Source organism: Globicephala melas, chromosome 2 (genome assembly GCF_963455315.2).
Source record: "Globicephala melas chromosome 2, mGloMel1.2, whole genome shotgun sequence".
Lineage (NCBI taxonomy): Eukaryota > Metazoa > Chordata > Mammalia > Artiodactyla > Delphinidae > Globicephala > Globicephala melas.
In genome coordinates, this window is record NC_083315.2 from 144,504,565 (window position 1) to 145,062,345 (window position 557,781).

General features: G+C 45.0%; 6 protein-coding genes and 1 pseudogene across 17 annotated transcripts; 3 read left to right on the top strand and 4 right to left on the bottom strand.

The window, feature by feature from the left end:
* Positions 1 to 460: 460 nt before the first annotated feature.
* On the bottom strand, positions 461 to 95,653 carry ACTN1 (actinin alpha 1). 6 transcript variants are annotated; one of them, XM_030855335.3, is made up of 22 exons: positions 95,150 to 95,652; positions 42,943 to 43,057; positions 38,838 to 38,957; positions 31,022 to 31,108; positions 29,139 to 29,226; positions 28,521 to 28,599; positions 24,840 to 24,921; positions 23,529 to 23,614; positions 16,986 to 17,078; positions 15,414 to 15,644; positions 13,640 to 13,787; positions 10,562 to 10,712; positions 9,988 to 10,096; positions 9,368 to 9,508; positions 8,352 to 8,534; positions 7,926 to 8,060; positions 6,684 to 6,863; positions 5,794 to 5,940; positions 4,748 to 4,828; positions 4,211 to 4,276; positions 2,830 to 2,988; positions 461 to 997 (listed from the first exon to the last, which is right to left on the bottom strand). In XM_030855335.3, the coding sequence occupies exons 1-22, from the start codon at positions 95,252 to 95,254 to the stop codon at positions 839 to 841; spliced, it is 2,745 nt and encodes a 914-aa protein (XP_030711195.1). In that variant the 5' UTR covers positions 95,255 to 95,652; the 3' UTR covers positions 461 to 838. The 6 variants fall into 6 exon arrangements, with proteins under 6 accessions (XP_030711195.1, XP_060150923.1, XP_030711197.1 ...); XM_060294940.2 differs by lacking the exon at positions 95,150 to 95,652 and adding an exon at positions 66,383 to 66,483; XM_030855337.3 differs by lacking the exon at positions 4,748 to 4,828 and having other exon boundaries at positions 95,150 to 95,653.
* A 60,447-nt stretch (positions 95,654 to 156,100) lies between these two features.
* DCAF5 (DDB1 and CUL4 associated factor 5) lies at positions 156,101 to 254,555 on the bottom strand. 2 transcript variants are annotated; one of them, XM_030855342.3, is made up of 9 exons: positions 254,367 to 254,555; positions 226,649 to 226,792; positions 224,299 to 224,335; positions 223,279 to 223,418; positions 221,386 to 221,515; positions 201,052 to 201,265; positions 181,613 to 181,679; positions 167,216 to 167,343; positions 156,101 to 160,767 (listed from the first exon to the last, which is right to left on the bottom strand). In XM_030855342.3, the coding sequence occupies exons 2-9, from the start codon at positions 226,758 to 226,760 to the stop codon at positions 158,995 to 158,997; spliced, it is 2,601 nt and encodes an 866-aa protein (XP_030711202.1). In that variant the 5' UTR covers positions 226,761 to 226,792; positions 254,367 to 254,555; the 3' UTR covers positions 156,101 to 158,994. The 2 variants fall into 2 exon arrangements, with proteins under 2 accessions (XP_030711202.1, XP_030711201.1); XM_030855341.3 differs by having other exon boundaries at positions 254,188 to 254,555.
* Positions 254,556 to 254,644: 89 nt separating this feature from the next.
* On the top strand, positions 254,645 to 348,052 carry EXD2 (exonuclease 3'-5' domain containing 2). Of its 2 annotated transcripts, none has more exons than XM_030855345.2 (9): positions 254,645 to 255,152; positions 313,646 to 314,031; positions 328,238 to 328,494; positions 332,851 to 332,977; positions 340,178 to 340,509; positions 341,555 to 341,661; positions 341,912 to 342,047; positions 342,693 to 343,049; positions 345,462 to 348,052. In XM_030855345.2, the coding sequence occupies exons 2-9, from the start codon at positions 313,693 to 313,695 to the stop codon at positions 345,676 to 345,678; spliced, it is 1,872 nt and encodes a 623-aa protein (XP_030711205.1). In that variant the 5' UTR covers positions 254,645 to 255,152; positions 313,646 to 313,692; the 3' UTR covers positions 345,679 to 348,052. The 2 variants fall into 2 exon arrangements, with proteins under 2 accessions (XP_030711205.1, XP_030711204.1); XM_030855344.2 differs by lacking the exon at positions 254,645 to 255,152 and adding an exon at positions 288,729 to 288,837.
* A 4,260-nt stretch (positions 348,053 to 352,312) lies between these two features.
* LOC132596871 (large ribosomal subunit protein eL21-like) lies at positions 352,313 to 356,363 on the bottom strand (annotated as a pseudogene).
* An 8,738-nt stretch (positions 356,364 to 365,101) lies between these two features.
* On the top strand, positions 365,102 to 463,988 carry GALNT16 (polypeptide N-acetylgalactosaminyltransferase 16). Of its 2 annotated transcripts, XM_060294943.1 has the most exons (16): positions 365,102 to 365,291; positions 365,690 to 365,969; positions 436,102 to 436,259; positions 437,833 to 437,931; positions 439,109 to 439,176; positions 439,730 to 439,795; positions 442,431 to 442,552; positions 445,276 to 445,363; positions 446,918 to 447,002; positions 447,299 to 447,402; positions 451,070 to 451,196; positions 452,706 to 452,798; positions 454,181 to 454,264; positions 459,102 to 459,243; positions 459,924 to 460,046; positions 461,804 to 463,988. In XM_060294943.1, exons 2-16 carry the CDS (start codon positions 365,793 to 365,795, stop codon positions 461,939 to 461,941), a joined length of 1,674 nt encoding a protein of 557 aa, XP_060150926.1. In that variant the 5' UTR covers positions 365,102 to 365,291; positions 365,690 to 365,792; the 3' UTR covers positions 461,942 to 463,988. The 2 variants fall into 2 exon arrangements, with proteins under 2 accessions (XP_060150926.1, XP_030711208.1); XM_030855348.2 differs by having other exon boundaries at positions 365,102 to 365,969.
* Positions 463,989 to 484,292: 20,304 nt separating this feature from the next.
* ERH (ERH mRNA splicing and mitosis factor) lies at positions 484,293 to 499,157 on the bottom strand. Its single transcript, XM_030855353.2, has 4 exons — positions 499,035 to 499,157; positions 495,337 to 495,424; positions 491,229 to 491,349; positions 484,293 to 484,803 (listed from the first exon to the last, which is right to left on the bottom strand). Exons 1-4 carry the CDS (start codon positions 499,035 to 499,037, stop codon positions 484,701 to 484,703), a joined length of 315 nt encoding a protein of 104 aa, XP_030711213.1. The 5' UTR covers positions 499,038 to 499,157; the 3' UTR covers positions 484,293 to 484,700.
* Positions 499,158 to 499,506: 349 nt separating this feature from the next.
* SLC39A9 (solute carrier family 39 member 9) lies at positions 499,507 to 548,447 on the top strand. Of its 4 annotated transcripts, XM_030855350.2 has the most exons (7): positions 499,507 to 500,300; positions 520,481 to 520,589; positions 534,451 to 534,645; positions 540,589 to 540,657; positions 541,758 to 541,843; positions 542,352 to 542,486; positions 544,431 to 548,447. In XM_030855350.2, exons 1-7 carry the CDS (start codon positions 500,205 to 500,207, stop codon positions 544,659 to 544,661), a joined length of 921 nt encoding a protein of 306 aa, XP_030711210.1. In that variant the 5' UTR covers positions 499,507 to 500,204; the 3' UTR covers positions 544,662 to 548,447. The 4 variants fall into 4 exon arrangements, with proteins under 4 accessions (XP_030711210.1, XP_030711212.1, XP_060150929.1 ...); XM_030855352.2 differs by lacking the exon at positions 520,481 to 520,589; XM_060294946.1 differs by lacking the exons at positions 499,507 to 500,300; positions 520,481 to 520,589 and adding an exon at positions 523,523 to 523,552.
* Positions 548,448 to 557,781: the final 9,334 nt, after the last annotated feature.

Below are 557,781 nucleotides of genomic sequence, written 5' to 3' on the forward strand. Positions count from 1 at the left end.
CCGTCGTGGAGCACAGGCTCTGGACGCGCAGGCTCCGCGGCCATGGCTCACGGGCCCAGCCACTCCACGGCATGTGGGATCCTCCCGGACCAGGGCACGAACCCGTGTCCCCTGCATCGGCAGGCGGACTCTCAACCACTGCGCCACCAGGGAAGCCCCTGACCATTTTTAATGAGCAATATTAAAAAAAAAAAAAAAAAAGTGTGTGCTTATAAATAGGCTAATTACATCTCTGGACTTAAAAATGAGAAGACAAGCCACATAAATTCTCTTCCTTAAAAAAACAGCCATTTCAAAAGATTTTCTTTAATATCATAAAATATTTTCATGGACAGGTGAGCTAGCAAACACACATGCACCAATGTGCCTTTGACAAGATTATCCCCTACCCTCACCCCCCCACTCCACATCAAGGTGGACATGAGATTGGAGAAATGAATACAGCAGATGGTACAGATAGAAAAAAAAAATCGATAAAAAGGATGGATATAACATTGTGCTTGGTTATTTTCCTATGTCACAACAAAACAAAACATTTCGGTGCAAATAGTTAATTTTTCCTCTTTTCCATTTAAGTCTGGTGGAGAAAAAAATACTTTTTCTATAATAAAATATGTGGTTTTTTAGTTTTTCTAACGTAACTTTTTTTCTTTTTTGCAGAAAATAATTTTGTAAACTGTCACTTCGCGGTCTGGGAGGCTCGATGCCACTTGGGTCCAGCTCGCCCCTTTGGAGGCGGAGCGCGAACCAAACCTGGGCGGGAGAGGGGGGACAGCTGAGGCGCAGGGCTGGGCGCGCATGGCGGACGGGGGCAAGGGCGTGGGCCGGCAGGAGGGGGTTAGAGGTCACTCTCGCCGTACAGCGCCGTGGAGAAGGACATGTAGTCCAGAGCACCTGGCACGGCGTCGGGGCCGGTGTAGGGGGCCATTCGCGCGATGCAGTACTCAGCCTGGTCAGGCGGCAGCTCACGGCGCAGCTCGTCCACAGTGATGTAGTTCTGCGGAGAGAGCGCGGTCAGGACGGCGGGTCAGGGCGGCCATAAAGCAAAGCGGCCGCAAAGGCCAGAGGCCGTAAACCTCACTCGTGACATTAGGTACCCTGTTCCATCCCCGTTCTGGCCCTGTCCTCATACTTCTGGATATAGAAATACGTGTGTGTGTGTGTGTTGTGTATAAACACACACGCACACGTGTATTACACATTCATATGTATGTATATATGTGTATGTATATAAATATATACGATATACATACATATACACAAATATAACCATATACATGTGTAATAAATATATACGATATATATGCACATACACATATATAACCATATACATGTGTGCATATAAATATGATATATATACATATATAACCATATACATATGTGTGTATATAAATATGTACGATATATACATATAACATGTGTACACACATGTATATTGCACATATATATGTATGTGTATGTATATAAATACATATGATATATATACATATACACATATATAACCATATACGTGTGTGTGTGTGTGCGTGTGTGTGTATTTAAGTCCCCTTATAAGTTTTCCACTTCTATAACTACTTGAGGCGGTTTCCAAGCTAACTGGAAGTGCTAACTGCACCTGTAATCTTTCCACGTATCGCTCTAGCCCGCCCCGGCCACAGGCAGGATCAGCAGCACCGTATCTGGTGGAACAGAGTAGGGCCCCCCACACCCACTCAGCTGGGCTCCGAGGACATCACCCAACTCCTGCAAATTACATGAGCATCAATCATCATCAGATAGCATCATCGCCACAGACAGCTATCCGAACCGTGTTTGCGAAATTTGGACCTGACCCCACCTGGCCTGGCTCCCAGTCTGGGTCTCTGCTTTCTCCCCGCCTTGGGCTCGCCCATGAAAGGCTACTTGGAAGCTACTTCTTTTGGGAGCTTGAGGCTCCACAGGAGCTCAGGGGCTTTGACTCACAAGGCGGGACCCCGTCCTATGCCCTACTTCTGCCAGAGCCCCCAGGAGCCAGTCTGAAGGAGGGAGGGGCTGGCCCTCAGGTCACTTCAAAAGTCAGAAGACCAGGTCCCTTTCTGGGCCCCGGAGACCTCCTCTACAAAATGAGTCCCTTCAAGGAGGCGGCTTCTCAGGGTCCTTCCAGCTCCAAAGTGCTGGCTCTAACACGCTGTCCTCGAACTTAAGTCAGACCTTTAGGAACCACTTTGTGGGTTGAGTCTTTATTTCCATATAGATTAAAACATTGCAGAAACTATACTCCCTATTGGCTAAGGAAGGATGGCATAAGGATTACCCTGTGAATTTTTCAGAAAGGGAATCTGGCCTCTAGATGTCTCTGCCCCCAAATTCCCCTGGATGCTCCCACGTTTCCACTGTCAAGCAGTGCACTGCAGGGAACTTGGGAGATTTGGAAAATTGAAGCTGACTGCTGCTCAGGGTAGAAAAATGAGACACACGCTTCCTTCCTGCTCCCTACCTATATGCCATACCTTGTGCCCAGAATGATATAGGGGCAAAGTCCAAGTTCCCAGATGGACCTTCCATCACCCACTCACACACTCCACCTGACTGGACTGCCCTCCACCACCCATCATTTCGTCACCAGTATCTCATCACAAGTATGACATGCAGTGTCCCTGGCAGGGGACCCCCTTAAGCTAACGCTGTGTCCTAATGCCTTAGCTGATCCCAAGACATTACAGAAATGGGTAGAGGTGACAGCAAGGAGGCCCGGGGGTGGGGGGGGGAAGGAGGAGCAGTGGAGGTGCTCACGACCACCCCTCCAGGTCAGTCCGCCCCAGCATGGTGCCCACACCACAGCAGACCCACCTTATCCCCGGCCAGGATCTTGAAGGAAGCCATGACTTGGTCTGCTGTATCTGTGTCAGCCGTCTCACGGGACATAAAGTCGATGAAGGCCTGGAACGTCACTACCCCTAGGCGGTTGGGGTCCACAATGCTCATGATGCGGGCAAATTCTGCCTCTCCCTGGAGGGAAGAGCCAATCCCAGGCCTGTCATCCTCTCAGCCACGGTCTCCTCTCTCTATGGACCTCAAGCCCCTGCGGGCTCGGAGTAGCCTGAGGCTATTAGAGAGGGCAAAGCAGACCCCTGACCTAACCTGGGTTGTCTTGAGAGCATGATAGGAACATAATACCCAATAGTGAAGACCCAGTTCAGGCTTCCCACCCTCTACGGATGCCCTGATTCCTCTTGGAGCAAAAATGATAACGCTGATAATAATTAATGACAGCAACGGCTAACACTCCCATAGCATATACTATATACCAGGCACTATTCTAAGTGCTGTGTATAATTCATTTAACCCTCCTCACAACCATATGAGGTAGGTATTTATTTTATTATTTCCATCAGGTTCCCAGATGAGAAACCTAAGGCCCAGATAGGCTTAGTGACTTGCCCAAGGTCACACAGCCAGTAGGTAGAAGAGCTGAGACTTGAACTTGGGTGGTCTGCCTCCACCACACTGTACTTTCTATGTGTCAGACATGGGCACAGCACTCACGTGAGTTCCTTCACTTAACCATTACAACAGTAGGGCAGGGCTCCCCTCACCTTATCCGGGCCCCCAAGCTGGTGATGGCAGAGCTGGGATTTATTCCTGGGTTCCCTGTTTCTAAAGCCCGTGCCCCTGCCCCTCTGCTGGGCAGCCCATGGGCTCTGCACTCTGCACCACAGCCCAGGCGTCGCCGGGCTGCCTGGCTGAGGCCCCTGTCCCGCTCAGAAGGCCGGCACGAGGGCTGGCAGCTGAGAAGGTTGGGGAGGGGCTTGAGGAAACGGCAAAGGGGCAGCAGGCCTGGCTGGAGCCATCACACAGGCAGAGGTGGAAATCTCCACGCCTCATGCGAGATGAAGCAGGACCAAGCCCCACCCAGAGTGCCCACCACCAGTCCTTCCTGGCAGCCTTGGGGTCAGCCCCACCATCCACAGTGGGAGAGAAAAGGCCCACGTCCACTGTAAATATCAAAAGATAAACCAGCAGAGAGAGGCGAGAAGGCCAGGTCTCTGGGACACACACAGGCCCTGCGGCTGGGCTCAGCCTTCAGGGCACCATCTTCCCCATGGACCAGAATCTTGAGGCCCCTCTGGGGAGGGCACCCTGAGCCTGAGGGCCTCCAGCCCGCCACGGCCAGGACTCGGCCTCTCGAGTCAGCTGGCTGCCCCTGGCCAGAGAGTGGGGTTTACATTACCATGTTGTAACCCATGGAGATAAGGCAGGCGCGGAAATCATCCGTGTCCATCATGCCTGTCTTCTTCTGTGGGGCCAGTGGCACCGAGACACAAGGAGGAAGGGCCGGCCGAGGGCCAGGAAGACATGGCCCAGGTGGCCAGAGGGGAGGTCGAGGTGTACGGTTTGGGGGTCAGGAAGGGGACAGGAACGTAGGAGGAGCAGATGCAAATACACATCAGGGGGAAAAGTCCACAGGAAGGAGGAAGACAGAGCAGGGAGATGCAAATATCCGTCCACAGGATGGAGAGCGGCGAGGAGAGAGGAAGGTGGTCACCGAGCAGGTTCCCACGAAAGACAACCGAGGGCAGAGGTCGGAGTAGTGGGGGGAGGAGCCCGACACGGGCCATGGGGGGACAGCAGGAGAAGACGAGCCCCGCGGCCCACAGGGAAGGGGAGACAGGGAGATCCAGACAGAGAGAGAAAAGAAAAAGGAGAAACGCGTTATTTCTCGCCCCGGACGCCACCCCTGAGCGTGCTCCATGCAGGAGGCGAGTACCTGGGGGTCGTTGCCAATATCATAACCCAAGCTGATGAGGCAGGCTTTGAACTCCTCGGGACCCAGCGTGCCGGAGTGATCCTGGGGCCGCCGTGCGCCAGCCAGCGAGCCATGCGGTGCCAGGGAGGTGGAGGCCGTGAGGGGAGGGGTGGGCCATGCCCCGGTGGAGGGTAGCGAGTGTGGGGAGACACAGGGACAAAGGCATGCGGATGGGGAGGGCGGAGGGTGGAGGGTCGGGGGAGGAGGGGAAATAAAAGTGCACACGGTTAGACACACAGACGAGGCCCAGGGGCCCTCTCCCTGGCACACTCAGCCCTGCTCCGGAAGGCAGGCCACAGGGGAGCACGCTGAGCCACAGGGGTAAGCAGCTGCCTCACAAGTGCCCAGCCCACCTCCGGCCCTGCTGCCCAGACCGGGGTTTCCAGGAGGGTTCCACCCACCCAGGTGCCTGGAGGGCAGTGAAGCAGGCAGGGGGGGTGGGCAGCACCTAAGACCATGCTCCCACCCCCTGTGGCCACCGCAAAGCCCCAGGGCACTGGGAGGGGCAGCCCACGCAGAACTGTCCTGTCCCAGAGCGAGGAGGAGAACCCAGGACTGACAGCTCTGACAGCCCCGCAGAGTGTCCCAAAGGCTACACCGGGGCGGGGGGGGGGGCGGGGAGGAGGGAGCCCCTGCTCTGTCCTGAGGCAGAAGCAAGGGATGGTCCCCACAGCCAGGGGACAGCAGGCCTTCCTTTGAGGCGATGGCAGCCTGGCTCCCGGGGGTTGACTCCTGGTCGCAGGAGACCAAGGGTCAGGGGTCAAAGGCTCCCTCCTTAGCTCACAGTGCGAGCACTCTCTCCAGGAAAGCGGGGAAGCTCATGGGACACCAGGACAGCTTCGAAGACTCGCGGCGCAGAGTCAGGGCAGGCTGACAGCAGTTCCTCCCGGCCACCCACCTCCCCTACTTGCCCAGGAAGCAGGCCCACGTGCTGGGCAGTGCCCTCCAGGGCCCTGGGGCAGGAGGGGCTGGGGCTGCCCTAAGCGAGTGCAGGGGGCGGGGCTCACCCGGTCAAAGTGGTTGAAGGAAGCCCGGAACTCGTTCATCTGCTCCTGGCTGATGCCCTTGGCATCCCTGGTCAGGATCTGGTTCTCCACCTCGTTGATGGTCCTGGCGATGGTGGTGAGCAGCTGCTCCCAGCCCACGCGGATGTGCTGGGGGTGGGCAGGGCCTGTCAGCAAAGGGGTCCCAGGCCTGGGCCACCCCTGCCTGCTCCTTCCCCTGACCATCAAAATGGCCAAAGCAATCGAACCAGGCCTTCTGTCCAGATTTACAGTGTCACCAGAGGGCAGGGGAGCCAGGACAAGGACAACCACCAGGACAGAGGACCCTGATGATGAAGGGGGAAGCACAGGAGGGTGGTGGCCCCTGCCCGGGATGGCAGAGACCAGAAGGACCAGTGTGGTCAGGTCAGGAAGGAGGGCGAAGTTGGCAGCAGGAAAAACTAAAGGACAAAAAAGTGGGTAATTCCCTGCATATCCAACTCCATAACCTCACACACATGCCTTCACGGTCAAAACAAGTAGGTCATTTAGAAAGCAGATGGCAAGCCAGTGTTTGGAAACCACCAGTCTCAGAATCACCAGGCTGTCTGTTAAAAATTTAGATTCCTGAGCCCCATTCCAGACCTAGTGAATCAAATTCTGGAGACGGGGCCTGGAAATCTGCATTCTCAACAAGCTCCTCGGGAAATTCAGAAGGCACTGAGGACGGAAGACCCAGAGCTCCAGGAGTGAGGAGAAGCGAGTAGCCCCTCACTTAAAAGCCAGAGTTTATCCTACTATGGCCAGTTTGCTTGGATGATGGGTAACCCCCCACCACTACCCCAGCCCAGGATGGTGAAACAGAAGGGGATCTGGGGGTCCCTCTCTGGAGAAGCAAGGCTGGTGCCACCCACCTCCATGGTGTAGTTGGTGTGCTTGTTGTCGAAGATGAGTGCTTCCTGGATGAGCTGGTGGTCGCCCTCCAGCTGGTCGATCTTGGGCTTATAGTTGACGATGCTCTTCTCGTATTGCCGCAGGTGGCTGAGCTGGTCCTCCAGGGTCCCATGCATCTCAATGGAGATCCTCCCAATCTCCTGCTCACCCGGGAAGGAGGCCCTTGTCAGACCGCCCCACTCTGGGCCCCTGGGGTGGAGATTGGGGCCCCCAGGTCATTGACCAACCCCTCAGATGATTCTTGGCATGGAAACAGCATCATAAAGGATAATGTTATCACCGGCTGAATATCTCCTGTCTCTCGGGCACTTCTGAGCCTCAGGAAGGGGATGCGAGGTCAGTTGCTAACGTAAATGTTCACTTCTCTGCTCCAACTCCCTTTTCAAGCCTAATCCCGGCTACCGTCCATCTCAGGCGCTCTCCCACTGAGCTGGGTCCCTCACAGACTCAGCGCACCTCACCTACCTTCTCAATGGCCGTGCTCCTGCTGTTCTGTTCCTAGGATGCCTGCCTTGCCCACCTCAATCCCACCTGTCCCCGTGGTCCAGGACTAGTCCCCGTTTCTGGCAGTCTTTCATCCATGTAAGCACACCTTGCTTGTAAAAGCACCTTCTGTGCGCTCAGTTCAACTCAGCAAATATATCCCGAGCACCTACTACGCACAATGTGCTAATAAAGCAGGTGGGGGTGGGATGCAGGGAAGACACGAACATGAACTCGACGTGGTCTCCGCCCTCAAGGAGCTCAGAGGGACACCATGCTCTAACCCACACAGTGTCCCTTCCTTATCTACATCACCCCCATACCTGGCCCCACAATTCAGCAAAACATTCCACGCTTGCCCAAAGCTTGGTTCTCTCTCTGGGGAGATCACCCTGTCTGACCAAGCTCACGACTCAGGAGGAAGGGAGACCTGGTCAGCCACATAAGCCAGAGGGCAAGCGGAGTCAGTCGCCTAGGCACCGCTCCTTCTGTGGGAAGGACTTAGTGGTGTCCCTGTGTGGGTCTTTGCTCTCAAACCAGACACCGGAATCACCCCACAGGCCTTCCTCGCATAGACTCCACCCCCACCCGCAGGGCAGCAGCCCAGACTCCACAGTCCCCACAGGTCCCATCCCAGAGAAGACAGGGCAAGCCTGAATGGCTGGGATGGTGCTGGGAAGGGTGGAAACCCTCTCCCTGCTTCCCACGATGGGCCCCACCTCCATCTTGGTCTGGATCCAGGGCCCGATGACGTTGGCCTGGGCCGCAAACTGCTTGCGTAGCCTCTCGTTGTGCTGCTGGCGGGTGTGCTCCTCCATCAGAGCCTGGTCCCTCCGAGGCACCAGCTGCCGTACCTGGGGCAGGAACAATCATGGGACACTGGGATGGGCCGGCCATCTGCCCCCACTTCAGAAGAGGAAATGGAAGAGCCGTGAAGGGAAGGGGCCAGTCAGTAATAGAGTGAACACATTGACCTGTTCTAGAAATTCAGCCATTCATTCACTTGACAGATACTGAGCACTTACTATGTGACAATGAAATCAATGAAAAGTCAGTGAAAATCAACAACACACACAGACAAACATCCCCGCCCCTCTGAAACTTACAGTGGCTCCGCCCACACCCCAGCCAGCCCTTGGACTCACGTGGTCCCATTTGCCGTTGATCTCCTGAGGCGTGATGGTTGTGTAGGGGTTGGTGCCCGCCATGTTGACGTGGTAGGTCTGGACAATCTTGGACACCTCGTTGTGGATGCCTAGGATGGCCAGGCGCTCCTTGTCAGCATCGGGGAGGGTGGCCTTGAACTGCTCATGGGCTGTGGTCAGTCCCTGGACATAGACGGGCATGCAGGAGAAGCAGTGACTGGGAGGGAAGTCCCTCCCACTCACTGGTGGCTCCCGTGGGCAAGAGGAGACCAGGGAGACCTGCAGGCCCCAGGGTAGAGGTGGGTGGAGGGGCCACCGGAGGCCGGCCGCACACCAGCTGGGAGGCGCAGCGGTATCAAGCCAGGGCTCTCGCAGCGGAGCCCCAGGACGGCCGGGCTGGCCACGGGAAGGTGCCGACAGCTTCACGCTCAGGACTGGTGAAGTCAGCAGCAACCCCCCGGGGGGCGCTCACCACCCCACAGTCAGGTCAGGGACAAGGGGTGCTCCAGGTCTGCTCCTCGGGTGACCTCCCCCAACACACGTTCCTCAGCACTTTGCAAAACCTTTTTCGTCTGACACTCTGCAGCTGTACAAAAGAACAGCTTATTGCTATGAAATGGGCTCCTAGATAATTGTTAGGTTAAAAATATAAGGCTCAGGATACAGTATAGAATAAACTTTTTGCATAAAAAAAGGGGTGTGGAGAAGAACATGTTAATAAATAAATGTGCTTGCCTATGCAGAGACCATGTGGTCATACTGCTCACCTCTGGGGAGGGGCACTCGGGGCTGGGGGACAAGGAAGGGAACTCATTGCTTAGCCTTTTTAGCTTTTAGATTTTATACCATGTGCATATATGACTGAGTCCAAATAAATAAAATGCAAAGCTTTCGAATCTATAACATCCTGGGGATGCTAGCCTCAGTCCTCTCCTCACAGGGGCAGTCCTGCAGGAGTGTGGGCCGTGGGCAGCTGGGGAGCCGGCCTCTGGGGGCGAGGGGGGGCGGCAGCACACCTGGATCTCCTCGATAGTGTGCACGATGAAGGTGTCCTGCAGGTCCTCCATGGCCCCCTCCATCCAGTTGTTGAAGGGTGCGGCCCGCTTGGCATATTCCAAGTACAGCTGGTCAATGGTCTCCAGCAGTTTTTCTGTCCGCTGGGAGTGCCAATGGCATGGAGGTGGGGAGGTGTTTAGCAAAGTCATGTCCAGAATCACCGCGTCCCCCCACCCCTATTCCCAACAGCCTTCGAGATCCTCCCGGCCAGCCCAAAGGGGTTCAGGTCTGGAAGCACAAGACTAACTCAGACAGAAAGAACAGGCTCTCTCTGAGGTGCTGGTTCTTAATATGGGGTGTACGGACCACCCCCCAACTGAGTCACCCAGCCTGGGCCCCAGAGAGTATGGTTTGGAGAACAAGAAGGTTCTCAGCCGGGGTGGGGCTGAGTACACTAAACCGGGAGGATGGGATATGATGAGGACATCTCCATCAGGGCAAAGGTCAAGTCCAGGGTCAATGTAAGCCTTCCACAGGCAGGCCAGGCCTGGGGAAGGTCCGGGGAAGCCAGTGGAGCCTCTCAGCCCAGAGCAAAGAGAGTTGCTGAAGGCAGGCCTCCGCCTCCCTCCGGGGCCCTCACCTCCAGAGCTTCCCTCCGCTTCTGGGTTAGGGCCCCCAGATTGTCCCACTGGTCACAGATCCTTTGGCACCGGGCGTTGACACTGGGTGAGTCGTAATAGTCCAGCTCACTGGGAGGGAGGAGACAGGAGACAGGAGGAGTCAGATGACCCAGGTGACTTCCGTGGCCTGCTCTCCTCTCCCTGGGGCTGGGGCGCTGGTGGCACTGGAAGGCCAGGTGTGCTCGCTTCGTGAAGGCCTTCCAGGACTCCCCTCCCACTCTCAACTCCTTGGCTTTCAGGAGACCACTGGCAGGAGACCAGCGAAGCCCAGTTCTCCTCTGCAAGGGCCCCCACCCCAACCCTGCGAAAACGCCCAATGACAGGAAGCCACTAAGGCCAGCCGAGAGCTCGGAGCCAAGACCTGGTCGTCCTCTGGTCCCACACCAGTTACAGGTGAGGACCGAAGGCCTGGGACAGGACGGTCACAGGCTATTCCCCACCTGGGGGGAACGTCCTTAGCCTTCCGTACTGATGACTTTTCAGGCCACGCTCCCACCTCCCACAGCGCCCCTGTGCCCGCTGGGCCGGGCCTACTTGAGCTCCTGCGCAATGGCGGCGATCTGCTCCACGCGGTCCTGGTGGGCGGCCAGGTCGCTCTCGAAGGCCTCGTGCTTCTTGAGCAGGGCCTTGATCTCCGAGAGGGTGGCCGTCTCGTAATCCTTCTGTCTCAGCATGGCCTCTTTGCCTGGGGTCACAGACAGGGCACGAGGCTGGGCGGGAGCCGGGAGGTCCCATTCTTGACCCCAACTACCCACCCCTCAGGGCCCAGGAGCTCCACTTCCGGTACATCCCGAGGAGGCGTGCGCTATGCGATGATCAATTATCTGCAGTCCGAGAAAGCAGATGTGCAACCGGAACACCCATCCACGATGGGGCAGGGGCGGGAAAGTCACTACTTTCCATGGAGTATGTCAGGGCCATCGGGCGTGGTGATGTACAAAGGCTATGCTGGACCAGGAGGGGAAGTCAGGGCATAACATGAACTTTATAAACAGCAGGAAACGATGATCTATGCCTGTGGTATAACCAGGGAAAAACAAGCCAAGCCCCTCAGGGATACTCCATCTTTAGTTTCTCCAGTTATAGTTGCTGGTCCCCAGCAGCCCGGCAGGGACCCCTCCCCTCAATTACGCTCAGTGTGGGTAGCATGTCCAGTGCACTCTGCACATAAGCCATCAGTGGCCAGAACCTTCTCCCATCATCAGGTGCACTGCCCCCCCTTTTTAGGGGCAAGGCACCCTTGGATTTCTTGGATTTTTGTTTCCCAGGAGAAAAAGGGGATGAGAAATGACCTCCCAGACTGTTGTTAGACAATGGCCATCAGCTACCCTGGGAAGCAGCTGCTGCAGGGCAGGGGCTGACCTGGCCTTGCCTGCACTCCCACCTCCTGTGTTTGCACCCATCAGGGACGCTCAGCCCCTCTCAGTAAACAAAGGCTGGGCTGTGAGGCGAGGGCTTCTTTCCTTCTCTTTACTCTTTTTTCTTTGTCAGAATAATAATATGACAAGTTTAGGGAAAAAATATCACAGATGAGCCTACGTATCTACTCCTTTTCAGTCCTGCCTTATATGGATGTTGTGTTAAAACCATCAGGTGTATATAAATAAGGTTTCCTGCTTTTAAAATACTCAGCAGCACGTCATCAGTTTCTCCTCTGGCTCCAGCGGCTTTTACATGAGCCACTCTGATGGCTGCATAACATTGTGTCGCGTGGCCGAACCGTCACTGGCGTAACCACTCATTGCCCTACCATGGGGCGTTCAGGGCCCTCAGCTTGCACTACTGTAGATGGTCTCATCGCAAACATCCCAGACACATGACTTCGGCCATGCTTAGGGTTAATTTTTTAGACAGTCTCAAGAAATGGAATTCCCGGGTAAGCGGGCAATAACACTGTCAAGCGTGAGTACGTGTAGCCAGACTGCTGTGCCCAGCAGCTGTGCCGGCATCTACAGGCATGCCAGCACCTCTCATGACCTTGCTGGTGGCTGGCGAGCTGGCGGGGCCAATCCTTGCTCTGTACCTTTTGGCAAGCTGTTCCTGGGCTCCGGAGAGGACACGATAGGAGCATGTGGGTGAACAGGTGCAATTTCCACCATCCCCCTTCTACTCCGCACATGCACGCTTGGATAAACAGCTCCGTACATGCACAGTGGAATGTGGGGCAGCAACCTCATATCACTGTATACACAGCTCAGCAAACCCCCTCTGCTGGGCCAGGCACGCTCCTATCCCCAGCCAAGCCGCGCTACCCCCAAGTGGCCGTCCCTACTCGTCTCCAGCCTAATGTCTGACGATCACAACAGAGCTGGGTGGGGGTGTCTTAGGGCACTGAGCTCCACTGGCCCGTTGGTCTGTCCCAGGGTCTCCAGCTAAAAAGGCTGCATGGCCCTAGGAGATCGGCGGCATGGCCCCCTCTCCAGCCCCAGCCCAGGTTCTGAGGAAAAGACCATTCCAGGTATGATCTTCTCTCTTTGGAGTTAACCTTAGCTGCCAACAAGCAGACATCAGACATGGCCCCAAGAACCTCCAGGTCAGAGTGATGGAGACACACAGGTGCTAAGGCCAGGGCTCCAGGGTACTACAGTGGGAGGCCAGAAACAGGAAAAGGGCAGGCATTGGAGGGAAGATATCAAGGGCTACCATTTACTGAGCATGTTACACGGGCCAGGCACCCGACTAAGCATAAAATGCACTTATGATGCGTAAGCATACAACAACCCCATGAGGAGGTATGCTGAGTTGAATAGTGTCCCCCCAAAACGCATGTCCAACCCAGAACCTCAGAATCTGACCTTATTTGGAAATAGGGTCTTTGCAGATGTAATTAGTTAAGATGAGGTCATACTGGATTAGGGCGGGCCCTAAATGCAATGACTGGTGTCTTCAGTAGGAAACTGAAAGGCAGACTGAGTCACAGAGGCCCAGGGAGAAGCAGCCACGTGGTGATGGAGGCAGAGATTGGAGTGATGCTGCCACCAGGCAAGGAACACCGAGGCCTGCCAGCAACCACCAGACGTGGGGAGGAAGCATTGGACAACCTCCCCCTCAGAGCCTCCAGAAGGAGCCAACCCTGATGACAATTCACTTTAGGACTTCTCGTCTCCTGAATTGTGAGAGAATGCATTTCTGTCCTGTTCAACCACCCAGTTGATGGTAAATTGCAGCCCTAGGAAACTAATCCGGGAGGGTACGTCATCACCTGCATGTCATAGACAAGGAAACAAGACCACTGGTCCAAGTTACACTGCTTCAAGGTGGCAATGTCGGGGTTTGAACCCCAACCTAATTCAGGGAAGAAGAAATCATTATAGTGACAGGAATAATTAACACATATATAGCATTGTACTATGCCAGGAACTCTTTTCCGTGCATCTAATGTATTAAGACATTTAACCCTCATAAACCTATGAGGTTGGTACTATTATTGTCCCCACTTTACAAATGAGAAAACTGAGGCAACCAAAAGGCTGATGAACTTGCCTAATGTCAAGGGACTAGCAAGAGACAAAACAAAACAAATAAAAAACAAGAAAAAAAGGAGTTGTGGCTGGTGGTTCAGCATGAAAGCCAGACCCTTGGAGTCGGGGGCAGGGGCTAGGCTGGCCTTACCGTCCGTCCAGGCCTCGTGGATGGAGGCCTTCTGCCGGAATTTCTCTGCCAGGTGGTCGAGCCGCTCCAGCCTCCGGATCTCATTCAGCAGCCACTCCTCATAGCCCTTCTCTGCCTGCTCCAGGCAACCCCATGCGTTGTTGATGTCCTGTTAAGGATGGGAGGCACAGGGTCAGCCCGCCTGGCCCCCCGAGACCCCAGAGCTGCTCCGTGCCTTCCAGGAGGAGCCTCCTCCCCATCTCAGCCATCCCCGTCCAGCCTGCATGGTGTTTCCCAGGGCTCCCGGGCACCAGGCCTCCTGGACAGAGAGTGGGGCTGCCCAGCTACGGGGTGTTGGGTGTGCAGCTCAGTGGGCAGAAAGCCCAAGGCCCTCTGTGCTCCAGGACTGGCTTCTGACAGGATTCTGAGCAATCACAGAGCTCACAGGGCCAGCCAGGGAGACAGAGCAACAGACTGAACGAGGCAGACAGGTGTGGGAGCCTCCCAGCCTTCCCACATTTCTGGGTCCACTCATGGGTCCCAGCCTCCGGGCCCTGGGCAATAATAGCCTGGAGCCTGTAGGGACCCTGGCCTTGGTGAGCCAGCCAGGAGCTGCCCAGAGATAGTGACAGGTACTGAGCATAAACCCACAGGCCTTCAGACAGGGAGCCACTGCCAGGGCCATCCCCTACAGTTAGCACAAGGGCACCCCTGGGCAGTGATGGCTGACCCAGCTCAAGTGCCACCCAGGTCCCTGCCATGTGGCAGGGGCCACACTGCATCCACCCAGAGGAGGGGCTTTAAAGCACAGAGCACCCTCCAGATAGCAGCAGCTCTGGCCATCTAAAAACTGCTGATTCATCCTGTAAAAGGATGCAGTTTTCCAAACTGCATGTACAATGTCACAGCCTTTTCCCTGTCCCCCAGAGTCCCCCCAGGATCCTGCTTCCTTTTCTAATGCTGTCTGCATGCTTCTCCCCGTCCCTTCCATTCCTGCCTTATGTGCTCATGTCTCCTCATCAACTCTCCATTGCAAAGGGCAAAAGCTCTACCCTGTTGAATTTTAAATTTTCTTTTACATGTTTCCCTGGCTCATAAAATTTCTCACGTTCTGCGGAGGGAAGAATAACAAAAAGTGACATAAATGAAGAAAATTATGACATGGAAACCTGGTCACAATATATTGTTGTTGCTTTTAAAGCAGCTCATTAATTAAAACATGCTTTAGGATTCCCTTAAAAATTATATTTACAGAGACTAAAAGAATCTCTTTCCCCCCCCAACATCTTTTAAGTTGATCCTGGGTAGTAAGATTATGAATAATTTCTATTTTCTGAATTTTGCTCATTTATACCTTTGAAATATCCTACCAAAAAAATTACTTAAGGTAATAAAAATAATTTTTAAGTAAGATTCCATTAAAGTGAAAATTAACCTTATTGCTATTATACCCTGTTTGGTTCAACATGTCAAGAGGGATTTTGTTTGCAAAGATGATTTTTCTGAGGGGTAGGGAGGAAGGTGCTGGGGGCAGATCCAAGTGGATGTTCAGGGGTCTGGAAGGGCAAGTCTGACCCGGAATGGTGAGGAGAGAAGGGGCTCTGTTCCTGGGGAGGGAGGGAACCCCACATGGCTGAGTGTGGGCTGGAGCCTGGGTGGTCACCTGGAAGGGAGAACTGGTCTCTGGAGCAGGGTGGGCAGGTAGAGAGCACGCGCCCCCGCCCTGCCCCACTCACGATGCGGCATTTGATGGTGAGCCGGCACAGCTCAGGGTGGGGGCAGCCCGGGCGCTCACCGAGACCATCCTGCCCTCGGAGGGCATGAAGGCGGGCCGGTTGCTGAGCCGCAGCTTGGTCTGCAGCGTGTTGAAGTTGATCTCCAGCTGGCACTTCTCCTGCACCTTGGGCGGCTTGTGCAGGCGCCGGTAGTCTCGGAAGTCCTCCAGCTTCTGCTGCATGGCGTGCATGGTGTTCTCGGGTACCCGGTTCTCCAGCCACGGGATGGTGCGGCGGATCCACTCCAGCAGCTGGAGGTAGCAGGGGAGGATGCTGGGATGGGGGCAAGGACTGGCCTCCCTCTCCTCCTGATGCTGGGGGGGCATCTCTCCTGACGGCACGCTCTTTCCCAACTACCCCCCCAGGCCACTCGGCCGGGTTCCAGGGCATTCCCTCTGAGAATCAAAGGCCTCATGAAGCCTGGTCGCTAGGGTATGTTAACTCACAGCCAGCATCACTCAACCTCCCTGCTCTGCCAAGGGGAGACCTGGGGGCAAGATGGCTCAGCTAAGAGCAGGAGACCCGAGTTCTATTTCTAGGTCTACTACCTGGCTGGGCCTCAGTTTCCTCATCTTATCATGAAGGTGTGAACACTCATTCCCTGAGGCCCCTGCCACCTGACCTTCTAGGATTCTAGAATGTGGGTCCCTGACTCAAAAAGGAAGAGGCTGGCCTCTGGGGCACAGGCAGGGATTGTTTTCCTCGATGAGGTGACGGAAGAGGAGTGGAAGTGATGAGAGGAAAGACGTGATCCCCTGCAGGGTACCAGGCACGTGGCCTGACTAACTCATCTGAATGATGGCGAGAGCTACGTTGTCATGGGGTTAAGTACTGTGATCCTGCCTCAGGTGGCGGAGGTGGTAACCAAGGCACTGTGAGGTTCTGTGACTTGCCAAGGTGACCAAGGTGGAATGGTAGCACAGGGATTAAACCCAGGCACCTGGGCACCAGAACTTGGGTTGTCACTATGCTGGACTGCAGATCTGATCTACCGAGAGGCTGGGCTGAGCTGTTCAGAGGGCTGAATTCTTCTAAGGAAGAAGCAAGTGGAGCTCTAACCCAAATGCAGCCAATGGCAGAACAGCAGATCCAGTCCTGTCCCCTCCTGTCCCCTGGGTGGGCCCAGCTGCTAAGCTAGCCTGAGCCAGCACTGATTTCTCCCCCGTTCATATCCTCTGAGAACCGCATACTCCTTTTCTAGTCCAAGCGAAACCCCCAGCACAACAGTACACTCACTGGTCTCGAAAGGCCTCCGAGGTCCCTTAGCACAGCTCTCACTTGTTAAGTGAAAAAAAAAACAAGACCCAGAGAGGTGAAGGGATTTCCCAGGCTTACTCTCGGTGACAGAAAAAGCCTGGAACTCGGCTCTCCAAAGCCCAGATTGGCCCCGGACCCACCCTCTGCTTTCTGGGAGAGCAGAAGCAGAGCCGAAGCCGCCCTAGGAGGACTGCTGGGGATGAGGGATGACACCCAGCCTGGGACTGTGCCTGGGCACAGATGTGGAGGTACGGGTTCTGGGGCCCCCTCGTCTCTCAGGGCAGGGTGGCGGGGCCTTGCTGGGGCCAGGCCGGGAGAACCCAGAGGGAACCCACATCGCTGGCCAGCTTTTCGTAGTCTTCCATGAGGCGCTCATTCTCCTGGTTGACGGCCAGCACCTTGCAGATGCGATTGGCGGCTGTCTCGGCCTGGCAACAAGACAGAGAGGGACACGGTCAGCCTCACGACAGCGGGAGCGCCTGGCACACGCCTGCGGTGACAACGTCTCCCCCCGCCCCTGCAGATCACGCGGTTGGAAGGCACCTCCCAAGACTCTGAATTCACAGGCTCCTCGCCATCCTCTCTGCCAGCCCGGGCCGAGTCCCACAGATCACGTGAGCCCAGACGGAGACCTTAGCGGCTGAACTGGGGGCCCCTGAAGAAGAGCCTAAGTTTGAGATCCAACATGTATGTTGGAAAGAAACTAATCCAATGACTGGTAGAATCGAAATACTCAGCTCAGGTGGAGGGGTGAGAAAATCCATGCCCATCCTGGAATTCCAAACTGGAGACCCTGGGACTCCCAAGGCTCAAGGCTTTCAGACTGGCTTTGCCAGCATCTTGGAGATGCAGGAATTCTAATCTGGGAGTCCTAGAATAAGGTGCTGATAAGGAGCGGGGCCTCTCAGGACCCCTGCAGAATCTCTCTAGGCTCCTGGCCCAAAGCCCAAAGAACTTTAAGAGAAGCTGCAGGAATTAAGGATCAACCCAGCACAGGTAGGATGTCCAGAAAGCAGGCACGGGCACCTCTGGGAAAGCTATGCACACACTCCACACCGAGTGCTGGGCCAGCAGACACCCGATGTGGGCCTTGGTGGCAAGAGGAACTAAACAGGACTGAACAGCAATCAGATACAAAAGGCCCAGCAACCCCAGGGGACACTGCTTCTCCCGCTTAGAGGGCACTGTGCACCCGACACCGGCAGGGGCCAGGCGCTCCTAAACCCACTTTGCTCAGGTGATCTTTGAATGCAGTTCTTGTACACATCCTAACCCAGCTGCAAGGGGAGGGGAACTCGAAGCCATTGTGGGGGTCCTGTGATAGGAAGATGGCCTAAGGGTGGCAGCAGATAACGCCAATGAGCAAACAGACAAGCATCCTGGGGCCCTGGAGAAGGGTGACCCTGCAGATGGCAAAGGTTTAAGGGGGAGAAAGATGGGACCTTGTGCCCGGTTGATGAACAAGACAAAACGGGTTTCAACTGCAGCAAGATAAACTGAGGCCAGGCATCAAGAAGTTCCTGAGAATGACGGTGCTTTGACTTGGGAAGGAACAACTGAGAAGATGTAAATGCTTTTTCATTGCAGAACTCTGCAAATAGAACACACGCCCACCCAATCATGTGATGCGTGGGTGACTGCCAGGTGTGTGTGCGAGGGGGCAGGATGAGATCACCATAAAGGTTCTTCCAAGCTCCAATCGAAGACACTGCACCCTCCAGGGAGAGGTTTCAGGGCGGGTGGGCCTCCAGTGGGAGAGCTGTGGGCGTGGCCAGAGGGCGAGCTGAGAGTCCCAGGTCTCAAGAAACTGAGACAAGCAGTCAATCCTTAGATCCTCACCACTGCGCCCCAACCTAACTCTGTCCTGATGCCAAGGCCACTTCTCACAGGACCATCAGGAACTCCTGACAGATCGTCCTTCCTCTAAGGAACCAACAAGCAACTGTGGGGGATCCCAAGAGGCCACAAGGAGAGAAATTCCTTCCTGGAGCCCGTCCCAGAAGATGTGGGGCCCCGGAACGAACAGGGTCATGGGAACTGGGCTGATGTCCCCATGAAGCTGCCCCAGGAATCTGCCTGGAGTCACCGGGGCCACGTCCCTTGAAGGCTGGGGAGGGGACCCGGGGGAGGCCAGGGCTCTCCCGTGTGCTGACATGTATGTAAGACTGTGGGGTGGCTGCAAAGCCCCCAGCCCAACGTGCTGACCAAGCAAGTAAGGATCACAGGTAGCCCCTAATCGTCGGCGAGACGCAGCTGCCACTGTGATGGCGAATGGATCAAGCCCACCTTCATCGTGTTCTCCTCCTGAGTCATCTCAAGATCCTGGGCTCAGAGGCCGTAAGCTTTGATCTGTGTGTCAATCTGTGAACTTGGTGGACTGAGGCCTGTGCTCATGGGATTCTGGAAGGCACGTCCCGCGGGCCTTAAGGGCCTTGGCCGTCCCTCAGAGGCCCCAGGGTCAAAGGGCGCTCCTTTTGGATGAAGTCTAGGGGAGTTCCCGGGTGGGCCTCCCGGGGACTTTTTATAAATATCATCAAATGGGCTGAGAAAATATTTTATAGAAACAGGCCAAAGGACGACTTCCAAGTGCCAAAGGAAAAGATTACGAGAAATTTGTGTTGACCCTTCCATGGTTTGTTTTTTTGTTTTTTATGACCCACTTTAAGGTGTATTGTTATACACTGTAATACAAAACAATGTGCTTAGTTTTATATGAGTTATTTGTTTCTAAGTTACGGATTATTAGCCCCGGAGCGCTTAGCTATCCTCAAATGAAACCCTCAGCTATTCCAGGCCAAACTGCCACGCTACTAATCAGCATCAAATTAGCTGGTACAGGTACAGTCTGGAGAGGAAGCAGCCTCCATGCCGGTGACATCCAACAGCCACATGAGGCCAAATGACGCGCCGTGGCGCTGCCACCCACCACCTACAGTCATGCAAGTGCCACGAAGATCTTATCTGTGACATTTGTCGTCAAAAATTTCCCAAATCTAGCTAGAATTGCCTTCCTCCCACAGCTTCCCACTGCCTAGTCTTTCTCCATGTCCCAAGTCAGCTCCCTGCCCTGGTGTCCCTGCCAGCGAGGCCCCCAGACACAAGGGAGCCAACCCCGCGGCGCTCAGCCCTGACCCCAGCGACCGACTCTGGCTTTGCCCCCAGTCCTCACTCCAGGCAGCGGGACGGACGTGCTCTCCTCTGGAGGCTGCACCGTCACACCATGGAGCGTCGCACAAGCTGTGACCACCTTCCTCCACCTTCCCTGAGCCTTTCAGTTGCAGATCCCCACCACTCAACCCTTAAGAGCCTCAAGCTCCCGTGTCTCCCGCTCGAGAAGCCTCCACGCCCCGCAGCCCTGCAGCGCCCCTCCCCTGCTCAGCTCTGCCGCAGAGCAGGGATTAGGCCACAGCATCACGAGCTTGTTTATTAAGAGCTTTCCCGGGTGGACCATGAATCCCTCGAGGGCAGGAACGGGGTTTCTTTCCCTTAGAAGATTCACAACCAGCTGGCGACAAATGGAAGGCTGCGAACAGCATCATCTACTCCTAAAAGCATCCAGAACCCCCTACAGCAAGTCCGGTTCGTGCCCCAAAAGGCTGTTTCTCAGAAACAGTTCCCAATAGGCCATGAATGTTAAAGCAACAAACTACACAAACAAACGCTGGTTGCCACAAGCCATTCTAAACCCCTCCAGGGGAAGAGGAGGGGAGAGGAAAGCTGAGAAAGGATGAGAACCAAAACCAACGCGTCAGACAGGAGTTGGTCCTCATCTGACTAGGTGCGTCCATCACACACACTGGCATCCGTACAAGTGCAGTACCCACACAGGCACACAAACACGTGTACACCTGCACGCACGCATGTATTAGACTCGGCCGTCTTTCTAGTTCCACCGCCCAAGGCTTGATAAGAGAAAGACAGTGAAGAGGATGCAGGGCACTGGGCGTGGGTTTCAAGGACACTTTCCCCCACTGGCTCCAGACACGGAGACAGTCAAGACAAGAAGAGTCTATGAGTCTGAAAGACTCCTCCTTCTTCCACGGGAGAGGGGCAAGATTCCCCTCCCACCAGCCTGCTGAGCTGTAAGCAGTTGCCTGACTCCTTCGAAGTGGGATGGGAGGGGCAACTCTGGGTAAGGCTCCTGACCCAGGACGTGAGAGGAACACACCCCCATCCCCACCCCCCCCCACCCTATCCCCCCAGCTGGTGACCTTGTCCTCATGTATGGACAAAAGGAGCATGAAATGATTGCAACAAGGATGAGTGAGAGGGAATAGGGCATGGGGGGAGGTGGTATGAGATTTGGGAGGGAGAAAAGCAGGCTGCTTCACACACTCACACACACGCACGCACGCGCACATGCACACACACGTGCGCACACACACACACGCGCGCGCGCACACACACACTCCCTTCCGAGCATCACCAGCCAGGACACAGGGAAGGCTTCAGAGACAGGGAAGGCCAGTGTCAACGGGCATGAAGCCCAGGAGAGAACCCTGCAGGAGCAGGGGAGGAGGAAGGAGAGCTGGAAAGAGGGGAAAGACCACGGCCGAGAGCTCAGCCTAGCCCTGGGTGCAGGCAAGACTCTGTGCGGTTCTCAGGGCTAGAGGCCCAGTGAGGCAAGTAGACAGATGGTGCGCACATCCTGCCTAAAAGGTGGGGTATAAGAGGGGCCAGAAGAAGCTGACAAGAAAGAGCAGCAGCAGAGGTGGGACAAAGAGAAAGAAGCAGCAAGAGGCAGGCCAGAGAAGAGGCTGAAAGGGCTGGGCCTCCTGGGGAGGCTGGGACACCCAGGATGGGGAGCCTCCAGGCGGGGCTGTTTCCTGTCGGGCAGTACCCATGAGGCCTGGAAGGAAAGTGAGGAAGGTCTTGGGTGCCCATCCAGGCAGGGCATGGGGCGCCTCTATTGCAAAACTGTCATACTTATTCTGTTAGAAGACATTTTTACTGCCATTTGCAAGATTATTTTTGTAAAAAATATTCAAATCTTCATGGTCGATGGTGCACACAGGGCACCCCTGGGTAGTATGCAACCTGCACCACTGTCCCTGGCAGGCCTGGTTGGGAAGGATCAGGCAGGACTCTGAGCCTCTGGACTGGACACCGGGGGGAAGGCAGAAGACTTCGCCCTGCCCTGGCTGCTGGGTAGTGTGAGAGGGTAGCCTTGCTTAAGTAGATGGAGGGAGAGAGAGGCGTGAGGAGGTGCTGGATATTTAAGAGAACAGGCAGGAAGCAGAGCCAAGAACTGTGCCGCCTGGGATAAGGGCTCTCAGCTCAGTCCAGGGGAGGAGCCGAGACCGCAAGCTTCTCTCCCGTTTGTGGCACCTATTATGCCAGAGTGTAGGGACAGAGATGCAGGCCATCCAGAGGCTGGCGTTCTCAGGCATCTTTAAGTGTCCTGGCCAAAGCTCAGAGAGCATCTTGCCCTCCTACAAGGGGCTGGGGTTGCGGTAAGGGGAGGGGGGCTTTTCTAATCCCGCCTTTCATTCCACGGGCTGCAGTTCCAAGGGGCTGCGGCTGGAGTATCCAGGGCGGATGGAAGAGATGGGCAAAAGGGCGCTGGGAGAGAGGGCGAGGCAGAGGGAGAGCTCACCTTCTGCGCACCGAGAAGGCGTGGCAGTGACATGAAACATTAGGTCACATGGCCTTCCCATCCGGCCTTAGCGTGCCTACACATCTGCACAGAGAAGGAGAAGAGGTTGAGAGAAGAAAGTAGGCAGCAGCGGCGCAGAACAAACCCAAACAGCCATGGTGGACAGAGCACACAAGACAGACGGACAATGAGGGAATGGGCAGAAAGAGAAAATGAGATGATGGGAGGAGAAAGGGGCTGGGGTGGGAGAGAGATAGGGAAGAGGTGGGGAAAAAGGGGTGGGGAGAGGGGGGCTGGGGAAGGCTGAGCAGAGGGTTGGGGAGGCGGGAGCATCGCCCCATCATGCATTTCAAAACAGGCCACTCAGACTCCATGCAGAGGGTGGGAAATTTGCCTGAGTATGTGGCAGCTCCAAGGCCCAGAGCTGAGAGGGCCAAGCCTGTGGTCTGTCGTCACAGCGACCTGGATGTTGTGCTTCTAGGGTCCTGCCTGTGAGGGGACCTGGGGGAGGGGCGCCTGCCACCCGAGCTAAGCCTGCTAATGAAAATATTCAAATCTTCAGTGTCTGCAGTGTGAATGATGCCTTTGTGGAGTGCAGAACCTGCACAACTGGACTTTAACCTCAGGCCTCCCTGGGCAAACCTGGGTCAGGACACGTGAAGTGTTCACCGCAGCCCACCCTTTCCCATCGTCTCCCCAAGGGGTTGTGCAGAATGACCCCGCACGGGGGCCCCAAGCAAGATATAGAAGGCACCAAGGCCCAACAGGGCTGTGGACAGATTTGCTAAACCACGCCTGTGAGCGGGAGAAAGGCGGGGGCTTCGTGACGCCTCTGCAGAACAGGTCGGTGAAGACAGGCGGCGCCTCCCCAGATCTGCCTCTGTAAGGGACGCCTGCTGCTCTGTTAAAGCTATAGCCTCAACAGCGGTGGGCACAGAGGGGCTGCTGCCCACAGCGCTTCCAGACCTCCAGAACCACCCCTGGCTGATCTCACCCATGCCGCCCTTCCTGCTGAAGCCCGCCATCCGGGTCCCAGAAGGTGAGCGCTTTCCCAGTGTTCTCCAAGGCAGTAGAGGAAGATGAGAGAAAGCAGAGGGGCGGGTGGGAGAGGAGTTGAGCAAGAATAACATGCCACGTTGGCACCGGGGGCTGCCGCTACCGAAGAGACAGACCATCGGACCCTGTCGACAAGGAGAGGTGGGGAGAGGAGGGGCGGGAGGGCATGGCTTGGGGTCTGGCATGAGGTGTGCTGGGCAAGGAAGGAGCAGGGGGCCCTGGGTACCTTCTGGGCTCCAGAGAAGGCGTGGTAGAAGCTGGACACGTAAGTCATGATGGCTTTCTCATCCGGGCGGGCTGTTCCGACGATGTCTGTCAAGAAAAATCTGGAGTTAAAGCCAGCTGGTGAACACATGATACGCTTCCTGATGTGATGGGGAAAGCAGCTCTCAGAACCACCAAGTCTTCTTGCCAAGACGCTGAGCCTGCATCTAACCAGCCATCTGGCATCAGCTTCCACTTACGGGAATGCGAGAGGTAGAGGAAGGAGTGAAATGGTACCCGAGGAAGGAAACAGACAAACCAGAGTAAGGGGTACTCGGGACAGCTGGTCTGGGTTCTACAACAAGTTCAATGCCAGGAATGAAAGGGGTCGGAGGGAAGAGAAAAGTGCGACAGATTAGAAAAGACACAAGAAATAGAACAACGAAATGCCACGTGCAGACTCTGTTTGCATCTGGATCAAAACAAAGCAACTAAAAAGAAATAATGGGGAAATTCGATTCTGAACCAGGCAGCAGATGTATCAAGAATTATTGTCAATTTGCTTGATGTGAAAATTATTTTATGATTGCATAAGAAAATATTGCTATTTTTAAGGTATGTAATCTGAAGTATGTAGTAGTGAGATGCTGTGATGTCTGAGACTTGCTTTAAAATTTCAACAAAGAAAACAAAAGCGAAAAAAAAAGGAAGTGTGACAAAACCTCAGTAACTGTTCTATCTGGATGGTGGGTACAGGGAAGCTAATTATATTATTCTCCCTGCTTTTGCATGTTTGAAATTGGCCTTACAACTTGACAGACATTGTCACAAACTATCATATCTTCCATCTGTTCTCCTAAGGGCCCATCCATCTTTCCAAAAAGTCATTTGTATTTCCACAAGTGCCCTCTCTCCCACTCCCTTTCCCCTGTGAAGTCAGGTATGTATATAGACCCCAAACTCAAGTCACCCCTTTGAGTTACTCATCACTGCAAGCTCCCATGTGTGTCCATGATGCACATGATAATAAACTTTTTTTCCCTCCCCTACAACCACAAAGGACCACTGCACTCCACCCCGGCACCCCCTACCCCGACTCCAAGGCCAAGCTGAGGACCATGCTCGGGCCGCCCTTTTCGACACCAGCTACCACTTCTCCCTCCAAACCTCAGGGAATCTGTCTGTGGAATCCCTGAGAAACAACTGACCCCCTGGCTCCCCAGATGAAGACCAAGCCTTCTCCCTTCTGGCCTCAGGTGCGGGGCCCGCCCTTCCTGGCCGCTGGCCGCAGCCGGGAGAAGAGCCGAAGGCCCAGAAGGAAAGCGCCTTTCACCTTCTGCATCCAACATCTTGGGGATGTCCAGGTACTTCTCCGCCACATCGAAGGCCGTGTTCAGGTTTGTAAGTGGGTCGTCCTAGGGGGAGAAGGAGAAGAAGGCGGGTGAGAGGCACAAGAAGTCTCTGGCTACCCCCATCTCGATGATCACCAAGACTGGGGGCGGGGGGACTGCCACATGCCGCGGAGCAACGGAGAGCGCCACAACTACTGAACCTGTGCTCTACAGCCCGCGAGCCACAACTGCTGAGCCTGAGTGCTGCAACTACTGAAGCCCGCGCGCCTAGAGCCCGTGCTCCAGAGCAAGAGAAGCCACCACAGTGAGATGCCCAAGCACTGCAACAAAGAGTAGCCCCTGCTTGCCTCAACTAGAGAAGAGAAAGGAAAGGAAAGGAAAAAGGAAAAAGGAAAGGAAAGGAAAAAGGAAAGGAAAAAGGAAAGGAAAGGAAAGGAAGAAGGAAGGAAGGAAGGAAGGAAGGAAGGAAGGAAGGAAGGAAGGAAAGAAAGAAAAGAAAGAAGGAAAGAAAGAAAGAGAAAGAAATGCAAGCTAAGACCAGGCACTGGCCTGGGAGCCATCAGTCTTGGCTTCTGGTTTCAGCTCCACCACCAGCCAGCTAGCTGGACTGGTAAGTAACCTAACCTCAGTGTCCCCACCGGTTACTCAAGAGTTGGCCTAGGAGCTCTCAAGCCCCTTTGGCGCTCATATGAAATGTGGGGCTCCTTCAAACAGCTACAGTCTTCTGACTACATTCTGGCTCTGTTATCTTCTCAAGAAAACTTATTGGGGATCGGTGAGGAGGTGGAGTAATCGGAACCCTCGTGCACTGTTGGTGGGATTGTAAAATGGTGCAGCTGCTGTGGAAAACAGTATGGAGGTTCCTCAAAAAGTTAAACAAAGAACTACTATATGACTCAGCAATTCCACTCCTGGGTCTATACCCCAAAGGATTGAAAGCAGGGACTCAAATAATTTGTACACCCACATTCACAGCAGCATTATACACAATAGCCAAAAGGTGGAAATAACTCAAACGTCCACTGACCGATAAATAGATATGGAATATTATTCTGCCGTAAAAAGAAAAGAGATCCTGAGACGGGCATACTACAACATAGACAACCTGGAAAACATTATGCTAAGTGAACTAAGTCAGACTCAAAGGGACAAATATTATATGATGCCACTTATATAGGCACCTACAAGAGTGGTCAAATTCAGATACAGAAAGTAGAGTGCCAGGGACTGGCGGAAGGGGGAGTGGAGAATGATGGCTTAAAGGGTTCAGAATTTTAGTTTTGCAAGATGAAGAGCTCTGGAGTTGGGTGGTGGTGATGGGTACACACCAGTGTGAATGTACTTAATGCCACTGAACTGTGCACTTAAAAATGGTTAAAGTGGTACTTTAAAAATTATGTATATTTTACCAAAAAAAAAAAAAAATTTAATGTGGAAAAAAACCCCATAACTTAGTCGGGGGAGTTCCTCGCTGGACCTCCCACTCGATTCTTGGTTCCCAGACTAACCCAAAGCAAATGCCTTTGTCAGCCTACCACTCAGCTTCCGCGTTTGCCAAGGTGAGAGTCACAGGGTACAAAAGGATAAATCCATTCATCTGGGACGCATTCAGGAAGAAACTGCTCAAAATAGAGAAGGTGGAGTCCTTCTGGGAAAGTCTCTGACAGCTTCCAGAATAATAAAAAACCACTGTCAAGCAGCAACAGTCATTTCCGTCCAGGCCCTCGGCCATCCTCAGGCCCCGGGTGCACACCCACCTGCCCCCCTCGATTCCCAGGGACCGCCAGGCCCCCCACGCCCACCTAGAGCGGGTGCCGGAAGGAAGTGCTTCCCGGTCACAGCCCTCGGCTCTCCCCTGTTCCCAAGCACCAGAGGCTCTGGCAACCTCTGTGCTTTCTGGAAAGAATCCACGGTTCAGTGGGAACAGGTCTGTGCTGTTTCTGGATTGTACTGTTGCTACTGAATTAAAGAGAAGGGGAGACAGACAAAGAGACAGGGAGAAATGAAAAGACACAGAGAGGGACAGAGGGTGGGGAGAGGCTGGCCGGGAATGAGACAAAGGCCCCTGGACTCTCACCTCCCAAAAGGCTGAGGCTCCTGGAGTCGGGGGGTGGGGCGGGGGCCGAGACTGAAAAGCCACAGTCAGCACGGACCCCACTTTATGTGGGGGTGAGGAACAGCTGTGCACTGGCTGGCTGCTGCCCACCCCGGCCCCCCAAGCAGGGACACAGGCACGTGCACACCTGTCACCGCAGGGCATCGGCTGACCGCTAGGGTGGTACGTGATGATGATACCTTTAAAGAAAGTCTCCGCCTCTAGGATTCCCCCACCTTGGCCCCTGTCTGGTTTGGCCACACAGCTTTCAGGTGGGTCGGGGGGTTCTCAAATCGATTTTTTTTCTCTTTGCAAAGTGGCTGAGTTAGAGGGCTGGGACCCCCCCCATCCCCCAAGAGGTCAGCTGGACCCTCGTCCACATACACCTGGATACCGCCATGCACAGGGCCAGGCAGCGGGGCTCTCTCCTTCGGCAGGTGGGCTTTTCCAGGTGGGCAGAGGCCCAACCTCAAGTTTCAGGCCCAGCTTGGGGTTTCTGGAGGGGATAGAAAACTACTCCTTTCCTCCCTCACAAATCCTTTTTGGCGGTTCACCCCACCACACACCCCAAAAGGAGGTTCCGATGCCACAGAGCTGCTGCTGCACCAGCAACATGAAGCCTTGCTTGGCCACTGGGGGCAGAGGCAAGGTGGGGGACTTCACTGAACACTGAGCTCTCCAAGTATCAAGGTCAAGGAGACAAATACCAGAACGGTCATTCCTAGAAGCCCTTTGCCAAGAGATTCAAGGACCAACAGGTGACATTCCAACCCGAGCTCCAGACCATATACCGGGGGCACGAGGAGGGCTCCACGGGTGGCCTCTCCCAGGATGTCTGCACCACAGGGCCTCTTGGTGCTGGGATGGGCTGAGACGGAGGATGCTGAGTGCAGTCACGGTGTCCCAGACAGACCTCTCCCAGGTCAGGCCAGCAGCTTTAACCAGCCCGGACACTAAGAACCATCACGAGGCTAGACACACAGCTCCCACCTCCCGGTCTGTTCCTCGACATCTTGTTGCTCAAGAAAAGCCCCAGCAACTTCACACCAAAAGCACAGATGAATCAAGCAGCACTGAAATCCCCAGCCAAACTTCAGCGATGGGGGAAAGCAAGTCATGGCGGGAAGCTGCCCAGGACTGCAGAGCAAGCCTTGGACAAGTCTGGGACAGATGTCTCTAAAAATACGCAATATCTTAAATTATGGAAGTAATATATGCACCTTGCACAACCCAGAAAAACAGAAGGGAAAAGGCCACTTGGTATCCCTTCATCCTAACAATTGCTTTGGTGGTTCTGATATTTCTCCTGGCAGATTGGGCACGTCAGCAAGTACCTATGTGCTATGCACATACATACTCAAGCAGCCCTGATAGAGGAGGTGTTTTACTCTTACTTCTAGAAGGGTTGTCTCCTCAGCTCATCTAAGGAGACTGACACCCCTTCACACTGGGCCATGGGCTCTCAGAACAGGGGGCCCAGTCCTGCCCATCCCCCAGCCAACCAAGGGGGACCAGTCGGTAGGAGCTGCTGGGGGAGGGGGCAGGAGGGTCAGGTGAGCACACGAACCTTCCGCAGCTTCCCGTAGTCAATCAGCTCAGGCCGGTGTCGGTGAATCAAGGCACAGAAGCCGAGGCCGTCCTTCCAGCTACCCGGGGGAGAGAAGGGGGGGCAAGCTGGTGAGTCGGGCCAAGCAGTAGGGGCAAAGCACTAAGCAGGGGTCTTCTCTTTTCCCAGAGATGAGTACATAACCCTTCAGAGCAGGAGCTGGGAGAAGATACCGTGGGAAGGAACTGTCTTCCTGCCACGATCCCAGGCACTGGGGTACAACACTGTGGGGCTTGGTAAGTTGAGACACACCTGCCACATCCAACCCTACCCGCCCCCAAGGTCCAGGGCCCTCGTCTGCTCTGTTCCAGAGCTCAGGCTAGAACTTCCCAGACACGCTCCTTGGGGGTCGGGGTCTCCAAGGGCATCAACCAAAGGTGTATCAGGCAGTAGCTAGGAGGGACAGGGCTCCTCTCCAGGAGGAAGGGGGCATCAAACGGCGACACTCCCTTCCCAGAAAAGCGACTTCTTCCCCAAGTGTCTTTGTTCTGTTCTAGAGCTAAGACTGACCCAGCCAACGGGGTCCTTGGGGGAAGCAGCCCAGGTTCTGCAAGGGTCCCTCAGACCCCAGCCACTCACCTTATGTGGAAGTTCTGGATGTTGACGTTTTTGTAAGGGGCTGTCTTTCTCTGACACCACAAGAGCAGCCCTTCCTTCGCTGAAGTCTCTGTGGGGAAGGGAATGACGGGCAGAGAGGTCAATGGCTGGCTTGGTGGAGGGAGGGGCGTGGGCTCATGGAGGTCCCACCGTGACCACAGGGTCCATGCTCTTTCACACAGGGGGTCCACACAAAGACCCCTAGATTTCAACCCTGCTGCTACCAGGCCAAAAATCTACTTCCTTGACAAAGTTTGAGAACTTATTTGAGAAACATAGAAGTAAGCTAGGAAGCGTTTCATAACTGGCCACCTTACACATTTAAATACTGAGAAAATGGCTTTTCAAACTTTCAGAATATCTCCCCGTCACTCCCTTTTATGCAAAGAAATGGCAACAATACAAAATAAGCTGGCAACTTATGTCAGGTGGCCACTTTGGGGAGGAAGGTTTGATTGGTCTGTGAAATCTGAAATTCATGAATCTTCAGATAGGGGCCCCATGTACCCTGTGGAGGGCACACAGCCATGTGGGAAGAAAGCATTAGGACTTCCGGTTGCATTTAGTGTTCATCTAAAAAAAAAAATGGTTTCCTTATATTTAATGCATGGATCAACACTGTTGCTGTGTGTAAAGCAGACATGTATCAGTAAGATAGGGCAGGTATCTGAGAGGACCCCAGAAGCTCCCAGCCCAGGAGGGCTGCAAACTGCACCGCCCCAATGTGTTCATGGCTGTGAATTGCAGGTTATAGTACTCAGTAAAGTGGGTTTGTGGATGATCTCATTTACTTTCGATTCACAAAACGGACTTTAAAATGATGTTAAACAATTCCTGCAAAGATACTATAATAATTCAAGCACAAGAAAACGATTAAAAAAATCAGCAAAGCTAACGCTTCTGCTTTTAGTTCAAGCTCTTTGTCAGTCACATTACAAGAGGAAAAAACGATTTAATCAGAACTGACAAGATGTCTACCCAAAAGAATAAACTCATCAAGAAAGCTGTTTGAAAACCAGATTTATATCTATTATCACTAACAAGCACCATGCCCTAAGTGACTCCTGAGGGTATCTTTTTAACCACTTCAGCCCTAAATACCAGGTATCTATAAACCAAACTTAGAATTTCACACTGCTGTATCACCAAGTGTCAAACCAAGATTTCCATAACAAAGCAATTTAATCCACATTGTTCTCATTAAAAATTATTTTGAACAAAAATCTTTTCAAGATTTGATTTCTAGGCCATTAAAATGAATTAAAAATATTTTTAAAATATCTCCACCTCATCTTTAAAAACTTTGGTTTGGTGTGTTTTATAATATGCATAGAAATACATGCATATAATTTAGTGCAAAATAAATACACACGTATCAGACATAAAGCTCAAATACTGCTGGAGTGTGAAATCAAAAGTTTAGAGAGATCACTGCCCCAGACCATGGTGGCCCCTTGCAGATCTACAAGGTGGCCACCAGAGGGTGCTACGGGAGCAAAGTGGAGGACCTGGTGTCCGCTCACCCACCTGTCACTCCCTCCTGACTGCTATTCCCCTACCCTTTCAGATTTAACAACCCAAGAGCCAAGTGGGGTGTTTCCAATACACTTCCCCACAGCAACCTTGGGCTTTCTAAGTGAGGGGTTTCTCTGGGGCCAACACATCTATGGGGACCAGCACTCCAAACAGTTCTTACTTCCCTGTAGACTAGGAGAGCGCACAGATGCCAGCGATGGGTAAGCGGCCCAGGATGTGGCCCATGATCAAGGCCCTGTTGCCCCGGGGATCAGGGAGGAAGACGTGATGGTGAAGGCACGGGACAGGTGGAAGCCTGGGGATGGCATGGAACAGAGCAGAAGACCTACCTTCCACGGAGATGTCCTGGATGGCAAAGCGGAGGATGATGGTCCAGATCATGCCCAGGGTCATTTTCACATTCCCATCCACGATTTCTACAGACACGGCAGTAGGACACATTAAGAGGGGTCTCAGCAGGAACAGAGTCCACACTCCCTGAGTGCCCATGTCACTCCGTGAGCCACTTAGGAAGTCAATGACCACAAACTCCACTTCTAGAGGGAAGTCTAAAAATTAGTGCAATTACATGTCACAGGTGTCAGGAAGGAAGTCTACTTGGGGGTGTCTTGGGGGCACCAGGAGAGTGGTCAATTCGACTGGGTACAACAGGAAAGGCAACAGAGAAGGGGGTGTCTTAAACCCTGAGTGGTGCCCACCAGCCTAACAGAGAAGAGGGACAGAATTTCTATAGCATCACAAATGTCCTGACACCTCTGTGAGCTGAGGACCTCTGGGCAAGCACAGCTCTCAGAACAGGCATCCACAGCTGGAAAGCCAGTGCAGGCAACAGAAATTAACCAACCCGACAAAGGTTTATAAACTGCCACTGGAAGGATCCACTAACTCACAAATCAAGTTCACGATGCCACTAGCTGGGTATTTTTTAATAAAAAACAAACAGCTTCAAGATCACAATTAAGAGGTACCCCACTATGGGTTTCCCTGGTGGCACAGTGGTTAAGAATCCACCTGCCAATGCAAGGGACACGGGTTCGAGCCCTGGTCCGGGAAGATCCCACATGCCACGGAGCAACTAAGCCCGTGTGCCACAACTACTGAGCCTGCACTCTAGAGCCCGTGAGCCACAATTACTAAAGCCCGCGTGCCTAGAGCCCGTGCTCCGCAACAAGAGAAGCCACCGCAATGAGAAGCCCACGCACCGCAATGAAGAGTAGCCCCCGCTCGCTGCAGCTAGAGAAAGCCCACTCACAGCAATGAAGACCCAACGCAGCTAAAAATAAATAAAAAATTTTAAAAAAATGAATAAAATCTATCTTTAAAAAAAACAGAGATACCCCACTAAATTCAGTCTAGGCAGCACTTTCTAGACTTTTTAAAAAATGTTATAAATTCTATGAAGTAATTTTTTTTTTTTCTGTACCAGACTCAAAGGCAGGGAATACAAAGATATATAAGCCCTGTCTTCAAGGAGCCTAAGACATGGAGTCATTTATAGTCTTGGGGGTTGAGAAGGGTAACAATCAAATGCAGACTCCTTACCCTCACCTGCTTCCAGGCCAGAAGATGGTAACCTGGCCCCATGGTGAGGTACTCTCAGTTAAGACTCAGGCATACACAGAATATCTCGTTTTTTCCTACCTGCAACACTAGTGTTAGGGGAGACCCAACAAAACCATAAGAAGGGGCAACTTCCAGGGACTCCTAATCCCCTGAGCCCACATCCACTTGGGTTTGCTTCCCACAAAACAAACCCCTTAAACAAGAGTGGATTCCACTACGGAAATTAAGATCTCATCCCCTTCCTCAAAAGGGAGGGCAAAATTGCATGCAAAGCAAAGGCACTGAGCAGTGATGCCTGGCCACAGCAGCTTCTGGTGGGGACAGTGGGTAAGTCTGCTGAGCCTGCATCAGGGTGCCGAGTAAAGGAAGCACAGTGTCCACTTTGGACTTGGGACAGGATGTGACTCTTCCTGTAAAGAAGGGGGTTTGAATGCCCCTCCCAGAACCCTAGGCATCCGCAGGACAATGATCCAAGTCGGAGAACCTGAGTTAGAGAGACAGAGAGCTGTAGCAGCATACGACCATCCTCCTTAATAACTAAAACAGCCGGCTGCACTTTGCAGAGCAGGCTTGCGGGGAGTGGGAGTAGTCAGTTAATCAGTCAAGAATCAGTTCCTTGTAAAGCAACTGTACTCCACGGAAAATTGAAAAAAAAAAAAAAAAAAAAAGAACCAGTTCCTAAACGTTTGATATTTTTCAAATGCCCTTTCATTTGTGACTCCCAATGGTTTTGCATCTGTAATGTTCAAAGTGTTTATATAAACTGATAAAAGTCTAAACTCATAATACACAAGTAGGCAAAAGACATGAATACACTTCACAAAACACGAAATACAAATAACCAATTTGTAAGAATGTCAATCTCACTTGGAATTAAAGTTATAAGATACCATTTCCCGGCTATTAAATTAGCAAAGTTGAAAAACAGCGAACACACACCAGGGTGGTAATAAGGCTACCATACTGTGGCTAGAAGTTTTTAAAAAAACAAAAAATACCTTTCTGGGAAATAACGTGGCAATAGGGAGCAAGCATCTTGAAGTTGCTCAACTTTTTGAGAAAAAAATTCTCTCTCTAGCCCAAGCCAGTGGAGTGAAATACAGAGTAAGGCTGCTGTGAAGGCCCTTGCTGCCAGGGTATTTATCATGACCACACAGTGGAAACCCTGTGGAGGTGCGAAGTACGAGGCATGACTGAGCAAATCCCCAGACTTGTCACCTCTCTGCTCAAAACCTCCACTCGGAGCCAAAGGCAGTGGCTGGTGGGGCCTCTGGGACCCCTCCTCCCTCTACCCCTCCAGTCACACGGCCTCCCTGCACCTCTCCCTGGTCCTGGGATACCCCTCACCTCCCTCCTGTTTCCACTCACCCTTCATCTTCTCACTGAGACCTTCCTGGACCTCCCATTTTACTTTTCTACAACCGACATATATATTTTCTTCTCCCTCTTCTAGAACGTAAGCTCCCTGAGGGTAAAGATTTTTTGTTTTGCATCACTGCTTAAGAGCCCAGCATTGTCCCTGACACAGAAAAGGCCCTCCATCGACATTTGTTGAATGAATGAACAAATGAATGAATGAATGAATAGGACACTGGAGGACACTAACCACAGGTGGGCGAGCGGGCAGAGAACATAAGAGCACTTGGGCTCCTCCAGGACCGCACCCAGGTCTGGAACAGAGCACAGCTGTGCTCAACCAAATAGACAATTAGAACATAATTAAAAATGATGTTCACAAGTTTTTAATGACTTGGGGCCAGTGTCCCCACCCCCAGCTGCCCCATTTGTGAAGATCAAAATATCTCAGCCGGGCTTCCCTGGTGGCGCAGTGGTTGAGAGTTTGCCTGCCGATGCAGGGGACACGGGTTCGTGCCCCGGTCCGGGAGGATCCCACATGCCGCGGAGAGGCTGGGCCCGTGAGCCATGGCCGCTGAGCCTGCGTGTCCGGAGCCTGTGCTCCGCAACGGGAGAGGTCACAACAGTGAGAGGCCCACGTACTGCAAAAAAAAAAAAAAAATCCCAGCCTCCTGCTGGCCTTGAGCTCAGTGTCCTCCCAGCACCAAGGAAGACAAGGCAGCTTCTTCTCTGGGTCTCGCCTACTTACGTCTCTCCTCCTTCCACAGAAACACCCAAGCCCTGGGGGTGTTGCTTACTGAATTCTAACTCCTACCAAAGAAGCAGTTTCACTCCAGAAAAAAGGGGGGCCAAGGACAGGCAAAGAGAGTGGTGTGTGTACAGTTAACAGCCCATGTACCACCCATCCCCAGGGCCCACCTGATTCCCCACACACCCTCAGAGTGTAACCCTCCCCAGAGGGCTCTCCTGCCCTGGTCCCGAGAACAGCAGATCCTTTCCCCAGGCATCTCTGTTTGGAGTAAGGCTGCCCATCTCATAGGCATCTATATGGCCTGAAATGCTGGGTCCAAAAGAAGGGTTCCAAGGCCACAACTGGGCCCCTGGGGGAAAAACCACGACGCTAGATTAACAATGTCTGGGACTTCCCTGGCGGTCCAGTGGTTAAGACTTTGCCTTCCAATGCAGAGGGTGTGGGTTCGATCCCTGGTTGGGGAGCTAAGATCCCACATGGCTTGTGGCCAAAAAACCAAAACATAAAACAGAAGCAATATTGTAACAAATTCAATAAGGACTTTAAAAATGGCCCACATCAAAACAATCTTTAAAAAACCAAGCCAAACCAAAAAAGCAGTGTCGCTGTGGGTGTGGGAAGAAGCCATTCCTAGACCACAGCTACCTGTGAAGCTGTTCACATCCTGATTTTACTCAGAACCTGCCTGTCCCCTGGCCCCAGTCCGGGGACGCAGTCACTGAGCAGTATTCAGACGGTGGAATGAATGATGCCGAAGGAACTCCACGTGATAGAAACTAGAACCCTGGGGGTCACCACCTCCCAAGACCATTGGGTTTAGCTACTGCACCCGCCGCCCCCTCCATCCTAAGGACAGATGCTAAATCTTCGAGCCCACCCCCAAGCTCTAGCGCCCAAAGCCATCAAGCTTTCCCTGCCTCAAGATCTTCAAAGGAAAAATCCTTCTCAGGTGCCTTCATCTGGTTAAATCCCACCACTCACCCACGTCAAGTCCCAACCCCGTGAAGTCTAGACATTCTAGAATCAAGTATCACACAAGAAACCCCAAGGATCTATTCTAACCCCTGCCGCGGTGTGGATGCTTCTTGCCCCTGGCCTCCATCTTTGGGGGCAGGGAGCCCGTACCTTTCCCAGAGCACCCACTGCATCCCCTGAGGTTCTGTATGTTATCCACAGTCAGCCTGCCCGCAGGGTCTCCCTTCCGGGCCTGGTTCTGCACGTCAGAGTCAGTCAGAGTTGAGACCTTGCCCCACGTGATAACCCTTCAAAGGTCTGGGGCCTTTCACCTGGGCTGGGCCTGGTCCCCAGGGCACTCCAACCAGAACAACTGGCAACATCTCCCCCACCCCACCCCCAAGAGGGCTCCTTCCAGGTGATCCATTCCACTGCCTTTTATAGTCTACAGCAGTCAACTTCACTTCATTAAAATAAACAAAACCCATTCAGGGCCTCATCCAGTTTCCTGGCTCAGCAGAGCGGCCGTCCTGGCATGATCTTGGCGCTCAGCTTTTTTTTGTTTTCTTTTTTTAAATTTATTGGAGTGTAGTTGACGTACAATGTTGCGTTAGTTTCAGGTGTACCCCAAAGTGATTCCGTTATACATGTACATATATTCATTCTCTTTCAGATTCTTTTCCTATATAGGTTATCATTTCAGCTTGAAACGGGAGCGAGGATCTCAGAGGGAAGGCTTGGCCTGAAGGCAGCGAGAAGGTAGGGAATGTCTCATTTTAAGGAGGCTTTAGAAATCTTTTGAGAAGCGAGGCTGGTGCCGAAGGAGCTAGAAAACTCTGGCCAGCTAGGTTAGGTGACTCCCCAGAGATCAGAGGGGGGTCGTGAGCGTTCACACCCATGTCAGTCTTTGCTCCTCACCCCTCTGTTGAGACAACACAGCCAGCTTGACCTGCCACTTCAGAGCTGAGGAAAATCAGACATGAAATCTCTGTCCTGGGCCCCTGCAGAGGAGGCAGCAAAGCCTTGGGGTGATGGGAGAGCTTCAGACCTCAGCTCCAGAGCCCAAACCCCCGGGGGTTACTGGCTCTGCCATATGGAAGCAGTCTGGCCCAGAGCCGGTACTACACACTTCCATTCCATCAACTTCTTCGAGCCTCAGTTTCCTTGACTGTAGAATGTGGCTGGTGACATGACAAGCCTGTTAAAGTATCCTGTCTAGTCAGCCACAGATCTGGAACTCAGCAAGTGCTATTCTCGCCCATCTTCTCCTTTCTTCCTCCCCTTTGGTATTCAGAGTCTTTACAAATATATCTTTTTAGGTAGTTGTTAAATGTTCCTTTCTAAAAATCTGGATTTCTGGCTTCTTTTGAAAAATTGGAAGATCTAGCAATGCTTGAAGAGTATTCCCACACAGCAACAACTGACCACATCTACATGGCAGCTGCCCTGCTTAGAAGGGCATGTTCTCCCCTCTTCTCCCCACTCATCCCTATCGCTCACCCCAGCCCACATCATACGTCCTCTACTTCCCTGTTCCACTGAGCATCTGAGCTTGCACCAGACGACCTGAGTGGCAATTTCTTTGGCTTCCCATACCTGCTTGGTTGAAACTTTTTCTGCCAAGTCTTTTATTTTTTTATTTATTTATTTTTTTTTTGCGGTACGCGGGCCTCTCACTGTTGTGGCCTTTCCCGTTGCGGAGCACGGGCTCCGGACGCACAGGCTCAGCGGCCACGGCTCACGGGCCCAGCCGCTCCGCGGCATGTGGGATCTTCCCGGACCGGGGCACGAACCCGTGTCCCCTGCATCGGCAGGCAGACTCTCAACCACTGAGCCACCAGGGAAGCCCATTCTGCCAAGTCTTGATTCCTCCCTAAGAGAACAAACTATTCTTTTCTTCTTAAGAGGCAGCAATTATTTTCCCACTCACAGAGCGAAGTATCCTGCTACGCACAAGCCCTTCGAACGTTTACTGAGCACTGACTGTGCGCATCATGCTGCTAGGAGCTGGGGCCACAAGGATGTAGAAGACGTGATCCCTGCCTCACAGCTGAGGGGTGGGATGCATAAGGCACCCCCTGTGATGGCCTCAAGTACTAGCCTGAGTCCCTGGTAAGGCAGGGGTCAGCAAGCTTTTCCTGTAAAGGGCCTGATAGGAAATATTTTCGGCTTTGCAGGCCATATGGTCTCTGTCGCAACTATTCAATTCTGCCTGTAGCAGGAAAGCGGCCAATGATATGTAAACAAATGGGTATGGCCGTGTTTCCCTAGTTACAAAAACCCAGGTCAGCCAGGTTGGACCCCGTGGACTGTAGTCTGCCAACCGCTGTGCTCCAATTTCTCAGTTTGGTGTTGACATATCAAATCCCTCAATTGCTAGAAAAAAAGAGGAGGACTTTAAAGTCATCAACCGGAGAAGAGATCAGCTCCTGTGGATTTACTGAAGCAAGACCCTCCAACCTCTGCAAGGAAAGGTCACCCTCTGGGGTATTTCTCTGGAGTCACTCAGACCTGAATTTGAGTTCTGGCTTTACCACTTGCTGATGATGGGACTTGGGACAAGTTAATCTCGTCAGGCATGTATTTTCCTTTTGTAAAATGGGGATAATAATTAGAGCCACCTCGTAGGGCTGGTGAGGGTGAAGTGAGATCACTGGTGCAAAGGGCTTCAGCACAGTACCTGCTGCAGAGCAAGTGATCAGTAATCACAGCCAGGCTTGTATCTACAGTGAAGAAGTGAATGAATGGAGATGGTGTCTCACTCACCTTCTGATCTCTGGCACCATACAGCAGATGCCCAATGCATTGCAGAATCCCTAGGACACAGTTCTGACGGGGCCTGGTTATGGTATTTTATTCTCATCACCTCACGACCCTCCCTAAATCCTTCAGAACCATTACAGTGCACACAAGAAATTGTGCAACCTCCTTTTAACCATTAAGAACATGCTAATAATGGTTTAGACTGAGCTTTAAACAATTTTTTTAAATTGAAGTAAAGTTGATTTACAATCTTGTGTTAGCTTCACGTGTATAAACAATTTTTTTGTAAGTAAAGGGCAAAGAGTCAAGAAGCTGCTCTGCCGGGAAATGATATTAGACATGTTCCTAAAGGCGTGTGGACAGCCATCCTGCAGGGGGCTGCCTCCACCCTGCCAGTGTCTGCACACTCTCCCCAGACCACAGAACTCTCTGCTTGGGACAGCGCGATGCAGCCAGGCCTGTGGAAGAGGGAGGTGGCATTCCACACAGGTATATCCCACAGCGCTAGGATTCCGCGGAGGGGTTGCCAAGGTGCTGAGATTGGATGGAAAGTGCTGTTTTTACATGAAGGATCCATGGGGTCGACCAGACGGAGGTGCTGGGAGCCCTACTTCCAAATGCCCCCAGGGATGTCTAGAAGTGGGTGGGACATAAGAGTGGGTCTAGGAGTCAGGCTGGAAAAGGCCAAAAGAACCAGGAAGTTGTGGGGTGGGGAGAATCCCACTCCGGGGGGGCAGCCAGGGGCAGGCCTTACTCACCTTCAGCTCCTATGGACACCAGCTTGACCCCCTTGCTGGCTATGAAGTCCAGGGCCTTGTTGACATTGGAGATCTTGTGCACCCTCATTTTGCCTCTCTCCGGCTTGGCCAAGCGTTCACCTGAACACAGACCGAGAGGGAGGGACAGGAAGTGAGATGCTATTCTCCGACTTCTCAGGTCTAAACTGCTTGCAGCCACTCAACAAGTCTGTATCAAGCCCCTAACATATGCCAAAGACTTGGCTGTGTGCTGGGAATGCGGGGGTGCACAGAACAGTTTGCTGCCTTCATACACTTATGGTCCAGGAGGAGAGACAGATCTTCATCAGAGAAACACATAAATGAACAAGCAGCCAGAGGGTAAATGCTTAAAATAAATGCTTTAAAAGAGACACAGCAGAGGAGGGCAGGCAGGAGGGCGAAAGAGTTGTGAGGTGGTCAGGGGAGGCCTCTGAGTTGGGAGGCAGCCAGGCCCAGACTGCAGGGAATGGTGACCAAGGCAGAAGGAACAGCACATGCAAAGGCCCCGAACTCCTAGCCTAGATTGTTCTGGCCTGGGGGAGTGCTTGGGTCACTCTAGAGTATTCTGGAAGAGTTCCCTGTGCTCTGCCAGTCCTCTCTCATTTGAGCACCGCTGCTCTTGTCCGGTTACTGCCTCCCAAGGGTACCCTCGGCTCAGCTCTGAGTCAATCCCCCACCGTCACTCCACAGCCACTCCCCCACCCCACCCCACCCCTCCAGCTTCCACAGGGGAGCCCCTGCTGCTCCGGCTTTTCGGTCAGAAGCTGCCGGGAAACAGGTGTTGAGGAGCAGGTTCTCCAAACACCCTGTTAAGAGCATAGACCAGAGGTGTCCAGGGACCTCCTGAAACCATCTGAAAAATGCATATGTACAACATGTGTGCCCATATCTGGGGAAGGGGCGCACAGCGTTCAGAGTCTCTAAGAGGTCAGGGACCCTAAAAGGCTGAGAACCACCATCCTAGGACCTGAAATTCAGGACCTTGCACCTGCCACGGTCTCCAGCCCAGCCCAGCAGTGCCCTCCCCGCTCCCTTCCGAGCACATCGACAGTCTGGCTGAGAGATCTCGAGGGGCAGGGTGGCCCTGATGCTGGGCCATGCCCACCCTGTCAGAGCGGCATTTCTCTGGGGGGCCTCCCAACTCCCCAGGGGGCCCCCCAGCTTCTAGAGAACAGAATTCCTGCCACAGATGTCATTTGGCCGAGCAGCTCCCAGGGAAGCACAGCTGGGTTTTTATTATTAAATCAAGACTTTCCGCTCACGGCTTTCCCAAGGCTGTGGCCATTGCCCCCGTCTCTGGCAAGGAACCCTACCGCCCTCCTGAGCAGATGAGATGCCGCAGGGCTACCCTCCGATAGGATGGATGGAGGCAGCACCTCGTGCCCCCTAGAGCCCCAGCCCTTAGGTCCTGCTAAGCCTGAGTTCGCCAGCCAGCCCAACAGCCACGTACACTGGCTGGAACGGGGCTTCTCCAAGACAGTGGAGGCAGCAAGGATAGTGGTTCTGGGACTTCAATCAGCACAGAACCACCAGGAGGACCTGCTAACTGCAGACATCCAGTCCCCTTCCCCTGCTTCCTGAGTTTCTGATTTAGGAGGTCTGGGGTGTGGGCTGGGAACCTGCATGTGGCCAAGCAGTCCTGCTGATTCTGCTGGGTGGTCCAGGGACCACACTCAGAGGACCTCTGCAGGGAGCACCCTCTTCCTTTCTCCTGTTATCCTACCCATCTCCAGAAACGCTCAAGGAGGAAAAGGCAACATCTCGGTGACTCAATCTCTCCCCGCCCCACAGATGTGCACAGGCCGGCCCGTTCAGTGAGAGCATCTGGTGGGTATGCAGAAAAGCCCAGCGGGCAGTCAGTCACTCTAATATTTGTTGAGCATCACCTACGTGCCAAGTACAGGTCTAAGCACTTGGGATACAGATGAGACTGTCCCCACCCTAAGGGGCTCAGTGTGCAGTGGGGAGAAAACACATGAGCCAAAAATGATCCTGCTGCATGGCAAATGACACACTAGAGGAATCAACAGCCTGTTCTAGGAGCCCAGAGGAGGGCAGCCACTCAAAGCACGAGTGGGGGTGGGGGGTGGGGGGCGGTGGTAGTCAGGAAAGCCTTCCTGGAGGAAACGCCTAAGCTGAGTTTTGAAGAATGAAAAAGAACAATGCCAGGTTTGTATAAACTAAGAAATGTTGGAAGAGAGGTCGGGAAAGACGCTCTAAAAAGCAGAGGAGAACATATGGCAGTTCCTAAAAAAATTAAATATAGAATTACTCAAGGACCCAGCAATTCCACTTCTGGGTACATACGCAAGAGAACTGAAAGCACAGACTTGAACAGATATCTGTACACCATGTTCTTAGCGGCATTATTCACAATAGCCAAAAGGTGGGAACGACTCAAGTGTGAATTGACAGATGACTGAATAAACAAAATGTGGGATATGTATACACGATGGAATATTATTTGGCCTTAAAAAGGAAGGAAATTCTCATACATGCTACTTCATGGAGGAACTATGAGGACATTATGCTAAATGAAATAAGCCAGTCACAAAAGGACACATACTATGATTCCACTAATACGAGGAACCTAGAACAGAATCTGCAAATCAAGTTCACAGAGGCAGAAAGCAGGATGGTGGTGGGCAGGGCTGTGGCAGGGAGAAGGGAACGGGCAGCTGGCATTGAATGGTATGGGGCCACAGTGTGGAATGCTGAAAAAGTCTGGAGATGGGTGGTGGTGACGGTTGCCCAACAATGTGAATGTACTTAATGCCTCTGTGTACATTTTAAAACGATCAAAATTGTAAATTTTATGTTACGTATATCTTACCCCACACACACACGCCCCACCCCACCCCACAGATTTCACCTGCAATGAAAATATTTTCAAGTATTGGGGAGTGGGGGAAGGCAGTCGGAGCTTGTGCAAAAGCACAGAAAACAGAGAGCGTGCCGTCTGGGGAGGACTGCATGTGCCCCCAGTGTGGCAGAGGGTCTGAAGTCTGACACATTGTGGGGAATAGTTAGTTGAAAACACAGCAGGTGCCAGCTCATGAAGGATCCTGCTAGCTATGCTAAGGAATGTGGGCTGCAGGCGCAAAGCCCCAGAGAGGCAATGAAAAGTTTCAAGCAGGGAACAGCGTGACCATATTTGGGCCGTTGGACGGACCCTCTGGCTGCGTGTGGGTAACGGAGGGCGGTGGGAAGGGAGAAGCTGGGAGGAGGGGTCAAAGGCCTCTGGACATTATCTAGGTGACAGCTGACGCAGGCGCACTGACACCGTGAGGTAGCAGAGGTAAAAGAAGGATAATAGAAGGAAACAGAATGAATGAAACTTGAATGCCAAAGAGCAAAGGCATTGAACCCTGGGGCACATGTGGGGGAAGATGCCCAGTGCGACGCAGTATTTAAAAGGAGGCTCCAGGGAGAAGGCTGGCCTGAGACTAGCCTAGGACCGGCGGCAAGGTGGAAGGTAAAGTGGAGAAAGCAGCCAAGACCCTCCAGTGCATAAGCTAGAATCTCGGGCCCTCCAACCTTTAAGGGATGGTGGAGGACAGGCATTCATAAGAAAGAGGAGATATGCATTGGCGAGGAGCTGTCCCTCCGGATATCTGGACACCCAAATTCCAAGCTGGGGGCTGGATAAGGGACTGGAATCACCTGGATACAGGTAGCAGTGGAGCCAGTGTTTGGAGATGGTCAGCCATGGTTGCTTTCTTGACCACAGAGTCCCAGCATTTGGAGAAGAGACCTCAGAGACCATCCTTCAAACCCCTCTTTATGCAAATGAGGATGCTGAGGCAGAAAGGCGGTGACTTGTCCGAGGGCACACAGGTAGTTGGCAGCAGGGCCAGGACCAAACTCAGTCTCCTTGTCTGAATTCACACGTCACCCTCAACTTTTTTCAAGACACCCAAAGCTACCATAGCCAAGGACAGAGCAGACGCAGAGGTGTCAGGGCAGCATTCCCAAAGTGGCAGAACCCAGGGGGTGGTGCCTGATCCTGGGCCACGGAGGCCCCACGCCTCTGGCATCACCGCACCCCTGCTCTGGCTCTCCCAAGGCCAGTGGTCCAGCTCACCTGAGATGACCTCCAGCAGTAGCATTAGCTTCAGGCCATCCCGGAAGTCCTCCTCGATGTTCTCGATCTGCGTCCCTGCCTTCCGGAGGTGGGAGTTGCACCATGCTGTAAACGTCTGCGCAAAGGAAAGAAGAGCAAGTGGTCAGTCTCTCCCACAAGCCACATGGTCTCTGAGGCCCTTAGGACCCGTCTGTCTCACGCCCTTTTTCCAGTTGTTCTGTATAAGGTGTTGGGCAGGCTGGTGTTGTCATCCTTGTTGGTCAAGACATCTAACCATAAAGGGTGAGAAACCCACACAGCAGAGCCCATAAAACCTCTCAGCGTGGTTGTTCCGCAGTCTCCTTCACCTCATCGCAGGGCAACAGCTAAGGGGCCGCCCTGCAGGGCCAGTGGCATGGGTGGGCACCTTCCTTTAACAGCTCCCCTCCCAACCTTCTTCCCAAAACATCATCCCCACCCACACTGAGAAGTGGCACAATTCCATTCTTAGCAGTTCACCTCTTAGATTATAAGGTGTAGTTTCGATCTTCACAGTTACAAGGTCGAGGACCCCAGGGGTAAAGTATTAAGCCTCATTAACATCTTACGGTAAATAAGTTTATTAAATCCTTGTCCATCTGGCAGCTGGCTAAAGGAAAATTAATCAGTTTTGTTGGGGACAGAGTTCAGAGGGGCAGTGTCAGAATAAAGAGAGAGAAGTAAGTACCCCCATGGTGTATGTGTGTGTATTTGGGGTGGGAGGTGGAGGCATCTTAAGGTGCAAAAGTAAGAGCAAGAATTTCAACAAGGGACTGTCAGAAGACTAAATGAAAGACCAGCAGCGCTGTAATTTTCTGATCTGTGGAGAGAGAGCAGCCACCTTGAAGCTTCTGTATTAAGCCGACCATCAAGCAGGCCAAGCTATCCTGCGCCAACAGCACCCTCTGGTGGCTCACACAAGGAACAGCGTGACTCAACAAACCTGAGAAATAAACAGCATGCAGTTCCATTTCGCTCGCCCATCCAAACAGAACTTGGGCAAGTGTCTCTCCCCAGCTGTCACAAACAGAGAGAAGAGCTCTCTTACTTTAGATCCAATCTATTGCTTGGCAACTCAAGACTCCTCTGCACCAAATGGTACTCTCAGCTACATGGGGGCTCAAAAGCCAAACTTCAGTCCCCCACAGCAGGGCCAGCCAGCTCTCTCCCCACCTGTCCTGCAAAGTGGCAATGGTGACAGTGTTATTTCTCGTAACAGCAAGCAACCACCCTGGAAATACTCCCCCTCTTCGGAAAGGTCACCAGACTCGTGACCCGACCACCACGTCCTCTTGCCCTGGGGAACTCCAAAGTGAAGTGGCAATACATGGGCAGGAGAAGTGCGCAGTGCCACAGCAGTGAGTACTGGGGAGAAGAGATGGCCGCGTAGGCTTATAAACCAACAGTTGACGAGCCTGTGGGCAAGAAGGCGAGCCAGCAGCCCACACGAGGTGGGGACAGGGGGCCGCACTATGACACCCCTCCAACACTGGGCCTCATTCTTAAATCATACCTCACTAGAAACTCAGCAACACAGGGTACTTCCCTCTCCCTGCAAACACAGCTCCACTCTAGGCCAGCCCACACCCATGATAGACAAGAGGGATGTGCGTGTGCTGTCCCAAAGCTTTCGTAAGCTTGGCACACAGCTTGGGGGTGGGCAGGGGACATACACTGATCCCTCAGCCTGGAGTGTCCTTTATGTCATGCTTGGCTAACTCACACTCTTCTTCTAAGACTGGGCTAAGATATCACCTCCTCCAGAAAGCTTTCCTGATAGCCACCCGCCACATTGGGCTGATGTGTGAGCCCACGGCACCCTGCAACCCCTCTTTATCATTGCCCGTATCCCACTGCATGGTGGCCACCAGTCAGCTTCACACCTGGACTCACCCTAAAGTCTCGGGGCACAGAGTCACAGATGCAGCAGTGAACAAAATAACACAATTCCTTGCCCTGTGCAACGGACATTCTAGTGGATGTAAAAGTGAGAACGGATGCAAAGTGGGAGCGTCCTGGAAGATCCAACCACACCTGGATGGTATCAGTGCAGGAGGGTGATGGGCCAAGCAGCGCTCTCAGAGACCCTCTGGAAGAGGAAGACAGCTCAGAGGAAAGGGGATGAAGCAGGGCAAGAGAGAGTACCTACCAGGTCCCCTTCCTCTCGTGTTGGCATTGCAAACCTAGCAGGGGATGAGAGCCTACTTAGTTTTTATTTTCACTGTGCTGTCAATTTTTTGATGTAAAAAATATTAAAGAATTTTTAAATCTTTCAAATAAACATGAATTTGTTTGTAGTTCGTTACTCTCTCCCAGCTGCATGTGCCTGTATGTGCACTTCTACCCGGGTGTCATCACACTGTACGTTGATGGAGGGGGTGGTCATTTACCACCATCTTGCATTTCCGCAGCACGTTACTCTCATCTCCCTCCCAGGCCCACACTCAGCTTCTGCCTGGGGTTTTCTGCTGACTTGGCAGGAAGTGGGTCACCCCAGCAGCTCAAAGGGATAGTTCTCAGGTCCAGTGGGGCCGGGGTCCTGGTGGGAATCCCCAGACCCCCACAGCTGGAGGGGCTGTGAAATCTGTTTACCACCCAGTCGTGGAGAGGGGATGGGGTGAGAGAAAGGAGGAAGAGGCCACGTGGGTAAAAAGGTACCACTTTTGCAAGAGGAAAAGTGCTGTTGAAAGCAGCCAGCCCCATTTCCTGGAGAAGCCAGTCCCAGAGCCCTGGAGGCTGACATGCACCTGTGTTCCCTCAGACACCCACACAAAGCCCTGCCTCTGAGGCCTCAGGGGCTGCACTTGGTTAAAACCCCAAGCCCCCTTCCCGGCCCCTACAGGTGGCTGCTATGAAGGGGCCTCTGCCACCTCCCCAGCAAGCAGCTCGAAGCTCAGGTCATGGAGGAAAGGGTAACTCAGTGATTAAGAACATGCACTTGGGGGGGGCACCAGATCCGGTTCGGCGCTCAGACCCACTCTTTACCAGTCTGCAGATGAGACCTGCCGACTCACCTCCCTAAACCTCGGGTCCCTTAGCAGCAAAACAGGGATAGTAACAGCACGCTATAAAAGTCAGGCAGATTAACTAGAAAATATTTATAAAGTGCCTACCACATAACACGAGCTCCATAAATGGTAGGAGGGAGGAGAAAAGCTAGCTCCCCTGGAAGCTCCGGGGGAAGGGGCTCAGAGGACTCGGCCCCCCATGCTCCCAGCCCACACCCTTCCCCCGGCCTCCAGCCACTAAACTCCGTCCTGGGTTCCACCCTGGCAAGTGCTGCGCTGTGTCCCCAAGATCACAGCTTGTGTCTGGGGACTCTTTTTCTTTGAACAGGTGCTGATGTGTTATGCGGAGGGGGCTCAAGTTGCGGTATGGGGGCAGAAAGCTTGTGACTTTGACCGTGGCCTTGTGGATCCCCAGCAGAGGAGGCTGACGGGGCCTGAGAGGGGAGACAGCAGGGTCAGGAGCGAGGTCCTCCACGTACACCGCACAGCCACGCTCTCTCCTCCGGCACAGGCAGGCCCTAGACTTGAAGCCTGAGCTCCCACATTATGACAGAGGGGGACACCTGCCCCTTAGCAGGAGGAAAAGCAAACAGCCACAAGGGATGCCCGTGGCTAGAGACCCTGGCCCCATGGCCTCCAGCCCAGATGCCCCAGCATGGTGGGCAGTGCTACCCCAGCAGGGTTACGGTCCAGCCTCATTCAAATGAAGGGCAGGTGGCATCTTGTTGCCTCACTCCCAGCCAGGCCCTGCCCTATCCGACCTTCCGCTTGCCCCAAGAGCCCCGTCAGGGGATCCTAGGGAGATAGGAGGAACTGATGGGCCTTCCGTGGACCCACTCTCATTGCAGAATGAGCTCGGGTGTGCAGACAGGTCTCAGGAAAAAGGGCCTGGGCACCATGCTGGAAGTGCTCCCAGCGCTACAGTGAGGGCTAGCTTAGCTCTCTTCTCAGCAGCCTCTCTCCGCACTTCACGTACCTCCAGCCCCACTGCACAGCCTAGGAAGGCCCTGGACAGAGAGGGAGGGGCTGGCAGAGAACCCAGACTCCTGTTCAACTTCTCACTGACCTTGAAGCATCTACCCATGTTTAATCTGGCATAAAGGTGATTTTAAGGAGACACAGTTTAACTATCCAGTACTGTAGCCCAAGGTTACAAATGGGCCAGGCCAGGCTCCAACCCAACAGGGGGTGAGGGAGTACAGGACACTTGAGCTGGGCCAAGGCCCATGGAGTTGATGGAGAGAGAAGCATCTCTGTCTACCTTCTCTGTGGGTCTCACAGTCCTGCTTTCACACAGAATCCTCTAAGGCTTTCCATTACCATTATATCTTTAACAAGTATCCTATCCATATGTTTCCTTTTTTTTTTTTTTTTTTTTGGCTGCCGCAAGTGGCTTACAGGATCTTAGTTCCCCAACCAGAGATCAAACCCAGGCCCCAGGCAGTGGAAGCGCTGAATCCTAACCACTGGACCACCAGGGAATTCCCTATATTTCCTTTAAAATGTGTTAAGAAGGCAAGTGGCTTTTGAGAACATGTTCTCCCTGCTCCCCAGCTCATATGCACTAGAGCGTGACTTCAGCCACACAGGCCTCTTTGAGCCTCAGTTTTCACACTGTAAACTAGAGACAACAGCACCTGCCACGTAGGACTGCAGTGAAGATTAAATAATAATATATTTTACCACAACCGAAAACACTAGGAAAAATGATAATGTTAACATATTAATATTGTTAATTTATATTAATAACGATAGTATAATATTAATGTGTTTGAAATACATTGTGTAAGAAGTATTCACTACCGTCATCATTATTATCTAAATTTTAGATTCTAAAAGGTGTCTGAATAATCGCACTCAGCTGGGATCTGGGGTACAGAGGATTACCCCATAAGCATGACGCAGGTGCTGAGCTTTTGAAGTCAAGTGGCATTCAGAGCCTTGACCTTGGTGGGAGGAGGGAGTGGTTAAAACACAAGATGCTGAGCACAGGAAGATCACAGGACTTGCTTAAGATCAGTCCACAGAGGGAATTCCCCGGCAGTCCAGTGGTTAGGACTCCGTGCTTTCACTGCTAAGGGCACGAGTTCAATCCCTGGTTGGGGAACTAAGATCCCACAAGCCTCAAGGTGGCCAAAATCGTTTTTTTTATTTTTTTAATTTAAAAATAAAAATCACTCCACAGAGCAAGAATCCAAAAGCCTGAAAGGATTCAATCACTCTGAAGAAGACAAGGCAAACCCCAGTCCATCAGCTTCTAGCCAGGTGGTAACCTTGGGCAAGTGAGTCAACATGGCTCCGCCTCAAGGCACAGTCTGTAAAATGGGGTAATAACAGCATGGAGTTGGTGGAGAATTCAATAAGGTAACCCACTTAAAACACGGAAAAGAAGGTCTGGAACACAGTGACTGCTCCATAATTACCTATCATTACTGGTACCACAATAATTAGAGATATTACAAGTTCATGCTGTCCAACACATGTCATCAAAGAATGTTAGAGCTGGAAGAGATGCTTGGCACACCTGAGCCAAAACCCTCAGTGAGCCAAAACCCTCACTTTACAACTGAGGACACATGGACCAGAGAGGGTGAGTGACTTTTCCCAGGCCACACAGCTGGGTATGTTCACAACCTGGCCTCCTTACTCCCAATCCCATATACTTTTCTGCTCCACCAGGATGACGTGGATTTCAGGTGCAGGTGTGCGTGGGGTGCTGGAAGGGAACAGCAGAACCAAGGGCAGACAGGTGGGCTGAATCTTGTGGCATGTCGCTGAAAAACAGGTCACTGTGAAGTGAAAACACCACCCAGAGGGAACCTCGGTGACTCCGATCAGCACTGGCACAGAGAGCCTTGAGCTGATGGACCATCAACTGGCAAGGGATGGGCATGGGATGGGCAGCTTCTCTGGGGGCAGCGTGATGGAGAGAGGCAAAGGGAGCATAGCCCCGAGGCTGGTAGCTGGTTGTCCAGAGGTGGGAGATCGTTCTGGATGGTAAGCAGATCAGAAACATGTCTTTGAGGAGAATTCTGGGAACTGGGGCTCTTTGACCAGGAAGAGAGAAGAGTGGACTCAGGGACTCATCCTAAATATTTGAAAGATCCTCCCATGGACGAGCGAATAAACTTGTTGAGTGAAGCCCCAGGCAGAACAAGGCAGGTAGTAATGGTGAGGAACGTGGATTCTAGAGCAAGACTCACCTGGATCTAATCCCATCTCTGGCCCTGAGTAAACTTGGGCAAGTGATGTCACTTCTCCAACCCTCAATCTCCACATCTGTAAAACGGGTATAATAGTAGAACCTGCCTCGAAGGGTGGTGTGGATCAGTGCAGCAACACAGGGCAAGTGCTAAGTACAATCCCCCACACGTAAGGCTCAATAAATGGTAGCTACTATTATTAGGATCAAGGATAGGAAGCTGCAGGGAAGACTAGAGTTCAATGTAATAAAGAACAGACCAAACACTGGGCATACAGTGCATTACCCACCAAAGGCATGTGTTTGGTGAGGGTGCTGGGAGAGGATTCAAGCTCCCCCTGGGGGCTGAGCTAAGTTATAATGCTGATTCTTCGAGAGCCCAAGGTAGCCCTTGAAAAGCTGGGTTAGAGATGTGTTTGAAGAGTTCAGTTAGACCAAGAGTCACACACTCAAATGTCCGAGCAGGGTTTCTCAACCTCAATACCATTGATACTTTGGGTTAGTTACTTCTTTGTTAAGGGTTTGGGGCCCGTCTTATGCATCACAGATAGGATGGTTAGCAGCATTCCTGGACCCTACCCACTAAATGCAGGTAACATCCTCCACCTCAAGTTGTGACAACCAAAAATCACCCCTGGTTGAGAATCTAGTCTGGAGAAGACAAGCACACATGCCATTAATAATAATCATAATAATAACAGCAGTTGCTCTTGCTAGACCCTCTTCTGAGTGCTTTACCCCCCGTAACTCCATCTTCAAAACAACATTACAAGACAGGTGCTATTATTTTCCCCATTTTACAGATGAGAAAACTAAGCCACAAGAGGTTTAATAAAAGGCCAAAGGGGAAAGTGTACGGACAGTGGGACTGGCGAGCGCCCTTGCCTCCATGTGCGCTCATGGATTTCTCTTGAAACAGTGGCCCTCTCGGGCTTATCCTTTGGGTTTCCACTCAGGAGAGCAACATGGGCACAGAGAACTGGTCCTGAGCATACACGGTGATAATGGCAGGTAGGACACAATCTCGGTATCAGGGCAGGTGTGGTGAGGGGGCGGGAGGCGTCTCTCCTTGGCTCATATGGGAACGTGCGTCCTCAGGTGCCAGACCTCCAATGAAGGGGAGCCAGAAATCTGGACTTTCCTGTGAGTCTTCTCATTTGTAAATGCTGGTCCAACTTAAAAATAAGACATCCCACAGCCCCTCAAAAGATAGGGGCAGGATAAATCTGAATTAAGACTGACAGGGTCTCTGGTTCCACAGTGGGAACACGTGAAAACTTTCTAAGTCTCCTAACAAAAGAGTCACCACACAGGAACGAATGGTGTGTTAACGTGAGCAGACAGCTGTGCCCAGCACGGTTCACACTCCTCGCAGACCACCACCGGCGTCTGCCATCGGGGAATCTGCTAGCAAAAACTGAGAGAATGTTCCGTGAGGGGCCACAGGAGCTCTCCTTGTTTGGGCTGATCAAGGACCCACACCTGTCACCAGGGACGGCAACCAGATGTGCGTCCCCCCCCATACACACACACACGTGCACACACACCACCATGTTTTGTGAGTTCAAACGAAGGTACCAATTTTCATTTATTACATCTGCAAAAATAAGTTTCTGCTAATTCCCATCAAAGGGTGGGTACAGTGGCCAAGCCGCAACACGTCACAGCAGGCTGGCTGGTTCGGTACAACTCCAGTGGAAGGCAACTCGCCGAGGGGAGCTAAAACGGGCATAACCTTTAGCCCAATGCTGGGACACTATCCTGGGTAAATATCGCTCAAGAAAGAGAAGGGTCATGGGCACAAAGACATCCTCGCCAGCATTACTGGAGAGGAAACAATTAGAAATAGCCCCAAATTCTATTAATAAAGAATTAGTTAAATAAATTATGGTTCATCCACTTAATGGAACACTAGACGGCCAAAATGATGGGTTCTGAAACTATATATTATTATGGGAAAAGGCTGATATGTAATTACCAAGAACGCAGGATACAAAACTGTATGTACCACAGGCTTAAAACCATGTGAGCGATCACAGGAACGAGAGAAAACGATGGAAACAAAACCCATCCTGACGCAAGCAGTGCCTGTGCTCCTGTAACTGAATTGCAATGACTTTCTTTCCTTGCCCAGCCGGCTGCAAATGTGATTGGCAATCCCCATCTCCTCCCTGCCCTTCTCCCTGCTAGCACTCCTCGGTGACGCGTACTCCCCTCAGCGCACAATCCAGGCCATCCGCACCTGGCTGACCTCTCCATTGGTCCTGAGTAAACAAGACAACCCACCTGCAGCCAAAATGAGGCCGGCTCAGCGGGTGGAGGGAACAGCACTGCCACCTCGCTGGCCACCAGGCCCCAGGCTCGCGGGCCGACCACACCTCTCCCAGGCACATCCTCCTGCTCCCCTGGGATCCTGACACTCGACACCAGCCCCGGTTCACTCCAGGGGAGTTACTGTTCAGAGCACAGGGGTCAGGAAACCTGGGCTCTGCCCTGGCTCAGCCAGGCATGCGTGTGACCTCGTATGTATCAGCTCAACCCCTTCCAGCTGTGTAACCCCAAATGAGGCCCGGACCCTGCAGGTCAGAGCCCAGCAACTCGTCCCATCATAACGTGCAAAAGTAAAAGACACAGCCAAGTAGAGCACCCAGGGTCAATCTTCAGCTCCCATGTAGGGCTGATTGCGATGGATGGGCTCTGCTCCTTGTCAGAGGCCAATAAATCCCACAGGGGCAGTTTCACCTCAACGGCTCAACGCATGATCAGGGTTTCGGTCTCAAGACCGCCTGCCCCTCACCAAAAGACACCTGTTATTAGTTTGCTGGACAGTCCATAAAAGCTTTATGCCAGCATATCCCTGGAAGGACACACAGGACTTGGCACGGTGGCTGCCTCCAGGGAGGGGAGCTAGGAGGCTCCTGACAGGGGAGGGTGGGGCGTTTTCTTGTCACAGAATACCCTTCTGTTTCCTTGGAATTTTATACCATGTGCAGTCATTATCTGTTAAAACAAACAAACAAAAAGCCATGCAAATCTAAGAAAAGTCTGTGTATATGTTTATCTGCTGAGTCAGACCTCTGGATGAGATAGAGGGAACTTCCCATTTCTCTGGGATTACTTGGGATTGGGGGGTCAGGGCCCATGAATTCTCGGGGGGAAAAAACAAATGTTTTCAAATTTTAAAAGAATAGGAAGAGATGAAAAAGGAAAAATTCTTCCATCTATTTAAAAGAATTAGTAATAGAAGAATATATCATATAGAGAAAGGGTTGTGAAAAACTTTGAAGTGCCTTATCAGTGTAAACTATTATAAGCAAAGTCATAATTAGGGACCAGGACATGAAGATAAAGCAGCAATTACACCCACATGTCCACCCCAACAGACAGCAAACTGCTAACTGTGGGGGAAGATGAAGGGCAGTACCCCCTGGCCCAGTGGCCCAGAAAAACCCAAGCAAGTTTCTAAGCCTCTTGAAGGTGGTACAGGGCTTCCTGTACAAGCTGGCTTCTCATCGGATGACTTCCCCTCCCTGGAGTACAGCAACCAGGACCCTGGTCCTGGTCTAGGCTCATCAACTGAGAAATCAGTTCAGCGGCCCTGCGATCTCCACACCCTTCTGGGCGGGCACCCTGCCATGGCTGTCAGTCACAGCCCACCCTCCTCTGCCACTCTTGGCCACCATGCGCAAGCGTCAGGCCAGGGCCCCTTGAGAGCTCAGGGCCAAGGTCTCTGCAGCATTTGCTGGCCCGGGGGAGGTCACTGTGGACCAGCCAGGGAGCACTCTCTCTCCCTCAGGCCACCGTGGAGTCCCTCTGACCCCCGCACGTGGCCAGCCTGGCCAGGGCGTGGGCACTGGGTGGTTTGTCTAAGCAAAGGCCTGCCAGCAGTGATCTCAGATGCCCAGTGTTCCGGTAACGTAAATAGAAGTATCTGGTTAACTTATCAAGGGCTGGCTGCCAGCCTTTCAAAGCAAGCAGTCAGCTGGTTCACTCACAGATGAAAAGCAGAGTCCTCAAGAACATCTCCACCCAGATCTGTTTACTTTCCACCCCTGGGAGTGGTGCTGAACCACCAGGCGGTTTCCTCTGCTCTGAAAGGGCACCTCTCTAACCGCTGGCCCCCAAAACCATGCGAATGTTGGGGCCCTGGAAACTCAGAGGCAGGTGGCTGGAGGCTCCCAAAAGAGCTGGACTTTGTAACTGTTAAGAGCTGGGCCCCCGGCCTACACCTCTCATTAGCTCTGTCTCTTTGTACAGGATTCTCAATCTCAGCCTCAGGATGCCCATCGGTAAAATGGGGATAACAAGACCTATGACGGCACAGCATTGAAGAGGACCAAATCAGATCTCATGTACTTAGAGACGGGCTGGTGCTCTGTTCACAACAGATGCTTAAAAAACGTTAATCCAGCCGGCCTTTGTCACTCAGTGGCTGTGTGGCTTTCATGAACCTGTCTAGGCCTCAATTACTTCATCTGACAAATGGGGATACATAATATCACAAGTTTGTGGGGTTGTTGTCAGAATGAGGGCGATGGAAGCAAAATAGCCAGCCGTCAGAAAAGGGCAGGAGCCTCATAACTGTTCTCTGTCCTACTGCTCTCACTTTCTATTCCCTTTCTATTCAAAGTTAATCATTCACAGAGCTCTACAGGTGGGAAGAAAGAGGTCTGTTATTTCTCTCCTACTGACTGATGAGGAAACCCTGAGACCAGCCCCTGGCCAGGGTGAGAACAGGAGTGGGAGGAACAGGGGCCTGTGTTTCCGGTTCATGTCCACCTGCAGCCCATTTCAGGAGACACAGCACCAGATGCCCGGAGGGTCACCAAGGCCACAAGGCCAAAGCACAGGTGGCCAAACGGCTCATTCTAGGAGGTGATTTGACCTAATGACCACACCCTAGTGGGAGAGAGGAGAGCTGCCAGCCCCTCCGCGAGGCCCAGGCACCCCTTCTCACCAAGGCCCTTGGGAAGCACCCCAGTGCCTTCCCGCAGGTGCAGGCAGAACCTGGAGCTCCTGAGAGAATTCAGGGCTGTTTTAAAAGTCAGGTGGCGCCAGACTCCAGTGAAGAAACAAGGACTGTCCTCTCAGCTCCTGGCCAAGGAGCATCAGCTGCCCCCGCCAGTCTGCCACGATCCACAGCCTGGCCTCTCCTGGGGACCGAAGAGCCACAGCCATGGTCCAGCCCGCGGCCGGCTCTGTCGCTATGGCCTTTGGGATCCTGGACTCGCTGAGCCTCAGTCTCCACATCAGTAAGACAAAGACAGAAAAGAGTGTCTACCCCGTGCGGCTATCCTGAGGGAGGGTTGTGTGAGCTAAAACAGAAGGCTTAGCCCAGTGCCACATGCAGACTAAGTGCTCACTGGATGTTAAAAACCAAAAATGTATCTACAGAGGCAGAAATAGAGTAGTGGTAGCTTAGGGCTGGCGGGGGCGTGATAGCTAAGGGGGATGGGGTTTCTTTTAGAAGTGATGAAAATGATCTAAAATTGACTGCGGTAATGGCCGCACACGTCTGTGACTATGCTAAAAACTTTACATTGTACACTTTAAATGGGTGAATTGTACAGTACGTGAATTATATCTCAATAAAGCTATTATTAAAAAAAAAAACTAAAATATTCCAGAACCCCACTAAGTCTTTTATCAAGGGGTTTTTGTTTTGTTTTGTTTACCCATTTGGCCCACTGGCAAGAAACCAGGCTCAAAGGCAGGCCCCAGACCCTCGCTCTCTCCAGGTACTGAGGTAACTGAGACTAAGATTCCAAGGTGGGAGGTCCGGTCTCATCTTCGGGCGTATGTAGCACTCGAGCCAGGCCTGAACTGTGTGGGCTTTAGGTGCCACTGGCCTTGTAGATGCCTCCCCAGGGAGTGGTTACTCTGAAGAGCAGGTCCCGCCCCAGGACATCTGCTTAACCATCAAAGGCCTGTTGGCTCCTCCTAGGCACACTTGACACTACTTAGGGAGGCCAGTGTGAGAACAGCCTGCTCCCCACTGCCGACCCCAAGCTTGGGCCTGCCTATGACACCTCCCCCACGTCTGGAGTCGGATCCTGGCCCTTGTGGGTCTGACAGCACAGAGGTCTTGTGGGCTGCAGCTCACAGGAATGGCCCACACATTCCTTCCCCAAAGAAGGAAAAGTCATTCACATGTGAGGTCATCTGGTTTCTCTGGCACAATGCTGAGAGCCATCGGCCACTCAACCCCACAGAGAACTTCCCCGCATGACAAGAATCTGGCCCAGCCTGGTATTCATAAGATATGGGGAGCTGTGGTCTGGCTGCCTTGAGCATCTAACCTGACTCCTCTGTATGGTTGAGCTGTGACCCTCAACTTCACAGCCTGAAGCCTCGATGGTCTCATCTGCGAAATGGGAATAATCAATCTGCCCCCTCCTGGGGTTATGGTAAGAATCAAATAGCACAATACCTGACTGACAGTGGGGGCTCAAAAAGTAAAATCGAGTGCAGCTAGCACCCCTCCTCTTGCCAGGGTCATTTCTACTGAGCGTGATTTGCTGACTGGGAACAAGGCTCCAAGCCCCCCATGTGGCCTCTCCAGAGGCCAAACCATTATTGCAAATTTGCAAGAAGGAAAGAGACACTGCTTGGATAAAGAATATTTCCAGGTCTCTTCTCTGTGTCCCTGAATAACCTGCTGGACTGGAGCTTCTGTTCTGGCCTGTCCCACAGTCCACTGCTGGGACTCCTGCCCTCTCGAGGCATCTCCTCTGGCACAGTGCTGGGAACTGTGACCCCCGTGGTGGCCACTGTCGCCAGGCTTGCAGCTGGAGGCAGCGGAGATATCAGCTCTATCAAATGCTTTCAGGGACTTGGGAGGGGTTCCTGGAGGCCCCAGACCCAGTAGGGACAGACACTGTACCTCTCAGAGTGGGCATGAAACCCATGAAGAGAAGCCAAGGCCCAAAGTCTGTGCTTACATGGACTGGCCCAATGACACAAGCGCAGGGCAGAAAAAATAAAGGAGAAAAAGGAGAGCAGAATAGCTCCATGTGGTGGTTCTCAGACTTGAAGGTGCGTCAAAATCACCTGGAGGGCTTGTTAAAACTGATTTATGAATCCCCCCAGATTTCTGATTCCATAGTTCTGGACAGGCAGAGAAATTGCATTTCCCACAAGAATCCAGGTGGTGCAGATGCTGCTGGTCCAGAGATCCCACTGAGGACCACGGGCTTGACGGTTACGAGGATGGGATTAGGCGCAGATGACTTGGATGTGATCTGGGTCTGCCACTTAGTAACACTGGGACCTGAGCAAGTTCATGACCTTTCTGAACCTCAGTCTTCTCATCTGTAAAAGGGGTTAATACCTTTCTCACTGGGGTATTAAGGGGTTTCAATGAGCTAACATTTGCAAAAAGCCAAGCACATGGTAAGTTGTTAATAATATCTAGAGTTCATTATTAAAATACAAGAAAGAAACGAAAAAGGATGCTCACAGAAAGGAGTGAGAGAGAACTACTCGGGGCCCATGGAATTGCCCACGTGTACTAAATGGTCACCTGGCACCATCCTGGGGTTATAGAGGTCGCCTTCATCCCCAGTGTGTGCTTGAGTCTGGGCCAGCATGCACCAGCCGGCACTGTGCTCCAGCGTTCCCTGGCCCTAGGCTCCTTGACCCAATCAAGGACATAAGCTCAGTAAGACGACCTCAGCCCAGACCCCATGCCAGTGCTATGATGTCATCCACCTCCCTCCCGAGGGACCACCACATGACCTCACACCGGAATGCAGGGAGACTCGCAACCTCCCAAGGGAAAGGTCAAAGCTCCAGGGAACCCAGAGCCTTCGGGATGCCAGAGCGGAAGCAGAAAGCAGGCGGCAGGGGGCACAACCTCAGAACCCAGCAGCTGTGTAAGCATCTCCAGGCGCAAGGAATCCCACGAGTGATGTGCACTCCGGGTGGGGGTGGGGAGGTTGGGGCATCAACAGACTCCCTAGAAACCGCCACTCCCTGGGGAGTGGGGGGGCTTTCTGCAGAGAACCTCCATGACTCTCAGCCATGACAGCAATCACCCCATGCCTAAGAGGAAGTTTCTGGTTCCAGGAGCTCTGAATGGAGGAAGGGAACAGAGAGGCTTGGCACTCTAAGAGTTCCTCCTTAGTTGCATATAAAACAATAATTAGGGGCTTCCCTGGTGGCGCAGTGGTTGAGAGTCCGCCTGCCGATGCAGGGGACACGGGTTCATGCCCCGGTCCGGGAAGATCCCACATGCCGCGGAGCGGCTAGGCCTGTGAGCCATGGCTGCTGAGCCTGCGCGTCCCGAGCCTGTGCTCCGCAACGGAAGAAGCCACAACAGTGGGAGGCCCACGTACCGCAAAAAACAAAAACAAAAAAAAACAATAATTTGTCCTTTACGCCTAAGAGACTGGTAAACAATTAGAGAGGTGATTACCCCAAATGTCGCTGTGGCTGAGGAATCCAGCAGCCCTCATGCCCGGCTGGAAGTGTGGGCTGTGCAGTCACGCTGGCGAGCAAGCCAGCACTACATCAGGAAATTCATCACGTACTGCCCAACAAGCCACCCGGGAAATCTCCTCTCAAAGAAATCTTCACATGGTGAACCCGGGGGTCCATGGGAGAATGTTCATCGTTCCGTTATCTGTGTTGGCAGGGAAGGGGTTGGGGACCCCCTACGTGCCCATCGTAGCGAGACTGTGGGGTGAAACGTGATGGACGCACAGTGGCCTCACGTGGGTGGACCCACAAGTGGGCCATGAGCTGAGGGGCCTCATTAAGCCAATTCTCTTCACCTGAGGTCCAGGAAAATAAAGTTTCTTCTTCCAAAATACAGACACAGATCAGCACATTATAAAGCGGCACAGAAACCCCAAAACCCTTTTCTGAAGAAATCACAGGCAACCTGTGGGCCATGAAAATCCCCACCCAGGCCCAGGCGGACGTGGCCCAACACCGTCCCTGCACTCCCAGCCTCCACTAAGACCCATCAGCGACCTGGGGCGTCGGCAGCCCAGCGCAGCGGGCCTGCTGGCCAGGTGGCTGACCAACACCTCAGCACGGCCAGCCCGGCTCAAGGGACAGGGCACCAGGGGAATCAGGAGCAGGGAGCAGAGGCTAAGGAATAGAAACATGTCTGTGGAAACTTCCTCATTTCCAGAAGGATGGGAAGAAGTGCAGCTGTAGGCAGATCTGGCCAACTAACTGCTGGGATGGGGTGGGACACGGGGCTCCTGTCTGTGGGTGTGTTCACAGCCTCCTGGGAGCTTGGAGATCCACACCCGTTCTGTCTCCCAGCACCGGGCTTAAGCTCAGAACGTGTGCAATGAGTGGGAGAGGGGGCCGCAGAGAACACGGGCTGCCCAAGGGCACTGCAGCCTCCACCTAACCTTGTTCCAGAGGAAGGTACCGTGTTAAGCCCTCAACTCCAAGATGGGGACACGGAAGGCAAAGTGGACCTGGGAGCCCCAAGGGGAGGGGAAGAGAGAAGGAATAAGATCTTGGAGTTGCTCAAAGACGTGGGCTGTTATCACCACTGGGTGAGGCATGCACCATCTCAGCAAATCCACTCAACAATCCTGCGTTAGGGGAGGAAATCGAGGGTTAGAGGAAGCAACCTTCCTAGCCACACAGCTAGTGAGAGGCAGAGCTGAGATCTGAACTGGGGTCCACAGGATGCCAATGTGTGGGCCCTTTCCACTATGCTGGGGGCTGCGGCTCTTCCAGGTAAGCCTTCCACCTTTGCTCAGGCTGGAGAATAATGAGGAATCGGCCAGCACCAGTCCCAGGTCTGCCGAGAACCACACGGGGATGTGTGCGGCTAGCTGTCCCCAAGCAGTCCCTGGGCCTGGGCCGGGGAGGGCAGCCCAGGACACTGGGTGAGAATCACGCCAGCACTCACATCCAGCCATGCGAGAAGGTCCTGGACCTTGTGGCTCCCTAGAGATTCAGAATGGGCCAGGCAACTCTTTCTCCTAAGTCTCAGTTTTGGGGAGGTGGAAAGAGGGTTTGAACTCCTGTCTCTTTTGGCTTTCCAAACACAAAGCCCGTTGAGAGAGGTCATGAATAATTATAGGGGCAGCCAAGTCAGGGAGTGTGTATGCCAGGGCGTGGGCAACCGGCTTGTTTGGGCTTGGATTGGCTCGACGGCAGCAGCTTCCCTCAAGGCAGGCCACTGCCCACGCTCCTGACCCACGCAGGCTCCAGGCTCCCGCTGCCAGTAAGCAGGAGAAGGTAAATTCATTCATTCGTTCATTCACTCACTGATGAGCACTGACTGTGTCAGGAACTGGGGTCACATTTTGGACAAGTAAAGACACAGTCCCTTATTTATTAATTTTTTAAAAATTTATTTTATTTATTCCTTTTTTTGGCTGTGTTGGGTCTTTGTTGCTGCGTGCGGGCCTTCTCTAGTTGAGGCGAGCGGGGGCTACTCTTCATTGTGGTGCGCAGGCTTCTCACTGCGGTGGCTTCTCTTGCTGTGGGGCACGGGTTCCAGGCACACAGGCTTCAGTAGTTGTAGCACATGGGCTCAGTAGTTGTGGCTCACGGGCTCTAGAGCACAGGCTCAGCAGTTGTGGCGCACGGGCTTAGTTGCTCCGCGGCATGTGGGATCTTCCCGGACCAGGGCTCGAACCCACGTCCCCTGCATTGGCAGGTGGATTCTTAACCACTGCGCCACCAGGGAAGCCCAAGACATAGTCCCTTAAATCAAGGACCCTGTGGTCTAACAAGGATGACAAATGTTAATCAAAAACTCATATCAGTAAGTATATATTTGCAAGCCCAGCTTCAGTGCATACAGGAAAAGTTCTGAAGGCATGAGGCTAAAACGGGTCCCTAACCTGGTCCAGGGTGTATGTCCGACCACTACTTTGAGGAAGTCAGTGAATTTTTAAAGCTGAGGAATTTTAATTAGATGAAGAGATTGTAAATGTGAAAGGGGGACCACTAAGTTTATCATCCAAACTGGGGCACTTGTAAATAAAGGTAGGCGCTGTTAATAAATACATCAGAACAACAGGTGCAAACCGAGATGGACGGTACCCAATGCACATGTGTGGGGTCCGGGATGGTCGGAAGGGTGGTGCCGCCCAAGCAGAGGGGTCAGGAACGAAGGCCTGCTCAGGCCACTGGAAAATGGCCACTGGGGCTGGTGCAGGAGGAGAAGAGAGGGGTGCCAGAGGTCAGCATTACCGCAGGGGCATGGGGTCCCATAGGATGTTAGGATGGTGTCTCCTGAGAACAATGGGAGAGGTTTTATTTGATTTCAGCTGAGGGTTGAGGGGTGGGGGTAGGGTGGATGCAGGAATCAGGTACTAGTTTACACATAATTACACCTGCATCTTGGAAAGAGACTCCTAATTGCACCATGACGAGCAGATCCGAGATGGGCCAAAATGGCAGCGGAGACCAGTCAGAGGGCCGCGCAAAGGTCCAGGCAAGAGACAAAGGTGGCTCAGACCAGGGAGGTGGCGGCGGGGACAGGGAAGTGGGTGGACCCAAGAGATACTCAGGGAGGGAGGGAGGGAGGGGTCAGAGGCCACACCCAGGTGTTGGACCCGAGCCAAGCGAGGAAGGGGGTATGGGTGAGGGTGCCATGCACTGAAACACGGCTCCCTGCCCGCCAGACACCTCCAGCACTCACCAGTTACAGAAGGCCCCCGGTCCTCAGCCTGACAATCTGATTAGAAGGTCAGCGGCCAGGGATGCCCTCCCCAGCTCACTGTCCCAAGTGCTCTGTCAGTATTAACACAATTAATCCCCCCAGCCACCTTATGAGGTAGGTGCTATCATTAATCCCATTCTACAGAGGAGAAAATTGAGACAGAGAGACGCTCACAAGGTCACCTCAAACAGCGAGAGGAGCCAGAGAACCGGGCGCAGAGCCCAGGCTCCTAACCCCGGGCTCGGTCAGCCTGGCTCTCCTCCCTCGGGCCCCTCCCAAGGGCCCAGCAGCAAGTCACATCACGTGCACCGGCCCGGAGCGGGGCTCTTCCTCTCACGCTGCGCACCAGCCCGCCTCACCCCAGCCCAGTCGGATCACCCTCCGGGGGTGCGCCCAGGCAGAAGCAGCTCCCGAAGCCCCCAGGTAGAAAAGGGACGCTGCTGTGCAGTCAGGGCAGCCCACCTCAGCCTGGAACGCCCTAACGGAGCAATTCCAGTGCCTCCCACCCACCCTCCCCAAGCCTCTCCACCAGTACTGGGAGAAAATCAGCCTGAAAGCATCATTAAGAGCCACTTAAGGGGAAACTGGAAAGGGGGGTGGTATACAGAGGACCTAAACTAGTTTTCCTTTAATGGACCGGGCCAACCTTGGGAAAAAGGAAGCAGGGAGACAGTGGGCCCCTGTACCTGGCACGGCCAGCTGGCCTTGGCCACGCCCGTTCCTCTCTCCCCGCACACGCACACGCCGCCTTCCACCATCTGAGCAGGGGAGCCAGCCCTGCCTGTGCTTCTAGAAGGCTTCCCAGACCTAATCATAAAAGGAGGGGAAAGGAGGGAGAAGGAGACCTACCTGCACAAAGGACTTCCAGGACTCCGCCAACAGCCCCGGGAAGGTGCTCGGGCACCTGGCCCAGGCCACCCCCTAACCTCCTTATACCTGCTGACTCCCAGTGGCTCTGGGACAAAGCCCATGCTCACCTGGGCCCTGATTTTCAGAAGGCACACCTGGGGAAGTATCTTAGTGGGGGAAGGGCTCCAGCCCAACTCCCTACACCCCTGTCCCTGTGGCTGGTCTCTGCAGGCCTGCCACAACGGGCAGCAGAAGGGCACCACTGATGCCCCTCTGCCACCACTGCAGTCTTGTTACTCACCTCTTTCCGGTCGCCCCATTTCTCTCCATCCCCCACCCTTTCCATGCTTTGCTAGAATGTCTGCAGGCACAGTGGACACACAGCACTGGGAGATCTGAGTTCTAATTCTGTTTCCACCATGAGGGAACCAGTGGCTCAGACCACCACCACCTCGGGTCTGTCCCTTAAACTTCACCATCTCACCTAGAAATCTCCCATTTTGCGTGCAGCCACACCTGCCTCAGACCCGCCTCAGTGGCCTCTTGTGAAGATCAGATGATACAGCCACCGGAGGGCAATCTGAGGGAGGCGAGTTTTCCCAAGTTGGCCTACTGATAAAACAGGATGAAAATACAGACCCCAACCCGACAAGCGCCATTCTGGTTCAGAAGTTCTGGGGTGGCGGCCAAGAATCGGTATTTAACAAGTAACAGGTACTCGGGTGAATCCTAGAATCAGGCGAGTTTGGGCAACTCTGGGCTGTGGAAATGAACAGGAAGTCGTTACCACCTTGCCTTCTGGGTAGAGAAGGGGAAGAAGAGTTTGTGAAAGGGCTCCTTGGCTTTGGGCTCGCTTCCAAAATAACAAGCCCTGCCCCCGCGTAGGGAGCCCACCAGGTGCAGGACACCATCATCTCCTTTAGTCCTGGCAGTGATCCCGCAAGACAGACTGCCTTCTTTTTTTTTTTTTTTTTGCGGTACGCGGGCCTCTCACTGTTGTGGCCTCTCCCGTTGCGGAGCACAGGCTCCGGATGCGCAGGCTCAGCGGCCATGGCTCACGGGCCCAGCCGCTCCGCGGCATGTGGGATCTTTCCAGACCGGGGCACGAACCCGTGTCCCCTGCATCGGCAGGCAGACTCTCAACCACTGCGCCACCAGGGAAGCCCTGCCTTCTTTTTATAGATGAGGAAACTGAGGCTCAGAAGGAGGACATGTTCAAGGACACAGCTAGTAAGATGGCAGAGCTTCCCTCACCCCAGAACTGGCAGCTCCGAGGCCGGGCTTTTCCCAACACCCCGAAGCCTCTGCAGGATGAACTCTCCTGCAGGGAGGGGCAGAAAGGAGCCAGCAGCTCCAAGCGGGATTCGCAATCCTGTTCCCTCCCCAGAGCCTAGACACGACCCATGCATGGGTGGTCCCAACCATCCTATCCTGCAGGGGAAAGGAAAGCTCTACTGCACGGCGATGAGGCTGCTATTTCCTGTCCTCAAATATGAGGGAGACAGGGGTCCTGGAGCCTGCAATCTACAAAGGTAGGTAGGACCACCCCTAAGAAACAGTCATACAGCAACCACGGCAGGGGCAGCTCCGAGCCAGACCTCCTGGTGCCGGGGAGCGGGGCTCCAAGAAGGCCTGGCAGGGAAGGGTGCTGAGATCAGAAGACATGTCACATCTGGAACGAAGCCCAAGACACCCCGGACCCCTTCTTCCCCCCAACACACAATCCCTGCTCAGCGAGCAGCAGCCGGCCCCACGAGGGCTCCGAGCAGCTGCGGACTCCCTGGAGAGGAAGCAGTTTCCTCCTGCAGAGGAGACTGCCACCACCCAGCCAGACAGCATCACACGGCCCCTTCCTCTCTCACCCAGTCTCTCCAGGGACCAGACACCCGAGAAGCAGAGGGAGAGCGCCATAGCCTAAAACCTCGCCTTCCTGCAGAGTCCTCCCCCAGGCCTGGCAGCTGGTAACATCTCTCCCACTTAGAAGGCACAACAATGACACAGCTGACATTTAGTGACACTTACCAAGCACTTTGTATGATTATCACATTTACTCTTCACAACAAGAGGTAGATTTTTTTTTTTTTTTTGGCTGTGTTGGGTCTTCGTTGCTGCACGCTGGCTTTCTCTAGTTGCAGGGAGCGGGGGCTACTCTTCGTTGAGGTGCACAGGCTTCTCATTGCGGTGGCTTCTCGTTGTGGAGCACAGGCTCTAGGCGCGCAGGCTTCAGTAGTTGTGGAGCACAGGCTTAGTTGCTCCACGGCATGTGGGGTCTTCCCGGAGCAGGGCTCGAACCCGTGTCCCCCGCATTGGCAGGTGGATTCTTAACCACTGCGCCATCAGGGAAGCCCTAAGAGCTAGATTTTGATCCCCCATTTTAGAGATGGAAAAACTGAGGCTCAGGAATGTTAAGTAACTCAGCTGGCAAAGAACAGGCCTCAAACCCCAAACCAGGAGTTCCCTAACCAAATCCCAAATTCTTTCCACTTTCTCTTTCTCTCACTGAGCACCCACTAAGTATAGGGCACTAGACCAGTGACTACTAGAACGAGAGAGGGCCCAGCTCTCAGGAAGCCATGGCCAAGCTGACAGATAACTACACACCCCACCAGTGAGACACAGACTGAGCACCCAGGGGAACGATACACAGATCCCTGCAGGGGGCAGGTAGGCAGCACGTGGTGGAGGTCCATTCCAGACAGCAGGCAGCAGCCAGTTTGCTCTGAGGTGTGAGCGTATTTGGGGGCCTGACTTGAGATAGTGGTCGACTGTGGGTAGAGCAGGGAGCAGGAGAGGAAAGCCTGCTCTGTTAGCAAGAAATAGACCTTTTCTCCAAAGGCAGCTAGGAAGCATTGCATTAGTCTCTGGAACTCCCCGGCCAGCAATCGTTCACAGGCTAACCCTCTGGGAGAGAAATGGCCTGGGGCAGAAAGAACTGGCGGGGACGGGACAAAAAAGCGAATGGGGAGAGTGGGGCCAGTTGGCTCTGGGGTCCCCGTTCCATCCCAGGGCACCCAGAAGACTACAGCCCCCTTCCCCAGATCTGCAGCAGGAGAAGGGATAGGAACCTGGCCCAAAAAGGCCCTTCTTCACCGGGAGATGCTGGAGCTTCACACTAGCTCAGCAGCTCCAAACCTCCCTAGAGCTGTGCTGCAGCCAGCCCCGGACACGGTACACAAAGGAGACCCAGCTGGCCAGCCCGCCCACCTGCCCACCTCTGCTGACAGCTACCACAGCAGACCAGCAGGCCAGGGACCCAGCCCTGCGGGAAAAGGAAGGAGGGCGGGGGTGGGGGGGCAGAGGGCGGGTGCCCAGCGTGCTGTGCTGACCTATCAACCCTGCCACAGGTGCTCAAAGAGCCTGAGAGTCGCAAACAGTAAATACATAAAATTTAGCAATTCCATTTCTGGGTATATACAGAAAAGAAATGAAAGCAAGGACTTGAACAGGTATTTGCACACCCATGTTCACAGCAGCGTGATTCACAACAGCCAAAAGGTGGAAGCAACCCAAACGCTCATCAGCAGATGCACGGGTAAACAAGATACGGCGTGTACATGCAACGGAATATTAGTCAGCCTTAAAGAGGAAGGAAATGTTGACACACAGCACAGCGGGGATGAACATTACAGACTTTATGCTGAGTGAAGTAAGCCAGACATGAAAGGACAAATGCTCTCTGACTTCACTTTAATGAGGTCTCTAAAGCAGTCAAGTTCACAGAGAAGAAAGTAGAATGGTGGGGGGCCAGGGGCTGGGGGAGGAACAATGGGGAGCTACTGTTTGATGGGTACAGAGTTTCAGTTTTGCAAAATGAAAAAGTTCTGGAGATGCATGGTGGTGACGGTTACACAACAACATGAATGTAACTATTGCCACTGAACTGTCCACTTAAAGGTGGTCAGAATGGTAAATGTTATGTTATGTATATTTTACCACAATTAAATAATATATAAATTAAATACAAAATCTTACGTGTGGCATAGAAGCATAACCATGTCACCTGTGGGGAATTGGTTTTTTTTTGTTTTTTGGGGTTTTTTTTTTTTAACATGAGCATGTCTTACTTTCATAATAAAACCAAAAAAGAGATTGAGACTTATAAGGCAAAAACATTTCAAATCACAACGCATGAGGGGGTTTAACAACTCCCAGTTCTCAGAATGGGACAATGCTGTCACCGGACTCCTCCCCTTGCTGCCACCACCAGCCTGCCCTGCAGAGGACCACAAGAAACACCCTCCCAAAGGCAGTAAGGCAGACTTGGGGTGGGGGACAGCGGTACTGTCGCCCGGCCCTCCTCCACCCTTCATGAGACCAGCAGGAGGGGAGTGCCGCTGACCCAGGGCCAGAGGCGGTGAGAGGGTTGGGGGCCCCTCCCTGGGCTCTGACTCCAGGGTGACTCCAGCTCTGGTTTCCCCGCAAGGAAATGAGCCCGCCCGCCCTTTTCCCCCTTCTAGGACAGCACAAGGGAATGACGTGGCCCATCCCTGCATGCCCCGGCCTCTCCCCAGTCGGCTCTGGTGAAACCACCCTCCGCAGTGGGGAGCAAGCTAGAGCGAAGAGGGTGGCAGACGAAATGGCTCATCCGCCCGACTGAGGAAGACGGGGGATGGGGAGGACAGCGGACCCTCAACTCCCTGCACGAACACACCAGGCTCGGGCTCCAGTCCTGTGTTCCCACTGACCAGCCGTGTGGCCTTGCCTCAGTTTCCTTACCTGTAACTTGCAGGGGATGGACCCTTTGCTATCGAAGGCTCCTTTCGGCTCTGAAACTCTAGACTTCCCTGCAAGCTGGGTGATGTGCCGGAACTGAGCCAGGGCTGGAGAAGACAAGACCCAGCCTTGGAACAGGACAGCTTCCGAACAGATGCTCAGAAGGAAGCACAATGATTCTAACTGGAACACCAGCACCTCCACCCTCAGGCCAAGCCACCCACTCATCCATTCATTGAATTTTTTCTGAGCTCTTCTTCCCCTGAGCCAGGGACCATGCCGGGGCTGGAAAACGGCGGTGAGTCAGCCAGCCTTTGAGGCGCTCACAGCCTTGTGAATGTTGCCACCAAATTTCAAGACTGGCCATCACGAGCTCTGTCCCCAAAGCCGGCCCTTTGAGGAAGCAGAGCCTGGAAGAGTAACAGCAGGCAGAAGGGGAAGCCATACGGGGCCCTGAAAAGAGCACTGAACCAAACTGGGAGTCAGGAAAGTCTGGTTCGAATCCCGAGTCTACTGCCGACTCTGACCTTGGACAAGCTTCTTCAGCCCTCTGGGCCTCCCGTTCCTTGTCTGTCAAGAAGGGACTGGATCTGGTCTTTGCAGGACCTTCCAGCTCTGACAACCTGGGCCTCCTGGACGCAAGCCCTCGATCCCGGAATCACGGCCGGGAGGCCTGCGGGAGCCAGCAGCACTGCTGACCCATCCGGGACCCTCAGACGCCAGACAAGCCAGGCTGACAGCCGGCCAACTCTGCGACTCTGCAGCTCTGCCTGCAAAGCCCAGCTGCTGGAAGCAAATGCCTGCTTTAACCTCAGGCGTAAAATGGATGTGGAAGTTTTCTCAAAGTTGGAACCATTTATCTTGGGATGGGGTCGGAGGACCCGAAGGAAGCTCTGTGCATTCCCTGTGCCCCACTGCCTAGTACGGGAAAGTGGAGCCCCTCTCGCCCATCTCTGCCGGATTTGAACCATAAACACAGCCCTTTTCTGAAGGGAAGGACTTAACACAAACCAGATGCAGTAGGGACTTTCCCCCACCCCCTCCTGGCCCTAAAATTAAACATTCAGTGTCCCTTCTGCCAAAATTCACTTGAAGGCCAAGCCTTAAGGAGCCAGCACCTCCGGTTCTCACCCTCACACGCTCTCAATCACACCCCCTCTTAAACAAAATGTCAAGGTCTCCAAATGGAAAATGGGGATGGGCGGCCTCCCAGCAGTGCCCAGCACCCCTGCAGGCCAGGGAAAGATCTAAAAGGAGAGATCACTGGGGAAGGAACACTGATCCCCCACTGCCAACCCAAAAGGGACCAAAGGGCAGCCTCCCAGGAGTGGATCCTGAGCAGGGGATTTGCCCCTGGGGAGGGCACGCGTGGGGCTTGCAGACGGGGCACAGCCAACACGCCGGGAGCGGGCCTGTGCAACAGCCCTGTCCCAGCGGACTCCGGAGATTACTGGAAGAGTTCGCTTCCTGGACTTCAGTTCCCAGTCTCTAGAAATGGGGTGAATCACAGGCATTTATTTAAATAACTCTGATCTCAGTCAAAGCGGCGAGGACCTGGATAGAACCCATCTTAGGAGAACTGGACTCTTCTTGCTGGGTTTTGCAGGCTTCCCAGCTGCCAGGCTGGTTGCTCCCTCGTCCTACAGATCCTTCCAACTCCCGGCTGAAGGCCCAGACCATCCACCCACCTGCCCCCTCCCTTCCCCACGGTCCCTGGCCGTGCTAGGGCCAAGCCTCAGCACCCAGCACTAATCAGCTTGCCCAGCACATCGTGTCTCCCCAGGGAGAAGAAACCTCCCCCTGAGCTCTCAGGCTCAGGGGACCATGTCTTACCCCCGCTGTGTGCTCCACGGGGCTCAGCAGTGCACAGCACACACCAAAGCGCTCAGAACGGACAGTCAGATCTCACTGAGCTGCCATTCCTCAAGAAAAAGGACAGGTGATAGCAGAAAAACATCTGAAGCAGGATGTTGCCTCAGATAGCAATTCTCTGACTTGCTATAAAATTTGAGTACTATTTTTTTTAAGTATTTAATCCTACAACTTCAACACAGCCATTTTCACTTTTGTACGTAATCTTCCTGTTTACGTGGGTTTTACAGTTGCAACCGATTATAATGCTCCATAAAGTTCTCCTACTTTCAACCGTCTGTTGAACATTTCATTCCTGTGTAATCTTCCTAAATGTCATTTAAAGGCTGAAAATATGCTCCACCACTATCACGTGTCAGGACGGTTTGTAAAATTCCTCCCCTGACGTTAGTGAGACACAGAAGCCTTCCTTCTGCTCCTATGGAGAGCAGAGAATATTCTGAAGCATTACTTTGTTTTAGTTGGACAGTTTCCTCAGGACACTATCCTGGGGGTAGAATTATCCAGCCCAAGGGTAAGAACATTTCCATAGTTTTTGCTACATAAACGAACCAGATGCTAACCCAGGCTGCACCAATCCTCAAGGCCTTCAGAAAAGAGCGCAAGCATTTATTCGACTAGAAACTTGCCCTGATCGGATTTTATTTTTACCTTTTTAAAGTTACGTTGTACTGACTGGAAGAGTTCATCTTCTCTGGGCCTCCAGGTTCAGCGCTCTGGAGATCCTTTTTCTAAAATCTCACCCCCTCTATACCCATCCTTCTTGTAACCCTAGTCCACTCTGACAACAGCAGACCTGTTGTGGCTCCCTTGACGGCTTCCCTACCAGACTCAATGCCCTCCCATTTCTGAGGCCCCTGATCCACTTCTACGCCATGACCTCCACAGCGCCACATCTCCCCTGCAGAACTGCCACTAGGCAGAGAGGCTGCCAGAGGGTTTCTGGACCTAGAACCCCCGAGAGGACCCCTAGTGGTGTGGAGTCATTGGGGAATTGCCTGTTGAGCTCAGTCCTACAGGCCTTCTAGCTTCCTGCTGCTGGGACCCCTGTCTCAAGGGGGCGGTTTGAGCCCGTGCCAGCAGAACACACAGCTGCTGGCAGACCCTCAGGCTGCAACAATCCAGGGCCATAACTGAGGAGGCGTTCACACAGTCTAGGGCCAACCCAAACTCCTCTTGTCACGCTGTCTGGATGAAAGCTAGAACCCAGACAACAGCCCACAGTCAGGATTTGGCTCAACTGAGCGTAGAGGACCAGAGGTCACTAAGGTGGGACAGGGAGAGGAGCCAGGCGAGGCAGGATACACAACACTGGAAAGCCCTCCCTCCACAGGAAACCAAACAACAGAGCGGGCAGGTCACTGCAGGACACAGATGTTTGTGCTCAGTGGCGAGGCGGGCCCTCAGCAGGCCCGGAGGGACTGGAGGGCAGGATGGGCCGCCTGTCTGATACAGACACCCCTCCGCATGCCCGGGATGAGAAAAGTGGCTTCCACCATTATCACTGCAATACTGCTTCAACACAGCCTTGCAGACGGTCGACTGGCCCACCTGCTCCAAAGCCAAAAACAATCACAGTCAGAGAAGCAAGAGGAGATTTGCTTTCCTTTCTTTCCTTTCCTCTATCCATAGTCCCCCTCTGTGTCTGGGGTCCAAAAGAGATGCTTGGCTCACATCTTGGAGAGCTAGTGAATTTGCGGTCTAAGCCTAACAAAGGAGACGAAGCATCAGCAGGACGTCCCAGAGGAGGAGTGAACGGGAATGAAGGAGCTGAGTTTGTTTAGCTGAACTCCTGCCGTTCAGACTGAAGCAACAATATTCCCAGGTAATCCTTTGCAGAGGTCTCTGGTGTTACCTAAAAATTAAGGCGGGAGCTTGCAAGAAATGCAGATTCCTGGGCTCTGAGCCCAGTGTACTTGGTTCAGCCGGTCTAGGCAAGGCCCAGGAAGCTACAATTTTTACATGAACTCTAGGTGGTCCGTGGACCACCCTTTAAGGATTACAGCCTTGGAGTGAAACTCTCCACTTGGGTGGCAGAGGGTGGATGTGCCCTCGGGAACCAGGATGCCTACAGGGAAGCCGTGGTCACCTGGAGTCGGTGGTCATTTAATAAGGTGTAAGGAGGACGCTCTTAATTGCTACTTGCCTCGACTCCTCACAGCAAAGAAACCTCTCCTTCACAGAGCAAAAGCACAAGTCACTGCCTCCTCAGGAGTCCCTCTCTCCCTCCAATTACCATGAATCGTAATTGGACCCGCCTTGACAGTTCATGTGGTTTCCTGGGTGGGGAGAGGCAAAGAGGGTAGAGTGTCTAACAAACCAGACAGAATTAATCAATCCCAGCCTTTCCACATGGCCGCAAGCTGGAGCGCCTTACAAGGCTCCAACAGGGAGCTCTTTACCCAAACAACCAGAACAGTAGCTGAGACATTCTGATGGCTTCCCCCTCAGGGCCCCCAAGGAAATGTCCCAACACGCAGATTCTCTGTGGTGAATCCCATGGTTCCAAAGTTCTGATCATCCACAGCCCCCGGACCTTGGAAAACTGTCCCCAGCTGTGTCAGATGGGCTGGCCATAGGACAGACAGCACTAGGGACATCAAGCCTCCTCTAGGTGCACCTCCTAGAGCCCTGAGAGTCCCACACGTGGGTAACTCGAAGATGCCATCATTTAAGCATCACTTCTTCCTCCCCCAAGAGACATCTATGAGCCTCCAGCTACGGTCCCTGCCCAAATCCCACCCAACTCAAGGGGACGGCCAGAGCTGTAGGGAAAAGGAAGCTCCTGTGCACCACCTCCTCCATACTGAAGATAACACAACCATCCAGGTGTGTCCTACTGTATGCATGGCACCAGGCACCCCCCGTATAATCACCCCTTTTGGCATCTGAAGCCACCTAAGAAATCATTAGTCAGCTCTTAGAGCTCTTAGGGACTGAGGCCTCCGTCCCTACTTGAAGTCAAGTCATATCATGAACAGACCTTCTTCGTCCTCTCACTCCAGCATCTGGGAAATTCAGAGCAGATGCGTAACTGCTCGGGTGACAGAAGTATCACTGTGGGTTGGAGGCGTCAGCCCAGCACCAGCACCCTAACCAAGAGTTCAGCAAGGGCCCATCCAGATCAGGAAGTGGTCTCCCCTGCCTGGAGGCTTCCTCTTGAAGACAAGCGGTAGAGGAGAGGGTCACCTGGACCACGGGATGCTCGGTTCAGAGAAGTGAGAACCAGCACAGAGATGACAGGTGTAGGTTCTCACTTACGACTCGTCCTACTTCCCTTCAATTTCACCGAACACCCTGGCTCTTCTGACAAGCCTCACAGACAGACAGGAACTTGGGGAATGCGGTCAGGAGCCAGGGCTGGGCAGAATTTTCTCAGACACAGATTCTTCTTTTTTTTTTTTGCCTGCGCTGGGTCTTCATTGCTGCACGCGGGCTTTCTCTAGTTGTGGTGATTGGGGGCTACTCTTGCTGTGGAGCACGGGCTTTAGGTGTACTGGCTTCAGTAGTTGTGGCTCGCAGACTCTAGAGCCCAGGCTCAGTAGTTGTGGCACAGGGGCTTAGCTGCTCCACGGCATGTGGGGTCTACCCGGCCCAGGGCCAGAAGCCATGTCCCTTGCACTGGCAGGCAGATTCTTAACCACTACGCCACCAGGGAAGCCCTCAGATTCTACTTCTTGACCGCCTGTCCCACCAGCACTCATCAGCTGCACCCCCGGCCCTTAGATCTCACCTGGTATGTGGTAGCTACTGAGGACTCTGCTAAGTTGCCACTAGGTGATAATATTTCACACTTTCCATCCAAATATCTAAACCCTGAGTTTCCAAGCCAACTTCTTATGTATCTAGCACTAGATGAAAATGTTATGAAGGTCTTTAGAACCTTAGAAATGTAAGTCCACAAGCCAGACAGGCCAATGGCTGAAAAGATATTTTGGGTCAGAGGAAAATCAGGCACCCCCCTGCCAGGTAGGGGCACCTAGGGACAGCCATTAAAGGAGGGACTGTCCCGGCTCAAACTCCTGCCTGACGAGAGGCAACAGGTTCACCACAGCAGACCATCAAAAGACACACCTCCATGCTCTCAGGTGGTAGAACTTCAGGCAATCCTTATTTTCTTCTTTGTATTTTGCTGTATTTTCCAAATCTGTCACAATAAAAATTACTTTCCTTTTTAATTAGTTTTAAACAAATAGGTTGAGTGTGCAATCTATAAAAATTTTAAATCGCTATGTTGTACACCTGAAACTAATATAATATTGTAAATCAACTGTACTTCAATAAAAAATAGGTTGTGTGTTGCTGGTGACACACTATGCTAGTCTGCCTTTTATTTTTTTTAATTTTTATTAGTCTGCCTTGTAAAGGCAACTGATTAATATGTAAAAGGACGTATAGAAACGATCATCTCCTTTGACTGATTAACTCAGCTCGTAGATATTATCCTAAAATGCAGGAAAATGTCCACATGAAAGGAATATTTATAGAGGAATTATCTATGAGAGCTCAAAACTGGAAACCATGGGGCTTCCCTGGTGGTGCAGTGGTTAAGAATCCTCCTGCCAATGCAGGGGACATGGGTTTGAGCCCTGGACCGGGAAGATCCCACATGCCATGGCACGACTAAGCCTGTGCGCCACAACTACTGAGCCTGCGCTCTGGAGCGCGCAAGCCACAACTACTGAAGCCCGCGCGCCTAGAGCCCGTGCTCTGCAACAAGAGAAGCCACTGCAGTGAGAAGCCCATGCACAGCAATGAAGACCCAACACAGCCAAAAATAAATAATTAATTTTTTTTTAAAAAAACTGGAAACCATGAAAATGTCCAATAATGGGAGAATTAAGAGGAGAAGTATGGCTGAGGAGTGGGGCAGCCAGTAGAGGTCCACGCCCAGGCCCAGGCCCAGCCCCGACTGGACGGCCTCGTCCCTCCTCTGTGGCAAAGAGCCTGGGGCCAGGAGCACCTTGTTGAGATGTACAGCAGACCCCCAAGTGCTTCCAGAGGACAGCTCTGGCCTTGACAGTTTTCCTGTGAAGAGGTGATATAGGCCAAACTCTCATTTTCCTAAGGAAATAGCAGCTTTGGCCCTCATGTGCCCAGCACTGAAAGCAAAAGTTCTCATCTCAGTAAAGGCCTCAGAAAACCTCTGAACACAGGAGTCCACACAGACCGCCCTCCGGCTCCTGTCAGACAACTGCATGTAAGTCTTCAGGAAACACTGGCAAGCATCTCCAAGGACTGGGGCCTCGCTCAGGCTGCACCTCCAGAAACAGTAGAATAAGATTTCATTCTTCAGCTCCCCACAGAAATGCCTTCACACCAATGTGATTTAACATCATGCCTTTGGCTCTACTGGGGTTGATTTAAGAACCAATATACAAAAAAGGTCTCTATGTTCCATGAAACTAACACTGATGGCATCATCCACCACACTGCTCTCCTAAAATGGAAGAGCCCTGGGTGTTCAGTGCTTACACAGAGAGGCAAAGCGTCTCTTTCCAATGAACTGGTACACTGCCCTTTACTAGGAAATAACAGATGTGAATTCTAATTTCTTGTTTTGTTTTGGCTGCCGGGAAGCTCAAAACTAGGGTCAGTGCTGACTTACAAAAACAAACCTTTTCTTTTTTTTAATACTCATTTATTTAGCCGCATCGGGTCTTAGCTGCGGCGCGCAGGCTCTAGAGCGCGTAGGTTTGGTTGCCCCATGGCATGTGGGATTTTAGTTCCCCGACCAGGGATCAAACCTGCGTTCCCTGCATTGGAAGGCGGATTCTTAACCACTGGACCACCGGGGAAGTCCCAAGACAAACCTCTTCTAACACTATTTTCTCAATTAGCTCACCCCACCACCATCACCCTGACAAAGCTCTGGGTCGTCTAACTTTAATTTAAAACTCTGTTTTACATGAGCCTTTTAACGTGTCTCCTCAAACGTTTTTTGGAAAGAGACAGGAAAATACAAATAAATATTTATTCATGAAAAAATCCCTACACTTTCTCCAGGGAAGGAACATAAAGGCTATGAGGCTATATAAGAAAAAACATCTTTGATAAAATGCCAAGTGGGGAAATATAAAAGCAAACTAAATTGTAGGTCCACTGTGATTACCACTATCAAAATAATACAGGCATGAGGATAAAAAAAGAATAGGTTTTTGAAAATATAAGTAGTTGTGTTTAGGTGAAAGGGTTAAAACTTAAAACGGGCATTTCCTCAAATCTCCAAAGTTGTTTATCTTCTCAAAAGGAAACAGAGGCCCATGTTGGTGAAACAAGTAGCCAAGCCAGAAACTAGAAAAGCAGAGTTGCCCTGGCCTGTCCAATGTCATCCCCAGTCTGCCACACCAGGAGGGAGAGAACAGGTTAGGGCCCTCATCTGGCTCCTTAGGGACTGGAACCCAGGGGATGATGGTCTACCTTTCATAGGGTCTCGAGGAAGATGCTTGGTGCCCTGAAATCACAGTTGTTTGAGGTTCTGGCCATCCCCTGGCAGTCAGTGGACACGCTCTGCGCACTCCCTCACAGGAACAACAAATCGCACACGTGGTGGGTGGGGAGGAAGGAGATGAGCCACAACCCCGGACCTCCAAATACCTAGGACTTGATTGGCAAACTAGTGACCCCTCAGCCTTCCAGTGTCAGATCAAATGCCACTCCCTCCCGGAAGTTCTCCTCATCCACCCTCTGAAACCAGCCCACACCTGACCAATGCACATTCATCAACAGTCTGAACTTCTTCAAAACCCTCAGCACACCTGAAATCACAGCATCCATCCAGCCTACGGGACTGCAGGCCCCAGGCCCAGCACAGGTGTAGTTGTTGCCCCATCGATGTGAGCTGAGTGGCCTGCAGATAGCATAGTTCAGCCCTGCTGAGCGCCGTGCTTTGGCCAACTGGACTAGAGGCTTCCTCCTGCCTCTACCGGAGGCTCCCCAGGGCCACCAGAATGGCGGGTGGCTTCCTCTACTGCCCCCATCTCGTCTCTAATGACAACAGCCCACATCAGGCAGAGGAGTATCAGTGGTCCGACGAGGGGCAGAGGCAGGGTCTGCCGCTCAACTTCTTGCCCAGCCCTGGATAGCACGCAGGACTTCGAAACAGGCTGACTCATCACCTTGCAGGTGGAGTGAGCTCATTCCCTTCCAGGGCATCCCTGGAACTGGAAACCCAGAGCAGAGATGGTTCCTATGGCAACAGGCCAGCACCTCCTCCATGGCTGCCTTCTTTGGAGCACCATTCGCCTGTGCCCACGGGTCACTTAACCCACTCTCCCCCAGCTTATATTCTCAGAACCCAGAATGAGGAGGGTCCTTGAAGGCCCAGCACCCCCCCTCCCTCCACGCCCCTCCCATCTCATTTCTTTGTGGGTTAGCTGAATACCTCAACTACAAGGTTTTGTACATTTTGTTTTGTCTTTTTGTTTTCTGGCTGCTCCCTGACCAGGGACTGAACCCAGGCCCTTGGCAATGAAAGCGCAGAGTCCTAATCACTGGACCACCGGGGAATTCCCCCACTGCCGTTTCAATCTCTCAGGTCTACCTAAACACATTTAAGACCAGGAAACTCCCAACCTAACAGTTCATTCCTTCTTTGGAAAGCCTGACTATTAGAAATTCTGAGCTAGACTCCATTTCCACTCAACCTCCCCCAAGGCCTGCTTCTCCGAGCCCATGGGGCCCCTGAACATAGCAAGTCCAGCACAGCCACTCTTCCAGCCTGGAGCTTCTCTCAACCAGGTTCCTTCAAATATTCCTCTGCCGTAGTTCCCACCCTTCCCCAGACTCCACAGGGGATTATGTTGGTCTCTAATCCTCTCAGTGTGCAGTGTGCAGTTCAGACAGGCCCAGAGCCTGCTACTGCCCCACAGTCCAACTCCCCCTGTACTCACTGTCACCCACCCTCGGGCCTCTTCCTCTCCGCCCCTCCCCTCACCTCCTTCACACTCATCCCCGGCCCCTCCCTTCCCAGAACTTGACACTCACTGTCTCAAGCCTTTGGTCACACACGGCCTGGCCCGCCTGGCCCACTCTTTGCCACCACCCCCTTGCCTGACTCACTCTTACATAATCTAGATTTAAATGTTAGCTCACATTATCACCTCCTCCAGGAGGTCTTACACCAGTCTCCTCCAAGGTGGCCTGGGGCCTTCCTTGGGCTCCCTTCACTATATGGGCTGTGACATCTTTGAACATGACAGGGAAATGCTAGTTCATGGGTCTCTCCCCCACTGGCCTCTTCAGAGGCAGACATCCTGCATCATCTGGCCCTAATCTGAGAAGAGTGAGTGCTTAATATTTCTTCAATCTGGGTGGCAAGCGCCTGGGTATTTGTTTTACTATTCTGTACTTTTTAAACATTTGAATGTTTAAAAGAGACCCACAATAAATGTGAACTGAGTGGATGAACTATCGTTGGCTGCAGTGCCTCTACCCCAGCGTACGTGTTTGAGCATCTCATGGATCTGCTGAATTCATCCTTCAGAAACTTTCCTCCCACCCTGGGGCTGGAGCCCAATGCCACCTGGTCCAGTTATCAAGTGCAGTCAGGTCAAACCTTCAAATAAGCACCTGCAGCGTACCTGGCACAGCGGCGTCACAAGGGCACCATTTCGGCTCCATTTGTCCCTTCCCACTTGAGAAGGTCTTAGCAGTTCATCCTAGCGTGCTAATCTCACTGTAAAGTATCCCAGATGGCTACATACGACAGGTTCCGCTGCTAATCGTTGAAGCCGGGTAATGGGTATATGGGGATTCATTACACTACTCTCTACTCCTGTGCTTGAATTTTCCATAAGAAGGGTTTTTTTTTAATTCATTCAGTCACGCAACTAACATTCCTTAAGTGCCTACCACATGCCAGGCATCACGGATGAAGAGAAATAAGAAACAACCCCTGCCCCCCACTTGTATGAACTGATAACTTTATTAAATTCTAAATTATTTGCTATCTTTTCCCTCCCTGGGAGTTAAACACCTAATGTCACTTATGACAGGAAGACAGGGGAGACCTCCCCAAAGGAACAAATAGCTAATGAGGGGCTTCTAGGCCCCGTGTCTCCTGGGTTTTTCTTCCCAGGCTTGCCGACTCCATCTGCACTTGAAGTCTCCCCATACACAGCGCTCCCCCCATTCAGTACGTGGCTGCAGGAGCCCCAGCGTGGGCCTCAGGGCTGCTGCCCATCTTACACCCCCATAGGAGCCCATGCCAAGATCCCTGCAACTTGGGCTTCCCTGACGGCGCAATGGTTGAGAGTCCGCCTGCCGATGCAGCGGACGCGGGTTCGTGCCCCGGTCCGGGAAGATCCCACATGCCGCGGAGCGGCTGGGCCCGTGAGCCATGGCCGCTGAGCCTGCGCGTCCGGAGCCTGTGCTCCGCAACGGGAGAGGCCACAACAGTGAGAGGCCCGCGTACCGCAAAAAAAAAAAAAAAAAAAAAAAGATCCCTGCAACTTAAAGGCAACTTCCTCTCAAAGGGCAGGATGCAAATGCCCTACATTCTATCATTGCAACTTTTCCTAGAGCCCACTCAGTATCCGGTGCTAGGCCAGCTTTGGGGATAGAAATAAAAGCCATAAGGAGGTCCCTGACCTCCAAGGAATCATGCGTGGTCTTACTGACTGGAAATCCTTGGATTCAAATCCTAGTTCTGCCACTGGCTAGCCGTAGGGCCTTGGGTGAATAACTAAACCTCTCTGGGCCTCAGTTTTCCAATCTGTAAAATGGGGATACTAATGCCCACCTCACAGGGTTGTTGTGAGGAATATATGGGTCAGTATACGGAAAGTCCTTGTCCCAGTGCTTACATGTAAAAAGTTAAGGACAGTGCCAGGCACACAGCATTAGAAGAGTCAGTGCATACAGCTCTTACAGTATTATTATTATTTATTATTATTATTCACCAGGCTCCCATAGCCCCTATTAACAGGTCCCGATGACAATGGGCACTGAAACTCTCTGAAAAGAAGGAATCACAGAACAAGGCCAGACACAAAGGACAGGCTCTGACTGGCTTCTGGCTGCCCTTGCATCATGTATTCTCTTGAATGAGCTTTTCCGAGCAATGCCCCAGCCACAGCTTAGTGAGTAAGAGGTGCCCACAAGCCTGTAAATGCTTTCCATCTGCCCTCTTCTCTCAGAGGAGGCCAGCAAGGCGCCTTCATCAGGGAGATACCCCAGCCCACCTGGATCCAGGATGCTAGAGCCGGGCTGGGAAGTGTTTTGCTGTTGTTTGGGGCGGATTCTGTTCAGCGGCCACTTTCTGCTCACACTGGGCTATAGCAGATGTGGGCACTTTGGCCCACAGACCTGGGCATTAACCTCAATCTGCCGTATACTAGCCTCAGCGCATTCTCTGAGTTGGCCGGGTTTTGATTCCCTCACCTGCAAACAGGGCTGATACCTCCTACCTTGTTGTGGGGAGGAAATATGATCGAGGATGAGAAACAGCCAGTACAGGAGCTGCAACAAAGACGGGGAAACACAAGCGCGGCTATTTCAGAGGGTGGTTGCCTGGAGCACCTCTACGGACACAGGAGCAGCCCAACCCTGACACAGCCAAGAAGATGCCCCGCTCTGGGGCAGCCAGTGAAGGCAACCAGCACGCTGCGCTCCACAGGAAGGCAAAGACAGCCGCCCCCACCCCCCCAGCGGTGAGGCCTGGCCAAGCCTCACCTCCCAAGGCCATCCTCAAGGGTGGCCAGTGCCTGGGGTGCCACTGTGGGGCAGGAGGGAAAGAGAACAGACAAGGAGAAGAAAGGAGGAGGGCAAAGGAGTATGGAGGGGACATAAAAAGCCCCCATCTGGCCCTGAGCCCCCCCAGCCACCTGCACTGCTTGACACAGTGCTGGGACCTGCAGCGTCGGGACCAGAGAGACGGCCACTTCCTGGTTCCTCAGGAATGCGCAGGAATGTGTGTGTCAGGAGAGAGGTATTTGGGGCCCAGGGAGGGTGGAGACCCAGCTCCTTCTCTGGCGAGGGGCTTCCCTTCTCCAGTCAGGGCTGACTTGCCGTCAGGCAGCTTGTCCTGGCAGAGAGGCGACAGCCAGGGCGCTGGGTAGGGGTGCAGGCTCTGGCCCAGCAGCCCTGGGTTCACAGGCCAGAGCCCGGGAGTTGGTGGCTTGGGGCAAATTATTTAATCGCGATAATGCTCAAGCGCTTCTGTAAAGTGAAGATGAAAATGTATGAGGACCTAGATTTTATGGGGTGGTCATGATGATTCATGATTCATTGATATAATACGTGTAACGGGCTTAGCACAGGGCTGGGCATGCAGTACTAAGTGTTAATATCAGGACCAGGACCACTAGTGCCACCAGCACCACCAGCACCTGTCCCTCTGACTCCTTTCTTGCTCCCCTCCTTAACGGCAAAATCAGAAGCCAGTGCCAGGAACATCTGAGTGTAAGGGCAGCCATGCACAGGGCCCCCCGTCTGTCCATCACCCCCTCCAGCCTGGCAGAGCACAGCTGCCAAGCATGTGTGAAATTCACCTGAACTTGACCACCCACACACCAGCCAGAACTCCAGCAGCTCCATCTGCCTTCAGAGCAGAGGCTCACCCCGCCTATCTGTCAGCAGGTGTTCTGGAGCCCACCGGCAAGGATGACTTCAGAAGATGATTTATATGTTCCCAGAATAAATTCTTTACTAAAACCAGCCCCACAAGGAATGAACTCCTGGCAGTGTGTCCTTGGACAAGTCAGATCACCACTATGGACCTCAGTCTCTTCATCTAATGGGGGGAAGGTCAGGTAACAGTATAGGTCCCTTCTGGTCAGGCATTCCATGAATTGATTTCTTCAAACTGCTACAAAGGAAAGGATAGAGCCAGGTTCTGGGAGTAAACAAAGTGAAAAACAAGGCCGCCCATTGACACCAGTCCCTTGGGCAGATACCCTTGCTCCAGCAGGAGTTTCTCCTACCCCCTGAACCCACAGGCAGGCCGCCTCTCTCACACCAGGCAGTGGGTCAGCCAAGCCTACACAAAGGACTGATTATGAACCATCCACCTTGCAGTGGGCAGAGATGCTCTCCCCATCCCTCCAGAGCCACCCCCAGTATCCCCACCCCCAGACCACACCTGGAGCATCCAGGCTACAAGGCAAAGCTAAGGGGCCCATCGCCAACCCAAACAGGGCTCCCCACTCTCCCCTCCCCAGGCACCTGGCTTTCCACTCGGCCACACCCCAAGCAGGCATTTCCAGAGTAAGAGAGTCCATGCAGGGCCCAAGACACAGAGCCTTGTGGGTCCATAAGGGAAGCTCATTCACCTGGCCCCGCCCATGCCCTCCCTAGAGGGTGGGGACAAATTACCCGAAAGCTGAGAACATATAAGACTCCCAAAGATAAGAGACTGTGTATTAGCAGGTTATCTTCAGGGCCAGACTGCGAAGCCCAGGGATCAACCTCAAGGTCACCTCAAGAAGTGCTAGACTCTGCTGAGTAATCCCCCCAGAGAGGACGAGCACACAGAATAGTGGCACCGACCCAGACCCCGGAGATCATCTCCATGTGATAATCCAAGCAAGACATTCACAGCAGAGCACCACCGGCATCCTATAACCCAGCCCCCTCATTCTGTAGGTAACGATCGGGTGTGACTTACCAGCATCATCCGGTAGCCACAGGAAGCCCTAAGAGGAGACCTCAGGTCTCCCAAGGCCTCGGTACATCACGTACAACCGTGCTCCCTGTTTCGAGGAAAGAGGGCAGGGTCCTCCCAAGCAGCTCTCTGGCCTAACGGTGCAAAAAAAGGGACAGTCTCTCCATACCTATTCCTCTCCTAGATGTCACCCACCAAGGTCCCCACTGAGAGGGAGCACAAGGCAGGTGGACCAAGGTCTTGCTGAACCCCATATCCTGGTGAGCTGGAGAGCCCAGGGTTCTGTCTGCTTCCACACCCCCAGGAGGTCGAGCCCAAAGACAGCAGGCTGCTGATGTCCAATAATTGAGAGAACCCTTGGCTCTGGGCCTGGAAGGAGAAGGAAAACTGAGGCCCAGATTTTACTTCCTTTGAGGCCCACAAACGCACACAACAGGACCGGAAACTCCCTAAGAATTTCTGAAGTACAGGCCTCGGCCAGATGCGATAGGGCAGGGAGTGGAGGGATGTGTCAGCAAGGCCAGCTCCTCGGGAGGGGAATCCAAAGGGGGCCGCTGGCCAAAAGAGGAAGAAAGGCAGCTGGACCACCTAACAGGGAGCCGGAGCCCTGCGCTGGTTCCCGCCTCCCCGCAATAGGACACCCGGGGAGGGGGTGCCAAGCAGCAGTGTGGCAGTCTCAGACCCCATCCCGAGCAAAAGGCCGCTTCCCCAGCTCGGGCCTCCTCTTGACCCCAGGGCACACTTCTGAGTCCTGGGAGCCAGCCCTGCTCTGCGCCCTGCTTCAGCCCCATCACTGGAGTGACCCTTGGTGACGTGGGAGGTCATCACACCCAGCACCTCGGCATCTGCAGACGTCTCCTGCTGGACTGTGGCGACCGCACCCCCTTGAAATGTACCCACTGTCACCGTCCATCCAATATTTGGTGAGTACCTACTATGTGCCGGCAGGAGGCTCCTGAAGAGTCACCCTTTCTTGGGGTGCAGAAGCACATCTCCCTCCCCAAGCCTGGGCCTCCCAGAGAAAGACACGGTTTTTAGTTTGGGGGAAGGGAGAGGAGACGCTAGGTAGAAATTATCAGCAAAGTCACAGTCTGGTTCAAGACCTCTACAGTAGATTGCAAAAACAGCCCCAATTCTTCACCCCTGCCTACATCTACCCCCTCTGCCAGTAACTTTAGAGTGTCACCTCACTTGTTAAAAATGCAAATTCTCAGGCCCCACCCCAGACCCACTGAATGACCAACACTGAGGATGGGGCCCTGCGACCTCCAGGTGATTCCGATGCACATTCAAGTTTGAGAACCACTGCTCTACTCCACAAACCACCCCTATCCTTCCAGGCTTCAAGGCTCTGGGATGAGGTGCCATGAGTGTCTGGATCCCAGCGGCACAGCCTTCAGGAGCCCCAAGTAATGGACCCCTTACTAGGAGGCCCCAGGAGACCCCACAAACCCACCTTCACTCACCCAAGGAGTCCCAAGTCAGTCACAGATGAATGACATCCCCTGAGAACCCTCCAAATGTCCTCAGAGCCAAGAGTTTCACAACAGGGCCCTACGCAAGTGCGGTGAGGGCTGCCAACACGGCTGTCCTTTCCAGCTCTCTCCAGCCCATCCTCTACCTAGGCGCTAAGTGAGCAATGCAAGGGCTGAGTGGCTGAGAGCCACGGGATTAGGAAGAAAGGGCCGGAGCCAGGAAACCAAGCGGGGACAGGGAGACATAACTGGAATCCCACTGGCTGCCCCTGGGATCCAGGCAAGACGTGCTCAGCCACGGCTTCCCACCTCCCGCCTCTTCCAAAACTCTATGTGCAGAGAACAACTAACTTCCAAATGTTGCAAGAAGCCACTGTGAGACATACGACACACATTCATCTAGAAGCATTCCCAAATTCACAGTCGCTTTCTGTCATTGCATATTTGCTTCATCAAGGAACAATAAAAGCAGAAGGGCTCTCTCCTGGGAGGAGAAAAGAATGGCAATGTGGTGGGAGTCCCTAAGAACCTGACTCTTGAGTCCTAGGAAGAGGGCAGCAGACAAGGGTACAAGTGCCCCAGGGGACGAGAACCAGGTGTCAAAAGCACATGTGGGAGGAAAGAAAATAAGAAACAGACTGACTGCTCCTGCCCTCCCTCACCGAATACCAGTGAGTCTTTGAACTCCGATGGGGCCGGGAGCTTCAGGTGAACACAAAGAGCCACCCGCAGAGGCAAGAAGCCCAGCTTCCGGTCCCACCTGCCACCTGTAAGCGGCTGTGTGACCCGCGCAAATCCCCCAAGTCCTCCAGCCCCTCCGGGCGTCAGCCGTCTCATCCACGCCAGAGGGGTCGGAGCTCCTGCCATGTGGGGTGCGGGACAAATAAGAGCAGAAGGGGAGGTGTGCATGGCGACACGTTGTGTGTGACACCATCTGTCACACAGACAACTACACAGGCGAGAAGTGTACAAACAGATGTTTAGGAATGAAAACACCAAACTGGATAGCGGTCAATTCCACTGAGGGACAGGAATGGGACTGGGGAGAAAAGCACCGTGACCTCAAATCTGGAATGTTCATCGTCTTTGTGAACTGGCCTCAGAGCAGAAGATGTAGAAATCACGGCTGTAACCACCTGAGCCTTTGCAGTCCTTTCTAAATTTCCTTACCCCCAGCCAAATCATCTCACAGGTGTGGTGAGGATGAAACGAATTAATATCTGTGAGACACTCAGAAACGTGCCTGGCCCATAGCACAGCACCAGCTAGCCTCATCCTTGGGGGAGGGGGTAGATGGTCTGCTGTATATAATTCCAGACATACTCCCTGGGCCACAAGGTGGGCCTAAGCTGGCTTTGTCCTGAACCAGAAGCTTCCATGGAAAGGGACTGGGGGCAGGTCCCCTGGCCAGGCACCCCTGGGCCCCAATGTGGCCTCACTGCCTGCACCAAGCAGCCCATTAAGGGGGTTCCAGACAGGCCCAGAGAAGTGAAACCCCAATGTGGAATTCCTTAATTTTTTAAAAAGCTGATTATATACAGTGAAACTTAATTTACCACTGCATAACTTAGCAAAAAAAATATATATATATAGGTAGCTTTCTTTGGGGCTAGAGTTTGGGGCGTCCTCAGGACTTCATGCATGCAAAGATACCTCCAAACAGCCCCGGCCAGCACAGCATCCAGGAGGAAGGGCAGGAAACCAGGGGTCTGGCCCCACTTCCCTCACCTCCTCCATCTCCCAGCTCCCGGGGCCAAGTCTGGAAAAGCACTTTGGGTTCCTGGAAAGAAAGGCCTTTCCAAAGTATCGGGAACTCTCCTGGAAAGTGTCATTATATATTATCTGGAGGATGTGTGTGGTGTTTGAAAGGGGGCCACTCCCCTGCCAAAGCCAAGGCAGGGGCCAAAAACAACAGCGGGGCTTCTCAGAGCCAGACACACACACACACACACACACACACACATACACACACACACACACACACACACACACACACACACACACACACGTGTGCCTGCATTCACGCTGCCACGCACATCCTCGCTCACTCACTCACAGTACTAGAGGTCAAAACAGACACGGGACCTCAAAGCCACTGGCCCTGTCCCCACCAGACCCTCCCACTGGGGGAGGAGGTAGTGATCCCATTTCCTGGTCTTGGGACTTAGAAGAATTAAAAGCCCCGCTCCTCTCTCCATCCTCAAACCACAGGCTGTGACATGTGCACATTTCCACATGGGACATGAGGAGAAAGAGTCTGACAGTAACAAGTCCCTTCCCACCCACGTGCAGGACCTGCCACCCCTCTTCCAAGATGGAAAGCCAAGTTCCATTAGGAGACCTGCCTGAAGGGGGCCACCCACCTCACCGCTCCCTCCCCTCGTGTCATTTCACCTACAGATGATTTGAAAATAGAGCTCAGCACTGCTCCGTCGGTTATAATCAGCTTTGCCGATGGCTTTTAAAAAATAAAATTTCAGGGCTTCCCTGGTGGCGCAGGGGTTGAGAGTCCGCCTGCCGATGCAGGGGACGTGGGTTCGTGCCCCGGTCCGGGAAGATCCCACATGCCGCGGAGCGGCTGGGCCCGTGAGCCATGGCCGCTGAGCCTACGCGTCCGGAGCCTGTGCTCCGCAACGGGAGAGGCCACAACAGTGAGAGGCCCGCGTACCGCAGAAAAAATTAAAAAATTAAATTTCAGGCCCATAAAAAATGCTCCCCTGTAAGCCCTGGCCTCCAATCACAGGCCTGCGACCACCTCCACAGCACCAACCACCAGGGAACAGTAAACACAAAGTAGAGGAGGCTCCCTTCCCTTCCCCACCCCCATCACTTTTCTGCCCTCAGCTGAACCATTCAGGGCCTTTGATTTAGACCCTTAGCTGCAAGGTTCAGAGGGAAGAGGGGGCAGGAAGGGCACTGTCCTCCCCCCAGGGCTGTCCTCTGGCCTGGCCCGCGGCGCTGAAAGCCAAAACTGCTTACCCCAGCCTAAGCCCCCAGACTTTCCCTCATCAGCTTTCTGAAGAGCCTCAAAGCTCAAACCAGAACCTCCACCTTTGTGTTTCACAAGCACAGGCTTCTCAAACCAAAATAAACACTGAGCCTCAGCTACCTGGTTCAAAGGGTGCTAGGTTCCCCTGGCGACCAAACAAAGGGGCCGGCAGGAGCAGGTCAACCTGAAGGAACCCAAGCAGCAGAGGAGGGGACGGACGTGGTTGAATTTCATAGCGGGGGAGCCAGTCCCCAAAGCTGGGAGCAGCTCCAGGAGAGGCCACCGGGGACCTGAGTCCATTCCTGACAGCTACTCCTACTGAAAAGTGGGGAGAAATACAACTAGAATCCTCCACTACCTTTCCAACCGAGAAAAGGAATTTCAGACAGGCCCACACCCACCCCTTTAGCCTCACAGACCCTCAAAGACCTGGATTCAGAACCAACTCTACCCCATTCAGGTTGCGAGAGGTACAAGCATCCCCCTTTCTGAGCCTCACTTGCTCTGTCTATAAAATGGGGATGAATGGAGAGAAAATGGAGAGAAAAACCATATGTGAAAGCGTAAATGTTAAAAATCACGAACCATCTGATGAGTACTTGGTTATATTCCATCTTGACTTGTCCCTTATTTCATTTATATCAGCCATGTATCAATTAAAACGTAACCTCCAAAATAACAAAGGGTGAGTCTGTACTTATGGTTAAGGGTAGAGTTCCAAGGTCAGCCTGCCTGGGTTCATTCATAACCTGGCTTATTACCTGGTCAATCTTGGGCAAGTTACTTAACCTCTCTGAGCCTCAATCTCCTTATCTGTAGTAACAAGGGAAATAAAAGTACCTTTCTCACAGGGGTTTTTGACAGATTGAGATAATCCAAACCATGCAACCTTCAATCCATGTGAACTATCCGTCTTTTTACTTATTTGGGGAACCAAGACTTTCTTAATAAATGCTACTGGCTGGTTGTTGGATATAAAACAGACAACTCTCCTTTCCAGCCTTCCTTCTCTCATCTTCTCTTCCCTTCCCTGAAGGTGGATAGTGTTTACATTACCTCCCACATCCTGGGCATGTGAAATGCTTTAAACCAAAATGAAAGGTTTGTTTTAAGCACCGAGGGTACCAGCACCTTCATTCCCAGCCCCTCTCACTGTGAGCCTTCTGGTGTGAGCCTGTTATTTTATATCTCTAAGCTCAGGATCTTCATCTATCAAGTGTGATCATCCCACATGCCTTACAAGGCTGTTGTGAATGTTAAATGAGACCGCAGAGAACACATCCACCACAGAGGCCATGTGCAAGAGGTGTTTCTCTACATCCCCCGCCCTGACACTGTGGGTGACAAACCTGGAGAGGACCCCACAACCTCTCAGTGAAGAGTGGATCCCAGCCCAGAAGTTGCCCGCTGTATCCAAGGACCAAGCAGGCGGTTTCCAGGGTAACCGCATCCTCTGCAACTACTCCCGATTTCTATCCTCAGCTGCCTTTTATTCTCCTCCTGCCTCTGTAGTGGGCTAAGTCACCTGTTCCCATTATTGCTAGGCAACCTCTGAGAATGGGCAGCTGCCTCCTGGGGTAGGACCCTGGCCCTGCCCTCCCCTCTTCATGCCTCAGGCCCTGGGGAAAGCTGCCCCACTTGGACCCCCCCTGTTAACCCTGGGGATGGCACAAGGTGAGAAGCAATCCCAGGCCAACAAGGCAGGTGCCATGGGACTCGGCCTTGGAGAAATGAGGAAGGTCACCCGTCCTCCCCCCAGCCCAGCCTTCTGTTCGCCTGTTCTTATCAGTGATCTGTTCTTAAGCAGTTTCCAAGAAAAAGGCCACATGATGCTTTTTATGAAAGCCACCCTTCTTGATTATTTTACTCTTCTCTTCTCCCACTCACTCACCATGAGCTTGTATCCCTGACCTTAGCGTGGGCTCCCAAGTGAGAGGAGGAGGGGTAAGGATGGAGAGAGCTTACCTCTAGGAGGTGGGATGACAGGCAACTGTCATTCTCTTCTTATATTAGCATTTTCTGAGGGTTTTTAAAAATTGAGATATAATTCTTATACCATCAAAGTCACCCATTTAAAGCCTACGGTTCAGCGGGTTTTAGTATATTCACGAGGCTGTGCAACCACCACTGCTATCTAATTCCAGAACGTTTTCATCACTGGGTTTTGTTTTGTATATGTTTGGCTTTGGTTAAATTGTTCCTGGATTCGCAAGCATTTGCTTTATAAGCAGGAGAGCACAGTTTGAGCAGGCAAACCGGGAACCACACTGCCCGGCTACGGACCCCTGCTCCACCTCTCGCTCGCTGTAGGACCTTGGAAAAGTCATGCGTCTGCTCCAAGGCGGTTCCGTCATCTGTAAAACAGGGTAACAGTATCCCCCTCGCAGGATTAGATGTGTTAATGCACGTAGACTCCTTAGCACAGGCCCGGATACTTAGCACATGCTCCAAAAGGGTGAGCCACTGTGATCATTATGAGAAAAAGAATTTCTTCAACTTAAAAAAAAAAAGAAAAAAATCCAGTCCTGTTCCTGGCTCTGCTCTCAGGCTGCCGGGACGGCCACTTTCTGCTCATTTGTCTGGGAGGGGCTGGAGCTGAACGAAGGCCTTGCACCATTTGGGGCGGCTGAACAGGGCTCGAGGCGGGGGCAGGTGGGGGTCGTGAGTGCTGCCTGCGCGGCTTTGAGGCCGAAGTGTCACTACCCAGGACTCACTGCCCTGCACGGCAAGATCCTGCAGGTAATCCCCAGCCAGGACGTGATGGGGGGTGAAGGAAGAACTGGAAAAACAATCAGGAGAGTGCCTGACCAGCCCTCTCCACGCCGTTACCCTCCACCCGCTGAGGTGGGAGGATTCTCGGGCGATGCTCGGCCTAAGAACCAGCGAGCAATCTTGGCCATGTGTTAAGAGGAAGGTGGGCTCCCATCGTGGCTCTGAGGGTCTCCTCTCCCCGCCACTCCCCAGGTGCCTGGCGTCAGCCACTTTGGGCAATTAGAACTTAGCAGGACCCTGCCTTGGCCGATGGAGACAGCACCCGGGGCTGAATCCCGAGTCCCAGCAGGGTGACCCCGTCTGACCAGGACTAAGGAACCAAGCTACGGGGGCTCCTCTGCCTGCCGCCTCTTAGCCGAGACTCCTCTGGGGAGCTCCAGACTGGACTGGGCTTCCAGCACCCCAGGTGAGTAACTCAGCCCAGCTCCTGCGGCCCTTCCTGCAGCGATGTGGGCCCACTGACCACACTCCGAGGGGATAAAAGCAAGGCCCTGGGAAGGCTCCCTGACACCACGGCCCTGGGCCGCATGCACACCAGGTCCCAGGAGAACCTTGGGCGGGTCGCACATGGGGGCAGCTCAGGTGGCGTTGGTCCCAACTAACACCACACCTGCGCAGAGGTGTGGGGCTCCAGAGCCCAACCTGTGAGCCGTACAAACAGCCTGGCCTCTCGGGAAGGGCACAGAGAATGGGGGGAGGAGGAGGACAAGGACGGAAAACAACGGCAGGGTGTTCCCGGCCTGCAGGAGGCCCCACAGGACGACTCACTGCTGCCTGGGCTCCTTCCAGCCGTCTCCCTCTCCCCTAGCACACACACACACATACACACACACACGCACACGCACACACACACAACCTAACTGCCAGGGAAAGGGGAGGCTTCCCAGCAAGACCTTTCCTGTCACCTCAGGCAGCAGTGGCGGCTCCTGCTCTACAGTGGCCAATGCCACGCCCCCGGCCATGACTGGCGTGGCCTGGTGGGATTTTCTGTCTTTCTGGTTCCCTCTGCACCTAAACTGTCATTTCCACAACCCCACATGGGTGGAGCATCTGATACTTAACAGGGGTTCGATCAGCGCTCACTGATTGACTCCACAGGAGAAATGGTCCATGTTCTCACACTGTGAAGGGGCTAGAAGGTAAGGAGCAGAGACATGGCTCTTCCCTAGGGACACACAGTAGCAGGTCTGTGGCTGGGTCCTGTCTCAGGCCGCCCTACCCTGGCAGGGCAGGAGGCACCAGGTCTCATGTGACAAGTCCTCCAGCCAGGTTTGTGGTTTGTGGCCACTGGCCAGGCGCCCAGCCCCAGGCCTTCCTCAAGAAGCTGGAAAAAGGAGGCCCAAATCCCAACCACAAATCCCAAACGACAGGACACCCATTTGGTTTGACCTCCTCACACGGAAGGTCCCAGAGGTGAGGGCCTCTCCCAGCCCCGTCCCACTGAGCACAGCCTTGGCAGCCTTCCTCAAGAAGTCAGATTTCAGGAAATGAGTTTCCTCCTTTTCCCTTCGAAAAGGCTGGATCCTACAAGCCCATCTCGAGTGACCAGCAGGCCCTCAACGTCTCATCATTCCTCAGAACTGGAAAGTCTGGTTTCCCCTGTGCTCCGGGCACTCTCACATCTATCTGTCCAGGGCAGGGAAGGTGGTAGCCTCCACCCACAGCCCTGATGCTCTAGGCCTCGTCCATCTCTCCTATCTCTCTTTCGGGCTCTGTCAATCACTTCACCAACCAGTGGGGCACCTGTGCTCAGCGCACCCATGTGGGACAGGTTTCAGAGAGGAAGCAGCTGTAACCGGTCCTGGAGCAAAGCAGGGCTGGGTAAGCAGCTGGGGGTGTGGGCCGGACCCAAAGAACGGCCTCAGCTAATTATCAGAGGGGGCTGAAGACATTCTAGAATTGTCTCTTTTAGAGGAAATCCATTCTCTGAGGTCATTTTACCTGTATTACAAGCAGCTGACAAAGTTCTTAAGCACTTCAGCATTCATCTCTTCATCCTGGATACCCAGGGAAGTAGGGAAAGGGTAGGCAAGGGATTCTATACCATTCTATAGGTAAAGGTACTGAGCAACCAGAGAGGTCAGGTGACACTGAATGAGCCAGAGCTGACTTCGGGGTCAAAGGTCAAGGACAACACAACTCCCACACCCTTCTGGTCAACCTGGTCTCCTTCTGAAATGGGTTTATATACTACATCTTATCTCAGAGCATCATGGGTAAAGGCCATAGCAAATCTGGTTCCTCAAAACAGTTAACGTTTATTGAGCACTCACTATATGCTAGGTGCTATGCTAAATTCCCTACATACATTACTTGGTTTAAACCTCTATGCAGCTATTTCAAGTGGGAACAACTACTATCCCCATTTCCCCCTTGGCATCAAGAGGCGCACAGCAGGTAAGTGATTCACCCAGGATCACACCACTAGTCAGTGGAGGGGCCAAGACTTGAACCCAGTGTGCCCAAGAGCATGTCCACCTGCAGAGGTTGGAGCCGGGGTCCAGCCCCAGCATTTCATCCCAATCTCCACCCCCCTGGCCCAGAGTTGGGAGCCATGCATGATGCCATTTATCCAATTGTTCGCATCATTTCTGGACCATGTACAACAGGCCTGACTCTCTGCCAGGCAGAGCACAGGACAGGCTGGGTCCCTGCTCCCATGGACACTGGCACGGGAGTGAAGCAGGAAGGAGTGGAGAACACTGGGGCTATGAGGATGGAGACGATGGCCAATTCTCTCCTCTTATCTCCATCAGGCATCACTCTGGCTTTAGAAGTCCTAACCTCCTGCCTTCAGGGTAAGCAGACGTCCCACTCCTCCCCAGGTAAACCCACCCACTTTGCAGTCCTCCATCTTGATCGGTGGCCTTGGTAGCTCCTGGGATGATGGTCTCACAGTCCAGAAGCAAGTGTAAACAAAGTGGCCTCTCTTCCTGCCACATCCCCTGACGACCTGGCTTGACGTGGGTACAGAATCAGCATCTGGGCCTATTTACAACCACCTTCTTTCACCTGCCAGGGCCACCTCTCTGTTTGAACTTCCATCAGCTCAACAAATATTATTTAAGGTCCTACATGTTAAAAAAAAAAAAAAAACAGGGGTTGGCACCTGTGGGAATACACATTAAACCAGAGCCTCTAGGATTTAAGAGGGAAGAGAGAGAATAAAACTGAACAGCAGGGGGACTTCCCTGGTGACGCAGTGGTTAAGAATCCGCCTGCCAACGCAGGGGACCACGGGTTCGAGCCCTGGTCTGGGAAGATCCCACATGCCACAGAGCAACTAAGCCCGTGCGCCACAACTACTGAGCCTGCACTCTAGAGCCCGCGAGCCACAACTACTGAAACCCACGCGCCTAGAGCCTGTGCTCCGCAACAAGAGGAGCCACTGCAATGAGAAGCCCGCGCACAGTGACAGAGTAGCCCCTGCTCGCCGCAACTAGAGGAAGCCCGCGCACAGCAACAAAGACCCAACACAGCCAAAAATAAAAGTTAATTAATTAATTTTTAAAAATTGAACAGGAAGCTGCCATTTTACATATTCTCTGCTGTCAGCCCAGCAGGGGGGTATTAGCTCCTTTTTATAAATAAGAAATTAGAGGCTGAGAGAGGTTAAGTTAACTTGCCCAGGGCCACAAGCCTAAAAGTGTAAAGCCAGGATGCTACTCAAAATCTATGCCCTCTCCAGCCCACCTGACCCCGGGCACGCATGCGAGTGCGCACACAAGGACGTGGGTGAGATCCACATGAGGGAATAAAGTGGGGACTATGGTCATCCCCCCAAAATGGGCATTCAAACCTGGGGTCCCTAGAAAAGGTGACTTTGGCGCTCAGCCTCCAAGATCAGAAAGACTGTGAACGCCAGTAAACTTCCCCAATCCACTGCACTTTGTGTCTGGAGGCAGGGAGTCCAGCATGATGAACTCTGCACTGAAACATTCTTTGAAGGGACAAGCCGTGGCCAACCTGAGGCAGGTTCTTGAGGCATGCCTGCTGCCTGCACGAACTTCTACCTACATCTGCATCAGCCTTACCGTTTCCCCATGAAGTCATTTAATCTGATGCCTGTTAAGAGCCCCGAGGGGTAGGCAGGGCAGGCGCACGGCCAGAGGAGGAAATAGAATGGAAGGGCCACAAGGACAGGGACCTCATCTGTCTAGTTCACTGCTCTACCCTCAGCACCTGGAACTGGGCCTGGCCCAGAGTAGGTGCTCCAAAAGTATGTGCTGAAGTTTCTAATAACAGCTCAGAGAAGTGAAAATGACTTGCCCGAAGTCTCACACATAGCACGGATTGTACCAGGGCTAAAAACAGGGCCTTCAACCTCCCACCCAGTGGCCTGTGTATCCCACGGCACTGTGTCTTCCTCCTCCCCGCCCTCACCCCCAGACTCACTCTCCGGCCTGCATCTGGAATGGTCGGCCTCTGTCCACTCGTTAACTCCGGTCCCACTCAACCCTCACCTCCCATGGTCAGCAGGGAGGGTGTCAAAAGCACCAAGTTACTTTAAGTCTGATCCTCCACTCGTTGTACCACTTTATATCCCCACCAGCCCTCTGAGAACTAGGGGAAATGTGCAGAAACTGAGAGGTAATAATTAATGGCAGGAAAAAAACAAACCCACCAAAGCAGGTGTTGGCTCCTCTCGGTCCGAGATCTTTGCAGGGTTGGATGCCAGACCCAGCTTTCCGGCCTCTCTCACCAACAAGGAGCAAGTGAGGGGAAGCTGCCTGCCCAGAACACGGCGGCATCCCAGCCCCACCATGCACCCGTCAGGACGCTGGGCTGGTTACTTCCCCCTCTGCCCCTTATTTCTTCATCCTCACGTGTGCCCAGCTCACAGAGCTGTTGGCAGTAACAACTGAAACAATATATATGATTAGAAGAGTGCCTGGCACACATCAGCCAATGCCAGCTCTTGGAACTGTTGAGTCTGTCCCTAGATAACCAACTTTCCCAGGTGACCCTGTTCCCACCTGGCTGCCCAAAAGCCTGGTGCACACCCACTACCACCCAGGTCAGGGTTTTTGAGTGTGAGTGCGTGTGTGTGTGTGTGTGTGTATGTGGAGAGAAAGAGACTTATATAATTTTTCTCCCCAACTACGTTTAATATATTCATTCATTCATTTGATAATAATGAGTACTGTGTGCAGGTCCAGGGCCCGGTGCTTGGTCCCACAGTCCTTAAAAGGACCTAATTCCTAACTCTTGGGCAGTCCTGTCACTCCTGCCCCACCAGGCACACAGTAGGTATTAGGCAAACAGGAATTTTTCCTCTTCTACTGCGCATGGAAGATCCCAAGATATCCACCACATCCTAATCCCTAATTCCACCCCTCACGTCCAATTTAAAATCTATTCTCAAGAAAGCTGCACCTTGGGGGGAAAAAAAAAGAGCCCCACCCTTTCCCGCATAGGAATCTCCAAATCACTCCCTTCTCGATTTCACCGACAGCCCAACTGACCCAGGAGATAAACCGGGTGAGGGAGGACTCACCTCTCCCCCAGCTCTCCCAGAGGGGCCGACAGGAAGAGGGGGAGGGGTGTTTAAGCAACTGCCACATGGCAAAGAAGTCAGCTCGAAGCCCGGGAACCCTCGGATGCGGCCACAGAGAGCTGAGTCCAGGAGAAGCCAAGACCCTGGAGCTCAGGTCGCCCGGCTTCGGGAAGCCCTTTGTGCGCGTGTTTTAAATTACCTCTTCTTGTCTGATGAAGTGAGTAAAAGGGCGCCGTTTCAGGGCTTAGGATTCCTGAGTGAGCTAATACAGGATGCCTCTGGCTGAAAAAAAACTTCAGTCGGCTCCCTAAACTCCCCCCCCTTTTAAGTTTAAAAAAGGGAATGAATGTTACCATTTTTGGACATGAGCTTTCTCCCTCAAGCCCAGCCCTAACCGCACTATCCACAGGGACGCGCCATCCTGTCCCCCCCCATTCCCTGATCAGCAGAGGGGTGGAGGTGGGGGGTTGGGGGGTAAGGAGGGACCGGATGGGAGCGGGGGAGGGGGAGGGGGTGTTCAGGGTACGTGGCCGCCTGGGGCAAGAGCTCACCGCGCAGGCAGGAAACAGGGACAGGGCTGGGGCGCCCTCTCCCCCACAACAAGAGTGGGTTGTGAACTCTTCCTGCCACCGGCCACTGTGCCCGGGTCCCATCGCCAGCTCCGAGCCCAGCGCCGGTGGCGGAGCGCGCCCTCGCACGCGGCGCCTGGGACGCGCCTCGCTGGCTAAGCATGGAGCCCCAGTGACTGACCCCAAATATCCCCGGAGACAATGCCTTGCCCTACAGCCCCTCGACTCAGATCAAGTTGCCCAAATTCGCGATCTCCCGGGAATGAGCGGGGGTCGGAGAGGCAGGACGCAGACGCAAGTCCATCTCCGCTCGCAGCTACCAACCACTGAGTTAAGCAATAAAATGGTTTGCCGTCCTGACCCCGCCCCCCCCAGGTCCCGCTGGGGAGCTCGCGTTTGCCCCCGGGTTCTCTCGGCCCCAACCCCATTCTGGCAGGTCCACCTCCAGGCAGACCCAGAGGAGGCTGCCAATCCCGCCGGCGCCCGCTTCCCCCTCGGCCTGCGGGCAGGGGCTGGGAGGACCCGTGCGGCATGTCCCCTCCAGGTACCAAGGCGACCCAGGAAGCGCGCTGCCACCGCACGCCATACGGAAAGGCGGTCAAGGGGCGGGGAAGGGAAGGGAAAATCGATCCGGAGCTAACAGCCACCGAGCCGGGGACTCAGCCCCAGCCTCCCGAGCACCGCCCCTGCACCTTGCCCTCCCGGGGCTGGTGCGATTGTATAGCCGGGTGGCCTGGATAGCCCGCCCCAACGCGACCTGCCCGCCCGCGGCCCCACCTCCCCGCGCTTGGCCTCGGCGTTCGCGGGCTCTGGGACCCGGGCGCTCCCCCTTCCGCCCCGCGCCTGTAACCCAACACCCCTCCTCGCTGCGGCCGCGCATCCCCCGCCCCCGCTCGTGCGCGCCTGGAACCGGTTCGCAGCCGGGAGCCCAGAGCCCTGCGGGCGGAGTGGCCCGGGGCTGGGGGCTGCGGTGGGCTGGGGCGGTTGCTGACCTTTCTCTGCTGCTTCTCCCAGGCTGGGTCCAGGAGCAGGTCTCGATCCCAGTCCTCCTCGGGCTGCATGTAGTCATTGGTTTGCTGGGAATCATAATGGTCCATGATGGTGAGCGCGTGCTAGGGGCTGGATTTCTTCCTCCACCTTCTCTCCCGGCGGCGGCTGCTGCGGCTTGCTGCCCCGGCGTGGGGAGGGAGTCGGGGATGGGCTGAGCTGGGCTGGGCTGGCGGGGCCGGGCTAGCTCCCCTGCGCCCGGTTCCGCCGCGGCGCTGCTCGCGAAGGCGGCTGCTAGGGGCGGCGGCGGCGGCGGCGGGTCGAGCTCGCTGACTGCCTGCCTCAGGCGGCCGCTCAGACCTAATCTCCACGCACACTGAGCTAGGCGGACACACTGGCGCTGCGGGAGCAGAGGCGGGCGGGGGCGAGGGGAAGGGGCAGAGCCCTCCCGAGGTTCTCCATTGGCCAGGCCGAGTTGCCCAAACTTCCCCCCATCGCCTCTCATTGGGAATTCCTGGCATCCGTCAGCCGGGCCGCGGCGCATATAGGTGGACTGGGCGGCCCCCTCCGGGCGCGCACGCCCCCGCCCACTCCCCGGGTTCCCACTCCCCCGCGGCTCATGTGACACCAGCTTAAGCTGAACGGGACCGAAGCCGGGGGACGCCTCCCCGAGCTCGGGGACCGAGCGGGCGCGCGCTCGGGAGCCCCAGGAGCCGCCGGGGGATTGGACACTCTCCCCGCCGACACGAAGGCCCCGAACTCCGGCGCGCCGGCGTCCTGTGATCCCGCGCGCGCTCCAAACCCCAGAGTGCCAGGAGCTGGAGGACAGATGCTAGGAAACCCGAAAAGCATTCCATTTTCTCTTTCCCAGGGTCCGGAGAGGTCGGCACCCAAGGAAGGGGGGCGGGAAGTGCCGGAATGGAAAGGAATTTCCTGGGAATTTCCTGATTCTGCCGCCCCGCCCCGCCCTGCGCGACCCCGCAGACCCCTGCCCTCCCGGAGCCAGGTTTCTTGCCAGCCAACTGCGCTCAGAGGCCACACGGCTTTCCCGCCTCGCCGCGGGGTCCTTTGCCGCCCGCCCTGGGGCTCAGGGGCTATGTCGCTCAGCTTTCCGGGATCCCCTGCGAGTCCCCGCGGGCTGGCAGAGCTCGAGCTACCCTCGTATACACCTCGGCAGCATCCCGATAATTCCGAGTGACCTACCTACGCCACGTCCCTCCAACACACACCCCTGACTGATGGAGAAACTGAGTAAAAAGGGTTTATCAGGTTCTCTGGACTCCACAGGCCAACCCTGTAATCTTATGCCTGACAAACAAAGCCATATTGTTATTGGAGAAGGAGGGAGGGCAAGATTGACGAAACACCTTTAACTTCTTGGTGCCTGCCTGGGCTTCCTTCCTCAGGCCTAGTAAGAGGGAGGTCTACCCAGTGGGCTCCAGCAGTGACAGACACCAAGAAGAGGCAGGCCTCACACCCTGGTGGGGTCCTCTGAGGGGTAGCAAGAAGGCCTCTGATAGCTTGTGCACAGAGTAGTGCTTCATCTATATTTGTTCCCCTGAGGGATGACTGGGTCTTCTGCAGAAACGCAAGTGTGTCAGTCCAGAGGTGAGTGAAGAAGTTAGAAAGGGCCGTGAATTAGGATACCTGAAAGGCCACAGATGGAAAAGGTGAAGAAACTGCCTGTGACTCCCAGGAGAGCCAGCTGATGCTGTTGTAAGCAGATACGGGTAGTGCAGATGTGGGTGGTGCTGTCGCTCCCTGCATCATTAGTCAATCTCGCACGTTTATGCAAGTGTCACTGGTCAGCACTGTGCCTGCCACAAGTCCCTGGCTGAGGAAGCAGTGCTTCAGAACCACGGAGACAGCAGATTTGTGGACTATTTTATATCCACTTCTAAACTGTGGCTCTAAACCTGACATAGAGGGTAATGATGGCGCCGTATCCGTTCATTCACTCAAATATTTGCTGAGTACCATCCGTGTGTCAGGGGATGTGCTGGATGTTAAGTATCTAGAGATGAAAAAGACACACTCCCTGCCCCTATGCAGCCCTGCAGAGACAGACACAGAAACAAAAATATACTGCAAGGAGAAAGATAGTTCCCCGGCCAGGGGGTGCAGAGTGGGGCACAGAGGACAAGCTTTGAGCCCAGCATAGGAAAGGAGGCTCCAGGTATCACCTTTTGGAGGAGGTGAAATTGAAATGAGCCTTAAAGAACAAGAGTCAGCCAGACAAAGAAGAGAGTGGGAGGTTATTCCCAGCAGAAGTAACAGTGTGAGCTAATACACGGGGGCAGGAAACCATGGTATAAAAAGGCATGCCTAGCATTTCAGCTTGGCTAGACTAGAAACTCAAGGCAAGGAGGGGCAAGAGGTGGGGCTGGAGAGGTGGGCAGCAGCCAGAACATGAAGGCCTCCTGTGCCTTGTGAAGTGTGGCCCTGAGGGGAATAAGGCTGGCTGGAAGCTGTGACAACCAGTTGCAAAGGGATTGCAATAATCCAGATAGGAATGGTGTCTTAGTGCATTTGGGCTACTATAACAGAATACTGTAGATCACATGATTTAAACAAGAACATTTATCTCTCCCAGTTTTGGAGGCTGGAGAAAGTCCATGATCAGATTTGGTGTCTGGGGAGAGCATGCTTCCTGGTTTAAAACCAGCCATCTTCTCACTGTGCCTCACATGGTGGAAGGGGCAGGGAGCTCCCTATGGTCTCGTTTATAAGGGCACTAATCCCACTCATGAGGGCTCTGCCCTCGTGACCAAATCATCCTCCTCATACCATAATATTGGGGGTTAGGATTTCAACATATGAATTTGGTTGGGAGGGACATAAACACTGAGTATTTAGCGAATGGAGAAGAGTGGATAGACAAGAAATACTTGATAAAACTGAGAGACCTAGGAGTTTGGATGTGAGCAGGAGAGAGAGAAGCAGGAGAGAGAGAGGAGTCTTTGCTGCTCTCAACAAATGTTTTTGTTTGGTTGTTTTTGTTATGTTTTGTTTGGCCACGCGGCTTGCAGGATCTTAGTTCCCCGACCAGGGATTGAACCTGCACCCTCAGCAGTGAAAACGCAGAGTCCTAACCCCTGGACTGCCAGGGAATTCCCTCAACAAATGTTTGATGTGGGACAGACCATGCACTTTACCTATATTATTTAAGCTCCACCTGTGATGTGAGAATGTCTCCGTCTTACAGAGAAAACCGACTGATGCTCAGAGAGGTAGCTAACTAGTCCAAAGTTATGTGTGACTCCTAAAACCATGCCTTTAACCCTGGGATAGTTACACACACGCGCGCGCACGCGATATCTGGCAATGTCTGGAGACATTTTTGGTTGTCACAATTGGTGGATTACTATTAGCATCCAGTAGATAAAGGCCAGGGATACTGCTAAACATCCCACAGTGGACAGGACCGTCTCCCTACAACAAAGAATGATCCAGCCCAAGATATCAGCCATACCTAGGTGAAGAACCAGTGTTTTAGCCGTAGATTTCTAGTTTAGAGGATCTGGTGAATGGTGGAAGTACAATCGATTGAGATAAAGAATTTTAGGTTTGGGAGCAGAATCATGGATGGTGTTTGAACCCACTGAACTGGAAGTGCTCTGAGAATGTCCAGAGTCAGCTGTCCAGCAAGCAGGTGACGGCACAGCCCTGACCTGAGGGGAAACAGTGTCTGAAAGTCATCTGACTACAGATAGTATGGGCACCAAGAGAGCTCTTCTGCTGAGAAGAGCGCCCAGCAGAACCCAGAGGATGGGGACTTAGAAAGGAAGTGTAAAGAACAAGGACCCCTGAAAAGAGAGGAAGTGGTCGGCAGGAGCGCAGGACGACATGGTGTCACAAAAATCCAGAGTGAAGCTTCAAAGGGAGCAACGTCAGATATGGCAGAGAAGCCGGGAAAGGAAGGCCTGAAAAGTTGTTTTTAGACTCATACAGTATGCACACTTTGGTTTCTGGATTTTTCACTCAGTTTAATGTCTGTGAGATTTGTTTATGTTGTGGTTTGTACCAGTAGTTGATTTTTTTCTTTGTTTTTCGTTTTCTATTTTTTCCTCCTGTGTAGTATTCCACTGTATAAGCATATGCTAAGTAACTTATCGAATCTCCTGTCAATGCATTTGCCTTGTTTCCATTTCGAAACTATGAATAAAGCTGCTATGAACAGTTTTATATCTTTATGTGTGTTTTTGATGAACATATGCATTAATTCTCTTGGGTGTATATGTACCTAGGAAGGGAGTTGTTGCATCATAGAGTAGATACATGTTTCATTTTAGTGGATATTGCCAGTTTTTCAAACTGGCTGTAACAATTTACTCTCCAAGCAGCAGGATGTGAGAAGTTCACTTGCTCCACATTCTCCCACCACTTGGTGTTATCAAAAAAAAAAAAATTTTTTTTTTTAATTTTAGCCATGAAGATGGGTGAGTAGTGGTGTCTTCTTATGGGTTTAATCTGTTCATATGCTCATTGACCATTTGAATCAATAACTGTCATTCCCACTGCCATTGATAATAGCAATTGATTTTTTTAGCTGCTTGAGATAGATGACATGCGTATTTTATTAATTTCCCCAAATTTAATTCACTCATTCATTCATTCAACAAATATTTATCAAGCAACTGCTCTATGCACAGCACTGGGCTGGAGAGTAAAGATACAAGAGCAAACAAGAAAGATGTGGTCCTGTCTCTCTTAAAATAGGTAATAGATGCTTAGTAAATCCATGAATGCTTGTGTGGGGAGGCTGTTTGGTCCCTGATGGGAGCTGTTTTGGTTTCCATTGGAGCAGGTCCATTATGACTTTTCAATAAAAGAAGGTTAAGAAAAACAGCTCCAAAAAAAAAAAATCCCCAGGGTCACATGGGCAGCCCAAGTAAGATAAGATCATAAAGGAAAATGAGAGGGTTCATCTGGGGAACCACCCTGACTCCTTTCTTCCCAGAGGCTCAGCCTTTCTTGCCCCTTTTCCATCCATCCTTTGGATTTCTCTGGATGCGATGACAAAGGAACCAAGATTGTGGGCAGAGGTCTTGCCATTCTACAGGCCAGTGGGTGTGAATCAAGACTGAAGGTGTCTGCTCAAGTCAGTGGCCGGGAAGCGAATACTCAGGTCCTTTCCACCAGCTGGGGCTTTCTCTGGAGCTGCTCAAAGAATGGAACTCCCGGCTCAACAGCAGCAGGTTCTGGGACGCTAGCCCAGTCCATTACCAGCACTCCAGGCAGCCCCAATCCAGGGGGTGATGAATCACCCAGAAAGCCAGAAGTGCTTTGCTGCTGAAAGAACCTACCTCTGGAATAGATGACCCAGCTTCCCTTAGAAAGAGGGAGGAATTATGATGTCTTTGAGTTCTGGGAGTACTTACCAAGCACCTGCTTTGTGCCAGGCAGAATACTAGGAGACTCAAAGAAGAGCCCTGGTCCTCCCAAACCTCCAGGTCTAGCTGGGACCAAACCATGGGCTTCCTCCCCTAGAATTCATCCATCCAACGGATAGTTACTGACGGCACAGTCTGAGGGTAAAAATGAACTGGATTGACATATGCAGGGACATAAACAATGCAGAGTGCCACAGCCACTCCAGTGCTCCTCAGGCCCTTCTTCTTACCCCGCCATGAGTAATTGACCACACGAGGTCCTGTGGGGAAACACAGACATGTAGGATCTGCAAGATTCTGGAAACTAAAAGCCCAGAGATCTGGGGGTTTCCTTCATTGTGTCCTGAACATCTGACCTTACAGCCTAGGGCTCCTTATGGGCTCTTCCTAAGAGCTAAGGACGTGGTTGTATTTGTAGAAGCTAGAAGAAGAGGGGAAATCACTATGGTTTCTTGGGTTTCTAGCTCAGAAGGTGAGAGGCCCCAGTTTTTTCCAGTCCCAATAGCAACCTAATTCATTAACTCACTTTCCCCTGAGCTCCCACAGGACACCCTTTGTAACTGAGACAGCATTTGTTGCTTTATTGTAGTCCTTTGTCCACATTTCATCTCCTACTGTTCCTATGCAGTCTTACCCCTCTACTGGCCCCCACATAGCCTACTACAGGGCCTAGCACACAAAAGGTGCTCCAGTTCAGTCTTTGCTGAAAGAAAAATGGCCCGAGTCAAATGCCATCTCTGTGCCTCCTTTTCCCCCATCAACCTGTGGGAGGCTCTGGGAAGCCAATCTTCTGCCATAGTCCATGTAAGCATTTCACCAGTCCCCCGACCTCCCAAGAAACCAGTGCTGGAGAAAGTGACTAGGCCATCATCCTCCCGCGCCCCAGCCAGCAGCTCTCAGACCTCAGGCCTAAGTCCTCAGCCACCGGTACCAGTTCCTGCCCCTCCCACCACAGGCCCATCAGGGGAGGAAAGAAGACAATCAACAGTGTCCCTCCTGCAGAATCTTTACTAAAAGACTGGCCTGGAGCAGGCAGAAAACTTTCTTTGGTTCTCATGCTCTGCCCAGCTCTCAGGTCTTAGACCTCAGGTGATGGAACACCTGGCCTGTCTGATACCCTCTTTTCCATCTTTTCTGCATATATCTCTCCCCCAAAGTCCAGGGGTCAATCCAAGCAGAAGCCTCAGAAACCTCCCCCTCAGATAGCCACCCTGAGGTCAACTCTGTGAGCAGGAGGTAGTCGTGCCTGGTGACTGCCCAACCTGAGCCCTCCAAAGAGAGCGGGGAGCTCTCCCCCAGCTACCTCTAGTTCCCAGCAAATACTGGAGCAAAACACCCAAATGACAGCTGGGAAGTTCCTGGTGAGTAGTATACCCCAACCTCCACCCCCTTGGGAGGTGGCAAGGGAGTGAGTTCCATGGGAGTCTGATCAACCCCAGCTTCCCCCCCTTAGCAACTGGGTCCCACTGGTCTTCCACAGAAGCTCAACCCTAGAGACCTTCTAAGGTCACTCCATGGAAATAAAGGGATAGCTTTTTGGAAGCAGGTGTCCTTAACTGGGCGCAGGAGCGGGTGAGGGTATCAGAAGACATGAGCTCCTCAGTTTATTCACCTGCAAATTGAGAGAGCTGGACTCACCGCCTGGTCTTTAAGCTCTGAGCTCTGTTCTAAGAATATCCTCCTTAGGCTCCTCCTTCAGATCTCCAATGACAAGAGGGTTTGAGTCTTTGGAAACAGTGTTTCTCAATCTGGAGTACTCAATTCCTTTATAAAGGATACAAATTTTCACAAAGTTACTTAATTTTTGTTTTAATGTTCCTTAAACGTGCACAAACATAAAACTAGGCACAAGCTCTTTTCTTTTTGGCCACATCACACCGCATGCAGAACTTCCCCAACCAGGGATGGAACTCGTGCCCCTGCAGTGGAAGCGCAGAGTCTTAACCACTGGACCACCAGGGAAGTCCTAGGCACAAACTTCGTAAGGTTGACGATTGAGATAAAATCAAAACAAGCTTACAAATTGTATTTAACAGAAACTATAAAACCAGTAAGACTCAAACAAGCCATATTAATTTAAATGTGACTGTTGCCATTTGCTGAAATTAAACTACAACTCCCAGCATGAGGTAAGTTCTGACTGTGGTAGAGCAGGTGCTTCTTTCGCATTCAGGATACCTGTATCACCACGCGCCAGGCGATGACTCAATTCTCCTATTACTTTCTCTATTTGAACCACCACATCAGGGCATCATTTAACCTTCATTGGGTAGGAACACACTGTCATGCACTAAGTTCTCCTCTGCTGTTTTCTCATTAGCACTCCACAATTAAAGTTTTAAAAATTCTTTTTAATCTTTTGCCAACGGGAGCCTTCTCTCAGGTTTCAATGTCCTTACCTCTAACAGAAGGTGAATCACCTTCATCCCACCTACTTCCCAGGATGGCTGTGAAAAATCATTCATTTATCCAACCATTATGTATTGAGTACCTACTCTGGGCCAGATACAGTTCTAGACGCAGAGGGTATAGCAGAGACCAGAAGAGACAAAAATCCCTGCCCTATGGAATCACATTCCAATGGGAGAGACCGAGAGTAAGATAAATGAGGGAAATAATATGATAGTATTCAGGAAAAAATTAAGTAGAGAAGGGGAATAGAGGGTGTGGGTTTTCCAACAATACCATGCAATTCTTCACCACCAGCTGGGTGTCCTACACATAATTTAACTCAGTTCTGACACCATCTACCTGGAGACAGTGTCAGATCTCACAGGTCAAGCCTCAGTCTATGGGACTTCAAATGCCAATCGACAGGCAGGGTTGCCACCTGTGCTTCTGACCCACCAGCTATAGTCTGAGGTTCTCACGTCCGCCTCCCTGGGTTTGATTAATTTGCTAGAGTGGCTCAGAGAACTCAGAGAAACATTTTACTTACTAGATTACCGGTTTATTATAAAAGGATATAATTCAGGAAGAACCAGATGGAGGAATGGCATAAGGCAAGATGTGGTGCTTTGTTTTTGGTTTTGGTTTTTTGGCTGTGCTGTGTGGCATGTGGGATCTTAGTTTCCTGACCAGGGATTGAACGTGCACTCCCTGTATTGCAAGGCAGATTCTTAACCACTGGACCACCAGGGAAGTCCCGGGGTGGAGTTTTTATGTCCTCTCTGGGCACACCATCTCCCCAAGTCACCGTGTGTTCAACAACCCAGAAACTCTCTGGAAACACCCTCCAACCCCAACCCTGTCCTTGTTGGGTTTTTATGGAGGCTTCATTACATAGGCATGATTGATTAAATCGTTGGCCACTGGTGACTGATTCAACCTCCAACTGCTCTCATTTCCCTGGAGGTCTCAGGAGTGGGGCTGAAAGTTCCAACCCTCCAATAACACAGTCGGTTCCCCTGGCAACCAGCCCCCATCCTTAGGTGCTTTCCAAAAGTCATCTCATTAACATAAACTCTGATGTGGTTGAAAGGGGTTTGTCATGAATTTCAAGACATCTTTATTGCTCTTACCACTTAGGAAATTTTGAGGGTTTTAGGAGCTCTGTGCCATAAACAGGACAAAGAGAAAATATATGTTTCTTATTATAAATCACAATATCACAGAAGAGAAGCAAAGGGAGATTAATTTTTTAAATGGGGTATTCGGGGAAGGTTTCATTGAGTAGGGAACATTTAAGACCTAAGTGACATGAAGGAGGAAAAGCATTTGAGGAACAGCCAGGAGGCTAGTGTGGAATAATGCACATGAGACCCATATGGAAAAGTACAGGGCAAATGTGGGTATAATAGATATTCATTGTTTCACTGTCCAGAAACCATTTCCTCTTCTGGCAACTGTACCTTGACTTTCCTCTAGGGAGGCACTTCCCCTACCCCAGTCCCTGCGCTGCAGGTAGAGTTGACCCCACCCCTAAACACCAGGGCTGGGCAATGATGGGCCTGGCCAATCAAGCACAACGATTGGTTTAAGACTGCGCACGGGGACCCAGTCAGAATGAATGACACGCAATGAGACTCTTGCTGGCACTCCTGGGAGAGAGGCTCACGGTCTCTTCCCCTGGAGATCCCAGCAGTAAGGATGATAGCAGCCTGGAGCTTTCAGGAGCTACCACATGGAATCTAAGGGAAAAAGCCAGGGCAGAGGAAGACAGTTCTAAGAGGTGAAGAAAAACTGAGTCCTGGTGACATCTTTTGAGTCCCTGCATGAAGTTGTACCACTTCTGGAATTCTCAGTTATGTGCATCAATTTATTAAGTTTTTAAAGTTGGTGTGTTATTCATTTTAATATTTGAGAATAAAACCAGAACGCTATAGGATACGGCAGATAAATTCAGTAAGATTGTCTTAAAGACTTTATACACTTTTACCCATGGAAAAATTACAGGGTTTTTGTTGCATCTATAGTCACATGTTTTCATTTATTTCTTAATATGTTTCCTTTTTAAAGGATTTTTGTTAATCTAACTCTGGTGTCGTGTTCTCGTTCTCTCCTATCTTTTTTATTTTTTTTAGTTTTTAAAATTTATTTTATTTTTATTTGCTTAAGCTGGTATATCAGATTAGTTATTTATTGATGCATAATAAAGTACTGCAAAACTTAGTGGCTGAAAAGAGCAAACATTAACTATCTCACTATTTCTGTAGGTCAAGGTTTGGGAGTGGTGTAAGCTGAATGATCCTGGCTCAGTGTCTCTCCCTGGATCTCAGTCTGGATGATCGCAAGGACCCTGAAGGCCTGACTGGGCTTTCATGATGGTTCACCCATGTGGCTATTGGCAGGAGGCCTCATTTCCTGGTCATTGAGCTCTCTGTAGGCTGATTGAGTGTCCTTACAACATGGCAGCTGACTTCCTCTGGAATGAGTCATCCAAAAGAGCAAGTGAGGGGGGCCTTTTATGACCTCGACTCTGAAGTGCACATTGTCACTTCCACTTGTTCTATTTGTTAGAAGTGAGTTACTAAGTCCAGCCTACAATCAAAGGGAGGGAATCAGTCTCTACCTCTTGAAGGCATGAAGACCAAAGAATTTGTGAACATATTTTAAAACCACCACACCTGGTTTGAGTTTGGTATTCTGTCACTTGAAACCAATAGACTTCTGATTGATAGATATTCAGGAATTTAGTACTATTGTATTAGTGGTGTTATAATGTGGCTTGTGGTAAAACAAACAAACAAAAAACCAGTAGCCAAGAAAGTGGCAACAAACCTTATCTTATAAATGCCAACTTGATCCTGTCCTGCCTAAGCTCAAAAACCTCCAATGGCCCTCATTATCCAAAAGTCCAAAATTCTTTACATCAGGCACAAAGCCCACCATGGCCTGGTCCCTGTGTCCTCACTCCCACTCTCCCACAAACTCCCTACTTCAGAATCTCCAAGCTGCTTGCTCTCCTCTGAATAAGCCATATTTCCACATGTCCATGCCTTCGTCCATGCTGTTCAAACTTCTCCCCGTAGATCTCTGCTCATCTCTCAAACTCAACTCAGATGTCACCTCTCCTGTGAAGATTTCTCTGACTTCACCCTCAAAAATGATGATACTACTATATTGATGTCTATTGAGTGTCAGGTACTTGATATTTGTTATGTCCAATTCTTAAATCCATAACCCTGAATTTATGTGCTATTTCTGTTATCCCGTTTTACACATAAGAAGATTCAGGTTCCTCCAGAGAGGATGAGAAATGTGTTTATGGTCATCCAGTTGGTAAGTGGCAGGACAAATACTGGTATACCCTAGATAGTTAGTTAGTTAGTTAGTTATTCCTTCCTTTGCTCCTAAACCACCATGTTCATACACCCTGGGTATAGTTATAGGTGAATCTGGCTCCCCTGAGGACCATGAACTTCTTGGGGGCCTGGACCCCCTGTCTTGTATAGCTGCCCTTCATAGAGCATTTCACCGCATGTGTTAGACACAGGGATTAATGTTGTCCATTTTCCAGATGAGGAAATCAAGCCTCAGAGGAATTAAATGGTCAAGGTCTGACTCTAGATTTCCTGCCCTTACATGTAATGGTGCACGAGGCATAGCAAGGGCTTGATGTGCACTCATTGGAAGGCACAACTGGGGTGAAGGAGCAAATGAGAACCGGGTGGCCCCAGGTGCCCATCCCCCACCATCTCCAGCTGGGGGCTGGGGGCGCTGCTGTTTACCTGCCTCTGGTTGAATGGGGGTTGGAGGGGTCGGGGACCCACAGACAAGAAAAGTGGAAATAATCCAACTGGAAGCCAAGGGTCGGTTTCTGGTACTGGCTCAGCTTCCATCCAGCTGGGTGACTTTGGGTCGGTCTTTCCACCCCTTGGGGCCTCCTTTTCTAATGTCACATGAAGGGGAAGTGCTAAGATCCCACCAAGTAATGCCAGGTGGGATATGAGATGACCCCACACAGAAAGGGGCAGCCCAGACCCTTGTGGGGTCCAGCAGCTCCTCAGGAGGCCAGGGCCCAGGGCTCCTCTACAACTGGCACGCTGCTTGCTCTGGTGACCAAGGTGGGCCTCTGGCCTGGACTGAGTGAGTGCCCACTCCCTGTGGGTCACCCCAGCTTCTCGGCACTCCACTCAGAGTCCTCCGTCTCATGTGAGAAGCTGAGATGAGCTTCCACCCCATGTGCCTTACCTTGAATGTGTTCAAGTTAAATTTTAGCTGCCATCCTTGCCTGGGACCCCAGAGGACATGAATTCCATCTGGAGTTTCTCACAGGCTTCACACCGCCTTGGCTAGCCAAACCGTGTTTGGATCAACGGCAACTTCATCAACTCATCTCCAACCCCAACCCTTACTAAATGCATTGGTGCAGCAAGAGCCCCAGGGTTGACCTTTGTGGCATCCACTGTTATGGCTGTTATGCAGACACAAACAGGAGCCGGGGTAATAATTCACAGTGAAGTGGTTCTTCAACCAGAGGGCTGGAGGACTCTGGGAATCATGACCTCCTGACCTGCCTGGCAGCCTCCCACTAGCCTTTTCTTCAAGTCCCTCTCCCAGGCTCTGCCTTCTGGGAAGCCCTCCTCCACATTCTCTCTAACTCTATTTTGGCTCCAGCTTAAGACCATGTTCCCAGGTTCCAGCCTGGAGGAGAAGCCTCATAAGGGACAATGTCCAGGCCTCAAAGATCTTCCTGTCTCCCACTTGCTCCATCATACTGAGTAAGTCCCTTCACTGACCTGTTTCTCTAGATGCTCAGAAGGAAGAATTATTAACACTGAATGTGTTGAAGTGTTTTCAAATACTTAGGATGGAAAAAGAACCTGGGTAAATATAATCTTAAACCTGGTATATGGCTCACTGTGGTTGTTGGTGTCCCCTGCTCCTGGCTGGCCCAAGGTAAAGTACAAGCTGTCCTTAGAGAATTATTATGGTTACGTTCATATAAACTTAGCTGTTGGGCGTTGCTATTGGTGTCTTTCTTATTTTCTTTCCTTTCCTTTGTTCTTCCTCCTTTCCTTTCTTTCTACCATCTGAAAGTCAGAATACATTTGCCATCACACCAAAACTACCCAGACTATGGCCAAGGAGAAGCTAACCTACCCCCTAGATCTCTCCAAAATATTTTGGGAACCACAGCAGGTCAAAATGTGTGAGCCAGTCAAACACCTTTCCTTGAATTATTTTGGAAGTAGACCTGCAGGCAGAAGGAGATTATCTGGAGTGAGAAAGGAATGTGCAAAATGGTAGGGAAAGAAATGGAGATTAGAGAGACAGGGTCTCCAGCAAATACAGCCTTCTCTACAAAACAATGGTGTGGATGGACAACCAAATGAATAATGTGGGTTCTGAGATATTTTCAAGTGTTCAAAAAAAGAAGTGACTGCAGAATCAGGGAAGGCCAGTGTGTGTATTTAACTCCCCCATAAATATCGATTTGTCCAACTCCCTCTAATGAACCAGGGAGAGAATCACAGCTCTTAGATCGAGGTACATGCTGGCCCAGATGGGGAAGGGGGATGGAGATGGAGCTGCCACATGGACAAGATGAGCTGCAGAAGGGACAGAGACATGGGGAGGAAGGAGGGAAGGAGGCGAGCAGAGCTGGAGTGCGCAGGATCCAGAGAGGGCAGGGCAGCGCACATCGGAGTGGGTGATGGTGGCCCGACTCTGAAACATTTTCTCCATCTGCAAAATGGGGATATTGGCAATGTCTCTGAGGCAAGATGATGATTAGTCAGGGTTCTCCAGAGAAACAGAACCAGTGGGATGTATATAAATAGAAAAAGAAGTTTATTATAAGGAATTGGCTCATGTGATTAAGGAGGTGAGCGAGTCCCAAGATCTGAAGGCCAGCAGCTCAGGACCCACGAAAGGCTGATGTTTCAGTTTGAATCCAAGGGCAGAAAAAAAGCCAACATCCCAGTTTGAAGGCCATCAGGCAGGAAGAATTCTCTCTTACTCAGAGGACGGTCAGGCTTTTTTGTTCTATTTAGGCCTTCGACTGATTGGATGAGGCCCACTCACATTAAAGAGGGCAACCTGCTCCACTCCGTCTACTGCTTTAAATGCTAATCTCGTCTAAAAACACCCTCACAGACACCTCCAGAATAATGTTTGACAAAATATCTGGGCACCTGTGGCCCAGTCAAGTTGACCCTTAAAATTATCTGTCACGCAAGGTTATGTTGAGGATGGACAAAATGAACTTGCGTCTGTGAAATCAATATATTTGTATCCATGTGTATAGATGGTAGTCAATTGAGTTAATCGCTACAACTGTGCCTTTTTCTTGGCCTGAAATTCCCTCCTGTTGCTTTCTAGGTAAAGTGTGTCCTGGAGCTGAGGGAAGGGGGTAGGGACAGCCATGGAAGGGAAAGGTAAGGGGAGTAACAACCAGATAAATATTTCTGTTAGTGGCAGAAGGGTAATGGAGAGCCAGGAACACAGCATCTGGGGCTTAAGAAAAAGAGACATCTAGAGAAGCTTAAATATAGGGTTACAGGGAGAGGGACTGAGGCTAGGCCCTGGCGAGTCGGTGGACTCTCCCCTGGGGAGCCACAGTGGAGACAATCCCTGCCTTGGCTCCTTCAGGCCTGTTATTCCTATCAGTCTCAGTGCCAGGGCAGGAGGGCAACCCATCCTCATGTCCCCAGCTACAGGTTATATAAAACATACGCTTTTTGGTTTTTTTTGGCCCACGCCACACTGCATGTGAGATCTTAGTTCCCCAACCAGGGATCAAACCCGTGCCCCTGAAGTGGAAACGCAGAGTCTTAACCACTGGACCACAAGGGAAGTCCCAAAACATCAGCATTATACGTACACAGTACCTATAAGGTCAGAAATTAAATTAGGTGAGGATTCAAAATCTTTGTTCTTGGGCTTCCCTGGTGGTGCAGTGGTTGAGAGTCCACCTGCCGATGCAGGGGACATGGGTTCGTGCCCCGGTCCGGGAAGATCCCACATGCCGCGGAGCGGCTGGGCCCGTGAGCCATGGCCGCTGAGCCTGCGCGTCCGGAGCCTGTGCTCCGCAACGGGAGAGGCCACAACAGTGAGAGGCCCGCGTGCTGCAAAATAAATAAACAAATAAATCTTTGTTCTTATCAGAAATAAGACAGCAATAGAGGCGGCCTCACTCCACAGGCTTCCTCTGGCCCTCAGAATTCTGAAGGAGGTACCTCTCAATGCCTGGGAGGTAAGATCTCTTGGAAAGTTGGATATCTTATTCCATTATAGTAGGGCTGGTGTCATGGTTCCAGAAGTATGTACTTCTAACGATCTAAGTGCAAGTCGAGAGAATGTCCACAGACACGGGCCTCTCATGGTTCTGGACCCGACTCCACACCCCCAAGTCCATGTCCTCATGTGGGAGCTGAGCAGAGTGGCACTCAGGGCATCACCTGCACCGAGCTCTCCAGCATTCCTTTTGTCACAAGAAATCAAACATTACTGTGGGTGATGAGCAACACTTTCAGAACTGGGCAGATTGCAGAGACCATCATTCCCCTGCTGTCCCTGCCGGGACCCCACAGTCAGGGGACCCATTTGGGTCAAGTAGGGTGGGCATGTCCAGAGGAACCAAGGGGCATGTAGACAGTGGCCTAACGCCCAGCTCTAGAATATGGTTCCTGGACTAGTTACCCAGACTCTCCGGGTTTAATTTCTCCTCTCTTCTGAACACAGCAGTTCTCAACCCTGGCTAAACTCACTTAAGGAACTTCAAAAAGACAACCACACCTGGGCCCTAACCCAGGCTGATAAAATTAGACTCTCTGGGGGTAGAACCTGGGAACTGGTACGTTGGAATCATTTCAGGTGATTCTAACGTCCATGTCCCTTTGTTTTTATTTTGCAGTCTCTAATCTGCTGGGTTGGCATCCAGATAACTACGCTGTGAGGATGGTGTGGAGTGTGGAGAGAGGTAGCAATGAGGCCGATTTTATGTGGCTGCAGGATTCGAACTGGAGTCACAGGAGCAGATTACAAGGAGGCAGATTTTAGTTCAGATTCGGAAGAAATTTCCGACCATTCCTGAAACACCAGCCTATGAACCACACAAGATGATCCGTTGTGTGTAAATTTATATTAAGCGTGCCTAATTTTGCAGATAGATACATTAACTAGTTGAGTAGACTTTACTCCAAATAGCTTTTGGCTGTTTCCAAAATTCAAACCCATTCCCAAGAGCCATCACAGTGTCACTTACCGCAAGGTCCTTAACCTCTCTGAGAGGCCAGGACTCCCTCCCTAAGACGGTTGTGAGGCTCAGCCCCATGCCTCACTGTGGTAAGATTTCAGTGAAATAAGGAAGGAAGGTGAAAGCTCCAGATTCCACTGATGGAACCTAAATGAAGGTGAGTCCTCAGGCCATCAGTGAAGATCTGAAAAGACGGCATTTATTCCTAGTTCTGAAAGTAGTTTTAAGCCTGGAGTGGAGAGGTCTGGGCCTGGGTTGGACTCCATCTTCCCCACCCAGTAGTGATGTGACTTGATCTCTCTGAACCTCAGTTTCCTCCTCTATTAATGGGACTGGGAGGGTCAAATGGGAAACACTCACACAGATCTTAGCAGAGAGCCTAACATTTGGCAAATGCTCCATACGTGCTGATACCTTGCTAACTGTTATCACCCTTGAAGTGAATCCAGAGCCTACCTGGGTGAAGGGGATAAGCCTGTGCGGATGTGTAAGTCTGGAACGTTTGTTAGGACACCCCGCTCCACCTCTCTGTGGTCGCAGCTCCTGGAGAGTCTGTTGACTTCCATGCAAGTCCCAGGCCTTTGGCTCAGGAGCTCTACTCCTGTAGAGCGTGTCTGGGCGTGAGAACAGAAGCCAAGGTAAGTGTTTGTTTTGGAACAAAGAAGGGACAATGATGGATTTCTGGAGGCGCTGGCCATTTCCGAGGAAGGAGTCATCTGTTTCTCATAAGATGGAGAGGTGGGGTGGAATCCATTTTCCTGAACTGTCTCATACAGCTCCTGTGGGTCAGGAGAGGGACTGAGGGAGGTGTAGGCCCGTCCACAGCCAGGCCTAGACTTTGAAAATGGACTTGCCTTTCTTTTGTGTCTTCCAAGGCTAGGCGAAAAGCATTTCTGAGTTGCGTGCTCCCATCTTCTCCATAACTGGATGAGGGTGTGTGTGTGTGTGTGTGTGTGTGTGTGTGTGTGTGTGTGGAGAGACAGCGTGTGTGCAGGGGAAATATTGCTGGGAAAGGTGTCTAGGTGAGCAATCCTGAGTCACTGGCTCTGGAAAATACCACCAGAGCCCTGATTTAAATTTCTAAGGGCTCTTTAACTTCTCTCCCTCACTGTGGGGTTCAAGAAACTGCTTTCCTGGACTTCCCTGGTGGTGCAGTGGTTAAGAATCCGCCTGCCAATGCAGAGGACACAGGTTCGAGCCCTGGTCCAGAAAGATTCCCACATGCTGCGGAGCAACTAAGCCCATGCGCCACAAATACTGAGCCTGCGCTCTAGAGCCCACGAGCCACAACTACTGAGCCCACGTGCCACAGCTATTGAGTTCACGTGCTGCAACTACTGAAGCCCATGTGCCACAGCTACTGAAGCCTGCATGCCTAGAGCTCGTGCTCCACAAGAGAAGCCACCACAGTAAGAAGCCCGCGCACCACAATGAAGAGTAGCCCCAGCTCGCCACAACTAGAGAAAGCCCGCGTGCAGCAACAAAGACCCAACGCAGCCAAAAATAAATAAATAAAATGCATAAGTTTAAAAAAAAAAAGAAAGAAAGAAACTGCTTTCCTGATGTAGCTAAAAGTGTCAGCCTGTCTGCACAAACCCCCTCACAGAACCACCCTCAAACACACCCAGCCGTCATTAACAAGGGGAAGGTGATTTTTCACAGGGGTTTTGTTCCTCCCCATTCAGCGTTCAGGTTCATGTTTTGCTTTAGCACCACCAACATTTCATTAAACCTTACTCAAAAAAAAAAAAAAAAGGCACCCACAGCTCAGGATTTGTTTTGAATTAATTATTTTATTTTTATTATTTTGTTGTTGTTAAAGAGTCGAGGGATGGACCAGGAGGGGCAATGGTAGCTCCCTCCCAACTCCCAACCATTCAGCAGCCCCACCCCTGCCCCCTGCTGTGGATGGAAGCCGATGGTAGCAGTGGTGCAGGGAAAGCGGAGTTGTCACAGCTTGTTGTAAACAGATGTCAGGGGCTGTCAGTGCCACATCTCTCAACAAATCCAAATTACGACCCCAGGATTTCCACAGAAATAACTGGGAAGTGTGGAGAGACAGAACTCATAATACCTGCAGCTTAATAAGGATGGCATGCCTGCTTCCATGAGGAACTACTGATCTCATAGCTATGCTCCAGAGGTCCATGGGAAGGTCTGGTCGGGTGGCCTTGTGTGACTTTACCAAGAATGACCATCTTGCTAGGGGTGGGCAAGAATTAAACATTTAGTGAGTCCCTTCTATGAGTCAACATTGAGCTAACAGCTTTACACATATTCTCTATTATATCTTCACCACAGCCATGTGAAGTAGGGGAGGGGAAACTGAGACTCAGGTTGTGTGTCAGTCAGGATAGGCAAGGTTGTGCTGTAGTAACAAACAGTCCTAAGAATCTCAGTGGTTTTATACAATTAGTGTGTATTTGCCACTCACAGCAGCCTTCCATGCAGTGACTCCAAGGCCCTGGCTGCTTTGATCTCTTGGCCCACCATGTAAACTCAAGGCCTCTGCCACAATTGCCCTGGCAGGGGAAGAGAGAGACTGGAGAATCATGCATGAGTTTCTTTTTTTTTTTTTTTTTTTTGCGGTACGCAGTCATCTCACTGTTGCGGCCTCTCCCGTTGCGGAGCACAGGCTCCGGACGCACAGGCTCAGCGGCCATGGCTCAGGGGCCCAGCCGCTCCGCAGCATGTGGGATCTTCCCAGACCGGGGCACGAACCCATGTGCCCTGCATCAGCAGGCAGACTGTCAACCACTGCGCCACCAGGGAAGCCCATGAGTTTCTTCTTCAGCCTGGAAGTGAACTTCTGCTGTCATTTCAGTTGCCAGAACTAGTCCTATGGCCCCACCCGCCTACAAGTGGGCTGAGTCTTCCATGTGCCAGGAAGGGGAGAAGCACAGGATATTGGTGAGCATAGGTGGCGTTGAACACAGGGAGGTTTAATAACTAGCAGGTAGTGGTTGGCAGAACGAAGGTGTAAACTGAGTTCTGCCTAGAATCAAAGCTCAAGGTCTGTCCATGACACTTGGAGCCAGGGAGAGGACCCCTTCCCTCCGACCTCGGTCAGCAGGCCTTGTGTGAGCATCCTTGTGTGACCCGCTGGGCACAAAGGCAGTCATTAAATAGCAACAATAGACCCTTGTACTTCTACAAAGCCTCCGCATTTTCAAGGCTTCTTAAAGTACGTTGCTTTACCAAATCCCTAAAACACCATAAGGAAACAGAAAGGGAAAATTTCGTAGCCCCGCTTCTTGAGCTCCACATCTCAAGAAGCCAAAACCAGAAAGGTGAAGAGACCGGACACACTCAGAGCTAGTTTTTGAAAAACCCAGACTAGAACCTAATTCTGATAAAACCTCATTTGAAACTCTTCCCAACCCATCCCACTCTCTGTAACTTTAGTATCGGGAAAGACCACCCTTTCCCCCCAAATTATCTCCTCTCCTCTAAACTGCCACCCTCAGGACACCATGCCTTCACTGGACCCTCCTCTGGGGGATGTCATCATCAATGCATGCAAAACAATTAATGTGTCACACTGTAAAGGCTTAGGTTTAAGAACATCTGAGACAGAAGGTAGATAATGGACAGAACAGGGTAAATGAGAGAGTGCAGGAAGGCTGAACTGAGAAGCCACTGGCCTTGGTGAGATGTGGATAAAGGGGGAGTCCATTCCAGGTGGAAATTCCTTCCTAATTCTCTCTTTCCTCTGTTCTAGTCTATTGCATTTAAAATTTTACTAAGTGCCTTTCCACATACTATTTTATTAAATTTCCTGAAAAATTCTGTTAGGGAATTGAGAGCTTGGTCAGATCTTTCTTCTCATTGGACAAAAAACTGAAACCTACAGACGATAAAGTGATCTGTCTAGCACCAGAGCAAACTAGAGCCTGAACCCAATTAAAGAGGCAAAAATGTTAAAGAGTAATAATCGTCGATCCTTGTGCATATGTGGTGAAACTGTCACATTTAGAGCTACCTGGTAGCGTATAAATTAATACATTTTATAAAAAATCAAGCTTTTAGTATGAAATATTTCATACATATAATGGATTTATATATGTATGTGTGATATTTAGAACAATAAAACACTATATCTATCACCCTGCTTGTTACCAGTGTTCTAAAACATTAGGTCACTTTAAATTATAAAAATGATGTATACTCTCGGCACAAAATTCAAATCATGCAGAAGATAGAAACTTTAAAGTCTCTTTTCTCATCCTGTCGACCACTGAATCCCACTCTTCAGGATAACCACTGTTAACAATTGAACACAAGATCTGAATTAAGTTCATTTTGGAAACAATCCAGAGAGATATATATGTACACACATATATATATAAAGAGTCTAAAAATGTCTGTAACTTTTGGTCCCGTCACCCCATTGTGGGAATTTATCCCAGGAAAAGACCTCCTAGGATTCCTTCCTTTCCTATAAATGGCCAAGCTCATTCCCACACAAGTCCTTCCCCTTGTCGTTTCCTCTGTCTGGAAACCTGTTCCGCCAGATTTGCTCATGGCTGGAAGTCCACTCAAGTCTAAGCTCAGATGTCACCACCCCTGAGAGGTTGCCATGGTCACCTGTCTAGACTGGCTCCCTCTCCCCACAAAACCACCTGGCACAGAGTAGGAACGTACATCTGAGTTAAGAGGATAAATGTCCACTCATGAAACCACCATCTGGTCTACTTAGATAAGGGATATTGTTTGACTCACCTTGGAACCCAGGCAGCTACTACTGCGAAGAAACAGTTCTTGCTGGCTTTCAAGACTCTAAGGACCTGGCAGTGTGGAAAGTCACCAGCCAGAGGCCATCCCGACTGTCCTTTCTTCCAGCAGAAAGGCTGCCTTTCAGACGTAGATACTGCAAGGTGGGCTGCCTTCCCTTTCAACCCTTTTCATTCGTGGCTTCTAAAACAAACAAGAGGTAAAGAAAATCGATGGGTGAGAGTCTCTATCAAAACAACACCTAGTCCTACTTAACTTAAGCTGAATAATTTGAACACTCTCAAGTCAGACAATGGAAACATTGAGAGTTTCCACCAAAACAGAAACTTGGCCAAGTGGGAGGGGTATCCAGAAGCCTCCACAGCATTCTGAGTTGGCAGGGGAAGTCTTCTTGCTTAGCCTGGGGGTAGGGAGAAGGGCTGAGAAAGGGAAGCCTAGGTCCTAATCAGAGCTCCACAAACCCTCTCTAACTTTTTTTTTCCTTATAGCAAAATAAAATATGTTTACAAAATAAATTACATAAGGAAAAAATCAAAACCTCACATAATCCTGCCATCCAGAGAGGCAATATTCTGTGGTGTGTCCTTGCAGTGTTTTTTTTTCATAGCATAATTATGTTTAAAAAAATTAAAATGAGATTATACTGTATACTTATTGCCTCATAAACTGCTTTTTTCACTTAATGATATATTGCAGACATCTTCGCTTGCCATTAAATACTACTCAATGCTGTCAATTTTTTTTTATAGCTGTTTAGTATCTCATTGTATGGCTGTATCATCTAACAAACACCCAGTCATTGGAGATTTAAGTTGTCCCCAGTTTTTATAAGCAGCTTGTCAATGGCTGTTTCTGAAATGCATTCATGATTATTTCCTTAGGACTAATTTGCGGAAGTGGAATTTCTGTGGTAAAGGGTATTAAAATTCTAAGGGTTTTTTTATGCAGCTGTTGTGGCCAGCACATTTATATGTTTGAAGAGCATTAATAGACGTGGTTGACTACCTTATTCTTGGTCTCTTCACCTATATTTTTACTGAGTGTAGTGACACAGAGCTAGGAACAGTACATTCAGATGGGAACTTCTGCCTTCAAAGAAGCTTGTACTTTTTAAAAAAATTTTATTTAATTTATTTAATTTTTTTGGCTGCGCTGGGTCTTCGTTGCTGCATGCGGGCTTTTCTCTAGTTGCGGCGAGCAGGGGCTACTCTTCGTTGTGGTGCGCAGGCTTCTCTCTGCGGTGACTTTTCTTGTTGCGGAGCACGGGCTGTAGGCGCACAGGCTTCAGTAGTTGTAGCACGCGGGCTCAGTAGTTGTGGCTCACAGGCTCTAGAGCTCAGGCTCAGTAGTTATGATGCACGGGGCCTTAGTTGCTCCACGGCATGTAAGGTCTTCCCGGACAAGGGCTCGAACCCATGACCCCTGCATTGGCAGGCGGATTCTTAACCACTGTGCCACTGGGGAAGTTCAGAAGCTTGTATTTTAAACAAAATCTTTTGATTTTTGATCTGGACAAACGTAAAGCAAATCAATCAAACAGAAAAAAAATGATCTATTAATTGATCAAATCAGTTAAAGACAAAATTAATGGGAGACCCTGATTTCCTTTGTTTTCTATCATTAAATAATTACTTAACTAATTACTGAATTACTTAATGCGTTAAGTTTGCCATATGTGCATTTATGGTTCACGTTTGCCTTTTATGGCACGCACTGATGACTGGCTGCCTAGTAGCCTTTTCCCATCTCCTCCATATTCTGCTTCCTATTACGGACAATGAAAAGCCAGAAATTCACTTTCCCAGATGCCCTAGCAGGTGAGGGTGGCAAGTCTTAGCCCAGTTAGAACCAAGGAGACATTTCTTGCAGGGATCTGGGAAAGTTTTTTCCCTGTTTGACAAAAGGAGAGAGTTCACAAAACAAGCTCTTATCACCTTGGCCCTTCACCCCATTCCCAGGCTTTGAACCTTGTCATATCAGTGCATGATTCCAGGAGCTGTGGCAACTGTCTTATAATCATGAGGCAATAAGCATCAGGATTAAAAAAAAAAAAAAACCCTCTGATAATTGTTAGTCCTCAACTACATCAGGGGGGCTGCCGAATCTACCCTGGATTCTAGCTCCCAAAGTAAACATCTTTATGGCTTAACTTAGTGGTTCTCAATGTTAGTGGTTAGGCGAACACATTCGAATCACTTGGGAATTTTGTTAAAGTAACACCGATACAATAGGTCTGAGACTCATTTTTATGGAGATCCCAGTTGCTGCTGATGCTGCTGGTTCAGGGACCACACTTTGAGTAGCAAGCATCACTGTTTTATTGGCTTGAGGCATCTCAACTGGTACATCCCTTTTCTGGATGCAAAGGTCACCCTCATTATTTCACAGGTGTGGCTCTGGGAACCATGAAACAGCAGGAAGGATTCTTTCCTACCGAGGGTCCATTAGCCCTTCTGAATCATCAGCCCCTAGCCAGAACTGGGGGATTCCTAAATTAATGCATTTTCCAGTGGTAAAGTCCTGGGTCCTGAAGCTGTAGACTGTCTGCAGATGTGCTGTCCTGCACCTGCTGCCCCAGCCAGACCGGCTTTTCTGACCAGATCCACCCTGACAGGCAGCCTTAGGCCAAAGGGGCTGTAACTAGAGCTCATCCTTTCCTTGGGGACCTTTCTCTACCGGCCTCCATCTTGGCTCTCCTCTTCAGGTGGCATCTTTCTCTTTGGTTGCTGAAAGTCAGGTTTCCAAAAACAGTGATGGTGAAATTTCAGGCCACAGAGAAAGAACACTGGCAGAAGCCCTCCATTTCCTTCGGAGATGTCTACACATTAACGCTTTCTTCCCTCTTTCCTTCAGTCTCAGGGAAGACATGCCGACCTCCTGCCTAACACAGCAGTCCCCATTCTGTCACGTCTGCTGCTCTGAAACCTCTCAGCAAGGTCATCAGTGACCATCTGGGTTCTCCTTCTTCTCCCAATGGGCTAGTCCATTTCTCTATTCCCTTGTACAGCAAAATCCCTCAGGTAGATTTGTCTGTCCTTGTATCTCCATCTCCTTCTGTCCCATTCACTCTTGTACTCACTCTTGTGAAGTCTAAGTCCCCACCACCCCTCTGAAGCTCTCTTGTCAAGGTTGCCCATGACCTCCAACTTGTAAGTCTCAGCGTTTTAGGTTGGTCCCTATCTTACCAGCTGATCGAAGTTTTTGGCACAGTTAAGCCCTCCCTCTTTCCTGCCTGTCTGAGCTCACTCCCATCAGCACACCCCATTCACATGGTTTCACTCTTACCCTCACTGGCTCCTCTTTCTCAGTCTCCTGGGTTGGTTCAGCCTCCTCTTCCTGACCTCTCCATGGTGGAGGCCTGGGGCCCAGTCCTCACTTCCCTTCCCTTCCCTTCTAAGTTTCTCCAGGGATCCCACCTCTCCCATGGCTGTCAGTCCCATCTACAAGCTGATGAAATGTTATCTCCAGCTTACCTCCCCTCCCTGGCCCCCACCCCGGGTCTAGACTCGAAGCTTCACATCTCCAACTCAGAATTCTCAACTTCTCCTCACCTGCACCATTGACTTAGAAGCTTATGCGGAGGGACTTCCCTGGTGGCGCAGTGGTTAAGAATCTGCCTGCCAATGCAGGGGTCATGGGTTCGATCCCTGGTCCAGGAAGATCCCACATGCTGCGGAGCAACTAAGCCCACAGGCCACAACTACCGAGCCTGTGCCCTAGAGCCCGCGAGCCACAACTACGGAGCCTGCATGCTGCACCTACTGAAGCCCGTGCACCTAGAGTCTGTGCTCTGCAGCAAGAGAAGCCACCGCAATGAGAAGCCCACCCACTGCAACAAAGAGTAGTCCCTGCTCTTCGTAACTAGAGAAAGCCCACGCCCAGCAACGAAGACCCAAAGCAGCCAAAAATAAATTAATTAATTAATTTAAAAGAAAATCTCTAGTGTTTGGACCCAGATATCAATATTTTTTAAACATCCTCAGAAGATTCCAGCAAGCAACCAAAGTTGGCAATCAGTGCCTAAAACTCATTCCTCATGCACAGGAGAGGCAGTCCTTTGGTGGCCAGAGACTGGGCATGGGAGTCACACCAGTTTGGCTCTTGACCTACCAGCTACATGTCCGTGGCCAGGTTACTTAAGATCCCTCTGACTCAGTTTCTTTACTTGTAAAGTGGTGGTGGTGGTGGGGGGGGTGGTACCAACCTCACAGGTGTTGAGGAATTATATTAAGTGAAGTGACTGATATGTAAAAGGCATTTAATATATCTCATTATTTTTAGTCCATAGCTCAAAGTTCCCCTCATTGGTTGAGTATACTTTCCAACATGCCCAAGGAGACCCCCCTCACACACACACACACACACACACACACACACACACACACACACACCACATTTTAAATTATTTTTCCTGAGGCTACATAAAACCTATTGTAAGCCTTGTCAGTTCCCTTCTTGCCTCTCACCATTTCCACCTGGTTTCTTGAAACTATACTTATAAGGTTGACCTTGGGTGCCATCTTAGAAGTCCCTGGCTGTCCTCTTTGGTTCTGAGTTGCAAGGCACTGCTGCTGTTGGTGGGTCCCCCTGGGCAGGACTTTATCATTTGGAGTCTTCAAATCCCTGTGTTAGAAATGGGAGGAGAGTCCACACAGCCTGATGAAAATATTATGTTTCCTTGCTTTGGGCTAAAATTATCTCACCCTATCATGCTGATTGGAAGCCCAGGCAGTTGAATGCCTTCGGTTAATTAAAATGCAAAAATACATCAATGATTACTTATTAAATGCATTTTTCCTCAGCAAACCTCTCAAAGCTGAGATTTCTAGAGAAAATGGGCCGTACAAGGGATCACTGGTAATGGCGTGGTCAGGGATCCCTAGACAGGACAGGACTTTAGCCAGTTCATATTCAGGCCTTGGGGCTCAGGTTAAAACCCAGGAGCTAGGGCTGTTCTGGTGGGAAGGGCTGACCTTTGTACTCTGAGGAAGTCAGGAGGCCACACCCACAGAACCTGTCTGCTATCCTAGGCCAGGACTAAAGTCTGAGGTGAGGCGTGAGAGCTGAATTACAGGGAAACCATCATGGTAGAGCCTTTGACTTAATAGACATGATTAATAAATACCATCTCTGAGCTCACACCATATGCCAAGCATTTGACATACTTTCTCTTGCTAAGTTCTCCCAACAGCTCTATGGATTAGGTACTAATGTCTCCAGAGAGAGTATCTTCATTCATTCATTCAAGACTATTTATTGAACTCATATGTTCAGTCCTTTTTGGAAACAAAAGCCAACACATTCCCTGCCTCATGGAGTTTACCATCTAGTGGGGGAGACTAGTATTACTTGGATAACGCACAGGTCAATGTATTAGAACACTTTTGGCCACATGCTAGATTGAAGTATTTCAGGCAGCCCCTCTCTTGCTACCATATAGAAGTGCTGCATAAACACAAGTAAAACATTTGAAAATACACAGCTGAGCTCAAAAGAAAAAAAGGAAAATCCTCAGATTCCAAAGATAGTGCAAGAACTCAAAGTCAGAATGAGGAGTGAGAGCTGAGCCTTTGATTCATGGGGTTTCGACTAGATAAAGGCCCTAAGTCCTGGAGCCTAGAGTTCTAAGGCCCTTTCAAAGATAGGAGGTAGCCCTAGGCTGTTTGAGGCAGGAGGGCAGGAATTTATCCCTCTGAACTTATCCTTTTAAGGCTTAGAGATTTAAAGAGAGAACTAGTCAGGGAAAAAGAAGCCTGGGAAAACTCTACCAATCAGGCCGGCAGGAGGAGCAACAAAATTTTCTCACTGTCCTGAGCTTGGGTGGGAGAAAAGTTCCTGTGAAAGATGGAAGGTCCAGGCCTGCCCCACATGGAGGGGAGAGTTAGATGGCTCCCACTGCATCCCCTCCTTGGTGTGCCACTGGTCCCAGGACCCCTGTGCCAAAAAGTTAACATAAAAGTTAGTCCAGGGACTTCCCTGGTGGCGCAGTGTTTAAGAATCCACCTCCCAATGCAGGAGACACAGGTTTGATCCCTGGTCCAGGAAGATCCCACATGCCACAGAACAACTAAGCCCGTGCACCACAACTACTGAGCCTGTGCTCTAAAGCCTGCGAGCCACTACTACTGAGCCCGTGCACCACAACTGCTGAAGCCCGCACGCCTAGAGCCCGAGCTCTGAAACGAGAAGCCACCACAATGAGAAGCCCGTGTACTGCAATGAAAAGTAACTCCCACTCTCCACAACTACAGAAAGCCCGTGTGTAGCAACAAAGACCCAACACAGCCAGAAATAAATAAATTAAATAAATAAATTTTTTAAAAAAAGTTAGTCTGGAACTTAGGACCTGGACAGAAGCAAAACCTAAAGTACTCTGTAAGGACATTTTCACAGACATCCCACAACAAAACAACTCCCATCGAAGATGAGTTCCCAATCAAAAATTATAAACCACAGAGGGAAACAAACTACCATAAGAAATAATCAGTAAATATTAAAATATTTTTTAAAATAAACAAAAAATACAGAAGAATTCACCCCCTAAGAAATGGAAAGAATACAAAAAAATCTGAAAACCTAAAATAAACATTTTAAGTGATTATAAAGAATTTTTTAAAGAAAAGAAATAATAGTAAAGAATAGGATACTATGTCCCAGTGCCTTGGGACAAAATTTGGTCATGAAATGTCTCCCAAATATTCGTTGAATTCCTGAGCAAGAGGAGGATCTGAGAAATGGAATATTTCCTGCCGTATCAGTAAACAAAGGATGTCACAGTCATCAGCGATTGCAGCCCTCCAACCAGCCTGTGAGCCTTGAGGAAACTCAGGAAGGAAAGAATACCTGCCATCTAGCAGCCGTCAGACTGTGGCCACTCCCAACAGTGAGACCTGAGGAAACTCAGGATGTGAAAACCCTGAGGAAACTATGGATGTGAAAACATAAGATTCTGGCCCCAGATAGCTGAGGTGCATATCAAAGGAATGATTTCAGTGAGCCCAGATTCTTGCATCTTCCCATACATAGAAAGATGCTAAATTCCTTAACTTGGGATATCTGGTTTTCTTTAATTAACAATAACCTTTTGATGTTCCCAACCACCTGCTCTTTGTTGCAAAACTCCTCCTTGGAGCAGTTCTCTCAGGGTTACTTGAGATGCTGCCTCCTGAGCTTGAAGTCCTAAAATTTCCTGCCAAATAAAACATAACTCTCAAAAGAAAAAAAAAAAAAAGAATAGGAGACTATGAAAAAAATTGATGGAACACAAGCAAAATAGTTTTAGAAATGAAAAATATATTGGGTTGGCCAATAAGTTCGTTCAGGTTTTCCTGTAACATCTTATGGAAAAACCCAAATGAACTTTTTGGCCAACCCAATTTTTAACAAATTATTTATTAAAATTGATAGATTGAAGAGCAAAATAAGACACAGCTAAAGAGACATTTAGCAAGTGGGATGATTCCTCTGAAAAAAATCACTCTGCCATTAGCATAGTGAGAAAACGAAGAGCAGAAAAATATGGAAGCAACCATGGCTAAGAGACACAGAGGAGAAAAAAATGACAAGATTTAGCACACCTTAGCTAGCATACCCAGGAGACTAGAGGGAGAATGGGAGAGGAGCAATATTTGAAAAGATAATGGCTGGGAATTGATCAAAGTTGAAGAAAAACCTAAATCTTCAGACTGAATAAGCACCCCAACCCAATTTCTGAGAATAAATAACAAAAATTCACACCTTAGGCACACAGTGCAAACTGTGGAGAAGAGCAAAACTAAGCAGATAGTATTAGGAAGTGTCACAGTTCTATGAAGGAGGGAGTCACAGTCCTGGAATAGCATGTAAGCAGGAAGTGGGGGAACGAAGGGGGTGCTTATCTTCCCTAGATGTCAGGGAAAGTGTGATTGTTAATTTTATGTGTCAACTTGGCTAGGTTATAGTACCCAGTTGTTTGGTCAAATACCACTTAGATGTTTTGGTGAAGGTATTTTTTAGATGTAATTAACATTTACAATCAGTGAATTTTAAGTAGGTAACACTTCATACTGTGGGTGGGCCTCATCCAATTAGTTGAAGGCTTTATGAGCAAAGGCTGAGGTTTCAGAAGGAGAAGGAAGTCTGCTTCAAGACTGCAACATAGAAACCGTCCTTGTCTGGGTTTCTAACTTGCTGCCCTGTGGATTTCGGACTCGAGACTGCAGCATGAACTTTTACTGGAATCTCCAGTTGGCCGACCTGCCCTACAAATTTCAGACTTGCCAGCCTCCACAACCATAGGAGCCAGTTCCTTAAAATCTCTCTCTATATCTACAGAGCTAGAGATGACAGAGATATTCTGTTTCTCTGGGGAACCCTGACTCATACAGAGGCCTTCCTCAGGCAGCTGGGGGTTTGAGTGAGGTCTTAAGGCTGAGGAGGCCGCCTAATTCCGTTAATTACGCAGAAGAGAGGGAGAGGAAGAGCTTGAAGAGAGAAGGGATGGCTCAGGCCCAGGCCACGGGTCTGGGGACAGATAAGAGACATGAAGCAGGACCAGATCACACCAAGCCTTGAAAATATTTGGGGCTTTTCCCTAGGAGCTGCCGGAAGTCTGGGCACGGTTATAAATGGAGGATGTCCACAGTTACAGAGCAGACGTGATAAGCCTGGAGTCATAATCAGGTGTCCATGCCCCAGAGTCCATGTCTTTCCAAAGCACCACCTTCCTCCCACAGAAACCAGTTGGGGATGTCTGCTGTTATCCATCTGTCCAGCATATATTCTGCCCTGCTTTAGAAAGCAGCACCCAGATTTTCTTTTTAGGGGGAATCTCTCTCCTTTTGGCAGTCTTGGTTGTCACTCCAGCTCCCTCCCCCAGGACTTTGAGCTCGGAGTGGAGTGACGGACAGATGGACACAGGGCTGGAACTCTCTGCCTGTGGCAGGGGGGCCCAGCACTGCCCCGCGGGACCTGCCACGGAGAGTGCTGTACCATCCCTAGTTTGATAGGTTTGTCATTTTCCTCCATTTCATGCTAAAATACATGCCTAACTATTAATCCCCTGGAGTGATCCCGTGTTCACTTGAGTTTGAGAACCACTGAGCGAGAGGAAGGCAGGTCCTTAGGCAGAAGCCCAGGGCCTTCCAAATACCCATCCACCCTGAGTTGCCCACGATCTCGCTTGCCACAGGGTTTCCTCTACTTTCTTTAAAGTGAAGCTTCTTTAGCCCAAAGTTTGTGAATACATTTGCCGCTGTGAAGCCTAAATGAGACGGTGGGGGACTGAGTCCCAGAGCCAACTTCAGGGCCCTGTGTGCATAACGCCTCTGCCCTGGACTCCACGCAGTGACAATGACCTGCGTCCCAGACCCTCAGGGCACACTGACCTTGACCAGCACCAACCTGACTCCTCTATAACCTAGGATTTGCGCCGGATTCCTGAGAGAATATCTCTTAGAAAAGGAGGACAGGAGCTCCTGGGGTGCAGGCAGAGATTCAGTCTCTAGTATTGTGCCTGGCACTGAAGGGCTCATCTACGATGCAAGGGCGTAGCGGACAGAGGAAGGACAGAGAGAGGAGCTTCCTCACCTTCTACCTCTGAGAAGATTGAACACACCGGGATCCTTTGTACAAGGCTGACATGCAGAATGTGCCAGAATTATTTAAATATTGAAATGCTTCCATGATGGAAGCACAGCCCTGAGGCCTCCAGACATAATGCTCTGGCCACCCCTGTCCCTCCACAGAGGCCCTCCCCCACCTCCAGGACCCTGCCCCAGTACTTCAAATTGAAGTCAGTTCTGTGTGATCAATGCCCTTGCATGCCAATTGCTGTGTGCAGTGTCACCCCACTCATGAGATTTCCATACACAAGACACCAGCTGCTTCCCGGCTGAGGGGTTTGGCATGGAAATTGGCAGAAGAACCACTTAGCTGAGACCACGGGGTAGACCCATATGATTATAGCCACAGTGAAATCTGGTGTCACGTGGCATTACTGCTCAGGTTCTCATGTGCAAGGAATGGCTGCCACAGGGTTTTGGGGGGTGCCATGCTGTCTGAACTTTAATGGAAAAACCCTTGACTTGGGTCCTGCTCTGGTTCTGAATATCCTAGCGGTGTGAACTTGAGCAATTTATCTAACCTCTCTGAGCTCCTACAAAATATCCCTTGCACAAGGTTGCCAGGGAGATGAACATATTGAAAATTTAGGAGCTCGGTCCCCCGCCTCAAGGTCTTGTGCTAAATCCAGACCTGTAAATATAGCAATGGAGGACCTGCCCCCGCCTGCTGGCTTCTGCTGTTCCCAGAAGTACTCCCAGTCCCTGGTGATGGTTACCAGGACACCAGCTGTAACCAGGTGCTGCCTTGGCCAAGAAGACACTCCCCCACACCCCTCCTCTGAGGGCCTGCGGATAATAAGCAGGAAGTGGCTGAAGGGCATGGTGGCCCACATGCCTTTTCTTTGCCCTGCCTGTTTCCTGGTGATCAGGGCTCACTGTTGGGGGGCAAGGGGAGGTGGTTACCTCCCACTATGACTCATCACTATGTAGCCAGTCTAGTCTTCCTCCAGCCCCATCCCACCCCAACACTCACACACACTACACAGTCAGGCACAGTCAGGAACACATACATTTACACACATTCAGACATATGCTCACATATTCACACACGCTCACACATACACATATGCACACACCTACACTCACCTGCAGGGCACCCACACTCACACACACACTCATACATATTTATGAACACTTGCACATGCTCACTCTCACCCGCCCACACACACCTTCAGACACACACATACATGCTCGCGCCCATTCACACATTCACAAGAACCTGTAAAAAGTGCAGTACAGGGCTTCCCTGGTGGCGCAGTGGTTAAGAGTCTGCCTGCCGATGCAGGGGACACGGGTTCGTGCCCCGGTCCAGGAAGATCCCACATGCCACGGAGCGGCTGGGCCCGTGAGTCATGGCCGCTGAGCCTGCGCATCCGGAGCCTGTGCTCTGCAACGGGAGAGGCCACAACAGTGAGAGGCCTGCGTACCGCAAAAAAAAAAAAAGTGCAGTACATGAAATAGTTTTAGATTTTTCACACATTAAAAAAAAATTAATAGGGACTTGTTTTAATATTTAGTAGAGAAAAATGACAACCCTATCAAACCCTATCAAACTAGGGATCTCACAGCAAAGATTGTTTAGGACAAAGCAAAAAGAAGGTTGGACAAGATTTAAGTAAAAGGGAGTGAGTTGGTTTAAAGGGAAATGCTGAGTAAATCATAGCAAAATTTGTGTGAATGATCCCCCAAAGCCCTCAGAAACATGGTGCTGATGGGAGTAGAGGGCGAGGGCTCTGTATGGAACATGTGGGGAGAGGAGGCATGCCAGCCCTGAAGGGAGACTCGGGGAAGGAGAGAGAAATTTATCAATTTTTTTCTTTTATCGCTATTGCTTTCTGTGTCCTATCTAAAAAACCTTTGCGTGTTCCAAGCTTGTGAAGATAGTCTCCTATGTTTTCTTCCAGAAGCTTTAGAGTTTTAGCTTTTTATGTTTAGGTTTGTGATACATTTTGAACTAGTTTTCGTGTGTGGTATGAGATAGGAGTCAAGGTTCATTTTTTTATAAGTAACTTGTTATTCCAGCACAATTTGTTGATATAACTTTCCTTTACCCATTGAATTGCCTTGATGTCTTTTCCTTTCTTAAAAATTAATTAATTTATTTATTTTTGGCTGCATTGGGTCTTCTTTGCTGCTCCCAGGCTTTCTCTAGTTGTGGTGAGTGGGGGCTACTCTTTGTTGTGGTGCGAGGGCTTCTCATTGCGGTGGCTTCTCTTGTTATGGAGCACGGGCCCTAGCTGAGTGGGCTTCAGTAGCTGTGGCATGCGGGCTCAGTAGCTGTGGCACAGGGGCTTAGTTGCTCCGCGGCATGTGGAATCTTCCCAGACCAGGGCTCGAACCCGTGTCCCCTGCATTGGCAGGCAGATTCTTAACCACTATGCCACCAGGGAAGTCCCTGCATTATACTTCTGATCGATATTCTGTGTCTGCCCCTTCAGCTTCCTCCTTCCTGCTATGTGCTCCCTTGCTCTCCAAATTTCAATTGGATTGGCCAACAGGGGGCACTATGAAGAGATAAGAGGGCAGGAAGAGAGAGGTCAGGTATTTGCTCTCTGGCTCCTTTCTTGCTAGTCCAGTTTGTCAGTAGCTGCATTTCTCCACATAAGCCACAGCTTTTGTCAGGTGGCCCTCCCTTAGGACCCCAGTTCTGGTTGATTCAGGTTGTTCTCGCCACTTGCCCCTCTTGCTAGAGATTGGGGCTTTACCATTCCTTATCCGTTTCCCTGAATCATGCCCATACCTTGACTGAAGACTATCTTTAGTCACCTTTTTTGAGCCTGCATCTGGTTCCTGCAGGGACCCAACTGATACAGTAATCTATGGTGTACATCAACCACACTTTACCCATTTATTTCACTGAGACAGACCTTCTCACGCCCCTGGTTCTTCACCATCCTTAAACATTGCTATGTTGAACCACTTCATGCAGTTTTATACAAACTTATGCAGGAGTTTCAGAATTTACATAGGATACTTGTGCAGGCGCAGGTCCTAGGTAGGTCTATACCTCGTTTAACTAGACACTGAGTGGTTATGCTTCAGAATAGCAGCATCAGCTGATCTGCTCACCCAAATTTCATGGGAGTTCCCAGCCACCCATGTTGAAACCAATGCTGGGTGTCACTCAGCTTTCTAATTTTGCCAGTTTATTAGGTGTAAAGTGAGATCTCATTGTTGCTTTAACTTGCATTTGTCTGATTACTCATGAGTTTCAGCATCTCTTCAAGTGCATTTTTAGTTTTTGGATTTTCTCTTTTGCAAATTCCCCATTTGTACTCTATCATTTTCCTCAGGGATTTGAAATTTAAAACACCATGTAGGCAGCCGTGGGCAAGCTTGGCCTTTGGGGAAGTCTGTTTGCAGTGTTTACACTTGGCAAATGTTTCCCCTGCCTTTCCTCTACCCCTTACTCCCAATGGATCCCCATTTGCTGCCTAAGCCTCTCCCCCGCCCCTCAGCATTGACCTTACCAGTACAGGTGCAGCCATTAGCTGAAAAGTCACTCAATCTCAGACACTCAGCCTTTTTCATCTATAGAAATTGACATAATTACCATGAGTAGGTCATTTAGTCATTTAAATGAGCTGGACAGTAGGCAGGCCTCCTGGTTACAGATACATGCCCTTGAGAAACTCATGGATAAGTATAATCCAGTGAAGTTAATACTACAAAGGCAGTCTGGGCTAGATGTGGTAGGTACAGAGAGGTCATTGTGAGATACAGTATGTGAAGTCAATTTGAATAATAAACAGAACTGCTAGCATTCAAGCACTTGGAGTGTGCCAGGCACCATAGCAACTGCTTTACGGACGTCTAACAACAACCCTTTAGCAGTGGTTCTGAAAGTGTATTTTTCTGGCCCCTGGGGGTCCCAAGACCCTTTCAAGGGATCCAGAAAGGTTTAGAGTATTTTCATTATAATACTAAGATATTATTTGCTTTTTTACTGTGTTGACATTTTCGTTGACGGCACAAAAGCTATGGTGGGCAAGACTGCTGATGCCTTAGCACAGATCAAGGCAGTGGCACCAAACTGTACTAACGGTCATTGTTTTCCTCACCACCACATAGCTGCAGCAAAAAGATTCCAGTTTCACTGAAGAATGCCCTTGATGAAGCGGTAAACATTATTCATCTTATTAAATCTCCCCCAAGTACATGTTTTACTATTCTGTGTGACAGTGGGAAGTACACAGAAAGCACTTCTGCTGCCTTTCAACGACTGTCTCAGGGACTAGTACTCGTATGACTGTTTGAGTTGTGAGCTAGATCAGCCACCTTTTTCCTGGAACATCATTTTTGTTCTAAGGAATGCTTGACAGACAAACCATTGTTCTTCATATCTGGATGTTTGGCAGTCATTTTGTTGAAAATAGACAAAATGAGCCCTCTGCTTCAAGGAAAACAACAGTATGATAGAAGTTTGGAAAACTTGTATCTGCCACTATGATCTTGACAGCTTCTCATGCTTAAAGACTTTTCTGATGAAATCGGCAGTGATATTAGGCATGTGATTTTTCTAGGTTGATAATGAGATGTGTCAACTTTCGGAAGATTTGCATATTCTATAAAAAATACTCTCCAAATGACTAATGCACAAAGTTATGAAATCATGCACAGGAAAAAGATCCACTTAAAGTGTAAGATAGACCCATGGATTTTAATATGACAGACTATGAAAAGATTATCGAGTAGTTCAGATTTCATGCTGTAGGAGACCTTTAAGAAACTCTCACGGGCTTCCCTGGTGGCACAGTGGCTGAGAGTCCGCCTGCCGATGCAGGGGACACGGGTTCGTGCCCCGGTCCGGGAAGATCCCACATGCCGCGGAGTGGCTGGGCCCGTGAGCCATGGCTGCTGAGCCTGCGCTTCCGGAGCCTGTGCTCCTCAACGGGGGAGGCCGCGGCAGTGAGAGGCCCGCGTACCGCAAAAAAAAGAGAAACTATCACTTGTTGATTTTTGGTATAGTGTCGAAGAAGACTATCCACAATAATTTGAAAGGGCCACTAAAATATCAGTACCTCTCCCTTTTCTGGCTACTTTTTGCATGAGGTTAGATTGTCTTCATATATTTCAACCAAAAGCACATACTGCAGCATAATGAAGGTAGAAGAAATATGAGAACCCAGCTTGCAAAAATACAAAAGAACACTATTTTGTTCTCAGTAAATCTTTTGTTTTGGAAAGCACAAATAACTTTGAAAAATTAAAAATAACCATGTTACCATGTAATGGGTTGGATGTTTAAGTTTTTTATTTTATTATTTTTTATTGAGGTTTAGGTGAGTTACAATATTAGTTTCAGGTGTACAACAAAGCTATTGTTATTTTTAAATTAATAAATAAAGATGTTTTAATTTCTCAGCTTTAATGTTTAATATGGTAAATCTATGAGTAAATAAATATATAGGTATAAATAATATGGTAAATATGTGGATATCTAAATACACAGCTATAACCTACACACATAAAAGTTCTATGGTCTTTATACTCTGTGTTCATACTGTTGTCTCCTTGAAGTGTCAGGTCCTGAGACCAAAACTGCTGCCTTAGAGGTAAAGTTATTAACCAAAATCTGTGGCTGAGGAAACAGGTTTAGAGATTAAAGCGCTTGCCTGGGTCACATAGCCCCGAGGTGGTGACACCGAAGTCCAAGCTCTGTTCACTCCACCATTCAGGGCTACATTGCCATGTATTGACAAACAAGAGAAAGGCCTCCTGCAGCACAGAGAGCTCCAAAAGGAGAGATTGTGGGCCTCAAAAACAGCAGGTGCCATGTGAGTTGGGGTGAAGGATCCACTCAAGGATCAGGGAAAGCCTCTCAGAACAGGTGACACCCAAGCTGGAATTTGAAAGAGTAGGATGTTGACAGTTCAAAAATTACGGGAAGACTCCATAAAATCAGTTTGCTTTATCTCAACAAAATCCAGACCTGGGATCAATGAGGACAGCCTGATGGACTTTGGTTATTTAAAGTTTCAAAGTCATGCCCCTGGCTTATATAAACGGTCTCCTTCCATTTGTATAGGCTCACAGCTTACTAATGAAGCACTTCTGCTCAGGTTGTTTAATTTAATTTCTATGAAAGCTTTGGGTGGGAGGTTGGGCAAACATCATTGTTCCCATTGTACAGAAGAGGAAATTGAGGCTCCAAAAGATTAAGTAAGAAACTGATCAGTGTGGGGACTGATGACATATGAGACGGGGGTAGGAGGATAATTATTTTTACTCTATATCTTTTTATGCCTATTGAATATTACACATGTGCATGGATTAGCTATTCAAACAAACATATTAAATGTTTTTTGTAAATGAGGTCAAGCAACTTTCCGAAGGTCACAGAACTAATAGATGATGGAACACTGGGATTCCAGCTCCAGTCACTGGGTTCCGGAACCACATCTTAACCATAATGCTTTCTGGCCTCCTAGAATATGCTACTTTCTGGCTTTAAAAACTGGGAAGCACAGACAGAAATGGAAAATATTTTTATCATTATTAATAATAGCACTGGACAGAGGGCCTTTGAGAGGCTGAGACTTGGGCCTGTCAGGAGCTGCTTTTGTCTAATTAATGGTGGTAAGTTAGGCCAGTTAAAAGGGGAGGGGGCACCATCCTTGGACACTAGGGAAGGACAGCTCCTCTCTCTAGCCCAATACTGATCAAGCAGAGAAAGCTGGTCCGCTGAGAGAGCAGGTGAGAGACGATGGACCACTGAGACCTATGGAGGTGGGTCACCCACTGACCTGCTGGTTCCCAAATCCAGATTCCCTTTTGTCCTATTAACCACCACCTAGAACCAACTAGGTGATGGATTTCTGCTCCTGGAAACTAACCCAGTCCTGACAGAGTTCATGCATTAGGCACTTGCTGGGCCATGCTCTTTGCTTTCACACTTGATATGCTTCTCTGGCCAGGATTATTACTATAGCCTCCCAGCTGGTCTTCCGATTTCAGGCGTTGCCCCTCTGTTTATTCTCTACACAGCAGCACACACAGGATGGTTCTGCTAAAATGTCAGTCAGATCATGACACTCCTTTGAACAAAATGCTCTAGTGGCTCTATCTCACTCAGAGCAAAAGCCAAAATCCTTTCTACAGCCTGCAAGACCCTGAACAATCCAGGTCTTGACTCCTCTGACCTCGTCTCCCCACCACTCTTCTCTCACTCGACCACAGTTACATAGGCCAGAGAGAGTCCAGACGTAAACTCATACACCTATGGTCAGCTGATGTTCTATAAGGTTGTCAAACCATTCAACGGGAAAGAACAGTCTTTAGAACAAATGGTGCTGGGACAACTGAATATCCACACGCAAAAGAACGAAGTTGGGTTCCTACCTCACACTATGTTAAAAAATTAACTCAAAATGGATCAAAGATCTAAATATAAGATAAAACTATAAAATTCTTGGATACAAATATTTGTGACCTTGAATTATGTAATAGTTTCTTAATTATGACACCAACAGTTCACAAGCAACCAAAGGGGGGAAGAGTAAATTAGACTATTATGCATCAAAGGACACCATCAAAAAGTGAAATGAAAAGCCACAGAATGGGATAATGTATTTACAAATCATGTACCTGATAATGGGCTAGTATCCAGAATTCATATTGAACTCTTAAGCTCAACAATAAAAAGACAAACACTCCAATTTAAAAATAGGCTTTGGGCTTCCCTGGTGGCGCAGTGGTTGAGAGTCCGCCTGCCGATGCAGGGAACACGGGTTCGTGCCCCGGTCCGGGAAGATCCCACATGCCGCGGAGCAGCTGGGCCCGTGAACCATGGCCGCTGAGCCTGCGCGTCTGGAGCCTGTGCTCTGCAACGGGAGAGGCCACAACAGTGAGAGGCCCGCGTACTGCAAAAAAAAAAAAAAAAAGGCTTTGAAGGGTTTGACTAGACATTTCTCCAAATAAGATATAAAAAATTGCCAATGTCATTAATCATTAGGAAAATACAATTCAAAACCACAATGAGATACCACTTCACACCTACTAGAATGACTATAATACTCATTTTTTCTTCATAAATTTATTTTATTTTTGGTTGCATTGGGTCTTCGTTACTGCACGCGGGCTTTTCTCTGGTTGCTGCGAGCGGGGGCTACTCTTCATTGTGGTGCACAGGCTTCTCATTGTGGTGGCTTCTCTTGTTGGAATCATGGGCTCTAGACATGTGGGCTTCAGTATTTGTGGCACACGGGCTCAGTAGTTGTGGCTCGCGGGCTCTAGAGCACAGGCTCAGTAGTTGTGGCACACGGGCTTAGTTGCTCCGCGGCATGTGGGATCTTCCTGGATCAGGGCTCGAACCCGTGTCTCCTGCATTGACAGGTGGATTCTTAACCACTGCACCACCAGGGAAGCCCACTCTTTTTTAAAGAAACAATGAAAGTGGAAAATAACCAGTGTTGGCAAGGATATGAAAAATTCAGAAGCCTCATATTTTGTTGGTGGGAATGTAAAACGGTGCATGTGGCCACTTTGGAAAACAGTCCTTGCAGTTCCTCAAGAAGTTAAAGAGAGTTACCATATGACCTAGCAATTCCACAAGAGAACTGAAAACATATGTTCACACAAAAACATGTTCATAGTGGCATTATTTGAAATAGCCGAAAAGTCGAAATAACCCAAGTTTCCATCAAATGATGCCTGGATAAACAAAATGTGGTATGTCCATACGATGGAGTATTACCCAGCCATAAAAAGGAATGAAGTATTGATACATGATACACATAGAGGTACCTTGAGAATATTATGCTAAGTGAAAGAAACAAGACACAGAGGCCACATGGCGTACTATTGAATTTATATGAAATGTTCAGAATAGGCTAATCCGTACAAACAGAAAATAGATTACTGGTCACCAGGGGATGGGGAAAGAGGGAATTGAGAGGCGTGGGGTTTCTTTCTGGGGTGATGGAAATATTCTGGAATTAGGTAGTGGGAATGGTTGCACAATGCTGTGAGTATAGTAAAAACCCAATATATTATACACCTTAAAATGGTTTAAATGGTAAATTTTATGTTATGTGGAATTTATCTCAATATAAAAAATTTTAAGTAAATTGATTTTTTTTAACATCTTTATTGGAGTATAATTGCTTTACAATGATGTGTTAGTTTCTGCTGTATAACAAAGTGAATCAGCTATATGTATACATATATCCCCATTTCTCCTCTGTCTTGCGTCTCCCTCCTACCCTCCCTATCCCACCCCTCTAGGTGGTCACAAAGCACCAAGCTGATCTCCCTGTGCTATGCGGTTGCTTCCCACTAGCTATCTACTTTACCTTTGGTAGTGTACATTTGTCCATGCCACTCTCTCACTTCGTCTCAGCTTACCTTTCCCCCTCCCCATGTCCTCAAGTCCATTCTCTACATCTGCGTGTTTATTCCTGTCCTGCCCCTAGGTTCTTCAGAATCATATATATATATTTTTAGATTCCATATATATGTGTTAGCATATGGCATTTGTTTTTCTCTTTCTGACTTACTTCACTCGGTATGACAGTCTCTAGGTCCAGCCACCTCACTACAAATAACTGAATTTCGTTTCCTTTTTTTTTTGGGTATGTGGGCCTCTCACTGTTGTGGCCTCTCCCGTTGCGGAGCACAGGCTCCAGATGTGCAGGCTCAGCGGCAATGGCTCACAGGCCCAGCCGCTCCACGGCATGTGGGATCTTCCCGGACCGAGGCACAAACCCGTGTCCCCTGCATCGGCAGGCGGACTCTCAACCACTGCACCAACAGGGAAGCCCTCGTTTCCTTTTATGGCTTAGTAATATTCGATTGTATATATGTGCCACACCTTCTTCATCTGTCTAAGGACACTTAGGTTGCTTCCATGTCCTGGCTATTGTAAATAGAGCTGCAATGAACATTGTGGTAAACGACTCTTTTTTTTTTGCTGGTAGATCTGTATAATTTTCTACACATTTTTTTCCTAAAATTTCCCATAGTTTATGTTTTCATAATTTCTTTTTTTTAAAAACATCTTTATTGGAGTATAATTGCTTTACAATGGTGTGTTAGTTTCTTCTTTATAACAAAGTGTATCAGCTATACATATACATATATCCCCATATCCCCTCCCTCTTGCGTCTCCCTCCCACCCTCCCTATCCCACCCCTCTAGGTGGTCACAGAGCACTGAGCTGATCTCCCTGTACTATGTGGCTGCTTCCCACTAGCTATCTAGTTTACATTTGGTAGTGTATATATGTCCATGTCACTATCTCACTTCATCCCAGCTTACCTTTCCCCCTCCCCGTGTCCTCAAGTCCACTCTCTACATCTACATCTTTATTCCTGTCCTGGCCCTAGGTTCTTCAGAACCTTTTTTTTTTAGATTCCATATATATGTGTTAGCATACGGTATTTGTTTTTCTCTTTCTGACTTACTTCACTCTGTATGACAGGCTCTAGGTCCATCCACCTCACTACAAATAACTCAATTTCATTTCTTTTTATGGCTGAGTAATATTCCACTGTATATATGTGCCACAGCTTCTTTAACCATTCATCTGTCGATGGGCACTTAGGTTGCTTCCATGTCCTGGCTATTGTAAATAGAGCTGCAATGAACTTTGTGGTACATGACTCTTTTTGAATTTTGGTTTTCTCAGGGTATATGCCCAATAGTGGGATTGCTGGGTCATATGGTAGTTCTATTTGTAGTTTTTTAAGGAACCTCCATACTGTTCTCCATAGTGGCTGCATCAATTTACATTCCTGCCAACAGTTCAAGACTGTTCCCTTTTCTCCACACCCTCTCCAGCATTTACTGTTTGTAGATTTTTTGATGATGGCCATTCTGACTGGTGTGAGGTGATACCTCACTGTAGTTTTGATTTGCATTTCTCTAATGATTAGTGATGTTGAGCATCCTTTCACGTGTTTGTTGGCAATCTGTATATGTTCCTTGGAGATATGTCTATTTAGGTCTTCTACCCATTTTTGGATTGGGTTGTTTGTTTTTTTGATATTGAGCTGCATGAGCTGCTTGTATATTTTGGAGATTAATTCTTTGTTAGTTGCTTCGTTTGCAAATATATTCTTCCATTCTGAGGATTGTCTTTTCGTCTTATTTATGGTTTCCTTTGCTGTGCAAAAGCTTTTAAGTTTCATTAGGTCCCATTTGTTTATTTTTGTTTTTATTTCCATTTCTCTAGGAGGTGGGTCAAAAAGGATCTTGCTGTGATTTATGTCATAGAGTGTTCTGCCTAGGTTTTCCTCTAAGAGTTTTATAGTGTCTGGCCTTACATTTAGGTCTTTAATTCATTTTGAATTTATTTTTGTGTATGGTTTAGGGAATGTTCTAATTTCATTCTTGTACATGTAGCTGTCCAGTTTTCCCAGCATCACTTATTGAAGAGGCTGTCTTTTCTCCATTGTATATTCTTGCCTCCTTTATCAAAGATAAGGTGACATATGTGCATGGGTTTATCTCTGGGCTTTCTATCCGGTTCTATTGATCTATATTTCTGGTTTTGTGCCAGTACCATACTGTCTTGATTACTGTAGCTTTGTAGTATAGTCTGAGGTCAGGGAGCCTTATCCCTCCATCTCTGTTTTTCTTTCTCAAGATTGCTTTGGCTATTTGGGGTCTTTTGTGTTTCCATACAAATTGTGAAATTTTTTGTTCTAGCTCTGAAAAATGTCATTGGTAGTTTGATAGGGATTTCATTGAATCTGTAGATTGCTTTGGGTAGCAGTCATTTTCACAATGTTGATTCTTCCAATCCAAGAACATGGTATATCTCTCCATCTGTTTGTACCATCTTTAATTTCTTTCATCAGTGTCTTATAGTTTCTGTATACAGGTCTTTTGTCTCCTTAGGTAGGTTTATTCCTAGGTACTTCATTTTTTTGTTGCAATGGTAAATGGGAGTGTTTCCTTAATTTCACTTTCAGATTTTTCATCATTCGTGTATAGGAATGCAAGAGATTTCTGTGCATTAATTTTGTATCCTGCTACTTTACCAAATTCATTGATTAGCTCTAGTAGTTTTCTGGTAACACCTTTGGATTATTTATGTATAGTATCATGTCATCTGCAAACAGTGACAGTTTTACTTCTTCTTTTCTGATTTGGATTACTGTTATTTCTTTTTCTTCTCTGATTGCTGTGGCTAAAACTTCAAAAACTATGTTGAATAATAGTAGTGAGAGTGGGCAACCTAGTCTTTTTCCCGATCTTAGTGGAAATGGTTTCGTTTTTCACCATTGAAAACGATGTTGGCTGTGGGTTTGTCATATATGGCATTTATTATGTTGAGGTAAGTTCCCTCTATGCCTACTTTCTAGAGGGTTTCTTTCATAAATGGGTGTTGAATTTTGTCAAATGCTTTTTCTGCATCTATTGAGATGATCATATAGTTCTTCTCCTTCAATTTGTTAATATGGTTTATCACATTGATTGATTTGCGTATATTGAAGAATCCTTGCATTCCTGGGATAAACCCCACTTGATCATGGTGTATGATCCTTTTAATGTGTTGTTGGATTCTGTTTGCTAGTATTTTGTTGAGGATTTTTGCATGCATGTTTACCAGTGATATTGGCCTGTAGTTTTCTTTCTTTGTGACATCTTTGTCTAGTTTTGGTATCAGGGTGATGGTGGCCTCGTAGAATGAGTTTGGGAGTATTCCTCCCTCTGCTATATTCTGGAAAAGTTTGAGAAGAATAGGTGTTAGCTCTTCTCTAAACATTTGATAGAATTCACCTGTGAAGCCATCTGGTCCTGGGCTTTTGTTTGTTGGAAGATTTTTAATCACAGTTTCAATTTCAGTGCTTGTGATTGGTCTGTTTATATTTTCTATTTCTTCCTGGTTCAGTCTCGGAAGGTTGTGCTTTTCTAAGAATTTATCCATTTCTCCCAGGTTGTCTTATTTTTTTAAATTAATTAATTAATTAATTTATTTTTGGTTGCATTGGGTCTTTGTTGCTGCATGTGGGCTTTCCCTAGTTGCGGCAAGTGGGGGCTACTCTTTGTTGTGGTGTGTGGGCTTCTCGTTGCGGTGGCTTTTCTTGTTGTGGAGCACGGGCTCTAGGTGAGTGGGCTTCAATAGTTGTGGCATGTGGGCTTCAGTAGTTGTGGCTCGCAGGTTCATTTGTTGTGGCACACGGGCTTAGTCTCTCTGCCGCATGTGGTATCTTCCCGGACCAGGACTCGAACCCATGTCCTCCACATTGGCAGGCCGATGCCTAACCACTGCACCACCAGGGAAGTCCCTAGGTTGTCCATTTTAATGGCATGTAGTTGCTTGTAGTAATCTCTCATGATCCTTTGTATTTCTGCAGTGTCAGTTGTTACTTCTCCTGTTTCATTTCTAATTCTATTGATTTGAGTGTTCTCTCTTTTTTTCTTGATGAGTCTGGTTAATGGTTTATCAATTTTGTTTATCTTCTCAAAGAACCAGCTTTTAGTTTTATTGATCTTTGCTATTGTTTCTTTCATTTATTTCTGCTCTGATCTTTATTTCTTTCCTTCTACTAACTTTGGGTTTTGTTTGTTCTTCTTTCTCTAGTTCCTTTAGGTGTAAGGTTAGATTGTTTATTTGAGATTTTTCTTTTTTCTTGAGGTAGGCTTGTATTGCTATAAACTTCCCTCTTAGAACCGCTTTTGCTGCATCCCATAGGTTTTGGGTCATCGTGTTTTCATTGTCATTTGTTTCTAGGTATTTTTTGATTTCCTCTTTGATTTCTTCAGTGATCTCTTCGTTATTTAGTAGTGTATTGTTTAGCCTCCATGTGTTTGTACTTTTTACAGACTTTTTCCTGTAATTGACATCTAGTCTCATAGCACTGTGGTAGGAAAACATACTTGATATGATTTCAAATTTTTAAAATTTACTAAGGCTTGATTTGTGACCCAAGATATGATCTATCCTGGAGAATGTTCCATGAGCACTTGAGAAGAAAGTGTATTCTGGTTTTTTTGGATGGAATGTCATATAAATATCAATTAAGTCCATCTTGTTTAATGTATCATTTAAAGCTTGTGTTTCCTTATTTATTTTCATTTTGGATGATCTGTCCATTGGTGAAAGTGGGGTGTTAAAGTCCCCTACTATTATTGTGTTACTGTCGATTTCTCCTTTTATGGCTGTTAGCATTTGCCTTATGTATTTATGCACCCTTATGTGTTGGGTGCATAAATATTTACAATTGTTATATCTTCTTCTTGGATTGATCCTTTGATCATTATATAGTGTCTTCCTTGTCTCTTGTATTAGTCTTTTTTTTAAAGTCTATTTTGTCTGATAGGAGAATTGCTACTCCAACTTTCTTTTGATTTCCATTTGCATGGAATATCTTTTTCCATCCCCTCACTTTCAGTCTGTATGTGTCCCTAGGTCTGAAGTGGGTCTCTTGTAGACAGCATATAGATGGGTCTTGTTTTTATATCCATTCAGCTAGTCTATGTCTTCGGGTTGGAGCATTTAATCCTCTTACTTTTAAGGTAGTTACCGATATGTATGTTCCTATTACCATTTTCTTAATTGTTTTGGGTTTGTTATTGTAGGTCTTTTCCTTCTCTTGTGTTTCTTGCCTAGAGAAGTTCCTTTAGCATTTGTTGTAAAGCTGGTTTGTGGTGCTGAATTCCCTTAGCTTTTGCTTGTCTGTGAAGGTTTTAATTTCTCTGTCGAATCTGAGTGAGATCCTTGCTGGGTAGAGTAATCTTGGTTGTAGGTTTTCCCCTTTCATCACTTTAAATATGTCTTGCCACTCCCTTCTGGCTTGCAGAGTTTCTGCTGAAAGATCAGCTGTTAACCTTATGGGGATTCCCTTGTACATTATTTGTTGCTTTTCCCTTGCTGTTTTTAATATTTTTTCTTTGTATTTACTTTTTGATAGTTTGATTAATATGTGTCTTGGCATGTTTCTCCTTGGATTTATCCTGTATGGGACTCTCTGCGTTTCCTGGCCTTGACTATTTTTTTTCCCATATTAGGGAAATTTTCAACTATAATCTCTTCAAATATTTTCTCCATCCCTTTTTTTTCTCTTCTTCTTCTGGGACCCCTATAGTTTGAATGTTGGTGCATTTAATGTTGTCCTGGAGGTCTCTGAGACTGTCCTCAATTCTTTTCATTCTTTTTTCTTTATTCTGCTCTGCAGTAGTTATTTCCACTATTTTATCTTCCAGGTCACTTATCTGTTCTTCTGGCTCAGTTATTCTGCTACTGATTCCTTCTAGAGAATTTTTAATTTCATTTATTGTGTTGTTCATCATTGTTTGTTTGCTCTTTAGTTCTTCTAGGTCCTTGTTAAACATTTCTTGTATTTTCTCCATTGTATTTCCTAGATTTTGGATCATCTTTACTATCATTACTCTGAATTCTCTTTCAGGTAGACTGCCTATTTCCTCTTTATTTGTTAGGTCTGGTGGGTTTTTACCTTGCTCCTTCATCCACTATGTACTTCTCTTTCTTCTCATTTTGCTTAATTTACAGTGTTTTGGGTCTCCTTTTCTCAGGTTGCAGGTTCATAGTTCCCATTGTTTCTGGTGTCTGCCCCCAGTGGGTAAGGTTGGTTCAGTGGGTTGTGTAGGCTTCCTGGTGGAGGGGATTGGTGCCTGTGTTCTGGTGGATGAGGCTGTATCTTGTCTTTCTGGTGGGCAGGTCCACATCTGGTGGTGTGTTTTGGGGTGTCTGTGGCCTTATTATGATTTTAGGCAGCCTTTCTGCTAATGGTGGGGTTGTGTTCCTGTCTTGCTACTTGTTTGGCATAAGGTATCTAGCACTGTAGCTTGCTGGTCGTTGAGTGGATCTGGGTCTTAGCGTTGAGATGGAGATGTCTGGGAGAGCTTTCGTTGTTTGATATTATGTGGGGTTGGGAGGTCTCTGGTGGTCCAATGTCCTGAACTCGGCTCTCCCACCTCAGAGGCTCAGGCCTGAAACCTGGCAGGGGCGCCAAGACCCTGTCAACCACTTGGCTCAGTTTCCATCTCAGAGTCAGCCTCTTCAAGGAAGCTGAATTAAGTCAAGCAGCCATCATATGGACAGGGCACTGCTGTGGAGCAGGGTTGGCAAACTTCTTTTGTGGAAGGAAAGATAGTGCTTTTGGCTTTGGTGGACCATATGTTCTCCGTTGCATTTACTGAGCTCTGCCTTTCTAGTGTGAAAGCAGCCATAAACAATACATCAGTAAATTGATTTTTTAAAAAATCTTCCTATAAAGAAAATTCCAGGTCCAGATGGCTTTAATAGTAAATCAGACCTAACATTTAAGGAAGAAATTGAATCAATTCTACACAGAAAATGAAAAAAAGAAGAAAAAAGGAACACTTCCCAACTCATATTTTGAGGCCAGCACTACCCTGATACCCAAATCAGAAAAAAAGGTTTGATTATAAGATCGCAAAAAAAAAAAAAAATGAATCCCTAATGAACATAGACCCTTAACAAAATTTTAACAAATCAAATCTGGCAATAGGATAGAAAGGGAAATGAGGCATGACCAAATCAGTTTTATCCCAGGAATGAAAGGTTTTTTTACCACTTGAAAATTAATCAATGTAATTCACCATACTAGCGACACTGAAAAAAAAAACAAACAACTATATGATCATCTCACTTGAGTTATAAAATTTTTTGACAAAATTCAAAAGCCATTCAGTAAACAATAAATAGACAGGAACTTTCTTAACTTGTTAAAGGACATCTATGAATAATCTCCAGCCAATATAATACTTAATGGTGAAAGACTGAATGTTTTCCCCCAAAGATTGGGTAAAGAACAAAAATGACCACCTCACCACTTCTTTTCAACACTGTAGAGGAGGTCCTAGACAGTGCAATAAGGAAAGTAAAACAAATAAAAGCTATACAGATTGAAAAGGAAACCATCCTTATTCAAAGACAACATGACTGTCTACTTTGGAAGTCCTAAGGTACCTACAAAAAGCTACCAAAACTAATAAATAGGTTTGGCAAGATCACATGATACAAAGTCAATATACAAAAATCAAATGTATCTCTATATATTAGCAATAAATAGTTAGAAATGAAAATATAAAAATACAATTTACAATAACACAAAAACTTGATTTCTCAGGGATAGATTTAACATAATATGTGAGGAACTCTCTACAGGAAACTATAAAATATTCCATTGAAAATTTTAATAAGACCAAGTAAATGAACATTAAATGGACAGATACACCATGTTTATGGATCGAAAGCCACAATATTGTTAAGATATCAATTCTCCTCAAATTAAGCTATTTTTCAATTGCAAGTTGTTCAAAGCAATCCCAATAAGCTGCTAGTTGGCTTTTTTCTTTTTTTTTCCCATAAAAATTGACAAGCTGACTCCAAAATATATGTGGAAATTTACAAACTGCTATATATAAAATAAACAACAAGGTCCTACTTGTATAGCACAGGGAACTATATTCAATACCCTGTAATAAATCATAATGAAAAAGAATATATAGATATAGATATAGATATATAGAACCGAATCACTTTACTGTACACCAGAAGCTAACACAGCATTGTAAATCAACTATACTTCAATACAAAACTTTAAAAATTAAATAAAAAATAAAATGTATGTGGAAATAGAAAGTACCTAGAATATTTGAAACAATTTTATAAAAGAAGAACAGGGAATTCCCTGGCAGTCCAGTGGTTAGGACTCCACGCTTTCACTGCCGAGGGCCTAGGTTCAATTCCTGGTCAGGGAGCTAAGATCCCATAAGCTGTGCAATGTGGCCAAAAAACAACAAAAATAACAAAGCTGGAAGACTTGTCTGATTTCAAGACTTATTGCAAAGCTACATAATCAAGACAATGTGGTATTTCTATAAAGATAGACATATAGATCAACGGAACATTATAGAGCCAGAAATAAGCCAATACATATATAGTCAGTGAGATTTTTTACAAAAGTGCCAAGGTTATTTTATGGAGAAACAATAATGTTTTCAACAAATGGTGTTGGAACAACCTGATATCCATATGAAAACAACTAACTTCAACCCTTACCTCACACTTTATACAAATGTTAAGTCAAAATGAATCCTAAAATACAATTGATTTTTGTATATTGACTTTGTATCATGTGACCTTGTTGGACTCACTTGTTAGTTTCGGCTAAGGAGATGGGCCGTTAGGATGGGGGAAAGTGGGGTGGGGGTCATGTGTGAGGCTGGCTAATTTACAACAGGTGGTCAGGGAAGACTTCCTGGGAGAGGTGACATCTGAATAGATTCAAAAGAGTCAGGGGAGCCAGTCGTGACGCTCTTTGAGAGGGGGAGTCGGTATCTCCCTGAGCTGCCCAGAATTTGCACTCACGACAATGTTGGGCAGCAGAAGCAGGGGGCTGAGCCCAGGTCTGACCCCGGAAACAGCCTGAGAGAAGAGGCTTCTTTGGGGTAGAGGCTGTACCTGTGGGCACCAAGACTGACTTAGGTAGCAGGCTGATGGCCTGGGGAAGCGGGTGCCTATTGTCTGGGTGGAGTGGTGCACGGAAAGTCATTTTTCACTTCCCTAGTGTGGCACTGACACCAGCACCCTAGCTGGGGTCCCTGTAGCCTCCCTGATGTCCACTGGGACAGAGCATGTCACAACATGATACTTTATATATTCATTTACTTACCTGTCATCTGTGTCATAAAAACGTGAGCTCTGTGGGGACAGGGACCCTCAAAGAACAAGCAGGTGACTGCAGTTTCCAAGTGATGAGCAATCTGGCAATCCCTCCACAGCCCCACAACCCTGTGATTATCCTGGGATTCCTGGGGAGGAAGTCAAAGTGTAGGGCCAGATGGCCAGGCATAGAGGTGGTTCAGGCCCTTGGAAAATACTTGAGCCAGGGGTGATTAATAATTCCCATCCCACACAGTGAAATTGGAGACTAGGTTGCATATCCTTTCCTTCATTTAATTCTCACAAATGTCCTCTAAGGTAGATTACACTCTCACCATTCCCAGATGAGGAAGCCCCAGCTCAGAGTTTAGATAACTTGTCCAAGGTCACGTAGCTGATAGGTGGCAAAGCTGCTTCTCTCCAGGGCCCAGCGTCTTTCTTTCCACTGAGCTACATACCTTCCATGATGCTTGGCAGGATGAGCTTTAGAACAGGGTTTGAAGCCACAGGTGGTTGTTATGGTGATGGGGCGGGATGGTGAAGGTGAGCTCCAACGGGTGTCCTGAGTGGCTGCTGGCACCTGTTAGACACCAGGAACCCTTGGGCAGGAGAGGAGACTTGGGTCAGATCCTGCTGTACTCAGGCAGCCATCTTGCCCTGGAAACACTGAGGATCACGCAATCCTCAGATTTGGCCAAAGGTCCCAGGCCCAAGAGCAAATCCATTCAAATGGAGGGAGAATCATGTGACAAAGGGGATCATTAGCCAAGAGCCTAGCTTGGAGCACCTGTGAATTCACAAGTCTAACAGCACACACACTGAGTCATCAGACACAAAGCACCCGGTACTGTGTCTGACATGCAGTAGGTGCTCAATCTCTGGTTGCTATTATTATAATAAAGACAATTTCCTTATGCAGAAATTAAATTGGAAGCTGAAGTTTCTTCTGGGCTGAGAGCTGGAGAGCTCTTCAGGGCCAGGGCTGTGGGAACCAGATGAAATTTGTTTCTAATGAGGGTTCTGTGGAAGCTCAGCAAGTAGTTCTATCAAATTAACAGGCCCGATGGACACAAGGGAGGAGATTTCTTCCTGAGCCTGGGCCCTGCCATCCCTCGTCCCTTGGAAATCAGATTACTGGGCTGGCAGGGCCAGGGAAGAAGCTGAACTAACACAATTACCAGCCCCAGCTTGTCCATCTCAACCTGGGAAAAGGGCAGGGAGGAGGGGAAAGCAGAGGGGAGTCAGGCTCTCTCAGGAAGTTACAAATCCAGGAAAGTGGACAGGATGAGCCCAGCCCTGCTGCAGAGCCCCATCTCCACTATCCCTTCCTGAGATTAGTTGTCTCATCCCCATGCTGTTCCCACGGAGCACCAGTAACAGAGGCCTCTGTCCTCCCTTGGAAATCAGTGTGGTAATTCCTTTTATAGCTAGGATGCCATCAAGCCTCGGCTTGAATCTCCTTAGTGATGGGGTGTTTGCTTCCCATCAAGGTCTTCTATTCTATTATTGATTCAAAAGCAGCCAACTGTAGGCAAAACCACTGACATCTGGTCTTAGATTTGCCACAAACCAGATGTGGAGCCTTGGGCAAGCTTTGGCCCCCATATCCTCTCCTGTAAATGAGATCTGTGACCCTGTGGGAAGCACTGTGTTCATGTTCTCCATGTCCTTCCACGCTCTCCCACTGGGAAGCGAGCTGTGATTTTCCAGGTGGATTCTGACTCATAGAAGCACATCAGCCCATCACGGTCTCAGGAGTTGACATGGGCGTTGCCCAGGCCGTGATGGTCCAGGCAGAGCCACCCTTTACAGACTTTCCTTCAGCGACTGCAGGAAGCTGCTCTTGCCTTATCCCCAGATGGGAACAAGGCAGTGTGTTGCTCTGACTGATGATGAGGGCTACCTCACCGCCATGGAGGCAGCCAGCCTGAGACAGAGCAGACACACATGGAGGGCAGAGCCGAGAGAACTGCAGGGAAGGGGATAGAGCCCTGATAAACCTTCAGGCCACTCTATCCCAGAACTTTTCAGTTACGGGAGAGCCAATAAGTCACCATCATTGTTCCATGCAGTTTAAGCCCCATTTTCTGTCACTTGCCACTACTAGTCTCCTAATGGGCAGAGACTCCTTTCAGGCTTAAAAGTGTTGAGATTTTTCCTGATAGGATATCGGCTTCTCTGCATTTCCATTCGACTGTAGTTACAGCACTGGACATACCCACTCTGTTTCCAAAGGAAGGGAGACTAGGAATCTGCTGAAAGATTCTCTCATCTCCCACCTAGGTCAGTAAGCTAGGAGGGATAGGAATTTTTCTCGGACCATCCACAGAAAATGATGCAGAGGAGAGGAGTCTCTACCACTCAGCTCATTTCTGAGCCACTGTATTCCCTTTTTCTGCTGCTGTCAGTTTAAGTTGGGTTTCTGTCATTTGTACCCAAGATACCTGACTCCTAAAACCATTCCACCCATCTTTGTTTCCCAGCACCCACCACTGTCTGGCACATAACAGACTCTCAATTAAGATTATGCTTTACTTCCCATGATCTGGAGCCTTCTACCAATTTTGCCAAATTCAAGACTGTATTAGTATATGTGGTTGTCTCTTTGGAGGAACAGGTCAAATTTTTGGAAGGCAGGTTCAGTTTACTATCCCAAACTGCTCTAGGTAATTATATGCCCATTTCTCAGAGAGAGAAACTGAGGCTCAGAGAAGTTAAGTATGACAAAGCCAGGAAGGAAAGCTATGTCTTCTTAGAGTTACACTGCTGACTGATGATAAACTTACTTTTAGTTAATAGAACACCAAAGGCCCTGAATGTCCCTTCCAACTTCCATTGTGAGGAAACCCTCCACCCCAGGCTGGCAGTGAGCCTCTTTGGGCAGTGGAGGACATGGTCTGCATGTAGCTGGTCAGTCCTGTCCTGGAGTCAGCTTTGACTCAGTTCCAGGGAGCCTTTGGCCAGTGCTGGGTTTTTGAGCCAAAAGGGCCAGAGGCAAATGCGCACATCTGAGGGCAATGGCCCATGGGCAGGGTTAAGGTAGGTGAACCTCACCCAGTTCCCTATGAAACCAGAAGCACAAAGAGGAAGGACCCACAGGCAACCACTTAAGCATACCCTCCCCCTCCTGTTTTTCTTTGTAAAAGTCTCTATTGAGATATAATTCACATACCATAAAACTTGCCCATTCAATGTGTAAAACAATGGTTTTTGATATATATACTGAGCTGTACACCCATCACTACAATCTAAGTTTAAAACATTTTCATCACCCCAGGAAGAAACCTTACACCCATTAGCAGTCACTCCCCATTTTCCCTCAACCCCCCCCTGCCCCCTAGCGCTAGGCAACCTTAATCTACTTTCTGTTTCTTTAGATTTGCTAATTCCGGACATTTCATAAAAATAGAGTCACACAATATGTGGTCTTTTGTGCAGGCTTCTTTCACTTAGCATAATGTTTTCAAAGGTCGTCCACGTTGTAGCATTAATTAGCACTTTATTGCTGTTTATGGCCAAATATTACCCCATTGTATGGATATACCACTTTCATGTATCCATCAGTTCATGGACATTTGGGTTGTTTCCAATTTCTGGGTATTAGGAATCATTCTGATATGAACATTCGTGTACAAGTCTTAGTGTGGTCCTGGTTTATTTATATATTCACCTCTGTTCCCCATTCTCATGTTCCTTCCCACATAGGTAACTGTTCCAGTTTACATAATGTGTATCTTCTGTTTTATGTGTTTATGATAAGTGTGTGTTCCTCTTGTGTGCGTGCATTTTTAATTTACACATGTGGTTGTATTATGTTGCAGTCCTTATTCTGTACTTTCTTCACTCAGCTCTGTGGTTTTGGGATGCATGTATGTTGCCATGAGCAGTACATCTGGTCCATTGTGCCGTCTGCTGTCGGTCCTCGGGGGTGGGCTACTACCACATTTTGGACCTCCACTCCCACTTTATTGCCCACTTCCCTGGCACCACATGCAAACCCACAGTGGGATCTGGTATGTGTCCCCTTCAGAACCTGGGTGAGAATGTCTAGAACGTATGTCCAGGAGAGGATTGCTGGGACATATCAATAGAATATGTGCATACTTACTTTGAGTAGCGCCCGACTGTGAACAGTCTCCACTGCTGGCAGGCAACAAGACTGGGGCTGCAGGGAATCGGAATTGTTCTTTTCATCCATTTTCCCCACATGGAAATAATAGCCAAAACACTCGCCATCCTGATTTGCAAAGCCTCAGGACACCAGTACTGAGATGCACCGTGCCTACTGAAGGACAGAGATAGACACATCTTTTTATTTCATGTCTCACATCACTTTGCTAAGTTTCTAGGATACTGTCTTCATTTAAACATCCTGGTCTCACAAAGTAAGGTTGTTCTTTATCTATCCCTTGTGGATGAAAATTCTGAAGAAAAACTACTGTTCCAAAAACTTTCTTTTGTTCTTGGGATGCAAAGATCTTTGACCCTACAATGATCATTTTCGTGTTTTGTAACTGGGGAGGAAATGCTGGGAGGGAATTGGCTCCTTAAACCGTCCCCAGCACTAGGAGTACCAAGGAACTGGGAAGAGAAGGGAGGATTCAAGGGATCAGCTGGGAATTTTCCCTCGGATTTCTGGTGACTTTCTAGAGAGAGATTAAAATCCTTATGGATAGTGGAAACTGTGAAATTTCTTCCCTGGGGAAGCTTCCTACATTTTGGGAGGATCAACCATCTGGGCAAAGCTCAGGGCTAACACATCACTCTGGGTCTCCTGGGGGAGTGGTTTCTTTTTAAGGGACTCGCTCAGAGCTTACCCTACATCCCTACACCCAGGGGTGCCTCTTTTCACACAGCAGCATCATCCGAAGTCTTTTGCCAAGAATCCATTTGTATGTAACGTGAATCCCTTTGTCCTCATTTTGGTTTGCTAAGTTTGGATTTCTCATTATTGTCTTTTCCTAAGTGAAGGCCATACTCCTACCAGACAGATCAAAGCTCTGCTGGACAATCCCAGTAAGTCACTGGAAGCGTGGGGCGGACAGCGGGGAGGAGTCGCGGTGGCTGTGAGGGTCTAGGCTCCCTCTGCCTGTGGCCACTTCTTTCCCCTCACTGGCTTCTGGTTTTCAAATTCTAGCTCTGTGGAGCGGCTTCTGTGGCTGGCTCTATTTGGAAGTATTTAGGACAAAGAAAGAACCCGGCATTTCAAAACACTGAGCTTTATTTCCATGTCACTTTCTCATAAATGCTGAGAGGGAATAGATTAGGAAGAGGAGAGGACACAGTTGGAGAAGTCACCAGGACTTCCTACTTCCATTTTTCCTTGACATTTCACTTAATACCGGCATCATGGACATGAAGCCAAAGGTCAGCAGGTCACTGGACCTGGAAGAAGACAAGATTATGATGACAATAATAGCAGCTCTCTTTACCCAGTGCCTACTTCATGATGGATGTTGTGCTAGATGATATATATATATATATATACACACACACACACCCATATATATGTACATATGTATCTATATGTGTGTGTATATATATATATATATATATTTTCCCCCACTAACCCAGACAGTAACATTGCAAGGTAAGCCTCATCTCTACTTTGTATAGCCTACAACCCCAGGCTACCCTGGACCCTCACAGTCCCCCCTACCATGGCCCTCATCTTTCCCTGACTCACTGTTCTGCTATTCTAAGGTGGCTGGGCTCTGACTCAGAGCATGGGGGAAGGAGGTTTCTTGGCACCAGCAAGGGACACAGAGCTCAGGAGACAGTTGAGAGTTAGAATAAGCTTGTTAGTTCCCTCTCTGCTGGGACTGACGGGAAGCAGCAGCAGGAGAGAAATGCCCAGAAGTGGGCGGAAAGGGGCAAAGGAGGGTCTGATTACCAGAAGGCAGGGATGGTGCAGAAGCTGCTTCTCAAATCTCACCCTCTGATCTCACTGCCCCTCACAGAGCAGGACCCACAGCGTGTCCAAGTGGGGAGGACTGAATGTCAGAAGCAGCGTGGAAAACTGGGCAGCTGAAACTCTCCTAGGCCTTGAAGTCACACTGAGGACTGAGAAGAAGAAAATCCCTGTGACCGTCAGCTCAGCAGGTGTCACAGATGTGTGCTGGGCTCAAGCTTTCCCTCCACCCCCTCCTCTGCAGTGACCTGGTCCTTGAGCTAAATGCTGCTCATAAGAGGGGGAAGGAAGGGAGACTGGGGAGGGGAACGCTCTAGGGAGGGAGCCCATAGTGCACTTGGTGTGGCGGCAAGGAGAGCATGAAGGAGGAGACCCCGGGACTCACATGCCTCCTTTTCTGGACTGGGAGCTCCACTGGATGGCGCTGGCAGGACCACAGTGTGCAGCTGAGCAGGTGGTGCCTCCCATCGCGCTGGGAGGGGCCCGTCATGTGGACCACAGTGTGAATAGCAACCTCTAGGGTTAGGCACTCCACAGGCTGCAGGGTATAGTGGTCCTGCCCTCCGGGCCTAGAGAACACCTTAAAGAGGCTACCGGCTACTCTAGATTTTGAAGGTGGGAACACTCGGACTTGAGCACCGTCCAGGAATTGAAGAGGCCTCCTGAAGAGGCCGTCATCGGTCATAAGGTCAAGTGTTACTGGCAAGGGCCTGGCCAGAGATCTTCCTGACTGCCAAGGCCTTGTCCCTGGCCCCAAAGGCACCCAGGGCTGAAATGGTAGAGTCCTTGATCTTTCCCTGCATCAGCAATCACAAGAGCCAATGGCCATTAAAAAGAGAAAATCTATGGATTTCCCTGGTGGCGCAGTGGTTAAGAATCCGCCTGCCAATGCAGGGAACACAGGTTCGAACCCTGGTCCGGGAAGATCCCACATGCCGCGAAGGAACTAAGCCCGTGCGCCACAACTACTGAGCCTGCATGCTGCAACTACTGAAGCCTGCGTGCCTAGAGCCCGTGCTCCGCAACAAGAGAAGCCACCACAATGAGAAGCCTGCGCACCACAATGAAGAGTAGCCCCCACTCACCACGACTAGAGAAAGCCCGCGTGCAGCAACGAAGACCCAACACAGCCATAAATAAAATAAATAAATAACTAGAAGGTCTAACTGATCTCGGACACACATGAGCCAATCCTCTTGAATGAAGTCAGAGCTTTGCCTCTTAAGCCTGCTGCTCCAACGGTTTCATCTATTTCCTAAGTTCGACTGTTTTCCAAAGGAGACCCCAGAGGCATGCTAACCAGTGGTCCTCTGTCTTTTCACGCCCCCATTCCTCTTCCTGGTTCCCCCTGGCTCCTGTTGTCCAGGATACCAACATCAGGATCAACCCAGCCAACCATCCTCTTCCCTCCCTTCTGAGTGGAATCCAAGAACTGTCTTTTCCCCGAATTCTTCATACATATTGACCTGAGAGATGAAGAGGTAAAAATAGCGTGGATGTTTAGCGGGCAGGGGCTCCTAACCCCCACCCCTCTGGGATACCTCCAGTGTACTCTCCTGTCTTAGGGGGAAGCGAGGTTGCCGACTGGATCCCAAATTAGGGGAGAAGAGAGAGGAGGTCAGCAGGTCAGATGTAGCTGCTGACTGGACTCAACTGACCTCACGAGGGAGACACAGAGCACCCCGACTCAGTAGGAGCCCAAGCCTAGGACATCTTCTCTGGTCTCTCGGCAGAAAGACAAGCTGGGGAAGTTGTAGGATTTGGACACTGGCCTGAAGAGGACAAATTTGCCTTTGTGTCAACTCTTGCCCCCATGGTCAGCCAGATCGGAATGAGGCAGAGTCTCTGCCAGCTCTTCCACCTACTGGGGCTGCCCAGCCTTCCCCAGTAAGGCTAAACTAGGTAGCACCTGCCCATGGAATTCCAACCCAGGCAGGTGCTTGAGGAACAAAGTGCTGGAATTTCCTTTGAGCAGGGAAGTTTAAAACTCAGATAAAGATGAAGGGATCTGAACGGTAAGCTGCTTCTCAGAGCTAGTTTAGGAAAAACATCTTACCAGGACCCAGCAGCCAAGAGGAACACAGCAATTTGAACCAGTCTTCTTTGGCCTGCAGCTGGGCAGATTCCATTTAAGATTTGTTCCTTCCTCTTCTGGTCCTCGGGTGCTTACAGCTGGAAAAGTCTTCTCCCGTTGTTGAGCGCTGGTGTACCTAAAACCTAACGACCTCAGTTCCCACACTCCGGTCCCTTTGATCTTTTCTTCCAGTCTCCCAACATGTTTATTGCTCCCCTCTGAAATTCACCCAAGAGATTTGTTGACATTTCTGGGCGCTGAAACATCAAGACGGCATTCAGCAACCTAGGAGCCTCCAGAGTTGCAGAGAGGTGCAGGGACAAGTCACGTTAGTCTGAGTTTAAGGGCCCTGGTGCTGATTTTCTGGGGGTGAGGGTGGTCCAAGCTCAGCGGACTCTGGTTTCCCTTTGCACAAGGCTCTTCCCTCCTTGCGCTTCCTCCTTACAGGCCATCTTCAATCCCTTGCTACAGCTGCATATTGTCATCAGAGTCCCCACTGGAGTCACACTGGTTGAGGGTGGGAAGGTCAAGGAAAGAAGGTAAGCGCCCCCTCCAACCAAAGAACCACATCTAGAAACAGCAAGATGTGAGGAGAGCACCAGCCTCAGAGGCCAGGCCAAGCCACTAACTGGCCTTGGGCTCTCCATCTCAAAAACGAGGGCACTGGACCGGATGATACAGCTAAGCACCCCTACCTCCTTCAGGACCACTCTTCCCTACCCTTGTTCTAGCTTCTCTTCTGGCAGGTGTGTTTTATTTGAAAAGCTTTCCCCGCCCACAAGTATAATTCCACTGCCTCTTTTCCACCAGCGATTCAAACCCCTCCTCTCTCATATTCCTCTGTCTGCCCTCTCCAAGGCCGCACATGTGCTCTTAAATCTCTATTCCAGATCTGTCCTGAGGGTTTAGCGGGCCGGGACTGAACTCTTGACCCTTTTTCCTCTTGGCCTAGTCAGACTTCTGTTGGCTTTTTTACGGTTTAGCTTCTTCTTGAATCAGATGTTACAGAATATTTAACACACATACACATGTGAAACAGTCCTGCATGGAAAACTCCGGTCAAAACTTCTCTCAGGCACAAACACAGAACATTTCCATGGCTTGCCACTTTTCTGATTCTCTAGGGCTGGCCCAGTGCCAGATCGGGGAATGTTAACTCTGAAGGCCAGAGAGAAGTTTGCTGTCCCAGCTCCTGAGGTCTGGGTCATCTCCAGTACCACCATATTAAGACTGCAGTTTAATGAAATCTGCTAGTTCTCCCCCATCCCCTGAAGACTTGCTGTAGTAAGCAAGGATCTGTGGGCCCTGTCAGCCAAGGCTGGCTTTTTTTTGAAGCTCTCAGACAGAGCCTTTAGACAGTTGGCTCCCCAAGTTGGAGGTGGTGTCTAAGTCCCCAAACTCAGCTCCAGTCAGGTCCACTATAATGGGGTAATTTACTCCTTCCTGTGGCTTCAGAGTAAGGTTTGCTAATAAACAGTAAGTTCTTTCTCTGTTTCTATATTCCTTGGCAGACCCCATTGAAAAAAGCCTTCTTTGTGGTGTGCACGTTGCTTTCAACAAGCACTGAGAGCAGAATAGAGAGGATATGCTAATGACAGCAAGCACTTCAGTGTTTTCCATACATCAGGCTCTGTTCTAAGCCACACACACACACACATGTGCCCATGTTTAACACTCTAACAATGTGCTGAGACAAGTATTCTTCCCCCCATTTCACAAATGATGAGCTTGGGGCTCCGAGCAGTTGTACACTTGCCAAAGACCTTGGCTCACAGACTGGTTCTGGTGGGCACTATAGGGATGGCTCAGGTATGAGAACTCATTGGAACAGGATGTAGACAGGCCATGAGATGGAAAGAATGAGATTTTAGACTTAAGAGGGACCTCCATTTCACAGTTCCAAAGAGTCTGAGTGATTTGCCCAAGGTTCATGACGCTACTCCACTGAAGAAATCAGTACAGAATCCACTTCTTTTGCTACTTCAATGTCACTTCCATCCGACTCACAGGTCTCTCTCACGAGGAAGAGAAAAGAACAGACATTAGCTTTAGCAATTTAAGGTGGGGTCTTGGAGAGACTAGAAATGTTAGAAAATACTGACTCTGAGACATGAAGAAAAAATAAGTTAAAAAAGTGTTAGGGGGTGGCCCCAAATAGTGTCGCTAGCCATAGTGCCTAGGAATAGTCCAACAGGGAGATGTTACCCTTTGAAAGCCTATGCCAATTGCCAACAAACACACACTCACCTGTTCTAGGTACATGTTTAAGTGTGCTGGTGCTCAGGTCATTATATGATTGTTATTTCATGGAATTTATGCATTCCAGCAAAGGGAATTTCTCCCAAACCAATCCTGCATTTTTATTGACTTCCATTTTAAACTTGGGATTTTACTTGGGGATTTTTTTTTTTTTTTTTGGCTGCACTGCACAGTTTTCAGGATCTTAGTTCCCCGACCAGGGATCGAACCCGGGCCCTCAGCAGTGAAAGAGCAGAGTCCTAACCACTGGACTGCCAGGGAATTCCCTTACTTAGGGATTTTCAAGAATCTTTATGATCTAGTGTTTTAAAGGCCAATCCATCGCATGTTCAATACTAGTTCTGTGGATCTGGAAAGCAGTTTGAAGGCACCTAGCATTTCATTCCTTCTATTGCAGTCTTCCCAATCTCCTTCCCTCCAAATGTCTTCCATGCCAGCTTCCCTAGACGTTCCCAAGAACGTCTCTCATGCTTAAGGATCTGGATTGGCGCCCAGATATCTTAGCATTTTATTGCCTTTCTCCAGCCTTGGTGGAGGTACTACCAAAGCCAGACACAGGGAGTCTTGAAAGCTAGCATCCTGTACTTCAGCTGGAATATTCCATTAGCTCATGGCTTTGGGCTCCAGAGAAGAGTCACTTCCCAATTTTAGTTAATATGAAATACTAGATACCCGATTTCCTTACAACGTGACTGTCTTGTAGATAAGCACTGCAGGATCCTTCTGCACAGCTCAAGTAAACTCTGTTGAGTGAACAGAACTGAGCAACTCCTCCTGTTGTCCCTGGCCACATTAGCGCTGGCCCCAGTGAAGTTTACCTTTGCCTGTCAGCCTCCATTCTGAGAAGCATCTTACCACCTTCGTACTAACAGTGAATTGCAATCAGGGTGCAGATGGCTTAGATTTTCTTCTCATATACATTCTTCTTCTGCTGCATGTGGGAAGCACTGTTCTTTGAAGAATTTCAAATTTACTTCCAAGCCACTTAAATGTTATTTTTACTCTAGTATGAGTGCTCAAGGACAAACGAGCACTTAGACTGAAATACCCCACCTGAGAGAAACCACACAGCTTGTCCGAAGCCCTTATCCTGCTGCTGTGGGCAAGTCTGGACTCACCGAGCCTTACCTCACCTTAGTATTTCAACGCTGGCACATCGTCTTGCTTAGGTCCTAAGGGAAGGACAGTCTTCCTTTGGAAGCATAGATTTTCCTCACGAGTCTTGCTTGGCAAGAATTTTTCAGTTAACTGAAGGAGGCCGCTTTACAGACAGGATATATATATAAGGTGGGGTTTTTTTTTTTCTGTTAAGAAAAAAAGTTTGCAATGCATGTCTGGGACAGGGCAGGAAAAGCAACTTGATATTTGGAAACATGAGAAAACATAATTCTTTGGAGACTGTTTGTAATGTCATTTCACTGCATCATTCCCTCAGTTCCAGCTAATAAGAGTCAATTCCAGGATTTCACTATCCTGAGTCTGTCTAAGTCTGGTGAAGGAGACCAATTAGGTACCTCCCTCCTCCTACTCCAAATGTTGTTGTCCCAATGTAACCTTTGTCCCAACACCTAGAAGTGACAATGATCATTGGCATAGATGTAGTGCACCGCAGTTTTTCTTCTAGTCTTCAGTGTGGCTCTGAATCAAGTTTTCAATTAGGCAAGAATTAAAACAGGAAAGAAATGAAGGAGGAGGGGTGTCTAAGCAACCAAGTCTTCCCTGGAAGAGAAGAGGAAGCCATTAAAAGTGAATAATAGGTTTATTTGCATATACACAAGAGAAGAGCTAGCGTTGCCGGGAGAGAGGCGGGGCTTGTGAGGAGGTAAGGCTTCAGCAGAGGAAGGCACCTTGACAAACAAGGGACTCTGGGCTTAGTAAATCAAGCGCAGTTGCAACCTTCTTTTGCCCCAAGCCCACTATTCATTTAACTCATTTACCTGTTGTCCTAGAGACATGGGAATCATTTACAAAACCAGGTGGAAAATAAAGTGGAGGGAAGGTTTTATAAATCTGGACCAGCCACTTAAAATTTTATGTACAGGATGCAGGAAAAAAACCGTAAGAGGCACTTCTGAATAGCTCATAACCTAATCAGTGCCATCTGCCCTGTTAGTAAAAATACCTATCATGGAAGAATCTGAGGATTAAATGTGCCTCCAAAGTTGGCGTCTCAAGTTTAGGCGAAGGGACCCTGGAAGTGGTAGTGGCAGGAACTACCACTTCTGATCTCTCCATGATCAGAAAGGAGATTTCTGGAAATGAGAGTGGAATGGCTACAGAGACAAGCACTCCTCAGCCTGCTTCTGTGGGTATGCTGCGGGGCCTATCTCTTGGCAAGCTGAACCTGGGATGTCTCCCAAGGATGGAAGCCATCCTTGCTAAAAATGTCTTTCTTGGATACTAAAGTTGAACCAGAATGAACTTTGACTTCTCTTTTGAGTACCCAAATGAGATAACGGCTCTTAACATGAAAAGACCAAGTTCTGCATTTGGGAACAGTAACTACCAAGTGGCTAGTTCCCAACGGAACTTTACTTCTTCTCCAGAAAGATATGCGGATTGTCCTTAGAGAAGTCAGAAGTGGCTAGCTACTGACTAGATTAAATAATATTAAACAAAAAGACTGGGAAGGGGAATGCTGACTAGGAAGGGGAAGAGAAACACACACTGAGTGATTATATCTTTTTTTTTTTGTATATAAAGGATTAAAAAATTCCAATTTAATAAATTTTGGAAAAGCAAATGTAAAATGACTTGGGCTTATAAAACCAGAATTTACAATTATCTGTGAATAGTCAAAGACAAATCATAGAACCGTTTTGATTACAGATTAAAGTAATTCTAATGGTTACAGAATCACTTTCCCACTCCCCGGTGAGATTACAGTTGTTAACTTGTAAGCATCCCCACTGCTACTCACACTCCTTGGTCTCCTTCTCCTAAGCCAATGTTTTTACACCCAAGTCACATCACACACACCAGGCACATCTTTCTTTTAACAAAGCTTAGCAAGGTGATATCTCCTTTTGGCTTAGATCAACAACCTTCCTTTATAAATAACCCCCCTTCCCCCAGTGACTAAATTCACCCAAGTCATCATCCTCCACAGGCTGTCTCCCCTTGGTCCCAGTTCCAGTAGGACGGGTCCTTCCCTAAAAAGAACGCTGGATCAGTGAGGCCACACCAGTCACATGCTAGGTCCTCTCTAAGCCAGTGCCGCTGGTCTCCTAATTGTCTAGCACCTTTGTGCTCAAGAAAGTTGTAGTGTTCTCTCTCTCCCTCATTTCTTCCCAGTATTCTCCTGCCTTTTCATGACATCCACACCAACAAGGTATCTGTCATCCTAGGTCTTCCCGTCTTGTACAGGCCTTCATTAATAACCAAGTGAGTGTGACCACCACTGCAATGCTGAAAAGCTCCTGGTCTTTTCCTCTCTCAATCTTTATCTACCTTAATGAAACAGAGCCAGTGACTCCTCTCTCCATACTCTCTGCCTCCTAACAGACCTACTCAATAAGAATCTGTTACTTCGAGATGCCTCCTGCTCTGCAAGATCCAGTCAGAACACCACAGTCTCTGTGGACAGCAAGCCTGAGGGAAGATGCCAGTTCCACCAATTCTGACCATTTTGGGTTGAACTAAATGAAGGCAGTACCATACTCTGCTCTTTCCTATACTTCTTCATTAACACACCTATAACATTCACTTTAGTAGTCTGAGCACAAATCTCTCGAGAGCTGTCTTTCCCCTTCTTTCAATATGCCTAGATGCCACCACACGCGGTCAGGAAGAGCCTGCTGGCTTTCTGAGTGCCTCATAGGAACTAGCACCTAACTTGTTAAAGTGTTACCCACAACTAGTTATATGTTATGGCCTCCCTACAGTATGGTATCGCGCCATCGCTCAATTTGCAACCAGTGAAAATTTATCAGGGGTCTATCTATGTTCTCTGAAATCTGATCTTAAGTGCTAACCTCTCATTAGCATTAAAAACGCTCCACTTTTAGTACGTCTACATTAAATGATCAATGAAGAAGTGCTACTGAGAAAACATGGAAGATTTCTTTAAGAAAGGAACCATGCTTTCCTTTCCAGCACAGCCAGTGGGCTGAAGGCCTATTTCCATTCTCGTCTCCATTCTTTCAGCATAAATCCACTACTCACTGGCAACACAACCTGATTTAGCAGGCACTCATTATTAAGACCAGAACACCTATGGCATGTAAATGGGGTGAGATGGCAGAAAATACAGATCCATAGATCCTTTCTGATGGAGAAAAGAAAGAAAAGTCTGAGACAATGAGCTCACACATGCCAGCGCACACACACAAGAACAAGTCAAACATCTCAACGAGGATTTACTTTAACAGAATCTGCACAGGTACACTATGCTCAAGTCTTACTAGAAAGGAGTCACTTGGATTTGTTTCCCTTTCTTAACACAGCACAGCCAGTGGCCAGCTAAACATCAGACCCATTGTTGAATAGAAGGGAGCAGCATCAGACACAAAACTTCAGGCCCTGGTTTCATGTGCCTTTAATACTATTTTTCCTTTCCTCTGTGTTCACTAAACAGGATTTAAAAATTTTTATAAAGCTACTTTTCATAGCTTTTTGTTTTCCCTTTGTATTTATCATGTTTTTAATTTCTTCTCTGAGGAGGAATTCTCCGAATCTGTGTCTTCCAATTCGATTCGGTGCCTTTTGAGGCCACTATGGCCATGAACAGCCCTGCTGCTGTCTGTGTCTGGGGGGTCAGTGGGGTCCTCTCTCGTTCCAGCACTGGGGGTCTCACAGGCCATTTCAGACCCACAACAATCTTTGTGTAGGAGCATCGCCGTCAGGGACAAGTTATCATGATCAGTGTCCGAACGTCCTGGGGACGAGCAGGCCACCGCCTCTAGCTCCCCAAAGCTCTGCCCGTTGCTGTGGGGATGAGGGGGCCGGGGGTGTAAGCGCCCATTGTTGTGGTTGGCACAGATGGTTTCGAGGCTCCTCTCCTCACTGTCATCAGACTGGGTCCTCAGACAGTTGCCAGACCCGCTGCTGAGAGCGGAGCCAGATGCCTTGGGGACAGGAGGGGAGGGTGGCTCCTCAGCCCGGCTGCTCAGGGCCTTGCTCAGGGCCTTTCCATTGAGCTTCTTGGTCTCAAAAGAGTGTTCTACAGAGCCACCAGTGTTACTCGTGTCCTGAGAGGTGTCCTCTGGTGCCTCAGCCCAAGGGTGACCGCTGGGCTCATGGCCTGGGCCATTGCTGGGATTTATGGCAGAAGTCCCTTCTTTAAAAGCGTCCTTGCTGTGGCCTGCGGGGGGCAGGTCCTGGCTCCTCTGGGCCATGGTCGTGTTTAGACAGGCTTCCTTACTGGAAGAAGGGGCCGGGTTGTCTTTGTGGCTGGTTCCTGCTCTCCCTTCATCTGCCTCCCCAGACACAAGCGAGCTCTCTCCCTCTTTGTTATTTGAGTAGGAGATATAGGAGTAGCGGAGCCACTTGTAAGCTTTATAGATCTTGCGCTCAACTGACTCTATGTCGGAAGTTGGCGATGCTCGGCTTGGCTGAATCTCCAGAGTGGACGTGTTCCGCTCAGGAGAGGAGGTGGGGGAAGAAGAGAGGTCATCTACTTTGATCTGGGGGTAATCATAGTTGTCTTCTCCAATGCAGGTGTCAGTGGGCTTGGTCGGGGCACCAGGCCTCTCCTCTCGAGGCATCTTCTGCCGGCGCCGCATGGCGTTCCGCTGCCGGGTGGACGCTCGCCGTTCATTCAGCTCCTCCTCATCCTCGGAGCTGCTGGGGCTGCCGGAGCTGCTGGACTCGTCTTCAGGGCTGGGAGACCGTGGCCGGGGGAAGAGATCTGTGTCCAGTTCAACCTCACAGGCGTTCTCTTCTGAATCGGACTCGTTGGAAAGAGCCAGGAGGCGTTTGTCCTGGTAGCGCCGCAGGGCAGACAGGCGCTGCTGGCGAGTGGTGGCATCCTCGCACGTGGGCGGTGGCGGAGTTGAAGCCACCACATTTGTGGCAGTGACCCGCAGGGGCCCCAGGTGGAAGGCGCTGTCAGCAGACTCATCCACTGTGGGCGGAGGGGAGCGGGGCAGCGAGGCCGAGGACTCGGAGTCGGTGTAGCCCGAACGCTCGCTGACCCCTGCGTGCAGCTGGAGGATGGTGCTTTCACTGAGGTCGCTGTCTGAGTCGGAGCTCCAGCCCTCGATCTCGCGACGCACCAGGGAGTCAAAGAAGGCCATCATCCGGGGGTCTTCCTGCACAGACTGGTTGGCGTAGTCGTGGGACAGGCCACTCCCACTGTTCAGGACAAGGCTGATGTACTCTTCGTGGGTATAGAGACAGCGAGAATCATCCTCAATCCGACCATCCAGATCTCCGGTACATCCTGGCTGCTTGTATGGGCTCCAGATCTGCACAGAAGGCGAAAACAAAACCAATGAGGGCTGATTAGAATGTATTCTAAAGCTGTCGAACATAAAGAACACTAAGGCAGAGCTTCCCCAGACCCTCCCCGTCACTGAGCCAGGACTTGCTAACCAACTTTAAAAATATAATCCAGACTGGATTATGTGGGCCACATATGAAAATGGAAGCTTCCAGATTCAAATGTGGGACAAAGCATGGTCTAGGACACAGCATTAGCCTAGTTTCAGGAGACCCAAGTCCTGTCTCTAGGCCCAGGATAAACACACACCCTGTCTGCCACGACCCCTCTTCCCTTTAGCTTCCTCTATTAGTAGCTTGGAAACTACAATAACCCCCTTCATAATCTCAGAGCACAGAGGATGACTTGAAGATTGGCCAATGTGTTCAAAACTCTCAGAAGACTGGAGAGGTACCACTTTTCCAAAGTGAAAAGAGACCCAGCAGTCAGTCCTCTGCGACAGTTAATATTTCAGCCTATAACTCTACTTCTCCCCAACTGCAACATTTCTATTTTAAACTAATGGGAATTGCTTACTGGAGCTTGATAAGAATAGCCAGCTGCCTACACTGCAGTTCCCTCTTGGACGTGCAGGCATCAGTTACCCAGGAATCTGGGTTCTCTTAACCAGGGAGCTGCTGGCTTGCTCCCCAACTCTTCTGTTAGCTGCAGGAATAGGTAGGACACACCTTCCAAGACCACAGACCCATCCCTTAATACCCTTCCACTCCATGGTCAGAGACATGGGCGCATAGCCAAAAGGTGGCAGAACTAGGATTCAAACTAAGGTCTGTCTGAATGCAAAAGCCCAACTTTACAAGTTGAATAAGTTATGCAAAAACGATATCCAAGGTAATTAAGCTGTCACTGCAAATGAGAACGATGAGCTTCACCTGACTGCCAGACTGGTCCAGAGCAGCACAGAGAAGCTCAGTTACATCAGCTGGTAGTCATGGCAACTCAGATGAAATTCCAGATGATTTTCTTGCCTTGACAGGCTGGTGTCTATATTTAGATAGCACCCAACCCAGAAAACAGTGGCTCCTCATCCCCTATCAAGACAATGGCTTTGTTTCGGCAAAGCTGTCCAAGGACAAATTCGCCTTCTTGTAAGCCCTGTTCCCGAGGCCCTTTCCTTCCGTGATTTACTTTGATCTCCTGGGAGACAGTGTTTCTTTGGAGGATCCCCAGTTCAAGAGGGGCTGAAGAAATCTTCTAGGCTAAGTGTCTTCACCAGTTCCCAACTCAGATTCATTCCTCCTTCAACTTTGTTCCCTGCCCACAACTCCTCAGGTGTTCTCCCATCTCCAGCTTCATAATCTTACCCAGGGGAGTTTTAAGGCAGTGGTTCTCAAACTTTGGCATGCACGTGAATTATCTGAAGAATAATTAAAATGCTGACTCCTGGGACTTGCCTGGTGGCGCAGTAGTTAAGAATCTGCCTGCCAATGCAGGGGACATGGGTTTGATCCCTGGTCTGGGAAGATCCCACCATGGAGCAACTATGCCCGTGTGCCACAAGTACTGAGCCTGTGCTCTAGAGCCTGCGATCCACAACTACTGAAGCCCGCGCGCCTAGAGCCCGTGCTCCACAACAAAGAGAAGCCACCGCAACGAGAAGCCCGAGCACTACAACGAACAGTAGCACTTGCTCGCCACAAGTAGAGGAAGCCTACACGCAGCAATGAAGACCCAACGCAGCCAAAAATAAATAAATAAATAAATCAAGGTGTTTTATCTTAAAAAAAAAAAGCTGACTCCTGAGCACCCCCCTTAGAGATTCTGATTCAGTAAGTCATGGGTAGGTTACCAGGGGTCTGCACTTTTTTTTTTTTTTTTTGCGGTACGTGGGCCTCTCACTGTTGTGGCCTCTCTCGCTGCGGAGCACAGGCTCCAGACGCGCAGGCTCAGCGGCCATGGCCCACAGGCCCAGCCGCTCCGCAGCACGTGGGATCCTCCCGGACCGGGGCACGAACCTGCGTCCCCTGCATCGGCAGGCGGACTCTCAACCACTGCGCCACCAGGGAAGCCCTGCACTTTTAATTAGCACTCAAGGGGTAAGTGGGGCGACCAACTTTTAAGAAACACTGGAATATAGTTAGCATACAATAAGTAGCGGAAAATAAAGGCTTAGCCTGAAGCAATTCTCAAATTCTTTGTGAGACTCAATTTTCGGGAAACATTTAGACCTGGCCTTCAGCAATGGCCCAAGCTGTAAATGACTATCTCTGCAAACAGATGTCTCTGGGAATAAAAGTTTGGTGGCTTAGAAAAAAACTGAGGGGGGGGGGGGACTTCCCTGGTGGTCCAGTGGCTAAAACTCCATGCTCCCAATGCAGGGGGCCTGGGTTTGATCCCTGGTCAGGGACCTAGATCCCACATGCTGCAACTAAGAGTTCACATGCCGCAACTAAAGATCCCGCATGTGGGAACAAAGATCCCGCCTGCTGCAACTAAGACTCAGCACAGCCAAATAATTAATTAATTAAAAAAGAGAGAGACTGAGGGGTCCAACAGGCAAAGCCTTTAGGGTGTTTTGGGGTCTTAGTCTATATTCTGGGCTAAAGTTCTCACTCCCCCAGTTTAAAAATGGAAAATGTTACTAACCATGTTGCATAATATGAAATCTATATGTACTTCCCAGAAACTCAGAATTTAACAGAATCACAAAATGTTAATGGTGAGATTCTTGCTGGCCCAACTATCCAACAAGCCTAGATTTTAATCTACTACCCAGCCTCCTATATCTTCACTTCAGGAATGAAAATCAAAATACTGAAAGTTGGCATTTATATGTGCTCTGGAATGTATTAAGCTGAGGTAGACTTTCATTCCTGAAGCTTGGAGTAATGGAACAAAACGCTGGATCAGGAGGCAAGAGTCTTGAATGTGGGTTCCCACACAGCTCTAGTTCGCTGGTGACCGTGGGTGAAGCTCAGCTTCCTTATCTAAACAGTGAAATTAGATGGGTCTCATGCAATCCTAAGATTCAGAGCAAAACAAAACCCCTATCCCAGACGGCCAGTCTTCAGTCCTCAAGGGACTTGCCGCACAGAGCTGTGGGAACTAGTAGAACAGGTAGGAACCCGAGCCTCAACACTTCACATGGCCCAGAGCAAATGACTTCATCCTGGAAACCTCTTTCTCAACTGTAGAAATGAGAATGATAAAATGATATAACGTATACCAAAGCACCAATAACTGTGGTGCTTCCTCCTTCGTTTAGCAACTGAATACCTCAACTAGAAGGTCTGAGACTCATCCTCAAAGAGACTTTTGAACAGCAGAAGCATTGACCATCCCGATTATGTTAGTCCTTCCTCATCCCTAAAATATCAATTTCAAACATTTGTGAAATTGTTTATTTTTCTTACACTGAAAGTCAACAACTTAGAAGTGAAGCAATGAAAACACAACTTCCTGTTGCATGTTAAGTGTGGCTAGATGTTTCTCTTCATGGGGGGGCAAAGTTCATGAGAAAAGCAGGAGGGATGAGCAGCTTTCTCTTCAAGCCCAGTGAAAAGTTTAGCACAAGAGGCTGATGAGGAAAAGGATGCAGTTCAATTATTATTCAAAGCATCATCGAAATGGAAAGCAATTTAAGTAACAAGTGTTCTGATCTACACAGGTGACCATGACATGCTTGATGTAGCAACTCTAAGCCCTCTTCTCTCTTTGTGCTATCACACTAAATTTAGACATTTGCCCACCTACCAAGAAAAACTACACAGATAGAGACTTAAGCTGTTATTCAGGGATGCTCCACACTCTCTAATCCGGATTCCAAGACTTCCTGGGCCCACCTCTGGCCTACCATCCCTGCCTTACATCTTAGTCCTCCCTTTCTGTGCTCTTTACTTTGGCCAAATGATCATTTTCTAAACTGGTCCTACACTTTGCTGCTTCTGAGCATTTATTCATGAACACACTGCCTGGAATGCAGTAGGTGATCAATAAATATTTATTGATTCAGTGAAATAATTAAATGTCCATTTTCTCTGCTTAGAATGGTCCTCCCATCTTACTCCTTTCTTTTCTTTTGCAGGCTTTTTCCTTCAAAATCTAGTTCAAGTATTACCTACACTGAGATTACCCCAGATGGGGAAAAAAATTTCCCCCTCCCCACACAGCACTGTTTCTATCTCTTATGTACTTATTGCATTTTTCATTACCTTTATTTCTTTTCTCTCCTACTGGGTCACCAATTCCCATGGGGACCTGCATTACCTTTCTTTCTTTGTGTTCCTCACAGGGCCTGGCACAAATTGCAGACAGTAGGTATGGTTCACAAATACAGGGTGAGTAAATGAATACTGGTCTTTGAGGAAAAAAATGCCAGCATTTGCTCCATCTTGCTATCTCTTATGTTTAACTACAAAATGAACCCCCTTTTTTCTGCTAAGTGTGGGCAATTCAAGGGGATAGAAGACCTGTTATGGGTGAGAAGAGGCTGGCCCTGACAATAGGGACTCTTCTCCTCCAGGCCAGAAAGGCATCAGCAAAGGACAAGTCAGGGGGAAGGTGGAGTGAGTAGAGAGAGAGGTGGAGAGAGAAAAGCAGGCTGGACTAGAATATGGTGGAATGATGGTCTTTGAGCCATTGATCCTCTCAGAAACAGCAAACAAGAAAGTGACTTTTATTAAAATAGTCAGAAATTGTCAGGCACAGGTAACTTACAAGGCACTCTTAGGTGTCAAGTCACTGTTAGCGCCCTCACTTGACAGATGGGAGACAGACTCGAAGGGCTGCCCAAGGGTACTAACTGACTTAAGGTTTTAATTGGCTAAACATGCCTACTGGTGAGGCAATATTCAGACCTCACTGGAACCTGAAAGCAGTGAGCTCCATAGTTTAGTCTGAATATTTTCACAGAGAAAATATTTTCTTCTCCTTCTTCTCTGAGAACTTGGCTAGTTTCCAACCTATGACCTTTCGGGTAAGGACTCCGGTTGACTAAACAATAATCGGGGAGACTTAGCACAGAAGCATCCCAGAGTGTACAGCCAAGCAGGAATCTCTGTTCTAAAGGAGATGCTCAAGCAGAGCTCCCTGAGAGAATGATGTCAATGGGCCTAGAGAGGACATGCTACTGTGCCAACCCATGAGTCACAGGCTAAAGGAGAAGGGAAAACAATGCAAGGGACAGGGGCAATTCAATGACTGCCCAAGTGAAGGACTACTGAGATGATCAAACCCAGCAGGGGCATCAGGCTGCCTGCTGTCTTCCCGCTAGCATGGTAAATGTGGCAGTATACCAGGAAGAACAAAGAACAGGGCTCTATGCTAGCCTTACCACTAATTAGCTGTATAATTAACCCCAGACAGTAAATTTACAATTTAAACCTCATCATCTACAAAAGGAAAAGTCAGTAAAAATGATCTAGAAGTCCTGTTCTAGCCCTGTTTATTTATGGGTAAATAAATGTATGCAATCTTGAAAGTCAGCCCTGATCCACAGGACCAATAAAACCTAAATAAAGGAAGTTGGAATAAGGACAAATAAAAATATTGACCCATACTCCAACATTACATTTTTGATAGCTTCCTCTGCCTCAGATACAAGTTGTATAGTTTTCTGTTTTTTTTTAAAGAATGAAAGAAAATGAAAACTACCAATTTGTTACAAATCAATTTTTACTTTTCCCCTGAAACTTCCCTCAGGTTTTCAATGTCATTTTGGGGGAAGAAAAAGAGGAGTTTTATGTTTTGCTGGGGAGGGGGGGAGATCATCTATCCTTATTTAATAGTCAAGTTATCACAGGGTCCTCAAGAATTCGTCCTTTGCCCTGAACCCTCATTTTCTCAGATGTGGAAAAGGGTTACTAGCGACTGGAATGTGAGTGATGGGCAGCGGGCCATCCTTCCGTGGACGCAGGCCAGGCTGGGTCTCTCAGTTGCAAGCTCTAAAAATATTCCTTGGCAGAGTTAAGTTCATTCAGTCAATGTGCAGTTGATGCAAGTGGTTAGCCTCAATCACAACCACATGCAGTGGTTGATATGCATGTGGTTGTAATATTTTGATATGTCCTGAGACAAGTTAGCTATGGTTCCGGTAGTCACTTAGTTATGAGGACAGCAATTAAGGAAAAGTGCACACAGAGTAACTTTGGGGATGATAGCTTCTTTACCACCAGATGGGGTTTGGAAAGCAGAATTCATCAGACTCCAGATCAGAGACCATGGAAATGTAGTGGCATACAGGTAGTATCTAGTTTCAAAACCTAGTGATTATTTTTAAAAATGGCCCTGAAAGGAGGGTTTTAAAACCACCCTCTTTAACATCAATTTTTCCGTATTTTATAATATGTCAAAATAATTGAGAATTCTGATAGACCTTCGGTATGTTTAGCTATGAGGTCCTACATACATTTAGTTTTTTCCATTTACGAATTGCAATAATTTCTCTAAAAGGACAAGAGGGTAAGGTGCCTCACCTTGATGATCTTTTCTACACCAGAAGAGCAGATCATGTAGGTGTGGGGGTTAAATCGGACCTGGTTCACAATAGACCGATGCCCTTTCAGCACCATGAAGGCTCCGTTGACCACCCTACCAATGCCACCTGGGAAGACAGAAGGAAACAAAAATCAAATGACGAAACAGATGGAAGTAAACAGGTTCCAGTAATGGCAAACAAACAGCTCTGAACCAGAGCCGAGATATTTTATTAACTATACCACCAGGAGAATGCTTAATCTTACAGATAAAGTTGCTATGGAAAGAAGGAAGATGAAATATCTCTCGGCATATGTGCTCTTACCAAGGGCCTTTATTTAGTCTTTAAGCATTGCCCACGCCCACCCACTGCAATTCCATTGTCAATGAAGCCACAGCCACTTAAAACATTTCTCAAGGTTTTGATCCCCAAGATAGAATCCAAGTGTTACCTTAAAAAAGGCCAGTCATAAGCAAAATGAGACCGAACTGCTTGAGAACAGGTGGCAGCTGAGCCAGGGACATGCAGAACCAGAAGCATGTAATTACTTAAACGCGCAAAAAAATCTCTGATCCAGTTGCCCTCATTTTCTATAATGAAAACAGCAAACAAAGCAAACAAACAAAAACCTCTGGGAAAATAATGGAGAAAATCCCTTCTTCACTCTGATGGCAGGGAGAACTAAGGATAAAGAAAGGAGATATGGGTCACTTTCATAATAAGCAGAGCCCAGGTATTGAGAATTAGAGAGTGTGGGCCTTAAATACACCATGTATGGAGGCCATTGATAGGAAAGCTGTATCTTAAGGACCATCCTGTAGGCTTTCTTCTTCAATGATGGCGAAAAGTACCAGAGGCCTAGAACTTATAGATGAAAATGTCATCATTTATGAACTCGAGACAATCTCAAAGGTTCAACTTCACTGGTAAGGGCATCACACTCACACAGAACAAATGCACCCAAGTTCTGAATAAGGTCACTTCTGAGCAGCCATCAACAGCTCAGTACACACCAACTGGCAAAACGTGATGCATACAGACACAAACAAATGAGTGCTCATTTATTTAAGCAATGAGTGCCTTCTTAGACCCTACCAGGAGCATGGCACCACTAGGGCACAAAGTACCATCACGCACTATCTCAGCTCCACACGCCTCCATCCCAGTCCCAACTCCACCTTGTTCAAACATTTATTCCAAACGTTTCTCATCTCAGTATCTGGAGGGAAAATGGCCAGAACAACATCCCTTTTCCAGAAGTAATCTGGTTCTGCAGAAGGTGTCTTCTGCTTTTGGCCTCCTGACAATTCCTCCTTCACCTCTTCTGCCTCATGAAAGATATCCCTCTTTATTGACATGTACATATCTTTTTTTTTATGACAGCAAGAGGTTTCAGACTGTACTGATTTGCTCCTTGGTGGTGCCAACTTGGCTAGCACCAGGTGCTTACTCTACTTTGTGAGTGACAAAAATATCCTTTGCCTAAATTTTCCCCCATGTTTGACATTATTAATATTTGAATTATTCAGGATGGATAATGTATTTAGAGCCGTTCATATTTCAGCCCAACATCATCATGTTTGTTAATAAACTATAAAGGAGAAGAAAAGTAACTAGGACATAGGTGTGTTTTTATGGAGACAAAGGATTAGGAAAGGTTTAAGCACCAAAGGTAGGCTGCCTTGATGGGAACCCCTAGGCAGCCTGAGTGCACTAGGTTCCTAGGGTGGAGTGGGAGGAGGGGAAGGTAACCTGAGCCTAGTCAAAGTACAAAGAAACTTGAGAGAATTAAGGAAAAGGGATCCATGGGAATCTAAAACAGTTGTCTCAATACAGTGATCTCACCACCCCAAGGAGTTCCTTTGGGTGAGTTTCTTTTCTATATATGGTTGATTCAACAAGTAGCAGTCCTGCTCATGGATCTCTTCTGAATTCTACGTTTCCAACATCCTACTCCTATTCATACCCACGCTGGGGTGGTCACTAGCAAAGAAACTTACGGTTGAACCTAGTACCAATCTCTTGTTTAATCCTTCTGCCTCTAAGAAAAAGAATTTAAGTGACTCAGAGAATTTCAGTGACTTCTTTCAAGTAGCTAGTAAATGGCAGAGCCAGTATTTGAACCAGAGTCTGTTTGGTTGTAATGCCTAATATCGTTCCCTCTGTAACACTGGCATTTAAGAGATGAAAAGGTTTGAATAGGGGTGGAGTCAAAAGGTCATAACTGATTTCTAAATCCTGGCAGTCATTGTACAAGTTGATTTTCTTTTTAAGTCCTAAATTTAAAAGAGGGGAAGAAGAAGATTCTATCCAATGGTATTGTGATTGCAAGCTCTACAGTATCAGCACAGGACATTTCATCACATTGCCAACACTGAATAGTCTATGAGAGTAGAAGTGGATCTCTTGCACACCCAGAACCTGGGGTGCAATGCCTGAACTAAAACAGGAACTTAGTAAAACTAAAGCAGGTATCCATTGTTAAATGGATAGTGTTTCAGGAGAGGGCAATTCTAGAATAAGTACCACCAAAGGAGGACAGTTAGAAGGTCTCATGTCTTAAAGAATCAGCTACCAGAGAACTAAAGTTTATCAACTAAACCAATCTTTCTGTCAAAGATGACTTAGAATACAATTACGATAACTTTCAGATCTAAGGAATAACTGAAGGGTATCAATGCTTGAAAATTCAAACCATGGAAAAACTGTTTCTAATGCTCTTTCAAGCACTGTGACTTCATCTGGTTTCTCTTCTTGGCAGCAATTTTTAAAAAAAATAAATTTATTTTTGGTTGTGTTGGGTATTTGTTGTCGCACGCGGGCTTCCTCTAGTTGTGGCGAGTGGGGGCTACTCTTCATTGCGGTGCGTGGGCTTCTCATTGTGGTGGCTTCTCTTGTTGCGGAGCAACAAGGCTCTAGGCACGCAGGCTCAGTAGTTGTGGTGCGCGGGCTCTAGAGTGCAGGGTCAGTAGTTGTGGCACATGGGCTTAGCTGCTCCGTGGCATGTGGGATCTTCCCAGACCAGGGCTCAAACCCGTGTCCCCTGCACTGGCAGGCGGATTCTTAACCACTGCGCCACCAGGGAAGTCCCTTGGCAACAATTTTAATAAGAAATTATTTCTCCTTCTTCCTACCCAAATGTGTACCCAGAAAATCTGAAAATGAAGAGGAAGTCAATAGAGCCAAGAGACAGAAGGTGAAAACAGGTACAGGAAGTATTGCTGCCACCTGTATAAGGTAACCCAGGCTGCGTACAGAGAATCATAGCAATGAATGGGCTTCAGAGAGGTTCTCTATAGTCCCTCTCCTGGTTTCCAGGTTTCAAGTAATTGAATACAGCTGCTACTGTACAGTTTACATACAATGATTCTTAGAGAATAGATGTTTTATCAGTTCTGGAGATTTGTATATACCAGATAAATTTCTTTAGTCTGAAATGGCTAATGTCAAGATGCCAATACCAGTACGACCTTGGGGCCTCCTCTCCTCCATTATCTAACCAGAGCCTGCTCATCAACAGGAGAATCGAGTTGGAAAAAGTTAGGTGGGGAATATTTTTGCCAAGAACTATATAACCGGGCTTCCCTGGTGGCGCCGTGGTTGAGAGTCCGCCTGCCGATGCAGGGGACATGGGTTTGTGCCCCGGTCCGGGAAGATCCCACATGCCACAGAATGGCTGCGCCCGTGAGCCATGGCCGCTGAGCCTGCGCGTCCAGAGCCTGTTGCTCCGCAACGGGAGAGGCCACAACAGTGAGAGGCCCGCGTACCGCAAAAAAAAAAAAAAAAAAAGACAGATATTGGTATAGGAAATGCTGGAAGCATGGGAAAACTTCATCTGGTAGCTCTAGACTCGAGTAGCAAACAAAAGCCTGCAGAACACAGTGATAGGGCAAGATGGGAAGCAAGGACATAAAGGAGTGGTACTACTTTGCAGGAAAAGAAGTCAAAAAATCAGGTAACAATGGTTATTGCCATGATGCAATGGACTTCAAATCTCTGTAATTACCTAGTCCTTCCCTAAGCAATAAGACTTGGGCTTGGTGATATTCACCAAAGAATCCAATGGTTAATTCAGTTCCCATCCTAACTCGTCTTATTTGACTTATTAGCAAGATTCAACAGAATTGCCTCCCCTTTGGCACACTTTTTTCACTGCCCTCCTAGGATCACCCTCTTTTGGTTTTCCTGCTACCTCACTGGTGACTCCTTGTTGATTTCCCTTTTTGGCTCTTCTCCCTGGCTTTTTTTTGGGGGGCTACTCAGCGCAGCATGCAGGATCTTAGTTCCCCGACCAGGGATCGAACCCATGTCCCCTGCAGTGGAAGTGCAGAGTCTCAACCACTGGACCACCAGGGAAGTCCCCTCCCTGCCTTCTTAACATGAGAATGCCTTAGCGCTCAGTTTTTGGTCCTCTTCTCTTAAACTACCTATACTTCACTCACTGCTGATCTCAGTCACTGGTGTTCTCATCCAGTCTGTGGCTTTAGATACTACCTATATGATATCAGAAAAATTTTTATCTCTAGTCCAGGTCTTTCTTGAACTCCAGACCTCCATACCTCTAACATCCAAAGTGTTTATTCAACAACTCTACCTGGTTGTTTAAGAGAGATATTAAACTCTACCTGCTCTCCCTTTCTCCCCCAATCTAATCTATTAGGAAATCCTGATAGCTTTACTTTAAAAAAAACATATTTATTTATTTAGGCTGTGACAGGTTTTAGCTGCGGCACGTGGGAACTTTGCTGCGGCATGCGGGCTTCTTAGTTGCGGCATGCATGTGGCATCTAGTTCCCCGATCAGGGATCGAACCCGGGCCCCTTGCATTGGGAGTGTGGAGTCTTAGCCACTGGACCACCAGGGAAGTACCCCCTCCCCCTTTTTTGGCTTTACTTTCAAAATATATCTAGACTTCAACCCCTATTACCTTGGTTCAAGCCATCACCACAGCTCACCTGTGTGAGAGAATCCTACTAGTTCTCCTCATTTCTACCCTTGGCAGCCCCACTCCCACTATCTACCCTCAACTCAGTAGTCAGAGTGATGCTGTTAAAATAAGTCAGATCATGTCAATCCTCTGCTCAAAATTCTCTAATGGCTCCCCACGTCACTCACAATAAAAGCCTACATGATTGGACACCCCTATACCCCATTTATCTCTATGACTAAGCCCTACTATTCTCCCCTCAGGCACATTCTCACTTCAAAACCTTCATACTGGTTCTACCTGAAATGCACTTATCCCAGATTTCTGCAAGGCTCTCTCACCAATTTGAGGTTTTGTTCAATGTGACCTTCTCAGTGAGGACTATACTGAATATCCTATCTAAAATTACATTTCCCTGACTCTGTTCCCATACCACTTCCTATCCCCCTTATTCTGCTCTATTTTTTCTTTTTCCAAAGCACTTCTAACCTTTTAAACATACTATATAATTTACTGTATCTATTGTTAATTGTCTGTTTCCCCTGCTAGAATGTAAACTCCATGATGGCAGGGCTCTTTTGTTCTGCTGTATCCTAAGCCTCTAGAACAGTCTCTACCTAGTACATGGTAAATTTTCAACAAGTATCTGATGAATGAATGAAAAGGTGTGAGTGTATTAGACTGTGGAATATAAGCATGCAGGAAAGAACCCAATCTCCATTAGTGGGCTTCACCATCCAACATGCGGATTACCCAAGTGTCTTTCTCCATCTTCCTGCTGTCAATTTTGTGTGTTTCTTTTATTGTGTTTTGACTATAGTTAAGAGCAGAGAAATAAAGTAGCTAAGATCCTACCTATCCTTCACAGTCCTCTGAAATGCTAATTCCATGAAAACTTCACTGATCCCCCGAATCTCTTCAAGCCCTCCTTAATTATCTTTTTTTATAGGCTTTGGAATCCATTTTTAAATTCAGTGTGCACATACACACATACCCTTTTCTCATCCCTCTTAGATTGGAAGTTCTTGGAAGGCAAGAAAGTATTCATTTTTCAATCACCCATAGGATTTGCATAATGTTTTATCTAAGGATACTCAGTAAATGAACAAATTAAAGTAAATCTCATTATTTCCTCTGGAACAAGGCTTGAAGCAGAAGGCTAAAGCTGTTATCTACCAAAAGGAGGTTTGGTAAGTACCTGTCCAGGCAATTAATCTATTTCATTCCTGACTCCACTGGTAGAGTTAATGAGGAGCCATGAGGGGCAAGGGACTCTTTCTTTTCCTCACATATCTAAAAGAGTTGTCCAAACAACCTCTTAGTAATTCCAAAAGGCCCTAGTGAACACTCCCAGGGCTCCAAGTTTCAAACCATAAAGAGAAATACAATCAGGGTACTGACAATACAGAGAGAGCAGTGGCTGCCTCCTGGGGATCCTGTAACCACTTAAGAGTTAAGAAAAGCCAGATGGGACAGCCAGTGCTGTCAGTAAAGCTCAAAGAGCTCCACAGACAGCAATGCTTAATTGTACAAAAAAAGTCAATTACACTAAGTTCTTCTTTCATCTGTAGTTCACATGTGTTTGCAACCAACTACTTGTGGCCAATTAAAAACAGCTGTTCTTCCTATTACATGGGAGGAAAAAGCAGATGCCCAGGCCTAACTCACTGAGAGTAAATGCATGTCTAGAAAAAGGAGGAGAGACAGAGCAGGCACACGTATGCAGGCCCATGGAAATACATTTACAGCTGTTTCCAGCCGACTTCAACAGCCTACTGTCAGTGGGGGATGGCTGCAGTGACCTGGCAGTGAAGCTGCATGTTTTCCCCTCTATTCAGGGAAAAAACTGTCGTATAACTTCCCCCCTCTTAAACTACTGATGAGTCAAGAGCAGCCTTCATGCAAGAAAAACTCAACTGACCATTCAGGAGGGCACCAGATGAGCACCATGGCTTGGTCTCCAAGGAGTTTTTCAGAGGAAAGTTAAAAGGGAGAAAGCTTTTAAAATGAGGAATAGCAACATTTAGTAGCTACTGAGCACCCTCACAATATCCCTAAGAAAGCAGATATTATTACTACTGTTGTTATTGTTTGCATTGTTAATATTCTTATTTTACAGATGAAGAAAGTTTGGCAAGATTAAACAATTTTTCCAAAGCCTCCAACTAAGAGACAAATGCATCAGGAATTTAAACCCAGGCCTACCAACTCTATTACATTATGCTTCTTTCCATAAATAGTAAGGTCTTAGTGTAGAGGCATATCTCAGGGGAAGCAATTCTATCAGTGAAAACTCTAAAGTCCTTTCCAACAAGAATTAGGGAAAAGGGAAGGAGAAGGCCGTATGAATATTTTCCAAAGACACCAACATCTACCAAATGTAAACCCATTACGTCTATTACCTAGGTTACTAGGCAGCAATGCTCTGGAAATTATGGATCTATGGGCATTGATCTTACACACAGCAGTAACAATGTCTTACATTTGAAAGCACCTAGTTTTCAGAAAGCCTCCAAGGCTGTTAAGTCATCCACGATATGAGGTGGTAGGGCGGGGGGTGGAGGTAGCAATTTTACAGAAGAAACTGAGACTCAGACAACTGCTGTTATATAACCTGCCTAGAATCACTCAATCATTTGGTTACTGGAAGTACTGCAGACTTGAATCCAGGTATGATCTTAAGCCTAACGCTCCTTCCCATACACCATACTGGCTCTATAGATAACGGCCAGCCTGTTTATTTTATCTTCGGAATTATCACATAGAAACAGATGCTCTTCCTACGTACTTCGTAGGTGTAAAATATATTCTGATGGGCTTTTTCTTTGCTACAGCAAAATCCCCAGTTCCTTCCTCTGATTTTTAAAGAGATTTTGAGAAATGAGTAATTATTTGACATCAACTAAAAAAATTGAGCCTAATCCTCCAGGTAGGAAGTTTTACAGTGGGTATTAGTTCTTACATCTTGAAATGATTGAGGAAGCCCTATGTGAATTACTTAGCCAACTGCCTAATTCTGTGTTGTTTATATAATTAATAAACTTCATCTCTTTAGAGTTTGTGTAGCAAAAAAATGTCTCCAGTGACTGTCAGTCTTTCTGAACAGGAGAATGGAGAAGAAAAAGATGCTCTTGCTTGTGGCTCACACTGAGAAGCACACAGCAGGTATTCAATAAATGCAGATTGCGTGTCATCTGATTATGCCATTAAGGCATATAACAAGAAGCCAGCTTCCTCCCACAGCCTGCCTCAGTATCTTACTTTCAACTGGCATGAACAGAGAGAGCGAGCACAGCCTTTTCCAGATTTGTTTAAGTCAAAATGGCAGTAGATTAGATGAGGAATTTCCTGACAGATTTTTCGTTATCTAAGCATTCAAAGCTAGAACTCAAGGCCACATTTAGCCCTTTTATGTTATGTTTGGCTTGCTGAACCTTTCTAAATGTTTTTAAAAACTATGAATTGCCAACATTTAAAAATAGAGAGCCTACATGTAAGAACTTTCTAATCACTGGAGTTGCCCTGGGGCAACAAGCACCCTATCATGGGGGGCAACCTAGCAGAGGGTTTAAGTTATTCCTAAATAAAAGTGTACTTTAATATATGTAAGTTATAACTCAAAAAAAAATTATTGTGGGGATATGTATGCGAACAGAAAATTCTACAGACCACTGATCTGGACTAAATACATGCAGAATGTGAATGCTTCTGCTGGGATATCATGTTTTCATTTTTATTCATTTAAGAAAATTTTATTTCTTTTGTGATCTATTCTTTGTCCAATGTTTATTCACTGATTTTTTTTTCTTTTTTCATTAAGGAGTATAAAAAGGATACAGAAAACAGCATAAAAAGTATAGTTTAGGGGCTTCCCTGGTGGTGCAGTGGTTGGGAGTCCGCCTGATGATGCGGGGGATGCGGGTTCGTGCCCCAGTCCGGGAGGGTCCCGCATGCTGCGGAGCGGCTGGGCCCGTGGGCCATGGCCGCTGGGCCTGCACGTCTGGAGCCTGTGCTCCGCGGCGGGAGAGGCCATGGCAGTGAGAGGCCCGCGTACCGCAAAAAAAAAAAAAAAAAAAGTATAGCTTAATGAAGTTTTTTAACGTGAACACCTGTATAACCAACACCCAGGTCTCAAGAAATGGAATTTTTCCTGGCCATTCAGAGGCCTCTATATGCTTCATTCCTATTACAACCCCTTCCCTCCCCTAAAGAAATCATTATCCTGACTTGTACATTAATTGCTTCCCTGCTTTTTAAAATAATTTTATTCATCCAAGTATGCATTCCTAAATACTTTATTTATTTATTTATTCTTGGGTCACACCGTGCAGCTTGTGGGATCTTAGTTCCCCGACCAGGGATCGAACCTGGGCCTTCGGCAGTGAAAACTCAGAGTCCTAACCACTGGACTGCCAGGGAATTCCCTTCTAAATACTTTAGTTTTGCCTGTTTTTTGTTCTAATATATCTTTTGGGTTTCTTATACAATAGATTTTCTCCTGTCCATCCTTCCTTTTCTCACCAAAATGTAAATACTTGTTGAAGAACACAGATCATTTGACCTATATCCTCACAACGTAGTACAGAACACTCCTCTGTCCTCTGTGCTACCTGCAAATTGAAAGCTGGATCCTGAGGTCTGATTAGATTCAGGGTTATTTTATTTTGCAAGACCTTAGGCACCATTGTGTTTCTTCATCAGGAGACTCTTAATGTCTAGTTGTCTTTCTTTTTGTGATGTGAACAGCTGTAGATGCTCAATGTTTAGAGGCATTAATTCACTGAGGCCTGCTAAGTGATTATATTAAAATTCTATAATTTCTTTTTTCTAAAATGTCTTCTATTTTACCTATAATTTTGAAAGATATTTTCCCTGGATTCTAGGTTCCCTAGAATTCTAGGTTGGCAGGTTTTAATTCTTTAAGCACTTTAGGGATATCATTCTACTATATTCTGGCTTCCATAATTTGACCATCAATCTTATTGTTGCTTATTTACAGGTAATTTGTCCATTTTCTCAGACTGCTTTTGGGCTTTTTCTCATTATCTTTCATTTTCAACAGTCTGACATGATATGCCTAGGTGTGTTGTATTTATTTATTCCGCTTCTGGTTACTGAGTTTCTTGAATCTGAGAATTGGCATATTTCATTTGTTCTGGAAACTTTCAGTCATTATCTCTTCATATATTGCTCTGCTTCACTTTCTCTCTTTTATCCTTCTGGGATTCCAATTTCATATGTTAGATCACCTGTGTCCCACTTGTCTCTTACACTCTCTGCTTTGCTTTTTCCATTCTCCATTCTTATTGTCCTTCAGTTTGAATGTCTTTTATTGACCTGTCTTCTATTCACCAAGCCTGTCCTCTCAAGGTTAAACAAATCCAAAAAATTCTTAGTTTTAGACATATTTTTCAGTTCTACATGATTTTTTTTTCTAGGTAGATTCCAATTCTCTGTTGAAATTCTCCATCTTTTTATCCATTTTGTCCATCCATCATTTCTATTTTCTTTATCACATTTACAGTATTTCAAGTTCCTGAGTGTTTGACTTCAATATGTAGATTATATTGTGGGTTGGCTTCTTTTGATTACTGACCACATTTTCATGTCTCATAATTTTTTTATTGTATGCTGGACATTGAGGATAAAGAACCATGGAGACTGCTATGGACTGAACTGTGTCTCTTGCAAATTCGTATGTTGAAGCCCCAACTCCCAATGTGACTATTTGGAGAGAGGGGCTGTAAGGAGATAATTAAGGTTAAACAAAGTCATAAGGGAAGGATTCTAATCCAATAAGATTGACGTCCTCATAAGAAGAGGAAGGGACACCAGCGATGTATGTACACAGAGAAAAGGCCATGTGAGAACACAATGAGGAGGCAGTCATCTGCAAGCCAAAGGAGAGAGGCCTCAGGAGAAATCGAACTTCTCAGAACCTTGATCTTGAACATCTAGCCTCCAGAACTGTGAGAAAATATGGTTCTGATGTTTACAGTCTGTGGGATTTTGTTATGGCAGCCCTAGCAAACTAATAGAGAGATGAAAGCTGTTTCCTCCATATGCATTTACCCATTCCACTCTTGAGAAAAGAAGGGGCTGATCACCCTCAATCCAATCAGAAGGAACCAGGTCAGCACTGGGTTGAATAAGTCTACTTCTTCTTTTTTTAAAAATACTTATTTGGCTGCATCTGTTCTTAGCTGTGGCACGTGCGATCTTCGTTGTGGCATGCAGGATCTTTCGTTGTGGCGCGAGGGCTTCTCTCTAGTTGTGGCACGGTGGCTCTTTAATTGTGGCGTGTGGGCTTAGTTGCCCCACGGCAAGTGGGATCTTAGTTCCCTGACCAGGGACTGAACCCGCGTCCCCTGCATTGGAAGGCAGATTCTCAACCACTGGACCACCAGGGAAGTCCCAAGTCTACTTCTGGTTTCAAATGTCTCAAAGGCAAGACCTGTGGCGTGCTTGTTGCAGATCTCTTCCACTAATGGAAGTTCGTGTCCTACTTACGTACCAGGAGATTGTAGGATATTACACTCGGCCTTTCTGGCCCAGCTCCATCCTCAAGTGTAGTCCTTTTGGACTTTTGATGGAGAGCCTGTCAAACCTCTGTTCTCTGCTCTGAACATTCTGTTCTTTGGAGGTTTTAATCTTACCTCTTTATCATCCTTTCCCAAGTAGGTTCAAAATGCCCTGTGGAGCAGGACCTTCCCACTAGGGGAACTTTGTCTCCTAAGCACTGTATACTGTGGGCATTTCATTCTGCTTTCCAGCCTAGCCCCCTAGCTCCCAGGGCAACCCCAGCACCCAGCAAATGTCCTATAGGGAAGACTGGTCATGTGTTTGGGGTTCCTCTAGAATCCAGTCTATCCTATCAACACATGTGGCCATCGAAAACTCTGATTTCTTTTGACCCTGGTAGAGTCTGTCCATGGCAGCCCAAACTACAGCCTGTGCATAGATGCCCTCAGGAAAGAACATGGCCAGCACCTTCTGCTCAGTTAGGAGGGGCTCTTCCTTCTTCTGAACTTCAGTTCTCCTCACAGACTTTGTAACCACAGCTCTCTGACATCTTTAAAAATATGGCTTTTGTAATTTGATTTTTGTACTTATTGCAATAGGAGCTACCTACTGCATCCTATGTGGAATCTGACGTCTAACAATTTATTTTTTAATAGAAATTTTATATCATTCCCTTTTCCTCCTTGAAATAATATTTCTACTTTATCTACCTCCCCCCAAATTTCAACCTAATATATTTTAATGAAAATCTATCATAGTTTCACCAATAAAAATATAATTACAAACTTAAAATTTTCTTTATTTACTGTGACTGTAAGGCTCTAAGTGTTAACATTTCTGTATTGGATTTGAGTTACCATTACAATACTTACTGGAACACAATTGATCAAAACAGATATACTTTTAATGTTTTATAAAAACCAATTATTATAAAAAGGAGCAATTTATTGTAAGTGCATAAGAAGATAAGGTAGAAGATGGTGGAGGGTTGGGTTACAGCCCTATGATTAAAGGATACTTCAGCTTTTTTGGCATCTTAGAGGTTTTTACACCTTAGGGCAATGCACCATGCCAAGGTTCAAGTGGCCAGAAATTTCTGGAGTACTTCCAATTTTCTGGTGTTTTTTGTTTGTCTGCTTGTTTGTTTGTTTTTCTGTAAAGTGGGGGAAGGACAAAGGGGAAAGGGGGGGTGGGAAAGGACAATACACATGGAATTTGAGAATCTAGAAATGGATTCCTTTAAACCAGCTGTGCCTATACAATCCTTGGAAGGTCCAGGCACCCATTTCGCAGTTTTGATACTGGAATCCTAAATCAGCTATGAGGGTCCCTGCCAACCCAGAGATTGCATACCCATCTACATATAAAGACAGCCTAACAGTGGCCTGTACCCTAAGTCAGTATAGAAATCAGCAGGAGGTGAAAAAATCTACAATACTACTGCTAATTCTTTCCCCTTCTCTCAATACAAACATGAAAAAGATTCCAGAGGACAGTCCTGGGGGAGGGGATGATCCACTTTCTGTTTTAAAAGCCACACTGACTTAATAATGAAAAGCTTTTCAAGATCAGGTAAAAGATACAATTAAGCCCATAGATTATTTCTCAGCTAATCAATCTAGGACTTACGGGGGTGGGAGACTTAATACAGAACTATCTCTAGTGCTGGAACATCACTTTTTGTTCAGATAGACTGTTGCTGTCCCATCTGGTAGTGCTTCAAAGGTAAGATGCTTCACTCATGCTTTCCAAATTCCAGAAGGGGAAAAAGGTCTTTTGTAACTTGTTTAGTAACCAGACCACAGCAACAGGATAGTTTCCAAAAGTAAGCCTCGACAAGTTTTGAAAGGCAGATGTTTGGTAACAATATTGTTAATTCAGCAATAGGCAAGCCAACAACTTTCCTAGACTCTGAGCAGTAGACACATCTTGTGTAATATAATCAGCACAGTCCTCTATTACTTTCCTGATGGCCATTTTCCAGTTTGATGCCATGTATCACCTGGAGCAGATGGCTGTACTGAGCTGTCCTGAGAACAAAAAATAGACATTTTTCTACCAGTAGGAAGCAACCAGTGTAACACTCATCTGAGCACGTGAGGACACTATTATCAAGAATGAAGAGGGCTTCCCTGGTGGCGCAGTGGTTGAGAGTCCGCCTGCCAATGCAGGGGACACAGGTTTGTGCCCTGGTCCGGGAATATCCCACATGCCGCGGAGCGGCTCGGCCTGTGAGCCATGGCCACTGAGCCTGCGCGTCCGGAGCCTGTGCTCCGCGACGGGAGAGGCCACAACAGTGAGAGGCCCACGTATCGCCAAAAAAAAAAAAGAATGAAGAATGGTCCGCACTGCCTGAAAGCTCAGATGGCCTAGGTCCAAATTTATGGAAAGTAGCAGGCTCTTTTTCAGAATACATCTAGAGCAAAAGCAGAAATATTTCTTCCTAATTTCTCTCATGTCTGGGGTTAGCCAAACTCCAGGGAGTATATCTGTCCATCAACAAAGAAAGTTTCCCTTTACCTAACATCACCAGGGAGGCTAAAAGAAAGGCAGAGGCCCTACCAACTGTTTGTAGAGTCATAAGCAGGAATGTGCACATGAATAATAAAGGAAAAGCATGTAAAAAGCAAGGTAATAATACTCCAAGTGTGAAACAGGAGAGAGGAAAATGGACATAAAGGAGATCTATGAAGTCTAAAGAAAAGTTCTTAGGAGGAAAAAAAGCTGAGCATGATTATGTCAGATAAGAGTATGCATGAAGGTTATAGCTAAATTTGGCTCCTAATTTTTATTTTAAAATTTACTTTGGTCACTTTCCAAAAAATTTTTTGTATTAAAAGAGAAATATCTTCCTCTACTGCTAAAGATCTGCCCTTTCAGGGCACAGCACGCAGGAGGTCAATAGAGCCAACATTAGCAGCAGGTTCACACTCGGGATACACTCACCTGCTTCTGGATCTGCAGGAATTCTCCACATGTACAGGTTGAAGTCATCAGAGCCTGAAAGGATATACTGTTGGGACAAAAAAAATCTATTTATTACTTATGTATTGATTGATAATCTATCTACCTATCTATCTATACAGAAAAAGGTTTTTAAAAATAAACAAGATAAATGAACATATATTCATAGGGCACCACAGAGCAAACACTCTCTTAAAAGTATTTGCAAATCAAAAGGCTAACTGGCTAAAACTTGGCAACAACCAAACAACCTGAATTAAAAATGGGCAAAAATGGGCAAAGGACTTGAACAGACATTTCTCCAAAGAAAATATACAAATCGCCAATAATGTGAAAAGATGTTTAACATCACTGATCATTATGGCAATGAAAATGAAAACCACAATGAGGTACCACGTCACACCCATTAGGATGGCGATTACCAAAAGCAAACAAACAGAAAACAAGCGTTGGTGAGGAGGTGGAGAAGTTGGTACCCACTGCGCATTGCTGGTGGGACTATATAATGGTGCACACACTGTGGAACACAGTATAGAGATTCTGCAAAAAGTTAAACATAGAACTACCATATAACCCAGAAATTCTACTCCTAGGTATATGTCAAAGAATTGAAAGCAGGGACTAGAGATATCTGTACACCAATGTTCAGAGCAGAAGGCTCACAACAGCCAAACAAACTAAATGTTCATCAATGGATGAACACATAAACAAAATGTGGTATATATCCATACAATGGAATATTATTTAGCCTTAAAAACGAAATTCAGACACATGCTACAACATGGGTAAAACTTGAAGACATTATGCCAAGTGAAATAAGCCATATACAACAAGACAAACGTTGTATGATTCAACTTACATGAGGAACCAAGAGTAGTCAAATTCATAGAGACAGAAAGCAGAATGGTAGTTGCCAAGGACTGGGGGTAAGGGAGAAATGGGCAGCTACTCTTCAACGAGTACAGAGTTTCACTTTGGGAAGATGAAAAAGTTCTGGAGATGGACAGTTGTGATAGTTACACAACAATGTGAATGTACTTAATGCCACGAAGCTGTACATTTTAAAATGGTTTTAGTGGTAAGTTCCATGTTATGTATATTTTACCACAATTTTTCAAAAAAAATTTTTTTGAATTTTATTTTTTTATACAGCAGGTTCTTATTACCCATTTTATACATATTAGCGTATATATGTCACTCCCAGTCTCCCAATTCATCACACCACGCCCCTCCCCCCAGCCCGCCACTTTCCCCCCTTGGTGTCCATACGTTTGTTCTCTACATCTGTGTCTCAATTTCTGCCCTGCAAACCATTCAACTGTATCATTTTTCTAGGTTCCACATATATGTGTTAATATATGATATTGGTTTTACTCTTTCTACCTTACTTCACTCTGTATGACAGTCCCTAGATCCATCCACGTCTCTACAAATGACCCAATCTCCTTCCTTTTTATGGCTGAGTAATATTCCACTGTATATATATACCACAACTTCTTTATCCATTCCTCTGTCGAGAGGCATTTAGGTTGCTTCCATGACCTGGCTACTGTAAATAGTGCTGCAATGAACACCGGGGTGCATGTGTCTTTTTGAGTTATCAGTTTCTCTGGGTATATGCCCAATAGTGGGATTGCTGGGTCATATGGTAATTCTATTTTTAGTTTTTTAAGGACCCTCCATAATGTTCTCCATAGTTGCTGTAACAATTTACATTCCCACCAACAGTGGAAGACAGCTCCCTTTTCTCCACACCCTCTCCAGCATTTGTTGTTTGTAGCATTTCTGATGATGCCCATTCAAACTGGTGTGAGGTGATACCTCATTGTAGTTTCGATTTGCATTTCTCTAATGATTAGTGATGTTGAGCAGCTTTTCATGTGCTTCTTGGTCATCTGTATGTCTTCTTTGGAGAAATGTCTATTTAGGTCTGTCTTCTGCCCATTTTTCGATTGGGTTGTCTGTTTTTTTAATATTGAGCTGCATGAGCTGTTTATATATTTTGGAGATTAACCTTTTGTCCATTGATTCTTTTGCAAATATTTTCTCCCATTTTGAAGGTAGTCTTTTCGTCTTGTTTGTAGTCTCCTTCGCTGTGCAAAAGCTTTTAAATTTCATTATGTCCCATTTGTTTATTTTTGTTTTTATTTCCATTACTCTAGGAGGTGGATCAAAAAAAGATCTGGCTGTGATTTATGTCAAAGAGTGTTCATCCTACGTTTTCCTCTAAGAGTTTTATAGTGTCCAGTCTTACATTTAGGTCTCTAATCCATTTTGAGTTTATTTTTGTGTACGGTGTTAGGGAGTGTTCTAATTTCATTCTTTTACATGTAGCTGTCCAGTTTTCCCAGCACCACTTATTGAAGAGACTGTCTTTTCTCCATTGTATGTCCTTGCCTCCTCTGTGATAGATTAGTTGACCACAGGTGTGTGGGTTTATCTCTGTGCTTTCTATCCTGTTCCATTGATCTGTATTTCTGTTTTTGTGCCAGTACCATATTGTCTTGATTACAGTAGCTTTGTAGTATAGTCCGAAGTCAGGGAGTCTGATTCCTCCAGCTCCGTTGTTTTCCCTCAAGACTGCTTTGCCCATTCGGGGTCTTTTGTGTCTCCATGCAAATTTTAAGATTTTTTGTTCTAGTTCTGTAAAAAATGCCATTGGTAATTTGACAGGGATTGCATTGAATCTGTAGATTGTTCTTCTTTCTCTAGTTCCTTTAGGTGTAAGGTTAGATTGTTTATTTGAGACTTTTCTTGTTTCTTGAGGTAGGCTTGTCTTGCTATAAACTTCGCTCTTTGAACTGCTTTTGCTGCATCCCATAGGTTTTGGATCGTCTTGTTTTCACTGTCATTTGTCTCTAGGTATTTTTTTATTTCCTCTTTCATTTCTTCAGTGATCTCTTGGTTATTTAGTAATGTGTTGTTTAGCCTCCATGTGTTTGTGTTTTTTACGTTATTTTTCCCTGTAACTGATTTCTAATCTCATAGCATTGTGGTCAGAACAGATGCTTGATATGATTTCAATTTTGTTAAATTTACTGAGGCTTGATTTGTGACCCAAGATGTGATCTATCCTGGAGGATATTCCATGTGTGCTGAGAAGAAGTGTAATCTGCTGTTTATGGATGGAATGTGCTATAACTATCAATTAAATCTATCTCGTCTACTGTGTCATTTAACGCTTGTGTTTCCTTATTAATTTTCTGTTTGCACGATCTGTCCATTGGTTTAAGTAAGGTGTTAAAGTCCCCCACTATTATTGTGTTATTGTTGATTTCCTCTTTTAAAGCTGTTAGCAGTTGCCTTATGTATTGAGGTGCTCCTATCTTGGGTGCATATAGATTTATAATTGTTATATCTTCTTCTTGGATTGATCCCTTGATCATTATGTAGTGTCCTTCCTTGTCTCTTGTAACAAGGAAGTCTTTATTTTAAAGTCTGTTTTACCTGATGTGAGTATTGCTACTCCAGCTTTCTTCTGATTTCCATTTGCATGGAATATCTTTTTCCATCTCCTCACTTTCAGTCTGTATGTGTTCCTAGGTCTGAGGCAGGTCTCTTGTGTACAGCATATAGATGGATCTTGTTTTTGTATCTATTCAGCGAGCCTGTGTCTTTTGGTTGGAGCATTTAATCCATTCACGTTTAAGGTAATTATCGATATTATGTTCCTATTACCGTTTTCTTAATTGTTATGGGTTGGTTTTTTAGGTCCTTTTCTTCTCTTGTGTTTCCCAATTAGAGAAGTTCCTCTAGCATTTGTTGCAGAGCTGCTTTGGCGGTGCTGGATTCTCTTAGCTTTTGCTTGTCTGTGAAGCTTTTGATTTCTCTGTCGAATCTGAATGAGATCTTGGCCGGGTAGAGTAATCTTGGTTGTAGGTTCTTCCCCTTCACCATTTTAAATATGTCACGCCACTCCCTTCTGGCTTGTAGAGTTTCTGCTGAGAAATCAGCTGTTAACCTTATGAGAGTTCCCTTGTACGTTATTTGCTGTTTTTCCCTTGTTGCTTTTTTTGTTTTGTTTTGTTTTTGCGGTACGTGGGCCTCTCACTGTTGTGGCCTCTCCCGTTGCGGAGCACAGGCTCCGGATGCACAGGCCCAGCGGCCATGGCTCACGGGCCTAGCCGCTCTGCGGCATGTGGGATCTTCCCAGACCGGGGCACGAACTCGGCAGGCGGACTCTCAACCACTGCGCCACCAGGGAAGCCCCCTTGTTGCTTTCAATAATTTTTCTTTGTCTTTAATTTTTGCCAATTTGATTACTATGTGTCTCGGCATGTTTCTCCTTGGGTTTACCTTGCCTGGGACTCTCTGAGCTTCCTGGACTTAGGTGGCTATTTCCTTTCCTATATTAGGGAAGTTTTCGACTATAATCTCTTCAAATATTTTCTCGGGTCCTTTCTCTCTCTCTTTTCTTTCTGGGACCCCTATAATGCGAATGTTGTTGCGTTTAATGTTGTCCCAGAGGTCTCTTAGGCTGTCTTCATTTCTTTTCATTCTTTTTTCTTTATTCTGTTTCGCAGCAGTGAATTCCACCATTCTGTCTTCCAGGTCACTTATCTGGTCTTCTGCCTCAGTTATTCTGCTACTGATTCCTTCTAGTGTTGTTTTCATTTCAGTTATTGTATTGTTCATCTCTGTTTGTTTTTTCTTTAATTCTTCTAGGTGTTTGTTCTTTAATTCTTCTAGGTCTTTGTTAAACATTTCTTGCATCTTCTCAATCTTTGCCTCCATTCTTTTTCTGAGGTCCTGGATCATCGTCACTGTCATTATTCTGAATTCTTTTTCTGGAAGGTTGCCTATCTTCACTTCATTTAGTTGTTTCTCTGGGGTTTTATCTTGTTCCTTCATCTGGTACCTAGTCCTCTGCCTTTTCATCTTTTCTATCTTTCTGTGATTGTGGTTTTTGTTCCACAGGCTGCAGGATTGTAGTTCTTCTTGCTTCTGCTCTCTGCCCTGTGGTGGATGAGGCTATCTAAGAGGCTTGTGCAGGTTTCCTGATGGGAGGGACTGGTGGTGGGTAGAGCTGGCTGTTGCTCTGGTTGGCAGAGCTCAGTAAAACTTTAATCCACTTGTCTGCTTATGGGTGGGTCTGGATTCCCTCCCTGTTGGTTGCTTGGCCTGAGGTGACCCAACTCTGGAGCCTACCCGGGCTCTTTGGTGGGGCTAATGGCAGACTCTGGGAGGGCTCACACCAAGGAGTACTTTCCAGAACTTCTGCTGCCAGTGTCCCTGTCCTCGCGGTGAGACACAGCCACACACTGCCTCTGCAGGAGACCCTCCAACACTAGCAGGTAGGTCTGGTTCAGTCTCCTATGGGGTCACTGCTCCTTCCCCTGGATCCCGATGCGCACACTACTTTGTGTGTGCCCTCCAAGAGTGGCGTATCTGTTTCTCCCAGTCCTGTCGAAGTCCTGCAATCAAATCCCGCTAGCCTTCAAAGTCTGATTCTCTAGGAATTCCTCCTCCTGTTGCCGGATCCCCAGGTTGGGAAGCCTGATGTGGGGCTCAGAACCTTCACTCCAGTGGGTGGACTTCTGTTGTATAAGTGTTCTCCAGTTTGTGAGTCACCCACCCATCAGTTATGGGATTTGATTTTATTGTGATTGTGCCCCTCCTACCGTCTCATTGTGGCTTCTCCTTTGTCCTTGGATGTGGGGTATCCTTTTTGGTGAGTTTCAGTGTCTTCCTGTCGATGACTATTCAACAGTTAGTTGTGATTCTGCTGTTCTCACAAGAGGGAGTGAGAGCACGTCTTTCTGCTCTGCCATCTTGAACCAATCTCTCAAAAAATTTTTTTAAATTTAGGAGCTTCCCAAGAGATCTGTTATGCAAGTCCAAGCATCCTGAATTTCCCTGTTGTCATCTACATCTTTGAGCAGGAAGCCATTGCCAACCCAGCTATGAGTTAATGACAGAGACGTAAGCAATCCCCTTTTATGAGGCAGCTTCAAACTGCCTGATCTCAGAAAAAGAGGACACTAAGCCAGATCTATTTTAATTAGGACTCATAACAGCACTGTCTAATAGCAACCAGTGAGCAATTCTGAGAGTTCATTTATTTCCAAAGATTAACAAAAGTGCTTTGCTTTAAGTTTAGGTCAGCATTACTTCCTACCTTTTGGTCCCATCTGCTTATTCCCCCAGAAAAATAAAGGCCTACAGTTTTCTAAAGAAAATTTCTGGGCTTCCCTGGTAGCGCAGTGGTTGAGAATCTGCTTGCTAATGCAGGGGACACGGGTTCGAGCCCTGGTCTGGGAAGATCCCACATGCCACGGAGCAACTAGGCCCGTGAGCCACAACTACTGAGCCTGCGCGTCTGGAGCCTGTGCTCCGCAACAAGAGATGCCGCAATGAGAGGCTCGCACACCGCGATGAATTGTGGCCCCCGCTTGCCACAACTAGAGAAAGCCCTTGCACGGAAACGAAGACCTAACACAGCCAAAAGTAAAATAAAATAAATAAATAAAAGAAATGCATTTCCATTCTAAAAGTAAATTTCTGACTTAAAAATGACACTGCAAATATCCAAAAAGTGTAAGTCCAACATATACACAACCTCATGCCTAATGAATACATTACTAAATACTTTGTAATCATTAAAAATCAATTTACCAGTCTTCAAAACACTAGTAATAACATGAGAAAGGAGGGAAAGAGACTCATGTTCAAAGATGAAGAAAGTGCTATCCACAGGGGTTAGGTGATCTGGCTCAGGGCACAGTGGAAAAAGAAGTGGGTTCAGTTTCCTCATCTGGTTGCTCATTGCTATGGTCTACATGTTTGTGTCCCCCCAAATTCACATGTTCAAATCCTAATGCCCAATGTGATAATATTAGGAGGTGGGGCCTTTGGGGGGTGATTGGGCCTTAAGGGTGGAGCCCTCATAAATGGGATTAGCACTCTTGTAAAAGAGACCCGGCAGAGCTCCCTAGTCCCTTCTGCCATGTGAGGAAACAGTGAGAAGTCAGCAGGCTGCAACCAGGAAGACGGCCTTCACCAGAACCCAATCAGGTTGGCACCCTGATCTTGGACTTCCAGCCTCCAGAACTGTGAGAAAGAAATTACTGAAATTATAAGCCACCCAGTCCATGGTATTTTGTTATGGCAGCCATAACAGACTAAGATACCCTCTGAGGCTCATTTAGTTCTAAGAGTCTATGATTACTCTGTGAAGGAATGATGTAAGCCAGATCAGAGCTGAAAATCCCTAAACTGCTGGCTCACAGTTGCTTGACGAGTCACTACATAAGTATGTTGAAAATAAGGAAACTCAAAGTCTAATCGTGTTACACTTCAATTTAAAAGTTTCCTCAACAACAGAAACCAAAGACCTCAGGATTTTAAAACTGGGCAAAGTACTTGAACAGACATTTTCCAAAGAAGAAATGTACAATGGCCATATACAAATGGCCAATAAGCACACAAAAAGATACTCAACATCACTAATCATTAGGGAAATGAATATCAAAACCACAAGGAGATACCACCTCACACTCATTAGGATGGTTACTATCAAAAAAAAACAGAAAATAGTTCTTCAAAAAATTAAAAATAAAATCACTATATGATTCATCAATTCCACCTCTGGGTATATAGCTAAAAGAACTGAATGCAAGATCTCTTAGAGATATTTATATAACAATGTTCATAGCAGCTTTATTCACAACAGCCAAAGAGGGAAGCAACCCAAGTGTCCAGCAAGAGATGAATGTATAAACAAAACGCGGTGCATACACACGATGCAATAGTATTCAGATTTTAAAAGGAAGGAAATTCTGACACAAGCTACAACATGGATGAATCTTGAACCTTATGCGAAGTGAAATAAGCCAGTTACAAAAAGACAAATACTGTATGATTCCACTTATGAGGTTCCTAGAGTAAGTGAGTAGTCAAATTCATAAAGACAAAGTGGAATGGTGGTTACCAAGAGCTGGGGGCAGGGGAGGGAGGGGAGTTAGTGTTTAATGGGTACAGAGTTTCACTTGTGCAAGATGAAAAACTTTTGGAGATAGATGCTCGTGATGGTTACACAACAATGTTAATGTACTTATCACTACAATTATACTTAAATATTTTCCCCTTAAAAATAGAAGAAAAAACGAAAAGATGAACCTTCATTGTCTTGACTTAGGGTCCATCCAGTAACTCCCTGCAGTTTAATGACACTATCTTGTTTGAAGTTAGGAAGTTGAAATTCAGGAGCCCAAAGGCTTTTCTCTCACAGCCTGTTTGGCAAAACTACCTACTATCAATAGTTAGGGGAAAAAATTCATTAATTACACACGAACCGAGCACTTATATGCCAGGCACTCTGGTGTTTACAAAGATATATAAGGTAATACACGGGTTCTCAAGGAGCTTAAACCAAGTAGAAAATATACATGTAGGTACACAGCTACCCTGCCATGAAGTCGAGATCACTAGGTGCCATTATGAGAAACAAGGTGCCTGTTGATTCACAAAAGTCAAGGCAAGACAGATTTGAGCCCTGAGCCACCCACAGGTAAAGATGTGGTAGGAAAAGGCAAAGGAAAGAGGAAAGATAAAGTGCTCATGTAGTCTACTGTTTTAACAGAAACAGGAAGCACGGGTAACTCACTCCTTCATACCCTGCTCAAGTCCCTCAGGCCTTACTGCTTAGTGTACCTGATCTCCAACTGCCAGTATCCATCTCTCTTTGCCTAAGGGCTTCTCGAAAGCTCAGGAGGCTGCAGGGTACTCTAGGGAATGAACACTCCCTGTGAGCAGGCTCCAGCAATGACTCATATCCCAGCTGCCTAGATCCCAGGTAGAATAACCCTGAAGTGTGTGTTCTATACCCTTTCCCCTCAGAATCAAACTCCAATTGCCCACAGTAGTAGTTGGCTCACTAAATCATCCTTCTTTCCCCTATTTCACTTTTCCACTCCTCTGATATTTACTGCATTTCCAAATAAATTACTTGCACCTGAAACTTGAATCCAAATTAAGACACATGGGGGAGGGAACACAAAAGAACTGTGTACTAATAATTTATATATAAAACATATTTATTATTCAACAGCTCATCATTTCATGCTCTGTGTTTAAAAGAGGCTATAAAACTTCAAATAGAGAATTCCTGTTACCCTGTGCACCCCCTCCCCAATATCTTCCCCAAACTAAACAAACAAAAAATAAATATTAAAAAAAGAGTGGGGCTTCCCTGATGGCACAGTGGTTGGGAGTCCACCTGCTGGTGCGGGGGATGCGGGTTCGTGCCCCGGTCCAGGAGGGTCCCGTGGGCCATGGCCACTGGGCCTGTGCGTCCGGAGCCTGTGCTCCGCGGCGGGTGAGGCCGCAGCAGTGAGAGGCCCACTACCGCAAAAAAAAAAAGAAGAGTGAACCAAGGCTGGGCTTATCAGAGGTTTTACTATTTCATTGCAAAGGATCAGTGCTTTCCCATTTGCTCAACTATTCACCAGGGAAAGCCATGAAAAGGTAAAAGGGGACTCCCAGACAGAAAGCTGACGCACAAGCCTTCCTTAGAAGGAAAAAAACTCCCACAGAGTTGAGGCCTCTTGGATTTAGTATGACAGCTCCAGAAATAGGTGGAAAATGAGTACCATGTACAGGCTTCCTCTCAGAGACAAGGGCAACTGCTGACCCTTTCTTCCTCTTGCAGCCACCACAAGGGAACAGCTCAGGATAATTTCCAAGGAAGGGGTCTCGACCCACTGCCGGCTAGTCAGGCTGTTTAACTGTTCACACACACCGGAATCACAAAACTGCCCTGAGGAATTCATTTATGGCATTTCTTGGTTGTCTGCTGGGCCCCTTCCAACATTAAAAGTCGGCTGCCTAGGATACCGCTGAGAGAGTGAAATAAAAATGAGTTCATCCGTTTATTCATTAAACAAGTATTTACTGAATGTCTACTATGTCTACAGTGTTGGGCACTGTCCCAGAGAAAGGACTGATCAGAAAGACCCTGTCCCTACCTTCATGTGACTTACATTTTATTGGGTGGGGAGAGGAAAAGAATTTTATGCATATATAATGTGAGTGAAGAGTAAGTAGGGGAAAAAAAGTTAAAAAGAATATATGTATGTAATGTGTCCAGTGGTGGCGTTACAGAGAAAAATTAAACAGCAGGTTGGGGCATGTAGGGAGTGCTGGGGGTGGTTAGTTTCATTTTATACAGGGTAGTCACAGAAGGCCTCTCTGATAATATGGCATTTTGAGTACAGCCCTGAAGGAAATGAGGGAGCAAGTTATATGGCTATCTGGGAGAAGAACAGAAGAATATTCTAGAAGGGACAGAGCTCTGGGCTATTTTAAAATACAAGGTAGGGGCGGTCCATTGGTTAAGACTCCATGCTTCCACTGCAGGGGGCACGGGTTTGATCCCTGGTTGGGGAACTGAGGATCCTGCATGCGTGTGGCAGCAGCAAACAAACAAACAAACAAATACCACCACCAACAAAAAAACCACAAGGCAGCCAAAGGAGCTCTTTTTCTTTTCTTTTTTCTTTTCTCTTTTCTCTCCCTCCATCCCTCCCTTCCTCTCTTTCCTTCTTCCTTTATCTCTCTTTCTTTTTTTCTCTCCCTCCTCCCCTCCCTTCCCTTTCTTTCTTTTTAAACCTTTGCAGAAATAAACATCATTTCAAGTGGACTGAGTCCAGAGATACATTTAACGTCATCAGAGCAGCTGGAAAGATTCCTCTCCTCCCAGTTGAAGGAGGCTGAAGCCTCTGACTGAGGGGTGAGTGACAAATTAAAAACTCACTTCAGGGGGTTTCCCTGGTGGTGCAGTGGTTAAGAATCCGCCTGCCAATGTAGGGGACAAGGGTTTGAACCCTGGTCCGGGAAGATCCCACATGCCGCGGAGCAACGAAGCCCATGCACCACAACTACTGAGCCTGCGCTCTAGAGCCCACGAGCCACAACTACTGAAGCCGGCGTGCCTAGAGCCCAAGCTCCTCAACAAGAGAAGCCACCGCAATGAGAAGCCCGCACACTGCAAAGAAGAGTAGCCCCCGCTCACCGCAACCAGAGAAAGCCCACGTGCAGCAACAAAGACCCAATGCAGCCAAAAGTAAAATATAAATAAATTAATTAAAAAAAAAAAACCAACTCACTTCACATGAGTGTTTCACCTTGTATCCTCACAGAGATAGATGGGGCAGGGCTCCGAATGAGAAAGAATGTTTTAGGGAGTCCATTATCTAGGCAATAGAAGCCCCATTTCCCCAAATGCTTTGAGGCATGGGGGATAGGAGGAGGTAGGAGACCCACAGCCTATTTCAGATCAGAGAGTGGAAGACATACTTAATTTTAACTTGGCTTTGTGGGTAAGATGCGTGATACCAATGCAAAAATGAGCATAAGTTGTTGTGTGGATCCACACCATCCACAATCCTTCCCAGCTGGCCACAAAGGTTAAAGGTTGGTTACACTCTAACCCCATCTCTCACTGTTCATTCATTCCGTAGCCCAAGAGGGCAGCCTGTTTACTGATCTTGATGCAGCCCAGTCATCTTAAGTAGAGCTAACCTAAAGCCAGTGCATTTTATCTAGTCCACTGTCAGTATGGAGATATTAATTTGTTCAAGCACAGGGACAGAGCAACAACTGCTCCTCTTAATAGATTTCAAGGAACTACCACCATGACCACCAACAACGACCAAAAAGAAAAAAAAAACCAACCCCCCCCCATATTAGCACCCTGTCACTATCTTATTTGCCCACATGTCCTCTGTCAATCTATTAACCTTTAGAGAAAACAGTCACATAATACTCCCTACTCTGGTAGACTGCTGTAATGCCCAGCGTCCCCTCCAAGAACTCCTGAAACCAAAAAAATGCCTCCCACTTCTCACCCACCCGAAATCCACGTTAAAAAGAGGAAAAAGTTCTAGCATGCAGGAGGAACAGACCATCTACTGATATACTCCAAAAATAACCCAGAATATGTCTTAGGTTCTTTGCTAACAGAGAAATCTCTTTCTGCTCAATTTCTCCGCTCCACTTCTCTAAGTAAAATATATGTATATGATATGTGTGTGTAAGTGTGTCTGCACAGCAGTTAATATTCCCCAATATCTGCTGATGGAAAAAGAGATATATCAATCAGCTATTATTCACTGAGTACCGATCAATTTACACAGTTCTCTCTAAGGTTCCTCCCATAGTAACTGATTAATTATTCTCCAGTAAATGGCACGCCTGTCTAATTAACTGTATTGAATAGGATAGAAAAACCAGATGGCTCTCTAGCCTGGATCAGCAACAGCAGAAACTGCTATTTAACATTTAAATCAAACACAGCTCTCATTTCTCCCTGACCTTTGTCAGAAGGGGAAAAAAAAATGTGACTGAACCATTTTGTGATGTGCCCTCTATAAGATTATTTTCAGTAAAAGGTTTGCCAATTGGTATATAATATACCTTTGATCATATCACTTATACCCAGAGCCTGTCACAAATACTATCCAAAGCAAACAGGAAAAGTTTTCTTTGGAAATGGCCAAAGCCATAGGTTTATCTGATTTTATTTGTGGTCAGAGAAAATACAATTCCATTGGCTACCAATAAAAGCACACAAATATGCATACCCATAAGATTAACACTATTTTTTGCATGTGAAGTTTCACGTGATTTTTGCTTCTTTGGATCATTTGCCATTTCAGCTCCACTAGGCTCCTGGATTCTTTGGTTTATTAAAATAACTAACTTTTATGGGTTCTGAGTAGGAAAAATTCTATTAATAATAATAAAAAACTTCCATAAAGACAGCCAATAACTGTCAAATAATCAGTAGGGAAGAAATTAAAAAAATGCTCTAAATCTCTAACAGCTGCTTGTAACAAAGTAGGCTGCATTACTTAAAGATGAATCTCTGTTTGGCAAAACTCTTTTGGAAACCTGGGCAAGATGAGGGGTCATCAACCAAATGGCCTTCAACAATCAATTTCTCCTCTGTGGGCCTTAGTTTTTATACTTGGGGACTGGGAAGTGGGGAGATGGCATCACTCATTTCAGTCTGCAAATATGTATTTATATTGTTTATTCAAGCAAAGGTCTCCAGTCTTTCAGAGGAAGGAATATTATTTCCCTTTTCCCTTTTTTTAAGATACCCCAAAATGAGGTAAAGCTACTTAAACACTACAAGGAGAATGGGGCAGGTAGAGCAGGTTATACTCTGTTCCCATCATTAATATCTACCAGGGATTTCCTAGTGAAGCCCAAACTCCTAGTCAGGAACTATATATTAAAGGAGCACTGCCATGTTGTATCACCAGATCACATCAATTCCATTTGTTCCTAAGAGGAAATCAGGTCACCTAGTGGTCCTTTTCAGCTTAACAATTGAAAACCAGACTATATCTAGCAGGTGTGCATATACTCCAAAACCTTGTAAGCTTTCTAAGTTCTACATCAGTAAATGAACTAAAAGATGGTTTAATCCTTGAGTAAAATCTTAATCCAGGATTGCTAATACCTGAAATCCCTAGTTTTTAGGAATTCCATAAACTCCTTAATATTACATGCAAAACGATGTGCATATGTACATTTTTCTGAAATGGTGTTCAAAGCTTTTAGACTTTCGAAGAGGTTCAGGAGTCAAAAAGATTTACAAATAGCTGATTTAATAAACAAGTTATTTTCATGCTACCTTCTCTTTATAAAGTAAAGAGTCTCCTAAAATATTCACCTAAAAAATACATACAACAAGGAATTCCTCTGCCATAACTGTGTTCAGCTCTTCCTCATCAGCCCATGGAAGAGGCTATTGCCACTTGATCTGAAAACACAGGTGGCAGCAGGTCTATGAGGAAGAGGGTACAATCATAGGCAATGGACTGAGCCTAGTCCTGGTTCAGCTACTGATTAGATCTGCAGTTTCAAACTACTCTAGACCTTAGTTTCACATGGAGATGAAACCTGTTCAACTATACCCAAAGGTTGCTGGGAGGATTAGTATGACATGAAAGTGCTTAGAAGCTAAAGAGCAAAAAATATATAAAAGAAAGGCAAGGAGAAGAAGAAAAAGTTAGCTTAAAGATACAAAGCAAGTCAAAGGATAGAATCTGAGAGTTGAATCTCCCCTATTAAAGGTGTGCCTTTATTTCAGGAGAACATATGGCATGCCAGGCCCCCACGTGAGCTTAATCAGGGCTGCATGGAGTTATTAGGAAAAAAAAAAAAAGCGGAGTTATAACTTTCTAGGTTCCTTTACTGGCCTGGAGTGCACTTCCTGGTGAATTCCTACACCTCTATTATACCCGTATAATGTCAACACAGAAAGGTTGAGTGGTGACGTAATGTCTGAGGCCAAGCCATGTATTCAAGGCCGTTTTGTTGGATTCACAGTGTACAAGTCAGCTCTTTTCTCCAGGGGATGAGATATGATGATTTAATTATCATGATTTTAGGGGTCTGCCATCTGTCAAGTTCAAGAGAAAGACCTCTGTAAGTGATCCCAATGTTCAGACACTCCAGGGCTCAGCCCTTTCAAGAAAACTTTATTATTCTTTCTCCTTCCTTCCCTATCCGACTTTCGGCAAGATGTAGGGATTACCAGGCCAGGTGTTAGATGAGACTAACGAAAGAGAAGACTTAAATTACCACACTGTCCATTTCCAGGCCACACAAACCAGTTAGCCTGAAAGACTTATTTCCCAGAAGCCTGAGGTGCTCTGCTGGACTCTCGCAATCTAGGGCAAGAGCCATTTAAGGAATTGTGAAAGAAAGGGAACAAAAGCTGGGTGCTGTCTTACAAGTGTGTGCCAGAAAAGCTAGCAGGTGGAAAATTGGCCTTCTTTTTTAACCCTGTTAAGAGATTGGCTCACTAAGTATACAGAGGGGAGTGTGAAACTTGGGAGCCAGAATGTACCTAGTCAGGCTTCAGAGAGAAAATGAAAAACAAAAAAATCCAAGTATGATACAAAAGCAAGGAGGAGAACCTTTGGGTTCAGGCAGCCTTGAGGAAGGAATGCTGTTTGTTGTTTTACTAAAAGATTCCTCACTATACTGCAAGATTAGAAGATGGGCTGCCTTTAAAAAAAAAATGTTAAGGCTTTATTTGGGGCTAATTGTTCCTGTTGATGCCCAATCAATCTGATGTCACTCATGTCACCTTATCTGATGATAGAAGTTATCGAACTTGAATAAGATTATACTAGCAATAAACAAACCACGTATTCTTAGCCAAAAGTGGGGATGACAGAGTGTATATACAGGGGTTTGAATGAAAATCTCAAAGAGGGTATGAACTGGCAGTCACGTGAATGTGTCTACCACAGCATCTGGCACACAGCAGATGCTCAGTAAATATCTGCTTTCTTATTTTATAAGATGGAGGGGATGAAAAGGCATGAAGTTAGGAAGGGTTCAGTAGGAAACAGGAAAAAGGAATGTGTCTCCACTCACCTATGAATTAGTGACAGACCATGAAACTAAACATGACAGAAAAACATCCTGCTGAAGCACAGAGGTTTGAAACTGGTGGCTCTAATAAAGAATAGGTGTTATGGTTCACAGGTTTGTTTAATTCATACAATGAAGTATGAATTTGCTGCAATACTTAAAAACCAGGAAACTTCACGTAACAAATCTTTACTTCTGGCTTCCTTCGAAAAAACCAAAGGCCCTCCTGGCAGCAATGGGCTGAAGCTGCGTCAAAGCTTCATTTATACGGCATTCACTTAGATTTAGGATGGGGTGGGCTCTCCAGCTGGCCACGGTCCCCACTACTCACTAATGTTTACTTCTAGCCCAACTCACTCATTTTTGCTGCTTGCCTTGCTTCAGGCATTACGTTGTGACCTTCTGTATAGTGAAAAGGAGTCTCCACTGAGAGCTCAAAAATCTGGGTTCTAGTCCTACTCAAACTTGTACATGTCTTAACTTGTATACCTACCCTCTCTAATCCTGTTTTCTCATCTGTAAAAGGAGGGGTTGTACAAAATGATCTCTAATAGCTCTATAATTAGAATTAATCTACAATGGTGGCAATGTGTATGGGGAAGACACAAAGTAGGCTCAGTCGGTTTTATGCTTTATTCTGATCTTGAAATGTTAGTTTCATTTTGGGGCTAATGAATTACTTAGTGAACCTAGAACAGTCTTATAGGAAGTACAGGCTCTCTGGCATAATGGTTTGATTTGTGTGGACTGAGTAATAGTGTAATTAAAAGCCAGAAGACTGTCTCAGATAGATAGGTCGCTTACTGCCTTTCTTGACCATGTTCATTCCTATTATGGAAATTCGCAGATTCCTCTCTGGGATGGTTACTTACCCAGCCTATGACTAAATGAAGAGTTCCAGAGCACAGAGCCTCGGGCTGTGGGCGTACTCAAAGCATACAAGAAAAAGATCAAATATAAAGACCGATATAAGGAAAGGGTAGGCTTTGGAATTTGAAAGCAGCTAAAAAGATCCTGTCTGAATCAGTCAAAGAATATACCTATCGGTCCTGCAGATCATACTGTAACTGTGGCAGCTGCTGCTTTAGCCCTGAGTGTGGAAAGTCAGAGCCCATAAATCACCTTTGAGAGACATGTTTCAGGAATGAGACAATAATTTTGGCCTCCTATGCTACACTTAGAAAGTATAAGCTCAGTAGATTAGTTTCACTGAAAATCCATTATTTAATTCATCCTCCTAAAGCTCCTGGAAGTTGAGCAGAAAAACAGGTACTTATCAATCCTGACTTACAGTTATACAAGGCTTAGGCCTGGAAAGCTAAAAACCACACATTGACCAAAGTACTCAAGATTCACTTCAACAAATATTTATTGTGCTCTCAGTGTGCCAGGCATTGGAGACAAGATAATGATGAATTAGCTACATTTCTTAGTCCCTAAGAAGTGAAGAAAACAGCCAAACATAAATCTCTGTACTTCCTATTCCCTAGGTTATATACTTCTGATAATCTATATAGGGAATATAAATAGACTTTAACTCTGAAATGGATTTGAAGTTAGACTCAATGACTTCCCATCTTCCTCTATCCATGGCAAACCACTTATCCCAACCAAAAAGCAGTCTAGTTTGTCAGAAAGGATCTATTACCCACAAACTTTTCCCATAGGACAAAAATCATACATAATAGTCAAATCTGAATAGAGAAAATCAAAAGCCATTCAATGTTTTTACCATTATATATAACCTGAAAGGCCAAAACAACTACATCTTGTCAATGTACATAACCAGGACCACCACAAAACACCTTGTGTGGCTCTGCCTATGGCAGTATCTGTACCTGTCCCCCCGTATCTCAAAGTGGGTAATTATAACCTAGGTCAAAAGTTCTCAATCAGGGGCAATGTCTGGGGACATTTTTGGTTGTCTGGGTGACAGCTGGGGGAGATGATAGTGGCATCTAGTGGGGAGAGGCCAGGGATGCTGCTAATTATCCTACAATGCACAGGACAGCCCCACAAAATAAAGAATTATCTGACCAAAATGTTGACAGTGCCAAGGTGGAGAAACCATGGCCTATGTGCTCTTACATATTGGTTAGAGGCCTTTGTTCTGGGTCTTTTTTTTTTTGTGGTACGCGGGCCTCTCACTGCTGTGGCCTCTCCCGTTGCGGAGCACAGGCTCCAGACGTGCAGGCTCAGCGGCCATGGCTCACGGGCCCAGCCGCTCCGTGGCATGTGGGATCTCTCTGGACTGGGGCACGAACCCGTGCCCCTGCATCGGCAGGCGGCCTCTCAACCACTGCGCCACCAGGGAAGCCCTGTTCTGGGTCTTTTAAGGACTCCATGCAGGCAGGCTCTGGCTGCTAACATAGGAACTAAAAGAAAACACAACATCCATTCTCCTTCACCTCTTTCTCCTTTCTCTCAGGGCCTGTGTCTCTGGTAATAAAACCTAATAAACCACTACATTTCTACATTTAGTGCCTGCTCTTTATTGTTCAATGAAATAAAATCACATGCATAAGAGGTTGACATGACAGAAGACAGAAAATCAACAAAAGCAAGGAGGAAAGGTAGACAGGGAGGCAGGGGCTTGGTTGTCATTTCCATAGCTATATGAAACTAAATCAACCATTCTGCAGAACAAAAAATTACCTATTCTATTGTGAGTCACATCATCTCTAGAAACTGCTTCTTTCTACCCAAGAAACAAACTGTCTATAAAAACTAAGTCTATCAGGCATTGTGGCCTCTCCAAGGAGATATCGCTTATATAACTGAAGCCACCTAGTGGTTTTAAGTGTAGATTGCAGCTAAGTAGGCCCTAGGACTCTGACAAATATAAATTCTGAATTTAGATATATATTCTCTATTTATAAAAGGGGAAATTCCTAGCCTGGACAACTTAAAAGATATTCTCAGTTTCTTTAACATGCAACTCAAGTAAAAAAGCATTTATTGTGCTCCTACTACATATGCTAATCTTTAAGCTATGATGTCGGGGAGCCTCTACCTCAGCTAGGGAGAAAAACCCCAGCTACTGCCTTCAAAAAGCAGGGTCTTCACAAGTTCTCAAAGAACTGTTTCTTTTATGCCCCTTGCCCACAAATAACTTTAAAGCAGTGGAGTACAGCATGTGAGAATTATATGTCAAAGTTTAACATAATTGATGGATCCAAAGCGAACACTAAGAATTAGCAAGACTAAGGTTTCTATTTTTCCAATCTAGATGTGAAACGGCAATAAGATTTATTGTGTTTGAGAAGAAAAAAAAAATTTATCCATTTATTTGATCAATCTTACTTTATATTTGTTTTTACTCAGCTTGATTACTCAGACCAGTCCAACTGATCCATTCACTGACACCCACTTCAGAACTCTATGGCCAAGAGAGACAGGTATAGCAAAGGTATAGGTATGTTTCTAAACTGCCAGCTCTAAGTCAACATCAGTATCTCGATTCCCAGTAAGACTGTGAAAAGGCTGGAAACTCACAGCTTGGGCTCTCCTTCCCAGTTGTGATACTGGCAATAAAAAGGAAAAATGTCAGCATCTGGCTTCCTCTCAAACAAAGCTGCTCAGCCCATTTCATCCAAGAAAAAGGTGCCATTCCAAGGGACTATTCAGGATGTGTGTCTCTTGGAGGGTACTTACAGTGTTTCATACATCATTGTGTTTCACTGATACAAAAAAAAAGGTGTCTTTTTTTGGCAGGCTAATTTTCCATGGACTTCCTCCTTTCTTTTGAAATGACACACTCTTAGAATCTTAAAGTCTGTTCACAAACTTGGCAGAGCTAGGTTGCTCAGAACCATATTGTGGTTTATGGTGTGTGCCTCATACATATTACCCAAAGGCAGCTCTGATGGAAAAACTCACTATTAAGCCAGAATGTCTCCAGACACTTATTGTTTCCCCTCACCTGTTTCTACCTGACATGGCTAAAGAGAAATAAAGACCAGTACAGAAAGAACAATCTGAGAGGAAAGCATGAGTGTGGGATGCAGGCGGCAGAAGGCACTTACCTGGTCACGATCTCCTGCAAAACAGCAGCTTTTCATGGTACATGAGTTGAAGTAACCCTGATTGTCAAACTGGAACACAGGCAGGCGGGAGTGGATGTCATAGAGCACAGGGGGCAGGCGACGTCTCAGGGCCAGGAGCTGGGTCCCGTTGCTGTTGAATCGCACACTCATGGCACTTTGGAGGGATAGGTTGCCCCCATAGCGCAGGAGAGAACTGGAAGGCAGAAAGCACAGGGTTCAGGCATGAGGCGGGCTGGACCAGAGTCTGCAAAAAACACTGCATTTTGTACCAGGACCTCCTGTCAGGCTTGCACATCTGAATTTTGGTAGAAAGTTGTTTTTATGCAGTGGGCTAGAAGGTAATAAAGAGGACGGGGATGACTCCTTGATTACATTAAACATTTAACATTTAACATTTAACCTGGTGGTTCCCCTCTTCAATCTCTGAAAGGCAAATTACCAGTAAATTTATAGGAAAAGGATAATACAAGCATCTTGAAAGAAGAGACATATTAAAATGATTAGTTCTTTTATTTACCAGAGCTACATACGCAAATAGATACTTGTCAAGACCCTGGGAAGTCAGTGGTGTCCACACTAACTGGCTAATCATGGATGGTATTTAAGGAATATATTTGTCCTTTGAATTAGAGATACAAGAACCATCAGCCAAAACAAGATATTCTAGTTTATTCTGGATTTTTAAAAAGACAATAATCACTTTATTGCTTACACATTTATTTTTGAATTTTCAATGTTTAGAGAATTTTTATATTCCATATGGCACAACTCAAGAATAAATATTAAAGAAAATTTTAAATTAAACACAGAGCAAGCAGTTACAACAATTAGAAAAGCAAGATGACTTGTTTCCCTTTACAATTCCCAAAGAGTTTATATTTAGCTTTAAAATATACTTTGGCTAATATATATAATTCCATTTATCCACCTTCTACTAGAGAGTGGTATGATCTGGTTCATGCAGTATTCTTCTGTAGTTTCATAATGTTCATAACATTTTTTAAAAGTCACACAGTATGGTTCCAAATAATTTATTTTGATGACTCAGAAGATACTTACAATGTGTTAACTAGGATGGCAGTGAACATTAACAATTATACAGTACTAAGTAACAAATGGTGTGTGTTTTAACTTTCTAGTAGTCAGGCTCCTTGATTATGATTACCCGGACACTATTTTATTATAGAGGGATGACGGTTCATTGTCCATGTCAACCAACTTTTCTTTCTTTAATTCTTGGAACACGAAATTACTGGTAAGAAAGTGAGATTAAGTATATGCACTGGAGGGACGTCCCTGGTGGTGCAGTGGTTAAGAATCTGCCTGCCAATGCAGGGGATGCAGGTTCAAGCCCTGGTCCAGGTAGATCCCACATGCCATGGAGCAACTAAGCCTGTGTACCACAACTACTGAGCCTGCGCTCTAGAGCCTGCAAGCCACAACTACTGAGCCCGCACGCCACAACTACTGAAGCCCGTGTGCCTAAAGCCTGTGTTCTGCAACAAGAGAAGCCACTGCAATGAGAAGCCCACACACTGCAATGAAGAGTAGCCCCCGCTCACCGCAACTAGAGAAAGCCCATGCGCAGCAGCGAAGACCCAACGCAGCCAAAAATAAATAAACAAATTTATTTTTAAAAAAGTATATGCATTGGAGAATGCTATAGAAATGAGGGCCACATCAGTGCTATTAACTCACTCTGCTTCACAAGACACTGTGGTCATGAAAAGAGATTCTAGTAATTTAAGAAAAAAAGTTTATAAATTTAGGGAATCAGAGCTGGAAAGGGCCTTGAGATACATAAATTAGAGCCTGCCAGACTTATTTGAAACATTTTTAAGGAAGAAGTTTTAATAGCATTTTACCAAGTGAAAACTTAAAGAGCTATATGTTACCAGAAGAAATTTAACACTGAATGAACATAACACATTTTCTTTTATTTCTTTTCTGGCAAGAGAGTGATGGAGAAGTTTAAGGGGACAAGAAAGGAGATATCTCAAAAACAAAACTAAACTGAACCAAAAAACAAAAACAAAACCTGTAAACAACCAAAAGAGGAAAAAAAAAGGAATTAAAAGTAATTTACAATTATAATAGTGTCTATAGGTTTTATAGAGAATAAATTACTCCTGCTATTAGTGTTAGCATGTTTGACCATTTGACATAATTGAATTCACAACTCTGGTTTTTTCAACATGCTGTTGTATTAACCATAAATCCAAGAAGTCATCTTTTCTCTGAAACTCTGATATTAATTTTGGTTCTGAAGACTCTTTAATATATTCTTTATATCATTATACAGATATAATGAAATATGTGGTGTAAATCTTTATAACTGGCAAAGCGCTATACAAATTAAAGAGATTACTACTATAATGTTTTTTAAAAAAGAAAGCAGATATCCCATGGGAAAAGGAGGCCCTGGACCACAGTGCAAAGGAAGCTGCCAACCTGGCCTAATCATAAAAACATTCTGCACCACCACTAGCCACAGTGAGTCCTGTGTCCCCCAAAGCAGTCTTCTCACCAGAGGGAAGAACGCTCTAGTACTGCTGGTATGTGTGGAAACAAAGCTTAGGCAAAAGACTTTAATCCTCTTATGTTTGGAAGGGAAGTAAAGAGAGAAGTGACTTAGAAAACGGTCCCTAGAACTCTAAACATCAAGGAGAAGCCTGGTACTCCTGCAGTCCCCAAGTAATAATCCCTGCAAAGCAATGTTCTTATAATGTCCTAAACACAGGCCACAGTCATTCACATACAGGGCATAAATGATGGGGCTGTTAGAGCCCAGGCATTTCCTTTACAGGGTGTCCTAGCTGCCACAGGCATGTGGTGTTATCTAAACACTGATCTCAAAAACAATGAAAGCCTTTCAATTCAAGATCAGCATGGAGTGTGCAAATAAACCAGTATCTGTGGGACTGAAGAGGAGTTGGGGGTGGGAACAAGACTCAACAAAAAGAAACTTGGTCAGCCACAGCGGCAGGGGATTGCATCAGCTCAGGCATCCCTGACAGGAAAGCTGGGGCCTCTGGCAACACCCTTTCCATTTGTTAACAGGAACTTCCTCTGCAGATTCTAGTCAGGCCTGCAGGAGTCTGCCCAAGACAGGCATCTGGGCCCATCCCATTCCCACCCAAGCTCCTATGTCTGCAATCTGGCCACTCTACAGAGGTCTGTTTGTGGGCTCCACAAGAGTCACTAACTTTTCTCTTAGTTTCTGGGCAGGGAACTCCTATCTCTCACACAGGGAGGGTAGGTACATAGGAATCTTGCTCCTAGAGTGTTTAGGGGTGCAGCTACCAAAAACCTGTAGCAGCAGCTACTAAAACTGAATACTTCATGTTTGGGTGCAAAAATCCTTTCAGAGGGATAGACTGACACCTGAAATTCAGAAAGTGAGCTACATTAACTGTAATTCCTCAGCAGGGGTTCTGCAGTTGGCTCCTCCTGTTGAGAATGGTCTTGTTCATCAGGAAGAAAAGGCTTAGGAGCAGTTCCCCCTCACAGTCAAGATATAAAGATAATGTCAAAGATCCTGTTGTTTATGATTCCATGGGTAAGATGCATGATAAATCATCTGGGACTTTTAAAAAATGCAGATTGGGACTTCCCCAGCGGTCCAGTCGTTAAGACTCCGCACTTCCACGGCAGGGGGCATGGTTCAATCCCTGGTCGGGGAAGCCAAGACCCCACAAGCCACATGGGCAAAAAAAAACAAAAAAAACAAAAAAACAAGGCAGATTCTCAGGATCCATCCCCAGATATTCTAATTCAGTCTGAGAAGTGGGCCCAGGAATCTGAATTTAACAAGCAACCTTAATTAATTATGATGCAAGTGACTTTCAAACCACACTTTGAAAAATATGGTTCCATTTTGGAATTTGGGGCGGCAGGTGTAGAGGGGAAAATAAGGTGGAGAGAAAGCAGATTACTAGAGGCTCAGCGAAAAGCCAACCACACAATATGGCACTTTTTACAGCCCCATGTCTAACAGCAGAAAGGACTCTAACTCCTTTTAAGATCAGAGTTCCACTCTACCAACAATGCCTGAAATGTTTTTTTTCCTGCCCTCAACACATTCCCTGAAGGAGAAATTTCTTACTTCTTCTTGGAGGACTGATGGTACCTGTACATAAGAATGCCTCAATCTTGACAGCGGAGGTGCCACCATCTCCACTCCTCCAGAGAAATGGTCACCATTACACACACCCAAATGAGATGAGCAGTATCTTGAAAGGACTAGCAACAAGTTAAAATGAGTTCAAATCAAAATATCCCTAGTGGGAAGCAGCTGCATAGCACAGGGAGATCAGCTCGGTGCTTTGTGACCACCTAGAGGAGTGGGATAGGGAGGGTGGAAGGGAGACGCAAGAGGGAGGGGATATGGGGATATATGTATACATATAGCTGATTCACTTTGTTATACAGCAGAAACTAACAACATTGTAAAGCAATTATACTCCAATAAAGATGTTAAAAAAATTAAAAAATAAATAAGATAAAAGCAAGTAAAATAAAATGATTGTTAATAGATTTAAAAAAACCCCAAAATATCCTTATAAGAAAAATACAAGCAATCAATCTATTCCCAGCCTATCTTCAACCAAGAATTTGTCATAAAATGCAACAAGAATGGGGTAGGAGGTGATCCAAGGGTCAGCATGCAAATGACGCAGGACAAAAAGCAAGAGAACCTCAGAACATCAGGAAAATATTCCTCACTAGTGTGTTCCCCTGGGTTTTTGCTTTTTGGCCCCTCAAAAATATTCAATTGGACTTCTTTACTGCTTTGGTGGGATAAAAAGAAAAATTTTAAAAGTCTTTGGCCAAGGCTAAAGTCTTGGAACAGAAGAGGAACAAGCCAAGGCTGTTTCCAGAAAAAGTGACTAGGAGTATCAAGTCCTGCACAAGATAGAGCACTGGTAAGCGTTCCAAGATCTGGCTTCCTGAACCTAGATTTCCATAAATCCATGATTAAGTAATTCGTCGACAGTGCCAACAAGATTTTCCAAAGCCCACTGGCATGAATTTCTTCAGAGTTTCTATGTGAAAGTTTCCTAACACCTGTGAAACACTTGGAGTCAAGGCACTGCTACTCCAAATCACAGGCATCAGAGCTGGTATCAGACAACCAGAGAGGCAAATTCAATGTCCCACGGGTAGGGGAAAATCTCTCCCCTCCAGTTTCTGCTTTAGGACAGGATGACCTATAAGGAATACAGGAGCATTTTGTACTTCCTATAACACAACCCAGAGAACATGACAAACCCTAGAAGATACTAGAATTAAGTAAAAAGTGAAAAAGTTCAAAAAGTCACAGCCCACATCAGTTCCGTTCAAGTGTGTTCAAGATCTTGGTGATCACTTAATCTTTTTCTTTCCTTTTCTTTTTAATTGAAATATAGTTGATTTACAACATTGTGTAAGTTTCTAGTGTACAGCAAAGTGATTCAGTTTTTTATATATATATATATTTTTCATATTCTTTTCCATTATGGTTTATGACAGGATATTGAATATAGTCCCCTGTGCTATACAGTAGGACCTTGTTGTTTATCTATTTTATACATAGTAGTTTGTATCTGCTAATCCCAAACTCCTAATTTATCACTCCTCCACCCCCTTTCTCCTTTGGTAACCGTAAGTTTGTTTTCCATGTCTGTAAGTGTGTTTCTGTTTTGTAAATAAGTTCATTTGTATCATATTTTAGATTCCACATATAAGTGATATCATATGGTTATGTTTTTCTCTTTCTGACTTACTTTGCTTGGTATGACAATCTCTAGGTCCATCCATGTTGCTGCAAATGGCATTATTTCATTCTTTCTTATGGCTATGTAGTATTTCATTGCATATATATACCACATCTTCCTTTGTTTTCAAATGGTTGTGCTGTGCGTGCACTCGTGGGATTTTATTTCCCCGACCAGGGATTGAACCCGTGGCCACGTTAGTCAAAGCGTCGAGTCCTAACCGTGGGACCACCGGGTAAGTCCCTACCACATTTTCCTTAACCATTTCTTTTATGTGAGTTGGAAGGAGAAGAACCTGGGCTTTCTCTTTTGTTTTTTCTAATACAGTCCTCAGTTCCAAGATTGAGACTTCTCTAGAAGAAACCAGAACTATTGGACAATAAGCCTGAGAAAGACACACTGTCATCTGCGACTAAACAAACTTATTTTCTTCAGAACATGATCCACTGCCAAGCCTCTCTGGGTTGAAATATAGATACAGGTTCAGTGTCCACGGTAAAATTTCCTTCCCTTTTTGAACATCCAGAAATTTAAGTCTGAATGAGGTCAGCAGAAGTGCTAGACTAAATTTCTGATAAAAAGATCTTCAGGTAATCAAATGGCATATCTAGTCCCTCCATGAAGCAAACATGGATGGTAGGTATTGCAGTGCCTCTAATCATCACCTTCCAGAACAGGGACATACCCAGAGTTGAAGTGACATACAGTCCACGTTTTTGCCTTTGGCTCAGAGGATCCCAAAAGCCACATAAAACCAACCAAGATCTCAACCTCATGCAAGATCTCAAAATGAATTAAGAAGCAGTGCCATAACAGTTTTGTTCTTGGACACTCATGACATTTCTACGGAATTAGGGACTCAGCATTTAGTCATCTCAGTTCATCAGATGACCTGCTTATTCAAAACCCCCCTTTACTCTGAGCTGTGGAAAAACAGAGAGGGGTTTTGTAAGCAGCCATTTAATCTTTATCTTAAGCTATTCTTGGCCCTACCGTCTGACAGATGTTACATAGCATCAGCCCTGACCTCACAGTGTAGAAAACTGGAGAGGAAGAGTTTAATGAATAGTGGTTGGCAGGAGGAAGAAAAAAGCCAGGGGAAGGGGGAAACTGAGATGGCAGTTGCTACAGCAACAGTAACAGTGCAGAAGGAGTGGGTGGGAATACAGGCAGATAAACAGGCAGACCCTGATGGCAGGAGGAGAAACTGGGTGTGTGTGCTGACTGTCAGGATACAAGGCCACAAAGCTAGAGGAATGTTAAAGGGGAAACAGGCAAAGTCTAGAAAAAATCCTAAGCAGAAGAGGGTCTGAAAACAAAAATTACAATTTGGTATCTTCTACAAGAACACTTATGCAAACAGTTGAAAACAAGAGAAGAGAGGAATGCAAAGGAAAGGGGAGAGAAGGCCAAAGTGCTGACCGATGAGACACGATTATAGGAAGATGGCTTATTTCATACAGGAGCCACTTACTGAGAATGTGTCCAAAAACCAAAGTCACCTCTAGTTGGCAATAATATAAATGTCTTAGGATAACGGCTTTCAAACTTGTTTATAGTAAACCTTTGTAGTAAGTACATCTTATACTGCATTCCAGTACACTCACATTTATTTAGCATAAATTCATTAAACAACTTACTGTCTGCTGTGTGCAATGCACTGATTTTCTATTTTCCATTTTCTATCTAATAAATACTTGTGACCATCTAAATTAATTTCATGGCCCAATGGATTACTGAAAGAGCTTCCTATCTTATCTCCTTGCTTCCACTCTTGGCCCATGCTTCATTTCATCCTGAACAAGACAGCCAGAGGCATGCTGATCCATGAGTCAAGATCACATCATTCCTTTGCTGAAAATCTGCCAGTGGCTTCCCAGTTCAACCAGATTAAAACCCAAATTCTTTTTTTTCTTTTTAAGGTTTTAAATTTTATTTATTTACTTACTCATTTAACTTTCTGGCCGCGCCACATAGCATGTGGCATCTTAGTTCCCTGACCAGGGATGGAACCCACGCCCCCTGCATTGGAAGCACAGAGTCTTAACCACTGACCACCAGGAAGTCCCCCAAACCCAAATTCTTTATAATGCCAACAATGCCCTAGACAGCCCCTCAATCCCTATGTCTCTGGCTCTGCCCCCTAGCACTCATCTTACCTTACTCTGCTTCAACCACACGATGCCTCCTTCCTGCTCCTAGAATACGTCAGACATGTTTCTGCGTTAGGGCTTTTGCACTTGCAAATCCTGAGGGAACGTTCCTCCCCAGATATGAGCATGGTTCGTTCACTTAACTCTTTATTCAAATATCCTTCTCAATTAGGCTTTCCTGATATACCCTATGCAAAAATGCAACTTCCCCAATGCTCGCTCTCTCCCTTGCCTGCTTAGTTTTCTCTACTACATGAATCACCATCTTACATACCATATATTTTTACGTACTTATTTTTGTTTCTTATTTGTCCTTTTCCACTAGACTATTAACTTTTATATCTTTTCCTGTGCATCCCAAGTGCTTACACAGTGCCAGACACATAATAGGCATTCAATAAGTAGATGCTGCATGATCTAATGGATCATGAGTAGCAGTCTGAAAAACCTGACTTAGAACATTAAACAAAACAGGCTCCACAAAGGTTCACCTGGCTCCTGACATTTGTCTGCCCACAAAGTCTAATCTTGAGAGGCAAGCAGAAGAGCAACATAACAATCAGAGAAATAGCAGGAGGCTTGAAGATCATCGGAGTCAAAGTTTTCTTTCACAGGCAAAGGACTGTGGCCTAGAAAGTAAAATGATTTGCCAATGACCACTTAGGTCTTTTCCTCCTCACTGACACCACCACACGTCCTTCAAATGAGTTAAATTTATCTACCTGCTAATAAGCAGCCAGCAAGAAGGAAGACTTTAACAGGTAAACAGGTATCATAATTTTATCTTGTATTTTAAAGCAAGTTTCTGATATTTGTAAAATGAAAGTTCAAAAGGAAAATTAATAGTTAAACTTTAGGAAGTCAATTACAAGCTAAAAAAAGAAAATTTATGTATCAGGTTTCAGAAGGTAGACAGTGAACTCTATAGGATTTGAATACATGCCTTATCCAATTATGTCTAAGGATAGATAGTGATAAACATTTGGATTGATGGATGTACTGAGACCAACAAGAAGATATGTTAATTAGACTATAGCATTTAGGTAATTTTTTTTATACCTTTCATTTTATTTTCCAAGTTTTCCTACAATGAACATGAACTTCTGTAATCAGAAGAAAATACATCATTCTAAAATGTCATCTCAAACATACTCCCTCTTTAATTAAGGGACCACAGAAGATAGCTTTGAGAAGAGTATGACAGTGGGGAATTTAAAGAGCTTCTTAATTGAAACTTCAAATAATATGCTGCCCCACAGGATTCTGGTGTAGATGCAAATCTGAAATTAAATCATTGTTTTAAATTCATATAATGATAGTTAAACAAAAATTTTCAAAGGACTCTGAAAATTTCAGTGTCCCTCACCATCCTTCTCAATGAAGGCAAATAATATTCCTCCTTTGAAAGGTTTTTAAGTACTAAACAGGCCTCCCTTGGTTAGCACTGGACATAGTACCAGGTTAGATCTGAAACTACACCTAGTTTGATTTCATTCCGCAGATCCACCATTCCACTTCCCAAGCACCCATAAATAAATGGCAAAGTTGTATTACTGGAATAAAAAACTGATTCAAAACACAAAGTTTTTAATGTAGAATTCAGAAACATTAGCAATGTTCTTGGAAAGTCTTCTATACGTGGGCAAATTCATGGATAAATGAAGCCAAGATTATTAAAGAGTGTATGAAGACATCCTCATCTAAAACACGTGACTCACACCAGATAAAATACAAGGGGTCAAACCTAAGGTCACAAAATAAAAACTTCAAACTATGAAGAATTCACTGAAGGAATCAAATCACGATAGATACCCTTGAAGAAGCCACAAGTGCTTCATTAAATTTAATTTCCAAATATTACTCAGCCATAAAATGGAACGAAATTGAGTTACTTGCAGTGAGGTGGATGGACCTAGAGTCTGTCATACAGAGTGAAGTCAGAAACGGAAAAACAAATACCGTATGCTAAATGCATATATACGGAATCTAGAAAAACGGTACTGATGAACCTATTGGTAGGGCAGGAATAAAGATGCAGACGTTGAGAATAGACTTGAGGGGGATGGGGAGGCTTGGACGTAGTGAGAAAGTAGCATGGACATATATACACTATCAAATGTAAAACAGATAGCTAGCGGGAAGCTGCTGCATAGCACAGGGAGATCAGCCCAGTGCTTTGTGACCACCTAGAGGGGTGAGATAGGGAGGGTGGGAGGGAGACGCAAGAGGGAGGGGATATGGGGATATATGTATACATTTAGCTGATTCACTTTGTTATACAGCAGGAACGAACACAACATTGTAAAGCAATTATACCTTAATAAAGATGTATAGGGACTTCCCTGGTGGCACAGTGGATAAGAATCTGCCTGCCAATGCAGGGGACACGGGTTCGAGCCCTGGTCCGGGAAAGATCCCACATGCCACAGAGCAACTAAGCCTGTGTGCCACAACTATTGAGCCTGCACTCTAGAGCCCACAAGCCACAAGTACTGAAGCCCCCATGCCTGCAGCCTGTGCTCCACAACAAGAGAAGTCACCGCAATGAGAAGCCCGCACACCAAAACGAAGAGTAGCCCATGCTCGCCGCAACTAGAGAAAGCCCGTGCGCAGCAACGAAGACCCAATGCAGCCAAAAATAAATAAATTAATAAATAAAATTTTAAAAATAAAGATGCATAAAAAATTAATTTCCAAGATGTTTGTAAATTGTATCATCTAATCCTTGCATTAATCCTGTAAGGTGGACAGTGAAGGTAACATTATTCTCATCTCAAATTGGAGGAGACCTAGGTCCTGAATGCTTATGTGACTTGGCTTTAACCATACAACAAATAAGCAGCAGAAATAGGGCCAACAAGTTGTTTTCTGCTTCTTGGTTCAACAAGATTTCACAGAATACGCTCTGGAGATGGATTATTCCACCCAGCAAAAAAAAATAGCATCATATAACAATGCATCAGGGCCAGAAGGATTCATCTAAGTAATTCACTTCATACCCTTCCCTGTAGTTCAGTAACTCATATATTCAGGCATGCCTTTACTGAATAAACATTTATTGAATACCTGCTAACTATTCTAGACAATATGCTAGGCACATGAATTTAAAGATGAAATAAGATGAAAGGACACTTTCAAGAACTAATCAGGGACAAGAAAACCAACAGTTTCCTTCTATAACATGAATAGTGTTCTAATAAGGGGAATATGTGCTGTGAGAGACACAGGAAGAATATCTACCCTCCACTGGGTACACAGGAGGGGGAGCAGTCACAAAAGACTTCCTAGAAGAAAAACCTAAGCTGACTCTTAACAGAGAGTCAGAGAGTTGACTCAAGTTCTTAACTGGCAAAAGAAACGAGATAAATCTGGATATGTTAATATAGATAAATCCCCAACATACACTGATGGGTGAAATAGTCAAGTTGTAGAATAACTGCAGAGTGGTACATCATTTGTGTGAAAAGCATACATGCATATAGAAACAAAAATCATATATTTTCTATGGGTACATGTATAAGCATATAAAAGCAAAGAAAAAGTTCTGGAAGCATATACTACAAACTCCTAACACTCATTACCCCCAGAGGAGGGGGCAGGGGACCAGGACTGGAAGAGGTAGTCAGAAGGAACTTTAGCCTTACTGACAGTTTTAAAAGGAGAATGTTATTATGTGTTACTTGCATTTAACTTTTTATTTTGAAATAATTATAGATTCAGAGGAATTTGCAAATAAATTTCCTTGTAAAAAGAATTTGCAAAGAATAAAAATCATATGATCATCTCAACAGAGATGCAGAAAAAGCTTTTGACAAAATTCAACATCCATTTATGATAAAAACTCTCCAGAAAGTGGGCAAAGAGGGAACATATCTCAACACAAAAATACGATAAAGCCCCAGCTAACATCATACTCAACAGTGAAAAGCTGAAAGTGTTTCCTCTAAGATCAGGGACAAGACAAGGATGCCCACTCTTGCCATTTTATTCAACATAGTTTTGAAGTCCTAGCCACAGCAATCAGAGAAGAAAAAGAAATAAAAGGAACCCAAATTGGAAAGGAAAAAGTAAAACAGTCACTGTTTGCTGATGACGTGATACTATACATAGAAAATCAACAAGGTTCTTTGAACCCTTTACCCAGACTCTCCCAGTGTTACCACCTTGCATAACTACAGTATGATGTCAAAACAAGGAAATTTACATTGGTACAATCTATAGAGCTTACTCAGATTTTGTCAGTTATACATACACTCGTGTGTGTGTGTGTGTGTGTGTGTGTGTGTAGCTCTGTGCAATTCTATCACTTGTATAACTTCATGTAACCACAATACTTATCTGTACCATCACCACAAGACTTCCTTGTGCCACCCTTTTATAGTCACATCCACCCCCTCTACCTCTAACCCTAACACCTGGCAATGACTAATTTGTTCTCCATCTCTATAATTATATTCTCCCATGAATGTTATATAAATGGAATCATGCAGTATGTATCCTTTTGAGATTGGCTTTTTCATGTAGCATAATTCACTTAAGGTTTATCCAAATCGTTTTATGTATCAATAGTTCACTGTTTTGTTTTTTTTTTTTTTTTTTTTTTTTTAACATCTTTATTGGGGTATAATTGCTTTACAATGGTGTGTTAGTTTCTGCTTTATAACAAAGTGAATCAGTCATACATAAACCTATGTTCCCATATGTCTTCCCTGTTGCGTCTCCCTCCCTCCCACCCTCCCCATCCCACCCCAGTTCACTGTTTTTTATTGCTGAGTAGTATTCTATGGTATAAATGTACTACAGTTTTTTTTGTTTTTAAACTATTCTCCCATTGAAAAACATATGGGTAGTTTCCAGCTTTTGGCTATTATGAATAAAGCAGCTATGAACGTTCATGTTCAAGTTTCTGTATGAAAGTAAGTTTTCCTCTCTCTTGGATAAATGCCCGGATGCGCAGGCTCAGCGGCCACGGCTCACGGGCCCAGCCGCTCTGCGGCATGTGGGATCCTCCCAGACCAGGGCACGAACCCATGTCCCCTGCATCGGCAGGTGGACTCTCAACCACTGCACCACCAGGGAAGCCCAAGTTTTCACTTTAAAATAGTTAATTTTATGTTATGTAAATTTTATCTCAATTTTTAAAAAAGAATACCTTTCAGAGATACATACTAAAGTATTTACAGAGGAAATGATATAATGCTACATGGAAATGGATCCAAAATAATTGGGAAGGGAGGTCACAGAGGAAGAATAAATGAAATAAGATTGTCAATGGGTTAATTTAAGCTGGGTGCTAGGTATAATGGAGTTTATTTTACAATTCTACATATATATATGTGTATGTGAATTTTTTAATATAAAAAGCTTTTTAAAAAGAAGAAAAAGTCAAGATTTGATTTTAAAATAAAGTGTACTTGATTTAGGAATTTGATATCACCTCCTCCTGAATAACAAGAGTTGGGGAGAATTAAAGGGAGGATATGAACTGGAACATGCTTCCACAACTCCCATCCGTTCACCAGGCATTCCCCAGATGCTCTGGTCTGAAGCTAAGTCTCTTTCTATAAAAAGGCACACTGGTGAGAATGAATGGACACAGGGAAGCTCTGGCCTAAAGCCCAAAGACCCTGGGTCCAAATGAACACAGCAGCAAATTCAACAGACCTCTGAATAATCACAGCTTCCACCTTGAAGGATAAGCAAAGTTGTCAGATCACCTGGGGTATGTATTAAAAAATGGCAGATTCACAGGTTCTGTCCCAGATCAACAGTTCAATCTTTGGGTCTGTGCTTTAGGAAGCAGCACGTTAACAACCTCCCCAGGTGATTCTGATGCCCTCTAAAGTTTGAGAATCACTGGGTTAGGATACTGGGGCCCTGGTATCTTCTAGTGGCCAAAGCTGATTCTAGAGCTCCACCTTGTGGCCCAAAAGCCAGAAAGCAATTTTGCCAGAATCCTTGACTTCCATACATCACTAGTTGACAGGTGTCCAAAGCCCCAGAAGAACCCTTACAACCTCCTCTAAGGATTTATTCCCTACAGATGACATTTTGATCCATGCCATTACACTCAGGGAGTTAATGAAAACATTACAGAAAGCTAGCTTTGAGAATACATACTATTTTGGGATGAGTGTAACACTGTACTCATTCAATATTTACTAAGGGCCCATAACATTCTAAGCACTGTGCTAGGCGATAGAGATTAAAAATAAATAAAACATGGCTCTGTCCTTAAAAATCCACAGAAAAACATGAAAATTAATAGTACAGATTAGGACAAGTGCTTCCTTCCTGAGAAGTAATTCCTGAGCACTGGAAGGAAATAACAGACATAATACTGGTCTGTCTGGAGATAAAACACAGTCACAGGAAAGATAATCAATGATGGCAAAAGCGGTGACTGAGACATGCAACATGAATGCCACAGGCCGTAAGCATTATACCTTACAGAGGTTCTAGATAGAGCGATCCCTTCTGCCAGAAGTGAGGGCAAGCTTCATTCATTCAGCATGTACTCTGTGCCAAAACTGGGCTAGATGCTGGGGACACAGCGAGTAAAGTAAGCTTTAAGAGTATGTAACAGGGAGACACAGCAAGGACGTCTGCACTGATGGGCTTCCATTTGATCTTGGACCTTGAGGGGTAACTAGGATTTGAATAGGAAAAGAAAAATCAAGAAAAAAGGAGAAATTCTCCTCTACGTGTGTTTGTATGCAGAGGAGGAGTTACAAGGGGAGAAGGGGCACTGGTACCAGCGAAGGGGTTGACTGCTTGCGTAACGAGTTTTTATTTCATCCAGTAAACTAGGTCATACATTCATTCCCAAAAAAACATTTTCTTGGAGCATCCTGCATAATTGGTTCAGGGGATATGGCCATGAAGAAAGATAAAAGGCAGCCACTACAGCTCCTGGGTAGGGGAATGGCAGAAGTGATGTTTAAGGACATGTGCTATGTGCCAGAAGCAAGAGGCAGGTTAAGAAGCCAGTGTAGTCAACACCTTATGGAAACAGTGATATGGACCTGAAATAGGGCAGGGGCTTTAAGAACTGAAAATAGTGGCCAGGCACTAACACAGAGCAAGGCTGGTCATGGCAGAGGGAGGGAGAAACAGAAGAGTCAAATGGGACTCTAGGATTTTAGCCAGGATGAGTACAAGAGTGATGGCGACATTAATAAAAATAAAGAACTTAAAGATATACAGTTTTAGGGGAAAAAAACAAGCTTTTATTACAGGCTTCAATAGATGGGACATTTGCCTGAGTATTGGATATATACATATAAACACTAAAGATGGGTGAGTGGGAGAGGAGAGAGAGAAAGCAGAGTATAAATGCCTTTTCGGGCCTTTGAAGTTGAACACTTGGGCTCTATTTTCCCATAATAGTATGAGTAGCCCTCAAATGCAATGTGGCAGAGATTGCCTAGGTGTTCAGAAGGCAAGGAGTTACACTTAACTTGGTCTCTACAGAAGTAGGATTGGTACAGGCCGAGAGAACATTTAGGCCCCAAAGCCAGGTGAGTTACTAAGAGCAACTCCTTTCTGAGAGCAGGAATTTGCACTCACTACCCATTATCAAGTGTGTAATTTACACAACACGTAAAAGCACCAGCTTATAAGGTTAAGTCTTTACAGGAATTCCTGGCTTGCCCTAGTTTTATTATTGAGTGGGAAAGAACCACTCTCTTTATTATCCTTGTCAAAGCAAGACATTGTTACCTGTCACAGAACTAACGGATCCTGACAAAACTGACAAACTAAAGATACGAGAAGGGAGAGAGGTGGTGAGTGAACAGACAGCTAAAACAGGCAATGAAAACGGTGAGACAAGGAGAGTAACAGCAGGGAAAACTTCACTCTTCCTGAACGCTTTGGGTGTTCAAGGAGTTCAGTTTTGAAAACTGTTCAGAGGCCACTGCAATAGTCCAAGCAAGACATCATAACTGGGATGTTGGCAGTGATAAAGGAGAGGATGGTTGTGAAAAGACATCAGCAGAAATAATCTAAATGAAATAAACCAAACCTCGCCCAAACTTGCAATGCATACTTGTATATGTGAAGTTTTCTCTTATCCAGTTACTTATACTCAAGTTCCCCAGCTATGCCCCCTTCATTTCCACTAAAATCCCCAAAGCAGACCCTCAAGCTCCAATGACTACATGACCAGGGAAGTAACATAAATGAGAGAAGCACACCCGGATTAAGACATCAAGGAGTGGTGGAACCTGTAACACATCCCAAAGGTTTAAAGAGGAACCCATGATTCAACTTCGGCTGACTGTTGCCATGTGAGAATAAAGGTCCAATGATATCAGATCTTTTGAATTTTTCAAGAGATGTTAGAAACTGTGATTTTTTCTGTGTAATTTTCTAAACACTATTACATCATGTAGGCCAAGCAAAATATCTCCGTGGGTTGAATATGACCTATGGGCAACTAGTTTACAACCTCTGTTCTAAAGCTTTACAAAAGAAAAATTAAGAGCATGTGCGGGTTTCCAGGGTTAGGAGAGCGAGAAACATGGGAAGTCAGCATGAAGACTGGGGCTGGGCCAGAAGACAGTGAAAAGGGAGGCAGAAAGTCTAAAGGCCTCAGACTCTAGAGTTGGATAGGCCTGTATTAAAAAAATTTGAGAGGAATTCTGAAAAAGCTTTACTTCAAGGAGGCATAGATGAAAGAAAACTAGAACATACAGGGGAGGATATAATACACATATATGCATGTTATTTCACCTCTCTGTACCTTGACTTCCTTATCATTAAAATAGGAATAATAGAATCTATTTCATAAGGGTGTCATAGGATTAAATAAGGAATTATTCATGTAACTGTCATTATCCCCAGCATGTAATGCTTAATAAATGTTAGCTATTATTTATTATTGTGAGGCACTGAGAGGTGCAGTAACATGCTCAAGATCACATGGCTATTAAGGTATACTACCTGGCTCTGTACCCAGGATGTACTTCAGATCCTACACTCTAAACCATCAAGCTCTTCTGCCTCCCTTTACAATCCGTACAATAGGAAGTCAGATCAGATGATAACTGAAGTCCCTTCTAGAGCTGACACTTTATTCTACCAGCCAGCCCTCTAGTCAGCTTATTTCAGGGCAGTAGTAGGACAAACATGAACCTGTTCACACTCCTATGGGCTACCTGCTAAAGTGGAGAGACACAGCTTAGGCTTGGGGTAGGGCAGGGAAACCGTTCCAGCATGGAACCACCCATAAGGTAAGGTAGGAAAGGAAAGATATTCAATGTGAGCCCCCCTTATTGTTCCACAGAGATATATTTGTTTCTAGGGAGCCAGTGGGCCACTTGAAAAGGCCCAGAATTCACACATGTGCCCAAGCTACTACAAGCTGGAAGTTACTTAGAAGCCTGCTAAGGAACCACAACAGGCTCTAAATCAAGAATCTTTAGAACACTGAGTGACTCATCCTCTTGGGGTTCAAAGGTCTCTATGAGAACCTGGTAAAAGCTCTCCTTGTCCCTAGAAAAAATGCCACGTGTGCTCACTCAGATACACAAGCACACATGATTTTACCTGCAATTACAAGGGGTTCACAAATTCCCTAAAATCTTTCCCTAGACTTTAAGTATCCCTGAAATAGATCATCTCTCCTGTTCCAGGCTTGTCCTCCCAGGCAATTCAGAATTGTCCCAAGATCTGGGTTGGGGTTTCCAGGCAGCTGTGTTTAGGAGACAAATCATCCATTGCAACTCGGCATAATTAATCCTGCATGGAAAAGACAAAGGGCCGTCTCTTTCTCCCGATACCAACTTGCACTGAGAAAATTCAAACAGAAAAGATCTGCAGTTTAATCCCCAAACACTAGTGGATGTGAAGAACAGGACCTCAAGAATATTTCACACCCTTTTTCTGCCTCATATCCAAAAAACCTTAGAAAAGTTGAAAGAAACAGGTAAAAACATCCTAGTCTCCACAGCACTGTGCTCCTCCTTTTATTCTAAAAAAGGAATCAGTCAAGATTGCCAACTAGCTTTACTAGATGACTTTTCTCCCACATGGGCTTTGAAAACTATAGGTTACCAAAGAAACCACATAACCTCACCCATAAATGAAGAAGTAATCAAAACAAGAAGATATTTTTCCCCCATAAGACCTGCAACAGTTTAAGTGTTCATGACAGTCTGGAGATGCATGTAGTCTCATGCACAGTTGGTAGGTTTGTAAATCAGTGCAGCCTTTTGTGGTCGTGGGAAAATTTGACAATTTTTATAAAAAATGTAAAAACGTACACTCTTTGTTTGATGCAGCAATTACCTAGATATTTTTGCAAAGGTAGGCCAAGATAGACGTGTGATCAGGGTCAGTGAAGCATAGTTTATAATGGCCCAAACAGGAAACAAGAAGTCTGGTTGCTGGGTACATCATATGAATGGAATACCACGTAGCCATTAACAGAATGTGCTAGATTTGCAAGTGCTTACATGAAAAAAGCTCCAAGACATATTATTAATTGGAAAAAGAAGCTGAGCACAGTGGTATTATTATGTGGTTCCTTTAGTCTAAATTCTTTTAAGGATATATATTCCTTATGTGAGTTACACACATTAAGTTATGTTCTGGACAGATACATAAGAAACTGTTCACTGTAGTTACCTTTGGAGATAGTGACTAGAGACCAGGAAAGAGAAGTACCGTATTGATGTAAAACATTTAAAAAACATACAAGCAACAGAGATAATCTTGAGATGGGATTTTCTTTTTCTATCTTTTTTTTCTATTCATTATACTTTTCTGGATATAGACCTTAAATCTAATAAATGTTACAATAAAAGTAAAGCAGAAATCTCAGAATTTTTTTAAAAAGAAAGAAGCCATGTTTAGTGAGGAGACAAGTAAAAATGGGAGGAGGGCCTCAATATAATGCACAGTAAGAAGCTGGTAGGGGAAAATCAGAAGAAGCATTAACATTCAACCCCCCTCTTCTCTCAAGACACTGCTAACATCATGAACTGCTCAAGCTTTCCACTGGGGATGAATAGCTCAGGGCTCACTCCAGTTGCCAGCTATTCATTCTCAGTATGGGAGATAGCAGGTTGGGAGAAAGCTGGCATCTTTAGTCCAAATTCTGCCTTTTGTGATAAGGACAAGGCAGAACAGTTGTTCCTGAAGAGCCCAAAGTGGCAGAGGAGGCTTGGGCCGAACACAGGAGACTGTCTTCCTGGCAGAGAACAAGCTTCCCTCAGCACACAGCGTAAATGCACAATAGGGGTCCTGCTACTACACGCATTTCAGCCACGTGGAAAAGAAAGAGCCAGGTGCATAGGCAACAGAGAGCAGGAGAAATCTCTGCTGCCCTATGGAGCCTCAGGGAGCCCTGCTCAACACCAGGGATCCCCTTCTGGGCTACACAGATCTGCCATAGATCCAACCTCACCAGACTGCCCCATGGAGAGAATTAGCTAGAATTAAAAATCACCAAGGAAGGTAATCCTCTGTACTCAATTGCCCCTTTCATCCGAGGCCCATGAAATAAGTCATAACCTCGCTTACTTTCCATGATACTCTTCTGCAATAGTACCTTAAAGTGGGAAGTTAACTCCATGTAGAATTTTCAGAGGAGATAGCAATGCATGCAAATCTTTCATAAAGCAAGGTTTGGCTTCATGCACAGATGCCATAAAAGGTCATCTCTCCCCCATGGGATTTAAGGAACATGAAAGAGGCTCCTACTTGCCCCATCCACATATTTCTCTTAATGATGTCTGAAATTCCCCCATTAGTGATTCGGATCATCAGCTCAGAATTGTCCTAAGTGTGCTCTTTAATAATGCAAACAGAAGGGGAACACATTAGGTCCCTAACACTGTAGTGCAATGGCTCTTAACCTTTACTGTTGCAGTCACTGGTCCTTTCGTGAAACTGAAAAAAACTAAACTCCCTTCTCAGAAAAACATACTTAGATGAATACACAATATAATTTCCATGCAGTTTGGGGGTTCACAGTCTTCCTGAAGCTCATATTCCCTTCAGCCCGGGGTTAAGAATCCCCAGTTCAGGGGCAATGCATTTAACAAATCACCATCACTCCTCCAGAAGACCTCCCATGCATTTGGGGAACCCTGGACCTAAAGATAGAAGGTAGTGCTGAAGAGAGCTCTGCCATTGCAAAGTTTGCCTAGAACTGATCCTGTCTAGAGTCCAGATTACAATTTATGATTCCTCCTTAGCAAGGAGTGCGGATGTCTCACACTGCCTGCCCCCTGGAAATAGGGTCCCCCTGGCTTCAGAGACACTGGGATATGTTAGGAGATGTCCAGCTGAGATCAACTGCCAACCAGGTTCTCAAGACTGTTGCTGACTGATGACATTACCTGAGAGTTGAGTCAGGGGAAACTTTTAACAACTTCTGAATAAAGGGGGCTCACCTCTGAGGTTTTCGAATATCCCAGAGTCCCACTCCTTCCTTTGAATTGGCTGTGGCCAATAACCTGGGCTCCACAGGGTTGAACATGACACTGTGAAAGGCTGATGGGTAGTTGGCCAGGCAGAAGGGCTCTGTGAAGAGAGAAATTCTGATCAGTCCACTTCAGGCACTGCTGGGCCTGTGGCAGGCAGACAAGCAGGATGTGAAAGCAAGAGGAGCACAGCCGTTAACAATCACCCCAGTGGGCTGGAATCCAGTGTAGGACATCATTCCAGTAGCCACGCTTGTTCACAAGGTCCCAAGTCCTGGCACACACCCTTCTGCACCAGAAAGTCTGCAAACAGCAACTTAAACACATATACACAAATTTTAAACTATAATGCCGATAAATAAACATAGTACCTATTCAGATCCTGTAACAAAACAGAAATGGTCACTGTAAATGGGAAGTTAAGCTGTTTTACAGTAAGTAAAATTGAATTCCTCATGAGTAAAAAAATTCACAATCAATTACTGGTAGGATTATTATACCTTAATCCAAATTTACTAGCTTTAGAAATTGAAAGTTTTAAAACTACACAAAGATTTAATGAAGACAAAATAAAACAATAGTGCAGTTTTTCCTTCTGGTAATATTGCTCCCTAAATTGAAAAGAAAATAGCCTCAGTCTAGAATTTTAGGATTTCATTTCATCTAGTACTTGAACTTCTCTTGCATCCAGCCAGTTTCTAATCAACTTCACCTTGAAACCCTGCAGCCTCTTGCATATACTAGCTGGCTCCAGGTGAGGAAGGAATCACTTTGCTGCCTGGGGGGACATACTCCTATGGAAGTTGTTTAGAAGCAATAGACAGAAAGCACTCCTCAGTCTATGATTTCCATATGTGATACTTCACAGGCCTCTGGGCACAGGGAGTGCTCAATAATCTCAGCCACGAGGCAGTTCAGACAAAGGAGAAGTTCACGTACCAAGCAAACCACTTCATTCAACCATAGCTGCTGCTTTTGGCTACCAAACCTATCTGACTCTGAGAACAAACTTCTCTTATAGCCTGAACCTCAATAATGAGCACAGACCAGCATGTTAAATGCTCAGAATACAGAAGAATAAAAAGACTCAGAGCCTGCCAGACAAGGTAGGCAAGATAGTAACTCTATGTGCATAGGTATGGTCATGACAAAGCTGCACCAAGAGTGGGGCTGGGGGTGGCACTGAGGGTATGCTGGAGGAAAGAGCCTTTGAAGATAGAGCGACAGAAGTCTCTCTGCAGGAAATGAGCTGAAAAGATGCATTTCCTGAAGAACTTCAGAGAAATTCAACAAGACAAATTCTTCATTTTACATTTCAGAGACCCAAAGAACACATTTGGAAGAGGAACTCACCCAGACAATCCCCCTTAAACAGAGGGTATCTGCTATCATTTTAAGTTCCTACACACAGTGAAGGTGAGGTTCTGTGGTTCTTTCAGCAAAATAACAACCCTGGATCTAGGATGTAACAAAGTGCACAACACGCCCATTCTCTGTAAGTAACCAAGAATATGTGCATGTCAGCACCATGCACAAAGCTGGCCCTTGGTGGCTACTCTCTACAAATGAGGCACCACATGTTCTGCTCCTTGGGGCTACTACACAGCAAGATACTGTGGTATTTACTCCAGGTGCAAAGGTCTGTGGAGATTCACAAGTGATTGGAGGAGGACTGGCAGAGGTGCCTCACTTCTGAGTACTCAGGGGTAAGGTGGGACCTCCAGAGACACATTTATGTCGCTGAGTTTCCTCTCCCTTTATAGCACTTCTACCCAGGCTACTCAAGTCATAGACTGGATCTGCTATGAAACTGACATCAAACTCTTCAACACAGTCCAATCACCTTTTGCACAGTGACCCTACCTCCATGGGGAGATTCCCGGATGTCCCAGATGAGAACCCGACCATCATCTGAGGAGCTGGCAAAAATGTTGTCATTCACTGGGCTCACTGACAAGCCATACACCGCATCTTCATGAGCAAACACATCTAAGGTCTCACTGCTGAGAGACAGAGAGCAGAGAGAGGCACACAGGCACACACATATACACAAAAGTAGTGCAGAGTTAAAGCCCTCTAGTTCCTAGAATGGAGTTCTCTTTCATTTCCAGGAGAAAGTCAACCTAGCTAAACCCAAAGGATATTACATTTACTAAAAAGTAGGTATTCGACTTCCAGGTTAAAAAAAAAAGTATTACTAAAGAGATAAGACTTCACGACAAGTTTGCTTTTTGCACTAAATAAGCATATTTAAAGGTGACTCAAGGGAATTCCCTGAAGGTCCAGTGGTTAGGACTCAGCGCTTTTCACTGTTGGAGCCCGGGTTCAATCCCTGTTCGGGGAACTAACATCCCCACCCCCAAAAAAGTGACTCAACTGATAAGTTTTATGTTTTCACTTACTACAGAATGCATCTGCTTGTGTACAGTCTTGGGGTGGTGCTGGATTTCCAAAAAGCGAGGGAAAGCTTTAAAGCAGCCCTGATGCCAGCAGGGGTAGAAGAGGGATTCCTGGCAGTCTGGCATGGTGAGTAAAAGCATGGCTCCAAAGCCAGGCTGCCTACGTTCAGATCCTAACATCACTTGACTTTAAGTTACCTAATATCTCTATGCCTCAGTTTCCTAATTGAGATCATAATAGTATTGCCTCATAAAATTATTGAGGGTTAGATATTATGCTTCCTTCCCTTACAACCTCTCCCTTTAAATTTTTACCTGAAAACTATAATTTTATATCAACTTTGTAAATCTTTTTCAGCAAAGGACAGTTGATTTCATGTTATTTTCTTCAAAAGACAAGAACTATTTCGGTCTAAAGAGATACCTGCCTTTCTTCTTACGAAAGATAGAGTTAATTACCTTCACATACCAACAATCTATTTACCTTTCAACATCATGGAGGATAACTTGCTCATCATTTCCTGCAAGGGAAAAAGCAGACATTTGGTAATTCCTGCAAAGTGATCCTGTTCATATTACAATTCAGTATTTTAAAGATTTCAGGAAAAACAAATGAACAAAGTCAATGTTAATATTTACAAATTAGGAGTGTTAATTAGAAAAAGGTTTATAAAAATAGTGAAGAAGGATAGGATATTCTTATAGAGAATTTGAAAAAGCATAATAGCACGTAGATATAACATAATAAGTTTCCAAAATGCATTATCCAGTGGATGATTAAAAAAACAAAAAACTGTGGCTATTCAGGAAAAGAATAAATGATCATGGGCAAATCAATCCATTCATCCAAGCTAGCTTTTTTTTTTTTAAACAAAACATTCATTAACTGTGAGACCTGGAAAAATATCTGTAACTTTTCTATGTCTCAGCAAAATAGGAATAACAATTGTATCTACTTCATAGAGTTATCGTGAAGACAAGAATATAAAAGCATTTGGAGTAGGACTAAGCCCCTAACAAACGTTTGCTACTATTCATACCTTCATCATCTTTTATAGCATTAAAATCTAATGATAGTGTGATCCTAAATAATGGGAAAGATTTTATCCACAACTTTTTTCTCTTGCATTTCTCAAGGAATCTAAAAATACTGCATCCACGATATGTGTAGTCCTGCCTTCAAATGGTTTATATAGCCAAAAAATAAAAATCCCAAAATGAAGGCAGTAAAAAAATTTCCCACTCTATGCTAAAAGCATAAGCAGTAGAGACGTGGCCAGGTCATCTTAAAGTCCTCACTGTAACTCTATGGTGGGTTCATACCAAGTAAATCAAACCCATACTAATGCCTTTTAGGTAACAGGCACAGAGTGAGGTGCTGAGGATACGAGAGGAATGAATAAGATTGAGGAATTCACAGTCCACCTGCACAAACAACTAATAGTGACAAGACGGGTTATCTTATTGTAGCGATATGCTCTACAATGGGAACACAGATAAAGGAGCAATTATGTCCTTTATTAGCAGGGTGAAAGTACGTGGCACAAAGGGGGAATATTTTTATGGGGAAGGAGACACTTGAATAGAAACTCACATAACTCAAAACTCTTACCGATGGAAGACTTACGGGAATTGGTGGGGTCTGGACAATTAATCATGGCCTATGGAGGAACAGTATGGGCAAAAGGCACAGAGCACTTAAGATGACAAGTGATTTAGTGAATTAGAGCACAAGATGCAGGGGAGGAAGATGAGGCCAGATAGGCAGACTGGATTGAGGCTTTATCCTGTGGATGGACATGTAGGGTCAAAGGTCCACATGGTTGAAGAAAACTCGTATAAGCAATGAATAAGGAGAGTTAGATACCGGTAGCAGAAATCACAGCAGGACACTGCAGTAGTCCAGGCCAAAGATGAGGACCTGAATCAGAGCAGTCGGTATAGCAAGAGAGCAGAAACTAAAGGATGGATGTGAGGCTTCCAAAATAGATCTGACAGTGTAGTTGGTGACATACAAGATGTGAAAATGAAAGAAAGGCAGGTCTGAAGCTGACTTTGAGATTTCTATTAGACTGAACCATATGAAACTGTCATTTTTGTAAGGTGAAAATGCTCCAATGTCAGCAGTTTCTTAAAAGTTAAACCTAACAACTTACATAATTAGTTGAATGATGATAATAACCGAGAAAGGGAAACCAGGAAACAAGAGGAAATATTGTGCAGGGGAGAAGGACTAATAATCTTAGTTTTAGATCTGCTGGATTTAAATTACTTTTGGAAAACAAAGGTAGATATTCAGTGGGGAAATCTGCAGTGCAGAAGAGAGGTCAGGGCTAGAAATGTAGTGGTCAGAAAGGAGTGTGACTGATGAATGCCATCATCAAGAGGCTGGCTTGAGCAAAAGCCATTCCAATTATACCCCAACACAACGTTTTTTCACACAGGAGCCACCCATGGGTCATAACACCAATTTGAGTCACAACCTTTAAAATCTTTAAAAACAAAACAGAATAGAATAGGAAAAAAAAAAAAAATCAGAGTGTACCACACATACTAAGGTTAAGTACTCTTTCTAACATGTTTCTGTGTATCAGACTGCAATGTGAAAAGTTTTCTACCAAAAAAGAGAGAAAGAACAAGAGCAAAGGAGAGAAAGGACAGACAGACATTAGTCTAATGCATGTGTCTAAACTGCTGTAATACAGAGAAGACAAGCTATGGGAAAACAGTAATTCCACAACTCAATGAGATAAAGGAAGGAAAATTAAGGAATAATTTTAGCACTCCTTTATCTGAAATCCCAGCCACAATTTCCCAAGGGGAAATCTTCTCACCTCCAGAGAATACTTTGGTGTTCCCACTGTTGAAAGCCAGGCAAAAAATGTTGGAATGATGCTCTCCTTTCAGCTGTATGGGCTTAACTCTGGAGTGGATAGCTTGTTCCATGTGCCATAGTAGAACCCGGCGATCATCTCCTCCTTGAGAGGTGAGTAAGAATCTAGAGTTAAAAGAGCTGACATTTCAAGGCTGACATTTGGTTTTGCCAGCCTGAATCCCATACTTTCCAAAACTGCATCTTCCCAACTCTGTGAGATTCTGATGGGACACATAAACCCAGAACTCTACCCCCTTAACCATCAGTAGACACATGGCCTCTAAGCCACTCACTTTTCCCCAGAAATTACATCTTGAACAGATACAGAGAAATTTCTGAATTTCCAGAGACCCAGCTGTTTAAATATTTCTTCATTTGCTACCTAAAATCCTTCCACTAATGTCCCCCCACCTTTTTTTTGTCTAACAGAACCTGAGTTGGTTTCTACTGCTTGCAATCAAAGAACTCTAAATATGCTAGTATTTATACCATAATAGTTTCCAAAGCACTCTCCTTGATGTGATCTCACTGACTATGGGACACCAGACAAATGACAACTGAGGAGGAATTGCCTGTCACAGTAGCAGGGTTAAGACAGAACTTGGCTCTCATGAAGCTCAGTCCAGCTCTTTCCTCTGCATAATTCTCAATAGTCTGAGTTGAATGAGCAATATTATACTGCATGAGCCAGCTCCTGGAGAATGAGAAGATACATGCTCTACATATTCTTTATATTTGCAAATGCATTATACACATCTGGAAGGATGAACAATGGGCTGTAAACAGTGGTTACTACTTCCAGGGAATAGGATTAAAAGAGAGGTAGAGGACAGATTAAGAGGGTTTCTACTTTTACTTTATAGATTTGGCACTGCTTGACTCTTTTTTTTTTTTAATTTTATTTATTTATTTATGGCTGTGTTGGGTCTTCATTGCTGCACGCGGGCTTTCTCTAGTTGTGGCGAGCAGGGGCTACTCTTCGTTGCGGTGCACGGGCTTCTCATTGCAGTGGCTTCTCTCATTGTGAAGCATGGGCTCTAGGCGCGCGGGCTTCAGTAGTTGTGGCACGCGGGCTCAGTAGTTGTGGCTCACGGGCTCTAGAGCACAGGCTCAGTAGTTGTGGCACACGAGCTTAGTTGATCCGCAGCATGTGGGATCTTCCCGGGCCAGGGATCAAGCCCGCGTCCCCTGCATTGGCAGGCAGATTCTCAACCACTGCGCCATTGGGGAAGCCCTGCTTGACTCTTTACAACAAACCTATATTATATTCCGAATAAAAATTTAACTTACAACAGGAGCAAACATGGGCAGCAAGCCATAGTAAGCTCTATACCTCTGCCTCCCCTCCTCCATGCAATATAATAGCCACAAATTATATCACATCCGTAACAAGGGCATACCATGCAACCATTCAATCAGTAGATCTCTAAGAACTAACTCAGAAAGATGACCAAAGGTCTTTGTTAGGGGAAAAAATGAGGTGTAAAACAGTATGCATACCAACATCCATTTGTGTAAAACAAATTTTTAAAAAGCTCCAATACAGCAGGAACCTTGTCAGTTTTGTTCACTGCAGAATTCCCAGCACCTAAATGAATGTCCCAAAGAGCAGACATTGAATGAATATGCTTATGCTTGCATATCTATGCTTGTATTTGCAAATCTAGATGGCTACAAAAGAAGTTTTTAGTGGACACCACCTCTAGGCTAGAATTGTTTGGAGACTTTACATTGTGGTAAAATATAAATAGCAGAAAATGCACCATTTTAACCATTTATAAGCATACAATTCAGTGGCATTAAGTATATTTGCAGTGTTGTACAACCATCACCATTACCCATCTCCAGAACTTTTACATCATCCCAAACTGAAACTCTGTACCCAATAAACAATAACTCTCCCCAGTGCTCAGTAACCACCATTCTACTTTCTGCCTCCATGAATTTGATTACTCTAGGTACTCCCATATAAGTGGAATCAGACATTTGTCCTTTTGTGTCTGGCTTATTCACTTAGCATAATGTCTTCAAGGTTCATCCATATTGTAGCACGTATCAGAATTTCATTCTTTGTAAGGCTGAGTAATATTTCATTACACACATACCGTTATTTTTTTTAGTCCATTCATCCATCTATGGACATTTAGGTTGTTTCCATCTTTTGGCTATTGTGAATAACGTTGCTAAGAGCATATGGATGTACAAATATCTGTTCAAGTCCCTACTTTCAGTTCCTTTGGGTATATACCATTGGAAAATTTTATGTTTTAATTTTTACTTTATACCTTCCTTTACTACTTGACATTTTGCCATAAACATATTTCCTCTTTTAGTAGGAAAAAAAATCAGTAGAAAACATAGTAGCCAAATCATACTTATTCTCCCTCCCCTAGAAAGAAGTTGCCTTCATTTCTTGAGTTCCTTTGTTTCTTGAGATCCTTCTTCCTTCCATTGTCCGTCAAAATCAAGTCCTGTGTCCTCCTCCAAAGTATTTCACTGTCAACCCTTAAGGGAATGATCCCTTAAGTATGGTCCACAATGTTCTGTGTTTATGATCTGCCTAATTCAACTATGAGTTCTCTGGCCTGGGATGGTTTTCTAAATTCTATGTCTCTTATAAGTTAAGGTCATGAAAATAAGCTTTGGGTTTTTGTTGTTTTATTTTCATGAAAAATGGCATAAAGGGGTTTTCCTCCCTATTAATAGATTTAGACAGGCCATGGGCACTTTAGTTCTACATAGTCTCTACTCTTACTGTTTTTCCCCAACACTTGAGGCCACAGGTCAGGGACTTGGCACTGTTTTTGTTACTTTATATCTTATATTTAGAGAAATATTTCTCTGTGCCCATGTCTCTATCAAAAGTGAAAAATTAAAAGATAAAGAGGCCCACATGTTTCTTCAACTTACTCATGTTTCTAATCTAATCTCCCTGAGCCTGAGTTTCATCAAATACAAAACTGGGATCATAACAGCTCTACTCGCATGGGTTTTACAGATTATAAAGTCAAGTACAAGAGAGTTAAGTAATCTGCCAAGGTCACAACAGTAAGTAAAGTGGTTGAGCCAAGATTCAAAAGCAAGCAGTTAAGACTCCCCACTCTCTTAACCACTATTCTGGATTGCTTGCCTTATAGAATGAAAAACAAACCGTAACTGACAAAGCAAATTCAGCTGATGGACAACTGAAAGGATTCTCTGACTTGGTAGCACAACTCAAAAATGAGTAGGTAAGAATAAAACAAAGGACCACAGGAATAAAAACAGAAAGCAACTTAAGTGGAGTACACAGAAGGAGCAGGGACAGGGACCAGGAAAGGCTTTCCTGAAATTATAAAGATTCTAGCAATGCACAAAGCTGATAATGGCTTATTATAAAGAACATACAAAGAATTCCTACAAATCAACTTTGAAAACAACTAGGAAAAGAGGCAAATATGACAACTACAGAAGAGGAAAACCAAATGGCCAACAGAAATTATAGAGGATATCAACCTCTGTATTAATCAGGGAAATGTAAATTATAATTTAGATACCTTCTTACAAAATGGCACAAAGAAATGTACAAAAGAATGTTCACTGCCTCACTGTTCATAATAGCAAAAAAAAAAAGGTAGATAACATAAATATCCATCAATATATAAACTGATAAAACCGACTGGAATACAAACACGAATGAAATCTAAGCACAATGGAACACTATACAGCATTTAAAATGAGCTACAGATACGTGTACTGAAATGAATACATCTTGAAAACCTAGTATTAAGTAATAAAAACAAGTTTCAGAAGGATACGTAAAGGAAAACATTAAGTATATAGTTTTAACAATACCATATTATTTATGAACACACAAATAACAAAAGAGGACTTCAAATGTACCTGTAAAGTTTTATTTCCTTTAAAAAAAAACAATAGATTAGAAGAAAATTTAACAAACTGTCAACACTTTGTCAAATCTGATTGATACTTCTCTTCTTTATGTTTAAGTATTTCATGACATTGTTACATCTATGAGATATAGTAACAGTACTGTGATCATGTTAAAAAAGAAAAAAGTTCTTATCAGTTAGGGGTACATTCTGAAGTGGGTGAAATGGCAAAAATCTGTAATTTCCTTTAAAATATTCCAGAAAATAAAAAGTAGGGGGATAGGTGATTAATAAAATGTTGATAATTGTTGTAGATGGGTACACTACATTTTTGTATATGCTTGCACATTTCCATAAAATAAATAAATATATATATTTTTAATGTTCATGATAGAAAAAGAAAATAAGACTCTCCAGGATGTGCTGGGATACCCATAGCAAAGAAATATAACTGTGGGCACCTCTGTGTTTGTTCATTAAGACCTATGCAGGCAGTACAACCTCTCTTAAACTGCAGCAGCTTAAAAAAAAAAAAAAAAAGTTCAATAAAAAAGAAAACAGAATATCTATACCTATGCGCTCAAAGTCATAACCATTCTCAGCCAAAGGATCTTCCCCTATCATCCAGTCAGCATTATCTTCAATGCTCATTCTAGATTTAATTTTGCCAAATAAATTCTTTCTGATTTTAAAAGAATGGTTATTTGTAGAGTGCCTTGAGATCAATTTAAAACGATGTGTCCTGGGGATTCCCTGGTGGCACAGTGGTTAAGAATCCGCCTTCTAATGCAGGGGACACAGGTTCGAGCCCTGGTCCGGGAAGATCCCACATGCTGCAGAGAAACTAAGCCCGTGCGCCATAACTACTGAGCCTGTGCTCTAGAGCCCGCGAGCCACAACTACTGAAGCCTGTGTGCCACAACTACTGAAGCTTGTGCACCTAGAGCCTGTGCTCCACAACAAGAGAAGCCACCAAAATGAGAAGCCCACGCACCACAACAAAGAGTAGCCCCTGCTCTCAGCAGCTAGAGAAAACCCCTGTGCAGCAGTGAAGACCCAATGCAGCCAAAAATTAAATAAATGAATAAATTAATTAATTAAAAATAAAATAAAATGATTTGTCCTTAGTACCTAAAATGATGATGACAGCCCAAGTCCACAGAAGATTGGAATCACTGAGGCAGAAATTATCGCTATGGCAGGGCCTACCTCCTCTGCTTTGCCCTCAAGGTCAGTGTCAGAAGATGTAAGGTGCACATGCCCCTCCCACCCCCATTTCCTTAGGCAAAGTATTAAGAGCCCTGTGTAAAGATGACACTTTTCAACCACGTGTTGGCAAAAAACACCAACGGTGCAAACTGAGGCATAATCTGAAATTGCTGGGCTGCTTTTAAGCCAGTAGAGAGAGCAGAACAGCTGTGCCCAAAACTCTGACCCCACAAAGCAAAGGAGGGCTGGTGAAGCAAGGATAAATCAGTTTAGAACATGAAAAAAGCTCTACAGTTCTGTCTCTGTGAGTCACCTGGTCAGTTCAAAAAACCAAAGATGTATTGTAGAGTCCCACAGAGAGAGACTGTCTGACCTGCAAACAATCCAAGGGAAGAGTATGATCCTTTAAGCCGGCTCCGTGAGTCTGGCAGCAGTTGGGTGCTTGTGGGGTTGGCCTCTCAGACACTTCAGGGGGAGCACCAGGACCTCTTAGGAAGGCAAGACCTTTCTGCTTAGTGCCAGTGCCAGGCAAGGGACAAGGAGAGGGCAGGCCTTCTAAGCCTGGTTTCCTCACAAACCACTGCTTAGCTTCAACCCAGCTGAGAATCCCAAGAGAGTACAGCTACTTATGCTGGTCATCTTGGGTTGATTTAATTCTGTATCAAACTGACCAATTCATCCTAAAATGTACTATAATCACATTGTGGCAGCAGCTCTGTATACAGAAAGACTTTATATTTAAATATTACTCTTTTCCAGTGGCTTGTGAGCTATAAGCAGAAAGTCTGCAAGCTCTCACACCGTGCTGTTAACAAAAGAAATTATTTAACATTCTTCTTAAAATAAGAAAAGTCCAGAAAAGCTGAGGCACAGAAGGAAAGAATTTGCTTTGGGTTTCCTCAAAGTCAGCCAAGCACAGGACAGATCTGAGAGAGCACTCTGAAAGTCGGGATCAAATGCTCCTGCAGTACAACATTGTTTGTAGAGCAAAAGACATTTACATGTCCATCAAACTAAGTCTCATTAAATAGTGTTCAGTGAAATAAGCCAAACACAAAAGGACAAAAACTGTATGATTCCACTTATATGAAGCACCTAGAATAGTCAAATCATAGAGACATAAAGTAGAAATGGTGGGGGCCAGGGGCTGGGGGAGGAACAATGGGGAGCTGTTGTTTAATGGGTACAGAGTTTCCGTTCTGCAAAATGAAAAGGTTCTGGAGATGGATGGTGGTGATGGTTGTACAACAATGTCAATGTACTTAATGCTATTAAACAGTACACTTAAAAATGGTTAAAATGAAAAAAAAGAAAAAGAAAAACTTAAAGGGCTTCCCTGGTGGCGCAGTGGTTGGGGGTCCGCCTGCCGATGTGGGGGACACGGGTTCGTACCCCGGTCCGGGAAGATCCCACATGCCGTGGAGTGGCTGGGCCCGTGAGCCATGGCCGCTGAGCCTGTGCGTCCGGAGCCTGTGCTCCGCAACGGGAGAGGCCACAACAGTGAGAGGCCCGCGTACCGAAAAAAAAAAAAGAAAGAAAGAAAAAAAATGGTTAAAATGGTAAATTTAAAAAAAGGAGTTCCGTGGTGGCCTAGTGGTGAGGATTCAGGGCTATCACTGAGGTGGCCTGGGTTCAATCCCTGGTCGGGGAACTGAGATCACACAAGCTGCGTGGCAGGGCCAAAAAATAAAATAAAATGGTAAATTTTGCATTATGTATGTTGTACCACAATTTTAAAAATGCAAAAAGTTTACTGTTCATATATATACTATGTATTATGCAGGCAAAAAAAAAAGCATGAGGCAGCTCTGTCTCTTCTGATATGGCATAATCACTATGATGCAGTGTTAGTGACTGTGTTAACCATTCAAAACATTTTCTTTTAAAAAATGACACAGTGGGATTAGATTCAGGGTTTAGGGTTCCATCTTTGTAGGCAGCAAAGGTGGTACAGGAAGTGCAAGCTTTTGAATAAAAGTGTCTGGATTCAAATCCTGGTTTCACCACCCATGTGTCCTAGGCGAGTTATTCTACTACTCTAGCTTCAATTTTATGACTGTAAAATGAAGAAAATGCCAACTATCTCCCAGGGTTGTTATGTGTTTGGGTGAGATAATAAATATAAAAGCACTTATTAGCCCAGTGTGTCATTTATTAGGTATATACACTCCTTAAAACATCCTAGTTTCTCTTAAGTATCCTCCAAGAATTTGTCCCAATCTTCCAAACTCTTGTTTTAGGTGGCGTTAGAGTATGAACAGCATGATGTATTTTAATAAAACAAAAGAATACACTAATTTGTACATGGAAGGGCAAATGTAAAATGGTTAACAGAAGTTACTCTTGGGGATAGGAATTTTACTTAATGCACTTTTATACTGCTGCAGTTTTGTTTATTTTTTTAACCTGCAAAGATTTAAAGGATATCAAGCAGCCTGGCTTTCTTCTCAGCCTATTTATTCCTTCTTCTCCATGTGTGTAATCGCCACTCTGCGGAGCCAAACCTCTTTTTGTGACAACCATACCTCTCCTTGAGCTCTAAGAAGAAGCATGGAGATATAGAGGTGCAGCCTATGTGGCATACAGCCCAGCTACATCAGTGTATGAGAAATAAGTCTGTTTTGTTATTTCCCCAAAGTTGAAAATAATTAACTTTTGTATAAAAGTTTATTCACATATATCTTCACTTGCGAGGTAAGGATTATATAACCCTTTTTCCAGATGAGGATCAGAGAGACAAAATGACTTGCTAACAATCTAAGAAGCTAGGCCTGGAGCCTAAAACCAAGGTGTATCCTTTCTACCAAAGTGTAAGAGGCCAGAACACTACTTACAATTCCAAGTGAGGATGTTTCACAGCTTTACGCAGGGAAGAAAAGCACCATCCATCCAGAACTTTTCATCTTCCCAAACTGAAATTCCATATCCATTAAAGTATCAGCTGTTCATTCCTGCCTCCCCCCTCCCCTGGCAACCACCATTCAACCTCTAGAGACACCATTTCTGTCTCTATGAATTTGACTACTCTAGGTACCTCATATGAATGGACTCATACAATATTTGTTCTTTTATGACTAGCTTATTTCATTTAGCATAATGTCTTCAAGGTCTATCCATGTTGCTGCATGTACCAGAATTTCATTCCTTTTTTTTAAAAAAAAGACTGGATTTTTTAAAAAAATTAATTTGTTTGGCTGCATAGGGTCTTAGTTGCAGCACGCGGGATCTTTGTTGTGGTGCGTGGGCTTCTCTCTAGTTGTGGCGCGTGGGCTCTAGAGTGTGCTGCTTAGCTGCCCCGCAACATGTGGGATCTTAGTTCCTTGACCAGGGATCAAACCCACGTCCCCTGCATTGGAAGGCAGATTCTGAAGCACTGGACCACCAGGGAAGTCCCGAATTTCATTCCTTTTTAAGGCTGAATAATATTCTTTTGGATGTATATTCCACGTTTTATCCATTAATCTGTTGACAGACATTTAGAGTGCTCCCACTTTTTTGGCAATTGTGAGTAATGCTATTATGAACATGGCTGTACAGATACCTGTTCAAGTTCCTGCTATCAATTCTTTTGGGTATACACCCAAAAATGAAATTCCTGGATCATTTGGTAACATTCTATGTTTAATTTTCTGAGGAACTGCCATACTGTTTTCCACAGCGGCTGTATCGTTTTACATTCCCACCAGCAATGCACAGGGTTCCAATTTTCCATGTCTCATCAACACTTGTTATTTTCTGTTTCTGATTTTTTGGTTTTTTGATAATAGCTATCCTAATGGGTATGAAATATGTGTTGGCCATTTCTACCTTCAAATAATAGACTAAAATGATTCTCTTACTGAATATCTTGGAGCACATCATTCTACAAACAGTCTGTTATTTTTCTTTATGTATTGTTTTATACTTACCTACCCTGAAATTCAGTTACCACTCTTCTGCTCACTCATTCCACCCAAAGAGTTGCCTGCAGCTTATTTCCATTGGTTTGGCATTCCACTACTTGAAGGAACTAATGTCGTATATAAATTGGGGCTATTTATATGCATTCTCTCCTCAAATCACTTACAAAAACATTAAGAGCACTAATCTCTGTTTACCCAAGCATGCCAATTCTGCAATTAAACCTACTTTAGAGATGGATGTAGTGTGAGGCAGCACAGCATAGCATTCAAAACCACAGGCTTAGCTTTGCTCTACAGTAGAAACTAACACAACATTGTAAAGCAAGTATACTCCAATAAAAATTAATTTAAAATAAATTAATTTAGAAAAACATAGGTTCAACTGTCAGTGTTGCTACCCACTTACTAGCCATGTACCTTTAGACAGGTTACTTAACCACTCTGAATTGTACCCTCTCATCTGCAAAACTGAAAAAATAACTCTCTATTCTACAGTGTTATGTTAGGATTAATGATAGATCTGTGTGAAGGGCTTGGCCCACTGCCTGATACACAATACAAGCTAGATAAATGTTAGCTAATTATTATGCTATTTGAACTCCAACAATAGCTAACATCAGCTAAATTTACTCTGGGTCAGGGACTATCCTAAGGGTTTTACATGTAGTGGCTCTTCAAATCCTCTTAACAGCCCTATGAAGCAGGTAGTGTTATCCTTATTATACAGATGAAACTACAGAAAAACTAAATAACCTGAAGGTGCACAGCTACCAAGAATGGAAGTTGGGATCTGAATCCAGGTAATCTGTCTCCAGAGACGGTGCTCCTTACCACAATACAATCCAGCCTCTCAAGTACAACAGGGGCCAGGTAGCAAAGCAAATGAGTGAAACCTGCCAGATTAAATAGCAGACTAGAGGTTACACAACCCTTTTTAAAGGAAAGCCACTACTCAGCTCCAGCCAGTTACTGCCACAGCAGAGTGCAGGCTTAAGTCAGCCAGATCTTCCAATTTTTTAAGAGAAGATAGCAACCTGATTTTTGCAGGCTGAATGCAGGCCTCAGTGCAGGCTGCAATTAGCCCATGGATAAGTTAAAATGGGGTGATTTGCCCAAGGTCACAAAACTGGGGTCCAATGGTACTTCCTAAATCAGGAAATAAAAAAAAAATCAAATGGCAAGTGCAGGCAGGTATGGAGAGATAAGGAGAGGTGGTATCACACAAGTTTGCTCTTCACTACAGAAGTAGCCACAGGAGTGATACTTCTGCTAATAAGCTGCTCTTACCTAGTACCTTTTTCCTGAAAACTGATTCTACTCATCTACCTATTATTTCATTTTTCCACATGTCCAATTAGGCAAGTAAGGCAGAAACATTATCCCCATTTTAAGGATGTGAAGGGTGAGGCACTGGTGTGCCTCAATGATGGAAGCCTTGACTCCTTGCTTGAATCACCTGACATTAAATGAGAAGCAGAAATTAAAGTAGCAGCAACACCCTAAAGAGATAGCTAGAACCCTAGGAAATAAAATAGTTTCTCTAAAATTAAATGATTAGTAGCAGTGGGGTTTAACAGAGCTAGGGTTTTTAAATCCTAAGCCAGCACACCAACCCCTAGACAATGTCTCAAATTCCTGAGCAGAAATAGAGAAAGGAATACACATCAGAATCACAGAGTAGAGTTGGAAGACACCTAACAGATCATCTTCTCCAACATCCCCTTTCTGCCAATGAAGAAACTAAGGCACAAAGAGGTAAACTCGCCTATCCAAGAGCACACCATCAGTTAGAGGCAAAGTGAGATTCAAATCCAAGATGTCTGATTCCAAAGCACCTGTTCTTCCTAAAATGTAGTAAGCAGAGGTCACTGGATGATTTCAGAAAGTAGAGAAATGATTTTAACAATTATGTATTTTAATGTGTATTAGGAAAAAGAAACCTAGACCATTAAACCCATGATTTCATAGACATTATAATAATATAAAGTTTCCTTTCAAATATTGTTTTAAGGAGTCAATTTAGAAAAAAATGTTAAATAGCACAGATGATACCCCTGAAATATGACAAAAGTCAAAAAGGTGGGGCTCAAACTTCTGAAATTTAGACAGTAGTTTACCAGGCACCTCTACTACCTATTTCCTTAAGAGGGGGACTCTAAACCTGAGGTTGTGATTTGACACACACTCAAACACAAACAGAGTAACTAGGGATTAATCTCTAAAGGCATTAGGAGAATGTGACCATTTTAACAAAGAAAGCTGCAATCTTATCAGTTACACTGTAATCAGCCTAAAGGAAGACTACAAATGGCCAAAACTTAAGACAAAAATATTCAGCCTCACTAATAATCAAGTCCAGTTATATGAGAAGTTCAGTAATAATAAAAATTTTTAATACCATCTTCACATATTGACTGAATAGCAAAGATTAAATGATGCCCAACAATAGCCATGATGCAGTCTAATAATACAGTGGTACAAGTATAAATAAATTAATTCAACCATCTCAGAGGACAAATATATATCAAATGTATTTTATAAATTATAAAAAAACTTTGATCCAGAATCCCATTTCTAAGATTTTATTCTCAGGAAAAAAAAAAAAGTTTTTGCAAAGGTTTAGTTATAAGAATTGTGATAAAAGCAAAAAATAAATAGAATGAGAGGGAACTGGTTAAATTCTGATGTAGGCCCTTGACAGGATACAGTGCTGCCATAATATATCATACATTAGAACAGTTCTCAAAATATGTTCCACAAACCCCAGGAGGCCTGCTAAGTCAAAACCACTTTTACAGTAACACTAAAATGTTATTTGTCTTTTTCACTGAAGCCAAAGAGTTTGAGAATTTTTGCTTTAGAATTGTGGCTCTCAACCAGGTGATATTGCCCCCCCCCACGGAGCATTCAGCAATACCTGGAGACATTTTTGGTTGTCACAACTGGGGAGCTGCCACTGGCATACACATATAGTCTTAGGCCAGGGATGCTGCAAAATGTCCTACAATGCCCAGGACAGCCGCCTATAACAAAGAACTATCCGGCCCAAAACATCAACAGTGTTGAGGTTGAGAGACTCTGCTTTTGAAAATACTCAATGACATATGAAAAAAAATGTCAATATTAAGAAAAAAAGATAAAACAGCAGAGATGGCCTAATTCCAATTTTATTTTTAAAATATGTACATTTAAATACAAAAAGTCTAAATAAAATATGTCCCAGGTGTCTAAAATGGTCATCCTGAGTAGGTGGGATACTTCTTTCTTTAAATATGTATTTTCCAAATTTCCCATAATTAATACATGACATTTTAAAAACTTATGAATAAGTGGGAAGTCTGTCTTATAAGTGCCATATTCTGATAACTTGTATGATTCAACAGGAAATTCTCAACGGTAAAGTATGGAATTCTAAAATATCAAAGAACAAAAAGATCCTCAAATAGAGCTAGGGCTAAAAACAGATCCTCAACAACAGTAAGGATTTACAGGGAAGTTATGATAGTGGATGATGCATTTATTTTGAGGTACTCCCAGACCACAGACTGTCTTCATGTCCAGTCTCACTTCTTCTGCCCTACAGAACTAACCTGCACAATACACTCTCCTCATTAAAGCACAGATGCTCTTCATTCAATCTGAGAAGTTTCTGATTTTTAAGTTTTTCTTTTTTTAAATAAGAAGATTGCCTGCATAACTTCTGCAAAATTCCTTGCATAAGCAACAGTAACAACATAATAAAGCTTTCTTCTCTCTTCTTGGGCTATTTCTAAAAATTGAACCAAAGCAGGCACCAATGCTTAGTCCTTCCAGGAAGGTACACAATATCCACCCAAGAGTAGGTATAAACAGAGAGGTCAACTCTGAGACTAAAATCAAGGGTTGCTTGAACCTGGTTGCCAAACATGCCAATTTCAGTTGTTTCTTGCCAGTATGTCTAAGGCAAAACATGCTTCAGCCACCTACGGCAGCAAGCGATAAGGTATCTGTACTAGGCCATCAAACATGGTTAAGACACCTAAAAAGAAAGAAACAACAATCCTCAGAGACTCCAATTAGTCACTTGGCTTTAAGGAGTAACATGAAAGATACAACTGGAATTTAGACACAAGACTTGAATGGAAATTCAGAATGAGGAAAGTTGTGTCTTAAGACTCTGACGGGTATCTGGATTTGCAAAAATTCCTTCTTCTGAGTAATGTTCTTGGAAAACCTTTTAAAGTAAGGAAGTATAGGCAGGCTAAGAATTAAAACTGGAGAGTCAGCCACAGTGACAGTCTGCCTCCCCCTGGAAAATCTCTACTACTCATCTGCAAAATAATGAGGCACTACCAACTTAATCAAAACAACCATGTTCAGAGACAATAAAACTGCAGACAGAATGTACTGGTGAAGTAAGCCACTTACTTGAGTAAGTCCTTTATAAATGCAGAACCTCATAATTTTCCGTACTGAGGGACCAGGTCAGAAGACCCAGATTTTAATCTTGCTTGTACTACTTACTAGTTGTGAGCTACTGGGCTAATCACTTTACCTCTTTGCTCCTTTATGCCCTTATATGTAAAATTAAAGGCTTCAATTAGATGATCATTAGTCCTTTCCAGCAATTAAATTGTATGATTCCACAGAGGGAGAACATCAGCAGCCTAAGATCACGGAAGGGTGAAATCAGGACTCTAGGCCAGATCTCTTAAACTTCTTTAATGATGACATTACACAACACCAAAGATATTCTACAGCCAACTGCCCACATATCTGAAAAACTACAATCCCCGAAAACTCTTCACCGCGCCAACCTATACACTTGAGGGGGCCAACTTTTATTCCAAATGTATATGGTGCTAGATAGATACTCCACAAAACTAAGCCTTTAGCATGGTTTTAGTATTATATCACTTTGGGTTAAAAACACCTTAGGAAAAAAACTCCAACTCAGTGGAGAATCATTCGTCAAAACATCTTTCCTCAAAATCAACTCTGCAAAAAACATCAACCCACAGGAAGACTTAAAAAGAAAAAAAGAAAGAAAAAAGAATGCACAGCAAGTGAACAGTAGAACAAGAACTATAAGAAGAAGTACATAGAAAGGAAGGGGTAACTTACTAGCCTCTGGATCTAGCATATTCTAAAATGGTTTTAGCCTTTTTGTTTGTTTTTCTTTCTAATAAGAGGACAAGGAGGAGACAAATGACTAACCAACCACTCTGCCTCTCAGATTCAATTTAGTACCTTAAAAGTGGCAGTTGAAAGACCTGACGTGGGGAGAATGGGGGCTTGGAAGCTTTTCCAGCAGAGGCATTCAACAGTGAATGGGAGGTGTTAAGAGACTAGGGCTTTGGTTCTACCTGAGTGCCAGACAACTCGGACAATCATGAGCAGGTGGCCATGTGACTTATAATCCAAACTAGGACCTTTTCAAGAATGAAAGGAGCACTAATAATTGTACTAGGATGTTGGGATGGTCCCAAGTAAACCAGGATATATGGTCATCTTAGTTATAAAGGACCCCAGCAAAGGCAGGGGACCTAAGGAGTTACTTGATCAACCATTTAAGGTAATCTTACCTCACTTTATCAACCGCAGGAGCCCCAGCAGAGGCAAAAGGGAAGATGGAAATCAGCCTTGCTGCCAATATAATCTCTGCTACTTGGATATATTATAAGCTTATCAGTTACTTCAGATGCCATTTTCTCATTGATTTCTACATGCCCCAGCCCTCTGGAATATAACTCCCTTAAGATTGGCCCTAACAGGAATACAGTACTCAAAGCACATAGACCTGATCTCCATTGCATATCAACTCTGTATCCTGAGAGGTACATGATAGAATCTCGGGCGTCTAACACTACAAAGTGCAAGGACTGAGGCGCAAGGTGGCAAAGCAAGTGCAAACATGCAGGCATGGGAAGAGCAGACAACTAAAGTGACGAACTACTGTTGTCAATTCTTTCCATAAATCCCTGATCTAGAAAAACTGAGGTGAAGAGCAAGTGGAATCCAAGACCAGAACCTGAAGAGTAACCCTCCTTGTTCATCCAGTCAGTGTGCAAGCTTGGAAAGAAAACACCTTTTTCACAGAAGCAGAGTGAAGCTGCTGGTGACAGAAGTAAACTTAACCTGCAATAACACTATGCTTCATTTTACTGTCAAAAGTGCTTCCAAGTGTCAAAAGTGCTTCCAAATGACTTACAGTGCTCTCCGGGCAGATCGCCCATGTTACATTGTTTAAACCTTCTTCCAAAAGGCACTTTATTCTGAAGCACATTATCTGTGTCCCAAGCATAGATATTTTTTCCACAGGTATAATTATAAGGAAAGATACCTATTTCTGTTGGCTGAAATTCAGCCATACTCAAGCAGCATACTTTCAGCAGAAATCAAACTCAAAACCACAGGCTCAGTAAACACAATATATTATTTGTACTTTTAGTTAGATTAATGGAGAAGAGGAACCAACTTGGTAACCACAGTTTGTATACCCTCTTAATTAGAGTAAAGGAGGTGTGAAGTTAGTCACGTGGTTGAAGTAAGTAAGCATAGAACATGCAGTGTTAAGGAAGGAGACTTTAGAAGACAGCCAAGATCCACCAGAGGGCAGAGAGCAGAAGCAAGAACTACAATCCTGCAGGCTGTGGAACAAAAACCACATTCACAGAAAGAGAGACAAGATGAAAAGGCAGAGGGCTATGTACCAGATGAAGGAACAAGATAAAACCCCAGAAAAAGAACTAAATTAAGTGGAGATAGGAAACCTTCCAGAAAAAGAATTCAGAATAATGACGGTGATGATGATCCAGGTCCTCTGAAAAAGAATGGAGGCAAAGATTGAGAGGATGCAAGAAATGTTTAACAAAGACCCAGAAGAATTAAAGAAAAAACAAACAGAGATGAACAATACAATAACTGAAATGAAAACTACACTAGAAGGAATCAACAGCAGAATAACTGAGGGAGAAGAATAGATAAGTGACCTGGAAGACAGAATGGTGGAATTCACTGCTGTGGAACAGAATAAAGAAAAAAGAATGAAAAGAAATGAAGACAGCCTAAGAGACCTCTGGGACAATATTAAACACAACAACATTTGCATTATAGGGGTCCCAGAAGGAGAAAAGAGAGAGAAAGGACCTGAGAAAATATTTGAAGAGATTATAGTAGAAAACTTCCCTAACATGGGAAAGGAAATAGCCACACAAGTCCAGGAAGTGCAGAGAGTCCCAGGCAGGATACACCCAAAGAGAAACATGCCGAGACACATAGAAATCAAACTGACAAAAATTAAACACAGAGAAAAACTATTGAAAGCAACAAGGGAAAAATGACAAATAACATACAAGGGAACTCCCATAAGGTTAACAGCAGATTTCTCAGCAGAAACTCTACAAGCTAGAAGGGAGTGGCATGATATATTTAAAGTGATGAAAGGGAAGAACCTACAACCAAGATTACTCTACCCAGCAAGGATCTCATTCAGATTTGACAGAAATCAAAAGCTTTACAGACAAGCAAAATCTAAGAGAATTCAACACCACAAAACCAGCACTACAACAAATGCTAAAGGAACTTCTCTAAGTGGGAAACACAACAGAAGAAAAGGACCTAAAAAACAAACCCATAACAATTAAGAAAATGGTCATAGGAACATACATAACGATAATTTCCTTAAATGTGAATGGATTAAATGCTCCAACCAAAAGACACAGGCTGGCTGAATGGATACAAAAACAAGACCCATATATATGCTGTCTACAAGAGACCCACTTCAGCCCTAGGGACACATATACACAGAAAGTGAAGGGATGGGAAAAGATATTCCATGCAAATGGAAATCAAAAGAAAGCTGGAGTAGCAATACTCATATCAGATAAAATAGACTTTAAAATAAAGAATGTTAAAAGAGACAAGGAAGGACACTATATAATGATCAAGGGATCAATCCAAGAAGAAGATATAGCAATTATAAATCTATATGCACCCAACATAGGAGCACCTCAATACATAAGGCAACTGCTAACAGCTATAAAAGAGGAAATCAACAGTAACACGATAATAGCGGGGGACTTTTAACACCTCACTTATACCAATGGACAGATCATCCAAACAAAAATTAATAGGGAAACACAAGCTTTAAATGACACAATAGACCAGATAGATTTAATTGATATTTATAGCACATTCCATCCAAAAAGAGCAGATTACACTTTCGTCTCAAGTGCACACGAACATTCTCAAGGATACATCACATCTTGGGTCACAAATCAAGCCTCAGTAAATTTAACAAAACTGAAATCATATCAAGCATCTTTTCTGACCACAACGCTATGAGATTAGAAATCAATTACAGGAAAAATAACGTTAAAAAACACAAACACATGGAGGCTAAACAATACGTTACTAAATAACCAAAAGATCACTGAAGAAATCAAAGAGGAAATTAAGAAACACCTAGAGACAAATGACAATGAAAATACGATGATCCAAAACCTATGGGATGCAGCAAAAGCAGTTCTAAGAGGGAAGTTTGTATCAATACAAGCCTACCTCAAGAAACAAGAAAAATCTAAAATAAACAATCTAACCTTACACCTAAAGGAACTAGACAAAGAACAAACAAACCCAAAGTTAGCAGAAGGAAAGAAATCATAAAGATCAGACCAGAAATAAATGAAATAGAAACAAAGAAAATGGCAGGGGCTTCCCTGGTGGCGCAGTGGTTGAGAGTCCGCCTGCCGATGCAGGGGACACGGTTTCGTGCCCCGGTCCGGGAAGATCCCGCATGCCGTGGAGCGGCTGGGCCCGTGAGCCATGGCCGCTGAGCCTGCGCGTCCGGAGCCTGTGCTCTGCAACGGGAGAGGCCACAACAGTGAGCGGCACGCATACCGCAAAAAAAAGAAAGAAAGAAAATGGCAAAGATCAATAAAACTGAAAGCTGGTTGTCTGAGAAGATAAAATTGATAAACCATTAGCCAGACTCATCAAGGAAAACAGGGAGAGGACTCAAATCAATAAAATTAGAAATGAAATAGGAGAAGTTACGACACCACAGAAATACAAAGCATCCTAAGAGACTACTACAAGCAACTCTATGCCAATAAAATGGACAATCTGGAAGAAATGGACAAATTCTTAGAAAGGTATAACCTTCCAAGACTGAACCAGGAAGGAATACAAAACATGAACAGACCAATCACAAGTAATGAAATTGAAACTGTGATTTAAAATCTTCCAACAAGCAAAAGTCCAGGACCAGATGGCTTCACAGATGAATTCTATCAAACATTCAGAGAAGAGCTAACACCCATCCTTCTCAAACTATTCCAAAAATTGCAGAGGAAGGAACACTCCCAAACTCATTCTATGAGGCCACCATCACCCTGATACCAAAACCAGACAAAGATACTACAAAAAAAGATAATTACAGAGCAATATCACTGATGAATATAGACGCAAAAATCCTCAGCAAACAGAATCCAACAACACCATGATCAAGTGGGATTTATCCCAGGGATGCAAGGATTCTTCAATATATGCAAATCAACCAAAGTGATACACCATATTAACAAATTGAAGGAAAAAAACCTTATGATCACCTCAATAGATGCAGAAAAAGCTTTTGACAGAATTCAACACCTATTTATGATAAAAACTCTCCAGAAAGTGGGCACAGAGGGAAAGTACCTCAACATAATAAAGGCCATATACTACAAACCCACAGCAAACATCATTCTCAATGGTGAAAAACTGAAAGCAATTCCTCTAAGATCAGGAACAAGACAAGGATGTCCACTCTTGTCATTATTATTCAACATAGTTTTGGAAGTCCTAGCCACAGCAATCAGAGAAGAAAAAGAAATAAAAGGAATACATATTGGAAAGGAAGAAGTAAAACTGTCACTGTTTGCAGATGACATCATACTACACAGAGAATCCTAAAGATGCCACCATAAAACTACTAGAGCTAATCAATGAATCTGGTAAAGTTGCAGGATACAAAATTAGTGCACAGAAATCTCTTGCATTCCTATAAACTAACAACGAAAAATCTGAAAGAGAAATTAAGGAAACAATCCCATTCACCATTGCAACAAAAAGAATTAAATACCTAGGAATAAACGTACCTAAGGAGGTAAAAGACCTGTACTCAGAAAAGTATAAGACACTGATGAAAGAAATTAAAGATGATACAGACAGATGGAGAGATATACCATGTTCTTGACCTGGAAGAATCAAATTGTGAAAATGACTACACTACCCAAAGCAATCTACAGATTCAATGCAATCCGTATCAAATTACCAATGGCATTTTTTACAGAACTAGAACAAAAAAATCTTAAAATTCGTATGGAGACACAAAAGACCCCAAATAGCCAAAGCAGTCTTGAGGGAAAAAAACGGAGCTGGAGGAATCGGACTCCCTGACTTCAGACTATACTACAAAGCTACAGTAATCAAGACAGTAGGGTACTGGCACAAAAGCAGAAATATAGGTCAATGGAACAGGATAGAAAGCCCAGAGATAAACCCACACACCTATGGTCAACTAATCTATGACAAAGGAGGCAAGGACATACAATGGAGAAAAGACAGTCTCTTCAATAAGTGGTGCTGGGAAAACTGGACAGCTACATGTAAAAGAATGAAATTAGAACACTCCATAACACCATACATAAAAATAAAGTCAAAATGGATTAGAGACCTAAATGTAAGACTGGACACTATAAAACTCTTAGAGAAAAACATAGGAAGAACACTCTTTGACATAAATCACAGCAAGATCTTTTTTGATCCACCTCCTAGAGTAACGGAAATAAAAACAAACAAATGGGACCTAATGAAACTTAAAAGCTTTTGCAAAGCAAAGGAAACTACAAACAAGAGAAAAAGACAACCCTCAGAATGGGAGAAAATATTTGCAAATGAATCAGCAGACAAAGGATTAATCTCCAAAATATATAAACAGCTCATGCAGCTCAACATTAAAAAAACAAACAACCCAATCGAAAAATGGGCAGAAAACCTAAATAGACATTTCTCCAAAGAAGACATACAGATGGCCAAGAAGCACATGAAAAACTGCTCAACATTACTGATTATTAGAGAAATGCAAATCAAAAGTACAATGAGGTATCACCTCACACCAGTTAGAAGGGGCATCATCAGAAAATCTACAAACAACAAATGCTGGAGAGGGTTTGGAGAAAGGGAACCCTCTTGCACTGTTGGTGGGAATGTAAACTGATACAGCCACTATGGAGAACAGTATGGAGGTTCCTTAAAAAAACTAAAAAGAGAACTACCATACAACCCAGCAATCCCATTACTGGGTATATACCCAGAAAAAACCATAATTCAAAAAGACACATGCACCCCAATGTTCACTGCAGCACTATTTACAATAGCCAGGTCATGAAAGCAACCTAAGTGTCCATTAACAGATGAATGGATAAAGAAGCTGTGGTACATATATACAATGGAATATTACTTAGCCATAAAATGAAATGAAATTGGGTCATTTGTTGAGATGTGGGTGGATCTAGAGTCTGTCATGCAGAGTGAAGTAAGTCAGAAAGAGAAAAACAAATATCGTATATTAATGCATATATGTGGAACCTAGAAAAATGGTACAGATGAACCGGTTTGCAGGGCAGAAATAGAGTCACAGATGTAGAGAACAAACGTATGGACACCAAGGGGGGGAAAGTGGCAGGGGTGGGGGTTGGTGGTGTGATGAATTGGGAGATTGGGATTGACATATATACACTAATATATATATATACACTAATATGTATAAAATGGACATATATACACTAATATGTATAAAATGGATAACATAAGAGGCCCCTGCTGGGGCCTCCCTGGTGGCGCAGTGGTTGAGAGTCCGCCTGCCGATGCAGGGGACACGGGATTGAGCCCTGGTCTGGGAAGATCCCACATGCCGCGGAGCAACTGGGCCCGTGAGCCACAACTACAGAGCCTACGCGTCTGGAGCTTGTGCTCCGCAACGGGAGAGGTCACAACAGTGAGAGGCCCGCGTGCCGCAAAAAAAAAAAAACAAAAAAACTATTTGTTGAACTAATAAATAGACCAAAGAATAAAATTTAACACCTTCACAGCAATGCATTATCAGTAAACAGAAAAGTCCAGAAGAAAATCCAAGAATTGATTCCCTAATCACCATGTCAAAATGTATGTACTGGGCTTCCCTGGTGGGGCAGTGGTTGAGAGTCCGCCTGCCGACGCAGGGGACACGGGTTCGTGCCCCGGTCCGGGAAGATCCCACATGCCGCGGAGCGGCTGGGCCCGTGAGCCATGGCCGCTGAGCCTGGGCATCCGGAGCCTGTGCTCCGCAATGGGAGAGGCCACAACAGTGAGAGGCCCGCGTACCGCAAAAAAAAAACCCAAAAACGTACGTACTACAAAAGCTTTTTTTTTTTTTTTTTTTGTGGTATGCGGGCCTCCGTGTTACTACTGTTACAGTAGCAACAGTTGCAGCAGCAGTAGCAACCAGAGCAACAGCATGGTCTATCTAGGCCCTTGTGCTAAAAACTTTACAGGTGTTATTTCATTCAATCCTCACCACAACCCTGTGAGATGCATCACTGTCCTTATTATATGACTCTTAATCTCTCTATATAACTGTGGATACTTATATCCCATAAGAATATGGGAGACCCATATGAAATAGAAATAGGACTAAATAGTGAGTCCAATTATAAATATTATGCCCAAGTAATTTAATGCCTCTCCCCATTCACAACTCCTACTTAATTAACACTCTGAAACAGTATAGTTGCTGATGCTATCTGAAAAGCTTCTGAGGGTGCTTTTTCTACATTTAGTCATAAGCATTAAAAAAGAAATCATAATCTCTCACTGTAACTCAAAACTTCACACTATGGGCTATTAATCTGCTAGTGCTACAAGTTCCAATGCCTTAAACATCAATTCAGGGTAAATAATATTACAGCAACTCTTATCCCAAAGAGCTGAGTATTTTTATTTACTGCTAAGATTCTATTTACCAAAACCATTTATAAGATATAAGAAAGCAGAGAGTTATATATACAGAGCTACATTCTTTTTTTGACTGTGCCTCACAGCTTGTGGGATCTTAGTTCCCAACCAGGGACTGAACCTGACCCCCGCAGTGAAAGCGCTGAGTCCTAACCACTGGACCGCCAGGGAATTCCCCCAGAGCTACATTCTGATTGGTCTAGCAGTCAGAATGCAAGAAGATGTTCATTTCCTTCCCCAAGAGAAAATAAAAAGACTTTTAAGCAAACATATTTCCATTCTGGGGAAAAGGAGAAACCTAAGAGGAGACAATGGAGGCAATTTAAAGAAAGAATCAGATGCAACCAAAGACTTAAAAGGTAAACCCAGGCTATCCCTTAAATATGTGTACTAGCATAACCTCCTTGATGGTGTTACAATCTCTTGTAAGTAGCACTTAATGTTGTTCCTTATCTCTCAAAGAACTAACACCCATAAATATTCTAAGATAAGACTGCATCAGGCATAAGCTGTCCTTTATAGAATAATGTTCACTCAAACCCATATAGTTCACAAAGTACCTTCACACATGACATTTCATTGAACAGACCTCATTGTTAGGTAGTGAGGGCAATTTGTTAATCCCGTTTACTGATGAGGAATGAAGGAACTTGCCTAAATTCGTACAATCTGTGACTGGTAGAGCCTCCAACATACCACGTGACACCAAATCCCAGGCTCTTTCCCCACCATATTGTGCCTCCTCATTCCACATCAAAAAAATCACAAAACTATCCTGTCTGCCCCATTTGCACATGTCCATTACCATCACTGTAAGAACAAGTACCAGCTAATAATGAAACCACAAGTTGTAAGTACAAAGGGGAAAGAAAACAAACTCAGCATTTTTTCTGAAAGGCTGGGAACTCTGTTCAGTACCCAATCTAAACTTTGCCTAATGTAGCTGTCACAACAGCCCTTCAGGTGGGTGCTGGTATTCCCATTGCTTAAATCAGGAAAGAGAGGCTTAGCAGCTTGACTAAAGTTACACATTAAATGACACAGCAGTGATTTTAACCATGTGTATGCTATACCACACTGTCTTACATGATATCACAGTAATGCCCCTTTCAGCAATAAAGAAAAATACTTTTTAGGGCTTCCCTGGTGGCGCAGTGGTTGAGAGTCCGCCTGCCGATGCAGGGGACATGGGTTCGTGCCCCGGTCCGGGAAGATCCCACATGCCGCAGAGCGGCTGGGCCCGTGAGCCATGGCCGCTGAGCCTGTGCTCCGCAGCGGGAGAGGCCACAACAGTGAGAGGCCCGCGTACCGCAAAAAAAAAAAAGAAAAATACTTTTTAGGTTAAAATACTTCTGTATTTCAAAATGTCAAAAAAACATCCTCCCACTTGTTGCTGTCACACACTCACTTCCCAGCTGAGCACCTTTTCTCCTTCCTGGTTTTCTCTGCTTTACTCTTAATATCTGCTGGCCTCATTGTGCCCTGGAAAAGGGGCTAGCTATTAGAACAAAAAAGCAATGCTGTATCCTTAACAAACAGCATTTTTATAAGGCCATAGGAATCATGCAAATATTATTTTTGGCCTAGGTCTAAGTTAATTCTATCAAATAGTGTGTGTCAGGGAATTCCCGGGCAGTTCAGTAGTTAGGACTCGACACTTTCACTGCCCCGGGTTCAATCCCTCATCCGAGAACTAAGATCCCATAGGCCGAGCTGTGCGGCTAAATAAATAAATAAAATTAAAAGAACAAAAAAAGACAAAAACAAAACAAAAAAACCCAAATAGTGTATCAGTTACAAGAAACGTGAGCCTGCCCAAACAATTAGAAAATGAAAACAGTGAGCAAACTATGAACAATCTATCATTTTAAAAAACTGTTTTTCTTCCAGTTTTGATATATAATTGACATACAGCACTGTATAAGTTTAAGGTGTACAGTGTAATGATTTGGCTTACATACATCATGAAATGATAATCCCAATAAGTTTAGTGAATTCACTCTATCATATAGATACAAAATTACAGAAATAGAAAAATTTTCTTGTGATAAGAACTCGAAGGATTTACTCTCTTAACTTTCATATATAACATACAGCAGTGTTAATGATATTTATCATGTTGTACATTATACATTTCATCCCTAGTACCTGTTTGTCTTATAACTGGAAGTTTGTACCTTCTGACTTGCCTTCATCCAATTCCCCTGCCACCGGCCCAACTCCCCCGCCCCCTCCTCTGGTAACCACAGTCTGATCTCCTTTTCTGTGGAACAAACTTTCACTTTAATCACCACTTTCAAGAGCTTTAACCAATCCAGACAAGATACAAGCACTACAACAAAATGTATAAAAGTAATCTCATTACCATCCTACAGTCTGGCCTCCCACCACATTTTTGGTGAAACATTAGGGATTGATAGCATTAGCCTCAAAATACCATGTGCTCCTCCCCTCAGGTGTTAACTGCTAAAGAAGGACAATGATAAATAAGATGTAGACACCTTAAATAGTTTTAAATTTGGGAAGCTTATTGAAGGACTTCCCAGAACAAAATTTAATTTGCTTTAACAAGTGTATTTATGACTCCCAGAGGGGGCTTCCTTATCTGAAGCGAACAGGAGGAACTTTCTGTTGCATAAGTTGTACTCATACTAGATGGTGAATAAGCTAATTCTACCGTTCAGGGAACAAGTAAGAAAAGCTAACGGTAGCTGAGCTAAACTGGAGGGGCAGGTGAAAAAGCCTACTGGAAGACTAGGAACAAGGACATGAGTAGATAAAAAGGAAACAGGAAGAACTAAGCTAGAGGAAGCGTGCCAGGAAGGAGGAGAAGTAAGGGGCAAAGAAAGTTGGAACCCAGGAAGTACTGATGGAGATGGGCAACTCAGGCCTAGAAAAGAGGAAATGAATGCCTAGAACCAGAAGGTTTACCAGAGCCTGCCTGTGGAAAGGACCCTGCTCCTCTACAGACTAAAATTAAGATAAAGGAAATGAACTGGTCAAGTCTAGAGAAAATTGGGTTCATGGGGGAAGGTACTACACAAGGATTAACTGGTAGAAAATGGAGGCAACTTTTTAGCATCTTTAAAAAAGTGTTAATGGGGACTTCCCTGGTGGTCCAGTGGGTAAGACTCCACCATCCCAATGCAGGGGGCCGGGTTCATCCCTGGTCGGGGAACTAGAGGTGGCAACAGGGGCTCGGCGCAGCCCAAATAAATAAATATATATATTTAAAAAGTGTTAATGAACTTTAAATGGATGAAATGTATGGCATGTGAATTATATCTTAATAAATCTGTTACTTTTAAAAAGCGTCGCAGACGTAGAGAACAGATTTGAGGACACGGGGAGGGGGAAGGGTAAGCTGGGACAAAGTGAAAGAGTGGCATGGACATATATACACTACCAAATGTAAAGTAGCTAGTGGGAAGCAGCCGAATAGCACAGGGAGATCAGCATAGGACAAGGAGATCAGCTCGGTGCTTTGTGACCACCTAGAGGGGTGGGATAGGGAGGGTGGGAGGGAGATGCAAGAGGGAGGAGATATGGGGATATATGTATAGTTGATTCACTTTGTTATAAAGCAGAAACTAACACACCATTGTAAAGCAATTAAACTCCAATAAAGATGTTTAAAATAAATAAAAAGCCTGTTAAATTGAGCAATGTATGACTACATTTATGATTTAATCAACACGATTAGCTCAGTCTGTAATAGCACCCCCTAAATTCCCTCACCCTGTAGGGTGCATTTACTTGTGTCTGGGAACATGTCTGTTGGAATACATCAGTCTGGGAAGTAGACAGGAGTATGATGAATACAGAAGTAGCAGCAGGGGAAAAAACTGGGAGCTCTGTAAAGAGCTCTTCCCCCATCTTTGCCCCTGGAATTTTTGGCCCTGTGGGGGAAGGAAGCTTTTGTTTGGGGTATGTCTCGAAGTGGAATATTAGATTTCTTCAGGAGATGATCTAGGACTAAAATCTACCTAGTCAAAGAGAAAACGATCTGAAGTGGAAAAGTCAAGTCAGTTCTGGAGAAACCCCAGAAAGTTTATCATGAAATGATCACAAGTCTTATCTCTGTTACCCCCAAACTGGACTGCACGCCCCGTGTCACTTCCGAATGTTACTCGCGAAGAAGACGGATGCTTTGCCATGATCCCAGAAGTTTCTGGCGAGCTGCCCACTGACGTAAATTAGAAAATCATTCGGGGACCAGCCTGGGTGAAGCGAAGCGCCACGTCCAGCGCTGGGCTCCCCCTTCCTCCCTCTCGATATAGGAAAAGGGACGGGGTTGGGAGGGCAGAAGGCGAGCGGGAACGCCAGATCAGCCGTCTTCGCCCTCCTCCCCTGAACCGGGTTTCGGGGAGCCGCCCCCAGCGTAACCCATCCCCTCTCGCCAGCCGTGGGCCCGCGACCCCCGTGATGAGGGCGGCGGCGGCGGCGAGCGCCCCCACGGGCGGCAGGAGCACCTCCCCCGGAGCAGCTATCGCCGCCACCCGCCCGGCCCCGGCCTCCCCGGGAGCAATAGGCTATCGATTCAGCTGCCTGTCGCTAGGAGCCCCGGGAGAGCGAGGCCTACACCGCCCGGCCAGAGCGCCGGCCTCGATTTCGCCACTTACCCAACACCGGAGGGGGAGCCGGGGGGCAACCAAGCCCAGCTGGGCGGGAGGAGGAGGCGCGGAGACCACCTGCAACGGCAGGCGCGGGGAAAGGGGGTGCGGGCTCGGGGCTCCAGCCAACAAGTCTCCCGGGGTCGTCCAGCCCCCCACCCCCTGCCTCGCAAGTTGCGCATTCAAGTTCAGGCCGGTGCCCCTTGGCCTCCAGAGCCCTCGGCACTCCCAAAGCCATAAGAAAAACAAGATACGGAAGAGGCCACTCTAGGACCCGAGGAGATGGCGCTGGGCCCGAGGGCGACGAGGGGGCGGCCCAAGGGGACCCACTCGTCACCTCCCCTCCGTTCACTTGGAGTCGCAGCCCCGACCCCTCCGGCGGCCGGCCCTGTCACAGCCCGGCCCCCGGACCCAAAGCCCCTTCCCGGGACGACGGAGACAGGGGCTCGAGCTCCCCCCGCGCCGCCCCCGGCTTCCGGCGTGCCTCGGCCTCCTCCCCCACCAAATCGCTCAAATGCCCCCAGCACCTTTTAAAGTACGCGGAGGAAGAGTTTCCCATCAAACTTTGTCAAGCGGTAACCTCGCCCCCCTCCCCGACCCACACTTCCACCGCAGTCATCAGGAGAGATCACTTTACACTTGGGATAAAGCGAATTAAGGACCTGTCAACCATTTTAGGTCTTTTTTATAGAAGACATCCTCTCCTACCCCTCTCTCCCTCCCTCCCCCGCCAGGGTTTTAATTTGACACCCACCTTCCCACCGCCGAAGGGGGGTTGAGGAGGGAGGGGGTGGGGACGGAGGGCAGGAGGAGGGTGGCGAGGGAAAACGGAAAGGGGAGGTTGGAAGGGGGCCGGGAGGCGCAGGGAGGGGAAGGGGGTTGATTTACCTGAGACCAGCCACTGGCCTCCATTGTTGGAGAATTCAATGGCATTGACACAGCCGAAGTGGCCCAGGAGGTCCTTCTTGTAGAGGTTTCTGCAGCCTCGCAGGCGTCTCCTCTGAAAGTCCTGAGTGAGCAGGGGGTCCCCATGCAAGCCCCGCTGGGACAAGAAGCCCACCACTGACCTCATGCTGTCCCCCAGGCCAGCTCTCCTCTTCATGCTGGAACCGCCGCCGCCGCCGCTCGCGCCGCCGCCCCTCCCTCGGCCTCACGCGCGGCCGGCGCTCTCCCCCCACCCGACCCTCCCCCCGCGCTGCGATCCGGATGGTTCTTTAACCAGCCATAGCAGACGGAGCGAGGTGTGCAGACACTCGGTGGCGTTCGCGGCTTCCTGACGGTCCCCTCCCTCCCCTTCCCCCTCCCCTAGGCTCCTCCTTCTCCTTCTCCGCCTCCTCCAGCAGCTGATCCTCAGCTGCGGCCGCGCTTCCGCGAAGCGCGCGGCCCTTCCGCCGGCGGCGACGGGGGCCAGGGAACGCGAGTGGCGGCGGCTCCTCCCCCGCCGCGGGCTGAGGGCCGGAAAAACTCGGGCGGGTGGCCTCTAGACCGCGGGCGGCGGCTCGGCTTTCCCGCCGCAGCTCCTCCCCGCGCGAGGACCGGGGTCGCTCTGGGCGGAGGCCGGGCTGCACCCCCTGAGCGGTGAACTCTGTGAAGTTGGAGGCGCGCAACGATCAAAGTGGCCGCGGGGCTGCGGACTCGCCTTCCTCCCACAGAGGCCGGCGGTCCATCGCCGCGGCGAGTGTGCTCCCGGCTCTTTTTTTTCCGGTCCGGAAAATGCAGCCCGAGGTGGCAAGGAGGTGGAGGGAGGACTGCGGGCAGAGGCTCCGGTTGTTCTACCTCAGTTCGCCTCATCCTTGGGCCGCCCGAGCCCTGTCCAAGGGAAAGGAACCAGGAGTTAGGACTGGACACTCGGGGTAAGGTTGCTTGGGGCCCCCCAAAGAAAGTTTTGACACTACCCCCGCCCCATCCAGTTTCCTGATTTTCCCTTCTTCCAGCCGTTCAGTGAAAAAGGCTAAACTGGGTTCCATCGGTTAGATGATGAAGTGGTATATGGGGAAAAAAGTGTGTGGGGGGGAGGAATTTTTAACTGAAAAAGAAAATTGCCAAAACCGAGTTGAGAAAGCTCAGGTAAGCAGAAAGTACCTCTGTTCATTAGTTCCAGGTACATCCGCAAGACACAAGATGCATTATTCGAAAATAGAAATATATGTTATTTAATTGGGTGCGGTGAGCCCCTCTTCAAGGCCTTGAGTGTGGAGCTCTGAGGCTGTACAGCTGTTAACTAGCAGCTGCGTTCCAGGCCAGAAGTAGCTGCACTACAGTCGTCTGGGAGCCTCCGCGGTGACCCCAGTGAGGAGACAGGTGTTAAGTGCCTTGGAATATTAATGGAATATTATTTCCCTAAACAGGAAAATGTGTAATACTTTCTTTTAAAAAGTTTAATTCTTAGGATGCTTCATAGTGTTTCTTCATTATAATAGCACCGTAAAGATCAGTAGTGATATACCATCTTGATTATAACCAACACCTTTTCTTCATAGCAACCAACATCTTTTCTTCATAGCAATGTCTTAATGTGTAATTAAACATGTATTTTCGTGATTATATCAGCATGTTCCCCCTGTAAGTTCTCTGAGAGCAGGGACCATGCCTATTCTGCTCATGGGTATATGGCCAGAGCTAGCACATGCTGGAACTGAGTAGCCACTCAAATATTTGTTGAATACATGAATGAAGTCAGGGAAAGGGGAAGAATGAGGAGGGGAAGGTAATGCATCAGTGTCAGATGCATTGGGTTTGAGGTAACTGTGCTTCATTCCAGTGGAGATGATTTCAAAGCCAGTTTCCCATCTCACTGTTCGTTTGCTTGACGTACTCAATCCACACATTCAAAAACAGGGAGCCCTCTGGCTCCTTCCAATTAATAGGACATCATTTATACCTACTTTGTTTTGCCTGGGGTGGGGTGGATGTGCACAGTAATGATGTGGTTGAAGTGGCCTTTACTGTGACAATATATGACACCCTCCCCTCCCCTCTCAAGCACATACTTCTCCACAATTTTAAATATGACTCGCTTTTCCCCAATCCCTGGAATAACTGTCCCATTTATCTCAGCCTAAAAATAGACCAGGATCCGATCACAAGCCAGCCCAATTCTAGGACTTTGCTGGATACTTCCTTAACTGTTCAGTGACCAGCCAGGACAGAAATGTAGGGACCTCTCAGTCTGTTTATATCCTACTGCTAGTCTGGGCAGCTTTTTGTAAGGAGAGTGCAGAAAATCTCTCTTATTCATGTAATTAGAGTTGCCAGATAAAATGCAGGATGCCCAGTTCTGTATGAATTTCAGATAAACAATGAATAATTTTTTAGCATAAATATGTCCCATGTAGTATTTGAGATATACTGAAATTATTATTCATTGTTTATCTGAAATTCAAATTTAATTGGGCATCATGTATTTTTGTTTGCTAAATCTGGCAACCCTAGCTATAATATAACCCAACTTCAGAAGATCAAGCCCCACCATAGCTGTTTACTTTTATTATGAATTTGACATAGTCCCTTGTGTCATTTATTGCAAACTAATAATGTACATAACGATATAACACAAACAATTAACTTCAATGACCATATAAGCTTGGCCTTTTTGATATAGGCATTTATTGTAAAAAAAATCCAGTGTACTTAGCTTAAAAATAGCAAATGAAATTGGACTCCTGAGTAATCTATCCAGTACATAGACTATGTGGAGGAAGAGGGAGAAAAAGTAAAAAATTCATATTTTTCTTACCTAGGCCAAGAAACTTCTGTATATTAACATTCACATTCAGAAAGCCTGGAAACACTGTTTTGAAAATTCATTCTGGAAAAACCAAGATATGGAAATTACTGAACATGGGAAGTCTTGCTTAATTGCTCCACCATGAGTTGAATACTGATTAAACATAGAATTGCCAGAAATTCATTTACTCTTTGACTTCTATTTTGCTTGGCCCTGATATCACTAAAGAAAAAGTAAAGAATCTTGAAAAGCACTAGATGCTAAGGAAATGTTCAAACATTAGAAATTGTTTGTTTTAAAAAATAACCTAAGAAAATGCTAAGCCCTTTCTCACACATTTACTAAATTTTAGCATATTAAGGGCTATGTATGGATACTAGCATCTCAGAAATTTTTCACTTCAAAATATTTTCAACTTTAAAATAAACTGCTACTTATAGATAAGAGATATTAATTTAGACAACGATCAATGCGTCAAATATATGTATAATTTAACTGTAATGTCATTTTAAAGGATAAGTTATTGGTCATTTCAAACAGACAACAGTCAATTTTAATTTGGGGAAAAAAAAGAAATATCCATTTAAATGCAAATTCCTCCAACAAGATCTATAGGACATACATCCATTCTTTTTAAATGATAATTTAAGGGCTTTCCTGGTGGCGCAGTGGTTAAGAATCTGCCTGCCAATGCAGGGGACATGGGTTTGAGCCCTGGTCCGGGAAGATCCCACATGCCGTGGAGCAACTAAGCCTGTGCACCACAACTACTGAGCCTGCGCTCTAGAACCCACAAGCCACAAGTACTGAGCCCGCATGCTGCAACTACTGAAGCCCGCGCATCTGTAGCCGGTGCTCCACAACAAGAGAAGCCACTGCAATGAGAAGCCCGTGCACCGCAACGAAGAGTAGCCCCCACTTGCCGCAACTAGAGAAAGCCTGCATGCAGCAACGAAGATCCAGTGCAGCCTAAAATAAATAAATTTTTAAAAATGATAATAATAATTTTATTAGATATAATTGATATACCATAAAATTCACGTTTTTAAAGTTCACAATTCAATGGCTTTTTAGTATATTCACAAAGTGGTGCAACCATTACCACTATCTAATTTCAGAACATTTTCATTACCCCAAAGAGAAACCCCATTCACATTAGCAGTCACTCCCCATTCCTCCCTCCTCTTAGCTCCTGGCAACCACTAATCTATTTACTCTCTCTGGGTTTGCCTATTCTGGACGTTACATATGGGTGGAATCATATAATATGTGGTCTTTGTGTCTGGCCTCATTCATTTAACAGTGTTTTCAAGGTTTATATTTGTTGTAGCATGTGTCAGTACTCTATTTGTTTCTTAGACCAAATTATATTCAGTTGTATGGACAATACCACGTTTTGTTTCTCCATTCTTCAGTTGATAGGCATCTGGGCTGGTTCCACTTTTTCGCCATTATGAATAATGCTGCTATTAACATTTGTGTACAAATTTTTGTGTGGACATGTTTTCATTTATCTTGGGTATATATACCTAGTAGTGGAATTGCTGGGTTATATTGTAACTCTATGTTTAACTTTGTGAGGAACTTCCACACTGTTTTCCAAAGCAACTGACCATTTTACGTTTCCACCAGCAACGTAACATGGTTCCAGTTTTTTCATATCCTTGCCAATGCCTATCTTTTTTTTTTTTAATTATAGCCATACAAGTGGGTGAAATGGTTTCCCATTATGGTTTTGATTTGCAATTCTGTGATGGCCTTTGATGTTGAGCATATTTTCATGTGCTTATTGGCCAGTTGTATATCTTCTTTGGAGAAATGTCTATTCAGCTCCTTTGCCCATTTAAAAATTATTTGTCCTTTTATTGCTGAGTTGTAAGAGTTCTTTACATACTTTAGACACAAGTCCCTTATCAGATTATAATCTTTATATATGTTTTCTCATATTGTGAGTTGTCTTTTCATTTTCTTGATTGTATCCTTTGAATCACAAAAGTTTAAAAATTTTGTTAAGGTCTAATTACATATTTTTTCTTTTGTTACTTGTACTTTTGGTGCCATATCTGAGAAACCCACCTAATGCAAAGTTACAGAGATTTACTCCTGTAGTACTTCTAAGAGCTTTATAGTCTTAACTCTTACATTTAGGTCTATGATCCATTTTGAGTTAATTTTTGTATATAGTATGAGGTAATGGTCCAATTTTATTCCTTTCCATGTGGACATCTAATCATCCCAACACCATTTTTTAAAAAGACTGTTCTTTCCTTCATTGAGTTGCTAGTGTATGGGCTTCCCTGGTGGCGCAGTGGTTAAGAATCCGCCTGTCAATGCAAGGAACGTGGGTTAGAGCCCTGGTCTGGGAAGATACCACATGCCGCGGAACAACTAAGCCCAGGCGCCACAATGCAGAGCCCGCGTACCACAACTACTGAAGCCCACGTGCCTAGACCCTATGCTCTGCAACAAGAGAAGTCACCTCAATGAGAAGCCCGTGCACCACAACAAAGAGTAGCCCACGCTCGCCGCAACTAGAGAAAGCCTATGCGCAGCAACAAAGACCCAATGCAACCAAAGATAAATAAATTAATTTTTAAAAATTGCTAGTGTATAGATACACAATAGATTTTTGTATATTGACCTTGTATCCTGCAAATTTACTTAACTCATTTATTAGTTCTAATTGGTAGGTAGGTTTCTTAAAACTTTTATGTACAAAATCATGTCATGGGCTAATAGAAATACTTTTACATCTTCCTTTTCAATCCACGTTCCGTTTATTTCTCTTTTTTTTTTATCTAATTGCCTTGGCTAGAACCTCTAATACAGTGTTCAATAGAAGTAGTAAGAGCAGACATCTTGTCTTGTTCCTAATATTAGTCACCATTAAATATTGTGTAGGCTGTGGATTTTATGTGATTCTGTTATCAGGTTGCAGAACTTCCTTTTTATTCCTAGTCGTAGAATGTTTTTATCATGAAAGGATGCTGGATTTTGTCAAATGCTTTTTCTTTGTATGCTGAGATGATCATATGGTTTTTGTCCTTTATTAATATGATTTTCATATGTTAAACCAATCTTACATTCCTGAGATAAATTCTACTTGGTCATGGTGTTTAATCGTTTTTATATGTTGCTGGATTCACTTTGCTAGTGTTTTGTTGAGGATTTTTGTGACTATATTCATAGAAATGTTTGTTTTCAGTTTTCTTGTGATGTCTTTGGTTTTGGTATCAGGGTAATACTGGCCTTATAAAATGAGATGGAAGTCCATCGGCTATTTTTTGGAAAAGTTTGTGAAGGATTAGTGCTAATTCTTCTTTAAACATTTGGTAGGATTCACTAGGGAAGTTGCCTGGCCTGGGCTTTTCTTTGTGGGAAGGTTTTGATTACTGGTTCAATCTCTTGTTATAGTTCTATTCAGATTTTCTATTTCTTCTTGATTCAGTTTTGGTAGTTTGGGTGTTTCTAGGAATTCATATTGCTTATCTAATTTGTTGGCATGTTGATAGTATTCCCTTATAATTCTTTTTATTTCTGTAAAGTTGTAATAGCACCTCTTTCATTCCTGATTTTAGTAATTTGAGTCTTCTCTATTTTCTTGGTCAGTCCAGCTGTCTTGTCAATTTTGTTGATATTTTCAAGGAACAAACTTTTGGTTTTTGTTTATTCTCTTTATTGTTTTTTGCTTCTCTATTTTATTTATTTCTGCTCTAGTCTTTATTTCCTTCCCTCTGCTTGCTTTGGGTTTAGTCTTTTTCTAATTTCTTAAATTGGAAGGTTATGTTACTGATTTGAGATCTTTCTTTGTAATATAGATATTCACAGCTATTAATTTCTTCCTAACACTGTGTTAGATGCATCCTATAAGTTTTTGTATGTTGTGTGTTTTCATTCATCTCAAGGTATTTTCTGATTTCCCTTGTGATTTCTCCCATTAGTTAAGAATATATTGTTTAATTTCCACATATTGTGAACTTTCTAAAATTCCTTCTGTTATTAATTTCTAATATCTTTTTTTTTTTTTTTTGTCCACACCGTGTGGCTTGCGGGATTTTAGTTCCCCGACCGGGGATAGAACCTGTGCCCCCTGTAAGCACTGGACCGCCAGGGAATTCCCTCTAATACATTTTTTAAAAGGGGCATTTTTCACAGGTCTTGAAGTGAGTTTCCAGTCTGTGAAGTAATTGAATTCAGTAATTAAAGTCAGAGTATCATTTGTTACTAGAATTTTCAAATCACAATCCAACTTACTTTCCAGACATTTCGTTCAAGTTTTCCATGCATAATTCGTCTTTTGAAAAAATTTTTTAACATCTTTATTGGAGTACAATTGCTTTACAATGGTGTGTTAGTTTCTGCTTTATAACAAAGTGAATCAGCTATACATATACATATATCCCCATATCTCCTCCCTCTTGCATCTCCCTCCCTCCCACCCTCCCTATCCCACCCCTCTAGGTGGTCACAAAGCACTGAGCTGATCTCCCTGTGCTATGCAGCTGCTTCCCAGTAGCTATCTATTTTACATTTAGTAGTGCATATAAGTCCATGCCACTCTCTCACGTCATCCCAGCTTACCCTTCCCCCTCCCCGTGTCCTCAAGTCCATTCTCTATGTCTGCGTTTTTATTCCTGTCCTGTCCCTAGGTTCTGCATAACCTTTTTTTTTTTTTTTTTAGATTCCGTATATATGTATTAACATACGGTATTTGTTTTTCTCTTTCTGACTTACTTCACTCTGTATGACAGACTCTAGGTCCATCCACCTCACTACAAATAACTCAATTTCGTTTCTCTTTATGGCTGAGTAATATTCCATTGTGTATATATGCCACATCTTCTTTATCCATTAGTCTGTCGATGGACACTTAGGTTGCTTCCATGTCCTGGCTATTGTAAATAGAGCTGCAATGAACATTGTGGTACATGACTGTTTTTGAACTCTGGTTTTCTCAGGGTATATGCCCAGTAGTGGGATTGCTGGGTCATATTGAAGTTCTATTTTTAGTTTTTTAAGGAACCTCCATACTGTTCTCCATAGTGGCTGTATCAATTTACATTCCCACCAACAGTGCAAGAGGGTTCCCTTTTCTCCACACCCTCTCCAGCATTTACTGTTTGTAGATTTTTTGACGATGGCCATTCTGACTGGTGTGAGGTGATACCTCATTGTAGTTTTGATTTGCATTTCTCTAATGGTTAGTGATGTTGAGCATTCTTTCATGTGTTTGTTGGCAATCTGTATATCTTCTTTGGAGAAATGTCTGTTTAGGTCTTCTGCCCATTTTTGGATTGGGTTCTTTGTTTTTTTTGATATTGAGCTGCATGAGCTGCTTGTAAATATTGGAGATTAATCTTTTGTCAGTTTCCATGCATAATTCTTCATGATGAATAAAGAAATCCACTTTGAAATAACCTTTATGGAGTGAAAGTGAACAGAAATTCTCAATGGCCAGGATTATTCATTTGATATTTACTCAGTGGTATCTTCTGTGCTGTTCTATGCCAGCCATCTGGGTTTTGTATATTTGAAGTTTTCTTGACAAAATCATCATGAGCCAGCTGTTTTCACTTATTTTTAATTTTAGGTTTCCACATGAATTACCCCCCTGGTGAATGGGTTAAAACAGTTATTGTTTATTGCACTGGGTATGTAGTCACATAGCCAAGATTTCTTTTCCAGAGATGGTTCCATGGATATATAATGTTTATTGAGCATCTTCAGTCTGCTAAACACCATTTAGAAAATAAAATTGGGCAATGCCCCTTCCCCAAAGTAAAATATACCGAAGGAGAAGCAAGAAGATTCTTTGATAAAGATGTCAAATATAAATTGCCGTTGTGGGTTCAGTGGTAATCAAGGACAGGCTCCTGGAAAATGAACTGATCACAGCATGTATTTATAAACTTGTTTCCCCTCCCTTCTGAACAAACCACATGAACTCAAGATGTAAATAGTATCACCAGTATTCTTGACTATAGTATAGATCCCACTGAAGTTGGAGCTGGAAGTATGAGCTTGCTGAAGGATAATCATTATTCAAATCACAAAATGATAAAGCCCATGGGATCTCAGAAATCACCTGGTCAAATCCCTTCACCATTTTTTTTTTAATTGGCATATGGTTGTTTTACAATGTTGGATTAGTTTCTACTGTAGAGCGAAGTGAAGTAGAGTTCCCTGTGCTATACAGCAGGTTCTCATTAGTTATCTATTTTATACATATTAGTGTATATATGTCAATCCCAATCTCCCAATTCATCCCCCGCTCTTTCCCCCCTTGGTGTCCATACATTTGTTCTCTACATGTGTGTCTCTATTTCATGGTTGTTGTTTTTTTTACATTAATTTATTTATATTTTACTTTGGGCTGTGTTGGATCTTCGTTGCTATGCACGGGCTTTCTCTAGTTGCCGCGAGCAGGGGCTTCTCTTTGTTGCAGTGCAGAGGCTTCTCATTGCGGTGACTTCTCTTGTTGCAGGGCACAGGCTCTAGAGCGCAGGCTCAGCAGTTGTGGCGCACAGGCTTAGTTGCTCCGCGGCATGTGGGATCTTCCTGGACCAGGGCTCGAACCTATGTTCCCTGCATTGGCAGGTGGATTCTTAACCACTGTGCCACCAGGGAAGTCCCTCATGGTTTGTTTTGATTACCATTGAATCTACAGTATCAAGAAGAGGTCCTGGTCACTAGTTGATAGGTGAATGAATCTTCCTGAAATGTGCCTGGTCAATACTCTCTTCTCTGTCATATCAGGTCCAGACTCCTTTATCTGCCTATCAAGTCCCTCCATGATTTGTCTCCACTGTATCTATAATTATATTTCCTGTTACTCCTCATCACACATCCACCAAGTAGGCTGGTAGCCCATTCTTCCCTGCATACGTATATGCTCACACTACTCTACCAAATCCTATACATATTTTGAGGTCCACTTCATCCATGCAAATCCTATATATACTTTGAAGTCCTCTTCTTCCACAAGCCTCTTTTCTAACAATTTTAGGCCACATTAGTTTTCCTTTCCTAAGATTCCTGTTATGGTTACAGTTACCATCACAGTTTACCATTTAAATGTTTAATATTTCTATATGCCTATGTAGTTTTAAAAAGTACTTCACATACTTTTTTTAAGCTTTGTAACAATCCTGCGTGGTTGGACACAAATTATTATTCATTAATTCCAGAAATGTTTTTGAGCATTTACAATGTACCAATGCCCTAGGAAGACACAAGGAATATAATAGTGGGTAAAAAAAGAAGACCCTGACCAATGTTCATAGTACTTATGAGACAGAGACAGACTTTAATCAAATAATCATGCAGTCAATGTAAGATTACAATACTAACAATTGCTAACATTTACATTTATTGAGCATTTATTATGTGGCTGGCACTGTTCCAAGTCCTTTTCACATATTAACTCATTTTATATTCTCAACCACCCTATGAAGAAAGTATTATTATTCTATGTTACACATGAGGAAAATTACAGTTATGGTACATAAAAGTGTGTGGTAACTCAGTTTCCATATATAACAAATTCTTATTGGTAGAGCCCTTAGATCAGTGACTGATGTGTAGTAAACATGTCTGAATATTAGCTATTATGATGATGATGGTGAGAGATTAAAATGGGAGAATCCTATTAGAGGCATTGAGGGGAGCTATGATCTGAAGGAAAGGCAGGTGTGAATGTGGCCAAGTGGGCAGTTGGGTGGCCGTGTTCTAAGCAAAGGCAACAGCCCATGCAAAGTCTCTGGGGGTAGAGGGGGTGGAGGGAGACCTAGAAGGCACTCATTGTGGCTGAAGCACGGCTGGAATGGAACATGATATCAGATGAGGATGCAGCCTAGATTATGCAGGGGCCTGGCCATGTTGAAGATTTTGGTCTTTAAGAGTCACCGAAGGGTTTTTAACAGGGGCTTATGTGATCAGATATGCATTTTATAGGATTATTTTGGCTACTATGAGAAGAAAGGATGGAGGGGGCTGAGAGTGGATTAGAGTAGATGATTAGGAAGATTTTACAGGAGTACACAGGGAGAGAAGATGGTAGCTTGGACAAATCTAGTGAAAGTAGAGTTAGAAGTAAATGGATCTAATATAAAAAGGTAGAATTTGGTGATGGATTGGAGAGATTAGGGGTTGAGGGACATCAGGGCCTAGGTTTTTGTATAACTGTTCATTGAAATAAAACTCCTGGAAAAGGCTAAGTTTTGAGGGAGAAAATCATGAGTTCAGTTATATATACATTGAATTTGAGATGCCTCTGAGACTTCCAAGAAGAATGGATAAGTAACCTGAGTTCAGATGCATGGTCAAGGCAGAGGTCATTGATAAAGAGGTGGTGGTAAAGTCCTAGGCATGGACAAGAATATTCAGAAGTATTAACTGGAAAGAAAAGAAAAGAAGGCCTAGAACCGAGCTTTGAGAGATGCTTGGGGTTAATGCATGGATAGAGGAGGATATACTTACAAGGAGTCAGAAGGAGTGGTCAGAAGGATAAGAAAAAAACTGGGAGAGTACTGTCATGGAAGCTGGAAAAGAGAGCATTTCAAGAAGGGAGAGTGGTCAGATTGTGTCAGTTGTTGTTGGAAAGTCAATAAGATGACTGAAAAATGTTGGATTTGTTGACACTAAGATTTTATCAGTGAGACATAAGTGATCTCAATCAGAGGTCCTTCATGGGTGTGATAACGCAGGACCCCAGAGGAGAACTGGCTGAACAGTGAGTGGAAGGAAAGGAAATGAAGGCAGTTAGAGGAGTAGCTAGAAGGGAAGCTAAGATCCAGGAAGGGTTTTGTTTTGTTTTCTTTAACAGAAAAAAAAAAAAAAATGTTTAAAACCATTGAGGGTCCTATTCAGAGGGGAAAAAAAATTGAAAAAGATATATAGATGAAACCAGACTGTGTAGTCCACAGGGAAGAGTTCTGAGGAGGCAGGGTTGAGGGAATCCAAAACACAGGAAAAGAATTTGGCCCTAATTAGGAGGAAAGACAACCCCTCCATTAAAACAGGAGGGAAGGAAAACAGGATGGGTACTGGTGAAAGTAGGATTATATGTTTAGTACTAAGAAGGTGGAGAATGGGATAGTTTCTATTTTTTAAGGAAAGTCAATTGAGCTTCCACTGGACAGAATTTATTTTGCCTTGTTACCAGTTAAATACAGTTTACATAAGTTGTAAAATACCTCCAAAGCAATAAAAAGCTAGAATCAGATAACGTGGAAAGGTCTGCTCTAAAGAATGCATAGTTTTCCATTGGAAACACCAGTTATATTTTTTGCTTCTCCCAAATTTCAGTACAGCTCTCATCCCAGAGGTATGTGGAACCTGAGAGTATAAACAGCACCATTTGGGTGGGGCAACAGGAAAATAGTGTCCTCAAGGGAGAGTCAGATTTTAATAAAGGTAAGAAATTGAAGAGAAAGCTTGACAATGCAGGGGCTTTTGCAGGCTGTGGATAATAAGTTCTAGAGGGCACAGTGGAAGAGTTTGGAAGGTAGGGTGAGGCTGAGAGAAAGGCAAGGTTGTAGAGAGTAATATAGGCATAATAATACATTAGCACTTTGGTTCTCAGCGGGGGAGGGTGTTGATAAAACACCAGAAGCCAGTTAATTTTTTTTTTTTTTTTTTGGCTGCGTTGGATCTTCCTTGCTGCGCGGGCTTTCTCTAGGTGCGGTGGACGGGCTTCTCACTGTGGTGGATTCTCTTGTTGCGGAGCACGAGCTCTAGGCACCCGGGCTTCAGTAGTTGTGGCTCGCAGGCTCTAGAGCGCAGGCTCAGTAGTTGTGGCGCACGGGCTTCGTTCCTCCGCGGCATGTGGGATCTTCCCGGACCAGGCCTCCAACCTATGTCCCCTGCATTGGCAGACAGTTTTTAACCACTGAGCTATCAGGGAAGCCCAAAGCCAGTTAATTTTTGAATTTCAGATAAATAAAGAATAGGGGATGAAAAATATATGTCCTGTTGTTTTTGTTTTTATTTTGCTTTTTTGTTTTGCTAAATCTAGTAACTCTACCCTAAGGGCACATTTGTCATGTCTGGAGAAGTTTTTTGATTGTCATAACTGTGGGGGGAAGGGTGCTATTGGGATCTGGTGGGTTGAAGCCAAGGATGCTGCCAAATATCTTAAAATGCACAGGACAGCCCCCACAGAAAGCATTTTCCAGCCCAAAATGTCAATAGTGCTCAAGTTGAGAAACCATGATGTATTTGAACAATGATCTATAAATTTTTTATCACAAACTCTCCTTTCAACATTTAACATACACCCATGTTGTATGTATATAATGTAATACTGTCCTAATATATTTGTACATTTTTAAATCACAAAAAAGGTTTAAAAATTTAAAAACTAGGGCTTCCCCCTGGTGGTGCAGTGGTTGAGAGTCCGCCTGCCGATGCAGGGGACACGGGTTCATGCCCCGGTCCGGGAAGATCCCACATGCCGTGGAGCGGCTGGGCCCCTGAGCCATGGCCGCTGAGCCTGCGCGTCCGGAGCCTGTGCTCCGCAACGGGAGAGGCCACAACAGTGAGAGGCCTGCGTACCGCAAAAAAAATTTTAAAAACTAAAGGATGAGATGAAGCTGAAATAAACACACTATTTTAAAATATAAATTTTGTTTATTTTCTATACGAAAAGCGCTTTTTGCTCCCATGAACTTTTTTTTTTTAAGCAAGAGCAATCTGACTGCTTTATTTTTGAAATGGTGGTTTAACACACTATGATCTTATGATTTCTGAAGTTTGCCTCTATGATCTGTTTACTTTATTACTTCGTTTTAATGGAAATGAAACTCACAAAAATACAAAGGATGCAAACGGAAAATAGCGGGCTGGGCTTACTCAAACATGAAATTAATTTTTCAGTCCCGATGAATTTTACTGAAATTCATCTAGTTAATTTTTATCTTCTGTATCAATCAGTTACACTTGCAAATTAATCAGAAGATGTTATATTTTTAGCAAATATATTTAAAATTCACTGAATCTCTTTTATTCGTAAGATTCTTAAACACAGTAGAAAACTATTTCCAAGGTTTTAGGCATGCAAATATGAACATTTTATAAGTGACATACTTCTATGTTTCTTGGCAAAAAAACACCCCTACCAAAATAGAAAGACTTCTAAATATCATTTTTCAAAATATTCATTTACAGTAGCTTTCAAAAAGCAGTTATTTGTCACTCATTACACTATCAACTTTATCTTGAAGGAAAAGAGTTTAAAACATTGTTTTTTAGTATCTATAGAGTTGCATACTACTGACAGCCACCTTATCATCATTAACATCATCCACATTTGAAAAAGTTAGCAAATTCAAATGCTCATTTTTTTGTAAAAGAAAAGTATACGTTATCCCTCACCACTGTCTTCCCCAGCAGAAAAAAAGAAAAGTGTAAGTTATTTGTAGATTCTGACAACTATTTTAATACTCTGACAAGAAACATTTAGCGAATCTCTGAGCGAAGCCAAATATCTTTGTCAGCAATCCCCTTTTCACCATAGACCACTGTATTGTGAACACTCTGCTACATAAAAGTCTTGGTTCTATAAAAATGAACATACTGATGTCATCGCTTAAGCACAAAAAGTATAATATGGGTGAGGACTATCAATCCATTTGCACTGCGGAGCTCCTATGTCTCCCTGAAGATACCAAAATGACTCATAGCCAGCTGGCATCCAGACCAAATAAGGATGCCAGTGTCCAGCTGTATGTTAAATAGTAGCAAAGCTGAATTTCTTTATTATTGTTTTAGACTTAAAAAGTATAAATAGAAATCTAACATTTTTTGTTAATATCCCAGTATACCATCACGCACACCCAGGATGTGCCTATCCTCCTCCACTGTGGGGACCATTACGTTAGAGGATGGTGTAGCTTGAGACCATTTCCACTTCTTTGCTGAGGTATGTGAGGCCAAGACAGATTGAAGTCAGAGAGACCTGGGTTAGAGCTTCCTAAAATGGCTCCATCGTTCATCAGCTGTGCAGTCTTCTGCAAATTACATAATTTCTGTGCTTCTGTTTCTGTATTTGTAAAATGGAATAATATTGTAAAGTGGAGATAATAATACCTCATGGGACTGATGTGAGGATTAAATAAAATAATGTTAACATAACCATGCCACCTCTCCTAAACACTCACAAATTGAGCCTACTCTCCAAGCCCTTGCCCTCAGCCTTGGCCTACCCATCTGTTTCACAAGGATCACGGAGGCTATCAGTTGAGAACTCCCTCAATTTCAGGCCTCCTCATGGAGGCCTCTTATCACTCCTCTTATCCAAGCACAGTGCTTTCACTGTGCAGTAGAACCATCTCACGTTACCTCCTCACATACTTTGCTCAATTAATTATCCTTTCTCCTATATATTAACCAAACCATCCAATTCTATTGGCTTTTCCCCCTAAGTTGACAAATATGTTCGTGTCTCCCAACATTGAAAAAAAAATTTTAACTTAGGTAATAAGTTAAAATCCATATTTATGCTCTCCCCAAATGTCTGAGAGGAAACCATGAGTAACAGTTTTGTTTAGTATTTATAACTCTACCTCATTGTTTAAAATTCCTGCATAACATAATGTTGCATAGTCAACAAATATCTCTTGCGTGTCTACATTGCTCTATGTACTGAGGGTATAGCAGTGAACAAGCTGGATAATAGTCCCTGCCCTTCAAGAGCTTACTTCCTAAAGGGAGTGGAGCACAGAAAGTCAATAAGGTAAACACGTAAATATATATAATATGTTAAATGATGATAACTACTTTGAGGTTTAAATAGGGTGGAAAGAGAAAGCATCGCTGAGAAAAGTGATATTTGAATAAAGATTAAAAGGTCAAGGAGAAGCCCTCAGGGATATCTGGGGAAAGAGCCTTCTAAGCAGAGAAAATAGCAAATGCAAATGTCCTGAGGCAGGAAGAATGCTTGCCATGGAGTTATAGTTACAGTGTCTATATATAGGCAATGTTATTTACTTCTCATATTCAGTCCAAGGTCCTATCTGCATAGATTGAAACCAAAAGACTAAATTGTAGGGAATTCCCTGGCAGTCCAGTGGTTAGGACTCTGTGCTTTCACTGCTGAGGGCAATGCGGCATGGCCAAAAAAAAAAAAAAAAAAGACTAAATTGTAAAGTTAACAACCATCAGCAGTCCTTATGTAAAATAATAAGGGAAAATCAGGAGAGAGATTCTTTTTATGTACACACATAAAAAGCTGGAAGAAAATATGCATAGCTATTACTGTGCTCATTTCTGTAAGTGGTCACAAGGCCATAACTGACATTTATAAATGTTGTCTTCCACTATCCATTCATTATTTCCTTTCCCTCACCTAGAACCTCTTTTTCTGGCCTGAGTTCTTTAGCTGCTGGGATGAACCAGACTTTCATTCCTGAAGAATCTAAATGCCCTTCAGGGTCCTGCTTTTTTCTGGTTGCTCTAATTTTCCATTAATCTTTTCTATTAGATGTAGAAGTGCTGAAAGGCTTCCCAGAGAATCTCTTGGGTTCCAGAGAAACTCTTGGGTACCTGTGTAACAGAGACCCAATTCCCCCTTGTAATTAGGATCAATCACCTCACCCAGCTGAGCAATCCTTTTATTTTTTTGGCTGTGCCCCTTTCGGAATCTTAGTTGCCCGACTGAGGATTGAACCTGGGACCCAGCAGTGAAAGCGCTGAGTCCTAACTGCTGGACCGCCAGGGAATTCCCTTGAGTAATCCTTTCTTGGCTGTTGGTTCTGTGACATGAGGAGCCCAAAATGGCTAGGGGGGCATCTAACTTCCCATTCAAAAGAACTGTTATTGTGTTTCATGGTAGAAGCATTACTCTGTTGGGTACTAAGGCCTCCAAACCAACAGAATTCAAAGTTGCAGACATGGGAAGTAAAAATTCTGGAAGGGGATTATTAGGTATAAGAATGAGAAAAGCCATTTCTACTTCCAACCCTTGATTTGTGGATACATGCATTCTGGCTGTAGAAGAAATAGCACTATATATTAAAGAATATATTGAATTTTATAAGATGATCCCAGTCTTTCAAGATGCTATCTCCCCACTGGCAAGGGTGCTGAAATCAAGCCATTAGTAGGCTATTCCAGCACTCCATCAGGCCACATGCTTTTGGTTAATAAGGTATATGGAAAGATCAATGAATTTCATAGACATGAGCCCATTGTCACACTTCTTTTACAGTGAAATATGCTTCCCATTAGAAGCAACCCTGTATGAAACACCATTACAGTAAATAAGGCATTCTGTTCAAGTCTTGGATAGTGATGCTGACAGAAGCACCGTATGAGCAGGGAAGACAAATCCATACCCATAATATATGTCTATTCTGGGAAGGACAATTGCTGTTATATAAGGGGTCCAGTGTAATCAACTTGCTACCAGTCGGCTGACTGCTTCCCCTAGGAGTGTCGTATTGAGGGTCCAGTCAGTATTTATCATAGGTGTGTTAGACTTGCTGAGGAGCTTACTTAAGTCAGACTTATTGAGGGGAAGTTGATGTTGCTGAGTCCACACGACTTGGCCACAGTGTACTTGAGCTCATTGAGCAAACACTATTGTGTCTGGAGAAAGAAATGAAGTGATATTCATACTAAGTGTCATTTGTCCACTTGACTGACAGCCTCCTCTGCAGTGGATGCCCTTTTGTGAGCATTCTTATGAGACACGTATTACATTCTGCTTATCTGAGAGGTCCATTCACATACCTCTTCCCCATACCTTCTTTCTACTTACCTTCCAATGCTGCTGTTCTTTCCAGTTCCCTAAGCGTATTGTGAAGCTGTAAGCAACTGCCCATTAGTCAGGGTAGGTGTGTTCTGGCCATTCTTCAGTTCAGATAAAGTGGACAACCAAGTGTATTTCTTGAAGATCTGCCCACTGGGAGGATTTACTTCACCACTGTCTTTTAAGGAAACTCCTATTGGGGGCTGTAATGCTACAGCTGTGTCTTCTCTTTGGCGCAGAATTATCTGTAAATCAGGCATGATTCGGGTAAATTACATGGGTTGATTTTCAAATGTTAAGCCAACTTTAAACTCCTGAGATAATTTTTGTCCTCTCCCCTTTTTCTTTTCTTTTTTCTCTTTTTTTCTTGATCAATCTGGCTAGAGGCTTGTGATTCCTATTGATCAATTTTTTAAAATAGCCTTTGTTTTCATGGATTATATGCCCATTTTCTATTTTGTTGATTTCTACTCTTATCTTGATTATTTCCTTCTATTTTCCTTGGGCTTAATTTGCTCTTGTTTTTCTAATTCCTCCTGGTGGAAACTTAGATTGTTGATTTTTGCTCTTTCTTCCTTTTGTGTGTTTTTTTCTTTTTTTTAAATATTTATTTATTTTGGCTGCACCAGGTCTTAGTTGTGACACATGGGCTTCTTAGTTGCGGCATGCATGCAGGATCTAGTTCCCTGACCAGGGATCGAACCAGGCCCCCTGCATTGGGAGCATGGAGTGTTACCCACTGGACCACCAGGGAAGTCTCTCTTATTTTTGAATGTAAAATATTTAAAACCATAAATTTCCCTCTAAAAACTCCTTTATCTGTATCCCACAAATATCAAATGTTTTATTTTCATTATCTTCTAATTTATCTTGATTTTTTTGACTTGTGGATTATTTAGAAGTGTGTAGATTGATTTCCAAATATTTTGAGTTTTCTTAGAATGATATTATTTATTTGTAATTTAATTCCATTGTTAGAGAAATACTCTTTAAAATTTCAATGTTTAAAATATGTTTTATGGCTTAACATGCAGTCTTTCCTGGTAAACATATCATTTGCATGTGAAAAGAGTGTGTATTTTGCAGTTGTTGGGTGTAGCATCCTGTAAATATCAATTATGACAAAATAGGTGATAGTGTTGTTCAGTTCGTATACGTCTTTGAAGATTTTCTACCTGGTTGGACTATCAGTTGCCTAGAGAGATATGTTAAAATCTTCAATTAAGACTATGGAATTGTCCATTTCCCTTTTAAAATTTATTTTATTTATTTATTTTTGGCTGTGCACGGGCTTTGTTGCTGTGCACGGGCTTTCTCTAGTTGTGGTGAGTGAGAGCTACTCTTCGTTGCGGTGCACGGGCTTCTCATTGCAGTGGCTTCTCTTGTTGCGGAGCACAGGCTCGACGCGCGAGGGCTTCAGTAGTTGTGGCACAAGGGCTCAGTAGTTGTGGCTCGCGGGCTCTAGAGTGCAGGGTCAGTAGTTGTGGCACATGGGTTAGTTGCTCTGCGGCATGTGGGATCTTCCCGGACCAGGGATCAAACCCATGTCCACCGCGTTGGCAGGTGGATTCTTAACCACTGCGCCACCAGGGAAGTCCCCTCCCTTTTAATTCTGTTAATTTTTGTTTCATATATTTGGAAGCTCTGTTATTAGGCATATACACATTTATAATTGTTATGACTTCCAATATATTGACCTTTTGTTATTACAAAATGCCCCCTTTTATCTCCTGTAGTACTTTTTATCTTAAAATCGGTTTTATCTGATATTAATACAGCCACTCCACTTTCGTACACTTACTGTTTGCATGTCTTTTTCTATCTATTTACTTTCAAACTATCTGTCTTTATATTTTTAAGTGTATATTTTATAGGTAGTAAATAGTGTAGTTTGCCTTTTTATGAAGCAATTCTGCCTGTCAGTTGAAGTGTTTAATACATTGACATTTAATGTAATTATTAACATGTTTGGATTTTGGCCTTCTATTTTATCATTTGTTTTCTATTTGTCTCCTCTGATTTTTTGTGCCTCTTTTTTTCCTTTTTGTCTTCTTTTCAACTATTTAAATATTTTAAAATTTAATTTTAATTTATCTATTGACTTTTTAGCTATACCTCTTTACATTACATTTTTAATAGTTAGTTGTTCTAGGAACTTCCCTGGTGGTCCAGTGGGTAAGACTCCGTGCTCCCAATGCAGGGGGCCCAGGTTCGATCCCTGGTCAGGGAACTAGATTCCACATGCCTTAACTAAAAGATCCCGCATGCCACAACTAAGACCTGGCACAGCCAAATAAATAAATGAATAAAATAAACATATTTTTAAAAAGTTGTTCTAGGTATTTCTTTTTTTTAGAAATTTTTAATTTTTATTTATTTATTTTTTAAATATTTATTTTGTTGTGCCGTGTCTTAGTTGTGGCAGACAGGCTCCTTAGTTGTGGTATGCAAACTCTTAGTTGCAGCATGCATGTGGGATCTGGTTACCTGAGCAGGGATCAAACCCAGGCCCCCTGCCTTGGGAGCGTGGAGACTTAACTCCTCCAGTCTTAACACTGCACCACCAGGGAAGTCCCTGTTCTAGGTATTTCTCTTTACATCCTTAACTTTTTTTAAAAAATAATTAATTAATTAATTTTTATTTATTTTTAGTTTTGACTGTGTTGGGTCTTCATTGCTGTGTGTGGGCTTTCCCTAGCTGCGGCGAGCGGGGACTACGCTTCGTTGCAGTGCATGGGCTTCTCATTGTGGTGGCTTCTCTTGTTGCGGAGCACAGGCTCTAGGCACGCAGGCTTCAGTAGTTGTGGCTCACGGACTCTAGAATGCAGGCTCAGTAGTTGTGGTGCACGGGCTTCGTTGCTCCACGGCATGTGGGAACTTCCTGGACCAGGGCTCGAACCCGTGTTCCCTGCATTGGCAGGCAGATTCTTAACCACTGCGCCACCAGGGAAGCCCTACATCCTTAACTTTTCCCAGTCTACTTAGTTAATATTTTACCACTTTACATAGAATGTAGAAGACTTGCAAGTCTACAGATCAATTTTCTATTCCCCATCTTTTATGCTATAGTTATCTTATGTATTACAGCTACAAATGTTATAAACCCAACAAGACAATTTTTGCTTTAAACAGTCATACGATTTTGTTTTTGTTTTTTAATTATGAGTGGGAAAAAATCTCTTGTCTATTTACCCAGATATATACCATTTCTGATGCCCCTCATTCCTCCTAAAGAGCTGATTTTATGCCAGGTACCATTTCTTTTTAGTCCAAAGAACTTCCTTTAGTATTTCTTGTAGTACAGTCTTGCTGGTGATAGATTCTTAAAACTCTTTTTTTAATCTTAAAGTTTTTATTTTGCCTTCATTCTGAAGGATGTTCTCCCTAGGTATAGAATTATGGGTTGTCAGTGTCTTCTTTTAGCACTTAAAAAATGTCAGTCCACTGTCTTCTGTCCTCCATTGTTTCTGGTGAAAATTAGTAGTTTTTTGATTCATCATTCTCTTGTATGTAATGAGTCATTTTTCTCTTGCTGTTTTCAGGACATGCTCTTTTTCTGGTTTTCAGCAGTTTGAATATACTATGCCTAGGCATGGTTTTCTTTGAATTTACACAGCTTGGGATTTATTGAAATCTTTGGGCCTGTAAATGTATGTCCATCCACAAATTTGGGAAATTTTTGATCATTTGATCATTGTACCTTCAAATATTGTTTTCTGTCTCTTTTTCTCTCTCTCCTCTCCTTCTGAGACTCCAGTTTAATATACATTAGATTTTTTTAATGTTTTCTGTGACCTCTGAAGCTCTGTTCATTTTCTTTCCAATGATTTTTCATTTCTGTTTTTCATATTGGATTATTCCTATTAACCTGTCTTCAAGTTAAACTGACTCTTCGGTCAACTCTACTCTGTTGTTACTTTTATCCAGTGAATTTTTTTTTTATATAAATTTATTTATTTATTTTTGGCTGTGTTGGGTCTTTGTTGCTGTGCATGGGCTTTCTCTAGTTGCAGTGAGCAGGGGCTACTCTTCTTTGTGGTGCACGGGCTTCTCATTACAGTGGCTTCTCTTGTTCCAGAGCATGGGCTCTAGGTGTGCGGGCTTCAGGAGTTGTGGCTCGCGGGTTCTAGAGCACAGGCTCAGTAGCTGTGGCACACGGGCTTAGTTGCTCCACAGCATTACAGTGAATTTTTTATTTCAGATTTTTTTTTTTAGTTCTGAAATTTCCATTTGGTTCTTTACTATCATTTCAATTTGTCTTCTGAGATGTCCTATCCTTCTGTACATTATGGGTATTTTTCCTTTTTATCATTTAAAATGGCTATAATATCTGGCTTAAAATCTTTGCTAGGGCTTCCCTGGTGGTGCAGTGGTTGAGAGTCCACCTGCCGCTGCAGGGGACACGGGTTCATGCCCCGGTCCAGGAAGATCCCACATGCTGCGGAGCGGCTAGGCCCGTGAGCCATGGCCGCTGAGCCTGCGCGTCCGGAGCCTGTGCTCCGCAATGGGAGAGGCCACAACAGTGAGAGGCCCGCGTACCGCAAAAAAAAAAAAAAAACAAAAAACAAAAAAAAAACTTTGCTAATTGCAGCAACTGTATCATGTTGGTATCCCTCTCTGTTGATTGTCTTTTCTCTTGAGAAGAAGATGTAATACATCATCTTATTTCCTCATATGTCAAGTAATTTTGAATTGTTGTGGAGACTAAATTCTATCTAGTCTCTATTAGATGTCTGATAGTTATTTTTTTTTAAAGAGTGTCAGTTTTGTTGTGGTGGTGGTTGTTTGTTTTAACATGCCATTAGGGATGATTCAAACTGCAAACTGTTTTTGGGCTGCAGCACAAATTTCAGTTCAGTTGTTTTATCTTTGGTTGGGCTGCTTGCAGTCTGCCCTGAAAATATGCAATTCAGCGGTTTACCAGAAGTTGAACAGTGTTTAAACACAAATTATGTGGCTCCCTCTGTCTAGTTCACTCCTTTCTTGGATTCCCCTCTCACTGTCCAGCAGCTGTGGGTCCCTCCAACTCTCTCCTCTGGTTTTTCAGAAAGACTATGAATTTTCTATCAGTGTTTTAGCACTCTAAGTAACTCTGGATGAAGCCTGCCTTCAGGTTAAAGACTATTATAAAACATAGAAAATTCATCCCATGCTATTGCTATCTTGTAGGTGTTGACCTCCTGTCAGAATCTATCTGCTTCTTTTTTCACTCCCAGTGCCTTCAAAGAGTTGGCTTGTGGTGTATTTTGTCTAGAGTCCATGTCTAGTCCAGTACAGGAGCTTACTAGGACATACCATAAGTGGAACTCCAGTAACATTTCAGATTACAGAAAACTTGTGAAGGTAGATTAAAGAGTTCCTATACACCCCATACCCAATTTCCTCTATTATTAACATCTTATCTTAGTACAGTATATTTGTCATAATTAATGAACCAATATCATTACATTATTATTAAAATCCATACATCAGATTACCTTTGTGTTCCAGGATCTCATCAGGGGGATCCACTTTACATTCAGTTGACATGTCTTCTTATGTTCCTCTTGGTTGTGACAGTTTCTCAGACTTTTCATTGTTTTTGATGACCTTGGCAGTTTCGAAGAGTACTTACTGGTCAAGTATTCTGTAGAACGTCACTCAACTGGGATTTGTTTGATGTTTATCTCATGATTAGACTGGGGTTATGTGTTTTTGGGAGAAAGGCCACAGAGGCCTTTGTGGATTTTCATCACATTATATCAAGGGTCTTATATGGACTGAATTGTGTCATCCCCTGTCCCCTCTCCCCAAATTCATATGTCGAAGCCCTAAGCCCCAATTTGACTGTTTTTGGAGATAGGGCCTATAGGAGGTAATAAGGTTAAAAGAAGTAATAATGGAGGGACCCTGATCCAATAGGATTAGTGCCCTTATAAGAAGAGATACCAGAGGGCTCTCTCTCTCCATCATGTGAGGACACAGTGAGAAGGTAGCCATATACAAGTCAGGAAAAGAGGTCTCAGCAGAAACAGAATTGGCTGGCACAGGCTTCAGAACTGTGAGAAAATAGATTTCTGTTCTTTAAACCATCCAGTCCAAGCTGTCTTGTTATGGCAGCCCTAGTTTATTTAGGCAAGTATGTACTGTCAGCATGACTTACTGCCTTGATAACCTGGCTGAGGTAGCGTTTGTCAAGTTTCAACACTGTAAAGTGACTCTTTTTTCCTCCTCGTTCCTTGCTGTACTCTTTGGAAGGAAGTCCATACATTGACTCTTCACTCACAGTCTTTGACCTCTGCTACTTCAGGATCCCAGCATCTCCACTGCAATCAGGGAACCCATCTCAACTATAACTTCTCCCTTCGTGAAACCTGTCTACAGAAAACAGTCACCAAATAGTTTACAAGGATACTGGTGCCCATTCACTAATGTATTTCTCAGTGCTTTAGAGAAGGGAGTGTCCTCTGGGATTTCTCAGATGAGAGAGTGAGGGGGTGGCAATTCATACATGATAGATCCACTCCAACATTTCTATCTCCTTAAGCCTTTGGATTCCTTCTAAGTATGCCAGGAAGGTTTTGCATCTCAACTTTATTGAATATAGGCCACTACTAAAATGCAGTTTCAGTCAACCAACTGTTAGAGTCATTTCCAGCTGCACAGATAACACAGTAAATTTAGAATTGTGATGAGTGCCTACATCAACAATTCAACCAAATCTAATATTACATTCTGTCTTCTTTATTTATTTCCTTCTTGGAAAGGAAGAATCCATTCTTCCACATATTCTCCAAGTTTCTTCAAATATGAATCAGCAAAGTATTGCAACATTAAGTACAAGTCATTTCTTCCCAGTCAGACCGTGGAAAATGTTGCGATCTGACCCTGGTTATGGATCTAGAGCAGTGGTCCTCAGCTGGGGATGATTTTTTCCTCTAAGGGTACCTTTGGAAATGTCTGGAAATATTTTTGGTTGTCACAACTCAGGCTAGGGAAGCTGCTACTGGATCTAGTGGATAGAGGTCAAGAATGCTGCTAAATATCTTACAATGCACAGGACATCTCACAACAAAGAATTATCCACAGCCATTGAGAAACCCTGATCTACAGCTAACAATGAGTGGTTGGAGTGAAACTTGGGGAACATAGACATCCTGCAGATGATATAATTACAGGACTTTTAAGCAAGGGATGAAGGGCTGTTTCTACTGGAGAGATTTGGGCATTCTAGAATCTTAACTTTGTTTGTGTTCCTAATGTCCCCATTCCAAGTTTCAGTGTCATACCCTTCCCAAACAATGCTCCATCTTTCACTAGAGTTTTGGCAAGGCTATGAAATCAACTTCTGTTGTAATTCTGAAACCTGCACAATTAAATTTTATGTTTGATTTAGCCTTCAGGTGCAAAAACTAAGGGGTTCTTTTAGGGCTGCCATAGAAGCTTTTGTCGTGCCTTGAACTGAATGTTTAATGACTTGAACTTTTCATTTCTTTATGTAAGTTCTTCAGTGCGTGCAAATAAAGTCACTCCCAGCCTACAGTTGTTATAGTCACCATTACCATCAGTCAAATATGGCTCCAAAGCATTTGCGTTAGTGGGCACTTCAACACAAATGACTAAAGGTGATAAAATGATGTCATTACGTCTCATTTCCCGTTGATGAGTTGCTCAACATTGAGTTTGAATTTAAGGATATGACCAAATCAACCCGAAATCCTATATCTGAAAGTCTGTTTCTTAGAACCACTCTTAGACTATTTTCTGTATTAGGATTCAATAAAGAAACAGAAACTGCAGCAGTTATCTGAGGAAATTAACACAAAGAGTTATTAGAGCTATCACAGGTGTTGGAGAATTGAAAAGGGAAAGTGAAACAGAGAAAGTAGTAACTGCAAGCAGTAGATGGAGAAATAAAAGGTCAAGGTTGGGGTTATTGGGACCAAGCACTTGAAGGAAGGGTCTTAGAGGTGGAATCCAGACCCTGAGGAGAACATGCTGCCTTGTACTGACCTTATACTGGTACCTCAGTGGCTCAGAGGAGGGACCTGAGTCCCGAGGTCTGTCAGGACTCAGACCGCTGAGGAGGTTGGCTGGCTGGCTGGTACTGGTATCTCTGAGGAATGTGATAAGCCTCCTTCTGGGAATATGGAAAGAAGTCCAAAGCTGGAACCAACCGCTGCTGCTGGCATGAAGAACTGTTGCCTGGGTGACACTGATAGAAATAGGAAGTGAACAGGAAGGAGCAAGTCCTTTCTCCCTTATTTCTGTCTCTGATCTCCCACTATTGTCAGAACCTAACGGAGAGCCAGGCTGGCAAAGGAAATATGTGAATTGCAGAGACCTAGCCCAGCACCAAAAGAGAGAGCAGAGGTCGGAGGGTTTGAAGCTGAGGAACAATTTCTTTACAATCAGCATAGTTAGACAACCATTATTAGATTACATACAAAAAGATGAGGGAGAGGAAGGAGCCTAGAATATTTCACAGGTTTCCAGTATTAGTAACCAAATGAATAGTGGAGAAAGAGGTAGAATATATGTGGAGTGGGGAGTAGAGAGGAGGTAGCTTGTAGTGAGTGAAAAAATCTGTTGCGACTGATAAATTTCGTTGGAGAAACCTGGAGTCTAATACAGTATAATTCAAAGTGTAGTCTCTGGATTAGCTAGCATGCAATTTTTAAAAATTGTGGCAAAATACACAAAATTTATCATTTTAATCATGTTTTAAATTGTGGCAGGTAAATAAATGTATAAAATATCTTAAAATTGACCATTTTAACCATTTTTAAGTATACAGTTCTGTGGCATTAGTTATATTACATTCACATTGCTTTGCGATTGTCATCACTATCTATCTCCAGAACTTTTTCATCATCCTAAACTGAAACTCTGTACCATTAAACAATGACTCCTCATTCCTCCTTCACCCAGCCCCTGGCCACCACCATGAATCTGACTGTTCTAGCTACTTCGTATAAGTGAAATCATACATTATTTGTCCTTTTGTGTTAGGATTATTCACTTAGCATGATGTATTCAAGGTTCATCCATGTTGAAGCATGTATTATAATTTAATTCCTTTCTAAGGCTGAATGATATTCCATTTTTGGTACATACCACCATTATGTGCAATCTGTTTTTATCAGTCCTCAACAAGATAAAAGCTTGTGCCAAAGTATAAACTACCTATGTCAGCAAGCACAATGTTAAGTTCCCTTCACATTTTTGTTGGAAGATTTTTCAGTGAAGGAAGCAGAATGTTGATTTACATTCCATAGCAAGGTCATTTGCTCATTTCAGCCCAGTATTTTGAGTAGCATTGGTATAATAAGTATTTAGAGACACAGCTTTGGACTGGAGATTTGGGAATCATCATCTGTAAAAGAAAAAAGTCCAAACTAGGACCAAGATGCAATTTTTGCGTAATGTAATTTACAGCCTCTTTCCAGGAAGAAATTAGAATTACTGATTAAATGCTCACAACTAATGGGATTATAACTTCTGAGAAACCAGTTATGCACCCACTCACCCTTCAGTTAAGAGTATAGTGAGTTTTACCAAATATACTTTTCTTTTTTGTATCTACTCTAAAATGATTTTCTAACCAATCTCTTCCTCTCAGATATCCCTACCAAAAGTAAATCTTTGAATTTAACTTCTTAAAGGATAATAGTTTTAAAAAAATCATGATAGGTGCAGATATGAAATGAATGTGTCAAAGATTTAATTTAACTCATTAATTAATGAGGGAATGGGAAAAGATGTTGCAGTCAGTTCAAAGGAACATCCAAAGACCAGACAAGTATCTAAGCCCATGGGAAATGTTGAAACCAATTTTCTTAATAGATGCAAAGCTTGCTTATTGGAGGGTGTCGGGGGCAGGGACGTCAATAGAAGCTTCACCTAACAGAATTTATTTGCAAATATAAAGACAATAATTATTTGCATTACTATTAGTTTTTTTTTTTTACAAATTAGCTTATATCTCTTCAGTTTTGTAAAACAGTTCAAAGTCAGTAAAAGGCATAAATCCCATAGAATCTGATAAGTGGCAAGAGTATATTTAAAACAATGCATAGTTTCCAATTTCCCAGTAATCTTTTGGTTCATTTAAAAGTATTTCACACTTTCTCCCATATCCTACTACAGAGCTTCTTCCTTATTGCAAGATGATAATGAAATTTTGATACATGCTCATATCAAAATTATCTGAAAATTTTTCTTCAACACTTGGTTTCTAATATTGGTTGCTGATGTGAGAGAGTAATGCAGGAGTCTCGAAAGAAGTGATTTTCACTGAATTCTCATATTACTAGCATGGCACCCCTATCCTTAACTAGATAAGAGGTAGAGGGTAACCTCTACCCTCTCCAGGAAATCAATCCTAAACCTTCTGCAGGGGCCCGTAGGGGAGTGACTTGGGAGCTAGGGAGGAGCTGGTGGTCTGCTTCCGAAGTAGACTTTTAACCAATTATTGTGCTTTTAGTCCCAACTTTTACCTGCTTCTTGAGGTACCTGGTGCTGCCAATTCTAGAGTCTTTTGGTGGTTCTCTGGGACAAAGCAGGCTTGCTCTTAGCCTGTCCTTTGACAGATGATGAGTCTGCTAAGTCAGTTCCCACCATCCTTCTGCTTTCCAGCTTCCAAAATGTTAGTGATTTTATGTCCTGTTCCGTGAGAGACTGACTATACAAATGGACAAATAGCCATACCACGTATGACAATAGAACACTGACCCCTAATCTCCACGGCAGGCAACCAGCCTCTGGGGCAGTCAGCCCAGAAGTGTCAGTGAGTCAGCTTCCTTATATCTTGCCCCCACTTCCAACACAGGACCAAACAGAGAAAGCCAAAACAATCACAGAAGAAGCCTGGCTTCCATTTAGCGTATCCCTAGCTTCCCCATGACAATGAACTCCATTCAGAGAATATCTAAAGCCTTCCCTTGTTTTCACTATAAAGATTTCCCATTTCTCTGCCTGCCTTTGAGTCTTTGCCAAACAGAAGTGATGGCTGACTCCCTGCCACAGCAAGTTCTGAGTAAATAGCTTCTGTTTTTTCTCATTTGGGTGGCCTTCATCTTTTTCTATATCTTTTTACCTTGAAGCTTTGTGTTTTCCCATTTTTTAAGAGGAATTTCAGGAGGAAGTGGACTTATATGTGGCTCAGTCCGTCACCTTTAACTGGAGTTCTCTTTCTGTGCTCTTTTCTCTGTGATCTAGAGGCCAGAGTCTACACTTTTCCCCCAGCTCCAGAAAACCCAAAATAACCTTTGTCTTTTCCTCTTGCAAACCTGGATGCAAAATTCAACACCTATTCAAATTCCTCCAAAGAATCTACTGGAACAAAAGCACTAGAGAACAATATAGACTTAAGGGAAACCTACCTAGGAGGGAGAGAAGATGAAGTTGCATAACATGCACCCCCCCATGACCCCGCATAAAGAACTTAAACTCACATCCCAGAACACTTTAAACACTCTTTCTCTCCCAAAGTGTCTCCTCCGAGGTATCTTTCTCCCAGGAAGATTCAGCCTTTCAGTCTTTCAACCCCTATTGTTAGATGAACTTGTCTCACTGGGGGATGTATGTGTCTCACCCTCACTCTAAGGAGGCTTCATGAATTTCTTCTAAATGAATTCAGGCATCTTTCCCAAGAGGTAGTCTCATTCCAGCTCCTTAAGAGAAAAAAAAAGTTCTGATTCTCTAAACCACCAAAAAAGGATACCTTTTCTCACTTGCTGACAAATAGTCTTTTTGTGGTTCCAACTAGCTTGTAAGCTTCTTGAGTGCATAGCTACATATTTTTATAATCTGTATAGTACCTAATAATATTACAAAAGTTTATAGATGTGACCAGCAGGCAGAAAGGAGCAATAGAATTTCAATGGAAGGAAATAGGATATTCATAAAGAGCCTATTTAGTGGTTCCTCAAAGTTTTGACCTTTATCTTCAAGACACTGAACAAATCCAGTAAAGGGTATCCACTTTTTTTTTTTTTTTTTCGGTACACGGGCCTCTCACTGTTGTGGCCTCTCCAGTTGCGGAGCACAGGCTCCGGACGTGCAGGCTCAGTGGCCATGGCTCACAGGCCTAGCCGCTCCGTGGCATGTGGGATCTTCCCGGACCGCGGCACGAACCCGTGTCCCCTGCATCGGCAGGCAGATAGATTCTCAACCATTGCGCCACCAGGGAAGCCCAGGGTATCCACCTTTATTGTACATCTACTGGGCACTGTATTCAGCAGGTTTAAGTTAACCTGGGTGGCATGCATTCATTATTAGTATCTTTCATGTCCTGTATCACTTAGGGATTGGGTTCTATTGCTAGTAACAAAGACTTGACTGCATGGCTTAAAAAAATTAATTTATTTTCTCATGTAAAAGAAGTCCAGAGGTAGGCAGTTCAGGGTTAGTACAGACTATAGAGGGAATCAGGGGTCCAGGCTTCTTCCTCCTTTCCACTCCACCTTTCTAGGTACCTGGCTTCCATCTTCAAGGTGCCACTGCAGTGGCAGAGGGCTGTGGAGTGCCAGCCATCAGGTCCTAGTCTCAGCAAGAAAGAAGTAGAAGGGTAATGACAAAAAGGCAAAAAAAAAAAAAAACCCACCAAAAAACGCCCCCTTTTTAGTAACTTTACCCAAAGTCCAATGCAAAAACTTGTTTATACCTCATTGGCCAGAACGTAGTCACATGGCCACCATAATTATTCACAATGGAGACAGAAAAATGCATTTGTTAGTGCATTTAATACCCTGACTTCTGTTACTAAGTAGAGAGGAGAATGGATATTGGGTAGGCCACTAGCACTTCTGCCACAGTTCCTCTTAAACTTTCTGTACATGATGTCCTAATGCTTGGCATTAAGTTGTCCTTGGAATCAATAAACCATTTTTAGATAAATCAAGCAGTTCACAGCATGATCTCTCTCTCTCTCTTTTTTTTTTTTTTTTGTAGTTAATTGACTTTATTACTAGAGCAGATTTAGGTTCAGAGAAAATTCTAACATAAAGCACGAGTTCCCATATGCCTTCCCCCCAACTCCCCCCGCCTTGTCACACAGGCACAGTTTCTATTAACATCTTCCACTGGTGTGGTATGTTTGTTACAATTGATGAACCAATATTGATACATTATTACTAACTAAAGTCCATAGTTTAGGATTTTCTCCTTGAGCTGCACAGTTCTATGGGTTTTAATACATGCATAATGTCATGTATCCACCATGACAGTATCATACAGAATAGATTCACTGGCCTAAAATCCCTCTGTGCTCCACCTATACACCCCTCTCTTCCTCCCCAGGAACCTCTGGCAACCACTGATCTTTTTACTGTCATCATAGTTTTGCCTTTTCCAGAATATCATGTAGTTGGAATCACACAGTATGTACCCTTCTCAGACTGGCTTCTTTCACTTAGCAATATGCATTTAAGGTTCCTCCACGTCTTCTTATGGGTTGATAGCTAATTTCTTTTTATCACTGAATAATATCCCATTGTATGAATGTAATACAGTTTTGTTATCTATTCACCTATTGAAGAACGTCTTGGTTGCTTTCAATTTATGACTAAAGCTGCTATAAACATTTGTGTGCAAGTTTTTGTGTGGATTAAGTTTTCAACTCATTTGTGTAAATACCTAGGAGCATGATTGCTGGATTGTATGGCAAAACTATGTTTAGCTTTGTTAAGGAACTGACAAAGTATCTTCAGAAGTGGCTGTACCATTTTGCATTCCAGCCAGCAATGAATGAGAGTTTCCGTTGCTCCATATCCTTGTCAGCACTTGGCATTGTAGTGTTTGGATTTTAGCCATTCTAACAGAATTTACAGAATCAATGAAATACTGGTATCCCATTATTGTTTTAGTTTACAATTCCCTAATAACATATAATGTTGAACATCTTTTCACATGCTTATTTTGGATATCATATAACTTCTTTGAAATGTCTATTCAGATCTTTTGCTCACTTTTTAATTGGGTTGTTGAGTTTCAAAAGTTCTCTCTGTATTCTGTATAACAGTCCTTTATTAGATATGTGTTTTGCAGATATTTCCTCCAAGTCTGTGTTTTGTCTTTTCATTCTCTTGTCTAATAAATTGTTGGCATAAAGTCATTCATTACATTTTCTAATTTCTTATATCTCTGCTGTATTTTGTTATGTTCCCCCTTCTAATCCTAGTATTATTTATTTGTTGTTATTTCTCTTCTATCTGGATCAATCTCACAGAACTTTTTTCATTAGTGTTTTCAAAGATCTAACCTTAGTTTTGTTGGCCATATGAATAACATCTTTTTCTATTTTATTAATTTATTCTCTGATTTTTGTTATCTTCTTCCTTCTAGTATTTTGGATGTATTCTTTTGTTTTTTCTAATGTATTACCTGATCACTTATGTAATTTTTAGTCTTTCTTATTTTCTAGTGTAAAAAGCATATAACGTTATCAATTTACATGAATCCTATAAATTTTCATATATGTATAGTATTTATTATTACTTCTCAAATCTAATATTATAAATTTCCATTGGGATTTCTTTTCTGAGCTTTAAATTACTAAGATTTTTTTAAAAAAATTCTCCAGGGGCTTCCCTGGTGGCGCAGTGGTTGAGAGTCTGCCTGCCGATGCAGGGGACACGGGTTTGTGCCCCGGTCCAGGAAGATCCCACATGCCGTGGAGCGGCTGGGCCTGTGAGCCATGGCCGCTAAGCCTGCACGTCTGGAGCCTGTGCTCCGCAACAGGAGAGGCCACAACAGTGGGAGGCCCGTGTACTGCAAAAAACCCCCCAAATTCTCCAAATATATGGAGTTTTAAAAACAATCATTTTATTATTGATTTCCAACTTAATTGTAATGTGGTCAGAAAATGAGATCCGTATGATAGCATTTTTTTTTCAGTATGTAGAAAGTTGCTCAATGGCCTAAATTAAAATTAATTTTCTTAAATCTTTGTTTTTAAAGTATGTGTGTGCTTAAAATACTGGGTGTAGAGTTTATACATGTTCCTTAGTAAATGTTAATTAATAGTGTTGGAGACAATCCTGCAATCACTGGTGAGTCTTGGATGTCTTTTCATATTTAAGAGTGCTATAGGCTGAATGTTTTGTGTCCCTTCAAAATTCATATGTTGAAAACTAACTCCCCACATAATGGTATCAGGAGGCAGAGGCCTTTGAGAAGTGATTAGGTCATGAGGGTGGAGCCCTCATGATTGGGATTAGTGCCTTATAAAAGGGGCCCAAGAGGACTTCCCAGTGATTAAGACTGCATCCTTCCAACGCAGGGGATGCAGGTTCAATCCCTGGTTGGGGAACTCAGATCCGACATGCTGTGTGGTGTGTAAAAAAATAAAAAAGAAAGCCCAAGAGAGCTCCCTACCCTTGGTTAAGTGAGGACACAGTGAAAAGACAGCTGTCTATAAACCAGGAAGTAGGCACTCACCAGACAATAAATCTGTCAGCACATAGATCATGGACTGTGAGAAATAAATTTCTGTTGTTTATAAGATACCCAGTCAATGGTATTTTGTTATTACAGTCCAAAGGGACTAAGACAGAGTGAAGTACTAAAAAGTTGACTGGAAATTATTTATGCATAGATGGGGCTTGTTGACTGGGCCTTAAATGTAGGGTGATTGCTTATGGATGTAGACAGTTTATTATGGGATCCCTCAAATGATATGTCCTTCCATTCTAATCTAATTTCTATCCTCTAAAATTATACTGATATTTGTTTGACTGCTATTATCGCCTCTCCTGTTCTCTTTCTTCTTTGGGCTTATAAACTTTTCACTCCTTTATTTTCATTAAAAAAAACAAAAACAGAAGAAACCCCCCCAAAAAAACCATCACTTTTTATTGATGTATGTATGCATTCAGAAAACCAACATAAATATGCAACCTGAACACACATGTAAACCAGCACTCAGATTAAGAAACAGAACATTATTAGCACTTCAAGAACCTCCCCATGTTCTCTTCCAGAGTCACTACTCCACTAAGAGTAATCACTACATTTGTTACCCAACCATACTTGGGTCCGCTCACCTGCGCATAGTAAAGCCAATCTACTGACACTGGATTGTGGTGTAGGAAAGTGCAGCATTTATTGCAAGACACCAAGCAAGGGTCCAGGCAGCTAGGGCTCAAAAGATCTGAACTTCCTGATGGCTTTCAGGGAAAGGTTTTTAAAGACAGGGTGTGGGAAAGGGGTTGTGGGTGTGAGTGATCAGCTCGTGGACATTCTTCAGATGGGTTGGTGATGAGGTACTGATAATACTACTGTCTCATGAGGTTATGAATATTAAATGAGACAAAATATGTAAAACATTTTGCAAAGTTCCTAGCACACTGTGATCACAGTCATCAAATGGCAGCTATTATTATCCCTTATATTGTTTATGCACGTCTCATTTCTCCTATTTTACACATTCTGTGACAAAGCAACAGCACATAGCACACATTAGCTGCCTCACAAATAACAGTTGCTGATAGACTGGGTGAATGAAAGTTTTTAAATATAAATGGAAGGTATTGTGGTTATTGTTATAAAAGATGGCATAAATTATTATAATGGCTATAGTATAAAATGTGCTGCTAATGAGGAATACATTATTTAAACAAGTGTCTCTTCTATTTACCTTCATCATTTAACAGTTAAGAATATCTATGCAGTGGAGAAACACTACTGGAGCTAATTAGTAAGGACAGTTAGATGTCCCAGATTGCATTTGTAAGGGTTCCAGAGGCTTCTTTCTTTAAAACCAAAACAAACAAAAATATCACCTGGAAACAAAAACAAAAACACCACTTATCTGAAAAGATGTTAAGGTTTTCCAATTTTAACAAATCTTTTGTTCAGCAGTGGAGAAACTCGGGAGGCACCACCTGCCCCCAACTGCTTCCGTACAAGATGGCGTCGTCCATTTGTATACCCTGACTGGGGCTGTCCCTTCAGCCCGTCACAGGACCGGAAGCGGTTTCGGTCCTAGTGGATCCGGGTGGGTGCGCGCAGGTGGCCACAGAGGTTCCAGGTCTTCAATGTGAGGCGCCGCAGGTGTTCCCGGTGGGGTCCAGGGCCGCAGGTAAGCGAGGATCAGGGGCGGGCGAGGCTCTTCTCCAGACTTGTGCGAGTGGCGGAGGGGGTTTCCAGCGCGGATTGAGGAGAGGGCTCAGGAAGCTGGCGATGTCACCGTGTGCGGGGGCGACTGCTTGCGGGGACCTCGTTTTCCCCAAGCGACTTGGCCCTGCCCCTCTCCCCGCCCCGCTCGCCCGTGGCGGGGGCGGTTCAGCACCCAGGTGCGCTCCGAGGGCTGTCACCTCGGTCCGCGGCCTCCCACGCCCTTCCCTGGGCGCCTCCTCGGACCCCCTTTTGCTCTCTATAGGAGTACATACCAAACCTTCGTGGTTTCTTTTTTTTAATTTAATTTAATTTATTTTTTATTCAGCAGGTTTTTATGTTATCCATTTTATACATATTAGCGCATATATGTCAATCCCGGTCTCCCAATTCATCCCACCACCACCCGCCCCTCGCCTTCGTGGCTTCTTGACCCAGTTAGCTAAAACGGAGGCACCGCTCGCAGCACCTGGCAACTGCTTGGGCGCTGCGTGTTGCACGCGTCCACAGTTAACAGTTTGGTCCCCTCCATTCGTCCCCCGCCCCCACTGTTACCACCTCTTTCCTCCCAGACCACACCCGCTGCTCCGGGCCTTGCTGGGAGCCACCTCCTTCCCTTTTCGCATCCCTGGAATAGATCAGAACCAGAACGTTAATGATTATTTATTACAAAATTGATATCTGCTCGTTTAAGTATAAACGAAACCCAAACCTTTATAACCTTTTAATGTATTAATGGACGCAAACTCTCTTAGATACCCATTCCTTGAAAACACTATACCGTATTTTTTTAGTTTCATTGCAAGGGTAGAAGGAACAGTACTGAAAGGTTTTGTTAATATCGAAGTTACGAGGTACGAGAGAAAAGAGGTTTAAGAGGGGGAAGGAATTATAAATTTTGGTCAAGTTGAGTTTGTTTTAAAAAATGTATTTATTCTGTATTTATTTTGGTTGTAGTCCATGCATACAATCATATCAAAAATTTAAAATAGATCCTCTTTGACCTATCTCTTTACATCTCCATCTTTTCTTCTTTAATCTCTTGACCCCAGGTAAAAACTGTTATCAGTTTGGGGTGTTTTTTCTATTTCTTTGTCTTTACATTTATTTATATGTGTTTGTACATATAAATATGGAAGATTTTGTGTTAAACTTTTACAAATCTGGCATATTGTACCAATTCAACAACTAGACTTTTTATGCTTAAAAATGGGTCTTGCAACTTTTTCTTTGTCAATATGTAGACATCTAGCGTATTCGTTCTACCTGCTCTGTAAATTTCAGAGTGTGTTAAGATCCCATTGTATGTGAGATACCATAGGTTGCTTACAGTTTTTCACCATTAGGCACAGTGTCGCAGAGAATATCCTTACACCTGCGTCTGTGTGCTTGTGTGAGCGTTTGTCAAGGATAGAAACCTGCAGGTGGAATTAGTGGGTAGGAGGGTGTGGATGTTTAATGCCAAACTGCCCAACAGTGTATAATCATACCTATTTCCCCAGCTCTTTTAAACATTTGATGCTATCAATCTTTTTTACTTTTGCCAACCTGATGGGTGGAAAATGACTCTAATTTGGTGTTTTAATTTGTATTTCCCTAGTCATTGGTGAGATTGAGCATCTCTTCATGATTGTTGGCTGTTTGTATTACCTCTTTTGAGAAATGTCTCATTTCTATTGGGTTATCTTTTATATATGGTAGTGTTTTTTTATGGTATTGTTTTATATATTCAGGATATTAATCTTTTATCATTCATATATGTTTGAAATATTTATTCCCAACATACTGCATTTTAAAGTTGTTACTTACCTTTTAACCATAGAGCATCTTTGTAGAACAAAAGTTGTAAATTTTATGTTTAAATGTATCAGTCTTTTACTATGTGTATTTTGTATTTTGTGGCTTTCATTCCTTATCCCAGTGGTTCTCAAATGGGAGCTATTTTGCTTTCTAGGAGCAACTTGGCAATGTCACGAGACATTTTTTGGTTGTCATCTAGTGGGTAGAAGCCAGGGATGATGTTAAACATCCTACAATGCACAGAAAAGCCCCTATAACAAAGAATTTTTCTGGCCTAAAATGTCAGTAGTGCTGAGGTTGAAAAACCCTGTTCTACCTTGAAGCAGAGTTTTCTCTTATGAGTATGTTTTCTCCTGTAAGTTGTTATATGGTAGAGTTTTTCTCTAATTCCTGTGTGTGTGTGTTTGAGTGTGTGTATGTGTGTGTGTGTGTGTGTGAGAGAGAGAGAGAGAGAGAGAGAAAATGGTGTGTGCCTTACTCTTTCCAAGCAATGTCACTCTGAATGTCAGTCCCTTCTTGACCCACTAATCTAAAATGACGCATTTATCATGTACTAATTTCTCACCCACATAGTGTCTGTTTCTGGTGTCTGTTTCTGGACTCTCTTCTGTTCTATGTCCTAATTTTCTATTTTGCTGGACCAATACCATAACATTCTATATCAAATATATATTATACTTTGATATCTAGTAGTATAAATAGTCCTCATGATTATTTTTATTGTTATTTTATTAGACGTCATATACTTTATCAGCTCACATACTCATTATTTAATCAGTGTTTTGATGGTAGTCTTACAATTTATTTTCCAGATTAATTTTAGAATCAGCTTGTCAAGTAGTTTTTTTGTTTTTGTTTTTTTTTTTGTATTGTTTTGTTTTGGCTGCATTGGGTCTTTGTTGCCGTGTGTGGGCTTTCTCTAGTTGTGGCGAGCAGGGGCTACTCTTCGTTGCGGTGCATGGGCTTCTCATTGCGGTGGCTTCTCTTGTTGTGGAGCACGGGCTCTAGGCACGGGGACTTCAGTAGTTATGGCACGCAGGCTCGGTAGTTGTGGCACACGGGCTCAGTAGTTGTGGCTCACAGGCTCTAGAGTGCAGGCTCAGTAGTTGTGATGCATGGGCTTAATTGCTCCGCGGCACATGGGATCTTCCTGGACCAGGGATCAAACCCGTGTCCCCTGCACTGGCAGGTGGATTCTTAACCACTGCGCCACCAGGGAAGTCCTCAAGTAGTTTTTTTTTAAAGTGGCTTTATTGCGATGTAATTCACATAATTTGTTGTTTAAAGTGTACAATTCAATGATTTTTAGTATATTCACAATTATGCAGCCACTACAACCTAATTTTAGAACATTTTTATCATCCCCCAAAGAATCCCATACCTATTAGCAGTCACTCCCCTTCCCATTCCCCAACACCCTAGCCCTAGAGAGCCACTAATCTTTCTGCCTTTATAGATCTAAATATTTTGTATAAATGGAATCATACAATTTGTGGTATTTTGTGATTGGCTTCTTTCACTTAGCATAATGTTTTCAAGGTTCACCCATGTTGTAGCATGTGTCAGTACTCATTCCTTTTTATTGGTGAATAAAATTGTATCATATGGTGTATTTGTTTCCTAGGGATATGGTATTGAAGTAACGCAAACTGGGTGGCTTAAAATAACAAATGTATTCTCTCACAGCCCTGGAGGCTATAAAGTCCAAAATCAAGGGGTCAGCAGGACTGTGCTCTCTCTGAGGGCTCTAGGGGAGGATCCTTTCTTGCCTCTTTCTAGCTTCTGGTGGTTGCCAGCAATCCTTGGCATTCTTTGGCATTCCTTGGCTGCAACTGTGTAACTACAACTTCTGCCTCTGTTTTCTTCACATGGCCTTCATCCCAGAGTGTCTATCTTCACATCGTAATTCTCTCTGTGCAAGTCTGTCTCTGCGTCTCTTCTCCCCTTCATGTAGGACACCAGTTATATTGAATTAAGGGCCCACTCTACTCCAGCAGGACCTCATTTTAACTTAATTAGGTATGCAAAGGCCTTTTCCAAATAAAGTCACATTTGTAGGTAATGGGGGTGAGGACTTTTAGCATATCTTTTGGGGGAACACAATTCAACCCATAACATTATGGATATGCTGTATTTTATTTATCCATTCATGAGCTGATGGACATTTGGTTTGTTTCCATTTTTTGGCTATTATGAATAATGCTGCTATGAACTATTGGGTGGACATGTGCTTTCATTCCTCTTGGATATATACTTAGGAGTGGAATTGCTAGGTCACATGGCAACTCTATGTTTAATCATTTGAGGAACTCCCAGATTATTTTCCAAAGCAGCTGTACTATTTTCTGTCAACATCAGCAATGTATGAGAGTTCTAATTTCTCCATATTATTGCCAGTACTTATTAGCTGTCTTTTTAATTAGAGCCATCCTCATGGGTGTGAAGTAGTATCTCATTGTGCTTTTGATTTGCATTTCCCTAATACGTAATGATGTTGAGCATCTTTTCATGTGCTTATTGGCCATTTGTATATCTTCTTTGAAGAAATGTCTATTCAGATTCTTGCCTGTTTTAAATTGGTTTCTTTGTCTTTTTATTATTGAGTTATGAGTTTTTAAAATTTATTTTATTAAAAAAATTTGGGGGGTCTGTGTTGGCTCTTCTTTGCTGCCCATGGGCTTTCTCTAGTTGCAGTGAGCAAGGGCTACTCTCTGTTGTGGTGCGCGGGCTTCTCGTTGCGGTGGCTTCTCTTGTTGCAGAGCATGGGCTCTAGGCGTATAGGCTTCAATAGTTGCAGCATGTAGCTCAGTAGTTGCAGCACATGGGCTCAGTAGTAGCGGCATGTGAGCTCTAGAGCGCAGGCTCAGTAGTTGTGGCACATAGGCTTAGTTGTCCCATGGCATGGCATGTGGGATCTTTCTGGACCAGGGATTGAACTCGTGTCCCTGCGTTGACAGACAGATTCTTAACCATTGCGCCAACAGAGAAGTCCCATAAGAGTTTTTTATATAGTCCAGATACATGCCCTTATGAGATCTATGACTAGCAAATATTTTCTCCCATCCCATGGGTTTTTTCACTTTTTTGATGGTCAATTCATTTTTTTGTTGCTTTGTTTTTTTGTTTTTATTTCCATTACTCTAGGAGGGGGATCAGAAAAGATCTTGCTGGGATTTATGTCAAAGAGTGTTCTTCCTATGTTTTCCTCTAAGAGTTTTATAGTGTCCCATCTAACATTTAGGTCTCTAACCCATTTTGAGTTTATTTTTGTGTACGGTGTTAGGGAGTGTTCTAATTTCATTCTTTTACATGTGCTGTCCAGTTTTCCCAGCACCCCTTATTGAAGAGACTGTCTTTTCTCCAGTGTAAATCCTTGCTTCCTTTGTCATAGATTCGTTGACCATAGGTGTGTGGGTTTTTCTCTGGGCCTTCTATCCTGTTCCATTGATCTGTATTTCTCTTTTTGTGCCAGTACCATATTGTCTTGATTACTGTGGCTTTGTAGTATAGTCTGAAGTCAGGGAGTCTGATTCCTCCAGCTCTGTTTTTTTCCCTCCAGACTGCTTTGGCTATTTGGGGTCTTTTGTTTCTCCATACAAATTTTAAGATTTTTTGGCTTCCCTGGTGGCGCAGTGGTTGGGAATCCACCTGCTGATGCAGGGGATATGGGTTTGTGCCCCGGTCTGGGAAGATCCCACATGCCGCAGAGTGGCTGGGCCCGTGAGCCATGGCCGCTGAGCCTGCACGTCCGGAGCCTGTGCTCTGCAATGGGAGAGGCCACAACAGTGAGAGGCCCGCATACCACAAAAAAAATAAATAAATAAAAATTTTAAGATTTCTTGTTCTAGTTCTGTAAAAATGCCGTTGGTAATTTGATAAGGATTGCATTGAATCTGTAGATTGCTTTGGGTAGTCTAGTCATTTTCCCAATATTGATTCTTCCAATCCAAGAACATGGTATCTCTCTCTATCTGTTGGTATCATCTTTAATTTCTTTCATCAGTGTCTTATAGTTTTCTGCATACAGGTCTTTTGTCTCCCTAGGTAGATTTATTCCTAGGTATTTTATTCTTTTTGTTACAATGGTAAATGGGAATGTTTCCTTAATTTCTCTTTTAGATTTTTCATCATTAGTGTATAGGAATGCAAGAGATTTCTGTGCATTAATTTTGTATCCTGCAACTTTACCAAATTCATTGATTAGCTCTAGTAGTTTTCTGGTGGCATCTTTAGGATTCTCTGTGTATAGTATCATGTCATCTGCCAACAGTGACAGATTTACTTCTTCTTTTCCAATTTGTATTCCTTTTATTTCGTTTTCTTCTCTGATTGCCAGGCCTAGGACTTCCAAAACTATGTTGAATAATAGTGGTGAGAGTGGACATCGTTGTCTTGTTCCTGATCTTAGAGGAAATGCTTTCAGTTTTTCACCATTGAGAATGATGTTTGCTGTGGGTTTGTCGTATATGGCCTTTATTATGTTGAGGTAGATTCCCTGTATGCCCACTTTCTGGAGAGTTTTTATCATAAGTTGTGTTGAATTTTGTCAAAAGCTTTTTCTGCATCTATTGAGATGATCATATGGTTTTTCTTCTTCAGTTTGTTAATATGCTGTATCACATGGATTGATTTGCGTGTATTGAAGAATCCTTGCATCCCTGGGATAAATCCCACTTGATCATGGTGTATGATCCTTTTAATGTGTTGTTGGCTTCAGTTTGCTAGTATTTTGTTGAGGATTTTTGCATATATATTAATCAGTGATATTGGTCTGTAATTGTCTTTTTCTCTACTATCTTTGTCTGGTTTTGGTATCAGGGTGATGGTGGCCTCATAGAATGAGTTTGGGAGTGTTCCTTCCTCTGCAATTTTTTGGAATAGTTTGAGAAGGATGGGTGTTAGCTCTTCTCTAAATGTTTGATAGAATTCACCTGTGAAGCCATCTGGTCCTGAACTTTTGTTTGTTGGAAGATTTTAAATCACAGTTTCAATTTCATGACTTGTGATTGGTCTGTTCATATTTTGTATTCCTTCCTGGTTCAGTCTTGGAAGGTTATACCTTTCTAAGAATTTGTCCATTTCTTCCAGGTTGTCCATTTTATTGGCATAGAGTTGCTTGTAGTAGTCTCTTAGGATGCTTTGTATTTCTGCGGTGTCTGTTGTAACTTCTCCTTTTTCATTTCTAATTTTCTTGATTTGAGTCCTCTCCCTCTTTTTCTTGATGAGTCTGGCTAATGGTTTATCAATTTTGTTTATCTTCTCAGAGAACCAGCTTTTAGTTTTATTGATCTTTGCTATTGTTTTCTTTGTTTCTATTTCATTTATTTCTGCTCTGATCTTTATGATTTCTTTCCTTCTGCTAACTTTGGGTTTTGTTTGTTCTTCTTTCTCTAGTTCCTTTAGGTGTAAGGTTAGATTGTTTATTTGAGATATTTCTTGTTTCTTGAGGTAGGCTTGTATTGATATAACCTTCTCTCTTAGAACTGCTTTTGCTGCATCCCATAGGTTGTGGATCATCGTGTTTTCATTGTCATTTGTCTCTAGGTATTTTTTGATTTCCTCTTTGATTTCTTCAGTGATCTCTTGGTTATTTAGTAACGTATTGTTTAGCCTCCATGTGTTGTGTTTTTTACGGTTTTTTCCCCTGTAATTGATTTCTAATCTCATAGTGTTGTGGTAAGAAAAGATGCTTGATATGATTTCAATTTTGTTAAATTTACTGAGGCTTGATTTGTGACCCAAGATGTGATCTGTCCTGGAGAATGTTCCGTGCACACTTGAGAAGAAAGTGTAATCCTGTCTTTTTGGGTGGAATGTGCTATAACTATCAATTAAATCTATCTGGTCTATTGTGTCATTTAAAGCTTGTGTTTCCTTATTAATTTTCTGTTTGGATGATCTGTCCATTGGTGTAAGTGAGGTGTTAAAGTCCCCCACTATTATTGTGTTACTGTCAATTTCCTCTTTTATAGCTGTTAGCAGTTGCCTTATGTATTGAGGTGCTCCTATGTTGGGTGCATATAGATTTTTAATTGTTATATCTTCTTCTTGGATTGATCCCTTGATCATTATATAGTGTCCTTCCTTGTCTCTTTTAACATTCTTTATTTTAAAGTCTATTTTATCTGATATGAGTATTGCTACTCCAGCTTTCTTTTGATTTCATTTGCATGTAATATCTTTTCCCATCCCCTCACTTTCAGTGTGTATGTGTCTCTAGGTCTGAAGTGGGTCTCTTGTAGACAACATATATATGGGTCTTGTTTTTGTATCCATTCAGCAAGCCTGTGTCTTTTGGTTGGAGCACTTAATCCATTCACGGTTAAGGTAATTATTGATATGTATGTTCCTATGACCATTTTCTTAATTGTTATGGGTTTGTTTTTTAGGTCCTTTTCTTCTGTTGTGTTTCCCACTTAGAGAAGTTCCTTTAGCATTTGTTGTAGTGCTGGTTTTGTGGTGTTGAATTCTCTTAGATTTTGCTTGTCTGTAAAGCTTTTGATTTCTCTGTCGAATCTGAATGAGATCCCTTGCTGGGTAGAGTAATCTTGGTTGTAGGTTCTTCCCTTTCATCACTTTAAATATATCATGCCACTCCCTTCTGGCTTGTAGAGTGTCTGCTGAGAAATCAGCTGTTAACCTTGTGCGAGTTCCCTTGTATGTTATTTGTCGTTTTTCCCTTGCTGCTTTCAATAATTTTTCTTTGTGTTTAATTTTTGTCAATTTGATTACTATGTGTCTCAGCATGTTTCTCCTTGGGTGTATCCTGCCTGGGACTCTCTGCACTTCCTGGACTTGGGTGGCTATTTCTTTTCCCAAGTTAGGGAACTTTTTGACTATAATCTCTTCAAATATTTCCTCAGGTCCTGTCTCTCTCTCTTCTCCTTCTGGGACCCCTGTAATGCGAATGTTGTTGCATTTGATGTTGTCCCAGAGGTTCCTTAGGCTGTGTTAATTTATTTTCATTCTTTTTTCTTTATTCTGTTCTGTGGCGGTGAATTCCACCATTCTCTCTTCCAGGTCACTTATCTGTTCTTCTGCCTCAGTTATTCTGCTATTGATTCCTTCTAGTGTAGTTTTCATTTCAGTTATTATATTGTTCATCTCTGTTTGTTCGTTCTTTAATTCTTCTAGGTGTTTGTTCTTTAATTCTTCTAGGTCTTTGTTAAACATTTCTTGCATCTTCTCGATCTTTGCCTCCATACTTTTTCCAAGGTCCTGGATCATCTTCACTATCATTATTCTGAATTCTTTTTCTGGAGGGTTGCCTATCTCCACTTCATTTAGTTGTTTATCTGGGGTTTTATCTTATTCCTTCATCTGGTGCATAGCCCTCTGCCTTTTCAGCTTGTCTATCTTTCTGTGATGTGGTTTGTGTTCCACAGGCTGCAGGATTGTAGTTCTTGCTTCTGCTGTCAGTTCATTTTTTAAAACTTTTTTAAAAATTAAGTTTGCATTTAATTTACTACATTATTTTGAGTATTTGAGTAAAACAATCTCTTGTTTATTAAAGAAAAATAGGGTAATTATCGTACCTTCTGTAGAGAGTTGTTGGAAAGATTAAATGAGTCATGTATATATGAGTATACATGAGTATGCATGTAAAGAGCCTGGCACATTATATGTGCTCTGTAAGTGACAGCTGCTATAATATATCTGTGCTCTTCAAGTCTTTTTCTATATCTTCAGTAAAGCTTTCTGTTTTTCTTCATATTGATCTTGAACATTTCTTGTTGAGTTTACACCTAGGTTTGTTCGTGTACATGTGGTTGTTGTTTAAATACATGTGGCTTGTGGGACTTCCCTCATGGCACAGTGGTTACGACTCTGTGCTCCCAACGCAGGGGGCCTGGTTTCGATTCCTGTTCAGGGAACTAGATCCCACATGCATGCTGCAACTAAGAGTTTGCAACTAAGAAGCGCTCGAGCTGCAACTAAGGAACCTGCGTGCTGCAAGTAAGACCTGGAGCAACTAACTAACTAAATAAATAAAACAAAAAACATGTGGCTTATAGTTTTAAAACAGCTTATATTGCTATGGGATTTTCTTCATACCGTTATAATGGGTATGGAAAGCTATTGATTTTATATTCATCAAACTTTCAAAATTTTAAGTTGTAAAAGTTGTGACTTGTTTACTAATCCAGGTGATTCCAATGCCGCCATTCTGTTAAGAGCTATTCTTTTCCATTCTGCCTTCTTCTGCCCTGATTTGGATCTTCTTTCCCTCTTGGCCGTGCTATTGTGAGTCTTCTAACAGGTCTCCTTGCCTCTCGCCTTGCCCGCCTGCAGTCCAGCATCCACACTGCCACCATGGTGTTCTTTGAAATAGGAGCCTGAACTTGTCACTTCCCTTATAAGTCTGTTATTGGCTCTCCATTACCTATAAGGTTTTATCTTTCAGGGTAATAGAAGGCTCCTCACAACTTGACCTGTATCTACTCCTTCTCGCATCATCCCTCTCTGTTTCCTTACTTGCACGTTGTGCTCTAGCACAGTGCTAGCCAGTAGAAATATAATGTGAGCCCCATAAATCATTTAAAGCTTTCTAGTAGCCACATTAAAAGTATAAAAAGAAACAGGTGAACTTAATTTTAACCGGTTTTATTTAACCCAGTATATCCAAAATATTATTTCAACATAAGATGTAAAAAATCGGGAATTCCCTGACAGTCCAGTGGTTAGGACTCTGCGCTTCCAGTGCAGGGGGCACAGGTTTGATCCCTGGTCAGGGAATTAAGATCCTGCAAGCCACGTGGCACGGCAAAAAAAAAAAAAAAAAAAAAAAAGATATAAAAAATCAATATGGAATTAATAGAGATAGAAAGTATAATAGTGGCTACCAAGAGTTGGGGGAGGGAGGAATGGAAAGTTATTGTTTAATGGGTACAGAGTTTGTTTGGGATGATGAAGTAGTTCTAGAAATGGATAGTGGTGATGGTTGCACAACCTTGTGAATGCAGTTATGCTACTGAATGTTACACTTAAAAGTGATTAAAATGGTAAATTTTGTGTTATGTATGTTTTACTACAATAAAAAAAGGTCACCTTAAAATATCAATATAGAAATTATCAGTAAGATATTTTTTACTTTTTTTAAAGAGTAATTCTTCAAAATTTGGTATTTTGCACTTACAGTATGTGTTAAATTTGCTTGTACTCTTTCACGAGTACCACGATGCTTCGTGCCTTTTGTGTCCTTGCACGTGCTATTCCCTCTGCCTTGCGCACCTGGAGAATGTTTGCTCATTTTTTAACACCAGTACCAGTCTCAGTGTTCATCCCTCTCAGCGAGTGTTTCTCTTAATAATCCCCTTACTCTTTCCTCTTTGCCATCCCTGTACTCGTGTGTGCTTCTGTTGTTGGTGTTTCCTCACCAAATTGCAGCTTGTTCAATACATGCATTTTTCCTTTTCTGAATCCTGCATTTTTGAAAGCAGCTTGTGCCATTTAACTCTTTTTACCCAAAGTCTAACACAATGTCTGGTTTATTGAAAGTGCTACTTACATGTTTGCTGAATGAACCCCTTGGCTGGGAAAAAACCCACACAAAATCTCTCCATATAAAAATAAATTAGTAAGTTTTTTGAATGTTGCCAACAGTTCCCTCATATGGAGGTACCCCACTTGCTCCTTCAGTTTCCCTGTGAGGCCTTTCTTTTTCTCAGGCCACACATGATAAAGAATAAGTAGGAACCTGATAGCCTGGGAATTCTAGATCTGAGGGAGCCCTTCTCAATGGAAGCAAATCAATAATACTTTGTTTTTTCAACTTTTCTACTGTAACGTAACCTCATTTTAGTGTTATTAAACATGGAGATAATTTGAAATACAAAAATAAATTTGAAAAATGAATTAATAAAAACACATGTTAGATGCTGTTACTTTCTTTGAAGACAGAAATTCACTTTTCTATACAAAAACATGTTTAAGTTGGGAGGGAAGGCACAATCAAGATGAAAATTGGTTTCAAAGGGTAAAATGTTTGGCTGAAACAGACAAGAGGAAATTTAGAAGAAAGAAATGTAAAATTTTGGATTTAACTGCAAAGTATAAATTACAAGTATATAAAATGGGGAACTCAATATGATTTCAGTGAATTTTAATTTACCGCAAACTCTATGAGGGTCGTCAGTGTGATTCTGCTATTCAAAAACCTATCATTTCATCCATCATTAATAAAATATAGGGTCCAGACCCTGGGAAGTAATAGTACCAATGTAGTCCACATCAATTAGAACATGTCTCAAGTTTTGAATACAGACCTGGGTGCCACATTTAAGAGATACCTTGACAAGCTTGGAGCCATTCAGAAAGATCTGGCCATAATGGCAAGTGGTCTTTAAACTAGGTCACAGGAAGCTGATTGGGTTAAGTAAAATGTACTAAGGGGAGTCATAAGAGCTATCTTCACATATTTCACAAACTCTAAGGAGGGAGTAAACACTTGTCATTTCAGAGGCCAGACTGAACATCAAAGAGAGCAGTTTCTATGTAGGGAACTTTTACAGAATGCAAGGACTTTTCAACAAAAACTGCCTCTTAAGGTGATGAACTCTGTTCTTGGATGTATTCAGGTAGAGATAAGGTCATGATCTGTCAGGATTACCGTGGAAAGAAATCTTGAATTGTGTGAGAGCTGAATTTGGCTTCTAAATTTTAACTCTATGATTCTTTGTTTTCCTTTAATAGTTCTGTGGTTTATAGAACCTCAGTAGTAGTCATAGCTAACATTTATTGAACCCTAATGTGCTAGCCAATATGCTGAGTATTTTGATCATCTTACTTAAGTCTCACAATAATCCTACATGGTAGGTACTATCCTTCCCATTTTACTGAGGAGGAAACTGAGGCTTAGAGAAGTTCAGTAATTTGCCCAAGTTTATATAGCTAACAATTGGCAGAGGCTGGATTTGAACTCAGGATATTTGACTCTAAGGCTCATGTTGTTATCCTCTACTTTATGCTATTCTCTAAACATTTTAACATATTTGTTTAATTCATTAAAATGAGATTTATTTCAAGAATATAATCATATGTCTTAAATGTTAAGTGGGATATTTACTTTGCCTATCTCTAAAAAGCACCACTAAAAAAACTTATTTTTTTCTAATTATGAATATATACATACTCGTATAGAATTTGAAAAATCAAAACTATTTATAACCCTACTACTCTTAGGTAACCATTGTTATCGGTTTGATGTTGTTGTTTTACACAATTTTTTTTTTAAAAGAATGGCAGATCCTTTCAGTCACTGAAGATAGTGAAGCACTGAAAGCTTTGGATCCCCAGGCAAGTCCTTAGCGGGTGTTTTAGTCCGTTTGGGCTGCTGTAATAGAATACCACAGACTGGGTGGTTTATAGACAGCAGTTCTCACAGTTCTGGAGGCTAGAAGTCTGAGATCAGATTGCCAGCATGGTTGAGTCCTGATGAGAGTTCTCTTCTGGGCTGCAGACTGCCAACAACATCTTATTGTATCCTTTTATGGCAGAGGTCAGAGAGAAGCAAGGTCTCTCGTGACTTTTTAAGGGCACTAATCCCAGTCACGAGGGTGCCACCCTTTGGACCTCATCTGATCCTAATTACCTTCCAAAGGCCCCACTTTCTAATACCAAAAATTTAGGGTTGTGATTTCCACATGAATTTCAGAGGGACACAAACATTCAGTCTATAACACAAGATTTGATTTTTCTCACTCCTAACCTAGTATTGAACCATACTGCTTCTTTATAGTATGAAGGCTCAATAAGGGGAAAAAAATTTTGTTTCACGTGAATAAACGGATTTTTGTAATTTTGATAATTGAATTAGAAGTATTTATCATAGGACTTCCCTGGTGGTGCAGTGGTTAAGAATCCGCCTGCCAATGCAGGGGATACGGGTTTGAGCCCTGGTCCGGGAAGATCTCACATGCCACGGAGCAACTAAGCCCATGTGCCACAACTACTGAGCCTGTGCTCTAGAGCCTGCGAGCCACAACTATTGAGCCTGCAAGCCACAACTACTGAAGCCCACGTGCCTAGAGCCTGTGCTCCGCAACAAGAGAAGCCACTGCAATGAGAAACCTGTACACCACAATGAAGAGTAGCCCCCGCTCGCCGCAACTAGAGAAAGCCCGCGCGCAGCAACGAAGACCCAATGCAGCCAAAAGTAAATAAATAAATAAATACACTTATTTATTTATTTATTTTAAAAAAGAAATATTTATCATAAAATGTTAACATATAATACCTTGAATTGAGTTTTATTCATTCAATAAATATTTATTGTTATCAGTTCTGTGCTACTTGCTGGAGATATTTATATATAAATGAAGAAACCAGTTAAGGTCCCTATACATGCTGGAGATATTTATATATAAATGAAGAAGCCAGTTAAGGTCCCTATTTTCATGAGGTTTACATTCTAGTGGGAAAGATAGACAATGAATGAACCAGCAGTCATTAAGTCTTTAGTTGGTCCAACAGGAGAAAAATCAGAAATATCCCTGAATTTTGACAATTGCATACACTTGTGTAACCCAAACCTCCATCAAGACATGAAACTTTACCACAGTTCCAGAAAGTTCCTTCATGCCTGAAATGCTCTTCCGTGGAATTTGTCATATCTGGCTTTTTTTGTCATTCAGTGCTCAGCTTAAATGTCTCTTCCCTGTACCCACCTCTCCCAGAGGCTACTATTGTTCATATTTTTTTCTACCATAGATTAGTTTTAGCTGTTCTAGAACTTTATATAAATAGAATTATACAGTATCTCTTTTATATCTAGCTTCTTTCACTCAGTCTAATGTTATTTGAGATTCATCCAGATTGCATGTATCAGTAATAAGTTCCTTTTTATTGCTGGTTAGCATTCCATGTAGATATACCACTAGGGCTGTTTCCAGTTTGGGGCTGTTATGAATACAGCTGTAATGAATATTCTTATACAAGTCTTTTTCTGGATATATTTAATTTCTCCAACTTGGGACTCAGAGAACTGTACCAAATCTGACCTCCTTCATCTTCCAAATCTTCATTATGTGGATATTGAGTTTCTCAATCCATCCTCTGTGTCTCTGTTCTTATATTTTGTCTCTCTTTATCTCCGTGATGCGTTCTGGGTGACTTCCTCAGATTTATCCTCAATTCGGTAACTTTTTCTCTCTCTCTGTATGTCTGATCTGCTGTTTAACCTGTCTATTAAGTTTTTAAAAAATTTTAACAGATATTTTTCATATCTAGAAATTCTACTTTTTGTTGCCTTCTGTTCATGTTTGGGATTTTATTTTCCTGAATTTCCCTGGTTGTTACTTTGAAGTCTCTTTCAGATCTCAGTTATAGATATTTTTTTGCTGGCTCTGTGAGCTATTATGATTGATTTTAGGGTTTTGGGTTTTGTTTTGTTTTCATTCGTTTGTGAGCACTCTTCTAGGGAGTGATCTTCGGTGGGAGTCCTGCATGTTTCCTGCATGGTAAAACAGTTTTTTTTGTTTGTTTGTTTTGTTTTTTTGGTAAAACAGTTTTATGATCCGCTCTGCCTGGTTCCAACAGAACAGACCAATTCTAAGCATTTTAGTTTTAGTTTCTTGGCTGAGGGTTTCCTTTCTCAAGGATAATGTGAACTTGGGTCCTTTATCTGTCCAGAGTGCAGGTTTGAGGGGCTGTCCTTTCATGAGGGACTCTGTTCATATTCCTTTTTTTTAATTGAATGAAACATTCTTTATATTCTATAATACTTTACCGTTTTCAAAAGTTTCACACACATGATTTCATATAATCCCAAAATAACCCCCTTTTTTCCTCCTACCCCTATATTGCCCCTCCCCCTTCCGTCTCCCCACTGGTAACCACTAGTTTGTTCTCTGTGAGTCTGCTTCTTTCTGTTTTATTCACTAGTTTGTTGTATTTTTTAGATTCCACATGTTGGTGATATTATACAGTATTTGTCTTTCTCTGTCTGACTTATTTCACTTTGTGTAATACCCTCTAAGTTCATCCATGTTGCTGCAATGGTAAATTTTCATTCTTTTTTATGGCTGAGTAGTATTCCTTTGTATATACTGTATCTTCTTTTTAAAAAAATTATTGAAGTATAGTTGATTTACAATGTTGTGTTAGTTTCAGGTGTACAGCAAAGTGATTCAAATATATACATCCTTTTTCAGATTCTTTTCCCTTATAGGTTATTACAAAATATTGAGTATATTTTGAGTACTAGGCTATACAGTAGGTCCTTGTTGGTTATCTATTTTATATATAGTAATGTGTATATGTTAATCCCAAACTCCTATTTTCTCCCTCCCCAACCTTCCCCTTCGGTAATCATAAGTTTGTTTTCTATGTCTGTGGGTCTGTTTTTGTTTTGTAAATAAGTTCATTTGTGTCATTGTTTTAGATTTCACAATTAAGGGATATCATATGATATTTGTCTTTGTCTGACTTACTTCACTTAGTATGAATCTCTAGGTCCATCCATGTTGCTGCAAATGGCATTATTTCATTCTTTTTTATGGCTTAGTATATGTACCACATCTTCTTTATCCATTCATCTGTTGATGGACATTTAGGTTGCTTCCATGTCTTGGCTATTGTAAATAGTGCTGCAACGAACATTGGGGTGCATGTATCTTTTCGAATTAGTGTTTTTGTTTTTGGGGGGTATATACCAAGGAGTGGAATTGCTGGGTCTTATGGTAGTTCTATTTTCAGTTTTTTGAGAAACCTCCATAATGTTTTTCACAGTGGCTGCACCAATTTACCTTCCCACCAACCCAGTATACAAGGGTTCCCTTTTCTCTGCATCCTCACCAACATTTGTTGTTTGTGGGTTTTTTTGATGATAGCCATTCTGACAGGTGTGAGAATGTGGTTTTGATTTGCACTTCCCTGATGATTAACGATGTTGAGCATCTTTTCACGTGCCTGCTGGCCATCTGCATTTCCTCTTTGGAAAAACGGCTATTCAGTTCTTCTGCCCACTTTTTAATTGGGTTGTTTGTTTTGTTTTGTTTTTTCATGTTGAGTTGTATGAGCTGTTTATATATATTGGATATTAATCCCTTATTGGTCATATCATTTGCAAATATTTTCTCCCATTCAATAGATTGTCTTTTCATTTTGTCAGTGGTTTCCTTTGCTGTGCAAAAGCTTTTTGTTTTTGGCTGTGTTGGATCTTTGTTGCTGCGCACAAGCTTTCTCTAGTTGCAGCAAGCGGGGGCTACTCTTTGTTGCGGTGCACGGGCTTCTCATTGCAGTGGCTTCTCTTGTTGAGAGGAGTGGGCTCTACGCGCACGGGCTTCGGTAATTGCAGCACACGGGCTCAGTAGTTGCGGCACATGGGCTCTAGGGCACCTGGGCTTCAGTAGTTGTGGCGTGCAGGCTCAGCAGTTGTGGCTCACGGGCTCTAGAGTGCAGGCTCAGTAGTTGTGGTGCATAGGCTTAGTTGCTCTGCGGCATGTGGGATCTTCCTGGACCAGGGATTGAACCCATGTCCCCTGCATTGACAGGCAGATTCTTAACCACTGCACCACCAGGGAAGTCCCTTTTTTTTCTTTTTTTTAAAAATTAAAAAATATATATTTTTAAATAAAAAATTTTTATTTCTGTGCAAAAGCTTTTACATTTAAATAAATCCTGTTAGTTTATTTTTTCTTTTATTTGCTTTAGGAGATGGATCCAAAAAAATATTGCAATTTATGTCAAAAAGTGTTCTGCTTATGTTTTCTTCTGGGAGTTTTATAGTATCCAGTCTTACATTTAGGTCTTTAATCCATTTTGAGTTTATTTTTGTATGTGATATTAGAGAGTGTTCTAATTTCATTCTTTTACATGTAGCTGTCCAGTTTTCCCAGCACCACCTATTGAAGAGACTGTCTTTTCTCCATTGTATATTCTTGCCTCCTTTGTCATAGATTATGTAATCAGAGGTGCATGGGTTTATCTCTGGACTTTCTATCCTGTTCCATAGATTTATATTTCTGTTTTTTGTGCCAGTACCATACTGTTTTGATTACTCTAGGTTTGTAGTATAGTCTGAAGTCAGGGAACCTGATTCCTCTAGCTCCATTTTTCTTTCTCAAGATTGCTTTGGCTAGTCAGGGTCTTTTGTGTTTACATACAAATTGTAAAATTTTTTGTTCTAATTCTGTGAAGAAATACCGTTGGTATTTTGGTAGGGATTGCATTGAATCTGTAGATTGCCTTGGGTAGTAAGGTCATTTTCACATTAATTCTTCCAATCCAAGAACACTATGTATCTTTCCATATGTTTGTATCATCTTCACTTTCTTTCATCAGCATCTTATAGTTTTCCAGGTACAAGTCTTTTACCTCCTTAGGTAGGTTTATTCTTAGGGATTTTATTCTTTTTGATGTGATGGTAAATGGGATTGTTTCCTTAATTTCTCTTTCTGATAGTTTGTTGTCATTGTATAGAAATGCATCAGTTTTCTGTATATTAATTTTGTATCCTGCAACTTTACCCAGTTCATTGATGGGTTCTAGTAGTTTTCTGGTGGCATCTTTAGGATAGTATCATGTCATCTGCAAACAGTGACTGTTTTACTTCTTCCTTTCCAATCTGGATTCCTTTTATTTTTTTTTTCTTCTCTGATTGCTGTGGCTAGGACTTCCAAAACTATGTTGAATAAAAGTGGTGAGAATGGGCGTCCTTGTCTTGTTCCTGATCTTAGAGGAAATGCTTTCAGCCTCCACCATTGAGTATGATGTTAGCTGTAGGTTTGTCATTTATGGCCTTTATTATGTTGAGGCATGTTCCATCTATTTCTTTGTATGTTTTTAAAGAATGTATACTCTCAAAATGCTAGGTGCAGAATTCTTTTTTTTTTTTTTTTTTTTGTGGTACGCGGGCCTCTCACTGCTGTGGCCTCTCCCGTTGTGGAGCACAGGCTCCAGACGTGCAGGTTCAGCAGCCATGGCTCACAGGCCCAGCCGCTCCGCGGCATGTGGGATCTTCCCGGACCAGGGCACAAACCCATGTTCCCTGCATCGGCAGGCGGACTCTCAACCACTGCGCCACCAGGGAAGCCCTGGGTGCAGAATTCTATACATGTTCCTTAGAAAATGCTAATTAATGATGTTGGAGACACACCTGCAATAACTGGTGATTCTTGGATGTCTTTTCATATTTAAGAGTGCTATAGGCTGAATGTTTTGTGTCCCCTCAAAATTCATATGTTGAAAATTAACCCCAATTGGGGGGGCTTTGAGAAGTGATTAGATCCTGAGGGTGGAGCCCTCATGAGTGGGATTAGTGCCACTCCCTTCTGGCCTGCAGAGTTTCTGCAGAAAATAAGCTGATAGCCTTGTATATTATTTGTTGCTTTTCCCTTGCTGCTTTTAATATTCTCTATCTTTAGTTTTTGTCATTTTGATTACAATGTGTCTTGGTGTGTTCCTCTTTGGATTAATCCTGTATGGGACGCTGTGCTTCCTGGACTTATATGTCTGTTTCCTTTCCCAGGTTAGGAAAGTTTTCAGCTATTATGTCTTCAAATATTTTCTCAGGCTCTTTCTCTTTCTCTTATTCTTCTGGGACCCCTATAATGTGAATATTAGTGGGCTTGATGTTATCCCAGAAATCTCTTAGACAGTTCTCATTTCTTTTCATTCTTTTTTTTTCTGTTCAATGGCAGTGATTTCCACCACTTTGTCCTCCAGGTCACTGATCCATTCCTCTGTATCATTTAGCCTACTATTTATTCCTTCTAGTGTATTTTTCATTTCAGTTATTGTATTCTTCATCTCTGTTTGGTTGTTCTTTATAATTTCTAATTCTCAGTTAAAAAACTTCTAACTTCTCACTTTGTGCATCCATTTTCCTCCTGAGTTCTTTGATCATCTTTGCAGTCATTACTCTGAACTCTTTCTCAGGTAGATAACCTATCTTCACTTCACTTAGTTCTTCTTCTGGGGTTTTGTCTTGCTCCTTCATCTGGAACATGTTCCTCTGCTGCCTCATTTTGTCTAAGTTGCTATTTTTATTTTTATGTATGTTGTAGATTAGTTACATTTCTTCACCTTGAAGAAGTGTCCTTCTGTAGGAGATGTCCTGTGTGTCCCAGCAGTGAGCTCCTGTCTCATCACCCAAGCTATATGCTCTAGGGGTTCCCCTTAAGAGGGCTGGGTGGGTCCTTCTGTTGTGGTGGGCTGACTGTGTGGGTGGTCTGGTAAGCCTGGTCGGTCCCTAGTCTGGTTGGTTACCAGGTCCTGCCTTGTATGGATGCTGCTGGGTGCTGTTAAGAGGGCCTGGTAACAAGGTGACTGGCTTCAGAACCCTAGGAAGTCCTGGGGCTAGTGCTGGCTCCACTGGTGGGTAGAGTCAGGGTCCAGAGGACTCTGGGGCTGTTGCCTGCCCACTGGCGAGTGAAGCCAGGCCCTGAGGTTACTGTTGGACTACTGGCAGGCAGAGCCAGTTCCTGGAGTCTGGCTGCAGGGTCCAGGGATCCCAGGGCTTTTTTTTTTTTTTTTTTCCGTACGCGGGCCTCTCACTGTTGTGGCCTCTCCCGTTGCGGAGCACAGGCTCTGGACGCGCAGGCTCAGCAGCCACGGCTCACGGGCCCAGCCGCTCCACGGCATGTGGGATCTTCCTGGACTGGGGCACAAACCCATGTACCCTGCATCAACAGGCGGACTCTCAACCACTGTGCCACCAGGGAAGCCCACAGAGCTTGTTTTAGATCATTGGTTGGCAGGGAGGTGGTGATTCCTTACACAGTTGGTATGGGGTCTGGAGTGTCCCGAAGCTTGCGTTGGCCTGCTAGTGCACAGGGCCAGGGCCCAGCTGGTCCCAGGGTAGGTTCTAGCCTGCTGTGGGCAGGCTAGGTCCACAGGCTGTGGGATTGTGGTTTTCTTGTGTCTGGTGTCTGTCCCCTGGTGGCTGAGGCTGGTCTAGAGGCTAGTGCAGGCTTCCTGGAGGGCAGGGCCACTGTCTGCCCACTGGTGGGTGGAGCTGGGTCTTGGCCCTCTGGTGGGCAAGGTCCTGTCTAGAGGAGTGTTTAGAGGAGGCTGTGGGCTCAGGAGGACTTTAGGAAGCCTGTCTGCTTATGGGTGGGGCTGTGTCTGCACTCAGTTAGTTGTTTGGCCTGCGGCATCCCAGCACTGCTGCCTACAGACTATTGGATGGGGCTAGGTCTTGGCTCTAATGGCTAGAGGGAGGAGCCCAAGATCACACCCACCAGCACTGGCTTCCAAATGTGACTGAGCTGCCAAATGTAGCTGTTGTCAGCTACGGCCGGCTTCCCACCTCTCCAAGGCCAGCAGGTAGGTTTGACTCAGACTCCTATCAAGTTACTGCTTTTGCCCTGAGTCCCGGTGCATGTAAGATCTTGTGTGTGCCCTTTAAGAGTGAAGTTGTATTTCCCACAGTCCTTCCTGAAATTAAGCCTGGCTGGCCTTCAAAGCCAAATGATCTGGGGGCTAGTCTTCCTGCTGCAGGGCCCCCAGGCTGGGGAGCCTAACGTGGGGCTCAGAACTCTCATTTCTGTGAGAGAACTTCTGCACTATAACTTTTTTTTTTTTTTTTTGACCACATGGCTTGTAGAATCTTAGTTCTGTGACCAGGGATCAAACCCGTACCCTTAGCAGTGAAAGAGTGGAGTCCTAACAACTGGACCACCAGGGAATTCCCACGTCTGCACTATAATTATTCTCCAGTTTGTGTATTGCCCACCTGGGAGTATGGGACTTGATTATATCATGTCCCCTTCTACTCATCCTGTGGTTCCTTCTTTGTGTCTTTAGTTGTAGACGATCTTTTCTGGGAGGTTTTGGTCTTTTTCATAGATGGTTGTTCTGCAGATAGTTGTGGTTTTGGTGTGGTTGTGAGAGGAAGTGAGCTCAGGGTCTTTCTACTCCACCACTTTGGCCGATCTTCAAGGGACTGTGTTCATATTCTCAGCCTTGGGCAGATGTCTTGCCTGGACCATAGTAGGTGAACACTTACAGGTTCTTGTTCATGGACAAGGCAACACTCTTCTGCATCTCCACTGTGCCCTGGGCCTGTGGCCTAGACTTCTGTCCCTGGGCTGGTGATATTCTCCAGCACTGGGGCTGGTATGAGTTCTGGTCTCTGCCCAGCTTTATCTCCTACCCACTGTGGGTTCCCTTCTTCCATTTTGACACTTGATGATTTCCCTTTCTTCTTTTTAAGTTTAACTGTGTATTAAACTTTTATTATCTTTTTAAAAAATATTTGTTTATTTATTTGGTTGGGTTTGGTCTTAGTTGCATCATGTGGGCTCTTTAGTTGTGGCAGGCGGGCTCCTTACTTGCAGCCTGCTGGCTCCTTAGTTGTGGCATGTGAACTCAGTTGCAGCAAGCATGTGGAATCTAGTTCCCTGACCAGGGATCGAGACTGGGCCCTCTGCATTGGGAGCACGGAGTCTTAACCACTGTGCCACCAGAGAAGCCCCTTATTATCTTTTTAATGTTTTCTCCAACATTTGTATTGTTTAGAGTGAGAAAGGGAAGGGTTTTTATGTCTTCTCAGAGTATTTTAACTAGAAATCTCTCTATGCAAGTTCTTTAAACTCATTAAGTCTCAGTTTCCTCTTCAATAAAAGTGCTGGAGAAAGTACATATGAATACTTAAGCACAGTTTCTGCAAAAAAGTAAATATTTTAAAAACAGCGTAGCCATTTTATTGTTTTCATTAGTACTGTAATAATTGTTGTGATTCCATTTTTCCTCTCCATTGCTGAATATCTCTGTAGGCATAATTATAGCCCAGGGTTGTTGTAAATATTAAATTATTTTTAAAAATTTGTTGTTGACACTTTTAAAAATTGATAAAAGTAGTACACATTGGGAGTTCCCTGGTAGTCTAGTGGTTAGGATCCCAAGCTTTCACCACTGTGGCCTGGGTTCAATCCCTGGTCAGGGAGCTAAGATCCCACATGCCCCACAGCATGTCCAAAAAAAAAAAAAAAGGATTCCCATTAAATGGGAAACCCTCAGCCATAGAGAAGTGTAGGCAGGGTCTAATAGGTCACTGTGTCTTTGGACAGTATAGATTTTAGGTCAGAGCCTACAGATGGGTAACCCAGAGCCCAAAATGTTTTTATTTGGCTGGCACAATGTTTTAAAAACTCTAAATTTGTTGCTAACACTTAAAAATGGTGATATTTCACATAAAATTCAGATATCTAACTTTTCTTGAGTAATCAGGATAATCTGACCACACTGGGCCTTCTTCACAAACAGGATGAACACCTTGTGCTGAATGGTTGCTCTCCCATGTTTTCTCTCCATTACTGAGGCCAAAGGCCACTTACCATTTATTGTTACACATTTACTGTTGTTTTTTAAAATAGTACAGAGATAGTTGTATATGCCTATTTTTCTGTCAAAAATAGGAAAACAAGAGATAGATGGAGAAAGACCACATTGTAATAAGCATTGATGAAAAAATTAATCAGTTCGTCTAAGAAAGAAATGGAAGATTTTATTTGAGCCAAATTTGAGGATTATAACCCAGGAAAAGCATCTCAGAAAGCTCTGAGACCTGTTCCTCCCCTTAGAAGTCAAGGCGCAGTTATATAAGTTTTTTGAGACAGAGGCTGTACATCAAATGCTGTATTATTGGCAGTTTACATGATCCAGATCTAAGTGCCATGTGACCCCTTATGAGATCAAGAAGGAATGGCATCTTTAAGGAGTTGTCTTATTGATGCTAGAATATTGCTCTTTATGGTTGAGCAGGTATTTCTCTCAATGGGGAAGGTTAGGTTAATGCATAATGTAGATACACAGTGCACAGTGGGAGGAGAGAGGAGACCAAAGGATAGAAAAAAATTTTTTGTTTAAATTTTTCTTGTCTTGCCATAAAATATGAGTTTTATTTCACGTACAGAAAATGGAAAAGAGGCTATTTTGTGATAGAAAGGAAGACAGTTCCTACATATTTAATAGGATGTCTGTGTCAGTTTTCTCTTGCACTTGGCTTGCTTCACTTATTTGTGTTATCCTGTTTGGACCCCGTGGACATTTCAATTTGCAACCTCCTCCTGAACATCCTGGCTCTCTAAGTTCTGTTCTTTTTCTTTTCTAGTCCTGTCTTCCCTTTTGTACTGTCCTAGCTTACCCTCAATAACTGAGTGTGTTTCCACGGAGAACTACCGAGACCTCTGGAGCAACGGAAAATCCATGTGCACTCAAGCCTGATTGCTCCATCCCTCACCAGCCACGCCTCCTAGAAAAGTAAAAGTCCCCCTACCAGTTGCAGATGATTAGATTTTTTAAAATTTTTATTTATTTATTTTTGTCAGCGTTGGGTCTTTGTTGCTGCGCACGGGCTTTCTCTAGTTGTGGCGAGCAGGGGCTACTGTTCGTTGCGGTGCGAGGGCTTCTCATTGTGGTGGCTTCTCTTTGTTGTGGAGCACGGGCTCTAGGTTTGCAGGCTCGGTAGTTGTGGCACGTAGGCTCAGTAGTTGTGGCACACGGGCCCAGTTGCTCCGCAGCATGTGGGATCTTCCCGGACCAGGGCTCGAACCCATGTCCCTGCATTGGCAGGCAGACTCTTAACCACTGCACCACCAAGGAAGCCCTAGATTTTTTTTAAATTGCAAAGCAGAAGTTTCCATTCAACTCTTAGAGATTGAAGGTTCAAACACAAACACCCTGAGGAAGATCCATTAACTAAAATTTACTCACAATAAATCAGCAAGTGGAAGTAAGAGTCTAGTTTATTCTGTTTTGATTGATGTGATTTTATAGGATTGAGAGAGCCCTGGGCAACTGGTGGAGGGCAGGGGGTTTTTCTTGGATGGAGCTAGAGGTGGAGTACAGGACATACAAAAGGGGGAAAATATTTTAAAATATCACTGTTTCATGTGGAAATTTGTAGCAATTGTTTTAGTTTGTGAGCACATGGATTGTGAATGCAACGTCTTTTGTGGGGTTGGGGGGGACTTGTATCCGTGGACCTTTAAATTCTGTATGTGAATATATTGTTGCCATTTGTTTTGCAGATTGTGGGATTAGTGATATGCTTTCCTAAACAACAGAAAAGTTGAAGATGTCTAAACACTTAGTGGCTTTGACAGTGACCACCCTTCTTGGTATGGCTGTCGGGGGGTTTGTCCTGTGGAAAGGCATCCAGCGTCGGAGGAGTAAAGCAAGTCGTGTGACCCAGCAGCAGCTGTCACAGCAGCAGCCGAAAGCGCCAGGCAGGAGAGAGCGGCCCACTCCAGCAGAGGACCAGCAGCACTCCAGTGCCCCCAGAGCCTCGTGGGAAGAGAGGATCCTTAGAGCAAAGGTGGCGACTGTGTCTCAGGAGGCGGAGTGGGATCAAATTGAGCCCTTGCTTAGGAGTGAGTTAGAAGATTTTCCAGTGCTTGGAATCGACTGTGAGTGGGTAAGTTAAAAGGCAAAAAACGAAACGTATCTTTTCTGCTTTTCCAGCTAGGGACCTTGAATAGTCAAATAGAGGATAAGATTAAAGGTGAATTAGCTTGTGCTCAACTTATTTGTAAATAGATTTTAGCAGAAGGAGAAGCGGCTTCTCTTCTCAGGATAGGGGAGTGCTTATAATCATGGATTCTGGAGTCTGAGCTACATGAGTCCATCTTCACCACTTATTCTGTGAACTTGAACAAGTACTTAACCTCTTTGAGCCTCAGTGTACTTATCTGTAGCGGGGTGTGTGTGTGTGTGTGTGGGTGTGTGTGTGTAATGGTATCTACCGCCCAGAGCTTTTTTAAGGATTCAAATAGATAATCCCTGTATAGACTTCAGCACAATTTTAACAGAGAGTAATTGCTCGTTATATATTAGCTACTGTTAATATTTTTAATAGTATTTTCATAGGATGCCATGGAGAAGATAGTTAAGGAGGTCTAGTTAAATATGTGTTTATTACACAAATTGGGATTTAAAAAGATAATAGTTTAAATGCTAGACACTATTTACTCTAAGCCAGGTATTATATTGTGTTTTTTTTCATTATCTCATTTAATTTTGACAATAATCGTTCGTAGGAAGATACTGTTATTATTTCTTTACAGATAGGAAGTGTTAAAAGGTTTAGTTACTTGCCCAAGGCTGTGAAGCTAGTAACCAGCATTTGAGCTGGTTTTCCTTAGCCATCGGTTAATTTTTCTAATAGCTATTACTTTGGGGGAGTTGTTACATAGTTGTGATGAGGATAATATGGTACATCTACTCTTCTGTCATTCTGACTCACAGAGTGAACTTTAATCTCCTTGCAACAGAAGATACTACAAAATATAAATAAGTCACAGTTATCATCTCTTATTAATTCAGCATAATACCTTGCCAAAATTCTGTGATCTATGTCTTCTGGGGATCTGGAATACAGTCAAGAGCCAGGAAGTGTAATCGAAAGAGGCCCTAAGCAGAATTGCTGCCACAAAATCAGATCACAGGTTGGTAGGAGGAACTAAAGATGCCAGTACAATGATGACCAAGAAGAGAACACCTGACAGTGTGGGCAAGGTTCAGTAGTCACATAAGGCCTTAAGGAGCTACTGAGGGTATTTCTTTTTTTTCTTTTTTGGCCGTGCGCTGCACGGCTTGCGGGATCTTGAACCTGTGCCCTCTGCTTGAAAGTGTGGCGTCTTAGCCACTGGACCGCCAGGGAGTTCTCGAGGGTATTTCTTTATATCATCAATAGCAGTAGTAGTTTATACCAATGACCTTGGGCCATCAGGAAAGGATTGGGCACCTTTTGTTTATTGTGTATAAGAATTATATCATTTTAGAAATAAACATATTTCTATATCATTTTAGACATATTTACACCAACAACCATAGAAGAAAACATTAGTAAACAGTGAGCTTTAGTAGATTAGGAAAATTCACATTTGCCAAACACCTTGATTATCCTACCAAGTGAAGTATAACTGCAGCAACAACAGGGTAGTCTGAAGTGAATAGTAATGCAATCGATTTAATAATAATATGTTTAATCACTGTAGCAGAGTACGTTTAAGTGGCAAATAATCCAAAACCCAGTTCCTTATGGCTTTGGAATGTATTGAACTTCTTCTGATGCCACATTCCCTTCAGGTGTGATTGCATTTCTCTGATTGCTGCCACAGAAGAACTTTCATCCATCCTCCTTCTTTTCATTCTTCCATTTCTGATTTGTTTTCTCTTTCATTCACTTTTGTGTAAGTATTTGCTTAGTTATTGTTTTTGTTCTTGTTTTACACAGTCAGTATTCGTTTCAATTTACCAAAGTGTTTACCTTTTTCTTTGCTCATCTTTCCTTATATCTCAGAATTTTCTGGCATCATTCTCTTTAAGGTTGTCCTTTAGAAGTTCATTTCTTGAGGGGTCATTGATAGTAAACTTAATTATTATTGTTTTGAAAGTGTCTTTATTTTGCTTTTGATCTTTGAAGATATTTTCGCTGGATATGAAATTCTAGTTTAGCAACTTACCATTTTCAAGATTGCATTCTACTTTCTTCTGGCTTCCATTGTTGCTGTTGAAAATAACTATGAGTGTAAATGTTGATTCTTTATAGGTAATCTAATTTTTGGTAGCTCCTTTTAAGATCTTTTTGAGTTGCTGGTTCTGAAGATTCGCTGTCATGAGACTAGTGTTGTTATCTTACTGTATTTCCTGTTTGGGATTCTGAGAGATATCCTGGATGTAAGGATTGGTATCATATCAATTTTTAAATTCTCTTTGAAGATTGCCTTTACCCTGTTTTTTCTTCTTCTCCTCCTCCTTCTCCTCTTCTTCCTACCCCTCCTCTTTCACCTTCTTCTTCTTCCTTTTTTTTTTCCTTCTTCTTTCTTGCTGGAATTAAATCAGCTATATTCTGAACTTTTTCTGCTCTCCTACATGTCTGGTAATCTCTTTTATATTTAATGTATCTTAGTCTCTCTGGATTCATTCTGTACAATTTCTTCAGGTCTCTTTTATAGTTCCCTTTTTCTTTCCTTAGTTTTGTGTAATCTGCTATTTAACTTACCCCTTGAGTCTTTTTTTTTTTTAATCTTTTTTTATTGTGAAATAAAACACATCAAGAAAAGTGCCTGGGCTTCCCTTGTGGCGCAGTGGTTGAGAGTCTGCCTGCCAATGCAGGGGACACGGGTTCATGCCCCGGTCCGGGAAGATCCCACATGCCGCGGAGCGGCTGGGCCCGTGAGCCATGGCCGCTGAGCCTGCGCGTCCGGAGACTGTGCTCCGCAGCGGGAGAGGCCACAACAGTGAGAGGCCCGCGTACCGCAAAAAAAAAAAAAGAAAAGTGCCTGAAACAAAAACAAAGAGCTAAATGATTTCACTAAAGAGAACAGCTGTGTAACTGGAAACTAGGTCAAGAAAAAGAATTTGCTAGTACCCCAGAAGCTCCCCTTGTGACCCCTAGTAATCACTGTTCTCCCACCAAGGGTTACTATTATCCTGATTTTATGGTATTTACTTTCGTGTTTTTCTTTATACTTTTACTACTTAAACATGCATGTCCTAGCACACCATTGTAAAGCAATTATACTCCAATAAAGATGTAAAAAAAAAATGCATGCCTAGGCACGATAATTGAGTTTTGTCTGCTTTTTTTTGTGGGGGGGGGTATGCGGGCCTCTCACTGTTGTGGCCTCTCCCATTGCGGAGCACAGGCTCCGGACACGCAGGCTCAGCGGCCATGGCTCACGGGCTTAGCCGCTACGCGGCATGTGGGATCTTCCCAGACCTGGGCACGAACCCGTGTCCCCTGCAGCAGCAGGCGGACTCTCAACCACTGCGCCACCAGGGAAGCCCGAGTTTTGTCTGCTTTTTAAATTTAATGTAAATGAAACTATCGTGTGTGTATTTTGTGTCTGGCTTCTTTTGTTCAACATTACGTTTGTGAGATTTACCCATGTTGTGTGTGACTGTGATTCACTGCCATATGTCCATTGTGTAAATATATCATGATTTATTCATCCGTTCTAATATTGATGGACTTTTGGGTTGTTTACAGTTTGGGGCTCTTACAAAGAATGCTGCAGTGAACAAATGCACTTATTCTTATTGGGCATATGTATCTATGAGTGGAGTTCTAGGTCATAGAGTTTGTATATATATCTTTAACTTTCATAAATAATGCCAAATTGTTTTCCAAGGTGGTTTTAACTAGTTTACCCTCATCAGTAGTAATGAGTGTACCTATTGTTTCTAGCTGTTTTCAGAAGTGGTTCTACTAATTTAATCTCTCACCAAGACTGTATGAAAATTCCCTTTGTCTTATATCCTTGTCCACATTTGGTACTGTCAGATTTAAAAATTTTAGCCATCCTAATGGATGTAGTAGGATGTGTAGCAATATTTCATTGTGGTTTTAATTTGCATGTCCCTGACCAGTACTGAGATTGAGCATCTTTCTATATTTTATTGATTATTTTGATATCTTCTTTTATGGAGTACTTGTTCAAGTCTCTTGCCTCTTTTTCTATTGAGTTGTCTTTTTCTTACTGATTTATAGTTCTTTATATATTTTGGTTATGAACCCTTTGTGAGTTAAATGTACAGTAAATGTCTTCCCCCATTCTGTGGATTGCCTTTACATCCTTTTATTGTTAAAGCTTGATGATCAGAAGATCTATATATAGTGCTGTGTAACAAGTCTTACCTTATCCCTAGTCATGAATATACTCTCCTGTTATTTTCTTGGAGTTTTTTGGGGTTTTTTTAATATATATAAATTTACTTATTTTATTTATTTATTTTTGCCTGCGTTTGGTCTTCATTGCTGCATGCAGGCTTTCTCTAATTGTGGCAAGCGGGGGCTACTCTTCATTGCGGTGTACGGGCTTGCAGTGGCTTCTCTTGTTGCAGAGCACGGGCTCTAGGCATGCAGGCTTCAGTAGTTGTGGCACGTGGGATCAGTAGTTGTGGCTCACGAGCTCTAGAGTGCAGGCTCAGTATTTGTGGCGCACGGGCTTAGTTGCTCCGCGGCATGTGGGATCTTCCCGGACCAGGGCTCGAACCTGTGTCCCCTGCATTGGCTGGCGGATTCTTAACCACTGCGCCAACAGGGAAACCCTAAATGTTTGACTCTGTTTCTGTTTTGTAATTTAGTTCACGTGTAGCCATTTTTAGATTCCACCTATAAGTGATAACTTATGATGTCTCTTTTTCTGTCTGACTTATGTCACTTAGAATGATCATACCTAAGTCCACCCAAGTTGTTGCAACTGGCCTTATTTCATTGATTTCATGGCTGAGTAATATTCCATCGTACATAAGTACCACATCTTCTATCCATTTTTTCCTTCCAAGGACATTTAGGTTGTATCCAAGTCAAGGCTCTTGTAAACAGAGCAGCACTAAACGTTGGGATGCCTGTGTCCTGTCGATGTTTGGTTTTCCCAAGATATACGCCCATGATTGGAAGTGCCGTATGCTCTGTAGCTCTGTTTTTTAGATTTTTTATTAAACACAATACACTTCTCCAGAGTGGCTGTTGGCAATTTACATTCCCACCATGAGCATAACAGGGCTCCCCCTTCTCCACACGCTGTCCTGCATTTCTGGTTTTTACACTTTGTGAGGATGCCCCTTCTGACTGATGCGAAGTGATACCTCTTTGTAGTGTTGATTTGCATTGTCCACCTGTTTGGTTGGCCAAAAAGGGCGTATGCGTTTTTCCTGAATATCAGGAAAAACGCATACGCCCTTTTTGGCCAACTGCATCATTGGCGAAGTGCAGCCACTTTTCATGTGCTTTAATGGCAGGTCCAATCTACCTCTTGAAATTCCTTTCCTGCAATTCTGCCTTGCTTACAAGTCCTTTTTGATGACTTACCTCAAGACATTTTTTGACAATAGGTATCATTTACAACCCTGCAGTTTTCTGAATTGCAGTGCTCCTGAGCTCCATTTTTCAACTTGTTGTTTTGGGAACTGGCCACAAAACAGCAGGATTGCTTCAAGCCCTATTCTGGTTCCGGGAGCAGGCTGAGCCTTTGGTCAGTTCCTCTTCCTGATTGGAAATTAGAGTGGCATGTGCCTGTCCAAACAACTAGGGCTTGTCTCTCATTGGTTCACCCCCTTCCACTTCATCCTCTGGACAAATTCCAAACTGTGTGAAACAGGATGTTGAAGGTGCTGACTTCCCCAAGTGGGGAGATTGTTAGGAAAGAGACTGGAGGGGGTAACCCGACCACCAGGAGATGAGGAGATGAGGTGCCTTTTCCAAACTCTTCCCCATCAGCCGGTGTACCATCCTCTGGGTGTCCCATGCATGTTTTAGCTGTAGGAAGGGTCCCCAGCACCTGGAGATTTGGGACCCATGGAATGGGGACCAGGCAGTATTACTCTAAAGGGGCTGCATTTGCTGGCCCATCCTCACCAAGCCTCTCAGCCCCACGAGTGTGCAGCCTTAGGTCCCATCCAGCTGTGGATCTAGATGTGGTCTGTCCAGGTTGCATCACAGCCCCTGAACGAATTCTGTAAGAATTTCTCTCTCTCTCTCTGTCTTTTTTTTGGGGGGGGGGATTTATTTTTATAACGGTGTATAGCTGATTTTCAATGCTGTTTCTTGCTGCTGTACATCCACTTGATTCACTTACAGAGAAACATCAGTAAATTCTTTTTCAGATTCTTACCAGTCTTTTTTTTTTTTTTTAAACATTTATTTTTGGCTGTGTTGGGTCTTTGTTGCTGCGCACAGGCTTTCTCTAGTTGCGGCTAGCGGGGGCTGCTCTTCGTTATGGTGCGTGGGCTTCTCACTGCGGTGGCTTCTCCTGTTGCGGAGCACGGGCTCTAGGTGTGCGGGCTTCTGTAGTTATGGCGCACGGGCTTAGTTGCTCCATGGCATGTGGGATCTTCCTGGACCAGGGTTCAAACCTGTGTCCCTGCATTGGCAGGTGGAATCTTAACCACTGCGCCACCAGGGAAGCCAGAGTTTTGTGGTTTTAACATTGCATATTTAGATTTATAATCTATCCAGAATTGATTTTTGTGTGTGTGTGTGTGTGTATGATGTGAGGTAGGGTTGAGTTTCATTTTTTCTTTTTATGGATATCCAATTGTCCTAGCACCACTGATTGAAAAGATAAATCTCACTGCTGTGCAATGCCACTTTACCGTAAAACAGGTATCTCTTTTTTTCATTTTCTTTTTTTAAATAAATAAATAATTTATTTATTTATTGGCTGCGTTGGGTTTTTGTAGCTGGGTGCGGGCTTTCTCTAGTTGTGGCCAGCCGGGGCTACTCTTCGTTGAGGTGCGTGGGCTTCTCGTTGCAGTGGCTTCTCTTGTTGCGGAGCACGGGCTCTAGGCATGCAGGCTTCAGTAGTTGTGGCACGTGGGCTTAGTAGTTGTGGCTTGTGGGCTCTAGAGCGCAGGCTTAGTAGTTGGGGTGCACGGGCTTAGTTGCTCCGTGGCATGTGGGACCTTCCCAGACCAGGGCTCGAACCCGTGTCCCCTGCATTGGCAGGCGGATTCTTAACCACTGCACCACTAGGGAAGTCCCCAAACACGTATCTCTATATGAATAGATCTATTTCTGGACACTCTAGTAGTCTATTTTTCTGTTCTTCCGCCGGTGATCACAAACTGTCTTAGTTACTGTTGCTTTATAATGACTCTTGATATCTGCCGCAGCAAGACTTTCTATCTTGTTTTTTTCCCGGAGGGTCTTGGATAGTCTTGGTCCTTTGCATTTCGTTATACATTTTAGAATCAGCTTTTCAGGTTCTACCAAAAACAATTTCTTGATATTTTGATTAAGATTGCATTGGATCAATAGATCAGTTTGTGGGGAATTGACTTCTTTCCAACATTGAGTTTTATAATCTAAGAATATTTATTTAGATCTTTAACTTCTCTTAATAATATATTTGTAGTTTTCTGTGATTAAAATAATTCTGTTATAAATGAAATCTTAAAAAATGTTGTGAGACTTCCCTGGTGGTGCAGTGGTTAAGAATCCGCCTGCCAATGCAGGGGACATGGGTTCGAGCCCTGGTCCAGGAAGATCCCACATGCCATGGAGCAACTAAGCCCGTGCGCCACAACTACTGAAGGCTGCACACCTGGAGCCCGTACCCCACAACAAGAGAAGCCACCGCAATGAGATGCCTGCGCACCGCAACGAAGAGTAGCCCCCACTCACCACAACTAGGGAAAGCCCACACACAGCGACGAAGACCCAACGCAGCCAAAAACAAATAAATTAATTAATTAATTTTTTTTAAAGTTGTGTTTTTTCTGGTATATAGAAATGTAACTTTATATGTATTTCTCTTATATTAAGGAACTTACTAAACTCACTTATTAATTCTAATTACTTTTAGATTCTTTTGGGTTTCTATATAAACTATTATATTATCTGTGAAGTGACAATTTTTTTTCCAGTCCTTACAGTTTGTATTTCTTTTCCTGCCTTGCTGAACTGGCGAGGATCTCAATAAAGTGCTCAGTATGAGTGGTGACAGTAGGCATCCTTGACTTATTCTCTATCTCAGATTGACAGCTTTCAACATTTTCATATTGAGTACGATATCTGCAGTAGGTTTGTTTACAGATTAAATACATTCAATTCTATTCTTGGTTTCTTAAGAGCTTTTCTGTTTTCTTTTGTTTTGTTTTGTTTTGGCTGCGCCACACAACTTGTGAAATCTTAGTTCCCTGATCAGGCACTGAACCCGGGCCCTTGGCAGTGAAAGTGTGGAGTCCTAACCACTGGACCACCAGGGAATTCCCAAGTTTTTTGTTTTTTTTTTTTTAAAGAATGAGATATTGTCATTTACAGCCGCAAGAATGGACCTAGAGAATATCATACTAAGTAAAGTAAGTCAGACAGAGAAGTACAAATATTAATAGGATATCACTTATATGTGGAATCTAAAAATGATAAATGAATCTATATACAAAACAGAAATAGACTCACAGACATAGAAAACAAATTTATGATTAACAAAGGGGAAAGGGGGTGGAGGAGGGATAAACTAGGAGTATGAGATTAACAGATATAAACTATTAAACTATTATAGATAAGCAACAAGGATTTATTGTATAGCACAGGGAACTAGATTTAATATCTTATAATAACATATAATGGAAAATAATTTGAAATATATATATATATATAAAAATGAATCACTTTGCTGTACACCTGAAACTAACACAATATTGTAAATCAATTATACTTCAATTTTTAAAAAGTTTTTCTTTTTAATTATGAATAGTTGTTGAATTTTATTAAGTGCCTTTTCTGAATTTCTTGAGATGAGTATGTAGTTTTTCTCCTTTATTCTGTTCTTGTGGTGAAAATACATTGATTTTTGAATTCCTGGCATAAATCCAACTGGGTCATGATGTCTTATTCTCCTTATACATTGCTGAATTCACTTCACTAGTGTTTTAAAAATAATCTATATTCATGAGTGATATTGGCTTATAATTTTCCTTTCTAGAAATGACCTTGTCAGATGTTGATAAAAATGTTATGCTGGGCTCATACAAGTTAGGGCTGTTCCTTGGTTTTGTGTTCTCTGGAAGAGTTTGTGTAAGATTGTCATTCTTTTTTCCTTAAATGTTTGATTAGAATCTACTGGTGAAGCCATCTGGAGTTTTCTTTTGAGGGAAGTTTTTGAATTATGAATACAATTTTTTCAATAGTTTTGGGGCTATTCATATTTTCTATTTCTTCATGTCTGTTTTGATAAATTTTATTTTTCATCTAAATGTGTCTTCTTTCAAAATTTTAAATTACAGGCATATACTTGTTTATAATATCCAGTGACTTTTTTTTTTCCTATCTGATGGATATGTAAGGACATTTTTTTTTTTTTTTATGTAAGGACATTTTTGACAATGCTTATTTGCTTCTCTTTTTTTTTTTTCTTGATTACTCCTTCCATGGGTTTATCAGTGTTATTAGTCTTTTCAGAGAACCAACTTCTGGCTTTGTTGATCTTTATTGTATGTTTGTTCCATTACACTGATTTCTGCTCTTTATTATTTCTTTTCATCTACTTGTTTGGGTATAATTTGCTATTCTCCATTTATTCTTCGACCTACTCTAATCTGACATCCTACCATACTACTCCACTGAAATGGATGAAGTTGATGGCTTTCTTGTTTTCCAGTCCAGTGGACACTTATTTGGACTCATGTTATTCTAGCTCTCAAAAGCATCTGCATAATTCCTGCACGAGACATTCTCTTTGGCTTTCATGCCATCATACTCTCCTATCTTCTGTCTTACTGTTCTTCCTTCTTTTTCCTTTTCTGATCCCCCTTCTACCTCATATCCAAATATTGAGTTGACTTAGCCTTGGTCTCTTCTGTATCCACCCCAGGGACTGCAAACTCAGATGCCTACAAGGTCCATACAGAAAATGTAAATGGGCAATGTAGAGTGATTGTTTGCATTTTTGAATGCATAGGAGTATTCTTCAATTTCATAAAGAAGTATGCTCCCTCCCTTTTTTCTTTAAACACAAGACCTCTGTGATCTATCTTCCATTTTCCTAGTTTTATAGAGACATGGATCTTGAGAAATATTTCTTTGCTGGAAAAACAGTGGTTTACAAATACAATGATAAATGGGAAATGACAGTTGGCTTCAGTGTTGAGAAGACATTATGGTGAATTAGAGAATTCATGCCTTATATAAATGAGGAAGCTGCTATACAGTTCAAGCCAAGTGTTGCCAGATTGTCCAGTTCTTTAAAAAGAAGCTCGATATATAGATTTTTTTAAAATGTGGACTCCACTGCAATTTAAAAGTTCTGGCATAAGTTTTTAAAATGTGGAGATCAAAGAAATATATAATATTAAACATCTGTGGGTCAGCAGACAGATCCAAGGACTACTAATTTATGTCCTCTGATCTATATTCTTTTTCTAAGTGACCTCATCTAATTTTGTAGCTTTAAATATCGTTGATAGGCTGAAGACTCTCAAAATTAGAACTCCAGCCCTTTACATCCACCCGTCTACTTGACATCTCCCTTGAATGTCTAATAGTCATCTCAGACTTAACATGTTCCTAACAGACCTCTCGATTTTTCTTCCCAAACCTGTATTATCCCTAGTCTTCTCCACCTTTAAGATTAAAATCAAGAGACATCCTCCCTGCTAAGGTTTGTCTAACAGAAGTGATATGATTGAAAGTCAGACACAAAAAGGCAGTTATAATATGTTAAGTTTCTTTAATGGCAAAATATGTGGAAATTCAAAGAAGTGGTTATAGAAAGCAGGAAATAACACAGCATTCTACCAGATAGAGGTATGCGTTTCCAGATTCCCCCGAGTTACCCATGGTGATGTGTAAGTATGGATAAATCACCTGTATAAAATGAGGATTCTGCCATGTTTTAGAAGCTATTATTGCCTTTCTTCTGGGGGAGAGGGAGATGTTAAATAGATTTCTGTCCCCTGACTCCTGCCTGATTTTTTCTGGAGTCTCTGGCTATAGACTGCCTTGCTTAACAGGTGCAAAGTAATTGGTGTAAAAAAGACTGAATGAAGTGAAGGTCATTTTCCCAAGAGCATCCTTCTGCAGGCCCAGGCTTCAGGCTTGAAGTCCCCTCCTTTTTCCTTACTATTAACCCTTCATTTCCATTTAGGAAGTATTACCCTTGTTATTTCCAAAATAGATTTTGCATCCATGTACTTCCCTACATCTCCTCTACTTCCTTCCTAGTCCAACCCTCAAGAGTCTCTTATTTGGACCTTTGTAGTAGCCTCCTGACTGGCCTCCCTACTTGGACTCGTATACCTATGATCCCTTCTCCATAGAGTAAGCAAAGTGATCTTTTAAAAATGCTAATCTGATCGTCTCAGTCCCCTGCTTGAAAAGCCTCCATTGCTTCTTATAAAACCAAGATGTCTTAATTACTTATGTGTTCTTAAGGACTCACATGCTCTTGCCTCTCTCAGCATCTCTGATTTTGTCTCCTTTTCTCTTCCTCTTACTACTTTCCGGCCTCATTGAGCCTTCATTCTGTCACTTGAACAGGAGAAGCTCATTCCTGTCTCGAGCCATGGTCTAGTTTAACTGACACATAACCTCCACAGATAGTTAACCTTGTTCCAGCCCAGAATATGGTCTCAGATTATTTTTTGCTCCCTGCTGCCATTGTGGGGTCATTTAAAGAATCGCGGACTTTTCCATAATGTTTTATTTGCTCTGGATTTGTAAGATCCCTGAAGCTAAAATGGATGATCACTGGCCCTCAGGAAGGAGGATCCCTAAACCAGTCCTCTGTGAGTGAATCACTGAAATCATTCATTTCAAATTTTTACTTTCGTGTGTTTTTCATAATGTCTTAACACGTTAGTATAGTACTACATTTATATGATTTATAAATGCATATGTACATGTATTGTGTATGTCCCAAACATTTCTTATGAGTCGACTAATCAAAAACCAAACAAAAAACCCAGTGACCCCTGGATTACATAATGCTAACGAAATTAAAATGTGTTTTTTTTTTCCTATTAAATACAATGTTGGTAAGCCAAGGGTTTCATTATTTTCCATGGGTGGTAAGTGATGTCAAGGCAAAAAGATGTTGGCAAAAGGGGGAAATACAAGAAATTAAGACTAGATATCTTATTCTTGGGACTTCCCTGGTAATCCAGTGGGTAAGACTCTATGCTCCCAATGCAGGGAGCCCGGGTTCAATCCCTGGTGGGAGAACTAGATCCTGCATGCATGCCACAGCTAAGAGTTTGCATGCCACAACTAAGAGTCTGCATGCCGCAACTAAGAAGTCCGCATGCCGCAACTAAAGATCCCACATGCCGCAACGAAGATCCCATGTTCTGCTACTAAGACCTGACACAGCCCCTCCCCAAAAAAAGACTAGATACCTTATTCTTGAAGCCAAATTGAGTCTGCTAGAAGCAATATTCTTCCAATCATACATTCAGTATAAATTGGGTACCTATTGGAATCATAAACATTTGGATTCCTAGTGGAAAAACCTTAATTATAATACAGTGGATCTTAAGCACAATCCAGAAACAGTATTAAAAGGACAACTTATCTAGCTAGCTAGCTATTTATTTAATGTATTTTAGACAACGGAACTTGACTGAAAAGATTTTCAAAGATCTGGCCTTAGGAATTAGCAGTGAGTATTATGTCAAATTAGCAGTGCTAAATATTAGAAGTAGAGATTTTCTGCTTTTTCTTGGAGAGAGCCAGTATTATAGAGGGAGGGAATTATGCTTTAATAAAAAAAAAAAAAGTGATTTGGCCACATCCAGATGAATTGTTATAGAATAGGAACCAGTAGTCAAGTTTCTTCTGGGTCTTGTTGATCTTCCAAGAAATAGACACTTTGGAAATCAAACTGGCATGTTTCCATTTGAGGATATGATAAAACAATGCCTGAGAAGGGGAATCCTAAAGCTTTTCTGAGTTAAACCGTGGTTTTACTTAGCACTGAAGTAGAAGTCGAGGAGGAAGTCCCTCCCAATTTTGTTTTTAACAGCAGCTCTTCATGATCTTGATCTTGACTGTTTCTTCTCTGTTGTACAGATTGGGAAATTTGGGTTCCACTTCTGACTTTGCCATTATCTCTGCATGTTTAGTCAAACTGTTTCATCTGTAGCCCTTAAATTTCCTCTCCTGGAAAATAAGAAGGATTGGAATTTATTGGATGCTTAACCTGGGTTCCGTGGATAGCTTTAGGGAACCTTTAATTAATGTAAATTTTTCTGGGAATAATTTCCTTAGCTTTAAGCACTTTCTCCAATTTATCTATTACATCAAAAAGATTAAAACTAAATCAGTTAAAATATAAAGTTATTTTCATTTCTTTAGATATCAGAATCCTAGCTTATGCTCAATATACATTTTTTTTATGAACAGCATTTGTGACCATAAAATGCTGAGAAAGCACTCTGTGCTACTACGATTTATTATATTGGCAGGTACCACTTACTGATAGTACTGTATTTCCTACCTCTTTTTAAAAGTCGGATCTTGGGCTTCTCTGGTGGCGCAGTGGTTGAGAGTCCGCCTGCCGATGCAGGGGACGCGGGTTCGTGCCCCAGTCTGGGAAGATCCCACATGCCGCGGAGCAGCTGGGCCCGTGAGCCATGGCTGCTGAGCCTGCGCATCCGGAGCCTGTGCTCCGCGGCGGGAGAGGCCACAACAGTGAGAGGCCCATGTACCGCAAAAAAATAAAAATAAAAGTCGGATCTTGAGGCAGTGATGACAAGTAAATGAGTCAAGTTACTAACATGTATATTAAAGAGTCTAGAAAATGAAAAGAATACATCATCATTTGGCGCTCTGCTCCTTAGCCTTTTATTCCCTTAGCTTTTTAAAACCAGTGTGTCTCACATAACTCTGCCAATGTGTGTCCCAGCACTGCTCTGTGTCAGCTGGTCACTATTTATATGGCCTGCTCATTTCAGGCTCATGTTTGGGCCCCCGGTAACCTCTGTTTAGGCCGCTGCTTCTTAGAGTCCATTGCATTCGTTAGCAAAGGCTCATCGTTAGGTTTGAGGCAAACTCTGGTCAGTTGTTCCCTCTGGGAAATTAAGACTGTACCTCTTAGACTTTTTTGCCAGACTTTCATGTTGTACTTGGTCCTATGCTGGGGTGTGAACTGTGGCCCTGTTTTCCTCTGTTACAGGTGAATTCGGAAGGCAAAGCCAGTCCTCTGTCACTCCTTCAAATGGCCTGTCCAAGTGGCTTCTGTGCCTTGGTTCGCTTGCCCAAGCTGATCTGTGGAGGAAGGGCACTACCGAAAACGTTACTGGACATTTTGGCAGATGGCACGATTTTAAAAGTTGGAGTAGGATGTTCAGAAGATGCCAGTAAGCTCCTGCAAGATTATGGCCTCGTCGTTAAGGGGTGCCTGGACCTCAGATACCTAGCCATGAGGCAGAGGTATGGTTTGTATGAATACTGGAACTCCTGTAGCTGGGGGGCAAATATTTTAGCAAGGGTTGTAGATTACTGAGACTCAGTAATGAAGCCTCTAAAATTCTTTAGAAGCTTAGAGGCTTCTGAGATGCATATTGAATTTGTGGGGAAATATTCCAACTTCTGGGAAAACTTTAGTTACCTAGAATTGGTCTTTTTAGATGAAACATTAATAAGGTGTCTCTATAAGCTACAGGCTGTAAACTGATGGGCTCCTTGGGCAAATTAGAGTTGCAGATTTTTTGTTTTTGTTTTTGTCCTGCATGATATTTTGGGGAGATTTTAGTTTAAATTCAGAAGATTTAATGTAAAAACCTGTATTCCTGGCTTCTCTTGAAAAATTAGGTGATTTGGCTACACTAGGTCAGTAGTTCTAGACGGCAGCAGCTGGCTGGAAGCATCCTCTTAGATGAGCATGCTTTGTTCAATTTGCCAGAATCCCCACCCCTCCCAGCTGTCACACCCAGCTCATCCTGATCAATATTTGAATGTGCAGACCCTGCTTTCGGCCCAGAATGATGGTAGCCCTAATGCTTTACTGAGAGGAAGAGATTTTCCTTTCCTTTGGAATTCTATTCCTATGGAAATTCTACCCTGTTTAAGGAAGCTGCAGTTACCTTCTCATGTATATATGCAGGTCCTCATTTTAATAGTGTGGACTGAAACAGCCTCTCTCCCTGCCTTTCTCCCTGCCACTGATATTGAAGGGTTGGAGGATTTGATAAACTAAGAGAAGGCCTGATTAAAATCTATGCTTATCATAATTTTTTGGTAGTAAATGAAATTTTAGTTTAGTTTAGTAGTTTGGCTTGTGTAAATGAAACTCTTATAAAAAAAAAACTCTTATAAATGAAGTATCCATTTTTTTCCAAGTAATACATTGAAATATTTACTGTAAAATTCTTTTAGCTCTGTAAAAGTATTTGGAGTATAGCAGCCAAGGCCGCCTTTCGTCAGGCCCTCCTTCCTCTGGTGCTGCCTCCCTAGAGCTGCCTGCTGTTACTCTGCTATTAGAGGCCATGTGTATAGTGGCCAGGGGTTGACTCCAGAGCAGGCTGTGTGGGTGGGAGTCCCAGTCTTCCTCTTACCAGCTACGTGACCTTTGGCAAGTTACTAAGCCTCACTGTTCCTCAGTTCCCTCATCTGAAAAGTAGAAATAATAATGTTCCCATCTCATAGGATCGGTGTGAGGATTAAATGAGTTAAACTATGTAAAGAACTTAGAAATGGTGTTTGACATGTAGAGAGTGCTGTGTAAATTTCAACTATTACTGTCCATATCATCATCATCCTCATCACCACCACCTATAGCACCACCATGATCTGATTGGTTTGGCCTTCCAGATCTCTTTCTATCCATTTACAGTCCTCTCTATGAGTATATAGAAATTAGAAGTGTCCTTACTTATCTGGCTAAATGCAGAATGGCCAAGTGTCAAAATACAAAATTTGGCCAAAGCTGAATATGACCATGAACTTCTCTAGAAATAAGAATGAAGCATTTATCAGGCTTCTTCATTTTTAATGAAATCTTATTAAAATTTTAAACATTCTTATTTTATTATTGGATACTTTAGAAGTAAAATTAAAATTTTTTGACATATAGTAGAAGAAATTTGACATTATAGTGCAAGAACTATACTCAGCTTTTAGCCATAGGCTGCTCCTGGTGTTTGCTGTAAGTAGTTACTTTCATTTGACTTTGGAGAGGAGCACAGATTTTCTTGGTAATGCTGTCCTCTTTTCTTCATACTCTCTATATTTTTATTATATGTTAGCAGAAGATAGTTTATTATTGAGATTATTGTATATGATTTTGGAACTTTTCCTAGTGAAACTTTGAAGTAGCAAAGGTGGCATCTTGTTTTTAATCCATCCTCAAAAAATGTGAAACCTTCCCAAATAGGACGTTTAAAAAAAGACTAATGGGGCTTCCCTGGTGGCACAGTGGTCAAGAATCCTCCTGCCAATGCAGGGGACACGGGTTCGAGCCCTGGTCCGGGAAGATCCCACATGCCGCGGAACAACTGAGTCCATGCGCCACAACTACTGAAGCCCACGCGCCTAGAGTCCGTGCTCCACAACAGGAGAAGCCACTGCAATGAGAAGCCCGCACACCGCAACGAAGAGTAACCCCCACTCCCCACAACTAGAGAAAGCCTATGCACAGCAATGAACACCCCGTGCAGCCAAAAATAAATAAACAAATAAAAGACTAATGACCTAAATGGAATTAAGTAACGAAAAACTAAGTGCTGTCTTTCAATGAGGGTAATGATTTCAAGGATTATGGAATACCCAGGCTTGATAAATTGCACAGCTGTTAGAAAGAATGTAATAAGCACATTTGTGCTTACTGTCAGGGAAGGAGGTCCCTGATAAATTAAGTGATAGAGCAAGTTGCAGAATAAAAAACAAAACAAATACCAAGAAACTATATCTGCTTCTCCGTCTAACCATCTGTTTTTTTGTTTGTCTGTAAAAAAGGTCTGGAGGGGACACAATATACTCATAAGGGTCATTCTTCCTGAGGAGTGGAAGTGGGGGGTGGAGGGCTTTCACTTTTCACCCATTACTCTTCTCTGTTGTCTGAATTTTTAACAATAAACATTCATTGCTATTGTAATTACTAATATAAAGGAAAGCATTAAAAGATTTTAAAAATTTAAAATAAAAGGAAAGAAGTTTGTCTCCCCCAAATTCTTAATTTCCATTAATTGAACCACGACCTTACATATTTTACCTAAGTGTGTCTGGACCTTTTTTTTTTAACTTTTTAGTCAGTGCTGCCTTTTGGGGGTGATGAAATCCATCAAGTTACTGCTTGTTTTTGTAACGAAGGACTTCCTTTTCTTCATCATTATAATGATTTCATTTTCCACAGTACCTGAGGGAATCGTGCATGTTGTAACAGTAACACTGATGTGAACCTCCACCTCCAAGCTTCCTCCTCTAAAACCTCTCGTCTCTCACTTGGTAACCAGCAAGTCAGCTCCAGTTTTGTAGACTGGTGTGTTCTTACTTTTACATTAGCCCTTGTTTGGACTCTCCAATCCTTGGGTAAATTAATTTTTTTCACCACTCTGCAGCTATTTGAATCAGAAAGTGTTTGAAGAGCAGAAGATTATTTGATTTTATTGTACCTTCGCACCCTCAATGAAAGTAGCCTTATCATATTTTTCAAATTTGAAAAGTAATACACAAACACTAGCCAATTCAAATATAAAAAATGTAGGACTTCCCTGGTGGTGTAGTGGTTAAGAACCCTCCTGCCAATGCAGGAGACATGGGTTCGAGCCCTGGTCCAGGAAGATCCCACATGAAACTAACAACTAAGCCTGTGCACCACAACTACTGAGCCTGCGCTCTAAAGCCGGTGAGCCACAACTATTGAGCCCACAACTGGTGGGCTCAACTGGTTGGTGCCACAACTGGTGAGCCCGCACGCCTAGAGCCCCTGCTCCGCAATAAGAGAAACCACTGCAATGAGAAGCCTGCACACCACAACGAAGAGTAGCCCCCACTTGCTGCAACTAGAGAAAGCCTGCGTGCAGCAACGAAGACCCAATGCAGCCAAAATATATATATATATATATATATAAAATATAAAGATTTATGATCACCCCAAACCCCACACCCAGAGATAACATCACTAACATTTGATTAATATCCTTCTAGTTAACTCTTTATGCTTCCTCTCTCTCACATACCTAGAATCACATACACACATTTATTGTATAGTGTGTATATATATATTAATATAAAGAGTTCATATGATGTTTTCTTTCATAATCTCTTGTTACTTAACTAATACATCATGGACATTTTTTCACATCAATATAGATCTACATCCTTATTTTTAATAGCGACATGGAATTTAATTGCATGGATATTTAACCAGTCTTCTATTGAGGATGTTCCAGTTCTTTGCTACTATAAACAGTGCTGTAATGAAGATTGTTTTATGTACATTTGTCTTAGGATCAATTAGTAGAAGTGGAATTATTGAATCACAGAATTTTCATGTTCAAAATTTGATAGCTATTTACTGACAAACTGTTTTTCATAAAGGTTATACAAATGTTCAGTGCACAAATTTTAGACTAGATGGTGATTCTTCATGTTCCAGCAATACTAGATATAGTTATTTTTAAAAAATCTTTGTAATCTGCTAGATTTTAAAATTGTATATACTTTTTATTTGGTTTGATGTAGTGAAATTATGTGTCATTTGTTTATTGGCCATTTGTGTACCTTTTTTGATTTGCCTGTTCTTATCCTTTCCCATTTTTGACACATGATTTTATTTATTTCTTGTAGAAACAATTTGCTCTCTAATGGGCTTAGCCTGAAATCACTCGCTGAGACTGTTTTGAACTTTCCCCTTGACAAGTCCCTTCTGCTTCGTTGCAGCAACTGGGATGCTGAGAATCTTACTGAGGACCAGGTACTTCTTATCAGAGTAGTTGAAGAGTGGAAGAGTCATTGCTTGTGAAATATAATTATTTAAAAAATTCTAATCCTCAAAGATGATATGTGTTGGGCAGAAATGCCTTAAAATAGCCTCACTGATGATACCCAAGAACAATGCTCTATAATAATGTAGATGCTACTTAGATAAAAGGGTAAGAGTCCCCATTCTATTTTTTTGGAGCATTTACTATATGCCAGGCATTTCAGAAAATGTAAATTTTTTTGTCATGAATACAAATGCATAACTTAAAAAACCAAAGTGTTATAAGACTTATTATAAGAAACAGCCAGCTGGGCTTCCCTGGTGGCGCAGTGGTTGAGAGTCCGCCTGCCGATGCAGGGGACACGGGTTCATGCCCCGGTCCGGGAAGATCCCACATGCCGTGGAGTGACTGGGCCCGTGAGCCATGGCCGCTGAGCCTGCGCGTCCGGAGCCTGTGCTCCGCAACGGGAGGGGCCACAATAGTGAGAGGCCCGCGTACTGCAAAAAAAAAAAAAGAAACAGCCAGTAGTTCCCTGCCTTCCTCCCCCATTCCTAATTACTCTTCCTTCTTTTCAGAGGCAACTGATTTCGTTTCTTTCTGGTAATTACCATTATCTTTTAAAATTACATGCATATAGTACTCTTTCTTATTTTACATATTATCTTTTGACTTCTTGCTGTGGAAGACATGATTTAGTATAGTACTCTTGCAATTCCTGTATCCCCAGACAGATACTTATTCCCTTCCCCATGCTCCCAATAGAGGTAAATCATCATTTTTATCAGGTTAATATCTACTTATATTGATATTATTTATAGCTGCTCCACATAGCAAACTGACTAAAGTAAATGTTTTTTCCTTGTACAACTTTTTGTTTTCCCAGGAGTAGTAATTTATATTTTTGTTTGCTTAGTTTTCTATATAACTGTTAACTGTTTCATCCCCAGACTCTAACAGAACTATGTAGCGATCTCCTTTCTGCTGCTTCAGACACAGTCAGGTAACTTACTCATTTCATTTTCCCTTGGAGCTAGAGCTCTGTCATCCTGCTCCTTTCAGGACTGGTGCACTCCAGCCCTGCTGCCCAACTCTCAGCCTGAAATTTGCATTTACCGTCAACCTGGGAATTCCCTTCACCTCTCTTCTATAGTAGATCCTCTGTTTTAAAAATATCATGTCTTTTTACTTTCTTATCTTGGTGGAGTACATTCAAAATAGCTTCTTGAGGAAAGGAGCATGGGGAGTTAATTTATGACACCATGCATGTCTGAAAAGATATTAGTTTCCCTCTCTATTAACTGATAGTTCAGCTGAGGGATAGCATTTTAGGGTGGAAATCATTTTCCTTCAGAACTTTGAAGGCAATGCTCCTTGTAGCTTCCAGTGTTGATGTTGAGTATGTGACTTGTTTTTCTTTCTGGAAAGTCTCTTTATTCTTAGTTTTTAAAATTCATGATGATAGTGTGGGCCATGTTTCATTATAGTTTTACAATTCAGTGGACCCTTTCGGTCTGTAAGCTCATGTCTTTCAGTTCAGGGAATTATTCTCATACTATTTCTTGGAAAATTTCCCTCTTTTTTGTTTCTAGATTCTATATTGAATCCCTTGAATTGATCCTCTAATTTTCTTAGTAAAATATTTTCTCTTTGATTTTCCATCTCTATATATTTTTTTTACCTTCTGGGAAATGTCCTCAAGTTTATCTTTCAGTATTCCAATCAACTTTTAATTTCCTATCATATTAAGTCATAAGAGCTCCTGGTCTTTTCTCAATATTCACTTTTAAAATAACTTTGCATTTTTGTTTAATGGATATCATAGCTTCTGTTATCTTAGAGTATTGAAGATTTCTGAAGTTTTCTTCTCTTTCCTGCATTGCCTCTTTTTACTCTGAATTTCTAATTTAAATGTTTGATTTGGTCTTTGTCTTCCACGTTAAAGATTTTTCTAAAATGTTTAGATCCTTAGCTATCCATTTTTGTTTACAAAGGAGACATTAAAGCACCAGTTGAATCTATCAGTTAATGAATGTGTAAATAAAATATGGTATAGCCATACAATGGAATATTATTCAGCAATAAAAAGCTACAACATGGATGAGTCTTGAAAACATTGCGCTAAGTGAAAGAAGCTAGTCACAAAAGATCACATATTGTATGATTCCATTTATATGAAATATTCAGAACAGGCAAATCTATAGAGACAAAAAATAAATTAGTGGCTGCCTAAGACTGAAAGAAGTGGGGGATGACTGGTAAAGGATATAAGTTTTCTTACTGGGCTGCTGAAAATGTTCTAAAATTGACTGTGATAAAGGTTACATAATTCTGTAAATAATGCTAAAAATTCTAAATAAAATTCTGAATCCTGCAACATCTGTAAAAGACATCTTTGGGACTGTTGGAGACATTAGAATACAACTGTTAAAGTTCTTGGGTGTGATAATGGTGTTGTGATTATGTAGGAGAGTGTCCTTGTTCTTAGAAGATACACACTAAAGTATTTAGGGATGAAGTAAATATCATAATAACTGCAACTTAATTTTGAAAAGTGTTCAGCTCCCCCCCCAAAAAAAAGTATTTGTGTGGTGTATGTATTGTATTATAAAGAGATAAAGCAAATGTTGACAATCGTGAATGTCAATTATCATTCTTTTAACTTTTCCTTAGGTTTGAAATCTTTCAAATAAAACATTGGGAAGAAAAAGTTAATTGCTACCAAATTTGAAACCAAATTTGTGATCCATATTATTGTGAGAATTTCCAAAGACTCTTATTCATTCTTCATTTTAAAATTCTTGTTTTTCTAATTATAAACATAATGCTTAATGAGATTTTGTAAAATACAGAAAATAATATTTAAATTTGACATTTAAAAAAATGGAATGAGGGCTTCCCTGGTGACGCAGTGGTTGAGAGTCCGCCTGCCGATGCAGGGGACATGGGTTCATGCCCCGGTCCGGGAGGATCCCACATGCTGCGGAGTGGCTGGGCCCATGAGCCATGGCTGCTGAGCCTGCGCGTCCGGAGCCTGTGCTCCGCAACGGGAGAGGCCACAGCAGTGAGAGGCCCACGTACTGGTTAAAAAAAAAAAAAAAAAAAAGGAATGAGAGCACAAAGCACATGGCCAGGTATTTTTGACTAGCGAGTTTTATTATCAATAACTATTAATATAAATTAAAGTCAAATGTCAGTAACTGTAAGTCTTTTCTCTCAGGCCACTCAGTTTCTCCAGACATGAATCTCCTACTCTTCTGCCCAGGAGGTATCAGCCCCACAGCCTATATTCTGGTAGCTGAGTGGGAGAGAAGGTGACGGTAGTCTTATCATTTAATATGTAGGTTTTCCCATAATCCCGCTTTTTCCTGGTGACACTTTGCCCCCAGCCTCTGCCATGCCTGGTATTACCAGGTCCAGATCCTCTGTGATTTAGCCACTATATGACTTAAACTTGTCAAAACCCAAACTCTGCCCACCGAGTAAAACAAAGCAGAAATATGAGTTTATTGCAACAGTTTTGACCTGCAAGCTGGGAAACTCAAGGCCATGGGAGCAATGAGTTTCAAGTAGCTCACAGACTAAAGGGTTTTCATTGGGTAAATGTGGAAGATTTTTGGCTTTTTCAGCTGATTGTTTGCCTAGTGGTCTTCTTCCTTATTTGGATCAGGATAGCTGAGACAGGGGAATAAGGAAGTCTGAAGATGGCATGAACAGACTCAGTGTTTGGAGATTGACTGATATCCTCTGCTGATTTCTGAGGAGAGCTGTAAATTCCTGCAAGTTATGTTAAATAAAGTTTCATTTTCTTTAATGCGCCTGCATTGGCCACCTCCATTTTGTCTCTGACATAAGTGACTCCATTTTAGTTTTGGTTCTACAAACTTCTACTCTTTTGGGTCAGGGAAGGAGTAATTGCCTGTCCCTATGCCGTAAGAGAGGAGATCTGGGGTTGTAAGTGTTATTTACAGAGACTGTCACCTGATCCTCCTGTTTTCACCTTGTATCATTGCTTTTATAGATACCTGGTGCCTCGCATTCTTTATACTTTGCCATTCTTTGTGGCTCAGATTAATTTGATTTTTGGATTTTTTGCTTACTACCCCCTACAGGCCTAGGTTTCAACCTTCTCTTGTTTGCTTAGTTTGTTCATCCTTCTAAAACATTGTGTTGTGGTTTTTTGTTTTTTTTTTTTTGGACCGCACCACATGGCATGCAGCAATCCCAGTTCCCGACCAGGGGGAACCCATGCACCCTGCAGTGGAAGCGCAGTCTTAACAACCAGACCGCCAGGGAAATCCCCCAAAACATTGTTAATGGAAAGAGTTAGCAATAGTTAGTATCTTAGGATTAATATTATCCTGTGAGAGAGTTCTGGGAATCAAGTTATCTGATTTGTTTTTTCTAAAGCTACTTCAGATTTGCTGCGACCCTGAGTAAGTTACTTCTTTGTGCCTTGGTAGGTTCATTCCTTCCTTTCTTTTAATAGTTTTATTGAAATGTAATTTACATACAATAAAATGCACCCATTTAAAGTATACAAGTCAGGGACTTCCCTGGCGGTCCAGTGGTTAGGACTCTGCCCTTCCACTGCTGGGGGCCCGGGTTCGATCCCTGGTTGGGGAACTAAGATCCTGCAAGCCATGCAATGTGGCCAAAAAAAAAAAAAAGTATACAATCAATGGATTTTAGTATATTTACAGAGTTGTGTAACCATCACCACAATCTAGTTTTAGAACATTTTCATCACCCCAAAAGAAACCCCATACCCATTAGCAGTCACTTCCCATCTCACCTCCCCAACACCCCAGCCTTCGGCAACCGCTAATCTACTTTCTGTCTCTATAAATTTGCCTGTTCTGGACATTTCATATAAATGGAATCATACAGTATGTGGTTTTTTTGGATTGGCTTCTTCACTTACCATGTTTTTGTGGTTCATCCATGTTGTAGCATCTATTGGTACTTCATTTCTTTTTTATTGCTAAATAATGCTTCATTGTATGGATAGACCACATTTTGTTTATTCGTTTATCAATTGGTAGAGATTTGGGTTGCTTTCATTTTTTTAGCTGTTATGAATAAGCCACTATGAATATCTGTGTATAAGTTTTTATGTGGACATACATTTTCAGTTCTCTTGGGTAAATACCTAGGATGGAATTGCTGAGTCATATGGTAACTTTATGTTTAACTCTTTGAGAAACTGCCCAACTATTTTCCAAAGCAACCATACCATTTTATAGTCCCAGCAGCAATATATGAAGGTTCCAATTTTCCATAACCTTACCAACATTTATTATTATTCATCTTTTTGATTAGAGCAGTCCTAGTAGGTGTGAAGTGGTATTTCGTTGTGGTTTTGATTTATATTTCCCTAGTGACCAATGATGCTGAGCATCTTTCATGTGCTTATTGGCTATTGGTATATCTTCTTTGGAGAAATGTCTGTTCAGATCCTTTGCTCACATTTTAATTGTGTTGTTTGTCTTTAAATTATTGAATTTTAAAAGACGTGTGTGTGTGTGTGTGTGTGTGTGTGTGTGTGTGTATTCTTTATGTATTCTGGATACTAATCCCTTATCAGATATATAATTTATAAATATTTTCTCCCATTTCCTGCAGATTGTCTTTTCACTTACTTGATGGGATCATTTAAAGCATGAAAGCTTTTAATTATGATGAGGTCCAGTTATCTATTTTTTCTTTTATTTCTTTTTTCTTTTGGTGTCATATCTAAGAAATCATTGCCTAACCCAAGGTCATGAACATGTACTCCTCTGTTTTTTGTTTTTTTTTAAATAAATTTATTTACTTATTTATTTTTGGCTGTGTTGGGTCTTTGTTGCTGTGCGTGGGCTTTTTCTAGTTGTGGCGAGCGGGGGCTACTGTTCATTGTGGTGTGCGGGCTTCTCATTGCGGTGACTTCTCTTGTGCGGAGCATTGACTCTAGGTATGCGGGCTTCAGTAGTTGTGGCTTGCAGGCTCTAGAGCACAGGCTCAGTACGGTTAGTTGCTTAGTTGCTCCGCGGCATGTAGTATCTTCCCGGACCAGGGCTCGAACCCGTGTCTCCTGCATTGGCAGGCAGATTCTTAACCACTGTGCCACCAGGGAAGTCCCTCCTATGTTTTCATCTAAGAGTCTTATGTTTTGGCTCTTACACTTAGGTTCATAATCCATTTTGAGTTAATTTGTGTGTGTGGTGTGAAGTAGGAGTCCAACTTTATCTTTTTGCATGTGGACATCCAGTTGTTCCAGCACCATTTGTTGAAAAGTGCCTTGGATTCCTTATCATTTGGAAATAATTTGTTAAAAATCATTCTCAACTCTTCACGTTCAAGCACCCTCTTTTCCTGTGGGAGACAACTTGCTGACAGAGATGTAGATGGTTGGGTCTAGGTGGAGAATTTTACCCAAACCTTATTTTTCTATTCTTTTTTTCTATTATTCTAAAAGCACACACAAAAAATCCATACTAATAGTGTTATTTACCAGGCTTGATTATTAAAGGTGAATTAAAGGAATTTTAAAGTCCTCACATGCTTTGTTGGGAAGAGCTATTAATTATAGTTTTGACAACTTTTATTTATGACCAGCTTGCCTGTGCCTAGTTGCCTGGGTGAATGACTTACTATTAATAAATACATAAATTCCAGAAGTGGGCCCTTGTGACTTTTGATTTGAGGTCCATGTTTGAAACTGTTTTCCTTGTTTTACACATTGTATTAATATGTACAGCAGTTTGTTTCTGATCAATAGTCACACAGGCCTCTTAATGAATCTTGGTTTCAGTTTTCTAGATGATGACAGTTTCCAAAGTGAAGTTGTCAGACCTGTGGTAACTACCCTACCCCAAACTTGAGAAAAATCTGTCCAGCAGGTTTGGTAGCAGATAGAAAGAAACTTCACTGATTTATATAGATTAGGAATTTTGAGCACATAGAGTAGGTCATTATTTTAGCTATGTTAGTTAAAAACATAGAGAACGTGAGGATTCATTATACTATTTGATTTGTTTTTGTATCATTTGAATTGTTTTGTAATTAAAAGGTTTTAAGGAGTACATGGTGCCTGGATTACTGTACATCTTGAATTGGAACCTAAAAGTTGTCTGTGTCTTGGCGATTGATTTTGAAGTTGCTCTCTCTGGTTTGCCTTCCGGATTCCACTGATCTCTGACTTTTCTCTTCAGGTAATTTATGCTGCCAGGGATGCCCAGATTTCAGTGGCTCTCTTTCTCCATCTTCTTGGATACCCTTTCTCTAGGAATTCAACTCTAGAAGAAAATGATGACTTCATTGGCTGGAGAAAAGTCTTGGAGAAATGTCAGGATGTGGTAGATATCCCATTCCGAAGCAAAGGAATTAGCAGATTGGGAGAGGAGGTTAATGGGGAAGCAACAGAATCTCAGCAGAAGCCAAGAAATAAGAAGTCGAAGACGGATGGAATGATGCCAGGCAACCACCAGGGGAGAGACCCCAGAAAACATAAAAGAAAGCCCCTTGGAGTGGGCTATTCTGCCAGGTAACTGAGTTGTTCCATGTCTAGTAGAGCCCAAGGCCCAGCTTCCAGCAAAAGGCATGATGCCTTACCTTGGCTCTGGGGAGAAGGCTAGTGCGGTAGGAGGCAGAGGCTCTCCAAGGCTCTCCAAGGCTCTCCAAGGCTCTCCAAGGATTAATTCTATTTTTCCTTTCCTTCAAGGACATTTGGAGCTATCCTTTGATTTACTTGTATATTTTTTCCTTTTGCCCTTCTTCTACTTTTTTATTTGTGGGCAGTTGGAGTGAAAAGGAGGAGAGCTTAACCTAGCTTTGTCACTGACCTTGATGTGACCTTAGACCTGTACTTTTCCAGTTATAAGTGAGGGCATAATTATTATTCCTTGCTTGCTTCAGGACAGCTGTGAAGGTAAAATGAAGTGCCTCATGCTTTTCAGGAGACGTGCATCATCTGACCTCTTGTTCATTTGGCATTTGATTATTTGGAATGGCATCCAGTCCTAAGCCGATGTTAATTCTCTAGCCAATGGGAATTTTCCTGTACACCTTATGCCTCTACTGCAGAAGGATGACTAATAAGTACTTTGGAGTGGAAGTTTGGTCCCTATAGTAAAGTGCCTTTAGGAATTGTGTGATTAAATTGAAGCAACTATTGCAGATGAGCCAGAAATAAATCCACGTGGCACCCATTACTTTAGCTTGAAGTTCTTTCATTTTAATTTACTTTGTTAATCCAATGATTACTCTACAGGGAAGTTTTCCTGGTGTTCTGTTCCTGCGTGCTTTCATGATAGAACTACGTAAACACTACCCAACTCACTCTCTAATGTTCCAACCTATGAATATAAAAACTAATAGTATAAACTGATTCATTTTAATTTCTCTTTCCTAGCCCAGTGCAGATGGAGGAATAAACATGATTTCTTGCCATGTTTTTTTTTTTTTTTTCCCAAAAATGTAATGTTTGACCCTAGTGTTGAATAGTTTGGGTCACTCAATATAGGAAGGCAACTGGTACCTTGATCAATAGTTAGCTCCCAGTTTTAGATTTCTCTCTCCCTTCCCCACAGAAAATCACCCCTCTATGATAACTGCTTTCTCCACGCCCCTGACGGACAGCCCCTCTGCACTTGTGATCGAAGAAAAGCTCAGTGGTACCTGGACAAAGGCATTGGAGGTTTGAGATTCACCTGTCATATTAGACTTATAATTAGGTGCATGCAGGCACTGACCGGAGTGGGCATGAGATAAGGCAGAGGGATGGGATGGATAGAAGGCAGAGAGACCTAGAGACACGTGGGATGGGGCTGTTCAGAACCCAGAAATAGAGATCTCTGCCAGGATACAGCAGAGAACAACTGAGGTGGTGCTTCTTCCTTGTGGGAGAGGTGGACAGTCATACACTAACACTGCTTCTTTCCTCTAAGAGCTGGTGAGTGAAGAGCCTTTTGTGGTCAAGCTACAGTTTGAACCTGCGGGGAGACCTGAATCCCCGGGAGACTACTACTTGATGGTTAAAGAAAACCTGTGTGTAGTGTGTGGCAAGAAAGACTCATACATTCGGTGAGTGTGGGCTGGGCTGCCCTGTTGGAAATTGTCCTTCAAGCCACACGCAGAGCCCTTGGCGGGCTTGACTCAGTCTGCCTACTTTGGCTGGGAGACTTGTCCCCAGGGGGCATCCCAGTGTCCTCAAGAGCTTCAGCACTCTGCCTGGCCTTGCTGTAGTGGCTTCTGCCCCTCCTGAGCCAGTTCTTAGTTTCCGGAATGAAGCACTCTTCTCGATAACAGTTTGCCATGAAGAGAGTCGTTCCCTTTGCTCATGAAGGAACGGAGACCTTCCTTCCTTAGGAAGCTGCCTTTCTCTCTGTGTCCTCATGATTCTCCCTTGATACTTTTCCTTCTGGGAGCACAGCCTTCCCAAAGGTTGTTATTAGCCTCTCCCTGCCCCTGGCCTGCCAGAGGAGTCTGACCGCCGGTGGCCTGCACTCACTTCAAGGAGAGGAGAACCCAAGGCCTGTATGTAGGTGGGCCAAGAGTGGAATAGGTGGTATGGCCTTAATGTCACCTCTGCTGGGCTGTGGGACCCAAGCTCCTCAGGAGTGTTTAGGCCCAGATCAGAACGCTAGTAGCCTGCCTGCCTGCCTGCCGACTCCGTGTATGTTCTGTGTCGTGTGCTAATGAGCATTGCCTTCTGTTTGGCCTCTTTAGGAAGAACGTGATTCCGCATGAGTACCGGAAGCACTTTCCCATCGAGATGAAGGACCACAACTCCCACGATGTGCTGCTGCTCTGCACCTCCTGCCACGCCATCTCCAACTACTATGACAACCACTTGAAGCAGCAGCTGGCCAGGGAGTTCCAGGCCCCCACTGGCTCCGAGGAGGGCTTGCGCCTGCTGGAAGATCCTGAGCGCCGGCAGGTGCGTTCTGGGGCCAGGGCCCTGCTCAACGCAGAAGGTCTGCCTGAGCACCGAAAGGAGGAGCTGCTGCAGGCGCTCAGAGAGTTTTATCACACAGACACGGTCACAGAGGAGATGCTTCAGGAGGCTGCCAGCCTGGAGACCAGGTACGATCTACAGTCCTGCTCAGAGGGCGTTGAGGACTAGTCCAGTGACTTAACCCCGACTACTCAGTGAGAATGCTTGCCAGGAAGGGAGCAGTGGTCGTCCAGGCGCAGTGCGCAGCCTCGTGCTTACCCCATTGAGTCTCTGTGGCTTAAGATACCATGCGGGTGGGATAGAGCAATCTGTTTGCTAATTTACTTTCCACAGGAGACTTGCCTTCTATCCTTGACCCTTCGAGGTCATATACTTATGTCCAGCCATTTTCATGCTTAGCAGGAGAGTTCAGGGACACTGGAGTTGTACCTTATCCATTCTCTGCAGAAGTAAATCCTCAGGTCAGCTCATAAGAGGAAAATAAGAGTCAAAAAATATCCTCCAGGGCTTCCCTGGTGGCGCAGTGGTTGAGAATCTGCCTGCCAGTGCAGGGGACACGGGTTCGAGCCCCAGTCTGGGAGGATCCCACGTGCCGCGGAGCAGCTAGGCCCGTGAGCCACAACTACTGAGCCTGCGCATCTGGAGCCTGTGCTCCGCAACGGGAGAGGCCGCGGCAGTGAGAGGTCCGCGCACCGCGATGAAGAGTGACCCCTGCTCGCCGCAACTAGAGAAAGCCCACGCACAGAAACGAAGACGCAACATAGCCAAAAATAAATAAATAAATAAATAAAATTTAAAAAATATATATCCTCCAGTCTCTGGAGTTGCCCGTGAAGTACAATGAGTGTGGTTTTGCCTCTCTTCCCTTATCTAGGTCTGTGGGAATTGAGACAAATGGATTCATGTTTCTTGTCTCACCTGTACTCCGGGGTGTTGGCCTACTGAATGGGATGTTGGCCAGAATTGCTGTTACTATTTAAATTACTTTTTACCTTTTTCCTTCCTTGCTTGCTTTCTCTCTCTTTCCCCGTCAGTACATAGTTGAATTCATATCATTTAATTCAGTGTCCCTAAATGAGAAGCATTTTTTGGTCCTGAGAAATAAATGGGCACATGGCCCAGATGATAAAAACTCCGGGCTACCTGCTATAGTTTTGCTTCCCAACTTGCCACTTCTTTCAATGGTAACAGGGGTTGAAATAATTAAACTGATAAGGTCGCAAATCCTGGTAGTTATGCTGGTTGCCTTAGTGTTTTGTTATAAAAACAAAACAGCCTTCCCCCACGAACTTAATTATAGCAAAAAATATTTATTGAACAAATGTTGTATAGATATCCTAATCTATTCCACCAAGTTAATAAACTTTACATAAATTGCCTTAATTATTTCTTATAACAACCCTATGAGGTAAGAGTTTCTTACTGGTAACTGCTAACATATCCTATATCTTTAAAATCTTTTAAAATTTTAAAAAATTATTCTTAAACTTTATTCTTAAAACTGTTTTCCAAGTTTTATATTAGATGCCCCGAGGTTAACGTTAAGTAACTTACCAAGGTCATATTACAAATTAATGAGACTGGCTCCTTTAACCAATTCCCAAATGTATTTCCTAAAACAGCTAAACTTGCCCTTTCAGTGACAGACCTTTCTAACAAATTCATCTTGCTGACTTGGATGGAAGGGTGCTGGGCTTGGATATCTAGGACCGAGAAGAACAGCTGTTTGGGGAAAGTTTAGGCAAGTTAGTGGGATGCTTGTGAGCTAAATAAGAAAATGCCCTGCAAATACCCAGGGGGCACGAACACTGCTGGTTAGCGAGGACTGAGAGTAGGGTATGGATTGTAGGGAGAGGAACTGAGCCCCGGGCAGGGAGCTTCCTTTATTCATAGGAGCTGACAGTACTGTCCACAAGCTATCTTAGTTAGAAAGGAAGCAGGGATTCATCTTCTCATTAAACAGCACTAGCTGTGCAACCAAGCAACCACGGTAGAGTTTCATCGCAACAGAAGCACGTCTTGTGGATGTGGTTTGGCATTCTTTGTATAAGAAGGAAGACACCGAAGAAATATTACCACCTTCATTTTACATTCAGGTGTTACACTGTGCTGAAAACCTGGAACACGCGGGCTGATTGAACAGCTAATATAAAGACTGAGTATGGTTCAGAATGAGTAACTTAAAAGAAGTAACTGGGGAACCCTGGAGTCAGTGAAAGACCAACATTCTTCACCCATCATCAGCCAGACAGCGGGGCCTCTCTGGTGGGGGCTGAGCATTATGCAGTGGCCTTCCCATAAGTATAGATCAGAATCCCCAAATGCCTTCTGCTGGATTGTGTGTTATATGTCCAAACTATTTTTAAAAAGGCAGATATGGGAAAGAGGATGGTTTTAAAAGCATCAAAATGACCAACGCTTTAGGAATGCAGCAGCCTCTCTGTAACCCCTGTCGAAGCATCTTGGCCCATAGCATTTGGAGCCACTGTGTTACTGTCCTGCTTGTTTCCCTCAGACCCATGTACTTTGTGTCCTGACAGGATCTCCAATGAAAACTACATTCCGCACGGGCTGAAGGTGGTTCAGCGCCACACCCAGGGCGGGCTGCGCTCCCTCATGCAGCTGGAGAGCCGCTGGCGGCAGCACTTCCTGGACTCCATGCAGCCCAAGCACCTGCCCCAGCAGTGGTCGGTGGACCACAACCACCAGAAGCTGCTCCGGAAATACGGGGAGGACCTTCTCATCAAGCTGTCGTGATGGCTGCTTCCCTTCCACGTTGGGACAGCTGGGAAGCTGGAGCCAGGGGTGAAAATTTCACCTCTTCCTGTTTTAATGTCATTGTCAAAGCCTGGTGACACAACTCACAATACTAACCTGTACTGATCCCAGGATGCTTCTGGTGGAGCAAGGCTGTTGTTTTCAGGGGGAGCTTATGGTCTTGAGTTTTAGTTGGGCAGGGTGAGCGTTCTTTACTCCACCCTCTTATTTTATTTTTCTGGACAAATGGGAGGCTTGGCCTTCATTTTACTCTCCCTCTTCTGCTTTCCCTGTGCAGGCGACAAATGAAGGATTCTCCCTGAAGTGTCTTGTCAAGACACTCAGGTTTTTAATGCTTTTTCTCCCTGTCCAGCATGTTGGTTCATCTCAAACAGGAGCTGTCAAGTATTTCAAGCCCGTCAGGTTAGGAGGAGAAAAAACGTTCTTCTAGAGGCTGGAGAGGCGAAAAGGGGTCGGATTCCTATTCCCAGTTCAACCTCATAATTAGAAATCCTTTGGCCTAGTGCTGTGCGGTAACTCACCTGGTTGGGATCCAGCCCATCTGGGTTGCTTCGGTTTATGTCACATGCTTGAAAATGCTCCCGTTTACACATTCAGGACCAAAGCAGCAACTTCCTGCCATACGTTTTCACCCTAACGCTGGAGGGAATTCTTTTCTGGAAAGAGGCCTTCAGCCTGGGTGGGGCACAGAGAAGCACAAGAACCATCTCCCAAGAGAACTTGGATAATTTGCTCAGCTTTCCCTTTCGCTGTTTCTTGCAAGCCTCCTGCCCAGAACGGCAGGGTTTTTAGCTTAATCCCTTTCTGAGAGGAAGGTTATCTTTTCTCAGAATCAGTATCTGGTCCCTTCAGTGTTCCATCAGGTTTGCAATACTGACCTCTTTTAAGCTCTTAATTCTCTCCCAGCGTCATTTGGTTAGGTTGAGAGGACTTCTCCATCTCCCTTCACGCCTGGGACGCCAAGACTAATCAATACGTTCCGATGTTCAAAACGGTGGTGTTTCATCTTTCCAAACGTGAGGCCACCACTTGGAGTACGGAATCAACTTATTAGCGGTTAGTATTTTTATAAAGTATTAGGAAAACTTTCTTACCTTACAAGATCTTAACAAGCTTAAAAAAGAGCTTTATGGCCAGAGTTCAACAAGAGCTCTGTTCTTCCGGAATTGTGCCCGAGTTGGTGATGGTAGCCCTAACACTGGTAAATGAAACAACTAAGCACAAAGTTCATTGATTGTAAATGTAAAACCTTTTTCTTCATAATTTTATAAAATCGGCAAATACTCTTGGGGAAGGAGATCTTTATGCTATAGGTCCCTGCCGTGTGGCAGCCCATGATATGTGTGCCGGTGTCGTCGTGTGCCTCCGCCAACAGCTTTGGCCTGTCGACAGCGGCCCACAACACGTGCACACCCTGCAGTTTGTTCCTCTGCCCTTTCATCCCCACTCATCCTCGAATAGGTGTCTCTGGGATCTAAACTAGAAAGTCTTGAAGACAAATAGTACCAGCTGCCTTGGGGACCGTTTGTTCAACACACTAAGGTTATTAGGGGGCAGGTTCCTCAGGGGCTGTTACTGCCCACAGCCCGGGGCGGAGAACCGTGGAGATGGATAAGTGGTTGTCGTAGTCAGGCTTGCCACAAGGGGGCGTCGTAGATCTTGCTTTATATTCATTCTTGAGAAATAAGGGGCATTGATAACACGGGTCCTAAACATAACTCATTAAATAAATTAAAAAAAAACATAACTCATGAGTTATGTTTCAGATCGTGTCTATCTCACTTTGAGTCATTTTGACAGCTTTACAAGAAAAATGTCTTCCTCCGAAACAAGAGAGTAGGCTCTTCCTTTCTCTTTCCCTGTGATTCTCATACTGAGAGGTGAGGACCACGTTAGGAGGTCGTTGAAGACGCTGTGGTTGCTGCGGAAGGAGGAATGGTTTCTCCAGTAGAGCTCCCTGCAAAGCTTAGTAATGTAGAGCCAGCAGCCGCGGTAGAGGAAACATCTAATCTGTGGCACCCTCGATTTCTCATCCTTTTCAGAGCAGTTACTGTGTAGGTTTGAATCTTTTTGTTTTCTGAGTCAGCCTTGGACGCCTTTCTCTAAGACTGACAATTGCTATCTCTAGTGAGTTATTTTAGGGCGGGCATATTTTAACATAAAATTTTTTTCTGATACAAAAGTAATGTGTATGCTTGTTAGAGACGAATCTAAAGAAAGAATGAAAATCCATCTTCCCTCCATGTAGCACAGAGCTAATCTCTGCTGGTATGTTTATGAATTTCCTTTCGGTATTGAAAAATGCATATAACATGTAAGGTGTTTAAACAAACTTGAGAGTCATATGTACAGCTTGGTATACAATTTTCTTTCCTCATTTAACATGGTATCACAAGTAATTTCTTGTGTCTTTAAATCTTGGAAAGTAGATTTGCAGTAACTCTACCTTGCTTTATTATCCATTCCCACACTGTTAAATTTTGGTTGTTTCAGATCCTTTGTTAATATCAATGATGTTGTGATGAACTTTTTTGTGTATAAATCTTTGACTATATCTTTGCTAACTTTTTTAGGTTAGAACCCTAGAAATTGGGTTGCGAGGAGGGGGACTCACATTGCTGGAGTGAGTACAAATTGATATCACCTTCTAGGAATTTCTGTGAAGGGAATGCTTCCCTTTGACCCTTTAACTCACGTCCCAGTGCATTTGCTGAGCTTCCTCCCCTGTGAGTAGAGGTGAGCGGACAGTGTCACAGCAAAGGCCTCTCTGAATGTGCCTGATTGTTACAACTGCAGACTCAGAGTCTTTTCTCTGCTTCCCTTCTGTCTCCCATCCTCTATTGCCTCGTTCCCCCTTGCAGCAGTGTTTTTTGGAAATAGTTTGTTTTAAAATAAAAATGTAAAAAAAATAATTAAAAATAAAAAAATTTATTTTAAAATAAAAGCTATAGACTTTTTTTTTCCCGATTGACAAGCAATTAGTGATTTGCCATCCTTAAGTGAACAAGGCACAATATTCAGGGATTTGTTGCCTCTTAAGAGTGCAGCCATAAGTTCCTTATTCTTATCCATGTCACAGACAGAGATCAGATGACAAACTGTGTTCTGTTGAAATAAAGCCATTTTAATCCCTCATTTTAGACTCTTAGGGACCCAGCAAGCAGAAAGAGCTTTTGTTCAGCTTTGTATTCTAATGTTTGGGACCCTAACATTTGACTATAATTTAAATTCTTTGTTACCTTGCCTCTTTGAGTTTTTCATTCATTCATTTACCTTTTCTTCCTTTTTTTTTTTTTTGTTTTTTTCTTCATTGTGTCTCATCCTCTGAGAGGTATCAGAGTTTCTCATTTCTCTAGTTTGCTAATTGTTACATATTTTAAAAGGATCCTTCTTTCTGGTCTCTTGTCTTTTCTGTGGTTTACCTGGTCATTTTTTTAGAGTACTTCATCCCTCAGGAATACAGTGAGAATCAGTTTTTCTTGGACGAAATAAGCTGTTAAGAGGGTATAAGAATGATTCTCATATAGTTAACTCTTGATCTGAGTAATATAAAAATAATACATAATCCTCAGAATACTCAGTTATCCTTTTTAGGTATTCACCAAGTTGCCCCCTCATGCTGGAACCAAATACCTCTGTCTTTCCCCAGTCCTGGGACAGTTTTGCATCAGGTGATGGAGCAGGGCTGACATGCAGCCAAATGTTCGTTCCACTTGTTCAAAAGTACCTGTTCCACCTACCCTACCAGGGAGATGTCTTTGCCTGCGGCACCAAGGTCCTTTACTTAACTGGCAACATGTTATTTGGGAAGGTGGGAAGTACACTAGACCATTGTTTCCTTCTAACCAGCTTTGTCTGTGGCCAACTCTGGTTATTGGCAGTCCCTAGACGCTGTGGGTACTGGACCAAATGGGCAATCACGTGGGAGATAACCAAGAGCTGACTTGCTGTGCATAGGAATAGGGAATGTCAAAGGACCTAGTTCACACATCCTGGGCTGTTCCCTCCTCCAAGGCAGTGGTACTTGCTGCCTTAAAAGGTCATTCTGTGCTCTGACTGAATGGAGATAGATAGTTAATCTCATACCCTCCAGATTGAACTCAAAGCATTTGCCCTCCTTGCAACTTCCTTGTTTTGTTTTGTTTTGTTTTTGTTTGCGGTACGCGGGCCTCTCACTGCTGTGGCCTCTCCCGCTGCGGAGCACAGGCTCCGGACGCGCAGGCTCAGCGGCCATGGCTCACGGGCCCAGCCGCTCCGCGGCATGTGGGATCCTCCCAGACCGGGGCACGAACCCGTATCCCCTGCATCGGCAGGCGGACTCTCAACCACTGCGCCACCAGGGAAGCCCAACTTCCTTGTTTCTAATTCTTGAATTTTTCTCTCGCTCGATAGGTAGCCTGTTGCCTTTCTGCCAGCATAAGCTTCCAGAGCTGCTGAGTTTACGGTCAGCATTATTATAAGCGTGATGTGTGGTTCAGATATTCCTGAGTTGGAGAGGCTCCTTATATTCTACTCCTGTTTCCCAGAGATCTCCCTTCTCAGGCTGCAACATGCTGGGGCAGAGTTGGGATTCTGACTACTCAGACCACCAGGGTATCTATTAAGTCCTGGATAAGAATCCAAAATTTGAGCTTAGTGAGCTAACAGGGCTGAAAAGAAATAGGAGATTGAGGCACAGGTAGTTTTAAAGAAGGTACATTTATCCGGTTGGTTGGGGTGATGGGAGTATAGTCTGTGGACTTCGTATTTTGCTTTTTCCTAAACTCAGTTGTATAGTGTGTTGGAGGATCAGAGGAGTGGGTTGGTGACCTGGGTTCTGGTTGTGGTCAACAGCTGTGTGTCTTTGGGCCAATCACTTAACTTTTCTGGACTCCTTTCTTTACCTGTAAAATTAGGAGTTTGAATTAGATGTGCTGTAGGGGCCCTCCTAGTGTAGCATTCTGTAATACATCCCACCGTTTCTTTATGTGGCATTTTCCCTTGGGTGCTGTGTACCTTCTGCTTCATCGCACACTCTCATCCCACCCCCAGCCCTGGGAATGGAGGCTGTGCGTGAAAGGAAGGGGGCGAGGGAAACAGGATGACACACGGTGTCCTCCTGGCCTCGTTGACTAGGGAGAAGCCTGCTCCCTCCATCTGGAGCTCCGCTGGAGGTCAAAATACTCTTCTCACCAGAGTTGTACTATGTGTGGCCTTAGGGAACTCACATTTCTATTCAGTTCACTATTTAACAGTAAAGAAAGAAGAGAAATCTTTATCTTCACCCACATCGCCAGTGCTGTAAGGCTTAATAAGGGAAAAGTACAGAGTAGAAATGAGGCAACTTTTGCCAAGTTCTGTAAATGGGAGGATGTTGGTGGGGGGTGAGGAGGGGGAAGAATGTTTCTCAGTTTAAAGATAGGAGAAATTAAGGCTGTGCGATAGAGAGAGAATTGGATAGAATTGGATACTTGAAAAGGAAAACATTAAACCAATAAGTTAAAAATATTCTCTTTTTTGGGCTTCCTGGGGGGCGCAGTGGTTGGGAGTCCACCTGCCAATTCAGGGTACGCGGGTTCGTGCCCCGGTCTGGGAGGATCCCACGTGCCGCGGAGCGGCTGGGTCCGTGAGCCATGGCCACTGAGCCTGCGCGTCCGGAGCCTGCGCTCTGCAACGGGAGAGGCCACAGCAGTGAGAGGCTCGCGTACCGCAAAAAAAAAAATATTCTCTTTTTTTATGGTGTCAGGACTGCCTAAGAAAATTTGAGGGGTCCACTGTGTTAACACATTGTTCTCCATCTGTGGGTCCTCAGACAAGGTTAACTCCCAGGGAGACTTGAGAGGTCTCAGGGGCCTGCCTCTGTATAACCCTGACCTGCCTGGGACTTGGTCCTGCTTACCTTTGCCTGGCCACCGGTGAGACGGGACATGTGCAAAATGTAAAGTTTGTATTTTATAAACTGCTGAGAGACATTTTTCCCATTTCCGATATATCCATTCCCTGTGACCTGGCAGGAAATACATTTTCCATTCCATCCTTGTGCTTAGTTTCAGTCCCAAAGGGGTATAGTGTATTGGCTTTTCTTTGTGTAGCACAGATTTATTTGTACCAAGTATGCTAAACTTGAGGCTCTTTTCACAATAATCACTTCGATGTAGACGTGAGCCCCCATTTTCTACCAAATTGGGGGCATTTTGTTGATGTTTCAGAAAAAATGACCAGATAGCCAAAAGAGAGGCTAAAGTATATTTCTCTGCCCCCTCCTAGACGGACCCTAACTTTATCTAAAATGTTGACATCTTTTGTTAAATCTCATAGAGCCAACTGGAGCCCCAGTCAGCTGGCTTAGTTCCTGTCTAATCAAGATCTGTACGTTTGGCCCTGGAGGTTGGGTCAGCCTGAGCCGTAGCACACATGGCTCCCTCTGAGTTCTCGGATACAATGAGCAAGACTAAAGTTGGCTCAGAAAAGGAACAGAAGATGACTTGGGGTTAGTTTTTCCTTTTTTAAATGTTATACAAGTGCAGAGAGTTGGCTGCCATCCCCCTCTCAAACCATCAGCAGAGCTTGACCTTGGCCAAGATTTTGCCTCATCCTCTCGGCATTTTAGCATCGAGTTGCGTTTCAGCCGTGGAATGCTTAACCAAAAGCACATGCTGTAGTGGTAGTTTCCAAAGAGCAAGTTTTTGCAGGAAGTCCGCAGCGTGTTTTCTCAAAACAACAGTTTTCTCCGAACCGCCAACCCAATAAACCCCCAAATGGTGATTCTTTGGTTTATTTGTACACAAAGCTGGGATTTTTGTTGCTGTTAATAATACTTTATTGGAGTACAATATAATGAACATATAATAAAGTGTACAAATTTTAAAAGTACAGCTCAGTGAATTTTTACAAATGTATACACCCGTGTAATTATTAAGGGCTGGAGTTTTTTATATTACATGAAACATACATCCTGGTGATGTACAGCTTGGCGTTGGGAGGTTGTCCATTCATCTAACTGAGCAGATTACTGTAACGCAGCAAATCCAGGTCAAAATGCGGTAACATTTGGTGCTTCTGAGTCTGGGCACTTTGCCCTTTTGTCACACCTAGGGGACTTGGGTGCTGCAAAGCTTGGTGATGTTTGTTTTTAACAAGTTACTTTTAAGAATAGGTAATATGTGCACATAGTACAAAATTTCTTTTTAAATGTATAATGAAAAAGGAATCTCCTCCCCGGTCCTTTCCCTCCCTGACAATAACCACTGTTACTATTACTTCTTCATTGTGCGTCCTTCAGAGAGAGACAGAGACAGAATGTGAATGTGTGTGTGGCGGGGGGGGTTGGTTTTTTTTTTTAAGTCTCAGGTTTCTTCTTTGATTGCTAAATAAGAATTTCTCTGCCCTTCTCCCCATACTCTAGGCTCTAGTCTAGGGCATTTGTGCAGCCTCAGTAGGATTAATCCTATTTGTCTTGTACTGTAAAGTTCATACTCTGGATCTGTCGTCTGGCTTCAAAGTCCGTGGTTCTCACAGGATTGGCCATGAGTTGATAATTGTCTAGGCTGGGTTTTTTGTTTCTTTTTCACAGTCCAGGCCTTTTATTTTCTTTACACCCATCATGCCATGAATTCATAGGGAATGGGCTCCAACAGTTCAGGCTCCTTTCCATTGGTTCTCACGAAGTGTGCTTCTCTGGGTGGAGCAGGCTGGTGCTTCAGTTGAATCCAAGTACCTTTCTCTTTGGCTTCCTTCTTTTTCTGATCATTTTCCTTCACCCGTTTCAGGAAGCTATCTCGGCTCTTAGAGTGCTTAATATGCTCGATATGCACGTTAATTCTCTTGGCAAGAATCTTGCCCTTAACCTGTTTGTTTACAATGATGCCAACAGCATGCTGGGTAACATTTTAGACTCTCCCAGTTTTGCCATGGTAACATTTGCGGGGCATTCCTTTTCGAACAGTGCCCATTCCCTTGATATCTACAATATCACCTTTCTTGTAGATTCGCATGCATGTGGCCAAAGGAGCAACTTCGTGTTTTCTAAAGGGCCTAGAGAACATGTAGCGGGTGCCCCTCCTCTTTCCCTTTGTGTTGATCATTTTGGCGAATTACTGGAAGATGGCTGTTCCGGCCGAAAAGAAGTAGGCTGGGTTTTTTACATTAGGCTTTCTACTTCTTTTAATATATATTTGAAATTTTCTGTAATAAATTTTTTTAAAATTCTTATTTCTTTAGCAGTAGCTCCTGCAACACACCTGTCTGCTTAAGTTTTGCGTTTGTTTTAAAGTAAGGTTTAAATTGCAACCTAAAAGCAAACCATAGATGGATCTCTAGATAGTCCCATCCTCCGCCCCCTACATCCATCCAAATCAGTCATTCAAAATCCCAAAGTTACAAACATGAACGAGGATGATTATTCACTTTCAAAAGCCATCCTTCTTTTTTTTTTTTTTTTTTTTTTTTGCGGTACACGGGCCTCTCTCTGTTGTGGCCTCTCCCATTGCGGAGCACAGGCTCCAGACTCACAGGCTCCGCGGCCATGGCTCACCAGCCCAGCCATTCCACAGCATGTGGGATCTTCCCGGACCAGGGCACGAACCCGTGTCTCCTGCATTGGGACAGGCGGACTCTCAACCACTGCACCACCAGGGAAGCCCCATCCTTCTTTTTAAACATAAGGTTGACTTCAAATTTATTTTGAAAAGCCAGCTTCTCTGGCAGGCAAAATTTCATTTGATTTGTACACTAAGTTTCTCAAGAATGTAAATCTCATGCAAAACAGAGGGCTTATATTCAGCCTTGAAAAGTATTTTATACAATATATGGGCTGAAGAGCCAGGGAAGGAAGAACCTCTCAGACCCACCCTCAGCTGGGGAGAAAGCATAGTTTGCATGGTTTGGCCGCACCTCCTAGCGGCCACCTTATTTTGTACTCCTCTGTGACAGGTGGATGAGGGGTCAGGTCTTCTCCAGATCAGAGATTCCCAAAAGATACACAGCCCGGGGAAAGGTTTTCCAATTCAAATCCCATATGGTTTCCCTAGGGCCATTTTATCCTTGATGTCCTTTCATGCTCTCTACTTTGTCTTGCTGTAATCTGATCACCCAGGGCCTCTCCAGTTATCATTAAATATATTCCCACGGGTCAGGGAGCTCCCTTTGAGCACCCCTTTAGAGCAGCTGTCACATTTGAGCAGCATCTGTTTTCTGACAAGCTTGAAGACTGAATGAAGGAAGTCACTGAGTCTTTCCCAGTGGAAGTGCATGACACAAGTAACCTTTGGGACTGCGATCAGGATGCTGTGAGTTGAGTGGCCTGGCAGCTCGCGTGTGCAGGGAGAGGTGGGTGATTCCTAGATGGGGCAGTGGATCTTCATGGTCTCAGCCCTGTGGTCCATGCAGGGTCCTAACACTAGAATGGTTCCCTAAGCCTTTGGCTCCAGCTCTTTCTGGGCAGGGAAACAGAACGAGGCAAGACGCCTGGTGTGTTTTAAATAGATTTTGCTTGCTGCAGCCAATAAGCCCAATAGCTTGGGAGGTGAGTGACCCTTCCTGAGAGATTTCTGTTGCACCATTTCTCCGGCCTCCAGCCCCACAAGTGCCGACCACCCCCTCCCTTCCTGCTCCTTCCCTCTGACCTAACTCCCTTGCTTTCTGGATGCTTTCTGTTCAGCCCTTTCTGGTTTTAGTATTTATTACACTTCTATTGGCTTTCGCTCTCTGCTTTTTCTTTCCCTGAAGCTGTTTTTCCTCATGCGCTGTATCTTTTCATCTCTTGGAGTCTTGTTTCTGTCCACTCTCTCAAGAGCACATCTCCATCTTCTGCTCCTTGTCCGACGCTGTCATGGCTTCTCAATTGTCCCCTTGCCCCAACCTGGGCTTTATTGACCCTGGCAAGAAAGAATGGCGGGTGGAGGAATCCACCTTGAGCAATCCCAGTTGTGGGACAGGTAGTGGCTCCAGTCTGGGAAGTGGACCTTAAAGATGGCAGCTGTTTCTGGACACGGTGGCAGTGCAGTAGGCAAGCCAGAGGAGGAATCAGAGATGACAGGAGGGGTGGAGTGGCCCAGTACCCATCGCAGGTGACAGTCAGAAAAGGAGGTGGAAGAGGAAGGCCAGGTGGAAGCTGGATGTCGTGAGGGAAAGCTGACGAGGAACTGGCACCGGGGGAGAAAACCAGGGATGTGGGACCCTGCCAGAGATGCTGCAGCCCAGCTCTGCTGAGCAGAGGCAGGCAGAGTGGGGTTGGGGCCAGGAGAAGAGAGCACCTTAGAGACCTTTTCTCCCCACTCTTCTCTGGCCCTTTTGTTCTTTCTCTTTCATGTTTCTGTCTTCATGTTATATTAGCAGCAGAAAACAATACAAAACAAAAGGCAGTCTGGTGACTTCCCTGGTGGCGCAGTGGATAAGACTTTGCGCTTCCAATGCGGGGGGCCTGAGTTCGATCCCTGGCCAGGGAACTAGATCCCACATGCATGCTGCAACTAAGAGTTCGCATGCCCCAACTAAGGAGCTGGCAAGCCTCAACTAAGTAGCCCATGAGCTGCAACTAAGGAGCCCACCTGCCACAACTAAGGAGCCCATGTGCCACAACTAAGGAGGCTGCCAGCTGCAATTAAGACCCATTGCAACTAACTAACTAAATATTAAAAAGAGGGGGGGAAAAAAAAAGAAGAAAAAAAAAAGAGGGAAAAAAAAGGCAGTCTGTCTTTGAAAGGGAATGGCGAGATCTGGAGGATTTAAGGCTGGATGCACTTCCGCCTATGCTGAACTCTTAGGTCCTTTGCCTGTCTGGCTGCTGGGGCCATGAAGGCCAGCCCCTTAATGGAGCACCTTGAATAAAGGCCCTGTACCAGCTTGACAGTCCAGCTGGAGTGCCACCAACAGTAGGAGTGGTGGCACTCCCCAGCAAGGGCAGCCAGCAGTAGTGTGCACCCGCAGACCCCCTCCAGGCACACAGGGCAGCCAGGGGAGCAGGGATGTTGGCTAACCCAGCCAGAGGGCTTGGGCTGAGGGGTGGCTTCCAGCGAATGATGCCAGCCCCATCATGGACTCCTCCCCTGCTAGGAACTAAGCTGCAGAGGGGCCTGTGCTCGAAGAAAGAGAAAGGAAAACTCTTGCTTAAAAAAGTTTTTAATTGAAGAGGTAATAAATGCACGTGGCAAAAAATTCAAAAGGTACAAAAGAATATATGCAGTGAAATCTCCCACGCCCGTTCACTGCGGGTTCCCCTTCTCAGAGGTGTCCCTGGATGTAACAATTTCTTGAACATTCTTCCAATTTCTCCTTTTCAGTTTGCTGTATTCTGGAAATTTTCAGATTCTTCATGCAGTGGAACATTTTAAATTGTCTGGGTGTATATGTATGTATGTAATATGGGCCGGGGGACCCAACGATAATAAAGAAAATTGTATCTCAGTTTATTGCCAATAATTCTTGCTGGGGCAGGGAATGGTTTAAAAAATTAAAATAAGTAAACAGAATCCTAAAATACCAGCACTAGAAAGGACCTTTCAAATTCTTTTGTACCAAAGATCTTATTTGAAACATAAGTAAGGGGTCACCAAGCTAGCCTATGGTACACCTAGGACTAAAACCCAGGTTCCCTACCTCCTAGTCATCCCCGTTGCCCGAGAACATACTAAATGCTCTGTCTTTAGGTAGTGGCCTTTGTAAAGGTATGTGATTCAGAAATGGAAGGAAAGACAAATGCTTGGTCACGGATTTAGAAATTTCCTCCACTGGACACAAATATAGGGAAAGAAATCAGTAATTCCAGGAAAAACCTGAAGTCCAATTCCAACTGAAAAATAGCATGTGCGTGCACACACACACACACACACACAGACACTGGCACTGGCAGAAGACAGAAGACGGACGTCCGTAAAGTCTATTGTCTGTCTCTCCTGCTGAGTCCAGCAGAGGCTGTGAGAGGTGGCACGACCCCCCGCTCTGCTGAAGAACCCGCGGCCCTTGGACTCACTGTCACTGGGATGCAGGTAGAGGCAGGCATCTTTGGGCAAGCGAAAGAAATGCCAACCTAGACTAGAGGAAGAGGACAGTCTGTGCAGGGACATGGGGACAGGGATGCCAAGGGAGAGCAGAAGTTGTGCCTGGCCAGGCCACCATGGAGCCCTGCCACCACTGGTCCCAGGAGCACTGGCAGCCCCAACTGTTTCTACCACCTACCAGGATGAAACACCCCAAGATTTATGTGCTGACAAAACGGCAGCATGATTTTAAAAATTCTCTCTGCTTTCACATCAGCTCCAGACACTGTGTACAATTTCAGTGTCCAAGCCAGACTGATGGGCCTTTTGATCGCTTCAGAGGGTGACTCCAGTGAGACGGGACACGTATGACTATAAACATTGGCTGTAGAAACCCTCAATTGCTTTGAAATGGTAAATTTCCAGGCAAAGTGGATCTGATGTCACACGCCTCCTGCATTAACAGCTTTTTCTTCCTCTTCAATTATTTTGGCTGGTAAGGGAGTGGAAATTACACTTCAGAATATATCGATGGGTATTTTCAGCCTTGCTGAGAGCTTCAAATTATATACCAATCCTGGGAACATTCCCTTAGTTTCCACTTCCCAGTTTCTCAAGGAAAATGGAGGTTTCGATTATAGGCACCATTAGATGGAAGGAAATGCAGGACCAGGACCACGGGTCTCTTTTCAATTCAAATGCTCTCTGGTCTTATCACCTGACCTATTTTTGAGCCAAATTTTGTTCGGCCCTAGGTGTAGAGGTCCATCCTAACATGTACGAGATGATGAGGTTCTTGATAAAAAGACGAGTATGTCTAACAGCCTGGGTCCAGGGCTTGAATCAGGGCATCTGACAGGCAGGGGGAAAAAAAAAAGCCAGTTCTGTCTCTTCATCTTCACACAGGGATCCAAAAGTCCTGATCTCTGGTACACACGGCCTCTCCCCCGTGCTTAGGTGCTGGGTACACGGGCAGCCTCCCAGCTGCGTCTTTGCCCCAGCTGTGTTCTGGTTTTCTCTTCTCGACCTGACTGGCCTCTTCTGCTCTTCACCTGAGGACCAGACCTGGATTTACAGCTCCCTTCCTTGGCAGACCACAGAGAACTCAAGTTCAACTGAACAAGTCTCCCGAATCTGCTCCACGTCCTGTGTCCCCATTTCAGTTAGTGGTTACCTTACACCAAGGTACTTGTCTCCTACGCGAGAAATGTACATGTTATTCTCAGATCCTTTCTCTCGCCTCCACTCCAACTGATCCCCAAATCCTCTGAGTCTAACCCTCTTTCTCTTCTGCTCCAGTGTTTCTGCCCTAACCCAGGCCCACAGCACTGCTTGCTGGGACTGTTGCAAAGTCATTGTAATCCCCCACCACTACTCTCCAGCCTCTTCACTAAAATTTATAACTGATCCTGTCATTCCCTGTTACAAAATCTTGGGTGGCTCTCCGTGGCTTACCAGAATAAGTCCAAACTTCTTACAAAAGCATACAAGACATCTGTTAACTGGCCCATCTACCTCTCTAATCTCGTTACCATCACCACTCCCTACCCAGTACACACCAGCCGCTGACCATTTCCTGGTCTCCCTCCCATACACTTCCACACGTTAGTTCCTTTCTTTGCTCTTCCTCTGTGCAGAATGCCCTTCCACATCTTGTCCACCTGCTTATCCTTAATACTCAGCTCTCCGATGACTCCTTCCTTGGATGGCGTCCCCTTTGTGTTCGACTAGAGTTCTGTTATACCCTTTTGTGACCATCTGTGCCTGTATCCCCATGATCAGTTACCCGGCTCCTCGGGCGGTGGAATCAGGTTTTGTTCGTTTTTGTATTCTTGGAACCCAGAAGTGCTTGGCGTGGTAGGCATTCGAGAAGGAAAGGGAAGAAAGGGACTGGAAATACCACCCTAATGGGCAAACAGGCATTGGCTTACCATCTGAGTGGGCTAGGTGGCATTTTAGTGGGACAGAAAGGGGGGTGGCAACCAGCCTGCTGCCCTAGATACTTATTCATTCATTTACTCATCGCACAGATACTTAGTGAGAGCTGCCATGATGGCCCATGCTGTGCTAGAATCTGGTGATACACAAAAGAAGGCTGCCAGGCCCAGAGGAACTCCCATTCGAGGGCAAGAGACAGGCATGTAACAGGCAGTGGCCTGACATTTTGGGCCAGCTGGTCTGCTCTGAGGATCTTTGCCACTCAGCTCCACAGAGGCTGTGGAGGAGGGGAAGGGGCGAAGGAGACAGGCAGTGAGATAGGGAGGTCAGGTAGGCCTTGCAAAGGGCTCTGCCTCCAGGACCAATTCTGCTGACCGGCTGGCTTTATTTATGCATTTCTCCTTTGTAGGAATTCCTTGCTGTTAAGAAAAAGCATGTGACACATTTCTAATTAGCCCTCTAACTCTGCAATCCTATTATTCCCAAATGTAGCAGCTGGGTCATTTCATGATCAGTAATAACTTTTGTAGTTCCTGCAGTTATTCACCAGATTGGGATCATTCCTTCCCTGACTTCTGGTGGAACCACAGAGGATTTTCTCATCCCCTCATCTGGGGCAGCGGGGTTTGGCTCCCGGCCCCATGGTTGGGGGGCAGCCAGCTGCTCCTGTGGAAGCGCTGGGAGGGAACCTGGGTTACTCGCTACACCGGCCCACACTGACCCAGACGAGTTGCGCCCTTTCTCTGGGTTCTAGTCCTGCACCATCTCTCAGGTGCTTGACTTAAGACAGAAATGCATGCTGCACTGAGTACCCTGCCCATCTTCTTCCCTCCTTCCTTCCACCAACAAATACTAAATGAAGGACTTCCCTGGTGGCGCAGTGGTTTAGAATCCGCCTGCCAATGCAGGGGACACGGGTTCGAGCCCTGGTCCGGGAAGATCCCACATGCCGCGGAGCAACTAAGCCCGTGCGCCACAACTACTGAGCCTGCGCTCTAGAGCCCGCGAGCCACAACGACTGAGCCCATGCGCCACAACTGAAGCCCGTGCACCTAGAGCCCATGCTCCACAACAAGAGAAGCCACTGCAATGAGAAGCTCACGCACCACAACGAAGAGTAACCCCCGCTGGCTGCAACTAGAGAAAGCCCACGAGCAGCAGCAAAGACCCAGTGCAGCCAAAAATAAATAAAATAACAATAAACTTACATTAAAAAAAATACTCAATGAGCATGGACTATATACACCAAGCAGTGTTCTAAGCACTGGGGAGACAGATGAACAAAACATACAAGAACCCCTGCCCTCATGGGGCTTATACTCCAGGGGCAGAAACTGATATAAAAAGCCACGGTTCTCAGACAAACAGAATGATGACTAATAAAGAACTGAGTTCCTTTCAAAGAGCCAGGTCCTCAACTTGATCTATAATGGTTCGTAGAAACTTAACTTATAAAAACCTTTTCCTTAGATACGCTGGTGCATTAAGTGGGGACAGTGGGTAGCATACCTGCCACCTGGTGGCTGGGTGACCTCTGCAGCCATCAGTCTCTTCATCTGTGAGATGGAGAGGGTGGAGCCTTCCTCACAGGGTCGTCGTGAGTGTTCTGAGATGGTGTATTGGCACAGTGTCTGTTTCATGGTAACGTACATTCTGTTCACCATCCCTGGCTCCTCTTTCCTGCTTCGAGCAGACATGGGAGTCCAATCAGTTCCCTTCAGCCTCCTTCTGGACCCCTGCTGCAGATGCAGACAGGACAAGAGGCTCCTGAGGTGCCCCAGAGTCTCGAGGGTAATGGGTAAGCCAGCGAGAATGGACACCCAGCAGAGGCTGCGGCCGTACACTCTGCCTCTCCCCTCCCCCCCAGCCCCACTGAGCAGAGGCTCTGGAAGAGGCAGCCATGCGCCTGTGGGGCAGGACAGTCATCCCTGTCGGAACCTGGGTGTGGCTGAAGAGGCCTGTCTGGGGTCTGTTCTCCTTCGCGGCCCAGGTGAGCAGTCCCCCGCAGGTGCCCTGGCGGGCCCTTCGGGAGTCCCCGTCACCCCAGCAGCCAGCAGCACTGCCTGTGAGAGTGGGCCTCCAGGGGACGCCAGTGGTTACCAAGCACTGGATTTTACTTGCTTCATTTCATCCTACCTTTCCCAACAATGCTGCAAGTTAAGGGCTGTCACTGCCCCATTTTACCGTTGAGGAAACTGAGGCTAAGAGAGGGAGTAAGAATTTGCCCAAGCCACTCTAACATGTGACGGAACCAGCATGTGAATTCAGGCTGTCCAGCTCCAGAGCTCGGGCTTCACACTGACCTATACCCTTTCTGCCCTCTGTTAACAACCCCAACCCCCAAATCCGCACATCAAATTCACAGGAGCAGACAGCTCCCTGGGACCTCTGGGAGCGCCGGGGCCACAGGGCACTCTGCCCAGCTTACCTGAGTGCTGGCTTCAGCGGCTTTAAAGAGAAGGGGACCGTGCCTGAGAGCAGTGACAAGGGAGACAACTGCAAGTCCAAAATGGCACAGCTGGAGGGACCTTGGAGGTCATCTCTCGGCAACCCTTCTTTTACCGAAAAGAAAACGGAGGTCCAGAGAGGGAAGTGAGGTGCCTACATGCAGAACTTCTACCACCCTGCAGACTGCCCAGTGGGCTCAGAAGCCCGGCACTGGTGCCCAAACACCGGCATGGAAAATGGATTCGAACCCAGTCCCTCCACCCACCTGTTGTATGACTCTCAGCGATCGAGGGCTTCACTGAGCCTCAGCGTCCTCTCCTGCAGGTCGCGGGGGCTTTAGAGATAATGTGTGTGAGATGTCAGCACAGCAGCTGGCACCTGCTAGGTACTCAGTGAACTGTAGCTATTATTATCACTCTTGTTGGTTTCGAAGTTCAATGATGTTAGGCAACACTACCTCTCTTAGGTGTTGCTTTGATTCTGTGGTTCTGCTAGCTAGGCCCAGAGAGGGAACAATGTTCACAGCCACCTCTGAACGCTGAAATCCATCTCAGGGAGGGCTAAGGCTCAGCTCTGTGCCTCATTGGGATTAGAATCTGGAAGAATGACCGTGGGCTGTAGCCGAGGTGGCAGCTGCAAGTTCCCAGCTCTTCCAGCGTGCCTGTGCCTTGAGACCCATCACTCAGCCTCTGTCTATATCAAATTTCTGTGAGTCCAGTGAGCGAGGTAATCACCTGCCACCTTACCTCCACCACCCACACCCAGGGAAGTTTATTGTGCTCATTTAAGGAAGGGCTAGCTATGAAGTCTAACACCTTCCAGAAAGGCTACACTCCTAGGGGTTTTGGGGGGTTTTCTTCGTGGTGGGGGGTGAGTGGAGAAGACTTCTCTCTGAGACAGAGCTACCTGGCGGTGACAATTTGCTGCAGATGTACAGCATCCTCACCACTGAGCTCTGAGGAATAAGGGGTAAGACTTGTAGAAACCTGCCAAGTTCCAGCTCCTTCTTCCCTCCCTCTCCTCATGGAGCCCTCCTTCTGGAGCCATCAGTAACCCATCAGACTGAGTTCGGTTTGGCATGGTCCAGCTTCATCCTCCATGCCTAGGGGTGACTCTGGAGCCTCTCACTATGGGTTGATGTGATGTCTTTGGATCCCACATCCTCTCACCTGGTTCTTTCAAGACCAAAGGCAGCTAGACCTAATAGACCAGGCTGGGATGAGAGGAGCAGCCTATATCAACAAAGGGTCATTCCCCAGGTCTTCCCACCTGGCTGACCTGAGAGCCTGTATGGGGGTAGGGACACCAGAAGGGCAGTGCCCTTACGTTTCCTCGTCATCTAGAGATGGCTGTGGGGCCTGATTCCTAAGGAGCAAGTCTCCCTAGCTTCCCACAGAGGACATGACCACTGGGTCTGCCCCATGATTGCTGCAGAAACAAGCCAGTGGCTTGACAGGGGTTATCGTGGTCTATGGAAATGAATCCTGGTTCCCTACTGCAGTCTAATTAAACTCCCCAGGCAAGGGAGACCTGGGAGAGCAAGGCTGGCCTGCATCTCCACACCATCTCCTATTGCTCCCGACTGCCACGCAGCTCATGCCTCAGATTCCCTGATATTCTTCTTTTTTTGCGGTACGTGGGCCTCTGACTGTTGTGGCCTCTCCCGTTGCGGAGCACAGGCTCCGGACGCGCAGGCTCAGCGGCCATGGCTCACGGGCCCAGCCGCTCCGCGGCATGTGGGATCTTCCCGGACCGGGGCACGAACCTGTGTCCCCTGCATCGGCAGGAGGACTCTCAACCACTGCGCCACCAGGGAAGCCCGCCCCGCTATTCTTATAGATTTCTTTGTGAGGCCCTCTTTTACGTGTCCCCTTCTTTCTAGGGTCACTTTCTTGGTAGGGCCATTTTTGGACTTGTCCTCGTGGTTAGTCTTCTGAGTGAGGAAAGGGTATTGCAGTTAAAACAATGACTTTTCTGCAGCAAAAAACCCATTCAGGTTTTCTTCCTTCAATTCACTTCACTCCAACCGAAGTGTACTGAGCAGCTATTACAAAAGTGCTTCAGTCCTGAGTGCTGGAGAAACAGGGAAATGCTGATGGGGGTGGTTGGGGGAAAGCATGAACTGTGACCTCACCATCTGCCTGATTCCCGAGGTAGCTTCATTCAGAGGCCAGGACCTAATGTGGTCCTTCAGATGAGCCAGTGCCCAGGAGTACCAGCAGGATGCAAACAGCCTGACAACCCTGTGTCTCACATGAAAGGGCTTCCTGAGTCCAGACTCGCCCAGCCTGACCAACTTCAACTCCCACCAATAACTTCCCAGCATCCTGGGCCGTGGCACCGCCAGGTAGATCTCTTCCTTGAAAACATCAAGTACTTTCATCCTCTGGACCTTTGCTCATGCTGTTCACGCAGCACATCCTGCCCTGTCCTCCCTTTCCTGCCTCTTAAGAATTTATTCAAAGGAGTTATCTACCTTCTGTGAGAAGCCTCCCCCTAAGACCACCTCGCAATACAATATTTTTCCTCTGTGATCCCTGCTTAGTTTGTTTATTTCACATCTGAGTGTCTGTTCTGTCCCTGACACTGTGCTGATCTCCTAGAACTAATTTAGCCCACCTTGCCTTCTGCCCGGAGTTGAGAGTAGTTCACATCAGATTCTCAGTGCCACCAGGGCTGGAGCACAATCTCAATGATTTCTGTGTCCGTGTCTCTCAACACGGTGTTTTGCACTTTGTTCAAAGTGTCAGACGGAGAGGTGGTTTCTAGACTGGGCTCTGCCCGCTAATTAGTCGTGTGGTCTCCAGCGAATCTTCCAGCCTCTCTGGCCGCCTTCCTTCTTCCTGATGAAATGGTGATGATAATACCCCAGGGTTGTCCAGGGGACAACGAGGCGGGGTGGAAAGAAGCATCATGAAAGCTGGGAGCCCCAGGCCAACGGAAGAGGGGGGGGTGGTTGTACCCCCATTCTCCTTTCACTGGCTATGAAACAGCGTCTCTTCCCCTTCGCTCTCTTCGAATGTCAAGTGCACCAGCTTCCAATCCCTCCTCGGGGCGGGACCTCCGGCGGCTCGGAATCCTAGGCTGCGGAGGATTCCGGTGCAAACTCCAGACTCTCCTCCCGCCCAGCCGTCCCTTTCCAAAGACACGCCGAACACACCTTAAACCCTGTTCCAGAGCGCAGTTCAGAGCGCAGTCCAGAAAGGCAGCTCCGCAGCGCGGGCCCGGGCCGGGGTCGCGCATCTCCAACCGGTGACTCAGGGCCGCTCGGTCCGGGGGTGGGTGGAGGTAGGCGGGACAGACCAGGGCCGCGCGCGGGCAGCCGCCAGGAGCTCGGTCGCCGAGCCGTTGGAGCCGAGACTGGCTCTGGCCCGTCGCCATTCCGCCGCGGGCGTCTGCCTCGCCGGGCCTTCCTCCGGCGCCGCTTTGCACCCGCTACGCTCCTCTCTCGGGGCGCAGCGGCCCCGCAGCCGGCCGGGGCTGGAGCGGGGGGCGGGCTCTGCGCGCGAATGAATGGGTGCCCGCGGGAGGCGCGCGCCTCGGACTGAAGGGCATTAGGACCGTGAGGATCGCTCCGTGCTCCTGTCTCTCCCTATCCCCCCCCCCAACCCCCCACCTCTCTCCTTTTTCTGCTCTGCGGGACTGAGCAGCCCGGCGCGAGCGAAAACAAACAGCTGAGGCTGCGAGTGCCCCCGCCCCGGCTCCAAGAGCACGCCGGCCCGGGCCCCTACTCCGGGCGCCCAGCCGCCCACCATGAGGAAGATCCGCGCCAATGCCATCGCCATTCTGACCGTAGCCTGGATCCTGGGCACTTTCTACTACTTATGGCAGGACAACCGAGCCCACGCAGCATCCTCCGGCGGCCGGGGCGCGCAGAGGGCCGGCGGGAGGCCGGAACCGCTCCGGGAGGACCGCACCATCCCGCTCATTGTGAGTACGCGTTGCGAGCCGAGCGGCCGGCCGGGGAGCCGCGGCGCGCGTCCTAGCCCCGCGCGGCAGCAGAGGGCGAGAGGCCAGGCCGGGGGCTGCGTGCCCGCCGCGCCCCGCCGGCTTTGTATACGTTGGAGCATTCCTGTCCGTTGTTATGGCAACCTCTGTCGGGCTAGCGGGGCCAGGGCGCACGGATGGAGGGAGGGTGACAACGGGTGGGGGTTGGGAGAAAGTACTGCAAGTTTGGTGGGCCCGGCGTGCACGCGCGACTGGGAACGTGGCGGCTCTCTGGGTGCTGCGCAGCCTGGGCCGGGGGCCGAGGGCCGAGGGCCGGGGGCCGAGGGCTAGGGGTTGTCCGCGTCTCATCCGCCCCCGAAGGCGGCTGGACCTTGCGCGCGGCGAGCCGGCAGTGGGAACCACACGCTGCTAAGCGCGTAGGTGGTTGTGCGCACCCCACTTCAGCCCCTCGGGGGCAAAGGACGTGGGGTGGGTGCGCTGGGTGAGGCAGGGTCGCTAGGGACTTGCTGGACTTTGAGCTCCCTTCTCAGTCCGGGTCAACTTGAACCTGGTTTTTGGGGGGCACGGAGGACTCCCCACTATCACCCCCGGGGTTCTTCGGGTCTGGGAAAGGTCTTGTCCTGAAGGCGTCCCACGCCCCAACACCAGTCCATCACGACGCGCTAACTAGCAGTGTCTGCGCCCAGGCTCGGAGATTGCCTCTCACGAGGTCAGCCCCGCGATGTCAATGCGAGCGGGGAAACCAAGGCGGCGGGGCACGGCGGAGGTGCGGGGGAGCCCCCCAGGCGCTCCGGGGACCTGGGCTGGGGCGTGCCTGTCGCCGCCTCCGCCCGGGCCCCGGGAGCCGGCTCTTTGTGGCAGGGGCACCTGTTGAGACGGGAGGCTCTGGAACCCGCGAGAGGCGCGCTCAGGCGGGCCGCAGTCTTCCGATGGGGGCGGATGGTGGGCGAGACTCTTGGGCGACCCGACTCGCAGGACAGACTGCTGGGCCCGGTGCAGCCTGGCCGGCGGGGGCCGGAAAGAAGGAGAGCAGAGTGAGGGGTTGAGGGTGGGGGAGTGGAGCAGGGTGGCCATTCTGAAACATCTGGGTCTGGGGAGGCAGGGGTGAGGAGCTCCTGGAGAGGCGCAGGGTCAGGAGGGCAAAGGCTTGTGTGGAGTAGACTCTGAGATCTTTGTGCCAAGGCAGCTGAGCCCCAGGAATACGGTGTGTTGTTTGTAGTGGCAGTTGTAGGCGTGGAAGTGCTCTCGTAGTCCCATCCTGCCCTAGATTCCCTTTCTTGTTACCTACCCGGAAAGAAGTGAAAATCCCCTGCAAAAGAACCATATTTCCAGGCTTTGCCTGAGGAGACCTTGGGGTTTGTGGGTTTTCCCCAGCCCCACTCCCCCATTGCCAGATCCCCGTCTGGTTGAGCTCTCTGGGGGTGAGCCTGATTAGGTGGAGTGTTCCCTTCTGGGCTGAGGGTCCCTGCCACTAAGACACTGTTTCCAAAGCACTTGTGGATGTTTGGACGGAAGGGCTGATGAGGGAAAGCCTCCTGTGTTAAAGACCCCAGAATGTTGGGATCTAGGTGGACAGATTCAAGTTGGAACTGGGCAAACCAGGAGTGGCCCCATACCCCCAGGGAGCTCCCACAGCAGGGACTCATCCAAGCTGCCCTGTTCTTACGCTCTGAGAGGGCCAGCTCTGGTCCAGGGTAGGCGGGCCTGGAGTGGCAGGGAAGAGGCAGGCTGCCCAGATGTTCTGTCCTTCTCTGTGGTGACGTGATGGAAGGAGGGTCTGAGCTGCAAGAGGAGGAGGGGAGAGAGGAGGGGGAATGGAAGGGAAGAGCACAGAGATACTAACTGCTGCTCAAAGCCTGAGGCTGGTCTCATCACAGGTGCCTCTGCTTCGGAATCCGGGAAAGCCACTCAGACTGAGAGCCTGGGAATGGTGCTGGGGGCTTGGGGGGGCATTGCTGGAGGTGGGCGGCACTCGTTTTGAGGGGTGGCAATGGCAGGTCATGGGGGCTGCAGTGAACATCCTCTCGGCCCTCTCCCTGTTCCCATGGGGTTTGACTTACTGCAGATTAAAAGAGGGCTGTGAACTGGAAGCCGAGTGAGTTTAAAGTGTGAAGGAGTATCGGGGAGCCAGGAATGGAGGTGCAGGAAGAGAGGGAGAGTGGAAGTTCCTGGGAGTGAGCCGCGAGCCTTCTCTGGCCACTCGGGGCATAGCCAGCTCCCTCGTTGTTCTTAGGCTTTAAGCCCTGAATGTCTGTTCCATAGGCATTGATCCCCAGTCACACCCTGCCTTTGACACAGCCTTGCATTGTATTCCCACATTCGGGGTATTTCGCTTCAGTGGGACTTCCAGTCATCGGCCTGTCTCCTCATTGAATGGAAGCTATCATGCAGGGACAATGCAGGAAGCTTCTTGCACCCCCACCTTGATGAGCACAGCAAGACTTAATAAGTACTGTTACACGAGTGAAGTAAGATTTCTGCCCAACTCTGGGAGCAATGATCCAAGCTTCATATCCCACTAATACTTTATTCCAGCTCCAGCTGACTATAACTAGAGAGCCAGGGGAATGTGTGTTCAGCTTCTCTGGGAGGTAAACCCTTTGTTCAACTTAAAAGGGGCAGGTGCAGCTGAAGATTTAATTTCTCTTTGAAATCTGTGGTTAACCTCTCACTGGTCTTCTTGCCATTCCAGAACACGTCTCTGTCTAGTTGGACCAGAATGCGCTGCATGTGGATTTTCAGATTCTTAGGGAATGATGTGGCTAGTCCGGCTGACAGAGGCTGAGAAAATTCAGACAAGCATCATCATCACTCCCCTGGGGAATCAGAGAGCTGAGCTGGAAAAGGGAGGGTCTGCCTAACAGCCTGGGCCAGGAGGCAGCTCCGTCTTCACAATGTCTGGGTGATTCCAAGCCAGCCAAGTTGTTTCTGGACCTTGGAGACAATTGTTTGGCATTGCAGGGTGTCGGCATGGCAACCGTATGGCCCAGATATCTCAGGGAGGTCCTAATTTTTAATATTCTGTCCTGTTGTCAGCCCATGTGGCATAAATTTTGATGTGAAAAATTGGTTATAGAATCTGTAAAACTAAAGGGAGATACGGACTTCATCCATAAATGGCTGCTTATGATGTGGCAGGGTTTGTGATTTTTCCATGCTGTACGTTAAGGGCAAGGCAGTGGATTTGGGGATATCCACTTGAATCTACATTGATGCTCACTGGCTCTGGACTGCCTCCAAAGCAGGAGGTGGAGCAGACACAGCTGGCCTTCAGTCTTTAGGACTCACAGTCGGGAAGAACATTTGTGGTTGGTTTGGTTTTCCATATGCTAATTCTCTAATAGGCATGGGTGGGATGCGAAGGTGTTACATGGAATTTCACTTTACAGACATATTTTTAAAAGACTATCCATTGTGGGTATTTTCAGGATAGGTGTACTCATTTGCAATGTCTCCTGTTTGAAACCATGAACGTTTTAGGCAAGAGTTTTCCTAAACTGGAGTTTTTTATCCTACAGTTGGGATACTGCTGAGTGAGCATGGACAAAAACTTACATCTCTGGACCTTGGGTATTTTATATGTTAAATTTGGGTGAGGGAAATTCCCTGGTGGTCCAGTGGTTAGGACTCTGCGCTTTCACTGCGCAGGGCATGGGTTCGATCCCTGGTTGGGGAACTAAGAGCCCACAAGCCTCACGGTGTGGCCAAATAAATAAATAAATTTGGGTGAAATGGTTTGTTAGGTGTGTTGATCCTTGGATAAGCTGATGATAGCTTCCTTTCTAGAAGCAAATAAATGGCTTTAAGAGAGTTCTTTTGAATGGTGTTGTGAGATTTATGGCTAGCTGAGGGATACCCCTGTCCAGAGTTGGTCCTGTAGTAACCCCTGAGGCCGCACAGGGATCCCCACTTACCTAGTAGAAGGGAACAAAGAAGATGGCTTTTCCAGCACTGTTCTCTGAGAGCAGAGGCTTCAATTAAAATAAATATAAATTAAATTATATTTAATTTGTGTAGGTGCCCAGTTCTCTTTGCCCCACAGACACCCCCAGTTCCCTTTGCCAACATGTCTGGACTGAAAGGGCTTGGTTTCCCATCCCTGAATTACTCTGTAGGGTTCCAAGGAATGGAACTGTGGCCAGCGGGTAAAAGTTGCAGGGAGAGAGATTTGTTTTTACCAGAAGCAACACTTTCTCACTGAGCTGACTGTCACGGGAATGGTCCAAAGGCTGACCAGGGTTTCTCTTCACACTCCCTGTGGCCAGGTCAGCGCTTTCTTCCAGCAGCAGTGGGAGGAGGAGAAAAAGGCCCGTGTACTGACTGTCTCGGAAGATGTTAGGCAGCTCTGTAACCAAGTTTGAAATAGGGCCCAATTATTATACTGCAAGAGACCTGGCACCCTGGGAAGCAAGGCTGGCTGAACACACTGAGGCCAGGGAGGAGGGTGATGAAAAAGAAACCCATAACTGCCACAGTGCTGTCCCCTCCCTGTTCCTTTGGAGCTGCCAAACAGGGAAGGAGAGGGGGCCAAGGCTGGTCAGAGGCAAGGCTGCAAAGCCGCAAGTGCTGGTCTCAGGCTCTTTCCTGCTCCCCAGAACGAGGCCCACAAAGGTTTTCCACCCACCTGAGGCCCCTTGAGTCTGACCTTCCCATATACCACTTCTATTTCCCTCATCCAGCCTGGGGAGAGTTTCCAGGTGGCCTGTCCTGCATCCCGGGGCCTTGCCCATTGCTTTCCAGGGCGGTGCCGGCTGGCAGTGCCCCTGAGCTGTGTTTATGGAGGAGGCTGAAGCCCAGGCCTGCCTGGCTCCCCAACACCCTGAATTTCAGCCACACCCTTTGCCAGTATCTGGTTAGAGACAGTAAGGCCACCGGAGGACTTCTGTGAACATCTCAGAACAGGTAGGAGTGGCAGACAAGGGGTGTTTGGGGACAGAGGGGGCCATCATTATACTCTGTAGGCAAGATAAGGCTCAGGCCACAGCTGGGGAGACACCGAGGCAAGTCTGCCCCAGGTATGGCCTTTCCACTTTTCTGGACCTATTAGGAAGAGCTGCAAGTTTAGCTTAAGGGCACCAGTGCCACTTCCTTGCCATTCCATGAAGTGAGGTGTGGCTCCGTGGAGATGAGGACAACACTGTCTCAGAGCACAGGGGTTGGGGGGGGGGCGGTGACCACATCTCTTAACATGCTCCAAATTGTGGGCCCTGACGTTGCGATTCACCCAGGCCCTAGCTAGGCCAGGTCCAGGCAGAAGGAAACGGCTCAGGATGGAAACGGATGTTGGCTACCAGGGATGAGGAGGTGAAGGGATAGAAAGAGGATGCAGAATGAAGGCCAAGTGATCCCTCTTCCAGGCTCAACCCTACTCCCAAGGGGCTGTGTTTCCATAATTGAGTCACTTCCACTCTCGGGGTCTTAGTTTCCTCATCTGTCAGATGAGGGTTGAACTAGAGGATCTCCAAGGCCCCTCCCAGCTCAAACCAACTTTGACCTTTTGGACCCATTCCTGCAAAGGTGAGGTGGCCGCAAGCCAGGGCTCGTGGTCTGATGGTGCTTGGATTAAGGAGAATAGGGCCGGGGGTGAGGTGTACAAAGACCAGACCACTTGTGTTCAGAAGAGCATGAAACCAGTTCTCATAAGGAATAAACTGTACCAAGCCCACCCCATTCTCTTCTCTTGAAACACTGTCTGATGGAGGGACGCAGCTCACCTTCTGCTGAAGGAGAATTCCATTGTATTTGTGCATGTCTGGGAGGCATGCAGACACATGTGCAGGAGTGTCTCTGGGTGGACTTCAGACTCTCAACAATCCGGGAAGACCAGAAGGACTTTGCAACAATCTGCAAAGACCCCTGAGTAGAGAATTCATAGTCTCAAGCTCTTGGACTTTATTCAGAAGACAGGCATGGAATTAGGCCACAGCCTAGAAATCCGCTTTTTTTGGCCTCATTGCGAGGCATGTGGGATCTTATTTTCTCGACCTGACATTGAACCCGTACCCTCTGCAGTAGAAGCTAGCAGTCTTAACCACTGGACTGCCAGGGAAGTCCCCGAAATCCACACTTTTTGTAAACATCAGTTTAAGGAGTTCAGAAGGTTGTCCATCTCCTGGTAACCTTCAGGTTTTCATAGGTTACATATACAGCAGATTAAAAGAAGCAAGATGAGGGCAGAGCTAGGAGCTGCTGATACACTGAGAAGTGACAGGTGACAGCAAAGGACCAACCAGCCATGTGAGGTTGGAGCAGCCCCCCTCCCACAGGTACACACTGGTCAGAAGTGCTGAAGGCATCGTTTATTCCTTCACTTGACAATTATTTACTGAGTACCTACTGTGCCAGGACTGTTATAGGCTCTGGGGATAACAAAACAGGCAAAATCCCTGCTCTCAAAGAGCTCACACCCTAGTCGGGGAGACAGACCATAAATAGATATACAATGTGTTAGGTGATGGCAAACGCTATGAAAATAAAATAAAGTGGCAAAAGGGGACAGAAAGATGAGAGAAGGATGGCCAGAAAAGGCTTGTTGGATAAGATGGTGTTTGAGCTGCAGCATGAATGGAAAGAGTGAGCCATGCAGACATCTAGGGAGAGAGTGTACCAGACAGCCAAAGCCCAGGGCAACTATCTCTACAGGGTAAGCAAGGGTAAAAGTGGCCCAAGGTGAAAGCCCAGATCATTAGGCCTTGTAGATCATGGCAAAGATGGGCTCAGAAACATGTTCCTGAGTCATCAGGAAGTGATCAATTACATTCAGTGTACTGGCTTGGGATGTCAGGGAGCTTATGTCATTCAGTTCAGAAAGATTTCCAGCAGTGTCGTCAGATATATTAGTAAGTGTTGGTTCTTAAAGAGGTAACTAGGTTCTTTGAAAAATGTTCTATGGCTGGAACACTTCATTTCCCCACAATGTGAGATCAGTGAGGTACTTGTGTGTCCTGTGTGTGTGTGTGTGTGTGTGTGAGAGAGAGAGAGAGAGAGAGAGAGAGAGGAGGCTGGTGTGGGGGAACAGAGGGTGCTAGTGCCTGAAGAGATTTAAAAGACAAAAGATAATGGAGCCCTTGTTGAAATGTTGGAGTAGGGCAGGACGGGAGGCTGCTCTTGGGGAGAGTTTTGTGCAGGAAGGAGAATTCCTCTGTGCGCTGGTACCTGATCCAGCACCCCTTTGTTTCTTCGTCTGGTTCATCGTGTTCTCTTCAGGTGCATTCGGGACTCCGGAAAAGATGTTTTCTGGCAATGCAGGAACTTGGAATTCTTGCCCTTTCCTGCCCTCTTCTGTACAAACAGACCCTGGAGGCTGAAGCATCCAGGGCCTTCCCGCAGACAGGGAGGTGGGCACCTATGCCTGGGTGGACACCTGAGGCCTGGCAGAATCAACGACCCCACACAGCTTTTTGTTCAGGCAGGAGGTGGGTGAGAGGGGCCGCTTTCTGGAAGTGGGCTCTGCCTGGGCCTGTCTGAGGCCATGTGCACTGATGTTTCGTGGATTTCCCAGTGCCCAGGAGACTGGTATGATGGGGCTTCATGTGGCCGGCAAGCTGCAGCCACTCTATTTTTGTGGTTCAGGTCACACACCTTCAGTCCCAGAGCCCTGTCAGTCATGCGCTTTTAGACACCACTTTTCAGACTTCAGATTTCCATCCCTTTATCTTCTTACAGCAGCTCCGGCTTTTAGCTTCTTTAAACTAACTGCTGGGGAGGGCTTCTGACATTTCAAGGTCTTTAATTTCAAGAGGGTCTAGCCTTGATGCCAGAGGGAACCTATGTTGCCTTCCAAAGTGGCCAAGTCAGTTCCAGGGGGCTTAGCTTCTGCTGCCTCATAAGTCTGCGACCAGATTCTTTGCTTGGAAGCCATCTTTTCCCCTTCCTGTGAAATCCCTTACTGGGTGCTGGGGGACAGCTGGCGGGGGGTATGGGAGGCTGGAGGCATCATCCCAGCGTTTGGGGTAGAGCCCAGCCTGAGGCTCAAGGAGAAAGAAACTGTGATTGATTAGTGATGTCTGCTGTGGTGCTGGTGGCTTGAAGGAGTAAAGTGGTAGGACTGAGCCACAGCCCCCAGATAGTTCACCAACCCAAGAGGCCAGAGGAAGAAAGGGAACCAAGGGACAGAGCGCACCCTACAGGGACCAGGGAAGGCGATGGAGGACCTTTTGGAGCCACAGGCCAAGAGGGATTCCAGATAGGAGCAGAGGTGCCCATAGTAACATTTTAGTACCATCTTGGTGCCACCTTGTATAGGCATGAAAATGGCAAGGGCCTTCTCCCAAAACACCAAAAGGAAATGACTTGCCCCTGGATGAACCCCCAAATTGCCCACCCCTGGTTTTTTGCAAAGCAGAAACACAGCATCACCTAGACAACCCTTCCAGCCAAGCAGGGTCCCTGAACCACACCTGGGCAGGGGCACAGAGCCAGGTTGGGGTGGACTAGCCCAAGAACTGCAGAGCATGGAGCCTGGGAGATCTGAATACCTGTGCTGGGACAAAGCTGAGAGCAACCCAAGCTGAGAGAGTAAGAAAGGGCCTGGTCAGAGGATGAAACCGGTTGTGAGGCCCACACCTGAGCAGGAGTGTCCAGAAGAGCCAGGCCGTGGGTTCCCTGAACATAGTCACAGGGGCTCTGATGGGAGATGGCAGCTGCCCACAGGTAGGGAGAGCCCTGCAGGGTCCAGACCTGCACTGACCAAGGTCAGCAGCCACCAGCCCCGTGTGGCTATTGGGTGCTTGAAACGTGGCTAGTGCAACAGAAGAAACTGAATGTTTAATTTTATTTAATTTTAATTGATTTAAATTTAAAAGCAGACACCCATTTCAGTTATTGGAAAACTTCTAGGAGTGTTTAGAAGAACTTCAGTATATGGAATCTACATTTTCAGCTGTAAATTTTATGAAATCTCAATATAGATAAAATATTTCGGGTGAAAATTTAGTATCTTGTTTTTAATTTGATTTTTAAAATATTTATTTATTTGGTTGCACTGGGTCTTAGTTGCAATAGGTGGGCTCCTTAGTTGCAGCTTTGTGGGCTCCTTAGTTGCGGCTTCATGGGCTCCTTAGTTGTGGCATGCGAACTCTTACTTGGGGCATGCATGTGGGATCTAGTTCCCTGACCAGGGATCGAACCCGGCCTCCTGCATTGGGAGCGCAGAGTTTTACCCACTGTGTCACCAGGGAAGTCCCAAAAATTTAGTATCTTAATTGAAATGTGCAGACTTCCCTGGTGGCGCACTGGTTGGGAGACCACCTGCCAATGCAGGGGACACGGGTTCAATCCCTGGTTCCAGGGGGATCCCACATGCTGCGGAGCAACTGAGCCCGTGCTCCACAACTACTGAGCCTGTGCTCTAGAGCCCGGAAGACACAACTGCTGAGCCCAAGTGCTGCAACTACTGAAGCCCACGCGCCTAGAGCCTGTACTCCGCAACAAGAGAAGCCACCGCAATGAGAAGCCCGTGCACCGCAGTGAAGAGTAGCCCCCTCTCGCCTCAACTAGAGAAAGCCTGCACGCGGCAATGAAGAACCAAAGCAGCCAAAAAATAATTTAAAAAAGAAAGAAAGAAAGAAAGAAATGTGCTATGAGTGTAAAGTACATACTGGATTTCAGAGACTTAGTACAAAAAAGAATTAAAATACTTTACTAATATTTTTTATATTCTGTGCTGAAATAATATTTGGATATATTGGGCTAAATAAAATATATTATTAAAATTAATTTTACCTGTTTTTTTCCTTTTTTTAATGTGGCCACTAGAAATTTTAAAATTATATATATGGCTTGTATCCTGTTTCTTCAGACGTCGCTCGTCCTTACATGTGTTCATGACCCCTTTCTAAAGCGCTACGAGGTTGTCAGCAGAAGGTTATATATAAAGTAAAGAATGCGGCTATGTTCCTAGCTTACCTTGACTTCAGGATGAGTACTTTCTGATCTAGCTACTGCTGAGTCTTTAGTTCCTAATTCACCATTATCTATGGGCACAGACACCTCCCAGTCTGGGCCCTCATCCTTATACCATCATTAAAACCAAAGTCAATGTTTTCTTTCAGTGTCTTCTCTTTTTAAAGTCCCTTCTAGGGCTTCCCTGGTGGCGCAGTGGTTAAGAATCTGCCTGCCAATGCAGGGGACACGGGTTTGAGCCCTGGTCTGGGAAGATCCCACATGCCGCAGAGCAACTAAGCCCGCAAGCCACAACTACTGAGCGCCCACACCTAGAGCGCATGCTCCACAACAAGGGAAGCCACTGCAGTGAGAAGCCTGCACACTGCAATGAAGAGTAGCCCCTGCTCGCCACAACTAGAGAAAGCCGTGCACAGCAACGAAGAACCAAAAGCAGACAAAAATAAATAAATAAACCCAAACAAACAAACAAATAAATAAAGTCCCTTCTAGACATACAGATGGCCAAGAAGCACATGAAAAGCTGCTCAACATCACTAATCATTAGAGAAATGCAAATCAAAACTACAATGAGGTATCAGCTCACACCAGTTAGAATGGGCATCATCAGAAAATCTACAAACAACAAATGCTGGAGAGGGTGTGGAGAAAAGGGAACCCTCTTGCACTGTTGGTGGGAATGTAAATTGATACAGCCACTGTGGAGAACAGTACGGAGCTTCCTTAAAAAACTAAAAATAGAATTACCATATGACCTAGCAATCCCACTACTGGGCATATACCCAGAGAAAACCATAATTCAAAAAGACACATGCACCCCAATGTTCCCTGCAGCACTATTTTCGATAGCCAGGTCGTGGAAGCAACCTAAATGCCCATCGACAGACGAATGGATAAGGAAGATGTGGTACATACATACAATGGAATATTACTCAGCCATAAAAAGGGATGAAATTGGGTCATTTGTAGAGACATGGATGGATCTAGAGACTGTCATACAGAGTGAAGTAAGTCAGAAAGAGAAAAACAAATATTGTATATTAACACATATATATGGATCTAGAAAAATGGTACAGATGAACCAGTTTGCAAGGCAGAAATAGAGATACAGATGTAGAGAACAAACGTATGGACACCAAGAGGGGAAAGTGGCCGGGCAGGGTGGTGGTGGTGGGATGAACTGGGAGATTGGGATTGATATATATACACTAATATGTATAAAATAGATAATTAATAAAAACCTGCTGTATAAAAAATAAGTAAAATAGGGCTTCCCTGGTGGCGCAGTGGTTGAGAGTCCGCCTGCCGATGCAGGGGACACGGGTTTGTGCCCCGGTCCGGGAAGATCCCACATGCCACGGAGTGGCTGGGCCCGTGAGCCATGGCCACTGAGCCTGCGCGTCTGGAGCCTGTGCTCCGCAACGGGAGAGGCCACAACAGTGAGAGCCCACGTACCACAAAAAAAAAAAAAAAAAAAAAAGTAAAATAAATTCAAATAAAAATAAAATTGAGGTATAATTGGAAAAAAAAAAAAGTCCCTTCTAAACTCTTGCTGTGATGAAAATCGGTTTTGGATGAGAGGTAAGAGCAGTGGAGGCAGGGAGCCTTTTTACTCCCTTGGAAACTACAGGGATTAGTTCCAGTCTGTTGCTTTTGATGTTTTGTCTTTGTCCTGTTAGAGCCAGAATGACAAATAGGTCTCAGCTCTACTGCCAACTCAGAACCTGTGGAAGTGGTGTCCTGGAGCACTGTGGTGAGAAGGATTCTGAAGCTGCATCCAGACTGAGTGGGAAACAGACAGTTGATTAGCCATGTCTGTAAAGGGCAAGTAAGGGGACTGTAGAACATGTACATTGTATTTACTGATCCTGCATTGATGAAGCTGCCTTATCCGAGAGATTTTCTCCACTTAAAGCACATGCTTTGGGACTTCCTTGTGGTCCGATGGGTAAGACTCCGCACTCCCAATGCAGGGGGACTGGGTTCAATTCCTGGTTGGGGAAGTAGATCCCACATGCATGCTGCAACTAAGAAGTCTGCATGCCGCAACTAAAAGATCCCGCGTGCCACAACTAAGACCCGGCGCAGCCTAAATAAGTAAATAAAAAGAAAGATATGCTTTAAGACATTGACCACTTTGAAGAAGCAGGGATGAGGCTTGTATTGAGTCAGATGTGCAGAGGAATGTTCTTTTTTCTCCCTTTGGACGTGGTACATGTTTAATATACAAGAGATGGGAAATCAAAAAGGACCTGAAAAATCACCCTAAAACCCACCATTCAGGCTTACCACTATTAACATTTTGGTGAATAATCAATTCAGATCTTTTTTGGTGAATTTTTCTTAGTGAAATCATACATTTTATCCTGCTTTGTATCGGGTTCTTTTCATATAACACTTTATCTTTCTATGTCACCTTTCTATGTCATTGTCTTCTTCCAAATATTTTTTGATGGCTGCCTAGAATTTCAGTGGGTGAATGTTCCATAGATTATATAATCACAGTTCATAAATGATGGATATTTACATTAGACTGAACAATATGAAACTGTTCTTTTTAGATGAAAAATAGTCAAATGTTCGCAGTTTCATATGGTTCAACCAAATGTTCTCCTGTTTTTTATTTTCGTGAACAACACAACAATGAATATCCTTGCAGGTAAATCTTTACACATAGCCTTGATTAATTCCTTAGATAAATACCTGGAAATGGAGTTGTTGAATAAATACCTGGAAATGGAGTTGTTGAATAAAACATCAAAAAATAAAGACATAATCTGATAGGGCTGGGATTAGGGTGAGGTGAGTGAGGTGAGCGCTGTAAGTGCAGGGCTGGATCCTGTCTTTAAAATTTTAATATTTGATTTAAGAAAATATTTCAGGGCTTCCCTGGTGGCGCAGTGGTTGAGAGTCCGCCTGCCAATGCGGGGGACACAGGTTCGTGCCCTGGTCCGGGAGGATCCCACATGCCGCAGAGCGGCTGGGCCCGTGAGCCATGGTGGCTGAGCCTGCGCGTCCAGAGCCTGTTCTCCGCAATGGGAGAGGCCACAACAGTGAGAGGCCCTCGTACCAAAAAAAAAAAAAGAAAATATTTCAGTAAAATATAATCTATGTTAATTCCTGAATTTTTTTGGTGCCCCTTTACATTTTGCACCTGAGTTCCTCACTTCTCTCACACTAATCCCAGCCCTAGATAACAGTAGTATTTACCTTTTTGAATTGTTATGATGAGTGACTGCGCGTAAACCTCTCAAAACAGCATCCACGGTGAGCACAATAAATGTTGTGTACATTTCCACTCGGAAGGCATTTGTTTTCTAGTGCGTGACAAGCACTGAACTAGAAGTTGGGGTGCAAAGGTGAATGAGCCCCGGCTCCTGCTCTCTAGTTGCTTGGGCTTGGAAGGGAGCTGATGAGGGTGGGGAGGTCTGTGGGTACCATCACAGGGCATGTGCTGAGTAGAGCGAAGTCTTTGCCTCCCTCGCTGAGAGGGTGATGATGTGACTGACACTTTATTTATTTATTTATTTCACAAGACAACTTCAATTAAAAACTTTTATTGCATATATATACATTCTTTTTTATATTCTTTTCCATTATGGTATATCAGGATATTGAATAAAGTTCCCTGTGCTATACAGTAGGACCTTGTTGTTTATCCATTCTATATATAACAATTTGCATCTGCTAATCCCAAATTCCCAATCCATCCCTCCTCCCCCCCCACCCTTGACAACCACAAGTCTACATCTGTGAGTTTGTTTCTGTTTCGTAGATAAGTTCATTTGTGTCATATTTTAGATTTCACATACAAGTGATATCATACGATATTTGCCTTTTTCTTTCTGACTTACTTCACTTAGTATGATAATCTTTAGGTCTATCCATGTTGCTGCAAATGGCATTTAAATCTTTTTATGGCCGAGTAGTATTCCATTGTATATGTACACCACATCTTCTTTATCCATTCATCTGTCGATGGACACTTGGGTTGTTTCCATGCCTTGGCTGTTGTGAATAGTGCTGCTATGAACATAGGGGTGCACGTATCTATTTGAATTACAGTTTGGTCTGGATATATGCCCAGGAGTGGGATTGCTGGATCACATGGCAACTCTATTTTTAGTTTTCTGAGACACCTCCATACTGTTTTCCATAGTGGCTGCACCAACTTACATTCCCACCAACAGTGTTGGAGGGTTCCCTTTTCTCCACATCCTCTCCAGCGTTTGTTATTTGTAGACTTTTTAATGATGGCCATTCTCATTGTAGTTTTGATTTGCATGTCTCTAATAATTAGCAGTGTTGAGCATCTTTTCATGTGCCTGTTGGCCATCTGTATGTCTTCTTTGGGGAAATGTCTATTTAGGGCTTCTGGTGGCCAAAACTTTAAAGATGAGCATATGCTGGCTGAACATGGAGAGAAAGGAATGTCAGGCAGGAGGTGTGGCCTGAGTAAAGGCATGGTATGCTATGCCCAATTCCAGGTCATTTTCTAAGGTTGTAGCCTGGAATGGGGGGTGCGGGGTAGGTCAAGAATGAGACTGGGTGGGTGGGGGAAGACCCTGGGATTCCACCCTGAGCCGAGCATTCGTTCTGTTCCCAAGTCTCACTGACTACAGGAGAGCTCAGCCTAGAATGGTCCACTTTTACTCCCAGGGGTGCCGCTTTCCCTGGGTAACAGAAATGGCAATATTGATGACTAATATTGATTTCTTCTTCTTATTTTCCTATGTTTAATTGCAGTAAAATACACATAACATAAACTTTACCATATAAACCATTTAAAAATGTACACAGTGGCATTAAGTACATTCACACTGTTGTGCAAGTGTCACCACCATCCATCTCCAGAACACTTTCATCATCGTAAACTCAAACTCCGCACCCATTAAACACTAACTCTCTATTCCTGCCAGCCCTTGGAAAGCACCATTCTACTTTCTGTCTCAGTGAATGTGCCTCCTCTAGGTACCTCCTGTAAGTGGAATCATACAGTACTTGTCTTTTTGAGACTGGCTTATTCCACTTAGCATAGTGTCCTCAAGGTTCCTCCACTTTACAGCATATGTCAGAATTTCCTTCCTTTTCGTTGTTTTGTTTTAATTTTTGGATTTTATTTTATTTATTTTTTTATACAGCACGTTCTTATTAGTTATCCATTGTATACCTATTAGTGTATATATGTCAATCCCAATCTCCCGGTTCGTCACACACACCCCCAACCCCTGCCACTTTCCCCCCTTGGTGTCTATACGTTTGTTCTCTACATCTGTGTTGCAATTTCTGCCCTGCAAACCAGTTCATCTGTACCATTTTTCTAGCTTCCACATATATGCATTAATATACGATATTTGTTTTTCTTTTTCTGACCTATTTCACTCTGTATGACAGTCTCTAGATCCATCCACGTCTCTACAAATGACCAAATTACATCCCTTTTTATGGCTGAGTAATATTCCATTGTATATATGTACCACATCTTCTTTATCCATTCGTCTGTCAGTGAGCATTTAGGTTGCTTCCATGACCTGGCTATCGAAAATAGTGCTGCAGTGAACATTGGGGTGCATGTGTCTTTTTGAATTATGGTTTTCTCTGGGTATATGCCCAGTAGTGGGATTGCTGGGTCATATGGTAATTCTATTTTCAGTTTTTTAAGGAAGCTCCGTACTGTTCTCCACAGTGGCTGTATCAATTTACATTCCCACCAACAGTGCAAGAGGGTTCCCTTTTCTCCACACCCTCTCCAGCATTTGTTGTTTGTAGATTGTCTGATGATGCCCATTCTAACTGGTGTGAGGTGATAACCTCATTGTAGTTTTGATTTGCATTTCTCTAATGATTAGTGATGTTGAGCAGCTTTTCATGTGCTTCTTGGCCATCTGCATGTCTTCTTTGGAGAAATGTCTATTTAGGTTTTCTGCCCATTTTTGGATTCCGCTGTCTGTTTTTTTAATATTGAGCTGCATGAGCTGTTTATATATTTTGGAGATTAATCCTTTGTCCATTGATTCATTAGCAAATATTTTCTCCCATTCTGAGGGTTGTCTTTTTCTCTTGTTTGTAGTTTCCTTTGCTTTGCAAAAGCTTTTAAGTTTCATTAGGTCCCATTTGTTTATTTTTGTTTTTATTTCCATTACTCTAGGAGGGGGATCAAAAAAGATCCTGCTGTGATTTATGTCAAAGTGTTCTTCCTATGTTTTCCTCTAAGAGTTTTATAGTGTCTGGTCTTACATTTAGGTCTCTAATCCATTTTGAGTTTATTTTTGTGTATAGTGTTAGGGAGTGTTCTAATTTCATTCTTTTACATGTAGCTGTCCAGTTTTCCCAGCACCACTTATTGAAGAGACTGTCTTTTCTCCATTGTATATCCTTGCCTCCTTTGTCATAGATTAGTTGACCATAGGTCAACTAATGGGTTTATCTCTGGGCTTTCTATCCTGTTCCATTGATCTATATTTCTGTTTTTGTGCCAGTATCATATTGTCTTGATTACTGTAGCTTTGTAGTATAGTCTGCAGTCAGGGAGTCTGATTCCTCCAGCTCCGTTTTTTTCCTTCAAGACGGCTTTGGCTATTCAGGGTCTTCTGTGTCTCCATACAAATTTTAAGACTTTTTGTTCTAGTTCTGTAAAAAATGCCATTGGTAATTTGATAGGGATTGCATTGAATCTGTAGATTGCTTTCGGTAGTATAGTCATTTTCACAACGTTGATTCTTCCAATCCAAAAACATGGTATATCTCTCCATCTGTTTGTATCATCTTTTATTTCTTTCAACAGTGTCTTATAGTTTTCTTCATGCAGGTCTTTTGTCTCGCTAGGTAGATTTATTCCTAGGTTTTTTATTCCTTTAATTGCAGTGGTCAAGGGGAGTGTTTCCTTAATTTCTCTTTCAGATTTTTCATCATTAGTATATAGGAATGCAAGAGATTTCTGTGCATTAATTTTGTATCCTGCAACTTTACCAAATTCATTGATTACCTCTAGTACTTTTCTGATGGCATCTTTAGGATTCTCTGTGTATAGTATCATGTCATCTGCCAACAGTGACAGGTTTACTTCTTCTTTTCCAATTTGTATTCCTTTTATTTCTTTTTCTTCTCTGATTGCCATGGCTAGGACTTCCAAAACTATGTTGAATAATAGTGGTGAGAGTGGACATCCTTGTCTTGTTCCTGATCTTAGAGGAAATGCTTTCAGTTTTTCACCATTGAGAATGATGTTTGTTGTGGGTTTGTCATATATGGCCTTTATTATATTGAGGTAGGTTCCCTCTATGCCCACTTTCTGGAGAGTTTTTATCATAAATGGGTGTTGAATTTTGTCAAAAGCTTTTTCTGCATCTATTGAGATGATCATATGGTTTTTCTTCTTCAATTTGTTAATGTGGTGTGTCACATGGATTGTTTTGCATATATTGAAGGATCCTTGCATCCCTGGGATAAATCCCACTTGATCATGGTGTATGATCCTTTTAATGTATTGTTGGATTCTGTTTGCTAGTATTTTGTTGAGGATTTTTGCAGCTATATTCATGAGTAATATTGGTCTGTGATTGTCTTTTTCTGTAGTATCTGTGTCTGGTTTTGGTATCAGGGTGATGTGGCCTCATAGAATGAGTTTGGGTGTGTTCCTTCCTCTGCAGTTTTTTGGAAGAGTTTGAGAAGGATGGGTGTTAGCTTTTGTCTAAATGTTTGATAGAATTCACCTGTGAAGCCATCTGGTCCTGGACTTTTGTTTGTTGGAAGATTTTTAATCACAGTTTCAATTTCATTACTTGTGATTGGTCTGTTCATATCTTCTATTTCTTCCTGGTTCAGTCTTGGAAGGTTATACCTTTCTAAGAATTTGTCCATTTCTTCCAGGTTGTCCATTTTATTGGCATAGAGTTGCTTGTAGTAGTCTCTTAATATGCTTTGTATTTCGCGATGTCTGTTGTAACTTCTTTTTCATTTCTAATTTTATTGAGTTGAGTTCTCTCCTTCTTTTTCTTGATGAGTCTGGCTACTGGTTTATCAATTTTGTTTATCTTCTCAAAGAACCAGCTTTTAGTTTTATTGATCTTTGCCATTGTTTTCTTGATTTCTATTTCATTTATTTCTGCTCTGATATTTATGATTTCTTTCCTTCTGCTAACTTTGGGTTTTGTTTTTTCTTTCTTTAGTTCCTTTAGGTATAAGGTTAGGTTGTTTATTTGAGATTTTTCTTGTTTCTTGAGGTAGGCTTGTACTGCTATAAACTTCCCTCTTAGAACTGCTTTTGTTGCATCCCATACATTTGGGATCATCATGTTTTCATTGTCATTTGTCTCTAGGTATTTTTTGATTTCCTCAGTGATCTCTTGGTTATTTCGTAATATAGTGTTTAGCTTTAGCCTCCATGTGTTTGTATTTTTTACGTTATTTTTCCCTGTAATTGATTTCTAATCTCCTAGCGTTGTGGTCAGAAAAGATGCTTGATACGATTTCAATTTTGTTAAATTTACTGAGGCTTGATTTGTGACCCAAGATGTGATCTATCCTGGAGCATGTTCTGTGCGCACTCAAGAAGAAGTGTAATCTGCTCTTTTTGGATGGAATGTACTATAATATCAATGAAATCTATCTGGCCTATTGTGTCATTTAAATCTTGTGTTTCCTTATTAATTTTCTATATGGATGATCTGTCTGTTGGTGTAAGTGAGGTGTTAAACTCCCCCACTATTATTGTGTTACTGTTGATTTCCTCTTTTATAGCTGTTAGCAGTTGCCTTATGTATTGAGGTGCTCCTATGTTGGGTGCATATAGATTTATAATTGTTATATCTTCTTATTGGATTGATCCCTTGATCATTATGTAGTGTCCTTCCTTTTCTCTTGTAAAATTTTTTATTTTACAGTCTATTTTATCTGATATGGGTATTGCTACCCCAGCTTTCCTTTGATTTCCACTTGCATGGAATATCTTTTTCCATCTCCTCACTTTCAGTCTGTATGTGTTCCTACGTCTGAAGTGGGTCTCTTGTGGACAGCATATATATGGGTCTTGTTTTTGTATCCATTCAGCCAGCCTGTGTCTTTTGGTTGGAGCATTTAATCCATTCACTTTTAAGGTAATTATTGATATGTATGTTTCTATTACCATTTTCTTAATTGCTTTGGGTTTGTTTTTGTAGGTCCTTTTCTTCTCTTGTGTTTCCCACTTAGAGAAATTCCTTTAGCATTTGTTGTAGAGCTGGTTTGGTGATGCTGAATTCTCTTAGCTTTTGCTTGTCTGTAAAGCTTTTGACTTCTCCATGGAATCTGAATGAGATCGTTGCTGGGTAGAGTAATCTTGGTTGTAGGTTCTTCCCTTTCATCACTTTAAATATGTCATGCCATTCCCTTCTGGCTTGTAGAGTTTCTGCTGAGAAATCAGCTGTTAACCTTATGGGAGTTCCCTTGTATGTTATTTGTTGTTTTTCCCTTGCTGCTTTCAATAATTTTTCTTTGTCTTTAATTTTTGCCAATTTGATTACTATGTGTCTCGGCATGTTTCTCCTTGGGTTTATCCTGTCTGGGACTTTTCTGTGCTTCCTGGACTCTGGTGGCTATTTCCTTTCCCATGTAAGGGAAGTTTTCAACTATAATCTCTTCAAATATTTTCTCACGTCCTTTCTCTCTCTTTTCTGCTTCTGGGACCCCTGTAATGCAAATGTTGTTGCGTTTAATGTTGTCCCAGAGGTCTCTTAGGCTGTCTTCATTTCTTTTCATTCTGTTTTCTTTATTCTGTTCCACAGCAGTGAATTCCACCATTCTCTCTTCCAGGTCACTTATCCGTTCTTCTGCCTCAGTATTCTGGCCCTCTAGTGTAGTTTTCATTTCAGTTATTGTATTGTTCATCTCTGTTTGTTTGTTCTTTAATTCTTCTAGGTCTTTGCTAAACATGACTTACATCTTTTGATCTTTGCCTCCATTGTTTTTCCGAGGTCCTGGATCATCTTCACTGTCACTATTCTGAATTCTTTTTCTGGAAGGTTGCCTATCTCCACTTCATTTAGTTGTTTTTCTGGGGTTGTATCTTGTTCCTTCATCTGGTACATAGCCCTCTGCCTTTTCATCTTGTCTATCTTTCTGTGAATGTGGTTTTTGTTCCACAGGCTGCAGGGTTGTAGTTCTTCTTGCTTCTGCTCTGTGCCTTCTGGTGAATGAGGCTGTCTAAGAGGATTGTGCAAGCTTCCTGATGGGAGGGACTGGTGCTGGGTAGAGCTGGGTGTTGCTCTGGTGGGCAGAGCTCAGTAAAACTTTAATCCACTTGACTGCTGATGAGTGGGGCTGGGTTCCCTCTCTGTTGGTTATTTGGCATGAGGTGGCCCAACGCTGGAGCGTACCCCAGCTCTTTGGTGGGGCTAATGGAGGACTCTGGGAAGGCCAACGCCTAGGAATACTTCCCAGAACTTCTGCTGCCAGTATCCTTGTCCTCACGGTGAGACACAACCACCCCCGCCTCTGCAGGAGAACCCCCAACACTAGCAGGTAGGTCTAGTTCAGTCTCCCCTGGGGTCACTGCTCCTTCCCCTGGGTCCCGATGCGCACACTACTTTGTGTGTGCCCTCCAAGAGTGGAGTGTCTGTTTCCCCCAGTCCTGTCGAAGTCCTGCAATCAAATTCCGCTAGCCTTCAAAGTCTGATTCTCTAGGAATTCCTCCTCCCATTGCCAAACCCCCAGGTTGGGAAGCCTGACGTGGGGCTCAGAACCTTCACTCCAGTGGGTGGACTTCTGTGATACAAGTGTTCTCCAGTTTGTGAGTCACCCACCCAGCAGTTATGGGATTTGATTTTATTGTGATTGTGCCCCTCCTACCGTCTCATTGTGGCTTCTCCTTTGTCTTTGGTTGTGGGGTACCTTTTTTGGTGAGTTCCAGTGTCTTCCTGTCGATGATTTTTCAGCAGTTGGTTGTGATTCCAGTGTTCTCGCAAGAGGGAGTGCAGAATTTCCTTCCTTTTTGAGGCTGAACACTTTCTATCATATGCATGTACCACATTTTGCTTATCCATTCATTTGTTGTGGACACTGGGTTGTTTCCAACTTTTGGCTACAGTGAATGATGCAGCTATGAACGTGGATGTATAGATATTTCAGTTCTTCCAGGTACATACCCAGAAATGGAATTGCTGGATCATATGGTAATTCTATGTTTAATATTTTGAGGAGCTGCCATACTGTTTTCCTATTCTTATTATTTTTACCAGATAAGAGAGCTGAGGCACCAGGTACACTGCCTGCCCCTAGTGATGCTGGTTGACTGAATGAGTAACTTGCCTAAGGCCCCACAGCTAGAGGTGGGGGAGTGAGGTCAGAACAAATTCAAACCCAGGGGCCAACCCAGGGGCCAAAGGCTCTTTATCTCCAGGTTATTCCCATTTCCTGAGAGGGCCTGGCTCTCATCAGTCCTGGGAGGAGTCTCACCCTCCCTTCTCCCTTCCCTCCTTTTGGGGCAGAATCTGAGGATACAGCCATTAGGGAGCCCCCAACCCTTTGCAGCAATTAGTTCCAAAGTTGCCAGTGATAACTGTGACTCTTAGGAAAAGAAAGGGGCAGGCAGGTCCAGCCTCAGTCACCCACGTCCAGGAGAAAAAGAGCAGCTTGGGCTGCTCGTGACTAATGAAAACTTGGAGCCTTCGCCCCATGCCCACGCCACTCCCCGAGGGCCCAGGCACCCGCTACTGTGTCATCAACCCAATCACGCTAGAGATTACTCCTCCTTAGCTGATCCTGCACACCCAGCAGACAGGGTTAGCGTTTGTACCTGACCTCCACGGTGCCTGGTATGTGGTGAGCACTCTGATTCTGGGATATTTGAACCTACAGGGCCTCCTGTATGATGGGCCCAGGGCAAAGAACTTTACCCATGTTCTCTGACTTGACTCTGTGAGCTAGGGACTGTTAGTGTCTCCATTTGACAGATGAAGATACTATGGCTCAGAGAGCGAGCGACCTGTTTGCTGTTGCAGCCAATCCTCTGCAGTGCTGGGATATGCAGCAGGGGGCTGCTCACCACAGACTCATACAGGAGAGGGGAAATCCATGGCCGCTCCAGGCTCGTTAGGTTTGGGAGGTCTCACTTGAAGCCCCCACTTGAATCCCTAGATTAGGCGGGAGGAAAAGAGGGGTGATTCCAAACCTGGTGGACCCCTGTGCCCTGCTTGTCCGCCTTCCCCTCTTTGCAGGGTTCTGTGAGCTCCGGAGGTGGAAAGGGCTCTCCTTTGTTGCGAACAGGGCTGTGTGGTCAGGACACCAGCCCAGCCCTCCATCCTCCTGGACTCCACATGCTCCCGTGACCCGGGGAGCCCTGACTGCTCAAGACAATGACATCACTCTGTTCTCTCAGGACGCAGGCCTGTGGCATTTCTGAGGCCCGATATTTCACAGGCCTGGGGAGCCCCACTAAGTCCGCCATCACTCCAGACACAGTTCTCTGCCCCAGCATGGGGGTGTTGGTAGCAGCTGAGCCTGTCCTCAGGGCCCGTCTAAACCACAAGCCACCACGATGGTCATTAGAGAAATGATATTCCTTCTAAAATTACTTCCTGCTGGTGAGTACTTGCATACACAGAGCATGTCAAAGACCAGGTGTTAGGACTATTGATTTTCCATAAGTTACGTGGTGGTGGTTTGCCCCAAAGGACCTCTGAGAGACATCAGAATTGATAAAGATTATGTTTGCACTTGGTAGCTTTTTTTTCTTTACATGCAGACAATTCAAGCTGCACGGTGAGGTCAGTACCCTTCACAGGGGCTTGGAACCTGGAACCGCCCTTGTCCTCTAGAGGCGATTCCTTGCATCGTTCCTTTGCACACTACCAGCTTGGACACGTTGTATGTTGGAGCACACAGGCCTGAAGTCAGCCAGGCCCAGGGTCAAATCCCCTACTTTATTGATCTCTTAATGTTCCCTCTGTTCACTGCGTCCCAGCCACACTGCCCTCCTGTCTTAACATCAGGAAGTCAAGTTGTTCTGCCCCAGGTCCTTTGCACAGGTGGTCCCCTCTGCCGAGAGCCTCCACCCCCACCCCAGAGCTGACCATACTGGCTCATCTCTCCTGCCTTTTACCTTGCTTTATTGCCTTCCCCACACTTATCACTCCTGCAAATGATCTTGATTATGTGTTCTTTACCGCTCTCCAACTCACCCCCTTTACCTGAGAGCTCCCTTCTGTACCACCAGAGCAAGACCTGCCATGCAGCTACCTGTAAATACGTGTAGTTACCATGGGGCAAGTGACCTGACCTCTCTAAGCCTCTGTTTCTTCATCTGTTCAGTGGGCATAATTACTCATGAGGGCTACATTAAAAGAGATATACCATACACATGGGGGGTGGCATAGAGCAGGCACATCACAAATGGTGAATCGCTAATGTCCTTCACTTGAGTTCCTTGAGAGCAAAGAGCACGTCTGTCTCGTGCTCTGGTAGGTTACAGGCACCGGAGAGTGTTTACCTACCAGTAAACATTGACCGAATCAGCGGGAAGCTGACCATTATTGGTAAGGCTGCTGTTTCTTTGCTCACAGCTTGGCCCTTTGTGGGCCGTATCACCCGTGTCTTGGTTGCCAGGACATCGGAGCGTCTGCCAGATTCACACTTGTCCTCTTACAGGTTTTGATTCTTGGGCTCAGGCGAGTAAGGAGCTTGGTGTAATACTCCAGGAAGCTTGTCCAGGGTAGGAAAGATGGGGTGATGGTCATCACAGGAGTTAAGACCGTGGACCCTGAAGTCTAACTGCCTTGGGTTTAAATCTAGCTTCACTGGTTATTAGCTGTGTGATCTTGGGCAAGTTACTTAACCTGTCTGTGTCTCAGTACCTACATCACAGGGTAGTTATGAGGATTTGACTGTTTACTATAAGTAGTGCTCTTAGAATGGTGCCTGGCACTTAGTAAGTGCTATGTTAAGATTGTTATTATTATTATCCCTCTGTTTTCTCTGCTTCCCTGTGTTGTGTCTTCACTCACGTAAGATACAATCATTAAACACCTACAATGCATCCAGAACTGTGCAGGGTACCAGGGAATCAAAGGTGAACCAGTATCCTGGCCCCTGTCCTCAAGGTGCTTACAGTCAGGCGGGAGAATACATGATGACAGAGGTGTGGATAGATACCAGGGGACGACAGACCTAAGAAGAATGATCAGGGCTTCCCTGGTGGCGCAGTGGTTTAGAATCCACCTGCCAATGCAAGGGACACAGGTTCGAGCCCTGGTCTGGAAAGATCCCACATGCCGTGGAGCAACGAAGCCTGAGAGCCACAACTACTGAGCCCACGCACCACAACTACTGAAGCTTGCGCGCCTAGAGCCCATGCTCTGCAACAAGAGAAGCCCGCGCACTGCAACGAATAGTAGCCCCCGCTCGCCACAACTAGAGAAAGACCGCGCGCAGCAACGATGACCCAGAGCAGCCAAAAATTAAAAAAAAAAAAAAAAAAAGAATGATTCCGCTCAGCCGTTCCCCCTCCTGGTTTGGAAAAATAGATTCCTGCCTCAGGGCGCTCACACCTGCCTTGCTGAACATCTCTCTCTGACCCTGTCCTGGGACTAGACTCATCCTGACTTCTCAGAGCTGTCAGGGGCCATGGAGACCTGCATCTCTTCCCTCTCTCCCACCCAACCCCTGCTTCAGTTCCTCCAGGAAAGGCTGTCGGCTCTTCGGCCACAGGGAACGGGGAGTACAGCCGCCTCCTTGATGCTGGCAGTGGGGCCATCCTGCCACCTTCCAGCCTCAAGGACCCTGGACCACCACTGTCAGCAAGGACAGAGGAACACAAATGTCGGGGAGTGGGGTTGGCGGGTTGGTGGCACACAGATAGGTATAACTGAGGAACCCTCAGCCCCGCCTCAGCTCCTGGGGCTGCCACTTCAGGTAACTCGCCCTGCCTGGTGTGTTCCGAGGAGGTGATGGTTGGGAGCCAGAGCAAGGAGGTTCTTTTCACGTGGGCTGCTCACTTGTGACAAATGCTCCAGGGCAGAAAACTTACCACCTGGCCTCCGCTGAGCAGGCACGTGAGCAAACGCCGGGACTCCCGGCTCTGTACCACGGCTCTGGTTCCTCAGCTTACCGTGAACTTGGGCAGATTACATCTCTGTCCTGAGCCTGTTTCCTCAACTGCAAAATGGGGACAATGCAGAGGATCAGGTGAGATTACGTGTTGAAACGTGTGGTACTGGGCTTGGCTTTATTATCACTTGTTATGCTGGTGTCATTTATTATTGTCATCATTTTCCAGGGACATTTAGGTCACGCCTACTGCCCATCCCACGTGGAAGCAGGATCTCATGTAAGAAAGGTCCTTGCATTTTCCTAACAAACTATCCTACATACCATTGTCTGCATTTACATTCTAGGGAGGCTGTTGTAGTTTGTAGGGAGGAGAGGCCCCCAGGTTTCCGCAGACGCCGGACACCTGGAGTTGCAGCTGCAGTCGAAGGGAACTGAGGCCTTCTCTCCTGTCCTCCCTCAGGGACCATGTTGTCCTCACACAGAGGCTTGTGTCTCCTGGACGCACACTCGTGGTCCTCATTAGCCCTGGCTTCTCTGTCCTTCTGCTGACATGTGGCCCGTGACTGTGGTGACCCAGCCCCAGATCTGCCTTGTGGCCTTCACCTCGTGTCTTTGCCCAGCCAGTGCAGTCTCTCAGTGTTCTACTGATCTCGGAGGGACAGCAGTGAACCGTGGCTTGAAGCGAGATCTTAGTTCCCTGCCCAGGAATTGGACCTGGGTAGCCTGGATGAAAACCAGGAATCCTAGCCACTAGTCCCCCAGGGTCTACAGGCTAGAAGCAAAGTTCCCCTGGCTCTCCCCCCTACCCTTTGAAAGCAAAAATATTTCAAGGAGGCAAAAACTGTAAAAACAGGTGCAAAGTTTATCATTAGAGACAGGGTACAACAAGGCGGAGAGCACACAGAGAAACAGTTTATTTATCTAAGACTGAAGCAAGGCAGAAATACACACCCGGAGAGAAAGAGAAAGGGTATGGGCGTCGTCCTCCTCTATAGAGGTGATTTAAATCCCTTATACAGGACAGTCCTTCCAGGTCTTTGTTTACCTTTGGCCAATTATCTAGTTTCTTTTTTCACACCTGACCTGCCCTAGGGCCCTCCCCAGCGTGCCTGCGCAACTTTTTGCTAAGATGGATCCCACCGCAGAGGCCCCTGGGGGTATGTCCACAGATTATTAGGGGGTGGCGCCCCTCCCTTTTTGACCCCCAAGGAGCCTTCCTGCGCATGTGCAGACAGGGAAGTTTTCCTTGACCTCAGGAGTGGTCATCTTATCTCTTTACTTCAGCAGAGCTCAGCTTCTGCCACTAGCTTTGCCCTTAGAGTGTCTGGGGGGAGAACAAAGCTTCACTTTTACTCCACTTGACAAACACCAGCTGTGCAGCCCAGGGGCCCATCTACCTCCTACCTTACTACCTCCTGAGAGAGCCTCTGATCGGCCCAGCCCCTCCCTCTGAGCCCGGCCACAGAGGTTGAATGTCACTAGCCAAGGCCTAGATGGGCCACCTTTGGGTCAGTGTCCACACTGACCAGATGGCTGTGGCAAAGCAACCAGAGTCGTGGGGCGCAGATCACATAGATTACGGCAGCTGGGGCTATGGGGATGCGGTGGGCGGTGGGCCCCTTAAGAAGGAGGCGGGCAAGGGAACTCTCTGGAGGGATATTAACGTTGTATTTCTCGGCGAGGATTTGGATGGCACAGGTGTATGCATTATCAAAATTCATCTAAAGGTACACTTAAGATTTGTGCATTTTACATCCACACACAAAACCTTAAACATGTTTTGAACTCTAGTTAATGATATGCATGCTGAAGTGTTGAGGGGTGATGTATTTCAAAGCTTTCTTTGAAATACATCAAAGAATTAAGGTGGATTGATTGACAGATGGAAGGATGGATGGAGGGATAGATACACGATAAAGCAAACACAGCAAAATGCAATAGAATCGGGGTGGTGGGTACATGACTGTTCACTGTATAATTCCTTCAAGTTTTCAGTACCTTTGAAATTTTTTACAATAAAATGTAAAAGTTTTAATAAAAAAGCAAGGGAGTGTGAGTGGGCAGGTGCTGCCTGACACGATTTGTTCTTCCTCCAGTTAGAAACATAGGACACTAGCGCCCCGGGCCTGCTACAGAAGGCTGAGCATCTCTTGTCCAGCCCCTAACTGCTGTCAAAAGCTGAAATGAGTTGATGAATAATTGAGAGAGTCTCCAGGATATGTGGGTCGCTCACCACTCCTGGTTTTCCAGATCAGGTCCCACATCAAGCTAGGTCCCCAGGTAGTGGCATAGCTGGTCCCCAGGAAGTGGCATAGCTGGTGCAGTTTTGCTTGCTGTTGACAAGTCTTTTCAGAATTACAACTCTGCATCACACCCTCACTTTTATAGACCCCCTCTCAGCATCTTTTGTACCATCAGCACTGGCATCATTGTTGTATTTCCACTGTGTGAGAATCCCCAAGATAAAATCCCCTCAGGTCTGGTTGCTATTGTAGACCCAGCTCAGTAGGCCTCTCCTAGATGCTCAGTAAGTGTTTACTGGCTAAATGGAAGACTGAGTGAGTTGCAGAATTCAGTGGAGGAAAGAAGCATCTCTCTCTTGACCGATGGATAGCTTTCTTTAAGCAAAGACTGAGAACTAAGCGTCGCACAGTGCTTCCCTTTTGGTGTGGCTAGAAATTCAATATAGCAATTATTACTGCTCCTGTAGCCTGGGGTCCCTCACCAGGAGTGGGAAAGCTACCCACTCCCTCTCTTTTACGACTCTGGATTTTTTTGTCTTCTCGTATCTGACGTTACGGGGAATACATAACAAATAAATGAACAAAGTCAAGTCCAATTCTTTCATTTTGCTGTTGAGGAAAACAATTCAGAGAGGTTCAGCGACTTGCCTGAAGGTGAACAGCAGCCTCCTGGACAGCAGAGCCAACACAGATCCAGCCTTTCCTGCTTCCACAGTTCTTTCTCCTGGATCACACTGCCTCTTGTATTCAGATCAGAGGCGAAACTACAGCTTGGAAATGATGCCACTGCCTCTAAAATGAGATACACTAGCCGAAAATCCTAACTGTGTAGGGTCCAAACCAGCAGAAAACTCTCCACTTGATCCTCTTCTGGGTATTGAGTGACTACTTCTCAGGACGCCCAGAAAGCTCTCCAGAACACCAGGAGCTCTGCATTGTCCCTGAAGTCTCCTGAGTCCTGGAAGACTGTGGTGCTGAGAAGCCAAAACGTTTCTTGGAATCAGTGACCCTGCACGTCCAGAGCAAACTAGCACAGGTGTCTGCCACTGCCTCCATCAGGTCCCCACACCCTGCTTCCCAGCTGCACCGGGAGGGAGGGCCAGTCAGATCTGAAGAAAGGACCTGGCAGGCCACCTGGTAGCCTGATTTACAAGGAAGAATTGAAGGACGGAGAGACCATCCCTTGTTTAAAGCCACACAGTCTGTTTGTGCAGACGAGGGCTGGGATGCAGGCCTCCAGGCATCCCAGCCACAACTCTTCCCACCATATCACGCTGCCTCTTCACAAAGCCACGGAACAGTTGTCCTGCATTAGGGTGAACCAGAAGGCAGTTGGAACGGGTTGACAACCGACTTCACAGAAGCCTCGGATACAGTTGTTGGTGGATGAATTTAGTGGAGATGCTACCAAATTGGACCAGCACCAACATGTCAGGCCCAGGAGACCACAGCACTCCTACCAGTAACCCCAGCACCAGTGCATCCCCAAGACCCAGCGTGGCTGGTGGCATTGACTTTATTCCTGCATTGAGTGAGCACCTAGCCTGGCCTAGTGAATTGTGGTCCCAGGCCTCACTAGTTTCCCACCTGGAATCACTTGGAGATAATGAGATTTGTGGGCTTTTCACGGGGTACATCCTCAAGGACCAGAAGGCTCCAGCAGGTTTCCATCAACCCAGAACTCAATGGGTTGGAAAATAGTCTCCACAGCCTTAGAAACTCAAAAACTCAAGCCAGGGTCTGGAAAAGTCAGCACCTAGAGAGAGAGGGAGTGTGTACGTGACCCAGGCTCATGTTTGGGTCTGACGACGACGTGGCTTTTTTCTCGGCCAGTGGATAGAGGTCATTAATTATTTCCCCTCTGGGGCCTCTGAGGGAGGCCTTGGAGAGGCTTAGTGGCTAAGCCCACCTGGAAGTCATCACTTTGATGGGATCGCCATTTTGGAGTCTTTGGTCTTAAGTTAGCATGACAGAGTTCAGTCGTAGGCGAATGTACTGCTGGGATACCTGGGAGGCTGGGAACCAGCTGCTTCAGGTGATCAAAACCTCCGAAGGCTTTACTTTGCTAGAAGGCTCACCGTCTGCACTTCTCTGTTGCTGGTCTCAAGCCTAAGGCCTAGGAGGGCCTTGTTGGCCCACTTAAGTCCCGTGGTTGCCCTTTGGTGGGAAGAAGTTGGTTGTCTCCAAAGGGGCCTGAAAGGACCCCTCTGGCTTCCGTGGTAATGTTGGGGAGTGGGGTGGGAGGAGATGCTTGGATTTACCTTCTCACTGAGGTTGCCCTCAGAGACAAGAGGCATTTCTCTAAAAGGAAACCAGGGTGCTCCTCAGAAGGGGAAATAGATGCTGGGCTTCCCAAAACAAAGGCTGTCTCCATGCCCAACGTAGAAATTGTTCTACAATTTATTTTTGTTAATTAATTTAATATGAACATGTGGTTTGTTGGTCATTGTCAGTGATGTAACCTGTAAGATTCTTAAAAGCGAGAGGTAGTGCCACAATGCTTTATTGCTACGTACCCATATGTGCATCTGTGTCCACAGAACTCATATTTGTAGACACTTTGACCCACACCATCTCGCCTGATCTTTGCAAGATCCCTGGGAAGCAGTTTTACCGGATTCGGCGCTCCCAGGAGAATGCCCCTTTGCTTCAGGAAACCAACATCTTGGACGGCTTTGCAGGCAAACAGGAAGGTGGGGGAAGAGAAAATTGTCTCAAGACATGAGAAATGAACCCAGGCCGCCTGCACTGGGAACAGCTCTGCAGGGGCGGACTCCCAGAATCATCTGTCCTTGCTGCCTCCCCAGAGGAGCTGAGACATCGGCCTGGGCTTTACCCTTTGGTTTCACTGTTGATGATTTTAAGATGACAGAAGCAAATGAAAAAGTTATAAAAATAGTAGGGCTCTCATTGGCCCCCAGATGCTGCGGTGGAGAGTGATTGAAAGATTCACATTAAGAATGTGGCTCCTGAGAGCACCTTCCTTCGCTCAGACCCGCGGAGGAAACTTCCCTGCACACTTTACCTCTGGTCTGGGAACAGAATCTCAGCCCCGGTGGTAATGGTCCCAGAAAATTACCAGTCCTTGGAAATGAGGACGGAGAATGAAAATGCTATTTCAGCCCTATCTGGAAAGAATTAAATGCACAAACCCTCCATCCCAGTTCCATTATTGATGACAGTTAAACTGTGTTACAGACGCATACATCAGCTGGGAAGGCACCCCACACACAGCTCTCGGAACCCACGGAGCTCCTGGGACACTTGTGATTCTCGGAGGAGGCCTCTGTGCCCACAGGGAGGGAGAGAGGGGCTTCCAGACCCCAATTCTCAACTTCAGTGGCCTTTACCTTAGGGTTAAATCATAAGGGAGATTCTTTTTGGAAGGGCTGGTCTTTGCTTTTTTTCTACAAGACTTAATATTTTAAACATTTACATAGATCAATACCTTGTAGTAACCTATAATGGAAAAGAACCTGAGAAAGAATATATATATGTATGTATAAAACTGAATCACTTTGCTGTACACCAGAAACTAACACAATATTGTAAATCAAATATACTTCAATAGAAAAATTATAGTCACTATAAATATTTAAAATGCAGAATGAATTCAAGAAAATAAAAATCACCTAAAATTCTGTGAACAATTTTTTTTATATAGAAATGTTTGAAGTTGGTCCCCAAAAATCTCTTGGAAGGACCCGACTCGACTTCCCGTGTCTCTACAGGGGGTGATCCCAGGTAGGCCAGCTGTGTTGGTGAGGATACAACCCAGTGAGACCAGGGCCTGTCCCCACCTCTCCTGCTCTTGGTCAGGGCGGTGGGAGGGGGTTTTCCTCCCACAGACATATGCCAGGCCGTGACCTTGACTCTGGCCTGCCAGGCCTGTGGTCACAGACCACAGGGCACAGAAGCTCGGGCAGGAAAGTGAGTACATGCCGAAGCAGGACAAACCCTCACCTCTGCCACGATGAGCAAAAGTGATATGGAACAGAAAGCCCAGTGCCCCGGGCTTCAGTCTCCCTTCACTAGCTGTGCAATCCCCCCTTGAATCTCTCCATTTCTCAATCTGTAGAAACGCAATTATAATACACACGGGCTTAGATGAGATAGTGCACGTGAAACTGCTTTACAGACTGTCCAGTGCCGTAAAAGCATAGGGAACCACAGTCGTCACTGTAGTGGGTATGGTAAGTGGAACCCCACAGGAACTGCTAACTTGAGAGGGGTTTGGATGCCCCTCCTGGGCACAGATCAGGTGGCATCTTGCTGTGTCCCTCTTTTAAGACAGGAACCTGGGGTGGGAAAGGGGACCTGTGGATGGCTTTGTCTCAGCCTCAACGCTAGCTTAATAATAGTGCTATTTGTGGAGCAGTAACTCTATGCCCAGCACCGGCCTAAGCGTTTTACACACATGATCTTGTTTTCTTCTTCCAGCATCCCTGTGGGATAGTTACTGGGGCACAGAGAGGTTAAGTAACTTGCCCAAGGCTACACAGCTAGTCAGGGGCAGAACCGGGACCCCCACATAACTTGTTTCATTCTTAAGTTAGTGCTCTTAGCCCGTTGGCCAGACCACCTCTTTGTTTCCCATTATGACCTATGCCCTGGGATGGAGGGAAAAGGTGGGTCAGCTCCTTGATGGCATTGCTCGTGATGGGCCCTGCTCCTCCTGGGAGAGGAGACCGAAGCCGAGGCAGGCAGGGCAGGGAGTGGAAGCACCATTCCAGAGCCCAGGGGAGCGTAACTGACTGCCCCTCAGCTGTCCCCTGTCCCCTGTCTCCTTCCACACCCTTCATCGGTCTTATGGCCACAGAAGTCCTTCTTTGCGCCTAACTTGGCCAGCCTCCTGGCCCAGCCTAGACCCAGCTGCTCTTCTGCTCTCTGGGGAGATGGAGAATTATTCCATCCTACCCACAATAATCTTCTACCAAACTCACAGATCTAAGTAAAGCCCCTCCTTCCTTTGGTCTTTAGTGTAGTGAGGTTGGCTTCCCATCACCCATCTGGTTTGCAGGCCCTGTGGAGAGGCTGGCAGATGCCTCCTGGGGACAGTGACTGTAGTTCCCGGCTCCCCTCCAGGGTGAGGACAGGGTTGGCCCACTGGGCAGCCTTGTCCCAATGTCGAATCACAGTGTTGGGACCACAAGACATTTGGTTAATCTTCCTCTACAAGTGCAATGCTTCCTTAATGGTCTACAATGAGAAATCTACCCGTAGGTGATAAGAAAATTAGATAGAAGACAAGCGCCTCCAGTTATTAAGCCCTAAGTGTGTGTCGTGAACTCGTGCTGATCACTTTATACATATTATGTAATCCTTTCAATCCCCAAGCTGGTCCTCTTCTTTTTTTCAACCCATTTTACAGATGAGGAAGCTGAGACTCAATAGAAGTTAAGTATCTTGTCACTGATTGGATGGCCAAATTTGTGGAGGAACTGGGATTAAACTCGTTCTGTTTCGCCGTAAAGACTGGGCTCCAGACGCCTCAGCACACTGTCCCACCGCCTTGCAAAGAAACCCAGGCACTTAAGTACATATTAGGAATAGCATTGACTTCTCCCTACTCTCTCCATTCCTTCATATCTAAACCAGATAGAAAAGAGATTTCTTTATGGCTGCTCTGCAGGGTTTAGCACTTTCCTTTCAGACTATTTCTTAGACAGGCTTGGCTCTTTATTCTCTGAACATTTCAAAATACAATTGGACGAACACAAGCTATTTGAGTCAATTAGATGGTGGTTTCTCCCCTCTGTAGCGTTTACGGAGTACTTAATGTAGGTCAAGAACTTTGTATTAATTATTTTTATTTAGTTCTCATAATAACCTGAGTTAGGTGGTGTCATCGTGAGGTATTGCAGTCAGGTGGTTAAGCACTCGGCCCTTGAAATCAGCCTACCTGCTCTTCTGCTTGCTAGCTGTGCGAGCTGGTGTGACCATGGGCAAGTCACTTAACCTCCCTGTGCCCAGTTTCCTCATTTGGAGTAATGCCTGGCATAACTAAGCATTAGTTATTACAGACCCACTTTACGGTGTGGACATTGGAAGGAAGTAGCTTGCTCAGCTGAACTGGGAGAGCTGACATTTTAACCCAACGAGTCTAATGCCAAGACCCTTGCACTTAACCACTACCACTCCTCAGTAGCCCCAATTCTTTCGCTTTTTTTAAAAATTAATTTTTAGGGCTTCCCCGGTGGCGCAGTGGTTGAGAGTCCGCCTGCCGATGCAGGGGATGCAGGTTCATTCCCCTGTCCGGGAAGATCCCACATGCCGCGGAGCGGCTGGTCCCGTGAGCCATGGCCGCTGAACCTGCGTGTCCGGAGCCTGTGCCCCACAACGGGAGAGGCCACAGCAGTGAGAGGCGCGCATAACGCAAAAATAAAAAAAAAATTAATGTTTACTGGAGTAGAGTTGATTTACAACGTTGTGTTAGTTTCAGGTGTACAGCAAAGTGAATCAGTTATACATATACATATATCCACTCTTTTTTATATTCTTTTCCCACATAGGTCATTACAGAGTATTGAGTAGAGTTTCCTGTGCTATACAGTAGGTCCTTACTAGTTATCTATTTTATATATAGTAGTGTGTATATGTCAATCCCAATCTCGCAATTTATCCCCCTCCTTACCCCCTTGGTAACCATAAGTTTGTTGTCTACATCTGTGACTCTATTTCTCCTTCACTTTTTAAAGCGACTTTGAGGTATAATTTACACACCATAAATTACATTCTTTTTTTTTTTTTTCCGGCCGCACTGCGTAGCTTGTGGGATCTTAGTTCTCCGACCAGGGATTGAACCCACGCCCTTGACAGTGAAAGCACGGAGTCCTAATCACTGGACTGCCAGGGAACTCCCCAGATTCATTCATTTTAAGTGCACAATTCAATGACTTTTATTAAATTTATAGAGTTGCGCGGCCATCACCATAAGCAAGTATAGAGCATTCCTGTCATCCCATAAAGAGCCCTCCTGCCCATTTACAGTCACTTCCCCTTCCCAGTCCCAGCCCTAGGCAACCACTCATCTACTCTCTTTCTCTATGGAGTTGCCTTATCTGGACATTTCCTAGAAATGGAATCATACAATATATGGTCATGTGTCTGGCTTCTTTCACTTAGCGTGATATTTTTGAGGTTCATCCAGGTTGCAGTTTGCTTATCGGTAGTTTGTTGCATTTTATTGATGATTAGTATTCCATTGTATGGATAGACCACATTTTGTTTATCCATTTACCAGTTGATAAACATTTAGATTATTTCCAACATTTGACTATTATGAATACCTTTTATTTTATTTATTTATTTTTAAATTTATTTTATTTTTTTATTTTTGGCTGTGTTGGGTCTTTGTTGCTGTGCGCGGGCTTTCTCTAGTTGCAGCGAGCAGGGGCTACTCTTCTTGGCTGTGTGCGGGCTTCTCATTGCGGTGGCTTCTCTTGTTGCGGAGCACAGGCTGTAGGCGCACAGGCTTCAGTAGTTGTGGCACGCAGGCTCTGTAGTTGTGGCTTGCGGGCTCTAGAAGGCAGGCTCAGTAGTTGTGGCACACGGGCTTAGTTGCTCCGCGGAATGTGGGATCTTCCCGGACTAGGGCTCAAACCCATGTCCCCTGCATTGGCAGGCAGATTCTTAACCACTGAGCCACCAGGGAAGCCCCTTTTATTTTATTTTACTAATTAATTTATTTATTTTTGGCTGCATTGGGTCTTTGTTGCTGCGTGCGGGCTTTCTCTAGTTGCAGCGAGCGGGGGCTACTCTTCGTTGCGGTGCGTGGGCTTCTCATTGCTGTGGCTTCTCTTGTTGCGGAGCACAGTCTCTAGGCGCGCGGGCTTCAGTAGTTGTGGCTCACGGGCTCTAGAGCGCGGGCTCAATAGTTGTGGCGCACGGGCTTAGTTGCTCCGCAGCATGTGGGATCTTCCCGGACCAGGGCTTAAACCCGTGTCCCCTGCATTGACAGGCGGATTCCCAACCACTGCACCATCAGGGAAGTCCCATGAATACCTTTCACATTTTTGATAATTTACTGTGAAAAATTCTCAAACATACAGTGTACCCCCACAGACCCATCTGCGAGCTTCAGCGTTTAGCGTTAACATCCACCGTCGTTGCTTCATCTAGATCCCTCCCAGACAACATATCATGGCACTCCTTAACTTCTTCCTTTAAGCATATAAATTTTTATTTAACTTTAATAAGTTATATATTCATAAGATTCTAAGACCAAAGAGTATAAAAAGGTATACAGTGAAACGTTTCATTCTGGAAAGTTCTATGTCCCATCTGCTCAGTTTTCACTCAGTGCCCTCCAACTTCTGCTATTTTCATGTATTCTTCCAGAGTGCATATGTAAGAAAATAGGAATATATAGTCTTTGCCCGCGTTTTACATAAATGGTAGCATGTTTACTATAATACTGTTTTGTACTTTGATGCTTTTAACTTAATAATATAGCTTAAAAATCTTTCCAGGGCTTCCCTGGTGGCGCAGTGGTTGAGAGTCCGCCTGCCGATGCAGGGGACACGGGTTCGTGCCCCGGTCCGGGAAGATCCCACATGCCGCGGAGCGGCTGGGCCCGTGAGCCATGGCCGCTGAGCCTGCATGTCCGGAGCCTGTGCTCCGCAACGGGAGAGGCCACAACAGTGAGAGGCCCGCATACCACAAAAAACCCCCAAAACTTTCCATATCAGAACATAGTTTCCTTATTCTTTTATCTTTATTTTTACAGCTTATACTATTCCATTGTATGGATGTACCATAGCTTAGTCAAACAGCCACCTACTGGTGGACATTTGGGCTGTTCCCAGTTTCTTACTATTATAGGCAATGCTGTGGTCCATAAACTTGTATATACATCAATTCTCACTTACACAGAATATCTGTAGGATACATTTCCTAAAATTGAGTTGCTGGGCCAGACAGTATATGCATTTGTAGCGTTTGTGGTTTTCATTGGTTCGTCCTGTTTAGCAGTTGTACCATTTTATACCCACCAGCAATCTATGCAAGTGTTTGATTCCCCATTGCCTCGCCAATAGTGTGAGCTATCCAGTTTTTTAACCTTACATAATAGTTCTGTTTGTCAGCTCTTGCCTCATTTTCTTTCTTTCTTGCCCTTCTTATTTTGCTTTAGTTTATACTTTTTTTTTTTTTTTTTTTGCGGTATGTGGGCCTCTCACTGTTGTGGCCTCTCCCGCTGCGGAGCACAGGCTCCGGACGCGCAGGCTCAGCAGCCATGGCTCACGGGCCCAGCCGCTCCGCGGCATGTGGGATCTTCCCGGACCGGGGCACGAACCCGCGTCCCCTGCATCGGCAGGCGGACTCTCAACCACTGCGCCACCAGGGAAGCCCATAGTTTATACATTTTTACGTTAAGAATTTTTGAATGAGTTATTGACTGACCACCTTGAGTCAGTTTTTAAGGCTTTTCTTGGCAACAGTTCTTTGAGATATAATTCACACATCATACAATTCATCCGTTTAAAGTATACCCTTTGATGGTTTTCAGTCTATAGCTCATTTTTAACGCTCATCTCTGACCTTTTATAAAAGCTTTTTTTTTCTAATTACAGAAGTAATACATGTTCCATTCAGAAAACTTGGAAAGACAAAAATCAAAGAAAAAAAGAAAACATAGTGCCATCACCTAAAGATATGCATTGTTAACAGTTTTTTTAATTTTATTGAAGTATAGTTGATTTACAATGTTGTGTTTAATTTCTGCTGTACAGCAAAGTGACTCAGTTATACATATATATTCTTTTTCATATTCTTTTCCATTATGGTTTATCACAGGATACTGAATATAGTTCCCTGTGCTATACAGTAGGACCTTGTTGTTTACCCATCCTATATATAATAGTTTGCATCTGCTAATTCCAAACTCCCAGTCCTTCTGTCCCCCAGCACTCCTGCCCCCTGCCGGCAACCACAAGTCTGTTCTCTATGTCTGTAAGTCTGTTTTTGTTTCATAGATATGTTCATTTGTGTCATATTTTAGATTCTACATATAAGTGATATCATATGGTATTTGTCTTTCTCTTTCTGGCTTACCTCATTTAGTATGATAATCTCTAGATCCATCCATGTTGCTGCAAATGGCATTATTTCATCTTTTTAATGGCTGAATAATATTCCATTTTACATACACACACACACACACATATATATATATAAATGGGCAATGTATATATACATGTACGTAAATGTCAATGGACATTTAGGTTGTTTTCTTGTCTTGGCTATTGTAATAGTGCTGTTATGAACATAGGGATGTATGTCTCCTTTTGAATTAGACTTTTGTCTGGGTATATGCCCAGGAGTGGGATTGCTGAATCATACAGCAACTCTAGTTTTAGTTTTTTGAGGAACTGCCATGCTGTTTTCCATTGTTAACATTTTTTTAAACAAGAATGATACTTAATATATATACTGTGCTGGGGTTTGCTTTTATCTTTCTCAGTTCTTTTGTCTCTCAATTATGTCTTCAACATTCTAGGTCTGCTAATCAACATAATTATCATTGATGATAATAACAATAGCAATAATAACCACAGTACTCCCCACTTACTGTGAGATTGCAGTGTGCCGGGCACTTGTGTGTTGCATACTTTATGGGCTTAATCTCAGTTAATCCTGGAAATAATTTTATGGCATTGGTACTATGCTCATCAAATTTTACAGCTGAAAAAAACTGAGGCTCAGAGGTTAAGTAATCGTTGGTTTTTTTTTGCGGTACGCGGGCCTCTCACTGTTGCGGCCTCTCCTGTTGCGGAGCACAGGCTCCGGACGCACAGGCTCAGTGGCCATGGCTCACGGATCCAGCCTCTCCGCGGCGTGTGGGATCTTCCCGGACCGGGGCACGAACCTGTGTCCCCTGCATCGGCAGGTGGACTCTCAACCACTGCGCCACCAGGGAAGCCCAGAGGTTAAGTAATGTGCCTAATATTAAACAGTAAGAGAAGGAGCTGAGGCTTGAACTCTTATCTGTGTGACTTCAAAACCCCTGGTCACTAAACTATACTTCAGATTAAAGATGTTCAGGATTGGTTCAAATAAACGGCTTCTCTTGAGACCAATCAGGAGGACCCAGGGGTTACAGCGCCCTTGTCAAGAGCAACCGTGGGGCCTGCCAACACACTCTGTTCGGAGTGGAGTTGTCTCAGGCCCAGTGCCCTTTTTTCTCCTGGCTGTGTGTGGTCCCCTCTCTGCCCCTTGAAGTCCCCCTCCCTCCTTCACCATTCAGAAAGGGGGTGGAAGGGGTAGGTGGGTATTGCTGGAGACATGGCCTACGTCACAAGAAGAGTGGGGACCCCTCTGGCACAAGTTCTTTACAGCTCTCCCCACCCCAACCTGTTGGTGGAGAATTGTGGAACAACTGCAAGAGCGCTGGGCGCTGCTCCTCACAAACACCCGCCCGTCCCCCACTCACTTTCCACGTCCCCCCACCATGCTGCAGCCTCTCAGACACTTTAGGGGTATCTTCCCCTGGGTTCACCAAGCCAGATAGCCAGCGGGAGGCTTGCGGCTGCTTAGCGAGAACAGCAGGCTGGCTGCTTGGTTGCCATGGCAACAGCTGTTGTGAGTAAGTGGTCGCTGTGGCAGAAGATTTAATTTAATAAACTAAATTTGGGGGCCCAGTGGGAAGGTCTGGTACAGGCTTTACTGGGTACCTTCTGTGGCGCTGGGGCTGTAGCAGGGCATGTGTCGGAGGAGGGCTTTTGTCCTGCAGAGGTAGGCCCAGTGATGAGAGCTACATCCTGTGTCCTCAGAGATCCTGAGACTCGGCTCTAGACGTCACCCATGAGCGGCCGGCTGAGGCCTTGCACTGCTGCTTGCAGCTCAGAGGTATCAGAGCAGCCCTACCGCTGGGAACAACTGGAAAATCTGGACAGAGTGTGTAGACCTTCTGCGCGAGGTCGAGACTGAGGTGGACAGGGCAGGTGTCCGCCGCTAGGGATCCATCTCGGTGTGTGCAGTGGCCCTGGGGAAGCAGAATGCTGTTTCTGGGTCTCCGTGCTGTGATTAAAATAACAAACTGGAAAGTCTATGCTTCCGTTCTTTCTTGATCTACTTCAATCAGGTCTTTGTCCCTACTATTCCTTTGAAATGCTCTTGTCAAGGTCACCAATGACCTCCACATGACTAGATCCCGTCATTAAATCTGGGTCCTCATCCTTCTTTTCTATCAGCTGCTTTTGACACTGTCGGTCACTCTCTCTTTTCCTCGTCACTCTCGGCTTCTGAGAGACCACACTCGGCCGGCCATTCCCTCCCCTCTCTGTGCTGGGGCTTCCTCCTCCCTGACCCTTAAACTTTGGAGGGCTAGGACTCAGGGCTTGGTCCTCTTGTTTGTTCTGTCTTCTCTGGCTCCCTAAGGAATCTCACCTAGATTCTTAGGTTCCCAGGAAACAGGCTCTGAGACAGAGATCTGCGTGGAGCCGGTTCACTGGGAGTGCCTGGGGATGAACGCCTGTGAGGGACTGAGGGATGCTGGGGGCGCAGAGGGAGAAGTTGCACAGGGACGCTGTTGCAACAAAGGCTCCAGCCAACAGGGCTGGGATCCAGGGAGCGCCAGGCACCGTGCTTTGCGGAATTATCTCAGTGAATTCTCATAAAGCCCTCGTGGAGCAGATTTTGTCAGTGTCCCCATTCTGCAGGTGCAGAGGTTGAGGCTAGGTAAAGCTATCCAACGTGCCCCCTGTGAGGAGCTGGGACTCAGACCCAGTCTGGCTGCCTCTCAGAACCCTACACAGAGCCTCTGAAAACCATACTGAACCTACTGTATAGCACAGGGAACTGTACTCAATACTCTGTAATGGCCTACATGGGAAAAGAATCTAAAAAAGGGGGGATATATGTATATGTATAACTGATTCACTTTGCTGTACAGCAGAAACTTACAGAACATTGTAAATCAACTATACTCCAATAAAAATATTTTTAAAAATTAAAAAAATAGGGGCTTCCCTGCTGGCGCAGTGGTTGAGAGTCCGCCTGCCGATGCAGGGGACACGGGTTCGTGTCCCGGTCCGGGAAGATCCCACATGCCGCGGAGCGGCTGGGCCGGTGAGCCATGGCCGCTGAGCCTGCGCGTCCAGAGCCTGTGCTCTGCAACTGGAGAGACCACAACAGTGAGAGGCCCACATACCACACACACAAAAAAAAAAAAATTAAAAAAATAGAACTACAAAAAAATAAGCATATTGAGTAAAACTCTTGGGCCAGGTCCCTTGGAGGTCCTGCCAGAGTCTGCAGCTCTGCCACTTACTCCCCTCACCACTGGCATCCTAGGATGAACCCCCGCAGGGCTCCCAGGGCCTGTTCCCAAAGCCTGTCACCTTCCTGAGGAGAGGGGACACATCCCTCTGGGGCTCTGGGGCAGGACCTGAGGCCCACAGAGCTGTGGGAATCTCCTGTTTCATTTAAAGATGTATGAGAAGTTTGTACCTACTTCTTGTGTAATAGAAAAATAGCTAGCTCCCAGATCTTTCAACAAAAGGAAGATGCTCAGTGATTATCTCATGTCTTTGGCTGGATTACCTCATATTCTTGAGGTTCATGGGCCTTCCTTTGATAAGCACCGACGTCCCCCTTTACTTAATAGACGTGGGCTCTGAGAATGAGGGCAGGTGGGCAGATTCTCCCTTCCCCCCACCCGGTCCTGGAGCAACTACACTCCTCCCCCCATCCATCTTTTCTTTCCTCCCTGATCAGTCACAGTGACTCACACTGCCCTGGGCTGGCTGCCGAGAACCTCCAGCTTCTCTCTGTGTGGCTGTCAGGGTGAGGGTGGTAGAGGTGGTGCCAGAGGGGCCTCCCCTGGGTTCCGTCCCTAAGACACCAAGGTGGCCATGTTTCAGGGTCTGATGGAGCTGTTCGCGGTTGATGAAAGAATTCTATCAGCTCCAGAAGCAAAATGAAGGGATGAAGACCTGCCCAGCTGGTGGCTTTCAGCACATATGTGTGCAAACTTCAGGGAGGGACGTTTCTTAGGGTGCTGCCATATGTCACAAATGGTTCAGAAATTTGCACACAAAAGAAGTCCATGCCAAAACAAGCAAATCTCTAACCTTTGGGGTGAACCCCTCTGCCTTCTTAAAGAGCTTTTAGGGCGTCCCTGGTGGCGCAGTGGTTGAGAGTCCGTCTGCCGATGCAGGGGACGCGGGTTCGTGCCCCGGTCCAGGAAGATCCCACATGCCGCGGAGCGGCTGGACCCTTGAGCCATGGCCGCTGAGCCTGCGCGTCCGGAGACTGTGCTCCGCAAGGGGAGAGGCCACAACAGTGAGAGGCCCGCGTACCGCAAAAAAAAAAAAAAAGAGCTTTTATATTTAAACATTTAAAGTAGACGTGCATGTGCCACATCTGCACATGCACACACACATGTATGTCCTGATGCACACAGCATGCCCACGTCCTCACAAAAGCTTGTGCCCATGTATATACGTAAGCATACCTGTGCAACCCACCAGCATACCCGTGCAGACAGACATACGCACCCCTGTACTCATACAAACATGCAGACTCAGAATGGAAGCCCTGACCGGAGTCTGCCTAGAGCGAAGCCATTCTCTCCTTTGCTGTCCCTGGGGTCACCAGGGATCGAGGGGACATTATCTGATCTCTCGGAAAACCATTCTTGCCTTTGCTCACTCAGAGCCCAGGGTGATGTTTGAAGCCTGCAGGAGAAACTTTGCATGTAGATTTGGGGGATGGCCGTTGAGGCATCTGCAGAATGTTCACAGCATCCATTGTGGGGCTGGAGGGAAAGAGGGGTAGGCTGGCTTTAGATGCGACCCTTTGGATTTCACTGACTTTTGAAGTCCTGGGCGTCAGTTTGGGGCCCATGAGAGGAGGGCTGAGGACTAGGCTCTTGGTGGGTGGTGGCAGGTGGAGGTGGAGGGGGGCCTGTTCCCGTGTGGAGTCCCTGGGACAGGGCAGGGAAGGAGTGGCTGCCCAGTGGCAGAAGCCAAGAGCATCTGTTGGTCCATCCCTGAGAAGGCCAATTAGCAGTGCTTGGTTTTAGGGCCGTGGGCTGTGCCCCTAACTGGTCCAACTGGAGGATGCCAGAAGGACTGGAGCTTGGCAGACTCCTCCAATGGAATAAGAGCTGCTCAGGACGGGGGTGGTGGTGGTGGTGGTGGCGGTGGTGGTGGTGGTGGTGGTGGTGTGAGGGGGCTTCCCCCTGAGAACCAGGGGACTCTGACAGTCCCGTTTGCGCTCCCTCATCTCATTCATAGCCTCAGGTGAAGTACCTCTATTTTCTGGGCCTCGTTTTCTCTGGGGACAGCTCTTTGCTCACGTGACTTCATTTAATCCTCCTGGGAGCCTGAGGTAGAGGCAGGAATTGTGCCCATTTTATAGCAAGAACGTCAGGTCAGACAGTTCATGAGGGGTGGAACCAAGAATTAAAGCTCATATTCTTTCTTCTTTAAAAAGGATTGTTAGATTTTCAAAAGTCACAAAAGCAACATATGCCTGTTTTTTGGGTTTTTTTTTTTTTTTTTTTGCAGTACACGGGCCTCTCACTGTTGTGGCCTCTCCCGTTGCGGAGCACAGGCTCCGGACGCGCAGGCTCAGCGGCCATGGCTTACGGGCCCAGCCACTCCGCGGCATGTGGGATCTTCCCGGATCGGGGGCACGAATCCGCGTCCCCTGCATCGGCAGGCGGACTCTCAACCACTGCGCCACCAGGGAAGCCCATCATATGCCTGTTTTAACACGTGCATTGATACAGAGCTCTCTAAAGAAAAAGCTAAAACTCTCTCTTCCTGCCCCTTTTCCCCATCCCACTTCAATCCCATCTCCCTGAGCTAAGTATTAACAGCCTACTATGGAATTTCCTATTCTTTTCTCTATGTTCATAGAAATGCATATACACATATACATAGCTAGCTTTCTCTCCCTTGCTCTCTTTACACAGAAAATGGAACCTTATAAATGATTCCTCAACTTGCTTTTCCTCTTAAAATATTGGGGACATCTCTTCAGAACAGTGTGCTTCGATGTACCTCTTCCTTGGAATGGCCTTAACACAATTGTTTACCCATTCCCCACTAATCGGCATTCAGGGTGTTTCAAATCTTTGCCAGTATACGCAACGCTATAATAAACACTCTTATACATAGGACTTTGCACTCATGCCTTTATTTCTGTTGCATAAAGTTCCCAAACTAGGATTACCGGTCAAAGTTTTGTATATTTTAAATTTAAACACACCTTGCCAGATTATTTTCCCCCAGGTGGTGGAAATGAGTACCTCTGCTAGCTGTGTTTCCTGCAGCCTTATCAGCGCTGGATGTTATTATTCTGTTTTCATTTTCGCCCATCTGATAGATGAAAATGGCATCTTATTTTATTTTGATTTTTTACCTATCAGTTGTTTCATATGTTCATTGGCAATTTGTATTTCCCCTTTAATGAATTGTCCATATCCTTTGCCCAGTTATTTGGGTTATCTTTTTCATATTTCAGAGATTAATTTTTATCTGTCAAATGTGGAATAAATAATGAGTTATTAATTCATAGGATATTATTTGACTTCTGAATTTAATAGTATTTCTGCCATAGGAAAATTGTTAATTTTTGTAAAGTCCAATCTATTTACTTTTTTCTTAATGGCTTATGGGCTTCCTGCCTTTCTTAAGGATCTTCCTCAATGTTCAGTTATTCTAAATTTTATTATAATATTTTTATTGTTTTAAAAATATTTATATTTAAAATTCATCTGGAATTTATTTTAGTACCTGTTATGAAGTGAGGACCTAATTTTGTTTTCTTCCATATGAGTAGCCAGTTACGTCAACACTATTTATGCCAAGCTATCTTCCTTATTGAATTAGAATGCTCATATGTCACATACTGAGATCTCATATTTCTAGATCACATTTTGTTCCACTGATCTGTTTTGTCTTTTCCTCAGCCATTACCATATTGTTTTGATTATAGTGGCTTTAGAGTTAGTTTTTTTTTTTAATTTTTATTTATTTATTTATTTATGGCTGTGTTGGTTCTTCGTTGCTGCGGGCAGGCTTTCTCTAGTTGCGGCTAGTGGAGATTACACTTCCCCGCTAGCAGTTGCAGTGCACGGGCTCCTCATTGTGGTGGCTTCTCTTGTTGTGCAGCATAGGCTCCAGGGGTGCAGGCTTCAGTAGTTGTGGCTCGTGGGCTCTAGAGCGCAGGCTCAGTAGCTGTGGCGCACAGGCTTAGTTGCTCCGTGGCATGTGGGATCTTCCTGGACCAGGGCTCAAACCCATGTCCCCTGCATTGGCAGGTGGATTCTTAACCACTGCACCACCAGGGAAGTCCTAGAGTTAATTTTAATAACTGGCAAGGCAAATCTCTTCCATTGTTATTTGCCTTCTTTTGGGGGTGTGGGGCAGGGGAGAGGTCTATTCTAGAGAGTCCAGGGCTCTTTTCAGATGTTCTTCCAGATGAACTTTAAGATCTTTCTGTCAAGATGAAAACAAAGGGAAAAAGCAACTGGTGTTCCCACTGGAAGGACATCCGTTTTAGTCTTAACATGAGCTTCCAAGCCCAGGCTCCTGCCGCTGTACAGGGCTGTCGTAGGCGCTTGCTGGTCTTGTGATCCTCTGAGTACATAAGAATGAGGTGAAAAAGATAAAGGTGGCTTTAGCCCGAGCTTGGAACTTGCGTATGCAGAATATTGTTGTGTTTTTCCCTAGGAAAAGAAACATAAATTTGTGTTATGTTCATAGGGTTTGGTGATTATGTTTTGGTTTAAAATGTATAGTGGATCGGAGATAACTTTGTGTCGGTTACCACGCTCCAAAAAAATACCCTGTTCATTCCTCCTTGGGTATGTAGGTTAAGTTTGTTTGTTTGTTTTTTAAGAGATGCCAAGATGTAGAGCTGCTAGATAGGAGGGTGTGCACGTTTAACATTCCAATAGCTACTACTAAATTACCCCGCCCTCCGTGGGGCTGTCCTCCCAGGCTCCCAGCCCTCTCCCACACCTTGTCAACCCTTGTCAAGGGTTTTAAGGGCCATAAAAGAGATTGGTTCATGTTACTTAAGTCCCTGCTTAAGAGCTATTGAAAGGAGTGGGCGGCCAACTTGGAGTTGACACAGTACTCTGTATTCCACTCCCACACCCTCTCCCTGCCCCACGCAGCCATCCCAGGCACAGATCATACAAAGCAAGAAGTACCAGCTTTGGATCTCCCTCTGGTTCTTCCTGTCAACTCCAATGTTTTTCAACAGCACTCAGGGTGCAAAAAGCTCTTCCTCTGCATCTTTCTCTCTCTCTCTCTCTCTCTCTCTCTCTCTCTCTCTCTCTCTCTCATACACACACACACACACACACACACACAGCTTAAAAGTGCTTGCTGTGTGATGGTGCCCTGGGAATGCTGCGCTAGATTCTATCCCTGGCTCTGTTGCTTTTTTCAAAGTCTATATTTAACCAGTTTGGCCCTGAAGGGAATTAACCAAGTCAGGGCTCCAGTGAGTGCCAGAGGCTTGGGATTACACCAGAGGTTCTGACCTGGAGTCTGAGAATGGACCTCAGGGAGTTTGTGAGCCTCAGAAACCGCCTGCAGCGGCATTTGGGTTCACGTGTGCTTTTTTTTCTTAGGCGAGTCCATAGCTTTAAATAGGATCTCAGAGCAGGTGTGAGACCACTGCCCGACCCCCGCAAAAAAAGGTTAAGAACAACTGCCACAGGGACAGAGTAAGTAGCTTTATGAGCAAGCAGAATAAAAGAATGGCATTCTAGACCCTAAGGAGGGATTCTTAACAAGAAGGACTGAGAGGGGGGACTGTATGCAGAATTTTCTGTGAAAATACCTTCTGAGTCTAGGAAGAGAGACTTCATTAGATCCCCAAAGAGTTCATAACTCCCAAATTGAAGAATCTCAGACATAGAGGCTTAATGATGTTAAAGTACTAATGGCATCTGAGAGGCTAGATATTTCTAATAGCAATTTTTTCAAAATAAACGCATTTAGTTCATCATAGAAAATCTGAAAAAGTCTTCTAGAAATCTTCTAAAAATCACCTATAATCCCAACATCCAAAGATAATAATTTAAAAAAAAAAAAAAAAGGATTCTTGGGAATTCTCCAGCAGTCCAGTGGTTAGGACTCTGCACTCCCACTGCAGGCGTCATGGGTTCGATCCCTGGTCAGGGAACTAAGATCCCGTGTGCCTCGCAGCCAAAAAAAGGATTCTTCCAGAGTGTCTGTATCTTTCTCTCACACTCTCCCATTCTCTCTCTCCACATATGTGTGTGTGTATATGCAAACCTAGAATCGTACTGATTTTTTAACATGAATTTTTCTACTTATTATTTTATAGCACTGTCTCCTGTTGTTAAATAGTTTTCTAAAACAGTGTTTTTCAACCTTCTTTTAGCAATGGAACCCTTATTTTCAAACCAAATCTTATGCAAAGGCTAAAATATAAAATAAATAAAAGATGTGATGTTCTAGCTAAAGCATAGGGAGAGAAGAAACACAAATTGAAAGCCCCTGCTCTAAAAATACAAGTTTTAATGGCTACATAGTGTTCTATTATATGAACGTGTAGGGTGGCCAGATTTAGCAAATAAAAATACCAGATGTCCAGGTAAATTGGAATTTCAGGTAAACAATGAATAATCTTTTAGTATAACTATGTTCCAATTTAAATTTCAGATAAACAACAAATACACTTTTTTAGAATAAGTATATCCCATGCAATATTTGGGATATACTAAAAAATTTTAGAAATTCTTATTTAACTGGGCAACCTGTATTTTACATGGCAACCTTATCATGTGCCGTAGTTTACCTAACTAAGATCCCATGGTCGGACATTTAGATTATTTCCAATGTTTTACTAGTATCGAAATTATTGAGCGTATATCTTGTAACCATATCTTTATATATTTATTAGTTTATAACACCTTAGGATCAGAATTACTATACCAAAGGCTGTAAACATTTTAAAGTCTTTCAATACATTTGCCAAGTTGTTTCCCCCAAAGGAATGTACTCTCGAGGGCTGTGTATGCAAGCACCTGTTCTAGGAGGGGTTAAACATGTGTCAATCCATTATTAGTGGCGTATGTTAGGTGGTCATTCTGCCCCTGCAAGACCCTGAGACATTAAGGTTCAAAGCTGGCAAATTTGATCCATGGGCTCTGGGATTAGCCAAAGGGGGCTGGTTAGCTCAATAGCATCTGGGTGCTTGGGGTCAGGGGTCCAAGTTGATAAGCAATAGGGTAGAGATGTACAGGCCTATAAAAGGAGAAGGTGTCACCAGGATAGACTTCACCCACAAGAAGTAAAGGAAGCTGCAAAGAGCTAGGCCCATTGTAAGGCATTATTTTAAGTAAGCAGCCTTGCGTTCCCTAAAGACAACCATTCCAAGCAGGGGAAAGGCTACAGAGGAAAAAATCTCAAAGGAGTCTTTTCTACTTGAAAAATAAAAATTACCTAAACATAGTAATAACCGAAAGGATGGAAAATCACTCATAATCTCCCCATCCTAACAAATCGCTGTTTTTATTTTTCGATATGCCTTTCTTGTCAAGCTCCATAATTTTTACATAACTGCAATCACAGAGTATATACAATTTTTATCTTGCTCTTTCCTCCCATTATTTTTTAAATTTATTTATTTTATTTAGTTTTATTTTTGGCTGCGTTGGGTCTTCGTTGCTGCGCACAGGCTTTCTCTAGTTTCAGTGAGCGGGGGCTACTCTTCATTGTGGTGCGCCGGGCTTCTCATTGCGGTGGCTTCTCTTGCTGCGGAGCACGGGCTCTAGGCGCGCGGGCTTCAGTAGTTGCAGCATGCAGGCTCAGTAGTTGTGGCTTGCGGGCTCTAGAGCACAGGCTCATAGTTGTGGCACATGGGCTTAGTTGCTCCGTGGCATGCGGGATCTTCCTGGACCAGGGCTCGAACCCATGTTCCCTGCATTGGCAGGCGGATTCTTAACAACTGCGCCACCAGGGAAGCCCCTTTCCTCCCATTATTGTGCAAGTAATTTTCTGTGCTGCTACACAGCTTTCATAGCTAATATTGCTAATGTTATTTTTTCTTGATTTCACAAGTAATAATTATTCATTAAGACAAATTAGAACATCTAGATAAAAATGGAATCACAATGCACATATTAATTTGTAGCCTGTTGTTTTTTTTTCACTTAACTGTGTATGGCGAACATCTTCCCATGTTAAAAAAATACATTTCTACATCTTTTAAGATAGTTGCAATGTATACTGTTGGTGGGGGGTGTACCAAAACTTATTGAACCAATTCCCTGTTACTGGAAGTCTATGGGATTTTCCTCCACCATCTTTTGCTATTGTAAATGGAATCCATTTTTAATCATTTCCTTAGGACAGATTTCTAAAATTAAATCATATGTGCACATCTTTTTCAGACTCTTGATACACACTGGTAAGTTTACCTCTAGAAGATTTGTACCAGTTTATACTCCCTCTAATAACATGAAAGAGTGTATTTATTTCCCCCAGCCTATGACAGTTATAGTAAAAGGTTGCCAAATATTCTTTTTAGTTGATGGAACATAATTTACTTAATCTTTTCTCTGCTGTTGACATTGGATTGTTTCCAAATTTTCATTCTTATAAATAAGACTGTCATGAACATCTTTATGCCAGTATTTGTCTATAATTAATTATGTGGTTAAAATAAGAATCCTAGATGAGAAGGCATATTTACACGTCACTCCCTTCTTCCAAAGGTTAAATTTAAATCTTCTGGGTATGTGGGAGATTTGGGGCCCATTTGGTACCCTGCCATGACTAAGGGAAGATAATGGACAGAATAAAATAGAAAAGGCCATGTGCCAAAAGATATAGCACTAAAAATGTACCGCCAGACTGTTTTCCAAAAGGGTACTAATTTAATAACCATTCTGTTGACTTAAAAATTAATATAATCCTCAAAGATATTAGTCAAGGGAGAAAAGCACTGTCTGCCATTTACCCACCATAATGTCATTTCCTGCAAATGACTCAAACCACAATAAAACACACATTTCTGTCCCTCCTGGGCCCAAAGCTAGCATGTCCATCTGCCTAGCTCATGCACTTGGCAGAAGCCACAGTGGGGGTCTCAGGTTCACCCGCTTCCTGCAGCTCCCCCATTCTAGAGGTCCTTTGTATTCTTACTTCCTGTTCAAACCCGAGGCCCCAGAAGGAGCAAGTACCATTTTGGTGACACTTAATCAGAGCTGCTGACCGTTCCTCCAGCTCCCTCGGAACCTGGGTCTCTGGGGAATAATGTACACACCTTCCTAATGTGACAAACACCCCCCCTGAGCACCTACCATGTATCAAGGTCACCTATGAAGACGCTCTTGGCTCTTAGGAGGGCCTCCGTGATCTGCAATAAATATGTCTTGAAAATGATGAGGTGAACGGATGTAGTTATAGTTCATTTAATGTTCAAGATGGAAGAGGCCTCAGAGGCCATCTTGTTCAACCCCCCTCCTTTTATACAGTCATTTAGTGAGGGCCTCCCATGGCCCGGATGTGATGTATCTTATTGAATACGCTTGACACCTCTGGGTGGTAAGTATCATCACCTCCTCTCTGCAGGTGAGGAAACTGCTATGCTCAGAGGTTAACCCAGGCGCTGCAGAATGGCTTGTGGGCTAGCTAGCCTGAGGGGCTCCACCGACAGCCCTTCGAAGCCCTCCTTGGCCCGCCCACCCCTTTCAACCAAGTTACTAAGTTAAGCACTCAACACCAGGCACTTTTAAAAGGTTGCAAAAGCTTAAAATGGACAAAATGAAAAGGAAATGACACCAGTCGCCCGTGAGCCTCCCCACCAACCTCTTCAGAGTGTGCTTCTCTGGTCGGTACCTGAGATGAGGTTAATGGCCCCTGGCCAGGATTTGCCCTGCACCCCATGTTCAGTTGTTAGACTCACGCTTTGGGGAGAAATCAGGAGAAACTCAGCTGGCTCTCAAGCATTACCTGAATGATGGATTCACCTGCAACAACACCCCATCCCTGCTCTCCCCCAACCTTACATATTCTCTCTTCATCTGGCTCTTGATTTGTATCCTTTGTAATAAACTGGTAACCTAGCGAGTTCTCTGAGCTGCTCTAGCAAATTAATTGAACCCGGTGAGGGGGTTGTGGGAACCTCTGGTTTTAAGCCAGTAGGTCAGAAGCACAGGTAACAATGTGGGCTTGCAATTGGCATCTGAAGTGGAAGGCAGTTTTGTGGGACTGAGCCCTCAACCTGTGGAATCTGATACTACCTCTAGGTAGATAGTGTCAGGATTGAGTTGAATTATCGGACACCCAGCTGGTGTCCAAGAATTGCTTGTTGGTGGTTTGGGGGAAACCCCAGCACACCTTGGATTTGGGTCCCAGAACCCTTTATCTGTCTTTATTACAGGGGTCTCAGCTAAGAATTCAGAAGGGCAGAAGGAAGATTATTTTTCCTCCCTGAAACTTCCCTTCCCGTCCTCTCCATCTGGTACTTCTGCCCCTCGTTGTTACTTCTGCCCCCAAATGTTACAGCTGAGGAAGGGCTTACTTTTCATCAATTTATTTATATCTGAGATTCAGTTTGAAGATGTTAATGTTGATGATGACAGTAATTAGCTCAACTCTTTTAGGTAGAGAGGAATTAAGCTTCATCTGGTTTTTAAAAATAATTTTATTGTAAAAGAATAAGTACTTATTTACAAAAAAATTCAGATTTGTATAAACAGAAAGGTAAAATTCTTTAGTCTTCCAGCCCACTCCTGTGCCGCCTGCTGGAGGCGACCACTGTTTAGCAGTTTGCCGTGTATTTTTGCAAACAAATCTATGCATGTAGATATGCATGTTTTTATGAACTCTTTATAGGAAATGAATCACAATATTCATACATAACTTATTCCTTCTAACATTTGTTCAGAATTCTACTGTAAGGATAAACTGTAATTTATTTAATCAGTTCTCTACTGATGGGCATTTAAATTATTTCCAGGATTTTAAATAAATACTACTGTAATAAAGATACTTGTATATTTAAAATTCTCATGTGAGTTTAATTATAGAGTTAATATCTAGAAATGTAAGGTGATCATATAATCTATCACGTAAACTAAGGCAGATTCTAATTCAGAGGGGCTCCTGAGAGCACAGGTATATACTGAGACTGTCTCAGGAAAACCAGGTATGTGTTTATACAAAATTGAAACTTCTACTGAGTCAAAAAGTAGCATTTAAAATGCTGATGTTGTCAGGCTTGGTCATACCAATTTATAATCCACCAACATATAAGGGCTTCTGTTTCTTCAAACTTTCAAAATACTGAGCATTGTAGTAATAATTATTTGCGAATTTACCAAATTAGTAAGAAATTGTATCATTTTAACTTGCATTTATTTAATAATCAGTGATGTTGAACATCTGTCATTTATTATTGGCCATTTGTATGTCATATATAGATTTTTTAATATTTATTTATTTATTTGGCTGCATTGGGTCTTCGTTGCTGCGCGCGGGCTTTCTCTAGTTATGGCGAGCAGGGGCTACTCTTCACTGCGGTGCACGGCCTTCTCATTGTGGTGGCTTCTCTTGTTGTGGAGCACGGGCTCTAGGCGTGTGGGCTTCTGTAGTTGTGGCACTAGGGCTCAGTAGTTGTGGCTCGCGGGCTCTAGAGCACAGGCTCAGTAGTTGTGGCGCACGGGCTTAGTTGCTCCGTGGCATGTGGGATCTTCCCAGACCAGGGATCGAACCTGTGTCCCCTGCATGGGCAGTCGGATTCCTAACCACTGTGCCACCAAGGAAGTCACAGTATGTCATATTTCTATGAACTACTTGTTCATATCCTTTATGGCTACATTTCTTTTTTTAATTTATAAGAAATTGAGCCCTGGAAATTAGGTGGCATCTTTTTTTTTTAATTGAAGTATAGTTGATTTACAATGTTGTGTTAACTTCTGCTGTACAGCAAAGCAGCTCAGTTATACGTAGATATACATTCTTTTTCATATTCTTTTCCATTGTGGTTTATCTTAGTACATTGAAGATAGTTCCCTGTGCTATACAGTAGGACCTGTTGTCCATCCATTCTATATGTAATAGTTTGCATCTACTAACCCCAAACTCCCAGTTCATCCCTCCCCCACTCACCCCCACTTGGCAACCACAAATCTGTTCTCTATGTCTGTGAGTCTATTTCTGTTTCATAGATAGGTTCATTTGTGTCATATTTTAGATTCCACATATAATTGATATCATGTGGTATTTGTCTTTCTCTATCTGACTTACTTCACTTAGTAGGATAATCTCTAGGTCCATCCACGTTGTGCAAATGGCATTATTTCATTCTTTTTTATGGCTGAGTAATATTCCACTGTATATATGTACCACATCTTCTTTATTCATTCATCTGTTGATAGACATCTAGGTTGTTTCCATGTCTTGGCTATTGTGAACAGAGCTGCTATGAACATAGGGGTGCATATATCTTTTTCTTTTTTAATTTTTTTAAAATTTATTTTTTGGCTGTGTTGGGTCTTCGTTGCTGCGTGCGGGCTTTCTCTAGTTGCGGCGAGCAGGGGCTACTCTTTGTTGGGGTGAACAGACTTCTCGTTGCGGTGGCTTCTCTTGTTGCAGAGCATGGGCACTAGGCGTACAGGCTCAGTAGTTGTGGCGCACAGGCTTAGTGACTCCGTGGCATGTGGGATCTTCCCAGACCAGGGCTTGAACCCATGTCCCCTGCATTGGCAGGCGGATTCTTAACCACTGTGCCACCAGGGAAGTCCCAGGGGTGCATATATCTTTTGGAATTATAGTTTTTCTGGATATATGCCCAGGAGTGGGATTACTGGGTCATACAGTAGTTCTATTTTTAGTTTTCTGAGGAACCTCCATAATGGCTATGCCAACTTACATTCCCACCAACAGTGTAAAGAGGGTTCCCCTTTCTCCACACCCTCTCCAGCATTTGTTGTTTGTAGTTTGTCTACATTCTTTTGAATTCTTGGTTCTTATTGATTCATAAGAGCTCTTTGTATATTAAAGAAGTTAGTTCTTTGTTTGGCATATATTTTGCTAATATGCTTTTTTCCCAATGTGATATTTGTATCTTGACTTTCTGGTGTTTTTAGTCATAAAATCTTTAAGTCTTTATGTAGTTTTTAAAATAACATTTGAATTTCATGTCCAAGATTGCCAAAAAGCAAGAATAAAAAGTAAACAGTTTTTTCTTTATACTTCTTAGTTTCTTTTTTAAATTAAAATTTTTGGGCCACCTAGAATTAATTTTGGTTTAAGAAATGAATTCAGCTTTATTTGTTTCCATGTTGTCTAGTCACTTTTCCTAGCATCATTCACTGAATAGCACATCATTCCCTTCCCCCTGCCATTTGAATTGCAACTATATCTTATGCCAACGCTTCATATTTACATGAGGTCTATTTCTGATCTCTCCATTTTCTTCTATTGATCTGTTTGGTTTTATGCCAGTAGTATCTTGCTACATAAAGCCTGCAGTCTTTGCTGTGTCTTAATATCTGTAGGTCTATTTCTCTATATTTTTTTTCAGATTTTCCCTGATTGTTCACTCATGTTTAAGCACTCCCAGCTGAATCCTTCCTGTCCCCACCACCGCCCCTCCCACTGCCAACACAGTTGTTTTTTGTTATTTAAACAGATTACACTGAGTTTGTAGATTAAGTCAGGGAGGAGTCATACCTTAATATCACTAAAACTTTTTCAAGAATGAGCTATGTCTTCCCTTTAAGATTCTGTTTAGCTACAGGCTGGCCATCAAGGAAAACAGGGATGAGCATATATAATACGTGGCTCATTTAGATTACATGACAACGCATGACGTAGTTGTTTGTTGTTGCTCATTAACAACGTATGGTTCGGTGCATTGTGCAAAACTGCAGTGAATGTGGTACATAAGATCACATTTCCATGGATCCCAGCACATGCATCTGTGATACGCTGTGCTCAGATGATCTGTGTCTCTGATTTCTCATTGAATAAAACTGCATCTTTAGCATATCCCAGAAGAAGTCATCAAAAGGGCTCTATTGGTTAAAAAATATTAGTATTATCCCTGTTTCCAGATTTTTACGGCCACTTTGTATATTGTACCTAGATAAAATGCTGGGCTGCAGGGGAGGTGAGAGTCCAGAGCATGGTCGTGTGGAGGGGACAAGTTGTACCTGTCCCAGCGGTGGCCCTTGAAGAAAGTTGCCCACGAGGCAGGCTGCTTTTTCCAGTTCCCCTTCCCAGCCTCCTTTTTCTTTATGTTTAACTTGATTTTAAAAGTCTGCCTTGTTAAAGAAGATGTGGCACATATATACAATGGAATATTACTCAGCCATAAAAAGAAATGAAATTGAGTTATTTGTAGTGAGGTGGATGGACCTAGAGTCTGTCATACAGAGTGAAGTAAGTCAGAAAGAGAAAAACAAATACCGTATGCTAACACATATATATGGAATCTAAAAAAGAAAAATGGTCATGAAGAACCTAGGGGCAAGACGGGAATAAAGATGCAGACCTACTAGAGAATGGACTTGAGGATATGGGAAGGGGGAAGGGTAAGCTGGGACAAAATGAGAGAGTGGCATGGACATATATACACTACCAAATATAAAATAGATAGCTAGTGGGAAGCAGCCACATAGCACAGGGAGATCAGCTCCGTGCTTTGTGACCACCTAGAGGGGTGGGATAGGGAGGGTGGGAGGGAGGGAGACGCAAGAGGGAGGAGATATGGGGATATATGTGTATGTATAGCTGATTCACTTTGTTATAAAGCAGAAACTAACACACCATTGTAAAGCAATTATACTCCAATAAAGACGTTAAAAAAAGAAAAAGTCTGCCTTGGGAATTCCCTGGCGGTCCAGTTGTTAGGACTCTGCGCTTTCACTGCTGAGGGCCTGGGTTCAATCCCTGGTCAGGAAACTAAGAACCCACAAGCCGCACGGTGTGACCAGAAAAAAAAAAAAAAAGTCTGCCTCTGTCATGCTTTATCCCATTGATGGGTCTAACCTAATTGTTTAATTACATTAGTCATGAACCACAGGTAAAGTACTTCTTAACGTGACCCACAATGCCAATAACGTACTGCATCAGCCACTACACAGATTTGGCTCTCTGTTCTGAAAAGTGTTACAAACTGAGGTGCTCAGCCCATGATCAGGGCCTTGCTGAGTGCTAATGGGTTGAATTTTATCCTGGCCCAGCTGGTCCCGACCTCAGTGTTGAGACGGGAGGCTATTGCCGCCTTCAAAATCGTCGTACTCTTTATGTTCTATGTGTTACCTGGCCCATTATTGCTTTTATTTTTTCAGTTAATATCTGACAGGTTCAAGTTCAATAGATTCTGAATATGAAACACCAGAAGTGCAACGATAACTTACAAACATTGACATATTACACCTGTGTGACTAGAGTAGAACGGGGTGGTGACCCCCACCGTATGTTGGCCAAGAGGGTGTGTGTTGGGCCTGGGGAGCCCTGAGAGCTGTCGCGGCAGTTCTTTCCGCTGACATCCTTTCTCTCAGCTGCAGAGCGTGGCAGTGTTGTTTGGGGGATTGAGAACGATCCAGCAGACAAGAACCTGAAGGGGAATCAACTTTGTCCCCCTTTTGATGTGACTGCAGCTCAAGGTCACCAGGACCCTGGAGGCATCCCTGACTGGAAAGACCAAGCAGGGCCTGGGCTGACCTGAGGAGATCTGGTTATGTGCTGTTTTGGTCTGAGTAATACAAACTCTTACGCTTTCCGTTTTTCTGTCTTCTTTCTAGCCGTAAGCAGAGAAGTGTTTCCATGCTCATGTTAGGCCAAGAGATGACAGCACTGGGCAGGTCCCCATCAGAGTCATGAACTGATGCTTTGAACCCTGAGCCCAGGAGGGAGGCCGCCTCTGGCCTGCACTTGTCAGGGCCTGGCTGTGGAGCTGAGGGACTCAGAGTTGGAAGTGGGATGCCAAGCACATCTGGCCCAGAGTAGTCTGAAGGCACACAGAGGTAGCTTTGTGTTTAGGCTTTCCAGACGGACCGCCTCAATTCTAGTCCCAGCCCAGCCACTCAGCAGCTGTGTGACCTTGGGCTTGTTGTTTTACCTCTCTGGGCCTCAGTTTCCACCTCTGTAAAATAAGGGTAAGAAGAGCACCTATTTGGCAATAAGACTACTTGAAGATAGAAATAAGCACCTCGTATAGCATCCAGCTTATGGTAGGCCCTCAGTGAGCAGACAGTATCGGTTCAGATTAGAAGAGGCCTAATCTTTCCTCATGTTCTGCAGCAGCTGTGGCTGGGAGGGTCAGGCAGAGATCTAGTACCCTTCACAGACCCAGGAATGCTCTACTCAAGCTGGGTAAACTGATAAGCAGGTGGAAACTGAGCTATCACACCACGTATTCCTAGCATGGACCACCTTCAGAATCCCTCCATCCCTACATGGCCTCTGGGCTGGGTAGAGAGTGGGAAATGAGACTCAGAGAGCTTGACTGGGCCTGGAAGCTTCCTGGATCTGAACACAGGTGGTCTGGAACAGTGGGCCTGATGCCTTGTCCCAGCCTTAAATAGAGGACCCTAGTTGGCTCAGATATCTAAGAGGATGGGAAACGTGCCCTGTCTCTTTCTTGGTGAGATCACCATAGCCACTAGAACTCCTTCTTGGTGAGACCACTGGTATCATAAAGCTGTGCAGTCATTAGCACCCTGGAGAAGTCACGTCATGGTGGGAAATCTAACTGGAAGTTCAAGGTGGGCCTCCCAGGCAGCCCCTACCTTGTGCTCCTTGGTATGAAATTGAGCTAGAACCTCCCAGGCCTGTGAGCATAAGTGTTGCAAGGTGGGATTTCTATAGTAGCCTTGGGGGCTCTAGCTGAGTTGCAGCTGGCTCTGCTGATGGTGAAGCTCTGGGTCAGTACAAATAGAGGCCAGAAAACCAGACTCACGGTGAGGCTCCTGGGAAGGGGTCAGGGGAGATGGCCTAGGTCCCTCCTCGTTCTTGGTCTTGTGATTTTAGCAGCCCATGACTAGCCGTCGCTCACCACCCTGCATCCATTCGAAGCAGCTGCTCAGCCTTGGTAGCACATTGGAACACCTGGAGAGCTTTAAGAACCCCCTGATGCTTGTGACCCACCCCTAGAGGTTCTGATTTAATTAGTCTTGGGTGGGGCTTGGACGTCAGGATGTTAAAAATCTTCCCACGTGATTCTAATGTACAGCCAGGGTTGAGAGTCACTGCTAAAAAGACAGGCAAGCTAATGATAATTAATATATAATTTATGTGCCAGTTACCATGCTAAATATATTATCTATATTATCTCCTTTAATCCTCACCCTAATCCCCATTTTCCAGATGAAGAAGCATGCTCAGAAAGGGTAGGTGACTTTCCAAGGCCAGAGAGCAGTAAGCACTGACATTTTATCCCAGGGCCATGGGATTTCAAAGCCCAGGCTGGTAACCCCTATGACAACTACTTTTTTTTTTTTTTTTTTTTGCGGTACGCGGGCCTCTCACTGTTGTGGCCTCTCCCGTTGCGGAGCACAGGCTCTGGACGCGCAGGCTCAGCGGCCACGGCTCACGGGTCCAGCCGCTCTGCGGCATGTGGGATCTTCCCGGACCGGGGCACGAACCCGTGTCCCCTGCATCGGCAGGCGGACTCTCAACCACTGCGCCACCAGGGAAGCCCTATGACAACTACTTTTGAGGCAATGTGTAAAGGAAGATGGGGACATATCTGGGGCAGGCCCTTGGTAACCTTAGGTGAGTTCCGCCTGTGCCCAAGCTGAGGTTGCCAGCCTGGTGCCGCCCCTGGCATCTTGTCTGGTTGAGCAGGGGCACTGGCTGTCCAATAGGGGATGGCTGCTTCCGCAGAACCCAGCAGCTTGCGGGGAGACCCAGGGGACCCACCTTTTCACACGGGAGAGGTGGAACCCAAGCCTGTGCTCTCCGAGATGGTGCCTCATGCTCTGTTTCCCAGCTCTCCTGATGAATGGCAGTCTTTCAACTTGGGACACAGCATCAGATGAAATTTTTGTCCTAGGGGAGTCGGGAGTGGTTGGGAATCACATTTTGTTCGCCGGGTGTTTGGCGTTTAAAGCAGACTCAGAAAAAAAAAGTCAGGAGTCATCCATAAAATAGGACCAGAGCCTTTTCATTTGCAGTTTCAGTGACTTTAGTGAAAGGCAAACAGCAGGTACCTGTTTCACTGGCAATAAAAGGAAATTGGGCAGCAGTCATTTAAAAGGGGTTCGAGTTGTTTAAATCTGAAATTTAGGGGTACATGTGCGTATAGGTTCAAAGAAAGTTTACAAGGCTTGGAGATTTGGGTTGAATTGTTTTTGATGAAAATGACTTGGAAAATATTGTCCTTTCTTATTTTCGACCTTCCCCTTGGCTGTTGGTTTCCTAAATTTAGCAGTCAAGAAGAAATAAGCAAATCTAGCTGGAAAAAAACTGATACAAGTCAGGCATGTTTCATAGTTTAATCGGAGTGATTGACTGAAGATAAAAGTCTCTAAGATGAGAAATAATTCTTCCCATTTTATAAAGCAGAGTCATTATTTCAGCTTAAAAAATTTCAGATGTGATTGACCTTATTGGACATGGAAGTGCTGGATTTGACACTTCCTGAAAAGACAGACTGGTGATGGTTAGGAGGCAGCTGCCTAAACGTCACCAAGAACTCTCGGCAGGAGGCTGGAGGGCTGTGGGAGCCTCATCAGGCTGGCACTCACCATCTTCCCAATGCTTGTTCCTCACCATGGCAACCCAAGGACCTCTTAAGTCGTTGTCCAGATGGAACCCCCTCCTGCCCCCCGCCCTTCCCAAAGCCTGGCCACAGCCCTGCCTGCTGGACAAGGCTAGGAATGCCTCACCTGGCTCTGGGCTCAAGTCCCTGGGCCAGATGCCAGAAAACAGCCTGAAAATCTTGGCATGGATGGCTTTCACCCACACTGTGTCATTGCCATTGGTGGCTCATTTATGGGTTTTTGGTTTTGATTTTTGTTTCTTACTTCTGGAGAATGGCTTGCTTTTCATTGAAAGGACCGAAGGACTGACATCTCAGAACTTTTGGTTATGAGAGAAGAACAGCCAACTCAAACTAGTTCAAGAGAAAAAAAAAGGACAGATAGGTAGTTAAATAGTTAGATAGACAGATATAGAGAGATAGAAAAGCCCCAAAGTGAACTTGGATCAGATATAATTGGCTCCAGGGACCCCAAACAATATCATTAGAGCTCTTTCTTTCCATCTCTTGGCTCTGATTCTTTCTTCTTGGTTTCATTCTCCAGACAAGATTTCTCCATGTGAGGGGCAGGAAGACGCTCGCCTCCCAAGCTGACCAGTGATGACAAAAAGAGCTCAGTTTACAGAAAAGTCTCAGGGTGGATTCTGATTGGCCCCGATTGAGTCAAATGACCGTTCCTGAACCAGTCCCCTGCATCTGGGGGTGCTGTGACAAGATCACCCTAGCCTGGGTCTTGTGCCCACCCCATGGTGGTGATTGAGGTGTTGGTGGGATGGGAAGACAGTGATTAACAGCCTTGCCAGGAGCATGTGAGTGAGGAGGTCCCTAAGACGAGCAAAACCACCATCACCTTCTTGGTCCACTTCAACTCCAAGCGTGTGTGAGCTGAGTGTGGGGAGCGGGGGAGGGGGGCAGGGGGGCCAGGAGATGCTTGTCGGCATGACAACTCATCACTCACATACTCATTAGCCATTGTTTTCCAGTCACATGGGGCACTGTTCTGGGCTTTGGGGTCCAGCATTAAACAAAACAGACAATCCCTGCCCTGGTGAAGCTTATATTCTTGTAGGAAGAAGGAGTCAAAAAGATAACATTAATAACAAAAGTGCACATCGAACATCCGATGATGCTACGTGCTATAAGGAAAACCAAAGCAGGCGGGAGGATGGGGAAGGCGAGGGTGGGGCTGAGGCCACAGTTTCACAGATGGTGGCTGGGGAAGGCTCACAGAGGAGCCAGGTTTGAGCAGAGCCCTGCAGGGGGTGAAGGAGGGAGCCATGCAGACAACTGGGAGAAAAGCCTCCCAGAAAGGAAGCAGAAGGAATAAAGGGGCTAAGGAGAAGGTGCTGGCAGGCTCAAGGAGCCTCAGGAGGCCAGTGTGGCTGGAGCAGAGCTAGGCAGGGGGCAACAGTAGAAGCTGAGTCCAGCGAGGTGACAGGGCATCCGCTCCTGGGCCGCTGTGAGCTCTGGGGCTTGTGCCCCGAGGGAGAGTGAAAGCCACCGGAGGTCACGTGTGGTGTCAGAGGATCCCATTTGTCCACTGTGGTTTTCTCCCCACTTGATTGTAAGTAAGGTGAGAGCAGGGACACTGTCTAGGTATCCATTCCTTCATTCACTCCGTATTCATTCCTTTTTTCAGTAAACATCTGCTCAATACCTACTATGTGCCAGGTGCTAGGAGCTCACTATCTAGTGGAAAAGAAAGAGAAGTAAAGCACAGATGTCAGTGCCATGTGGTATAAGAATTCCACAGACAGCCCCAAATGCCCTCACCCCCTCCAGAAAGGACAGCAGTGCGAGTCCTCCTATCCAGTGGCTCCGACTGGCTCCAAGCCCAGGATCTCGGGTCTCTCAGGCTGATCCAGATATATCTCCTTATGGTCCCGCAGCCTAGAGCCAAAGGATGTATTTACCCCTCACCGATATGCTTAGTAAGCAGTGTGGCTGGGAGAACAGGATCACACAACACACTTACCCTTTGGAAGAGGGGAGCAGGGAGGCGGCATTCACTGGCCACCAGTGCCTGGTGCCTGCGCCATCACCGGACTCCTGCCCCAGCCGGGGTGGGGTGAGCGAGGTTCCATGGCCAGTTCTCCAGCTACCCGTGATCTGAGTTTGAGAGTGGAGGTTTCTTCATGATCCTCCATGGCCATGCCTGGCATGGGATGGAGGAGGAAAGGGGAGTGACCTAGATTCCTAGATTTCTCTTCTGGGGGCCATACTTTTTGTTTATTTTTCATCCTCCCAGCTTCTTGCACAGTGTCTGCACAAACTAGAATTTCAGTAAATAATCTGTTGATTTAACACTAGTGGCATGTGCATAGGACACTGCCTGTGAGACCCAGGGCGGGGGTCTGCTTCAGGCTGTGGAGCATGGGGGAGGGCACTAGGGGTGACCCCTGGATTTGTCACCTGGAGGACCAGCAGGGTGGGACTGCCCACCTCTGCAACAGGCAGCACAGAAGAAGCAGCTGCTTTGGGGATGGATGAAGAATTCATTTTGAGGCATTGAGTTAGAGGTAGCCACTGGGACACCCAAAGGCCTGGAAGTCTCAGAATCAAAGACCAGGGCCAAAGGGAAAGGAGAGTTCAAGAACTGGAGGGAAATGAGCTGTGGTGTGGGTGTGTGGATAGATATCAGGTAGAAGAGCTCAGGGCAGTGACTGGGGTGAGGCCAGAGAGGGACTGGATAGAGGGGTCACATCCTATCCTGCCTCGGTATCGCCTCCAATCCGTTGCCGCAGGGCCAACTGATGTTTCAGCTCTAAACCCCGGGGATGCTGGGTCAACGTGAAAGCAGAGCTGAGACCTCTGGGAGGGAGCAGACCCTTGTGCCCTTCTTCACAAGGTGTGTCACAGGTGAAGGGTCTAACCTCGGAGGAGGGTTGGACCATCAGAGGCTACAGGTCTGAGGGAGGGAGAAGCAGACGCATCTTTGAGGATGTCTAGCTCAGTTTTGAGTTCCTGAGAGGAACTTCTCTAGAGATGCTCTTCCACAGCCTTCTCTGTGGCCCTGAAGAGGCTTTGAATGAGGCGCAGGAAGGCAGCAGGCTGGGGATGGGGACAGTGTCAGAACCATTTCTTCCCCTTCCTGGCACATAGGTGGTGCTCAGCGGAGTTTTGCTGAATGAATGGGTGGATGAATGAATGAGCAAGTGGAGTCAAGCCTCTGTAAACAAGTGAATGAATGATCAGGTGATCCTTGGAACTTGCAGAAGGGTGTCCTAGTGTCCGGTAGCTGGTGGCTCTCGATCAATGTTTACTGGGCAATGGATGAGTGTGGGTTGAGAGCTAGGAGGTTTCCTGACCCACAGCGTGGCCATAAGTCCTAAATAAATAAGCATGGTTATTTCTCTCAGTTGACTGGCGGGGTTAATTTATTGGCACACTCTCCCTTTGGGAGCTTCTGCAATTTTTTTTCTTATTTTAGCTCCTCCACCATCAGCTGGAGGCCGCTTTCCATTTGCCTGATCCCGGGCTAGGTGGACGTGGGGGGCAGAGTTAGCACCCACTCTTTTCTCTGGTGGGAAGGGCACAAAGGAACCCTCATCCTCACTCTCACAGTTAACAGCGTGGGTCCTTCTAGCAATCCAGGATTCAATCCAGAACCTTCTTCCTCTCTCTCTCCTCCCCACTCCCTCCTTCCTTCACTCCTTCTCTCTATTTTTTTTTAGATGTCCTTACCTTTTTTTTGTTAATTTTTGAATTTTATTTTATTTATTTTTTTATACAGCAGGTTCTTATTAGTTATCCATTTTATACACATTAGTGTATCTATGTCAACCCTAATCTCCCAATTCATCCCACCACCAACACCCCCTGCCACTTTCTCCCCTCAGTGTCCATACTTATGTTCTCTGCATCTGTGTCTCAATTTCTGCCCTGCAAACCGGTTCATCTGTACCATTTTTCTAGGTTCCACATATATGCGTTAATATACAATAGTTGTTTTTCTCTTTCTGACTTACTTCACTCTGTATGACAGTCTCTAGATCCATCCACATCTCTACAAATGACCCAGTTTTGTCCCTTTTTATGGCTGAGTAATATTCCATTGTATATATGTACCACATCTTCTTTATCCATTCGTCTGTCAATGGGCATTTAGGTTGCTTCCATGACCTGGCTATTGTAAATAGTGCTGCAATGAACATTGGGGTGCATGTGTCTTTTTGAATTATGGTTTTCTCTGGGTATATGCCCAGTAGTGGAATTGCTGGGTCATATGGTAATTCTATTTTCAGTTTTTTCAGGAACCTCCATACTGTTCTCCACAGTGGCTGTATCAAATTACATTCCCACCAACAGTGCAAGAGGGTTCCCTTTTCTCCACACCCTCTCCAGCATTTGTTGTTTGTAGATTGTCTGATGATGCCCATTCTAAATGGTGTGAAGTGATACCTCAGTGTAGTTTTGATTTGGATTTCTCTAATAATTAGTGATGTTGAGCAGCTTTTCATGTGCTTCTTGGCCATCTGTATGTCTTCTTTGGAGAAATGTCTATTTAGGTCTTCTGCCCATTTTTGGATGCAGTTGTCTGTTTTGTTAATATGAGCTGCATGAGCTGTTTATATATTTTGGAGATTAATCCTTTTTCCATTGATTCATTTGCAAATATTTTCTCCCATTCTGAGGGTTGTCTTCTCGTCTTGTTTGTAGTTTCTTTTGCTTTGCAAAAGCTTTTAAGTTTCATTAGGTCCCATTTGTTTATTTTTGTTTCCATTACTCTAGGAGCTGGGTCAAAAAAGATCTTGCTGGGATTTATGTCAAAAAGTGTTCTTCCTATGTTTTCCTCTAAGAGTTTTATAGTGTCCCGTCTTACATTTAGGTCTCTAATCCATTTTGAGTTTATTTTTCTGTATGGTGTTAGGGAGTGTTCTAATTTCATTCTTTTACATGTAGCTGTCCAGTTTTCCCAGCACCACTTATTGAAGAGAGTGTCTTTTCTCCATTGTATATCCTTGCCTCCTTTGTCATAGATTAGTTGACCGTAGATGTGTGGGTTTATCTCTGGGCTTTCTATCCTGTTCCATTGACCTATATTTCTGCTTTTGTGCCAGTACCATATTGTCTTGATTACTATAGCTTTGTAGTATAGTCTGAAGTCAGGGAGTCTGATTCCTCCAGCTCCGTTTTTTTCCCTCAAGACTGCTTTGGCTATTCAGGGTCTTTTGTGTCTCCATACAAATTTCAAGATTTTTTGTTCTAGTTCTGTAAAAAATGCCATTGGTGGGCTTCCCTGGTGGTGAGTGGTTGAGAGTCTGCCTGCCGATACAGGGGATACAGGTTCGTGCCCCGGTCCGGGAAGATCCCACATGCCGCAGAGCGGCTGGGCCCGTGAGCCATGCTGCTGAGACTGCGCATCCAGAGCCTGTGCTCCGCAATGGGAGAGGCCACAACAGTGAGAGGCCCACGTACCACAAAAAAAAAAAAAAAAAAAAAAATGCCATTGGTAATTTGATAGGGATTGCATTGAATCTGTAGATTGCTTTCGGTAGTATAGTCATTTTCCCGGTATTGATTCTTCCTATCCAAGAACATGGTATATCTCTCCATCTGTTTGTATCATCTTTAATTTCTTTCATCAGTGTCTTATAGTTTTCTGCATACAGGTCTAAGTAAGTTTACTCCTAGGTATTTTATTCTTTTTGTTACAATGCTAAATGGGAGTTTTTCCTTAATTTCTCTTTCAGATTTTTCATCATTAGTGTATAGGAATGCAAGAGATTTCTGTGCATTAATATTGTATCCTGCAACTTTACCAGATTCATTGATTAGCTCTAGTAGTTTTCTGGTGGCATCTTTAGGATTCTCTATGCATAGTATCATGTCATCTGCCAACAGTGACAGTTTAACTTCTTCTTTTCCAATTTGTATTCCTTTTATTTCGTTTTCTTCTCTGATTGCCGTGGCTAGGTCTTCCAAAACTATGTTGAATAATAGTGGTGAGAGTGGACATCCTTGTCTTGTTCCTGATCTTAGAGGAAATGCTTTCAGTTTTTCACCATTGAGAATAATGTTTGTCTTATACGGCCTTTATTATATTGAGGTAGGTTCCCTGTATGCCCACCTTCTAGAGAGTTTTTATCATAACTGGGTGTTGAATTTTGTCAAAACCTTTTTCTGCATCTATGGAGATGATCATATGGTTTTTCTTCTTCAATTTGTTAATATGGTGTATTACTTTGATTGATTTGCATCTATAGAAGAATCCTTGCATCCCTGGGATAAATCCCACTTGATCATGGTGTATGATCCTTTTAATGTGTTGTTGGATTCTGTTTGCTAGTATTTTGTTGAGGATTTTTGCATATATATTAATCAGTGATATTGGTCTGTGATTGTCTTTTTCTCTAGTATCTTTGTCTGGTTTTGGTATCAGGGTGATGGTGGCTTCATAGAATGAGTTTGGGAGTGTTCCTTCCTCTGCAATTTTTTGGAAGAGTTTGAGAAGGATGGGTGTTAGCTCTTCTCTAAATGTTTGATAGAATTCACCTGTGAAGCCATCTGGTCCTGGACTTTTGTTTGTTGGAAGATTTTAAATCACAGTTTTAATTTCATTACTTGTGATTGGTCTGTTCATATCTTCTATTTCTTCCTGGTTCAGTCTTGGAAGGTTATACCTTTCTGAAAATTTGTCCATTTCTTCCAGGTTGCCCATTTTATTGTCATCGAGTTGCTTGTAATAATCTCTTAGGATGCTTTGTAGTTCTGTGGTGTCTGTTGTAACTTCTCCTTTTTCATTTCTAATTTTCTTGATTTGAGTGCTCTCCCTCTTTTTCTTGATGAGTCTGGCTAATGGTTTATCAATTTTGTTTATCTTCTCAAAGAACCACCTTTTAGTTTTATTGATCTTTGCTATTGTTTTCTTTGTTTCTATTTCATTTATATCTGCTCTGATATTTATGATTTCTTTCCTTATGTTAACTTTGGGTTTTGTTTGTTTTTCTTTCTCTAGTTCCTTTAGGTGTAAGGTTAGATTGTTTATTTGATATTTTTCTTGTTTCTTGAGGTAGGCTTGTCTTGCTATAAACCTCCCTCTTAGAACTGCTTTTGCTGCATCCCATAGGTTTTGGATCATCCTGTTTTCATTGTCATTGGTTTCTAGGTATTTTTTGATTTCCTCTTTGATTTCTTCAGTGATCTCTTGGTTATTTAGTAACATATTGTTTAGTCTCCATGTGTTTTTTTTTTTTACTTTTTTTTCCCTGTAATTGATTTCTAATCACATAGCATTGTGGTCAGAAAAGATGCTTGATATGATTTCAATTTTGTTAAATTTACTGAGGCTTGATTTGTGACCCAAGATGTGATCTATCCTGGAGAATGTTCTATGTGCAGTTGAGAAGAAAGTGTAATCTGCTGTTTTTGGATGGAATGTCCTATAAATATCAATTAAATCTATCTGATCTATTGTGTCATTTAAAGCTTGTGTTTCCCTATTGATTTTCTGTTTGGATGATCTGTCCATTGGTGTAAGTGAGGTGTTAAAGGTCCCCCACTATTATTCTGTTACTGTCGATTTCCTCTTTTATAGATGTTAGCAGTTGCCTTATGTATTGAGGTGCTCCTATGTTGGGTGCATATAGATTTATAATTGTTATATCTTCTTCTTGGATTGATCCCTTGTTCATTATGTAGTGTCCTTCCTTATCTCTTGTAACATTCTTTATTTTAAAGTCTGTTTTACCTGATATGAGTATTGCTACTCCAGCTTTCTTTTGATTTCCATCTGCATGGAATATCTTTTTCCATCTCCTCACTTTCAGTCTGTATGTGTCCCTAGGTCTGAAGTGGGTCTCTTGTAGACAGCATATATATGGGTGTTGTCTTTGTATCCATTCAGGGAGCCTCAGTCTTTTGGTTGGAGCACTTAATCCATTCACTTTTAAGGTTATTATTGATATGTATGTGTCTATGACCATTTTCTTAATTGTTATGGGTTTTTTTTTGTAGGTCCTTTTCTTCTCTTGTGTTTCCTACTTAGAGAAGTTCCTTTAGCATTTGTTTTGTGTTGCTGAATTCTCTTAGCTTTTGTTTGTATGTAAAGCTTTTGATTTTTCCGTAGAATCTGAATGAGATCCTTGCTGGGTAGAGCAATCTTGGTTGTAGTTTCTTCCCTTTCATCACTTTAAATATGTCATGCCACTCCCTTCTGGCTTGTAGAGTTTCTGCTGAGAAATCAGCTGTTAACCTTATGGGAGTTCCCTTGTATGTTATTTGTTGTTTTTCTCTTGCTGCTTTCAATAATTTTTCTTTGTCTTTAATTTTTGCCAATTTGATTACTATGTGTCTCGGCATGTTTCTCCTTGGGTTTATCCTGTCTGGGACTCTTCTGTGCTTCCTGGACTCTGGTGGCTATTTTCTTTCCCATGTTAGAGAAGTTTTCGACTATAATCTCTTCAAATATTTTCTCAGGTCCTATCTCTCTCTCTTCTCCTTCTGGGACCCCTATAATGCAAATGTTGTTGCGTTTAATGTTGTCCCAGAGATCTCTTAGGCTGTCTTCATTTCTTTTCATTGTTTTCTCTTTATTCTGTTCCGTGGCCGTGAATTCCACCATTCTCTCTTCCAGGTCACTTATCCGTTCTTCTGCCTCAGTTATTCTGCTGTTGATTCCCTCTAGTGTGTTTTTCATTTCAGTTATTGTATTGTTCATCTCTGTTTGTTTGTTCTTTAATTCTTCTAGGTCTTTGTTAAACATGTCTTACATCTTCTCGATATTTGCCTCCATTCTTCTTCTGAGGTCCTGGATCATCTTCACTGTCATTATTCTGAATTCTTTTTCTGGAAGGTTGCCTATCTCCACTTCACTTAGTTGTTTTTCTGGGGTTGTATCTTGTTCCTTCATCTGGTACATAGCCCTCTGCCTTTTCATCTTGTCTATCTTTCTGTGAATGTGGTTTTTGTTCCACAGGCTGCAGGATTGTAGTTCTTCTTGCTTCTGCTGTCTGCCCTCTGGTGGATGAGACTATCTAAGAGGCTTGTGCAAGTTTTCTGATGCGAGGGACTGGTGGTGGATAGAGCTGGCTGTTGCTCTGGTTGGCAGAGCTCAGTAAAACTTTAATCCGTTTATTTGCTGATGGGTGGGGCTTGTTTCCCTCCCTGTTGGTTGTTTGGCCTGAGGCCACCCAACACTGGAGCCTACCTGGCTCTTTGGTGGGGCTAATGGCGGACTCTGGGAGGGCTCACGCCAAGGAGTACTTCCCAGAACTTCTGCTGCCAGTGTCCTTGTCCTCACAGTGAGACACAGCCACCCCCCGCCTCTGCAGGAGACCCTCCTACACTAGCAGGTAGGTCTGGTTCAGTCTCCTATGGGGTCACTGCTCCTTCCCCTGGGTCCCAATGGGCACACTACTTTGTGTGTGCCCTCCAAGAGAGGAGCCTCTGTTTCCCCCAGTCCTGTTGAAGTCCTGCAATCAAGTCCCGCTAGGCTTCAAAGTCTGATTCTCTAGGAATTCCTCCTCCTGTTGCCGGACCCCCAGGTTGGGAAGCCTGACGTGGGGCTCAGAACCTTCACTCCAGTGGGTGGACTTCTGTGGTATAAGTGTTCTCCAGTTTGTGAGTCACCCACCCAGCAGTTATGGGATTTGATTTTATTGTGATTGCACCCCTCCTACTGTCTAATTGTGGCTTCTCCTTTGTCTTTGCATGTGGGGTATCTTTTTGGGTGAGTTCCAGTGTCTTCCTGTCGATGATTGTTCAGCACTTAGTTGTGATTCTGGTGCTCTCGCATGAGGGAGTGAGAGCATGTCCTTCTACTCCACCATCTTGAACCAATCCCCTCCTTCCACTCATTCTCTCTTTCCTGCAATGGATTGCGAGTCTGTGGGGACCCATCTGTCCAGTCCCCGGCATGGCACCAAATAAGAATATCACAGTGCGGCAGTGCAGCTGTTGTCACCATCCTGAGTATGTGTGTGACACAGGGCTGGGCCCAGTACACATGAGGAAACCTCCCTCACTGGCTGTGACCTCAGGGAGCTCAGGGACTGGTTCCTAGGAGGCATGAACACTACAGAGAGGCAGCCCTAGGAGACAGGCACTCCCCGGAACCTTTGCATTCCTGTCCCATGAGGCTGGGAGCTAGGCTCTCAGGGGAATGTGGAGGCCCTGGGCTGCTGGTGGATCACCCAACACATCCATGTCCTCTCCACAGGTCGAGCTGTCTTCTTGGGACTGTCCCTCTAGAGACTAGGCCTGTGATGGAGTTCTCATGCAGGGATTCTGTGCCTAGACAACTCTCACCCGCCTTCCTGCTGCCCCTGTGGGCCCACAGCTGCTGCCCGGGCTGCTGGTCCAGTGGAAGGGGCGGAGTCGAGATGCACTCACCGTGGATGATATTTCCAGGCAACATCCGGCTGGCAGTGTGTTTCAGATAATGAGATGTCAGCATCCATCCACTCACCCATGCGTCTCAGATGTATCTTTCCCCAGTGACTTTCATGGGGGGACTTTGGGAGCACAAAGCAGGGTGTGGCTAAGAGGAGGGAGGCTGGGCCATGGCATCTGTCATCCATCACTCCCCAGCACTTAAAACCAGGCTGCCCGGGAGGTCTGACGTGAGCTATTTCAGCAGCAAACACAAGTCCCAGAGAAGATGCGTCACTGCCCGTGCATTTGCATCCTAGCAGCTCTGGCATTAGCCTGTGAGGGCCCACCTGACCTCACAGGTGGTTCTCTGGGCAGCATCTCGTCCCAGCGTTGGATGTTTTACTGATCAGGCACCTCCTTCATGCCTAGCCCAGTGTCAGGCCCAGGTTTATCCCTAGGAGACTGTCATTCTGCAGGTTGCTTGGTGACCTCTCAGGACACCTCATCTTGGGGGTCAGGTGCCCTCCAGGTGTCACCATCTCCATATCCAGCGAAGAGCCCTGGTCAAGAGTGTGGGCTTCAGAGTCAGAACAACCATTTTGACTCCAGAAACCTGTGACTCACTAGCTCTGACCTTGAGCTTTTTTATTAATAGGTTTATTTTTTAAGAGCAGTTTTAGGTGCACAAAATTCAGCGGAAGGTACGGAGAGTTCCCATGTACTCCCTGCCCCCACACGTGGGGGTACCGTCACGAGCCTCAGTTTCCTCATCGGTGCAATGGGGGAAATAACGATCTCCTGCTCACAGGTACAAATGAGGTAATGCAGTTGGGTCCTACCGCGTCGTAAGTGCTTACCACACAGTGGCTACTTTATCCTCTTGCCTGTGGCCCCTCTGATGCTGACCTTTGTCTCAGGTGACAGGAACACCCTCGAAAGGCTTTGATGAGAAGGCGTACCTGGCAGCCAAGCAGCTGAAGCCTGGAGAGGACCCCTACAGACAGCATGCCTTCAACCAGCTGGAGAGCGACAAGCTGAGCCCTGACCGGCCCATCCGGGACACGCGCCATTACAGGTGTGGCCTCCATTGTGCCGGTGGAGAAAGAAAGGTGGAGGGAAGGGCCAGCACCAGTTGGCTTTTCTTTCAGTCATGTGGATTTAAGAAATGAGGAAGATTTCCTCAGACTCGGTCCAGCTCTTGAGACATTCAAACCCTTACCATCTGTCGTTTTCCTGACTCATCTTTATTTCATTGACCTCCTGAGAGCCTGAGAGGTCCAAGGAGACTTCCCAGCGAGGCCAGAGAGGCCCCTATGTACCTCAGGCTGGAATCCCAGCAAGAGTGACCTGCCAGGGGACCACGGGGAGGTCTGAAGGGGGTAGGCTAGCCTGGCGTTCTTGGTGCCCGTCTGGTGATGTCTGAGGTGAAGGGGGGCCGCCAGCCCTGCCTGCACTGTGCAAACAGTAGAGTGCTGTGCGCCGCCCCACTGGTATCCCTCTCCTTCCTCTCTTCCTGCCCCACTGCTGCCACTTCCTCGGCAACTCCCAGAAATGCTCGGCAGTCTTTTGCTTTTTGTTCTCCCAGAGTGGTAGGTGGGAGAGGCCCTAGACCAGGATCAAGGACACCTTCCATGCTGATCCCAGCTCGGACTCTGCTCCGTGTGAGCGGGCAAGTCATCAGCCCCCTCCCTCGTTCAGGCCCTTGTAGTGTCCCGTCTGGAGGATACGAGTCTCCACCTTCAATCTCTCCTCTTGCCATAATGAAAAAACAGTCACCGCTGGAATAGTCAGAGAGCAATTGTAATAAAGACGATTGCCATGAAAACTAGCACTGCGGCTGCCTTCCCGCTGCGGCCCCAGGAGCACCAATAAATGCATTCACAGAAGCAGTCGCAGAACCGACAAGGAGGAAGCCTGGCAGGGATGGATCATTTTAATTCCCTTTTCTGAGCATGGGGAAGCCAATGGGCCCAAAATGTGGTGTCTGGAGAAGGCAGAGCGCAGAGCTGCTGGGCGAGGGAGTGAGGTAGGGGGAAGTGGTTTGGTGTCTCCTCAGAGACTCGGTTTCCCCTAGGTGTCCCAGGGCCCGTGGGAAGAGTGGGACTGCTCCCCTGCCTGGTGTCACCACGTGGCTGTTAACGGTGTCAGCAAGAGGGAGGAATTCACGGGAGGGCAGGATGGGAACGATTCCTCTCCAGATCCCACCAGATGTCAGGAGCCGCTACATCCGAAGGAAGAAGCTACAGCGTGTCAGAGACAAAGAGAGGCCATTTTCCCTCTTCTCCCCTCCACCATTCTGTCTCTCTTGGCTGCCCCATCGGGCAGGGAGTTCTGTCTGTTGGTCCAGGGCTTGATCCTGGGGCCTGTGTGGTGCCTATACACGTCGATCCCTCCTCAACACTTCAGTGACTGTGGGGCTCCGAGTGCTCTAGGTCTTTTGTAAAGAGCATCCAGGCCTGGGAAGGTCCCCCAACCCGTGCTTCCCTCCAAGGACTCCAGGCTGGGCGGCCTGAGCGGGGTGGGCATGGGTGTGGAGGCCCAGGGCCCACGCCTGGCTTCAGGGCGCAGCAGGCCGGCCAAAGAGAAGCTTAAGCCTGCCCTGAGATCACTCTCCCAGCTGCCTTCTGACCTCTCTGCTCTCTTCTCAGTTGCCCATCCGTGTCCTATTCGTCGGACTTGCCGGCCACCAGCATCATCATCACCTTCCACAACGAAGCCCGCTCTACCCTCCTGCGCACGGTGAAAAGGTAAGCCCCACCTTGGACCTTTCATCTCCGCGGTGCTGTTCCCCCAGGCCTCGGGGATCTGCTGGGCCCTGGCAGGGGAGGACACTGAGACTGGGTGCTGTGGCCAGACAGCGTGAAGACCAGCGGGCACTGGCAGGGGGGGTTCTGCCCTTCTGAGAGGCTGAGGCTGGTGCATCAGGGTCAGGGAGACCCAAGAAGTCCAACTGTTAGCGAGATGCACAAACACAAGGTCAAGTCCCCAGGACTCGGGCAGAAATGCAGGGGTCAGGAGCCCAGGGCGATGGGGATGGACTTGAGGCCTCAGGTGGATGGATGCCAGCCCAGTAGGCACCTGTCAGCGATTCAGAGAGCGGTGCTCCTCCTGTTCTCCTAAGCTTGGCCCCGTGGTCAAGTCTGACTTCTACTCACCTCATTTCTTAATGAACTTAGATAAGAATAGGATTCGGGGGCTTCCCTGGTGGCACAGTGGTTGAGAGTCCGCCTGCCGATACAGGGGACATGGGTTCGTGCCCCGGTCCGGGAAGATCCCACATGCCGCGGAGCGGCTGGGCCCGTGAGCCATGGCCGCTGAGCCTGCGCGTCCAGAGCCTGTGCTCTGCAACGGGAGAGGCCACAACAGTGAGAGGCCCGCGTACCGCAAAAAAAAAAAAAAAAAAAAAGAATAGGATTCGGAATGGAGTACCCAGGGATTAAAGAAGTTTAGGTTTCCTTCACCAGGGCGTAAAGGAGGAGGAGGGATGGTGGGAGGGAAAGAGTTGGCAGGGGAGCTTTCTGAGAACACCCCTCCTGACCCATCAGGCCAGAAGGAGCCTCGCTAGCTTTCCAAGCAGACAGCTTCGGGGCCAGCGGGTGTTGTCCTCAGGTGGGCTTGTTAAGCCCAGGTAGCCAGAGCAACTAAGGTCCTGCCTCAACAGCTAAACTAGGGCAGTCCCTACCCCCTATCTGGGGTGGGTCCCAAGTACCTGAGGGTCCAGGCAGCAGGGTCGGCAGGGTCTTGGAGGAGCCTGAGGAACACACTGCCCCTCAGCCATTGACCAGGGCCCGGAAGGTTTGCTAGAAGCTGCCCGTGGCCAGTGTGCTGGCTTCCGAGGTGGGCGGTGGGGGAACCCACGGCAGGAAGAAGGAAGTAGAAGGTGGCCCCTAAATCTGGGCTCCTCTGTCCCCGTCACTCCTCCAGCGTCCTGAACAGAACTCCTGCCAGCCTGATCCAGGAGATCATTCTAGTGGATGACTTCAGTTCAGATCGTAAGTGTGCACCTTCTTTTTTTGCACCCCTTCACACCCCATTTCCCCGGAATGCCAAGGGAAGCGCTCTTGAGGTTGTTCTGGCCATCACAGGCTGACCTCTGCTCCCCACAGGGATCTTCAGTCTTTTCTAGGTGCCCTCCCTGGCTCTGCTCCCTGGTGCAAAAGGAGTGGTGTTGCTTTGATGGGACACCAGTGAGATGACATTAAAAAAAAAATTAAACTGCATCAGCAGCAGCCTTCATTACCACAACTGCCGTGTGCAGAATATTGTCCCCACAATCTAGCGCCGAGGCTGTTGGACCGGTGACAGTGCTGGCGCTCTCTGGTGCCCCCTGGCGGGTAATGCCACAAGTACAGGCAGTCCTCAGTCTGGCCGGGGAGTGGAGGACAGGGCAATCCTTTGGCCAGTGGAGATGGCCACTCTCCTCCATGCCTCGCCTTCCCCTGGGCCTGGTCTGGAGAAGCTCCTGGGAGGTTCCAGTAGTGGTCGAACCACATGTGGTCTGACGTCAATATCTGAATGAGCTTGCTTCCTTCTCTCCACCCTCAGCTGAAGACTGTCTTCTCCTGACCAGGATCACCAAGGTCAAATGCCTGCGCAACGACCGGCGGGAAGGTAAGTTCTTGGACCCTAGGTGCCACCTCAGAGCTCTTTTGATCTAGACTTCTGCACCTCCCCGCTCCCTTTTGGGGCCATGTCATACCAAGCCAGCGTGGTCCTGCTGCCTTCCTGGTGGCCAGGACCAAGGTCTGGGGAAAGACCCTCTTGCTATCTTGGGTCAGCCCCTATCACAGTATGACTTCCGGCTGCCTTCGTTGTCTCTCGTGAGAAATGGGAATAATAATAGTACCCTTTCTGTCCTGCACAGTTGTTTTAAGGATTAAATGCTTTGAGAAAACCACAGGGCAGTATAAAGCAGATGTGACCTCACTTCCAATCAAGAGGTGTTTTGGAGCACCGACTACAGCATAGGATTGTACACGGCACTCTAGGGGACACAAAAGAAGTATAAATGTGGTCCCTGCCCTCGGAGAGCTTATTATGGAGCTGAGGCTGGTTATAATTATATGGGGTAGAAAGGAGATGGAGGAGAGGGGAATGATCGGAGAGGGTGCCTGGATTGGGTGAAGGGGTTGTGAGACAGATGAATAGGGCACAAGGGAGGGCGTTCCAGGCCCAGGGACTCTGCAAGCAAAGGCATCAGTCCGGCCTGGGTACAGGAAGTACTAACAGTCTCTCCCTACGTTTCCTGCATTCTCACCCTGTAGCATTCACTCTGCCCACATTCTCATGTTCAGTCCTCATAACAGCCCATCATTCTGTTTTGAAAGAAAGAAACTGGGGTTTAGGAAGGTTCAGTAATTTGCCTGGAGTGATGAATAAAGGAACCAGAATTCCACCCCGGGGCAGGGGGCCCACCCAGAGCCCAGCCTCTTAACCTCCCTCTACTTAGTCTCCCTTCCTGGGAGAATTGGGCCTGGTCAGCAAGAGGAATGAGTGGGGTGAGGATAGATGATGGGGGGGGCATTTAGACTTGATAAAGCAGAGAACAGGGAGCCACTGAAGGTGAGAGAGGGAGAGAGACAGAAAAAGAGAGAGAGAGAGGAAGGAAGAAAGGAAGGAAGGAAGGAAGGAGGGAGGGAGGAAGGAGGGAGGGAGGGAGGGAGGAAGGAGGGAGGAGGGAGGGAGGGAGGAGGGAGGAGGGAGGGAGGGAAGGAAGGAGGGAGGGAGGGAGGAAAGAAAGGAAGGAGGGAGGGAGGGAGGAAGGAGGGAGGGAGGGAGGAAGGAGGGAGGGAGGGAGGAAGGAGGGAGGGAGGGAGGGAGGAAGGAGGGAGGGAGGGAGGGAGGAAGGAGGGAGGGAGGGAGGAAAGAAAGAAAGGAAGGAAGGAAGGAGGGAGGGAGGAAGGAGGGAGGGAGGGAGGAAAGAAAGGAAGGAAGGAAGGAGGGAAGGAAGGAGGGAGGGAGGGAGGAAGGAGGGAGGGAGGGAGGGAGGGAGGGAGGAAGGAGGGAGGGAGGGAGGAAGGGAGGGAGGGAGGGAGGGAAGGAAGGAGGGAGGGAGGGAGGAAAGAAAGGAAGCAGGGAAGGAGGAAGGAAGGAGAGAGGGAGGAAGGAGGGAGGGAGGGAGGGAGGAAAGAAAGGAAGGAAGGAGGGAAGGAAGGAGGGAGGGAGGGAGGAAGGAGGGAGGGAGGGAGGGAGGGAGGAAGGAGGGAGGGAGGGAGGAAGGAGGGAGGGAGGGAGGAAGGAAGGAAGGAAGGAAGGAAGGAAGGAAGGAAGGAAAGAAAGAGATGTGATGGGTGTATTTAAGAAAGTCTAGTCAGGCCGAAGGGACCTTCAAACTGGAATGGAAGGGTCCAGAGAGAGCTCTCTCCCAAGCCCTGGGTTGCAGGTGCCTTTAGGCCTGGGAGTATGCTGTTCCCTGGGGTTTTACCCAACATAGATGTAAATTTATGATTAGGTGCTTTACAGCTCCCTATGGAGTAGAAGGACGGGGCAGTAGAGTGCCGGGCAGAGGTGTGGCCAGGGAAATCTCCCCGCACCAGTGGCTGTTCTGTCAGGGGCAGGACCATCTGGGTCTCCTCCCTCCTGATCAGGCAAGTCCCCAGCTCTGACCAGGGTGCTGCCAAAAGTGAGGCCATTTTTTGACAGTTGACGAGCCTTCGACGAGACTGGGGAATGAGGTGGAAGCAGAGTAGAATCTCTGCACATGTCGGTTTCCTGGGCACCACGCACTGTCCCCAAGAGGCAGGGATTATTCTCTCTGAATCTTCTGGATAAGAAAACTAAGGCTCAGAGAGGTTAAATAATATGCTACAGTTAGTGAAGGGGCTGGCATACTAACTCCAGCTTGTCTCAGTCTAGAAGACTCTCTGCATGTCGTAGAGGATAGTGCAGCTGGAGAGGACCACCCTGAGGTTCCTGAGTGGTGGTTTCTGGCTCTCCTTTGGTACCAAACCACACTTTATGGCAACTTCTGTTCACTAAACTCTGACTGTTCATCATTGTATCCCCAGAGTCCAGTGTCTGGCATGCAGAGGGCACTCAGAGAATAACCTTGGAGTAATGATGGTTGATGGATGGGTGAGAGAAAGAAAAAGAGGGAGGGAAGAAATCAAGAAATACAAAGTAAAGTTAAATCACAATAACTCAGGGAAACCTCAGCCTTAAGGGGCGGAGAGCCCTAAGACTTTGGGGGGACGGATGAGCAAATTGGCTCAGTCCCAGCACCATCCTTTGTCCCTTCCCATTGCAGGGCTGATCCGGTCCCGAGTTCGCGGGGCAGATGTGGCCGCAGCTGCTGTCCTCACCTTTCTGGACAGCCACTGCGAAGTGAACACCGAGTGGCTGCAGCCCATGCTGCAGCGGGTGAAGGAGGTAAGTCTGTCTGTCCCTGGGGGAGCTCTGGACGTGCCCACATGTTCTTGGCATGAGGGGGGATGATGAACGGTCTCTGGAGTTGGGCAGGCAGAGTAGGAAGCCTAAATGGTCTGCTCCCTCCTGAGTAACTTCACCTCATTGAGCTTTCTCATCTGAAAACAGGGATAATTGTAATATTTGTCTGACTGGGTTGTGGTGAGAATTAAATTGGCTGAAAGCCTGGGTGAGCCACAAAGCTCCTACTACGAATGGGTGTTGTTGTTTTCCTCCTGAGGGAGTGATGAGTGAGGGTGAGTCAGGCTGGGAAGCCTGAGAAGGAGGGAGGAGAGGATGGTGTTCTCAAGCGGGGGGGGGGGCCCTCCCATGTGCCTGCTGTTCTCTAGAATGGGGAGGATTTGGACATATGGAACATAGGATGAGGTGATTTCAACTCAACCATAAAAGGCAAATAACCCAATTTAAAAATGAGAAAAGGGCTTCCCTGGTGGCACAGTGGTTAAGAATCCACCTGCCAATGCAGAGGACACGGGTCCAAGCCCTTGTCCGGGAAGATCCCACAGGCCACGGAACAACTAAGCCCGTGTGCCACAACTTCTGAGCCTGCGCTTTAGAGCTCGCGAGCCACAACCTATGAGCCCGAGTGCCACAACTACTGAAGCCCGGGCGCCTAGAGCCCGTGCTCCGCAACAAGAGAAGCCACCGCATTGAGAAGCCCGCGCACCGCAATGGAAAATAGACAAATGGTCAACCAGCGCATGAAAAGATGCTCAATGTTAAGTCATTAGGGAAATGCAAGTCAAAACCACAATGAGGTACCACTTGATACCTACAGGATGGTTATAATCAAAAGGATGGACAGTACAAGTGCTGGTGAGGATGCAGATAAATAGGAGTCTTTATACATTGCTGGGGAGCGTGTCAAATGGTGCTGTTCTCCACTTTGGAAAACAGTCTGGCACTCCCTCAAAAGTTTAAACATAGAGTTACCATATGACCCAGCAATTCCACTGCTAGGTATATACTCAAGAGAAATGAAAACATATCCCACACAAAAACTTGTGCCTGAGTGTTCAGAGCAGTGTTATTCAGAATAGCTGAAACATGGAAACAGCAGAATGTCTATCAACCGCGAATGGATAAACAGAATGTGATGTATCCATACAGTGGAATACTGTTCAGCCATAAAAAGAATGAAGTAATGATACATGTTACAATATGGATGGACTTTGAAAACCTTATGCTAAGTGAAAGAAGCCAGTAACAAAAGCTGCATATTATATGATTCCATTTATATGAAATGTCCAGAATAAATAAATCCATAGAAATACAAAGGGGATTAGTGGTTGTCAGGGGCTGGAGGGAGCGGGGTATGGGGAGTGACTGCTGATGGTACAGGGTTTCTTATTGGGGTGCTGAAAATGTTTTGGAATTAGAGAGTGGTGACGGTGCCACAACCTTGTGAATATACTGCAAACCACTGAATTGTACACTTTAAAATGGCAAATTTTATGGTATATCAATTATATCTAATAAAATTGTTATAAAAATGTGAATTAGGGCTTCCCTGGTGGCGCAGTGGTTGAGAGTCTGCCTTTCGATGCAGGGGACACGGGTTCGTGCCCCGGTCCGGGAAGATCCCACATGCCGCGGAGCGGCTGGGCCCGTGAGCCATGGCCACTGAGCCTGCATGTCCAGAGCCTGTGCTCTGCAACGGAAGAGGCCACAACAGTGAGAGGCCCGCGTACTGCAAAAAAAAAAAAAAAATGTGAATTAAATCTCAATACAAAAAGTCTATAAAAAGATAAGGTGAGGCCCCCATAGAACACTGTGGGAGACCGTGGATTTTTCTCCCTGATCCGCCATGTCCCACATTTTTGTCGTCCTGAGACGGAGTGTGAACTGAGGGGCAGAGCTGGATTCCAAGCTGCAGACAAGAGGATTTTGAGGGTCAGCACAGAATGCAGAGAGAGGAGGGAGAAGCAGCTCTGTTCCATGTCCCTCCATGGAGGGAGAAAAGAAGAGAACAGACATCCTGCTGATGGAGGGCAATTAAGTTTTGCACGTGGTATATGACAGAATCCACCACCACCACTATCCCCCCACCCCTCACCCCCAGAAAAAAACCTTTCCACCAATGTTTTGGAGGTGGATTTGTGTCTGGGAGATGATGAAGGGAGCGTGAGTCTGACTTTGAAGTGGATGTGGCATGAGAGGAGTGCCACCCAGGTTACACAGAGACTGCAGGGTCCCTGCCCTTAAGCTGCCGGTTGTCCAGGTGGAAAGACTCAACCTCAACATGTACAAAGACGGACAACAATTAGTAAAACAACAGCTCACACCAGCAACAGAAGATCCACATCAGGCAGCATCTGATTCACTGTCCCAGGAATTGTCTGGTCTATAACTGAGAGCAGTTTAAAAGAGGAAGAAGTCCTCAGCCTGCAGCAATCAGGGAGGGCTTTACTGAGGAGGTGAGATCCTGGCAGGGCTCAGCATGATGTGAGAGGAAGAGGCTGGGAGAGCATCGTGCCCATGAGACCCAAGAGGGACCTTCTGGGAGCCTAGATGTGGTGATGCAGGACAGCTCCTGGGAGCCTAACGTGTCCTGCAGAAGGTGCTGAGTGCCCAATGCCTCGAAGAGAACTTCTTCCCAGAGCAGGCAGTTGGGCCTTTATTCACAGAGTCCCTGGCCTCACGCCATCTCATGTGTCCTCTCCTAGGATCACACCCGCGTGGTGAGCCCCATCATTGATGTCATCAGTCTGGATAATTTTGCCTACCTTGCTGCATCTGCTGACCTTCGGGGAGGTGGGTCCGGCTCCCAGGGGAGGGGCTCTAGACCTGAAAGGAGGCAGGTGAGGGCAGGCAAAAGCCCTGGCTTGGTGCTCTTCTTCCCAACTGTGCCAGAGCGTCTCACACCCCCACCCCCTTTACCTCTAGAAAATGAAAGGGGATTGTGTAGAGCCATGGGGTTGGGGACGAAGGGCCAGGGCTGGCAGTTGCAGGCTCCTGGCACAATCAGGGACAGGGCCAAGCTAGTCTCTGATCTTTCCCTCCCCCCAAACTTTGACACATCCTTCTCAAATACTGCCAGCCCCGGGGACCATTGCCACAAGCCCTGGCAGAATAACATGATATGACTGCTGTCGTCTTGGGGGTGAGGAAGGGGGAGCCCTCAACTTTGCACGGCTTCCTAACCTGTACGCCTGGAAATGGTCTAGAGCTGGCCGAATATGGTAGTTATTAGCCACATTTGGCTATTGAGCTCTTGAAATGTGACCAGTCTGAACTGAGATATGCTGTAAGAAAAAATACACACCAGGTTTTGAAGACTTAGTATGAAAGAATATAAAATATCTCATTAATAATTTTTTGTATTGATTATGAATATGATCATCAATGATAATGATTGAAATGATGGTATTTTGGATATATTGCATTAACAATACATTATTCAAATTAATCTCATATGTTCTTCTTACTTTTTGACATGGCTACTGGGAAAACTTAAATTGCATGTGTGGCTTGCGTCTCCGGCTTGCATTGTATTTCTTTTGGGCAGCTCTGGTCTAGACTTTAGAACTGTGCTGTCCAATACAGTAGATAATAGCCACTTCTGGCTATGTAAATATAAATTAATTAAAATTAAGTAAAATTCAAAACTCAGTTCCTAAGCTGCCCTAGCAGCATTTCAGGTGCTCAATAACCACATGTGACTAGTGTCTACCCTGTTGGACAGTGCAGATGTAGGACGTTTCCGTCATTGCAGCAAGTTCTATTGGGCAGGCTGCTCCAGAGAACCTGTTGCCAGGAGCTAATGCGCAGAGTGGATTTCCTATTTGGGGCTCGGATTTCCGATAAATGGACACAGTTGTTAGTTAGATGTTGAGGCTGAGTGGGATTCTGAAGGCAGCCAGACATTTCTCCTTAGGGAAATCACCTCAGGGCCTTTGCACTTGCTGTTCCCCCCACCTGGAATTCCCTTTCCCTACATGTCTGCATGGATCAGTTCTTCATTCAGGTCTCTACTCAAACGTTACCTCCTCAGAGAGCCTTTCCTGGCTACCCTTACCAGAATAGCATGGGTACCCCTCCTTTCTTTTTTTTTGTTTTTTAGCACTTTACAACCCCAACTGACATATTATCCATTTACTGATTTATCTTTGTAAGTCTTTGTCTTACCCAGTAGATTGAAACTCCATGAGGACAGGGACCTGTCTCGTTCTGAATGAAGGAATGACTACGTGAATTGCCCAGGGCCCTCTACAAGCTGGCTTCTGATCAAGGGAGACTCTCGGGGGGGGGGTGGAGTGAGGGGACAAGAGCCCCCGAGCCGCATCCTCACCCTAGTCTGGCCCTTAGGATTTGACTGGAGCCTGCATTTCAAGTGGGAGCAGATCCCTCTGGAGCAGAAGATTGCCCGGACAGACCCCACCAAGCCCATAAGGTCAGGACTGCTGTGGGCTCTGGAGAGACCCCTTCCTTGCCTGAGTCAGGGGCTTTGGAGGCTCCTGGGAGGGCCATTGCAGTTGCCAGGGCTCCTAGGGGTGCACGATCCCAGGGCTAACTCTGTTCTGGGCCCGGGGGAGAGAGAGGCCAGAGGCCAGCAAGCGGGCCAGATATCCGACCCCAGTGACTCTGCAAGTGGGGGATGCTAGGGCAAATGGCCTGGGCCCTGGGGCCGTCTAGAGGGGTTCAGATCTTCCAGCTCATGTGTTGCTTCTTTCCTCTCCTTGTTCCCAGGACGCCTGTCATAGCTGGAGGAATCTTCGTGATTGACAAGTCTTGGTTTAACCACTTGGGAAAGTATGATGCCCAGATGGACATCTGGGGGGGAGAGAATTTTGGTAAGTTGGGAAATAACCACAGTAATAATAATGGGTAACCTGGGTTGCGTGTTTTCTATATGTAAGGCCCTAAGGATGTTACACATATTGACTCCTTAAATCCTCACAATGGATCTCTGAAGTAAGTACTATTATATCTCCATTCTACTGGTAAAGAGACCGAGGCACAGAGAGGTTAAGTAATTTGTCCAGAGCCACACAGCTAGTCAACAAAGAGATTAGGTGGTCAGGGAGAACCTGTGGCCACATGGCTAGACACGTGTATGGAGGAAGCACATGGCTGCTTCCCTACAAGAAAGGCTGGGGGTGGTGTGTACAGTAGGGGGTGGCAGTAGGGGGTGGCGGTTAAACGTAAGCAATGGAGTCAGATGGCCTGGGTGCAAATCCTGGCCCTACCACCTATAAATTGTTTGGCCCTGGGCAAGTGAAAGCCTCCCTGAGCCTCAGTTTCCCCAAGAGGCTGTTATAAGTACTAAGTGAGATGAGGGGGGTGAAGATACTGGCAGCCATTATTATTATTATGAGGCCATAGGAACCCTTTAGCCCCACAAGGAAAGGGAAGAGCCAGTGAACCCCCAGGGTCGCTGGTGAGGTTCAGGTGAGATAAAGGCTGGGTACAGATGGAACATCTGATGTGGGTGATTTAAGGGGGGTTTATAAAAGGGCCTATTTACACGGCGTGGGCAAGTTACAGGGAACCACAAGGGCCAGGGTAGGGCTGGGCTGGTGACTGCTGGGAAGTGTAGCCACCCTCAGGTCTGAAACACAGGGAGGGAGTGCTCCCCGACAGTAGCTGTGGTCTTGGGGCGCCTGCAGCCAGTCCACTGTGCCAGGTGGAAGGTGTCAGGGGATAAACACCCACCCTCACTCTCCCCCGACCTGCTGGCTGAACTTCCTCACATAGGAAGGAAGCCCAGGGGTGCAGCCCACACAGGCAGCCTCCCAGATGAGGAGCGTGGTGGAGGAGGGTGGCGATCGATCCCAGGGATCCAGGAGTGGGCCAGGGTTTGTGGGGGCAGGTACCTTGAGGCTTGTGAAACACAAAGGCCTGTCCTTGCTCTGGCAGTGGACCCAGTCAGTCCTTTGCAGAGCCCTTTCCCACTGCTTCCTTTTTCATCCTGACCAGGTTTTTTGCAAAGTAAATAGGGCTCGTGGTATCTCACCCATCTGACAGATGGGCAAACTGAGGTAGACGCCGTCTTCCAGATCTCAGCTGGGAAACTCCACGTCTGACAGGTGTAGGTAGTGCCTTTACAGGAGCCACTTAAGTGTTGTGAGGTGTGATCCAAGTCAGAGTCTGTGTTTCTGGGAGGCAAGGACCAGGTCTTTCTTCCCTCTCTGACTAGGGCAGTGGGACAGATGGGCAGTGGGGCTCCAACTCAGGACCAGCCGGAGTGGAAACAGGCGTGGGATTTTCTCCCCTTTGTAACTTAATGCTTGGAAACCGTTTCTAGGCAGGCATTCAGAGGAGTAAATTCTGGGAACTGGGGTGCAGTGACCCTTCTATTGTGACCTCCTTTTATGTATTTTGGGCCTAAGTGACCTCTTTTGTGTTCTCCATCTCAGCCTGAAGGGAGCTTTGGCAAATCCAGTTTCCTGTAAAGATTCAGAGGGCTGGGAAACTAATGGTCTCTGCTGCATCCAGAAGCCTTTTTCTTTTCTCCTTCCTTGCTTTTTTTTTTTTTTTTTTTAAGGCCGGGGCCCGATGGAGAAACAAGTGAGTGATCAAATAGCTAACTTCAAACTCTGCCTGAGGCCAGGGCTCAGTGATTGGGGAATTGAAAGGTGAACCACACAGTGGTTCTAGGGAGGGTTTTGTTTCTTCGAAAAAATTCAAAGAAATTCCTAGGCTAGCCGTGGTGCTCAGACGTTCAGCTGCTGGGACTAGTTTTGAGCCAGGAGACTCTCGTCACTGATGGGTTTGGGCCTTTCAGAACTGTTCATTTGGGGCTTCCCTGGTGGCGCAGTGGTTGAGAGTCCGCCTGCCGATGCAGGGGACACGGGTTCGTGCCCCCGTCCGGGAAGATCCCGAAGCGGCTGGGCCCGTGAGCCATGGCCGCTGAGCCTGCGCGTCCGGAGCCTGTGCTCTGCAACGGGAGAGGCCACAACAGTGAGAGGCCCGCGTACTGCAAAAAAAAAAAAGAACTGTTCATTTGTGGAAGGAAGGGAGATGCCCAAACCCAGACTCGTTCCTGTTTCCCCTGAGAGAGCCAAACGCCAGAACCCAGAGGCCACCTTGAGTGAGGGTGGCAAACGTGAAAACCTTGGGATTCTCATTAGGGATCCTTTTAAAAGGTAGTCAGATCATGTTACTCAGCTGCTCAAGACCCTGCAAGGGCTCCCGCATCACTCAGAGCAAAACCCGGAAGTCCTTACACCATCTGCCCTTCCCCCACAAACACACACCGCCAGCTCCGCCCTCAGCTCCTCCTGCCCTCCCCGCACCTCGCTCCGCTCCTGCCTACTGTGCTCTTACCTCTAGCTCTGTGCCCTTGCTTGTCCCTCTGCCCGGAACGCTCATCCCTAAGAGTCACGTGCCTCTTCCTCACCTCCTTCAGGCCTCGGCTCAAATGCACCCCCCCCCCTTCATCGAGAACATCCCTCATCAGCCATTAAAACTGCAGCCTCACCCCCAACTCCACTCACCTGCTTCAGTCTCCTACCTGCTTCGCAGATGAAGTATTCTACTCATTTTCTTGTCTACTTGTATTTTGGTTTCTTCTTTTACTGAGTTCCTGCCTCCCCCCACTAGAGCGTAAGGGATTCTACAACGGCGTCTGACAGATCATGATCTGGTTCAAACAGTGGGACTTGCTGGACAAAGTGTGAACTTTACACTGCAGTTCTGCAACAGAGCGTGGAGGTGACCTTGGAGAGGTCATTTAACATCTTTGAGCTTCATAGTCCTTATCGAAAACATGGGGAGGGCTTCCCTGGTGGCGCAGTTGTTGAGAGTCCGCCTGCCGATGCAAGGGACACAGGTTTGTGCCCTGGTCCGGGAAGATCCCACATGCCGCGGAGCGGCTGGGCCCGTGAGCCATGGCCGCTGAGCCTGCGCGTCCGGAGCCTGTGCTCCGCAACGGGAGAGGCCACAACAGTGAGAGGCCCTCGTACCGCAAAAATAAAATAAAATAAATAAAAAAATAAAACATGGGGATCATAACACCTAATGCCACATGGTAGCTGTGAGAATTAGACATCAGCCATAGAGAGCACAGAGTGAGTACTCAGTAAATGGACGATGGTTACCGCTTTTGTAACCCCCGGGTCTGACAGGTGTAGGTAGTGCCTTTACAGGAGCCACTTAAGTGTTGTGAGGTGTGATCCAATGGAGACCCCCGGGGCCATGAGGGAGGTCTGGGCCAGCCAGAAAGATGCCAGCGGGTATGTGTGTGTGGGATGGGTGTGAGGAGGGTGTGTGTGTGTGGGATGGGTGTGAGGAGGGTGTGTGTGTGGGGGGATGTGTGTGTGCACAAGCATGGAGGAAGCAGTCAGGAACACGTGCAAGGAGTGGGTGCACCCCGTGTAAACAGGCCCAGGAGCTCTGACACCAGCATATGCCTCCAAGGAGACACCAAAGGCAAGGGAAGCCAGCTCCTTCCCACCTTCACTCCGTGGGGACTTGCCGAGTGGCTCCTTCCCATCCTGATGGCTGCCGTCTCTGCAGAGCTCTCCTTCCGGGTGTGGATGTGCGGTGGGAGCTTGGAGATCGTGCCCTGCAGCCGGGTGGGCCACGTCTTCAGGAAACGGCACCCCTACAACTTTCCTGAGGGCAACGCCCTCACCTACATCAGGTGGGTCTCAGTGCAAACAGCACCGCGCTAAGAGCTAGGACACCTAGACCCCAGCCCTGTCAGTTACCCAAGGGACTGTGGGTAGCTACCCCACCTTTCTGGGCCTCGGTTTCCCCATTTGCCCCCCATTCTGGGATCCCAGTACTTTCAGGCTGGAAGGATGAAGCTGGGAGTGTCTCCACCAGGCCTCGCTTGTTTTGACTGTCCTTGTCCATGAGGGTCTTGGAAAACCAGCCAAATGACCAACTGGAAGCTGCCCTCCCCTCACTGGGTCCCAAGTACTGGTCACAGACGCCATGTCCTGACCCTGACTTGGTCAGCGTCTGCCCATCCGTGTCCCCAGCCACAGCGTGCACTTCATCTTGAGGGGCAGTGGGCAGGGTCCTAGAAGGGTCCACCCCTTCTAGGGGCGGGTCCTAGAAGGGTCCACCCCCATCACCCGCCCCCCTGATGCTGGTGGCAGGGGAGAGTGGGAGGAGCGTCATGGACACTCCTTCCCGAGGATGAGTCTTCATCTTCTAAGGCTCCCTTGTTGCCAGCGGTGGCTCCCCAGGTCTAGCTCATCAAATGGCCTGTCTTTTTGTTTTGCTTCCCCTTATCCCATTTTAGTTGTTTTTATACTTGTAAAAGTGATACATGTTTATTGTAAAAATTCAAACGATATCATATATATTATATATATCTGTACATATAGTATATTATACATTATAATTTTTACTCTTCATATCACATAGAGAGAAAAAAGTGAAAGTCCCTTTCACCCAGTCTTACTCCTATCCACTTGTCTCTCCAAAAGTAACTACTGCTAATAGATTTCTAGCCTATCATTTCAGGTCTTTTCATTTATTTTCATATATATATATATAGTTTCTGTATAGAGATGCATGTGTTTGTGGGGTGTTTTTTTTTACAGTTTTTTAACTTTTTATTTTATATTGGAGTATAGTTGATTAACAATGTTGTGTTAGTTTCAGGTGTACAGCAAAGTGATTCAGTTATACATGTACATGTGTCTCTTCTTTTTGTGTTTTTTATATAAATGGGGTCGCACTGCATGATTTTTCTGCAGCATGCTTTTCTGCCGCTCCACACTAAATTGTAGACGTCCTTCAGCGTCAGTATGTACTAACCTTGGTGTTCTTTTTAGAGGCTGCCTAGTATTCCATCATGTGGACGTAGTTCATTATTCTCCTATTGATGGGCATTTAGGTTGTCACGAATGTTTTATGACACAAGTATTCTTGAACGTGTCCCTTTGCCCACATGCTGGTATTTTGGTAGAATAGGTTCCTCAAAGTGGAGTGTCAAAGAGTATCCGTACCCACAGAGCTGATGGATGCTGACAGATTGTCCTCCAAAAAGACTGTTCTCATTGATACCACCCCAATCAGAATTCTTTTGCGTGCACTCCTGTCTCCGCACCCTGAACTTCACAGAGCTGATCTTGAGCCCAACCCTAACTCTGTCACTGCCCTGGTGACCTTATTTTGCTCCTTCCTACCCTTTTAGGAATACCAAGCGCACTGCAGAGGTGTGGATGGATGAATACAAGCAGTATTACTACGAGGCCCGGCCCTCGGCCATAGGGAAGGCCTTCGGCAGGTGGGCCCCTCTCCCAGCCCCCCTTGGCCTTCCTCCACAACCTTAGCAAAATACAAAATTGTGTGTACACCAGGGAAGCGCTCAGGGTCTCCTTAGCACCTGAGCTGCCCCAGGCCGCTGGGCTCTTCCGGGCCTGTAGGGTATACGACGCAGAGACAAGGTTCTGGTCCTTGAGGAGGATGCAGCCTCATAGGGAGAAATAACCAGGGAGGGCTCGCTTATGAGAGCACTGCCGGCCCACAAGCTGCCTGCAGGACAGACATCTGTGGACGTGCTTAAGGACGGCTCTCTGTAGAAAATACTCGGGGGTTTGACTCCACCCCTTGCTGTTCAAAATCTGACAGTGATCTGTTAGCTTATTTTTCTGCCCTGGACTGTTATGACTACAGTCTAGTTAAGCATTTTCAAAATGTGGATTAATTGTGAAATCAATTTAGAGAGTCGTGACCAGTTTTTTTTTTTTAAACGATAGAGAACTAGAATATTACAGATTAGTACGGAACAGAACAGAACATAACAGCTGATTGCAGTTACGGATAGATATTGTTTTGTGAAAATTCTTATTTTGGTTGTATGTTTGTAGCCATATATGCCCATGGGTATACTTGGTCACAATGTATTTATTTCTTACTTAATGCTGTGGTCAGATAGGTTTGAAAACATTATTAGCGATCATCAATGAATCTCCATCTATTTGTTTGTATCTATCCCTTGTTAAAAAAAAAAGTTATGTCACTATTTCTTTTAGTGGGGAAGTAACATCTGCTGAGGACCTACCCTGTGCTAGGCACTTATGTCCCCTTTATTCATTTGATTCTCACAAAAACCTTTGGAGGTAGATGGTTGTGTCCCCACTTTACTGAGAACAAACAGGCTCAGAGAGGCGGTGAGGTTATCTGTCAGTGGCCGTTATGGTCAGTGGAGCTGAGGAAGGTGTCCATGGACACATCAGATGGTTTTTATCTGCCAACTTTATGGAAAGATGTTTAAAGCGTGGTTTTCTTGTTGGTAGACACTTTCTGCTCAGCTGGAATGCAGGAAAGGAAAACTTCTAGTTCATTAAGGCTCTGCTCTCTCTGTGAAAATAAGGACCAGATAGTGGTATCCTCACCTGAGGTCTCAAGGAGTAAGAAGCCGAGATTAAAGCCTGGCCCCCGTGGGCTGGGCAGATCCTGAAAGGTGAGCAGGAATTTGAGGAGAGAAATAAGGCATGGCCAGGAACCCTGGGAGGAGCTTGCAGGTCAGAGAATGACTTAAGGCAGGGACCAAGGCTGGAAGGCAGCCTTGGACAGCTCCTGGCCCTAGCTCCCTGGGGTAGGTGGAAAGAGGGGGCCAGCCTCCCGGGCCTTCTCATGCCTGCTGAGCATTGCCTTCTCCTCCAGCGTGGCCACGCGGATCGAGCAGAGGAAGAAGATGAACTGCAAGTCCTTCCGCTGGTACCTGGATAACGTCTACCCAGAGCTCACGTGAGTGCAGCCCTCAGCTCGTGCATCTGGCCTGGGTAGGGGCCGGCAGCTTGGGGACCCTTCACCCTGATCTCTCCCCAGCCCAGGCAATCTGGCTCTTTCTAGCTGTCAGTGTTTGTTGTCATGTGAAGGGTCTGGAGGAACCGGGAGGAGGTTACCAGGAGTTAAGAGTGAGGTGTGGTAGGAACCAAAGTTTAACAGACCGGGCCTTAGAGCTAGAAATGGGCATTGTCCCCTTAGGACAACAACAGTGCATTATGTAGCAAAGGCTGCAGAAACACTCATTTCCTTTGACTCTCCTCTCTTCCTTCTGGGAGTTTATCCTAAGGAAATAAAGCAACCAAAGCAAAAAAAACCTGTTGACAAATAAATGTCCACTGTAGGCTTCTCTGCTGTGAAAAAATTGAGAAAAAACTAACGATAGGGGCTGGGTTTAGTGAATCATGATGCGTCGATCTAAACAAATATGTGTCAATTAATGTTATAATCATAAACCGTGAAAAAACATGGGGAAATGTTTGCTCCAGCAAATGAGGAAGCAGCATGCAAATGGTGTATGTGCGTGGGTGACAGGACGGCGGGCAGTAGCTGTAATGACAGGGGTAGGGAGGGCAGAGCTGTTTCTTTTTTTCCTCATTTCAAAATCTTTCTCAGCATCCTGGCTACATCATTCCTCACCTCCTCCAGGTCTTGACTCAGCTGTCCCCGCTGCGTGAGGCTCCCCCAAACTCTGCATTGGCCGACTGCACCTTCCCCAGCATTCCCTGCTTATTTTCCTCTGTCACCCTTATTGTCATTCAGCATATATGTGGCCAATTAATTTTACTGTCATCTCCCAACACTTGACAGGAAGCTTCGTGAGGGTAGAGGTGTTTATCTGTTTTGTTCACTGCCTTATCTCCAGCCCCTAGAACAGTGCCTGTCACAAAATGGGCACTTGATAAATATTTTTAACTGAATAAATTGCATAGTCAATAAGCATCAGTAATAACTTTGAAATTAGCATTCTCTCTTCTGGAAATGTCACCTCGGGGAATGGGTTATTCCACTGCTGTCTCCCAAGGATGCTATCATGGCTTTCCAGAACACTCCACCTCTCAGAGCCTGCAGATCCTCCAAGGAGGCAAATCTTTGTCCTTCAAGGGCAGATTTGATTTTTGGAAAACAGCCGTAGTTAAGTTGTAGCCAAGTCCAGTGAGTAAGCTGGTTGATTAACCCAGATAATACAATCCTGGGTCCCAAATACAGGGTGACAAGACTGAAACAAGTAACAAGGATAAACTGACTCTGCAAGCAATGTTCAAGGAATTCCAGAAGGGTCTGAGCAGCGGCTGCATCCTTGGAAAAAGTTGGCAGCCGGATAACCCCAGCTCCCCAGATGATGGCTGTGCATGGAAGAACATTACTTTACAAACTTGTAATAAATGAACCGCTTCCTCAAGTGGCCACTTTTAAGGGGACAGTTTCATTCAGACATGTCATTTCTGAGGGAAAAAAGCATAGTCTTTCTTTATGTTCTGTCAGAGTTCATGCTATCTGGTTGGAGTCATGGACTCCAGGCCTCAGACAGGAGCTGGGGAGCTGGGGGAAGAGTTGGGAGGATCGGGGATGTGCCTCTCCCCACACCCCAGTCCCCATGCAATCCCTTGAGGACCAAGAGGAAGAAGTAGTTTATAACTACCATAAGTCTGGATCTATCACAAAGACAGGAGAGTGGATGAAACCAGCCGTGTGATATGAGGAGCGTAAGTCATCTTCCGTTTGTTTTGTCACTGTGTGGACGTTTAAAAATGACTTTTTGTTGTTAAGGTAGAAATTGCAGTTCATTCCTATCCAGTTTACTCATCCTCGGTCTGTTCCTTCATGTTCTGCCTCAGTTCTCAGGGCGAGGGGCCCGGAGTGGATCAGGTTGTTAATTAGAAAGGAGATCTATAGGCCCAAATGATACCATGTTCCTCCAAACAGGATCCTAATAGTGGGCCACACTTGCAGATGGTCAGTGGAGAAACTTAGGAGGCTGAACAGAGAGGTCTTTTCTTTCCTAGGCCTGCCTGCAGTACTGCTTTTCCAGATCAGAGTTCTGTGGCTAGCCTCAGCAATTGCTAATGTATTACTTTTATTAGGATGTTCAGGAACAGTTGTGCAGGCTGTGCACTGCACAAGCACACCATATGTGAAGGGTGCTGGTCACACAGTATTGTACATTTATTACTACAATTCCTGGCAAATGACAGTAAAAGTCTTCTAACAAAAGACTTTTTTGTCTTTTTTTTCATAATGGAGGAAAATCATCTATATTATGATGATTTTCTAACAGATGGAAGTAAAGTGTCTCAAGAAAGGGATGCCTATTGCTGTTTCTACAAAGGCATCATAAGGGCTAATGGCAGCCCAGCTTCAAGGTGGTCCACAGAGAGGAAAGCAGATGCAGACTTAAGAGGGCTACCAACAAATAGGACAGCTTAGCCTGGCTCTGCCAGAAAGCAGAGGAAGGGTGGTGATGGCCATCCCAGCTGCTGCAGGGCTGCTGCTACCACTCAGACACCTCAGGAGCTGCGTCTGGTCTCGAGATTTCTGCCCAAGCCCCGGGTTTCCTGCATAAGCATCAGTGGGCAGGCCTTTGTTGTCAGTGACATTGCCACACTTGTACAGTACACATCTCACCTCTGAAAACTGATCAGCTTGCACATCTTCCTAAGCAACAGCGGGTAGGGAGGGGAAGAGAAGAGAAGGGTCTGAAACAACCTTGGCTTCTCAAAGAGGCTCCCGCAGGCCCTTGTCTCTGTATAGAGGGGAAGTATAACACGTTGCCCCTGGATGAAGCAGAGGGGGTGGAGCTTTTGCCTCCCGACAGCCTTGCACCTAGCAGGTTGCAAACTTACATCCTACAGTGATCAGACAGACAATGTCAATAAGTCAAGTGGGTGGGGATGACCGTAGGGAGTGGAGGGGACTGTGGCAAACAGAAATGCACAAGCTCCACCCATAAGGGGGCAGCTGCTGCTCATCACAGTGTGTTAGTGCCGTGCTGGAATGCAAGTTCGGTGTGGCAGCCTGACCTTGCTATGTTTTCCAAAGAAGCTGGATTTTTGGTGGGATGAATTAGGAGATTGGGATTGACATATATACACTAATATGTATAAAATGGGTAACTAACTAATAAGAACCTGCTGTATAAAAAAATTTTAAAAATTCAAAAAAAATTCTAAAGTTCAAAAAGAAAAAGAAGCTGGATTTTTCTGTGTAAACTTGAAATCTTAAAATACGGCCAACTAATTAAAAGCACCAATAATCACACTGTGCAGGTCAGAAAAAACCTGTCCAGGGCCAGATTCAGCTTAGGGGCCAACAGTTTGCAGCCTCTGTTCTAGAACTGCACGACCTCTTACAAGGGGGTGTGGGGTTCTGAAGGGGCACTGCTACCAGTAGTGTGGAGGGAAAGTGAAGGGCTCTCCTTGAGGCTCTGTGAGAGCGGGTAGGTTCTGGGAATCCGGGGGCTTCCAACCAGCCCTGAGGAAGGAAGACCTGGTTTGGTCAAGGTCCTGCAGGATGTCCACATGAGACAAGAGAGTGCCGGAAATGTTCTGATCCATGCCCCCCGCCCAGGTTCTCTTCCTGACAGAGGTAACAGAGGCAGATAGGATTAGCATGTGGTCAGACTCCAAGCCCTCCTGGTTCCCCATCATGCCCTGTGGGTCCGTAAGCCAAGTGCGTGTGTAACCTTCTAAACCCAGGAATACCAGCCCACATCAGCTGAGGCCAGCATCCCCCTTAGGTTTATTACCCACAGGGTAAGACAGTGTGTTTTATATCTGTGTGTGTGTGTGTTTAAGCATGTTTTTCCTGTGCATACAAAATGTTTTAATAATACACTATTTTGAAACATGCCTCTTTTACTTAACTGTATGTTTTGAACACTTTCCCACATTACCAGAGTCATTTTTAATGGCTAAAGGTTTTTTCCATCCTACAGATGAATCAGAATTTACTTAGCCCATCCCCTATTGTTGGATATCTAGGAATTTCCAATGTTTTCAGTATAAGCAGTCACTCTGAATGAATATCTTTTAAACTAAATCTCTGCACATGTATTTAATTATTGCCCTAGGATACTAAGTTACTGGAAGTGGGACAAAGGTGTGCACCTTTTTAAGGCTTTTGATACGTAATACCACACTGCCCTCCAGAAAAGGTGGTCAGTTTATGTTCTCACCCAATCCCACAGCTATTGCCAATACTAGGTAGTGATATTTAAAAATATATATATGTATATCTATATATATGTATATATGCATAGATATACACACATACACTTAAATATATAAATGTTTTATATATGTAAATAAATCATACACACACACACACACACACACACATATGGTAAACAAACAGTGGTACCTCTCTGATATGTATTTCTTTAATCGTTGGTGAGATTGAACACATTTTCATATTTGTGTATTTTACATTTGCCTCTTCAAAGTGACCCCTTCCCTGTCATTTCGAGATTGTTTATTGAGCCCACATTTGGGCCTCAGCCTCTCCCCAGCCTGTCCTCTTTCTGGGCTGGGGAGCCCTGGTTTCTGGTTTGAACCCTCTCAGGCCTGGCCTCCAGGGCAGGCCCTGGGGCTCCCGGAGCTGCCCAGAACCCAGTAGGGCGAGGCCCAGTCTTCCCAGAGGCACCCCTGCTCACCTCCCCCTGCTGCCAGGCCTGCTCCCCGGCTCCCCTCCCCACAGACACCTGGGTGCCCCGAGAGCTGGCAGGGTGCTACCCTCTGGGTAAGTGTGGGTAAGCCCGGGGAGGGCAGAGGACAAGCCTGACCGCTGCCTTTTCTCTCAGCGTCCCCGTGAAGGAAGTGCTCCCCGGCATCATTAAGCAGGGGGCTAATTGCTTAGAATCCCAGGGCCAGGACACGGCTGGTAACTTCCTGCTCAGCATGGGGACCTGCAGAGGGTCTGCCAAGAGCCCGCCGGCGGCTCAGGTAGGTGGCTTAGGGCCCCCAGGTCAGGACCGGGCACGGGTGGGGGCCTCCCTCTGCCCGTTCTCATCTTCCCTCTGCCTACACCTTCCACAAACCCACTTTCCCAAGGACCCTGCAAGCTGTCCCCTCCCACTCTGCTCCTTGGGTCTGCTCCCACCATACTCGGTCGCCTTTGTCGCTTGTCACACAGTCGCCCTATGGGCACCACCTGCTTTCTCCTTGCAGAGGTAGAAATGCTGCCCAAACAGAGTCCAGTTCTCTCCTGGGATGCAGCTGTGGTCCGCCTGTATATACAGGGCCTCCAGGACGCCTGTGTACACACGTGCGCAACATGAGTGCTGATGCACCATGGTGAACTAGAGCAGGTCATGGAGACCCCGGCGTGGACTGGCTCCCTGGCTGCCCTGCTCCCATGTCCTATCTTTCTCCCCATCCCCTGAGCATCCCTTCATACGTCCTCTGGCCAGTTCCAGCTAAGCTCCCCCACCCCAATATTTTATTATGAAAAATTTCAAACAGAGAAAAGTTGAAAGAACTGTACAGTGATTACCCATACACCCATCCCTAGTATTTGTAGAAAATTTTACCAAAATACACAGTGTATTTGCTCTATCTACCCATCTATCCATCCATCCATTGCTGTACTTGTGGACTTGGCCTTTCTGCTCCCTGTCTTGCAGGCGTGGCTGTTCAGTGACCATCTCATCCAGCAGCAGGGGAAGTGCCTGGCTGCCACTTCCACCTCCATCTCCCCCGGGTCCCTTGTCGTACTGCAGGCGTGCAACCCAAGAGAAGGCAGGCAGGTAAGCCTTCTAGCCCATGGGCACGGGATGGCGGCAGCCCCGGGGAACACAGTGCGGGTTTGACATACAGACTCAAATAAGCCCTCCAGAGTGAGGATTTGGGGGACCTAAGCCAGTATCCAGGTCAAGTCTACTGTTTTCCTCATGAGGAAGTACGGTAAATAGTTGTTAAATGTCCATCCTGCATCCTGTGGCTCCTTGCGGACAGGGACTATTTATCTTGTCAACACTGTATCCCTAACCCCTGACAACCAGCACAGCCAAAATAAATGTGAGCTTTTACTGGGAAGCTGTGCTAGGAGTGTTACATAGGTCGTCTCATCTAATTCTCCCAGCAACCCAGCAACGTGCGCCCTAGTACTAACCCCATTTTAGAGGTGAGAAAACTGAGGCTCACTGAATTTAAGAAACATATCAGATCACGTAGTGGGGAAGGGGTGGAACTGAGGTTCAAACCCAGGTCAGCATGACTCCTAAGCCCACAGTCTTGCCCCAGCATATAGTAGGTGCTCAGTAAGTATTTCTTGACTGCTGGCTGATTGGGGAAACAGATCCAGCCACAGTGTTTTCCAAGCTGGCATGCTGGCCTCACGTGAGCACTGCCTTTTCCATTTGCCAAACACTCTCACGTGCCCTATTTTCATGAATCCTGGGAGACACAGGTCAGACCTGCCTGTTGAGGAAGAATCGGATGCTCAGGGCACACAGCAGCCAGTGACAGTCAGCCCCACTCCATTCCTGGCTGGGAGGGCTGCCCCTCTGCCCGGGAATGGACACAAAGGCCAGAGCTCTGGTCCAGTCCTTCCTCTGCCCACACCTTCTTGTAGCTCCCCCTGTGCCTGACCCTGGCCAGCTGCGGGCAGTGCAAGGGGCAGAAGAGTGCCTGGCGTTTTGATTCAGCCACAGGCTTTCCTCCCACCCCTGTGCTGTTGCCTGGGTCGGCTCTTTCTTTAGGGATGACCGGCAGTTTGCTATTTTATTCTGGAAAAGCAGCCGGATCCTTCCTCTCCCTTCAGCCTCCGTGTGTGTGTGTGTGTGTGTGTGTGTGTGTGTGTGTGTGTGTGTGTGTGTGTGTGAGTGAGATAGGGGAACTCAAGTGCCCTCACCCTCCCATCACTCTTAATCTCTGCAGGGACGGCGACCAGTTCCCATTAAAGTGTGTGTAAGTAACCGGCTGCACAGCTGCAGGCAGAAGCTTAGAGCTCAGGAAGAAGAAATCTTGTTTGAAGGAGTAAAGGATTCACCTAGTCCAGGACTCACACTCAAGGGCCTACAGAGTGCAAGTGGGGAAGCCCTAGAGGAGAAGAGTTGGGCCCAGGTGGGACTATGGCGAACAGGAACTAGGCTGACTAGCAGAGAGCAGGTCTTCGGCCACAACCGACTGATGCCACCAAAGAAACCAGGCCCATGTCTAAAGGGAAGTTGGAAATGCAGGTTTTTATGCGACGACTAAGCCACATTTTAAATAAGCACGTGCAGGCCAGACAACATGCATCTCTGGGCTAGACTCAGCCCGTGGGCCTCTGACCTAGACAGTGAGTTCTTCGTGCCAGCCTACGGAAGCCAGAGCGTTCAGGAGGAACGGGCTTCAGGCTTGCACGTGGGGTGTGGCCACCTCTTCTGTAGGGACACACAGACCATTTAGATGGGGGTGTGTCCTAGGGCCACTTGCATCCACGTGTAATGAAGGGATGAACGCTATGATTATTATTAATCATTGTTTTCTCTTTCCCCTCCTTTCCTGCCTCTCCCCACAGAGATGGAGGAGAAAAGCCTCTTTCATCCAGCATTCAGTCAGCGGCCTCTGCCTGGAGGCCAAGACCACCCAGCTGGTGGCCAGCAAGTGCCAGGCCGACGTCCCAGCCCAGCAGTGGCAGCTGCTGCCTCACACATGACCATAGCCTGGGGCCTCCTGTACCTTTTGCATGAGACTTTGGGACCGGAAGGGGGTTAGGGTGGGGGAGTGTAAAGCGGGCCGTTTCCATCTCCTCACATTTCTGCCGGAATCATCAGCAAACACCACTGCCACGACACACGAGTCTCCAAAGCTTGTACGGGGAGGACGCAGGGGTGATGCCCTGCTGCCCTGGCCGCCACCCCAGCCTTGCCTGGGGAGAGGAGCAGGTCAGGATGCTGGACTGCTACTGCGCAGAGACTGGGCAGGAGCCCTGGCCCTTTGTTACCTCCCTTCACCCTTCCGAGGTCTGGACAGTGGTTGGGGGCCTCCCCTTGTTGGCTGGGGAGAACAAGGGCAGCAGCCCACACGGGTCCCGCTGGGCCAGGGGTCTGCCTGTGGGATCGGGCACGAGAGGAGAATGTGGGCAGTGTGGACGGGGGGGCAGGCTGAAGGCGGAGGAAGGGGCAGCCTGCCGGGCAGGTGGAGAACAGCAAGAGGTAAGCAGCTCAGTGGCCTGTCCCAGGCAGCTGCTGGGTTGGGGGCGGGAGGGATAGGATCCAGGGCAAAGGATGGGTGATCTGCAGAAAGACGAGGACGGAAGAGCAGCATAGCACTGAAAAGGCTGGGTCTCTCCCCGGGGACCTAATTCCTCCCACACGTACCGGCCCCAGGGACAGTGCCTCCGGTCCTGCGCTCTGGTTTCCACGCCTCAGCAAGGGGCTGAAGGGGGATCTCCAGGGGCAGCCTCAGGACACAGTTTATTAAACAGATCCCACTTCTATGTGGATACGCTTCAGGACAAGACCTCTCCCTTGGGCCTTAAAGACCAGCGGGTGCCCTGGCTCCCTGCCCGGTCGTAGCGTGTGGACCCCATAAGGACAGACACCACTGAACAGGCCCATCCCTCTTAGTTTTTGACTCCTGCCTTCTCAAAAGCCCTTGCCTCTGTAGATACAGCGTTACAGGGTCGGGGGCAGGGTGGTAAGCATGGGACCTCCATTCTGGAGCATCCCTAGGTCATGGCTAAGCCAGCCAGGCTGGAACTTGTCCTCACCCCGCCCCACTGCAGGAAGGAGGCCCTTGGGGCTCGGCTGCTGCAGTGGCCTGGAGGCTGGCTGGAGGCCCCAGTCTGTGCAGAGCTCCCAGTTCCTTCTCACAACCACTGGGAGTCTCTCCCCTCCCCCAGGGCCTGGTCTTGGAACCGCTTCTGCTGTTTCCCACGTTCCTCTTCCCCCCGCCCCGCTGGCTCAGGCAGTGTGATCTTAGGGAAAAGACTGGTGGTACCAGGAACCCTGGTGGGTCTCCCACCCAAAGCAAATCAGCCTGGAACCCCTAGGGAGTTCATGGATTCCAGAAGACCTAGGAATGTCCTGAAATGGTCCCCCAAATATTGCATTGTGTGCATATATGCATTTTCCTGAGGAGAGGGTCCATGGATTTCCCCAGCTTCTTACAGAGGTCCCTGATCGCCAAACGGTCTGGATTGGAGCTACCAGTCACTGGAGCTGCCATGCCCCTCCCCCTCCCTGCTGTGCCTCAACTGCTGTGGTCCTGCTCCCTCCATGCAGCCCTTGGGGCCGTGGTGCCCACACCCACCCTGGAGGGCTCTCGGTGGTTTCCTCTCACCTCCTGGCTCTGGCTGGCGTGCTCTCAGCAGTGCTCCTGTGCCCTAGCCTGAACCCCTGCGCTCCCCAGCACGGAGCCCTTGGCCCCCAGGGCAACACTTCTCCCATCCTCTGTGTGATGTTTCATCCACCGCCATCTCCCTTGTGAGTTTCCACCCCAGTGGGTAGTGTGGACCTTTGGGGACAGGGAACGTGGGCATCTCTCAATGAATGTAAGAGGACTGCTGCTCAGAGAGCCTTTGAGAGGGCCCCCTCCTTTCCTGTGATCAAACCAGGCTCAGCACTTGTCAGCTGTCCTTTGGGACGCAGCCCTATTCTGTTTTGCTTTTCCTCTTCCTGACCAAAGCATGTGCCACTCGCTGCCCCTGAGGACCTCATCTTTATGAAGAACTCCTGGAATAAAGCCACTTCTCACATGCACACGTGCACCAGCGCCTTCCTTTCTGACTCCAGAGCCAAGGCCTTCAGTGCCACCCTCCCTCTATTCTGGAAAATTGAAACTGAGCACGCTCAGCTCTCACCCCTCCTGCACCTGGTAGCTTGCTCCTCGGCCCACATGCCCCCCCATAGACCCCAGGCGCTCCTGGAAGACAGGCTGGCTGCTCTGGGGGGGAGCCATCAGGTGGGGCAGGCTGGGACCAGAGCCCAGGCTCCCAGGCACCAGCCTGGTCCCTCTGAACTGCCCTTCCTTTCCTCTGCCACGCAAGACGGAAGTGGTAAAAACGCAGGTGGGACGATTTTCCTAGGTCGAAATAGCAAAGTAATTCCAGAAAGAGTCCTACCAGCCTAGCCTTGTTTGATGGGGTAGCAGATGCTCTGTCTAATGTTTCCATGGAAACCAATGGAAAGCCCCCACCATTTCTGTGATCAGAAGCTGAACCTACCCAGGTAAAAATAAGCACTGCCTCGGTGCGCACATGAACAGTAGTGGGCAGGCCAGCGCGCCACTAAGTCTCCCCGAACACAGCCGTTCCCACCCCCGCACCCACCTGGTCTCAGGGCTGCTCATACAGGATTCTCCAGAACTGACCACCAGGCCTGAGGGGCCCAGAGCAAAGCCCTGGCTGGTGACAGTTCCGAGCACACAACGTGGCTGCAGAGTCTGTCTGTCCCTCGTCCTCTCAAGGAGTGCAGCACACTGCCTGCCGCCTTCTCGGGCCCCTTTCCAGGCCAGGCTGAGCCAGCTTTCCACTTGGCCTCTATTTTCACTCCTAGCCTGAAGGGCTCTGGTGCTGGCTTCTCCCAAGTCGTGCTCTCTCTTGCCCTCCTCCAAGCCTACCTCTCCAGAGGCTCATTCTCTCTCTCAGCCCCAGTTTTTTCCTGGGAACTAAGACTCTTTGCCCTTAGCCAGCCCCTGGAGGAATCAGCAAAAGCCCTGGGGCCGGCAATTAACCATGGCCTTGGGCCTTACGTAACCCTAATGCTGCAGAAGAGAGTCTTCCAGAGCACATGGGAAGGGGAGGGCGGGAGGGGTGTCTGCATGGGGCCAACCTCCCATATGTCAAGCGGGGAGGGGGTCCCCCGTCCCTGGGCATCTGTGACTTGCCTTCACAAAGTCTCCTCCCGGCCCCTCGGTATGGGTCTCCCCACTCACAGTTGGGAGAATATAACCCGGGCAACATCTCTGTCCTCTCGGGGGTCTGGCACCCCCAGGCCTGGGGAGGATGTCTTCCAGCGCTGAAGGGGTGTGGTCCTCTCCCACCATGGAACAGGAAAGGAAAAACCTGGAGAGGAAGGGCTGGAGTTCACAATGTCCACAACTTCATTCCCGACAATGTTCTCAGTGTCTGTGGTATTTCTGTGTGTCCCCCTTGATAGTCTGAGTCAGTTTCCTGCAGAACGAGGGAGGGGGACCAGGGCAGCTTCTTTCATCTTAAAAGTCTTCGCTGCCAGGCCCTTAGCAAAGACCTTGAGATGGAGCAGGGTGGGCCGCTCTCTCCTGACCTGGCAACGAGTCTGTGGGCAGCCAAGCTGGATTGAGCCATCTGGGGACAGCCCTCTGCTGTGGAACTCAGCCCCACGGAGTGTGGGCAAGGGTGTAGCAGGAGTGGGGATCCGGAGACCCCATCAGCCAGGTCCATCCCGCTCCGCCACTTACTAGCTGGAAAGTCATTTCATCTCTCAGCCTTGGTTTCCTCACCTGTGCAATGGGGGTACTCATAGCTCTCGAGGGTCTTTGTGAGGACTGGCTTATTTAACTACTGCGAAGCAGCCAGCCCTTTCTAAGGGCTTAGTAAGTGTGTGTTATTGCTGTTATTAACAAGCGTTTTCTGAGTGCCTGCTGCACGCCAGGCACTTTCCTAGGGGTGAGGACACAAATATAAACAAGGCAAATGTTCTAGAACTAATGTTCTAGCAGGGGAGATGGACAGATAAATAGGCAACCGTGATACCAGAAGAGAAAAGCTACAGGGAAGGCGGGAGCTATGGGAGCAACACGGAGGGGCCTCTCACTGTGGCCTGGGGGCCGGGGAGTCATGATGCTTCCAGGGCAGCTGGAAATGACATTCTGGGCAATGCCTGTCTCGAGCCGGGTAAAGGGCGGGTGGGATGAGGCCTGGTGAGGCCCGCTGGCCATACTAGCCCAGCTGGAGGCTCAGCGGGCAACTGCCGAGTGGCCTTGGCTTTCTGCCCCAGTGCATTGCAGCATGGTGGCGATGTGGACCAGGCTGTAATCACAGAAGAGTTACAGATAGAAAATACAGGAGCCATTTAAACCCAGACAGATGGGCCTTCTGCTCCTTGAGCCAGTGACCACTCCTGCAGGGCTCAGTTTTCTTAGTGTGGGGAGGGCAAAAGAAAGGGTGGGATGAGATGGCCTGGAAAATTCAGTGATTCTTATCTGGAGAGAATGAATACAAATGACCAGCAGGTGTTCAGAAAGACTCGCTTTCTTCTTGCTCCCTGGCTTGGGTTCTCTCTGACCGCTCAAGCCGTCTGAAAAGCAGGCCTGTCTTTCAACAATTCTTCTTTCAAATAAGTTGTCTCTCAAGGTGCGTCCAGATAACCCGCTGGAATCACTTGAGGTGCTTGTAAGCGCGTTTGTGCCCGGGCTCCCACCCAGACCTGCTGATTCCCAGTTCACCTGCGTGACGACACGTGGCCCGGCTGATACGACACATGTCGAGTCCGCAGTGCTCTGAAGCAGGAGGGAGAGAAAGCCGCGCAGGGTAGTCAGGACACAGTGCACAGAGGCCGGCTCTGGATCGTGTACGCTGAGTACAGTGGCCCTCGACCCCACTGCGAGAAGGAGAAGCCAAGGGGGAGCTGGATGAACGTGGGGACAAGATCTGGGAGCCAGACATCGGAGCCAGACTGGCGCCCCCATAAGGAGAAATGCCCCCAGCTGGGAAACCCTCTTTGGGAGGGGAAACCAGGGCTGGCAGGAGAGTCTGGGGTTCTGGGTCCAGAACCAGGAGGGAAGAGTCTCCAGGGCCTCGTCGGGACCTCTGCCACCGTCCGGGTGAGAGGCGGTTGCCAGCGCAGCTGGAGGCTGGCTGCAGCACGGGTGACCCTTGGCCCCAGCCCTCTGGGGTAGCTGCATAGCTCCGGGCTCCTCTGCTTACAGGCAAGGGCAGACCTTGCCTGGATGACTCTGCTCTCCAGAGCCTCTTCTCCACAGGGGTGGGAGAGTGGGGGGTTGTTAAGTTTAAGTCAGGTCACAGTAAGCAGTGGGGGACAGCAGGTGTAGCAGCAGAGTGGTGCTGGGGGCCCTCTGCTGGGTGTGTGTGTGACCTCAGCCCTGGGCTCATGTCCTGCGGCTGTCGGGGGAGGGCAGGGGACTGACGGATGCTGGGAAGGTGAGCAGGCTCTGGGCAGCGGTTTGGGCTCCTTGGGGATACCCTTCCAGGGTCATGCAGACTCTCACACCTGTGGTATCCTCACCAAGCCCATAATGTGCTGAGCGCCGACCCCACAGAGGGCACAGAACAGGCTCGGAGGAGCCGTGTCAACCACCGATGGTCAAGGCCATCCATCCCTGGACACCAGGCAGCCAGGCCAACCTCAGCTCCCACCCTCTGTTCCTCACCCTGCAATCCAGCCACACTGCTCTGCGTCCTGTTTCTGGAAGTTGCGGTCTGCCTTCTCTTGTCTGTACTTTTGTGTTTCTTCCGCCCTCTACTTGTCATCTCCAAGGGTTGAATGCTATCCCTTTTCCAGGCAAATGCTGCTTCCATAAGGAAACCTGCCCTATCTCCCACCTGCCTGAAAGCATCTCTCTGGCCTGTTTCTTCCTCGTCTTGAATGTTCCTCTCCAGCTGAAGTGAGCACCTTCCTCCTTATGCTGGGAGGTGGACTTTTTTCTGTTGGACTGCAGCTCCTTGATTACAGGACCTATGTCTGCTCCAGCTTCATACAGCACTTCCCAGCACAGTACAATACAGCTGCAGCACAGAGCCCAGTTCTCAGACTCACCGTGAGTGTTGGCTTGTCGAATGAATGAAATGAAAGATTCTAGCTGCATTTCACTGCTTGGTTTGCTTTTGTTTTGAGTGATAAGGCATTTTTGCATTTAGGAATCAGTACACTGCATTCAGAAGGCACCCAATCTCTATTTGTTCATTTTCCCTCTCACTTGTCTTTAAAAGCTTAGGATCTTCAAATCTCCACCCTTCCTACTTATTAGTTGTCTCTGAGCCCTCAGCAACAATGCACTGGTGGATTAACGGACTGAGCATTTCCTGGGATCCCAGAACTGAAGAGGGCTACCATGTGCCTTGTCTCATTTGGTGTCCACACCCCCATGAGGCAGGTTCTGGTGTGCCCACCTTAGGGATGAGGGAGTGGCGACTCAGTCAGGAGAAGAAACTTGCCCAAGGACAAACAGCAAGGTGTAAACTCAGTCCCACAGAGGTGCAGGTGAGTGGTTCTCAAAGTGTGGTCCCACAGACCAGCAGCCTCAGCATCGTGTGGGCACTTACTAGAAATACAAACTCTTGAACTCCACCCAGACCTATTGAATCAACACTGGTGGTGGCGTTCAGCCACCTGAGTTTAACAAGCCCCCAGGGGATTCTGATGCACCCTCAAGTTTGAGAGCCACTCACTGGTTTGGTGACTGAGATGGGTCCTGGTCTCCTACTGGAGGGCGTGGGTCACCACCTGGCACAGAGGGCTCAGAGAGCTGACGCTGTGTGTGGCAGACCTGGCCTCTGCTAAGTAGGCTGCCAGATATCTCCGGGGCAGAGGGTGGGTGGGCAGGGGGCTTGGCCACGGTTTGCTGCTGAGCCAGATGTCACATGCCAGCTTTGCTTTGTATGATTGATGAGTTTCTTCCCCAATACCAGCCACAGATGGCCGACTTGGTTATAGAAGAGTTTCCACCCCAGAAGATTCATGAATCGAGGAATCAGTGCTGCACCTCCCAAGCCCACAGGATGGGCATACATTTTGCCATGAGTTATATGACTAAGTCCTTTTTATGGGTCATCCAGCTGATGACATTCATAGCCAGTACTATCACTTATCCACCAGTCACTGACAGTCACACATTTCAACTTCTTTAATCCTAACAACAGCTCTATCAGGTAGGTTTTTATCATCACCCTGTTTACAAAGTAGGAAATTGAAGCCCAGAGAGGCCAACACACCTGCTCAAGATTACCCAGCTAAGCTGGAGGTAGAGCCAGAATTTGAACTCATGAGGTCTGACCCAGGGTCCAAGCTCCTTACTGCCCTTCATTGCCTTTCATATATTAGTTCATATCCTCTTACTAACTCTGACACTTCTGTATTGTTATTTCCCCATCTTGCACTTAAGGAAACTGAGGCCCTGTGCAAAGCTCTCAGTCTTATTCCAGGGCCCGAGGTTTGTCCCCCTACACCCCAGTTCCTTCCATGGCTGGTTCCTGAAGCCTGAGCGGTAGGGTGGGCCAGGATTGGCTCTACTATCATCTTCTACAGATGTAGAAACAGGCTGAGAGGCTGAGACGCCCAAAGTCACAGAGCAGGAAATTGGGAGCCCCAGGAGACCTGAGAACGTAACCTTCCGTGACACAGTAACAGAGGCAATTGCTGATGTCTCTGCCTGGTGCCAGGCTCCCCCTCCAATGCTCCGGCCCCACAGGCCAGGGTTCTCTCCTACACTGTCTGCTTTCTCCCTGCAGCCTGGCCAGGGTACTGTTTTCCACACACCTTCCTGCCAGTAAGTTTCTTTGTTCTGCATTATTTCTCCTCAGGCCCTAGTTTTGTGCTTGCTCAGGTGGACTTTCCTTTTGCACACTAGCCCCTGTGGCTTTGTCCAGCTCGGGTGGGGACTTGAGGGTTCTTTGTGGAGCCTGGGAGATTCACCCAGTTCTCACCAGGCACCTAGGTGGTCTTGTATGTTCGTCAAGCACCTGGGCTTGTTTTAAATTTATAACCCAGTGTGTCCGTCCCAGCTATTTCTTGGCTATTTACCATGTGACAACAGGGGTGGCGAGGAGAGTTCTGGCCTGGCAGTAAGAGAACAATTGCTCCAACTCTAGCCCAGCCCTTTATGCGCCAGGTAATCTCCAGCACGCCACTTAGGCTTCCTGAGCCTCAGGGTCCTCAACTGTAAACGGGGGTGATGTGGGCAGAGGTCACATGAGAAAATGTCTGTGGTCAGAAACTGGAAAGCATGTGCAGCCTTCTGGAAACTATCAGGGAGGGTTTCTCTGACCCTGGGCCAGGCCAGAGCTGCCAGACCCCGAGCCTGTGGGCTTCCCAGCTGCTAAGGACGTTCTCCAGCCAACAGGAGACGGCCTCGCAGCTCAGACATGGGGGCCCGAGTCCTGGCGTCTGCTCTGTTCCTGAGCTGCTGGTCTGGCTCCGAAACTTTGCTGGTACCACTTGCTTTTACCTTTGAGAAGCAGAGAAGGTTGACTCAGCAGGGGACTTGATGTTCCAACAAGGCTTTGAAAAGCTTCAGCCTGGTGGGGAGGGCCAGGATGGGAGCCGGGAGGGAGGGTTACAAGGCAGAAGCGTGGTTCCATCTGGGGTCCTCTCTCATTTGCGTCCCCGGCCTGACACGGATCAGGGCTCATGGGCCCACCCCCTGGAGCAGAGGGGCTGTGATGACTGTCCTAGGCCAGCGGCCTCTGTCGTTGGAGGCTACACAGGCACAACCTTGTCACTCTCAGCAGGCCTGAGGGGGGATGACAAAGCCACACTTTGAGAAGGCCCCACAGATATCAATCAATGACACAGAGGAAGCCCCTGTGTCATTGTTGGGAGGCCCCTTCCCAGCCCAGGGTTCGCTCTGCCTGGTGGGGCAGAAAAAGCAGCGGCTGGGGAGCCACACTGAAAGCTGTGGCCCGGCTGTTTCTCTGACTAGCTGGATAACCTTCAGCAAGTCACCTCACCTTTCTGAACCTCAGTCCCCTCCCTGGTAAAACAGGGAAAACACTACCTGCTTCTTAGCGATGTAGTAAGAGCTGAACGAGGTGACATTTGTGAATGGACAGGAATAAACAAAGAAAAGGGGGCATGGTGCCTAGAGGGGTGCCCAAACTCTGTGAGGGGGGAAGTATTTGTCTCGTTTGCAGCTGGACCCCCAGAGCGTGACGCAGAGGATGTGCTCAATAAATGTGGATGAATGAACGAATGAATGAGTGTAGCTCAGTGGGAAGCAAACGAGTCTCCTTGGGAAGGCCTTGACTCCAACTTTAGCCCCAGCCCTGGTCCAGGGTCCCCAGGACTCCAAAAGGGGGCATGTATTCAAGATAGGTACATGTCAGGCTTGTTAACTTTGCAGACAGAGGAGTCCTGGCAGGCCCGGATCTGAGAGATGGACAAATGGATGTAATTCATGGGCAAGAATGCTGGGAGCTTCCCTGAGATTCTCCACCTCCATCCCTAGCCACTGGGGGAGGGGTCTTCCTAAAGGTTCCCTGAGCGTCCATATTTCCCCCTTTTACCTTGAATCGGGGTTGTATTCTACATTCCCACTAGAATGCAAACTGTAGGAAGATAAAGACATATCCACAGCACCTGGTAAACACCTAGCACATGGTAGGTGTTGAATAAATGTTTGTTGAATGACTGAATGAGTGCAATAAAGCTTCTGTTCTCTCAGTTCTGAGAGTCTTTAGCCTTAGAAAGCAGGGTTTGGTGTGCAGGTCAATTTTTTCTCAGCTTTCTCTTCTAAACTGGCTGTTGATTTGGGTTTTCAAGGAATCAGGTGAGGTTTGACCAGTGAAAATACTTTTTCATCAGGCAGGGAGACCCAGCATTTGCAAGTTAATGCCAAATCAGTGCCTGATTAAACAGACAATGAATGTGAGAACAAGGATAATACAGCAGAGATGATGCAGCAAATACAGATGGGGATGCACCTACCTTGTTAGAAAACTGCCTTACATACTAATGAATCTATTAAAGGCTAAGGCAGTGAAAATGGCAGCTTTGGGATTATCTAAGGTTTTAGTTTAAACTGGCAGCAGAGAGAAACTGATGAAGGCTTCTCTGTGGTCCAAGCCTTGGTCTTCTTGAAGTTTCTGCCCAGGGCCATGTCCTGGCTCAGGGTGTTGGAGTCTTCAGTATCTGCATACAAATTGCAAACATCTACAAAGTCTTCCCTCAAGCAATTTTTAAGTAAAATATTATTGCTTCCCTGAAGGCTATAATTCCTTGGTTTTTCTCCTCAGTATTCTTCTCACTTAGCAGTCACTCACACTGACCCAGATTTTCCACCTGGGACTATACAGGAGAGTGGGAGGAGCCAAAGGGAGGGGAGCAAAGAAGGGAGTGGGCAGCTGGGCCACTGGGCCTGCTTTTCAGGACATGCAGAACCGGACCTAAGGGTTTTAAGTATTATTTCATTTAATTCTCAAGCCAGCTCTGTGGGGGTAGACATTATCATTATCTCCATCTGTAACGAGGAAATCAAGGTTAGCAGATGTTATGAGTCGCTCAAAGTCACACAGCTAGGAAATGGCAGGACCAGGACTCCAAGGATGTCTGGCTTCCAGAATTATATTCTTGAACCACACTATCTCTGTAAATCACTTACCCTTTACAGAGCTTTAAATATACAAGGCAGTCTAGTCCAAATTATTAACAGTGATGTGTAGAATCTACTGATTTGTCCCTCAACCGTTTTCAAATCTGAATGTGCTGAGGAGATGTCTGGAGTTATCTTTAGGGTACGGCTGGCTACATAATTTGCAGGATTTGGTGCAAAATGAAAATATGGGTCACCTAATGCATAAACTATTAAGAATTTCAAAACAATCACAGCAGCATGGGGCCCTGCTAAGCACAACACCCTGAACAAACTGCACAAGTTGCACACCTGAGAAGCCGGCCCTGAGTCAGGGTTCTTGGTGGAAAAATGTCTGTTTTGTCTTGGAACAAGACATTAGGTCTGGCACATGACAGACATTTAAAAACTGTTGGCTAGGGCTTCCCTGGTGGCACAGTGACTGAGAATCTGTTTGCCAGTGCAGGGGACACGGGTTCGAGCCCTGGTCTGGGAAGCTCCCACATGCCGCGGAGCAACTAGGCCCGTGAGCCACAACTACTGAGCCTGCGCGTCTGGAGCCTGTGCTCCGCAACAAGAGAGGCCGCGACAGTGAGAGGCCCGCACACCACGATGAAGAGTGGACCCCGCTTGCCACAACTAGAGAAAGCCCTCGCATAGAAACGAAGACCCAACACACCCAAAAATAAATAAATAAAATTAAAAAAAAAAACAAAAAACTGTTGGCTAACTGAATGAACAATAAATACTCACCTACTACTACACACCAAGCAGTGCTCTAGGCACAGGGGATATAGCAGTGAGCAATACCTACAAGGTCCTGATATGGAGCATATATTCTAGAGGGAGAGAAAAAAAAGTAACCCACAAGATGTACCAGATTATTCTGAGATACTAATAGGTGTTATGCAGAAGGTAAATGGTGCCTATGTGACTCAGTTACTAGGAAGGTAAGAGCTAACTTCAGATGGGGCAGGAATTGGAACTGATGCAAGACCTGAGTGCTAGGAGAGGACTGTCTGGGGAAGAGCATTTGGGCAGAGGGAGTAGTGAGTGCAAGGCCTCACGGGAGACGCCCTTGGCCAGAATGAAAGAACTGCACAGCTGGGCGGGTACCTCCGTACTGGGGTTTCCTGTGTGGTGAGCTAGAGTCCTGAGCTCTGCTCCCTGCCTACCTGTCCATCCTCATTTTGTTCTGCTCCCCCTTGCCGTCACTGTGCCAGTCTTCTCTGAATTCCTCAAATGTACCAACCTCTTCCCCGCTTAGGGCCTTTGCACAGCAGATCCTCTGCCTGTAACATGCTTCTCCCCCACTCTGGCTGGCTGGCTCCTTCTCATTTTTCAAATCTCAGCTTAATGTCAAGGCTTATTGGGGCCTCTGCCTCTGCAAGCTCCAATAACTCAAAATATTATTCTCTCTCAAAAAAACCTAATGGTTTCCTTCATAATAGTAACCACATTAGTTGTGTGTGTGTGTGTGTGTGTGTGTGTGTGTGTGTGTGTTTTGCTTTTTTTTTTTTTGGCCGTGCCAAGCGGCACGCAGGATGTTAGTTCCCTGACCAGGGATCAAGCCTGTGCCCTGAAGGGGAATGGTGGAATCTTAACCACTGGACCTCCAGGGAGATCGTCGTAACCACACTAGTTTTACTTTTGACTGTAAGCATCATGAAGGTATCATGGATTGGGATTATGTCTATTTCATTCATTTATGAACCCTAGTTGAGGTAATAAAATGAAGTTGACCCCCGAGGCCTACACTCTTTTATAATGGAACCAGATTAATAGGCAAGTGCAGGTGAGAGTAACTCCTTGACACCATAACTCAATTAATTAGCTAATGGATTAATCAACATCGTGAGAACCTATTGATATTATTTAGAAGGAACTAGGGATTCCAATATGAAAGATTTGGTTCCTCCTTCAAAGAGCAGAGAATATCGAGGGAGGTGGACAATCACACCAACAATTCCACACAGTGGGATTAAGAACCATGACAGGGCTTCCCTGGTGTGCAGTGGTTGAGAGTCCACCTGCCGATGCAGGGGATACGGGTTCTTGCCCCGGTCTGGGAAGATCCCACATGCCGCGGAGCGGCTGGGCCCGTGAGCCATGGCCGCTGAGCCTGCGCGTCCGCAGCCTGTGCTCCGCAACAGGCGAGGCCACAACTGTGAGAGGCCCGCGTACTGCAAAAAAAAAAAAAACAAAACAAAAAGAACCATGACAGAGGATGCTACTAGAGCTCAGAAGATAGAGGACTGGAGGGATCAGGTGATCAGGGAAGGCTTCCTGGAGGTGGTGATACTGAGTCAAGCCTTAACCTGTGATTAGGGGTTAGAGTGTGTGGGCCTTGTGGACATGATCATAAGAGGAAGGGCTTGTGCAAAGGCAAGCCAGAGGTGACGTGGTGTACTCAAGGGACCGTAAGAAGTGTGGTGGGAGCAGGAGGAGGGTGGTGGGAGCTAAGTTTGACAGGTGGCTAGGTGCTCATCATAAAAAGCCTTGGGCATCAGGCTAAAAACTTGGACTTTATTTTAAGAGTCATAGACAGCTTTAAGAATCTTAAGCAGGAAAATGACTTTCATTATAGAAAAATCTCTCTTCCACAGCAAGAAAGAGGATAGACTAGGAGAGAGTAGTGGTAGAAGCTGTTCTTTTATCAGCAGAACGGCCCCCTCCTTTTCCTGGGAAATGCGCCTTCTCTTGTGGCTTGAATAGAGGCTTCCATTTTGTTAGAGACTGCATTAGTTATCTATCACTGTGTACCAAATTACCTCACAATTTAGTGACTGAAAACAACTCATATTTATTATCTCACAGTTTCTGTAGATCTGGGATCCAGGAACGGATTAGCTGACGGTTCTGGCTCAGGGACATCATGAGGTTGCAGTCAGGGTGTCAGCCAGGGCTGCAAGCATCTCAAAGCTCAACCAGGCCTAGAGAATTCACTTCCAAGCTCACTCACATGGCTGCTGGCAGGCCTCTCATGATCTGCTTCCAAGCCCACTCATGAGGGCTTCTCCACAGGGCTGTCTCACAACATGGCAGCTGGCTGCCCCCCAAGTGAACAGCCCGAGAGAGAGAGAGAGTGTGCCTAAGATGGCAGCCACAGCGTTTTCATAACTTAATGTAAGTGAGAGTCCATCACTTCAGCTGTATCCTTTTTATTAGAAGAGCATCATTAATAAGTCCAGCCCTCACTTAAGAGTAGGGGTTTACTCAAGGGCACGACTACCACGAGGTGGGGATCATGGGGGGCCATCTAAGCGGCTGTCTACCACACAGACCCCGCCTCTTCCTTAGGCTACGTGACCCAAACTGGGGCAACCTGAACATTTCCTTGCGATTTGTGCACTCAACCAGAAGAAGAAATCTTTCTAAAGTGGTGAAGCTTGAAGACTGTGGACAGCCATGGTCCCTACCAAGTAGAAGCTGGTCTGTGGGAAGAATGAAGCTGACACTGAAAGGGAAGCAGAGACTGGAAATAGCAGGCTTTCCTGATTGTCCGTGTTTCTGGTTGAATCTGACCCTGAGATTCACTTGTGCTCCGGCCATTCCCGTAGTTAGGTTATACAAGTCAATAAACAACACTTCCTCTGGTTTTGCCTAAGGTAATTCAGGTGGGTTTTTGTCATTTGTAACAAGAAAGAAGACAACTGACTAACTGATGCAGTCACACTGAGGCAGGCAAGTTAGGAAACTTGGAGTGAGACAGCTGAGAGCTGACTTAGGGCAGACCTAGGGCACTGGGAATGGTGATTAGGGCCCAAATAGGAGAACATATGAGAACTGAAAGCAGGGGTCACATAGGACTATCTTATTCATCATTCTATCCCCAGACGTTAACACTGTGTCTGGCACATAGTAGTGGAAATGAATGAATGAAGGCAGGGAGACAAAGGAAAAACAAGACTTGCTGACTGATAGGACATAGAAAATGAGAAAGAGGGAGAAATAAATCGTACTCTGGTCTCAGGCTTGAATGGCTGGCTTGCAGTCCTATTCAAGACAGGAAATGCTGCTTTGGATGGGGTCAAGGGGAAGGGTGATGAGTTTGGTTTTGAATTACTGGCATGTGTTTTCAAGGAGTGGCTAGTCTTAGGGAACAGAGATGTTAACCTGTCTACATGAGTTCATCTCTGTCATTGGCCTCCTTAGCTCTGACCATGTAACTGAGGGACGCAGCTACACGTACTCAAAGTCTATTTACTCGGCTAGAGAAAGACCTAATTTGGCAAATAGGCAATGACCACAACTGCCTTGGGACCTGGTGGTCCTTGATTAGGAATGGTCTAAAATTAGCATGACAAAAATCAGCTGTCCAGTGTCAGCCTAATGAGCCCTTCTGACTCCCAGCATGATTCTCCAGCGTTCCCGGTATGACAGCTTACACCCAGCCAGACTGGGGAAGATTATGGAGGCAGTCGAGAAAAGTTTGAAACTGGGTATTGAGAAAACACATTTGCTTTCCTCTAACAGGAACAATGTGTCAAATGCAAATACCCACACTCAGGCTGGGTGTAGCTGGCAGCTTTTTAAAAACTGGTGTTGGAAAGCTGTCAGAGGTGGGAAATGCCCCCTTTTAGATTGACACTCTGTGTCCACCCAGAAGCAGTCTAGGGAGATGGTTAAGCAAAGGTTGTTAAATTCTACCACAATTTAGTTTGAAGGGCTGACTCTGTTTACATTCCTGAGCAAAGCTCATTAACACGTGTCAGAAATGCAGCTTCAGTGGCTCCAAACATCCCAAGCTGCTCCCGGGCCTGCGGGAACGCCAGCCTGACACAGCATAGCTAGCTAGGCTTCCTTGTAAGCTCTTCTGCCACGGTGGCCAAAATGTGCAGGGCAAAGCCTTCTTTTGTGACCCACATATGTCCTGCTTTAAGAATTCAGCATGCCCTCTTCCGAGCTCAGGTTTCGAGGAGGGAGCTGGGCAGGTGGAATGGAGTAGTGAACATGAGGTGCTGTAAATGGCCAAGCACTACATACACAGGGGTAAGGGACCAGTGCTCACTGCCAGCCTCACAAACGATCAGCATTACAGCTACCTATAGCCCACTAGCACAGTAGTGGCAAGATTGTAACTGTGCTATCAATTTTCTTTCAAGCTTTTCATTATGAGAAATTTCAGGCATATAAAAAGGCAAAGAGATTAATGCCCATCTCCCAGTTTCAACAATTATTAAATTATGACTAACCTTATTTCTTCTACATCATTCCACTGGATTATTTTGAAAAAAATCATAGATATTACATCATTTTATCTGTAAATATTTCAGTACATGCTCCAAAAGATAACAATTAAAAAAAAAAAGCACAATACCATTATCAAACCTAAGGAACTTCACAACAATTCCTTAACACTGACGGAATCGTATACTAGTGAGCAAAGGGGGCTCCCGCACTCCCATCTCCTTTACCCTTCATCCCTCAAGGAATTATGTGTCAAATGCAAAGGAACAAAAAAGGAAAAAGATCAAAGCAAAGCAAGATTGTGCCCACACTAGGATCATCACCAATATCTTAGCAACTCTAGTATGTTTAAAACATTTCTTGAAATAGGCTAAAAGAGAAGTTAAACAGCAGCCCTCACATTTTTATCAGACCTTTTGGCATTTCCCAGTGCTGCAAGGACAGCCCATTAGAGAACCAAGAAGTGCTGGGAGGTGAACCAGATTCTTCGGCTGGTCGGCTGCCATAGGGTCTCAGGCCTCTACTAAGGTACAGGGATAACTTCACGGTAACGTGAATTTTTTAGACTTCTTTCTGGAAGTGTTGTTTTAATAACAGTATTAAATATTTCTGGGGAATACATTTTGTTAAACTACACCATATATAGAGAGAGAAAAGTGCACAAAACTCTAGGAGTTTGTTTTGTAGTAACAGTTGTTACTTACTGAGCTCTACATTTATCTTGAGGATTAAGTTAAACAGTAAAAATGGCACTAAAAATGGGACGTAAACAGCATGACAGCCATTAGGGCAGCTGGTCATGTAAGTGTTTACCATGTGAAATCATCTTTGTGGAAGAGCAGAGTGAGAGGGGCCTCTCCATGAGTGGCCTAGGTGGGAATCAGAACTAAGTGGGGAGATGTCTGTGCAGAGGGTAGCCAGGTGGTGGCTGTCAGAGCCCAGTGGGGCGAAGAATCTGTCCACGTGGGGAGCCTGAGTGACCGTCCTAGCCATGGGCTCTCAGGACAGCATGCTCCATGCTGATACCAACACCGGCTCAATGGTGGGTGGTCCCTTGAAGCACTGCTACAGAATCCCCCTATCTAAGATGGTCAGTTGCTGGAATTACTGGGCAATATTACAGAGATGGTCGCTGCTCATGTACCGGTCACATAGGCCTCAAATGCTCTGCTGTTTTAAGTAGTGACCATCAGCCTTTTACATGAAGGAAAGATGTAATTTCTCAAACCAAGTACTTGAATAGACCCAGAGGGCCTGGCTCAGAGAAGCCCCCAAATACTGGGGTATCAAGGCTTTCCGTCTTAAATCCCTTAGCGTTGTACCAGGACCTCATGCTAAAGAGCATTTGCCTCATTAGTACCTGTACCTTCAAATCCTTTAGTAACACCCCGCTGAAGGGAGAATGAGGCTAACTCCCCTTCTGTCAGTACAACTGCCACTTCCCATTGGGATTTTAAAATTTTTTATATATCTATCTATCTATCTATCTAAATTTAGGCTGCGTCAGGTCTTAGTTGTGGCACACGGGATCTTTTGTTGCGGCATGCAAATGATTAGTTGCGGCATGCATGTGGGATCTAGTTTCCCAACCTGGGATTGAACCTGGACCCCCTGCATGGGGAGTGTAGAGTCTTACCCACTGGACCACCAGGGAAGTCCCTCCCACTGGGATTTGCTTAATCATTGGGAAGATCATTATGGTAATCCTTTCTGGAATTGCTTTGTAGGTGAAAGGAAGCGGGTGACCATGCTTCTAACAGGCTTCCATGTTCACGGACAGTGTCAAGGACAAAGCAATCTCTGCAATCAATGGCCAGGACTTTGGAGAGAAGGGCCCAGCATTGTCTGGTGCTCTTCAAACTGTTCATCCTGAAGCAGTACTAAAAGACTCAAACATATTCTTTCCCTCAAAGAGTAGGGGGCAATATAGTTGACCAAGCCTGGGTGGGTCTTGGAACAGAGTAGATACTCCACCACAAATGCTAGTAAGTGAAGGTAGGAGTTAGCATCACCATGGCAACCCCTCCAACCTCAGGCTTCCGAGGAAGAAACCATGATCTACCCCATATCTCTTAAATTACAATCCAGAGACCTTAAATTCAAACATCTGTTGACAAGGACACAGGGCCCATCTCAGTTACGTGATGTAATCAGTTCTCATTAGCCTTCTCTCCACTCTCCTGAAAAGCATAAAGTTACCTCTGGCACAGAAGAGGCTTTTAAACCAAGCTCTTCACAATATGCCTGAAATTGAACATCCTGTTGAAGCGCTGAATTACAGAACAGAAAGGCGTGTGCTAGGTAAACTGACACAGGACCTCTAAATGTAGCTGAAGGGATTACTATTTTCTCCAAAGGTAAAATATCTTTCTTAGCTCAGGCTTACAAGTCAAACTATGTAGTGGAGGAGACAGGAAAGCGAATCACTAAGAAATTATCATCCTCTACGGTTTCTTTCACTGAAATTCCCCAGACCATCAACTAGCTTCTTCCAATCTCTCCATCTCCCAATTGTCCTCTTGATTTCAGTCTCTCAGCCCCCCCTTATCTCTTAGCCCATCTTTCACTTGCCTTTGTGTCTAGTCCAGAGCTCAGTTAGCCTTTTGATAGTATGCTTGTTACCTGTGATCCCTTGTCACCTTAACTCTCCCCTCCCCCACCCTAGAATTCCTCCCATAACAATTTTATATTGTTTCTTGTACTAAATTTATGCTCTCATCTACCCTCTACTAGATGGTGAGATTTATACTAAGATCATTCTTTGTTCACTTTTGTAGCTAATTATGTACTTCACAATGTTTAGTCAGATTCACTATTTACTATACATCTAATACACACCAGGCACTTTGCTATGTTATCTCCTGGAAAGCAGTGTGGTGTAGGATATCTTGCCTCTCAACGTGTGGGCACCTGGAAGTTTGTTAAAAATGCAGAATGTCGAAGTCCACTGACCTAAATCTGCATTTTAGGTGCAGATTTAGGTGCAAGAGGTATGCAACATTCAGAATGAGAGGTAGTGCTAGCACATCAGAACCTCCCGAAAAGTTTTTCACTTGATATATTTTGAGTTCCATTATTGAGTGGCATATTTAAGATTATGTCTCTTGGTAAATTTACCCTTTTATGATTATACAACATCCCTCTTTACCCCTGGTAACATTCCTCATTATGAAGTCTGCTTTTGTCTGATACTGACTATATAGGTCAGTTTCTTAAGCTTAGTGTTTGCATGGCATATTTTTCCCCCATCTTTTTACTTTTTTTTTTTTTTGCGGTACGCGGGCCTCTCACTGTTGTGGCCTCTCCCGCTGCGGAGCACAGGCTCCGGACGCGCAGGCTTAGCGGCCATGGCTCAAGGGCCCAGCCGCTCCGTGGCATGTGGGATCTTCCCGGAACGGGGCACGAACCCGCGTCCCCTGCATCGGCAGGCGGACTCTCAACCACTTGCGCCACCAGGGAAGCCCCCCCCATATTTTTACTTTTAACCTGTTTTTATACTTTTATATTTAAAGTGGGTTTAGCATATAGTTGTGTCTTGCTTTATTGATCTAGTCTGACATCCCCAATCTTTAAATTTAAGGGTTAAGACCATTTACATTTAATGTAATTACCAGTATGATGGGGTCTAAATCTACCATTTTGCTATTTGTTATCTATTTGACCACCTGTTGTTTCTTCTGGGGGTCCTGGAACAGAGTAGATACTCCACAACAAATGCATGTGGGTGAGAGGGAGTTAGCTTTACCATGGCAATCCCTCCAACCCCAGGCTTCCACATTATCCTGCCTTCTTTTGAATTGAGGGTTTTTTTTTTTAAGTGATTGCAGTCAGGTTTACAGTATCTTTCACTTTTCACAGTACATCTTCAAATATTATACCACTTCATGTTGGTGTTAAAAATCTCTCAAGCATGTATTTCCATTTCGCCCTACTGTCCTTTACACAATTGTTGTTTAATTCTAGATGTTACACACAGTACATCTTTAAACAGTAAATTATCTACTAGAAAATTTAAAAACGAGAAAAAAGTCTATTGTATTTGCCCACATATGTACCATTTCTGGTGCTTCTCATGTTGTGTAGATCCAAGTTTGTTTTTATTTTCCTTCTGCCTGAGGAACTTCCTTTAACATTTCTTGTAGTACAAGTTTGCTAGCAACCAATTATCTCAGATTCTGTTTGTCTGAAGAATCTTTTATTTTGCCCTTTTTTTTGAATATGTCCAATGAATACAGAATTTTAGGTTGACAGTTTTTTCTCTTAGCATCAAAAAAATGTCATTCCATTCTTCTGGCTTGTATAGTTCCGGATGAGAATTCTACTGTCATTCTTGTTTGTTCCTCTGTATGCAAATCTGCGTTTTTCCTCTGGCTGCTAAGATTTTCTTTCTTTTTGTTTTAACATCTTTATTGGAGTATAATTGCTTTACACTGTTGTTAGTTTGTTGTATAACAAAGTGAATCAGCTATATGTATACATATATCCCCATATCCCCTCCCTCTTGCGTCTCCCTCCCACCCTCCCTGTCCCACCCCTCTAGGTGGTCACAAAGCACCGAGCTGATCTCCGTGCTATGCGGCTGCTTCCCACTAGCTATCGGTTTTACATTTGGTAGTGTATATATGTCCATGCCACTCGCTCACTTTGTCCCAGCTTACCCTTCCCCCTCCCCGTGTCCTCAAGTCCATTCTCTAGTAGGTCTGCGTCTTTATTCCCGTCCTGCCCCTAGGTTCTTCATGAACTTTTTTTTTTTTAGATTCCATGTATAAGTGTTAGCATATGGTATTTGTTTTTCTCTTTCTTCACCCTGTATGACAGACTCTAGGTCCATCCACCTCACTATAAATAACTCAATTTCATTTCTTTTTATGGCTGAGTAATATTCCATTGTACATACATGCCACATCTTCTTTATCCATTCATCTATCGATGGACACTTAGGTTGCTTCCATGTTATTGTAAATAAATATGGTTATTGTAAATAGAGCTGCAATGAACACTGTGTACATGACTTCTTGAATTATAGTTTTCTCAGGGTATATGCCCAGTAGTGGGATCACTGGGTCATATGGTAGTTCTATTTTTACTTTTTAAGGAACCTCCATACTGTTCTCCATAGTGGCTGTATCAATTTACATTCTGACCAACAGTGCTAGAGGGTTCCCTTTTCTCCACACCCTCTCCAGCATTTATTGTTTAGATTTTCTTTCTTTATCACTAGTTTTTAGTTATTTAATTATGATATGTGTGTGTTTTATTTATCATACTTAGGGTTAGTTGAGCTTTGTGAATCTGAGTTTAGAGTTGTCATCAAATTTGAAAATTTCTGGCATTATTTCTTCAACATTTTGTTCTCTCCACATCCTCCTTTTTCCGGAGACTCTCAATTATACATTTTAGACAATTTGTTATTATCTTACAGGTCACTGAAGCTTTTTTCCCCCGATTTCTTTCTATGCTTCAGTGTTTAAGTTTCTATTGCTCTAACTTCAAGTTCATCGCACTTTTATTCTGCAGTGTCTAATCTGTTGGGCTTTAAAAAAAATTCTTATTTATTTTTGGCTGTGTTGGGTCTTCGTTGCTGCGCGTGGGCTTTAACTAGTTGCAGCGAGCGGGGACTACTCTTTGCTGAGGTGCGCGGGCTTCTCACTGCGGTGGCTTCTCTTGTTGCAGAGCATGGGCTCTAGGTGCAAGGGCTTCAGAGTTGTGGTGCATGGGCTTAGCTGCTACGCAGCATGTGGGATCTTCCTGGACCAGGGCTCAAACCCATGTCCCCCGCACTGGCAGGTGGATTCTTAACCACTGTGCCACCAGGGAAGCCCAATCTGACTTACTTTTGGATCTATATTTTTTCCTGAGAACATTTTAGCTTTAAAAATTAGCTGATTCACAGTGAAATATTAACTAAAGCTACACATATAATTTCATTCTGCATAAAACAAAACAGTTAAAGCTCTAATGTGGAAGTGAGGGCGGGGACAAGGGAGATATGAGGCCAGTCATGAAGCCTCCGAAAAAACTGCCGATCTTATAGTGTGTAAAGATATTATTTGCTATTGGTGAAGTGTGATAATAGTAGAATCAGGGAATGTTCTCATATATGACTGGAGGTACAATGTAGTGTATGTTCAAGTCACAATGTGACCACAATCTTTACACTAAAACCAAGATTATCTTGTACTTCTCTGTGGTCTTTCCCTCACCCTCATAGCTTCTATACAGGGGTGGTAATCAGCATTCAACTGCTGAAGGCTATGAGAAGGCACAAGGACCTTCCAGAAGAAGTACATCACCAAAGCTAAGGAATTAACCTGGCTGCTGCTGTAGATAAGCTATGTCCCCAGAAAGAGCTTCATAATGTTTGCATCAACAGTCCTTGGAGATACAACTGAGATTCACTTACAAGGATGGAAAATGAGGTAAAAGCTCTTTAGCTTCATATAAGCCACAGCAAAACAAATTCAGCACATACATAGGTTTTCTTCAAATTCACTGTGTAGCAGGCTACTGGTCTAGAAACTGATAATGCTTTGGCAAGAAAATCCAATTCAGTTGAGAGACAAAAAAAAAAAAAAAAAATCACTCAGGGGGAAAATATAACTAAAGGACATTTATTTGTTTCTCACTAAGACTTTGTCTTGAGGACATAACTAAGCCGCGTAACCACCCCCACCCTGATTTGAAGAAGGGTTAGTACAGTGAATGTTATAAAGCAGATACGAACAGTCTGAAGGACTGGAACCAACATTAACTGACAAAAACCAACTTCCACCTAAATCATCATAAAAATGTTTAAGTAAAAAAAAAAAGGAGTGGAGAGAAGGGGGCAAAGGGGGTTTCAGATTGAACAAGATCCTATTTTATCTAATACATTCAATCCTGGCTAGAGTGTACCAAAATGGAAACAGGATTACTATAATACAAAACTTCTACTACAGCACACTGTACACACCTGTGTTCCAAGCCCACCCCCATCCCCCTAACGCTTCCAAACTCAACTATTTCCCGGCCTGTTGGGCCTGTCGACGAAGGAGCACGTAGATCTTCTCTTTAATCCAGTCTTTGTTATAAGGCTGGTATGTCTGGGTATCAGCTCGGTAACTGAGGAACAGAAAGGTAATAAGCAAAGTTACAATGGTCAATTACTGTCACGTTTTTAAAACCTGAAATCATAACTGCCCAATGATGGCACAGATGTGCACATGTTCATACATGAACTTAATGAAAATGTAAAAGAGCAATTACATAACTGTTGAATTTTAAGCGATATGAAGTTTAGATCACCTAGTACTATCTTACAGCAGAAAAAGAAACCAAGGCCTAGAGATCTTAAGTTATATGTGTAATGTTACACATCTACTTCTTGACAAAGTATGACCAGAAACCATGTGTTCTTTCTCCTACATAGTTACTATTTTTATGTTTTTTTTAGTGATTAAAAAACAAAAATTGAACACTAATTCAAATTTGCTAAATTTACTTTGAATCAACTTAAAAAAAACAAACCTTTAACATGTTACTGCCACAAAGATTTCTTCCCTGAAAAGTATTAACAGGAGGAAATACTTTTATATACATCCAGTATTTTAGGATTTGCTTTTTAATATAAACAATGCTAGAGGCTGGGAAGGGTCTGGAGTACAAGGAGTAGCATTAGCAATGAAGCTCCACTAGGATTCCAGGGTTTTGGGAGTACAAGGCATCGACTTAATAGCCAAACCACTCAAGGTATCTTTAGAGGACTCAAAAAACAGAAACATTCCAGCTGACCTACAACTGAAATCTAGCTGGTTAAGCAGTAAATTCATTTTTTTGGAGTTAAAAAAAACTAAAGCTATAGTATAAAAAAAGCAGACAATAAGTAAGCAGAGATTGCACAAATACAAGGCACATCACAGTGTTTCAAAGTCATGTGCACCATCTGGTGGAAACATCGCATGTCATTCAAGAGAGGCGAAGGATATAACTTGCCTTAAAAAAAAAAACAACAAAAAACCCTTAAGGATGCCCTAAAAAAATGAAATATCTAGTTTATCAATTATTGTTTCATTTTACCCAGAAGCCTCATTTTTTAGCTTCTCAGCAAAAAATTATATACATAAATACAAATGATAGTAAATACCTATTAAGAAGTTGCCAACTGCTAGGTATTGCTTTAGGCACTCATCTGAATCAACTCACTTCATCCTGTTTACAACAGGATTGAGTGCCTAAAGCAATACCTAGCAGTTGAGTAGATAAAATTATTATCCTTTTTTTTATAAAGGAGGAAACCAAGGCTCAAAAAAGTTCAGTAACTTATTAGCTAAGTGACTTCAGGCAAGGAGTGAAAGCTTAAACACTCCTGACCAGAGTCCTTACCATGAACCACTAAGCTAGAAACCTATGACCCAATTTTTGAAGAAAAACAAACTCCAAAGTAGGAATGCCTTACACCATTATCACATTCTTTCCCTGAATGGCAAGGTCAGAATCTGGTTTATTAAAAATGCATGAGCTTTCTACTTTTACAAAACATTTGGCTTTTTACTAATGTCCTTTTGTTACAATGAGAAATACCCTAAAAAGTAAACCAATGTTCTTTGACTATCCTCTGTTCATATGTCCTAATTAAATAAATGCTAATCTAGTCTACTCCAAGGTAGGGCAGAATAGACTACAATATTTATATTAACACTGGAACAGAAATAAAAAAGGAAAAGAATTTTTCAGAACTATAATATCTGGGTGGGACAGCCTTATTTAGATCATTCACCCCACCAAGATCACTTCAGAATCCATCAACTTGCATGCTATTTTCCAACGTAAGAAATAGTTAATAATGCCTTCTTTATGGAAAGCTGTATATTGATGGCTGTTAATTGACACTTGAAAATGAGACAATTAAATGTTAAGTACATTAATAAAATCCTTAGCTGTTGGTACAGATAAATCATTTAGCCTACTATTATGGTCAGTAAGTGCAGGTTTAGGGACTTCCCTGGCAGTCCAGTGGTTAAGACTCCACGCTCCCAATGCAGGGGGTGTGGGTTTGATCCCTGGTCAGGGAACTAAGATCCCACATGCCCTACAGTGTGGCCAAAAAAGAATAAAACTAAGTGCAGGTTTATGCAAGAACAGAAGCTGTGGATCTGAGCAGGGAAATCAGCTGGGGTCTTCACTGATATCAAGCTGTCTTCCTGATTAGGAAGGAGTACCTTCCTTATTACAATAACTAAGGATAAAAATGTCCCTCTGTCCCTAAGCAAACAAGAAAAGCCCTCATCTTCGAAAGGCCAACAGGCTGTTATCTTAATCTTTAAAAAAGCCTATTTAAAAAAGAAAAAAAATGAAAAAACAAAAAAAACCACCTTACAGATCACAGAACTGTGAAGAAATCTGTACTCTGATTTCAAATATATGAAATATAAATCCTTCATGAATAAATTTTACTATTAATGCATGGTCAGTTTGTTTTGGGTTTAATTATGTCAACAAAGTATCTTATTTATTCCATTCTTCCTCTACTGGTTTAAGAATAAATAATTAAAAATGTCTTGCCATTTAAACTTAATACAAGCAACAAGTACACAACAATTACAAACCAAAAATGAACTTAATTCTTGGTCTGAGGCCAATTCTTGGCCAAGTCACAATCCCTGATTAAGGAGAGGGGCAGGATGTGCTGTCATAGGAAATGCCATGGCAATAGGTGACCTCTTTGGAAGCAATTCTGGAAATCTTATTTCTCTGGAACATTCAAATAACAAAGTCATATGAGCAAAATGGTTCTAAATCCAAATTTGATTCTGAAAGTTTTCAAAGGCCAAAAGTTCAACATTAGAGATAGAAACATAAATAGCTACAGTTTACAGTTTTATAGACAATTAAAAACTATAGATTACCATTAATCTCTCTTTTATACTATCTGAACTGCTACAGCTTAGAAGGAATTATCTATAATAATTAAATAATTATTGTAATATATATAATTGTATATAATATATATAATTAAAGATGTATTTCCTCTGTTTTGCTTTAATAATGCAAGTATTAGAAATCATTTTAGCATGCTAGACGTAGTTTCTGGTTTACACTTAATGGCACGAAGTTAGAAACGTTATGTTCTATCACTAATGACATACCTGTAGTATGTCCCCATAAAAGCTACTATTTTACTCTGTGTAACTTTCACTGTCAAAAAACCAACATAACACCTCTTTATTCGTTAACAGTATGATTTAACTCACTTGTGAAATTTGAAACTATCATTCTACTTGGGGCAAATTTTAAAGAACCAACCTCCTCATTGTAATTAAAAATAAAACCCTGCCTGATGTCAACCTAGTTAAAAATGAAGTTCCTGCCATAGACCTGATACTGCTGTGCTAAGTAAGCACTGCATCCTCACCAGTAGTCCTGTAAGGCAGATGCATCTAAATTTTACAAATAAGCAATCTGAGGTTTAGCAGTATTAAGCTAACTTGCCCAAGGGAGCTAGCAAATGACAGAGCCAGGATTCAAACTCAGCTATGTCTAATCCTAAAACTCCAGTTAGATCTTAACCATAACCTCCCAAGGTTGTAAGTAATTCCCCATCTGCTGCGAATGAGTGCCATATCCCAAACCATCAGGATTAGATACCCAATGTCTCAATAAGTGATTTTTATAGAATCAGAAAGACAGCCATTAATTTTTAAAATAAAATCAACAATTCATTTAAAGAATGAAATGAGAATATGCACACTAGCTCTGTTAAAATTTTAAGTTCCAACTGAAACATCCAATGTTTAAGTTCAAGTGTGAATATTTCACCAAATACACCTAGAACATATATTAAAAAACAAAAACAAACAAAACTCTCCATCAGTATAAAAATAATATAAAATACCCACAGCTTAATCAGATAAATAATATCAAAGATTTCTGAGAATACAAGACACTGCAAAATTTAGCATGAAAGAAGTCATATTAGATTCTTTCACTTTTATTTAGACCATCCTATCATTTCCGACTGTAGCTCTGTAATGCAAATGAGAGAAAAGGAAGATTACCAATAATTTAAAAAAGCTATGCCTCAAATCATATTATATTGACGACATGTATTTTAACAACCAATATTTATTCAATACCAACTATGTGCCAAATACTATTCTAGGCACTGGGGATACAGCAGTGAACAAAAACAAAGCTCCCTGTTCTCAAATTCTAGAAAGTAAATAAACACATTACTGGTGATTTCATATCCACTAGATGATCCTGCCAACATCTGGGCCTCTCAGTTCCTTGAACTCCTCTCCTCCAATGATCTCATCCCCTGCCCTTCCTTGGCCAGATCCCTATACCTTCTCACTACCAGCAACTTCAATCTCCCAATTTCAAGCACCTCGTTCTCTGATCACTACTTCCCAATACCCCACCTTCAACAATCCTTTGACCCCACTGTGACCTGTAATTAATTGATCCTACCTGTCCCCACGCCATCCCAACCCCTACATGGTCATTCAGTCCTTTGCATTAATACTCCCTTGCATACATCCTCAACTGTTAGCAAAATCTCTGCTGATTCTCTACCTGTAGAGACTCACCTGTAACCATTCAGGTTTAGAGTGACTAGGAAAAACCTATTTATCACATGATTAATTTAACTTCATTATCAAGTACCTCTTAAACCACACATTCCCTAATCCCTTCACCCTCCTAGATAATTTCTTACCTCTTTTCACAAGCCTCCGACACCTCCTCCCTCACCCTTAATTTCAAATGGTGTCCTTCTTCCTATTTTCCTGAGGTAACTAAAGCAATTAGAAAACAACTTCCCCAAGCTTCCACCATATCTGCCCATCCTTCCTACTTTACTATTAACGTACTGTCCAAGATCCTACCTAAAGCCATCAATTTTCCCCTCTCTACTATATCATCCCAACAGCCTGCAAACTTACCATTATTTCTCTCAGCTTAAAAACAAAATTAAAGGGAAAGAAAAAGTATTCCTTTCTCTAGCTATAACCCCATTTCTCTGCTCTGCTTCTGAGCTAAATTCTTCAAAAAAGTTGTCTGTGTTGGCTGCCTACAATTTCTCTCTTCTCATTAACTTAAACTCACTGGACTATATAAAGATTTTACTCCTGTCACACTACCAAAACTGCTCTGGAAGTCACCAAAAACTTCCACACAGCTAAACCAAGAGTCAGTTCTCAGTCCTCATTAATTTGATCTACCAATAATATGAAGTACTTTTGAGTTGGCTTCTAGGATATCACCCTCTCTGCCCCACCAAATTCATCTCCCTCCACTCTCCCCCTCACTTATTCTTCTGCAGCTTCACAGGGTTCCTTTTAACCTGATTTATTCACTGCTCAATCCCCAGTGCCTAGAACACACATGGTACATAGTTGGCACTTCATAAATATTTGTTAAATGAATATGTATGTGTCTCTTTCTGTGTGTGTCAGGCAATAAACAGATCAACTATAGTCATTACAAACCAACATAGCGTAATATATATAGCTCTATTGGCCTCAACAGTTTTCTGAGTTTTTATATTAAAATAATAAAATTATAAACACATATCATTAAAGACCAGAACTGGATCACCTGAATGTTCTGAATGAGCAAAATGAAATGGCTATAAGTGAAACACAATGAAGAGATGCAGAAAACAAAACTCAAAAATTGCAAGGAAATGCTTATTTTCACCAGCAATCTTTGGTGTGACGGCAAGTCCAGGCTTGGCTCCAGTGGTGATCCAGGAAATGGCTCAGAGTAGGACCTATATGTTTTTCACCACTGAAAAATATTTTTTTCTTCTAGCAGTGTCTGGCATGTAATAAACATTAAGGCATCTGGTGACTGAAGATCTCATTATAAGGTACTTCCATTTTCCCTTTTAAAATTAGCTGTACTTATACTCAGGCTCTTGTCCAAAAATGTTGAGGAGACTGAGTAAGTATTACAGACTCACTTGCTCCTTAGTAATAGTGGTGATAAGTAATTATCGAAATAAATTATAACAAGCATAATATGTTAGAAAAAAATTTTAATTTGACAAACCTCTGAGAATAGAAAACATAAGGGTCTATAAAAAAAAATCTCATTCTAACATGCCAAAATATACTTGATTAACACTGGGTGGAATTAAAATTACATTCCATTTCAGTCCTATATATATTTACATTCTAAAAATAATGTCATGAAAACAGAATAATCTTAGTTTTAATCCAAAGCCAACTGCTTTAGGATAAAGACTATAATGGGGGAAAAAAAACTAAGAAAAAGATTATTAAGTTTAAGGAACAAAGTTCTCAAAGTTGATGCATACTAACTGCATCAATTAGCAAAGTTCTTTAGATTTTCCTGTGCCTTTAGCTTTATGGTGACAACTTAATTTATGAGCCACATGCAGAAGAAATATTAATTAATACATAGTAAGCAAAACACAAAGATCAGTGTCAGGCAGAGTGAGTTCCCAACACCATAAATCGCCTCAAACAAACAAACAAACAATAGAAAAGTACAATTTAAGAGATATGGTGGCTAATACTTACACAAGGCAGCTGAGGTCTGCCAGGTCATCAATGAAGTCAAATAACTGACTGATATCATAAGTGATAGAGGGGCTGTTGGGATTCATTCTCTTCAGATGTTCTTCATACATTTTACAAACACCTAAGAGGGAGGAGAAAACCAAGATCTTACAATTATATGAACTTTAGATATGAGTAGTGTTATATGCTAATATCGTAATATTTATTTTTATCAAGTTGGGCTGGGAAAAGAACAGTAAGTTGATCACTTTTGTTTTCACTGTTGCCACTAGCAAATTTTTAAAAATTTTATAAATTCACCAGAATGTTGGTATTTTGTGCCTTAATAATAAAACTTTTTTTTTTTTGGCTGCACCGCGCACAGCTTGTGGCACTTAGTTCCCTTACCAGGGATCGAACCTGGGCCCCCTGCCGTGGAAGCGCAGTGTCCTAACCACTGGACCGCTCGGGAATTCCGACAGTGTGTGTCTTAGCAGGTTTTTCAACAAATAAATATGTTCTATCCTGTACATACAGGTCTTCATGTACCTCTAAATTGACTTCATAAATTTCCTAAGAAAAAGTAATATTCAACCACAGAGTTGTCAAAAGCTATCTTAGTAAGGGTTTTTTTTTTTTTTAAGTTTTAGTTATTTTATTTATTTATTTATTTATTGGTTGAGCCAGGTCTTAGTTGTGGCATGCACGTGGGATCTAGTTCCCTAACCAGGGATCAAACCCGGGCCCCCTGCATTGGGAACACGGAGTCTTATCCACTGCGCTAACAGGGAAGTCCCTTAGTAAGGGTTTTTGATTGGTACTGGTACACACACTGTGATCAGAAACATCACTCATAAGTTCCTGAATAGAAAGGGTGAAATGGAAAGGAAGTAAAAACCTTTCACAATGAAGGAAATTTCATTGTCGCACTGACTCACAGTTACCATCATACTTAGCGGTGAAAGACTGAATGCTTTCCCACTCAGATGAGAAGAACACTAGAATATCCGCTCTTGCCACTCTTATTCAACATTGTATTGGAGGTTCTAGTCAGGTTGATTTGGCAAGGAGAAGAAATAACAAGCATTCAGATTAGAAAGGAAGAAGTGTACCTATCTCTATTCACAAGTGACAAGATCTTATATACAGAACATCTTAAGGAAACTACAAAACACAAACTATTAGAACTAATAAATGAGTGCAGCAAGACTGCATGATATAAGATCAATATACAAAAATCAATATTTCTATATCCCAACAATCTGAAAATGAAATAAATAGCATCAAAAAAGAATTCTTATGAATAAATTTAATAAAAAAGATGCAAGACACACACTGAAAACTATAAAATGTCACTGAAAGTAAAGATTTAAATAAATGGAATGCTATCTCATGTTCATGGAACGGGTGACTCAGTATCAAGATGGTCATACTCCCCCAAATGATCTATAAATTTAATGCAATCCATATCAAAATCCGAGGTACTTTTGCAGAAACTGAGAAGCTGATCCTAAATTTGATACAGAAATACAAGGGTCCAGGATAGTCAACAATACTGAAAAAGAACAAAGTTGGAAGACTCACACTTCCTGATTCCAAAACTTATTACAAAACTACAGTAATCAAGACAGTGTGGTACTGCTTATGCATAAAGACAGGCACACAGATTAATGGAATAGAAGCAAGAGTCCACAAATAAACCCTCACATCTATGGTCAACTGCTTTTCGACAAGGAGACCAAGACAATCCAATGGACAAAGAGTAGTTTTATTAACAAACGGTGCTAGGACAACTGTACATTCACATGCAGAAGAAAGAACTTGGAGACATCTCATGCCATGTAAGAGATGGATGAGTAGGTGGAGCACAGGGGATTTTTAGGGTAGTAAATGGTCATTACACATGTCAAAATCCACAGAATGTTCAAAGCAAACATTAACGTAAACTATAGACTTTAGTTATTAATGTATCAGTATTGATTCTACAATTGTAACAAACGTATCAAACTAATCAGGATATAAATAATAGGGAAAACTGGGAAGGGGTGGGAAGGAAGCAGGGGTATGATAGAACTGCACTTTCTAACCAATTTTCCTGTAAACCTGAAACTACTCTAAAAAAAATTAAATCTATTAATTTTAAAAAAGGGATGCGGGGAGGGAAAGCTCTGTATTCCAGAGGAATATTAACTACTATAACGAAGAAAAATAAGAAAGAAAATTACCATTTGGCAACCACCCTGTGAGAACTGATTCCAGTATTTCCATTTTAACTTTTAAAATGGAAAATAAACCACCATTTCTAATTTTAAAAGAAAAGAAAAAAAAAAGAGCTATCAAGCCACAAAAAGACATGGAAGAACCTTAAATACATACTGCTAAGTGAAAAAAGCTAGTCTGAAAGGGGTACATATGGCAATGATTCCAATTCTATGACAAGGCAAAAACAATGGAGGCAGCAAGGAGACCAGTGGTTGCCAGGCAGCAGGGATGGGGTGAAGAGGGATGAACAGGTGGAGCACAGGGGATTTTTAGGACAGTGGGCCTATTTTATATGATACTCTAATGGTAGATACATGACATTCTGCATTTGGCAAAACCCACGGAACTGCATAACACAAAGAATGAACTCTAATGTAAACTATGGACTTTAATAATAATGTATCAATACTGGTTCATCAACTGTAACAAATATAGCATACCAATGCAAGATTTGTTAATAGGGGAAACTGGGGTTAGGGAGAAGTATATGGGAACTCTCTGTACTTCCTGTTCAATTTTTCTTTAAACCTAAAACTGCTCTAGAAATAAAGTGTATTCATTAAAAAGACAGTGTAGGGGCTTCCCTGGTGGCGCAGTGGTTGAGAGTCCGCCTGCCGATGCAGGGGACATGGGTTCGTGCCCCGGTCCGGGAAGATCCCACATGCCGCGTAGCGGCTGGGCCCGTGAGCCATGGCCGCTGAGCCTGCGCGTCCAGAGCCTGTGCTCCACAACGGGAGAGACCACAACAGTGAGAGGCCCACGTACCACAAAAAAAAAAAAAAAGACAGTGTAGGTACAAAGTCTACCTTAATGGCAAGTAAGGATATCAGCAGAGGAAGGGACCTAAGAAAAGAACAAGAGCCTTGCTCTTCTAGAGCAGAATCTGATGGCAGGATCAGGAAAGCGTAGAAGCTGTCTCTAATTACTAGAAGTAGCATTTTTCCCCCCACAGGTCTACCCATTGTTGGTTTTAAATGAAGAGATTTTAAGTCTAACCCCGTTAGCTTCAGATAATCAACAAATTCAGGGACATGCCAGCAGCAAAAACACCGACTATAAAATCTTTATATGAAGTGAAGAATGTGCAATTTGCTAGACAGGGCGCAGGGTGGTTTACTTGATATAACGATTAAATGTAAACATGAACCCAATTTGTGATGATCCAATCTATGTGCTCTCATCTAATGGTTTACTGAGGGCTAATACTTCCCTTCAGGGTGGTGCCAACTAATCAAATGTACATTAAAGTATACTGATTTGGTTCCATTTGCCTTTATTCACTGAGCTAATTTTTTACTTTTTAACATTCTGATGGACCAGCTTTTAACATTTATTTGTTTAATAAGCAGACCATTAGGTTCTGTAGGCACTATTAGGTTCCTCGAGCCTGCCTTAACAACTCTATAGTGCTTGAGTTTAACCACAATATATAAGGAATACCTGTAAAATATTTACATAACACAGTAACAAAATAACATAACAAATAACAGAACATTTACATAACAATCAGAGGCTTGGGAAAGTCATTATATAATGAGCTTGATTAAAAAAACGTAAAGTAATATTTGCAACAGAAAAAGACAGTATATATAATTTATATTTCAAATATTCAACAAATACAGTCCTAAGTATCTACTTTCCTTGCTCAAATTAACAATGCAAGAAATCTGGAGGAAAACACAAACTCAAGACACCTGAGAGCTGCAGCACCTACCACTCTCACCCCGGGCCAGCATCAACAAGCTGGTGTGGATGCTAGCGTAGGAATGGGGAGTCTCTACAGCCCAGCCCCCCCGACCCCCCAACACCTCCCCACCCCCGAAACAAACGCAAAGATTTCTACCCCTCGACTAGTGTTTAAACTTACCTTCCATGCATTCATTCACAGATTCGTAGTCAGCGTAAGTTCTGCCTTCTGGCCTCTTGGTAGGCTGTACCAGCAAAATGGTGTGAGACTGTGGAAAGAAAAGTGATTTCAATGTAAGTTTCCAACTCATATTTGAGGAATTCATAGTATGAGACAGAATCTCCATTCATGACAAATGATCACTGGTTATTAAAACACTATTAATCAGGGTGCTCCTTCTACAATACTTGCGCCTTTGCCCAAGTGTAGCACCAGAGGCTGGATTACCTTCTGTAGGGTCTCTCTTAGCCTCCCAGTCCTTAATGAGTGCTTTCTCCAACTTTTATTGCACTTACTGGCTGCAAGTACTCAGCATAAGCTACCTGTACTGTTTTTTCTCTTTTGCACCTATCTTCCTAGCCAGATTATAAACCTGCTTAGGTGTTCTATCTCCATTGGTCACTTTCTAGCTCTAGCCCTATTAAGTCCCTAATAAAAACAGATATGGGCTGATGAAAGGAGAGAAAAAGGAAAACACTATAATGACTGCAAGCACTGCATCAATCTATGTTCTTTTTCTAACTTTAGCACAACAGTGAAGTCACATCTTATCCAGGGATTAGACTCAAACATTAAGGCGTAAGATAAATTGGCAATATAAAATTAGTATATATAGTTAACATTACCCTAGAAAATCCATTAAATTATTCACCTAGTAGATGACTCACCTTAAGGGGCTATGTATTTTTAAACTCTGGAATCACACAAAATAGCTAGAGGATCACATTGTAAGAGATGTGAATAGGCCTAAAGAACAGCAGATAGACTTTTATCTTCCATCTCACCCTCAATGGGGAGCATGTTTTTGTTAGTGGGTCTATTTTAGGGTTTCTCAACCTTGGCACTACTACATTTGGGGCTGGAAGATTCCTTGTTGCAGAGGCTGTCCTGTGCATTGCAGGATGTTCAGCAGTATCCCTGGTCTATTCCCACTAAATACCAGTAGTACCTGCACTCCCACCCTCTCCTGGCCAAGCTGTGACCACCAAAAATGCCCCCAGACACTGGTCTGTTGAGGGTACAACCCCTTCCAATTTTTTGCCAAGTGTGTAAGACTTATTAAATAAATTCAAGTATGATGTAACCTCACTGTAAACCCAATCCTAAATCAAACTATTCATATTTTTCTCTTCTCTTCTGCTGTACTATTATTTTTGGGTAAAAAACAAACAAACAAAATCTCCTAATTACAGGAACCAAACTGTTTTGAAATGATCAGAATTTTTAACCACCAACAATCTGCAACTGAAATAGCTGATGCCTAGACTTTCTGAATAATTACCCCAAAAATAGTACTTTGAACACAATATGAAAAACAAAAGAATTTATCGTACTCCTCCCTCCCCATCAAAAATGGAGTCATTCTGATTAAAAGTTTGAGGATTTGAGATAAAACAAAACTTGATGACAAGAGATGAAAACTAATTCTCACCTATAATGGCCTGAACACAATCAAGGCCTTTCTTAAATAGTGAGTAAAAGCTAAAAAAAGCAGCATATTAGATTACGTGTTATTTATAAGTTTTTATAAGTCACCAGTAGTTTCAATAGGTCATATGTTGAGAAGAAAATTAATTTATAAACTACATTAGCATTCCTGCAAAAGGGCCTGCCCCATACACTAGCCATACCAGTTGCTACTATATTTTGTTCTTATTCTAATGCAAAATAAAGGATTAAGTCACTTAAAAGAGTAAAGATATGGGAATGGCTATACAGTATGCTTTTTATATCTACCCTTAAAGTGAACCTGAGCGAAGTTTACTGTTTTCAGTACTTACTGCCCAAAGACAAGCCTTAAAAATTAAGAACAAGAAATGACTAAATTTACAGAACTGTAGTCAAAATGATTATTATTCTTAAGTGACAGTGCCTTTCTGTCACCAGTTTAAGATCATAATACCTCTCAAACCAATTTTGGTCACTTTCTTCTTATTGGAGCCATTTTTGGAACCCTTTCGTTTTACTAAAAATCCAAATATATTTGCCCTATCAATTTTTTCCTTCTTCTGGACAGATTTGGTCCTGGCCTTCCTTACGGTACTCTTTCTCAGGGGAATGACCAGTTCCATATATATATATATATATATATATACATATATATATATACACACACACACAGACACACACATACAAAACATAAGTACATATAGGCAAACATATATATATTTATATTTGCCACAATAGGGAGATAACACTGTGAAACCTAAATCAGAAAAATAAAATTTATGCAGGATTACCTTAATAAAATCCTTATTCTCTGATTACCAAGTGGCTTTGATTCACTCTAATGAATAGTTAATCCGGCTTTGTTAACTTTTTTAAAGTCTCACAAACATGAACCCTAAGAATAGTCATTCTACTGTTGCAGAAATACTACAGTACATAACACTGGCTCTTTAGCTTCAAATGCTTCTCCCCAACTACCAAAAAAAAAAAAAAAGAAATCGAAGCTGGTATCTTCAGTAAAGCAAAAGTACTTAAGACTTCTGAACCAATAATTGTTCCCTTTAAATACAAATTCCAATTTTTAATTCTACTTGACATAAGGAATTATCACTGATATTTGTTCAACGAGAATGGGTTGTTGATATTAACCGCTGTCATTTTCCCAGATTTTAATCTAAGCATTTTAATACAATACCAAATAGTGACATAAAAGGCACAGAAAGAAGGAAACTCAGAGATGAAATGACTTGCCCAAGGTCACATTGCCAGTTATAACAAAATAGGAACTGGAAACCCAGTCTTCTAATTCCTAGTCCTCTTTGGGAGATTATGTTGGGTCAAACATTGAAATTCAGAAAAGGACAACCTGACAAAGTTCCTTGTTAACATTAGCTGCATAATCTGTTAATAACTGCAGCAACCAGAAAACGAAAATTGCAGTGTGGAAGTAACCATGACTCCTCAGAATCCCTGTCTCCTTTTTGCGGATTACAAAATACACACACACAAGCAAAAAACAAAAAACCACAAACAACCCTTCCCACCCACTCCACTACCAACCCGGTCAGATTCTAAGGAACCTGGACCTTCAGCTGAACCTATCTTTCCCGCCTCCAGCCCCAAGAGAATATAAATAACGATAAGCACAGGATTAAGGGCTGAAAAAACAAAAAAAAAACCCCACACCAAACCAGGCCTCTGGAGGTCTTAGAGAAGAGGAAAAATATTACATATTTTCCAAAAAAAGCAGAGCACAGAAAAACAAAAGGGAATAGCCGAGAGAGCACGCTACAAAGCAAAGACGACCCCTCCTGGCCCACACGCTGGGTGCAGTAGACTCAATCTGTCAGCTTTGGGACAGGATTGTCAGACATCCCTCGGCCATTGTTCCCACAGGAAGCTAGAGAGTTTGGAGGGAAAGGGCACCCTCCCCATGCCTGCCTCTACCAAGCAGCAATCGGGAGAAAGCGCATCCTCCGCACCGCACGCCTTGCCCGAGCCAGCCGGCGGGCGCGCAACCGCAGGGCGGACCCTGGCTCCGGGGCCTACCGCCAGGCCCAGCGTCTCCGCGGCGGGAAGGGGAAGGGTCGACCCACACGCCGGAGGGCCGAGCAGCTGCATACTCGCGCTGGACTGGGTGGGGAGAAGAGGTAGGGGCTGGGGTCACTCTGGAGGCTGGGGGCTCGGGGAGCCGGTTAGGCCTTTCTCACCATCGCGCCAAACGCTCGCTGCCGCCGCTACCGACTCCGCCGCCGACTCCGCTGCCGCACACGAGTTTAGCCGCAATGTATCCAACAGCCAATCCCCGCGAGAGGAGCCGCCGGAAGTCGTCAGAAGGACACAGCGAAAGAACCTTTCGGACCATAGAGACTAACATATTTCCGGCAGCTAGAGCAGATACTGACTCTGTTTCAGCCATCTTGGAAAAGGGCGACGAGACCCACGGGGAATGTATCGGAACTTGAAAAAGAATCTTTTTTTTTCAAGACGCTGTCTTCCGTACTCTCGTTATTATGCATGCGGCTAAATTGATCACTGGTATAGAGAGTGATACAAGTCATCTTTCAATGGCCCCACTCAAAAATGGCGGCAGTATAAGAATCCCGGGGCATAGGTCAGTTGTAACCCGGAAGTACCCTTCTAAAGGAGGGGGTGGTAGGGCAATCCGGAAGTGGAGTAATGAAGAGGTGCCACTTGGCGGCCATGGCAGCTGTAGTATCGGTGGCTCCGGGTCAAGGCCCCGCGGAGTGGAGTAACATGGGCAGCACTGGGTATAGGGCAGAGACAGCTTTGTATCAGCTTCGCTACTGAACCCCTAAGGCCCATCGTTAGAAATCTGCAGGACTCCTTTCCTCATTCTAGACTCGGAAGAGAGTTTGCCGGGATTGGTGGGCTGGTCCCAGACCAGCCTAAGGATCACAGGCGGGGCGGCCCCGGGGAGATAGGGCCGCTGGAAGAACGAACGAGTTCGCTTGGGCTTTCGTGCTTTTCTGCTGCCGTCTGGAACGCTGTTCGTGGAGGAAGTAGGCCCATTGTGCTACCCTTATTCCGACGACTGAAGAAATCGCTCACTCTTATATTTCCCATTGACTTTTCTCATCTGTTAACCCACGGGAATCCAGTGACTGGTATCGGAAAATTTACGGGCAGGGGCCTAAAATTGCTGAAAGTTCTCTCTGGTGCTAGTATTAGCAAAAAGGGGCTGTTTCCAGGTACGTTCAAGAGAAAAGTGCCTCGTGAACACATCTGCCTGTGGGGAGGACCAAAGAACTGAAAGTCCACTTGTTATCTTTGAACAACCACACGCGTTTAAGAACCTAAGCACCCTTCGAAGCCTCGAGAATTTGTAGGCTGGTGGTGGGTGAATAAAGGAGGGCAGAATGGAGGATTTCATCTCCATTAGTCTGCTGTCTCTGGCTATGTTGGTGGGATGTTACGTGGCTGGAATCATTCCTTTGGCTGTTAATTTCTCGGAGGTAAGAAGTTCTCAATTTTCTGTTAGCTGTCAGGATGGCAGCTAGGAAGTAGTGACAGTTGTAAAGGGAAGCTGCTTCCCCAGTTAATATCAGAGTTAAAGGTCTTATTAAGGAAGACTATCTTTTCGAAAGATGCACAACATGTAATAATAGAAACAAACCTCTTCATCACTACAGTTCATAACGGGGGTGGGTGGATCCACTGAAGATTCTGGAATACTCTGAACTCGCTGAAATTGCATACCAAAATTTGGGACTCTGTGCATTTTACGGGAGAGAGGCACCATAATGTTCTTTTGATACCCAGAAGTTCCAAAGAATCAAGATTCTAGATTGCAATCAAAATATAAATGGAGAATGTTGTTTGTCCATATGAGTTGAAATCAATATAACTTCTCTTTTTGAGAAAATCAAGCAAAGCTTTTTGGGGAAAGGTATTTTTTTGGATACCTGTAATAAGAATGAAGTAAGAAAAACACTAAATTAGATTGTTCTTAAGTCACATTTCCTTTTAAAGAAGGAGACCATTGAATGGGTTTTTGAAGTTGTTTTCAAATGTTTGTTTAGAAATGAATTTTTTGTTAATATGGTTTGACATTTTGTTTAATTTATTTGATTCTTTATCATTACTTGAACAAACATTAACAGGGAAGAATGATGAAAGCATTTTTCAATGAAAGTGCAGATAGGTTCTTCAGGTTGTCATAAGGAGTTCACAACATGCATAGCGCTCAAAGATTGAGGGAGAAAAACTACTACATTCAGGATTTCTTGAGTATACCTTGGGGTTCAGCAGTAAGATAGTTTCACTGCCAGTCCTGAAAGTGCTTTCAAAGAAAAGGGGAGTGGAGAATGGCCTGAAGTATTGATATAAAGGAAAGGTATAGGTGAGGTGTGAGGTGGGCCTTGAGGAAACCTGAGGAAAGAGGAGGCATTTATTGCTGGTAAAGAAAATAACCTGTGGGTGAGAAAGAAGGCGGAACTAGGCATTATGAGTTTGAGAAATAAAGCCCACAGCCAGATAGAAGGGGGACTTGAATTGCTGCTGCTCCTTTTCCGTTTCCTTTTTTTATCCGTTCCTTTCAGCATCTAATGATAACATTGAGCTACAATGTTTTGAACATATACATTACTTAATTTCATTTAAAAAACCCAGTGAGGTGCAGATGAGGAGACTGACATTTAGATCATGTAACTTGGACGAGTTCATCAAGTGTGTTAGAGTCACAGCTGTTTGTTCAGTCTCAGTTTTTCTGACTCAGAGCAGTTCTTAGCCACTCTGTCCCTTGTGGCAGAGGTAGCAAACTGGTAGCCCCAAATCTAGCCTACAGACTTACTTTATTAGATTAGCAGAATGTTAATTTTATTATTATTGGTTTTTGTCTTTATTCCTCAAGGTAACAGTTGGCTAGAGCTGAGTAGTGGTAGATTGTCACGGTCCTTCTTGGCTGTGAAGCCTACTTCACTCATTTGGGCTACCTGCCTGCCCAGTCCTTTGTGAACCTGCTCTCTCTCCTCTGGCATAAATCATATTTTCTTATAACTACAGTAGAATTGAGTTGATATTATTAGAGCTGACACTTGTGAAGTTTAAGTTGGTTTGTATATTTAAAAACTTATTGAGATAACATTTATCAAGAATTATAATTAATTCAAATGAAGAACTGATAGAACTTTTTATTTCTATAAAATTCTTAGACCTTTTCCAGTTTCAGTATTTTCTCAAACTGTCTTGAGTGATTTTTGCAATATGCAGGTATACGCTATCTTCTTTTCTCACTGAAGGAAATGTGTACGTGGTGAGTGGTGTAATTAACTAGGCTATTAATAAGGATAATTAGTATGATATGTCACTTACGGCTTTCTAAATGGATGACCGAATGGTCTTTTTCCAGATGCAGGTCTTGAAATGCTATAAGTCATCATTCATAATATCTGTTCATTATTACAGCAGTAACTGCATTTTGAGCTGTTAGGACAAAAATAAAAGTTATGTGTAACTTAGTTAAAGACATTTTAGAATTCAACTGGTGATTTTTATCTCCTAGGAATTAGCATTTTTTTCCTAGACAAATTATACTATTATTATAGATCAATGTATTGCGAAACTAGTGAGATGATAAATGTGTAAAAAAAAAACTTCAGGGCTTCCCTGGTGGCGCAGTGGTTGAGAGTCCGCCTGCCGATGCAGGGGACACGGGTTCGTGCCGCGGTCCGGGAAGATCCCACATGCCACGGAGCGGCTGTGCCCGTGAGCCATGGCCGCTGAGCCTGCGCGTCCGCAGCCTGTGCTCCGCAACGGGAGAGGCCACAACAGTGAGAGGCCCGCGTACTGCAAAAATAAAATAAAATAAACTTCATCCATGGAGACTAGGAAGCACAGTTTATACCCTTAGAGAATAGCTCCCCTAACTCCTACATTGGCTAAACAACTTTTCTTTTTAAGGAAGTCTAGCTTTTCTTGGGGACTGGAGTTATTATAAATAAAAGGACCAATAAACCTAATTTATTTTGCGGTTCACTTTCATTTATATGAAAAGATTCGCTTTTTATTCATGTTCTTAATCTGTCTGCTCCTTTGTCATTCCAAACTTTTTTCTTCAGAATTTCTCATAGCAGGAATAAAAGATCAATAAAGCCATTAATTATGGCAGGATTAGTATTTAGAAATGAGTTGAAATCAAGTAGTCTGAAATTGCCGTAGCAGTGGTGTCTAGCTGCCATATCTGACCGTCAAGAGGTTTGTGTGGCATTGATTTTTTTGGTCACTTTCTCCACTGCCTTGCCCCCCAACCAACTTTCTTGATGCTTTTGTAACTTCCTTATGCCTAAATGACTTCTAAAACAAAGGAACAAAATCTCTGATTCTCAAATGCATTTATAAGTGGCTGATAATCACGATGCTTTCTTCTTCAGCATATGGGCAGGAGAAAAATTAAACTTGTAAAGGCAGCCAGAACATGCTTTACACAAATGAGGTTTTGTCGGATGAGAGAGTTGGACACACTAGTGTAGTACTATATTGTGTTTTAAGATTCAGTTGTTAATGAGTAGTTTTCTTTGATTCTAAATGAAAATGCTACATAAGTAGGTTGAGAGCCTGCAACTTAACATTACCTGGGATCAACCCAGCTTAGCAGGTGCTCTGATTGAGGAATGAAGTTCAGATATAAATGATGGCCAGAGTGAGATTTTATACTGATGGTCTGGGGATTGTCATTTACCTGAGCATGTCTCCTTTTTGTCACAGAGCTGGGAAAGCAAAGTATTTGCACCAGAGCTCTAGGGCAGCACTCCTCAAATTCTCTGGTGCATGCCAGTTCTTGTTTAACTTCCATTCCATTGCAGAGCAATATACTTGTGGAAATGAAATACTAAGAAAATGAAGTGGAAAAAAGGCATACAGGGCTTGCCTGGTGGCTCAGTGGTTAAGAATCTGCCTGCCAATGCAGGGGACACGGGTTCGAGCCCTGGTCCAGGAAGATCCCACACTCCCAGAGCAGCTAAGCCTGTGCGCCACTACTGAGCCTGCGTGCCACAACTACTAAAGTCCACACGCCTAGAGCCAGTGCTCCGTAGCAAGAGAAGCCACTGCAATGAGAAACCCACGCACCACAGCAAAGAGTAGCCCCTGCTCGCCACAACTAGAGAAAGCTCACGCACAGCAACGAAGACCTAACACAGCCAAAAATAATTTTAAAAAAAAGCATACAAAATACAAGCCCAAATGCAGTATTGTGAGATTTAACAGACATACAATTACTCCTATAACTGTAAATATCATATTGCTATAAAACTTTTTGAAGACTTTCTCTCATTTCGTACTTTTCTTGTTACAGGCCAGTTTGGATTATAATGCCACATTTTTCATGTGTTGAAGCAGTATAGATCCATAGATATGCAGATGAAAGTAGTGCTATTCTTACTTCAATAAAGTTTTTAAGGTAATTAGTAATGCACTGATTTCAAAAGGAACTGTCTGAGATGGGTAGTGTAGGTCAAAATCAGTGTCTGCTTGAGCAAGCTGTTTAACATCCAACTCTTCTCTTAAATGACTTTATAGGATTGTTGTGAGGATGTAAGGAAATAACATAAGCACAGGACTTAACACTGTATCTAGAACATAATAAGAACTTTAAAAAACACTGAGGATTATTCTCAGTACCAATTGTAAAAACTTTTTTAAGATTTTCATTTTTATAACTTTGTTCTAAATTATAATTTTTAAACCTTTTATTTTGGAGCAGACTTCTATTAAGGGGTAAACTCCCCCCCACCCCCAAATCATGAAACTTCTCAGCAATTTGGAATCCAAAAAGTCTTGTTTAGGGGTTGGCATTCCTGTTCACCATGAATGTTTCATTTGGAGAGGCCAGGGCTTTTCCTTTGGTCTCCCTGCTTTATAGTATTTTTCTTAGTAGTTAACTTTCTCTTCTTCATTATACTTATTCTCATTTTAAGCTTTGTTTTGTTTTTCGTGTGTTAAAGTTTTTATTTTGTGTCTAATGATAATAACTGACTCATTCATAATAAATCTCTTTGGCTCTTGAGTTACCACCAAATCAAAGGTTTGTGTCTAAAGAACGAATTTGTTCAGTATGTTTTTTCTCTGACAATTGATTATTTTTAAAATAGATTTGACAAAGTTTCATTTTTAAGGACTTTTGCATTTTCAGGTGTATTAACCTTTTATTCTTTTATGGTAATACAATAGATTTTACAGTTGTTTGGAATTTCATTTCTAAATTTTAGACTTTGAAACTTTGAATTCTCTGTAGTTTATCCACATCTGGAAAGCAATCAGTAACCTTGTCTTCCCTCAGATTATTGTCTTATATTGTTATTGTCTCATAAGTATCTTTGCTTGATAAAGCTAAGTTTGAATCAAAGTCTAGATGCAATCTGATTCAATATTATTTTCCTGAAAAAGCTATATGGATAAACATCATTGACATTTATCTGCATAATAATATTAATAATAGTTAATGCGTATTGAGCTCCCTCTATGTACCAGGCAATGATGTGCATTATCTTGTTTAATCCTCAGGATGAGACTATGAGATAGATACTCAGGCTTGAAGACATCACATACCTGGTAGAGGTGGGATTTGAACTAAGTCAGTTTGATTACCAGTCCAAAGCACTTGACCATTAGATGATATTTTCTTTCCTAATAAACATTGTAAAGAAGGAATGAAAATATTATGGATTTAAATCAGCACCTTTAGCTCCCCCAACTAGGAATATCTTGCATCACTAACATTTTACCTTCCAGAGTGTATCTCATGCCTTGTGCTTACTCAGTGTAGCAGAATTAAAACTACTGAGGTAAACAATCTCTGAATACCATTGAAACCTAAAAGAAAGATTGAATATGTCTTAGATGCCCTTTAAATTAGCACCTGCCAAATTGGAATCTGAAGCAGTTCTCATTTCAAACTATTCAAGATTAACTTCACACTCGATATCTCGATATCTTCATAGTTTAGTCATTCTAAATTGTGCTCTTCAAGAATTGACATCCTTTTTGAGGGAAGAAGACCTGAACTGGATTCAGAATGCTTCTGTATGACAGTCTTAACCTCTCCTCTCATTGAAGAATTTAGATGTGAGACTTTGTTGAATGACAGTGAAGTTTAAGAGCCTCTGTAGCTCAGTTTGGAATTCCAAGTAATAAGTAGTAATGCTAACCATGAGTACAGGTATTTCTTAAAACTTATGATGGAATTATAAAAATCTCAATTCTCCTTTAATACTAATATTCAATGTCTAACTTCATTGCAATAGAAGCAGGTATTAGTTGGTCTGCAAATTCCTCTGCCCTGATTATATGGATTTTTAAGGGATAGGGTCTTGGGGTTAACTACTAGATAATTACATTAAACAGTCGATTGTGAACCCTGTATTTATCTGGAGGTCAATTTTCTATTAACCAAAAAATTATACCCTAGCTTCTGCACCTTGTTGTATATGTTCCTTTCATTAATTCTTTATGCATTTGACAAAGGCAAGTTGGGGAAAGAAGACGTGCTAAAAGCAAAAGATGAAACAATGAAATAGGTTTTATAGAGAAGCAGTTTAGCATGGTGCTTAAGAGTATAGATTCTGGAGCTAGACTGTGTAGGTTCAGATCATGGCTCTGCCATTTGCTGGCTTTGTGAGCCGGGACAAATTACTTGAACTTTCGCTGCCTCTGTTGTACAAAGTGGGGATAATAGAAGTATCTACCTTATAGGATTATTGTGAGGATTAAATGAGTTAATATATGTAAGGTGATTATAATTGAACGTGCCTGGCTTAGTAAGTACTTAGTGAATATTATTATTAATAGAGGTGAAGGAAAAGAATATTGATAGCACCTCTGTTATGCAGAACTTGTCCATCCAGAAGCCTCAGCAATCTAAAGGACTAGAAAAGTCTCTGATTAGCTAAATAGCCTTAAGAGCAAGCACTTTACTTGCTGTCTACTGTTCTTGGCTCTCACTTGGCTCCTGTGTAACTTTTTGTGTAATTTTAGTAAGCTGGTGTGCCAGTTATCAATTTATTGCCTCTCAGCTCCAAATTCACTCTTCATTAGCTACGCTGCAAAAATGGATGTGGGCCCTTTAAATATTTTTCCTTTGCCAGCTGGCACAATGTTAAGCTTTGTCAGTAGAGGATACTGGAGAGAAGTTGTAAGGAGAAGGGGTTTTCCCTCTTGGTTCTGGCATGCTTGCTCAGCAGGCCTCCTAGGTGACTTGATTCCTGTAGCACAGCCAGCCTCACCAGTGTCCAGCTTCTGCACTGCAGGTGGCTTTCAAAGCCCCAGACTCCTGCTGAACACACAGCTTCTCCAGCACCCAGCAGTCAGGAGTTCCCACTGGCAACCCCGTCTTGGGTGGTTTTATAGGAGAGTCTCTCTGGTGAGACACTTTCCCATGAACAGTTTTCCCAACACCCTAGAGTACAGATTTCCAGTGAGTTAACACCAGTGTGGCACCACAGAAACTTCTCTGCTTGTGATATTGTGATTTATAATAAGAAGTATGTATTTGCTTTTCCTGGCACAGAGTTCCTAAAACCCTTGGAATTTCCTAAATGATAAGAGCCATAAAGGTGTCTTATTATGTGAATGAGGTGACTTTTGGAAAGCCACTAGGTAACCTAAGGATGGGGGCTTGTCACCTGGAGAACCAACCACATGATTCCAAGGGTTGGAACTTAACAGTCCCACCAGGGAGGGGAAAGGGGATGGAGGTTGAATGAATCGTCAGTGGCCAGTGATATAATCAATCATGCCTATGTAATGAAGCCTCCATAAAACCCCAAAGGATAGGGTTTGGAGATCTGGTTCGGTGAACACATGGAGGTGCTAGGAGAGTTGCATGCCCAGAGAGCATGGAAGCTCCGTGACCTTTCCCCATACCTTGCTTATGAATCTCTTATATCTGGCTGTTCTTGAGTTATATTCTTTTATAATAAACAGGTAATCTAGTAGGTAAAATGTTTTTCTGAGTTCTGTGAGCTACTCTAGCCAATTAATTGAACCCAAGGAACCTCTGACCTATAGCTAGTTGGTCAGAAGCACTGATAACAACCTGGACTTGGAACTGGCATCTGAAATGGCAGGGGGCCAGTCTTGTAGGACCTGATGCTATTTCCGGATAGTGTTAGAATTGAACTGAATTGTGGGACACCCTACTGGTGTCCAAGCATTGCTTGGTCTAGGGAAACCCCACCACCACACATATACCTTGGAATTGGTCCCAGAACTTTTACTGCTGTTCATTGAGCCCCAGCCATGCCCTCTCCAGCAGAGTTTGGATCTCAACCCCTATGAGACCTCTTCTTTGAGCAAATCTTATTTTGGTCCTGGGTAGTCACTGCTCCTTTTAGCTGCAGTTCTTATGTTCTTCAGAGTTCTTTCTTACTGGTTAATTTCTCATTATTCCAGTTCCCCCCCTTTTTTTTTTTTTTTTTGCGGTACACGGGCCTCTCACTGTTGTGGCCTCTACTGTTGCGGAGCACAGGCTCCGGGCGCGCAGGCTCAGTGGCCATGGCTCACGGGCCTAGCCGCTCTGCGGCATGTGGGATCTTCCCAGAGCGGGGCTCGAACCCGTGTCCCCTGCATCGGCAGGTGGACTCTCAACCACTGCGCCACCAGGGAAGCCCTCCAGTCCCCTTTTATAGTTACTCGTTGTATTAAATTTTTCTGGTTCAGATTACTTTATGACTTCCATTTCTTGATTGAACCCTGACTAATACAGCTAGGTAACGGGTCATAAAATCATATAAGTATTGAGGCTGAACAGTGAATCAGGCCTGGAGGAAGATAAAATGGTTCAAGTGTCATGATGTGTGGCAGCTAACCTCCACTGTCAGTGCCTGGGAGTCTAAGGGAGTCGTGAGAACCGTGGTCAACTGTGGCACAGAAGAGCATGTGCCATTTGATGACACCAGCCCTGCTGTTGTCAAATCTTCCTACTTTTCAGAAGTTGGAAATCTGGATTCTTATATGAACCTTCTAAATTTTATACTTTGGCTACTAATTCAAATATTATTGCGTCGCTGTGTGGGTCAAAAAACCTGTGTTTTGGACTTCCCTGGTGGCGCAGTGGTTAAGAATCCGCCTGCCAATGCAGGAGACATGGGTTCAAACCCTGGTCCCGGAAGATCCCACGTGCCACGGAGCAACTAAGCCCGTGTGCCACAACTACTGAGCCTGTGCTCTATGGCGCACGTGCCGCAACTACTGAGCCCATTGCTGCAACTACTGAAGCCCGTGTGCCTAGAGGCCGTGCTCTGCAACAAGAGAAGCCACCGCAATGAGAAGCCTGCGCACTGCAATGAAGAGTAGCCCCCCGCTCGCTGCAACTAGAGAAAGCCCGCATGCAGTAACAAAAACCCAACACAGCCAAAAACGAAACGAAACAAAACCAAAAAAACCCCTATGTTTTGAACTGCCAGTCTCAATCCTCTGGGCTGGACTGTCTGATTTCTAAGCTCTCTGTAAAGTAGAAAGAGCAAACTAGAAGGGGTGGGGCAACAAGTAGAGGAAATAAGTCACAGCACGACAACAAGGGGGGAGACTGAAAAACATTTCAAATTACTACAAAACCTAAGTGTTTTGTAGTAATTTGAAGTGTTACTATGTGTTTAGAACCACTTGGTAAAGGGGAAAACATCTCTACTTGCATATTAAGGGCACTGTGCTCTCTAAGCCCACCACAGTATAATAATTAATAATAACAGTAGCTACAGTATCAACTCATGTGTCAAGTTCTGCACTGATTTTACAGTAACCTTGAAAGGGAAGAATTCTTACCCTGTTTATAGATGATGAAACTGAGCCTCAGGGTTTACTAAGTTCAAAGCCACTGTTTATATAGCCTCTAATTAAATGAACAAAAAAAATTTTTTTAAGCCTGGCTATATAATAGGGATTCTTTGTGGCAAATTTAAAAAATATGATAATGTGTAAAAAGAAAATAAAATCATCCATTATCCCACTGTCCAGTGAGAATCACCAGTAACATTTTTGTTTCTTTTCATTCTTTTTTTTTCTATTTGTTTGCATTTTTAATATGGTTGATTATGTGGTATATGTATAAATTTACATTTCCCCTTCTTTTACCTGGTAATTATAAACATTTTCCTTTATTATTAAAATCATGTTCTATGCACTTTTTTGGGGTGGGGGGCATGCTGCGCGGCTTGTGGGATCCAGGGATTGAACCTGGGCCCTTGGCAGTGAAAGTGCCAAGTCCTAACCACTGGACCACCAGGGAATTCCCTATAGGCACTTTTTTTTTTTTTTGGCTGTATTGGGTCTTCATTGCTGCGTGCAGGCTTTCTCTAGTTGCCGCAAGTGGGGGCTACTCTTAGTTGCGGTGCGCAGGCTTCTCATTGCGGTGGCTTCTCTGTTGTGGAACGCAGGATCTAGGCGCGGCAGGCTTCAGTAGTTGTGGCACGTGGGCTCAGTAGTTGTGGCTCGCGGGCTGTAGAGCACAGGCTCCATAGTTGTGGCGCATGGGCTTCGTTGCTCCACGGCATGTGGGATCTTCCCGGACCAGGGCTCGAACCTGTGTCCCCTGCCTTGGCAGGCAGATTCTTAACCACTACGCCACCAGTGAAGTCCCCTATAGGCACTTTTTAATGTCTTCATTACGTTCAGTTATTTTACATGCAGAAATTCTTATTATGCATTTAATTTGTTTTCAAGTTTCTGCTATGATAATAGTGTTGAATGAATATTTTTGTGTCTAAAGCTATGGCCATATTTCAGATTATTTCCTCAGGGGTAGAATGACAGGATTAAAGAGCATAAACATCTTCAAGAAGGTTCTCAATCTATATTACCAGTTTTTTTAAATGCATTTTTTTTCAACAAATGCAAATGACACTGTGTTCTCACAAACACTGAGTACTATCATTTTTAATTTTTAAAACTTTGCTAATTCGATAGAGAAAATGTAGTTTATTATTTTAATTTTCTCAGTTCAGTCAAACTTCTTATGTATTAATAATATAATATTTCATTGCCAGTGTTTTCCCAGGTCTTTCCCATGCATCAATGGGTTTTTGTTTGTTTTTGTAGTCACATCTAACAATCTTACGGGATTTCCTTTTATTTTTAGAAAGGACTCATACAAAAAGACAAGTTAGTCTTGTTTTCCAAGATTGAAGGAAGTGGCATCAATAAAGTATTGCTTGTTCTTACCTCTATGTCAAGTGAATTAGGAAAGGGGAAGCCTATATGCCACTGGCATAATGGCAACTGTGGTAGCATTGTTCACTTGAACTTCTGTCCAAGTATCTGGGTTTTGTTTTGTGATTCTTGTGGAGGAGGGGCTTAGAAGCATTTACTGCATGCTACTGATGAGGCTGAAGATAAATAATAATGACAACTACTCTGTGCTAAATGTGCTAACATCATACTCCTACATGATGGTGGTAGTAGTGGCAGCCCTGAAGGATATTGAACTTGCTCAGTATCACAGAGCCACTACTTAGAGGCAGGAAGCTTTTTGGCATCTTGCCTCAGTTGTAAGGACTTGAAGAATCGTGTTCATATTTGAGTTTTCTTCGTTATCTGTTACTGACACTTAGCAGCAGATAATGTAGTAGTTAAATTGACATTAGGAAGTATCTCCTTGAAGCAGGCTTATTTGTAAGAATATGGAGAAAGAAAGCCTTTGTTGCTTGAACAAGAGTTACTTTGTGCCCTATGATATTTCATCTCTTCAGTGCCTGGAGCTTTGAAGGAATCAGTCTCATAACATGAGATGCATCTTTGATTTTTTAGGAAACTATAGTTGCTGCTTTCAGAACTAACATGAACATGGTATAAGGGAGATTGAAATAAACAATCTTCGTTATTAAAAGCTTTTAAAATTATCAGCATGCGTTTAGTTGAACCAAATAATTTATTGACTATTTCTATGAGCAAGGAAAGAAAAACCGTTTAACTACCTTGGTGTCTGCCAAGAAAACTAAACTGACTTCAAAGCTTTGCACTGCACTGATAGCTAATGGCATTGAATACAAACTGTTGTTTTAATTAATACTTTTGGTCAATCGTTTGGCTTAGTCAGGCTACAGATGTGAAATTGTAAAATGAGATATCATAAAATGAATGACATTGCACAGTTCATGCCTCTCTTGAGCAAATATTTCATTTCTCCACCAGAAACTATTGCTTTGGGAACTCTTTTCATCTTGGACCAACACTTGGAATTTGTAGTTCTTCATTTAAATACACCCTTTTAGTGATTTACCATAAGCAAAGGAGGGAACCATAAGCAAAATGTCAGCATTTTAACTTTGACATGTACATAGTTTTGAGATTAAATAACAAGTTGTGAAGTTGTGTGAAAGAATACAGCTGTACAAATAACATGGAGCCACATCTCAAGAGCTTGAAATAAGTAAGATTGAGTCTAAAATGATTTAGGTAGTTAACAAAATTTTTTAAAGAAAAATTGAAACTATACCCCTTGACAATTATGCCTATTTTTTGACTATTGATTTTTTTCATCACAAGTGTTGCCTCTATAATTAGGTTGCTGTAAGAAAGTTAGTACACATTTATCAAGCTGATGAAAGTTATGTAGAATAAATAATCTTTATATCGCTTTGCTGAAGATTGAAACAGTGACTGAACAGTGATTGAAACAGTGCTGAAGATTGAAACAAGGTTTTGAGCTCCTTGGAAATAAAACAGTTGTCATTTAAGGTATTTGCATGAATGAGACAGATGACAGCATTGCCTCACATTTACTATGATGGAATTCTATTATGGTTCTTCATTATATGTACTTTAATATCCCTTGAGCCAAAGGATAAATTCTGAATCAAATAACCACTGAAAATTCTAGATATGGTTATGCTTTTAAGGGACTTTTTCCCTTAAAAGGCCTATTTCCTAGCACAAGTATTCTAAAGAGGTTCCAGTGCATTCATATATTTGTTGATATTAAAGGCCAGTGGAGTGGCAGATACCAAGTCCCCAGTGCCTTGCATGATGCTGGGCATTTCATTCATTCTCTTAGTATATGTTTAGGGGAGAATCTGTTATGTGCCAGATACTGTTCTATAAACTGAGTATTCAGCAGGAAATTAAAAACAAAAGTTTCTGCCTTGGGCTTCCCTGGTGGCGCGGTGGTTGAGAGTCCGCCTGCCGATGCAGGGGACACGGGTTCATGCCCCGGTCCGGGAAGATCCCACATGCCGCGGAGCGGCTGCGCCCATGAGCCATGGCCACTGAGCCTGCGCGTCCGGAGCCTGTTGCTCCGCAACGGGAGAGGCCACAACAGTGAGAGGCCCGCGTACCGCAAAAAAAAAAAAAAAAAGTTTCTGCCTTCATAGAACTTAAAGTTTTGGGGTAAGGAGTTCCAGGAACAAACATAAGTTTGTTCAATTTAGTTAACTTAGTTAAACATAGGAAGTTTAACTTCATTTGGTAAATTAAATGTGCTTTAATTTCAAAATAGACTGAAAACATAATACAGTAATTTTAGCTCACACTGCCTTTCCTCAGAGGAAATATTACAAAGCTAGATGATTTACTCAAGTTTACCTCAATGATCTCTTTTTTACAGATTCTCAAATTCTTTTTTTTCTGACTTTTTTTTATGGTATTGTAATACAGATCTCATGCTTACACCGTTGTAGGCCAGGGTTTTCCAGGCTTTTGGATTTCACAGGTCAGTAATATATTTGAAATTCAGGAGAATTGGTAAAGGATTGCCTGCTTTAATTTTGCAAGTAAGGACACTAAAAAACAAAAACTATTGTCACCATCATTTCTTAAAAGAAAGGACATTTTAACATAAAAGAGTATGTAGGACATAATCTTAGAATAAAGAATAGTCCTCTACATTGAAGAAATAAAATGTTATGAAAAGCTCATTACATTGTCCTTATTTCTCATTTTGCCACAGACCTTTAGAAAATGTCAACAGAGAACAATTATAACTAATTGTAATTTTGGTTTTCCTCTCGATGTTGCTAAGGGATTTTTCTGACACACTATTTAAAGAGGTTGTGTGATTGGATTTTGTCTTTTTTTTTAGAGGTAAATTTTATGTAATGGGTTTATGTCTCGTGCCATATGAAGGACATTGTCTTGGAATGCACAGGGCAGCAGAGTATGATGTCAAATCTAATCATGCCTCTACACTAACTAGCCTAGCTGTGTGATCTTGGGCAAATCATCCCTCATTTTTGGCTTTTGATTCTCCATCTTCATAGAGCGAGGATCATTTCTTAAATTTCTTCCAGTTCTTAAACTTGGATTCCATGTTGATAACTTTGGTAGCTAGTATCACACTTTCAAAAGTATGTGTCTAAAGATTAATAAAAATTTTTACTGTCTTTCTAAAAATTTGGACCAGGCTCCCGTTCACATTCCTTCAGCTGAGAGCATTTAATTGTTCATACATGATTAACAAAGAAGTGTAATTTCATGACTATGTACTTTAAAGATTTACCATAATTTTTTTGTAATGATATTAGCTGCACATGGAGATTTGACTGTTTTCTAGCTTGGGCCTTTGGGAAATTCTTATAAAATCTGTTGTGATAGATAATGTTCAGAAATCTGGTCCATGTAAATACGTGAATGCAATTATAAGTAATTTCATCTTAGAAACAATGTCTAAAAATATTAGATTATTTTAAATTACTTAAAATTTAAAAGACAGCATTTTAGGAGAATTATTTTTTACTTTCTTTACAGATTTGAAGCTTTTGTGTTTTTTGTAGTGTCCATAGTTATCCTGGATGGCATGTATCCCTCAGTTTTCTTAAATGGTACTATTTCAGCACCTTAATTTTGTGGTATGCAAGCCTCAAAAGCCTTCTGCTCCTGCTTGTAAAACTTGTCTCAATCTAGTGCTTCATGTGACTCCAGTGTAGAATATAATGAAGCACCTGGTAAGTGCCTTGTGAGTTTGTGGATTGATCCACAATTGTAAGCACCGCTGGTTTCTGCATGCAGTTATTTACATAAAATTCTGGTGAATGATTTTTAAGGACTATCTGAATGACAAATTAGATTAAGAAAAAAAGAATTTTTTTTTCGGCCGCAGCACGTAACTTGCAGGATCTCAGTTCCCCAACCAGGGATTGAACCCAGGCCATGGCAGTGAAAGCCCAGAATCCTAACCACTAGGCCACCAGGGAATTCCCCAAGAAAACATTTTGAAAGTGGTTTTTGGTATTCTCCATAGACCTCTGACCTTGGTTTCGAAAAACTGCCATGAAGACGCCTTGTTAAAATTGAATAGTTCTGAAATGAATCCTTTCAGAGGTCCTGGCTGAGTAAATTACTCTCCAGATAATTTTATAGAGTAAAAGGTACAAATCTTAATACAGTTTGCTGAAATGTGACAAATGTTTATAAATGTAACTCACATCCCAATCAAGATTTAGAACACTTCCATCATCCTAAAAAAATAACCTGGTGCCATTTTCCAGTTAGTCTTTTCTGCCACTGTGTAACCCTCCTGCCAGAAGCAGCCGCTGTTCTGATTTCTGTTGCCATAGATAGTTTGGCCTGCTTTTAAACTTCATGTAAATGGACTCAGTACATGCTCTCTTTGTGTAAGGCCTTTCAAACATTGGGGTGATGTTTTTGAGATTCACGTTGCTGTATGAAGCAGTCATTTTTTCCTTTTTGTTACTGATTAGTATTCCATTGTGTAAGTGTACCACAGTTTGTTTATCCATTCTGCTATTGCTGTACATCTGATTCAGATTCTGGCTATTATGGATAAAGCTTCTATGAGCATTCTTATACAAATTTTGGTGGGGACATATGCTTTCATTTCTCTTGGTAAATACCCCAAAGTGGAATTGCTGGTTTAACCTTATAGGAGATGACCAGTTTTCCAAAGTGGTTGTACCATTTTATGCTCTCACCAACAATGTATGAGAGTTCCAGTTGCTCTATATCCTTGCCATCATTTAGTGTTCTCAGTCTTTTTAATTTTAGCCATTTTAGTGGGTGTGAAGAGGTATCTTACTGTAGTTTAAACTTGCACTTTCATGATGCTTAAATGATGTTGAGCACCTTTTCATGGGCTTTCTGGCCATTCATATATCTTTTGTGAAGTATCTGTTCAGTGTTTTACCCGTTTTTATTTTTTAACTTTAATTTTGTCTCTTATTGAGTTGTATTCATTCTTTATATTTCAAATACAAGTGCTTTGTCAGTGTCTTAGGTTGGGTTCCCCAGAAAACAGACTCTGAGAAGATTTGCATGCAGGAAGTTTATTGGGGAGTGCTCTTGGGAGTAACACCTGTGAAAGAATGAGCAGGATTAAGCAGATGGAGAAGTTGAACTGTCATTCAGTTGCCCCAGAGGCCTCAGATCAACCCACAGAAGGCTCTGAAGCTGGATGCCCCTTCTGAGATATTCTGAATTGAGACAAGGAGATGGGGCTTTGTACCTCCCTCCACATAGCACCAAGTGGGCTAGTCACTGGATGTGGACTGCCCTGGGAGAGGGACTATAACTTGAGGCTAGCCAGTTCCTTTGACCCAAGGGCAGTATCGCAGAGGGACTCAGCTGCAAGCCATCAGCAGGCAACAGCCCCAGCAGCTGGGGGAATAGGTGTCTCCAACCTGAAGGGGGCTGATGTGGGCAGCGTTACACAGATATATGTATTTCCATTACGGATGTAGGTACTGCGGGTATTCTCTTCCAGTATGCAGCTTGCCTAATTCATTTTCTTAATGGATCAGCAAACATTTAAAATTCTGATATTGAATTTTTTCTCTTAAAATGGTTTGTGTTTTTTGTGTCCCTGCTGAGAAATCTTTGCCAACCCCGTGATTGCCAAGATATTCTACATTTTCTTCTAACAGCTTTTGCGTTTTAGGTTTTATATTTAGGTGTATAACCCATCAAGAATTAACTTTTGTGTATGATGTGAGTGTCTTAGGTTGGGTTCCCCAGAAAACAGACTCTGAGAAGATTTGCATGCAGGAAGTTTATTGGGGAGTGCTCTTGGGAGTAACACCTGTAACTGGGTTATAGGTGTAACTTGGGTTACTGGTAACCCAAGTAATTCTTGAGGGCAATTAGCTCTTTCTCTTTTCGGTACATACATCCCTTTCCTCTCTTCTCATCTTCCCTTAATTTGCAAATCTGGGGTATCTTTCATTTCCATTTCCCAGAGTAGAGCATAGTCAAAATGCTGACAGGACAATTTTCTTTCCTAGTAATTTATTCATCAGTTTGCATTGTGGAGTTCTGAAACCGAGACCTTCAGATGAAATGGTATGCTCAGTCCAGTTCAGTTTTACCCTCATTTTTGTCCTTCCTTAGCAGTAAAACTTGACATTCATGATTTTTTTTAAACAAAGGTGACTTTTATGAATTGTTTAGAGAGAATGATGAAAAGACTAATTACCATGCCACCTTCTACACAGAATAGAGCTGTTTTTCCAACTTGTGTTCTCCATGCTCTGACAGTTTGTCTCAAATGAATGCTGTGATTAGCAGTACTTCAGTGAGTTTAGTAACTTGGAAAAGACAAAGACTCTTAGAATAGCTCAGTATTGAGCATTAAAATAGTAACGCCAGTTGTCTGGTGTCATTTTTCCAAAACGCTTTGGCCACTTTCTCCTATTGACTCCTCTATCTTCACAAGACATGTAGAAATATTATTTTACAGAAGAAAAGTTGAGGGACTTCCCCAGTGGCACAGTGGTTAGGAATCCACCTGTCAATGCAGAGGACACGGGTTCAAGCCCTGGTCCAGGGAGATCCCACATGCCACGGAGTAGCTAAGCCTGTGCACCACAACTACTAAGCCTGCGCTCTAGAGCCAGTGAGCCACAACTACTGAGCCCACGTGCCACAACTACTGAAGCCTGCACGCCTAGAGCCCGTGATCCCCAACAGGAGAAGCCACCGCAATGAGAAGCCCGCGCACCGCAACAAAGAGTAGTTCCTGCTCACTGCAACTAGAGAAAGCCTGCGCACAGCAATGAAGACCCAACGCAGCCGAAAAATTAATTGATTAATTAATTAATCAAAAAATAAGAAGAGTTGAGGTGCTAACTTGTTAACTAATTTGAACATGGAGTCAGTTCTGCCTCCCAAGCCAGTGCCCCAACCACTGGATGCATTCAGAACACTCTCAGTTTATAAGTAGTTAATGGCTGTCCTGAATGTATGAAGGGGTGACCTGGCCTAGGTGCTAAGGGGATTTCCCTCTTGCTATAGGGCAAGTATTAGCTGGTGCTGACACTGCAAATGTAGTTCCGCCATTTTCAATAGATACACAATAGGTATAGATCCCTTCTTTGTTCCCAAACAAGGAGTGGGTAATGTTTCAACCAGCCTTTCAGCTAAAAACCCATTTTCCTATAGAGGCAGTACTTGTACATATATATTCCCACAGCTTCACAGTTGCAAGTTCAGTAGTATATCAGAACTAATACAACCATTGTTATTTTTGCTAACCTCATAAAAGAAACTAAAACAGAAAAGTTAAGTACATGATATACTATTAAATTGTTAAAACTTTGTCCTAAGCAACATAAATGCCCTCTTGTGGGTTTTTTTATTTTTATTTTATTTTTGGCTGCGTTGGGTCTTCGTTGCTGTGCACGGGCTTTCTCTAGTTGTGGCGAGCAGGGAGTATTCTTCCTTGTGGTGTGCGGACTTCTCATTGCGTGTCTTCTCTTGTTGCGGAGCCCAGGCTCTAGGTGCACGGGTCTCAGTAGTTGTGGCTCACGGGCTTAGTTGCTCCATGGCATGTGGGATCTTCCCGGACCAGGGCTAAAACCTGTGTCCCCTGCATTGGCAGGCGGATTCCTAACCACTGCACCACCAGGGAAGTCCACCTTCCTGTAGTTTTAAAGATCATTTTTCATACCGCTAAGACTTCAGGAAGCCATATAGGGTACATCACTGCTTCAAGAAATTTTGAAACTTAATCTTTTATATCTTGTATGTCAGGATACTGTCTCTTAAAGAAACCTGAGTGAAAAGAAAATACTGGGATTAAGTGGATTAAAACCATAGATCATTTATGGCATTGATTGTGATGATGGTTTCACAGATGTATACTTATTTCCAAACACATAAAGTTGTATGCAGTAAATATCTATAGCTCTAGTATGTCAATCTTAGTCAAGTGTTTTTTAAAAAGCTATAGGACATGTAAGCATCAAACTGAATATGGGGACTTCACTGGTGGTGCAGTGGTTAACAATCCGCCTGCCAATGCAGGGGACACGGGTTCGATCCCTCGTCTGGGAAGATCCCACATGCCGCGGAGCAGCTAAGCCCATGCACCACAACTACTGAGCCTGTGCTCTAGAGCCCGCGAGCCACAACTACTGAGCCTGTGTGCCACAACTACTGAAGCCCGTGCGCCTAGAGCCCATGCTCTGCAACAAGAGAAGCCACTGCAGTGAGAAGCGTGCGCACCGCAACGAAGAGTAGCCCTCACTCGGTGCAAATAGAGAAAGCCCGTGTGCAGCAACGAAGACCCAACGCAGCCAAAAATAAATAAATTTAAACTGAATACGTTTTTTCATTGTATGAGTAATAGATGTTCATTGCAGATAAATTAAAAATGTGTTGTAGGGACTTTCCTGGTGGCACAGTGGTTAAGAATCTGCCTGCCAATGCAGGGGACATGGGTTCGATCCCTGGTCCGGGAAGATCCCACATGCCACGGAGCAACTAAGCCCATGTGCCACAACTACTGAGCCTGCGCTCTAGAGCCCGCGAGCCACAACTACTGAGCCCGCGTGCTGCAACTACTGAAGCCCACACGCCTAGAGCCCATGCTCTGCAACAAGAGAAGCCACCGCAATGAGAAGCCCGCACACTGCAACAAAGAGTAGCCCCCACTTGCTGCAACTAGAGAAAGCCTGCATGCAGCAACCAAGACCCAACACAGCAAAAAAATAATAATAATAATAAATAAATTTAAAAATAAAATTTTAAAAATGTGTTGTAAATTATATATCACACATTATGTTTATAATCTATAAAGTAAAAAATTTGTTAATATGTAATTTATACTTGTTCTACTTGTATGTATACCTTTTCAAAAGAATTACGAGATTATCAATGCATATTGTTGGCCACCAGCTTTTTCCTCATAACAGTACATCATGACTTTCTATATCCATGAATAGACCTGTATCATAATTTTTAATTACTGAGTCTTGTGCTACTGTGATGAAGTATTAAAGTTTATTAGCTAGTCTCCTTTCGTGGACATTTAGGTTATTTTCAGGTTTGCATTCTTAATATGTGCAGTGGTCATCTTTGCATAGTTCTTTCTTTCTTAGGATAAATTTCTAGAAGTGAAATCGCTGGATCAAAGAATTCACATTTTTGAGGCTTTAAATCTAAATTGCCAAATTGGGGTCCAGGTAGGTTGCAGCAATTCACGTTTCTTCCAGTGTTAGACAAGTATGCTCATTTCTCCCTATTGTGGGTAGTAGACAAGTTTTCCCACATCATTGCCAATCTGGTAAACTTAAAAATGGCATCTCCTTGTTTTAATTGGCATTATTATTCATGAAGCTGACGCTTTTTCATGTTCAGTGGCCATTGTAGATTTTGGCCTCACAGATAAGCAGCTCACAGTCTTCATTGCAGGTACTTCAGAAACTTTACCCCGTTCATTCATCAGTCTTTTCAACAGCTTATGTTTTCTTTCCAGGAGCGACTAAAGCTGGTGACTGTTTTGGGTGCTGGCCTTCTCTGTGGAACTGCCCTTGCTGTCATCGTGCCTGAAGGAGTACATGCACTTTATGAAGATTTTCTTGAGGGTGAGAAAGAGAGACAGGCCTTTGAGATACGTTATTGATGTGGAGGGCTGAAAGGAGAAGCTTAGTGGTATTTTTTTCTGAACACAGTTCAGGTTCGCCATAGAATATATGCCAAAACATCTTTTGACATCTTTGACAATAAACACATCAATAGCAGTTTGTGATTGAATGCCTCAATCCATGAATACCACTTAAGATTTATTTGCAATAATGCATGAATTCTGGGCTTTATAAGTATGACAGTCATTTTTTAATGTCCGTGCAAAAACTTCCAAGATCCTACATGATAATGATTGTATTTTTAGTGTTTTTTTTTTTTTTTTTTTTTTTTGCGGTACGCGGGCCTCTCACTGTTGTGGCTTCTCCCGTTGTGGAGCACAGGCTCCAGACGTGCAGGCTCAGTGGCCATGGCTCACGGGCCCAAGCCGCTCCGCGGTATGTGGGATCTTCCCGGACCGGGGCATGACCCCGTGTCCCCTGCATCGGCAGGCGGACTCTCAACCACTGCGCCACCAGGGAAGCCCCTTTTAGTGTTTTTTAATTGAAAAAAAATATAGATAAACACATTTGGATTAAAGGACCCTTTATAGTAAGCTTTGTAGTGAGGACCTCTGTAGTAAAGGATAACTAAAAAATTAAAGAGACCTTTCCTGACAAGCAGAGAACAGTATAGCTGTATAAGAGAAAATGCTGAGCAGTGTCAGCTTGGTTCACTCATCTGTTAAATGATTTGGTCCTTCACACCAGCTAGAAGGCATACTTGATTCAAATTTGTGATTCAGCAAAATCAGATTCCTACTTGTCATGAAACTTCACAGATACCTGTGAAGGACTGAAACCACAAATGTTAAATTGGTGAACTGAATCTTCAAATGCCAAGAGTCTGTTGGACTTTAAGAATAGTATAAAGAGGTAAACACCTTCCAAATTTCTTACTAGTTATAGTATAATAAGTAGTCTTTCAGGTCTCAGTAGAGGAGAAGAACTGTGTCTTTTATCCAGATTGATGATGCTCTTATGCCTAGGGTATGAATATGGGCATAATGGTAAAGTGTGAGGATTGTGGAGATTTTATTGCAAAATAGGACAGAAGCTGAGGATTGGTCAGCCTTAGGGGAAAAAAATAATAAATCAGGAGCCTTAGAGCAGTGGTTTTCACCCTTTTCTGATCATATATTCTATTGGGAAAAAAGATACACACGTGCTATTGTACTGATTTACTCTATACATTATAAAACACACTCCTTAAATAGAAAATTTTGGAATATGAGGTTTAAAGTCCTTTCATATTCTAGTGGATCATCTTGAATTTTTCTGCATGTGATCATTACTATCCTGATATCCTAGGAAACATTCAGACTATGATTAAATAGACAAAATTTGTTTTGCTCGTCTTTGTGCTAAGAATTGTGGGTGGCAGTTATTTCCTAAACTTGCCTGATAATAAAAGTTCCTTGAGGGAGGGGTGCATTTTAAAAATGTAGTTTCCTGGCCCCCAACCTAGACTACTGAATCAGAATTTCCAGGGAAGGGACCTGGGAATGTCTAATTTTAACAAGTTGTCAAATGATTCTTTTTTTTTTTTTTTTTTTTGCGGTACGCGGGCCTCTCACAGCTGTGGCCTCTCCCGTTGCGGAGCACAGGCTCCGGACGCGCAGGCTCAGCGGCTATGGCTCACGGGCCCAGCCACTCCGCGGCATGTGGGATCTTCCCGGACAGGGGCACGAACCCGTGTCCCCTGCATCGGCAGGCGGACTCTCAACCACTGCGCCACCAGGGAAGCCCCAAATGATTCTTAATAGACAAGTTTGGGAAACACTGGGGTAGAGGAAAGAACTGCTTCAGGTTTAGTTTTTGTTTGTTTGTTTTTCAATAACAGTTTATGACATAATTTACATACCATATTTCAGGTATAGTTTTAAAGTTAAATGTAGCTACTATGTGTTGGGTTGCTTTCCTTTATTTTAATAGTTTCCCTGGTTTTGTTCTAAAATAATTTTGTGGATTCATTTGAAAATGTATGTGCTGTATAAACCTGTTTTTTCAAAAATAAGCGTTCTGGTCTCTTTAACCTTTTCACCATAGATTATTCTCCTGCCCTAAGCCATCATTAAAAAATCTTTTAAGGGACTTCCCTGGCGGTCCAGTGTTTAAGACTCCGTGCTTTCACTGCAGGGCGTGTGGGTTCTATCCCTGGTCGGGGAACTAAGATCCCACAAGCCACCGAGCCTTGCCAAAAACAAGAAAAAAAAACTTTAAAAATTATTTTCCCTGGTGGCGCAGTGGTTGAGAGTCCTCCTGCTGATGCAGGGGACATGGGTTCGTGCCCCGGTCTGAGAAGATCCCACATGCCGCGGAGCGGCTGGGCCCATGAGCCGTGGCCACTGAGCCTGCACGTCCGGAGCCTGTGCTCCGCAACGGGAAGGGCCACAACAGTGAGAGGCCTGCGTACCAAAAAAAAAAAAAAAATGTATTTTCATTTATATATTTTACATTCACTCTTTTTGGCATGAATGACTGCATTTTGCCAAATGCATAAAGTCAAAACGCAGAACAGTCCCATCACCTTCATCCCCTTTTGTAGTCAAACCTTTCCCCCAACCCTGGGCAACCTCTGATCTCTTCACTCTCTCTATAGTTTTGCCTTTTCTGAATGTCATATACATGTAATCTTGTAGCCTTTGGGTCTGACTTCTTTCAGTTAGCATAATGAGGTTGAGAGTCATCATGTTGTTCTGTGCATCAGTGGTTTGTACCTTTTTATTTCTGAGTAGTATGCCATTGTTTAGATGAACCATTGTTTGGATGAACCATAGTTTGTTTATTCCTTCACCAGTTGAAAGACATGGGTTTTTTCCAGTGTTGGTGATTATCAGTAAAGTCACTATAAGCATTTGTGTACAGGTCTTTGTGCGAACATGAATTTTTATTTCTTTTGACAGGTGGAATTGCTGGGTTATATGGTAAGTGTGTGTTTACCTTCATAAGAAATTGCCAAACTTGTTTCCAAAGTGCCTGTACCATTTTGTGTTCCCCTCAGTAATGTGTGAGAGTTCCAGTTGATTCCCTTCCCAACACTTGATGTTGTCTATTTTGTTTTAGTTTTTTATTTTAGTCACTCTAATAGGTGGGTAGTGGAATCTCAATGTGGTTTTGATTTGCAATTTCCTAATAGCAAATGACGTTGAACATCTTTTCATTAGTCACTCTATTAGGTGGATAGTGGTATCTCAATGTGGTTTTAATTTGCAGTTTCCTAATGGCAAATGACGTTGAACATCTTTTCATGTGCTTGATTGCCATTGCTGTATCTTCTTTGATGGTATCCAATCATTTGTCCATATTTTAAATTGAGTTTTCTTATTATTGAATTTGGAGAGTTCTTCATGTATTCTGGATACAAGTCCTTTACTGAGATATGTGATTTGCGAATATTTTCTCCTAGTCTGTGGCTTCATTCTCTTAACAGTATCTTTCACAGAGTAGTTTTTAATTTTGATGAAGTGAATTTATCAGTTCTTTCTTTCATGAATTGTGCTTTTGGTGTCATATTTTAAAACCTTTTGCTAAACCCAAGTTCACAAAGATTTTCTCTTTTGTTTTCCTCTAGAAGTTTTATAATTTTAGGTTTTATACTTAGGTCTATGATCCATCTTGAGTTAATTTTGAACACAATGTAAAGGTTCATTTTTTTAAAAATAAATTTATTTATATTTTTTATTTTTGGCTGCATTGGGTCTTTGTTGCTGCACGCGGGCTTTCTCTAGTTGCGTGAGCAGGGGCTACTCTGTTGCGGTGCACGGGCTTCTCATTGCGGTGGCTTCTTTTATTGAGGAGCATGGGCTCTAGGTGCACGGGCTTCAGCAGTTGTGGCTCATGAACTCTAGAGCGCACAGGCTCAGTAGTTGTGGCACACAGGCTTAGTTGCTCTGCAGCATGTGGGATCTTCCTGGGCCAGGGCTCGAACCCGTGTCCCCTGCATTGGCAGGCAGATTCTTAACTACTGCACCACCAGGGAAGTCCTTCATTTTTTGCATATGGTTGGATGTCCAATAGTTCCAACACCGTTTGTTGAAAAGACTATCTCTATTGAATTGTCTTTGCACCTTTGTCAAAAATCAATTGACCATGTTTGTGTTGGTCTATTTCTGGATTCTCTGTTCTGTTCCATTGATCTATTTGTCTGTCCTTTGCCAATACTACATTTGTCTTCTTGATGACTATATCTTTATAGCAGATTTTGAAATTAGATTGTGAAGTCCTTCTAACTTTGTTCTTATTTTTCAAAATTGTTTTGGTTAAACTAGTTCCTTTGCCTTTCTATAAAAATTTAGAGTCAGCTTGTCAGTATCTACAAAAAAAATCATGCTGGGCTCCTGATTGATATCGAATTGAATCTATAGATTAATTTGGGGAGAGTTGACATTTTGAGAATATTGTGCCTTCCAATCCATGAACACAATATATCTCTCCATTTATTTAGGTCTTCTTTGATTTCTTTCATCAGTATTGTAGTTTTTAGCATACAGATCTGCAAATAGTTTGTTAGATTTATACCTAAATATTTCATATTGTTGTGCAATTGTAAATGTTACTTTAAAAATGTCAGTTTCCGATATTCTAGTATTTAGAAATTTGATAAGCTCCATGTAGCTTGAGCTGCTGTCAGGGCAAAGTGGCAGGAGAAAAGAGAGAACAGAATAACCTGTTTTCCCCCCATACTCTTCAGACCACTGGGGCCCTTTTCCTAGATACTGTGGCCAGAAAGATGGTGTATTTCTTGGGTTTTTAACTGCTGTTGGTACTGCCATGAAGTTCTGCAGCTGGGGCTGCCTTCAAGGCAGGGCTGGGAAAGAAAAGAGAGGGAGAGTAAAAGGAAAAAAAAGGGGAGGGCTTCCCTCCACACCAACACCTCTCAGCAGTCCCTCTTCCTGGTCCTCTGCTAGAAGGACAGGGTTTCTTTTGAAGTTTTTGCTGCCCTCTCTCCTCTTGCTATTGTTTACTCTTAATAGTCTTCAGGTAGTTGTATTTTGTGTGTTTTGTCCAGAGTTTTTGTCATAATCAATGTGTGATTGAGACTATAGTGGGTTTACTCCACCTTGGCCAGCACCAGAAGTCCCCATCATTCTTTTTATTTTTTTTTTAATTTATTTTATTTATTTATTTTTGTCTGCATTGGGTCTTCTTTGCCGCGTGCGGGCTTTCTCCAGTTGTGGTGAGCGAGGGCTACTCTTGGTTACGGCGCACAGGCCTCCCATTGCGGTGGCCTCTCTCCTTGCGGAGCACGGGCTCTAGGCGTGCGGGCTTCAGTAGTTGTGGCACATGGGCTCAGTCGCTCCACGGCATGTGGGATCTTCCCGCAGCAGGGCTCGAACCCATGTCCCCTGCATTGGCAGGCGGACTCCTAACCACTGCGCCACCAGGGAAGCCCTCCCATCATTCTTTTTAAAAAGTAAAATGTTAATATTCCACTTTATTAAATTTTGAGGTAGCTCGACCATGATGTTAGTTTTAAACTAAGCTATCTCCAAATTTTCCTCATCTCTCTCTATACTGATAAGTCACATCACTTTAGTTTCTGCTACTTTATCTTTTTCTCCCTCCACCCTTTTCCACTCTTTCTTTATTGTACATCAAACCAACTTTTCTCCAAACTTTGAAAAAGTTTATTTACATGTAACTACAGGCTATGGTTTAGTTCTTCTGTGAACCTTATAATTATGATAATTAACGTATTTTTTCAGAGCTCAGTGTACCATGTTAACTAAGTGCTCTGACACTTTAATAAGCATTATTAAATACGAATTAATGTAAAAAGGAACCTCTCACATACTCTTCTGTGTTTATAGCTCTAAACTCACTGGCCTTAGATGATTATTAGCGTTCATGTGAGAAAACCATCTTTCTATAGAAACAGAAGGTTTTTTTTTTTTTGGCGGTACGCAGGCCTCTCACTGTTGTGGCCTCCCCTGTTGCGGAGCACAGGCTCAGCGGCCATGGCTCACGGGCCCAAGCCCGTGGGATCTTCCCAGACTGGGGCACGAACCCGTGTCCCCTGCATCGGCAGGCGGACTCTCAACCACTGCACCACCAGGGAAGCGCTAGAAACAGAAGTTTTGAGAACATAGTTTATTGAGTACTGCAGTCCTTGTTTACTGTGGAGCTAATGTTTGAAACCACCATAATTCTTTGGAACATGAGAATTGATATGTTTAGGAAGGCAGACTCTTGGTCAAAGACCTAAATATAAATGTGATGTGCTCATAACTGGATGATCATTGAAACTGTTGTGGTCAGAAATAGTTCAGTATAGATTATCCCACTTATTTCTCCAAGAATGCCGTGTGTCAGGTTCTTTAGAGAGATACAGTTATCATTTTATGGCTTTCTCTGTCATTTTGCTCTGCATTTAAAGTAGAGTGTTAAATCTGCTATTATATTTAATTAACTTTTATCCTATCATTCATTAATAAAAATGGAGCTCTTTAAGGCTCTTGTTATACTTTACTTTCAGGATTCTGAAACATGGATGATCCTGGACTAATACAACCTATCTCATCTACCTCTTATTCTGTCTGCTAAAATGTCTCGTCTCTGCTTTTTCCCTGCCCCTTCCTCTCCCTTCACCCCCAGCATTGTTTTATTGTTCAGTATTGTATCTGACCAGATAATCAGGCCAACTATTTCATATAAGATGTTTAAAAATAAATCTCCCAAATTAATTCCATCTAATGTGCAACTGTGTTCCTAAACATTCAGTGAGCACTTAACCACATACCAGGTATTGTGTGAATATATTGCCTGATCATCACAGCAACCCTCTGAGGTGGATACTATTTTGTAGATGAGGCTTTTGAGCCACAAAGAGGTTAAATAATTTGCCCAAGGAACTCAGCCAGTAAGTGTCAGGACCAGGATTTGAAACACAGCCTGTCTTACTTGGAAGACTACACTTTTTTTTTTTTCTTAACATCTTTATTGGAGTATAATTGCTTTACAATGATGTGTTAGTTTCTGTGAAGCCTACACTTTTAATGACACTCTGCTACATGGTGGACTTTGTAAGGAATTTCACATTACCAAAACACTATTTATCTGCTAAAGAAATCTGTTTCCTACCTTGTAATGAGATTCTTGTCTTTCAGAAACACGGTAGTATTTTGATAAAAGATTCACTAACATCCCTTTAAAATGTCAGCTTTATACATTTGACTATGGTCAGTTTTCTGTTTTACATCAGAAACAGAATGCATCATTATTAAGAGCTACACCACCCTATTACTGAAAACACGTCAAGTGTAAAGAACTGTCTGTCTTTGCCAGAAAAAGATAAGTATATAGTAAAAATCTGTGAAGGTTATAAGGTGTGAGTAGAAGTTAAGAAATTTAAAACAACCAGTGAAGGCCAAAAATACAAAACTGAAAACTGGGGATCACCTCAAAAAAAACAACAAAAAAAACAAATTACCTGAAGGTTTGAATCTTAGAATGCTTTGTTCTTTGTACATGTTAATCTGAAGAAGAAGTTCCAACAAATCTGTTCAAAGGGTAAATTGATTCTATTATATTAAATTTAACGTATGTGTCTGTGTCATAGAAAGGCTACATACTATACTGATGGAACTTACTGGAAGGACTCCTATATGAATATCTAGGGAAAGAATTAAGCCCATAATGATTTGCTGAACACTCTGTTAGTGGCACGAGAAATATATGTCTGATGAGCAATATCCAATGATAATACTGGGTTTATATACTCTGCAGTGGGGAATGTGATGTGGAACATGTCTCAGCATGTGAATTACCAACCAGTGCCCTGAGTAAAACAGACACAACGATAACAACCTGAAAGTTCTTTTGAGAATGAGTAACACATGTCCACAACGTAATGTATTTTAATTAAATAGCTTGGTTTTTAAAAAAATTTTATTTTATTGAAGTATAGTTGATTTACAATGTGATGTTAATTTCTGCTGTGCGGCAGAGTGATTCAGTTATACATATATATACATTCTTTTTCATATTCTTTTCCATTATAGTTTATTATAGGATATTGAATATAGTTCCCTGTGCTATACAGGAGGACCTTGTTGTTTATCCATTCTATTTATAGTAGTTTGCATCTGCTAATCCCAAACTCCCAATCCATCCCTTGCTCACCCCCCTCCACCTTGGCAACCACAAATCTGTTCTCTATGTCTGTGAGTCTGTTTCTGTTTCGTAGATAAGTTCATTTGTGTCATATTGTAGATTCCACATGTAAGTGATATCATATGGTATTTGTCTTTCTCTTTCTGACTCACTTCACTTAGTATGATACTCTCTAGGTCATCCATGTTGCTACAAATGGCATTATTTCATTCTTTTTATGGCTGAGTAGTATTCCATTGTATATATACACTACATCTTCTTTATCCATTCATCTGTTGATGGACATGTAGGTTGTTTCCATGTCTTGGCTACTGTAAATAGTAAATAGCTGGGTTTTGAGATCTCAGTTTTTGCTAGGTTGAGTTTCATGTCCTAGAGTAGAAGGAAGGATGGATGTGTTAATACTGAATATCTGGATCCCATTACTAATCTGTTTATGTACTAATAAGATCATGGGATTATCACTCACTTTGAAAAGTTTTTTTTGTTTTGTTTTGGCTAATGCTTGCAAATAAAACCAATAATGCCTACCATTCATTGTATATAATCCAGTAAATATTTCATGTTTTTATATAAAGTTAAATTCCACTTAAGTATAAGTATTCAGGTCTTTTATGGAAAGCTTCAATCAACAGCACACTTATTTCAAGCCATATATATATGTATGTGAACACGTATATATATATATATAAAATAATGTTGCTGACATTTTGCTTATTTGCCACAATTTTACATAAAATTAGGTGTTAACGCCTTCAAAATGGGAACATCAGGAAATTATGTACTTGTATCAGTGAATGCTCAAAAAATGTTGGAACTCTTTCTTTAATTTACCTCCAGAGTATGCAGCACACTTAGATGAGAATCATCAGTGGCAGCAGAATTTTCCTTGAAAGTAGTTTAGGTTTAGAGAAATGTACAGCTTATTCAATGCCAATCTGTTTGATAAGATAGGTGACCTGTTTATTCAATATTATTTTAGATCAAAAGCTGGTGATACTAGAAAATATGACAGTTTTATTGTGATTCATAAACGTGACTCTGAATGCTGTACCAAGAGTTCCAAAATTATTTAGATAAAGAAAGCATTGTTAGGATAAGATATAGAAGGATCTTATACTCATTTAAATTTAAAAATTCTGATATAGTTATACCTTATGAAGGGAAATAATTTCGGCCACCCTTTGAAAGTTGTAATTAGGCTTGACATTTAGTTTCAGAACTATGGACACCTGAAAATTAATTATCTTTAAAAATTATTATGCAACTGTTCACAAATAATAGTATGACTAACACCCTTTAATAAGGTGTTAACCCACCTTTGTACCTAAGCTCGCTTTAGCATGACCTTTCACCTAATTTAGCATGTACATCTGTTACCTATTAAGTCTGGATTTATAAAGAAGCATGTGCATAATTACCTTAAAACATACAACTAAAAGGTTGTATTTTATTTCCATTTAAAAAAATCTTTTTGCTTAGGAAGTCATTAATTGCATAACTTTTGAGATGAAATGCCACATAAAAAAAATATAGAAGTGAAGGCCATTTTTTTGCCTTCAACATCAATTTGTTGAGTATCTACTCAATTTATGGCCTTATATTGATTGTTATCCGTTCATAGATACACAATATAGCCCTGCCTTCAAGAATTCACAGCTGATGGAAAATGAATAAATTAACAGTCAGTGACAGCAGGGGTTGGCAAACTTTTTCTGTAAAGGGCCAGATAGTAAATATTTTAGGCTTTGTGGGCCATATGGTTTCTGTTGCAGTTACTCAACTCTGCTGTCATAGCATGAAAGCAACCACAGACAGTCCATGAACAAATGAGCATGGCTGTGTTCCAGTGCAAATTTTATTTACAGAGCTAGGCATGAGCCTCTGTCCTGCAGTTTGCTGCTGTCTGAATTATGTTATAGTCATATAAAATCTATGGTAGACACGTACTACTACTCTGTGTGTACATGACTAGAGGAGGACACAGAAAATCTCAAGGAGGAAGGGACTTATGAGCTGAGTTTTGAAAGACAAGGTGTTATCCAGGAGAAGCAGCATGGAAGGCCCATGGATTCATTAACTCCTGCAGAGTCTAAGCAGAGGCAGAGACAGGAGCCCGTTTTGTTAAATATTTAGTGGGTACCTTATGAAAAGATAATCATTCAAATCCTTTCCAATAGCATCTTTCTAAATAGTGTTGAAAATTGTAGTTAGCAAAATTCTATGACTGACTTCACATGTGTAGTTTCTTTACATCTATAAATATGAAGAATTGGTTTTGTATGTTAAAACAGAAGCATACCAAAAATTGCCTTGTCTTTAGAGAAAGTCAATTGTTTTACTTCGTTTATTTATTTTACATTCTTGAGGCCATGCTAAGCTATCCTCCCAGCACACAAAGACCTACTTGAAAAGTAGTGAGTTCTGCCATCTCAGTATTGGTCATCAGGGTACTGCATTTTGAGTTTATTAACTTTTTATTGAAATATTGCATACAAAAAAGTATACGTCATACATACAAGAAAGTACACATATTGGCAGTATATAGCTCAATGATTTTTCACAAACTGAACACCCTCCTTTTACCATGAGGCTACATTTTAATTGTCCAACACTACTGATCAAAATTCTTAGATTGCTTCTCTCATAAACTTAATTATTTTTCATCTCTGAGCTTTCAGTAAGTTCTCTAGCTTAAAATCCTTACTGCTAACAATAATTTTGCTTGCATGAAGGACAGGGTAGGCACATTCTGTCTGCCCACCTTTTCCTCCTAGACCTGTCTAGCGTTCAGTTCTCTTTAATTGATCACTGCAGCGTAGGCTTCTGATTTCCAGGAAATACCTTTTATTCCAAAACCATCCATTTCTTCCTCTGAAAGTCTCTCTTTACCTCCAGCAGTGCTTCCAAACTGAAGGTAGCAACTCTGGATCTTGAAATAAATTTAATAAGTTGGACTTGTGACTGGCATTTAAGAAGAGCACAAAGGAGGGACAAGACAGATGAAGAAATAGAATAGTGCGTTGTAACCATTGTAAGGATAAGTATTATTTTTTGCAAATTTTTATTTAGTTTTTCATCTATGTGTATGTTTACTAGATCATGATGTAAAATTTATTTTTTACTAGGGATCATGTCCTTAAAAGTTTAAAAAACATTGTCATAAGTCTCATGTCAGCAATTTCAAAAACTGCTTAACATTAGCACCATTAACATTAACTGCTGATACTCGTAGAACTTGTTTAAATTAATAAAATGGAAATTGGGGGGCTGGAGGAAGTTTTTTTCTGCCTGTCTCTTGGAGGAGCACTCCGTCTCATTTTAAGATGCCAGTGTAACTCAAACAGAGATGTTACAAGAAAAAATATTGCAGACAGATATCCCTCATGAATGTAGTTGGCACAGTGCTTTACCAAATATTAGCAAATTGAATACAGCAATATATAGACAGGATAATACATTTTGACCAATTGGAGTCTATCCTAGGAATGCAAATCAGGGGTTGGATTAATATCCAAAAACCATTTTAATTTATTATCTTAATCGAATAAAGTAGAAAAACCATTTGATCATCCTTAACAGGTACAGAAAAGCATAAACATTTGACAGAATTAAACTCCTAATTCTCAGCAAACTAGGAAAGAACTTCCTTACTGAGAAAGGGTATATTTGAAAAACCTACAGGTAAGATGCCTAACACTGGGAACAAAACATGGCTGTCTCCTCTCAACCACTTGTACTTAACATTGTACTTGGGGTCTTGGCCAGACGCAAGTCTGAAGTAAGGCCAGAAAAAGAAAGAAAAGGCGTAAAGATTGGCAAGAAGTAAAACTATCTGTTTGCAGATGACATGATCACCTATGTAAAAATGGTTAAAAATTTAAAGCCTCACAATATCAAATGTTGACAATGGAATGGAGCAACTAGTACTCTCAAACATTGCTGTTGGGTTTGTAAAATAGTACAGCCACTTCGGAGAACAGTTTGACAGTTCTTTTTTATAACGTTAAACATACATACACCTGTCAGTTCTGATCCTAGGTATTTACCCAAGGGAAAAGAAAATGTGTATCCACAGAAAGACTTGCACCTGAATGCTCATAGCAGCTTTATTTATAATGGACCAAAATTGGAAATTACCTAAATGGCTATCAACAGCTGAACGGATAAACAAGTTGTGATATGTCCATACAATGGAACACTACTCAACAAAAAAGAGGACCAAACTACATGCAAAGCTTAGATAAATCTCAAAATGTTATGCTGAACAAAAGAATCCTTATGCAAAAGAGGATATATTGCATAATTCCATTTATATGAAATCCTAGATCAGGGAAAACTCTGGGGACAAAAAGCTCTTCAGTGCCTGCTTGGGACCAAGAGTGACATATTGACTCCAGGGACGCACAAGACAACTTTTCTGATATTTTCAAGTACTGTTCCATATCTTGACCTTGGTGGTAGTTACTAGAGTTTTTACATTTGTGAGTTATACCTCAATAAAGTTGATTTAAAAAAAAGAGAGAGATTTAGACATTTTAAAACAAGTAAATGCAATCACTATTAGGGAAAAAAAATCTTAAGATTAAAAAATTACTTTGGGAAGGTGAAAAAGTTTTAGAGATGGATGATGGTTGTAGAATGATGTGAGTGTACTTAAAGCCACAGAATTGTATGCTTAAAAATGGTTAAAATGGTAAGTAAATTTTATGTAATGTGTATTTTACCACATTTTTTAAAAGTTAAAAAAAAGGTGTGTAAATAAACAAAAAATCTTTCAAGAATTAGAAAAATACATGAGTTTTTATTATCTTAAGATGGTATGTGCTTTGTGCTTCTCAAAAATGACTTTTAAAGAATTAAGGCAGGCTCTAAAACATTGCAACAGACTTATGTAATTTCTTTGGTCAAAGATTAAAATGCTTAATCTAATTACAAGCAAGAAATGTGTTTAGTATGTTAGCCTGTATTTATGAAACACAGCAAAGATCAGGATTCTGGCCTTGAAGTGTTTATGTTTTGAGTGTCAAATACGTGAGTATAATAAACTAGCAGTATTACTTAGCCAGGTGTCATTTACTGTAATTCAGAGTATCCTGACAATCATATTTCTAGAACAGTCATCTTTCTAGAACAGTCATCTTTCTAGAAGGAAATGTCTCTTTTAAACTGCTCTGCCCTTTTGGTTTCTAATTAGTGATTGTCCCCTGAGATTTTTAAAGCTAAAAGTGTTTTATACTCAGTTTGCCCTTTATTTGCAATTTTTATATCAACCTAAGTGTAAAACTAGATAAATTTGATTGTAATTATTTTCACTGTTACTGTTCTTCATTTGCCTATTTTCATCAAAATAAACCTTACTGTAGTTTCTGGTGAGATTGGTGTGAATTTCTCTAGCCCGAAAGGAAGATTTGGGGATGCTATCCCTTGGGAATATGACTGCTTTCTTGGTGATTTGCTTCCACTTCCTAGGTTTTGGGAATAATAGGCAGTTAAAAGCTCTGCATGCCAAAAGCAGAGGACCCTTGGAAATTTTTTTATCATGAACTTTAAGTTAAGGGAGTTTATGATTGGCTAGATTATAACACAGGAAGTGAATGTCTTTGCAGTAAAATCTGTAGAGCTTGAAATACAAAAGAATGGAAGCTTCTACATGAAGATGTTTTGAGGGGGAAAACACATTTTCTCTTTATGGTTCATTCTGTTCTAGGGAAACACCACCAAGCGAGTCAAACACAGAATGTGATTGCGTCAGACAAAGCAGAAATACCGGTTGCCCATGAACATGAGCACAGCCATGACCACACACAGCTCCATGCCTACATCGGTGTTTCCCTCGTACTGGGCTTTGTTTTCATGTTGCTGGTGGACCAGATTGGCAGCTCCCATGTGCATTCTACTGATGGTAAGTAGCTCCAAGGTTTTCTGGGCAGTGCAAAACATTTGCATTTTAGGTGATCACCAATGATTGAATAATTCAGTATGTATCAGTGGCCTTATTTAGTGCTAAAACTTTCTCAGGTTCTGGTGAACACTTCATTCATTTGAGAAAGCTAGTGGGTTGTGACATGTGGCACAAGGGAGTGTTTATTATATTATTACCCTGGTTATTTTAAAGCTCATTTGATGGAGGTCTAGGGCAGAAGTTCTTAACCCTTTTTGTGCCATGGAGCCTTTCAGCAGTCAGCAGTCTAAAGCCTGTGGACTTTAGATCAAATCAAAATTCCACTGAGATGCCATTTCTCACCTGTCAGATAGGCAAAAATTCAAAACCTTGGCAGTATACTCTGTTGGCAAAGCTGTGAAGAAACAGGCACTCTCATCTATTGCTGTGGGTGTGCATAGTGGTACAGCCCCTGTAGTGGAGAATTTACCCTTCAACCCCAAAATCGCACTTCTAGGAATCTGTTCTGATGAATCAGCTCCAGTATGAAAATACATATGCACAAGACTAATCAGCGCAGCATTGTTTATCATTGTAAAAACCCTTCAATGTCCAGTCATGCAGATTGGTTGAGTGTAGTGTGGTGTGTCCATGTAATGGAGTTCTATGTAGCTGTGAAATAGAATAGGGAATCAGATCTCTGTGAACCAATATGGAGAGATTTCCAGGAAATACTGTTAAGCGGGAAAAAAAAAAGCAAAAATAAGTTATTGTACATCATATATTATGTTTTGTGTAAAAAAGAAGGGGAAACAAGTATACGTGTATATATTTGCCTATCTTTACAAAAAGGAAACATATGAAGGATCAGCTAGAAAACAAAGTTGATTACTTGTAGGAGTGAGGGCATGGGTGGGATAAGGTAGAAGGGTTTTGGGAGGGCATGACACTTCCCCGGGCATGCCTTTTTGATATAGTTTTAACTTTGGGAAATATGTTAATATTTTCCATATTCAAAATATAAAATGAAATCAGCAAAGGATGGGGGAGCTAACTGAAACAGATGAACTATACTTCAAATGAATAACACAGTTACACTGAAGGGGATGCAGAAAAAACTAATTCAAGTAACTTACGAATGTAGTATTTGACTATATACCTTTAGTGGTGAGTAGAGTTGGGGAAGAAGCGTAAACAGTACTGAACTCTTTTTAATAGGCTTTGCTTTTTGTAATGGTGTGGGCAAAACAGTTCTGAAACTAGTTTAGATACGTTACAAGATTGAGCAAATGAGTAAATGTGTCGCTGTTGGTGGAACCAGAGCCCTCACTGAGGAAGAAGGGACATGCAAATAGGGAATGAGGGAAAGCAAGAAAGAACCCCTACAGGGATGGGTTGGAATCGGAGCTCTTGGAATCATGATTTCTAAAACGTATATGTGTATGTGTGCATATACATGTGTGTCTATGTATACATGTATGTATGTCTTAGTTCTGTGTGCAGAGAGGGCCAAGAAGTAAAGACACCCCACTAGCAATGAGCATATCAGGGCTCTTCAGAGAAATGGCTGATTCTAGGACAGGACAGGGTAAGGATAAAATGAGCTTGGAACATCTAGTGCTCAAAGAAGATGGAAACATGTCACAGGATATAGGAACCAGCTTGAAGGGGCTTCTCTTGGCCAGATCTCAGACAGTTTGTGCACCAAGATAATTAAGAACAGCAATAAAGCGTAAATCATTGAAAAAATGGGAATCAATGGGCACATCCACATGGGAGAAAGATAAAAGGAGAAGGGAGGGCATTTGGTTCCAGCAGAAGCTAAATTCCAGTTGGTAAATGTGCAAGCAGTTGGAGTTGGACAATCATCTTTGCAACCTTCATAGTAAAAATTGGCTCAGGCCAGAATCATCAATGAATGTTAAATCTAGGGGGTATATTTTGATTTGCTTATTAGTTACAAGGGAAAAAAAAGTAACTAAATGAAGAAATCGGACAATACCTTGATCAGATGATCAAAATTAATGTCACTGGTATTCTGCTTTCAGTGTGGGCAGAATGTTCCTACCAGACCAGCCTCTGTACAGATAACTGTAAACTTTGGACAGAATTTTGGAAACCACTATCGGAAGACATTGGAGAGTGAGTGACCTAAAGGAGGCAAATTCTGGAAGGGAGTCTACACTTGGAACCTATTTTTACTACTTTTAGTTCCTATTTTTACTGCTTTTAGCAGTCAGTGCCTATGGGGTAACTAACTGATAGAAGACAGTCTTTCTGGCCTAAGGAACTGGAGGACAGAGTTCAAGCTACCCAGCCCCTGGAAAGTGAGGGGAGAATCTTAGAAAGGAGAGAGACAGAGAAACTCAGCCCCAAATTCTATGTATAAACTGCCCAAGTCTCTGGCTAAGCCCTGAACCATGCTTTCTTGGGCAGACTCTAGACAGCTCAGCTAAATGTAAAAGAACTAAACTGAGATTTAGGCAGCTGCCCAGAAGACAGAGTTTGCAGTTTGAGCCAAATCCAGTTATGTAAAGCAAAGCAAAAAATCAACACTCTTTGGAGGAATATAATAGAATCCATAGTATCCACAAGATAACATTTACAATATCCAATATATAATCCAGAATTCACACCACCAGTGAGCAGCAGATGTTCATCCTGTGCCTCTAGATGTGATAGCCTGAGGAGCATCACCTATGTAGTATTCCATCCAAGAATGCATCATCTAAGAACACATCAGACAAATCCAAAAGGAAGGACCACTCTGTTATAAAACAAGAAAGGCGCAGGGAAGGAAATGTATTCTTCAGAGATATCAATGTCACAAAGTCAAAGGCAGAGAAAATGTCTCAGATTAAAGGAGACTAAAGAGATAAAACTAGGTGCAACATATGATCTTAGGCTGGATCCTTCCTGGAAAAGGAAAAATGCCCTGAAAGACATTCTTGGGCAATTGACAAATTAGAATATGCAAGAGAGAGTAGAAAAAAATATCAATGTTAAATTTACTGAAGTTGATAACTTTACTGTGATTATATAAGAAAATATCCTTTATCATCAGAAATACACACGGAAGTATCTAAGTATAAAGAGTTACAATGTATGCAATTTACTCTTAAATGGTACAGAAAAAAAGATATACACAAATATGTGTATTTGTGTAGTGTAGATAGAAAACAAGAGAGCATAAGCCCAAATGATAAAGCAAATGGGGCAAAATGTTGGACAATTAGTCATTCTGAGAAAAGGGTATATGATTGCTTTTTGAACTATTCTTGCAACTTTTTTTTTTTTAACTAACCAAGTCTTATTTTAGGAAATTGATTTTGGAGTAAAAGGTTTTACTTATGTGCTTTATTCCAAATAGCAAATGAGAAGCACCCTCTGTTGGATGGACTCTGACTCCAGCTACATTACATAGTTGTCCATAGTGGCCTTTATGACATTTTTCTTGCAATTCTTGTCAGTTTAAATTTAAAATGCATTTATAGGTGCATTAGTGTCCTGTAGCCCCATACAAAGAATTAAATGTAGTATGTGTTTATTTTTCCTCCTGCTTTGTCTCAGAGGTCACTGTTTTTGCTGGTTTTCATGTATCTGGTGACCTCACTTTACCTATTACCTGCAGGATTTTATGTATTATTATCAGTAAAAGTTAATTCGTTTATTAAATTTATTCTGAATCAGAGTCTTTTCCTATAGATTTATAGAAATTGTGTTTTAATTTTAAACCTAATTTTTTTAATTAATTAATTTATTTATTTTTGGGTGTGTTGGGTCTTTGTTTCTGTGCGAGGGCTTTCTCTAGCTGTGGCGAGCGGGGGCCACTCTTCATCGCGGTGCGCGGGCCTCTCACTGTCGCGGCCTCTCTTGTTGCGGAGCACAGGCTCCAGACGCGCAGGCTCAGTAGTTGTGGCTCACGGGCCCAGTTGCTCCGCAGCATGTAAGATCTTCCCAGACCAGGGCTCGAACCCGTGTCCCCTGCATTGGCAGGCAAATTCTCAACCACTGCGCCACCAGGGAAGCCCCCCTCTAATTTTTTTTAAGATGCTACTTATAATTAGACCACAAGACTGTGTAAAGAAAAGCCAAAACAAGCTTGTCACACAGTGTAATATGATCGTTCTTTCCAGTTTGGGGTGATATTGAAATATCTGTTGTCTCAGAGTGATTAGGGGCTTTAGCTTCCCTTCTTGCAGTGTTTTAATTAGAAGATAATTTTTTTTTTTTTTTTTTTTTTGCGGTACGCGGGCCTCTCACTGTTGTGGCCTCTCCCGTTGCGGAGCACAGGCTCCAGACGCGCAGGCCCAGCGGCCATGGCTCACGGGCCCAGCCGCTCCGCGGCATGTGGGATCTTCCCGGACCGGGGCACGAACCCACATCTCCTGCATTGGCAGGCGGACTCTCAACCACTGCGCCACCAGGGATGCCCTGTATATTTCTTATAATACCTGTAATACAGATAAATACTTTTTTTAATCTCCAACAAGGATTTATTAAGCAACTGTTCGGTGACCAGTGCTATGATACATTCTATAAGACAAATAAAAAAATGGAAAGAAGTATAAAATTTAATTCTGTATAGTTCACAGTCAGTTGGGAGGGACATATTTAAGCGAAAACAGTTTTGTATATCTAAGGTGGAACACAGAAGAAGCCTTGAAGTAGCATGTAGAGACTGTGCATAGAGCTGTACATTTCTAGGCAAGGGGAGAGTTGTTCTAGGCTGGAATTAATCTTTGATTCTTTTGCAGAGTAAGCGGTCCTAGAATTAAGACTTTGAACAATGTCTTGGTTTTGGATTGATGAGCTGGGCAGTGTAGTACATGCCAAGAATTAGGGGTGAGGAGATTTGGGGAAAGGAGAATGAGACAGTTTTTGTTAGAGGGTGTTACAGAAACTGGTTTAACTGGACTGGACAGTAAGAAATAAGATGATACCAGTTGAGGACTTCCCTGGTGGCACAGTGGTTAAGAATCTGCCTGCCAATGCAGGAGACACGGGTTCGAGCCCTGGTCTGGGAAGATCCCACATGCCACGGAGCAACGAAGCCCGTGTGCCACAGCTACTGAGCCTGTGCTCTAGAGACTGTGAGCCACAACTACTGAGCCTGCGAGCCACAACTACTGAAACCCACGTGCCTAGAGCCTGTGCTCTGCAACAAAGAAAAGCCACCACAGTGAGAAGCCTGCGCACTGCAATGAAGAGTAGTCCCTGCTCTCGCAACTAGAGAAAGCCCGTGAGTAGCAACAAAGACCCAATGCAGCCAAAAATAAATAAATTTATTAAAAAAAAAAGAGATGATACCAGTTGATAGAGGGCTCAAGACCTACTTAATAGAGCAGTTTGGACTGAATTTGAAAAGCAGCAGATTCTTAACTGACCCATCACAAGGGTGGTGATTCAGAAAGATGAATCCGACAAGGATGTGTAAGATGAATTAGGTTAGGGAGAAATGAGAGTAAGGGGAGACAACCAGATGGGAGCCTATTGCTAATTTAGGTTTGAGGTGATGAAAATTTAGGTTAGGATGGTGGCAACAAAATGGAGAAAGGCAAATGTGAACGACATTTTGATGTTAGAATACAGATAAAGTTGCAGGAGGCTGGGGAGGGGGAGGGGGAGGGGTAGGCAATGACAATGAGATTGGTCTAGAGAGGTGGTCAGACGCCACAGAGCACTTTCCTTGGAGAGGTGAAGCGTTAAGAGGTGTGAGGCTGTTTGGGGTGACATCTTGTCTGTTCAGGGAAGCCTGGGTCAAATGAAGAGTTTCCACCTGCCCACCTCTTCAGGACAGGGGAAACTTCCAAGCGTTTGAAGCAGAAGAAAAAAGACAATAGTGAGGAAAATAATAATGTTCTACTTTAAGAGCTTTCGAAGACTTCTTCCACCCGCAGGCGAATGTTCTAATAGTTTCTGTTTCACGTTGCTTCATGGCTGACTTGCGTATTTTTACTTCAGATCCAGAAACAGCAAGGCCTAGCAATTCCAAAATCACCACCACGCTGGGTCTGGTCGTCCATGCTGCAGGTAGGGTCACATTGCAGTGGAACCCCTTTCTTTTCTGTCACACAGGGACCATCCACATGAAATACTCTAGGGCTGGCCTTTTGGGGAAAGGGTTGCTTAATGAAGGCCTCCAACAGAAGCATGAGCCCTGGAGTACTCAGTGTTGGGGTTGCAATAAGAATGGTTCTGTATTTCTTAATGGATGAAAATAATTTGTGGTACATGAAAAATACATGAAATTCAAATTTCAGTGTCCATAGTAAAGTTGTATTGGAACACAGCCATGGCCACTTGTTTACGTACTATCTGTGGCTGCTTTCACACAATGGTAGAGTTGAGTAGTTGCAAGAGACCAAATGACTCACGAAGGCTAAAATTCTTCCTATCTATCCCTTTGACAAAAAGTTTGCTGACCTCTACTGTAGGATCTCATCTGCATAAGAGCCTGCTCACTTTTGTACTCAGTAGCCCTGGTGCTGGGTATCTACCCAAGTGCCAGGTGAGGCAGAGGTAGGCTGTAGAGTGTCGAAGTCTCAGCATTGCTGACAGGGCATGCCTTAGAATCATAACCAAAACTAGTCCGAGTAGTAGGGCTCTGTAAATGACAAAAGCATGTGAAAGGTGACACACTGTTATCTGGACTTTCTAGTAAAACATGCTTTTCTAACAAAAAAATTCATCCATTTCAACCACTGTTTACTCATTACGTGTAAATCATCTATGCCAAGTCGCAGTGTCTTTATTTTGGTTTTTCATCTGCAAGATGCAGAGATGCTTCCTTTGGAATTCTTTGATATTTCTGTTATTACAGTTTGATTGATTAATCAGTAGATTTTTGAGCATCATACTTTTCCAACAACAGCAACAATAACTGACAAATTGAATATTGAATAGCACCTATGCTAAGCTCTTCACCTATGTTACCTCATGAAAACCCTAGGAATACATACTTTATTGAACCCATTGTAGAAATGAGAAGGCTAAGGTTCAGAAAGGTTAAGTAACCGTCCCAGAGTCCAGTCCAGCTCTATCTGACTCTAAAGCCCACCCAGTCACTCACCAACTATTATAGTTGTTATTTATAGTTATAGTGTTTTATGTTTCACTTTTTCCAAATTCAGCTGACGGTGTTGCTTTGGGAGCAGCAGCTTCTACTTCACAAACTAGTGTCCAGTTAATTGTGTTTGTGGCAATAATGCTACATAAGGTAAGCAGAATTTTGGTGTAAGATTTGGTATTGACTACATTTATAATTAAAAATTCTCTTTGGTCATTATGTTTTTCTGGAATGGAAAGTTTTTTTAGTTATTTTCGTAATTGCGGTTCATTTTAGAGAATTGAATAAATCTGTTCATAGCTGGGTCTTCTGCTACCATTTTCTTAACCTTATACTTGAAGGGGTTTTATTTTTTATGGTCATATACACAAACTGTTAAGTCCTCTACAGATTTCTACATTTCATAGTAATTTTTGTTCATAAATATTCTTCCTTTCTTTTTACTCTTTTCTTAACTATTACACAGACACACATACATGCACACACACACACAAATGGGATATTTTCTAGCTTAGAACATTAATTCATAAAAGTCAAAGCCCAGACTTACTAGTATGCCTGGTTTTCTTGTATGAGAATTCAGTCAAATGATATGTACTTCATAATGTAGAAGCAATCCAAACTTCCAGAGTAACAAGGGATAGTTTTTCTTTTCCAGGCACCAGCTGCGTTTGGGCTGGTTTCCTTCTTAATGCATGCAGGCCTCGAGCGGAATCGAATCAGAAAGCACTTACTGGTCTTTGCACTGGCAGCACCAGTTATGTCCATGGTGACATACTTAGGACTAAGTAAGGTAAGTCTGACTCATTCCTAGCTTATCTAGACAAGTATCTAATTCTTTGTGATCTACTAGAAGGTGTAGTCTCTTATATTGAATTTTTCAGTTAAATTACCCCCCAAACTAAAGATAAAATTCGAATTAAAAACCTGTACAAAGTGTACATCTTAATTCCAAGTCAATCCTCTTCATAAATTTGGAGCATTTTCTTATTCATTTAATTTGAAAACTTCTTCCGCATCAGTTCCAAAAATACTTGCACAAATATATGATCTTTAAAATAATACAACTTAAACCTTATCAGACATGCTAATTTTATTTGACAGATACATAATAAGTCACAACAGAATGTATTTAATGTTTCAGTAGGCACAGGAAGAGTGAGGGAGGGACAAGGTTGCAGCAGCTTTGAGAGCAGTAAGCGATGAGCAGAGATCTCTGTATTCAGCTGAGACTCAGATTCTTCTACTCCCAGCTCCCATATCACTGCATGTTAAGTACCCAGGGCTTCGTCATTGCACTCAGTGTAGCTCCAGACCTGAAGTGGCATGTGTCGCTTGTCACCTCAGAGCCCGGGCATTCTGCTCTGTCGCTCCAGTTGGACCTTTCCACGCTTTATAATTTTGTCCACTAGGGCCGCAGTTCTTAGCAGCAGCCTTACCCATTTTACTTAAATATCAATTGGCAGGCAACAGGAGAAAAATCTTAGAACCAAACCAACTCAGGGCTAGTTCCTGGAAACCACTTTCCCCCACTGTCTCTGAAGGTCACTGATTCTTCTGAGCGTCATTCAATTCGTATTTGATATAGTAAAATTGGTGTTGAAAGGAACATATGAGCAATGAGATGGTTAAAGAATGGTTAAGTTCCTGTTAATCAAGGGTTAGTTGATCTGGACTGCTAACCCCTGATTGTGAGCTTCATCGTCTTTTAGTCACTGAGCAATACATAGTTCCCTTTTAAATATTACCCTATTGGGACTTCCCTGGTGGTCCAGTGAGTAAGACTCCACGTTGGCAAGGCAGGGGGTCTGGGGTCGATCCCTGGTCGGGGGACTAGATCCTGCATGCATGCCGTGACTAAAAGATCTCACATGCTGCAACTAAGACCCAGTGCAGCCTAAATAAATAAATATTACCCTATTTATTACTGCATTGATCAATATAAGTTTTTAGAACTTTTGAGAGGAAGGTATGATAATTTTGGAGGCATGGAGTTACATATTACATTTATGGCATGTTCTTAAATTTTCAATTAATTGTCTTAGTAGGTCCACTTTTTTCATTTAAAAAATTGAAATGAGGGCTTCCCTGGTGGCACAGTGGTTGAGAGTCCACCTGCCGATGCAGGGGACGCGGTTTCGTGCCCCGGTCCGGGAAGATCCCACATGCTGTGGAGCGGCTGGGCCCGTGAGCCATGGCCGCTGAGCCTGCGCGTCCGGAGCCTGTGCTCCGCAACGGGAGAGGCCACAACAGTGAGAGGCCTGCGTACAGCAAAAAAAAAAAAAAAAAAAAAAAATGAAATGAATTGTATAAAGATTAGCTTACGAGATATTTCTAGGCTCTGTGAGGGCAAGTACTGTGTCTCGAGTCCCACTGTATCTCAGGCACTGGCCTAGAGCCTGGTGCATATGGCATATTTGTTAATATTAGTAGAATAAATGAATGAATGTATGAACTTTGATATCTGCATTAATGCTGTTGATTCCATCTTAATAATATAGGCCAAACCTGTTCAACCAGACTTGAAGTTTGTTTGAAAAAGTAATTGTGTACATCACCAATAGTCTTAAACCCTTGTTTGGAAGCTTCCCATAAATAACAAGATCGTTCTGATCTCAGGATGTCCCCGGTGCCCCAGATAACACGAGTTATGAATATTCGGTATTTTTTTATTGGGACTTCTTCCTGCCTCTGGATTTTACTTGACTTAATTTTTCTTCTCTATCTTACTTCACAGAGCAGTAAAGAAGCCCTTTCAGAGGTCAATGCCACTGGAGTGGCCATGCTTTTCTCTGCTGGGACATTTCTTTATGTTGCCACGGTGCATGTCCTCCCTGAGGTAGGCGGAATGGGGCACAGCCACAAACCCGACCCCGCTGGAGGGAGAGGCCTCAGCCGCCTGGAGGTAGCAGCCCTGGTTCTGGGCTGCCTCATCCCGCTCGCTCTGTCAGTAGGACACCAGCACTGACTGTTGAGGGTCCAGCCTCAGGCCATGGCCGTTTTCCATCCAGTGAGAACAGCCAGCACGTGACAGCTGCTCACTTCCTCAGTCTCTTGTCTCGCCTTGCCCATCTCCACCCGTAACCCTAAAGATTCTGGAGGGAGGTGAGATGAAAACCTGGAGTAATGGAAAGCTTTTCGAGTAGAAACAACACACTGCGAAGGATACAGACATTCCATGTGTTGTCTTTTCAAGGGCCCTTGGCATTTTGAGTTTTGTTGTTTCCCTTAACCCTATTCTCAGGGAAGATGGAATTTAGTTTTAAGGAAAAGTGGAGACCTTCATACTCATAATGAAATAATTATGAAAGTACAGTGTTCTGTAATTAAGCTAAATCTCTTTCTTAGTTTCGAGGCTCTGCCACTTTAATCCATTGATTTTTAACATGGTTCTCGCCGTGTAAGTCTGGTGCTTTAGCATCTATGCCACATCTATGCCTTGAATGAAGGTCATAATGCCCACTGTCTTAGATGCTAAAGATAAGTAGTTCATTTGGGGCTAGAGTCAGGAAAAGGACGGCAAGACACATTGAAAGCTGACTTTTTACTTGAGAGAGAGATCCACTGAAGAGGGTATGTCTGGAGAGTCTTTTAAACACCTCCTTCTGCACTTGTCTCTTTAAAGAGAGCCTGCCATTCCATCAAATGGAGCAACAGAGGTGGACTAGCTTTTAAAGAGGTAACTAGTGTTTTATAAAGCATTTCTTTTCAAGTTCTCCTTTGTGTAGAGTAGCTGCCTGTACAGCACGTTCTTTATAGAGGAGCCAGGTTCTAGTAGGTGGGCTTTCCTTAGGCATAGGCTTTCCTTCAGGAACAGTCAGGTCCCAAAGTATCTTTGGAAATTAAAGGGGATTCAATTATAAGTGAATTCGGATAGTTACTGACATCTTTGTAATAACCTTTTTAAAAGTAAGATTACCAAAACCTATGTTGTCCTTTTTTTGTCTCTTTAAGTATTTATCTTAGCAGACCAGCAGTCCCTCTGGCAAAATACTTGGTGCCCCTTGGGGACTGCTAGGTCAGTGTCACGTAAGCACCTGTAGCAGTGAAGAAAGTCAAGATGTATCATAAATGGGAAGTGTTTGCCTGTTGATTTAAAGCTTATTAAAATCATGTCTTTTGTCTCTTCATCTTTTCCATGCTTTTCTCCTAACTTTTCCCTCCAGCCCTTCCTCGCTACAATTTGCTGCTTACTGCTGGTGGTGATGTTAATATTTGTGAGTTGAGTTCTCTCATCAGGACAACCACTTCTTGAACTGTGATGATGAAGATAGTCTCGTGTCTGTTCTTTATTCCTTTCAGTGAAGTTACCTTTGTGTCAAATGCAGCTTTATTAAGCCCTTAAAATATCACTTCCTCATATGTGAGATGACACAATCACTAATATTCTGGTAATTTAAACAATTGAGATAGTAAAAGTGTTAAGCAAACTAGGATAATTTTTCCATATTTGCCAAAATCCCTGTAAACCTTGTGTTATCAAATAAGTATATGATATATTGTTAATTTATTTTGACTTTCTGTACCATTTCACACCACATTACAGAAAGGGGGAACCAAGACTGTTTTCGTCAGGGCATTGGATTTAGGAGTTTGTAAAACATTTTATAGGACACATAAGCCAGCATGCCCAGGATATCTTTATTTCCTTCCTAGATTTGTTACTGGGTCAGCAGCTGGGGAAAAAGAGCTTGAGAGCCCTCTGCTGGCTGTAGACCAAAGTAGCATAAACAGGATCTGGTTCTGGATGGTGGCTGGCAGCCACTGTGTACGACATTAAAACCAACAGAAGGTACAGTATGAAAGTCTACGTGACTTTCCTGATAACAACTCTGACTTAGGAGAGTCCTAGGGTTTCATCTGGTCCTTCAAAATAACACGGTTGCCTTGACTCTACCCGGAAATTTACTTAGTTAAGTAAATAGCTCATTTTAGTGTCTGGTTCGGTTTGGATAGCGGCACTTTCTATCATATTGTTGTGTGCAATGATCAGAAATTTGTTCTGCTGGCCAAAGCCTCTTTCAGCAGTGCCTTGCCATCACACTTAAAAGTTTGGCTACAATATCTTGCTGGGTAGGGCCTTGAACTCTGGCAAGGATCAGACCATCTAACTTCCAAATTTGCCTTCCCCTCTGGACCTCACATTAACAAGCAAACCTTTCACGGCCTGTCAGCTTTCAAGAGCTATGGGCTTTCCCAGATTTTAAAGCTGCTGCCTCGGAACCACTTACTTCCGTCCTGGTCAGCAGGCAGAAATAGCCATACTAATCTTACAGGGCTCAATGCATCTCAAGGCAGCAAGGAACCGAGCAGCGTGGCAGAGGCCTCCTTCACGGGGGGAAGAACTTGCTCATGGTGGGCAGTGTCCCAGGAGAGGTCACACTGATGGTCACTTATTGGCACATTTCAGTTCCATTTTCCTCTTGTTTAAAACTGCCTCCTTCGATGTGGATGCCTTAATGCTCTCACACATTTGAAAACCTTGGCAATACTTAAGTTGCTGCCGTGATTACAGATGGAATTATTGGCTACCAGAGAGATGCAATTGATGATGAAAAGCATGGCCCTTACTTCCTCATAACCAAAGTTAATCTGAATTGCAATTTGACTCCCTTTCCTCGGTAGGCATAGACTTTCTTCAGATCTCAAGTGCTCTCTTAAATGGCAGATTAAGTTGAAAAACACTACTGATGCATTCCCATCACTTGTTCGCCAGTGAATTGCTTGTCAGTTCCCATATCCCCAAAGTAGCGATGTTCCAGGTCTGATGGCTTTCCTGTGCATGCTATTGCCAGATTTCATTTTTTAGGCAAAGGTTCTGCACTGGAGTGTAGAGAGTTGGAAACAGTACCACCTACAGAGGCTATGTTGTTCTCTCTTCCCCTCATCACCTTTTTATTTCCCTATTCAAGACAGCCAAGTCTGTTCCTGTATTTTGAATCATTAGAAAAATGAGAGAGATGGCTGTTTTGAGTGGTCAGTTCTTTGTAGAAAGGAGAAAATGTAATTGTGTTTTTTACCGGCCTATTTCTAAGTGTCATTGCCTGGTTTTTCTCTTTTTCAAGGATTAGAACTCGGAGGACATGCCAGCCTCTCAGACACATGGTAGCTAGGTACTGAACGTGGGAACTGTATGTATGTCAACAGCACAAGCCCCCAAAGAACGTTCCTGTCTATGGGGCCCCCTTGGGAGACTGAGAATAATGACCGGCTTCATCCAAAACTGCTGTAGGGCAAGGCGAGAACTCTCTATAGGCGTTCCACAGGGGTACCTTCCTTACATTACAAAACTTCTGCTCAATACACAATGGTCCACATAACCCCAAGAGCACTGTTGGAGATGCTATGAAATTAAAACCAGTGATGTAGCCCCTTTGTACCTGAGACATCTAGATTCACCTGAGGAGACCTGAGGGAAATGTATGACTTGCATAAAAGGGCTAGACAACCATTAGGAATTTTCTAGATATGCCCAGCCTAACACACGGAGGTTGGCTTTGATCTGTTTTCTCATAGCATCTTCTACCAAGTTGGAAGTCTCGTGGGACAACACTGCAGTTCCCTTGGTTCAGTAGCCTGAACAGTGATTTTAAATGTCCCCTTTTCTGGATCCTTTGTAAACATGAAATCATTCCATGGATGGCTGCCTTATAATTTTGTCTCTTTCCACTTTAATTGTGAATGGTTTAAAAAAATGTTTTTGCTGTTTTCTGGTTTATTTTATGATATTAAATTTTTATTAGTGCATACCTTATGTGAGTGGTTCATTACTTATCCTCTCGGCAGTTTTCTTTTTCTGTTTGATGACCAGACTGGACCCACATTCGAACATCAGAAAAGGTAATGAAAAGTTTTGAGGGACAGTGGAAAGATGTGTCTATATGTACATCCTTTAGGGAAGGAGGGAAGGAAAGGAGGAGGGGAGATTAAGCACTCAATACACCATCTGCCCCAAAAGATAGCAATTTATTGACAGTTTTTTTCCATGGCCATTGTTGTTAGCAAATATTATTTACGAAGGTAGCCATTTAATCCCAGAAAAGAGAAGCAGGCCAATAGATCCCAGTCACAGTGGGTGCATTTCAAAGGGCACAGTTACTAATATGAGTGTGTAGACGCTATGAACAACTGACTCTGGAAATAGAGATTTCAATAGAAGTGCAATTTGTGAATTTTATAAGTGTTTTCTCCCTCTGTAGACTTTAGTACTAGATCTCATTTTTTAACTGATATACCGATAAACGCTCTGTATAGCAATGTATCATTTAAATGTATAGCTTATGTTTATTCATTAGATTTCATTATCACTGGTCTACTTTGTGCTGACTTTCTATATGTATCACGTGTGCTACAGCTAGTTACAAAGATTGTGCCCAGAGTGTTACATGTTGCCTGAAAACCTTTCCTCATAAATAAGAAAATAGGCCAAAAGGACATGGTATTTATGATTCCTGCCATCTCTGATGGAAGCTTTCAGGTGAAGTGCCTCATCCCTCTTTTGCCTTAAGCAGTGGTTGTGAAATCTTCAGAAGCCAGCATTACTAAGTAACAGCCCTTTCATCCTGCTGCCCTGAGATCAAAATGTATATAGATGTATGTATTTACACGTGTCTATATACAGTTTTAGCCAAAATAGCCAGCAATCCTTATTCTGTTTAATTTCTAATTCTTACAAGCTAGAGCTGCATCCTGCAGTGTAGTTTTTAGGAAATGAGCCTGCTTTGTGTCCCACTCTGGTTGCCCCGTGTCGAGAACACCCCTCCTCCAGCTCCCTCACCTCCTCCAGGTCTTGGTCCAGAGTCTCCTTCAATTAGGCCTCCTGTGACCACTGTATTTAAAACTGTAATCTGCTCACCCCCGCCCCAGTGTTCTTTACCCTATTTCTTTTTTTTTTTTTTTTTGCGCTACACAGTCCTCTCACTGTTGCAGCCTCTCCTGCAGGCTCCGGACGCGCAGGCTCAGCGGCCACGGCTTATGGGCCCAGCCGCCGGGGCATGAACCCGCTTCCCCTGCATCGGCAGGCGGACTCTCAACCACTGCACCACCAGGAAAGCCCATACCCTATTTCTTTTTCTGTAGCACTGATCACCTTTTAATCTGCTTTATAATATATGTCTTTGTTTTGTCCCTCTTCCCTGCTGAAATATAAGCTCCAGGGAGCTAGGTTCTCAAAAAATATGTTGTTAAATGAATTGGTCTGCCCTGAGGGGGCAATTTTTTCATGATCTGTGCTCTCCCCTCCTTTTCCCCCACCAGCTTCTGCCCTGATTCATGGCAGAATCAGCTGCTGGCCTTATGTGTAGCTCCGCCTTTGTCTCACACTGAAGCCAGGGCTGCTTGGGAGTTAGCAAAGGGGCGGGGAGTCAGGGCAGGAGACTGAGCATATAGGTGGGCAATTAACTGGGTTCAGGTTACTAATCCAGTACTAACTAATGTTAGTAAGGTACTATGTGACTGATTTAGGGATCAGAAAACCTGGTTCTCCTTTCTGGCTTAGCTACTGATTTCTGTTGCAATGATAGCCATTGCCCATTTCTGTAAATTTTGGATAAGGACGTGAGTGAAAGCATGTGTCCCAATCTGGTTGCCTCATTCATAAAGGGATCCTGACAAATTCTAGAGCTGTCAGAGGAGGGAGCCCAGTGGAGAGGGGATGGGAAGCCAGGGCCTTGGAGGCGGTGTAGAAGGGACTGGATTGTTTATACTTATGTCTGGAATGCTCTTGGGGACAGAATTTGATAACCATCACCAGATACTTCAAGGGCTGTCAGGTGCAGGAGGGTATAGATACCATATTCTCCAGTGGGTGGAACAGGAAGTAGACTGAGCCCCCCACCTCTCCTCCACTAACCCACCTCTTCATTCAGCAGGGTTAACAGCCCTTCCTATGGACGAGGCACTCCTCAGAGCTGAGTGTACAGAAGGCAATAAGGGTCAGTTCCAGTCCTTAAAGAGCTCATGCTTCAGTGAGGCATTCGAACAAGGAAACAGTTGGCAATGCTGGGAGCCAAGGCAATGCTGGGCGCTCAGAGAACACCTGGGGGCAAGGAACCCAGGGTGGGCTTCAGGGAGAACATCAGAGGGAGATAGCACCTGCGCTGAACTCAAAGGCTGAGCAGAATGAGCTAGTGAAGGTGGGAAAGAGAGGACCCACGAGGGCAGAGGCCTGGTGGCACAAGAAGATGGACTCCGCCTAGGAGGTGCCACGGCTGGAGGACAGGGGAGGTGAGAGCTGGTGTGTAAGACATGCTGGCTCCCTAGGTGACTTCGAAGCTTCCAGATTTGAAATCCTACAGGTAATTGGGCCCAGCCAGGGTCTTTGTAATTCCTGCCTCAACTGCCACTCCCGGGTGCAGTCCGGCTGGCCTCAGCTCCTGTCACAACACGATGACTTGTGGAGGTAGAAGTCTGCACTCTGGTGGCTCTGCTGGTACCTCAAGGTGGGGCTTGGTGACTTTCCCTCCCTCATCCCTGCTTGCCTTCCCCACTTCCTGGCTGGGGCCCAAGGACTCCCTCCTTCCACTTCTGAACATTGGTGTTAGTTATATTCAGAGGACCTGACCCGGCCTGGGAGGGGTGCCCCATCTTCCTTCTCTCTTCGCTTCACCCTCCCCAACTCTCTGGTTTACTTAAGGGGACTTGCCCTGGATCAGGAAGTGTCCTGCCTACCATCTTCCTTTGTTACCACTGTCTCACCAGAGCCTCCACCCTCCACCTCTTGTTTCCTGCCCCGCTCCAGCCCCTGTGTGAAATGAGTCTTCCCCTGTGCTGACGGTGGGGTGGGACTGGGAATGTGAGTAGAACCTGTGTTACCTTCTCCTCTTCTGTCTCTGCCCTTCGCCTGCTCAGTACTTTGAGAAATCAGAAAAGAACATGCTATTGGACCGAGAAGAAAGAGTCCAAGGATGACGTGATGCTGAGAGTTGGAAGGGCCCCTTTTGATATATGAAGGGGCCCTTTATATATCAAATATCATATATGATATATATGAAGTCACAAACGTTTCAAAGTAACTTGCCCAAGGTCTTTTCACTGAGTCAAGATGGAGCTACCACTGGTACCCAAGCCCCTGGCACCTGGTCCCATGAACTGCTGGCTCTGTTCTAGAGGAGGAACCAGCATCCCGGCTCTCCCTCAGACGTTCTGGGAGTGTGTGAGATTGTGACAACAAATGGCTATGGGCTTTTTGGTCAGATTGAACACCGCCCCCCGTCCCCTAATAAAATATTATATTCAATACTTGTTCTTAGAAGCCAAATTAATGTTTACATTTGAGTCTACACATCACCCACGAGGGGGAGCCCTTTGTACCTTCAGTGTTTCTGAGCAGCGTGCTGTCCTCAGCAATGCCGTTGGGTACCAAGAGCCCGCGTCAGTGCAGTGAAAAGGCTGGCAGGGCAGGAGATCCTTGGCCACCCCCAGAAATACATCACACTGGCAACCTTGAGTGTGAGCAGGTGTTTGGCAGAGAGGGTAGAAGCCTAGCAAGAGGCTGACCCTGCTGATGAGAACAGAGCTGTCTAGTTTGGTGCAATGGCCTCTCGGTCTCAAGACGTTTAGAATGGGGATTTGCCCGGGGCCCACACGTGCGCTCCTTTGATCCCCCATCCCCTTCGTCCTTCGGCTGCTGGCTTTGACCTTACCCGTGGTGCCATTTACCCCCCTCCCTTCCCCCTTGGGTTCCCCTGCGGGCAGCCAAGCCCTGCCCCTTAGTATAGGCGTCTGAGACCTACCCTTGGTCATAGGAAATGCAGTCAAAGTGGAATACAATTCGATAAAAAGAGGTAAGTGTTTCAGTCCTCAGAAGGGGTGGCATCAGAAAGGGCTTCACAAAAGAAGAGTCATTTGAGCTGAATCTTGAAGTAGGATTTGGGGAAGTTAAGAAAGACATTCTAGACTGAGAGAACAAGTGAAAAGAAGATGTGAAAGCGCGTGGTAGTCTCCTCAGAATATTAGAACGGGTGTGGCTGGAGCAGAGAATGTGGGATAAGGTGACAAGGGGTGACCGTGACAATAAGTTGGGACCAGGTTGTGGAGGGTATTAGTCAAAGGTCAGGAGCTGGCAGCTGAAGTTGAAGGAATGGAGACCCATTCCAGGGTTTTAAACAGGAGGCTCATATGATCACCTTTGAGTCTTGAGAAGATCATGTGAGTGAGGGTGACAAGCTGAGATTCCTTCGGGGATCCTGCTGTAGGTGGGGAGTCATTTGAAAAGGCTTTTCAGGGGTACAGTGGAAGAGGACTGACTACATGAAGCAAGCTGGGAAGCCCAGAGAAGTCCAATGATTGTTCTCAGTTCACACAGCTAATGGCAGAACCTGGAATTAAACCCACTTTAACGCTAAAAGCAGGCGACAAGCCTGCCATCTAAAGATTGTTTCATGGCCATTCTCAGCCACCCCACAGATTCTGTTTTGTAGATGAGGGTCAGCTGAGGGCCTGAGAAGTCAGTCTCCACTCAGGTGGCAAATTGAAACAAGAAACTGGCGTCTGAACGGGCCAAGTGAAGACAAATCAGTTCACTAAGCATTTGCTGAGCGCCTACTACACGCCCTGGACCCTCTCTTCAAGGAGCTCACAGTCTGGAAGGGACATACACAGAAAAACTCCAAACAAGGCAGACAGACACGTGCTAGGATGGAAGGATGGGCAAAGGTCCCCAGGAACCAAGAGGAGAGTGTAGTTTCAGCTGAATTGGTTCCATACCCTGTGGAATCCCGGACAGGAGCCTGAATGATGGAATTAGCGTTGGAGGAGGAAAAGAGCTTCTATGGAAGAGATTTGATACTATAGCAAGGCCTGGCCTGGAGCCCAGATCTTTTCTGTTTCTTCTGCTTCTTGGCCCTATAGGCATACTTGGGCTGGGCCGAGCCATCAGACCGACACGGGCACCGGGACAGCTCAGGGAACCTGCAGTAGAAGTGTTCCTGGGTCCTTCACTTGGCATCAGCCTGGCTTGCTTGCCTGAGGGTGGGGTCAGGGTCAGAGAGGGCTGAGGGCTGAGGAGATGGCACTATGGGAAGAGCTACTTCTGTCCAAGTTGCTGGGAGCTTTTGAGGCCCAATCAGGATGTGACTCCAGGAAGACCCTTGTCACTGTTCCCTGTCTGAGAATGTCTTCCTGCCCATCCCTGGCCGGAGTGCGTTAAGTAAGACTCTGTGTCTGGCTCGCTCTGGCTGAAGTGTAAGATCAGAGAGCTGTATCGCTGTCAGTACTCACACATTTAACTACCATGGGCTGGTCATATACAACAGCCATGCTAATACCTGTTTCATGGAACAATGGTGACCATCACATGAGCCTGCAGATCATGGATAAAAGCAACATTATGAAAATGTATGTTCTTTTTCACAGTAAAGAAAACAATCAACAAAATGGAAAAAAAAAACAAAAAAAAACTATGGAATGGGAGAAATGATTTGCAAACAATTTATCTGATAAAGGGTTAACATCCAAAATATGTAAGGAACTCATACAACTCAATAGCAAAAAAGCAACCTGATTAAAAAGTGGGCAAGGGCTTCCCTGGTGGCGCAGTGGTTGAGAGTCCGCCTGCCGATGCAGGGGACACGGGTTCGTGCCCCGGTCCGGGAAGATCCCACATGCCACGGAGCGGCTGGGCCCGTGAGCCATGGCCACTGAGCCTGCACGTCTGGAGCCTGTGCTCTGCAACAGGAGAGGCCACAACAGTGAGAGGCCACAACAGTGAGAGGCCCGCATACCACAAAAAAAAAAAAAAAAAAAATGGGCAAGTGACCTGAATAGACATATTTCTAAAGAAGAAATACAAATGGCCAACAGGTACATGAAAAGGTGTTCAGCATCACTAATCATCAGGGAAATGCAAATCAAAACCACAATGAGGGCTTCCCTGGTGGCGCAGTGGTTGAGAGTCCACCTGCCGATGCAGGGGACGTGGGTTCGTGCCCCGGTCCGGGAAGATCCCACATGCCGTGGAGCGGGTGGGCCTGTGAGCCATGGCCGCTGAGCCTGTGCGTCCGGAGCCTGTGCTCCGCAACGGGAGAGGCCACAACAGTGAGAGGCCCGCGTACCGCAAAAAAAAAAAAAAAAAAAACCCCAATAAAACACCACAATGAGATAGCACTTCACACCTGTTAGGATGGCTATTCTCATTAAGACAAGAGATGAGTATTTGTGAGGATGTAGAGAAAAGGGAACCCTTGTACACTGTTGGTGGGAATGTAAATTGGTATAGTCACTATGGAATACAGTATGGAGGTTCCTCAAAAAATTAAAAATAGAACTACCATATGACCCAGCAATTCCACTTCTGGAATATATATCCAAAGGAAATGAAATCAGTGGATTAAAGAGCTATCTGCATTCCCATGTTCATTGCAGCATTATTTACAATAGCCAAGATATGGAAACAACTGAAAGTGTCTGTTGACGGCTGAATGGAGAAAGAACATTTCACACACACACACACACACACACACACACACTGGAATATTATTTTACCATAAAAAAAAAGGAAATTCTGCCATTTGCAGCAACGTGGATGAACCTGGAGGACATTATGCTAAGTGAAATAAGTCAGACACAGAAAGACAAATACTGTATGATTTCACTTATCTGTGGAATCTAAAAAAGTCAAATTCATAGAACCAGACAGTAGAACAGTGGTTGCCAGGGGCTGGAAGGTGGGAGAAATGGGGAGATGTTGGTCAAAGGGTAAAACTTTCAGTTATAAGATGAATAAGTCCTGGAGATATATTATACACTTAATAATACTGTATTGTATACTTGAAATTTGCCAACAGAGTAGATCTTTTTTAAAAATTTATTTTATTGATGTATAGTTGATTTACAATGTTGTGTTAATTTCTGCTGTACAGCAAAGTGATTCAGTTATACATATATGTACATTCTTTTGCATATTCTTTTCCATTATGGTTTATCACAGGATATTGAATATAGTTCCCTGTGCTATACAGTAGGACCTTGCTGTTTACACACCTACATATAATAGTTTGAATCTGCTAATCCCAAACTCCCATTCCATCCGTCTCTCATCCCCCTGCCCCCTTGGCAACGATAAGTCTGTTCTCTATGTCTGTGAGTCTGTTTCCAATAGAGTAGATCTTAAATGTTCTCACCACACACACACAAAAACAGTAACTCTGTGAGGTGATGGATGTATTAACTAACTTGATTGTGGTAAGCATTTCCCAATGCATATGTATATTAAACTATCATATTGTACATCTTTAAAAAATCATATTGTATACTAAATATATAAAAGTTTTATTTGTCAATCATATCTCAGGAAAGCTGGCGAGAAAATAAAAACTATCAGAAAATGTGTGTTCATTATTAGGAGTCTATCCCTGAACACAGCTGAGAGGCTGGAATTTTACAGTGTAAGGAGTTTTCAATTCTGCGGGAACTCGGAGGCTTAGGTGAGTTGGCAATTGAGAGAAATTACTAGAAAAAAGGGGAGAGACTGAAAGAAAGGTCCAGCACTTTCCCAGACTGCACCTCACTCGGCAGTGTGCTGCGGTGTGACAGGTACGGGCTTAGGATTCAGACCAAATCAAGTCTCTCCATCCTGCCTTTCCCTCATTCAACACGTATCTGAGGGTCTGTCATGTTCCAGGAAATGACTCGCTGGGTGACCTTAGGGAGATAACTTTTTTATTTATTTATTTATTTTTATTTTTTTATTTTTTTTGCGGTACGCGGACTCTCACTGTTGTGGCCTCTCCCGTTGCGGAGCACAGGCTCCGGACACGCAGGCTCAGCGGCCATGGCTCACGGGCCCAGCCGCTCCACGGCATGCGGGATCTTCCTGGACCGGGGCACGAACCCGTGTCCCCTGCGTCAGCAGGCAGACTCTCAACCATTGCTCCACCAGGGAAGCCCTAGACAACTTTTTTGAACTTCATTTTTTTCATCAGGAAAACTAAAAGTAACACACACCTCATCGGGGCTGTTTGAAAAATGAAATGAAATAGATAAGATGTAAATCATATATTCAGAACATCATCTCTGTATTTGAGCCTGTAGAGCACTAGGTCCCTGAGTTTCCACCCCGACTTGCTTCCCGATAAGACTGGGCAGCCCTGGCCCACACTTGGGCTGGGGCAGTGGATTGGCACCCAGCTTGTTTTGTCTCATGCAGAAGCATCTGCCAGGCATTCAGCACTGCCACCAGCTGGAGCAGAGAGTGGAAGCAGAAACGGCGTCTCCCAAGGCTGACTTAGCATGATCTGGACTGGTTAGTTGAGGGAAGCAGAAGCCACTCAAGTACCTAGTGGACCATCAAACTCATGCTGTTTGTCTCAGGGCAGTGTTTCCACCTCTCCTTAACTACCAGTAGCTAAGGTCTCTTCAGATGTACTGTCTGCAGAGGGAATGGGCAAAGATTGCTTTCTCTTTGCTGCTGAAGGAACTTGTGCTCTATTTCTTCCACAGAAGAAACAGAATGAAGATGGTTCTTTCCCAGGAACCATCTGGGCTCACAGCCCTTCTCCTTGGGAAGGACTCCCTTAAAAATGATTCCAGGCATCCTGCCTTTCTCCCACCTATGGCTCATCCCCAGTCCTTCATCACAAGCAGCTAAAACTGGTACTGACCTGATTAAGCAGAAGAGGAATTAATATATTAAAAGGACATTGGCAGGGCTAAGGAACCAGGGGCTGACCTGGGGTGAAGCTTCCAGGAATGCTATCCAGAACCATGCGGCAGAAGCAGCCTGATGGGGAGGCTGTTGATGCTGCCATGTGTGTGCTGCCAGGAGCCCACCTGCCTGTGACTGTCCGTGTGGCCAGTCAAATGCTGCTGGCTGCGTTGGGCACGCAACCTTACCGCCACAGCTGACCCCCAAAGCAAGTCAGATGCCTCCGGTACTTACCCTTGAGAAACTGGTGGCGGTGCGTTCTCTTTCCTCATGTTTGTCCCCTGCAACTTAGTCCTGTCCTGGTGCCCCAACCAGTGAACTCCACACCACAAGCTTGTGACCCAAGTGTTCTAGCTTCCGTCTGGAAAAAAACAAAACTCCTAAAGTGGCAAGTTTTCCAAGCATGAAAACGTGTCAAAAATAACCTCCCAAAGTGTGAAGTGTC

Excerpts from the sequence above, each read along its gene's own strand:
- ACTN1 (XM_030855335.3), bottom strand. The coding sequence starts at position 95,254 with ATGGACCATTATGATTCCCAGCAAACCAATGACTACATGCAGCCCGAG. Across the intron at positions 38,958-42,942 it reads ACTGCTGGAGGTCATCTCAG|GTGAACGCTTGGCCAAGCCG; the intron begins GTGAGCTGGACC and ends GTCTGTGTTCAG. Across the intron at positions 13,788-15,413 it reads CCGAGGGCAGGATGGTCTCG|GACATCAACAACGCATGGGG; the intron begins GTGAGCGCCCGG and ends CATCCTTAACAG.
- DCAF5 (XM_030855341.3), bottom strand. The coding sequence starts at position 254,401 with ATGAAGAGGAGAGCTGGCCTGGGGGACAGCATGAGGTCAGTGGTGGGC. Across the intron at positions 226,793-254,187 it reads AGGCCAGTGGCTGGTCTCAG|GAGGAGATGATCGCCGGGTT; the intron begins GTAAATCAACCC and ends TCACCTCTCAAG. Across the intron at positions 181,680-201,051 it reads TTGCAGGAGATCGTGACCAG|TATATCCTTTCAGGCTCTGA; the intron begins GTAAGTGCCTTC and ends TTGTCCCAACAG.
- EXD2 (XM_030855345.2), top strand. The coding sequence starts at position 313,693 with ATGTCTAAACACTTAGTGGCTTTGACAGTGACCACCCTTCTTGGTATG. Across the intron at positions 314,032-328,237 it reads TTGGAATCGACTGTGAGTGG|GTGAATTCGGAAGGCAAAGC; the intron begins GTAAGTTAAAAG and ends CCTCTGTTACAG. Across the intron at positions 340,510-341,554 it reads GGAGTGGGCTATTCTGCCAG|AAAATCACCCCTCTATGATA; the intron begins GTAACTGAGTTG and ends CCTTCCCCACAG.
- GALNT16 (XM_030855348.2), top strand. The coding sequence starts at position 365,793 with ATGAGGAAGATCCGCGCCAATGCCATCGCCATTCTGACCGTAGCCTGG. Across the intron at positions 445,364-446,917 it reads ATCTGCTGACCTTCGGGGAG|GATTTGACTGGAGCCTGCAT; the intron begins GTGGGTCCGGCT and ends TCTGGCCCTTAG. Across the intron at positions 447,403-451,069 it reads CTGGGGGGGAGAGAATTTTG|AGCTCTCCTTCCGGGTGTGG; the intron begins GTAAGTTGGGAA and ends CCGTCTCTGCAG.
- ERH (XM_030855353.2), bottom strand. Across the intron at positions 491,350-495,336 it reads TGTGAATGAATGCATGGAAG|GTGTTTGTAAAATGTATGAA; the intron begins GTAAGTTTAAAC and ends CCTCCCTCTTAG. Across the intron at positions 484,804-491,228 it reads GCAGACCTCAGCTGCCTTGT|TTACCGAGCTGATACCCAGA; the intron begins GTAAGTATTAGC and ends TCTGTTCCTCAG.
- SLC39A9 (XM_030855350.2), top strand. The coding sequence starts at position 500,205 with ATGGAGGATTTCATCTCCATTAGTCTGCTGTCTCTGGCTATGTTGGTG. Across the intron at positions 520,590-534,450 it reads TTATGAAGATTTTCTTGAGG|GGAAACACCACCAAGCGAGT; the intron begins GTGAGAAAGAGA and ends ATTCTGTTCTAG. Across the intron at positions 540,658-541,757 it reads TCTGGTCGTCCATGCTGCAG|CTGACGGTGTTGCTTTGGGA; the intron begins GTAGGGTCACAT and ends TTCCAAATTCAG.